A 576,716-nucleotide genomic window follows, 5' to 3' on the forward strand; every position below is an offset into this window, starting at 1 on the left:
ACCGCCCCCCTGGGCAGCCCATTCCAGTGTCCAATCACCCTTTACGTGAAGAAATCCTCCCTAACGCCCAAAATCCCTCCTGACGTCCAGGTCGGAGCAGGTCCGCGGGAATGCCGGCGCGAAAAAAACCAAGCCCTTCCCACATTTAATCACCTTTAATGACCTTTAGCGGCCCCGGGCGCCCGGCAGGTGGCGCTGCCCCGCCGCAGCGCCGCGTCGCGCATGCGCGGGGACGCAGCGATAGGCGGCGGTCGCGGCCCGGGCGGCGGCGGCGGCTGAAGGAGATCCGAGGTCGGGGGCCTGCGCCAGGCGCTGCCGCTCCTGCCCGTCCCGTCCCACCCGCCCCATGCGCAAGATGCTGCTGGCCGCGCTGTCCCGAGTGCTGCAGGGCCCAGCGGCCGCCGGGAGGACGGTGAGTGCATCCGGTGCCGGCCCGGCCGGGGAGCGGCGGCCCGCGGGGGGGGCGGGGGCGGCCGCGCGGGGGCGCTGCGGGAACCGCCCCGCGCGGGGGGGGACGGCCGGGAACGGCCCGGGAGAGACGGCGGGAACGGCCCGGGAAGGTGGTGCCGGCAGACAAAAAAAAAAAGAAAAATTAAAGAACAAAAGAGTTTGGTTTTTTGGGCATTTTTTTTCCACTCTGAAGATCGTGAAATGTGACAGTGAAATGGTCGCCGCGTGCAGGAGCTCGCTCTATAAAGGCCTGGTGGCGCAGTGCTTTAATTTATGTCGTTCCATGTATATTTTGACAGCACAAAGCAGATCCCTTACAGGGATAATAAGCACGCGCTGCTCGACCCGTTTGGAGTTCAGCGTCGGACTGTCTGAGCTTCACCACCTGCCTCAGCCCAGCCAACAGCCCCTTGCAATTGCTGCATGAATTTTTCTTTCAAAGTTTGTTATTTTTGTGTCATGTGCTGTGTTTTACCTCTTTCGTGTGAAAAATCATGCTCTTACCTCTTCGTTCTCCTTATTCCACTGTAATGACTGTGGCCATGAGGAAAAATTAGCCCCTGCTGAGGAAAAAATTGTTGGCGAGATCAGAGTTAAAAGGTGCTTTCTGGTAACTGGAAGCTGCCTTTTTGCCATGGAGAGCAGATCTGTTGCTGTACTTCTGTTCTGAGGCAGCTCTCTCACCCAAGCATTCACTGCTTATGAGTGACTGGATTCGTGAGAATCACACAAGGGAGCAGATTTACTGGGAGATCTTCCTATGCGTGTTGGGGCTTCATGTCTAAAAGTATTTCCTAATTCACAAGTAAAATATTTGGAATTTTACAAAATAAATTAAATTTTGCAAATATGGGTGTATAAAATTAGTTCCTTACTACAAGTACTCGGCTTGCTCCTGAGATACTGCATCTTCCTGGAATGCCAAACTAGAACTGATTTGGATATCAATGTAATTGATTTTTGGATCCTAGTGCTTACCAGTTTGGTAAATATTTGCCTTGAATTGTTCCTAGGCACCTATAGTGAAGGCATAAACTAACAAATAAATAGAAGTAGACTTAATCCACAAAGCATTGTTTCGTATATGCTTTGAGCATTTTCCAGACTGTACAGATGGACCACTTGCAGTGTTGTATTCTAGTTGGCTAATAATTTGCTGACTTCTCCTCCCCTGATTGTTTGGTACAGCTACTCACTCTTTTTTTCTTCCCTTTTTTTTCTTTCCAAATGCTGCTAACCTAGGGAGCCGTTAGTGAGGTAAGGCCTCAGTCAGTTTTGTCAAGGTTTGCATTTGATACCTGTACTGGCCATGTGTCAGAACTTTTGTACAGACTCCTCAGTGTTGCTTTTATGCCCCATATTCAGGGCAGGGGTTTAACCAGGTGGCCTATAGACCCCCATCCCAATCCCGGCCGTTCCGTAATTCTGCAAATCCCAAACCGTTGATTTACTTCCAGCTCTAGAAGTAAAATAGCTTTTCTTCACCAGTAATACTGATGCATTGTGGTAAACAGTGTAGAAACTTGGTTTAAATTAAAACATTAAATATTTAATCTGATAATAGGGGAGGGGGAAATTGTTACTGCTAAATCAAGTATACAACAGAGTAGGTAATCAAGATAGATTGAGAAATATCTCCTGGTTGTTTTTTGTCCAGGCTTCATACCTGTCAGTCAGACCTTTGTTTGGAAACAGCGACTTGGACATTCTCAAAATTTTGAAATAATTAACTTTCAGCTAAATTTATGTGAATTTCCTGACTGAATGAAATTTTTGTGTAACTTAGTTAAGCAATAGAATTTTGCCACTGAAGATGTGGTATGTTCCTTGTCTGTGGCCACAGTGCATGCATGGACACATGCCCATCCTGTCAGATGCTGCAGTGTAACACCAGTGTTCATTAGTCACTAGCCTGTGTTCGTTTTTAAGACAGACCAGTAATGTGTTTTCAAACATCCTTCTTATCTCTCCTCTGCCATGGCCCCTTTCTGTTCTGTGTTTCACGTATCCTCAGGTACATTCTGTGTTTCCATATCATTTTTAAGTAGTGGCCATGCTGTTGCTCACTGAAATCCTCTCTGTCTTCATTGTTACTGCCTTGAATCCCCCCAGCTTCTCTTCCTATTGAAAAGAAAGGGTGAGATTAGTTCGTACCTCAGAAATCTGCTGGGTTCTTTTTGTTTGTTTTGGATTGGGGAGGGATTGTTTGTTTTGGTTTTTTTGTTGGTTTGTGTTTTGGTTTGGTTTTTGGAGGGTTTTTTTGTTCTATCAAGGCAAAATTCCAATCAGCACAGAGAGCCATTGAAATCTGCATTGGCTGTCTATCCTTGCATGGGCAATCTGGCATGTGAAGGGTAAAACAATTATTTTTGTGGTTTTGATGCTCTTCACAATCTCTAGAAACTTACCGGGTTTCTTTTAGATGTTCAAGGATATTACAAATTTGAATTCTTTTTTTTTTTAATCTTAATTTGAATTACTAGATTTTAAAGGACTTTAACACATTCATACAGAATAAACGTTCTTTAGCCTTACAAGGATATGCCACTGGTGAGTTTAATTCATACATTGTTTCAGTTTGGGAGTACTCTGAGAAATTATTTGAAAATTCACCTACTTCTGCTTGATAGTTATATTTAAATATTGCTCATGCTTTGGTTTTGTGTTTTTCTTAAGGCCTCTCGAGTGATGGTGGCATCACGTAACTATGGAGACTTTGCAAGTGAAGCTTCATTTGAGATTAAGGTAAAGAACACTTAATACTGGCATGCTGTGTAAGCCTTTGTTGCACATCTTGACGTAATGGACTTGCCCCTGTATCTTTTTCAATTAGGAAAATACTGTTTGAATTTCCAGAACCAAAGCCCTCACTCTGTGACCAGATTACTTGGTGCAGCTGGAAGTAACTGTGCTTGGCAGTGGGTAGTAGTGTTACTTGTTTCTTAAGAATGAGAAGTTGTGATTCTTTGCAGCTGTCATACTGCAATGTAGCTGTGAGAACAGAGTCAGAAAGGAGCTAAAGAACCTTTTCTGTTCTGAGGGAAGAGTATTAATGTTTCCTTAATGCTCTTAAAACAATTAGGTGGTGTTTGCAGCCTATCCCAAATGTGCAGCTGATTGAGGTGTGTATGGTTTTTTGAGGAAAAAATATGGCATCCTTTTAATTCTTGGCTTGGTGCTGCTCAAAAAACTTGTGTTATATTCTGTCAGCTTTCTCCTGTGCCTGGGTCTTAGGAAAAAGTGATGCTTCCATTGGCAATAGCTTTTGTGCTGGCATTTCATTCAGAAACTGATGAAAGAAAATCTGAAAAATCATTTAGTTTTTCTTCCACCCTCTCCCTGTTTATCTTTGCCTGTAAAGTATTAAAATTGTTTCACAGGTGGAAGGGAAGGAACATATGAAAAGTCCTTTTTGAGTAGCTACAGATTTAACGTTTGGTCCTGTGTTGATGAAAAAACTGCAAAGTTTCTATTTTTATGTGAACTTGGAAGCAGGGCTGTCTTAGAGCAGTGTGCCCATATGTTATATCCAGTTCATCTAAGGTGTCAGTGGTTTTGCTCTGAAGAGACTTTTGCTGTAATAAAAACTGTCTTTAACCTGTATAGAAGTATTTTGGCCATTTAATCTGCACTGACAGAGTAATTTGTTTGGTTTCTTCCACTGAACTTAACTTTTTATTTATTATTATTATTTTATTTTAAATTTTTTTATTTATTTTGTATGGGTGCCTAAAATCAGCCCTCCCTCAGTAGAGTCCATGGTTTGGGGAGGAAATTGTACTGCACACATGGTGGTTTGACTGGCAGTGTAGCTGATGCAGGTGATGCTTGTGGTAGTAGAGGTGAGGTCCACTCTTAGGGCCAGAAACTGTTTTACAAAGGAAACTCTTGATCTCTCTTCTCTCTTCAAAAAGCCCCTCTGTAGCTCTTACCAGGTATTTGGCCTGCAACAACCATGGAAGTGTTCTTTTTTACCTCATTTTCTGAGGACTCTAGTTCATCTATTCCTTGTAGGTACAAGAAGGCTTCATTTTGTCAGTGTAAATCTGTCTCTATTAAAAGTAAGGCTTTTATTTCCCTAAATCTGGAAACAGTGCACAAACTTTACAGTTATTTTGACCTATGAATTTAGGTTTGGCTGGCTTTCTTTTTTAAAAGGTATTACACTCTGAATTTGGAAATGGTACATCATAAAAAATAATTAAGTAATATTCATAAATAGGACAAATTATTTTCAGGAAATAACTACTTGTTCAACCTTGCAGAAATGTGACCTCCATCGCCTGGAAGAAGGCCCCAGTACCACAGCAGTGATGACTCGAGAGGAGGGGCTCCATTACTACAAGACAATGCAGACCATACGGCGCATGGAGCTCAAGTCTGACCAGCTCTACAAGCAGAAGATTATTCGTGGCTTCTGCCACTTATATGATGGTCAGGTAAGATTTTTTTTTCTAGAAGTTTTATGTTGTTTTACCTTACTTAACATAAAAGTTACATGCTCTTCAGAAGAGACAGGTGTGAGGTAGGAGAGGTGGAGGGGTGGGTCTGTATGTTAGGGAGTTTCTTGGCTTTGTAGAGCTTGAGGTCAGTGACAATAAGGTTGAATGCCTATGGGGAGGAATCAGGGGGAAGGCCAACAAGGCTGACATCTTGGTGGGAGTCTGTTATAGACCACCCAGTCAGGATGAAGAGGTGGATAAATTATTCTACAGGCAGCTGGCGGATGCTTCAAGATCTCCAGCCCTTATTCTTGTAGGAGATTTTAACCTGCCAGATGTCTGCTGGGAACTCAACAGAGCAGAGAAGAGGCAGTTTAGGAGGTTCCTGGAGTGTATGGAGGACATCTTCTTGTCCCAGCTAGTGAGTGAGCCTACCAGGGGCCTTGCTAGACCTTCTCTTTACAAACAGAGAAGGGCTGGTGGGAGATATGGTGGTTGGAGGCCGTCTGGGGCACAGTGACCATGAAATGATGGAGTTTTCAATGCTTGGTGAAACAAGGAGGGGCAACAATAAAACCTCTACCCTGGACTTCTGGAGGGCAGACTTCAGCCTATTCAGGATGCTGATTCGAAGAGTACCCTTGGGGAAACAGCTCTTAAAAACAAAGGGGTCCAGGAAGGATGGACATATTTCAAGAAATAAATCTTGAAGGTGCAGGAGCAGGCTGTCCCTGTGTGCCAAAAGGTGGGCCAGTGGGAAAGACAACCAGGCTGGCTGGCCAGGGATCTTTTGCAGGAACTCAGGGGGAAAAAAAAGGGTTTATCACCTTTGGAAAAAGGGGCAGGCAACTCAGGAAGGGTTTAAGAATGTTGTTAGGTCATGCAGAAAGAATTAGGAAGGCAGAAGCACAATTAGAACTTAATCTGGCAATTTCTGTAAAGGATAATAAAAAGTGTTTTATAATTACATTAATAGTAAAAGGAGGGGCAAGAAAAACCTCCTTCTTTGTTGGACACAGGAAGGGGAGGGGAACATAGTCACCAAAGATGAGGAAAAGGCTGAGGTACTTAACACCTTCAACAATAAGACAGGTCATCCCCAGGACAGCTCACCTCCTGAGCTGGTAGACAGGGATGGGGAGCCAAATAGCCTCCCTATAATCCAGGAGGAAGCAGTTAGTGACCTGCTGAGCCGCTTGGATCCTCAAGTCTGTGGGACCAGATGGGATCCACCCAAGGGTGATGAGGGAGCTGGCGGAAGAGCTCGCCAAGCCACTCTCCATTATTTACCAACAGTCCTGGCTCATCGGGGTGGTCCCAGATGACTGGAAGTTGGCCAGTGTGATGTCTATCCACAAGAAGGACCAAAAGGAGGATCCAGGAAACTACAGACCGGTCAGCCTGACCTCAGTGCCTGGCAAGGTTATGGAGCAGATTATCCTAAGTGCAATCACACAGCACCTACAGGACGTCCAGGGGTTGTTGAGATGCTTCATTTGGGAGAAAAAGCCTTCAGATTTTTGCAGGTTCTGTTTCCCTTCCCATGTGCCTTTGGTAGTCAGTCAGGTTGGAATTTAGAGTCCAAGGCTGTTGTAGCTCCAGGCCTGCCACTGACCCTTGAGATTTAAGTTAGTCTCCTCTATCTGTGCTCTTCCTGTTACCTGCTGATATTGGTTGTATGTGGGATCAGAGCCCTTGCACACTGCTGGCTGTGGAAGCTGTGTGTTTTCCTTCATTGCTAAGCTTACTTTTGCTTTGTAACAGGAGGCCTGCTGTGTAGGGATTGAAGCTGCCATAAAGCCTACAGACCATGTGATAACAGCGTACAGAGCTCACGGCTTTACCTTCACCCGGGGAGTGCCTGTTCGAGAAATCCTTGCTGAACTTACAGGTGTGTGCTCGGTAAAATGAGGATTCACATGCTGCCATACTTGTCAGAAGTTTTTATTCAAGTTCAGAATTATGTTGATGCACAAAGTATACTGGGACTTCAGAAGCAGTTTAGTGACATAGCAGAATAAATCAGTGTTTTAATTTTATGATGCAGCCACTTTTAACTATAAAAAGCAATGAATAAGTACTTCTGAAGCACAAATTCATAAGATTTTTCTCAATACCAAATGCTGTATTTGTTGTGCTGCAGCACAGTTTGGAAATTGCTGGTGGTAGGCATTTGTTCTCAGTGGGACAGGGCATTACCTTCCCTAGGAGACAGATTTGGATTTTCAGAATTATGCTGCTGAAGTCTTAGGAAGACTAGTTAGCACTGCCTGTAATGATCAACTGAATGGTTTGGGAAAATTTGACTGTAAGAAAAATATTAAATTATAATCTAGATTGAGATTTTGCAGAAAGGAGAGAGAGCTATTCACAGTAGGGTTGAGGATGGAGCAGGGAAGAGAGGAGAGGAGAGGATCAGCCTGCTGAACTCTTATGAGATCTGTGAACAGATGCCAGAAGTGAAAAATTAACAAGGAGCTTGAAGGCCTTCATGAATCACGGGTATAATAAAGACTTGATCTGAGAATCTGCATGCTTGAAATGTTATTATAGAAAAGCATGTTTTGGGGTAGATAAGAGGTATGATTTTGTATACAAAGAGTATATGTGTGTGCTAAGAATGCATATTAATAACATGCACAAAAGCCCAGATTCTAGTGGATGATCAATTTGCCAAGAGTCACTGGATACTGATAAGGCAGAAAGTAAATGAGGAGATTGTCATGACTGAAGCCTTCTGTTGGCCCTGAAACTACAAATACGAGTGATAATGTGGTGAGGTTTTTTCTTTATTTCATTTCATGACACATCATTTTCTGTAGCATTATACTTGACTTTAGTGGGGCTCCTTTAATTGGGAAAGAGCAGTTGCAGTACAGAGACTGTTGTTCTAAGAAATGACACTTGGGAAAGTTCCTGGAGAGGAGTGCTGCTAGAGTCCTTTCCTGCAAAGATAAAAGACTAAAAAGGCCAAACTGAAAGACAGCTTGAGTTACAATGAAAAGAAATGACAGAATTAAAGTCTTTGAAGGAGAAGGAAGCAGAGTAACCCAAAATAAGACTAATAGATAAGATCCTATAGGAAACAAGTTATAGATAAAGGACTTTTCAGGGGAATTGATAAATACATGAGAAATAGGTTTGTGTTCTAATTAGAAAGTGTAGCAAACAGTGACACTGGTTAATCAGGAGTTCTTAAACACATTCTAAAATACAAGAGAGGATTGTACAAAAAGTGGAGGGAACTTACTGAAGTTAAATTACACTTAATCAGAAAACTTTTTCTTAAAATTAGACTTTTTTTTTTCCTTTGGCCCTAGCTGTCAGAATCCATTACAGTTCACATGAAACATATGAAAGGTATGAGAAAGACCAATAATAAAAACGATCCACTGTTAAGTAAGAAAAAGAAGTACAAAGAGATCCACTTCTAAAATAAACACGAAGGCTAATGCACAAAAAACCCCCAAACCCACCACCAAACAAGCTGTGCTTATTAAAAATAAAATACAGTCCTCTGCAACTAGTAACAAGACAGATGGGAATAAGAAAATGAATGGGCTGATGAGAAATTCTGTGTCCTTAGATTGGCTCATTTAAATAGGGTTTGTTGCAATGCTTCATGAATCACTAGTTATCTTCGAATTACAGCTTGGATAAAGCTGGACTGGGTGCCTTCTTATGTTTATATTGGGGTGGAATGGGAAGCTGTTAGTTGTGCTTTTTTCAATGTCCTGTTTGTAATTTTTACTTGTAGTTATTGTTAAAGGGAAGAAAAATATAAGTCATTGCAACTAATTTGGAATAGTATTCGTATCTTGCAGAAGCTAAAAGTAATAAGGACTGTATATACTTCTTTCAGGGTATGTATATGAGAAATACAGACCTTGTTATCTTTTATAAAACACCCCATATTCATCAGAAAATGCTTTTTTGTAGTAGGACACTGAAACTCCTTGGTTGGTTTTAAAATTTCTTCTTAATCTCATTCTCTATTTCCAGAATTATGTTTTCATTATTGTTCTCTTTTTCCCCTCCTTTTATTTGTTTTGTGAGATATTTAACCATGAATTCTTAGGAGAGAGACCATCGTGTCTTTACTCCACATGAAAACAATTATATGGTGTTGGTGTTATTACCTTTAGGAATTGCATTAGATGTTCCCATTTGCATGGTATTTTTCCTCTGAAAAGTAAATCGCTTGTTATTCGTGTTTCAGGTCGAAAAGGAGGATGTGCAAAGGGAAAAGGAGGATCAATGCACATGTATACCAAAAACTTCTATGGTGGCAATGGTATTGTTGGTGCTCAGGTATGTACATGACTTCTACTTCAAAGTACAAGTTGAATTTGGCTTATGCCCTGTTGCCAGTGTTTCCTCTCAATTTTTGTGGTTTGAGCTTGATGCAGATACCATTGCTCTGTGGCTCTGTCTTTTTCTAGTTTGCTCACCATTTTGCAAACTGTAGCAAAAATGAATCAAACTAAGAATACAGTTCATGTTTGTATCTTGGCTGTAACACCAGTTGGAACAAATGGAAGTGGGTGGGTAACAACTTGTTTGTTGAGCAGGTCCCTAACAGCATAAATGTCTCCTTACAGTTCACAAGATGCCCATCTTCAGCTCCCTTAACATTGTTCTACAACTCTGGTTTGTTCTGTACTCTGTGATAGGTTCCCCTTGGAGCCGGGATCGCGCTGGCCTGTAAATACTTCGGTAAAAATGAAGTCTGCCTGGCGTTATACGGGGACGGTGCTGCCAATCAGGTAAAGTTGTCTGGTGTGGCTCTGAGGAGTGTGCCTGGGGGTAACTGATTTTCCTTCTGGGAACTGTGAGCTCTGCCGTTCCTACGAGGAGTGGGAGAGCACCTTCTGCCCTGCCTGTGTGGTACCTGCAACGCAGGCAACGTCTGCCTCGGAACTTATGCCGAGATTGTTGTGTTGGGTTTTCTGCTACAAGAACGCAGAGTCCACTAATACTGAAAAGGCAGATCCTGGACAGAAAGTGGACAATGCCCACCCTCAGTCCTACAGTTCACTGCAGTTTTTCTCCAGGCTTTTGTTGTGAAGTGCTGTTGACTGAGATGAACTTAGTGTAGGTGGCTGGGCACCCTGCCAATTTTAGAAACTATCACCTCTCATTTGAGTTGTCTTAGGCATTTGAGTAGGGATGTGTTTCAAGAACTGTACAGTCCTCAGAGGGGTGATTCAGGTGAACAGTAAACTGCTAGGTGCTCTTTACATATCAGAAATGTAGCATATTTTTTGTCTTATTTTGGACCTGTGTAAACATCTGTTCTTCCCCACCCCTATTTTGAACTTGGCCCTTGTCCCTGGAGTGGAGGGAAAGCTTTTTGGCTCCTTCCCTTCTGCAGTGCTCTAGATACTCAGGGAATGAGCAAGGCTAGTAGTTAATTACATGAACATTACACCAGTCATGGGAAGAGGGGTTTCCAGGTACTCTTTTTACCCCCTTTCCAGTTGCACACAGTTCACCTGTGACACCCTGAAGTGCCTGTGCTGTAGGAGAGCTCTGAATGATGGCAGTGAAGATGACAGTGCTGCTGAATAGGGAGAAACGTGTCACTTAGGTTTCTGAAGACAGAGCATTCTCGCAGAACCACTTACAATTGACATTCCAGCCAGTGTCTTCATGTTATCAGCTGAGACATTAAGCCAGTTAAGCAGTTGGTGGTTTAGAGTGTACCATTGAGTTTCCCACTTTGAAAGCACAGGTGGAGATCTCAGTTTTTGATTTTCCCTGTCTTTGACTTCAGAGTAATAAGGCTGATGCAGTCACTGTGGTCAAACTTTACTTTGCTGTAGCAGCATCCTGCCAGGTTAATCAGTTGCCAAGTTTTTTATGACTGTTGCTGAAATACCTCAGTTAAATTTGAAGGTTTTGTGCTATCCTAACACAGATACTGATAGAAGTTTAAAAATTAAGTTCTGTAAACTACTAGTTGAGATGAAAGTTACCTTATATAGTGTAGCTTCTCTTTTATTCCTTCTGAGCTGCAGCAAGTGACTGGTTTCAGATCACTTTTAGTATTCAGATTTCTCCTAGCTAGACCTCTGCAACGGAAGGATTTTCAGTAGAGCCTAATGCTTGAAGGCTGAGCTCCCTGACCACACGTAACTTACTCTTTTTCTTTCAGGGCCAGATATTTGAAACGTACAACATGGCTGCCTTATGGAAGTTGCCTTGTATTTTTATCTGTGAGAACAATCGGTATGGAATGGGAACATCAGTTGAAAGAGCTGCAGCCAGTACTGACTACTACAAAAGAGGATACTTCATTCCAGGGCTCAGGGTGAGTAGTCACTTTTTTTTGAGGGGGGGATGTGTGCATGCACACCTGCACAATACATACATGTGCATTTCTTTTATTTCCACATAAATTTACTTAAGCTGAATTCCTGTTGCACTTGTGGAAATACTGAAATTGGAAGTTTGTAGGCTGGCATTTTTTTGCCTTAACATGTAGTTTCTCTTTATCAGGTGGATGGCATGGATATTCTCTGTGTTAGAGAAGCAGTAAAGTTTGCAGCTGACTACTGTAGAGCTGGAAAAGTAAGTCTGTAATAGTTATTCCTTCTCCATAGGTGAAACTCTAAGCCAAGTTATTGCTGCATAAGAAGTTCCTCATCTAGCCCATTTTCTCCAGTTGCTGTTGAACTTTATTTGACCTTTATTTCCTCTTTTCTCCACAGTATTGAACTCATATGCAATTGAGTGGTTTTCTAATTTTTGTTAGAATTTATTTACATGCAACTGGTATTAACCATGCACTTATATATTATTTATACTGTCATCTTTTCCCCCATTTCTACCTCAGTTAAATTCTGTTACAAAAGGTATTATGACTGTCAGGCAGTTGTGTTCTGTCACAACTCCTGTCAGGCAGAACTGATCAAGTAAAGTAATAATCACTCTATATTTGTAAGAAATGAAAAGTAAAATAAAAGTTTTGTGAGTCAGTGTTAGTGTGTGTCACCCAAGTATGGTTTTGAAGATTTTTAATATTTGGTGAAGTAACGAAGGTTCTGTGAGTTACTGTCTTACACTGAAACAACAGGTAATTTGAAATATTCTGAATAATGGTGGACTGACACTGGAAGGGGGGAAATTTTTTAATGCTGCTCAGTAAGAATATGAGAAGAAATGCTTACAATATCAATATAAGGTTCAATTTGAAAAGAATTAGGTTTCCTTTTACTGAATGAATCTGTATGTGCTTATGTTACATAAATTGAGAAAAAAGCATTGAATTAAAATAATTGATCACTAGTGCAATTCACCTGTAGCAAGTACTTGCTGCTGTTACAAATTGGTCACTTGTGGTAACACTCTCTGTATTGTTTTTTCATTTTAAGGGCCCTCTTGTGATGGAGTTACAGACATATCGTTACCATGGCCACAGTATGAGTGACCCTGGAATAAGGTACTGTCACATTCTTTCTTAGCACTTACTGAAAACAAGTAAGTACTGATGATCAAATTCTAAGAGATGAAACTCTTAAGTTCATTGTTTAAATGAGCATTTAAACATGATGAAATTGCTATGATCACTCATCCCATTGTTCAGTTGATATCTGTGGCCATGTAACATACTTGTTTTATTTTCAGAATGAAGAGATTTGGTTTTAGAACAAGCACAGAGTCAGTTAAACTTCTGTGCTATTACTGAATTCTGCTTTTAGTGTAACTTTATGGTGTGTCCTAATTAAGCTTTGACTAAAAAGCAGCATGCTTTTCTGGAGTTTTTAGGGTATTTAAAGTCTTGTAAGGTAAAATTGTAGGAATAGTTTGGACTGCCCAGTCTGGTAGAACACTTCCTAAAAATACAAACATACATTGGCATTGTGCCAGCTGACAAATCTGAATTTGTCTATGTGGAGTTGTATCTCAGCATTTTGGATGAAACTTGCAATGAATTGGAAGCATGCTTCCTAAGGGGGGCTGGGAAGGAGGAAATATGGCTCCTCACTGTAACTGTCCCAGACTGGGATTGCTCCCCTTTCCCTTGGAGCTACTTCAGCTCAGTTGGCATTTACAGATCGGGGTGGGGGGGGAGGTTCTAGATGTTCTGTTTTCATTGCATCCCTGACAACTCTGTGGACACACCTTTTTCTAAAAGTGAGCTGTGTCCAGAACCTGCCCTCTATTCAAGGGCACCCCTGAAGAAGTTCATGTCTTTGCCTGTCTTGCTCCTAGCTATCGTACTAGAGAAGAAATCCAAGAAGTGAGAAGCAAAAGTGATCCCATCACTTTGCTGAAGGACAGAATGGTCAACAACAACCTTGCTAGTGTTGAAGAACTAAAGGTATGGCTTTTAGTTACTATCTAAGAAAGCTCTTGAGCAGTCACACACTGATGGTCTCTGAAAAGCACATCATGGGCAGTGTCCATCGCTCGCTCGTTCTTCAGAGTTTGCTTTAACATCACTTCTATAAGTGAGGGTGAAGTTTTGTTGCACTCCAGCTAATGAAGTGATGTTCTGCTGGAAAGGCCTTTTGCTTTTGGGTGCTGAGTAAGGCTTTGGGTGTCATTACTAGGAGACAGAAATCAGTTACCCAGGCTTGCTTGACTCCCTAGGAAGGGGGTAAATCTCGGAAAGGGAAATTATGAATAGGGAAAAATCATAAGTGAAGGAGTCAGGAATACTCTAAGCAAATGTTGTAACTCCTTTAGTCAACTCTGTTTAAAAAATAATGGCACTGACACACTGAGTGTTCCATGGAATCAGAATAGAATATTGTCATGGTTTGAGATAGTCCCCAAAATCCAATTCCCTAGCTCCATCCCCCCTCCCACATCTCAACCTAATGTGAGATGGGTTTTTTCCAGACAAAACACACCAGACTGAAAGTGGGGGAAAGGGAATATATTACAATGACTGTACAAATAAATACCATATCACATTATACACACGATCATAACTATCTCTACCATGACATATAGTATTTACAATGGATCAGGTCTCCTCTCCCCTCCAAATAAAAGTCCAGGAGGGAAAGAAGGACAGATCCCTTCCAGTCTCTGAGCAGCAGCATCTTCTGAGGCAGCAGTCTGTCTGTCTTCTCCACATGCAGCAGCTGATAGCTGGCTTTCTGCCAGCACTCAACGAGGGAGATATCAAATTCCCTCGGCCCCATCGCCTCAACCGAGGGGTCTTCCGTGGGCTTTGTAACCCCAGACAAGGTCGTTTCACCATGTCATATCACGAAGACACAGGGGGGTCTTCGTGAAGGTCTGGTATCTCTTGCAGGGCCTCTGTGCCCTGTCTCTCAGGCTGCCACCGCGGCAGCAGTGCAAGGGGGGGGAGCCAAGGTCAACTCCCCCCGCATTCCATCGGGCTGTCCCGGTCCAGCTCCTGGGACGTCTCTTGAGCTTCTCAGCTCCTCTCTCTCTCCGGTGCTGCTGTACTCCAAGGCTCCTCTCAAATAGGAGTCCATGTCCCTCTTTTCCAAAAGGGTCTCCAAGGGAGTTTTGGGGAATCTGGTACAGTCTCTTACCCCAAACTCTGTCTCTCTGCTTCTGGCTCTCCTTTTCGCGGCTCTCCTTCCAGGAGTCCTTTATCTGGTGCTGCATGTTGCTTCTGCTGCTCCTTCAGTCCAGGTCCTTATCTCTGGCTCTCTGCCACCGTTTCTCTGGTCAGTCCCGGCTGCTGCTCTGTGCCCATGGAGACAAACATCTCCCGGCATAACTACAGGCACCTAGCCCAGCTTTATGCTGTTCCAGGTCCCTGCAGCCCCCCAGCCAGGGGCTGGGAGGGGGGCCAGAGGCCCCAAGGGGCACAGAGCCCCTTCCTCGTGGCTCACAACATGGTCACCTCTCCTCCACAACCCAAAAACTACAACTCTTCTCTTCCGGTCTGGTTGTGGTATGTTTACATTTCTGCAGGAGCGCCCATTGGGCAGAACTTCAAAACTTCCAAGGGTTTCCACCCCTTTGGGTCTACCACTTCTCTTAGCTTCTGGGGGAAAACAAGGTTCAAACCACGACAAATATGTAGAGGCTCAGTGGAGTCATGCTCCTCTGTCAGTAAGTTACTGGTACTGCAGCTTAGTAGGGAGGGAATTTCTATAGGATTTTAATTTTATGTTTCTAGACAGCGTTAACTAATTCTGGCCAATACTTAAGCATAGCATTTAAATTCAAAATAATGATGCTTTTTTTCTGAGCTGTCTTCTAATAAGCATCCATTTTTGGTTTAGGAAATTGATGTGGCAGTAAGGAAGGAGATCGAGGAAGCTGCTCAGTTTGCTACCACTGACCCAGAGCCTCCCCTGGAAGAACTAGGTAACCACATCTACTTCAATGAGCCACCGTTTGAAGTGCGTGGCCCAAACCAGTGGATAAAGTACAAGTCTGTCTGCTAAAGGCCTTTTTGTTGATGTAACTTATTCATAAGAATAAGTGAATGCTTTTACAGGAACTATAACGACTCAGAAACAACCCTTAAGCTTATTCAAAAGCTCTTTCAAAAGAAGAAATGTGTAAGGAAATCCATCTACTTGTGCATTTCCTTAAACATGCTGATTGTTGTTTCAGAAGAAGCTAAGTTAAGAGAAAGCAGTGATTTATTTAAAGTGCTATATATTTGCTTTACTGACTTTCTTTGGATTGCTGTATGTGTTATGTACAGTGTAAAAAAAAAAAAAAATTAAACTTTTAACAACCTTTATCTAATGGTCTTTGTGCTTTGTTTCTTCATGAACTGCTTTCCCAGAAAACCCACCAAAAGCACCATTATATGCTCTGTTTTTGCTGCAGAAAAGTCACTAATTGAAAACATGACACCAGGCTTTTTTCACTAGTTCAGCTTTAATACAAAAAGCTGTATAAATTCACCTGCAAAGAATGACATGCTCTAGCATATCCCCTCCCTGCTCAAACCATCAGCTGGCAGAACTGTAACACACTTTAAGTTCACAGTTTTCACAATGCTGAAGCCAATTCAGGTTTGCAGAGAAGGTTGGGTTTTTGCTCAGCTAATGCTTTGTATTACATTGATAGGCATTGTGTGCATTACTCTGCCATAAATAATTTAAGTGCATTGACACCAACTTAAAAGCTGTTACTATTCACTGTGTATTACACTGATGGTCAAACGAGCTACACAACTGTGCAAAACCTGCAGGGCCACTGTACATATAAATATATACATCTAATAATTTAAGTGTTGGGAATGTATCTCATTTGCTTATTCCCATTTCCTGTTCTTCCAAAGCATTAGCCTTCTGCACTGAGGTCTTTCCAGAGGCTTGCCTGTGGTTTAATATTGCATTCCAGATTCTGCAGCGAAGACCACCCCTATATGAAGGAAAATGGAGAATAGTTAGGGAAAACTCCATCATCTCCATTGCTTTAAAGTGAGCAAGAAGTAAAGCTAGAAATCCCAAGGATAGACCATTTATGGTCTGTCAGTACACAGTACATCAGTCTACAGTACACAGCAAACACTACACTTTTTTAATGGTTACAGCTAAAACTTCCAGGTCAGCCAGGGCTTAACAGAACATGATAAAAGGTCTCGAATCAATGGGTAAGAAAAATAAGTTCTTTATTTTCCACATGATTACATTGTTCTGAAGGGTGCAGAAATAGCTCCCAACCTTGATAAATGCCAGAAGTCTGATGGCTTGAAGCACCCTCAGTGCAATTGTTTCGGTTAAGACGTGAAAAACTTTAACAGAAAATCCAGATGAAATTGAGAGAAGCTGCCTCTGAACTATCACTGGCTTATTTGAATAACTGAACTTCAAATTGAAGTTTTTTTTACAAAATATATTAATTAAGCTCTGAACAATGAACTAACAAGTACTTTCTTACCGCAGTTGAAGATATTGCAAATCATCTTTGGTGATATCATTAAGGACAGCACTTAGTGTATAATCTTCTTCAGCAAACTAAAAGGCAAATTTATTCATAAATTATTACTTCTTCTTTGAAACCAATCTGCTAATTATGACTACAGTGACCTTTTCTAAAAGGTGGGGGTTCTTTTTACCCTCTTAATGGCATCCAAGTCTGCTCCTTGTTGTTTCAGCCACTTCATGAGCTCAGGGTCGGCATTTTCTCTAAAAGTCGCTGCAGACCACTGAGAGTCTTTAACAGAAAACAAACATAAAGGTTAATATACCTCAAAACCAGGGCAAAAGTGGCAGTTCTCAGTTTACTGAAGCTTGAACGATATAGTTTTTCATCCTTTTGACAAAGATGTGATCCCATATATTTGTGTGCAACTGTCAAAATATGCAGTATCTCCTCATACCTTTAGGTTTAAGTTTTAATTGAAGCAAGTGTAGTTCCTGAGTCTTCTGCTCCAAAGATTGTCGTAAGAGGGTCTGATACTCTTTCTCCTTCTGAACAAGGTGTTCCAAAAGCCTGGCAGCATATGAGAGAGAGCAAACACCACCACACTGAGAATAAGTAGCTGAAAAAAATACTTATCATTTTTAATGACTACCACAGGACAGAGACACTTGAGAGATACTGTCATAAGTAACATCTTTTATGGCTTACAGATTTCATTTCAGTTGTCTGAGACTCACTTAGGGGTGGCATTTGAAGGCTTTCACCTGCAGAATTTAATAAATAGCTTGTAAATTCTGTTCCTGCTGTTTTGCAGCCTCCTTGGGAAGAGTTGCTGCCTTTATACTGTAATTTACTCTGAACAGTGTAACACTGATGTTTTACCAGGGACTTTCTGATCACAGATTCACATCACATCCACAAGGAAGAATGGGACCTTCAGCTGTTAACACACCAGCAGCAGCCTACAGATGTAACCTGTGAGAAACAGGGCAGGGGCTCTGCTGAGCTATGCTTGTGCTCATTAGTGGGCAGCTTGTCCCATGAGGACAGAGCTGCTCTGGCCTTTGCTTGCAGGAACAGCCTTAAGGCACTGACACCAAGTCAGGTGGCATCCAAGGAAGTAGGAAGGAAACTGGCACAGTTGCACAAACCTAATTACAGTAGAAATCCAATGTGACATTCTGCAATTAAAAAAATAATTACACAGAAATAAAAATTGTACTGCAGGGTGTTGAGCTGTCATACTGGTACTGCCAGTGTATTCCAAATCCATTTGTGTTCCTGGAAGGTCTCCTTTATCAGGAGGCAATAGGTGAGCAGTACTTATGTTAAGAAAGCACATGTCAATGTAGAAAGCAAAGTCTGAGAGCTTTTCAAAGACTGCCTGAAAATGCTTGCACAGTCTTTACAGGAGAGTTACCTTAAGGTCTCGTGTTTAAGTCTGCCCAGCTCCTGGTTGAGCTGCTGCTGAGCCTCATGTGACACCACAGAGCTAAGGGTGCTGATTCCAGATGTGATGGCGGGATCCTCAGCCCCGTTTTGTTCAGAGGGCTGGAAACTGTCCTCCACTTCCTCACCATCCTTGTCCCCACCTTCCGTTTCTGATGCTGGCTCGAAGTGAGCACGAAGCTCTGGTAAAAGAAAAGAGGGTAAGGATAGGATTTTTTTGACAAGTTTTTTCCAGAAGTATTGCAGTTTGTTCTTTATTACTGTGGGTGGGGAGCTTCAGCTGAGGCAGTGGCTGTTTGCACAATGTGCTTTGCTGCCTCCCTGCTCACTATTGCAATAAAGTCTTACGTGAGCTGGACCACAGATTCTCTGGCATCAGCTCTGTCTGAAATGAATGGTGCTGCAGTGCACCAGTAGAGGTAGGTAGCTCTAGATCACAGTCATAGAGGGGACAAATATCATGATTTGAATAATAAGACAGTTAATAAAATATGCTAATGAGAAACTCCTGAAAGCTTACTTTTTTCTAAATTGTGAAAAAAAAAAGTTGTTTTCCCCTAATGCCTTGGACCAAAGACTTTACAAAGCTTTCCTCTCCTCCAGGTAGCATTTTAACCCCAGTCCTCTAAACTTGCTGCAGGTGGCCACCCTTCTCACCAAAGAATAGCTGCCCTTTTTCTGGTACAAATGAAGTCTTAAAAGATTTGGCCAATTTGGCTTTAAAGCCATGGCAACTTAGGATTGCAAGGGTTCACCTCCCTAGAGTGCTGTCAGAACATTCTTACACAGGAAGGGGTGCTCAGCACTTCAGGGAGTTACAAAACTACTTGCAAATTTCCAACTTAACTTATTCCTAGACAGTTCTTTGTAATGTATCCTCCTGCTGGCGATTTTTCCGACGACGGTCCATCTCTGGGCCAGAATCCTCCTCCTCCTATTAATGCACTCCCTTCTACACATCTGTTCCACACCTCAGTATAATTTTTCAGAACATATAACCAAATCTGCAGTGTTACCCACCCTGGATGTCATTAACATGTGGTAGAAAGTCATCTTCTTTCTTACTAGAAAATCTCCAGCTTGGACTGAATTTAATTTGCCTTTTTGGTCATGTGGGTGCATGGATTTTGCACCCACACTGGAGGTGCAGAACCACTGCGGTTCTCTCCTCATTATGTGCTTTTGTACTGAAAGTACAGCATTAATCCTCCAGATCAACACTTCTTTCTCTGCAACACTCTGACCCCATGCCTTTGATGAGTGGCGCTTGGGATGCAGTTAATGGCATGCTGACAGATTAAACATCTAAACCGTTCCATTTGCTGTAACTCTTTGATATGTAAAAAACCTTTTTTTGAAAAAAGGATTGCTTTCAGCTGCTTTGATTTACCTGGAATAAGAATAGTGACTGCTGCTTGGACTGCACGGCGGATTATGTTATCCATTGCAAACATCCAGTGGGGTCTTATTAAGTGATTTCTTAATACTTTGTTCACCTGTAAATGTAGCAGCAAACAACATTTGCTCACACCTTAGGAGAGAGAATCTTGTTTTTCAATAGTCACAGTAAAGCTTTATAAGGTAACAACTGCATACAGCACTGAAACTCTCCCACCTTTCAAAATCTAAACAACAAATTTGACAGTTTTAGGCTACAGCTTTCAAACATTTCAAACCAGACTGTGACATTCAAACCCTTCTAGAGTGCAAGGAGGAAGAGGAGTGAGGAACAGTGCAGAAGCTCCGAACCAACCCCTGGGGTAAGCTCTGTCCAGGAGCAACCTGATGTAGAGGAAGTTGTCCCTGCCCATGGCAGGGGGGTTGGAAATAGGTCATCTTTAAGGTCTCTTCCAACCCAAACTATTCTGTGATTCTATGAAGAATTCTTCTCCCCCTGCACTAGGAAAGGAACTCACCGCATCCTGGAATCCAAACAGTACCAGATGAATCTGATTGATGGAAGTGCTGTCAAAGTCCAAATCCATTTTCAACTTGGATATGGTAGAAGCCATCACTCTCTGCTCAGGAGAGTGTATGAAGTCCCTTAAAATCCCAATAATCTGCTTGATGTGGGCCACTGAAAGTTGCAGTTCTTCAGAGCTCTGGAGAAAAGATAATGAACGTATATCAAGTAAACATCTAATTACTAGCATTCATATTTTTAGGGTTACATAGCTTTGCTTATGTATATTTCTCACTGATGCAGAGAAACCATAGAACTTTCATTTCTGCAAAGTCTCTAGTTTTTACCTTTTCCTAACAAGAAAATTTTTCAATAGTAACTTCTATTTTCTGAAAAAGAAATTATGTCTACTGCTACTGTGGCTGTCACAAAGGGAAGAGGCTGCAGAATGTATCTACAGATTTCCACAATGTACTGCAGAGGGCAGCTCTCCTCCATAAAAACAGCACAGTGAGTTGCTAAGAGACCCAATTTTTTTAGATGCTATCCTTTTGAAAAGATGAATATGACTTAAATCTAATTATGCAGACGTTTCATTTCCTTAGGCAAAAAAGTATGTTTATATATGCATTTATCCCAAGTTAGAAAAAGGTCTAAAATGGCAAAGTGATTCACAAGTGTTCATTCTATGATTTGCAGTCCATAACCCCCACAGTGTCCCATAACCATCCAAGTGTCTGTAAGAACAACAATGTGTATAATTAAAAGGTAAAGGGAGAAGTATTACATAAATTATGGAAAAGAGAGGATTACAGTGTTATGAAACAGCTGAAGACTGAAGTAGGACTTGCTCTTACTAAATAATTGTTTATTGTGGAAAAAATTTAGGGTCCTGGTTATTTCTGACTAAGATCTCACACACAAATTTTAGTCCTCTGTAAGGCTATAAGCTATTTGGTAGTTTAAGCAGGCTCCCCTTTATGTGAGTGCAGTCCATGTGAAAAAACACAGCGTTGGTAAGAATAAATGAGGTCAGAGGCACATTAGACGCAGACATTAGAAAAGGCCAAGCCAGCAGCTCTGTTACAGGTGTGTACAGGTGTGTGCCAATGCTTGGCTATGCCTTAAGCAAACATGATTTTTCTTGCTTCTCTTTACAGTCACAAAACATTCCCACTGAACCTTTCCTTCTACAGAAAATCTACTTTAGCTTTTTTAAGCAAAACATACCTATTACTACATGGTGTTCTAGTTCCATGTCCTTAAAAGCCAAAAGAAAACACAATATCAAAACCACCCAACCCACCAACCTCAGTCTCAACAGCCCCATATCAAATGCCCCAACCTTTCCCTCAGATAAAACCAGCCAAAAGCAGCAGCCAAAAGCTGGTGTTTGCTATCCCTTCAGACAACAGCAAATGGCTTACACAGTTACAGGTCTCAGAGATAAAAGATATTCACAGAAGAAACAATCCAAGCACCCTCATCTATTAGTACTACTACCTGTTATTTTCCTTTTACATGGAAAAAGGAGAGCTGAAGTGAAATTACCTGTGCAATACACTCCTGCAAATTGGAAGCAACTTTATCCTGTTCTTCCTTGAGGATTTTATATAGGATTGCTCGGCGTTCACTGTCCTTCCGCAGCAGGAACAGTCCAGAATCCTTATCGTCCACTGAAGGAGAGGCACTCCTGTCCTCCGAGGCCGAGCCCTCATCAGGAACACTGTGTCACCACCGGGCCACACGCACAAGAGAGACCTCAGCATTAGCAACGCAGCAGTACCGTCAGAAGCGAGTAGGGATAGTTCCGAGGTTAAAAAGGGAATTCAAACTACAGCAGCAGATTGATCAGACTGTTAAATGCTAATTCTGAGAGAGAAGGTGGCTCAGATCCTGTGCTGGTTCAAAACCCACTGAAGCCAAAAGCACATGGCTGATTTCACCCTGCTAAGAAGCTGGCATTAATGTCAGTCAGCACCAGTCAGTTTTGGAGAAAGCTGAAACTATTCATTTTTTCTGGACCCATACTGTAACATACTAATTTGAAGGTATTGCTTTGTACTTTGTGAGCTGCAGAACTGTATTTCTGCTTCCCCTTTCCCACATTTTTTTCCATGAGTACAGGGAAGGGTCAACTCTTCACTTGACTCCTGAATCCGTATCCACTTGGTAAATAAGAAGACTGACATTTATTCATTGGAGGGAGTAAAGTATATAAGTACGTGAAAACCTTAAAGGAGAAGAATCATTGATCATTATTAAATATAGACAATATTTACATCAACTGGTAACCTACCTATGCAACTAACTTCCTGTTTAACACGCCTACTTATCTCTAGCCATTATGTGAAAAAAATGACCTCAGATAAAATATAATGTGAATTAAATCCACAAAATCCCTCAAGGATGTCAAGCAACAAGCAAATGCTTTACCTTAGTAAATGGGAAATGGGATGCTTTGTCTGAATCTCTGAAATGGATCTTTTTGTCCTTTCGAAAAACACGTCATGCTGTACATCAGAGTCTGGTGAAACAGAGCCATGCTCACTGCTGCTACTGCCAGCCTGTTCTCCATGGATTGGCAGTGGGAGGGATGTATTACGATTATAATCTACAAACAGACAGAGTAAAATGTGAAACAGAATTAGGCCAAAAAGGGCAACATGCTTGAAACGGTTGTGATCATCTTCAGTGATATCAAGACCTCATTTTGCAAAATGGCTGAGGGAGAGGTAATCTTGCTGACAAAAAGCAGCAATACAACTCAAAATTGTTATATGCATAGGCAATAAAAGCTGCGAACATGTAACTGCTGAACCCGAAGACAGGACACATGAAATGCCATTTTGTTACCCTCTCTCTCTCTCTCACACACACACACACACACACATATATACACACATAGTCCTCCTTAGTGCTGTCCCACAAAGTGGTACAACTGGATACACAGCTGTTTAAAGAGCCTGAATCGAACCAATAGGTTCATTGACTACTCCACCACAGCCATTTCTCTAACCAGAGAATACTCTACTACCTGCCCTCCTCAACTCTGCTCGTGCTAATGGGCATGTAATTCCTCACTCATATGTCCCCCTGCCCTCAGTAAGGACTCTCTCTCAGCACTAGTTAGAAGGAAATCTCTTGTCCCTTTCCAATTCATCTTGAAAGTAAGAAGGAATAAAAAAACCTAGATAATGAGAGCTTGCTGTAATCCCGACTGCCAGTTCGCAGTTGTGTGGTAGGAAAGCTAAGGAAGTTCTTTCAACTCAGGGTGCACACATCCATGGAGCTAAAGTATCACAGAAGTTTTTTTTGATACTTGTCACTACAAATTGTGTAGAGGTGGGGGAGGAAGAGAGCTAAAAGGTAAAAGTTGTTCAGGAAGCTCTGACGGATTCCCTGGCACACGACTGATGTTCAAATGGCTGAGGTTAAACAGTCACAGAAATAAAACAATATAGGCCACCTTGTAAGACCTGTTTCAAGGCTTCTCAGTAGTACAGAAAACTGAGGGTTGCTGTCCCAAGAGTAAGGGCTGAGACTTGCTCTGGGCCACCTTTATTATTGCAAAGAAAAAAGGGGACAGGGACAGACAAGATGGAAAGATGGGAACAAAGTTGAGGAAACTGACAGTGAGGGAAACAGTAGAGGGAGAAGCCAGTGAACTGCTGTAGCTGAGACTGTGCTAACTGCTGGGCCAGGACCTGCCTTAGGCCACCAAACCCACCTTGGAGATGGCTGCAGCAGCCAGCACAGCTCTCCCCAGCTCCAGCATGGCAAAGCACACATACTCTTCTGCAGTCACATTGCCTTTCCTTCTCCTCACCCAACAAACAGTTTTTATAGCATTTGCCCACTCTGTTCATGTCCATGGCCAGCACTGAGCTCACTTCCTGCTGCAGCTCAGTGCTAAACCCTGTAGCATGAGATCCTCACCATCTGAAGGAGATCCATAACCTCATCAATGAGCGGGAGAAGAGAAGAAAGGAGGAAGGCAGAAGGAGGGGGAGGGTGTCCAAAAGACAACTGTGTCTTCCCTGATGTTTGACAAAGAGCCTGTTGCTCCCAGGGCAGCAAACAAGGCAAGGTCCACCCTTTCTAATGCCACACAATTTTTCCAGGAAGATATCCTCAAGCAAGAGCTGAAAGGCCACAAGAGAAAATGATTGCAGTGGGGCAGCGAGGCACAGCCTGGCAACAGCTCCTGAGTGCCACCACCCTGGCTGAGCAGTGGGACCTCTGCCATGACCTCAGGGTAACTGTAGGGACTGGAGTTCTTAGTGTCCCTCAGGACAACAGATGAGGCCCATTTCCTTGCTGAAGCCAATTCAGCTAGGTCTTATAAATTCCTTGCTATGTTTTTCTCCTTAGAATTCGTTCTTTCAAAAGTTCCTTGTTGATAGGGAAAAAGTGCAGAAAGGGAAGTAATTCAATTTGCATAGGGAGTGTGTGTGTATGTGCAGACAGGGGAAAGAAGCAGCAAGATCAATGGCTCTGCCTGTTTATAAATGGCCAGTTCCTCCAAATGCTAATGATTTATTTGGCAGGCCTATATTAAGGTTCATTATCTTATCACTGAAAAAGTGGCTGCTATATCTGGGGGGAGAGGTGAGAAGAAACATGCTATGCAGATAAAACAAAACAGCCCACTAGACAGCTACTTCAGCACCTCTGTGCCAAACTTCCATGCTATGTATCAAGTTTGAAAATGCTGACCCAAACACCTAATAGACCTACATTTTCAGGTGCCAAACATCTACTCTGTAAAACTCAGACCTCTGAAGAGTACATAATTGTGAATCTAAAATGTAGAATTGCTATAGCAAGTCTTCATCAAATGTCATTTTTCTAATTTTAATTTAATACAAAAGAGGCATTTATTTATGGGGAGAGGAAAAATGGCCTTGAGAGATTTCAGCATGCAAAACACAAAATAAACAAGACATCATATTTTCTTGGCATTATTAAATTTAAATATGGGTAATTACAAATCACAGGCACTTTCAACAGCTGAGTTCCTGCTGCTTTCCTGGCTCAAGCAATGTTCTTTGTAAAAGGGAATGCTTAATGATTCCAATCTTTTATATAACACTTAATGATGATGTTGACTTGGATTTGGCTGATAATTCCTTACCTGAAGGCTTGAATGCAATTCTGCCTTTCTTGCCCTTGTTTACTTGCTTCAGGAAGGAATCTCTGAGCAAATCAGATGCTGTAACACGTTTACTAGGATCAGGTTCAAAACAGAGCAAAATAAAGGCCCTTGTTTCAGCAGACACCGATTCTGGAATTTCAGGATGAATTTTAAACATCCCAACCTACAAGTAAAACAGAAGTACTAATTATTTTTCCTAAAATGCAAGGAGACCATAGGCCAAAGCTTTCTTATATGATCTCTCACACTTTTCTTGGCTCTTGTGGAAAAGGAGTGATCCAGGTACCCACACAGAGCAGTGAAGTGACAACGAGGTTCTAATCCTGTTTTACTTCATTGCAAACATGGTGTGAATATCCATGTGATACTAAACAAATGTCAAGGTATGGATGTATCTAACCATGTGCTTTCAAGCAATCTCAGGATCTGGGCATTATCCACACCAAGTGCTTCAAACACTGCTTCTCTTACCAGCCACAAATCCCTCCAGTTATTGCACAGGCTTCCCATCACCCCTGCCCAGGACTGTGTCTCAGTTGCTGCCTCCTCCAGCACATTCATGCCCAGGAACAGGAATAATTTCCTCCACTAGCACTGACTGCCTGAGGCTGCACCTGTTCTGCTCCCACTGCTGCCAAATTTCCTTGCACAAATACTCTCAGTGACCTTGCCAGACCTTGTCGCCACCCCTGGACTAGGGCCAGATGTCTTTCCCTAGTCTTTCAGTGTTGTTTAACTGAAAATCACATGGTGTCCAAAGGTTTACCAAGACCCTTGTTAAACCTTTCTTTAAGTAATGACTCTTTAAAGTCACTACTTAAAAACAGTCTCTTTTAAGACTCTTTCTTTAAGTAATGAAAAATGTTCTTCTACAGGTTGCTCTCTAGTGATCTTTCCAGCTCTCTCTCTGCCTTCTTAGTTTCTAATGTCAATCTGGCATAACTGTTTTGCAGCAAGAGCTGTACAACCCATGTGCACTGTATGGCGCGTGTCTGGTGGGATTACAGCTTGTAGTCTCAGCATCTTTACACAAAACACATTCTGGAGAACAAACACAAAGATAGGGGCCACAAGGGAGACAGCTGCCCAGCAGTTAAACAAGTGCCAGCTGCTTTCAAATAATCTTATTATACAGCTGCATTAACACACTGTGGCACCATTAGGCACTCACAATAGTGGTTCAGCTTCAATGCAAGCTGAAGCAAAAAATGCTGAGCAGTCGTGCCTCTGTTTGAATGACAGTGCAGAAATAAAATGCTAATAGTGCATTAAGACCTTCTGAGCCATGACTCTGAGCACATTCAAGACTCAGGATTTCCTGCATGTAACATTTTTAAAATACACAACTCGATAACCTCTACAATTAAATTGATGCATTGAATAAAGAAACTGAATAAATAAATAAATACATGTTGCATCCTGTTGGCAGGGTATCACTGCTATACATTTACCTTGCCTGATGAAGCATCTTTATCTGATTTGTAAAACCACACACACATTTTGGACAGTGTTTTATAAACGGGGTAGATACAGTTTCACCACTTAAAAAAATGCCAGCCCAAGCAGGATTTTGGCTTTGGAGCAGAGAGGGAAGACATCCACCAGCTTGCTGTGCTCTGAAAACTGCTTTTGATCAGTCTGTCTCTTGTGGCCAGCCCACTCCTCTGTGTGCACTCCAGGGACAGGCTCACACAACCAGCTTCAGCTGGGGCAGTGTCAGATGCTGATAGCACTCCGATGGTACCTTTATGTACTTAACAAAAATCTAGGAAAGCCCAAACCAGGACCAGGCAATCTGAAAGCTTGTCTCTGATCTTAATCTCTGTGGCCTAAGAGGATTAAGTTTTGTCACAAGCATCCAGAAATTCTGTGGCAACATTACTTTATTTTGTCTCTATTGAATGCCATTTGTTAGTGCTCCTTTCACCAGACACAGATGCACAGATTCTATGCTCATAGATGAAACACCACACAACACACACCCAGCCAGGAACTATTTCCAGTTCTTGGTTTACTCTAGCCTCTTTTCTCTTCTTTGTCCAACTCTCTGGTCATTTGCAATTTCTATAGTGACTGCACAGCCACACTTAGACCCTCCACCTCCTCACCTGCCCTATGCACAACAGAGCATCCATTTTACTATACAGACAAAGAAAACATGGTTTGCAATTTATGGTGCCTAGCTGGACACAGTTCCAAGCAGGTTCCAGCAGAGCCAAGAAACAGAAAACAAAAACAAATGCCTGACTGTAGCACATTAACACAGTCTGCAATAAGAATGCTAAAAAGTTTGCCACATCCTTGAAGAAAAAAAGGCATGAAATGTATTTTAAAAATGACAGTTCTGAAACTTCAGAACACATCTCTGTAGTCTGGAAGTGCTTATCAGCAGTAGGCAGGGACAGGCACGATCCTGCCAGAGCTCACCTTGTGAACCTGCACAGAGAACCAGCCTCCAGAACTGAACCAGAACTTCCAGACAGTTCAATAAACTCTGCTGAAAAATAAGATGTGTAACTCACTGAACTGTTCAGCTACATGCCAGGTACATAAGATGAAAAGGCATCTGCCAACAGAACTGTACCTGACATTTACAGCCATGTGCAAAAGTCTCTTTCCATGGCTCCCTCAGGAAAGCTTTAGTGAGCCAAACCACATTCATCCAGGTAGCTTCTTCTGAGGTATGTCACCAATTGACAGCACTATGGTGACGTATTTTACCATTGAAATAACTACATCAAAACCCACAATAACCTCTTTCTTTGCCTTTTACCTGCAGTGCATGGGACAACTCACAGGGCTATTATGATGTATGGCATTACATGTCATGCTGAACCGCAGCCCAGATCACTATACCTACTGATAAAGATCTGATTTTGCCACCATGGTTCCATCAATTATTAATACTAATGTCCACATGGTAACATTCAACAACATACACTAAAGAATTACAACATTGGTAATTTAAAGCAGTTTGCTGGGTTATGGATGGGATATTTTCCCCATTATAAGAATGAGGACTCTGAAGCAAAAGTGAAAACTTAAGTACTTTGGTAAAGGTCTACACAAGCCAAGGGAAGAACCAAAAATTTTTAATCTGCATATTTGACAAATAATCACATCATAGCTTTTACACTACTGTTAGTTTTAGAGTCAGAACAAGCAACTTTTTTCAAACATTTATTATCAAAAGTGTCTGAAGAATTCTCAAGTGTTAATTTGTGCATTTGAAAACAGATACAGTATGAGAAATCAAGTACTAAAGACAACAGCTTACAGAGAAGGAAGTTCTGATCTGAAGGACTTAGAATGAAAAATACAGAGTATTCTACTCCTTTAGTACACACTGGAAATCCTGAAAAGCTACCCCCCTGCCCTCATCCATCATATCTTCCTAACAGAAGAATGTTGCACAGACTGGACCTTTGAAAGACAAGGCGGGCAGATACCCTGGGCAGATACTTAAATAACTTCTTTGTCATTACTGGAGAGACTGGTTACAAGAAGGAAATCATAAACCAAGAGCAGGAGATGACAGAAGTAAGACAGTAGAGAATATTAGTTTTCATACGTCTTCACTTATTTTTCAGATTGCTGCTCTGAGTCATGACCTAGTTCCAGCACAAAAATAACTGATCACCCCTAGAGCAATACAGCTTAGAGCAGAGAAGAATCATTCAGTGAGAGCCAAAAACACAGGTCAGACTGTGGCTTTGTGCAAAAGAACCCATGTCACAAAATGTTACTACCAATTAATACTATAAAATAAGTTAGTATTTGAATTTATTTTTTTTTATTGCTCTAAAGCAATGAAGCTGTATTTACTTTAAACATTGCAGCTTGAGGCTCCCCTAGTTCATGGAATGGAGGTTTGCCTGTTGCCATTTCGATGATGGTGCAGCCCAGTGACCAGATATCAGCTGGTGCACCATATCCTCGTGGTCCTTTATCGATGATTTCTGGAGCCATGTACTGCAAGGTTCCTAGTCAGGACAAAAAGAACAGTCAAGTGTATAGTCTTCATTCTTATGGAAGAGAATTAACACACTACTCAGCAAGCCAAAAACTGTCAAATGCCACCTGTATAACATAAATACTCGATTTCCTGAATCAGCACTGAAAACTTGACATAAACTTATATTTTAACATCTTTTTATATGCTACCTGTTTGCCCCTCCTTTCTAACACAAGGTTTCAAACTGCTAAAAGTATATTCACCACATATTCCAAAAGCTTCCCCAGAACACAAAATTACATCAACAATTTTTGCAGAAACCAAATTTTAAAGATTATGCAATTTTAAAGATTATTTTCATTATGTAAGAGATAATGAAAATCTGCAGTGACATTTCCTCATGAGAATAATTTTTCATATTTTTACGCCAATAATGCGAACATCAGTGACAGAGAATTTAAAACCGTTAGTTTGAAAAGAAGCTATTTTTGTAAATATAAGACAATTAGGGAACCCATCATAATTTATTTGGAATTCCAGGAAGTCTTGGATGTGCTTGGGATTTCTGACATCCAAGGTTAGCCAAAAAAAACGAACACCAAACATGTTGGAACTTCTAAAGCTAACTAAACCTGTTGAAATTTCTAAAGCTATACATGGTGACAAAGTAGACAATCTGCCTGTAGACAATCTGCCTGTAATACTAGTTATAATAATGATAAATAAAAAATACAGTAAAAGAATAAATAAAAGTTGGTCAATTCGAAATAACTGACATTGAACCATACACTAACCCAGCTCATGAGGTATTTACAGGAAGGGTCCACATCACCAGCAGAAACCTCTGGATGTTCTGAGTGTTTTGAACACTACAGTATTTTCTCCACCTGAATTTCTACCAGCTCTGTTATGACATCTTTAAATTATTTTCTTCTTAAGAATGCAATAAGACTACATCGTGGTAAAGCTATGAACTATTAAGTAAAAGACATCTGGTGAAGAAAAAAGGGTATCACTGTGTTCATTCAATGTGACTGCTGCAGAATGGAAGTTTAAGCCACAGTTTTGCCCTAGGCTGTGTGTCTTGAAAGGAGGGATATAATGTTTAAACCACTAGAAGTCTGATTCTTCCCATCATGTGATTTTATTACATAATGCATGAAAACCAGGGTTTATGTACTGAGTTATGGAACAAAACAAATTGAAAGAGACCTTTTAAGACTCTCTGGGATATAGCTACCTGCTTACTGATTTTAAATGATAATTTAAGTAAAATATTTATTCTCATGGCAAATTACATCTCGAAGGCACAAACAGGGCTGCAAACATGCAAGAGAACAAAGAAGGGCACAAGGAAAGATTTACCTCTTTTTATTACAGTATGGTGACATTTCTTTAGATGCCATTTCTCCATACATCATCTCTAATAATAACTAGTTGCTAAAAAGGCACCAAGGAGTATATAAAATACAGGCAAAGAGAGAATGATTTTTCCTTAGTACCTGCTCTAACCGTAATAGCAATCAGCCATAATAGTGGTTTCCTGGGCAAAAATTAAATTTTGGACTATGACTTTTAATAGCCACAAAAGCATCTTCCACCATTACTTCAATTTTTACCTTATGGAACCCCTTCATATATCTAAAGTCTTCAGAATAACCTGCAGAAATGAGCACCACGTGGTAGTGCAACTCTTTTCCATGGAATGTAACTGTATTGAACCAGTCTAAAAAATGGCAAGGACAAACATTACAGGAAAAACCTGAAAATACTTTTTCAGATACTACAAGAGACCTGTACATATTAGAGAATTATCAATCCAGCTGCATAAGCAAGATGATTGACAAGAAAATTATTTTTTGAAATCAGTTGTTTGAGAAGCACTTACAGGAATGCTTCAATAGCCAGCATTTAACCAGCTCTGTTCAGATATAATGTCATCTATGTATCTGTTGTGGCATCTCTAAACTGAAGAGATTGCTTCTTGTAGCTCTTAATTTCTTAACAAAACAAATAAATGTTGCATTTGTGATTATCAACAGGACAAATAATTTTTTTTCTTCTCTTTAAGGAGCTTCTAACTTAATTTGATTCTAACTACAATCTTTACAGCTTGGAAGGGAACTGATTTGTTTAAAATGCCTGCACATGGGAAGCTGATCTGATAAGACACTGATGCAGACATCACATGCTGTGTTCAGATCATGATGTAATATAGGCCTAGTTTCCAATTCACAAGCTTTGCTAATAATGAGTAAAAAAAGCTTAGAAAGGCAAGTTACTTCGGAACCTTAAGAATTTAATTTTCATTTGTACCATTTATTTAAACTGCAGGCCAGTAAGAGGCTTGTGATACCAGCCTTTGCATAAGGCCATGTAACAAAAAAAACCCATCATGCTACCCTGTATCTTCAGTGATCACAGAACTGAGCAATTATGTGACCATATATTCGTTTTTCAATGTGCAGTTTCACCTGGTGCTTGGCAATTTTTGTTTTCTCCAATTACAAGTCTTTACAACAATGTTGTATTGAAAGCTTTTCTGTAACACATCAGCCTAACATTTTTATGTAAACTTCTTTTTACTTTTGTTGCCATAACACCGAGTTAGTCAGTGGGTTGGGTTTTATAATTAACGCCTCAAAACTGAAAGTATTTACAAGCTTGAGTTTGGTTTTCTGCACTTTTAAACATACATCCAGAAAGTGTGCATGTATGAGTTACTAATATCAGGATTATTAAATGAAAAAGTTGCTGTATTCAAGTGTTTCCAGATGTAACTGCAACAAATCAACTGTTAGTTAATGAAAAACACTTAGAAGAAAAACTATTACCCCATCACACTTAAAAAATGGAGGGGAAAAAAAAGTAAATTGGAAAAAAATTACATTTAAAAAAATAGAAGGATATCAACTCTGTGTTTATGGTAATCATATTCCCATTGACTCTTCCCTGAAAACAGAGACCTAATAGTGTTTTCATCACAAATCCAAAGAGCCTTTTGGTTCTAATGCAAAATCTATCACAAACCCCCTGATAAACTCTGCTAAATTCATCTCACCTGTAAACGTTTCAGTGCATGGATTGATTCCTGCCAGACGTTTGGAAGTACCAAAATCAGATATCTTAACCACGCCACTATAGGTGTTCACCAAAACATTATCCCCCTGTGGTTTGAATAGGAGAGAGAGAGGGAAGGCAGGGAGCAAGGGGAGACAGATGAATACAGATTCTAAATCTCAATAAAACTCCTTCAAGTTTGCAGTTATCTTTGTAATATACTTTTCTACAAAGGAATTTTCCAGGAGCACCAGGGAGAAGGGGTTGGTTTATACTTTCCTTTTGTTTTAAGCTTCCACGAAATCCTATTAAAAATTCTACTTCAGATCAGAGTAAAACTAACTGAAGTAAATAAGATAAAAAGCAAATCAAACAAGACACACCGAAGGAAAATTTACCTTTATATCTCTGTGTACAATCTGGTTCTCATGGAGATACTTAAGGCCTTCCAGAATCTGCTTGGTGTAAAATTTAATTGTAGGTTCTTTCATTGGGCCCCACTTAGATCTTAAGAGAGCTGAGAGGCTGCCTACAAGAGATTAAGAAGAAAGTGTGGCAAGATAGCAAAATCCCCAAATTAGCATGAAACATTTAAGTCTGGATGAAGCCTTTGCTCACCATCCTAATACAAGAGAAAAGGAATTCCTATAATTAAGCCAAATTCTTCCTAGTTGCCTCAAAGCAAATATTTAGTTTCTGCTCTTGACTGGTTATTTCTTTTTTCTCAGCTCAGGTTCCACCTCCAAGACAAGAATAAATGTTCTGACAGCGCTGGGTCCATCCCCCTCACTTCATTCTAAAAATTCTTGAGACTAAGACTAGCACCCATTTAGCCCTTAATGAAATAAAGACTAAAGGTAACACTCTGTCATGTTATAAACTACACTTCATGAACCACATGCATGGGCAAAGAGAAGCTGATTTTCTCAAGGAGGGAAAGGGAGAAGAAAAAAAGAAAGAGCCTTTTCCTTGCAAATATGGGATTAACTTCTGGAAATATTCAGAGACAGGAGAGAAAGCTCCTGAAAAAACCCTCTGAATAGATGTTCAGAGTAGGAGGTAGGTCATCCACACTTCCCCTACTTCTAATAAAACTAATCTTTAAATAACTCAAATATTTTAATCGTGAAGCAAAAAAAAGAACAGTTTTGCTTATTCTGCATAAAATAATGTAAATGCAGTGGGTCTACTTAATGCCAGACAGATTCAGCTAAAGGAATTTTCAGTCCACACCAACAGCTTTCTCAAGTTAAGTTTCCTCAAAGAATCTTGTATATTCCGAACAGCTGGTTCCTTTTTAAGACTGTTTAAAGTATCTGAATTGGTTCAAAAATATCCTGACATTAGCAACTAATCACAGCCCACTTTACTGTGCATATATGAACTGGAAATAACACCAGCTGATACTGTTAACAAGTGTGGGAAAACAGGGGAAGTGTTGATATAAACTCATCACATCTGTATGCATCATGCAGGTCATACTGTCTCAGCTTTCAGGTGAGAAGGTCACAAGAATTAAAAAATTAAACAACTTCCCTATATTAAATGCCCCAGATCTATTTAATTACACTTCGAATGTTTGTGTCTGGATCTTTCTTAGAAAACCTGATCTTTCTTTCTATTATTTCTGCTTTTATTTTGCAAATTATAGTCATACAATAATTTAACACTCATTCTGACACATCCCTGACATTGAAGAGTAAATAGCAAACGGAAGATGAAAACATAAACTAGAGAGGATACAGAGGGACTGCACATCCTAAAATGTAGAAATGCTGGAAAAGTGAAACTGGAAATTATGAGCAAGGGGCATATATCACTTTTACCTCCAGTCTACCTAGGAAATAGCAGTGCTTTGTATATAGCAGTTACAAAACAGTACTTAATTGCTCTATCACTGTTACTGCTCAACAGAAATTTATTCTAAAAGCTCCAGTCGTCATTCAGATGCTCAAGCTAAATGGACTATACAGCTCTAACTATTATTTTATAACAATCAAGTATTCGACACCAAATACTTTCAATGACTTTTCTCCAGGTTTAGAATTATTACAGAAAGGAGAGAGGTTACTGGGATCTTCAAATCTACTCTTTATTTAAGAATGACACCTACAGTTGATGTCCCAACAGAAAAGCTATATACAGTGTACAAACATATTAAGTGCATATCTACTAACTTTCAGTAAGTTTAGAGTCCCAACTGCTTCTGAATTCTTTGAGAGACTAAGCTCAGAATGATACAAACCTCCTGGCACCTGCTCCATAAAAATCTTAATGTATCCATTTTCTGAAACAGATCCAAGATACTGTACAATGTTCCGATGCTTTAAATATTTATGCAGTGCTATCTCTTCATGAAGAGGTTGAGAATATCTAATTAAAAAAGAAAATAACCAATGAGTATTTCATCAGGTAGGAAAAGGTTCTAGACTACATTTAGATGCTAGTTTGACAACAGAATGGATTTTAGGGATACCCATCCAATTCTCAGAAAAAATCTTGTCCATGACTTTCAAACTGCAGTGTGATTCACTGCATAGTCAGAAAAAGTACAGAGACAGATCTCAGAAGAACCCTGATGCAGAAACACACCCTCAAAGAATTTTTATGTGTGTTTTCTCTATCAATACATAGTACTCTCTTTGCCACCAAAGAGCTCCTTTTATGCTTTTCTCCCTCTCCATAAAGAATACAAAGGAGATAAAACTGCAACTTGATATGAATATACATTATCAAACTGTAACATTTATGATATATATCATAACTCTTTAAAAAATTAAAAGTTTTTATTCTCGAAAGAGTAGAGTTGAATATCAGGAGGCAAGATTTTAGTATATCTGGACTTCATAAACTAACCACAAAGAAACACATACTAAGAAGAGCAAGTTTTCAGCAAACGAGTGCATTTTTATTACAAGCATGTATATAACAATAAATTAGGTCTTACCTGCTGTCTCTCTCGGGTATTTCTTTGATGGCTATTCGGACTTGGTTGCTAAGGTCTCTTCCTGCATAAACGATTCCATAAGTACCTTTCCCTAGAACTACCCTCTCACCATTCTCATCATAATCATATTCATACTGCAAGCAGAAAAAATGAACAAAGCAGCACAGAAACTGTTATCCCTAACATCTGACATTACAGAGAGCCTTAACAACAGTTATGTACTAAGTTAGAACAGCACAGAGAGGTTACTGCAGCACAGCTGTAGGACAACAGGTTGTCTGACAGCCCAGATAACATTATACAACTTGTAAAATTTCCATTACACTTGCTTTGTAAAACCATCATCCCTAACCAACTTCGAGATGCATTTTGTCCAAACAAGGAACACAACACCAAACCAAATTCAATGGAACAGTGCTGTCAAAAAGTATCATCTCTACAAACTATTGACAGAGCCTTCAGAATATATAAATATACAGAACACAACCCATAATTTTTAAACCAATGGTTTAATAAATAGTGATATTCTCACTACAGTGGGTAGACATTATTTTAAGACCCTAGATTCTCATTTGAGCTTAGCCACAGTAAAATTAATTTCTGACATACTCCCCCCCTCATTACGAGCTTTTCCAGTAGGCAAAAAAAAGAAAAAAAAAAGTTCATCTTCTCAAAAAAATATTAAATATATGAAGTGGTGTTTTCCACTGCTGCAGAAACATGCTGGGTCCTATTTCCAGCTGAATAACTCAGTGCTGGTTCACTGACTGCAGTAAAGCTACACTAATTTACACCACCTCATGGTCTTGTCCCATACAGTGATCTTGTCACAGAGCTCTCCTACTATAAAGGTCAGTGAATGTTGCTCAGTGAAAGTTCACCCTAGACACTACATAAACCCAAATTTCTTATGGAAGCTGGGTTAAGCAGCACATCTGTGATTTAAATCAGGGAACTGATAAAGGATATTGAAAAAGCACTTTTGCAAAGAGTTAAGAATGGAATCAGACAGTTTCATAGCCTCAGACATTATCAGGAGTAAACAGACCTCCACTAATATATTCCCACATCCAAGAGCATGTCCCATATGGGAATACTGCAGGGTATTCTCTCTGGTTTCATATAAATTCTCTATTAAAAAACACCCAAACAATAAACCTTTTTTACAATAGCCATAACTATTGAAATTTCTGTCAGTGACCACTTTTTCTGCTTTGTCCAATGAGACTCTCCGAAACAGAATACAGCCTTGGGATCTATTTCCTTGAAGTGTCTTCCCAGTCCATACTGCAGCTCTGTTATTGCAATATCCATTTCTCACTGACATTCCCCTTCTTTGCCTCAGCAAAGATGTCAAGTTTCATGCTGCTGTATGGAATGTGCTAAAGGAAACCCATCTGTCGTTTATCCTAACAGCATATATCTGCTTAGTGGAACCAAACTCGAGCTAGCACAGCTTTGGTAGGGTTCCATTTACCATATTTCAGCACTTACAGTTCACAACATAATCTTGTTATACAAGAGGCATAACTGACCCAAAATGCCATATGCAAAACTTGATGGGTTCTTTGGTAGGAGCATATCCAGCTTTCACAGCTATCATATGACATAAAACTGTGCAGAAAAAAGGTAGCAGTCACATTGCAGAATCTAAGATTGACAGCAACCCCATCTCCAACAGACTGGTTCTAAGCCAACCCTGTAATCACTGTGGAGAAACCTATGTTCTCCAGTCTGGGTCCCATGATACATGAAAACCATTGGGATTTATAATTCAATGCTAGTTAGTAGACAGTTAATAGACTCGTATATACCTGATTCCACTTTACATTTGCCTCTTCTTGTTCCAACAGCTACAAAGATTGAATAAATCACTGTTGTTTGCCAAAAGTCTGAATATGTGATCCACTGGATGTGCAATCCAACCACTGAGTATAAGTAAACAAGTGTTCATAGCTGACCTTCTGCACGAATGTGCAGAAGTGATCTCCAGGATATCCTACTTGGGGTACATCAGGCACTCTTAAAGTGACAGGAACTTCTTCAGTATCAATACAGAGAAGTGAATACCCTAAGGCAGACAGGACTTCCACATTCAGTCTTCAAAATACTTGTTAGCTGTAGGACTAGACTATACACAAAATATACAACCCCTTGCAACAACATTCTCATACGGATTCTAACTGAAATTTGATTTTCTTCTCCCAGACTGTGCTGGATGTTATTTCTTCCCCAAATATAAACAGTTGTTTTATTAACAGTAAGAACTTCTGCTTTCTCTGTGCTGGTTAAGCCCATCAAGATCATACAAAGCTGCATTTTCCATGTTGTCTCTTCTAAAATGTAAGATCTCAGGTTGCAGGAAGACGTTAAGTGTCTTAGCTCATTTATACACTAAACTAATTAATTCTCCCCTTCTGTATCTTGATTTCTGCTTTAATGTCCTAACCTAAGACAGCAAGCAAGTACACGGTACAATTGTGAAAACTTCAAGATATGTAGAATGATATAGCTTAAATATTTAAAATTAATTTCTGCAGTCATATCTCCATGTGCCACTCATTCATGCAGGACTGTTTCCTGCTGTGCATTGTCAAGTGATTTTTTCAGTTCAGTTTTTAAAAGGCTCGAGCCATGGTGAACTCACTTCCTCTGAGAGACTATTATACAGTTGAACAGACTGTGGTGTCTGGAGACTGTCCTGCTATTAGCTATGTACATAAGTATGTAATGTAAAATCTGCAGCTATAGATACCCTGTCTTTACCAAGGCAGAGCCCTGACCCTATGTCAGACCACAAATGTATGTATTAAGCTGGGCTTAACAGATGTGAATATCTGTCCTTTTCACTTGAGGAAAAATTCTGTGGCCACTATGCAGAAACTCCAGTGCAAAAACTCATCTTCTTCACCATATGCAATTACATTCAATGGTACAGTAGAGGGTCTTCTACTTTCTTAAACCTCTTCTGAAGCCTCAGGTACTACAAAAGGTTTGCTACCATGAAGAGCTGCTCTGAATCATAAGCTTGAGAGAGTTGCTGGCATGAGACAATCAGAAAGATACTCAGCTCAAACAAACCACAGTAGGGTTTTCACGCTCATTAATCAGATTGACTAAATTTGCTTGACCACAAATAAAACTTACAACCTACTTTTTATGGTGGCTTTTCAGATTTCAAGACAAATAAAAAGAAGCACAGGATATGTACTCAGTGCCACAAATCTGGACGTCTGCTATGAGGTACTGTCTTATGAAGACATGGATTCACCTACCCTAACCTGAGCCCACATAATATGTGAATAACCTTTTCCAAGTTGGTTGGGGTTTTTTCCCCCACCATACTGATTATAAAGAAAGCCTACAGCTACTGGGTTCCTAATATAGGTGTTACAGTGATAAGAAAAAAGTACAATGTATTAATCTGATCCTAAATATCTGCAAATCTCTGGGACTGAAGCCTGTCAGATGAAATGACTCGCAGCAGTAACGGTATCAGGTAACAGCTAGAAAAACTGAAGTACCTTTTTCCTAGAATTTATTTGGTATTTTATCTTTTTTTTTTAATCCAGCTGATATCAGTTAATTCTCATCTATAGATTGTTTGCAACAAAATACATACTCAGTAACACACTTCATTAGGGATTTATACATTTTACAGCAGTAACAGGCCCACTTCATCAAAAACGTGTTTTTTTTCAAATGAATGCAAATTTCACGTGCAAATAATTTTGTAGGAGTTTAAATTTTGTATGCAATTAAAGAGTTTAAATGCTATTTTTTATCTTTCTAGTATACTGATATGAAAGTACAGGGAAGACTGAGAACAAGCTCCAGATCTTTTATCGTTGACGTACCTCCAATGTGTCTCCATCTATTTCTCCTTCTAGTTCCAAAGTACTGCCAACTCCATCAGACAAAATTTCTTTCACCAAACCACAGAATCTAAAAAAGCAATAAACAGCACAGGATCAAAGAAGAATATCCTTTTGAAAGATTAAACAGATTCTTCACAAGGTGGGCTTTGCTTTCAAGCTAATAAACTGACTAGCATGTTCATAGGTTTCTTTCCATTACTTTCTCCATATTTATCTCATTTTAAATGATGAAGAACATCAAAAACACACTGAAAAGCCTCATTATTTATCAGATTATTTTATTTGCTGTAGCAGGACTCAACAGTTGCTTGCTATTGTAATTGTATAGTAAAATCTTGGTAGATCCAATACTCAAATACTTTTGCTGTACACTTTTGGTTGCAAGTGTGATTACTTGGTATTTCTGAAAATCAGATGTTGTGGTTTCTTGTCAGACATTCAGAAAGCCAAAAGTATAAAAGTAGTAACATGTTTAGAAGAACAGAGTTTTAACTAATTTCTAGTTCTCTGGGGTGGAGATCCTTAAGTACAGGAACATTTTCCTCTAGTTCCCCACCTGAGCCACTAGCTGTTTTCCAAATTCTGTAACACATGGTACAATTATTAAAAATTATTATAAAACATTCACATCTCTTTTACTAACAGAGACACATCTCTGAAACAGACTCCTGTAGTGCACTGAATAAATGCAACCATGTCTCATAACACACAAATTGCAATGCCAAATTAAGACTGAGGAGGTAACATTATTTTAGAGTTTCCTATGCTTTATGCAACACACTCTACAAAACTAGTAATTTTCTTTAACCGAAGTTTGTTCCATGTAATATACAAATAGTAATTACTGCAATAAAAGTGAATATAGCATTCAACTCCAAATACTAAGTGTATTAACAACTCACTCCTACATCATTCAGAAGGTTTATATGAAAATATCAGTCATAAGGAAGAATTTGGTTTGTAAAGATTTAGGTCTGAAATTCAGTTAGCCTGCTTACTGTTTAGAGAAAACATATGGTCAGTAAATACCTCAGGTGCAACAGTAACACAGATCTGTGATACAATATAAGTTAGAATTTTTTATTATATCTAGTTGCTCTTAAATCAAACTAAACAGGCACATAAGGGAACCTAAAACAAAGTAGAAACTTACATGACATGATCAAGATACACAAAAATAAGATAACAGTTATAAATTAGAATAAGTTAGGTAAGCCTTTTCTCAGACCAAGTGACTTGTAGATAAACTAATTAGAATCAGACAAGTGTAATGGGACATCATCACTTTAAACATCACTGTGTTTAGCTCAATGCTTCTTCACTGAGAGAAAGTAAGTGATGAAATAATTATTTTGTCAAGCAAAAATGTCATCTTTCAACCTTTACTAAATCAGTTCTATTTAGAACATAGATCAGGCACGCAACACTCACAAACTGAACTCACCTACTACACTGGATTTCTGTAGAAAAGTAGATCTGAAAGTCATCAGAGTTGTCATGGACATATAGAAAACAACATCGTTCATCAAACTTGGAAATGCTGTAAAATTCACATTAAGAAAGTAGTATTTTGGATGTAACTATTAGAAGAAGTAAGTTAACTTTTTTGAATTACGAACACTTAAGAAACATCTTTTTCACAGTTAATTACCTCAGCAAGGCAGATTATATGTATTTTCTTTATAACTAGGAGTTTTGAGTTTGTTTATATATTCTATAATCCTACCTCCAATTTGATAAATAAGCTACTGCTTACTTCAGTAAAATACTAGTTTATCTGAAGTGTACTGAGGTCAGTTTGTTGTTCACCTCCACCTCCATTTTTCCACAGTTCTGTCAGATTTCTTGGTATTTGATAACACTTGAATGGAAAGTGAATTGTTTTGACACTAATTCAGCTATCCAGAAAGCCTTTCTTTTAACCTTGAAAAGTATTTCAGCTTTTTATTCCATTGCTCCTACATTAAAACTGAACTGGGAAATACCAACAGTTAGCAGATTTTCCTCAGTGTATACTTTTTATGGCCTTACTACTGATGAACAAGTGTCAGAATGACCAATATTTACTCCAAACTGCAGCAATAATTCTGACAAAGGGATTAATTATCGCATATCCTGTCTTGTCAGTGCTATATATATATCCCATCTAAATGCACTGAAAAGTGAAGTGTCAAAAGACAATATCAATATGAAAGTAAATCTACAAATTAATTTCTTATTCCAAACACTTGCACTTCAGTATTATGCTACACCATGCCGAGTTGTTATGCTTGTTAAAGGTATTTTTTTGCATCAAATTATTAAAATTTCTTGGATTCTTGCACGATCTGTAAAGTCAAAGTCTTCAATTTTGCTTATACTCTGTTGAGCCAGTTAGGTAAAATGACAGTAGACTATAGTAAAGTTGCTGCATGTTACAAGACCAACTTGTTGAAGCATCATTAAGCACATGGAAAATGTTCCAAAACATGAGAATTTTGCCAGAAGACTTTTATAGAAATATGTGAAAATACACTTTGCCACTCTGTAGTTCATTCTGATATAGTGGTTTCTAGCCTAACAAGACACATACGAGAACTAAGTGACAAAGCAAGATGATTCTTCCAAGGGCAAATACAGGATAGACAAGACACTATCTAAGTAACAATACTGCACTATGAACAGTGTCATGTATGTGGTATGTAAGCTGAGCTGTTTAGCATAAATACAATTTAAGGGTTTTGATAGATCATATGTGAACATATTTTTTTTCTAAAACTAATGCAATTTCAAAAATATAGAAGTTTTAAGTTGTCACATACAAAGCAAACATCTAATAAATTTTAAAAAGACTGCCTCTTTGAGCTTTATAATCCCCAGAAGTGATTAAAAATTAAAGCAAATGAAATTAGTTGCTTGCTTCCATTTGATTAAAGTTATCTTTCTCAAAGATTAATTTCTGTACGTTGTGTTGACTGAAGGTAATTCATATGGTACAGAAACTTCATGCTGAGTTATGCTCAATCAGCTCCACAGACTTCAGTAATGACAACTTCCCATCCACTTGCATTGAAGTAGTAGAATAAAATATCACATTTAAACCTAATCCTGTTTCTTTTTAGAAGAAAATACTGGAGTTATGGTAGAATCTATGTCCAAATCCACAACTGTAGGCTTTCATAGCAACCACCACTCACATTATTCAGAGAAATACTTCTTCACTGAGCTTATTTGCTTAGGCAAATTATACAAGTTCAGGGAAGACAAACCCAGGACCTAAAACTCAGGTGCTTTGGGTAAAGATCATAGCCTAGAAGCCCTTTACTTTCAGAACTGCAGAACTCATTAGCTATCTGAATTTATGCCTGTACTTGAATCAGAAACTTTTTCAAGCACTTAGGCTTATGCACTCACACAAGTAGCCCCAGACAACAGTCATTTATGTCCCAAGAAAGGTCAGATCCACCAATGCAGTGACTCAGGAACTCAGAGAGAAGGCAAAAGTCCACCTTGCGTTCCCTGTACTTACAGCTCCTCTGGTTCTTAGCTGCAGCCTGCATAATTCAGACAGAGAGCAAACAGGTTTCATTTTGTTTTCTCTCCTAGTGTTCTGGTTCTCACCTTTCTGGCAGCAAAGTGGCCCAACTTTATATAAGGCAGCTTCTAAGTGTCGTCATGTATTTTGTAGTTGTTAATATCAAATGCAAACATTTTCTATCCTCTCAGAACAATCCTGTTTTTCTGTGTGATATTCTGCTGTACTTAATCTTCTTTGGTACTAATATTTTGACCCATTTAGTCATGCCTAGTGTTTCCATTAATCTAGGCATCACAAAATGGAACTATTTTAACTATTTAAAGGCTAGTCCTTGAGAAACTCGACTAGTAGTCTCCTTCCAGCTCAAGAACTCTTTTCTGTCCTTAGCACAAACTATGTCCATGCCTCATTTAATATTTCTCTAACAATCCAAGTTGCATTTCTGAATTCCAAACAGAAAACAGATAACATGGTTTCCTTTCCTTAAAGGAAAACAAACAAAAATCTTCTTTCACTTATGGAAGGAAGTGAGAATAGCTAAGGGCTTTTCTTTCCTTCTGTCCTCCAAGTTTTTAAATGCAGAAATGGCAGTAACTTCACTGAAAAGTTTAGAAAAATATATAAAAATGAGTTACATGATTGGAAACAGGGAAGTCTACCAGAGAATACACATGTCCACACACTCCTCTTAGATGAGTATTCCTGGAGAAACGTACAGCTCTGTCCTTGCATTGAAAGGCAAACTCTTCTGTGTTGACATTTCAAGGCAGGTTGGACAGAATAAGCTTTTATAACAGGCAGTGCAAAGCAAAGATTTAAGGTAGAATCCAGATTTCCCACTAAGGGAAATACAAAATATGTACAAAAAGACACAACTGTTTTCTGACATACCAACCTTATTCCTCTAATGGAAGAAGCTGTAAAATTCCATTCATGAATCTGTTTCTGTAAAGAACAAAGAGCTATAATCCTTGAGTTATTATTGAAAACAGTCACAACATGGTAAGCAAAAGAATGTTCTTCCAACACGTCTCTTTTTCTTTCTTTCTTCTCCCCCCAATTGGAAATAAGACTGATATATGGGTAAAGAAGTTATACATACATTGCTGTTTTACTCATTTGAGAAAAAATTTAACACAAATGGCACAGGGTGGAAATAGAGGCTGTATTTCCTCATGTAAAATTAAATTTGAAGAATAAATTGCAAAGTACAATTTACCAAACATTGTGTTTTGACTTAATACATCAATATTTCATATTAAACATGGAGCAGACTATGCCCTACTCTTATCTAGGCTCAAAGGCTCATATTCATACATCTCCCTCGGAGGTCTCGAGCCAACAGCTTTGGCCTGGGGAGCACACTGGAGGGCAAAACAGAGGAAGGACAGCCTGGGTCTAGGACTGTAGCCCTCCACGAATCCATAGCTAATAGCTGCATTTTATTTAGCAATGCCATATATGCACTAAAAATTTGTTCCATAAAGCAAAGCTGTGCCAGACACATTCACTTGAAACAGAGAAGTAGAACAGTGTTCTGGAAAAACTGTTCACAGACCCAGGTAATTATGTGGTCTCGTCTTACTCCAATATGCTTCTTTTCCACACTTTGACTACCTATGTTTTTAGTCTATTCTTCACCTGTGTTGCTCGGATATTAAGAAGGGGCATCAAAATACATTTCAGATTTCAAGTTTTTCAATTGAAACTGAAATTATTTCTCATTTTTAAGAGCTTACACTGTCCATAACTGTGCCTACTCCTTTCCTAACTCCCTGTGCCTTATCCAATAATCCAAGACACCGAGTATTTTATTTCTTGACACTTATTTGTCACAGGCTGATATTTTTTCTAGTTTCCAATACTATAACTGTAAAAGTTTAATATGTCTAAAATATTAAACACAATATTGGGCTTTATCTATACTTTTTATCTAACTTTGAGCTGCATCTTAATAAAAATCACACAATTCTAATAAGAAATATTAGGAGCAGACTGAATAACCCAAGCAATTCTAGGAGACATGGTCAAGAAAAGTTAAATCTGAACTAGAGGTCAAAATCACCTCAGTTCTAATCATATTCCCTCCTTTTAATTTCTCTGTAAAATATCAACTTTCATATCTGCACAAAAGATATACTGAGGCTTGTGCTTCACAGAAATGTAGCAAACTTTAAATTATTGTCAAGTACTCCAAAATCTACATGTAAAAAAGTAACTTTAAGCACAATGAATCACAGTAGACTTAACGCATCTGCTGACAGTTTTACCATTTCTGGGGGAGACACATGCCACAAAGACAGAGATCTCTCATCTGCTTCATTGTTGATTGAAACATAGGCAGGCTGGTAGACTTTAGTTGGTTCTATCACCAAAACCTGAGGAGAGAGAACATTTTTCCTTAATAAACCAGCAGCTAATACGCTACAGTAACTTCAGATGCTCTGATATAGGTAATGGGTAATCTTCATGTCAGGCCTAAAAAATTTTCAAGGGAGACAGAAGGGCAGACAAGGCAGGTAAAGTCTGTGTTCTTATGTACAACAGAATAGTATTATCACAATTTGTTATAGGAGTCTTAAAAGTATTTCTTAGAATACTTTAAGGGTGTTGGGTTAAATTTTTTTATAGCATAAAGATCAACAGAATACAGGGGTTTGGTTCATGCAACAAAATAACAGGCAGTTAAGTTTGTAAGTATTGTGTTTAGAGTCTTCAGTTCTTGTAATATCCTATCCAGAAACATAAAACATACAAAACTTGTTTGGACATAACATCTTACTGGAAATCTCAGTCCATTAGTTGTTTCTTTCGTTGCCTCAAAAATTATATCTAGCCAGAAAGTCAACCTTTCTTGTCTAGGAGAATGTTCTATGGTGAGTTTCTTGAAACGCTGAATTAACAACAGATTCTGAACTAATGATTTCAAGTACCTAGAAGATATTGAATTAGTAAATTAACAGAGAGAAAACAAATTTTGACCAGATTTTAAAACCACTTAACTGACTTAGACATCAAAAAAATTAACTGCAAAATTAAATGTACTTTAAAAGCTATCATAATGGAAATTATAGCAATGATTTTTACAGATTTCTGGAAAGAATAGCAAGTTTAGAAAAAACTTTAAGTCATAAGCTCACATGGATGTTCAAGAACAATAGCTTTTTGCAAAAGGGTGTAGTTATGTGAGTAGTTACACAGTGATTAGACAGAATATGATAAGACAGAAGATGGTGGGGGAGGGAAGCAGCAGCTAGCTAAATTCTGAAAACAATGGTTTCACAATCTTTTCGCAATTGCTTCACATGAATCATTACTAATTTCCAAACTCTTTCTTATAAAAGATCTTCCTCAATGGGATATAAATTCAACAATGATGGTCAACTTAATTTCTTACCTTCCCCCTTCCTTCCCATAATAAAAGAACAGAGTATGAAGTAAGAGTTACAAAAAATCTATGACAGAAAAATCCAGTTATCTATGTGACTGCAATGTTTTTCAAATTTGTGTATTTCCCCACAGTTGTATACTGGAGCTACAGCCTTCTACCACATACCACACTGGAGGTTTCAGCTTAAAAAGTTTCTCTGCTGCTTGTACTGCTTTACCAACATCATTAGCCAGCATGCTCACACTGAAGAACTGTCCCACATCCCAGTAATTGTTCATTTTTTCTAGGCTTCCTTTTCTTCCCAATAAACTGTTTAACCGTACACCTGTAAAATTTCAATTAAAAACCATATTTTTCTATCAGTAAAACACTAAATAGTGTTTTTACGGATGTCTATCAGTAAAAGACTAATTTAAGACTTGATTAAGGCTTACTGATGAAAATAAAATGGAGCGAGTTTTCCCCAGAAAACAATATTGGCCAACACAGAGGCTGGATCTGCAAATAACACCCCCCATACAGTTCAGACAGTCAGAACTCCCCACACACAGTGTTAAAAAACCTCTTGTGCTATCAGTCTGGGCTATCTGCCTCCTGATTCTCAGTGTAAGATGCACAAATATGTGTCATCAAGATCTGCATTTACTGCAAGAGATCCATGGCTAGAAGATCCACCCCCAGAGTAAGGTCAGGGAAATGATTTAAAGTCACCTTTGCATTTTTAACCTTTAAGGTTCAAATATGCATTTCAGACAGGATTTGATTCCAAATATAATGTTCAAATATTATCTTCCTCAGAAGAACTGCATATCTGTTTCTATCATATGATTTCTTTGTAGATGTAGAGTGGTGTGTTTTAGTGGAAGATGTGACTATGGGCAGACAACTAGTAACTGTCCTGGTAGATCCTTCCAGGTGATACTTCCTGTGGATCTCTCAATTCAATGACAACAGAAACTCTGTGGATCCTTCCCCAGCATCCCTGAGGAGAACTGGGCCATGCTGTCCCTTCCTGTGTTTGTCCTCTGTTGGTGGTGCAATGGGATAATCTCTGCGGTGCAGTAAAGGCAGTTTACAGACAGCACTGAAGGTGGTCCTTCTCTGTTCTTTTCCAGTCTCTGGGTCCATTTAGATGGGCCACATTACTAGAAAGCTGCTCCAAGGCAGCAAGAAGGAAAGTGGTCCTTCAAGATCCCTGTGTTTTAGACTGCCATCCAGGACACACCACTAAAAAGCCTAAACCACCTTTTTCTCTATGCAACCCATCACTATTTTGTTTTCTTCACAGGGAGAGAGGCAGAAAACTTGTCTGTGGCACTGTGTGTGGATATTTACCTATTTTTCTCAGTTCCATTGAGCTTTCAAACTGTTGTCCTGCAACAAGCAGCAAAACTGCGAGGTTAATTCCAGAATATAGAGTTGATTGGAGTTCGAATCCTTTGCGATACCTGCAGAGAAGAGTCAAGAACTCATATCTCACTGTTTAGAAGAACTGAAATACTGCAAAGTTTTGGTAGGTATTTTAAGCTATTAATTTATTGTAAGGACTATATGGCTAGTTGGCACCAAAGGTATTCTACAAAGAGCACTTGAAAGAAAGCAGCTTTTCATCTTAGCGTGAGAAAGAAAAAATTCTGCTTAGCTTTATGTCCTGTCAGCTTGTGTACTTTTGTGAAAGTGAAACGAATTGGTTACTACAAAACTCTTGAATGCAATAGAACCTAATTTTACTATATTATTTATAGAAGAAAAGCAACGAAAATATTAGTCCTCAGTGCAACTTTTTAAAAAAGGCTGCCCTTTGTTTTAAAGTTTCACATTCATTAAAGATCACTGAGACCTAGCTGACCAAGGCTGAACGCATGGCACCAGCTGGTGCAGGATGAAGAGATCCACCTGAAGCTTGCATGGGGAAGAAAAGGAGAGGGGGGATATTTCAGAGTTACAGTACAAACCCATGTTGTTAACATTCTTGTATCAGCAGTAGTTTGTATGATGACACAAACATACCTAAATGCACACTATGAGTGCATATTCAAACCTTACTGCCTTACGAAAATTCATATTACAGTTTATCAATATTTTTCCTTATATACAGATCATTGCATTTCCTGGGAATCCAGCATAGAAAACATCCTTGCACAGAGGACCAATGTAAATCCATGATCTCACTCGTACTTCATTTTGGCCTTGAAGCACATTAATTGCATTTATTCTCTACAAAGACATAGGTGAATCATCATCACCCCAATAAATTAAGTGCATCACTCTACATCCATGACAGTTTATAAAGAGAAGAAAGGAAATACGCATCCAAAGATCTGGCAGTCAGGAGCCTGAAAAAAAGACATAAGTAGAACAACTGATCTTCAACAGCCCTGCTTTTCAAAACCATAAGCAAAAGTCTGAAAATGTTTTAAAACAGATATTTTTGTGGGGTTTATTTCTGTTACCATTCAATGGCACGATCTCGACTATTGGTATCTTTACAGTCAGAATCAAGAAACATATCCTTGTAGATCCTCCCACATAAGCAAAACATATCTGGAGCAGGGTGATCACATGTCTGCAGAACTTGAAGCATAACTTGTAGTGCCTTCTCTCTGTCACCTGCATTATTTCTTCTGAAATCAAACACAGAGAATAAAATAAATGAGTTCAGATCTGAAACAGTAACTGCAAGATGGGCAAATAACATTATCCCTTGTCTATCCTACAGCTATCCATCATTACTATATACAGACTTGACTATATATAGAGATGACTTTATTTAGACTGATGTGTGATTATTGGTTGACTGTATTCTCCTATCATGGGGCTCTACTTCTGGCTTACGTAAGAACTGATTTAAGGCCAAAACTCCTCTATGAGAAAAATCTGCCATCTACTTGATTCCTTTTCATACAGGCAGACAGACCCTACACATCCTGCAATGAGAAACAAGAGCTTGTTTAGTGTTTGTTCCTGACAATATACTTAACAAAAATGGCCATATTAAGCATTCAACCTGACAGATCATTCAGCTATGTCCAAGATTTGTAATCTTGATCCAGAAACCATACCAGGAAATATCAACTAAGTCCAGAAGAAACCCAGTCAGTCCAATTTTAGTCAAAAGAATGATGCATCTCAATATGGAGCCTTGGAACTACAACAAGAATTACAGGGTGAAACTGAACTGTATTTCTTTCTTCATCAAAAATTATTCAGAGTAGAAAAAGATTTGGAAAGCAAACAGTTGTTATACAGCTTCTTTTGAAAAATATTTAACAATGGCATCAGCAAGAAAACAGTGATTAAATAACATTTCCATTCCTTGTTATTATTAAATAATCAGAATTTTTGTCTCCATTTACTTTGCTGTTTTTCTAAGTAAGAATTCAATGTTTACTGCAAAAAGTCACTTATAACAAACAAAAATGTCTATTTGCAAGAGTAATGCAAACACAGCTTAAGAGTTTAATAGCCTCTTCAAGACTTTTTTTAATCACTAGAGAGATTTAAAATATTTACCAACCTCTTTTCAGAACTGTTTACCATTTTCCAATCCCTACCTAGGTATCCATGAACAGGCTTACAAGGACTATAACTACTTCGTCAGCAATACCAGTAGCAGATAATGGTTTCTGGTAAATTTATTACTTGCATGTCCCAAAAGGATTAATATGTACTGTGAAGTAGCTCAATTCCTTAGGTTAGCTGATGCAGTAAGACCAGTAACAACACATCTGTAGCAAAATTCAGGCTTCTGTGCATGCATGTTATGTGATGGAGAACATCTAATAAGATTAAACAGATTTGTAGCTAGTTGTGCAGGCTTTATCCTGCCTTTGATGTCACTGGCAGAGTATAAACTTTCACAGCAAGTACTTGAATATTTTTTTAAGTATTTTTTCTTCAGACTAACTGCTCTGAATTTAATACCAGTCTTCTCTAATGAGCACACAAGGAGAAAGTTAGTATTGTTTTTCAGTTTTACAAGAAATAAACAGAAGTTAAAAAGCGTGGAGGTAAATCCATCGCACAGCTCAGCGTCCTCTTACCACACCTGTTCTGAACAAAGCAGATTCTTTCACTAAGAGTACAAAAGTTTTACTATTGTTAATATGAAGACAGAGAAAGTTGAGTAAACAGAGCTTAGAACAAAATTAGGCCCTAAAATGAAAGTCCAGCAGCTCCCTGGTCTTGTGTAATGTGGTCACAGAAGCTGGCATGTATTCAAAATTCTGCTGAAAACAAGAAATGCACAACTAATACCTAACTTAGAGCACTTCAGCACAGAAAAAAAAAATTAAAAATCACTGTTTCACATACAAGACAAACTTCAACTCAACTCGCCTTGTATGAGAACAGGATAATTATCTAATGTTAATATAAAGAGGTGTTATGTACTCATTGAAAAAAGCATAACTTTAAAGGAAAAATACAACACACAAAGCAAGACTGCTTAAAATGGTACACTGCACAGATCAACATTTCTGGTCAAAGGATGAACCTGTACACACCAAATACAACAGCCACAGCATTTCAAAAGACCAAGCCCTAAAAAACCAGTGGTGCCAGAGGACTCAAAACGGAAGACTTCTATCTCTTATAAGATAAAGAAAAAATTATAATTAAAAATAATTAAATTCAACAAAATTTAGCACATGGTAAGTATACACTCATCTAACAGGATATTACTAAACATAACAGTTTAGGTATCTTTATATTAAACTCTTGTTTTTCACAGCAGCAGAATTTGATGCCCATTGGGCAATACAAATCCAGCGTACCAATTATAGTAATTTACAAGTTTAGGAACAGTTATCACTTTCTAAATCCCAAAAAGAGACCAAACCAAGAAAAAAAAAAAAAAACCAACAGAAAGACCACATTGTTTAGGCTACAAGCAAATTCTCTAAGTCGCTATGAAAATGTACTGTTGAATTTTATGCAGAATATGTTATGCTCGACCAAGATAGATTCTCATTTCTTATTTCAGACCCCACACTTTGTCAGATCTGTATGCCTGACAACTTGTAATTTGTTTCAAGGTGACTTGAAACAGGTCTGTGGTATTACCAATAGAGTAGAAGAGATTACCTTAAACCCTCACGGCTGTAGCAGAGACTTCTCTTTTTTTTTACCTAATCTCAACTATATTAATTTTCCCTTGCTCCCCAGCCCCCATTTAAAGCCACAGTAGAGCAAATCACAAAAATGCATGATGGAGGAGACTTCTGGAGGTCATCTAATAGAATCTCCTTCTAAGAGCAGGTCCATCTCCCAGAACTAGACCACAGCAGCCTTGGCTTTGTCTGAAAAGCTGAATCTATTAAACCTCCAAGGATGGAGATGCTACAGCCTCTCCAAACGGGGAAAGCTGAATTACTGCATATGATGATGTACAGGCATGAGAAGGAAGGCAGAAAACGGTCTCTTTATGGAGTAAGTTGGTGCACCAGGAGAGACTGATTCTGCAAAGCAAATTCCCTGAATAAGAAGTTTTATAAGCCAGAGCAGAATCCCAAAAGACCATTATAAGAAAGGACCCCGCTAGTTCATTTTACTGCTGCTTAGTTACAGGCCGGTTTACACTGAAATACAAATGTCCCTCATGATATGACATAAACAATTCACTTTAGGAATGAAATATAATTTCTAAATAGGCAATTTTAAATGGTGCTCTTCAACATACAATCTGTCAGCCTCTCCACACCTGGGATAAGATGCATCCCACCTTAAAGAAGTCTGCATACACACCCAGTGAAAATATGAGCTACACTTCATAGTTTATTTGGGTTTAGGGGGAGCAGTTTTTAAAATCATTAATCACAATCTGCAAATTCTTTCAAAATACAGTTTTATCTTTAAAAATATATTTTAATGGTCAAAGGGCTAGGGAAAAAAAGGACTACTACTACAATTTATTTAGCAACTGTATTAAAACAAAGCACATGCCTTGGGAGAATGCTCATACTACTATTTTTCCTCACTGTTTTCTTTGTTAGCACATTTTTACTTCTCTCCCTACAAACCTTGCCTTGTGAAAACTTGCACAGAAACTGAACAGAGAAAAATCAGTCTAAATTATCTGAACATGATAACTGAAAAAGTACTGCCAGTGAAGAAAGAGATCTGCAAGTAACTTCTAAAAACCAGGGCAATTAAGAAAACATCCTAGTGCTCGATAAAATATTGCCAACATTCCCCCAGGGAAAATGCTAGGAATTACAAAATTAAAACCATCACAATGTCTTTTGCAAATAGCCAGCACACTAATCTTTGGTACTGTGTGAAGTTTTAAGCTGTATTTAAAAAGAAACTAAACTATTAGGATTAGGAGAAAAAATTCAAATGAAGTTTTTTCAGACAGAAATCACTGTAAAGATTTTTTTCTTTTAAAAAAGTTGTCCCACAGGGCACCTTTATAGCCTCCGATCACTTCCTCTACATAAGTCCCAGTGTTCTGCTGCCAGTTTTGTTTTGCCTGAGAACTTTTATCCTCCCGAAACTGCTCACTGGTTTGCTTGCCCATGTTTCTTCAGTCACAGAAAGTCTTCTCACCCTGGTCTACACAAGCCACTTGTATCTGTCTCCCTGTCCTGCCCAACTATCCATTCCTCCTCTACCTCTCTGAATCACTGTAGGGCTACAAACCTGATGAAAACAGGTTAGCACACAATAAATATACATTTTTAAGCATGTGCATATAAATACATATACTGAAAAAGCAGAACTGAGGTATGATCAAGTTAGTGTGCAACTTCAGTTTTGTATCACATGTTCTGATCTGCTGCTCTCCAACCCCATCCTGTTGCCATATTTTGTCCTAGCCTAAGGCTGGAGTCAAACATTCTTATTCATGAGAGGTATTTGACTCTAACACTTTCCTCTGAAGCAAAAGGACAAGTTGTAAAATGAAGCAATATCACTTCTTCCAAAAAACTCGATAATTTTTAAAAATTTTCTACCTCTCAGTTACAATACAATTTTTTCTGTCTCTTCCTGCCCCATCCCCACATCTCCACGCTCTGCTCTCCCTCTTGGAAAGCTGCTGCTATTCTGTAACTTGGCAACTTCAGTCACCAGAACTGTGGCTTGGATGTAGAAGTCCAGAAGTACTCTCTGCTGCCGAGACATGTTTCCATGGGGAGCCAATGCACCACTGAGCACTAAGTCCTAAAGGATGTGCTCATACTCTTCTCTTGTGTTATACTCACAGCATCCTCTATAGCTATTGATATCACAGATCTATCCTCTTTTTCTCTTTCCAGATTTTCTTGACAAGCACAAAAATTACCACTGCTGTCTCAGGAAGTAGCTGAGCCACAAGTGGGTGGAAGCAGTTGGAATATTTAGGGAGATTTGCCACTATGCCTTTTCCTGTTGTCATCCTCTTCCCAAATATGTGCTATTGACTACTCTCAAAAATAAAAATCTAGCAAGAAAGAACTATGCCTTGAGTCAGTAAGGCCACCCTTACGCTGTTTTTCTCCCCCAGCTCTCAAACATCATCTAGAAATCATAGTCATATCACAGCCTCTCACCTGGAATAACACCTAGAACACACAGTAAAACTCAAATTCTCTTTTTCCCCCCTTTTTTTTTATTTCATGGTTTCTTTCTTCCCCCTCAAATCCATTCTCTTCTCTGAGTCCTTCTCTCCACTCCAGTCATTATAAGGAAGCCTAGTTTTAAACATCCCTAAACCAAAAAATCTTCCTGCTTCACAGGCTGCTTTTAAGCAGCTTTAAAGAATTGGCGTGGTTAAGGAACCAGAACTACACTCAGTGAACCAAACCTTTGTCCAACAAAGTTAGTGGAATGGATTTCATGGATTTCACCAAGACAAGACTTAGCTCACTCTGTAGGTAACAGGTGGTATAGTCTTCCCTTTTTCAGCGTTTTGCTCACATGTTCCGCTGTATGGTTTGTTTCCATCCATCTATCTGGAGAAGACTATATAGTATAGAAAACTTTTATCAATGAAAAGTATTCACTGAATGGGATCCACCTTTGTTTCCTTTATATTTCATGTTGACTTACTGATCTGATTATTTTTAAGTCCTCTATAAGCAAACAGATTTCTTGAAGAGCAATGCACAGGGGAAGAAATCAAAGCAAAACAAGCAATTGTGACAATGTTTCCCATACAAATACTCAAAAACAGTAACCTGGTTTTTTTCCACTCTATTTCTATATGAACCTTGTTTATCTTCTGATTTTAGCCTTGAACCAGCTATCAATAATTTAAAAAAACCCTCTGATCTCATTGTCACATTGCAGAAGTGTCAGTAAGACAACTTACTCTTTTAGTATAAATACCACCTTTCATAAAATGACTAGTCTTCACATATGCTATTGTTTAATTATCATAATGTACAATATCTTTGTTTACACTGAGATGTAATTAATAAATTATTAATAAACTAATTTTATTAGTTATTGCACTTGCATTCTGATTTAAGACCTGAAACTAATTTTTGAGTTAAGACACATTTCAGTCATGCAATTTGATTGCAGAATCTTTGATATTTGAAACACTGAATGAGAAAAACAAGACCGTAAATTGGGCTTTGAGACAAGAATTAAATTTACAAGCCTGCAAACAGATATGACAATGAAGAAAAAACAGCTTTTTTACTTTTTTTTCTTCCTCATATACACTTCAGGTGCTTCATGCAAGCCAATCACATAAAATGAGGAGCCCCACAATGTGTTTTTCACTAAATCTGAGTAATCACAGAACAGAACATTTTAAATACCCCAGTGTTTATCAATGGGAATAATTTCCTATGGCTGCTATTATTCATAATTACCAGTGATTTTCTACTTGCACCCTGTTATGCCCTTCACCTGCTAATTGCCTTTTTTTATTATTGTATTGGAATATGTTGCTTGTTAAAACACAGCATGCTGAGTTAAGTAATAGTGACTGCAGCTGTCCTCATATTTAATATAAGAGAAGACAGAAGTGCCTTGGAAAGAGACTGAAGTTTTCACAGCTCTGGCCTCGCACTATGGCTGGATTTGGGTTTAAAATCTACTGTTTTGAACAGAATTTGGCACACCCTTTGGTTTCTTTGCAAGCTTCCAGAACTTGGGAACTGCAGTCATGGGAAATAAGGCTAATTAGAAAATAGTCCTTACACAGTGCTTGCCTCCCAGTCCAGGTGTACCGATGGACAGAAGCAAACAGCCATCAACATCTGAAACACCCAGTCCTCAATTACACAGCATACCAAAGCTGTGAATACAAATATTGAAAATATTCATGTCGCACATTTGGGCTGAACCTATACCTAAAGATGTGTTCCATTCTATGCCTAAATTAAGATACAATCAGACCTAAATCTCAGCTAGGAGGTAACAAGGAACAATGTCTTAAACCAGCCCATGTCTGTATAGAAGAGAGCACTCTCTGCTCTGTTTGTGCGTCACATCCAAATTAATTAGCTGAAGACACTTGAACAGGAATGGCCTTTTGCTCCCTAGGACTCCTAAACAAGCATCCAGGAAGGTGATGTATTCAGATAGCCAAGCTTGGAAGCAAGCACAAGCCTGTCATCCATTATTAGCCTCTGATATGAGACATGAGAGATGACAAATGGTCTCCTCTGAAAAGGAAAACAGAGAAGAAGACAGTAATCCGGGAGAGGGGCTGTGCTTAAAAACTTGCCATGTGAATCAGGGTACTAGAAATCAGCAGGAAAATGTCTGCCTTCCCTACATATAATAGGAAGTGCTTTAGTACATTTCTGCACCGTACTCAGAAGCAGGCCCAGGCTTGTTTTGCTTACGATCCAAGCCAGCTCAGGCTGGTTCTGAGCCAGATGACATGCAGCAAGGCTGAAATGGTGATGAGTCTAAAGTAAAACATCCCTGTCCCTTACCTTAGCACAACTTGGTAACCCAGACCTACACACAACTCTTGTTCAGATTGGGCTTGTGTCCACCTGATGTACCAAAGCCTCAATCCTGTGTCCCTTGTCTGCCATATCACTGGCTCTGTGCAGCACTGAAATAACTCTGACTTGACAATGCTAAGTGAGATCCACTGCCAACAAAACTCAGTTACAGAGTCCAAGAGGAAATAAATGAATTACTTTCTCTCTTAATTACTTTCTCTGCTGATTATGATCACTGTTCTAGTATACTTCTTAATGAAATTAAGCACACATTAACATTCTGCAGGGTCAGATACAGCTGCTAATTCTGTTTTGCATAGACTGTGTTTTGTTCCTGGTAGGCTCAATCAGTCATACTGAGCAACATTAATGCTGTTCTGTATGCTGAAAGTAAAAGAATATTATAGGTAAACACAGTTTTTTATTTTTAAAGATCAACCTCAATCAATGATTCTTACCGATTCAATGCAAAAGCATAATGAAATTTAATGTTGTGTTGATCAGCCAGATCACAGGTAGGAAGCATTTCCAGTGTTTCTACCAGCTTCACCATAGCATCATAGTCCTGAAATTAAAAAAAAGAATGAAAGTAGAAGATACTGAAAGCAGAGGAAAGCACCATGAAGCTAAAATGTATCATAACTGTTAAGACAGTTTCTCAGGTGACTGTTCCTAAAAGAGTCAGTGAAACAGCTACAAATGCTGCATAAGGATAAACAGGGATTTTGTCTGTCCATGTCAGAGCTTGCCTCTTCCTCACCACAGTGCCACTGCCCACATTACAGAATGCCTCTAGCTAGTTTGACTGATTGCACTCCCAGCACCAGGAAGCAGAGGTGATGAGTCTGGCTCTTTCCGGCCTTATTAAGGACTTTTGATGAATGACATTTCATCAGGTCATCGCACTCGAGCACAGTTCACTCTGCAGTGCCTCACCCGACTGTACATCACTGCAGCTTCTCAGAGGTAACCCACGTGTATATTGCTGAGGAGGCCAGTTTACTGGCATCTCAAATGGCCTCACCTTACTTAATCTGTTTCTTCAACACATGTTTTGAGATGAGTATGTTTCTCAAGGCAGACCTTCTGAAAGAATGCAAATGATCGCCAGAGACAATCAAAGTGAAGTTGCATAAAGTGCTGCAGGAAATTGTGCATCTCAGAATGGAAAGTTGGGTAACATCGGATGATGTGGTCACCCACTGCTCTCACAACCCACTTATGAAATAACCAACTTAGCTCCTGATGGAATAAAAAAATTCTGTAGAATGGTTGGAACTGTATTGTAAAAGGGATGTCAAACACATAGACTGTCAGTTTGGAAAGACAGCACACAGGCTTATTTTAAAAACTTACTTAAAAAATAAAATTGAGAAAAAAAAGGTGCAGTTATATTTTAAAAGGAGATTAGTGGTTTTTTAAATGATAGTTCTCAATTTGGGCATCTCTGGCCAATACAGTGGTCACAACAAATGCATTTTCTTCATTTCTAAATACATCTGACTTTGGCAGGGAAGGAGGAAAGGAAGGAAGGGCAAACCAAGAGCCTTGCTTTGGCAGGGAATTTGTTCTTTTTATTTTTTTTAAGGAAGTTAAAGATTACTAAAAACAATGGAAGAGACCTTGGGAAGGCACCTAATCTGTGTCTTTTGTTCATAGGCAAAATAAATAAGAGCCTCTAGTCCCTTACATTGCTCAACAGACAAGTCAAACTGTTAAACAATGCAACAATTGTGCCGATTTAATGGCAGCTTTGAATCACTGCTTAACAAACAATTAAGTAGAGAAGAACAAACAAGAGAGAAAGTCCCATGGTGAAATAATCTTCCTTAGTTTTTAGGCACATACCTGAATATCTCTGTAGGAAAGCAGCAGGTTTATGACGATGTCAGAAGTCAGCACTTCGGTATTATCCATACGAAGTTTAATTCTGGCCAGCTCCTTAGCCAGTTCATCTCCCTGGTACTTCTCTCTAGCTTTTCTAATGTCATTTAGCAGTGTTTCTTTATAATACGTACTAAAGAAATGAAAGACAGACAGCTGGGAAGAAGACTGTTGGATATTTCTTATGAAATCTGACTATATTTCCAATAAAAAGTACCATTTCCTCAGAGTAAGGTGCACATCAAATGTCTCCAGATTTTTCATTAACTACTTACAAATATTCCACCTTGCCTCACCTCAGAAGGTGAGGCTCTCTATCAATATGTTTATAACCAGGATTGTGAGGTAATTTTATCAACAGAGGAAAACTGGGGCATTTCTTTGCCCCATTACTGATCATGACAGACATGGTACTTTGCCTCTGTACCATAAAGAAGGCAGCAACTGGGATAATAAAGTGCTACAGAGAGGAAAGACCAGTGTGATGTAAAGAGGAGGTACGTTATTTTATCATGAAAGGAGGAAAGAGGCTTGCAAACAAAGAAAGAAAAACAAAAGTTAGCCACCAAAAGCCGATTTAGTTGCAATCTCTTTGATGAACATAATACATAATGTGGGCAGGATCTATGTAAAAGCCTCCAGTAAGTGCATCTTATTTACACGAACATCAGTGTGCAATGCAACATCAGAGCTTTTGTAAAATAAAAAGTCTTATTTATATTACCAAGTATGGTAGGTATAAAGAGCCTGGACAAACTACTTAGGGGAAAGTTTATCTGGAGAAGGTTATGGAGTCTATAGTTCAGAAGTTAGCAGATGTCATCTGGCAGATACTCAAGTGCATACAATCCCTTTCTTGTTTACAAATGAGTTTTGCAAAGCACTCTACCTTGCTTAGCAAAAACCCTACACCTAAGCCTGACATATATAAGATATAATCAGAGCAGCAAGGTCACAATAAGCACTACTGGAAAGCTTTCAATAGTTGCTTTACTGTCACTGGAGGTTAAGTCTAATTCACCAGTCTCAGGTTTCTATCCAGCATTGGCTTCCACCAGGCTAATGATAATTAGGCTAATGATAATTAGTCCTTCTTGTGCTACCAAACCAAACCAAATGGTGATACTGGCTAATAGTTTTCAAAAGTAACCGAATGACTTAGGAATGAGAGTCTCACTTTCAAGAACGATGGAACACTTAACATCCTCAAATTTATTCAAGCTTTTGGCAGGAAGGAAGTATCATCTAACTACATCTACCTCTTCACAGGGTCTACCACAACAGTATCTAATTCTGCAGCTGTACAAAAGCCTCTTTCAGGCATTTCAGCCTGAAAATGGGAAAGAGAAAAGAGATTTTACTGTAGGACTTCACAACAGAATTATCAAACCCAAAATAACCACAGCCCTGGTTGTAACTGTCAGAGACAAAGCAGCCTTGGACAGCTGGTGCTCAGAGCATCATTTCACAATGACACAAACACTAAATGCTACCAAAATTTACTACTGCCAAGGCCAACTGCTTATCTAGAAAAATAAACTTATCTATAAAAAGGTCCCCCAACAAAGCCCAGGGTGCTTGCTCTGCATGTGCACCCCAGGACTGTGGACACCCCAGCTGGACTGACACTGGAGCCAGGATGGGTGATCTCTCTCTCTTTCTTTCTTTCCTTCTCTCTCCCCCTCTTCAATTCATCTTTCTCTCTTTCCTTTCACCCTATCCCTTTATCCAAAACCCACTGCCACGTGCTTGTACTAGGAGGTCACGGACTACCGTTCCAATTTCCATGCCAAGTGTGTAGTTTACTAATAATAAACTTTCTAAGCTTTTGCAGACCCTCTGACTTTTGTCATTCCTTTCAACTATGAGCATCTGGGAATCTTGGGTGCTCCCCTCCTCTTCAGGGTGGGATGTCACAGCACAGTCACTCATGGGATCCCAAGGGTGGGACCACATGAGAAAGGGAGGTTTTTAGGCAAGCCTTTCACTTGGGTGAGATGGCAATGGGGAAACAGAAAGAAATCCAAGGGCCCTCAGCGCTACCTCATGCTTCAGACACCAGGAAAATTAAAATCTAGAAGCTCAGTCTCTCCTAGCGTTTTCCAGAAATATGTACAAAACAAGACCACCTGCAGAGTACAGGGTGAGCAGTGGAGAGAGACCTCCTTCTTCAGCCCCAATCTCAAAACTCCAACAGTCCCTTGTAGAAGCAGCTAAACAATATCCCATTTATTAGGTGATATCAAAAGGTTAATATTTAAAAATAAAACCAAACCATGAAAGTTGTATTTGATTGCCCATTGCTGCCATATATATATATTTTATTTGGTGACAGAAAGGGACAGTGTTTGGCTTTGAGCTCCATGAAGAAGCTATGATCTTATCTCCTATTACAACCTCATGCACTGTAATTTAAACTTAAGCACTTTATCTTATCCACGGACTGCCTGTGCTTATTGGAAAGTAATAATAAATCAAATTGCAGCATAACATGGTTAGTTAACTGCAACAGCTGCAGGACAGGAATACAGAAAGTAGTAAAGTTAGCTGCTTCTTTTACCACTATATTAAGCGCAGCAAAAAAATAAAAAAATCAGTGCTACTAGAAATTCTGTATCTTTTTTGCATAACACTAAAAAGAGACTATCAAAGGTTCCTGAAGTGTATGTGTTGTAACATTACCATGATGTAACATGAACATCCTTGAGAAGGCTGAGAAACTTGTCCACCAGTGGGACACAAAGTGGCCCCAGGATATTGTCCCAGCTGGGCTGCATGTACTCAGAAGCTCTTCGTTGGGCATCACTTTCACAGCAAAAGTAATCAGCACAAGGTGTGACAATGTATGGAATAAAATAATAGTTGCCACTGGAAGCCTAAAATAAAAACAGGCAGCATTTAGAAAACAAATGAAAATGGAAATATACTTGTGTGTACACAGAATCTTTTGCTGTCAGAAAAACCAACCAGAGTAGTGCTGGTGCACTATGAAGTGTCAGTGCACTGTTTAACACAAGATTTGCAAGCATTAAAAGGAAATTTCTGTGGAAGAATTACAAATATTAACAGGGGTGATGAATAAGGGTCTAGGTTTGTTAAGGAACAATACAACAAAACTGTTCAATTTTTTTTTATGTGATGTACAAATCCTATTAGGGTCTGTTACCAGCTAACCTTCTGTTTCCAAATTTTTTGGGTCAGACATGTATCCTCTAGGTTCACTCTGTGCTAAGAAAGATGTGATGCAGAGCTCCCCACAAGGAGAGAAACAGAGAAACATAGGCACTGGCAGGACTATAGAGATATTTAATCCAGAACAGCCTACAAAACATCTGCTTCATGCTACATCAAACACGAAACCAACCAAAACCCAAAAGTTGGAAATATTTTGTAATACATATAGTACTTGTAACACAAAATTCTAGAATTAAAACCCAAAAACCTTAATATGCAACATAAAATGTGTAAACTTAGTCAAGGTACTGAAATGGGAGAGGAAATGCCTTTCAAAGCCCAAAACCAGCAAGTTCAGAGTCTTCAAATCCTAAGAAAGACCCCAAAAAACAGACCACTGTGAACTTTTCCACAGCCAGTAGAAGCTGTATCCCATTTGAGCTACGAGAACTCCGCTGTTAAGAAGAAAAGTAAACCTTACATTTCAGACAGGAGCACTGTAGCATGGATCAGCATGATACATCTACCACAATCCCCTACCACTAAATGCCCTTCAACCACCACCTCGGAGGTATCAAGGCACTGAACTTGTACAGCAAAATCATACCTTTCATTTTTTTCATATCGTCTAAGCCTGCAGAAAAGCCATAGCCATTTAAAGTCACCTTGAACAATGGGAGAATGCTGAGATGATGAAAAGAATGGATATGAAGATGGCACATTTTTATTTGTATTAACAAAATAGACAAGAGAAGTAAATTGTTCACAGTAACTTAAAAATGTAGGCCATGCAGTTACTAAAAATACAGATAAAAAAACTGTATCAGTACATCCTGCTGCTGATCTGTGTTTGTGTCAAGTCACATTCCTTCCTTACAAACCCTATAGTACATTCTATATACTATATATTGGTACTATATTATAGTACCAATATAATTATCTGTTAGATTGTTATCTTTATTTCCTGCTAAAAAAGTCGGAAAAAGTGCAACCCAAATCACTAATATGTTGAAACAATTTAGTCCTAAGTTTATTCAAATAAACACTAACTTCAGCGCAATGCAAAAGTTGCTTGTGTACAAACTCTATTCTTAAACCTATAACAGTAAATTAGCTCTTTCTGCAATGAAAAAAAAAAATCCAATTTGAAAGTGTGATGTATCTTGTGATGCAAAGAGAGCTGCAGTTATCTACTGAAAAAGCAAAGCAATTTTCAGAAAAAAATTAAATTACACATGTGAAACACTGTATTAATCTTATCCAGCCAACATATTATCTACTTGACTTAGGTTTCTTGTCTTTTTGCATAGTGAAATCTCTGCAATTAAACCCACATTTTTATACATAACAAACCCATTTTTGTGTGCAGAAGTCAGGAACCCTGCACATATTTGAGCACATAACCTTGTCTGAAAAGCAATCAGCTCCAATTTTCTAGCTTCTTCTATCCAATATTACATATATTATAAAACTGCTTCATATAGACTGTGTGGCCTTTTTGAGAGAATCTTTCTTATCTTCATTACATAAAAAAGCAGTCCATCTATTTTTCTTATGCTAACAAGAGTTAGAGATGGTTGAAAATACTCCCCTTGCTTTTTCTGATCTTCTGCTTAGGATGCTGGTCTCTGACACCAAAAGCTAATAATTTTAAAAATAATGTCTTGTCATACACCAACTATTGCTTTTTAAGATAATGAATACATGGCTTAGATATATATGAAGTAACATATATAGCAATTCTAGCTGCAAATATACATAAATTATAATCTATAAATTATGACATTAATTGTAACAGAATTATAACTTTATAGCTTACAAAGGCTGTAGGTTGAGTTGGTTAATTTCAAGATTAGTAGCTAAGCTATTTTCATTATCTGATTTTCGGAAATTTTTAAGTTAAAAATTATAGCCAAGCAGACTAAAAAAAAAACAAAACCTCTCAACAGCTCATCTTCCAGCAACTAATGTATGCCCAGTATGCTAGCAATGAAACTTCTGTATTCAATCATAACATTTTAAAATCTACCACAAAAATTTTAAGAACATAAAAGTTTAAGAACATAAAAAAAAACAACCCAGGAAACAATTGCAAGTAAGTTGAGAGAGGGACCTGTTCTTCAGCATAAATGGTTAAAGGAATTAAGCAGAGAGCCGTGCCTTTGCTGAAGAGCTGAAAGAGTGAGGCCCACATAAGACATTTTTACGCTCTAGGCAACACAGGCCAAATACAGAGTGATTTTTGTCTTAAAATACTCTTCTCAACGTTTTGCTAATGCTGTTAAAAGTGAATTGTTGACCTTAATAACATAAACAGGTTTTTTTCAATTGTACTGCTACAGTTATTCCAATGCAACTGTCACTTTGTGATAGAGATGCTACACTAGAATTAAAGGTGGGTTTTTTCCAAATAAATAATTTTGAGTAAAATTTGCAGAGCCTAGCTAATAGAACAATTATTTTTCTTGAGCCATACTATTCACTTTGCCGCTCATTAGGGAGTATTAGGAGTGCTTACCCTATCTTACAAAGCAGTTAGAAGGAAAACACAGGGTAACAGAAAATGAACTTCATTCACTCGAGTCACAAAATCCTGAGTGTTCAGGGAGTTTAATTCACCATTGTCTCCAGTATTACGATTTTCACCATTGTTTTCTGTGACATCTTGCAATACAAGTGACTAAGCTAATATAAAACTCTAAAAAATACTTCCTCTTTTAAAGTTGAATATATGCTATATTTTTATGTAAAGACTGTAAAGAGAGATTATCACAAGACAAACATTCTAAATGCCTGGGATCTAGCTTGCAAGGACCACGTACTCCAATCACCCTGAAGGAAAGACCCTGCCAAGTATGATCCTTAAATTATCCTTATACATTTTTATAGAAACACAGTAAAAAGGATGGCATATTTGTTCAACAGAAAGCAGATTTTAAGTGATACATACTTTGCCTATTAGATTACCACTGTGGTACTCAGGAGGTACTTGAACCCGAAGAAAAGCTTTGAGGTTGGCAACCTACTCCAAATTGAAATAAAACAACACAGAGGAAAACACCACCACAAAACACCATAAGAATCAAAGACAGACATGACACATGAATAAAGAAATAATTAAAGAAAGAAACAACAGAAAATGAATACAGATATTTACAGCAAGACTATATTTACAAGGCCCAGAAAACAGGTCAATACTTTGGCACCCAGAATGTAAGATTTCTCCTATCTACATGACATGTCTATACCTCTCCCTGTGTCATCATTAAGATGCTTGTTTCAAGTCTTCCATCTATGAAGAAAGACATCTGTCAGACTCATTACCTGATTAATTAACTATATTCCAAGCACTATGGATCGCTTGAGATAGTAATATTTCTATCAAAACTAACTTTCATAAATAAATTTAAAAGACTGTTTTCATTATCAAAAGTAACAGTGGCATATTTTGAGATTAGAAGCATTAAAAGTAACATTTGCTGGGTTACTCATTGCCTTTGTGCTACTTTACACCCAAAAGAAAAAAATATTTTATTTAAGATGTTCCTACTCTTTCATTCTGTGCCCTTTTACAATCTCTTTTAACACTTCTGCTACCTAAGGCCTTTTTAGAAATATATCATTAAAAGACTGTATCATATAAGCTTTTACACACTGTAAAAATAATTAGAAAATAAAAAATATTATTACTACTTTGTAATAATATTTCTTTGGATTACTAAATTCATATAATGCAATCATACTTCAGAGTCTTGGCTCTCATTTCAATCCACAGGGGCTACTTAATTGGAGAATATGAATCCAAGTGCCAAAATCTTTCTATTTAGTTTTCTTCAATGTTCATTGCCTTGAAACAGTATATACAGTCTAATTTATACAGCTACTGAAACTCTGAAGAGACTTTCTGCCAGTTACAATAAAAAGTGATTTTTCAACATAAAAATTCCTTGTGGCAAGGATAAATTGCAATGCAGTTCCCTTTAGATCAAGAAGAATTTTTGCTAATGACTCCTCCATGGCCCAGACATTATTCTCTGCTTCCTATACAGGATTTAATGAAAAATAACTATTTAAATCTCTGAAAATACTTCATCAGGCCCACAGGCCTAAGTATACTATAATAAACCTTTTGGCTTAACAGCCAGCCTACTTTCTTTAAATACCTTCCCTGAACACATTTAACAGGGTTATTCAAATTTCTTCAGGTATACCATCAACTAAAGAAAAATTAACTATTAAGTCTTTCTCCTTATTGTTCTGTACTTGCCAAAGTAATTTTTCCAGAGTGGAAAGTTCTAGTTTGTCTTTGCAATGCCTCATTCAAACAAATTGAATGGATCAAAGTATGTATCTCAAACCATGTGCAACTAATGCTTGAGCTGTTGCCAGAAGGACTGTACATTTTGCTACCTGACTCCACCAATTTTTTAAAAGCCCCTTGTGCACTCTTTTCTTCACTCAATCTTGAACTTTTTATATTCATCATTCCTTAAAATCCTGTTGAAGGAGATGAAATTTCCTTTCTAAAAAAATATAAAATATAAAATATCAAGGATGGTAACAAATGTTTCATCAAAACAGCTTTCCCATGGATTTTGACTATTACAATGGGTTTGGGGAAAATTATTTTTTTAACCTTTTGCATTTGAAAATCCTTGAAATTTCATTTCAAACCAATGTTTGTCTGACATCTAAAGAAACTCCAAAGCACAAGCCCATTTTCCATAGATACATTTTTTCCCTCTACCTTTTAGTCTATTCTTCCATAATGGCACAGGAAAAAACCTGTTCTACAAGACTGCAAATTTGCCATTTATGTTATTGATAATAATTTTTACAGAAAATAGGAAGGTGTGCAATCCAGTGGCGGTCTGAAAAATAAAAGCTAGACACGATCCCAGTATGGGGAAACTGGAATAGTTTATTGAACACGAGAACACTATTTTAAAGGCATCTGGGGCTGTATGTTAATGAAGGGGACAACCTATGTTAATTGGGGAGTTACACAAATTTTTACTGCAATTTCCAAATAGTTAATTTTTCTTCTAGTAGGATTACATGGGGGACAGAGGGATTACAGGGGTTTAGACATGGTTTGATACAATCATCTCAAAAGTCCTTTCTGATTTCTGCTGGAGCCAAGCTTGATCCATGAGGTAGAACTTTAACAGGTCTTGTGAGAAGGGTCCAGCTCCTTCAGATCACGAGGTTTTTGTCAGCCCTTGTTTTCCAAGGTTTGTGATTCAGATCTATCGAGTTTCCTTTTGCTGAGAACTGGGTTTTGTCCCCTTCACAATCCTTAGTAAAATTAACAGAAAATAGTCCTCAAAGCTCAGATGAGCTCTACAGAAGGAAATCTAACTGATGGGACACAGAATCTTGACCTTGAATTTCATGCCAGGGCAATTCTATCTTGGGACCTGAACTCCCACATCCAATAATTCTTTCCTTTTGCATCCAAGTATGCAATAAATTATCAATATGGAATTTTAATTGCTTGTTTAGGGGAGTCAAGTAGAACTGAATCATATTTCCCATCTTATCCCCGAAATCTTCATTCCTGCATGGTGGAAGGAAGGAAGTTCTCCTACTCTCACACTCTTTTTTCAGACAGTAAGCTATTAAATCTCTCAGACTCACACCACTGCAGCATGCTGCTGCATAATTTTCACTGTCAGGTCAGCTGTACTCAGGCCAAATCTCAAATGAATTGTTGACCTTTTTTTTCTACGAATTGTTTTCAGCTTTATGTACAGTTTCCTTGCTCTTGCCTCCTCCTCAATGCTGAATTAGAATAATATTTTCTTTACATGGAAAACATTCATTCTCTTCAAGGCTTAGTTGTACTACACAAAAGCAAATAGCCCCAGACAACACACTAGTCATTCACCTTCTCTGCGTCCTTAGTGTGGATCCACATCTGTTCTAGGCTAAGATTTTTGCACCTTTGTAGATGACTTGACATTTGCAGGATAAATAGCAAAGGTGAGGGCAGGGAAATCTCAGAGAAAGCTCCAAGCTACAGCAGCCAGCACAGAAAGTTTCACTCTTGCTGCTGGAACAAAGGTGTGCCTGGTAACAACCCCAGTTGTTCCCCTTTCCTTACACACCGTGCAGATGCATGGAGATAGAGCTTGTAAAACACCGAGAGGACTTCTCCAGCAAAGATATTCCTGTGGCTACCACTGCAAGGCTTAGCAGATTGAGTATTTATCCTCTTTCCAGCATGCCTCCAGCCCCTGATGAAGAGTGCATTTAATCTCTGTCTGCTGTTCCACAGTTACAGCAGAGGCATATCCATACTTTTCATTTAGGAAAAGTGACAGGAAAGCACAAAGCCCTAGTAAAGGGGTATTAACTGCTGTATCTAATATTCAGCAATTAAACTGAAATGGTTATCTAACTACATACTTGACTGGACCTAATAAATTCGTGGCAATTCTGTGCCTCCTTGATAAGCACAGCAAGCCTCATTAGCAATTAACTTCAAACAAGATGTTGTCCATAGGGTTGTCAAATATTTAACCAAACAATGAAGCAGTGGCACCACATTGGATCAGCAGTAAACTGCAAACCTCTTATGACAACTCAGTGGATTGGAAAGGAGGAAAAAGCAATTGTCTGTTTGAAGTCAGCTTCAACTTAGAAAAACATTGTTTTAACCTATTAACTATTTAGCTTGCTAATGAGTTAGTTCTAATTTCTGATTAAAAAACTGAGGAAAGAATGAAATATTGGAGTACATTTATCTAATAAAAGAAAATATGAACAATTTCAAATAACACAAAAGGGTCAAGAATTCATACTTGATATTAAAGGTCATTACTTTTTTTCCTCACTGTATTTTACTCACAACTGTTTTCTTAATTTAAGCACTTGAAGAAAGTAGATTAGGCAATCCCCCCTTTTTAAAGGAGGGATCAGGATCCTAGTTTAGGGATGTCTCCCTGCCCCTTTTGCTAGCCACATGGTGTTTACAGGTCCAATACCAGGCCCTGCTGTAGAAACCATGTCACTAGAACCAACAGTATAAAGCTTTGTGGGGGTTTAGGTTGGCTATCAGGAAAAAGTTTTTCACCCAGAGGGTGGCTGGGCACTGGAACAGGCTTCCCAGGGAACTGGTCAAAACTATCTGAGTCCAAGAAGTGTTTGGACAATGCTCTAAGGCACATGGTGTGATTCTTGGGAATGTCCTGTGCAGGGCCACGAGTTGGTCTCAATGATCCTCATGGATCTCTTCCAACTCAGCATATTCTGTGATTCTATCTTTTCTTCTCTTCAGTGTGAAGGTAAATACCTCCTTTTTTGGAGAAAGAATTTGCCAAAAGAAAAGTCTGCAGGCTGCTAACCTGATTGCACTAGGCTGAACTTGCCACTGTCCCCTTTTCCTTTACTCCATTTCTGGAATTCCCACCAAATAGCTCAGGCACAATTCTCCCTCTTGCTCTGGAGGGGAAAACACATGCCTGTGAAATTTTGGTCATCCACCAGCTGATGGACAGTAGCAATTACAAGCAAATCTGCCTCATTCTGAGTCCCCCTTAACAAAACTATAGACCAGTAAAAGCAGTTCCCACCACACAGGTCAAACTAGTTCAAAGATCACCAGACAGCCAGGAAGGATGACCTGCATTTACATTTGCTGAAAGAGATCTATCTTTAGCCTTAATGCAGCGCTGTGGGCCAAGTATAAACAGCAGCTCAAAATAAACTGCTGTGACTAATGCATTATTTCTTCTAGTTCTCTTTTAAATTATTATCAAACTCTAAGACCATTTTATTATTTTATTCCCACTCGATATTGTTCTGAAAAAAATAAAAGTATATGGTGAACGGAGGGAAAAAGAAAGGATAAATGGAAGTTTAAGAATTTTGCAAATTCAGCAGTCCCCAAAATAAAGTGTGGAGGATTTAATGAAAGTAACCACTGACATGATGTGAAGTATGACAAAATATACAACTGCATAAGATATTGTGGCATATTTCAAAAAGCCTAAAATAACACCAACATTTTATCTTAACTCAGACTTACTTGTTTGGTTTTACTTGCATTAGCGGTAAGAATATTTTTGGGGGGGAAATAAGATTTTTTAATATTTCTAAGTAAATCTGTGAATTTGTAAGGAAGAGAATGGATATTCAGTAGTATTTATTACATTAATGTAGTATTTCCATTTTGTATTTTAAAATGAATGTGGATTTAATACTTACTGTGTTTTTCTGAGACACCATATCCTGTGGGGAAAAGAGAGATAATAGAGATGTTTAATTGTTTTTACTGGGAATTATTATTTCCAATAAAAATCACTGCTATACATATATACACGCAGATGTTTTCTTCACAGTATAAGTCAAATTTCCTAACACAGTAGATTTCCAGTAAAGGGATAGAACATCAAGAAAAGCCATAAAAATTAACAATTCAGCAAAGAAACCTGTTTGAAGAAGTGCTCAGAATATAAAGTTGTACTTGCCAGTAACTGGAGTTCGTCAGACTGGGCACACCCAGACACACTCTGGGCATCTGTGAGACAAAAGCATTCAAAGCTGGAGGGTTTTTCTCTCTGAAAGGGTATCCTTCAGATACCTAAGCCCCTTTCCTACCAGATTGGCACAGATCAACACATTCCTCCTACACCCTAATTCTTTTCACCTTAAAATCTAAAGAAAGATGTCGAAACTGTGAAGCAGATGATAAACTAATGGGCAGGTAAACCAGACCTCAAAGATTTCAGTTGCCAGTAAGTAACCTTCTCCTCTTTTTAGTGATGGATTACATGTCCAATGAACACTGCTCAGTCAAACCGAAGAGATCATCAGGTAAGCCATGCTACAAATATTAGATGTAGACTTGTTTCTAAGCAAGGTTATCAATATAATTTAATGGAATGTGCTCTGAAAACCTAAGGTCATTCTGCTTAGCAACTTCACATCTGAAAGCCTGAAATCCACTTGGACTGCACAGAAATGATCATGCCAACACACCCTTTTCCTCAACAACAGACAAAATATCAGGAGCCATTTAAGAGATTTAGTTCTGCAAATACGACCCTCTTGACAGCCAGATTACATAATCTTCTATGTCCTCATAACTAGAATGTTTTGGAAAGAATATTGGTGAAACTAAAGAGACAACTCCTGGGACAATTTCAGGATGGGTCATAGGAGATAATCTACATAAAGTCAGGCTGCCTGAACTTCACAGATCTTCAGTAGAAGTAACAGCAGACACGAATACTGCCTTTGTAACACTTAGGCTAACCATTCCTAAGAGGCGTGCACAGCAACCTAGATCCAAACAAAGTAACAAATTCCTGAAGGGAAGGAAAAAAAGTCCTGACCAAATTAGTCATAAACTTGAGAACAAAGAACCATCGGCAGATGGTCAAAAATACAGAATTACTCATTAACTTAAAACTCCTTAAACCTAATAAAATACATCAGGAAAAAAGTGATGGAAGGCTTAGACATCTGAAATATCACATATCTGAAATTTAATGTCTACCAAGCTAAGCAAGTATCTCCAATAGAGCCTTATCTACTGCAGATAAAGATCTTTCTCAGCAGGAGAAATTAACTCTTCTGAAACTGTGTGAAATGTGTCATGGACGGTTCCTGGCTGAAATACCCCAAGAACAATCCCTGCCTACTTTCTGAAGTACTCCTAAGAAAGCTGTATTAGCATATTTGAATGCTACCCAGTACTGAACTGGGGTTCAGTTCCAGAAGAGATACCAAGGACAACAGGGTAGGACTGAACCCTGAACCAGTGTCCTGCTTAAACTGCTCTAGCACTTGATACAGAAGATCTCTTCTGCTTGGTTCCAGGAACTTACATCGAGTTTTATGATCCCACAGTAACACATGCTAGGGACCTATATAGGTCAAAGAGGTCATGCAAACAACTGAGAGATGAGGAAGATATCAGTGCCATTGACAGAGGCACTGAAGAAGAGACACGAAGACAAAGATAAAGCTTTTCTAGCTTTATGTGACCCAGTTGTGTTCCAGTGTTCCCAGGTCCGCAGACTTGAGCTTTACATCCTCGGAAAAAAAAAGCCTTACAACTGACAGTGCAAAGACTTGCAAGTTCTGACAACAATCAATCTGAAGAGCCAATCAGATGGATGTAATCCTGGAGATCATTCAGCACTCCAGTTATGGAGCAGATGCTTGAGTGTGTGCTTGGCACCAAGTGCAGAAATCAAAGCCATCCTCATTGGGCAGTGACAAATAGAAGATGATTAGCCTGTGCTTGGGAGAACCAAGTTGATCAGAACATCTGAGCAACAGCATAAAAGAAAGATAGAAATGTGCTGATGAAAACCAAAAATGAAATATTTCATTGCAGTCAGGTGTACTACCAACACAGGATGAAAAGCTGCATTCCTGCCCATCCAGATTAGCTGGAGGAAAGGAAGACATGCCAGTATACCTTAGCTCATATCCGTATGGATAACCTCTTTGAGCAAGAGTGTGAGAGGTTCCAACTCATAAGTTCTTGTGACTCCAGGTCACATGGAATGTGAATGTGTATGTGGACCACTGCAGGAAGAAACAAGTATGGGATACTAAATACATGAGACTAAAATCAGTGACATTGAGATTAGAAAAGATGAATGAGAAGTTGTGACAGAACGGAACTTTTCTGGGGAAGAAAGAAGGAGACTTAAAATTAAGATGAAACAATATTCTTACAGGATCAAGAGAGGTTGGAGAATTCCAAAAAGGATTTTTGGACATTGATGGTGTGAAAAAAGCAAAGTAGCAAGGGGCAATAACTCAAAATAAGGAAAAAAAACAACAAAGCAAGAACACTGCTGCCCTCAGTGAAGGCAGCAGAAAATGGATGATATTAAAAGCAGAAATAGATGGCACTGAGAAAGCCAGAAACATCCACAACCTATGACTTGCATCCAGAACAGCAGTTTCAGGACTTAAGTGTATAGCATGTATTATCCTACTATAAAAAATGAATGATAGTTCTATAAAAAGATTTGGCAAGGATCTCTCTTTTAATCTTCAAATAGCAATAAAAAGGAGATTCCTGTAGTTTTAGCTGCTCAGCACCTAGGGAATACAAACCTCCTCTGACAGAAGTGCTTCAATAATAGGAGTAAGTTGCAATACAGCCCTTGTTCAAGTGTCCTGATAACACGAACCATAACTTTTTTTTTCACATGTACTAAAACTAAGAGGGAAAGGAAGGAAAAAAATCAGACCTGCACTCTCACTTCCAAGTCTAACCATATGAAGCAAAATCAGTACCACATTACGGAACTTTTCTTATAAAAAAGCTTTTATACTGTTCTAATTATTACCATTTTTGCTAGCAACTGTTTCTTCTTATCATGATTCTGTTATGTAGTTCTCAGGAAATTACATTCAGTGGAAGTTTCAGAAAACACAAACATTTGTAGATTCAGGTATTTAAAGATATTTCTGAAATGAAGCAGATTTTCAAGTGAGAACCTTACTTTGAGAGACTGAGCAGTGTCAGCATCAGTGTCATGGTAAAGTATAACATTATTAGCCATGTCAAAGCTTTCACGCACGCCAAGGTGGTAAAACAGTGATGGTTGCTTGGAAATATCACTCATGTCCACAACTGCAACATCTGAAATGAGAAAAGTGGAAAAGAAAATGCTAAAAAATAATAATCTTAAAACCAACTTTATTCTTACACAGGATTTAAAATAAATCCTGAAATTACATGTACATTTGGGAAAGACAAAATCAACATATTCAAGTAAGGATCATTTCCTCATGGTAAATTTTAACATGAGAGAAGTAAATTATGCCATTCATATAAAAGACATGAACCTACTCATTAAATTATCACAGTGTTACCGTAACTGGGAGGCACAGTTTTTGGATCCTGCTTGAGGTTTGGAAATTACTACATCAGGAATGGCCTAGGAGAAGAAGCGCTTTCGCACTTGCTCTCTGATCTAGGCCTGACAGCCTGAATACCCAATAGGACAGAAAGCTTCAAATGTTCAGATGGAATCTCTAAGAATTTTAACGCAGAAGAAAATTAGGGAAAACTGTCAGACCAAGTTTATCTTGAGAGGCTAAGGTTTGGAGAATGGGAAATTCCTAAACAGTAGAAAAAGAAATTACTGTGAAAGTTGACTCTTAAAAGCTACAGGCAAGATGTTGAAGATGGAGGGCACAGGAAGGAGGGAATTCAACCACAAGTAGCCAGAGCAAGACCTCCGCTGCTCTTGGTTGGTGTTCCAGTCAGAAATGGAAGTTAAAAAGTTTACATCAGTAGAAGATGAGCTGTACAGAGAGTTAAAGAGAAATACCCCATATTATGGAGAACAGCTGAGATACAGGTAAAAGATTCTGATTTCACCATTTTGTTCTCACATAAATCTAAAGGCCAGTACAGAGAAGGGGTAACTGGAGGACACTTAATGCTGAGTTCTTATTCCTTGATCCTTATCTCCTATAGCTACCTAGGAAAATTTTGCTTTAAAGCTTTTTAAAAAAGGTCTGTATCTATATGTCTGTCTTCTTTCACCACTATGGGATAGACACATGAATTTAAATCTATGTATTCATAAGACTAGAGCCTTGGCATCAAAACCACAGGGTAGTCTGAGGCTCAAAACAGATTGCAGAGACTCAGTGCAGCTGGGCAATAAATCCTGCATCTCTGAAGGGGTACAGACAGTGTCTGTACACATGGGGAAAGACAGAGAAGGGTGAGTTGCTAGTAAACAAGAAAGCTAAAAGCAGGTCTGATGGCTCAGACCCAAATGCAGCAGCCAGTTAACCTTGGTGTCACCAAGGTTACGCACCACAAGAATCAATAGTACATACTTAGTATGCAAGTTCTTGGAAAAACCTGCAGTGAATATACACTCCTGTACAATTCCATCAGGCTATTCTAACATACCACATCGGGGTCAGCCAGTCCCTCTGGTTACTGTGAGACTCCTATTAAAGCCTAAGGAATATTTTGAGTCCAAACACCTGTCTTAAGACCAAAACATCACCATTAAAGATCAAAAAAAAAAAAAAAAGAAAAATAACTAAACCAAAAGATCCCAAACCCCCAAACCCAACGAAACTCACAAAAAATCCAAACACGCCTTCCCCCCACCCCATCAAAGAAACAAAACCCCAACACAAAGTCATGGCATGAAAAAATCCTCTCATTCCTATGCAACCTCAAATCCTGCACCATCTACTGATGATCTTTCCAGTTCCTGTTTGGCCAGCTCTATACAGTATGGACAAAATTCTTAGTGTATTGCACACTGTAGAGTCACATCAACTGAGAGAGACTGAAGAAGTAAACCCCAGCTCCATAAACCCAACCATATCTAGACTATCCCAATATTACAAAATCATTTGGAAAACATAAATAATCTGTAAAACAAAAGTTAAGAGAAATTAACAAGCAAACAGAGAATCAAATACCATATAGGGAAAAATATTAGGAGCTTGTATGGTTTGCAGTGCTTGTATAAATTGTTTTTGTGGAACCAGAGTGCTGTGAAATCAAAATCACCATCCTGGTAAGAGAATTCAGACAATGGGTTCATACAGCGTACAGATATTGCATTTTACAATACAATGTGAGCAATGATTTGTAACAGCGTTCACTGAAACAAGGCTATACAAAGTTCATTGCCACATCTGGTCTACAATGAAATTTGTCTTCTGTTGATTGCTGCTCCGTAACAATGTCAGTGGTGTCAAAACCACATTAAATAGACATAAGAACAGAAGTGAGCACCTGCATTAAAAAGGATGATTATTCATCACTTAGATATTAATCCACACTGATAAAAGAAGATTTATGAGAATGAGTTTTTCTTGCTTGTTTACATCTCACAAACAGGTATGAGTACGATAAAATACAATAAAAATAAAACAAATTGAGGACTAGCAGAGATGAAGATGGTATCACAAAAATAGGCATGCTAGTAAAAAAAAGCCCCAGGAAGAAAACTAAACGGTTTTGGTCTGGTCATGGAAATCAAGGGATGACACAGAAGTAAATGACAGCAGACAGAAGCAGAGGATCAGAAGTGCTTGTGGCTGTGGGCTAGAGCAGAGATGAGAAGTTGCATTCCCACAGAGCTCTCCAAGCCCTCCTCCACCAGTAACAGCAGCAAGCTTGGAGCAGGGAGGAAAGAGATCTACTTACAAACCAGCTTTACTAATGTGCTATTGAAATGTAGCTTGAGTCCAGTGGGCCCCAAAATAATGCAAATTTGGATGGAGAAGAGATGAACAACAGTAAACACTTATTAAAGAAGTAGAACCCTAGGATGTATCCAGTGCATGGAGTGCCAGAGCACAGTGTCCAGCGTTACTGGATGCTGGGTCTAAGCATGCTTCCCACCACTGCTGTTTTCAGAGGTACATCTCTCTCCTTGGTGTAAGGCAGTTTTGTGAATCCTTCAGTGAACAAAGCTCATATGTGCCACCACAAATACCACAAATATTTCTGTTTCAATTGTCTTGGATTTTTCTTATGATTTACACTACAATTTTTCATTTAAAGTTCCTTAAAGACAGACAGGGGACCCTGCACTTCAACCACATATTTAGTATGACTGATAAGAGAGAGGTAAGAATTCCCTTAAACTTCCTGAGATATGGGAAAAGAAATACTATAACACTAGTATCTGCTTTGCACATCTTGATTTATGAATAAAAACATATGTCAATCAGACTTCATCCTCAACCCCCATCCTCCATAACAGGAGAGCCTGTTCAGTCAAATACACTTCTGGACTTCCCTTTCCAGATTTAGGTTCAACCTCCTCCATTAGACAAGCGTGAAGCAAAAGCTAATGCCAACTTTTATCAAGTCTTACAATGCGTGAGAAATTTTATATAATAATGAAACATTTCACGCAGATCTAGATGACCAATGGATATGGTTCCCTATGTTCAGAAGGAAAGAGAGCGGGGGGAAAGCATAGCCCCTCTGCAAAGACGGAAGGCTTCCAAGCCAAGCCCAAAGATCTATACAATGTATCCGCCAGAGGGTGTGGAGGGGTGGGGATGTGCTTAATGTTGCATATGACATAATTTTATTATGCATATGCATCATTTTGGATGATCTGGAACAGCACATTTAAACTCATTGCTTTTTTGCTGCAGCAGGAACTCATGTTCAAAAGAACATTTCCTAAGCATAACAGATATTTTCAACTCTTTCTATTCTCTCATACTTGCGCATAAAACTATTTTCTTTCTGAAAACAGTTCATTTTTGTCACAACCCCCCAAACTGATCTCACTTTATTGAGTATCTGCAGTTCATTTGTCTGGGTTTTGTTTGTTTCCATCATAAAATGATTAAGCTATGTGTGTACTTTCAGTGCATTAAGGCAATTCATCAATATTCCTAGCACAGTCTTGATTAGGTCTCTGCATTGTCGCAGCAGATGACACATAAATAGTTTCTTACACTAGTATGTCTTAAGAGACCACAAATGAAGATTTCATATCATTAATTGTGGTAAAACAAGCGACTATAAAACTTATAAATAATTCAACAGGGAAAAACATTATTAGAGATGTTAAAACCACAGGACTTATTTCTCTGAAATGCACCCGAAGGCATCACATAACGATCTAAGCAAATCACAAGTCTTCACATGGCTGTTCTATGATTTATGGCATTGTTAGGAAAACCAAAAGGACAATTTTAGCACCAGGTTTTGGGATCTGTAAGTGAAAAAGTAGTAAATGGGAGAAAATCAATAAAAAGCCAGAAATATGTTGAAAGTTAAATAGAATCAAGGAAGCCTAACAGAAGAAAAATTCAAAAAAAGTCTGTACTGCCTTCAAATTCTAACCTAAGACTCCATCCAGCCTTATCCATGTGAAGAGCAAGAACCTTACTCCATTATTATGGATTCATTATTTTACAGTATTTAGAACCTTTCTATACATAACTGATTTTAAAAAAATCCCCAAAATTAACATGATAATAAAAACATTATTGGAGGAAAATGCAGAACTCTGTCCCTTGTTATTCACTAGCATCCTGCAAATTATTACTTCAGATTAGTATCACTTCAGATTATTAGCTATTTGCATCAGTGTCCTTCATAGTTAGTAAGTAAACAAATGTGTTATTCCTTGAAATCCACTGGAGGAAACTGCCAAGTTCTTCAGAAGAACAATGACAAATAAAAAATCCTTAACTTCACAATGCATATTCATTTTCTTTTCTGCATGGTCCTTTAAAGGAGAAAATATCAAAGTTTTTACAGGGCAACAATTATGGTAAAATCTGGTGTATTTGAAAACCAGGAACCCTTTGCATCTTTCACTTAAGCTAAAGCAAAAGGCACACCACTCTCAACTTTAATATACCCCATCCTCCCAGAAACCAGGGAAGGGAATAGCTCAAGGCAACAAAGCACATTAGTAGTAACTATCAAGAGAACTACTGAAGTAATTTTTCAGCACAGTTTTTTATACCAGCAAACTGTCAGTGCCTTTCATTACATCCTAAGCACAGGCCAATGTTAATGTAACACCACTGTCAACATTCGTGCTGCTATTGTGACTCTTATAATGAATCAAGTTTTATTAAAATCTTACTGCTCTAAAATCATGTTATTCTGTAAAAATCTGCTTATTTTTCTTAAAAAAAAATTGCTCCAATCACAATCACATTCTAAAATACAACACTAAAACTAAACTTGCCTCAGAAGATAAAACACCCATGAAACATAAAGATGCAACTTTTTTTCTAAATTTATGCATTTACGGTATTTCTATTCAACCTCTTCAAGTTTGCAGTATTATAGCATAAACTCTGCTAATTTCATTGGTTTGCTATAGGACAAGAATTGGTCAGAAAAATAAAAAACAACTAGGCAGGAATGATTTATCCTGCAATACAGACTTGTATATATTATAACCACATTAAATACCATTTTAAAAACTATTTCCTCTATTTCAGACTAAGCTTAACTTCTTGTAGATTAAAACCAAGTGCTGCACATTTGTATAAATACTAAAATTTAAATTAACTGTTATAGTTTAGAAATTGCTTACAAGGCACCCTTAAGAAGGATGCTTATTCTTACAATCCAATCAACTTTTGCACAAGAGTTCAGTCGTGCCTGGTGTTCGACTACAAGTTTCAGCCTACTCCTTACTTCAGAAAAGGAAACACAAGCATGCAAACTGGATGTCTGAAACTTTTTGTTGCAGCAAGGGCACTTCCGTTGGAAGGGGTTTTTAGTTCACAGGCCAAAGGAAGCGACTCAAAGAACAGGAAATTTAAGAATTAAATTAGTTATGAATCATCATATTAATCTGGGAAAAAAAGATTTCCTTCTGTTCACAGATAGTAAGCACCAAAGAAAAAAAAAGTTACATTTTCAGATTTTATTAATGACATCAATCACAAACTGGAGAATAAAGGTAACTTGAATACTGGCCAAATAATTTTTAATTCACTATTTTAAAATTTTTATTATCTTAAGAGAGAATTTGATTCTGACTGTGGTATATTATCCGTACACATACACTGACTATAAAATGAAGTAAAATCTAAACCTAGATATATCTCCCTTTTGACAGCTCCAATGGATTTGTTAAGTGCTCCAGGAATTCTGAAAACCCGGGCATCAAATGGCAAAAATTCTGCAATGGGTCTTTCTATGGTTTGTCTGTTTGCTCAGGAAAACAAAAGAACTGTTGTAAAGTGGCAATTTCAGACTTGTGTTATTTTACCAAAAAAACAGGGCAACACCTCTAATCTGTGTTCTCAGACTGAGCTTGTCATTTGCCTTTTACTTAGTCATGGCTTTAATCTTATCTTCCTCTGCTACAGGTTTTATGTTACAAAATCATCTACTGGTGAGAAAAGCCACCACATACCAATACGTATCGATTCTGCTCCTCTCATCCAGCAAAATGGAAGGTGACCAAAAAAGTGCATAACAACTGAGGGCCTTATAAAAGCCAACATTCTTAGAACCACAAACACAAGGGGGAAAAGTCAGGCATTTCTTTTGCATTTCCTCCTTCCTGCATGTCAAATATTGCTCTGGAAAGCAGTTTCACATTCTTCCCATGAATTCATTCTGCTCAGTGCTGAAGAAGTCATTTTAACTATGTATTAACTGAGCAGAAGCAGCATTCTTGGCTAAAGAAGTCAGCTGTTAAATAACTTTCCTGAAAGAATCAGGCAAATCCAGAGCCCAGTGATTAATAGAAAATTGAAAAACTTTAATTTTTCAGATGAGTCTTTCCACTATCCAGAAGCATTACTAACTGCAGCAATTCAAATGATTGCTTTACTTCACTTAACACACAACACATTAAAACTGGCAGACTCCCACCTCCAGAGACAAATCTGGGAACAGCTGTGTTAAGGAAAGTGGTCCAACCGGCCTTTGTGTGGAAAGAGGACACATCCACACAGAGGAGGAGGAGGAGGAGGAACAGCTGACACCCAAATCTGGTTCTAGCCATAGCATTTGGGTGCATATTAGAAAGTCCTTTCATGTGGCCCAGCGAGGCAGCTCCTCCTTCCTACGCACCTAAAAAGTCTGGAGCGCTCAAACTCAATCCTCTCAGCTCCCAAGGCAAAAAGCTGAAATAAAGCAGGTTTTAAACTACCAGGATAGTTAAAATTTACCAAGAAAAGTTGTAGCCCGGATTACAGTCTGAAAGTAGAGGTAACAAAGCTGGTGCACTTGTTTTTCATGTATAGTATAGTAGTATAGTATAGTATGGCCAGTCTTCGCGAACGAAGATTTGGGAAAGGTCTTTAGCCTTCGAGCCTGCGCAGTGGATTTTTTAGGTGAGACACAGTGTGCGCTGAACTGAGCCCACCCTTTAATCCTGAGGTTCAACTGCCGGGGCCAAGCGAGCTCGGACGGTGGCAGCGAGGTCCTCAGGATGTAGGTTTGTTTAGAGTGACCTTCTCTTAGATGGATGGCCTTACAGGGATGACAAGCTCCACATGCCCGGAGGGGTTCCCTGACCGGGAATCAAACCCGGGCCGCGGTGGCGACAGCATCCTAACCACTAGACCACCAGGGGGCCCCTGTTTTTCATGTACAGATCACAAAAATGCCCCAAACGGCCTCCATTCAAACCACTGGGAGAAGCCCCAGCGGCCTGAAATGGCAGAGCAAGGAGCACTTTTTGGACAGCCATCCTGTAGGTGATGAAATGTGAAGTCCAAAGAAGCAGCCAACAGAATAATCCAGTGTAGAAGAAACTGAGGCACAAGTAGCTAGAGTGAAACTAGTAATGAATGCAAGAAGCACAGCAACATGTACACAGAGCCTGACAGCAAAGTAATGCAGGTAAGAAATACAAAAAATGTATTTATTTTAAATATTTACTTGAGTTATAACCAGAAAGAAATTCTTGTGCTTGAGATGGGTTCTCACCTGTAACCTTTTATCCTTTTGATTCCAAATACTAGCTTTGGCAACATTAGGAAATGTTAATGTTAGGCTCTCTTAGTAATGTATGACATTATAACATTCACTGGCAAACCCCACCCAGCAATATCAACTTTCAGCATATAGTGAAAATCAACAACCATCCAAAACAACAGGACAGATAAGACTGAGGGGCCAATGCTCCTCTCTGGCTTTCATAATTCTGTACCAAAACCCATTTCATACAAATGCCTCCACAACAGGGTTACATTCAGACCCAAACATTACAGTCACTAATCATGTTAGTGCTGTGGTGTTACTTTACAGTTGTACTCAGATACTGCATCTTTCATCTGTCCTCTGGTACATGGAACTCACACTAAGAATAGAACTGGAACATATTTTTCATGCTTCAGTGGCATTTACTGCAACTCAGGAGACACCCATATCTAAAACTACTCATTTTTCTAAACCATGACAAAGTATTTATGCCATATTTATAATTGATACATATTCCTTAATATCAAAATATCCATTCCAAAAATTGAATCACAAGAAACTGTGCTTTAAATGGAACAGAACAAAGTACAGCAGGTGAACAAAACTGCCAGTTCTAGGAGTTGATCTGTAACCTAAGCTCTCATTTGTTTTTGTGTTTTGGGGTTTCCTTATTCATTAGATATATCATCAGAAACTTTTAAATTTTTTACCCTGCAATTCCATATTAGGAACTTTTTTGTTAAATGGAAGCAAGAATTCTTCCAAAAACCTTCAATACCAAAAGCAAAAGCTTTAAGAAACATTTTAGATACTTCTTAAATATAATTGAATTCACAGTAAAATTAAGTTTCAAACAAGGCAATATGCTACACTAAGAAGGCAATTTTCCTGATCCAGAAAAGCGAAAGTTGTGTCAAGAGCGTGCCTATGCTTATTATTTATCTTATCTTTAAAGCGAGTCTCTCAGACTCTGCCAAATCAGAATATAACCACCACCCACAAGAACTGGTGTGGGAAGAAAAGCAATGCAATTAATGTAACACATAGGGCATCCAAATGTAGAATGCCTTTTTAATGCTTTTGCACAAGTATGAAGGAGAAAAATATTATATGATTGGAATAGTAAAACAATTGAAAGTGACCTGTCATTCAGAACAGAGTATAGAACTCTTTATTTTTTTGCAGTTGGCAGTTCAAGGAAAGAAGGAAACAATTAATCCTCAAAGAACTCTTCTTGCAATATTGAATTGCAGAAGTAAGGAAAAATATAATTCACTGTAAACAATGTAGGCCTAGGCTTAGAAGTTGCTTAATGTTTTCCCTGACAAAGCTTTGCTTTCAGTTCCTTTTTAACTTTGCCAGTTTTTGCTTCAGGTTGTTGGGTTTTGGATTTTTCTTTATAAGAGATTTACTTAAAACCAACTGTTTTTGAGACTGTACTGGAGAACTTATTTCTGACCAATGTTAAACATCCTCTCATGCCAAATTAAGAAGCCTTAGTGTTTCCAAGCAGAAAACCAGAAATGTGTCATGTGGGTCAGGCTGCTTGGAATTAGTACTACTTTAGCCTCATGAAATGGTGCTCATTCCAAAGCAAAGTTATCAGCACTGAGTTGGTCAGGCACGAGAGAGGTGTTTGGACCCAGATCACCCAGTCCTCACTGCCTTCACTGTCAATGCAGAGAGAGGAAAAGCACTTCAGAGCACCGCTCCTCTCATCTGTCAGACACCTACTTCAGGATGAGACGAACTGCAGGCCAGAAGTGCCTGTTCCTCCCCACTGGCTGTGAACGGAGTCCAAGCAACTGCAGACACCCACACTGAAGGTGTTCAGTGCTATGACACCCCTTCTATGGAGCCTCACAGCTCTGCTTTGAAGAATTTCATGAACCATTAAGCCATTTCAGACAACAATGATATAATCACAGCAGGTATTTCCCTGGAGATGTTCCCACCAACCAGATGGTAGCCAATGGAGAAGGACTACAGGGCTTTCTCATCAGTACTTGACTTACAGTTTCTCTATCTGTGAGAAAGAAAAGGAAGGACTGTCACAATTCAAACCCTCACCTAAGATTTCCAAAGAAGTCTCTGAAACACCTAACTCTTGTTCGAGTTTTCCATAAATTACACATTCATTTCTGAATCCCAGCTTACAATGTTGGTTATTTTGGCACTCAATGTCTGTCTCATATTGGCCTCATTAGCCACCAGTGTGCTTGTAACAAATGTGGATAGAGCCTTTCCCAAATCTTCGCTCGCGAAGCCCAGCCATGATGATGATGAAATATTATGTAACTGTAGGGATGACTGTTCTTTAAGAGGTGTTTTTGCATCTACTATCACAGCCCAGACTCTTTTCTGCAACTCATATAATCTGATTGTTTAATTATATTGGCACATTGACTGTAATCTCCTGGCCTATGGATGAAGTTTATACAGAAGTTAAATTCTCAGTAAAATTACCTTCAAGACAAATACAAGTATGACATTTCCCTGTAAGGCACTGACATTCATACTACAGTGAGTAACACACTTTATCTTTTTTTTTATTTTATTTTACTTCTTCCTTCCATACCACAGATTGTGAGGTCCCGGGAACAACATAACCTCAAGCGTGAGGGAGCTAACTCACACTGGTGTGAGAGATCACAGTGAAAAAGAGAACGTCCACACACACTGTCACTGGAAACTCACCCAGCACCCACCCCTTTACACAGTCTCCCTTCCTTGAGGAAGGATTGTAAAAATTCACAATCAGTCAGATGCCTTTAGTTACCGACCACGAACACTTCAGATGGGTCCTACCAAAATCTACACACAGCTAATAAATGAATTATCAAAGTTGTGACATGCACAAGAGATCAATATTTATACAATTTCTTTGTAAAATTACACCCTTCAAGCTCCCATGTTGGGAAATGAGAGAGATCTCATCACTTGGATCCTGGCCATTTCAGCGGTTCCACAGCTCAGGCTGATGAATGCCTATTCCTGCCTGCAACTCCTACCTCTTTCCCATGACCCATGGTCTCTGATTCCTTCTCTCACCATTCTATTCTCCCCTTATCCCTCAGCCTATATTTAACTTGGCAATTTCTGGCTAACTCAGTGACAGCACAATAGCAGACAGAATCTGCTCTGTCACTGCAGCTAATCAGTCCTGTGAGTGGTATCAGCTACCAGCTTCACACCAGTCTTCCAGAAAAGTACCTTATGAAACTGTTACACTTCATAACAATTGAAAGAAATAAAGGTTAAAAACTTAATTTCATGAAAACTCACTTTTTACATATCATATAACAAAACACATCTGCATCTGTAACTGAAAAATCCAGTTCTGTAAGTAGTAAAAAAAGACTCAATGCTCACATAGCACACACACTAACATCTCTTACAGTCATCCCCACTATATTATGTTCACATTTCATGAGTGCCAAATGGAAGTACTTACACTTACAATGACTGTTATTTAAACTTTCTAAGCATGTACTCAACAGGAGTAAAACAGGAAAAAAAAGACAAAGCAATTTGCTACCTGCAGGTTGACTTTCATCACTTGACCATATATACTGTACAAAGCAACATCTATTAATCACTGCAAGTTTCAGGATAAACAATCCTTCCTAGGGTGAAATACTCTATCACAGAGTGGTAAGACAGTAATGATACTGACTACCTAACTATTGTTAAAATATGTTGAAGAATCTTAACATTCCAATAAACTTTTTTAAATACAGCTATGCTGAGTTTGGCTGAGATAGAGTTCATTTTCTTTTTTTTAATTGCAATTTTAAACCCTATGGTCTGGTCCAAACTGAAAAGGGGTGGAGATTGTAATGGATATACCTTTAAAATGCTGCAACCATGATTTGAGTTGCATGTTATAGAAATTGCTACAGCAGGAACCACTGCAGAAAAAAGCTTACAAGAATTAGGCAAATGAAGATTCCAGAAGTCACTCACTTCTCACTTTTTCCCAAATTCATTATTACTGAAAGGGTCCCAAAATCTGTGTATCCAGGACGCTACAAAAAAACTTTCCCCATCACAGACAATCTGAGAAAAACACCTGTTCCATAATTTCCCCTGTTTATATGCTCCAAGTATATTCAGAATTTTTACAGAGATGCTGGACAGCCATAATGAGTAGATATCTCACATACATACTGTTCACTATGCCAAGTCATTAAGGATAACTAATTTCCTAAGGATAACTATTTCCTAAAATTTTTCTGCAAGCCAAAGAGCCTACCAATTCTACAGGATCTCTCATTATTCTGCCCTATTTAATATCGGAGAAGAAAAGAAACAGTCAAGTAAATTAAAAACAGGCACTTCACACTTGCCCGCCGCACTCGCAGTGTGCCAAGCCTCACATGAGACAATTTCCATGAAATGCACCAGAGTGCAGCCAGCTGAGAGCACACAGAAAAATCACCCCAAGCCTGACCCTAATTTGAACCTTGTCTGCAATTAGGGGGGAAAACGAGAAAGGTGAACTTTATTTAACTTTTCTTGCACCTCTGCACTTCCTTCACTGGGTCATAAAAGGCAGTGAAAGGGAATGAAGTATAGAGAAAAAGGTTGTGTAATGCAATAACCCGACCTAAGCAAAATTAAGAAGAGTATGAAATTCAACAAGAAAGGTTGTCCCTTCCTCCCTGGCTGCAGGCAAATCAATTTCTAGGCCAAGGAGATTTAGGTAAGCTTCAAACTTTTAGACATTTATCCAAACTAAACCACTTGAGAGTCACCCATCATTTAATGCTGAATATCTTGGCTGGGTAACAGAAAAAAAAAGCCTAATCTGCACATCTCCCACAGGTCACACACTGGTCAACATGATATATTAAAAAAAATGAGAAAAATAAAATTATGCTGAGCTTTATCTTCTTCTCAAAGAAATGTAAGATATAAGAACAGTAATCAAAATAAAAGGAACTAAAAATCAAAAGAAAAAATATTTCAGTACACTAAAGCTCATAAGCCTGGGTTAAACTAAACACCTTTATTCCCTTCTTTAAGAATTAAAAATACAGCATACGAAAATAAATGAGACTTTCCTACTCCAACTCTGTTACTTTTTCTCAAATTTTTTTTTTAAAAACAAACATCAAGAGACATCTCCATCATTACCACTCAGAACTTTAATGTACCAAACTGAGGTATCCCAACTCACAACTAGAGTACAGATTTCCTCTTTATGCTGACAGACACCCAGATTGCTCATTAGGACCCATATAAAAGCACAATAAGTTATACAGAGAAAATGTTAACTGAGGAAAGGCAGTATTATTAAAGTGCAAAAGCTTATTAACATAGTTTACATAAATCCACAGCATCCTCCGTGAGCCAAGAAATTTGCACTCACACATTAATACAGAGTTCTTGATTTATTATTCCGGATGCTGGGCAGATGTGGATTCAATCTGCTATTTTAAGCTTTACTATAAACAGTACAAGCTTTAAGTGCCAGCCTAAAACACGGCATGTACCACTGAACACTGTAATTTAAAAAATGGGCAGCCTTCATTAAAAAACGAGAAAGATCTATTTCAAGACACTATGCAGAGATCAAGACTTTTTTCCTCAGGACTGCTCTCAGTCCATTCTCTGCCCAGCCTATATTTGTATATAGATAAGTATGAAGTTGTCACAATATGGATTCCAGCAGGAATGCTGACAATATCTCAGTGTAAGCGTTCAATGGTGTATTTTTTTCTCTTAGCTTTTTTTCTTGTAAATTTAACTCCGCAGCTTTAAGGCTGATTTCTTGCAACATTATATTTATCATACAGTTGAACCCACAGCTGAAGTTTCTACACAAATCAGCAGTCTATGAGTATTTTCTTTGTCCAAAGTCCCAAAAAGACTTTATGAAATCTCTGTCACTTCCTGATGAAGTATCCTTTTCTCTTTATTTTGCGGAAAGACCATAGTCAGATTTAGGGATGATAAGCAAAGAATAAAAACAAAACTCAGGAAAAAGAAAAAAAGAAAAATGGTTGCAGAAGCATTGAGCATCTTTATTAATGTGAAAGTGTTTCTACTAAGTCACTTTCCTCTTCTGAAGACTTCTGAGTTCTGTGTATTGCACCTTCTGTGGAGAGGATGGGGCCAAGCCATAATGCTTCAACAGAGTGCTTTACCCCATGCTCATGCATACTCACACTAGGACCACTTTTCTGCATCACCCCAGTGATCACAGTGTAGTATATCACAGAGCAGAATTCAACATTGAAAAAAACCCTAATGTCTGTTCTATCAGTCACTCAGAATCAGTTTTCAACTTTAAACTGGCAGGAAAAGTCAATTGCAAATGATTGGAGGAACTTAAGAGGCCTGTGCCTGTAAGTAAGGGTTGAGCCACAGAGCAGGGAGAACACTGCATTTTGTATCACTAGAATCGGTGTGCTGGTTTTATAAGCACCGTTTCAGATGTGATGTGGAAAAAAAGAAATACGTGAATAACTGCAGTGAAATTTTCAGATGGCAAGCAGTTTCTAAGAAAACGTTTTGGAAATTTGTGTTATCAGGTCATCCAAACACTGTACAGAGTCTTGATGCATTTTGGTGCACATGGGCTATGTATCTTCAGTGTATATCAGCAAAATCTTCCCAGCTGTTCTGACATTGCCTGATTTCACTAGCCTTCATTCAAAAATTAAGTTCTTATAATCACAGCAATGGTATTAGCCACTTGATGTAATCCTTTTGGATTTCAGTACAGATTTCTATACTGTCTCTCACAGTACCCTTCTGGACAAGATGTCCAACATACAACCAGAGGCATCAGAGGGTAAAAAAAAAAGTTAAAAAATAATCAAGCATTCTTTTGTGCCTTGACTGCAAGCTAGAAAGTCAAAGCAGTTTCTGGCTTTCCCAAAACAATATGACGACTTACCTAGCTGTGTTATTATAATAAGCAAAAAGCTAAGTTTATCAGCTCCAAAACTTTATTATCATGAAAACAAAAAATCCATCTCAAACATTTTCAGACATTCACTCTAATTTGGATACTTTCTTCACCTGACAACAACTCATAACTTGTCACTTGTCTAAAGCATCATAAACAGCAGTAGTAGGAACTGGCAGAATGTCTGGCTTTGAGGATGGTAATCATGTCCTCAAACTGGGTTTAAAATGACTGAAGCATGTCAAGCATCCATTTACAAAGAAAACATCTGAAACAATATCACACTTGCACAAAAGGCAGAGCTGATGCTGATAAAAGCTGACAGTTACTGTGTGAAACAGGATTGTGCACACAGAAGCTCTGCTAAGTAAGGCAGCCTAGTGCCAAACAGTAATGCCATTGTAAACATTAGCTTTTCTCCTGCAAATTTTTATTGACTAAGATTAGTCCAACAGAGATGACTGGTCTAGCACTGTTAGAAAGAAACAGATAGAATGCAGCCTTGTACTGCAGAATTAAAAGAAAAAAAATTAAAAAAAAGTCTTTCTTCAACTGCTGTGAGTGAAGGGCAGCAACAGGAGAGTTAATGCAGCTAATCTCACTGAAGTGAAATTATTATAGGCAGATACTTTTCTGCAGTAGAAAAAACCTACAGCCTTTCTGTGATTGCTAAGGCAAGGACACTTGATTCAATAAAATTTCTCGTGGTTGAGCTGGCTATTAAATGGTTGTAGCAAATTTAAAGGTGAACAGGAGAGAGGACAGCAATCAAATGGCAGTAATTCACTATCCTGAATTTAAAAAAGTAACTCCCCTGTTATTTTCCCCACAATCAGTTTCATAGAGTCTAGCACTGTTTTTGACAGGCCTGGAGGCATCAGAGTACCACAATTCATGGAAAGCACTGCTGGCACCAGTAGGAAACTGAAGAATTTTAGACAAAGCTTATTATCGTGCTGATTTACACGGGAGTTTGTTTGTTTTCCGGAACCAACACATTTTTGGCATAGACTTCAAAAGCTTTAGCTATCATGTGAACAACACATTTCAAATTGTTGAGAGGTCCATGACCATCAGTTGAGCTACAGTTCTGTGCATAAAGGCATGTTTTCCTAAACAGAATTAAAAACACAAAAGGCAGAGAATCCAGACATTTCCTTCCATAACTTGATACAAAATGAAACAAAAAAGATTATACTGAAACAGTTAAAAAAAGCACTTCAAGATGATTCTCTTTGTGTTTTACTTTAAAGTAGTATTGAAGACTTTTTAAACATAACTTAAGCACAAAAGCAGTACATACTACAGTAGACACAACTGCATGTGCACAAGTTCAGCTATGATAAACTGGACTACCTTCCTTCCTACTGGATTTGGCAATACCATCCCGGATGAGCAGAAAGCTAGGGACATAGTCTGAACAGTGTCATCACTGTTTTGGATTTGTGTCTGTCATCAGAGACTCCTCTAGTCAAAGAAAGATCATACTAACCAAAACTGGGGTCATGTCCTTTCAATGTAGTAAAAGCTGGGGTACATTTTTTAAAGTTCTGAATCCCATTTGTCTTGGAGCTCCAAGGCATAACTATTGTTGAACTACTGACTCAGACAGAAGTTTAAATGCTCAGAAGCGTTACCAAATAATATTTGAAAAGTTTCAGTTCTACCACCTTGAACACCACAGCATAATCATTTACCTTCTCAGGCTGAATATTACAAAGGATAAAAAAAGCAAGCATGGTTTATCATGACATAGCAATCCAATACAATTAAGTGTCAGAATTCACATTCCAGCTCTGGGTTCCACCTTGCAGACTACAGTGATGCAACTTCTGTTCCTGGCATGCCTCTATAGCCAGCCCAACCTCCCTGGAAAAGGTGACCTCTTGCAGTGCTGCTGAGAGAAAGAAGAGGTTAGGTGAACGCATACTGTGAGACACGTTTGACCACCGGGCTGCCATTTGAATCACCCTGACCTCAGCAGACACACTATGCTGTTTATAGCAAGCCTGTGCTAGGGAGCAGGATAAAGCAACAGTTGCAGTCCTTCTCTTGGCTCAGCCTGAGGCACTCAAATGGTTGTTCAAAGGTAGCCTGAGGCTAAAGCAATTCACATCCGCACTGAAGTGCAAGGCAAACAGAGCCTACCATATTCATGGATTTCACCTGCCAGCAGCAAACATTGAGGTCCCCCTAAGACCCTACACCCATCTCGACTACCAAACTGCAGCCACGTAACAAACTGCAGTGAGAAATGAGGCAACAGCTTGGCCAAGCAATCACTGCTGCAGCTGCTCCTCCACATGCACCAAAGTAGCAGCATGCCCTGAGTACCACCTGAACACAGGTTTGCAGCCAGCAAGTTCAAACTGGAGGCCCCTGACAGCGACAAAATATAGTCTTTGCATACATCCTCCACACGCAGCCCCACCCCTCCTCTCCCTTTCTGCAGTCCCTGGGATAAGAACACCAGGTGAGTATTGCAGGAGGAACTGTCTGGATGCATGATAAATGCACTTCAGAGATGGGGGAGCCCAAATGTTTGGGACTGACTTTGGCGCACACTGGCCTGCATAAGGGTATAAAACGCTGCTGGACATTGGGCCAGCTGGTCTCCCAGTGTTGCAAGCAGCTTCCAGGCAGAGCCCCTTCCCAGCACAGATGCCTGCAGGGTATGTGCAACCTGAAGATGAGGAACTTTTTGACAGGTGAGTAAAAAGCACTTAGATCCCATCACATATGGAGATAAAATTCTAAAGTAGCTACATAGGTACTTTATTGCTTTGTAATTGTGAATCCAGCAAGGCCAGACTGTAAACCTGTACTTTTCTAGCCAAACCTGCTTGCATTATAAGCCTTTAGACATAAACTGTTGACCAAATCTGAGACTAAGTGGACCTAGCTACACCTAGACTTCTCTGAGAAGTTTAGAAAGCAAGGGGGTTTCACTGAAGCTCATGACTCAACCAAAGGGACCATGACTTGATCATACTATAATCTATTATAATAGATGATAGAGCTGTTATTTGAGAAACTGCACTGGCAATATTCATATACTGAATTAGCAATAAATCTAATAATTATCATTCACATAATCACCATATCCTACTTCTGGCACCTGGCCAAGAGCCTTCTCTTCACTACTTTGCTACAAGTCCATCTTGAGGAACCCAAAAAGTCTTGAGTTCTCAACCAAATTTGCACCAAGTCCTTACACCTCAGAAGAGCTTTACCTCAAACTTCTACATCTGCAAACCACGAACATTAGTTACTTTTTAACTAGAGAGTACATGCAAGTGTAATTTGACGATTAAAAAACAACACATGATTACAGTGATAAAAGCAAAGCATGACCACAGAACGTAATATGAGCTACTGCATATCTACCATAATTAGTCTGTTTTATGGGAGGATGGAAATTAAAGCAGTGTAATTAACCCACACAAGCAAACAGTTCCTTTTTTTTTTCTTTAACCTAATTTTGTGACTTTCGGGTCTAAGAAAAACAATTCTTAAACCTATGAAGAATATGCTACACACAGCACAGTGAGACTGAACAAGCATGCAATCCCTGTAAAGGAGATCAGTGGCCAGGGACCAGGCTCCCACAGAAGCAGCCCCTGGTTGACTCAAGCCTGTCAGCCTCATGTACAGCTTCTTTCAGCAGTTCTCTGATGTCACCGAGAGTAAACGTGAAATACCACAAGACAGAACCAGAAATCTCTTGCCCACATCTCATGGTCAAATGTCACAGTACATTCCTTCAGAGCGACTTAGGAACTACACTGAAAAATATGTTTGCATAGAATTCCTAAACTAAACAAAAAAAGTGAGCTTTAGAATGCGCTGACTGGTATGCATAGCCAGCACATTTTTTTTCCTCCTATCAGAGGGAAAACATTTTCAGAACATTTACTGATGTGAAGAATTTCAGAAAATGCTGCAAGTTTAACTTCCCAAAAAACATTTAAACAATATTTAAAAAAAACCCCTAACCCACTTTAACTGCAGTGTTTCCAAGGGCCGTTAACTGCACCAATAATTGGTCTTCAGAACAAAGGCAGTTTAAGATAGATGCAGTTGTTCCTCTCTTCAGAATAACCCTAAATGTTCAATTTTTTGAAATCATTTGTAATGACTGTAATGGGCATAAAAGCCTTTAAGTCTATTTAGTGAGAATCGATAAGATTGTTAATAATATAGAGAAAAATATTATTTACAGAGTAAGTTAAAACAAAACAGAAACAAACAATTTATATTGTATCCAGAGAGAAGATTCTTTCTTAGCCAATTCAACACCTAGAAATCATTTGATATGTTCCCAGCTACAAAGCCCAGGGAAAGAGTTCACAGTCAGATTCTGGGAAGCCTTCTCAGATTTAGTATTTAAGCTCAGGAATAGAGAAAGACAGAGAACACAGTTGTAGGCTGAGTTGTTTTTTTGGGTTTTTCATGCAAACAAGTTTATGCACAGGAAAGAACATGGAACAAAAATAACTGCATGCTTTTTCTTTTTCCTTTACCCAAAAGTCATGGCACAGAAATGAGTCACTTCACATAGACTGTATGTGCACACATTTATTATCTCACTTTGGAACAACAGAAGTCCAAATTTGCATGGCTCGCACCAGATTTTTAGAGAGGCAAACAACTTCATTCAAAGTTTCATTAAAAGGTAGGACTCATACTGGGTTTGGATTGTTGATACGTCTTTTCATATGACCCATCACAAGTAAAAAGAGATGCTCGTTCCAAAAGGAGAAGTAACACAATGGAATCTCTCTCTATTAGAGAATCAAGGTATATTTCTCTGCCCAAATACAGCCTGGACAGAAAATGGATTGAGAACAGCCTCGAGGAGAAGGACTTGGAGTGTTGTATGATGAGAAGTATGATATGACCCAACAATGTGTGCCTGCAGCCCAGAAAGCCAACCATGAGCTGCATCAAAAGCAGGGTGGCCAGCAGGTCAAGAGAGGGCATTCTCCCTCACTACTCCACTCTTGTGAGACTCCACCTGGAGTGCTGCGTTCAGCTCTGGGGTTCCCAACATAAGAAAGATGGGAACCCATCGGACAAGTTCAAGAGGAGGACCATGAAGATGATTAGAGGGCTGGAGCCTCTCCCACGAAGACAGGCTGAGACAGTTGGGGCTGTTCAGCCTGGAGAAGGCTCCAGGGTGATCTTCTAGCAGCCTTCCAGTACCTAAAGGAGGACTACAGGAGAGCTGGAGAAGGACATTTTACAAGGGCCTGTAGTGATAGAACAAGGGGGAATGGCTTTAAACAGAGAGGACAGGTTTAGACTAGATATTAGGAGAAAATTCTTTACTGTGAGGGCGGTGAAGCACTGAAACAGGTTGCCCAAAGAGGCTGTGGATGCCCCATCCCTGGAAGTGTTCAAAGCCAGAGTGGGCAGGGCTTTGGGCAACCTGGTCTAGTGGAAGGTGTCCCTGACCATGGCAGGTGGGTTGAAACAAAGTTCAACATGGGGAAGTGCCAGGTTGGGGCAACCCTGGATGTACATTCATACAGACTGGGGAATGAGATGCTGGAAAGCAGCACCTTGGAAAGGCACCTGGGGGTCCTGGTCGATGGCAAGTTGAATATGAGTCGGCAGTGCCCTGTTAGCCAGGAGGGCCAACCGTGTCCTGGGGGGCATCAGGCAAAGCATCTCCAGCTGGTTGAGGGAGGGGATTGTCCTGCTCTGCTCTGCACTGGGGTGGCCTCACCTTGAATATTGGTCACTGTAATACGAAAAAAGATATAAAGCTATTAGAGAGTGTCCAAAGGAGGGCAATGAAGATGGTGAAGGGCCTTGAGGGGAACTCATATAAGTGGCTGAGGTTGCTTGGTCTGTTCGGCCTGAAGGAGAGTGAAGGGAGACCTCATCATAGTGTACAACTTCCTCATGAGAGAAAGAGGAGGGGCAGGCACTGATCTCTGCTCTGTGGGGTCAGTGACAGGACCCGAGGGAATGGCCTAAAGTTGTGTCAAGGGAGGTTCAGGTTGGATATTAGAAAAAGATTCTTCCCCCAGAGGGTGGTTGGGCACTGGAACATGCTCCCCATGGAAGTGATCACAGCACCAAGCCTGACAGTTCAAGAAGCATTTGGATTATACTCTCAGGCACAGGGTGAGACCCTTGGGGATGGTTCTGTGCAGGGCCAGAAGTTGGACTTGACGATCCTTGTGGGTTTCTTCCAACTCAGCATATTCTGTGAGATGATCTTTAAGGTCCCTTCCAATCCAAGCCATTTTATGATTCCATGACAGTAACATATAGATTTGATGGATTGCATCAGGCTCATTACCATAATTTAAAACTGGCCTCACATACTTGCATGCAAAAGGGTTACAATACAGGTATATTACAAGGTCTAGTTATCAAAATATTTGGTTCGATGACACAGTGTAGAGCATTGCTGGAGACATCTGTAGTCACTCTACATGTGCAATACCATGCAGAGATAAAAGATCAGGTCCCGATAGCTCTGCTGTTGTATTAAAGCAGCACAATATCCAACCCAGTCAGCTCTGGCCTCTCAGCTACCGCTCTCTTGTTCTGAAAGTAGCCGGTTTGCTTCTCTTCATATTTCTGGATTCTGTGGTATATACATCTTTTGAGAATTAAAGCAAATACTCCCCTAGCCATTGAGCCAGTTGCAAGGGAAAAGAAAGGAAAGAAAAAAGTTTAAGTATTCCCCAGGAAAACAAAATAACCCTGCCTGCTGAGGTAAGTATGAGAGAGCTAACCCTTAACTCCTTCCCTGCTGCTCATTGTCACACCCAGGGGCAAAGATAAATTGCAGCAGGAAGGTCTGTTGAACTTTAGGATGTTATTGCCCTCAACTGTCACTCTCACCTTCCTGTCAGATTACAATCCCTGTGGCATAGCCAGTGAGAGAAGAACGTGCCTCCAGCTGAGCTACACTGGTTACCAAGCCATGTTTTATCCTAGAGACAAGTGTTTACTGCCCCCTGACACACTAAGCCTTTGGGCTGAAGAAGTTGAAGCATCCCTGCCAATTCTGAAGCAGGGACACCGGCCTTCTGAGGACAGAGAGCTTCAGGGCAGGCAGCCGGGTACAGGCAACAATCATTCATTCCCCCAGTGGTTGCCAGAGCCTGAAAGTTAGGATCCAGCATACACATTTCCTCCTTCCAGTTTCATGGTATAGCATGAACAAGAGCAGTTTCAGGGACAAGAAATGAGGGTTATGTTAACAGTGGTTCAACTATGGTACAGAAGTAAGGAGGACCCACGCTTCAGTCTCTGTTTGGGTTCCCTTCCAAGTTTAACATTGGTTCTGAGTGAAGATGGGGCTGCAGAGACAGATACTAATGAATTTTTGGGCTGCCTTATAATGCAGGTTAGACAACTCGATATATAGCAAAACAACAGAAACACATTTCAAAATATTCCACTATACTCACAAATTAGCTGAGATAGTGTCCCAGATTGTCAGAGGAAAACTCATTTTTCTCAGGCCAATATTTAGCTTCATTCCTCAGTATACCACTCTTTCTAGCTTGTCTTCCTTTCAGTTGATTTTCATCCTGATGACTTCAGTGACTGCAGTCATCTCTGAATGCTCTGGTCAAATGTTCAAAGTAACATTCCAAGCCTCGAAACAGAGTGCTGTACATCCCTCACAAGGGAAAAGGATGATCAGCTACAGAAACAGGACTTCACAATCCAAAACAGAAACATCCAAAACTTGTATAACTGTACTTCATCCACTCCTTCACTTCCACACAGTAGCCAAACACTGTGGCACTTCAGGTAATAAGCCCAGATAAACTTTTGTTTGACAAGGAAAAGCTACATCTCTTTCTATCTACCATCATTTTTCCAGAGGTACAGGTCAGACATTCGACTCTGACATCATGTTTGCTGTCTTAGTACATCCAGAACAGGAAGATCCTTTGCAGCTATGAACCACTCTGCCTGCAACATCACTACCCAAGTCACACTCACCTTTTCACTGTTTCTTAAGCTGTTTATGAATGCACCATACCACCTGTAGTTTTTGTAGTTTTTCTGCATGGGACAATTCTGAAGAATTCTAAAAATCCTTAGTGAGCTCCTAGGCTCCCTGTTCCTAAGGAAAATACTTTATTTTGTGCAAAAAAGCTTCACACTAATGCCCAGTATCTGTGGTTTCAATCTAAAAATATTGCTTCTTTTTCTTCCCAGAGATAAAGTCAATGTATGCAAGCATCCTTGCTGCTTCTCCATTAGGTACATACCATCACCCACTTCAGCATAACATAAATTACTTTCCTGACAGTTTGTTTCTAGCACACACTGAGCAAAGAAATCTCATCTTTCTGCTATTTCACAATTTATTGTAAATTTGCTCTCACAAGTGCTGTAGTTCCCCTTTAGCAAAGCACCTGAGAACACTGGGTGATTTCTTAGGATCAGGGTCATCCTGCATTACCTGCAATATTTAACCAATGGCATAAGTCACACTTCCATGCATGATAAGATTTCAAATGATAATAAGTCAGTAATGAGTACACTCAAGGAGAAAAAGAGACATATTGTCTTACTATGGAATACAGGTGGTTTTGCAGCACTCAGTGCTGTACTGAAAAATCATCTACTAGAAAATCTGCCTGCAGACAGGAAAGAAATTCCTGTTGATCTTTTTTACTGCAGTCTGTCCTTCAACTTTGCTGACTTTGTCATCAATTTTCCAGCTCCAAGAGTAATCATATTATAGATTCATACTAAATAAGGTAGATAAGCTTGATTTGGACAAGAATTGTCTTACGACTAAATAAATGGCTACAATTTCAAGCAGGGCCAGGGAAAAAGGCAAATAGATAGCATTTTTAACAAAGACTCTCCTTACTACTCACAATGAAATGGTCCTTGCTGCTCAGCCTTTAAGCATTAGTAGATGGTTAAGGTTCCACTAGTAAACCAAGAGATGGTTACAGGCATCTTTTAGAGATCCCTCCACCCTCATTACGAAGCAAGAGGACATTCTTCTCAAGGTTCTGCCCCGATGTACAGAAAGTAAATAGATACTATTAACAGATATCTTCATTGTGGGAAACACCTGCTCAATATCTTGCACAGGTAGTAATAAAACTTCTTTAGATTTTTTTCTTCTTAAAGTAAACACACTGTCATTTCCTAACACAAAGTTCATCATGAACCATAGGACTGCTCGTATTAAAACTCATTCTTAATGCTGTTCTTCATTAAGAATTGAATAGATGTCAACGGTCCCAATCCAACACATATTCTGGAAAAAGAATATGGTAACAATGAATTGCATCTATAAAACACAGAAATTAAAAATTACTGATTTTTCAAAGATTTAAGAGATCACGAAGTAGTGGATAAAGAATGCTGTATGTAAATGAAAAAATATGAGATTCAGCATTTTTGGATAAAAGCTCGACTTATATTCAAAAGCATGAGGCAGGGAGAACCCACCAATAAAGAACACAGAGCAAGAAAACAAGAAGGGTGTAACAAAAATTCTCAGGAAATAGTAACAGATCATTCTACATAAAATGAGAACTGAAAAAAAAGAGGCAGCACTTTAAAACCCACAGTGACACTTCAACTCAATGGCTCAGCATAATTTTGTAAGCTTAAATTTTAGAAATGTAAAGGTTCTGACTGAGGAGTTCTCAGATCATCAATCTGCAAAGCAAGAACAAAAATGATATAAAAAACGTCGATGCTAGAAGAGCCACTTATTAAAATACTAAAACAACAGAAGAGCAAAATAAAAACCCTATTAAAATAATGGGGTTTTTTAAATTAAGAATGCTAGCATTTTCAGGGTGACATTGCACTCAATGGCAGATAATTGGGAACCCTGACAATACACTACTGCTAAAATACTACTAACATATTCAGCATGGTTTTCAAAAAAGTATATACAGTGAAATAAATCTTTCTGCTTTTGACAGCTTGAAGGTCTGGCTGATAAAGATGACTTATGCTAATACACTTGAGTTTCTCTTAATACAAATAACTTATCATTAAAGGATGCTTTGACCAAAAAGTTTGACAAATAAAGGCATACATTACACAAATTAAAAAGCTGTCCCCCTGGTTGATCTCCAGATGTTGCTACTATAAAGAAATCCACATAAACACTACTTTGACTGGTCTCCTTTGAAATTCCTGACTGGGGACTATTCAATTTTAATGGACACAAAAAATGATATAAAGTATTTGCTGACCAAACCTGGATATGTGTTGAAGGAGCATCCAGAAACAATGCACTTTACTATTACAAAGTGATATTAATCACTGATAAAATTATCTTGGTCCTACAAGATGACTTGAATGCAGAAGTCCATGAAGTTAGGCCACATTCCCAGAACGCAGCAGGAAAACATTTTGAATAACTGTCTCAAGCTCTCAGTACAATGTAGAGCAGGTGTGTGCACAATACATTAATAGGACGATTAGTGGAAACAGTGAAATAATCTTGTATTGATGAGTACACTATTATGCTTACTTTCAAAAGGGCTACAAAAATATTGGAGATGCACAATGAAATTGCTAGTTCATGCTTGTGTACTAAGACACACAAAGAATATATTACACACCCGTCAACCTCGCTAGCAGTCATAACAAAAACCCTTGACTGGGAATGTAAAAAACAATGACAACAGAGCATGTAAAGTTCTTCAATATTTGGAGAACTTACTGGGATGAAACGGACTCCTAATCACATGAGAGTTTAAAATAAAATTAAAGTTTTAAGAAGTATTCTTTAACACATCTCATGAGCAAAACAAAGTTATTCTTGTGAAAGATGGACATCAGCATGGACTTTCCCTCTTTGAAATCTGTGAATTCCCCCATTTCTTAATGCCTGCTCATACAGATAGAAGTCTGCATGTCAGCAACATGTTCATATATCTTGATTAGTCTTAATAATACCTATTGACTCAGAGGCTTCCTCTGCTTGCTCAAAAAGCTCACAGTTCTCTACCATAGTGCCCAAGCTGCCACATGTTTTTGAGTGGAGAAGGGACAGCAGCTTTCTTTTGAACCATCCGACACCAGTGACCAGCTGGAGCCAGAACGGGGTGGGCAATACTCACAAGCCTTCCTCAGGGCCCTTGTTCAGAGCAATACTGGATCACTCTGTTCCTGGCTACATACAAGCCAATTTCACTGTCCAGGTCTGGAGCGAGAGGGGTGAACAAGCAGCCTCTGGCCAAGCCAGAGCAGAGCCTGGACTGTCTTCATGGGATGTCACACTGAGCTCCCAGCCAGGCTGGGCAAACCACACCAGCAAGAGCTGCTACTCCTTAAGGCTCGGTTGGTGCTGCAGGATCCACAGTCCTGCCGGAGCTACACACTGCGGGGACTCAAAGGGCTGCTGTAAGCGCTTGAACTTTTTCCTCACACCTCCTCCTCCTCTTCCATGTGCTTGGCACATTACCTGAGAATCCCTTCACACACGTTTCCCTGTCTCTACAACCGTTCCTAAGAGCCCCCTTCGCAGTCTCTTATTCGCCCCATTCCCCCTCTTCTCTGGCCTCTATGGCGCCTTTATCGACCCTTCCCCGGCCCGGCTGGCAGCGTCCCTGCACCGCCTGGGCAGGTGGCACCGCGTCCCGGCTCAGCCCAGCCTAGCCCACCCGCTCACCTGCGTCGTAGAAGGCGTCCAGCACCGCCGTCTCCCCGAAGTCCAGCTCCCCGAAGTTGACCGTGCTGAGCTGGGCTCCCTCGGCCTCGCAGGCCCGCAGGAGGCACAGTCGCGCCCCGGCCTCGGGGCTCCGCGCCCCGTTGCCCGCCTTGGGCGGGTCGTTCAGCACATACACGACCCGCAGGCAGCGCGGCCGCGGGGCCGCCGCGCCCACCTCCGCCGCCTCCGCCTCGGCCGGCCCGGCCGCCGCCAGCTCCGGCTCCGCGCAGGGGGGCGCCGGCTCCGCGGCCGCGCTGCCGCCCGCGGGGCTCTCCATAGCGGCGTCGAGGGACGAGGGGAGCGGGCGGCTGCCGGCAGGTGCTCAGGCGGGGCCGCGTCCCATCGCGAACAGCTGGGCAAACTCCGGCAACTCCCTCCCTCTCTCCTCCTGCCGGCCCTTCTGCCCGCGGCCGGGCGGTAGCGTGCCCCGGCAGGCGGGCACGGACACGGGGCTAAGCGAAGTAAGGTAAAGGCGGCCGGAGCGGAGCGGGTCTCGGCACCGCCCTCCCCAGCCGGGACAGCCCGGCGGACGGGACAGCCCGGGGGAGCCCGGCTCCACCCCGCCGTGCCTTCCCGGGACAACGCGCCCCACTTCCTTCCGCGACCGCGGCGGCACTGAGAAGGAGGCACCGCCGTCGGGGCGATCGCGACTCCTTTATTACTTCCCTTCCCCGCCCCTCTCCGGGCAGCGCCTCCGCGCACCGCCCGCGACTCCGCTGCCTCAGGAGCAAAGGCAACTGCTGCACGTCTGTCTTTATTCCCTCAACTTGTTCCATCGCAGATTTATTTTTTTTTTAGCTGACTCTCCCTTCCTTGTTGTTTACACGAGTTTGACCACAGGCAGCCTGTGTCAGAAGTTTGGGTAGTAGTTCATCCTTAAATTCCTTCTCTTTTTCTTTTATTATCTCCCCCGATCATGACAAAATCGGCTCTTAGTAACTCTGTGGAAACTCCTGGGTAATTCACAAGGATAAAATTAATTTTAATTTCCTAACACATTTTTCTTATTAGCTGCACTGATGATGGCACCCTGGGGTTTGGCACTGCTGCTGGGCCAGGCACTGATGTGTGTGGCAGGAGAAAGTGAAGGGTTGGCTGCGCCTGGATAACTTCCCATCTCGGCCTTGTACCCCAGCTGTCAAAAGGACACAGATACACCCTGTGGAAACCACGGCCTAGTGGCAATCCTTTAAAGGAACAGTGGAAAAGTGCAGTACTCCACCAAGTTTGTATTTGAAGCAGTAAACGTGTCTGGAAAGCTTTTTCATCTCGTTTTTCACTCACAATGACAGAACAGGTTTTAAACTAACAGCATCTTCTCCTTCTGCTGTAGTATGTCTCCCTGTGGCTGAGATAATTTTACCACATGCTGTAATCATGGAAACATAGAATTTTTAAGGTTGGAAAAGACCTCTAAGATCATCGAGTACAACTGTTAACCCAGGACTGCCGTGTTCACCACTAAACCATATCCCCAAGTGCCACATCCACACCTGAACACCTCCAGGGAAGGTGACTCAACCGTTATCCTGGGCAGCCTATTCTAATGCCTCCCATTCTCTCAGTGAAGTAATACAATAGAAGCAACAACCAAAGGCTTACAGCACACTATTTTCCTCTCTAGGCGTGTGGCTGTTTGGGACTAAAATACATTTACTGGTAGAATATGAGAAATTAATTGTGAGGGCTTCAGTTTAATTGTAATTTGCTTACAACTTAGTACGAATGGGCCCTGCACAAAACAGCATAGGTGAATTTTAAATGAGCTGGCTCAGCAGGGGAGCAAACACAAACACACTGGATACCTTCAGATAAGGGCTGAGACCCTGGAGGGCCCCAAGGCTGCCCCAATCTGGGAGATAAGAGCAGTTAATGGGCTGCCCACAGGGACATGGAGAAAGAACCCAATGAGGTGTTGGAAGATCCCAGACCATAAATCTCCATTGGACCAAGAGGCACCCCCACGGCATGTGAAGATCTTGTGCACAGACTGGGGTAGTACAATGGCCCAGGGAATTCTTTGTTCAGAGTCTCTTTCTGGAGGCAGCCACCTGTAATAACCTGACTGTCTCAGAGCCCAGGGTCTGAACACTGGGGTTTGGTAACCGTAATAAGAACTGTAGTAGCCAGTCTTCCTGAGAAACACTCCAATGTGAGGACAGCAGAGCGCTGTGCAGTGTTCATGTTTGCTTAGTGGCTCTTAAGGATTTTAGAGACAATGTAGATAAATAATTTAACAGGCAAACCTGTTTCTCATTTTGGAGAGTTTGGGGCAAATAAACCTTTGGATTTGGTCCACAGGTTGCAGGTGTGCGTGTGTGCTTTTTTGACAAAAGCACTAGTACATGAGGCATTGGAGGAATGATATGGCCACCAGAGATCCTCCTTGTTCCTGGCAAATTTCCTCTTTATATGACAACCCTAACTCTATTGGCCCTGATCCAGTAATGCACCAATTAGCTGATGTAACAGCAGAAAAATCGAAATCTGCATTTAGAAGGTACCCAGTGTGCACATTGAGCCTCTGACCAACAAAAAGCACTGGCACATTAGTTTATAATCCTCCCCAGTACAAATTCTACTTTGTATTTTTTGAATTATAAGAAAGTTTGGTTGGACAGCTGGTATTAAAGACTGAAATGAAAAGTACAGTGCTGGTGAAGGTAAGGGATTATTTGCACAGGAAAGTGTTTATCTTACTCAGGAACATTCTTAGGCTTTTAGCAACAAACGTAAAAAACCAAATTGCAATGTAATGTATTCAGAATAATAGATGTATGGTGTGGTGCTTTCTGTAATTGTGAAAATTGTTTAAGTGGAACAAAAATGTAGGCTGGAATTGCTTAGCGGAATACTACTGAGACATAATAAACCTTTTGTGCCTTCTAGAGATTATAAAAATTTAGTTTGTTGTATATATAAGACATGTCTTCAGGTTTCATTTTTCAGTTTTTATCACTTGGTACATTCTAAATTGCTTGCCGAAAGGTTTCTCTCTTGGTCTTGAAAGAGTGATAGTCTCTTAGTAGATACTTTATGTGATTATAATTAAGAAAATGATATTATCCCCTTTTCTTAATTCTATTCACTCATCTTCCAAACAGTATTCTCACTATTCCTTGGGCATTTCTCCTAACAAGTTATCACTGATTTTCAGTGGCTTAACCGGGTGCAGCTTGTTCAAAGTTTGTATGCTTTCTTTGAAGCTAGAAACAAGGAGCACTTTTAAATGAAAAAGCTTCATTTTATAGGCTGTGACTGTGTCTTCAGAAACTGTGGTTCAGTGCTGGTATGCCTGACATTTCCACTGAGCAGCAGTATCTTCAGGTCTTGCAAGTCACCTGAGTGAAAATAAATGGGAGATTCATGCTTTGGGATATTTGAACTGTTTCTCTGCAACCCAAAAAATGTTAAATGTAGAAGAAAAAAAAATGCAACACTCTTTCCTCTTTTTGGATAAGGTCCAGGTGATAAGAAGAGCCACTCTGCCCCTGGAGTTGCCCATCCAAAGGTCCAGGCCACAAGTGAATATTGAGCTTTCATACACCTTTCCATGACCTTCTGCTTTTGCATGGAACCCAGCCTAAAAAAAACGAGCACAATCCAAGAAGTCAACATTTGCTCTTATATAGTAATGTAAAGATGATGCCACAATTTTCTCAATCAGCACTTTGCACCTGTCAAATCCACTTAGTGCAGAATATTAATTACCACTTCTCCAAAAATAATAGATGTCCTTGAAACCACCTTTTTTTTTTTTTTCATTTTGCAAATCCCTGGGCAGCAGCAGCTGTTTCTCTAGACATAACTGGGCTAATGAGAAGTGAAGCCATCCTTTTTTTCCCAGGGCTATGAAATTTTGGTTCAAACTGTACATTTATATAAAGTTTGACTCCATTGGCAGATATGCCACCTTTTCCCCCGGTGCATATATAGATAGCTACAGCATTCCTCAGCTTCCCTTTTTTAAAAGAAAACACAGACTAGGACTAGTGTCATAAACGTCAGGCTGCAATTTCATTGCTCTCTAACATTTTCAGCTCTAAAGAAGCTCCTCCTATTTTATGCAGTGTCAGGGAAAGCTAAGATCTCTTCATTCGGTTAAGTACCAAGTAAACCAGAAGACACCCAGGTCCATGGGGAACCTGCAAATTTGAGCTGTTCTTCCGAAGTGCAAATCCACCTCCCCATGCCCTGTCAGTATTTCCTGAAGGCTGACAACCAGCACAGTGTCCTGGGCATCCATTGCACCTGGTGCAGAGGTGGCCAGGAGTCTGTCCCTGGGCACTTGGCACTGACCAGCCTCAGACACATCCTGAGCCATGGCCACTTCTCCCCCACCCTCGTGTCCCAGCAGAGAGCTGGGGCCAGGCAGCAGCATCCTGTGCAGACTTCCCCAAGGAGAACCATCAGGGCAACAGCTGCCTTGCATTATCATGCATCCAAAAACCCTGAATTCTGTATCCTAGATGTGAGATTTTTTTTCTGTATTGTGAATATCAGGTATTAGGGAGAATATTTTGATGTTCAAATTCTTTTCTGGCAAGCCACTGTACCAACCTTCCACGAGGTAGTGCAATTTGTAGTGTTAGTGTTTAAACTATTCCAAGCAAACATTTTGTTAATGGACTTCTTGGTATTACTGCTGCTAGTGGGCTACCCCATTTATTTTCATTCACAGTGAGCAAGTCTCCAGGTAACCATACAGATACTGCTGTCATGTGATGAGGAGGAAAATAGTTAATTTCTTTACTGAACGAAAAGATAATTTTTTTTTAAACTATGGATCCAGACAAAATACATTTTCATTTTCAAGGTCATTATGTAAAACTTTACTAGAATTTAAATAAAATGCTGTGAATTCTCACTAAGAATAATTCTCCTTAATAAACTGCTTGGTTTTGTTCAAAAGTCAGATTAAAAATATTAACTCTGTACAACGGAATCTAAGCAACAGGGGTAATTCTTGAAGAAAAACTTCATGAAGATGATTTAAAAATGCTTTTAAATGCTTTAAAAGTTGACTTGCAGCAAAGCAAACCTCTTTGGCAAGGGGGAAACTTGGGCGCCTCAGAGTCACAGGAAATCAAAATACCTTGGCCACCAGACCATTGATGAAACTGGGTTTAGAGATCTCAGGGATTCCTCTTGCTTGTCTTTCAGTGGACAGTATGAGACCTCACAAGCTCATTTGGCCTGACAAAGAATGAAGGCAAAGAAAGCGACTGCTGGGTTAAACATTAGGATCCCTAGCACAGTTTCTGTTCAGACCCACTGTTTTGCACAGGGAAGCCCATTGCACACAGCAACTGCTCATCACTACCCCGTGCAAATGAAGGACACAATGACATCTTGTATGATGTCCAAGGTTAGTCAAAGGGGGATCGTTCTCTTCCTTTGTTTTCCACCTGCCTTGGAGAATGATAATTTTATAAATACGCTCTGTGTGCTCACAAGTACACAGAGCAAAATGTAATCAACTTCAAAATTGGCTTTAACTCCAGATTCCTAATCTCTTTAGTTTTCAGCACATCCAGCACTCTAATCAAAAGTCCTTGCCTTTGGATTTTGAGTAGTTATATGGCAAGTTTTTGGGAGCATGGATGATTAAGGAGTGCAAGCTAGCAGTGAAAAAATACTGCAGGTCTTCTCAATAGATTCCAAAAAACCAGAATTTCACTTATTGATGAGTGCATGCATTTCAAATAATGAAGGAAACTAAACCAACAAACCACCAGTAAATATCACAGCAAAGAGGATTAAAAAAACTCCCAAACTTTCTTGAATCTGTATCAATGCAGAGAGCTCATGCTTTCAATATAACTCAAGTTCTGCAAAATACAGTCTTTAATCAATTAGTCAAACAGAAAATTACTTATTTCCAGTTTTCAACACGTTTATAATAACTTATAGTTTATATTTCAGGTTTGAGAAGACCAAGCCAGACCACCATCCAGAAAGACCTCCCCTAGACCCTGAAAATTCTGAATGCCGACTAAGATGACTAATTTTAGAGAAAACCTCAAGAAAACCCAGAAAAATAGAAAACTTTCAACTTAGGAGGATGGAGTCCTTATCCAACTGTCTATATAATTCTGAACTTTATATTCAATACTATATTTTAATACTTAACAATATTAGCCCTAGATTTCTTCACTCATACAGCATCTTGACATGATGAATTTTTTCTCTTTTGCTGTCCTAAACCTAACAGGTTGCTTGGGTTACATCTCTCTCCCATTTAGCAGGTCCTAGGGTGAAAAATGAACACTTCCTTGGGGAATGAGAAGCAGCTTCAAGAGATACGGTTTAAAATGTTTGCATGGGCAGAAGATTAAATATTCTTACTGGGCCTGATTAATTTTCCTGTTTTCTGCTTGATGAAAGTATCTTTGACTTCTTTATGTGTCATGGCTCAGTGTTTTCATTGCAGTTTTTATTGCTGTTTTAAGACGAGATTGTCACTTTTAGCCTTTCTCAAGTTGTTTCTCTCTGAAGAAATATTCATGATAAGGGCCACCGGAATTTTCACTTTTACTCCAGTTAAGGAGGCCTTTTCTGTCTACTGATTAATGAAAGCCCAGCAAAATTGCGACAATATAGTTATACATGCATATTGTACAAACAATGGAGAGGACTAGAATATGTGGTTCATTTTTATTCACATTTAGGTGAATTTCATATTGCTGTAGATGCAGATACATGAGGGTACATGGGGCTTAGAAGCTTAGCAAAAGCAAATCTGTCAGTGCTGCTTGAAAGCATTTTAAATATCTGTGATCACAATGGTTTTGCTATTACCACTTGGGACTGCGAGCAAAGGAATCCTGAAGAGGCAAGAATTGCTTTGAAGTGACAAATAAAAAAACCCTTCATCTGTTATATCGATGCTCACTTTTGTTATAGGTACTGATGAAAGCTTCCTATATTTAAGCAAATATGGCAATTCAGTGCAACTTCAATAAGAATTTTCCAGTTGCATCTACATTTCTTCTTGTTGAGGCAGTCAAGAAATTGCAGCATTATTAAATATGGGCTGGATATGCAAAGGAAGTCTACCAGTGTTGAAAATAGGGGCTTCTTGTTTAAAAATGAAATCAATAGGTAATTCACATTCATAAACTAGCAGTGTGAGGAGTCATGGGAGAAGCAGGCAGTAATTGGCAGGAGCACCATTAAGGCACCTTGTGAGACAGAGAGCAACATCAGCCTTTTTCAAAACCTCTGGCAGCTATTTTCTCTGCTTGCATGATGCCCATGCTTTGTAAGTGTGAGGTTATTAGCACTGGGTCTGACTTTAATATGCGAGTTTGCCTAGGTGAAGTTCTCAATACTTTTAATGATGGTGCCTGAATGTACATAATACCGTGCACCAACCTACAGCTGGTCCTGAAGGTCTCCTGGTTACACAGTGAGACCTAGGTGTGAGCCAGACACTTTGTCTTCTCTGCTTTGTCAACTTATTTATTCTTAGCTAGAGGAGTATCACATGCTCGAGGCTACTAAAGCTGCTGCCAAATAACACACCACTTCTGTAGTTAGAAAATGTTATGGGCAGATACATTGTCACTCAAATGCAGTCCCTTTTCAGACATTTATCTGCCAGTATGATAGGAATCATTCCAGAAGGGTTTTACAAAGCCGTAAGCAAGACCTTCAGCCCATCATTGTGTCAAATCACATTTCTGTTAAAGTTGTGAAGTTTCTTCCTGCACATAACAGTGAAAAGCAAGTTAAATAATAACCCACTTCCTGTTCTATTCCTAAACACCTAGAAAGCACCAAGCATTCCTGACCTTTTCATAGGAACCAATACATGCTTTGCTAATGGCCTTATAATAGAGACATCTACCTCTTCTTTTGATTTGGGAAATTCCAAATGATAGCTATTTGAAGAAAAGAGATGAGCTGATGATAGCAGTAAGATTTCCAGAAGCAGTAGTAAAAGGTAATCCTTTTTGTTACCTGACAGCCTTGTTTTCTCTAGAAGTTTAAATCCAGTTGCAAAACCATGCATTATTTCAGTATTGCTCTGGAGTGTTCTCAGCTATTCACACAGCAACAAAAAGTAGAATATAAGGTTAGTACTTTGTCACACACATGTGTGTAGGACAAACATCAGGTACTCTTTCTTACATCCCAAATGAAAAGACCAACAAGCTGCAGGTTTCCGTTTGGCACACACGCACTGCTGCAGCATGAAGCCAACTTGAGAAGCATCCCATTTGCTTTCTACTTTAGGGAGGCACAGCAACATCTCAGTCCAGCCTACAAAGTGACATCAACCAGAGCCTGCAGAAGGCAACTAGCTTACCTGAGCAGCATCAGCACCTGCACATGGGCTGAGGTGGTGGGCTGCACCCTTAGTTGGGCAGCCCCCTCCTCTGTGTCACAGGGGTACTAGGACATACATTTCTAGAGCAGGAAGGTGTCAGATTCAGGACAAGAGAAAGTTTAGGGCCTGAGATTGCTGCCTTTTATACTTAAGCAGGAAAAGGCTGAGGAAGTATGAGGCTTGAGTCAGGGGGACCAGTAAGGTGAGTGAAAATAGGAGTGGGAGAACTCAGGCTTACCCCAGACTTGCACCCAGCTGGAGAGGGTGCATTGGTGACATTTAGGAGCTCTGAATCAGCACTTTAACTGAATCAGCCTTGTTAACTGTAATATATCTCAATTAGTCCAAGTCAATATTGAAGCTTGTAGTTGTCACAGTAATGTGAGACCCTTCTTGTGTTAAGAGCGTCCCAAGCACAGGTTACACACTTGTATTTCTGAGGTAAGCGGGTTCTTCAGGTTAGAGCATCAGAGGTTTTGTGTTCCTCGGAGATCAGTGACACATGCCAGGAACAACTGTGTAATCACAGCACAAACATCCTGAACCTCCCATGAGAGATATGCCATCCATTAATGAGGTAGCTTTCTCCAGCCAGCACTGCTTTTGCTGGGTTCTCAAAATTTACATCGTATTTCCCCCTGCTTTGTGCTTTTATTTCCCAAATAGCTGCATCTGTGCTTCCAGTTGAGCTCAGTAAATTTGGCTCTTTGAATTCAGAGTAGCCAAATTATCCAGCAGCAGCAGCGATTTCCATGCAGGTGCACCTACTTTTCTACCTATCCCATCTTAGCTGTTGTTCTCTTTTTGGTGCTTTGTGCTAGGAGAAAGAGGACAGTGCACGGATTGTGTGACTCTGCTTTCTCCTCTACTTGTTGTGTCCTTCGCAATGAAAACCAGAAGGGGGTAAACCAAGGTAATGGGTCATTCTGTAGCAGGGACAGCTGCCCAGCTTAATTTTCACCAGCTCTAAGAATTGATTTCAAAAAATCCCAAACTCTTCATTGCTGTTATCTGAGGAGGTGAAGAGCAGCCTGATGGGCCCCTTTGCAGAAGGATGTTTGCTGTTCGCTGGCTGGGATGAAGCACACTGGGCAGAGCTTGTTGTACTGAAGAAAAGGATCTCCCACAGCAAGTGAAAATGCTGGGTCTGGACTCAGTGAAGTGAACAGGTTTTATTAGAGATAGTTTTGAGAACAGATACTTCTTTAATGCTCTGATATTCTAAATTGCTTTTGAATTCTTATCTAATTTGCTTTGGCGTTCTAATTTTCAAGTTTTTTTCTCCTCCAGGAGAAACAGCATATTACGAGTTTTAAGATCATACTGATAAATGCCAATTTTGTTTTCCTGTGACTATAATCATCTACATTCTCCAGTTGCTTTTCCTACCTGAAAAAAAAGGAAGATAAGGAGTTTGAAACCTTATTATCTGAGATTGTAACCTTTACAATGTGTCAGGACAATTATTTTCATGGAGATTATAGTTAATTTTCTTGCTAAAATACACTAATCACTCCAGTTTTTAGGGTAGCAATTCAACAAAATTAATTTGTGTCTTAAATTTTTCATCCTACAGTGCTAACGTTTAAAAATATAATTGAATTTCTAATACTTTAAATAAAAATTCTCAGGAGCATTAAGCCATTTTATCAGTTCAGCTGTTTGCACTCCAGACCCCCACACTGTCCAGTAGTGGAACTGTGAGCACTGCAAGGGGCAACTCAGCTGTCTTGCTGGTTCAAGAGAAGCCTGTCTGTGGCAGCACAAAGAAAGTTTCTGTTCCTGGGACTGCCACTGCTTTACACTCACTACCTGCAAACATTTGTGTCTGCTTGGGATTGGAAATTGGTTTTCAATTTAAACAAGATAACACCAAACAAGAATGTGTTGAGTGGGTCCAATAACCTTCCTTACCTGAGTTGGAAGCAGAGGGGAGGATGGCCCAGGCCATGGCCTGGCTGACACCAGGCTGGTGGGCACCAAGGCTGCTTATCCCCTGGCAGCACACACAGCACTGCAGCTTCCTGATGGCATTTAAATAGTGTTTTTTTCTTTCTCAGTTGCTCTTTCTAGGCTGGCAAGTGCTGGCACCCCCTAACCTGCATGACTGAGGACCTAAAGAAGTTGGTTATTTTCCAAAGGCAGGGAATGACTGAAGTGGAGGGGCCACTGCAGGAGGAGGGAAGCAGCTGCAGGAAGCTGCGAGTGAATGGGCCAGGTCACACACAACCAGCTGCTAATTCCCAGGCCAGCTCAAGAGGTCAGCTGAGGCCAAAGGTGCCAAGCAAAATCTAATTTCTGGCTGAAGGGTATTAATAACCATGGATACAAGTACCCGATGTTTAGTGGGAAGAGTTCAGCTCCACCTCTTCTGGCTCTTTTTAACCTCAGAATTGCCAGGAACCAAAGTCAGTGCTCTCCGTGCCAAAGCCTGTGGGAATTGCAGTTTCCCAGCAGCACTACCACCCCCACACGGCTGAAAAGCCTCCTCAATGAAGACCTTGTAAAGTGGTTGCTTGTTTCTACTTTTAAGCAAATTCCTGCCTGCTTTTCAAACGACAGCCCTCCTGCATGAAAGGTATCTTCTCTCTCACCAGCAGAGAGAGAACTTTCCTCATCAGTGCACCTCTGTCTTGTCTCCAGCTCCAGGGTCCTTATTCAGGGAAGAAGCAGACACTGGAGACCTCACACCTCTTCCTGGCACTGCAGAGAGTGCTGACAGGGAAGGTGGTAACCCCACAGCCCCCGGTGGCTGCCCGTGCAGCAGGACAGCCTGGGCAGAGCAGGGCCTGCTCACATGTGAGTGAAACAATGCTGTAACTTCAGCAGAGCATGAATTTCTGAGGGTGTTTTACGTCACTCTCTCACCTTGCTTCACAAGTGCAACTTTCAGTCCTGGCTATCATAGAGGATATTTTGGATATTTTACACACAAAGTAGCTCACAAAATTTATGGCATATAGTTGTGTTCAGTCCTTTGACCTGTTAGCATAACAAAAGATTCATCTGAACCTTTTGCTCATTCACAATGGAATTAATAAGAAAACCACAGAAGATGAAATTTAAGTAACAAACTTAAAAAACCACTTTGAACATTTACCATCTTGTTTCCATGTAGAACTTTTTTGAAGTGCTAAGTGCTATGATCGCACATTCAGAAATACTTGCTCCTTTTAGAGTTGAAAGAACAACAAAAAGAGAACACAAAACCGTTTTCTTAATAACCTAAAAATTTTCCAAATCAAGAATACGGGTATTATCATCCAAAGAGATGAGCCTGATGTTTCACACCCGACTTTACAAATGAACAGAAGTCTGCCACAAGACTGGTGTGTGCATGTTAATGAAAAGTCATTTTACACAACTCTCAAACAACAATATTTAATCATTTTCACAACAAAATCACCTTGTAGCTCACTAGTGTTTTTTCTTTAAATATATACCCAAACACTTTTAAAAGCAGCAGTTCATATCCACACATTTAATGCATGTGACATTCTTTAAAAAGGGAAAATCTCTGTGTTATGTGAAATACTTCCTAGTATTATAATGAAATGCAGAAAGAAGAGATTGTATTTCTGAAAACTCTCCTCTCGTAGAATAACCAACTTGCAAATCCAAGCATTTTCACAAAAACTATTTAACTGTCTTTTACAAAGCATAGTATGTTGGACTCCTAACTTGGATTTATAAAATGATAAGTTATCATCTCCACAGGAGAAAAAAATATTATAATCTGATATACGGAAACTCAGTTCCAAATTCAGACTTTCATTTGCAAAAAATGGAACATTTCTGAGATGCCTCGTATTTCTGAGGTACAGCTCAGGAATCAATACTTTATTTACCACAGATACAATAGTTTATCTCTTTTCAGGGATGCAATTAGGAATCCAGAGCTGTTAATGTCTGGATAAATGTCACAAAAGTATGACTACAAACCCAAACAGAATTCTTATTCCTTATCCCCTCATTTCCTCCTGTTCTCCTAACTCTGCTACTAACTTCACAAAAACCATGAAAGTAATGTAGAAATCTTTATTGCTAGAAAGCTATGGTGGGACTCTCATTCTTTGTACAAAAATATTTTAATGTATTTAGAAATGTTACATAAGAGCATTTCAGTGATAAAATATTTTATTAGTGCTTCTGTTTGAGTACATTGAGCAAAGTATTGTGACTTTAAAAAAAATTCCCAAGGTTCACTATCTGGTCTTTTAGTTTCAGACACCACTGTTACAATAGAAGCGGATGCTCTGGAAGAGAAAATCATCCCAGCACTGAGGTTCTGTATTGCCAGTTGAGAGCCATAAAGCAAGATTCGAGTATGGTGCAGTGTGTATTTTATATATCTATGCATATAAAAAGGATTATGGGAACTCTGCCAACCATATGTGAATGTGAACAGCCAACTGCATACTATGCCTCACCCAGCTCCTGGCAAGCAGGGAGGTTAGTGTTGATATAGGATGTGCTGCTGGAGCCAGCTCTAGCATTTGGTGAGATGACAAATAGATAATTTTTGTTTGGTGTTTTTTTTTTTTTTTGTCACGCTGAAAGCATCACCTACATCACTCACCCACTCAACTTCATGCTATGCAAAAATATCCATTATTTAAACACTGTGTATAAACTCAACAGAGATTGCTGACAAGGTATGAGATACTCCGTGGCTGGTTAAGCACACATGAAACCGCAACCAGAAAACTGGGAGACCTTATTGTGAAAGGATGAAAGTAAACACAGAAACTGGAAGAAATGAAGTAATCATCAGGTAGAACAAAATATTGAGAAGAAAGTCCTGCTGCATAAAAACAGGACTATGAGATGTATCAGCTTATAAGTGTACAATATAATGGAGCAAACAATACCACATAAACAGCAAATGAAACAGTGCCACACGACAGAGAACCTTGTGCATGAAATAATACAAGTTTTTATTCATGTTTTATAGATTACTTTTATTTATTTTTGCTTTAATAATGCATATTCTGTTCACTCTGTGCAAAACTGGGGACAGAGGCGGGTGTTTAAATCATCTAATGAAAATCAAGCAGAGATGAACATTCAGGTTGAGGGAGAGGCCTATCCAAACCAGGAAAGCTAAAAAGCCACAGCTGCTCAAGACAAAGCTGCTCTCAGCTGTGCCCTTTTGTCCTGCCATCTCGCACAAACCCGGCCCTGCTGACTGAGCAGCTGTACACTGGGAAGTGACCTCCGCCGGACAACGGGGACAGGAGTCGTCGTGGTAGCTACATTAGGGAGACCTGGCCTCGACTGGCTCCAGTCAGTGTGTGGCAAAGAAAGGCACAAATCATTGCAAAGACCAGACTTCTGTTGGTTTGTTTCCTTCTTGTAAATACATTACTGTACACAACGCGAGTTTAAGTTGAAGGGGATTTGGGGACATAAAATTGCATATTTAACAGAACTTAAAACCGTAACAAAAAGTAGGCTGTTCCATCTCGAAGCAAAAATAATCCCTCCAGCCCCAACATTAACATTCATTCCTGGCTATATGCAGTACAAACATTTTAAAATCTGTGACAAAAGACAATTAAAAACCAAAAGTCAAAATCATAAAGCTTGTAAACAGATAATCTGAGATACACTTTATTTATGGAAAAATATCATCAAAATAGTACCACTATGGATTAAACTGCCTGAGTTTTCATTTCACCTAGGATCTTGAAGTAGAGAACCTTTAGCACAAGAAGATCAATTTCAGTCACAACTAGTGCTGCACAGCACAGCTTTGGGTGGAAATTTTGTCTTCATTGGTATTTTTGTTGTGCTATCAAAAACTGTTGTGCTAATCCTTCAAATAAAGGGATGTTGAGGCAATTCTTAAATCATTTGGCACAAAGTTATTTTGGCTGGGGCATAAATTTGAGTCTCAGTCATGAAGAATAATGCAACATTCCACCTATCAAGTATTCATTTTGATTGAAGAGCTTTCTTTATGTCATTAACTTCCATCTGAAAACAAACAGAAAAAAAGTATTTGTGATTAAATTAGATGCTTCAGCAAACGGAGGCACAGTTGGTGCCACTTGAAAAGCACATGTTCCATCATGTCCACAGGTGTCAAGTACGGGTTTTATACTACTCTTATTTCCACAGATTTCACAAACTGAGGTGTCCTTTTCAGCTGCATAAGATGACCATTCCTGGCTTCCTCCCCTCAGAGCCTGACAAGTATAGTCATTGAATGTAATGCAAGACTTTTCAATCTCTTCAAATTACAACTTTTACAAGCCACTCAGCTCACTGCCTAGAATTACTTGCAGAATGAGCATTGTGTCCACACTGCACTTAGAGCTGGCACAAGTAAACTGCACTGCTGGCAATGAGCACTGGTAGCTGAGGAACAAAACTGATCATCTCTCTCCTATAGGGATGGTTCTTGCTGTAGGGATGGTGGTTGCCTTCTACACCCATCAAGCCTGTGCCCAGGCACCTTAAGTGCTCTGATGGATATACAGAGATGTGGTAAAAGGATGTAGCTGAAACCATCATAAGCCCTAGTTGCACACTTGGCCCCTCTGACAGACACTGAAAACCCTAAGGCAGGGGTATACTAGATTTATTCAAACACACCCACAGTGTTCAAACTGCATGATCATCAAGGCAGTCTTCTTTAATGCATGTGCTACTTTCGGACGATCAGAGCTCTAAAACTAATGCAATTTTTGTTTATTAACTCTTATCTTTTTGTAAAGCTAATAATGCCATCTTGGCTAGCATCTGAACATTTACTAGTATGAACAACACTTGAACTGGAGCAAAAGCATTCAGCTGTAAGATCATAATTTTAAACCCATCAATGCAGGCCTCTATAAAGATGTAAAGTTATCCTTGGAGGTAGAATCAAGACCTCTGGATAGTCTGTCCTGTTAGACTAAATCAATAACAGCTATTGAAAATGTTCCTTGATTATCTGAATAAATTTCAGTTTTAGCTGAACATGAATTGTGTTTTCTTAGAAGACATGTTCCTATGTGGTACATAAAGTCCTTTAGGCAGCCCTGGAGCATAGACATTGATGATCTGCAGTTCTGCCACCCTTTGCCATGTTCCCAAGCACTTCACAGTGGGAACAGTCCAGTGAAACTACAATTTGATTTTCTATCCCTAGTACAAAGCACAGCTGACCTATAACATAAAAATATAAAATATAATCAATACTAATGCACTTATCAAGTACATGGACTAGAATAGTATAATATAGCATAGTGTAGCAGAGAGTAATTTTGTTTGGAAGCAACCTACAATGACCATTTAGTCTGACTGCCTGACCAAGTTAAAGCATGTTGTTAATGGCATTGTCCAAATCATTCTACAAAACCCCAAAAAGCAGTTTCAAGGTCACTCCACAGTGAAGCAGCACAGTTAATGATTCTAGCAAAGACCAAGCTCCATAATTCCCACAAGCAGGGCAGTGTGCTACCTGGCAAATGACTAGCCAGGATGATAACATCTAGAACTAAGGTACTGTACTGCTACTGTATGGTAGCAGTAACTGGGCTCTTAATCAGAACACTTTCTTTTATATTGTTAAGGATGCTTTAGTAAAGACAACCTGAGTACAGCCTTTAAGCAGACATAAAAATCCCACTATATGAAATCATATTTGAAAAACATCAACACTAAGACAAGCCTACTACAAAATATAAAGCTTTGGCAGGAAGTAAATAATGTAAAAAGGCATGATTTCATTTGTGACAAAATCAAACAATTAAAACCAAGACTAAAAAATATAATAGTTTGAATTCTGTATTGTGTTTAATTTTTTTTAAATTTGTTTACTTGTGCGGATAAATTTTTAGATAATTATCAGGCTTTTCAGTAAAAACCCAGACTGTAACATATATGGCAATGATATGAAGGGAACAGGTATATCCCTTTCAGAAACATTAGTAGTTTTTGATTTACTGGAAATCTAAGTATCTTATAGCAGAGTTTTCTCTCCCATATGTGAGGCTAAATCAAACCTGCCAATACATCTCTAACATTATAAATAAGTACCTGCAATCGTAGACGGATCTTCTTTTCTTCATCCAACTCAGACAGCAACTGTTTAATCTCTTTTCTGTTACAAGAATGCAAAAGAAGCTTGGAATGAAAATTATTAAGCTAGTAAAATACAAAAACTCATCTCTTGGAGAGGTATTTTCCCTGCTTCACTAGTTATTTTTTTTCCTCTGAACAACTAACTAAAGTCATCTCACTCTTGTATACTGTAGGCTATACTGCAGAGCCTCTCTGTAAGACAGTACCCCCCCACATCCCACAGGGCTAATGAATAATAAATTTCCACCTAATAGACCTCCATCCATAGGCTTTGCTCTGGACTAGCTGTATCAACACTGTATCAGCACCCTTTCTTTTCCCTTCAAAATGTAGATGGATTAACTGTTTGTGGGTTATAGGAACTGGTAACACAAATCCTGCCTGTCCTATCACATACTTAAGCCACTTAAAAGTTGCTTATGCCAGCAATACAACGTAATCTTCAACTTCATTTATAAGACTGAATGATCCCAAATATACATTTTCTGTCATTTCTCTTTGTTGGGAAGGGGAACATAGCTATAAGGAGCAGACACGTTCTCATGTTCCCACTGAGTGATCTCACCTTACGACAGAAACCAGTAGGTGGAAGCTGCCCTTGCAAGAAGGGGAGACTGGAGGAGCAGGGGTCAGCCTAAGAGGTGAAGCCGTGGGGCTTGCTGGCTACATCCAGCTTGAACCATGCCCTCCCGCATCTTCTCCCAAACTCTCCGCACACCTTTGATCCGCCACAGTCTCTGCACGCTGCTTCCCCTTTTCTTTTTCCTGCCTGGGCTACACACAACTGACAATGTAAGTGAAGGTTTAGCTTCCAAAGCATTAAATATTCTCAGGAACAGCAAAAGCTACATGCCAGCCCCAGTTGCTCCTAAGAAATGAGCAACCTGAAGAAAATAAAGATGCCCAAAACTAAAATAGTAAGATTTGGGGCCATAACCATAAAGGTCTTCAAAGGTCCTAATCACGGTTCAATTACTACTTTTGTAACATGAGTTTCCTGGGAAAATGTGCTGACAGTCAAACAACAAATTGATTTAATAACTTTAGGAACTTGTAGTAATTTCTACTACAATTAGAACAAATGCACCCCTTTTATTATGATCAATGCACATGAGTTCCCAAATAGTTACTTGCAAATAAAACAAGATAAGAACCTTATTCACTGTTTACAGCTTGTAACTTAACTTTTTTAACACCCCATAAACATCTGCTTATGTCATAACTCAGGGGAAAAAAAAAGGTTTATGGGTGGATAGTGCCGGTCTGTTTTCCTGAGGTTCTCACCCCTGAATAGGTTCTGTCACATGAAAATCACTCACAAACACATAGACAAACTGTGCAGAGTAACACACATCAAGGCAAGCCACCACTATGCACAAATGGATACATCCCACCTACAGCTGTGATTTGCAGAACTTACTTTTGCTGGTCTTTCATAGTTTCAATGATGGTTCTTAGCTCCCTAACTTGTGTTCTCAGCTCTTCCAGGGCAGTCTGACCTTGGCTCAAGTGCTCAGTCTTTGGCTTTCCTTCAGTACCAAACAGGGATGGGGAATTTGACCTGTGGCCTGTTGTTCCCATAGCAATTGAGTGAAATCCAGGTGATGGTGAAGGGGATAGTGATGGTTGTACATTACTGCCACTAGCCAGACCTCCTGGTTTTGGAGGCAAGGAAGTTTTGTTATCAGACACCTGCAGCAAAAAGAGTAATATTCAATGTCTGTAGAAAGCTTTATGAAAATCAAACCTCTAACCAATGCCAAGTATTTAACTGCTCTTCAGTAATGCTACAAGTCCCACAGACAAACATGGACAGTTTTGGCCAAAGCATGATAAATATAACAATTAGTCATTATCTTTGTACATGTACATCAGAGGGCATCTAGTTGGGATGCAGAAGTTCAGATAGCTTCAGTAAGACTTTCCATGGTTGCTACAACCAGTCAGCAACAGCATTTCCAAGATCTCAGACCTAGCAGTGAAATAAACCAGGGACAGATGCTCAGTGTTTCTCTCAGAAGTTTGAGAGAACATATCTACATCCATGGACATCTCCTACAGAGCACAAAACTACATGACCAAGAATCCAAGCTGTATTTTTTTGCAAACTAAATTTATGATCGCCAACTAACCACTGAAAGAATCTTCAATGTTTTTTCAAAAATGTATTACATGTTCTCCTTAGCATTATGAAAATAGTAAAATATTCCTTTAAGTTTGCTTGTTGGTATGATATATACAGAAAAAAAAGTTCCATGGCTTCAAAATGGTAATATATTAATAATAAATAAATGTAACCCTCTGTTAACTGAAGTTTCCATGAATCCCCATAACCACCAATAGCTTTTTATTTCTCCAGGCACTTAATAGAAAAACACATCATTAACCTAGTAACCCTAGTACCATGTGGTAAGCTATAAAGGATCCCATGCTTCTTGAACTGCAATCCAGTGCTCTACAATTAGACAAGCTATAGAAAATCTGAAGTCCACCAGCCATCAGCTACTAGTGAATACACAGTACAGTGTACAAGTACAGTTATCACAATGGCAAGTAAGGGGAGTCTTAATTATTTATCACATTGTTATCTGGCAATGCTAGTGTGTGCATTATATGACAGCTACCACGCATATCTGAAAATCTGATTTGGACAAGAGTAAGAAAAAGCATCAGGCAACCCTCCAACTCTATCTTTGGAAAAGGGATATTGAAGCTGAATGGTAAACAGGGTAAGATATTGAGAATAAATGGAAATCGAAGGAGAGACTGTGAGGACTTGGGGACTGGCAGGGTGGCATTAGCTGACCAAAGTAACTGAGAGAAAAGGTAACGGACAGATGAAAATAAGAAGAAAGTGGAATTGGGAGAGAAGAGCAGGATCCACTGAGTTCTACAAAAAACAGTCTTCTCTGCTATACAACCATGACTGAGCAAAGAACCTGCCCTGGGAAAGCACTGAACACAAAAGGTGTTCTGCAGAAAAAACAAGTCTGAACATAGAAATAAAAACTGTGTTATAATCATAAGAAAGCTGAATTACTCCAGTGCCTTGAAAGTGACTTAATGACCTTAATAATACTCTTTTAACATTTTATAGATTAGTTTGTTTGTTTAGTTTATTTATCTGGGTTGGAAGGAACTTTAAAGATCATCTAGTTCCAATCCCCCTGTCACGGGTAGGGACACCTTTCACTAGACCAGATTGCTCAGAACTCCGTCCAACCTGGTCTTAAACACTTCCAGGAATGGGGCACAATTTCTCTGTTGTGGCATCTGTTCCAGTGCCTGTCATCCTCAGTAAAGTATTTTTTAGTAATATCTAATCTAAACCTACTCTCTTTCAGTTTGAAACTGTTCCAACATCCTCTCCCGTCACTAGCTGCCCTTGTAAATAGTCCCTCTTCATCTTTCTTGTAGGCTCCCTTAAGGTACTGGAAGGTCACAATAAAGCTTCCCTTCTTCAGGCTAAACAACCCAAATTCTCTCAGCCTTTCCTCACAGCAGAGGTGCTGCATCCCTCTGACCATCTTGGTGGCCTCCTCTGGACTCGCTCCAAGATGTCGATATCCTTCCTGTGCTGGGGACCCCAAAGCTGGATGACTGCATCTCCAGGTGGGGTCCCACCAGAGTAGAGTAGGCTGTGAGTAATGTGTACTATAAACAGATCTCTCAGGGATAATAACCCCATATATCAGTAGGTGCAAGTTTCTTTGGACTGAAGAGAGACGTCAGGCTGAGTCCAAATCTGGAGCAGGCGAGCAAGGCATAACTGGAGGCATTGATCTGAACATCTTATTCCAGAGCTTAACTGGATATCAGCATTAAATCCTCAAGCAGCTACTTTCTGATAGCAGTCATCTCATTTTACAGGAACAACATCTACAACTTTGCTGTATAACTTACAAATGTTGGCCCAAGAGTATTCCTTAATGCAAGTGCTCCCAGAAGAGGGAGCTACATAGCAAAACATTATCCTTATAACTTGATCACAGAACTGCATGATTTCATCTTTCAAATTCTTTTGTCATACTATTATAATATAATATTTGTATTATTAAAGGTATCCTTATGTACTAAAAACAGCTACAACCTCTAAGGTGTGATCTACGCACTCCTGCAATATTTAATTATGCTACAGTACTCTACCAATATACAGTAAGAATGGCACAAGCCTATAAGATGAATATAATTATACCAGTATAAAAAGTGATTATACTTGCAAATTTAAATTCACATATTATTAGAGTGGGTCAAAGAGTTCTATTTTCTCTGCTTACAGACTCTTCTAATGTAAACTCAATTTACAGCTGAAAAAGACAGGGTCTTTGTTTCTAAAATTTATTTCCCTAGCTTCTGTGATTCTGTGAAATGCATTTACACTAGAAGGATTTTTTTTCCACAGTATGGTTATTGGAGACATTTTAACTATGCAATTCACTTTAGACTTGCATTTCAAGCACAGAACAATCTTTAGTAACCTTTATAATTTTAAGCTTCTTTAAGGGGCTAGTTACCAGGTGACTGCTGAATAAAACTTTAAATATTTCAGTACTGCTTTAAGAAATGAAGATGCATGTGATGAGGTGAAGCAGAGGCATTTCAATTAACTTACTTGTGATATTGTAACAGTTCTTGATTTCCTTGACACTTCAAGGGTTTTGTGAGCAATGGAAACATGCTCCTCCTTCTCATCTTCAGGACTTGGTGAGTCAAAGAAATCGGGGCTTGAAAGGGATGACTATGTAGACAAACACACACCACAAAAGAAGAAAAAAGCACAGATATCATCATTGTTCAAGAATTTTTTTTGCTATCATTTTCAAAGTAACAATACTTAAAACCAGGACTCCTTGACCCCTACTTCCTGTTTTTTCCATCTTATTTTCAAGGCTAGACTGCTTTTGAAGCATTCAAGAAATAAGATATGCTTAAGAGTTGAATTCAACATTAATGTACATGTTTGCATTGCATTATATCATAAGATGAAAGCACCCTCCTGTCCACGAGTAGAGCTGGGACACTGAGCACTGTGCTGGGAGGATGCCAGCACTGCCCCCTGGGCAGCTCTGCCCCGGCTTTGCTCAGTGCAGGTCTCACCTTGTTGCTCTTGAGAGGACCCAGCTGCTGCCCTTGCACGCTGCTGGCACTGCAGGGCTGCCTTGTGCACGGCCTCTTTGCAAAGGTGCAAAGAGGGAAGGTTCTTTCCACCCCTTGCTCCTTTCCCCATAGATTTGACAGGGGAAGGAAAACCTTTTTACTGTCTTTATATTTCTATATTTATGATGACAGTTAATTTTGAAAGCTTTCTTTTTTCTGTGTGTGTCCTATCAGTTTCACAATGATACTTTTTGGTTGCCTCCACTTTGTTTTTCTTCAGCCACATGAACCCAGGTAACCATCAGTACTTGCTCTCATTCTGATATTCCAGAATGCAAAAAGCATGGAACCAAAGAAATCCCAAACTCCAAAGAAAAAGACATTGAAAAACTAAGAAGTGATTTCCAAAGTATAGTTTACAAAACCAACTTATAAGATACATATTAGAGAGTGAAATTTAAATCATGTTTATATTTAGAACTGTGACCTTAGTGAGAAGAAACACATGATAATTCAAGGAGAGCTGTTGAAGACTGAGTGGTCTGTTTGTCCTCAAAATTGGGTAAATGTCCGAGAGAACCCAAGGGAAATGCTTCTTTTGAGAAACACTTTCAAAATCCTTAATAGTTAGGACAAATGAGTTGATTCCACAGATTTTTATAAAGGATTTTTCTGGGCTCGGTCATGGCTGGCAAGGAATACTTGGCAGCACCCAAACAAGGGGGTATGGATCTTAGAAGGAAGGGAATGTTTTAAACATCAGTATTCAAAACACTGGCAGCCTTTTGACACTAATTTTCCTGAACTGCTTCTCTCTGCCTCATTGTACATGTGAAGGAATGGCTGTGTAAAAGTAGTAAAAGCACCAGGAAACACAAAGAGGAGGAGAGGAAAAATTAGAAAAAATATTAAAAAAAATATTTTTTAAAGAAAAGGAAAATTGACTTACAGATGTGAGAGACTGGGAGGGTGGTCGCCTGCCAGTAGCTTTTGGTCTGGTTGTAGTTGGATGATTAAGCTTCTCAGCAATTGGTATTACAGAATCAAAACCTTCCAAGTCTTAAAAATAAAATAGAATTGATTTGATTTTTTGGTAATTGTCTTCAAAGGGAAAGATTCACATTTTTTTTTCTAATTTCAAAGAAATGAAATCCCATTTTCCCCACTGTGTCACAGTGTTCTGCACATGTTTAGCCACCATGATGGCACTAAAAAAACCTGGAAGTCAAAGGCAGCTGTAATCCAGTTACCCTTGCCAAGAACAATTACCCTTCCATCTCAAACACAATGAAGCAGAAGGGGAACGTGTAGAGGAGCCTTGGCTTTGTTTTTGGCACAGTGAAAGCTAAATGACATCATGGGTCCTATGGCATGGAATAAACAGTTTCAAAATTTCCATCTGGCTACTTGAAGGGGTTAGTAATTTTTTTTCCTGAATAACTGGAGATATAAGACAGTGCACACATTGTCTCGAGAGCTGTACTGTCAGTGCTGCATCTGCAGCAGTTGCTAAGGGGAGTGAAGAATATGAATGATCGAGCTGGAAGAGATCTGCAGGTTCCCAGACACCTGCAGCTGGAGGCACCATGGTTTCCACCAGCTATAGGTGAGAAGAATATCTCCCTCCAGTAGTCCAGAGGTTATGGTAAGTAAAAGCTGCAATAGGGTCCTGAAGCTGTACGGAGCCCAGGGAAAGCAGATCTGCTCAAATGCTGTATCAACCATCTTTATGGTCAAAGAAATGCAGTGGGGAAGTGTTTACTGAATCCAGCCACGTGGTAACATGTTTATATGAAAGAACGATGTGAGGGCTAAAGGAATACCACAGCTTATGATTACATGCCTGAATCAAATGGCTTAATACCATTCATCTATTTTTATGGGTTGTATCAGTTTCACTCACCTTCATTTCAAAATGCCCTACTGCGTATGTTAAGCAGGAAGGAGTCAGAAAACATACAAGAGGTACTTTAGACAAGATATATCAAAATGCTTCAAAATTACTCTCAGATATGAATCAAATACAGGAATGATATTCATTATTCAGAGACTATTTTTCATTGCACACATGTAGGAAGAAATAGCTTTCAAATTACTAGTTCTGTATACTGGGTACTTAGTTTTCAGAACTACTACAGAATAATGAATCTCTGAAGATCCAGTCTTGTTGCCATATTACAACCATTGTACAAAATTATACAATGGAAAAACAAATTAATTAATGGACCTGTGCAACTATATGCACTGAATGACGTTTAAATTGGTTCCAAGTACTTATCATTTAGCAACTAGAAAATAAATGGTATCAGACATTTCTTATTCAACAATATTCTTCCATCTCCAAGACATTAAAAAAAAGAAGAAAAAAAGAGAAATCTTTCTAATAGCCCTAAAATAGTCCAAGGTTATTCACCTCCAAATGCTAATCTATTTTTGGAGCGACTCTTCCTATATATAACCAGTGACCCCACTGCCCTTTACCACGTATTTTTCTCATTGCTTTTTTATTGACTGTTGCAACCTATGTGCAAAGGTAGGTCACCCAGTCTGTCAGTGGGAATTTGGCAATCTGAAGCCTCAGCTGTACCCAACATACCAGGTGGGGCTACAGCGCTTTGAAAGTAAAAATGAGCTAAGATTAGCAGATTGCACAAAACCTATCTGGAGCCCTACAGAAAATCAGGGCTTCAGGAGAGGAGAAATGGAAGTAAAAATTTCTTTTCTGAGGAAAAAAAAACCAAAACAAGTGTAAGAGCTGGTTTCCAGCAATATCCAGTTTGAAGGTGATCCATACCTAAATGACTTAAGATCACACAGCAAATCAGTGCTGTATATTATTATATCGTCTTAATTTTCACCACTGTATTACTTTGTTAAATTGCACAGCAAAAATATATAACCATAAAAAACATATATTCATCTCTAAACATGTGATGCTCACATACATGAGCAGAAATGGAGGCTGAAGCAACCCTTGCATTTGTCCCAGCCACTCTCTCCCACCTCACTGCTTTTACTATTTTTTTTCCTGAGCTAGCTTTCATCCAGCTCATTTTCCAACAGCATGCGCCCAGCCACACAAATACTCGTGAAGGAAGGCCTAGTATCAGTACCACAGGACTGACTCAAGCTGCTAAAACTGAGGGGAAGATCAGACTACTGCTTTGGGGGGCAGCACGCTGGCTGAAGTTATTCTGCAGCCTAGGAAGGCTCCAGTGCAGGACTCCCCTCTCTTAATGTTTCCACTTCTGTGGTCTCCATAGAAGGAGTGTGAAAGGAGGTTGTAGTGAGGTAGGGACTGGTCTCTTATTTCAGGTAACAAGTGACAGCAGAACAGGAAACAGCTTCAAGTTGTGCCAGGAAGGTTTAGATTGGATATTAGGAGAAATTTCTTCATTCAAAGGGTGGTCAAACATGGGAACAGTGTGCCCAGGGAAGTGATAGAATCATCATCCTCAAAGTGTTCAAAAAACATGTAGATGTGGTGCTTAGAGACATGGTTTAGTGGTGGACTTGGCACTGCTGGGTTAGTAGTTGGACTAAATGATCTCAGAGATCTTTTCCAACTTTAATGATTCTATTCAATAAGTGCCACTGTTCCTATCTACACTAATATGGAAAACAATGAAAAAATAGTGAAGGAAATTAATTCAATGTGTTTCTTTGGCTTAAATAAACTAATAGTTACCTAGAGTTCTATATTTGGTCATAATAATAAAGTACTCATGTTTAAATTGTAAAATGTATTGATAAACAAAGAGTGTATGAATTTGTGTCCTTGAGATCCATAAGCACTTGCAGACATCATTTGCTCCATGCATTTTATAAAATGCAATGAAGGATGAACATTTCTGCACAAAGCCTCTATTATCAAGAAACACTGGGAATTTTTCCCCCTTCTGAATGCATTTCTGATAGGTAGAAAAATAAACTAAAGCACCTTATACCCACACTGAATTTTAAAAAGAGAGCGGAACAGAGGCTATAAAAGGCTCCACAGGTAGAATCTGCTGCCAAACTAGTTAAATCACAGCCATTCAGCTGATAATACAAATGGAACTCTATTTAAGTGTAATGGACAACACTTGGTATAACGGTAACATAGTAAATCCATTCCCAGTACTTCCATATGCCCTTTATCTCTCCATTTGTTCTCCTTATTTATATGTGGTTCTTCCTCCCAGATCCGCTCTGCATCTAAGGCTATCACCACCTTCCACGAACATTGCCTATGGATATATTCATGCAAGAAAATTCCCATCTAGTAACTGGGTAACTAGTACAAGAACAGAGCCACCCACGAAACCTCTGCCTTGCTGTCATGTATACTGTGGATTCAGTAATGAATTCACTCGTCCTGGTTATTTGATTACTTTTTGCTGATGGAAAGCAAGGTTATACAGGTCTGACTACATTAAACTCACTGAGGTCATTAAAGGCAGAGATGTGATTTTGGTTTTCATTTCTGCAGCTATCAGATTGGGAGTTTAAATTTACATACTAAGCTAAACATATAGCCTTCCTGAGGTGGCCCAAATGGAATGACATTAAAAATAAAGTCCAGTCTACTGTATTCACAGCCAGATTAATTGCCATCAACATCCAACAGACTTGAACTCTGCACTGGTCCAGATTTCTCTATGTCTAGTAATAACAAACAGTAAGGAAGGTTCTATTAAACACATAGAACACAGAGGGCACCCATCAATTAACAGTGCCACTCCCTAATTAAAAAATAGTTGATACTACTTCTACAAATAAACAGATGCATTCATCATTATTACTGTCTCACTGATCAAGCCGGTAATCCATGAAGTAATTAATGAGACGGGAAGAAAAGCATGAGACTAATTCTAATATACTGGTGTAGTACACACAATCAAATGTCTGGCTTACTGAGCAAACATATTTCATGAATATGAAAAATGTTAGCTCTGAAAGAATTATTCCCTGGTATCCTTCCAAGCCAGTTATGAATAGGATATTTCTCCCCATTGCTATGTTCATTTGGAAACATGGTTATTTAAAGCATGATGATTTTTTTGAAAAATTGCCCAGATCCAGGAAAACAGTTATTTAAGGAAAAAGTTCTCAACTCATTATACCTTTCTGGAAAATAACCTTCAATCCCTTCCCCTCAAAAAAATCCTAGAAATAAAAAGTTAAATGGTTATGCTTCCTTCCTTACCCCTTTTACCCCCTGCATTTACTATTCTGTCACAAAACGTGGCTAGGCCTTAACTTTATCTTCCATTTAGGTTTTTTAGTATTTGGGCAAAGTCATTTATACATAACAAAGACCAAAAGGTTTTTGAATTAGCAGGGAGATTTCACCTTGAGAAAACTGAAATGGAAAGTGATGGATAAGAGAATAAACATGTTCAGAATGCTAATGGTGAGGTTTCAGAACAGAACAGAACAGAAATACAGCAGGTCTGAAAGAAAGGAGGCAATGGTGCTATTCAATTCATTTGAAGAAGATAATGTCACAAAAGCCACAGAGGTAGATTTCATTTCATAATCATCTTCAATACCTTTAAAAGGTTGACAATAGGCCTGTGAAATGGTATGTATACTGTCTTTAAATGCAATAATACTGAAAGCTATCAAATGACACAGAGATTGCAGACAAAATCTTCTGCATTAGTGCCCATTCAATATATAGCATTAATTAAAAAAGAACTCAATAATCTGAATATTAGTGGGGATTTTCAGAAGAGTACAATTATTTTAACTACTTCAAGCATCCAGATTCTGCTACTCCCTCCATGTTGAAAAGCATTGCACCCTTCGAGGAATACAGCCACACTCCCAGCGAGGGTCTGGGCAGCAGAACCTCACCCATAATGAATCATAGACTGTTTTTTACAATTTGGGCAATGAACTTTTAGCAGGAGAGCTCTGTGGCTGCAGGGTTACTTTGTTTAGGAGTGCAACAGTGATGTGCCGGGGAGGCCTGCCCGCCTGGTTCTTTGCTTTGGAGGGAAACAGCTTAGTTCACCTGCTTCCCAGGACAGTCAGTGGACAGCTGCCTTTCCTAAAGCATCCAATTATCTTTTTCCATTTCAGTCCTCACTTTTATCACTTTAATAGCAGCATGTAGAAAGCTGCCATAATGAGCTTTGCTAACCACTTGCCAGTGCCCTCATAAGGATTTTATTTTTAACGATTCAGAACATGCCAAGAAAGAACAGAAAGGTCAAGAAAACCGAGGAGCTAGAAGAAATGGATATGCTGTTTTCAGGCACCTCAACTTGACACAGATGGAAAACGATTTAGATTTCTAGTTTACTGCTTTTTTCTGGACCCTTCAGGGCAAGAGACCCAATTAATTTATGTGATGGAGCATTACATATCCCTGATTACAATATTTACAGTCCAGAGCTACGTTTATGAGTGATTTTGATTCACTGACATAAATATTACCACTTAACCCACTTGGGTAATTCTGTTCCTTTGCTTTGCCCTATTAAAACGAGCATGAACTGCAGCATAGAAAGAAATAACTGGTTTAGACAGATTTTGGTCTTCATTATGAGTCACATTTTGTTCTCCAACTCTTATATTTGCCAGTATTTTCTGGTTTTCCAACTTTTATTCTGAGTTTTCAGGCAAAATAATTACAATGTCTCAAAGTATAGCAGCCTGTGATTTAAAGACAAATCTGCTCCATTCTACAACCTTTTAGTGGAAATATTCTCCATCTTTTTCCCTAGTGTAGGCCAAATCTTATTAGATCACTTTTTCTTCCAGTCAGAGTCACAGTGATCATCTCTCCTGACAGATATGAGCATGCTACAGCTCTAGAACAACTGCAAATACAGCTCAAGGAAACACGATATACTGAAGATTTTTTTATTCGTTTGTTTATTAGATATTTTTCAAGAGGGTATTTTTAACTATCCTTTCAGGCAAGCTAGCACCAGCCTTGCAAGGAGAGACAGAAAAAAAGAACAGCTAATGATGTGGCTTCAGCCAGTACTCCATGATCCACCAGCAACTGCTCTGCAGATTAAAGTCTGAAGAAATGCTGAAAAATGGACTTGCACTAACCAGCTTTCAGGGGAAATCTTAAAAAAATTCATACCATCATTAGACATTTCAGCAAGAATCAATGAAGGCATATGTGCCTTACATTAGCACTGATGAAGATTATTAACTGCTTTCACAAACACTATGCAAAATGTGTAAAGAGCCAGGAAAAAATATTGGAAAGATGTGTTCACTTGGCTCTGTGCAGCCCAGCCTTTCTGCAAAGCACAGAAACTGCTTCTTGTGGGGATTAACTGAGCATTTCCACAGTAGATATATTATTTCTAATTCTTTGTGGCTTATTCTTTAAATCACTTAGCTTAAATCCATATGATTTTAATTATTAGATGATGCCAAAGCAAGCCTGTTTTGGATAGACAAGACTTGCTTCAGGATTCCAGAATTCCGAAGTGCACGCGCATATGTGTATATATATATGTATAGTTAAAAAACTGATAGTGACTTGCAGAAATAACTCATACCAATTTTAGCTTTTGATCCAGTAAGCTATTATATTTACTATTATATGTGCTAGATGTTTCTGTCATTGCACTGGCCCTCATATACAAGAATTCTTTATGAAATTAAAAAGAAACACGTAACCTAAAAGAAGGCCAAGTTATGCCATAAGGCATGAATTTAAGCTGTTGAAATCAATGTAATTCTACATTATGACTGCTCTTCTGTTGGTAGAACAGGGCTTATTGTCAGTGTAGCTTATGTTGCTGTAGGAGCATTTTAAACACAGCTCAAAACCCCACTGCCAATCCAGAACAGTTGTTGGTACAGATGTGCCAACAGATGTAACCATTGTGATTTAACCACGGCAACACTGGAGACCAAGTCCTCAGAGACACGACCATGCACTTTCCACTGAGCACCAGTGAGCACTCTTCAAATTTCTATGTTTCTTGTGACTTTTTTTCCTCTTTCAGACTATAAAATCATCCTAGCATGTTTCTAAATATTTTTGCACAATGAAATATAGGCATTAAACTTTGCGATGACAAAACCTGTCTGCAAGAACAGATTAATGAAACCAGAGCATTGACAAACAGCACGTGTAAATTACACGTCACTTTTGTCACTAAAATTTCTTATGGTACAATAAATGATAATGATTTCTCATTTTAATACTATAGTGCAAGGTTTTCTGTCACAGTACACTCAATTTCAACTCTTAATTTAATATAAAAATCTGTAATACCCATGTAAACTTTGGTGTTCTACAAAATACTTCTTTTTGTATTTGCTTGTTATATGTTGTGAACTAAAGCAAAGACAGCATAGAAAAGAAATGGAAAAAAAAAAGCCTTACCCTCATGAAATGAAGAAGAGTTAGCCATGGCAAAGAGATGTAAATAGGAAAAGTTGGATGCAAGATGTGTGGAAAAGAAAGTAAAGGCATCACTGAAAACAGGGAAAAAGAAAACAAAAGAAGCAGTGAGGAGGAATGGGGAATGCTTCCTCTTAAATAATATACTCTGAAAGCTAGTTTTCCAGTGGTTTTTGAAAGGATTGTGGAAAGAAGCAAAGGCATGAATAACAGTAGTAACAGCTGCCATTATATCTACAATGAGCAGTGATGTTGCTGAACAGAACTTGCTCGTCAGTAGAGACTGCAAATTGTAATCAATACTGTATTATCATGAAGAAATTTACATGTGAAATCATAACTCTGCAGAACATATCGGGGAAACCAAGTCATGTGCTAATATCTACATAGAAATAAGTTTCTATATATGCAACTCACAGAACATTTTGCACAGTATTACACATCACCTCAGCCTTGCTCAAGCACTTGTGATTTGTCTGATTGGTAAAGTTGGGTAAGAATGTTTTTAAATGTGTTTTTAAAGGTGTGGGGTTTCTGGTTAGACAACACTGATCCACCGGTGGAATATTACTCAGAATATAAGTAGAAAAATGATGTTTCTGAAACATGCAATTGTTTAACACACTGATCTAGAACAGGGGACCTAGATAACATGCAAGTTTTGAACCTCGATTCTGCAGTTCAACCCTGCATATTGCTTCTCAACTGTTGATGGCATTACTGATTTTTTTGGTGCTGTTCATTTGTTTGCTTTTTGAGAGATGTTATATGGAAGGACCCCAGATCTCCTCCTCCCTTGTCATAGAGGTTTTGGTCTCATCATGGTAAAGAAAAGGAACCAACTTAGAAATTCTTAAAAAGGTTTCACACACACAAAAAATGCTCTCCATCCAGCATTAGTATGGTTTTCTTTAATAACCAAAACTGTTTCTCCAATGCTTTTGTCCAGCTCTCTGCTCTGACTGAATCAAGAGCTTTAGACTGCCTATAGGACTGAGAAAGTGACAGCCACCATCCAGCTTCACATCTCTAGTGCAAAAAATCCAGAAGATGCTGTGGTATTCATTTTCAATCCACAATTCACCATCAGTACTTGGCATAAGCATGAAAGAGGGTGAGGCAACTTGCAAGTGATTCTTCCTTTTTCCTCTCTTCTCCCCGAGAGCTCTAAGTGCCCAGGAATGGTGTGGAGATAATGGAAGAATAAAGAGGAGCCCAGTAACCAGAATGGTCACATACCCAAGCTGCTACAAAGGTCATTTAACTTGCCTTTGCTTCAAAGGCTACTGCTAAGTCCCACCATGTCTGTCACATAGGTCCACTCCAATTTGCTGTGTAAATCTGGATTACTAAAAAGACATCAAATGGTAGATTTAATCAAGTCCATTTTGACTGGAAGGATGGGCCTCAGAGAAGCTCAGGCTGTCCTTCCCACAGAGCACATGACATGGGGGCAACACCAGTAGCACATATCCCAGTCAAATACTATCTGGACTCACACAGCCTGACCCACCTTTGTTTTGGAATACACTGGACAACTCCAGTCACACATCCATCAGTTTTTCTAATAACTCATTTAGCCACACGATTTCTCCAAACAATTGTTCTCTTTGTAAATAATAATAAAAAAAAAACTAACACACTTATCATAAATTTTTACATTACACTGCCCCATAAACTGTCCTGTACTCCAAACCTCTCCTCACAGTAAAAGACATTAATCTACTGTGAATTGTTTTTGCTTATTAAGTTTTAATTTATTGCCCTGCCCTCTCTTAAAAAGGCTGTTTATTTCTTTAATAATATTTTAGATGAGCTGTCAAAAGCCCCCTGAAAATTTATAACAGTTCTGATCTCTGGATCACCTTTCAATCCAAAATCATAATTTATTCTTTTTCTTCTTTTAACAAGTCTAACAGGCTAGAATGACATGATTTGCCCTTGTAAATGCCATTCTGGTTTGACCCTATCCAGTTATACATATCTAAGTATTCACACTATTTTATCCTTGGGCTTAATAGGTTCTCCTTGTAAGTGGTAACAGGAGGTCATCAGCTAAACTCTTTGCAACATGTGTGTGTGGTTTGGTTTATGGACTCTTCTTGGCTCCTGTTGGCATCAAAAACCCACAAAAAACAACAACTTCAATTCCTCCCTCCACCTCCCCCCCCACAAATTCTGGAAATGAACAAAAATTATTATAAATCAAATTTCCTACCTAACCTTTATGGGATGTTAAGAACAAAACCAAACCAAACCCAACTCAACAAAACTGAAAAAAAAAACCAAAACACTCTGTGCTTTTATCCTTATAGTGATTCCAGGGAAATTAGAGCAAGGCCTAAAAAAGTTTAATCCCATCACGCCACTATATGCTATTTGCAGTCATAACTTTCAAGTAAGCAGAGGCTTACATGCTTTGAAGCAAATTTGTAAACATGGGTATGAAACACTACATGGTAGAATTTGTCTGCATTTCCATACCATTCTTTATAGTAATCTCTACAATAAAAACATTCCTGCAATTTATCACAAGCTTCTAGCTTTCTATGTTTATGCCAAATGAAAACCTGGGTAAACATACTACCTGCTTCTCCAGAAGAAGGTTACTACAGTAAATGATAGCAACAGCAGAAGGTTTAAAAAAGGCAAACATACGTATGCTGGAAAGCTCATAGACCTATGTGAAATTAATTTAGCATTTTATTGTTACATTACAATTAAAATTCCTCTATAACTTAAAGCTCTGCTTTCAAATCAGAAGGAAAGGCAGGTTTGGCTGTGGAAAATATACTACTTTACAGAAATGTTTTACTAATAAAGCAGTCTGGGTAGAAACCACCATGCCAAGATAACACTCAATGCCACCAGTGAAAGGTAGTAGCACTTACACACGGAGGGTTCCCTGGTTGTACCTTTTACAGAAAAGGTCTCTGGGGGCACAGCTGCGGCCGCAGAGCAGAGCGACGGCAGCAGCTGTCCCGGCGGATTTCTAAGGAGAGGTGGAAGATGGCTGTCACAGCTTTAGCCTGCAGCCCTGGGACAGGACTCAGAGCACCTTCCTTTCCAAGGGCCACTTACTGCAGCACCCACCCCAGCAAACATCACTCCTGCACTGCCAAATGGAGAAGGAAGGAGGGTGAGAGAAGACAGAGAAATAACCTGTTGTTACTCCTCTCCAGGTGATTTCCTAATTAAATGGTTTGTGTGTCAGGAACACAAATTGTTATTTTCAAGGCAAATTTAGACTGCTTTTAATCAGTGTATGCAGTAAAATGTAGTCCAGTTGACCTGAATTGGGTTTCTATTCCTCTGTATTGGAAAGTTTAAAGATTACTAACTCACCAAACCCATAATCTATTGCAGTGTTAAAGATACGGCAGCACTAATATTACATCAGTTAAACAACTATGCCTTATGACTGTTGGCCTTCTCACTTGTTTCAGACTTCAAAAAAAATAACGAGCCTTCCTATTCAAAGTAGCTCACTATTCTATATTTGCTTTTATTTATTTTTAACAGAAAACCCCAACAAAACTATTTTAAGTAAAGCACAAATGATCCTTTAATCCTGCAGTTAAAATTTGATCTAAATGTACTCACATTCATTGCCAAATCCTCAATCTGCCTTTTGGATCATAACAAAGCCATTAAAAAGCAGAATCTTACATCATAAATTTCTTAGGCAAAGTGTAAAAAGCACTATAACTTACCGATGTCATTGCTTCTTTCAGAGGAGTCTTTCTCTAGAGTCCCGGATACTGTACTGCCCACTAATTCCACTTTTGGACTATCACTCCTGCATTTGGATCAAGAAGAGGAGATGTTTTATTGGGAGTTTTTGTGTGGGTTACAGTAAATTGGTAGCTAACTTGCAATTAATAATGGGAGAGCAAAATATTCTTCCTTTGTAGCACCAGAGTAATAGCAATATGTCAGAGAGAGCAATCTCTAGTAAGTAGACATGCTGTGTGGATTAACCTTATCTCATTTCTCCTTAACACCTGTCAAAAAAGCCTATTTTAGACACCGTAACGTCCCGAATAATTCTTCAGATGTTCACAGCATCTCAACATGAAGGAAACCCAGAGGCAAGGGGACATTCTTCAATATCTTATTTGTAATTTTTTCTAATTAATTGGCTTGCATAAACTACAGCAATGGACTATCTGGAATGCTGCAGAAAGGGAGGGAACCTCAAGCTAGCACTGTACGTTTTAGCAGTTCCCAGTATTTACTCATAAATGCAGCTCCTCCACCATGTTTTTGCACATTTCTTAGGAAACTGGATTATGAATATTGTTTCCACAGGTCCAAAGAACCAAGATCAGCTAATTTGTCTGAAATGGCTTTGGAATAGGCAAGCAACAGGAGTTGTGATACTTTATACAGAGGAACTATTTTAAACTCAAACAGGAGGTCAAACGTAAGCAACATAATTTTTCTTTCTTCGCAGAACTTTCAATCCTACAGCTACATATGTTTACTACAATAATCTACCTATTGAAACAGGTAATTAAAAAAAGGCCAGTGGTATGTGAGTAACTCAGCATTTCACAGGTCACACAAACAAATATCTGTGATATTTACTGTGATAACAAATGTTCAATTAATGCAATAAATTGTACTTGTCATCATTATCAGATCACCTAGTAAATATAATAGTTTTTCCACAACGACTGTTCCCAGTATAAAAGTGATGATGTACGTAAGGTACTTGGTTTTGGGATAAAAATATAGATCTGTCCCTGAAACAACCCAGGCAGATGTGCACAGCAATAATTAGCCACTGAAAGTAAAATACACTGTGAGCTCCCAAATCTTGTTGATTTTTTTCATTGGTCTCTACCTTTGATGCCATAAGCTGATGACAGATGGCCTGAACCTCAACTCATGGCAGCAGCTTATGAGCAAAACATAAAGTGGCTGGAAACCGTATTTCAGACTTCAGGAAGGCTGTGATAAAGAGCCTCAAAATTTTTATTAAAACCCAGAGGAAGTCACAGATTAAGTGAATATATATATCCCATTAAACACTGTGATAGGGTGACAGGTATTCTATGAACAAAAATCCAGACAACCAGATTACAACCTGAAAAGCAAACTAACAGTATGGCAGGCAGTCTGCACCAGGAAGGAAACAGAAGACATTTAACACACACATAGAAAAATGTATTAATTGGCAATAAATAAGAGTATTCTCCAAGTTGTCTACCTAAACAATTAGTTTTTTTATCTTTTAGTCTTTAACTTTTTTTTTTTTAATTTGCTTACATATTTGTAAATCTGTAAGAGGCAACAGAGTTTCTTGGCTAATGGGGCAATGAGCATCTGTCTGCATACTATGTTTTGCACACATATACTTCCCAGCAATCTGAGAGCACCATGTGAGTTGGAAGCAGCATAGGAAATGTGTAAGTATAGTTTTGGAGGAGATTCTTAGAATGGTGTGATTTAGGGCTGAAAGTCACAACATTTATCATTTGACTACAAAAGATACCAAGAGATATGACAAAAGCCCCACAACAAAACCCCAACCCTTGTCAGAAGAATCAACAGTCTTATTATGCCAATCTACATTCATAATGTTGTGAGAAGAATGGAGGAGCCCTTCCTGGTCAAAGTGTATCCTTCTCTCTGCTTGTGCCCATGCAGATAGGCTGTCAGCTTGATCAGACAGATGATCACCTTGAAAGAAACCTCACACTAATAGAAATCCCACTGCAAACTGATTAATTGCCATCTGGAGCAACTCCCTGACCCATATGTCTGAACGGCTGCACAAATGCTGGTGCTAACATAAGGGAGGCTGTGGGAATAGAGTGCCAGGAGAAGGAACCTGCCCCTGTTAGCAGCAGCATGGACAAAGATTGGTTTAAACTGTTTGTAAAGATGCACTTTGTGTAGGTGTTTATGGCTTGCCTACTCCAGAGAACTGACTTATCTGTAAATTGTATAATCACGGTATGTCCAAGCTGTGAAGCCTTTGGAGCAAATTAACAGCTATTCACTGTCCCATGTGGTTTTTATATCTCCTATTGCCCTGGAAGCCCTACTCTGCCTCCAGTGAAGGAGGATTGTATTTAAATGGAAAACTAATCATCACTACAAAAAGTCAGTGAGATGCATAAGATGCAAGCCACTTACTCAGAACAGAAGAAAACCCTCTTTGGCTCAGCAGCTGCCATGGAAATCGCACACAACTCATTTTATAACTACATCCATTTTTCCCCTGAGGATCATGTATGTTTTTGGCTGGGATAATTTTCTGTATAGCAGCTCGCATGGTGCTATATTTTGGATTTGTGCTGAAAATAGCATAGATAACACAGGGGTGTTCTCACTATTACTGAGCTGTGCTTTCACAGAGACAAGGCCTTTTCTGCTTCTCATATGGCCCCACCAGTGAGGAGGGTGGGGTGCACAAGGAGTTGGGAGGGGAAACAGCTGGGACAGCTGACCCCAGCTGACCCAAGGGATGTCCCACACCATATGGCATCATGCTCAGCATATAGAGCTGGAGGAAGAAGAAGAAAGGTGGGGATGTCTTCTCAAGTCACCACTGCACATGATGAAGCCTGGCTTTCTTGGGGATGGCAGAATACCTGCCTGCCCATGGGAAGCAGAAAACAAATTCCCTACTATGCTTTGCTTGCACATGCATCATTTACTTTACCTGTTGACCTTTATCTCAAACCACAAGTTTTCTTACTTTTGCCCTTCTGATTCTCACCCTCATCCCACTGTGGGGGAGTGAGTAGCTGCATGGGGCTGAGCTGCCCATCAGGGTTAAACCACAACCAGCAAAAATTCTGCTGGTTCAGTTTTTATTCTAATTGCTTGAAGTTTTTCAGATTTTGGGAATGGATACCAGTAGGTCTTAAAATAATTACTATCTTATTAAACTGAACTGATTTAAAAACAAAACACCTTGTAAAGTGACTGCTTCCATTTGAAGTTTCCCATTTCTTAATTATCCAAGCAATTCAAAGTCTATTCAATGGACTATTTAATTATGTGAACTTTCTGCCCTCTTCCTATAATACACATCTAGAAGTTAGAGCTCACCAGGCAAAACAGTTATATGAGATACATCCATTAACTTAAATTAGCTGATAAAGAAATTAATAGGGAAACTGCTAGCACTGTGATCAACATGCATCATCATCACCTTAAAAATCACCTTTCCTTGTAAGTTTTAATCTAACTACTGTTACAAGTAAAATTCTTTCATATATAATGGTATTAGATAAAATAATGAACCATTTTTTTCTGTGCTAGACACAGCAGAGTTTGGACAACTAAGAGCATAACAGGTTTACTGTTTAGGTCTGCCTTTTCCCTTTGATAACATGAAAATTGAAATATCTTTAAAAAACACGGTTTCTTTACACAGTTTTGTACTTAGGAAAAAAAAGGAAAACATAAGCAACCAAACACCCCTCCAAAACTCTAAATGCTAAAAAATTTATAATATGTTAAAAATATTTCAGGCAAAGGACAGAACAAAAGAACAGCTACCCCACTGCATGACTCGCCAGTGAACTGAACACTAGGGCATGTATTGGTCTTGCCAAGATCACTTAGCTAAAGATCATAGCAAATACTTGCATTTCCAAGCATGCCCAAGTGACCAGCAGGTATGGACTGTGTTTTGGAACAACTGGGCAAGCATGTTCAAAGCCAAGTCCAAAAGAAGCCATGGCAGTAGCACTTGGATAGAAGGGTGAGTTCTCAGAGATGTACAGCCAAAGGACTTCAGTAAGATGAAACTGGGTGCACAAGGCAGGTGCCTTTTTCTCTTTTCATGTGCCTCAGATTTCACACTGAGAGCATTTGTTTAATGAACCATATGTGGAGGAATGAAGGGAATCTATGTCTAGCATTTAATTTTACTCTAACCTATACTTGATTCTGGTATTTAATTCACCATTACTATATGTGAACTCCAGTAGTTCAATGGCAGCTCATTTTCCTAACAGTGCAATAGTAAAATTATTTCTATCCCTATATTGTAGTATTTCTGCAACATGTACAGCTTGCCCATTTTATGCAACTGCTTTTATTGTGGTTTTCACCTAACTCTATTCACCATGCATAAAAGAAGTCTACAGCACACAACCCAGGTACTGATGACTAAAATGTAGCCACCTAGACTTGATTAGGACTATGGGTGAGGCCTTTAATTTCTGCAGCCTCTGCTCTAGCAGGCAATAAACGGAGTTGTGTTGGCAAGTCCTATTTCTCAGTGCTCCTCAAAGACTGTAACCTTGTATCATGTAACTGTAGAGGAACAACCATTGTTAGAGCATAAATATTTGACAGCACTATTCTGCAGTGGCACCAGCTAAAAGAGCATTCTATGAAGACACATGTATTTTGCTGAAAATTGATATCAAATGATCAAAGAAAACAGACTGAAACCAAGCTGGCAGTATTTGAAATGTGCATTGTCTAACACTCTTCCTCAGAACAATCCAAGCTTTTGCCCTGACTTAGTGCCCAGTCTAAGCTGCAATAATTTGAGGAAAACTAAGAAAGTCAGACACATCAGTGCAGATGCAGATCTGCATCTACTGATGCAGATACTTCCCATGTTATTCTGCAGTGTCTTGTAACAGTGTGTTCATCGGTAGAAATGAACTAGTAAAGAACAGTCTAATACTGCTATTCTTGATTCAGCCAGGTGACTATAAGGATTTTCTTTTTTCTCGTTGTTCTTTAAATACAGTTTACTGTGAAATAAAGTGTGACATAAACTGTAAAACCTAAATTCTTTAAATGTGTGTTTTTTCCACTAAACCCAAAAGCATTGGACAGAGGAAGAGCAATACCTTGTGTGAGTCACAGGCACAACTGGTCTTTCTGGTCGTCTCGGGGGCAAGGTACCCGGTCTATTCACGGAGTTGGCTTTGGGTGGCCGAGGTTTCTTCGGAGGTATAGCAGGAACTGAAGGCTTCTGCAAGTCTAACTGTTTTTGCTCTGATCTTTCTTTAAATCAATCATTTCCAGAAAAAAAGAACATGGATATTATTAAGTGGAATTCATTTGCATTCACAAGCCTACAATTAAACAAGAAATCTTCCACTGTAGATACACTGTATACAAAGAAAAAACTCATTTCCTTTCCACTCCTGTTCTAAATCATTCTTTATTTGAAATAACCTGTTTACCACAAATCACTTGTTTGCCCTGCCTGACTGTTATGCCTGTAACTCCTCATGGCCAAAATGTGTGTGTGCAGTGCCTGAATGGGAATAATTTTTTTTATTTTAGTAACTTACTGGTTTCTGACTGTAAAATATCAGAATGGCAAGAACTTATGCACCAAATGGAACAATTTCCCATGAGCACAACTTATATTAAATTCTAATATGAAACAATATTAAGTTAGAAGGTCACAGAAATAATTATGCTGGATATTCTTAACATAACTTGGAGAAACAGAGAAATATAATTTCTGGGGGAAAATAAAAAGTGTGTTTCAAGTGGACTACAGTTAAAATATGAAAATAAAATACAAGCATAAAAATTTAGCAATGTTTAGCAGGATGTAAACCCCTTGGAAAAATCAGATCTTTTATTTAGGTTTTTAAGCACAGACTTATATGCTGAATTTTTCAGCTTGCCAATGAAAAACTAGATCAATTGCAGAACTGATTACACATTTTTAGGGAGTGCCACGATACCAATATCTAATGCCAAACACACAATGCCTGTGAATATGTATAGTACAATACACATGAATAACTCTTGTAAATAATATGCTCTAAATTTCTAATACAAACCAAACACACGAACACATATGCCACACCAGAGGAAACCTGATTTTTCTCAAAGAAAGGACAAAACTCTCAAAGGGACCAAAGTTCTGCTCTCTGTATCCTACTATGCCAACACCCCACTTCCCTGACAACACTGTCTATAATATACCATGAATATTACACTTCTGTATACACAGAAGAGGTACCGGGAATGTTACAGGGCTTTGCTTAATGGTTTCTGGGTTTCATTCAGTATGAGAGGATCTTGGAATAAATCACCAGAAACACAATCCACATTAGATTTGGAATAGTCCAGTTAGCAACTATTGTTCACAGGCATAAACCCTTTTCCGGTGCACTTTCAGCAGAGGCAGTCGTTGGGTCCTCAGTAATATTGAAGCTTTTCCAGCATACTGTGACATTTTTACACACTTAATCCTATGACAATTTATTCTGTGTCAGCGTCCAAGAATCTAAACTATGCATGAGGGACAGGCTAGGCAGTGTGCCAACACAAAGAACTTTCCTGTGCCACCCCTGCTGCCACACCACACTGAGCAATTCCTGCCATTCCCCGGTACTCCTGAAATGTAGGCACAACTCCTACAGCCTCTTTTCAATGCTTAGAGGAGTTACAGATATTTATAGCCTGGGACAGTAACATATTTAAACTTCCTGTGCTGTTTTGGCAGTTGGCTTTGTAAATCCAAAAATGGAAAGCAAAGATAACCATGAGAAGCAGCACACATAGCCAAAAGTAAGCATACACAGAATAAACTGCTAAAACACCTGTCAGATCACTAAGACATTTATCCAGAAACAGACCTTGGTGCAAAGACTGAAGGTTCTGTCACTAAATTATAACTGCCTATTACACATTTAGTTGTGTGCCTTTTAAAAGGCTGCAAGACTGAATACTTAGAAATAAAGAAATCTCACAAATAAACTTGTCCGTACAATCCAACAGTCCACTTAAACGTATGAAACCTGACACCATCCTCAATTAGAGAACTGATGTAACTATTTTCCTGAAACTATTAGGAATGCACAGTGAACACAATGAAACCATTAAAGGTTTAAATTTGCTTGTCCCTGCTCTGTGTGGTACCGTGTCCCATTTCTCGCAATGTTCAAACACGGCTTTGAAGACAGAACTTTTTCATTTCTTCACAGCCTTGCCTATGACTTTTGTGACTATGATAATGGGGTGACTCATAATCATTAATGACTATATCTTCACAAAACCCCTCTGTGATGCAGGAAAACCACCAATCCTGCTTTCAACTAAAGAACCAAGGGAAACAGATGTTAAGAAAAAAGTACATGCTAATATGGGGTATCTTACTCAATCAAGGTGGGTTTTACAGAGCACTGAGCTTTATACAGCATTTCATGTATTGAGAGCAAATCTCCCCCTGACTTCAGTTGTGGCTGCACGTACTTAGCAACTCTGGACTGGTACAACTGAAACCCCTAAATTTAGTCCATAAGCTACAATGAGATCCTTTCCAAAATGCCTACCATCACAATCTATCAGAGTGGGAAACAAACACTCAAACAATACACTTAATGAAAACAGAGACTGTGAAATGAGAATGTGCACTGGTTCCATTTCCTTCGTGTCTCTGCAGAAAGCAGGCAGGAAAACACATTTCATACCTTTTTCTTCTGTTCTATTAGGAAGACATTCTGGCCTTTCAGGTGGTATCTTTTTGATTTCATGCTTTCGATCTGTGGTCCCTATCAAAGAAAGAAAAAATTTTGAATTCCAAACAAGCCAATAAACCAGCATATACAGCCACATAAGATTTAATTCTGCAATTTCCTAGGCTTCCTATATTCTCCAATTTGAAAATGTCTTGCTAAAACTGAAAATAAATTTATTTCAATTATTTGCTTGCACCATAATGACAAAAAAGCAATTGGATGTTTATGTCTTTATAATCAAGTTCATGGTTTCCAACTGTGCACCCCAAAAAAATAGACACTTTCAGACCATTCTGTGGGAAAAAAAAACCCCAATAACTACAGATTTTAAAATATGGACAGATGCTTTACCTTTACAGATGTACGTAAACTAAGAGCAACTCAATAATGTGCAGAATTATTAGGAATAAATCAATTAATTGCATAATGCCAAGAGAATACTTGATAGAGCAACATATACAGAGTTTATTTTACATAAGTTAATCCATTTCCTCCTCTTTTTCACCACTAGTACTAGCTGTTCACTTCCACATATTAGAAGGATGAGCTGGCAGTATTCTGCATGACTATTTTAATTGACAGCTTTTGGCCTGGAGCTGTAGGCTCCTGCTACCTTCTGCCTCTGTACTAGTGGCCCTGCCATACCAACTTCTGTTGCTCCAGGGAATATGGAAACTTGTGGCATCAACAATGGGAATACTTTGCAAAAATTTCCTGGCACATGCAAGATATAATATAATCCTCATATTATAAGAAATACTTGACTGGATATTGGCTTTGCTGCATTGGCTCACCACTAGGTGCTAATGCCACTTCAACTTTGTAGTGCTGAAAACCCCTTTAGGTAATGCTATTAGTATCTCAATAAAAATTACAGTAGATGAAATCCAAGAAAAGCAGAGGAGGCAGGGCAGGGAACACAGGGCAGTTTTTTGCTTCAGTCTATTCTGTTATATGCAGTTCTCAAGTACATTTACATTTTCTAAATGTGTTGTTGCAACTCCCTTCTGCAGCTGGTTCCTAGAAACCAGTGCTCAGCAGTGATCAGCAGTCATTGTTGCTTTACCTAAATGTGCTGTTGGACAGCAGTTGTACCACTTATCTTGTCAATAAATAATACTAAATTCACATTTTATGGTTGGATTTGATGATCTTAAGGCTCTTTTCCAACCTAAATGATTCTATGAACAATACTTAACTCCTGAGAGGCAAAGCTGTTGCTGCAAAGCAGTTAAAACCCTTCTACACACAAGATATGCAAAGCACAAGTCAACATACTGGTAATCTTGCACACAGTAGTGTGATCAAGAAAAAAAGATATACAAGTGTCTAATTACAGTAAGATTAACAGTCATCATTAACACACAGAAGGACATTCTTAGGCCAAGTCTAAAACAATGAGCCCACAAACACTGAGGAGCTCCCAGGCTCAGCTGTACTCCCTACTTGGGTTGTGCCCCCCAAATTAATCAGCACCCAGGCAGGCACTGTGATCCTGCCTTTACTTCCAGGTGAAGGTCACTTGCAAGGAAGCTCTGGGGAACTCCGTATCAGCTCCCAGAGGAATTCAAGAGTATTCCCACCCTTCGGTCCAGATGCAGTTGTGTTGCTTATCCCAGCTCCCCAGTGAAATGCTCACTGCTTTTCAATGATTATGTATAAGGGACTTGTGCTCCTAAATTTGTCTCTCCAGTTTTTGCCTTGCTTTGTAAACTAGTGCAGCAGAGAAGGCCCTGGCAGCCTACTGCTGTAGAGAATTTGGAAATACAGCCAAACTTCTATCTCTACTATAATACAAACTAGACACCTCTTTCACACATATGCCACTTGTACTACAAAGACCAATTCTAATTCTCTGCTCTGATTTTATGCTCTGCATCAAGATACTGATATTTAATTGCTTAGGCTGCAACTCACAGTTTTCAATTTATTCATCACACTGTGACTGGTTAAATATGAAGAAACATCACTGCAAGCTGTTACCTACTATCAGCACTAAGGTTTAACATGCAGATGTGGTAAAACACAGTATAACCTCAGTGAAGCGATAATTTGATGAATATAGGATGTCTGATTGGTAATAAACATAGGACAATTTTCAGCTCTCAATACCTATCACAAGAAACTTTGGTGCCTGATCAGCCAGGACTTGTCAAAGACTGAAAAGAAAGAACTGCAATAGTCTTGGCTCAGACTTAGATGGCCTTAATCAAATTGTCTGCATCCTTTATGCACCCATTTTTCCTTCTGAAAATGGCCACATTATCCTGCTTTGGTGACACGGCTAATGCACTGCATGCAAACAGGTACATATTAAAAGTCTTATTCTCTAATTATAGGAGTATAAATTGAAAGAAATATGATGTTTTATAGAGCTTTTCCAAAACGTGTCAGGCTATAACATCAGTTGTCACTAAGACATCGTTAATACACAACCACCACTAGATGGCAAAGTCATACTGCTCTCTCTGGATACTGTTACTGATCTTAAAATCAAATTTATGTTTTCGTGAGTCTCAAGACAGAGTAAAGAACAAACCACAGATGTCAATAAGCAACCCAAATATTTATAGTCATGATTCTATAGTCAAAGAACTGCATGAAAAATTCAAACTAGTTAAATTATAGCATATTGATTCACAGTAAATTGTACACTGGTGTAACTTCTTCTATTAACAGCTCAAGACTGTGGGAGAGGGAAATTTACTTTTTAAAGCACCAAAAGCTGGAACAGTAACAGGAAAACTATCTGGCTAGATTGGATGAATTTGTTTTGGTTTTAATGTGTGCCAGCAGCGGGGGAAGCACTAGTGCTGCTGCAGAATTTCTACAGACTCATCTGACTTAAAGGATTAAAGAATTCCAGCCACAGTTATGTTTCCACCACCACCACTGCAATACAAATGAAAACTCCGAGAGCATCCCCTGCCTTGTGTTTTTTAATTTTACATGAATGGAACTGGAATTTGGTTTCCAAGGTCAGAACTGTCAAGTGCATAGATACTTTTAGTCTTTCTAAGTTTTATGATAAAAATAAATCATGCAGGCACTTTTGGAAATTACTATTGAGGTGTCGTTTTAAAATTACGAATCAAAGTGAGTTCAGCTCTTAGTATGTACCCACAATTCAGTCTAACATACCACAAAACCAGTTCTGCTAGCACTCATCTGTTTGCAAAACAGAATCAGCCCCTTAATACATTTGCAACACCATTATCTACATAACCAGATTCAGGGTAACTCCTTTTAGTTTTATACTTAGGGCTATAAAGTATTGAAACCCAAGAATCTAACTATGTCATAGACTCCGGAGCAGTCAGCCAGCTCCAGCATTCAGGCAGACCCGCAAGACTTCAACTGCAACTCGGATGAGATCACTGTATGAGAGTATTTTATAGATATTCAAAAAAGCTCTTTGTCTCCAGAATAAATCAGATCTGTAGTGAATGCAGTTTCCTCCTGCAGGTATTATCAGACTCCAACATACTGGGTCTATACTGCGAAGACATGCACACAATCAACTTCAGTCAAGGAACAGAACCATAAAACTTCTAAAAACTGAAGTGTCACATTTGCTCTGACTTAACATGTTTAAAGGGAGATACAGGATATTTTAAAATAGTGCAGATGATTGCCTGAAATGCATTTAAAAAACACACATTACAATTTTTCAGTTATCAACCCTGAAAGATTCTGATTTATTAGTTGTTGTCTAGACACCTGCTCATCAATTTTGATACAGATGAATTCTATATAAATTTGAATACACTTAATTTAGATTGAGATGTGCTCACTGACATATGCTGTACATAATCAGCTACATCTTACCTGATCCTTGTTTGATGACAGGAGCTGATGGAGGTGGTGGTTTCTTCGGTCTCTAAAATTTAATAACAGAAGAAAACAGATTGCTTCAAAATGCTTGTAAATCTCATTCATACAAAAGTTGGAGTTAATCATAAAATGCTTAACATTAATAATTACAAGTTATGAGAGTGTCACATATTTCTTCTGAAATAACTTCATTAAAATGAATCTGAAGAGAGAAAATAGCATTGACAAATGTCGTTTTTATCCTTTTGCGATTGAAATATCCTATTGAGGGGTAAAAAAAGGTTCATTTTACATACCTCTTAAGATTAGAGGAATACATGACCTTTGGTCTACTGAAGAAATCTCTTTAAAATTTAATCTTGTAAATATTCCTATCCATTTTGGAAAAAACAAACACAAAGAAACCCCTAGATACTTGTGCCAAAACCTGACGTGTGTTTTTTCAGACTTAGAGATGATGCAAAAATGCAGAACACAGGAAATACTGCAGCATACTGCAAAAGTTACATTTTATTCACTCACCACGATTGCGAAAGACAGTTATCAGGATTTTAGATGTTTGGTGAAATGAAACAAATTATTCCAATCAATCCGTACTTTTTACTTTTACCTTCTCTGTTATGACCATTTCCCTAATAGATCTGTAATGGTATGAACACAAAAGCAGTGCCAGAACCATTTCTCTTCACTTGCAGGTTAGGGGAGGGATGGCTTTTCTTCTGTGCCAATGTGTGTGTATGCACACACACCATACTGGTATTCACCATATGTTGGGATGAGTACAAAACCAAATGGAGGGACTCTTATTGATCCCTGCCCTCCCGCCCATTACTTTCTATGTATCTGCCAAATCTTTTGAGAAAGATCAATTGTTTTGTTCACTTGCAGTAATTAGTTCAGCCTCTGCCCTACAACTCTCAGATCTTGGTCTGATTGCTGACAGGGAGCAGGTTTGCTGTGAAGGCTGAGCCCTTGCCACACACCCTTCCAAGGGACCTCTTTCAAGTCTAGCAAACCTACTGATCTCTGGAGGAAAAAAACCACCAGTTTTTGCACAGACTGGATAAGCCTAACAGCTTGAATCTCAGAAATTGTCATCCAGTAACCCTCATGTTTCTCCTATCACCTTATCCTGACCAGATCACCTCCTGTCATCAACCTGAACAAGGTGTGGCCAAGAACTCAGGAGGTCAGAATGATCTTCTCTAGCCTGCCTGCTGAGGACCATTGTCCACGAACACTGAGTTCCTTATACTCTCAGAGATACTTTTGCAAGAATCTGGACAACATGTTTAAAGGTTTAAATGCAGAAAAGCGAAAAAAAAAAATGGAAAGGAAACACGACAGGAACAATGAATGTCTTGTGATAGCAACTGGGAGTTTTGTTGATAATGGCTGCAGGGTGAAATAGTTGATGCCAAGGTCCAACAGTACAATATACATATTTGGGGTTTTATTCTGGAGTGGTGTGAGACTGATCCCATTGACTGTCCATACATCAGCAGTTGGATATATAAGATATGCACTCCTTTAGCAGATCTCTTGGCTTAGTTCTCATCTGTAAGGAGTCTAGGTCATGTCCCCTGAGATGTGTCTTCGAAAGCATAGCAAGTGCAGATGGACAAGTGACAGATTCACTACAAATCCCACTCCTGATTAAAATTAAAGCCCTTATGTAGATAAACACAAATATGAAAGGGTCCTATGGTTCACTAGACAAAGTGACTTTACCTGAAAGCTGAAGAGAGAAATACATTGTTTCAATAAGGCAGATAAAGATCAGAATGGGTGTAGTGTGAAGAAGTTTTAAGAGTGCTTAGGGAAACATGGAGAAGCAAGAAGGATTTACAAGGGTCTGTGTTGGGATAAAGGTGGTGAGATAACTGAGAAGGTGATGGAGACAGAATAGAAATTAAGCCAATAGACAGGAAACCAGGACTGGTTGGACAAGAAGAGAACAGAACTACAGAGCAGGGACAAAGAGTACAAGGGGAGAGGAAAAGAAGCTGGATAAAGAAATTTGCTGTAGGAATAGAAAGTAAATCCAAATGGTGATGTAGATTCAGGTAGTGATCTCAGGGGAAAATCCTGTAATGGAGACCACCTGAGAGGTGGAGATGGGGACTAGGCAGTGAATAGAAAAGATCTGGGGCAAATATCCACGTGTGGAAAAGAATCAGGTTTGGAAAACTGGGGAGTGAACAAGGAGATGGGAAAAGATTTCAAGATTTGTTCAACAGACAGAAGAACTACTGCAACATATACTTTCAGAGCATAGGATGGAATCCAAGGTTTCTGGATCACATCAGAAAATACCTGACAAAATCACTGGAAAAGTATTTATCTCCTTCCCTTTTAGTACTGATTCAAGCAAAGACAGACGGTCTGTAGTCCTACCAGCTACTTACTCATGTGGCCAGATTTGTGGCATTTTAAAAATTAATAAAATTTTATTCTCCACATTTAGAGCAAACCTAGCTGCAATTTCTAAGTGTCTGAATATCTAATTTATTCTACCAGTTATATTCAAGTGTGTTCTAAAAAATACTTTAAAGATATATAATTTATAAGTTCAAAAAGACTGAATAATTTCACCACAAAAAATGGATATGGGTAAAGATTTTTTTTTCTTCTATAATAGGCTCGTCATGTCTTAAAAGGTTTATGATTCCTGCCTCTTCTGGAAATCACTTTCTTTTATTATTAGGCCTAAAGCCAGGATATCCACTCTGCTATGGAATTGCATTTCCATCTCCCACCGTTTTTGCTGCTCTTCTACCTTCATTTTCTATAATTATCATGTTAGCCTCTGTGAATTGTTTAATAGTTGCTTTATTAAGCTTTCCAAGTTATTTAATTTTTGCCTTCGGCATCCAATTTTTATTGCCAAAGACTGAAGCTGAGTGTCAGTGAGTCTTGGTTTTATCACAGAAGGCTGACACTGTCACGCTGAAATACTCATCAAAAGCCTGCTTGCCAGCTTTTAATACCCACTGGTGGCTGAAAAGGTTCCTGAAAATGGAATGGACTTTTGGGGTAAGGAATCCATTACTTTATTCCAGGAAACTGCAAGATTTCTAAATATTGTCTGGCAAATAACAATGCCATCTTTTTCAAATAAATAGAAGCTGAAAAGCTAATGCATAGATTTTATACTTTCCTTTTTAATAATTCTGAGAGGTCAAGAAACATGCCTCTGAGATACCAAAAGCTCACCGTTTTTCAAATTTCACAGTTAAAATGTCACCCTTTTTCTTTTGGAACAGTGCTTGAACTGCTGTCCATCAGCATGCAGATGGTACACTAACTTTTCTTATTCCACCACAAATACAATGGAGAAGATTAAGAATTCTGGATACCATTGCATCACATGACACAGTCCTGGGACTTCCAGTTCCTCTCTCTCTCAAACTTTTAGGACACTAGTGGAAGTGGGGTGACTGGATGGCCAAATCAAACTCCATAATATGATTTTGAGCACCACACATTCTCTCCATGGATGCTTTTTAACCCAGAAATTTGTTTCCTTTATGTTTCTATGCTATTAAGTTAGAAGTAAAACTTTGTCAAAACCAAATATCTGAAAGAGTATTTCTTTCAACTCTACTTTCATTCTGTATTCTCAAGTGAAAATGAAAGAATACATTGCTTACCTCTTTTTCAAAATCAGAAGGAAGAAGTTTGACAAAGTTATCTGGAAACACACCTCGTCTGCCATTGAGTTCTCCTTCCCACCAACCCACATCAATGCAATCCTAAAAAATAGTAAAATAAAATGAAAACCACAACGTGCTTGTGTGCCGAACAGATTTGTGAGCTGAAGTACTCTTTTGCATAATGTCCTGTCTTTTTGCTAGAGTATGACAATTTGCTGGAGTGCCAGGTTAACAAGGTAATCTACCAGAGAAAAACTTCAATAATCACCCTGCATTTCATTATCACAAGGGCAGTTAGGAAAGAACCATAAACAGGCTAGAAGAGCTCAAGACCTTGTCTGTGTCTAAAACATTACTTCACCATTTAATCTATTAAACAAGTCAGCATTTTGAGCACACATGACACTATGTCTGACTTCATTTTACAGAAAAGCCCATAACTTAATTCAACATCATACATCCCAGGAGATAAAAAAGCTTCTTTATTTCCCATACATTCAAAAAAAGCTTGACTCATTAGAATTATTAAATTCATCACACTCCAGTTAAGAAGGCATTATACATCTGAGCAGTATCATTCATCACCTTTTTCTGCAGCATTTGTGAGCAGCACAATGCAGTGTGTAGCAAAACAATGTACAGATAAATAAGTGAATAAGTACTATCAGAGAGTCTAAATGATGAAAAAAATAGTACAGCTACTTTGGTTATAAATAATAACAGTAACAGAAGCCACAACAATTTCAGAGAAGGTTAAAATTGTTCCTTAAGTCCTCAATGCTCCATGTCCACTTTTTTTGTGTATTTGCTACAGAGAACAGTTCCTGTTGAGATTTTCCACATTCTTCTTTTCTGAAAGCTGAAGCCAAACCAATTCAGCTGTTTTCCAAAACACAATTACAGGAAAGTCACCCATTGTCTGCTCAGTCTTAAAACCATTTCAGCCAATTTTTGCAGTCGGTTCAGCATTGGGCTGGGCAATCTTTCATGATTTCCATAAAACCATTTGTTTCAGCTGCTAAATGGATGACAGAATAATGCAAGTTAACTTAATGAGGTGTAGGTAACACCAAGTCTTAAAAATACTGTTCACAATGACTGTACTTCTTGTTATTTTAACAAAAACATTAGCATTAAAAATATGATTGCTTTTATGTTTTGGGGATTTTTTTACTTATTTTTCTGTTCTACACTTCTTTTTTAGCTTATTGAGTCCATCCTGAGATAGAATATGTGCTAACTAAATACACCAGCTAAACAGCATAGTTTATTGCATCATCTCTGTTTCGGTGTTGGTTTTTTCCCCCCCCTTATATCTTGAAATTTTTCTTCGAGGTAATGCAGGCACTGAACAATCCTTCCTCCCTTTTTCTGATAATTTTCTCTCATGCCTAATCTGTGCTTTCCTCCTGTATTCTCCCTTCTCTTTAGTAGGGTGGCCTTCACCAAGGACACTTACATTTTTCAGACCTTACCAGGAGTTATTTAGGAGGTATTTACTGGTTCTGTTAGACCTCTGTTAGTGAGCAGGGCTGATTCTTGACTAGGTGATGTTTTCAAAGTGTCTGCTGAGTGCATACAGGGCTGTCAGGGACTCCATGGAGGACCAAGATAATCAGCTAGTCATGCATGGCACAGGCAGGCACTGTGCAGGATACTACTCTTACGGCAGAGCCAGCACCGCTCATTCCTGATGTGAAGGCGCTCTCCCACTTGGCTCTATCTACTTGCACAGCCTAGTAATCAGTGCACTCAACTGTTCTATCACATGGCATGTTTTATAATGCCCTCCACCCCCTACGCTGCTAATCTGAAATTGCCAAAACATTTATGACCCAATTTAGATTTTGAAAAATATTAAGAATAATTCAAGCATCCAGAGACGAAAACCTTGTGCTTCAACTGATTGCACAGCTTAGTGCTGGCTAATAATCCTGACTGAGCAGCATGAGACATCACATATATTCTTTTTAGGTCGGATTTTTTATGCGCTTAGAAAACACAAATATTACTCCTTCTTCTTCATTTCATTAACACATGTGAATTTTTTATTTGATGCTTGTTTTAAAGCTCATTTGTTTTCCTGAAGTGCTGTTTCTGTAACACACATTTATTAATCCCAAACAGCTGCAGGTTTGCCTTTTTTTTTTTCCTCTCCAGCTTGTCGCTTAGGCTTACACAGCCAATCACCACGCTGAATTTTCATAGAGTAAGTAAATCTCTTTAGGCAGTTTCTCTTTAATTTTCTCATTTACTTTGCTTGCAAGAGGAGGCTTACGTGTCACTGAGAAAAAAGACAGAAAGAGATCTCAGAAATTAAAAGCTACAGATGAAATCTGGTGAAGAATCTCTGTGGTGGTGCCCTCCTGCTACCCACAACTGCAGGCTTGCTATGCCTCAGCAACCTCTGGAAGCCGATCCAAGACGCTGGCAGCTGGTAGGTCTTCATCATGAGACACACCACCATTCAAGCAAACCTGAGTTACAGCTGCACAAGCTGCCTCAAGGACTAATAAATGGCAGAGCTATGAAGCACAATCAAGGCAACGTGATTAAAACGTGTTGCTTGTGAACATTGAGCAAAGCCCACTCCTCCTAGATCCTCATCAACCATACTGTCTTTTTTAACATATCTTCATGTGTCTCAGCTCAGCAAAATGGCTGTAATTTCAAAATGCAGATTTTCTAGAAAAGCTGCCAAGCAATCCAGTATCAATATTCTGAAATTTATTAAAAAAACAAGTGGATCTCTGCTTTATCTCCATGTTATCCTGTCACTCATATAACAATGTAAACAAAGAAAAATCAGACAATGAAATATCCCAAAAGTCCTATTAAAAAATGTATTCCAATTACTAAAAATGCATTTTAGTTTCCTTTAATAAACAAAAAAGAAAACAAAAGATTTACAAAACTGAACAGTAAGACATGGCAAAAAAGAAGAAATTGTTTTTGACAGATACTGGAGTTCACACAAGCTAGGTGGTAGCTGGGTCAACGTTTAGCTACTGTAAAAATCAGCTCCTACCAAAGCTTAATTTGGAGACTACACCCACGTACTCATTGCAGTGACAGTGCAATCAAAGACCTTAGAGAAATCCACTGCTGGCTCACGTTGCCAAGCCTGCTTTGATTGTTTAGTTAGAAGCAGATTCATGAAATAGAAAAATCAAAAATCTTAGAGGGAAATTTTGGCATTTTCTCATTAAAATACAAATCTTGGTTTTATCCTCATTTCCAGTGAAGTAAAATCATAAAACTGTTAAGGTTGAAAATGACCTCTAAGACCATCGAGCTCAACTGTTAACCCAGCACTGCCAAGTCCACCACTAAACCATGCCACAGATACATGTCTTTTAAGTACCTCCAGGTTTGGTGACTCAACCACTTCCCTGGACAGCCTGTTCCAGTGCTTGACAACTTTTTGGGTGAAGAAATTTTTCCCAGTATCCATCTAAACCTCCCCTGGCACAACTTGAGGCATTTCCTCTTGTCCTATCGCTTGTCCTATCGCTTCTAACTTGGGAGAGCCTCACACCTATTATGCCGGGGCACCTGGAAAGGTGGGACAGTCACAGATGAGATGTGCCTGCTGCGCTGGGCAGGAACTTGCCACCACTGCCCCCATCTCTTCAGGCACCGCGTTCAGCCAGGCAGAGCGAGGATAGGGAATCCTCCATATCATGCATCCTGTCTGCTTGTTGGGCCTCCCCCAGGGAAGGCAGGGTGTGATTCCAGCTGCCTGTCTGTCTCTCTCTTGCACTCCATGATATTCCTCAATCTACTCAGTTCCTCCTGGAACTCAGCAGTTCCCAAATAAGAGATAAAAACCCCAATACACTGGATTTACTACCAACATGCATTTTGTGCTAAATATTAGGGCAAAGAATTGGACAAAATATAGTGATGGGAAAGCCAGAGGTGTTGAGGATTTTTTGAGAAGGAATATTTAAACTTTTTAAGACATAAAAATTGCACACATTATAAGGTACAATCTGAGCTGGAACTCTTACTAAGTCACAGGAAATGGTAAATGTGGGAGAATTGACAACTGCCAGAAAACCAGAATACAGGCAGCTTTTGGCAAAATGTTGCTGAGAGTTTTAAGGGTATACAGAGGTGAACTAAAAAACATCAGTCCTTTTCTTGACATAAAGAATAAGAAGGAGAGAATTATTCTTCATGTAATTAGAAGTGAGACATTACTGACAAGACACTATCCCTAGTCATCTCCCCAGCACAGGAGTACAGCGGGTCACAAGACAAGAACTCAAACTTCCCTCCACTCAAACACCAACGCTGGTTTTCTTTGGCAGTAAAAGAGGTGACAACCAAGGTTGATAAGGCAGAGAAGTCAGTCCCCTGCTAACTTGATCTCCACTTCACTAGCTGATATCATATTCAAGACCATGAAATTAAAAGATTCAAGTTCATACCCAGCAGGTGACACATCTCTCTCATGCCGAGGTGTGTCCCACCTACGAGCTTGGCAATGACAAATTGCCCCATTACACACACTTGACTAATTCTCCTTCTGGAAATGCTCACAGGTTCACAGCCTTTCCCTCTGCTCCAAGGAGGCAGGAGTTTCATATACCCCAAAGACAGAGGGGGTTTTATTTCATATAAAGCTCTCTCTCTTAAACAAAAGGGCTTGGTTATTACAGCTGGGTCTATTTCTAGCTCACGCTGCTATTTGCACTCTAAGCCTGAGCTGGATGAAAGGAACATGAAGGCAACCAACCCTTTTACTGAAAATGCAAAGCAGCACTTCTGGTTGTGATCATATTTATAATAAAACTCTCCTATTTGTATTTTTTTTCATTAGTTTGCTAGGAGTCATAAAAGATGCAAGATTACTGTAATTTAAATGTTAGACATGCTCCAGAGTGTATGTTTTCCTCCAAGTAATGTGCATTATATTAACTTCATTATTTTTTACACTTTTTTTCTTGAAGCCACTTACAGGCAAGTTACTATGTGCATGAGACTGTTCTTAATCACTTAAATAAAAACCTGTAGCAGCTTGGCTGTGTGTTTAGTTATCATTATAGTTTTCCTCTTGCCTGTGTTCAGAAGCCCAGTGGACTAATATCTAGATCATCACTGAAGCCAGCTGAAAATGTACACTCAAGAAGTGCACTTTCAAGATTGCTCTCTTGAGCATTAGCAGCCCTCTGATACTCACTGGGAACCTACCAACAGTTCAGCAACTTCTGCAGCTTTACCAAAATACAAGGAAGCCTGAGAGCATCTGCTGAGCAAGGCTGGCAGGGCCTGCCCATGAAGCTACTCCATGAGGTAGCTACTCCCTCCTCTGGAGGGACTGACTATTTCAGGGAGTGCCATGGCCCAAGTTAATCTCTCCCCTTCCTAACCTTCCAAGCTGCCCCTAGCAAGAGGAAGGCTTTTGTCGGTAAAAGTAAATGAGAGATTTTTTCTATTCCCCAAGGTCCCAAAATGAGTAATAAGCCATGTATTCATCTTCTCTCCTATCCATGGCTTGAACTGCAGCTGTGTAAACTCTTGAAGAAATACATCTAAAAAAGGCCAATATTCTCATCTGTAAATAGGACTTCTGTTTTTCTGAGGGAGCAGATCACTGCACAGGCTGGGCCTCTGAACATGATGTTACTTTGTAAAACCGCTAAAATATGAAGCTATAGATTAGACATCAACACATAACTACTCAATTTTTCACCTTTTTGATTAAAAGGTTTTGATACAGAAACATTTCTTAATACAGGTTTCATCATTACATCTAGGATAGGAACGAAGAACAAGAACGAGAACAAGCAGGCCCTCAGAAAGGTATATGCGTACTCTTGAAGTGCTTAGATAAGTTCTCTGCTCATGCCAGTAGATGTAATTGCACACATAATCATCATTTACAGAGATCTTCTAAAAGATGGCTATGAGAATTACCTTTTTAATTTAAGATTTACAGATTACTAAAATTAAAATATACAATTGGCAAACTAAATTTACAATGCCAAAATTCAGCCTAATAAGAGTATTGAGATACACCATAATGGTGTAGGGTTTGAAAACGAAATTTTTTTCTGGTAAGATACCACATTTTCATGGAAATCTCCATTAGAATGCACAGTTCCTTACAAAATTTTTTTTAAAAGAAATGAATCCCACCAGTTGGCAGTTGTATTCATTAAATCTTTCCTTCTGCCCTTCTAAAGTTGAGTCTCATCAAGAAGAATGTTGAGCTGGTAAAATTGTATTATTCAGAAAGCCATGAATACCTCTTACACTGGCACTGAGAGCTTTCATGGGTCAGCTCTGCTGTGCTGGCAGCCCCCCAGTAAATTAATGCTAACCCACTGTAAGCATCTCTCCAGCAGTCTTTCAACAACTGATAGCCAACCTCATAATTTAAAGAAAAACAAACCACCATTAATGCAAACAAATGCATCTATTGGGCTTTTGAAGACATCATCCATACACACAAACATGTATATAACATAAAGCCATCTGAATCTGAGGATTAAATGCCTCATAGAAAGATGAATGTGAAAGACAGGCACTCTGCCATTCAGAGCACCCGTGGGGCCACTGGGCTCAACTGTGGTGGGGGGGCCAAGAGATCCCAGTTCTCACAAATACTGGAGAAGACCACAGGACAGGCTCTCTAACTTTCAAACCATGATTCAAACCATATCAGATCTTTATTAATATGACCCTGGCATTTGGGGAAAACAACAAAATCATGTAAAAGCTGAGTGAAAAAAGCAATTCAATAATATTCCAGTATGTTTATTTAGAATTTCTTACTACATTCAGTGTAATGATGCTGAAACCAAGACAGATCATTCTCAAAATCCAATTTTATTTTAAATGTCAGAAAATAACTCATTTTAGAATCTTCATAAATTCTCATAAAACTTGGCAAAATACCTATGAATGAAAGCATCTCTCTAGAGGCTTACATTAGACTCACATTGTGCTACCTAGGACTTCTCCAAACAACCAAGCTTTGTTACTTAATAAGCTCAATTACTGGGATTAGGACCTTAAAGTACAGCGCAGAATTTGTTAAATTTTTTGAAAAAAATGGCTATGGTTTAGAGCATCTTGTTAGTAATCAAGTACTCCTTGGCAGAAACATGATTTTAAAATCTGGCAACAAGACAATGAATCTCTCAACAACTACCTAATCCAAGATAATTTACATAAAAGAGACAGTCCAATAGACAGTAAAGTCACTTCTGAGGCAGTCCTGGAGAACACCAGTTTTCCCTTTACATACTTCTTGCAAATATGCATAGATTATGAAATATTGACAGAAAAGTATGAGAGGAAACCTCCCAGTTTGGCTCTATTTGGCTCCTAACCCAGGAATTTATCCTGCTTACATCCTCAACCTGTCCCAAAAGCCTCAAGTCCTGCATGGATCTTTCCCTGCTACTGACAGTTCTCATGCCCAAGCCATAGGGAACCTTACATCTGATAATGCCAGCTGCACCTTTTAACGCTTAAGGAGTCAAACAGGGAGATTTTTATTTATCAGCTCCAAGGTTCTTCTAAGAAATTCCCATGTCGACATTGCATGGAAGGAAACGGGAGAGATTGTCAGAAATTTTCAGCTGTGGTTACACTACTCTTTCCAGGCAGTGTTTTTTACTGGCAGGCACAACAAGAAGACACCTCTCCAGAAGACACAGTCTGTTCAAAAATTGGCCCGTTACTGGACCCTGCAAAAAAGAAACTGGCTGAAAATAATGAATGACCTGCAACACCCGGGATGTTAGACCAGAGGATCTACCAGACCAGATGTATTTTTTCTTTTAAATCTCTTTCAGGCTAGGTCTAACCTTCTGACTTTACATTCTGTGATTAAATGCTTTAACCAGTAATGAAGCTAAAAAGCTTTGATGAAATATTTGTACAAACAGGAAGAATTAAGTTGCTTATTGAACAAAACAATCTCTTCTGGGGATTCACTTAATTTGCAATGTTCAGTCAGCAGAATTCATGGCGAAGTAAATATGTTCCACATCATAAAACTGTAACACTCCAATACTCAAATTAAAACTAAATTAGCCAACACAAACATGAAAGGCGGTGGTAGTAACAGACATAATTTATGCCTCTGATGAGCCAAGATAAAATATTTACGTAATTACATTTTCTGTATTTAAAAAGATTATAAAAACCTAGAACAAAACATTTCAAGGATTATTTAATGCTATTAATATTTAGATCACAGATATCTTAGGACCAGGGTCCTAATTACAATTACTAATTACTTGGCACTGTATGTGCATTTTTACTTTCCCTTCAAATAGCTCTCCCTACCCTGAAAAGGTTGGACTTCAGATAATGCCATCAAATCAGCAGGTGAACCTAACATTCAGAATAAAAGAAAGGATGAAGCTAAGCAGTGAGTCTAAAGACCACATTGTGAACAATAATCACAGTTTTCCAGATGCCTCAGCATTTCAGCAATATCTCTTGTAAGCATGGGGCAGAAAAAAAAATCTTTCTCTTTTTATCTCAAAATATGTCACCTTTTCAGATTAGCTTGGCTGTATTAAACATACTTACAAATAAACCTAATGCGTTTCAAATTATGCAAATCTGGAAGCATTGTGTGCATGGGGGATCCTGCCACTTCCCAAACACAGCCTGCCTTGAATGCCCATTTGTCAAAATCTAAATTTGGGACTTTCCATGAAGAACAGAATCCCTTTTTCTGAAAGCATTGCTGTAGCACCACAACTGGTGATAACAAGAACAGGAAAAGAGAACTGCAGTGTGTACTTTAAAAAAATAATATTATAAATATACTAACAAGAATAACATTGAAGTGCTGGCTGTTCCCTTCTGCCCTGGACTAATCACAGGCTTCACAGTTAACATTTAAGTGCTCAGCTCAAACAGTAGTGTTGCAGTCATGTTTCTAAAGATACCAGTGAAAAGTAAGCTGCACCTGGTACCCTATTAAACATATTGTCAGGCTTTATCTCTACACAGACCTTACTTAATGCCCCCTTGCTAATCACAGCAGCCAAGAAATGCTGCAAGATATGAATAAGTGCTAAAAAATTATTTATAAACATTTAGAAGTCTTGGCCAAGGACAAGGTTCAAGCAAGAGGAATTACTGTCTGTTTCCCCTAACTTAATGAATATATTGAATCATTTTAGAAAATGGACGTATTTATTTATTTGATCATTAGTGTCCCCACAAGTTTTATAAAACTGTTTATATCACTCATTTGAGGAAACACTCATGCTTCTGTGCAATGACACAAGTTTTATTCCATGCACTTGCTGCACTCATTAGCAGCATGGGTCTTGTTCTGCAGGACCTACTCCAGCTACCATTCCACATGGCACCATTGCTTGAAACCCAGAAAGAATACAAACCTTCTCATTCCTATTAGGTCAAAACATACAGAGGAAAGCTTCAGGCCAGGGAAAAGCAACCCTACTGCTATGCCAGCCTCTTGGCAAGCTGCTGGGACAGTCCCACTCCTCCTATCACCCTTCCCTGCTCACGTGCCCCTGTGTGTTCCATGGCCAAGGCTGCCAGATGCAAGGCAAAGGGGCAGGAGCAGAACCATCCCTTTCAGCAGCCACCTACCATCCATCATGTAAAACTGCACCCTCAGCATGCACACTTTGCAAAATAATTTCCTGTATGAAATCAGCAGAGTGGCCACAAGCAGGTTTCTCTATCAGGTAAGGAGGAGGGATGTCTTGGGGGAAAAACCGGTGCCAAGCGAGCGCAACATAGGGTAGGGGGCAAGCACACAGAAAGCAGATTAGGCAGGGCCATTAGGTCTGGCCAATGATGTGTTGAGTAATTCATGGTTATCTCAGGAGAAAAAAGGGCATGCACTGAGAGCCTTTATGGTATTGTTCTTTCTGAGGGAAATACCTATTAATTTCCAGAAGCAAGTAGTAAGTGCTGTTCTTGCTTACATGCTATTATTTAAACACAAAACATCATAAAAGCTTTCTTATGGCTATCATAAAAGCCTTCTTAAAGCTGGGCATTGTTTTGTGTTTATTTACTGTATTCCTTTCAGTTTCTGTATGCAAGATTGCTGCAAATCCTCAAAATATCTTGAATTAAAACCCTAAAGAGCGGTATTTGCATAACCAAATATTTTGTGTAACAAAAGTCCATCGTGTTGCTCTGACAGAAAGCCATTTTTATATTTTATAAAACCATATTTTCCCCTGAATAACCTAAATTTTTTGCACAGTTATATTAATAAACTGTTTTCTAAAAATTAGTTAAAAGCTTGATTTTAGCTGTCAATCAAGGAAAAGCAAAAATAACCTGATTATCATGAAATATGACTAACTTCTTCCCTTCTTTCATAGGAAGAAAGAGACAACCTTAAACTTTATTTTATAAGACACAATCTTAAGCTACCCTATTTCTACTCTGAAAATTTCTGTTTTCTAACCCAATTGGATATATTTTTAATGACCCAAATATTATCACTCTTCTTTTTATCCATAGAGGGGGAAATACCAAAAATTAGTGATACTACCTACCTATTAGCTCGTACTTAAAAACTTAAAGTCTTCTAATTCCTTCACATATTTCTATAACCAGGGTTTGTAAAATATGTGTTTGCTGTTTGCAATTAAAAGCATACAGAAAAATCCATCAATGAAGTAAATCCCATAGAAATGATTCCTGGCAACAGAAAGATTTCTACCCTAGAGACTCTACAACATGTTGAAATGCTCAACTGACTATCAGCTAGTGTCCTCCTCTATCACACCATCCAGTTCTTGCTCCTTCCCCTGCTCACGGCCTCAAGTCACTGGCAAGATTCTTGTACATAGCACTTACTAATTTCATCCCTTTAGGAGCCTCCTGCATCCATCAGAGCAGCTGTTTTCCTTCACAATCTTACCCAGCTGAGTTCGCCTTGGCGATCGCTCAGCTCAAGAAAGTGCTCTGGACCATTACCTCTTGCACCAAGATGAGCATTTAAAGATGTTGTGAGAGAGAAAAACAGTACAATTGTTTTGGCAAACGGGCCATACTCCAGTAAGTGTCTACAAACACAGTCAGGGTTAAATTAACCGCCTCATGACTACCCTAAGGATTGGATTATATTAGGCACTCCACATAATGACAGATTCCACACTCTAACACAGACAAATGCACAGAGCAGCCATTGCAACAGTGGAAGCAGGACATGATGAAAGAGATTATCAGGACTGAATCTCATTTAATTGTTTCTTTATACCCTTCTACTCACCTGTACGTACTTGTCTGTCTTATCACTTGACTGCATATGCTTCAGGGGAGGGACTCACTAAATGTACAGCTTTTTGAACCACAAAACTTGCAAATCTCAGAGTAAAGTAAATTATCAACAATAACACCAAAAGCAAATATGATCTTTGCAAAAACTGATTGCCATTATGCTTATTTTAAGAAACTAGGTTTATGGCTCTTTTTTACCCAACACAAAATTGGATTGCCATTGAATATCTGGATTGTCATTAAATAGCTAGACCAGATAAGATGTCATGTAAGGTTTTAACTGGCAACAGGCAGTTGTGTCTGTTGTGTCTTACATGGTACCCAGGCTTGGCTCCTCCTCGGAACCGATTAAGGTGAGTGGGAGGGGTCAGGCTCATTAGCAGGTGATAGGGAGGCATAATAAGAGCCTCCAAGAGAGCGTGAGCGACCTTCGCTCACGCACCCCACACAGGAGTGGGCAAACAGGGGCGTGGCACATCAGTGAGGGCGTGGCACGGAAGTTTGCACGGCAGTTCCCATAGGCAGGGCAAACAGGTAGGGCAGAAGCCTAAGGTATTTCTGTGGCTTTTTTCTCACAGCTCAAGGCAGTCATGCCTCCCAAAAAAATGAAAGCTGTTGCTCCTATTACCAGTAGAGGGGTGTCAATACAGACAGAACCCTCTAAAAAGGATGCAGCCACTCAGGCCTCTGGCTGCATAGACTGTTTGAGCCTACAACTGCTACCAGAGGACAGCGTGAGAAACACCTGCTTACGATGTGAGCAGGTGGATGATTTGCTATGTCTGGTGGCAGAGCTAAAGGAAGAGGTGGAAAGACTAAGGAGTATAAGGGAGAGTGAAAGGGAAATTGACTGGTGGAGTCACACCCTTTCGATTCCTAAAGAAGCCCAGCAGGAAGTGGTGAAGCCCAGCCCCCCCTGCCATCAGGCAGACAGAATGGACAATATGGATGGAGAGGAATGGAAACAGGTGCCTGCTCGTAGAGGCAAAACCACCCCCTCTCGACCCCTTTCACCTGCCAGGGTGCCCTTAAAAAACAGGTATATGGCCCTGGTTTCAGAAAGTCTGATGGAGGACAGTCAGGAGGAAGATCTGTCTACAAGGTCTTCTGGTTACACCCGGTCTACTGGATCTGTTACAACTACAGGTAAAAGGAAAAAGAGAAGGGTTATTGTAGTTGGTGACTCCATTTTGAGGGGAACTGAGGGCCCTATATGTCGGCCAGACCCATCCCACAGGGAAGTTTGCTGTCTTCCTGGGGCCAGGGTGAGAGATATTACAAAAACACTTCCTAAGCTTATTCAACCCTCAGACTATTACCCGCTGTTGGTTGTCCAGGTTGGAAGTGAAGACATCAATAATAGGAGTACCAGGGTAATTAAAAAAGATTTTAAGGCTCTGACCCGATCACTTCATGGGACAGGAGCACAGGTAGTAATTGGCTCAGTTCCTGTGCTAGCTGGGATGAATGAAGAGATAAATGAGGAGAGGTTTAGGAAAGCACAGCTTACCAATAGGTGGCTTAGAGGATGGTGCTATCGTCAAAATTTTGGGTTTTTTGATCATGGGGCAAACTCCATGTTGCCTAGTCTCGTCAAACCAGATGGGCTTCATCTATCTGGGAAGGGCAAAAGAACTGTAGCCCGTAAGTTGGCAGGGTTAGTTAGGAGGGCTTTAAACTAGGTCTGAAGGGGGAAGGGGCGGCAACTGGGCTCTCCAGAAAAAAGCCTAAGGGTGTAGAGCCTGAGTTGAGAATAAAATCAATGGCCCAGCTGAAGTGCATGTACACCAATGCACGCAGTATGGGAAACAAACAAGAGGAGCTGGAAGCCATAGTGCAGCAGCAAAACTATGACATAGTTGCTGTCACAGAAACGTGGTGGGATGACGCACACGACTGGAGTGCTGCTATGGGGGGCTACAAGCTCTTCAGAAAGGACAGGCAGGGAAGGAGAGGTGGAGGGGTGGCTTTATATGTCAGAGAGTCTCTTGACTCTGTTGAAGTTGAGGTCAGCAGTGACAAGGTTGAGTGCCTGTGGACCAGAATCAGGGGGAAGGCCAACAAGGCTGACATCCTTGTGGGTGTCTGTTACAGACCGCCCAACCAGGATGATGAAGGAGATGAATTATTCTACAAGCAGCTGGCAGATGTCTCAAAATCTCCAGCCCTTGTGCTTGTGGGTGACTTTAACCTGCCGGATATCTGCTGGGAGCTTCATACTGCAGAGAAGAGGCAGTCAAGGAGGTTCCTGGAGTGTATAGAGGATAATTTCCTTCATCAACTGGTAAATGAGCCTACCAGGGGTAAGGCCCCACTAGACCTACTGTTTACAAACAGAGAGGGGCTGGTGGATGATGTAGTGGTTGGAGGCCGCCTGGGGCATAGTGACCACGAAATAATTGAATTTTCAATCCTCAGGGATGTAAGGAGAGCCATCATTAAAACCTCTACTCTGGACTTCCAGAGGGCAGATTTTGGCCTATTCAAAAAACTAATTCAAGGCATACCCTGGGAAACAACCCTTAAAGGCAAGGGGGTCCAGGAGGGATGGACATGCTTCAAGCAGGCAATTTTGAGCGCACAGGAACAGGCTATACCAGTGTGCCGAAAGGCCAGCCGGAGGGGAAGACGGCCGGCTTGGTTAAATAGGGAGGTTCTAAAAGAAATCAGGGATAAAAAGAAAGTTTACAGACTGTGGAAAAAAGGGCTGGTTACTTATGAAGAATTTACGAAGAGAGCTAGGTCATGCAGGAAAAAAATTAGGGAAAGAAAAGTGGAATTTGAAGTTAATTTGGCTAATTCAGTTAGGGATAACAAAAAGTCCTTTTATAAATACATTAATAGCAAAAGGAGAGGCAAGGAAAACCTCAGTTCTCTGTTGGACTTTGAGGGAAATATAGTTAACAAAGATGAGGAGAAGGCTGAGGTACTTAACACCTACTTTGCCTCAGTTTTTAGCAGTAAGACAGGTGGCCCTCAGGACAACTGGCCTCTAGAGCAGATAGACAGAGACAGAGAGCTGAATAGCCCTCCTGTATTCCAGGAGGATGTAGTTAGCGACTTACTGAGCCAGCTGAATCCCAACAAGTCTATGGGACCAGACGGGATCCATCCCAGGGTGATGAGAGAGCTGGCAGAAGAGCTTGCCAAACCGCTCTCCATCATCTTCCAACAGTCCTGGCTCTCTGGGAAGGTCCCAAATGATTGGAGGTTGGCGAATGTCACCCCAATCCACAAAAAAGGCTGCAAGCAGGACCCTGGCAACTATAGGCCTGTCAGCCTGACCTCGGTGCCTGGCAGGGTTATGGAACAGATCATCCTGAGTGCAATCACACAGCACCTTCAGGATGGACAAGGGATTAGACCCAGCCAGCATGGGTTTAGGAGGGGCAGGTCCTGTCTGACCAACCTGATCTCTTTTTACGATCAGGTGACCCACCTGGTGGATGAGGGGAAGGCTGTGGATGTGGTCTATCTAGACTTCAGCAAGGCCTTTGACACTGTCTCCCATAATATACTCCTGGAAAAGCTGGTAGCCCATGGCTTGGACAAGTATACCCTCTCCTGGATTAGGAGCTGGCTGGAGGGTCGGGCCCAGAGAGTGCTGGTGAATGGAGCTGCATCCAGCTGGCGGCCGGTCACCAGTGGTGTTCCCCAGGGATCAGTGTTGGGCCCAGTCCTGTTTAACATCTTTATAGATGATTTAGATGAGGGGATTGAGTGTATCATCAGCAAATTTGCTGATGACACTAAATTGGGAGGGAGTGTCGACCTGCTGGAAGGCAGGAGGGCTCTGCAGAGGGATCTGGATAGACTTGAGAGATGGGCTGATTCCAATGGGATGAAGTTCAATAAAGCCAAGTGCCGGGTCCTGCACTTTGGCCACAACAACCCCATGCAGCGCTACAGGCTGGGCACAGAGTGGCTGAAGAGCAGCCAGGCAGAAAGGGACCTGGGGGTACTAATTGACAGGAAGCTCAACATGAGCCAACAGTGTGCCCAGGTGGCCAAGAAGGCCAATGGGATCTTGTCCTGTATCAAAAATAGCGTGGCCAGCAGGAGCAGGGAAGTGATCCTACCCCTGTACTCTGCGTTGGTGAGGCCACACCTTGAGTATTGTGTTCAGTTCTGGGCCCCTCAGTTCAGAAAGGATATTGAGGTGCTGGAGCGGGTCCAGAGAAGAGCAACAAGGCTGGTGAAGGGACTGGAGCATAAGTCCTATGGGGAGAGGCTGAGGGAGCTGGGGTTGTTTAGCCTGGAGAAGAGGAGGCTCAGAGGTGACCTCATCACCGTCTATAACTACCTGAAGGGAAGTTCTAGCCAGGTGGGGGTTGGTCTCTTCTCTCAGGCACTCAGCAATAGGACAAGGGGGCACGGGCTTAAGCTCCGCCAGGGGAAATTTAAGTTGGATATCAGGAGAAAATTCTTTACAGAGAGAGTGATCAGGCATTGGAATGGGCTGCCCAGAGAGGTGGTGGATTCACCATCCCTGGAGATTTTTAAACGCAGATTGGACGTGGCACTGAGTGCCATGATCTAGTAAATGGACTGGATTTGGACCAAGGGTTGGACTCGATGATCTCGGAGGTCTTTTCCAACCCAATCGATTCTATGATTCTATGAACTTTCACAACACTATTTGAATAGCATCAGCTAAATCATCTTGTAAATTCAGAATTAGCAGAATTGCCACTGATATCAGTGCCCTTCACTACCTCTCATAATAAGGGTTCATATGAGGACACCCTCATACCACTGTCAGCTTTTCAAATCTGCAAGTAGTTAATTTTATTTATCCAGACCATTTTAATTCCTGGGAACAAAGTGGCATTTACTGCCTAGAGCTCAGGGAGATTGATGCAGTGCAATGAAATCCTGCACACTGTTGCAAGTGAAACCACTTTCAAATGAGTGCACAGCTGCCACTGTGTGCTCGATGTATTTGCTTTGAAATTATTTAGCTATTACTATTGATTCCTCACACAGGTCATTTTCTGTGTGCCAGTGAAATCTTCAGAATCCTATGTATTTTGTCATAATTTATCAGAGCTATTAATACATTTCCAGTGTTTACATAAAGACTCTTTATTAAAACTGGAAAGTAGCTTAGAGTAGCTATGTCTAAAAGTGCTGGAATAAAGAATCCTGTAAGATTTTCATGATGACAGTTGAAAATGTCATGTGAATCTTCTGTTGCTTAGAAGCAACTCTATTTATTACAAATACAATCTCCAAAATGAATATTTGAGCATGATAAAACACCTGTTTGCCCCTCTCCTTCAGCTGCATGGTGCAGTCATTACCATTAGTGTTCTTGCCCTTATCCAAATGCTGTCAGGAATATTTTGAAGACACTAAAAAAAATTACCTAAGGAACTGAAATGTTTGACAATACAAAAACAAACTACACAGTCAGTCTTGTGGCCATTTGCCATTTGTATATTTTCAGCTTATGAGCATACCTTATAATAAAATTGCACAACAATCACCTTAACTGTACAAGTAAAGTTACTGTATTTTGCATTTTGTTCTCTGCCTTCCAAAGGTATATTTTTCTTAGACTCCTTTTTGCAAAGCAAAGGCACCAGTTATAGTAGTTTGTTGCCTTGAAGATGAAGTTTTTACCTTCCTTTACAATTCTGAGCAATGTTTTCTAGTCTTTCAGAATATTTTGCATGAAGGAATCAGAGGAATAACATTTCTCCACTTTTATTTCCACTTATTAATAAATAAAACTTTTCTAGGTACTACAAGGATATTTGCTTCACTGAGAAAAAGGAGGAAAGAAAAACCTTTTCCAGAAATTTTTTGAATACATTTATGTAAATACATTTATTTCTTCAGTCTTTTAGGTAAATTTTAACCTATGAAGAAACAACAAATGTTTGGACTCTCTCTCAGTGTATATTTTCCAAATAACTGTAAATTATTTTTGGCTATCAGTCTTGCATAATGCCATCCTTCCCCTTATAGCTCTCAAAATACAAACCATTCTGATCTGTAAGTGATAAGCCTCTACTGACTCACTTCAGCACCTTAAATACACCTCACCAGCACATTCTCCATGATTAGGGACATCACTTGGGATTCAGCAAATCTGTTCAATGTATTCTCTGGTTATTTCATAAAACCCTGCAATATTCAAATTCCCTTATCATAGAGGCCTATAGGAAAGGTCTGATCGGCTTGTGATTCAAGATCTCAACATCCATCAAAACAGAATAAGAAGAACTTGAAACACATTCTGCAAAGGTCATGATAAAAAAAATATTGATTTGTTCTTTATATTAGATAGATACTTGATGATTTTGACAAAGGGATTTTTATAACTAATTTAACTGAATAAAAAAGAGAAATCTGATGTATTCTTATCCCTTATATCTCTGGGAAACTGTTAAAACAGTGATTTTGAATTCTGCGTTTACTGATTCTACTCCTCTGTAATTCTTTCCACAAAATTAAGTCTTAGCATTTTAAGATGAATACCAGACTAACAGCTTCCTCACACACATATTGTCTCACATGTGTGCACATATACATGGGCTCTCCTAGTAACTTCCCATTTAGCTCATTTAAGTCACCCCTGTTCCTCTTAGCACCCATCAAATGCTATTTCATCTTCATGCTTTTAAAATCATTGTAATAGATTTTACGTTATTTTCATGAGTTTTCTCTTCCATTCTTGTGTTACTCACTCATTACTTTAGCCACTCACACACATTCTGACCATTGCTGTTGTTTTCAATTAAATGCAAATTCAGCATAAGTTAAAATTGTGAGCCTTCAACATTCCTATGGATCTGATGTGAGAAAACAGATTAGTCTAGTGATACACGTTTCATACTGAGAATCTACATAACTTTTTGGTTTTTGTGATTTCAACAAAATACATTATTTTACAATGATAATCCATCCGTGGTTGTGGGAAGTACTATGACACTCATTTGTTTCCTTAAAAGTAACAATCTTTGCTCCTTGGGTCTAGGTAATTGGAAAGAATAAATGCTTTCCAGCATAGAAAGCAAACCCTGCAAAACAATTTATTACAAATAGATTAAAAGAAACTCTGTAATCTGATGACAAAGCAAAACTCTGGTAATAGTTTCTGAAGCATTCCATATGTTTCCATTTAATGCCTCCTAGTCAGCATGGCTCACTAACTGGCCCTGAAAAGGACTCTCTAAGCAGGGTGATTTCAACTCCAGGTAAAAGGCAACTGTCTAGCAGAGGCCATTGGTGGGCAGAAAGGAGAGGCTCACTTTGTTATCACTGACTAACAGAAAAACGACAACATGCACCTGCTTCAGAAGACCTGGACTAAAATAAAGTTACTACACTAGGTGGTAGAGCATGAAGAAGACCCCACTGTTTTCTGAACTCTACAGAAAAAACCTGGCCCCACATCACTGGAATTTTATTTTTTTAACTATGCGTTAAAAAAAGATGAAAAAAACCCACAGCACAAAAGGAACTGAAAAGCGACTGCTTGTTAAGCCCTGTTTCTTCAGTAGCTCAGATCAGTTCAGACACAGCATAAAAAGGCATTCACAGAGAAACCCCAAGCTTTTGTGCACTGAGATTCCCCCACGCTCTAGAGGCATGGGTTTATGTAATTGTTCACAGACATGTGGTATGCCACAGAAAAAAAGAAGAAAATTAAATAAAATGTCTTCAACGGCTTGATACAGCCAGGCTGGAGAGTAGAAGGACAGGGCAACATACTAGAGAATAGTACATTTACTGTCAAACTTCTCACACATGGTTGGGAAAACTGATCAATCCACTCAAATCATCAGCTCAGTTATTATGAAAGACCAAAACGGGGAAAAGCAAGCAAATGAAATCTCACACTGATACTCCAGTAAAGTATCTGTCTCTATCTATGCATACTGAAGAACACAACTCCACCTGGAGACCAGCCATCTCAGGGAGTTAAATCAACATGGTCAACAAAGCGTAAAGTGGACAGGAGCAACATCTTAAAAGCCATTTCCATGATCAGAGACGCTATTAAATACTCACATGAGAGCATTCTAAATCAGGCAAAGTGAAATAGTTTTACAAACAAGCTAAAAAAAAAAGTCACTGCAGGCAAGTCATTAAAGGATATTTAATGTAAACAAATTATTTTTAAATTTGCAGTTTCTCTTCCTACCAAATGTCTGGTTATTTTTCTTTGGTTACAAGTGTATTGTCCAGGACAAAGAAGATGGCCTCTAAGACTGAAAATGGCTTAGTATATGGCAAACACTCCCTCAGATGTACTTGTCAAGGTTTTGGTTTTTTTCCACCCAGGTGCCAAATTGGTCAGTTAAATAATTTCTTATGAAACTTATCAATTGTAGAATTAATTATTTTACTTTCATATAAGTACAAACAGCAGCACTAATGTGCACATCATTACAATTCATCCTCCTCACGCAAAATCCACAGCCTTTTCTAGTTTATATCTTTTTTTTTCCCAAAAATATTTATGCCCAGCAATCAAAAACTTTTAAACAAACTGTAAAGTCTTTAAACATGAGCAGGAAATTAAGTACACCTAAACTATAATCAGTTCTTTATAACATGGTGCACAGTCCTTCTAAAAGAAAACCAACTGTTTACTCACCATGTCACTCTATAGTTTTTTTAAGATTTTGTATAAATCCTGGCACTGGTTTTTCATTTCAAATCTTGAGTAACTTCAAGTAATTTGAAAGAAAAAACACAGATCTAAAATTATTTAATTTCTGTTTTACCATCTTTTTCTGCTTTACCATAGTGTTAAGGGTGGCTATATTTTAAATAAGGGCTTAATTCATTAAGTTAATTTAGGAACACTATCTCAATATAACCCAAAAAATATAATTCATAATTCCTACAGGAAAAATAACTCACACATCTAAGAGAAATTTTCAAAGCTGCTGCTTTCTTGACTCTTCCAATTTATTCTCTAAGCCATTGTGTTTGTTACAGGGAGCTATTTACAATTTATGTAGACCTGCCAGTAGATTCAAATTAAAATTAATTGTATAAATTTATAAACTCAAGAGTACACATTGGCCGTTCTTCACTTAACATTATCAAGGTAAGGCTCTAAAGCACAAGAGGAAGGGAGATGTAGGGCTCTCTGAAGTCTGTGTAATGTTTCACTGTCAAACCAGCAATGCTTTAGGAACAACACTGTCAAAGGCACAAACAGGAATTTTATAGCAATTAAATGATGCCAATTTTAAAAGCTTTATCCCTGCTTATAGGAGAAAAATATTGCTTTTACCTTACTGATAAGTGTGACGACATCGCCTTCTCGGATTGTGAGCTCATCATCATTCTGTGCTTCATATGGAAATATCACTTTGCAATACTCCTTGTCTGAAAGGAAGAACATTCAATGTGATAAATTATCCCTTTATAAGAACTGCTTATTCAAGGGTGAATAATCTTCATAAAATATTCCACTAGTTTCTCTTTGTGCTGCTTTACTTCCTTGCCATCCTTCTCTTTGTATTTTAGACCTTCATAAACAGTATGAAATATTTAAAAAACTGCACTGATGAGCATTCCTGCACACGTCATCCAGGGAGTTGGTTCTGTAGCCCCTAGAACCATTATCTCAAATGACATCGCTCCAGACAGCAGCCTGCCACAAACTATTTCCCTTAGAGCAAGCCTGTATCTGACACTTGCTCCAACAATTCCACTGGTATAGCCTTCCACTAGGTCACATAAACTGGAAGCATAAAGGACCCAGTAGGTCAACACAGCTTATCTATCCCCTTGTGTGCAAGACAGCGGATATTTCTGAATCTGTAAAGATGATAAAACAATAAATAATACATTAATGTAAATGCATTAATAATTAACCTTCTGTATACTCTGCATAAGAGTTCTGAATATTACTCTAAAGTTTCCTCGTCCCTTTTCCTTTACAGTCTATAAATAAGGGCATCATCTCAACTTTCATCTGGAAAATACAGGAGCCAGCACTCCTACTCAGAAATCATGAAAAGCAGTTGTCATGAAAAGCACTTACATGTTGCTGTGCAACAGACAAGTATGTCAATGTGCCTTACAAATAAAAAAGGAATATGTATTCCAGCTGTTAAACTATGTATAAAAATATGTGATACTCTTAGACAGAAAGTTTAAAAAGACCAAATAAACTCCCTGATCATCTGTAGAAGGACATGTGACTTTGTAGAAATGTTCACCTCACTTCAAATGTCTCACTTTTGATGACCTCTTCATCTAGTCTACTCTCATATTCAATGCAGATGAGAAGGTACTTGCAGGACACAAAAATATAAATGTATTTGAAATAATGGGACTTATTTCTTTGTATTTGCTATAAAGAGAACCTGCATTATCACACCTGTGGGTATTTTAGGCTCCACTGGGGGGGTCTGTTCAGCTGCCCAGACACTAAGTGCCATTTCAGACACTCATGGGTATGTAAGACACCTGCAGAGTTGGCAGATACCTATGTTGATGCACAACTTACGGGAGAACTGGGTCCCTCTGGCCTGACAGCTGAAGGCAAGTCAAAACAAAATACCCGGGGGGTATTTCAAACAGCTCCAGATGCAGCCTGCTGATTTCAGCCCCCAGGCTTGAGCCTTGTATCTGAATTTATATTCAAGGACCTGATGTTAGAAATCAACATGGTCAATTGATGGAGATCAAGTCACTAAAATGAGTGAAGCCTTGAGAGCCACTCCTCACTCCAAGAGCAGACACCTACATTTGATTAGCTGAATAACTCTCTGAACTTTCTGGACAGCACTGACAGATCTTCAGTGGGACCCACTTAAGTCCAGATACCAAGCTCACATGGTTATAACCCAAACTTAGGGCTCTGACACAGAAGCTGCATTCCAGCTTTTAAAGTTTAGTGAGAGGAACATCAACCTTAAAGAAGTAGCCAACACACATGCATGTGAAGGGTGGCTGTCCCTAAGCACCATCAGCCCAAGAAATTATACAGTACTAATGGGGAAGAGGAAAGCTCTTCTCCAGTTCACACACTGCCACTCAGAAACAGCATGAATTTTATGTGGCACTGGTTCAAGTAAACAAGAACTTCTTAGGCTTCTCAGATTTATTTTTCTGAACAGAAACATTTCAATTAATCCATGATCGTTACAGTTGGTTTTCAGGCCCTGTCCTGTACTAGGTCTGGTTGAGATGGAGTCAGTTTTCTTCCCAGCAGCCCACATGGTGCTGTTATTTTGGATTTGTGACTAAAACTTCACTAATAACACACCAGTGTTTTGGCTATTGCACAGCTATACCTGCACCCCTATTCTATCCCCCAAGTAAGTCAGGGGTGGGCAAGAAGCTGGGAGGGGACACAGCAGCTGAGCCAAGTTGAGTCAAGGGGTATTCTGTGCCATATGACCTCCTGCTCAGCAATAAAAAAGGGTGGGCTTCGGGGGTGTTGGTGTAGGAGGTTGCCGTTGCTTGGAGACTGGCTGGACATTGATGTACTTGTAGTACATGGTGAATGACTGTCTTTGTGTTGCCTCTTATTTTTCCTCTTTCGTTCACTTATCAAACTGTCTTTATTCCTAAGTTTTCTTGCTTTTGCTCCCCCTGTTCTCTCCCCTATGGGGTACCAAGTGGCTGGATCGAGCAGAGCTGTTGGCTGTGGTCAACCCACCATACCTCCTCTGATGTCTCTGAAGAAACAAAGAGTCAGATGAAGACAATGAACCCAATCTTTGGAGGAAAAAAATGAGCAAGGAAAAAATAAATCCCTTTCCCTAGTTCAGAAAGCAGGGAACACTGTCAAATAAACACCTGCTGACTTTTCCAAACCACTGGGCATGTGAGAAGCACCAGGTCACAACTCAGATTTCAGAGGATGAAAGGGGTGTCTAACTGCTGCTTTACTGCATTCTGGAGGAAAGGTTGGAATCTCTCTTTGTGGACTTGTCTAGGATGTTTCACCTGTTCACTGTTTTGTCTTCCAGACAGAAATTTTTACTTAAAAGCTGGTGGAAAGTTGACACATACATACTTAGGTCAATATAAAGCAGCCTGTAGATAAATATGAGATTCAGCATATTTTACACTTCAGTGGTATGCTACCTTATATAACCATGGTGGGGGGTTTTTTCCTATTCTGAGAACATCCACACCCAGAAAAGCAGCCATGCTAAATAATAGATTCAGTGGATTAGTCCAGAGTCAAAGTAGATGTAATGCTGTACTAAAGACACTGAGTGCTGCAAACTCAGGCAAGTCCTTAGTTACTGGAAGCACGCTTAGCATTTCTTTTCTGGGATACAGAACAGAAGCCACACTGGATTCTTGGAGGTAAACACTACCTGAGCTCAAGGAGGATCATTCCTGAATGTCCATTCTCAAATACATACATTGTTCCTCCATTCAGAAACAGCATAATCCCAAGATTAAGTGGGAAGCCAAGCACAGTGTACAGCTAAGCAACCATGAACAGTCACTGCACTGTCGTAATGGCACTGCTCTGAAAGGAGGAGAAGGCAGTGCAGCTTCTGCTCAAGGTGTGGATGAACCCCACGTGTTCAGGTTAAAGAATGCTTCAAATAGCAAGTGTCTGGGGGCTCATGTGTCCTGAGTCATATAACAGGTAAGCCGCCCTCAGATCTCACTTGCTATTTGAAGACTGGGAATTTGAGTCACCTTTCAAGATAAAGACAAGAGTGATAGACAAGAGTGGAGAGAGGGTTGTAGTTTCAGCATCTGAAAAATCAGATAATTAACAGGAAGCAAGTACCCTCTAGCAAATGGCTACACATCTTCATCTTCTAGTTTTGATGTCAAGAACTCTTTTGTCTCATAACTGTCTGCTCTCCCCACCAAGCTTTAGAATTTTTTCTTTCCTTTTTTTTTTTTTTTTTTTTAAAGTACAGATAGCAGTGAAACAAGAAATTAAACTACAGATAAATTTCAAAATCAGCCAAATGCTGATGCAGTTCATAAAGAGCCAGGAGACAATCTCGTGAGAGGCACAAGAGGGAGCTGGGGGAGGTTCATGGCCGCCCCATGCTCTGAATGCTGGCACAGGAACACAGAGTTAAGGCACAGCCATGGAAAAAACTATGGTTCATGTACAGTGGAAGTCTGCCCTTGTTGAGTACAATTCACACAAATATATACTAAATCAATACATTTCTCTGCCTGGAAAGGACCCACTGGATCATGCTGCAACAGAGCTAGGTCTCAACAACATGGATGGGTTAGGAACCATGTAAGTGATTGGACAAAGTCAGCTTTCAAACTTCTCCTAAGGGAATGGTAGAACAACATGATTCAAGCAAGCACCAGCTAAGCCAACAGGAATCAGAATAATATGAACCTTTAAAATCAGATTAATAAAAGCAGAGAAAATCTAATAGGTTATGTCACATCAGTACTAAAATTGTCCTTATTCAGCAGAGCATAATACCACAAGAGGATGCAGATGCACTTAATGTCAACAGTTATGTTTAGATAGGAAGGAAGAAAAGATAAAAGGAAAAACTAACTTCAGACACAGCATTGTAGAGGTCACACTGGAACTTGCTGAATTTGGGGTTTTCCAAATGGAAAAAAAAAAAAAAAGACCAAAAAACGAAAGGTCAAAACAATATATCCTATTATAAGCCTGGTAAATAAACTTAAGCAAAATTAAAGCTTCAAACTAGGATACTAAGCAACCCTCAGCTGTAGGTAATAAATCTTGTGTTTACATTTGACATCCAAGGCTGGGTTTATACATCACAGATGGTCCTTCCAGAAGCTTCTCTTTTTCTCTCTGACCTGAAGACATCTTAAAAATATATCTAGTAATAAATGCCCAACAGCAGATATCTTGAAAACATATCTTGAAAAAAGGGAGGAGAAAAGACGATACTCATGAGATTTTCAGTCCTCATTTATTAATTCAGCAATACTTCACTCTGTCAAACCACAGTCTCCCACTGCAAACTCACAGCTCCTCCCAATCAAAGGACAACAACTTGCCATAGTCAATGGGCATTGCTCAGGGAACTGAGAGAGTACATAAACCTCACAGCACGTCTTGTAAATCAAACAGGCTGGATCTAATGCAGGATGTTCATCTTCTGAACATATTCTGAACGGAGAGAACTTGAGCTAGGAGTAATACCATTTAAAAATACTCACCCTTAGCTACATCCTGTGATTTTTGAACTGTACTGTTCCAACTAGAATAGGTACAATGATGACACAACAATAAGCATCTTCACTGCCCATGCCACTCCTAGTCCTGTCCTTTGGAAAGAACAAAGTCATTCCCACCTTCTTTGACAGACCCCAAGGGAACAGAGTGACACACAATTCCCCTCCCAGTATCATCCTTGTAGCTCAGAAGTTGTAAGAAAAAGAAGCAGCAAAGAACTAGATATTTATTACAAGTGGTCTGTCACTGTCCATACCTTATTGAGGAAAATGTCACAGGCCCATCCTAAAAACTGTAAAGGGGCTATCCTCTAAAAAGAAATAAATGTTGTATACGGGTAGTAATCATGCATCTCCGTGCAGCACCTTATGTTCCACAGTTTGTCCCAAGTTGAAAATGTGCCCTATTTGACACATTCCCTTCAAAAAATCATTGCCTTAAGAGGAGAACAATAACAAGAGACAGCCTTCCAACAGAATATAACTACTTCATTACCTAGGCCACTGCAAGGGCTGTATTTCACTCACAGAATTCAGTGGCTCAATATGTATTTACAACTGCAGTGTAAAGCACTGATTTCAACCTATAGACCTTCTCTATGACTTGGGGTCCTGCAGTATTATAGCAGGTAAATTCATTTGTTTGTATTTTTAGAGGCTGGTTAAATATTACACTGTTCAAACCAGAACTGAGCAAACTCCATTAACTGTATCAGTGAGCCCTGCTGTACTTTAAAAGCATGCCTCTTCTATTTGTTCTCCTGCCACACTGTTAGGATAAGCTGAGACATTCAAGACAGCAGTCCACAGACAAATATACCTTCAAGCTTAAATTTCACAGGGGACAGTGACTCTGGAATTTACATTTCCTCTTAGGCCAGGATGACACAATGTTTTACCTCTACTGTTGCTTCCTTGTATAGTTATTTTTTGAGGCTTAAATATTTCCCTATCAGTGAAGTCTAAATCATACAGCAATCAGTATGGACATAAACAGTAATACTAAGAAAGCAATCAGCATTAAAGTATTATTCCTCAAGCTTTAAGTTTCCTCTCTTTGACCATCACTCATAAAATGCTTCTGAAATGGAATATACAAAATCTAGTGAAAAATTACATTATTATAACCAAACCCACAAACCAGATGAAAAATCAAAACACTATACGCAGCAGAATTTGGCTTTACTATTAATTGCTACACTCAAGACTCATAAATAGATTGCACTAATAAATATTTTTACAGAACTTCATGAGATGCCAACTGCCAAAACACCACCTCATTAAACAAAAAATAGAAACAGGGCTAATTATGGCGTTACTAATGCATATTCAGCTATTCCTTATACCTTCTACATCACGAAAAAGATTAGTTGCTTGCTATGATTTTGGTAGTCCTATGCAATAGCTTAACACAAATTATAAATATTCAGTGAGTGGAGTAATTAAATTAAGTGCTGTGGTCAATGCACTCTGTGACTTACTGCCTTTGCTATTTTGTTGTCTGCTTATTTATACTCCATTTTTGCAGACTCAGTAATCTGCAATATCTCTCTCAGACATTGTGGATGTTTTCACTTTGCTGAATTTTAGAATCCAACAGAGATACTTCAAAACTATATATATTTTCTACAACATATCCTTTTCACCACAAGCCACGTATACTAAAAACAAGCTATTTCATAGAAAAAACAATACATCTTACCCCAGAAACGGATTATAAACACTCATGCATCAATGTGCCCTCCTATCTACATATGGAACTACAACAAGAGAATCTCTCTCTAAATCTAGGAACCCACAAATCTAAACTAAACAGCTCTCCCCTTTTCTGTTCAAAGATGCATTCTCTCATTCCTGAAAAGTTAGTCATGTTTTCCAAGGGACTACTCAAGTTCTGTAAAGATTTGTGCTTTCACTGTGCTCTTCCTTTGAGCAAAAAGTCCTCTTTGGCCCTGAAGAGTCATTCTGTCTATCCCTCTAAATCTGCAGGGAGATTTACACAGCATATTGTTGGGAGATGCACCTTAGAGAACACAACTCTCTGTCTTTTGTTCTGACCAACTCATCCTGTTGCAGAACTTGCATGTACCAAGAGCAGAGACACATCAAGTGGCTCACTGCCAATCACTGCCCTGTCACATCAAAAAAGCTGTGGGAAAAAAGCAGGCTCTAATCAAGATGTGAGAAGTCAGCAACCATCACTCCATGCTGAAGCCCCCGTGGGCAGAGAGGGAAGGTGCTGCTGCTACCTGTTTTCCTCTCTCAGCAGGCTCTCTCACAATGCAACTGCATTTTTTATCCATTTGGGACTAAGGAATAACAGCATCAGTTGTGGAAACAAACAGGTGGAAAATGAAAAAACTTTACTATTTCTCTACCAACATAACCCCTGTCTTGCTTGCAGCATTCATTTCCAGCAGTAATCCCATGGGAATCTAAATCACACATCCAAAAGCCTCTTCTGAGTTTAATCTACGGGTCTTCTGTTTCTTGCTACTTTCTTGGACAATGGCACAGTATCAATTAAAGATTCCAAGAAATACTGGGACACTACCGTCCCAGGAAATAGTGAAAGTAGTTGAGGTCCATGGTGGAATGATACTTTTATGCTGAACACTGCAATTGGAACATTCATCAGTTTTCTGAGACTGCAAACTTCCTCAGATTGAATGCTTTTTCAAGCTTGTTTGTGGTAAAAAGCAGTAACTTTGGAGAAATGACAAATACTAGACAGATCACACTCCTATGCCAGAATCTGATCATTCTCTTCACGTCTATCATACATTAATTTTATTATGAAAAAATTATTCCTCTGCCTATATTAAAAACCAAAGTAGACTGAAGTATGTTTCATTTTCACGGAAAGGTTTTTCAATTTAAGTGAAGGACAACTTCAACTGATTGAAATAAATCTTCAGTGGTGCCATCTGAGACTAAGACAATTATATATAATTACATCAGACCTTCCTATACATGTGCTTCTCTTTCCCAAGCACAAACAGAGATACCAAGAATTCTATTGAGGCCCTAGACATTCCAGGAAAGATAAAATATCCTAAATAATAAATTTTAGGTAAAATTCATAGAACAAGATACTGTACAAATAAGTAGCCCACCTTTCTCACCAGCTCTGGCAAAAGGGATACTGAATGAAGATGGATTTTTTTGGCCAAAAAGTCATGTCCGAGGCAAACAACAAAGAGGTGAAAGAAGAACCAACCAGAGCCCAAAAGTGCTGATGGAAAAGTTCCAGAGCTCAATGGATCACTGTAGAAGGTACAGTTCTCTAACCACTGTTTGGAAGATTTCCACACTCATTTACAAGTGGTCAAAGTTAGAAACTCCTGCACTCTGGGATGGGATTTCGTGAGCAGCTTCAGCTGTCAGAAGTATGAACTGATGTGGAAAGGAGCACCTGTCTCACAGCCTGGCTTAACACCCAAGGGTGAGTTCTGCAGGTGGGAAAGCCCATGGGATCACCCCTCCCATGGCACCTGCACTCAGATCAGCTGAACCTGCTCAAGCTGCAGGTTGGGAAAGGTAATTCCAGAACACATTCAGTAGCCCTGCTCTACATTACCAGTTCACACATTTTTCAATATTTCAAGTTCTCACTTCCTCAGGGCAACTGAGTTCTTGCAGTACTTCCCATTATAGCCTGGTGGCACAGAGGAACAAGATAAGAGGATGTAGCAAGTCGATTAGTGTGGTGGAGCTAATGGACAGTAATTCACTAAAAGCTGCTTTAAACTGCTTTTGCAACTCTGAGACGAAAACCTCTGCAAACCAGGTTGTAACCATACACTTCACTCAGAGAGACCCTGTTCTGGTGATCCAGATGCTATCCTTCCTATGTCTGTATGTACTTCAGTTCTGAAGGATAAACACGTCAGGGAAGGAGAAGCGCTGTGCAAGACTTAAAAAAAATCAGCTCCTTATATTATACTCATCTTCTTTTACATGGAATGGCTATGTTCTCTTCCCTCTTTTCCACCAGAATCCATAACATTTAGTAGTAATTTAAAAAAAAAAAAAAAAATATATATATAAAATATATTTATATATGTATGTTCTTTGGTAAGCTAGTTACATATGCCTCCCTAGAACAGCATGAGAACATGCCTAAAAGACTTAATCATTACTTTTTCATTAATAAGCACTGAAATGATGAGAAAAGAACTGAAGATCAGAGAATCAGAGAATGGTTTGGGTCAGAAGGAACCTTTCAGTTCATCTAGTTTCAACGCCCCCTGCCATGGGCAGGGACACCTCCCACTGAACCAGGTAGCTCAAAGCCCCAGCCAGCCAGCCTTGAACACTTGCAGGGAGGGAGAATCCACAACTTTGGGCAACACGTTCCAGTGCCTTACCACCCTCACAGAACAGAATTTCTTCCTAATATCTCATCTAAACTTAAGTTTGAAGCCATTCCCCCTGCTCCCGTCACTACATGCCCTTGTAAAAAGTTGCTCTCCACCTTTCTTTTAGGCCCCCTTCAGGTACTGGAAAGCTGCTATAAGTCTCCCTGGAGCCTTCTCTTCTGATTTCCCATACAAAACATACCATCCACACAAATTATTTCTTGTACATAATGAAATTTAAAAAAGGAAGAGGAAAAAAAGCAAGGGCACTCACAATGAAATTTTTCTATGAGCTACCTACAAGTTACAGCCTGAAGTTGGATCTTATTCAACTCTGATTAATTCCTAAGTACCCTCAAGGCTGAAAGTTGATCGCATAATTTAATTTGATTTTTGGTGGCAGAGAACTTGAGGTAGGATTACCAGAGCAAAAACAATTCAGAGGATTCTGTGAAACAAAGCATTCTGTCTATGTACCTCCTACTCAAAGTTTATTCTAAATATATCTATCTGCATCCTGGCTGTTCATATATACAGGATGCTTTTAGCCAAAACCAGAGAAAAGTGTTCAGCTTGCCTTTAATAGCACAAAGTGCAAAAAAGAAAAACCTATGAAACCTACTTTTTGTTCTGCTGTCCACTTCTATTTTTGTTGGCTCCTGAGTTGCTGTGGCTGGAGGTAATTTCTTCCCAACACTCTGAAAAAAAATAATTATTCTCCTTTAAAATTTGCAGGTTCAGTTAAAAGTTGGACAACATAAAAAATTGTAATGGAAATACAAAATACAGGAGTAGAAAAAGGAAAATAAAGAAACAGAGGCAAATTATACTTAGGTTTGCTGCTGAGGGTTTTGTTAACTTTTTCAAAAATTATAAAGAATTCGTAAAAATGTGATCCTCAAATTTACCTCTAAAAATGTTTACTAACATTTTTAAACAATAATCCCTTAACACAGTTTCAGGGAAGACTCAGAGAAGTTTCATTGGTGGACTGAACATGTGATGAAATTACTTAAATAAAGGTGCTATTCAGTATCAAAACTCAAACTGAGAGAAGGGGGGAGGAACCTCCTTGACTTCTGTCCATACAGGAAGTATTCATTTCAGTCATTCTAGATTGAGTGTGATTTTTATATTGACAACATCTCTCTAAAACATTCCCATTTTTACTTATTTTGAGCAAAAATATTTAATTTACAGATCAGTACTACAATAAGCAATAACCACCCTCAGACAGGTAAGCTGTAACAATAAACAAATGCTATCTGCCCCCACCAAAATAAAATAAAATTGGTATTCATCTTTATATCTTTGCCTGTTACTATATGAACGCTCTCTCTCCTCTCTCTCTCTCTCTCAGCTTTTCTCCCTATCAAGAAAGTTGCCTAGCTTTAAAATCCCAGCAATGTGTACTTGAAGAAATAAGTGTAACTATTACTTGTTTATATAAATAGGAGTACTGAAAAGCCCTAGCTGTCATTCAATGTCCTTTTCTGGCAATGTATGCATAAATACCACGAAACCTCCTCCATGCTCCCTTGACCTTCTGAGTAAAAGCTAAGAGATGAGAGCTAAGATTTAGTCTTGGAGACCTAAGGAAACTCTTGGGGACCATAAGGAAAACACTGGTCAATACGAGAAGCAATATGAGTACAGCACTTCTAGTAGCTGAAAAATTCCAAGCTGTATAAAGAATAATAAGAGCTCCACGTTAGTAATTTTGTACACTAATGTGTCAAAACATATCTATGAAAAGGACTAAAATACACACAGGGATTTCAGGTCGATAAGAAGAACACTGGGGAACAGAGGTAGTTTTAAGAGGTGCCCAAAACAGTCATCTAATCTGTGTTGACAGCAAGACAAACTATGAATTGCAGTACCCAAAAGCATCCTGTTGCAACTTAACTTGCAGGTGGCAGCAGAAACAACTGACCTTCTGCTGAGCTAATGACTACTTACAACCTAGAGTTTGTGAACTGCTGAGGAAGAGAGATCAAGAACAAAACTCTACAGAACCTCTGAAATTCTTTGCTGAGGTGGGAATGAGAGATAAGAAGCATTAACTGAAGCAGTGACTATGAAGAGAATAGAAAAACAGGACATGACGCATTCCTGCAAACCAGGAAAGGGTAAAACTAAGAAAAGTGCATGACCTGCCTGTGCTGAAGCAGTTAAAAGGCAAGAAGGATTATGAGAAAGAGCTGACTGAGATCTAGCTGGAAAACAGTGAAAATTGTAGTCAAAGAGATATAATGAAAAATTTGAACCTACTGGGCATTTACAGAGATAAAAGCACAGAATGCCTGCAAGATGAAAGCAAGATTGGGAAGACAGCTTTTGGTTCAGAGGCAAACGGGTCAGTTTAAGATAGATGAACATTTCAGTATATGCCCATTCGTGATCAAACCTTTTTTTCACAGTTCTGTTTCACAAAATGGTTTGGAAAATAATGAGAGCGTGTACTCTAACCTGCACCGCTATTTAACTCAGAAAGACACGCTTACTAAAAGAATATCCAAACCTAATAATTTAGGGGAGTTTGGGGTTTTTTTTAAAGATGAAATTGTTATGTAAGAGCAATTAATTAAAGGAAATAATTTGGTAATTGCTTCACCGTATATTAATCATTGATTTTATGCCATGAAACCAAAACCCAGATAAACCCACAACAAGCTAAGATTTAACAAGCTACAAATCACAGCAAAAGAATCATGGGCAAGAGGGAATATATTAGTGTATCCCAGGGGAAAGACAGGCTGCAATGTAATTTCTTAATTTACAGAAGCTGATGCAAGGGCAATGCTTGAAAACATTTATTAATCTGTTCATTCAAAACGAATGCCTGTGCAGGTGATAAATCAGAATTGGGAACCAACTGATTCCTTGTGAACTGAACAGAGAATACCATCTAAACAAGGCTGCTCTTCTATGGGGAGCTAGGAGGCATAATTCAAATAAGTTTAATGAGGGTTGCACAGAACCCACTCCAGTGAGTGAACATGTTCATTTCTTTTGGGACAGAGAGAGGAGAAGACAAGTGGAACTGGTGTTCTTCAATTGTGAGGGGACTGCACTCTAGGATTTCTACAGGTGACATGAGCACTACTGATAGGAAAAGGGAATAAAAATTGCTAAGCCATACAAATCTAGTTTCAGGTGGACCTGTGCTGCCAAGATGTTTTCCTCTTCCTCTGAAGTGGTACAAAAGAAGGTATATTTTTTAATTATGATTTATTTATGTTACCAAATGGTCTATACTGATCTATACACGGAAAACGTGCATGAACCTTTTCCAAGAAATTTAATATAGTACTCATTTGTTCATTTAGGAAACACCCAAGATAAACTTGCCTCGCTCTAAGAGACACTGAATCCTTTATGATTTGTTAAGTCTGATGGTTCTGCTTTAACAGGACAAAACCTCAAATACTGCTAAGATCTGAGTGCTGGGAGTCCCAGATCAAGCAGTGTTATCAGTTACCAATTTTTCTGACAAGAAAACAAACATGGGAGACAGTAACATTTCCTTCCATATAAGCCAGCAACTTTCCTGTTGACTCTCCAACTTTTCTACATCACTCATACTCCCAGACAGGTCAAATATCTACCAAGTTTACTACTGGCAAGGAGAACCAAGCAAGCCCAACTTAAATTCTGGCTGATCCAACACATATCTGCATGACATAGGCTTTCTTCTCAGGGACTAGCTACTATAGAATATTTTGGTCTCTTCTTCAGTTGAAGGCCCAATGCAATTCATCAAAATCTCCTTCATTTTTTAAAAAAATGAAACATGAGAAACACCTGGTGGAAACAGAGTTTGTATTTGCTGACTCCAAGCCTATGTTGACTCCCAAGACACAACAGAACATTATCAAAAAAAAAAGGCCGAATCTTGATCCCACTATTTCTGCAAGGCGAGCATAATTAGATTATTTAGCTGTCAGACACAAATTCCGCTAATCGCCTGACAAGTGAATCCTAAAGATGAAAGGGGGTGAAGTGCCCTCTTGCTGCAGAACAGCTGATAAAAGCATGAAAAATGACAATGATCTGGTGTACAGATATTCAGAGGGATGAGACAGATTTAGCAGCAATCTACCAGTATTTATGCTTTGTTTTATGAAGCCAATGGAAGGACAGTCCAGCACTAAATAACAGGTTCTGTTGGCAGAAGAGGCCTTGATGGCATCTAGGTACACTGCAAATCCATATCACTGCAAGCCAGTTTCCTCTGATACTGAATTAACAGTGATTAAAAAAGTGGTTGACTTTTAGCACACAAAGTCATGTGACTGAGGTCATGGTACAATCTAAAGAGTCTCATTTTCTTTCATTTATATATTTTGTCTAAGCTGCAATTCCTCTAACAGCAGAGAACACCACAAGAGAAGTAGAGCACATAATAGGCACTATACAAGTCAGTTTTTCTCACTTAAAAGTACTTCCCTACAACTAACTGAACCCTGACCAGAGGAATCAAAAAAGACCTGTGGCCAAGTTTTCCTCTTCAGGACATTTTAGAATTGTACTTCAGGGTTTTCTGTTGTTGTTCAAAACTGCCTTGTCTATCTACTTTTGTTATTCAGGTCTAGTGTCTCTAGAACATTTAATCTGAAAATTCATATTGAATTGTCAGTTGTGCACAGGTAGGTCCATACAGAAGATTCTGTTACACTTCTTTGCACTAAAGAAACATACTTATCCATTCAGGTTCCTTTAACAATATAAAGGCTTCTTGAAGCAAAAGCTTATTAACTCAGGAATAAGGAAAAACATATTTACTCATCATCAGTATTATTCTGGAAAGTGTCTTGAGCTCTTTATCCTGAAAAAAAAATTTTGGAACTGCTACTTGGAATATAACTCCATGAAGACATTCTAAAAAATATATCAGACATCAAAAAATTCATAAAAAGGGGTGTATTAACCGAAAACACTAATATTTTTAAGTTTAAACTCAGTTTGAATAGTGAAAATATAACAATATGCACTGATGCTTTATACAAAGTAGGAAAAAACAGTTACATATCTTGTGAACTTTTAGAATTTCAGAAAACATCAATAACTAGGTTGGGGGGAAAAAAGTGCCATGTTTTTCTGACCACAATACTTCCTCTCAGCATTCAACTAGTATTTTTAGATGTTGTTTACATGCATGAGAATTATCTAATACATAGGTTTGCGTGCAAATGCAAGGCCACTATTAGTGATACTATAAAATCTGTATTCTTAAATGTATTTTTGACAGTCCATTTTGTAACTGAGAACATTTTTTCACAAAAAAGCAGAAATGGTCATTATATTCTTCCAGCTCTGGATGAACAGGAGCATAAACAATCTTCTCACATGTGGTGTTGTGAGGGGGCAGCCAAATTAATTTCTTTTTTTTCCTAATATCCTTCAAGTGCTTAAGGAATGTCATCGAGTCATCTATCCATCCTACCTGTCAGACCTTAAATTAAAAAAAAAAAAAAAAAAAGGCAAAATATAAAACCCTCAAAGACTTCCACATGTCAAAATGCCCTCACTCTGTCAGAGACGAAGTAAGAGAAATGTCCAGGATTTCAGTTTTTCCCATGATGCCAACATTCAGCTCCACATAAAGTACTTTCTGTGACAGCAAGATCAAGTGTTGCTATCCTAAGGTTTCCCTAAAGGACAGAGCTAACTTTCCCAAGGGGTCACCACATTACACTACCAGCACAAGAAAGTAATAGGAATTTTAAGAAAACTTTATAAAGAAAACAAAAATTCCTTAGGCAAAGTGCAACTAAGCACCCATCTGCACATTTGATTGTCTCAGTTATTTAAAATAGCTTCTTCCTCTGCAACTGCTTTCTACTCAGCTTTGCTTTGGTAGAAATACCATCCATATTCTCCTGAACCAGAGTTATTTATATTTTTTAATAGCAACTAGACAGGTACATCTGCACTCTCAGCTAACACAGAGAGCCCCAGTTGCCCAAGTTGCACACATTTCTACTGACATCATCTCTGAGGACACTCCCACCACAGCACAGGGTAATTTCCTTAAAACTAGGTTAGGTGAATGGATGGGAGAGAAAACAAGTGTTCGTCAAGTCCCCAGTTACAAGCAGGCTGTCTCAAGCACAGGCAAGCAAAAACCATTTTATTCTCCTGCTCATAATTTACTCTGAGTATGAGAAGAGAGACACACTGTCTCATAACTGCTGTCTCACAGGTGTCTCATAATTCACTTGCTGTGAGTAAGAGAGAGGGAACTGCCTGAGCCCACCCACCAAAGGTGGGCACATCCCCAGGGAGCCGGCCTTGGCTGCCACTCCTCCCCTCTGCTGTGACATTGGTGCATCTGAAAGGAGAGAGAAGGGAACTGACCCATATCCTGAAGTGTTGCAGAAGGGAAGAAAGGAAAAAAGCAGAGTTTTAACGTTATCTGCTTCGCTAAATAGCTGCACAAACATTGGTCGAAACTGAGGCAGGAAAATTTATGGTCACAGGGGGAAGGTGCAACTCTCAGTTGCAGCACTTATTTATACAAGCTTAGGTTTATCTGGAAAGCATGGTGAGCATCTCACAGTGTGTGCGAGTAATTCCTGGGGCCAGGATATCACAACTGGACCAAGCTCAGGGCAAACCAAGGAAAGGCTGTGTAAGTGCTTGTTGGGGATTAAAATAAGTTTACTTATAGAATATTAGAAATTAATTGTGCAGGTTTAACTTTAATTATAACTTGCTAACAGCTTAGCAGGAGCATTCCCTGCTCAAAGCCTGGCATAGGCGAATGAGCTCCCTTTGTTAGCAGGACTGGCTCAGCAAGGGAGCAAACAAGAGACAGACAGGATACCTTCAGATAAGGGCTGAGACCCCAGAGGGTCCCAAAGCTGCCCCAATCTGGAAGATAAGAGCAGTTAATGGGCTGCCCATGGGGACATGGAGAAAGAATCCAGTGAGGTGTTGGAAGATCCCAGACCATAAATCTCCACTGGACCAAGAGGCATCTCCAGAGCACATGAAGATCTTGTGCACAGACTGGGAGAGTACAATGGCCCAGGGATTTCTTTGTTCAGAATCCCCCTCTGGAGGCAGCCACCCACCTGTAATAACTTGACTCTGCCTCAAATCCAGGGTCTGAACTCTTCTTTACTGATGCTTGCCTTTACATCACTCAAAAGCTGAAACATGAATGACACTCAGCTCTACATAGCAGATGATGCTTCCATAAAGAATGGGTGCCCCTGACAACAGCATCAGATGTAGCACACACCCACAGTGCTTTCTAGTGGGATGTTTGGCAAATGTTTCACAGAATGCAAACAACAAAGCAATTAAAGTGTTTTCAACTTCATATTATAGTTTCTTTGCACATAGTCAAGCTATATTATCTTCTACTGGACAATCTTCAAATGACACATTTTCACACTTAGTCCATATTTCAGCAGACTAAAGTGCAGTTTTTACAACTGATGTCTGTATCAGATGACTTCTGGAGCTGGATGAACATAGGACTTCTGAATGACAGTATATCTTTTAAAATAAATAAATCCTTTATTTATTTTGAAAAAAAAAATTACCTGTGAAAGGCTTTACTCTCCTACAGCAAAGTTGCAAAACCCTGTATTTAGACACTGTCAGAGGCATCTTAATTCTCTCTGCCTAGACTAAATCAACAGATCTCTGAATAAAAGATGTTCCTCCAAATAAATATTCTGGTGTTACAAAGCAAAAGATCAAAGCCTTTATCCCACTGGACCTCCTTGAAAATTAACACAATGTCAGGCATCAGTCTGACTCTTACCACAATTAATAAGTTTGGACAAAGCAGACAAGTTGTCCCAAGTCAAGAGTGAAGAGGTGGGGGCCCTGTAGCTGTTCATGAACATCAGTCCTTTGGGAACCGGCTACACGACAGACGCCAGCATTGCTTTAGAGGAAAGCAATATTCAAGCAGTCAGTGAGTAAATGCTGTGTGAATGTTAAAGGCTTTTGGAATGAGCATCCATGTGCAGAAAAACTAAAGGTATCTGGGGGAAAATTGTTTTCTAGTGTTCACACAGAAACTGATATATTTTTACCAAATGCAAAAGTTAATTCTTGAATGCAAAAGACAAAAAAAATGGGTGTGTGTGTAAAAATAGCATGTCAGTCTAAATCCTACTACAGTACTCTAATTCTCATTCCAGAGAATGGGAATCAGGTTGTGATTATGTTACACCACAGTCAGTTCACTTGGTGCCCTAGAAATACAGCACTGATTGTCAGAGCACCTTACAATTACTGTATCTGTCATCCACTGTCATAGCCCTGGAATCCAAACAGACAAGCAAGCAAGAAAGTAAACAAAGCAAACAGCCCAGAGGTCCCCAGACAAGGGAAATTTTAGAACAAAACATGATTTTGCTGAGGCTTTGTTTTCTGATTCATCACTGATGGTTATTCTTCTGATTTCATTCTTTTTTACAGTTAAAAAGAAGAAGCAAAACTACCTCTTCTCATTGGTTAAATGCTTAAACTACATCAAGCCTGAGAATAAATGCTTTGAATACTTAAGGAATAGTCACATTTCTTTTGATTAAAAACTACTTTATTTTTCAAAATAACTGTAACTTCTGAAATATTTAATAAAATAAGTTTCAAGTGCTTTACTTAATTACATCAAAAAGTATTTGAAAATCACATAAAGAGAAGCTCTAGAAAATCACTTGCTGTGACAGACAAGTAATTATTTATATGATTCTAAATGTTCCTGGGAAAATAAAAAAAAAATTACAAGCCTGCACTACCTTTGGCTTACCACTGTGAAAGATTACATACAGAAAAAAAGGGAGGGAGAAAGGAAGGCCAGGATGATTTAATCAATGTATGTTGACACTCCCTGATGGCTCAGATTCTGTTACTCCACAACCAAAGATGAGTGCAGTATGTTCCTTGGTAGACTTTTAGGTATGTACTTTCTTCAGGAGAAAGCACTAGGTCCTGCAATTAAAACCACCTTGTGCTATTGTTTTTATCTTGGATTAATCAAATTTTATCTCTTGATTATGTTATTCACAATTCTTCATTATTTTAGTCATCATCTAGCATGATTTCTTACTTAGCTACTGAAAAGATAAGAAATCTTAAAATGTAAGGTTTCAGGCTGGCCATTCCTTCTTACATGTAATCTGGTTGTACTTCTCAGTATGATGGCATTCAGCCGGTTTTGCCACTGAGATGTAAAAAAGCCAAGATAGTGGTGTTCTGAAATAGTTAATCAAGATGAAGTTAATTTCATTTGAACATCAACTGTGAGCCAGATGTGTCCATATGGGGCAGTCACTGCAGGCTTCCCTTCTGTCAATGGAGGTAAAACAGCCCTTTTAGCATGTAGTTCATCTGGACTTCTCCTTTGGGATAAAGAAAGGCCATGTCTTATTAATGCCTTTTAGTCCACAGACTGTGAAGAAAGCTTGAGTACTAGCAACACCATAGACACATAAATTCAATCAGAAGAATCCCATGATAGTTGCTATTTCTAAATATTTTAGTTGTCTAGCCCATGCATGTTACTTGCCAGGAGAGCAGCCAGCTAATTATCTGAAGATGTCTCCTTATTTATCTATCTGGATCTATCCATCTATAGATTATCAGTAAATCTATAAATCCAGCTACGAAATCAATAGTGATGTTACAGCGATACAATGTTGTCTTTATACAAGTCCACTGCCATCTTTTCTATTTTGCAAGCCAATTGACAGCAATTTTCATTAAAACACACAAATAAAAAAGTTGCTAGTCCTTGCTCCTGAAGAAGATGGAAATGGTGACCTCAGTGCACACTCCAAACTAAAACTGAGATTCAGAAGAGTTTAGTGTTCATCCTTTTTTAAGAAACATTAACTTGGATAAGTAAGTGATTAAAAGACAGGAAACAAAAGATAGGATTTCATCATGGTGATCAGTAGAGTTGTTCAGGGACCTAGATCAAGGCTCTTGTTTTTCACTTCTTCACAGATGGTCCAGCAGAGGGAAAAGACAGAAGTACATTTCAGATAGAAGTAAAATGACACATTTGGACAAAAAGACTATCTTTAGACAGAGATGACAGGCTTTGAAACCCATAGCTGTTAATACTCTGGAAAGCAATAAAGAGCAATATAAAGTGCTATCAAAATGCTGTATAAATCCATCCAACACCTAAGTCATTGTGTGCAGTTCTCACCTCCTTTCGCCCTCACACATAAACCATCTTAGTTCCTAAAGGAACTGAAAAAGACCGAAAGTCACCAAGAATGATCAAACATATGGAACAGATTCCTTATTCTGGGAAAAAGATACACGCAGGTGACACAAATCTATAAAAATTGGGAGACATTAACAAGGTAGTTAGGGAAGACTCACTAATTATCTCTTCCAGTAATAAAAATTAAGGACTCACTCATCTCTTCCAGTAATAAAAATTAAGGGCTATTAGATGAAATTAGCAGGTACCACATTCAAAACAAAGGGAGGTAACTCCTTCCCACAATGTGTGATCCAGCAGATTGGAACTCTTTCACAGGAATTACAGATGATAACACATTATTTGCAATGAAAATTTGACTACTCAATCTGACAAGGAACAAAAATCCACTATGGTTATTAAACACAAAGTTCAAAATGACTAGAGGCTGTTAAGACTCACTGCAGGATTTTCTTTGTATGTGTGACCTGGTCTCACACTATTCCCCAGGCTTTCTTTGACTACTGTTTGGAGGCACAACATGAGCCCAGGCACAGTTCTGAACTAAAGATGTCTCAGGATCTTCCCATTTCCTGGAAATATTATTCTTTAACATATGGAAATGGAATATTGAATACGGTACGCTTCAGAAAGTAAACTTAAGTAAAGTAAGGTGACATAAAACCAAAGTGATAACTCAAGGAAAACTTCAAAGAATTACTCAAACTCCTATCTCCCCCAAACATTATCAAACACATTAACTTCTTCCATTAAAAAGAAAGCAAAACCATAGGGAGAGCAAGATATATAGAGAAAATAATTAGAAAAGTCTTCAAAATTATTAAGCAGTAACTCTTAAAGGTTAATTTAAATCCTCTGATTTGCAGGACACAACAGAAATTTTCAATGAAAAAACTTCAAAACTAAAAAATGCTTTATGGTATATGCAACTGTCCTGGGCCATCTTTTGTAGTTCCCACAGAAGCAAAGAAACCCACTGTGAATCTGAAAGATTATAAAAATCAAATACTGGATTGACAGTCAGCTATTGCAATGAAAAAGACAAATCCACAGTACAGAAATGTATATTTACATTTTCTATCTAGCCATCTCAAACTTCTTATGACCTGTAAAGTGGATTATATCTATCACAACACTACCAAGTCAAGCACTTGTAACAACTTACCAACCTCCTGAATAAATTCCGTCTCTGTCAACTGTCTGGAAAGGCTTTGACTGTTGCCTGCTTTCTCTGAGAAACCGCTATAGATTTGTCTCCAGATGCACAATATTTCAGTATATGAATACAAAGTGTTCCCTCTGCAATGATATTGATGTTTACACTGAACTGTAACCGTTTATATCATCCACATTCATGTAATTTATACTTCTGCGTTTAAAGGAGAGTCTCAAACCTTCATGGTGGGGAAGACTTCTAATTAGAGACTGTTTTACAAATTCCTAACTTCCCATTTGCAACGACAAAACATCTCTTCAGTGATTTCAGAACTGCTTAAATGGAAAATTACTTTTTTTCTTGTTTCCAGCTGTTGAGCTCCATTTAGAAATGACCTGAGCCAGCACCAAATGTCTCATCCAGCTACCCATGCACAAAAACTACCAGGTGTTTAGCAGACCACCATCAGTCTACAAACCACAGATGAAGAATATCTTCATTAGTATTATGCAACTCACCAGAGAAAACTGTGCTATATCAAATAACATTTGAAGAAATAAGTACGAAAAGCATGCATTTTTGGCTTAACCTCTTGGATGGAAAAGGGAGTAGAAACAAAACCATTATCAGTGAAACATCATTCTCATTAAAACTCTGAGTAGCTTGCAGAGCAGAACAGTGCAAACTTTGCTTTTTAGAGTGTTCTCCACAGTCAAACCTGTTCTACCAGCAGGTGAGTTTCAACTCTAAACCTATTGTAACTTCACAGTTTGACAAGTTCTTAAAATTTGAAATTATGGGCATGGAGGGCACTGGAGAGGCTTTTTTCTACCAATATGCTTGATGTGCTGAACAGGAGAGAAACCTATGTGTCTTAACTTCCATGCTTCATAACTCATATTTCTGTAAAATTTGGAATCCTGACATTTGATGCTGTCAGGCTGTCGGTTTCAAACCACTAATGAACTAAAAGTCTGCCTTCCTAAAATGTTTATGGTGAGAAAGTGAATGTAAGAGTTTAGATTAGATAGATGCTGCTGAAACAAATGGAGCGAGACATATTAGAATCACTGATGAGTAAAAAGACTTTAGTAAATGAAATAAAAGGAAAATACAGAGTGAAACGCACACAGCACGCTCCCAGCTGCCTCATCGCAAAGCACTGGAAGTGTGCATATCCAAATGAGCATTTTCTTTCTTCCTCAAGCTGCAAATTTGCAATGCTAGAAGGTGCTTTTGTAACAAAAGTGGTTTTTGAGCAGAAAGTCTTATTTCCTCCCTGCATTATTTTTCATTCTTCTCTTTTACTGACTGTGGCTCACATAAATGTAAAGAAAATGTCTCCTTGCACCCCTTGCCATGAATTTTACCATTTGCCTTTGCCATTCACAATTAATTCCTATCTCCTCTAGGAAAAATTCTTTAGTCAGTCTGCACTGAGTGAATGAAATTCCTTCTGGCTCTCCCAAGAGAACCATGTCTGTCTAGATTGCAGCTGGTAACTGGCATGATCCAGATTTTACCATCCATCTTAGACTGCTGTTATGAAACCTCCCTCTTTTACAAAAATTAATGAACCTTATGAACCTAATGAACTGCTACATGGAAAAAAAATAAAATTCTAGGAACACTCTGGATCCCTTTCCCCACCCTCGACGTGGGGGAGCCCAGTTGTGGTTCCTTCTCCATCTGAAGAACCATTTCGACGTCTTGAAAGGACGGGGAAAGGGGACTCCAGCGACAGGGTTTTTCAGGCCCCGAGCCCGGAGGGGAGAGGTGCTCCCCCCTCCCCCCAGCACCCACGTGGCTCTATGGCAGGCACAGAGACAGCACACCGGGCGTGGAGAGGAGGCAAGAGAGTGTTTATTGTTGGGAAGGGGTTTATAAAGCTTTTAGGAGGGTCAAAGGGGACCAATCACGAGTTCAGGGTCACACAAAAGAAACCATCAGGTAAGGGGTCAACAGCCAATAGGAAGGGGTTAACAGGGGACCAATGGGACACCTCAGGACACCTTGTATGGGAGACAATAGCTTCACAGGGGGGTGTTGGGAAGAAGAAACACGTGTTTACAAAGAGACCACAAAGAGCCATCCTAAGACATGTTCAAACAAGTTTCTCATCAGACTTAGTGCTACATCACACAGTAAGCAAAGAATGGCACTTGCTTAATATCTTCTTTTTTTAAGTAGCAAGGATAGTTCTTTGCTCTTTTGTGAAAGTTACAATGTTGTCAACAAACTGACAAGTAGCTGGTCAATTATATTTTTCAAACTCAATGATTATTAAAAAAAAGAGTAAACCCATAGTGTCATATAGATTACGCCAGCTTTAGTGCTGACAGCAAATATTTCTTCCATTTTAGTATTATATTTCTTCTTTTCTCCTCAGATTATCTTTAACTTTCACTTTTTAGTTTTGGGTTTTCCCCACACACACACACCTTGCACCACTGAGGAAAAACAGGGACATCTTTTACGTCTTTTAAACTCTACAGGGAAAACTGCAGAGGAACAAGCAACTCGAAACACAAACAGAAAATGAATAATATCATGTGTTTCATCTTTGCTTGTCAGCAAGTGCTTTAGGTACAGAGACTGCTGCAGAAGAAAGCACCAGCTGAACACATGGAGGTCTACTGCTCTTTGGGTGGCCAGTGGGTGGCAGAGAGCCCAGCACCCAGCAGAAAGGAGGCACCAGCAGCCCCAACTTGGCTACCAGTCGCTGTTGCATCAGGACTTCCTCCCCAGGAGCTCCATTCTCTCTCCTCTCCTTGCCTTTTATTGGAAGCTTTTATGAAGCACCTAATCAACTAACTGTACTAATATAGGCTCATGTCCCTAGTATTTAAGCACTATTTTAGAAACACAGAATGCCACCAGCCTCTTATAGAAACACATACAAAGTGTTAAAAAGGCATCTTAGAAACTGGCCTACAGATTTTTATCCTACCAAGTGTCTGGCTGGTGTACGATCCTTTCTCCTTCCCTCCTTCCTCTTTTCTTTATTTAAGGCAGAAAAAGAGAAAGACACATGGCAAATTTTAAGAGAAAAAGCAACTCAGAAAACTTGTTGCTTCATTTCTGCACACAGCTCACTGACTTCAGCTATGAAAAGCCAAAGCTGAAGAAAATTTACATTTTTGTACTAAGAGCTCCCAAATTATCTGCAAATCATTAAACAGTTTACTTGATATCTCTCCATTCAGCTTTACATAAAATTTTACAAGCAACAGTTGACTCTAGTTGCTTTTTCTTGGGAGGGGAAAGAAAAGATTATTTCCATTTAGATTTTATTATCCCAATATAATTTTCTCCAGAACTCATTCACATCAATTTTCCTTGCTTGTACAAATGTCACCTCACAAAGAAGAGGAATTAATAAAGCTCCTTCTCTTTTTTTTTGCCAGGAAGAAGAAGTACAGTTTTATTAGTGTATTTAGGAAGGAAAAAACAAGGGGTGTGGGGGGTGAATTTTCATTTACTAAGCAAACATTCAAAAGAGCAACACATCCTAAAGACTTTGTGACTCATCTTGCTTAACTATAAAGTTGCATTATTCTTTACAGTAAGAAAACTGAAACCACATCATATAGGAACAGAAAACATCTGTGCAAGTTTAATGGCCAAACAGGCCAAAAGGAAAAAAACTTAAACTAAACAGAGCCAGGATAGAATATGTTTTCATACAAAAGTAACTCCCTATTCTAATATGGTCCTCTATAGCAGAAATGGACTTCAGAACTCTTTTCCCTTCTCTTTACCTACTCAGCACCTACAAAACGTGCAGAAGAACCAAAGAACCCTGCAGTTGAAACTAGTGCTCTGCAGAATAAGTATTATGATACAGTTTTAAACAGCCACAGAAGAAAACCCCAACTAATTGTAAAATAAATACCTCCTCTCCCATTGTGAAGCCAAGCTGCCTTTCAGCAGCCTGAAGTGTCCAAGAAGAGTCCTGGAGTCCTGCCCCTTCCTTGCATGAGCTCAGCTCAGTGAGAGCGGGAGCCCAGCCCTGACACTGACTCACGATCCGGGCCATCCCGGGGAAACAAAAGTTCCACTTGTTTATTTTACAGGAAATCTGGAGCTTTTCCTACCTCTGCTCACACACAGCAAGAAGTTTCCTCTCCTTTCCCAAGCTAGCTTAGGGAAGCTTGGGAAAGGAGAGGAAACTTAGCCAGCTCTCCTGGCTTCTTGATAGCAACAGCTAGGAAAAGCAAGGATGTGAGTGACGATTTAGAGACCTTTTGTGAACAGCCCAGGCAGAAAGTTTTGCAAATAACTCTATAGGCAAATGGGCTTATGACAAATTCTGAGTGTATTGGTCTCTCGGGGGGGAAGGTTGAAATTTCATGTAATTTATGTCTTTGTTTCAGCCTTTGTTTTTAAAGAAAGATGATCAAGAAACTGAAATATCATTAAGATGATGCTCTGTTCCATTAAAATCTTATAAATTCTTAATACTGCCTCCCTATAAATATTCAACTTTAAAATGACCGAATAAGGGCAGGGGAGGGAAAGACACAGACAATTTGGAAGAAATTAAAGATTTATACTTAAGCAAACCACAAGATACTATACACTCTCACTCCCATTTGACTTTTGCCTATTGAGCAAGTATTTACACACAAATACATCTACTATGGACATATTTAGGCATACATAGTGCATTCCCTATAGACACATAGCCCACTCTCTACAGAGCCATTCTTAACAGGAGTGCTAACACTTATGGGACATGAGAAAAGCCTCTGAATTTACACATTAAAAAGGTGAAAGCAAAAAAAATTGCTTCTCTCTAGTTTTAAGAAACTGCATAAGGAAAGATGTGACAGATTTAGACAGTATACAGATTGTAAAGGGAAGGAGATTAAATTTTTCAAAATGGTTCCTACAAAAGATACCAAACCAAACCAAACCAAACCAAACCCAACAAAACCCCCCACTACCACCACCAACCACACAAAGGAAAAAAAGCCCAAAACCAACAACAAAAACCACCCCAATAAAAAAGTTATTTTGCAGAGTAAGGCTATTACAGTATATGTGCTGCTAAAACAGTAAGTATGAGGATACACAATTTTCTTTATGGGATGCTTTTTTAAAAAACAGCAATCCCTTGGAGATTACTTAGATATACTTGGTCCTAGTCCAGTTGAGAGGTTTCGATTAGATGATCTCGGAGATCCCCTTTGGTTTTATACTGCAAGCAAATGGAAACTGGTCTGAGTAGGACTATCACTGCAAGTACAAATATTCAGAAAAAAATATCAGGCTATTTTAAAGAATGGAAATTAGCAAAAGATCGTGGCTCACAGGAAAGGCAACATCTCTTGCAACAATGTTCCCTGTGCCTGCACCATGCTGCAGGACACCTTCAGGAGTAATTTACAGCAAAGTCTGAAGTCCTACTGAGGCTGCAATCTTCTTCCTGATTTCTATTTTCCAATGACAAATTATTTTAAAGTTATATTACAATATATCATAAATTTAATTTCCAGAAAACACACAGTTACTGGCACTGGCTTTAAAAGAACAGAATAATCTGTAACACGTTTATACTTTATACAGTTTATGAGTATATAAAAGTGTAAGTATTACAATCATAGAATCAGCTGGGTTGGAAGGGACCTCTGAGATCATCAAGTCCAACTCTTGGTCCACTACTGCCGTGGTTACTAGACCATGGAACCAAGCACGACTTTTACAAAATAATCCTCAACTAGGGAAAATATAAAGAAAGAAAACATTTCAGAAAAAATCCACAAGCTAATAAAGCTAAATAGACAACAAAAGAAGAGTGTATAGATTTCACTTTACAGGTTATATTCCCTTTGGTTTACATTCATCAGCCTTTTTATTAATGTAATTTTCAAAGTCAGGTGGGTTATTCTTTTCTTTTCACGTAATTCTATTTCTTATTTAATTTTTAAGTTCATGTATGCTAAGAATATCAGAAGTTATTTCATTAGTTTTTTTTATAATCTTGTCAAAGTTATAAAACTTAACAACTCAGATGTACCAATTAAAAATCAGTTATACTATCTAACAAAATCCAAGTGAGGCAAGAAAGAAAAATTAATTTTACTATGGCACGGTTTATAAAACTGTTTATTCCTAAAGTCTTGATTACACTAATTCAAATCTTTTTATATCAATTTATATAAATTACTTTTATTTAAGTAGAATTCATTGCTATTATTAGGCATACTATACATATTGATTCAGTTCTCTTACAGCTCATCAGACAGCAAAAAAAGCTAGCTTGCATGTCAGTACTGTTATTACTGAAGCATTTTCTGTGTACTGAAGTTGAAACATGAGACAAACTTTCCTAGAAATTCAGTTTATGTCTCCATCAAGTATCTCTGGAACTCAGGAAATCAGCTTTATTCTAAGCTATTTAAGCACAGCATTTTGGTTTTTTTAATGATACTTCTTTTAAAATGTCTCTTGGTGTAAAAGGCCTGATAATGCTACAGAGTCAACTGAAATTCAGAGATTTACAGTGACTAACAAGCTAATGATCACCAGCTGGATCCAGAGCAACTTACAACGTACATACTTTTATTGTCATCCTATTATGAAATAAAATTGCATTAGCTTAAACCTACACATCCTGTTTTTCTGACTGGAGCATCCTAAGATTTCCTAATCAAACCCATGACCGAAATAACAGGAGCATTCCCTCCCAGAGAGAACTCCTCCAGAAGAACTCATTCTGGCAGAAGCCCAGTGCTGTGCCCCAGGAGAACAGACCAGATTTTCCACGTTGCTTTTATGAATAACTTCTAGTACTATCAGTACTTCTTACACTACTCTGCTTCTATTTTAAGATGTTCTTCAAGTAGTTCAAGTCAAGAACATAAGCTGAAAATATTTTCATGCACATGCTTGATGTGCTTCTTTCATATGGACAAATCTTTTCTGAATAAGTCCAACTATACACATATACATCCATACTATAAAGTCTTGTGGCACAGACAACAACTAACTTGAATTTATTTAGACTCCAATAACTGCTTTAAAAACAAGCCTAATAAAACATCACAAGCAGCACAAACCAGTGTGTGGGTAACCTCCTCCACCAAAATCTGCTAGTGCAGACTGATGTGTAAGCTGAGCCATGTCAGCAGTACTTGGACAACTCTGTTCAGGCAGCTTGAATATTTCAGAAACCAAACTGACAGAACATAAAAGCACAGATATCTTATGGGATAGCAGGGAAGGGCAGGAAGTATACAGGAGATCAGGAGTCGCTCTTCACTCACATTGCACACTTCAGTGACTCAGCAGAGAGTCACTGACAGCCAAGGTTATCACATTTATTCCTCTCCTTAAACTTCATTTTGCATTTTCCATTCTATTCCGTTGGTGCCAGGTCCTGGTTTGAGTCAGCCTCCCCACAATGGGGCAAGCTGCTTTTTGACTGTCCCTCATTTCACCTTATTTCCCCTACCCTTCTTTCTTATTCCTCCAGAATAGGGTAGTAAATCTTCTAAGGTGTTTATTTATAAAGTTCCACTGCCTCAGGAACACCAGCCACCATTTGCAAGCCTGTGCTATTTTTTCACATAATGAAAGAAACACATGAATCTGTTTCCACACTGAATTCAAGGAATGGAAAGTGACACCAGCAAAGGAGTGACACCCCACTGCAGGCTGGCAGGCTGGCTCTCCGGACAACTGCAGAAGGGGTCAGGGTCCTTTTTCCCTGTAGGTTTCCTCACAAGGTGGCACTAGAATAAATGGCTAGGACAGGGATGCCAGACCATAGCCTACGGAAACTTTAAAGCAAAACATGAATGTTGCTTGAAGAGATGAGTGTTTCCTCTGTTCCTCCACAGAATTTGACAAACTGCTGATGCTTGGCACGACTGCTGCTGCCATCGCTGATGCCTGAATGTCTGAATAAAGGAATGCCAGAAACTTGTGCTTTCAAGTGCAAAGCACTACACACACTCAGTGCTCCCATCACACGCTCTGCCTCAGCAGGTGTCTTTAATAGCATTCGTAGTCAGTACCAGGTGGCTTTGCTTGAAATACATTTTTTCGTTATCTCAGGATTTTGAAAACTGGCTTCAACATTTCTGCTAAGGGAGCAAGCACCTCCAAAGGCATCGGAGAGGCAAAGGAGGTAGCAGTGAGAGGCAAGTGCACACAGAACCAGGGCTGGCCACACACCACAGGTGCTGCTGGTCAGGGCTGGCAGAGCTCAGGCACATCATCAGCCAGTTTAGAAACACCAGGAGGAACCTCCAGCTTGCATCTCTCAAAGAATTCTCTTTAAACCACTGAAAATTAAGAGGTAGAAATGTTTTCTAAAAGGAACCAGGCAGGAACCAACAGAACAGGTGTGGCAAAGACAGACTGTCAGTGCAATGCGTTCACTGCAGTTCCTGGGTCCCCAGCTCGCCAGCTAAAAATAGGAACTCAGACCTTGCAGGCACTCAGTCTCAAGAGTTTACAAATTTCTATCTTATTACAAAGGACAGGTAGACTTAATAATTGACAGGAGCTTCTAGCCCTTATAGCCCTTGTGTCTACTTCCATTATTTCTTCTCCATTTCTCCTCTTCCAAACATACTGAATATACACAAAAAAAAATTTCTGTATAAATTCAGTGTTTTGCAGTGAGGATCCCTAAACACCAGTTAACTAGATCTTACAAGCTGCTGAATCTAAAGGCATAACTGCCTCCCCTTTATATTAAATCATTACACTGGCTGCAATATTCCCCAGTTTGATAGCTAAGTATATAATTTACACTAGGTTTTGGCAAACAGTACTGTGACCTCATCAAAGGCTGTTCGTGAAATTTAGCTCTGCCCAAATTCACCTCTGCTAGCCAGCTATGGAAGTCTTGACTGAAAAACATTATGAATACATCTCAAATGGAAAATGCAAAAAATACTCTCAACAGTCTCTTCTGAAGTAAGGGCAGTTTTCAGAAAGATAAAAATAGCTCTTTAAGACTTTTTATTCTATATTCACCTATTGTGACCTTTAGCATTTCCAGACTGAAGCCTCAACTCACAACCCAATCCAATACAGTTAATTCACACTATGGAATGTATTGGTTGAATTAATTTTCCTGTACTTGTAGAGGTTTATTCTTAGATACAGGAGAGGAAAATGTGATAGCTGGTTAGAACAATGGAAGCCCATACAGATCATATTGCAAGGAAGTCCAACCCAGAAACAGACGCTTTAGATAAGCTACTAAGAAATGAAAATGGAAAAAAATAAATAAGCATAAGCACTTGTTTAAATATCTTGAAGCTGCACAAGCAGAAGGAAGACATGTGAAACAGGCATTTCCATTTGACCATAAACCTTGTACTACTTTAAGAGTGTTACACTGAATTTTCTCAGGAGACACAACATATCTATATGCATATTGTATTTCTTCTAAAAATTCATCTGTAGGCAAGCTATGTCTTCAATCACACACAGCATTGTAAAACAGTTCACTTACATCTATCATTAGTGGAAATCTGACAGAGCCATGCCTCAGGAATCTGATTCTAGTTATACATGGCCAGCAATCAACTCATCAGCACAAACACTCAATAAAATGGACTACAAAGCATAAGTATTTGATTCTTCTATTTTTCTAAAATAGCAGAGGTCTGATGGCACTGCTCAAATTAAACTCTCACAAATGCATCACTAATTTCCCTAGGATAATCTGCTTCTGTGATTTTTAGAACAAAGAACAGCTAAGCAATTAATTCTGCACACCAATAAAACCAATGAGGTTTCATGCAATTTCTCAGTTTTGCCTTTTATTGAGAGTCTATTGATCACCTTAAAAGGCAAGGGCCACTATATCCTACATTGTTACCACTGGGCAAAGACTTGAACTACATCAAACTGCCCGATGATTTACGGGACAGCCTGGTGGCATCTGCTTCTGTTCTACTGGCAGCAAATCTTTCTGCCCTCATATTCCTGCCAATATTTGTGTAAAAGCCTTCTTAGCATCCTGTTAATTCTGTGTGAAATATGATCTAAATTTGTGATTCATAAAATCGAAAACATATTAGAATATGAAGTGATAACACCAACAAAATAAGACCCTGTTGATTCTTATGTAAATGGGACTGACATTTTCCATAGGAATTATCATGTTATAAAAAATTCCACATTATAAAATCCTCACAGTAATTTACTGATGCTATTTAAAAAGCAATTGTTAGGAAATTTCAAATCTAAAATGTAGCAGTATCATTACAGTAATATTTCATCAATAACTGTATCAAGAGGAAGCAATAGAAAGTTTTAGGGTCTCCAAACTTCAGAAAGCACTTTAAAAAAAGGAATTGAGAAAAGCATTGTTTCTACTTCTTCAAAAGATTACAAGTTATTGAAAAACTGAGGCTACTTGTAAGGAGCAAGACACATACCAGGGCAAAGATCCCTTTAAAAACTACATTGCTAGAGAAAAATATGTATCGACTTGGCACTCTGCAGGATCTTTGCAACACTTTTGAACCAGTATGCAGAGCTCCCAATCTAAATATGACTTTGCATGGAATGGCAAATTTAATGCAGGATTCCCCCACAGACAGCATCAAATGGCAAAGCACATGGCAATAACAAGGGAGAAATTTCTTGCAGCCAGGAGACAAGTATTTGGGGAGGTTAATGGTCTGCAGTGGTAACAGAATGTTGTGGCACTGATTCATATTCTGGTGCTATTACTAGGCAAAGACCACAGTCCTGAAGACTCTGAATGTCACCTCTCAAAGGTTAACCTAAACCTAGGACAGGACGAAAGCAACAACAGCAAAGAAGTGTTGGTTTTAGTTACCTACACATTTAAAACACAAATAATGGATTGTGTTCACAAAATGATGCCATTATTTTCTGCTAACCATGCCAACTTTAGGAGAAATCTGAAGACATAGGAAGGAAGTTCTGTGGGCAGGATGAAATTTTTTTTCTGTTTCCTGAAAATGCTATATTCACTTTTCTGCTGGGTAACAAACCTATTTGTTGTTTGTGAAAAACAAAGGTAAGACTTATTATTATAAAGTGGAGTAAGACTTTCCTTCAAGAAATGAAAGCGACTTCATAAGCACTTTGTGAACACATTAAAACAAAGAACTCCAGAGTTCAAGGGATACAGAATTTATTTTAGTCAGTTCCCACTTAAAATCACTACTGTAGAGATAACTACAACTACAGTAAACTGCAACAAAAGAAATCCTTCATGTGACATTAACAGGGCGTTATCATTTGTAAATTCTAATCTCCCTATATCAGACTTAGAAGAACTGAATTTTGTGCAACACTTGAATTATGGTCAGTGCCTTACAAGTGCATGTCTATGTTACACACCATTATAAATACTATTATAATGTAAATTGTAATAGTATGTTTATTTTAGGTGAGTTTCTTCCTGCACTGCATATTTGGTTTACATACCTACATGCAGAAAATTAATAATTTAAAACAGCTCACCTTTTGTAGAACTGCATTACTAAAATACATATTTGCTGAAGCTACAAGACTTTTTAATGTCCCAGGGAAAAAACACAGGCTTAAGTACAGCCATGCATGAATTTAAGTCTGTCTGCTATCAGCTGCTTCCTATATACAAAGTAATTCTGCTTACACAGGACTTGTAAGGAAATACTTGTTGTCGTAAGTAAAATATCACAAGCAGCCATCAAATTACAAAACCAAATGTCCTCCAAAATGGGTTAAAAAATAATAAGAAGAACCCTTTTATTAAGTAAGTTCATGTTCTAGTAAAAATCCTTTTTCAGTTCACTTGCAAGTTTTCATAAAGCCCAGTCGCACCTTAAACACTGTGATGTTGTCAGGGTCACAAATAAACACGCTGCAGAGAGACACTCATGGCTCCATGAAAAGCTGACTTCGCTGCTCTCTACCCCATTCCCTGAACCTGGCAGGAGGAAGGTTCATTAGCTACTACTCAGTGAACACCACTAGGCCTGACCTGTCCTTATCTTATATTTCAGGGGGGCTTCTTTGATGAGGTGCCATTGGAATACAGCTCAGCTGTTCCCTGCACATGAACAAAGCCAAAACCAGAAGTTTGCACCTAGAAACAGAAGGCAAGCAGGGTACCATGCAAGTTTTGAAAAAGTCAACAGTGGTCAAGGAGTAACACAGTCTAGGTTTTTCCTTTATTTAGATTATTATTCCAGCTCTTTACTACCCTCCTTACAGAGACTGAAAAATGGTCTCCTGCAAAATATTAACCAAATCTCCCTCAGCATAATTAACTTAAAAGTTTCCACCACGGTCCTGCAGGACCTTCCCTTCTCCTGTAACTCAGGGTGCATATGGGGGTAGGTGCTGAGCTATAAATCAGATCACTGAAATGATCTAGGCTGAAAAAAACCCCAAAGCTTGCAGGCCAAAAAATGTAATTCCTGTAGTGGCTGGTTCTATAGACAATTGGGCAAGCATGACTCAGAAGTGAGAAGTTGCCATCAGGGACCAAGAGCAGCTGCCTAGGAGCTTCTTAAAATCACCATGGAGGCAAATAAAATGCATCATGAAACTATGCCCATAGCAAATTCGAGACTGTGGAAGCCTCCTAACACTTCTCAGCATATTAGTAACTCTATTCAAATCTAACTGTTCACTTAAAGAAAGAATTTAATGGATTTTTCTTTAGTTATTAATTCATTAGGAAACCATGCACTTTTTTGTTTGTTTCCCTAAAGAACATAGCTTAGATTGATTAATTTGTTATTTTATTTTTCATTTTAGCAGGCAGCTAACCTCACTGGAATTCACTTTCTGTTGTGAAGCAAAAGAAAAAAAAAAAGGCAGAATCTTCTCTACAGAAAGATTAGGAAATAATGACCATAAAGCTTCAAGTTTTGGCCAGTGACAGAATTTAGAACTTTCACATGAAAACTTCTTTAAACCAACACCAAGAGAGAATTAAGAAATGCCACGTACCTTATCTACTGGGAGAAAGTCATTTTCAACTTCTATTGACCTTGGTCGTAGCTTTATGGGTTTGTCTTTGAAGATATCTCCAAAGCCAACACCTTTGACCTTCTTGGGTTGGATTGTCGTGCCTCCGTTGGCTCCTTCTGATTTTGTACTGCAAGAGTCACCACCATCACTCTCAGAGCCTGTAGCATCTTTCAGGCCTGTGAAATGGAGGGATGAAAGAACGAATCTTAAGTGTGAAGCTCACTGTTATCAAATTGTGACTGGAAAATGATCCCTCCCACTATCCTCTAGAGGAAAGTGAAACCACAAGAAACATGTAGAGAGGATGCTCTCTGTGCCATGCACTCACTTTTGAGTTTTAAAAATCACTTTATTTCATCATATTGGTGTACCAGCTAGAAATTACACCAATCCACAAAACATGCATACTCCAGCATCAGAACTTCAGGAACAGGGATGGTCATTCCTTGAGTACCAAGAAACTCCTTCTTCTTCAGACAAAAATTATTTGGAAGAGAACTCAACAAAAGAGTTAAATTCAGCTGTAGGGCACCTATTGTATAAAGCCACTTAAAGCTAACAAACAGTCAGACCAGGCGCATTGTACCTTAAATCTGTGTGACTCAAGCCAATTATGCAATTAGTATCTAAAGCTACATTACCTAACTGGGAAATATAAAGCTGAAAGCTGTTCAAACAAATTTGTAATCAAATAAGCTGCATAATACTTTCCCTGCTGAAAATTAAACCTATCTGCAGCATAGACAGCCTCATAAGAAAAGCACCCATGCACACTATCCTCTAGGAATATGACAAATCAAAACTGACATTCTGATTTGCATTACTTCTCCCAGTGAACAGGAAAATTTATCTGCACTTATCTGAAAATATCTGCTGCTTGTATAGCAGAGGCCACAGATGCAATAAGGTGATGTCTCAGCCACTTTACAGACAAGTGCAGCATCAGGCCAAACAGCCACTGGCAGCCAAAGTGACCCACTGAAGTTTCCTCCCCCAGACCATTTAAATCTGCCTCCCTACACTACAGATTGACTTAACTATGTTTCCAGGAAAACCACAGAAATTGCTGCTACTACAGCACTAATTCTACCTAATAATAAGAAACTCAAATCCTCACATTCCCCTCACAACCATTCACGGTGTCACAGGTGTGGATCTTACAAGGCAAAGAAAGAAGAATTTCAAGCTTATCTTCTTAATTATTTTTATATCAAGGTCCATAAAGAGATCACAATAGATTTTCATCATAAAAGGCTGCCAGTACAGATGAAATACAGAAACCAGTGCAAGTCCTAAGGCCTACAGGTACAACTTCATGATCCAAGACACAAGAGGCTCATCTGTTAAATGGGCTTCAACACCAGCATGCTGCTAGAAAATGAAATCAGGAATCAGGACTTTTAGCTAAAAGCAGAAAAGTCATCATATGCCGCCCTGAGATTTTTTGTATCTGAAACATGAAAGGAGCATAAAGGCAGAATCAGAGAAAGTTCTCAATTAGAAAGAAACAGAAGGACTAAAGACTAAGCAAAACGTTTTGGCCCTCTGGCCTCCTAAGTGGCTGCCATCTACCTGTTGAACATCAGTAACATTTCTATTTCTTCAGACATTCAATTTAGATAGCAGTGAACAAGTTATTTGTTCCAAAAGCTGTGCAGGATTGGAATTTAAATGAATATTAAATAATTCTATTACAATTATTTTCTTAAATATGCAAAAGTCTTGAAATCTTTACTTGGATCTTTATTTTTTGAAGAAGGGGCTCGGGGAAAACTTCAAATGTGGTGTCACTCGTTTATTATGGTAGTTAGAATGGTTGTATGCCTGCAAATTCTGTGCACTACTTCTATTCCAGACCTCAAGAAAGCAGTAACCAGGGAATTCAAGCATTCACTGCGATCCTGCTCTGTGCTGTGGTTGGCAGAAGAAGAGTGGTCATCCAAGCAGAGTCGTTCTACAATGTTTCCAGCACTCAGAGATGCAAGGGTTAATTAAGCCAGAGAAGTATAAAACTCTTTGGGCAATATGGCAAAGTCACTGCCCTTTTCTTATTCCCTCACCTTGCTGTGACTTAGGTAGAAGTTGTACATTCTACTAGCTGGACCCTCCCCAGCTCTGCAGAATATCAGTGACTAGGGCCCTGGCTGAGAGAGAGGCCAGAACTAACTTTATTTACCACTTTTAAATGCAAAGGGAATGGTCAGCAACTGACTATACTATACTGAGTTCCAAATAATTTTTTCTGAGTATAAAACATCCACAGCTCAAAAAACTCAAATTGCAGTCATCATCATCTTTTTGCTGAACAAAAAATCTTGATATGGGATAGCAAAATTACGCTCCAGCAAAGGTTCCTTCTGCCATCCTTCCCAAAATCTCCTTTAAGTACTCTGTGACAGAGGGAAGGAGAAGTGCAAAGACCTCCCTCCACAAGTAACTGACAGAATCCATGACTGCTCTTAGCCACTGCTGACATGAACAGAAAGCTATCTTTAAACCAGGGAATTATAACAGGTTTTTTGCATCCCTAATTGTGGGAGAAGAGGATTTGGAACTTGGCCAGTGGATGGAATTAAAATATGGAAGTAGTTACGAGAATTACTCAACAGGTCTCACATGGACTTCCAGATCTTTGAAGTCTGCATGAAAGAAAGATCAAAAACCTCAGGGGGCTCTAATAAGAATAAAGCTTTTGTTTCTTTCTGGGCCATCACTTGTTCTTCATTATGGCATCTTCAGCTTTTATGACCATTCTTCTGTGATGAGACATTACACCTTGTATCAGAAGCCTCACCTCAGGCTTAAAACAGATTTCCCAAGCATCACCCATCTGTGTGTGATGACAATCCAAGAGCCATTTCATTCTCTGTGCTGCCACAGAGCTCTGTCTCAGTATACAGTCCTCCTAATGAAAGCAACACAGTATTTCTTTTTCTTTTTTTTTTTTTTTTTTTTTTTTTAATGAGGCCAGAATGGATTGAAGCAAGGCCTGTCCCAACTAAACTGCATTTGAGTGGTCAGACACAAAGCTCCTTCAGAGTTAAAAGAGTTCTTCCTGATCAACTGAGAAAATGACCTGATTTATTATTTTTTGACTGACAGAAACTGAGGAATACTCTGTACTTAAACAAATAAATCAGTAAGAATAAAAGCCCTGGCTTTTACAAGAACTAGTCTGCTCTCGCTGTTATCCCAACATGGCTGAGGTCTAGAGACAAAGGTGAAAGAAGAGGAGAACTATATGCAGTGGAAACTGAGAACAAATCAGATAAAGATCTGCAATGACATTAACAAAGAATAATGCAGTGTTTAAGTACAAAACAGTCCTGCAGAAAATAGCCTAACATGCTCTTACTATTAAAGACATGCTAAGGAGACTCTCTTACCTTCCTCCCGAGGAACATGAGATATACAACTCTGATTTGTACAGACAAAGAACTTGCAGGCAAGGATTTGTAACACTATGTCCACCCTTGCCTGAAAAATTGTCTCCTCATATATTCTTTTTCATTGGGTTGTTCCCTGATATATATAAAGAAAAAGAGAGAGAAAGGGAGAAAGAAAGAGAGAGAGGTGGAGAGAGAGATAGCATGTATGTGCCATCAATACTCTGAGTTCAATCCTGCCAAGTGCAGCCGCACTGGCCTCCCCAGCCCTACCTATGCAAGGAAGGGATGGCTGATGGCTCAGGTGATCTCTCCTCTTAAGAACACAAGAGTGTCACTCTTCCAATCACACATATTTTGTTTAGCTTTTCATGGACTTTTATGACACTACTGCAAACAGCTTAGTAGGAGAATATATCTAGATGGACAGTTTCTCCAAAAGACAAATGTAGCCCATGGATAGAGCTGGGATCTAAGCGGGAACCTGAGTGACACAGACTGTCATTATGAATTTTAAAGATGAAATTTTCTTCATGAAGAGCTACAGCTAGCAGGGAAGTCAGGTTGCTAAATGAACATTAAAAGCTGAGATCATTTCAGCTGTCACAGTGTGCTGACCAGCACAGCTACACAGCCTGAAACAGCTGTGGTCTACCACAGTGATGGACTTGAGCACCAAGGTAAGCCAGCAGCTCAGCAAACTGCTACCCTCAGAAAACTTGAGCTTGCTTCTCTTTAAAGCCCAGTTATTAAATACTTCAAATACAGCCAGTATAGGATAAAAGCTACAGTTGCCAGGCCTCTCACTATTTTTTGTTACCTTTTTTTTTTTTTTAACAGGAACTTCTCTAGAATCTGTCACCTCTCTGTCAGCATTTGGAGAGCTGACATCGATAAGGTGCTCACTAATGTGCCTACTATCACATCAGGCTTAATAGCAGGAAATTTTTTCAGATCTTTAATATTTCTCAGGACATAAGTCTTTTTGGGGTATCACTCCCCTTTTCTATCTCTGTAAGCAAAAACACTGTTCTTTCACCTAGATTTACTGATGCTGAATCATCTGTAGCACCACAAGGTAGAGCTCAAATCTAAGTATTGGGTGCACTTTTCTAGCAAGTTCTGAACAAGGGCAGCATCACCAGCAAGAAGTTAAAGTTCCCAGGGCCCAACTGTTCCCAGCTTTTGGCTGGGCTAAGATAAGGGACTACTGACATACGGCTATTTAAAAATGCTCAGAGCTCTAATTCTTTGTTGATTCATGCTCCTTACAAATGCAAGCTAATTTAGTATTCATGAAAATTAAATTCTCTCAACACTGTCTGGAGGAATTTCGCACTTCACACACATTTTCTCCTCTATGGGTATATAAGAGAGATTCGTTTTCTCCAGACATTTCAAACACACCACACTCCTGCTTATAGCAGTTACAGGTCTTTTGAGAGCAACATTCTGAAATGTACCAAAACAGATTACCTCAAAGAGGGATTAAAAAGAGACCACAATATCAGACTTAATTCACCAATGGCCTCTCAGAGTTGTGCTGGCATCAAACCAAGATTCTAAATCAGAAAGATAGTTAGGGATGATAAAGGGCTGTGTAAACTAAAGCTGTTAAAACAAAAATAAACAGCTGTGATAAAATTAACTCCATTCAAAGCAGGAAACAAATCGTTTCTAAACAGCTTAAAATGGCAGGGACAAAAAAAGGGGAATCCATTGTAAGTTTACAGAGCTTTCTATTTTGAGCTATTATTTGGCAATTTAATTTTTGTTCTCTATTCTGGATTGTTCTCTCCACCAACAATTTGTGGTCCTAGGCAAATGGACCAGGATGGACCACTGCCCTAGTTAGAGCAGCTGGGACCATCACTGTGTGGGTGTAACCCAAACTGTGTATTCTACACCCTCTATGTCATTTCCCAGGAACTGTTAACAATATACCATTTGCAGCAGCTGCCCAGAGGACATCTGACCCCCCCAGGCTATAATCTGGGTGTTAAGAAGCCTGTGAGATAGGAGCATGTTCCCATCCTCACGCCAATGACTCCGGTGTGATAACTCTATAACTCTCCTCCAGGGAGTCATTAGCACCTCCACACCCAGCCTGAGGAGTCATGGCTGCTAATGAGCCACCAAGGATTCCAAAAATATCTCATGACTCACAATCACCCACTGTGGAACTCCCCACCCTGGGGGAGGTACTGGGCATTCCCACTCGAACCTGAGTGTGTATAATCTTGGGGTCTTGGAACTTCTGGGCCTACTCATCGGATCCAGAGGAGGACCAGAACTTCGACCAGACTGTGATCGCCACTCTTGATCAGACTGCAACCAGCACTCTCACCAACAGGTTTTCCTTTCCTTTTACTATGGATTCAGGGGGACCACATGGGGCTCAGCATGGGGGCCAAAGAACACCTTTCTGTTTGTGCCCCAGGGTGCTGGGTTATACATCTGGGTTTTGTGGGTTAAAACCAATTGTTTGTCCATATAATTGTATTTATTGTATTACTTTTATTAAATTATAACCCTGACTTATAATCTCTTTTGAGTTGGGTTCATTTCTCCTGCCAGTTTACCTTTAAACCAGCACAACCACTCTGACAAAGTATAAGCCAATGATGCTCTGCCCTCTAAGCACTTCCCTGCTTGCTCTGTTAAGCGACAGAAAGGTCAGCTGTTCAGAGGCACACACCTGAGACAATGCAAAGGATCTCCTGATTTGGTCTGGCAGCCAGAGAGAAACGCTGTCAACTGTGTTTAATAGAACAAAGAACTTTGTAAACGAAGCCTATTGGGTTTTTTGCCTTTTATGGAAGGGAAGGAAGGTAAGGGGAAATATGTCCTTTCCTTCTATTTAGAGAATGATAGCATGGAATGCTCGGGTGACCGATCTGAATGACAAAGGTGGTGAAGTTACACATGGTAATTGCAGTAGATGAGACAGGAACTGTTCTTCTTCCTTTTCCCCCACATACTGGCCAAGACAGAATGAGTACACACAGCCTATAAGGTATTTTTCTTGAGCTTGCTCAAGAAAATCCCCAACAATATTCCAGTGTCATTAAAAAATCAAAACCAGAAAATGAAATTGGATTTGAAACATTAATGTAGAAGAAAGACATGTCGATTCTTCAAAGTTTAAAGGTTAATAAATTCATGCTTTCAAAAAACAAATTTATGCTTCTTTACCAGGAGTGGTTATACATGTACAAATTGCTGAGGCAGATTATCTCAGTATTAGTCATTATTTGTTATTCTCAGTCATATTCCTTGAAAAAACATAACTGTGTCAGCTAAATATTTTGTCATTTGCTTTCAGCGTGTTCATTTTCCTTTGCACAACAGTTCTTGCCACATAAGTAACAGCCCCAAGACTTTTATGCTTGCACAGGTAATCATGCAGGGAAAAGGGGAGTGGTGTCCAGCACCACGCAGCAGCATGCATTAAGGGCCACGCAGCGCAAGCATCTTCTGCAGCAGGAACACAGAGCCATCAGTACGGGAGCTGGTGGCTTCACCTCATCCCAGCCACCTCCCCGAGTACTGTAAGAGCAAATAGGAACAACCACTCATTCAGGAGTTCTACAATTGTACCATCATTGTCTTCATTTTGGAAGCACTTTTTTCACCACCCTCACTAAGTACAGGAACATGTCATTACACAGGAAAGGACAGTGACTACAGGCGATAGGATTCTTTACCGGCCACTCACCAAACACCGGTCTTTGGTGAGACTCATGAAAAATTGGTAATGGGAATCAAAATCAACAGAAGGACTTAATGTGTTTCACCCCAGTCAATATAATGCTTCCACACACCACCCCCAATCCCTCGCCATCTGTACATTCATTCTCCAGAAAACAGGATGCTTACTTTTAATCATAAAAATTTCCCTCACCCAATTTTATCACTGTTCGTTCTCAGATGTTATTTTTCATTGTAGTAGCTGTGTATTTGATATATGCTCTTCTTTGCAAGCAAGTTGTAAGAAGCTGAGGTGGAACACAAAATTGTAACTGTCCTCTTTTCAGAACTGTTAAAATCCACATTTGGGTTTCTCATTTAACTCTGCTCACATTCAGACACTCCTAAATGGGGTTTATAACATCATAAGTACATAAATCATACTGATTTATCAGAAGTCTGACCAGCCATAATTCCACAAGGATTAAGGGGAGGGTAAAAAAAAAAAAGAAGAAAAAAAAGTGGTGGAGCAAAAGAAAACACAAAACACAATTAAGGTTACTCACGAATACTTCTGTTTCAACGATCCTGTCTCATCTTCTTCCATTATATCTAATATCTATTACTGACAGCATTGTGGATCCACATATAAGGAAAGAGAGGCAAATATTTGTCAAATCAAGCATTTTATCTGCACTGTTCCTCAGTTATTGCATCTTTGAAGAAAAAGAAAGTGAAGCAAGAAAGAGAAAGTAAATCAGTAAACCCCAAAAAATTAGAAATCCAATAAGCGTTTTTCGTGGAGGTGCAAGAAAGTTGCAGGATGAGAGAAAAGAGGGCTGTGATCAACAAAATGACAAGTAAGGAATTTTTTTATTGCTGCGTGTCTCTCTTCACCCAGCATATGCAGTAGCAAAGATTTTCTGACAGCAGGTTGATAAGCAGAATGCCAAGGAGCTGGAATTGTTGCTGAGCAGAGCCTGCCATACCTAATGACCAAAAAGCCATGTCAGCATATGAAGGCGAGGCCGGGTGTTTATGCAGCAGACAATCTTGCGTATCCCAGTGAAGGTATCTCTAGAAGCAGCTCCACACTAATTGAACAGCTACTACAGGCCTTTGTTAAGTAAGAAAATTTCTTTTAAACAGAGCAATTGGGAAATGGCTTTCAAAATAAACGTATTTAGCACTAAGCATGTGTTTGTAAAGTAAAAGCTCTAAGCTTGATTCAAAAGCTGAGCAACGCTTCATGCAGTGTGATACAAGTGAATTCAAGCACCCTTTCAGCATAACTAATCTGAAGTTATGAATTGACTTGAGCTTAATTTATGGAGAAATCAGAAAGCTGAAATTAGAGCAGCTATGGGTTGTTTTAAACAGACATCCCTAAATGAAAACAATTCTGTTGAACGCCTCCAAATGGTTTTCACTGGAGACATAACCACGTGGATATTTGCCTAAAAGTATGGACCACAGATCAGATATGAAATGGAAGGACCTGGTCACATCATCAGTCGGGATGTGTTCTTCCTGCTCAGGAAGAACACGATGAGTATGCAGGAAGTGAGCTGTCAACAGAGCAGGAAGAATAAGGAACCCTTCTTTTCTATGTTAGTTTAGGAGAGAACATCTCTAATAGTAACAACAGTGCCAACCCTTGTTTTGTCTAAAACTTCCAGATGGACTTCCTGATGACCTGATTTTGAGTATTGCCCACTCCTCAGTCCCAGTTCCAACTCAGTAAGCAACAAACAGGCCACAAGTGTATCTGGATATCTGGCCTTCTGAGATGCAGTTTTATGGAGAAAGCAACATACCTCTGCAGCATGAAAAAACATGCAACTCTCAACCAAACGCTAGGGAAGGTAGTATTAAACAAGATATCTTTCATCATCTAAACAAAGCTTAGACAGGTGTGTGCCCCAAGTAATGTGAGACAATCTACCATGGGTTAAGCTGTCTTCTTGCAGCTGGTTATCAAGTATTCCTGTAGACACCTATCCAATCCTGCACTCCGAAATTAATTCGATGAAATTTATTTTCTGTGACATGGCACAACCATGGGCTGCTATGATTAACAAGGAGAACTAAATGCAGAGCTCTAGCAGAACTGGAAAGGTGACTGAATTCCTCCTGACCACTTACGCTCACCCTAAATGACTTAAGAAAAGGGGAGGGGTGATTTGACTCTTAATGAAAAATTTGCTGGGCATGGAGAGCAGGTTTCTGGAAAACCTTGAAAGGTAATCCCCAGGAAGATTGTGAAATTAAAGGCTTCAAAGGCAGACCCTGCATCTGACTTGAAGCTTGATCCTAAAGTCAGAAGTCAAGCATACTGGAGATTTACTTCATAAATTCTTATTATATTCATCGGATAGGTGGATTAGAGAACCTGATGGTCTAAGAACTCTGCAAAAAGCATGAAATTTGAGTGATTCATAAGCAGTCATGAAGACTATAAAGTGAGAAACAGCAAAAAAATCTGAAGACCACCAGCCACATGGTCTGCTCCATCCACGGCAAGAGCTTGGTTGGAAGCTTGAGAAGAGCTGCAAAATGAATTCCAGTAGACAGAGAGATAATTATCCATGAGGAAATAATCAGAGTTGCATACAATCACCGAGATTTTTGTTCAAAAAAATAAAAGATCAGGTTTTGTTAAAAAAAAAAAAAAAGGTGTAAGCGCAAATATCAGAATAGAATAATATCACTACAGCTGCTTCATCCTTTGCAGTGGATGTGCATAAGCTCTCAGAGGTAGGAGAACAAACACTCCCAGCCAGAAAGGAGAAAGAAGGGTAGCACAGCTTGGATCTTCTCAAGAAAAAGCTCTCTGGGACAAAAGCAGATGCCACAGCCAGCACAAAATCCTCTCACTGGAAGACAGGACTGAACACTTTGTACTTAGTCACGCTGAATGTGACTCAGTAGGATCTCTTCCTGCTAGATTTTTCAACGAGGAAGCAGCTGGAAAGACAGATTTCTGTCTTCCTTGCTTCCTCTGTCTTGCATCTGATCTAACCATCCTCTCTTTTTCTGTATTAACAGGGCAGTAAAAGCACATTAATAGCAGGATGTGCCCTTCTTCTAAAAGGCAGAAGGCAAAAACCTGAATGTGAAATGAAAATATCTTTTACTCTCCCTTAGCAGGAAAAATGTCTCAGCCAAAATGCTGTGAGTAATAACTGTCAAAGACAGAATGCCAAATGAAGAGCATGCAGTAAATTAAAAACTAAAAAAAATCCCAACAAAACAAAACAAACAAAAAACCCCAACAAAACCCAAAACAAACCAAACCCCACAATGTCCTCTAAGAAAAGCAAAGCATATTTTATGAATTCAGCAATCACAATGGGAACTTTATTTTTAGAGCAGAAGAACTTTTAATTCAAAGATTGGTGGTTATTACCAACAGTCTTCTTGTTTCAGGTGGCTAAAGGGATGGGACTAAATGTCCTTAATTTCAATCCATAGCTGAGATTCAAACATCCAATGTAATTCACGCTTTACTGTGGGCTTACACACATACATTATACAGACACAGAACATACACATGCACAGAAGGAACAGGTGCATTCTCATTGCATTAAGGCAATTCATCAGCAGCAAACTGACTTTAGCTTACAGACAGATATATATGCATGTAGAGTAGCCATAAGTGAGTAGCAGTGGCACATTTTACAAGTGTAGATAAATCAAACAAGTACAGAGGACTAAAGCTATTGCTTGTTGATTTTGAAACACACTCACTGTTATAACGTCTGTAGCTGTCAATCTTTGCCGGTACCACTCTGTACAGTATTGTCCCTTCAAAGGCAGATTTTCCTGACAGCAGGCAAGAGAAGGAAAGACGGAAAAGAAAAGAGAAGGGGCAGGGTGGGGGTAAGGAGATCGAATGGTGGTAAAAAGAAGGGAAAGGAAGACGTTTTAATCTGTATTTTCAGTCACTAACATTTTTAAAGCCTCATTAGCAAAACAACGAGAATATTAACAAAAGTATCTGATTGTACATGAAGTTAAAATATTGTTACTGCATGTATGTCAGATAAAATAATCTCATGATTTTGCTAAAGCTGTTCTTTACAGTGTCCAACAGAATGCATTTTTCTTAGGTTTTGTCTGTTGTCCATCAAGTTGTGAGTCTTGCAAACAAAATTATTTGTCTGTTTTATGCAGTCTCCTCAAAGAGCACAGGGGAATCCTGAAAAAATATCATTACTGCACTGCAATGATGTACTCACAGTGGCTCAACATTCCTGATGCAGATGCACTGCACTTGAACAAGCACAGCTGACATCCAAACAGGGCAATGAAATACTCACATATCTCTAGTGTACCAGGATGCTGTGAGCATCAGAAATACTGAGTCTTTCCAAGATGACTTATTAGAAATATTTTGTAGATGGGAGAACAGTTTTTGTACATGGTCTTAAGCAATGCCTACTGAAAGGGATAGGACGCTAAAACCCGAATAAATCAGTTTTTCACCAACAGCTTAATCAGGTGCTTGACTTGGCACACATTAACAAAAATAATAAAATACTAAAATTTAAAGAGAAAACAGCAAAACAACAAAAAATAAATCCCACTTCCCATCTTACATATTTAAGATAACATTTTTATAACAAAAACTATTAATTTCTTATTGGGTGAGTTTTGGTTTTTTTTTTTCATTGCTACTGAGATAACTCATGCTCTGATATTTAGAAAACAAAATTCAAGTGAAGGTAAAGGAATAAGCAGCTGAGATATTTTGTGTGTTGGGTTTTTTTTAAAGACGAGGTACCCAGGCAAGCCCAAAATTATACCAATGCTGGCTTGTTGCCAATCTCCCCTACATTACCAGCAAGAAAATTAACGTCTTCAGTAAAATTTTATTGCAAAATAGCCAGTATATGGGAATTGTCCCAAGACAGAACCACACCCATTTTGATACCAAAAATGTGTATTTTTTTTTTCTCCTCTATATCATTCTGTTGGACTTTCACAAAATAAAAAGCTATACTCATTTATGTATTATAAAAAGCTGTTCCTTTGTTTTGTTCTTGCAGTTTAATTAATAACAAAAGGTTTTCATTTTTACATGATGAAAGTAAATGAAGTAAAAAAGCCACAAATCCATCTTTTCACTTTGTTTTTACAAGATACCATTAAAAGAATATTATTAAAACAGTCAAACAACAATCAACCCATTGCTAAGAGAAATGTATGTTAAGTTTCATGACACTGTGGAGAGCCAAAGAGACAACAATGGAAATCTAAAGTTTTAAGAACTCAGGATAGAGGAGGTTGTCTGACTAAAGCATCAGCTGATGAGTCTGTCATCAGTTCTAACTCTTCTCAGTGGCCATCACTAACAGGTTCTAAAATTAGTTGATATGTACCATGAGGCCGGGTTGTACCTGAACAAACACATACAAGAGACAGCAAGATATAAAAGGTCACCTTTAAATGCTGTCATGACATTGTCATGAACATGCTACATGCTTTTTGAAATAACCTCCTTAATAATTAATTGTGATTATCTCAAATAGAATTTATTTGACTACATGTCATTTTGTTGCTTCTCGACAGGCTGCAATGACAAGAAACGGTATTGAAAATAGTCTTAAAATTAATACTAGATCTCTGAGAAATCTAGAAATTAATCTTATCATTCATGTATCTATTTAATATAGTAATAAAATTATAATGTATACTTCTGTTCATGCTGTAACTGTTGGTCAAAGAAAAGCAATGTTTTAATTTAAGAGCATGCTTTAAAAGACAAGGAACTGCTGTTTACTCTAAGAGTACCTGATCATGTCCATCACAAAACATGCCTTTGAAGACAAAAAAATTTGGCAGTCACTTTACAGCTGGGATAAATACTTTAAAATCAAACAAGCCAACCTTCAAATATTTGGATCTTGTAACAGTCTTGCTTTCCAATCTGCTGAGCACTCACTATCTGAGGGAAGGCACAGGTTCCTAACCCTTCCAAGTTAAGGGGAAAGTTAAGTCCCACTGTCAGGATTCAGAAATATTTGGGCACTTCCAAATTAGCCTCAGGCATTTTCAAAATAGGAAATTTTTGCTCTGAAGAAACTTCTGAGGTTACTCTATGGCAGAGCATGAAAAGAAACCAAGATAATTTCTTCTGGCCATTTACTCTGATCTGCCGTAAAATTTACATGAACCCAACAAGATCAATAAAATCAAACAACATTCTCCCCATTTGGCCTGGTGTAGATTGTAACAGAAGGGCAGAGAAAAATGTGTTTTTATTAACCTTATTCCTAAAAAGCCAAGTTATATATTTTTTCTCTTCCACATTTCTGTGCAGAACCTCAGTGACTGCCCCAGGTTCTTGTTCAATGTGTTGGCATAGCCCCTCGCACCTGAGTGCCATAATCTAGAATTTCTGTTCAAATCCTGTGATACAGATGTATTCAAACAAAGTTTCCAGAGAAACAAAAAGGAGTTATTGCAGATTTGAAGTGCTGTCATGTCTTGTGATCCATGGAGGAAGGAGACGATCTAGAGGCATGAATATACACCCTTTTGAGATGTTACCCTGAGCATTTTGACAGTAATACTAACCTGATGCTCAAATCTTTCAGGGTTTACTTGTTCATTTTTTATTTTACCATGTTTTCAGAATAAGCACAGATACTTGGAATGAGATTATCATTCCTAGTCAGTTGCATAAACTCACTGAAATTTTTGCAATCTCATTATAGAGATTTTCAAATGCAGATAGTCAGTGTATCTGAACTGAGCCTCATGAAGCACCATGTGGTAGAGAGCAACACCTGTATCAATTACATAAACCACATCAACAACTGAGTTGATGCATAGTTCCCATAATTCTTCTAAGGGAATGTAATTATTAAATCTGTGGTTTTACTTGAAGAAAAATAAGTAAAAAAGCATTAAAATCCCCATAATAATCTCAAAATTCCAAGAGTCCCAGTCTCTCTTTCAGGAGGTTTACAGTGTTCTTCTGTTTTATAGGTGTATCTAATAGCTCCTAATAACACATCATCTTACTTACCCATAAAACACCTCCAAAGAATTAAATTAAATACAAGAAAGACGAAAATCCATCTCTCAACTGTATTTACCTTCAGTTTATTTAAAGAGACAAAACCAATCTGTGTTACTGCTATCTTCTCCATACAAGTATCACAGCTTTGGATTCCACTGACAGTTGGAACCAGCACACAAAACTGAGTTTGAATAAAGCATGTGCCATAATGGACATCAATAGCTAATGCTTTGTGGCTGCTCTGGCACACTCCAATGTATGTTTTGTTAAAAGCCACTTTAGAGATGCTTATTATAAAGTAAATATTACTTTATAATGGAACATTCATTCATTCATGTAGATAAAACTGGGGCATTCCTTCCTGAACAGTATCACCTACTTTGTTCATTTATTTAGTACCAAACACTACAGACTTTAGCAGGACTGACCACAAGACTGGGTCACCAGTGCCCATTCACACACGAAGAGGTGCTCCATTACAAAAACAATATAAAAATTTTTCATCAATGCAAAAGTCAGGTTTTTTAGAATCTTACTTCTTTGGCATGAAATAAAGACAATACATTTGCCTTAACTGGAAAAATGAGGAAAAAGAAGGAAGTATTATAATTTTCTACCTCTTACGGACAGCATGAACTATAAAGGCTTTGGTAAATTTCAGATGAGATGAGCTTACAAAGATGTTGATAGTTCTTTGACTTTTGCTTGTTCAGAGATCTCAGAAGAACACTACATAGCAATGGATATGTGCTGAAAATAGGAAGACTTTGGCAAGTATTGTGTAATTAGCCTGAAATATGCAAATACAATCGACTTTTTCACTAAAGATTCAGAATCGACCAATGAATTAGGAACCAAAAAGAGTATCTGCTTAAAGAACATAAAAAACCATGAAGAATAACAACTTTCCATTTCATATAACAGCACACTTTTGGCTCAGGTTATTCTCCAAGGGAAGTTATAAATAGGACAACCCACTACCATGCTTATACTATTGCAAACTTAGTTACCAAACATGCTTTTCACCTGCAGCAGTACTGGCCCACTGTAAATGAGAGAACAAAGTCCATGTCCCAGTTCTGGCCTTTTTCCCCTTGGCTGCTGGGGCAGTGGCTGTCGGAGGTGATAGTAACATGCTCAGTACCTGGAGGGAAAAAGTGCCGCATGTCCCACACCAATAATTATGAATCCTTAAATCTACTGGAGTTATTATAGAAGGCATGGCACTTTAATCCCTCGCTTAAATAAGCACAGCCACTTTGTAGATGTTTGGTTACTTTCCATGTCCAAAGTCCCTTTTAATTAGTTTTGAAATACAAATTCAATATTCATCATTGCCTTCTCTTTTTTTGATCTGTTGCGGCTCAGGGAGTCTTTAACACAGCTCAGGGAGCATTGGCAATATTGCAACTCAGGTAGCTCTGCAAGTACACACTTATCATCATATCTGACCCTTTCAGCATAAATTAAGAACAATGGCATTCAAAAACACTTCCAAGCAAGAGATAAGAATGTGCTATCCTATCAAGGTGTTATGGGGTAAAGACACAGGCGTACATACAGAACATCAATAATAATTTTTTCCTTACTTGACTTTACTTGCTCTTCTTGTGCTATTCCAACATCATCAGAATCAGACAGCTCCTTTATGAAGTTGGAAGGAAACATGCCAGTCTTTCCATTGAGTATTCCTTCCCACCAGCCCTCTTCCACCTGCACCAAGACAAAAATAAAAAAAAGGGGGTTTAATATAAGCAACACTTTGCTGAGTTATGTTATATACGTTCAATAAATAACAGTAATGACTCTGAACAGTTTATATTAATTTCAGGTATCAGGAGCACATGGCATAGGCTCTAAGCCAGAACATCTCTCTTTTTTTTTGATAAGTGAAAACAAGAAAGATGCATGAGCCCATCTGTAAATGTCATCAGTGCTGACAGCAGTCAGAAGCATGGATGAGCATTAAATAAAAGGATAAAAGAACAACTAGAGAGCATACAGTGTCTCTACATTTCGATTTTTATGGCTGTCCATTCAATCACTAAATTTTCCATGCAAACTGTATGACTATTCAAGACAATCTTAATGGACGTGTTTTGCAGATTCTGAGTTTGAATTCCCTAAGTAATCAAAGGTGAAAGAGAAATATCCATGAAAAGCTACTCAGAGAATCTAAACTAGGTATCTTAAATAATATGAATATTCCTGCCTTCTCCATCAAAATCTGAAGTTCTGTGTTGTAAAAATTAAGAATGTTGCTACTTCATTAATCTGTTAATGTAAGAAATCTGTGGAGAACAAAGAACAGTGCTAATGAATATTTGACTCTAGATTTACAAAGAAGTACTGATATACATAATGATGGTTTGAGAAGGAGGAGGGACACCCCCTAGACACTAGCCAAATCCCAAGAGGAAAATATCACTTTAAAATTACAAACTCCCTCCTGTATAACCCATTCAGCATTGAACGGCAGTGTCAGGCAGTGAAATGACAGCCCTCAGAAAACAGATGCCTTTAGGTTATAATGGGACAGCAAGAAACAACTTATTAAATGCATCAGCTAAACACATCCTTGATAGGGAAATATTTTTCATCTGTCAGACACTGTCCTTTCACCAAAAAAGATGACAGGGGAGGACAGTGTCAATCTGTGACACATCAGCCTCCAATAAAGTTTGACACATCTCTTTCCTGCCTACCTTCCCCCCACAATTATGAAAATAGAAAGTCAACTGAAATAGAAAGGCTGAGGGTGTTCCTGTTTACTGTTAAAAAAAAGAACTCCACATTTTAAATGAAATTAGTTAATTATTACAGAAAAAAAGTCCATTTCCTATCACTTATCTGTGAAAAACTCGAGTTCTTAGAAAAGAAATCTCTTAATAATACAACCAAATATTTCCCAAAAATATGGAGGAATGTATGCATTTCTTTCAACTTAGTCACACATACAATTTCCCTACAAAACCTCACATTTCTTGTTGTCTTGAGTTGAATTTTTGTTTTAATTTGAAAGGAGTTCAGACCAGACTTTCATTTAATCTCAGTACCTGTCCCTGACAAAATTTGCCCTCCCTCCACCACCACCCCCTCAGCTCATCAGTAATCATGATGAGCTCCAGCATAACTCTGGGAGTTATCTTGCACTTCTTATTATCTTGCTGTAAATTCAGAAGATAGAATACATATATATCACTCAATCACTTCAGTGAGGTGGAGATTTTTCACATTATAGTATCAAAGTCTCTAAAAAGTAATATTCCCTTTCTTCTCTCCAGACCAATAATAAACAATATGTAAAACTGACACTGCATGACACACAACACTTAGTAGATAAATTATATATCTACACATATATATGTACAAATTATATATCTAAATAAAATATGATATAAATATTATATACCCATAAAAATATGATATCTTGGTATACAGAAAATAGATAATATGGCCAAGACTCTTTCAGCAATAAAATATTTCCATTTTTCTAATGCAGTATTCCCAGATGGCCATACTGAGTAGAGCTAAACATCAAACCATAACTGCATTAGCAGATTGACCAGTAGATTAATCAGAGGATTTACACAGTTCCCAAGATCCTTGCTTTGCAAGATGCTGAGATTATTTGACACAAGTAATGTGACCAATATAATCCAGTTTCATCTCTTCCTCAAGTGATTTTCACCTGCTTACTTCTTCCAGGGTAACACTTCACAGTTTCCTTACAGTTCACATTAGCACTCTTCATGTGGCATGTTGATGTATGGATCCCTATATATGTGTATAGAAATATACATATATACAAAGATCTTTAGACAGGTAAATCTGAACTGGATGTGAATATACTCACAGCATTCATTATCTTATTGTAAGTTTTCCATCTGACTGAAAAATTAATTGCCTGAGAATACCATGTTGTATTCAATAATTCTACAACTTCAGAAAAAAATCTAAAGCCAAACCTAGATTTTTTTCCACAAGAAAATGCAGAATCATGTTAGCAAGATATCAGAGGTTCAGGTCAAACTGCATCTCCCAAAGATTTAGTAGGAAATTTTCACCAAAAACATCAAAAGCTTTAAGTATTTTTAAACACTATAGCTACCTGCAACATAACTTTAAGCCTCAAAACAGCAGCTAGAGATAAATCCCTGCAATAGAAAACACTAAAATGCCTCTAGGATTTAGTTATCCCAAACTGGGGCAGTCCATTACCATATGGTTTGAAAAGTTGCAATAATTCACAGCCAATAAAACCTTTTAAATGAAAATCCATTATTCATGGGGGTAATCCGTCTGGAGGCACGAGCTCAATAAAATTTGTTGCCATGCTATTATAACAAAGTGCTTTCAGAATTTATACATCTAGGTCCTGATTTATGCCCAGCATTCACGTGCTGAACCAAACAATCTAAAAAGAGAAGGATTTCATTTAGCAGTCCATGTCCCTATGCTGGATAAGAAGTTCTAGGATTCATAATATTCTACACACCAACTGTAAGATCAGCCTGCAAATGAAGTGGTTTTTTTTTAATTCATAAGAAGGATCTTTCCAATCTGCCAAATGTAAGCAGATACAGCTAGAGATATTTTTAAGTTATGTTTTCAGTGTGTTTTATCTGTTCACTGCCTTTTGGAGAGGCGTGGCTCATCCTCATCTTGCCAAGCCCGTAGGCTGCCGGTACTGTCACACCACATATGGGAATATGACTGAAGATACTTCATTACTTTGTATATTTAGGAGGTAACAACAACATGCACTCAACTGCAACTCAGTCAATGCCATGCATGGGGCAGGGACAGATGCAATATGCAATCTAACACTTGGATGTGACTGAATGAGATACAAATGAACAACGTCACCAGAGAATGGTTCATCAGCTCTAGAGAAATTCATCCCATTAAGAAGCCTGGCCTTTGGGATTTAATCTATATAATAATTATGCGACACTCAAATGTTCTTCCAGTATTGTTGGGCTTTAGTTGTTTTAAATTTTCAATGAGGAAAGAATATTTGTGCTTTGGTTGTAATTTAATTACTCAACCACTAGAGCCTTTTTTAATGTAAATGAGCTTTTTTGTAAACTATAAACCAAATATAGATGAAAATAATTTGAAATATACTGTTTTACTTCATGAGAAAGTAAATGTTTAATCAAATTGTGAGATCCCAGCACACAATAACAACCCAGACTACAAAGACAGTACAAGGCTGTAATAGTTAATTTTACTTAAAAGTAATAATATCAATAAGAAATAATAAATCAAGTACTCAAAATAGATACCATGGAAGTGGACAGACAGGAAAATACCAGAGAATTATATGAGTGAGGCATTCAGGCAAACAAACACGAAGTTCTCCTAAGGATATACAGAGGCCAGGACACTAAGCTGCTTAGAAAATAACAAAAATTTATTGAAATCAGCCTATTTCCATGCTTAAAGTAAAAAAAAAAAAGAAAAGGATAGCATTTCAAGCCTTCAAGCAAATATAATAATTCTATTTCAGACCAGGAATATGGTTTTATTCTGTAACTGTAAAGCAACCAAAGAGAACAAAATCACTTTAGTAGGTCACTAGGACGACAAGATTAAGATAATCCAAAAGTGAGGACACCTTACATTTTACGTTCTTCAGGTTTTCCCTTCACTGCCAATACAATCTGCAACATCCCCCTTCAAAGAAAGAAAGGTCATCCTGACTTGCAGTGCAACAAACCTTTGCTGCTACAAGCCTTAGAAGCACCTTCTCTTGAGAGAACCGAGGGGCCACCCCTGTAACTCCAGGACAGGAGATCCCAAACCAGCAGGAAATGCTGAGGCCAACTACCAGCAGCTGCTTGCCAGAATGTCTAAGACTGCCCCAGCTGCTTGCTTACACCTTGCTATATAATTAATAGGCTAAAGTTGTTAAATGATTAAAATGTTCAGCTCCTTGGAATCACTGACCTAAAGTGTATTTCCAATAAATTCCTGTATTGGCTCATTCCACAGGATTTTCTAAAACCTGAAGCTTTGCCTATTGGGCTGACAGACTACTTACAGGTTAGCCAGGGCAGATGAGGGAGGCTCTGAGTCAGGAAAGGTTTCAGACGGAAGAAAGTCTCCCTGGATCATAACAAAGTTTTTCTGGACTATTAAAACCAAAACATAGTCCCAGGAACAAAAGCAATGCCAGAGGCAGGCAACAGGAAGGAGAGAAGCCCAAGGTCAACAAATTTTCTTTTGCTTTGAGAGAACTAGAGTACAGAAAGCAAAGGAAAAAGCTCCCTTAGTTTATAAATTCTAACGGAAAATCGTGAGCTCAAAGGACAAAAGCAATCATACGTTGAAAGGAAATTAAAAACATAGATTCCCAAGAGGCAAAATAAAAAAATCCCATTCGCTGCCAATGGGAAAATAAATTTTGGACACAAGACCTAAACAGAAGATGGTGCCTACAGTGCCACTTGATGGCTTATTCTGGGAGTGCATTCAGAGGAGCCGTACCCATGAGGCACCAACCATCCCTTGGGACTCTGCTACAGCACATCTGGAAACTGTTTGATAATTCGGGTGCAGGAGGTAAGAATTAAAAACTGCACAAGTACCTTGTATTGGGGAATCTTTTCAGCTTCAGAGTTCTTTATTTTACAATGTCAAAATGTGCTTGGGGAATTTTTCTTTGCTTTTGTCATTCATGGTTTTGTTAAGTTTTTTAACATCCTCTTCTAAAAAAGACACTAAAGGGCAGTGAAAGCAATCACACAGAATTGGGATGACCCTATCCCTATACAGACTCAGCAGTATTTGCACCCTTATTTCCCCCAAAAAAGGCCTCCTACCACATGAACTAATCAAACAAGTAGTCCCAGAGTCCTTGTGAACAACCTGTTAGAAGAGGATCCAGAAAAACACTTTACCACAGCATTCCACAGAAAAGTAACTGAGAGATGTGAAACCCCAGCATTCATTCCCAGTTGTTTTCTTGCATATTATATAGCTCTGCAATTGTGGCACAGACCATCCCCTTGCTACGGTTAAATATTCATTCCCCTTTCAACTCTATAGCTGCCAAAGTAGGTCACTGTAAGAAAAGTCCACCTCAATCCCCAGTTTATCCTGTTCTTGGACATGTGTTGCACCACTTTATCTCAAAATAAGAACAAAAAAAAATATCCACTAATCTTGCCCATAAGAAGCAACCGATTTGTAAAAATTCAGTCTGTATTTTTATAATTTCAAATGAGCTACTGATAGGATTTCATCATGTAATATATGGCAATGTTACCTAAAAGTCAAAGAATAAGCTCAATGGTATTACAGAATGTCTCAGTCACAGACTTGTGAGCTTAACTTCATGCACTACCCATTGCCAAAAAGCTGACTTCTCAGCAGGATGAGGCCAAAAGGTATACAGCAGCACGACGACACACTAATCCCAAATGAAAGCAGGCTCAGAACTGCTGAATGACATGCCAAATGTCCTTACTCTGATGCTGCAGGTTAATTATCTGGCATCCCATGAAAGTCTAAGGGTGAAATATAATTGGAATTCAGATATCTGCATTTAATAAGACAATTAGTTATAGTTGTATTTTGGGACAACTTTAATTAGAGTTATAGCTAATGAGGTAGGAAAATGACAAGCAAAAAGCTATCAATCACATAATAAATGTGAACATAAACAATGATGAAAATGCTTCTCTTGTTAAGTTTTAAATGTACTTTTAATTTAAGTCTGTTAATTAATGTCTCATGGGTATCAGGGTCTCTGTAGTTATGGAAACCTCTATTTTAACAACAAGCATTTTATCTATTGTGTTGAATGTTTGATCTTAACATAATTAATTTCCAATTATTTAGGACAAATAGAAAGGAACTGTGAATTCTTAACACATACAGCCTCTGAGGACATTCATCTGGCAACAACTCACACTTGCTACTGTTTCAATCCACTCTACAGTCCCAAACCACTTTAACCACAGGAGGAATTTCCAATTTTATCTACCACTACTACAGACATAACAACCCTTTCAAAAGTATCACATCCAATCTATTGGCACAAGGAAGAAGGATCTGGGCAGCTTTAGATGCTACTACACCTGCACACTTTGAAGCAGAGGTTGGAGAAGTGAAGACATCCTCATCCTCAGCACATCACTGTGTGATGTCAGTGTAACCTGTTTTCACTGGGAGTCTGGGGAAACACACTTGGACACTGATGGAGGCAGCTGACACTTGTGTTCCCTTCTGTCAACCCTGTGCTGGAGGCAGTGAACTTCAACGGGTTTGAGGAAGAGCAGAACACACTTCTTTAAGGATAAAGCTCAATTAACTTTTCTTTGCAACACCAAAAGTTTAATGAGTTGTCAATCACAAGCAACATTTTAAGACTTTTTTTTCCTCAATAGCCACATAAAGATACATAGACAGTGTTTGACCTAAGCAATACCAGGTTCAGTTTGGCATAAGTCAGTTAGGAATCGATTTATTTTCAACTAAGCAGAAATCCATAGAGATTTGAAAATATTAATCTAAGTCAATTTAAAACTAATTAATTCAACTGATGCAACTTTCTTATAAGGAGACAATAAAATACTATCTATGGGAATCTGAGACCTAGTCATGAATAAAAAGATGGGGTAAGAGAAAGGAACAACTGGAAATGGAAAGTAAATGACCATTTATGTTCCAATTACACACTGAACCACTGTAAATAATGCTGAAGATGTCCTCCAGTTTTTAGTCTTGAGTAATAATAAACAAAATTGGTATTTTACAAGAATTGTCTCCAATTGTTACCTATGTGGGAGGGTTTTTTGCTGTGGTTTTATATTTTTTTTGTACAATAACACAGCATGATTTTGGCCCTTGCAAAAAAACAAAACAAAACACCTCAATCTTTACAACTGAGGAAGCCATATTTTTTAATTGTATAATGACATTAACACTGTGAATCCTATTTCAATGGCTCTTTATGCAGCATTACCTAAAAGCAGAAGCGTAAAAAGTGAAATCAGCACATTGGTTGGTGCAACTTCTTGCATCAAATAAAGTTCCTGTTTCAAAATAAATATTCTGCCCTACTTTTTCGAGGAATTAACACTACTATAATAAGAGCAGAAGAGGAAGTAATAACAATAAGTATTTGACATCAACTGCTTGGTATCAACCATGATGGAAAATAAAGGCCCCACAATAACATTTCCCAAGGGACTGAGAATTTTTTTCTCTAGATTCCTATTTTCCCTCTTCCACCAGCTGATCTAGTTCCACCCAGAAGTTGGACAATGCTCTAAAATGCATGAATGCACTAGATGAAGCCTGAAGCTGACCTTCTGCTTCAGTAGCTGACAGAACAGGGTATTTTATAAGGTCAAAGTGGGCACAGCCTCACCTATGTCAGCTGTTCTTCAGCATTTACTTACGACCAGCAGTTCAAGCTATCCATGAGCAGTCCTGTTCCACACTACAGTAAAACTAATTCCATCATGACATTCTTTATATCTGCCAATCAAAAAAGCAGCCCTAGACAATATATTTTCTTAAACCTTAAAATAAGAAAGTTGTCAATGTTTTCCTCAACGGTAGCAATTCAGGGTACAAATTTAAGACTAGGAAGTCTGTAATCAGCAATCCAAGTGGGTTACAAAAAGCATGCCCTTAACTATAAGCACACACATGCAAGTACATGGAATGTTTCACTTTTATAGTTCTACATTTTTCAATTTTAATGCAAACTATTTCAGTCTCATTTGGATATAAATAAATCTGTTATTTATAATTAAGTTGCTCAAATTCATAAAAAGACAAGAAATGCATTTTGTAAGAGAAGCCTCGTTTCTCATCTAAATTATTTAATTACTCAGTAATTATTTATTCATTTGGTAGGGTTAGTTTGTTGGCTGGATACTAGGAAAGGGTTTCACTCCATCAATTTACTCTGGAAAGACACAGATTTAAAAATTTTAAGTAATATTTCTGAGGCCATGTGAGATCAAATATACCTCAAAGTGCCCAATGAAAACAGCTTATGTGATGCTGTGAAACTCGTTACAATATCAAGTTTACATTGTCTTCAAAATATGCTCTTAAATATCTTACAACCTTGAATTCCCCCATTACAAAACCGTTCACAGACAGAATAAGGTTATTTAAGTGGCGCATCATGTCTGATTCCAGGAAGAATGATGTGCAGAGCTGGCATGCACAGCCAGGTTAAAGCAAAACCAGTGATCACTAAGCTTCTTACATTCAGAAGTGAGAATTTAATCTCTCATAAGAAAATGCTGGATGTCATGTACGTTGCAGTAGAATTTATATTATTTTAGAACTGATATTTTAAGTGACAGATGTAGGAAGAAGTAAATTAATGTTAATGTCCTAACTGCTGAGTCACAGGGGAGAAAAAAATATTACAAATAAATGATACAAGCTGAAACACACCTTTTATTGGCTGCTTGAGCAGACTAAGGTCTTTTTAAAGCTAAGTAAATAAAGAATAAATGAGTCTGAATACATTCTAGTTAAAGAATGCATGTTATAATTTTGACTTTGGTTCTTCTTGCTATTAAACTCAAGAAGATATTTGTAAAATCTCTAATGGAACACTGAAGGTATTGGGAGTGAACATCATTCCTTGATACTGCACCCAGAATTACTCACACAAAGAAAATTTCTGTATCTCTGTCCAAGCTCTTGTAATTTGTCCCCACTCCATCTAAGGGATGTGCATTAATTTTCCACATCTATCTGCACCCAAAATAAATTAATCTCAAGTCTCAAATGTTTTGTTGGGGGTTTTTTTGCTTGGTTTTAGGTTTTTCTTTAAACTGATTAGACTAAAATGAAATTCTTAAAGTTTGCTGGCAAAGATGACAAATGGTGAACTCCAGTGGAGACTCGAGTAAATTTCTTAAATTTGTTTAACTTTGCAAACGTAATTTTCCCTGTGACTGGCTTACTAAAACTGTGAAAAGCTTCTTCTGATATAATCTTTGGTTCTTCAGAGATATAAATTCAAGAGCTCTAAAGAACAAACTTAGAGCTCTTTCCCTGAACAGAACTCTGAAACACCAACGGATTGAGAAGAACCAGCAAAAGTGCTATAGGGGAAAAAAAAGTTACAAAATCCATAAAAAAACCAGCAACATCCCCTCATCCCCAACAGCAATCCATACCAGACAGGTCAGTATACCAGAAAAGAAAAATGCCTGGTTTAAATTATGTCTTAAAACAGACTGTATTGAAGAGCTTAGCATGCACAAGATATGTCAGTACTGCATGTGTGTATAGTCAACTAAGGATGTGCTCACCTCTCCCACAACTTCAATGATGTCGCCAACTTTTAATTCCAGTTCATCTTCATTTTGAGGCATATAACTGAAAGCCACCTGACATCTCCTTCTTCTGTTTCTCTCTCCTGATGGAAATGAAAGAAACAGGGAAATCGTAAAATGAAAACAAAATTCCATGCCAAACACAAGCCAGGGGAAATTATGAAAGATGAAATATGATTCTTTGAGCACTCTTACCAGAATCTGAATGCTTGCAATGCTTAGTCTATCTGCCTAGAATTAACTTAAAAAAAAGAGTGGAGAAAAGATTCCTGGTGCATATTATTTTTTCAACTATTTCTATAATTCAATGCAATTAATAAACACAAATTGTGTGGGTTTTTTTCCTTTTCTGTAGTATTATTCAAGAGCCAAAATTTAACTAACTGTGCTTCCTAGTGACAGAATGGACAAACTTTACCCAAAGGATCTTTCCAGGTGTATTTGCTCCAATTTCTCTTCTAGGCTTATGCTCTATACACATGCTGTAGGCAAACTGGAGGGATGGGAAAGGGATCCAAAGCCTTGTGGCTTTTGCTCATAAGGAAATAAGCCTCTCAGCTGTATCTTTTCGTCCACAAATCTTTCACAGGTGTACAAATGTCTCACTAACCATTTTTATACATTTTTTTTTCATAGAACCATTTAGGTTGGAAAAGACCTTTAAGATTGTTAAGTACAACAAGACTGTTGAGCTAACACAGCACTGTCAAGTCTACCACTAAACCATATCCCTGAATTCCACATCTACATCTTTTAAATACACCCAGGAATGATGATTCCACTGCTTCCCTAGGCATCCTGTCCCAGTGCTTGACAAACCCTATTGTGAAGAAACTTTTCCTAATATCCAATCTAAACCTCCCCCAGCACAACTTGAGGCCATTTCCTCTCATCCTGTCTCTTGTTACCTGGCAGAAGAGACTGACCCCCACCTGGCTACAAACTCCTTTTAGGTAGCTGCAGAGAGAGTCAAGGTTCCACCTCAGGCCCCTTTAAAGAAACCCAGCTCCTTCATCCACTACTCCTAAGACTTGTGCTCCAGACTCTAGTCCAGCTCCATCACCCTTCTCTGGACATGATCCAGTGGCTCAATGTCTTTCTTGTAGTGAGGGGCCCAACACCGAACACAGGATTCGAGGTGCGGCCTCACCGGTGTCAAGTACGATCATTAGCCTTGAGTGGCTCCCATCCCATACAGACTTGTATGTAAATAAGTGGTGTAGCAGGTCACTGACCTTTTCCCCTTGGATTACAGGACCTTCACTCTGCTCTCCATCCCTCTCTGCTAACTCAGGGGGATGGATACATGGAGTACAACTATTAAAGACTGAGACAAAGAAGACATGGAGTACCTCCCTTTTCCTCATCCTTTGTCACTGTTTCCCCCCACATCCAACAAAGAATGGAGAATCTCCTTAGCCCTTTGTTTGCTAATGCATTTATAGAAACCTTTTTATTGCCTTTTACAGCAGGGGCCAGATTACATTCTAGCTGAGTTTTGGCCCTTCTGATTTTCTACCTGCATAACCTCATGACATCCCTGTAGTCCTCCTGAGTTCCTTATACCTTCTTCCAAAGGTCATAAACTCCCCTTTTTTTCCTGAGTTTCAGCCAAAGGTTTCTGTTCAGCCAGGCCCGTTGCCTTTCTCTCTGACTCATCATTTAGCACAAGGAGATGGCCTGCTCCTGCACCATTAAGATTTCCTTCTCGAAGAAGAAAATGATCAGCCTCCCTGGCCTCCTTTGCCCTTCAGGACTGCTCCCAGAGTACTCTGTCAACCAGTCCCCTAAATAGGCCAAAGTCTGACCCTTCTACTATCACAGTTTTCAGACAGATGAGTGAAAATACTCTGTTCCAGAGTTTGTTTGCCAGATCTGTTGGCTTATATGTAATTATAGTCGTACGAGATGAGAAAATCTCTCTAAATTAAGTTGCTGAAGTTGGCTGCTTAGCCTTTGTTAGCTGAAAGATAACTTTCTGATATGAATCATGACTGTGTTGGAATGTGGTGAAGGACCAGAAGGCAGGAAAAGAGAAATTATCCAAAAACACAGGATTCCCTGACTATTCTCTCTTCTCCAGAAGATGTGCAGTGTATAAACCATGCTATTTTGTATAATTTATATACATGTACCCACACAAGCATATATACACACACACTCCACAAAAGTAAATGTACTTTCTCTTATGCTATTTCTCTTAACTGTTAAACACACTCAATACACACCAAAATGGGTTGCGTAAACCCTTTCCAAGCATGGCCTTAATCTGAAATTAAATTACAGAAATAGATCTTATAGTGAGTCTATTTTTTGTTCTGCAACATTTCTTGATAATCCTGCTCTAGGGCAAACAATGATAAAAAAGTTACAGATTTTTTTTCTAATCTATTAATTGAAACTAGAGAAAGAAAGGAGAAGGGAATCCACTGATTTTGGCTTTCTAACAATATTTTTCACAGCCACTGCAATCCTGCATGAGTGACACCTTTTTGAATGTCAAAATTAATACCTTAATGCAATGTAACCAAACTTACTCAAATTGGCTCTTTTTCCACCTACAGATGACTGCTCATTCTTCACCATCTAAACTAAAATGGTCCTAAACTAACGACTTTACACAGCTGCATTCAAAATAAACATAATAAATACCTTCCATAGTGAGTGCTTCTCTCACTGTCAAGAGAAGCTGGCTATTTTCCCTAAAAATAACATTCCCACTATGATTTCTAACATCAAGTAGCAACTGATTTGCTGATGTTGCCTGATGTGACAGATGGCAGTTGCCATCCTATTTAATAATACATACCGTGTGACTCTTTGGAGAATATTTTTGACATTGCTAAGAGAGTAAGAAAAACACAATTCTGGATGTTAACAATACAACTGTATGAATCCTTCCCCCTCCCAGTCCATAAAGTTATTTTATTGCTGTAGAGAAAATTCAGTGAAAGTCTGCATTTATCTCCATTAGTCTCATGGTTGTCTCACTGCTCTCCCTCACCTTCCAAATCTTTCTCTAAAGAAATGCAAGTATGAGGAGTAGCAAGCCAGCAAGAGACACAGATTCTATGTACCAGTTAGTTCCTCTCTCTGATCTAATGCAAGCAAACAGATCCAGCAGTGAATACCTTTGGTTTTAAGGAGCTGGTGCTGGTGGTCCCTATGTACATGCTAATGCTTGGTGCACTTGAGAAGAACACGAGTTCTGTGAAGAGCTCTACAGACAAGGAATATCTGGTTTTTCTTACACTAAAGCAATGCGGATAATATAGGAGTACGAGTTTTCTAAAAAAACCAGACCCGATAGGGAAAGAAGTCAGAGTAACCAAGAAATATGTATATAATGTTAGTAAAGAAAAGCTCTGGTTTTGCAAATGCAATATTCCCACCCACACACCACTGATTTTTTTTTGTCTGTTTCTTAACTAGCACAGTCTCCAAAGACAGCATGATCAGGAACCAGAAGACCCACTGGAACAACTAACAAGCAGTTTAAACAAAACCACTGAAGTCTTGTTCTTCTCTCACTATTTCCCCTTTTGCTAATATTGCCACTTACTGCAGAATATTATTATAGTCTATGCTTTAACTGCTGGTTTATATGAGTTCTAAAATGGCACCTGTATGTAAAGCTAATTTCAAACTATAGACGGCAACAATGCTGCAATGAAGACTGCAGATATTTTCTAATCTAATACATTTACTTCCTACTTGTAAATTGATGAAGAAAATAATTAGTAGAAGGGTTTTTTTGTGCACTTTTCTTCACACTTAAGCATAAACTGAGTTACTTTCAAGGGAAAAGTTACCGTGTGGTGAAAAGGCAGGAAATAAATCAAGTACTTTAAAATCAGAAAAGGTGTGCTGCAAAGTCCTCACTGTGTTTTGAAAGGCTTAAAAGAAGAAAAATAAAAAAAGGGATGACTGAACTTTTACTGGCCCATGTACTTGTTGCAAGTAACCTGCTGCAAGCAGCACCACACTGGTGTGTGCTGGTGGCAGTTCTAGGCTTTTTCATCTCCTTTAACTGTGGCACAACATCAGAAACATTTTGAAGGCAAAACATCTATGAGCTGTAGGTTGGGAACTAACCAAACTACACTGTATTCAGAACAAGCTATCTATGATATAGGAAAATAGGTCACTCACTCTTGTAAAAAACATACACTGGCTCCTGTTTACATCATTATAATCAAATACATAAAATGAAAAAAGGATCATGTCTAGTTTGTGCTGGTTCTTAAACCAGACAGCTACAGAGAATTTGCTGTGTCTGTACAAGGGGTGTAACTAACACAGCATTGCAAAGCATTTTGCATCTGAAGCAAAGGCACCAAGACCTCAACTGTGCCACAGGGAATGCCTGACTCTGCCCTGCTCCTTTTTAGGGCCCTATCAAAGTATCTGCAGATGTAGCAAAAGAGGAAAGAAAACAGGTCTTGCCTGCACTGACTGTAGGTGTACCTGAGCTGAATGTCTAAATCTGAGCCTATCACTCAGGCGTAGAGAGGACCCCAGCCCCATCTCCAGGGAGTATTTAGTGTCACTGTAAACCAGAAAACTAAAATTTATGACTCTCCAGAGGTGCCTTTTTCTACTGGTGTGGCAAGAAAAGACCTTAACATTTAACTTTAAAAGGTCTAAAGTTAGGTCAAATGGAAAGAGGAGTGAACATATATTTAGAAATTTGAAACAAACAAACAAATAAATACTTGAGGGCACAAATCTGATTTGTTTCAAAGCGGCATTTGATCAGATTCTAAAAATGATGTAGTTGCCTCTGACCACAGGAGACCACAAAAAAATTTCTCCCAGTTGTACACAGGCAAGAGAGAGCATTATTTCTGTACATTTAAACACTCCTCTGGCATTAGCAATGAAGACAAAAAAAGGAGGCAATGACAACACACTGGCATTCAATGCTTATCTGTGTAAGGGGCACCAAAAGGTGATGCAACACTACACAAGAAGTCACACTGGTACTTACATGCTGCCATCAGACCCAGGAAAGGTCACGAACTGACCACTCGTGATTAGATGAAAAGTATGACAGCAGCAGCAGAATAGCTAGGAAGTAAACTATTTAAAAGTTAACTGGAATTTTCAAATACAAACTACCTTTTTTTTGAACTTAAAAGTGTGAGTGGGTTATATGGTGGTTTCTGTAGAGCCTCTGATGCCAATGTCTTTGTAGTTTGTCCTGTCAGTGAAAGCCATACGGTTGTTTAACTTCACAAACAGAAGCTCCATCAACTCTACATACTAATGCATTTTTTTCCCACCACAAGAGAACAAGTACAGCAATCCATTTTGTAACACAGTACAACTATTCTATAAAGTCAAAAAACTATTTAATAAAACCCTTCAGAGAACAGAACCACGGAGCAAATGTCTGTCCTCTGACAAATTGTATATCTAAATGGCTGACAATCTCTTCAAAACTAACCCCCACCATTTTGTCACTGGACCTGGTTTATATCATGTTTATTATTTATACCTGTATTGATATCAGTGCAGATCAGATAAACAACTGATCCTGGATTTTCCTTTATTATTGCTTTTTAATAAAGGAGTGTTGCTATGGAAATTGCATGGGTTAGGATGGAGATCAAGTAAAGGTCTGAAGCCTGAGGAGCATGAAGACAATTTTTCTCACATCTAAAAAATTTCAAACACACTAAAGCACATAACAGTTCCTTCAGATCCATGAACTTTCTTCTACTGTGGGCTTGCTGGGCAGGCTCAGGTGAACCGCTAAAGGAAACTGAGATCCACATCCATTTAAGTAGATGCAAAGGGACTGAATTCAGTAAAATTGTTTGGCAAAGAAGCCCCTTTCACTTAAGTCTATTAGGAGGAAAATGACAAGCTGGAGGAAAAGTTTCCTGTCTTCTTTCCTGTCTTCTGCTGCAGATTTTCCTGCACACAGCATCATCTGCCCTTCAGCCTCAGTTGCACTTCCCATTCTTCCAGCTTTCAAAGTTATATTTGTAGTTGGGGGAACTGGCTCAGTGCAGTGACTCCTGGCTAGACAAGCTGGGCTGTGATATGATTCAGCTAGAAACCAGTTCTAAATTTAATGTGCAAAAAGACAAAAGGCAACTATTGCATAACTAAGACGTGATGTATAAGCATCTAGGGTGCATGTTACTGATTTGAATGCTACTAGTGGGGATCTGGCACAGCTGTTTTGGACAGCCAGCCAAATGGTTACTGTATCACCTTTTTGTTGTTAGAAATCATTGAATTGTATATATCAAAATGCACATTTTAAGAAAAAAGGTAGAACTACAAATTCACTCCTGAGAAAAATTCTTCTTAAAACCGCTACCCTCAGTAGATGATTTTGAGAAAGTTACCTAATTAAGAGCAAACAGACAGTTAGCATTAAAAATGTTACTTTTTAAATTTCTTTAAGTGTATTGAAGATAGTATTATAAGATTTCCGATAAACTCTTGGTCATATTCAATCCTCATGTGGATTCTGTCACTATCTTCCACAAAACAAGGACTCCATCCTCTTATATCCATCCACTAGCAAAAATACAGTTCTGATTTTAAAAGGTACCAGAACTGTCAAGTTCCAATTTCCTTCTCTTCCTGGAGGACTTTGGCAGTATTTCTGACCTGGGATGTGACATGTCAATTCCAACTCTCTCATAACCCACATGCTCTTAAAAGGTGAATGGTTTTGGATGGATGGATGACAAAAAAAGCCTGCTGAGGTCTCTTTCCTGTCTAGCAGAAAACAGAAGTAAGCTGGGTGAGAATATCAGGGGCGGGGGGGGAAGGAAGGACAGGGAAATATGTATTGGGAGTGAGTGTGTGTTTGTGAGAGGTTTTGTTTTGTTTGGGTTCCTTGGTCTGGTTTGAATTTGTGACATTAATATACCAGAGAAGAGAAAGATAAACTGTTAAGGAGGGGTGAGGAAAGATGGAATATCTGAGGTGCTTCCAGTACTCTATCAAATGGGTTATGTAAAGCTGCTGTATTTTTCTACAAGCAGAGGAACTGGGAAGTGCCCTGCTTTGACACATGCAGCTAAATCACAGAGACTGCAGGACTCCATTAAGCACAATTAAGCCACAATGCAGTATGGCATCACTGCTAGTAATGTATTACTCTGAGTGTGTTAATGTTCTTCTGTTACTGAGGAGTGTTTTCTCTTGCTAGACTCCACAGCAACACTTCCAAGTTTCAGCCATCTGGCTGCTGCTCTGAATTTTACGGCCAAGATTTGTCTATGAGGAACCTGAAAGCCTGGAAGACACCTTTTTTTTAACACCATCACATTTTTACTCATATGTACTGTCAGAATAATAGCAAACATATTATTCAATTAATTCATTCTTTCGTTAAAAACATGCAGCAATATTCGGGCCTTTTATTGCGTATGAGTCTTTTGCATGCAAGAGCAGTAATTAACTGAAGCAACTACAGCAACAGTGTGGTACCAGTGGTCAAATGCTTTTAGGAGAAAACCATAAATTAACTGAGAAGTGGAACACTTGCATATGCCACAGCTGGAGCCAGGCTTGTGCGCGTGACAGACAGAACTGCAATAATAGTGAGGCTGAGATCACTACTTAAGCCTAACCCAAAGCAGAAGGAAACACTAGAAAAGTAACTGTAAATAAACTCAGAAGGCACTTGCACAGTTTAAACCATACACCACCAAAATTTTTTTCTTTCTGAATCTGAAAGTTTTAAAATGCACATAAATGAAGTAGAAACTTCATCAAGAATGCAGTGAAATCAACACCAGCAAATTAGACAAAGCAAGTCCAAACTCTAACAGGAATCCTTGGACTTGCCACACAGGCTGCACATTTTATACTCTATCCTTTACATGGAAAGTGTAAAATAAAGTATTAAACTACACATTAAACATGTGTATGTTCACCAAAGCTACTCGTTCTAGTGTCTGTATCTTTTAAATGTCATTGTGTAAATTACCTGAAACACTCCAGCACAAGACAAAAACTGGAACTTGCTGACAGGGTTTCAAACAGGCTTTTTAAACTGTACTTTAAAAGCAGTTACACAGTTCTGGTACAGACAGGACAAGTGCACTCAGCTTCCCACCTGTTTCTGGGATGTAAAAATATTTCGCAGCAGCAAGGGGTTCTTTTACAACAGCTTTTTCTAAATGACACATTCTCTTGTCTGTTCTCAGCAATAACAATTTGTTGCTCTGTCTACTGTCCTTCATAAGCAGTACATTCCGAGAAGCAGCAAATGCCTTTGTCCTCATTGCAAGCCAAGGCATATTTCAGCAGGGTGGCTTGTCCTGGTCATGTGTAACTTTGCCACATGCACTAGGTCCGGTCCCATTGCTTGGCACTGGGATTCCCCACCATCCTTCATGTAATTAGCACCTGCTGACATGAGGGGACCTATTACTCAATAGATACCTGTAGCAATAAATCAGTTTTTCTAAAGAACAAGAAGGGATATACAGACTTGAAATATTTTTTCTTAGATGACAGCTCAAGGTTCAAAATGCAAGAAAAGAAACACAATGAGATTTGCAAATGGCCCAAAAAGACCTTTTCTCTTTCCATTCTCACTGCATACAGCTCATGTTATCATGGAATAATCTCAAAATATTATCCCCTTAGCTAGGTTTTGAGATAGTGGTCAACTATTTGGCCCTTTGATGCTTTTTTGTATTGATGTCTAGAAAAAACATTTGAATAAACCAAAACCAAACATGACCTACTGTTGCATCTTTCTCACTTTTCTTATGTTCCATCACATAATTCATATAGCTTAAATTGCCTATGCACAGCAGCACTCCAAACATACAGTAAATGAAAGCAAATAGCTCTAATTTGTGAAACCACTGTACATATTCAGTTTATATTGTGTTCTCCTGTCTATAAATAAAGGCATTTAGAATAAACCACATGGATTCCTACACAGTAATCTCCAAAAGTGTTTTTATACTTCAAGCTTGTTGTCTTGAAGCTGACTTCTGGCCAAAATTCACAAACAGCGTTAAAAAGTATACTTTTTTCTTAAAGACTGCTAAAAAATGTGCTACTTCATTTTTTGATACCAGAGTATCCATGCTTTTTGACAGGTTTTCAATCTCTGTAATGACATTACATTGAAGATGTTACTCTGACCTCTGCCAGATCAGTTTCAAATAAGCCTCTCTTACCAGGTAAAAACCCCCATCATAGTCAACATTTTATTTTCACTCCAACAGGTAACAACATACATTCAACAAATGTCTCAAGAAATGCTGAAAAGATGCAAAAAATATAACAATCAATTTTCTGCTTGCTGCACTCATGAGAGCTATTACACAATGAATACATGCAATAAGACAACAACACTTAACAAAACCCAAAACTCTTATTCCTACTGGATGCTTAGAACATCAGTCAGCTTTTTAACCTATAATCTTGTTTTCCTCTAGAATATCAATACAATTTGAATATTCATTTTGCCATTAAAGGCAATAAAATTAGCAAAAAATATTAACACATCTACAAACAGAGCACACACTTCACTTTCCAGTTCAGCAGTGTTCCTAAAACCTAGGAAACTACATTACATCTGTCTTGAAACATAAGCCCAGACAAATCCTAAATTCTAGGAAGCTGCCACTAGGAAGGTAGGAGCTGCCTTGGTCAACTGTGAAAATGACTCACCCAGTCTGGTGTTAAGGGTCTGATTCTGCAACACATACACTGAGAGGAGTTGTCAGTCGGGCAGAAGCACTGGGGCATGTGTCTTCCATGGCAATTAAGCCATGACATTTCAAACCCTTGGAGAGAACAGAGCTTTGGCAGGGCTCCTCACTGGGCTGCTGATACGCACCAGCTCAGCGTGAGAGGTTATACAACTACCTGTCCTTCACTTCTGCTGAAAGGAAAACACACCAGGAGGACACTCAATTGCACTCCTCGTGTTAAGATTTATTATTATTTCTCAGCTACCATCATGAAAATGCTATAATCCAAAATAACCTGCTGTCCTAAAGGGCATGTTATTCTATACTTTGGTATTTGAAGGTTGCACAAGAGCGCAGGAATACATGTTCAGAAGAGCAATAAATAAACCAAATGAAATCAAAAATTGAAATAGATTGATTATTCTTGCTGCTGCTGGACCTCTAATGCCCCAGGCACCATTAGCTCTAGGATGGCATATCTCAGTACTGAAAGTGAAAATTAACATACATTGTTCCACAACGTCTTCAAAAATGAACATTGCCACAGTATGCACACAGGATAGTTCCCTCCACAAGCAAAGGACAAATATTTCTGTATCAAGGAGATCAGATGTATATCCTCTAAAACTGAGCAACAAATGGGGAAAAAGAAACAAACTAAAAGGCTGTTTTGGCAAGTCATCAACCTACATATACAGTGCAAGGGCAGAAGAAGTTACCTCAGGCAAGGCTGGAGAAAAAAGGGAGGCAGCATTCTACAATACCTGCATCTAGACAGCTCTGCTGCATCTTTGGCTTTTGGTCTTGAGAAGTTCTGAATGCCACAGAAATTTTCCCATATTTTCTTATTTGTTCTCACCAGTTAAACAAGGCTCCGTGGCATTTAGAAGCATTCAATTTTACTAAATAAAACTGATGAAATATTAAGAGTGATGGCTCATGGTAAGAAGGCTGCCAACAAGTTAGTTTTTTAATATAGCATCATTTTCAAAAGATGCCACACATAAATCATATTCTTCTGGTCTTCTTCCCTTTAGTTTTTCCAAAAGATTCTAACATGCTCAAAAAACTGTAGTTTATCAAAAGGGTGTTTAATCAAAAATGCCAAAAGGTATAATGTTCAATTCCGTCATTACTGCCTTGTAGCTTTAGTTCTTATGGAAAGCAGGCTTTACACCTCAAAATCCTCTGCTGCTAAGCATATTCACAGGTTTATAGCCCTGAGTGTAAGGGATTTGCTTGACTGCAACCATTAATGCTTAACCAACAACATGTTCATGCATAAATGGAAAACCAAAAGCATAGAGCATTTTTCAACCTCAAGAAAAGATACTGGTCCAAAGTGGCACAGTAACTGGCCCCTATGTGCTCAACCCACATAATCACAACTACACAATACCCTACTTCCCCAGTTTTTTTCCTCACTGCTCCCTTAATTATTCTGTTTCCCTGCCTGACCAAAAAAGCCCCTTAAATTCTGCAGAGATGCATTTTCGTCTTTACAATAATGAAATAAAGCAATTTAGAACAACATGGACACTTGGATGTGTTTTGCAGATACACTTTATTTATGAGGGCAGAAAATTATGGGACTGAGTCTGAGTGATACATGTATCAATCATGCTGCTTAAAGATGTCAAAACAAGAAAATACTCTCCTGTAACTTCTCCTCCATAACTAAAAGCAATTGTTATTAAGTATGAAGAAATACATGCACACAATTTTTTATAATATGCTCCTGGTGCCTCATTACCCACAAGATTTAAAACTACTAAATAATTTTCCAGTAACATACTTCCTGTTCTGCATTCCTTAATATTATTCAATATACAGATAAAAGGATAACACAGTCGTAGGTTTAACCTTATATTCCAGCTGCATATATGGTCACAGATACACATAATCAGTCTTCAATTCTATTCCATTAGTCTGAAAGAACATACAAAAATGCTTCTCATTGAAGCATTACACCCATGACCACAAAAGCAATTGAAACAATTGCTTAACAGGGAAGACAGCTGTCAATGACCCCCACAGTACTTTGGATTCAGCATTTCTTAAAGTCCTTTCATTATGTGCTGTTCTTCACTACTCCAGGTACAAACATCCACTAAAATCTTGTTTAAAAGCAGCCTTTTCTGGTTAATCTGTCATGCTGCTGGAGAAGGGGAACAGGTGAAGTATGCAGCTTCCACAGGCAGCCCTTGCATGACTAAGGAATTTCAACTGACTTTTCCCAGCTGCCTCCTGGTCATGCCTTGTGTTCACCCACATTCCCGTAGCACAGCTGCAGCCACAGACAACTTCCACTTCCAGGCTAATGCTTATATTTGACCTCAGGGCAAAAATTATTTTGTATGTTATGAACAGCAGCAGCATGTTTGCTTACAGAACTACTGCGAGCCACACTGTATCCTGATACGTCATCTGTAAATATTAAATCATCTACTAATATCAGTCTAAATATCTCCACAAAAAGCAGCACCAGGGAACTAATATGAACCCTAGCTGTTCTCATAAAGTGTGTGCTGCTTGCATTATTGACATCCAGAGAGTAAGGAAATGCAGTACTATGGAAAGCTTTATTTAAGCATGGAAGAAATCTCTAGCAACACCTAAGATGAAAAAAATAACAAAGCGAACCTAGGACTCCATATCTCAGACAAAATTTTAAATCAAGCACCTCACAAAAGATATTTTTTATCTTTATGCTGCAATGGAAGTTTGATATCAATCTATGTAAAGCTTTGCATAATTCACTATCTTTTGCCTTTGAAGATAGATGATGAAGCATGCAAAACATCTGATAACTTAGTTGCCTCTGAGGTAACTCATACTTTTTATTTACAGAAATATCCCTGTAAGTAACTGATTACTGAAGTTGGCCTTTTTTTTTTTTCTGAGTAAATTACATTTCCTTGTCCGCTCTTAGATCACTCGCTTTGGTTTATTATTTTGTGGTGTTCACAGAGGCTCAGTATCTTACAACCCACTAAGAGAGCTGAAGCTTGCACTGAAGCTGCAATTTAAACAACCTTTTGTAAAGACAGAGAGAGTATTTATACTTAGAAAACAGTCCACTAAGGTAGGATGGTGACTCTGTAGCAACAGGCAAAAGCAAACACAGCACTGTTTCACCTCCTTTTTCAACAGATGACACTTAACTGAAGCCTGGATAACAACAAATCTGATGACCATTTGGCCCTCACTGTGAGGGTAAACATGCTCTTGCAAATCAATTTGCAATGGATATGTATGCATGTAAAAGACCTCTGAACTCCACACAGTATAGGGAACAAAGCCAAATTTTTATGTAGCAACAGAGGAAGACAGAGAGACAGAGTCTATCTAACTGAAGACCAGCACTCCAGTACAGAACACAGCACTTCACGGAGACATATTTGCTTGCAGACAAACACAGAGCAACTGTGCAATTGTGATCCCTTGGTAGTTCTCCAGGACATAGTATTGACAGCTGCTTCAGAACTGTCAGTCCTTCAGTCTTCATTTCAGTTACCACAGAGATCCACACAAATGATAACATATTCACCTTTTTCTTAAAGTCAGAGTATATAAATAACCCCTTTCTGAGTCAGAATAATGACTTCGCATCTTATGCTGTTTGTGGTAGTTTAAAAGCAGCGTGTTTTCAATGTAGAAACTCACAAAGAATACACTCTCATGTTTGTTCTGGGTTGCAAAAGTTTTGTTGTAACAAGTTGCAGTATTCTTTAAGTATTCTTTAGCATCTTCAATACAGACCTGTGTGGTGGGACTTCGAGATCCCTGAAGAGATTAGCATATTAAGGCAAGAACCCCACCTAGTGAATAGTGACTGCAGAGAAATGGTCCCCTACTGAAGCTGAAAATACAGCCTGCTCTGAATTACCTTGAAAGATTTCATACTAATTAAGAAGACAAGTGTTCTTTGAAATTCATTCTCACCAATGATCACAAAGTTCTGCAAAAAAACTTTGAAACAAAAATCAGGCTTCATGTTTCCCCAGGCCTAACTGACTTGCCTGTAACCAAAGGCTGGGTCACAATGAACAAAACACATAACAGTTCAAATACAGAAGGACCACTTCTCCTAATTGAAAGCCTCGTTTTACCAAAATGTTTGTAAGCCAAGTCTTTCCTTAATATAAGAGCTTTTCTAGATTTCGAGATCCAGCGGGTGATAAAATATGAGAAACAAAATATTTACACTATCAGAAGACTGCCTAGGCTGCCCATTGCCTTGAGTTATTTTCTTGCGAATTCATACTCTTTAAGACATCTGTTAAGTTGGCAAAGAAAAGAATCTCAAGGAGGAAGCAAGCAAATGCATCATTTATTATCTGCCTTTTCTCCTCCTGACTGATTCTCTACTGATTTCAAATTATACAGGAACAGCTTCTTTATAAAAGGCATAATTGATATCTTCCAATTTTGAACACACGTTAACTGATTTTTTTTCTTCTACTCACGCCACCTGCCCTGATTCCAGGGCTGTATTTAACTCTTAGTTATCCTGCACATACTCAGATTTCTCATTGTTTTAATCTTTGGTCTACACATATATACACATATATATCCTTTGTTTTAAATGACTACTGTGCTATGAAAGTGAAATAAAGGACTGATAGTACGATCACCCAAAAAAATATTTCAAGACAGGCAACTGAAAATTAAATTGCTTCAGTGCTGTCCAGCATGGGAGCTATGTGGTGTTAAAGAAACACACATAAACCTCTAAAAGCTTCTGTTTACACGTTTACTTTTTCACCTGTGTTGTCACCCCATCCACAATACATTCCCTTCAGCCTTTATTGATACCTCTTACCCTGTCCACATTTACCTTTTTCTTACTTTTCCTTTTCTTTTGTCTGCAGGGGTGATCAAACACTGGCACAGGCTGCCCAAAGAGGTTGTGGAGATATCCTCGGAGATACCTAAAACCCAACTGAACATGATCTGGGGAAGCTGATCCTAGCTGACCCTGCTTCAGCAGGGGGGGTGACCCAGACTATCTCCAGAGGTGCCTTCCAACCTCAGCTATGCTGTCACCCTATTTGAAGGCTACCCTTTAAACCCCCTATAGCCCATGGTTTTGTATTATTTCTCTGTTATTAAGCTTCCTTGTATACAGCTTCATTGCAAAAATCCAACCACTTTCTGTGAGTCAGCCTCTGACAGGTAAAGATGCTGAGAACAGAGTATATTCCTGCAAGTAGGTGTGAGCTGTCAGCAAACCACAGAAACTTGATTTCATATATTTGATGCCTGTCGTTGTTTACAAACCACATGTTAGTACAACCCAACCTTCAGCTTTCCAGGCTGAGCCAAACTCCCTCAGGATATTGTCTGCAGTAGATGCCACTTGAGAACAGAAAGCAAATACTAGAACTGTAGACTATGAGGATTGGCATTTCACTAGGGAGCTGCAGACAGCCTTTCTTTAGCACTTTTCATTCCTCTCTTTCTTCTTAACTGATAAGACTTCCATTAAGGTAGCTGAAATACAAGGGGAAATGAAGCCTTCGTCATTGTACCAAAAATACTCCAGAACTAACGCTTATTTTTATCCTCAAAAAGGAATCAGGAAGATAAACTTCCACATTTTGCTCCTCATTGTATTTTGACAAAGGGGGCATAAGGTGAGTGAAAAAAAGAATTGTTTTGTCTGCTTAGAACTGTGTGAAACCTCTACGTATATCAGCATATTATTAAATTATTTCATCTTTGTATGAAGAACAAGGCATCTAAAAGCATCTAGTAGTTCTTTCATGAGCAGCAGAATTAATGAAGCTTGGAGAACCACGGATTTACACAGAGTGCCTTCTAATCACCTCAGCTTCAACCCACTCCCACCACCCCTTCCCCAGCTTTCACTTGTACTACACGTGCACAGCTGGGAAAGTGATCTGAGATGCTGGGACTGCTACAGAGCAGGACAGGTACTGACTGACTGCTTGGCTTGACCACAGGTTCTTGCCTCTCAGAATTGAGGTTTTCATTCAGTTAGAAGCACTAATATGTGTCACATTTCTCTATTCAGCTTCCAATTTAAAAGAACTATTATGTTCCTATAAATGCATTGAAGACATTTAATACATTAATCTGTGGTCAACTGTAGCTGTTATCATGCAGAGAGTTTGAAAAAATCAAGAGGAAGAGGGCAAATATTCTCTCAAACAAGATTTGTTCCATTAGGAAATTAGAATAAAACTCCTAGTAGCAATGGCATCCAGATTGTCACAGGACAACACTCTCTTTGCAATTATGATTTCAATTACTCTCTTCCCTTATATGCAAACCAGTATTTGAGTATTCAGAAAATGACATCAGAGCCTTCACATGGTGAAATGAGTTTTGTAATAGGTTTCTTATAGGATCTTAACAAATAAGTTTTCATGAAGATATACAGCATCTATGAAGAATCTCCCTATGACAAATTTGTCTTTTCCTCTTCAAGGACTTGGTTAAATTTTTATTTCAAAAGTGGTTCTATCTACCACACTACATTTTGTAGTTGAAGAACTAGACAAGAAGAGTAAGGAAGAAAATAAAACCCTCATTGCTTTCTGTATTGTGTGCAAATCAGTTGTCTGCTCCTTGAAAACAACACTCTTCAGGGTAATTGTAGTTTCTCCACATTAGGTCCAGTATTTATATTGAAAAGCTGGAAATCTAATGTAATTTTTACATAATGAGATAGCTACTAAAGAGCTGTCTCTTTTACACTGTGGAATGCAAATGCCTAAAAGTGTCCACTCCCACATTAAATATTTTTTGGTCCCAAAGATGCTGTAGCTTGCATTATGTTTCTAAATATTAACTTCAAATAACTACTTGAGCAGTGTGCCACTCTTGCATCAAGCAATGAATTTCACAACATGAATGGTGGGGAAGCCCTAGAACACAGCAAAGACATAGTTCAGACAAACTTACACACTTGATTTTAATCACTCTGCCCCCTCTTCCAGACGTGGTCAGTTCACACTTGTGTACCCACTTCCTACAAACTGACTGCAGAACATGTGCTGGTTGGGTTTTGTGCCTTAATACTAAAAGTTTGTTTGCCTTATAATTTCTGAAATTCTCAGAAAAGCAAGTCATAAACAAACTAAATATTCTGTCTCCTATTCAAGGGAACTATTACTAACCACCTTTCTAATGATGTTCACTTAGCTTGTATTTTCAGGTTTTTTCTAGTTTTCAGTGGGTTTTAAATTAGACACTGAAAGATTTCTGTACAGAGGTAACCCAGTCTCACTACACTGTACCAAATGCTGACTTCTAAGCTGTACAAAACTTCATGTCAAAAACTTCTGCTGCTTTGCTTTCTGCAAGTCCCTCATCCAGTAGCTAACCCAGATTTCCCCACTCCATGATACATCTGGGCATGTCATACTTGCATGACTCTTCACCCTAATACCCTTCAGCTCTGTCTACAGGGCCACAACCATTTCCACTTCTGACAACATGCTGTGAGTAGGGATGACTTCATGTCAATTCTGATCTGTGCAAGGATGAAACTTCCTGCCAAATTAACTAATTCCTGGAATCCAGCTACACAGCTCTCCTAACTCTATCCAAGGATGCAACTGCATGGAAGATTCCCTACTGAACCTGCCACCAAACCTCTTCTTTAATCCTTGTCTTTTTTCTCCCCACAACAGCATTCACACAAACTATTTCTATCCCCATGTCTAAGGACTTGGTGACCTCCACAAACTTTCACCAGAACTCTGCCTAAGATTCCTTAAAATCATGTTTAATCAAAGTGCTAGAACTCTCCATGTTTAATCAAGCAATTTCTTCCAGTTTACTGGAACTTTCTTATTATATTGTTCTGTTTTCTTTAGACAGGAGTTTTCCAGACTTCTGGTGCCAGGCAAGGCAAGCAGGCTAGTTTCATACCTTGTCATCTTGCTAACCTTTTTTATGGCATCTGTACACCCTTCACCACTTGTCTGCATACCCTCTCCTTCTTTGTTACAAAACTATTGTCAGCTGTTATGCCAATGCCTTTGTTTAATAATATTACTTTTGTTTGTGAAAATAAAAGTAATAAAAAAGGGCTCAAAATGTACGTTGTGCATTTGAAAGCCCTTTATCGGCCTATTTGTCTGGCATTATTGAGTTTCAGTTTTTTTAGTATTTTTTTCATACAATGGATAGGAGAATACCAATTTGCTACTTAAGCTGACAGGGCAACTGAGATGCACAGTAAAAGAAACTCCTTCGCTTTAAAATAATTAGGGGGGAAAACCCCACAACTGTCTAGGTTTCAAGTTTGTAATGTCTCAACAATGTTTTTAGTTTTGCTGGGATAAACACTATCTTTTCCTTAAAATGTCAAGTTCCTCTTGTCTTTTCCATTACACTTGCCACATGAATGAGAAGTTACTTCCTCAAAGTTAAAAACTGTGAATAAATAGGCCTCTGGCTCAAGTCAGCTGCGTCAGTAATGAAATCCATCTCCAAAACAGTTCTGTGGTTACAAGATGAAGAGTAGGGAGGAGAGAAGTGTTCTGTACAAGAAGGATTCTGTATACAACTGCAATGCTGGTTTTTTTGGACACTGACCAATCCACATACCCTCCCAACACAAGAGAAAAATGAAGGGCAACACTGACCATGCAAACTGACAAGAGAGCACGTCTGTTTTCTCTAACAGTTAATTTAACTGAATGATCATAAACCATCTTTCGAAAAGTTTCACAAACCATCACTCTCTCAGAGAACTTCTGGAACTATTTTCATCTGCAACCAAATAAAAGGCAGCACTGCTGATCCCTCTGCTTCCCACAGATCCTCCAATACTCCTTGACATCCTGACACATCAAGTGCTCCTGACGGAATGCAAGGAGGCAGACAGGGAACTGATCAGCTATTAAAAACAACCTCTGCATTTTTCTTGCTAGTTTAATGTTAACTTTGTTCATTCTCCTCGCCTGGCCCACCATGCAGCCAAACATCTATAACAGAACATAAGAAGAATAAAAACAGGAAAGATGGCTCTTTTATTTGGTGGCATCACTAGCTAGCTTAACATCTTCCTGAAACTACAGCCTCAGGCTAACCTTCAGACATTTGTTACTTTTGTTTTCCACTACTCTATTTGCTCAATAGCTGCCAGGCATGTGACTGAACCTTTTGGTTTTCCTGAGGTCACTGGAGCTTTCTTTATTTAAATGATTTCCTGGACACTTCCTTACCTCTTATGAATTCCCAGAAGTAACTGTGACCCGTGTAATTCAGCATAACAACTTGCTGAGTAAGTAGTCTAATGGAGAATTCTGAGGCCCGAAAAATACCAAGTCTTATGACTGCAGTTGCAAAATGAAACAATAATGGCTGACATTGCATCTTGCAGCTTTTGCAGAGCTAGATGCCAGATGATACAGATCAGGGACATCTGGAATCTAGCAGGAGTCTAACAGAAGCCAATACAAGGTACACATGGTACTAAATGCATAGCAATGAAACATGCCAATATCAGACAAGACAAGCAGCTTGGAAGTACAAAGTATATGCCTGAAATCCTCAAAGAGGACATAACAATGCCATCAGGCTTGGGCATATCATTAATAAATACATTATCATAATGAGAAAAGATATTATCAAATTGTGTTTTAAGTAGCAGTATTATGACAAACAGAATTCATTAAAAATCAAAATAGTGTGGTATTAATCTACAAATTGCCATAGTAGCATATTTTCAGTGCCAGGCTGAGCACTGTATGGGTACAAAGCCAGTAAAATCTGGTTCCTAGAGAAAGCAGTATCAGAAACACATTCTGGAGTAGCCAAGTATTTCTGGGGGAGGGGAGAGCAGATGTACCCTGGGCTGTCATGGGTCCTTGTGGTGCCAGTGCTCTCTGGAACAGTCTGTGGAGTACAGTGGCAGATTTATGCATATGCAGCCACAGATGATGCAACAGTAACATCTAAAATCATGAGGGCCTTCACTGGAGCGATGCAGCCCAGGCAGAGCATCATGCCAGTGGCACTACAGCCCCGCAGACTTCAACACTCATTCCCAGCCAATTTGTGCATCTGCAGGGAGCTACTTCTCCCCCTGAGGAACTCTGCCCAGCCCCCACTTCAGTTTCTAAATAAAGTCGGCGCCGAAGTTAGGAAATAACGGCTCTTGCTGGGTGACAGATAATAATAATCTTTCATATCGCAATCCTGAGCTTGGGGCCAAGAATCAGCCATCAGCCACTTGTCAGCACTTCCACGTTTCACTCCCTTGTCAAGCACAACCACCCTACCAATCAGCTTGGAAACTAACCATCATCAGCAACATGCTTTGAATTTTTAAAGAAGATGATGCCACAAATTAACAGCAGGCAAGAAAAAGGCACAAACATGTATTTATAATTGAAAAGGGAATGCAGAAAGATACAGAATAGGAACTAATGCAAACTACTGGTGCATCTTAAATGTGAAATAACATTAGAAAGCAGTGAAATAACCATAAAAAAATATGGTAAACAGTACTATACATCACAACACACCACTAACAGCACAACTTTCCATGCTGTGAGCATCCTGATAAATGGCAGAGTAGACCTTAAAGAAGAAAATTCTGAAAAAAGATAAAACATGCATGAAGTATTCAGTGAATAAAATTTAGGAAGCTACATGCCAGTGGAAACAAAAAATATACCTTTGCAGGCAAAGTATTTTGTTATTCAAGTTACTGCATCTGCATAATACATAATCAGAAAACTGAAAGCCTACATAGCTAATAATGCCATCCTACTCAGAATAATCCAAGTCATGCATTGCCAACACTGTCTGATACATCCATGTGTTTTTCAGATCTAGTTATAGCAAAGCAAACTTCCCTAATTTCAGGGGCTTTTAGCCAGATGAATGGAAGCATTTCACATAGTATGTGAAAAATAATTAAAATGAATGCAGTGACAAGTTTATTCCAGGCATGTCACTTTATCAGAAGAATGTTTTTAAAGCCTGTATCAATTCCTGGTAGGAAAATGTTTCATAGAATCTATCATACACCATAAAACAGCACAAACAATGTGCCTTATGGAGAATAATTTCATATAGTTTATTGTCACCTGCAGCCCACAGCAAAGCTTTGTTTAAAGCACTCTAGATGTTGCAAATGTGCACATGGGAAAGGGAGCAGGGCAAAAGAACAGGTAAAAAATACCCCTGTAAAATGCATTTGGAGTTAAATCCCCTCCCCAGACACACACTCCTAACCAAACCCCAACAAGCAGCTGGTTGACAGAAGTCCCCCCAGCAACATACTTCTAAGCAGAACTCTGCACAGCTCTCCCAAACCACCAAGGTAGTGATGTTCCTTCCCACCAGCAGCCACAGTTCATTTTTCCTGTGTACATTCTTGCCACTTTGTGCAGAAGTTTATTCCAACTTGGGTTTATAAATACCATTCCATCAAAAGAGGAAGCTCTTGAATAATGATTGTAATTTCCTTCTCGTCCAAGTAGACAGAAATTAAAAAGTTTCCTGCACTGAAGTGACTCAACAGCAGCAGAACAAGTCGCTCGATGCCAACACAGAAAGCACAAGTATGGATGTTTTTTTAAAGGTATAAAATCGTAGAAAAAATTACAAAGGCATATGTTTACATTAAACTTTCACGTATATACAAAAATCTTTTTTACAGAGGGGTGCTTACTGGGTTAAAAAACAAATTCTCATACCAACCATTTACACGAATTATTTAGGTCTTCAGTTCATGTCACATGACACTGCAATTTGAAGGAGACCCAAGGGAGCTGTTGACAGGCCCTGCTTCTCACCTACAAACCAAGAAATCATTCAAATGATTTTATGGTTATCAAAGGAGCCAGAAACCTTCAATGATTACCTCAGGACACTGATTAGCACTGTAACTCACCATAGCATGGCTTCCTCTTATCACTACCCACAGGCCATGTGCAAAATATGTCAACAGCTGCACAGCCCCCATTCCAGCCCAGCAGGGAGGGCTAACACCAGCTCCTTGTCTCCACACAGCACCATTCCAGCTATTATCCAAGCAAGCAAAGGTAAGGAAGCACTGAAGTAAGGATCCACCTGTCAGTGTGAGCACACACTTAGAGGGCCATATTTAACTTAGTAGTTACTAATTCATCCAAATTAACTGAAGGACAAGCATTATTGACCCAGTTTAAAGTACAGTCAAAGTATATTCTCTTCATCCCAAATTTTCAGTCCAGATAGGGTTGTGTTCTATATTCCACAACAGTATCCCTGCATTTCTCCTCTGCTCTCATTGTCTCTACCCCAGAATAAGAAGTCCGACTCTCTGCTATCCCAGCTTGGGGTAGATACCCAAGTTTGGCACTGGGAAATACACAGAGATCCTGAAGTCTTGCTCCAAGGCTCAGAGACACCCTGCTTGTCTTCTGCCATTCCTTAATCACAAGGAGAAGGGAATTACAACTCAAACGAGGGATTTCTACAACTGGCTTCAATAGGCCACTCCTACACAGATCCTTATGATACTCACTTTGATCTCACAGCAGTGGTTGAATTCAACTATGCAAAATTGTAGAAGCTACATCAGGGCTCAGCATTTGTGCATTTTGAAGGCTACAAGGAAGGAGTAATTGAAAAGAAAGGGTAGGCACTTAGGATAAAAAGGAGATGAAGGACACTGCATAGTAAATGACAAGAAAAGAAATTATCTCCCTGGAACAAACTATTGGAATCTGGATAGATTATCAAACCTTAACTGAATACCAGGGCAGCAAACTACCATAAGAAAGGAAAAAAGTTTATATTTTATATGTATTAAATTGTTATTTAAATAGAACTTATAAATAAGATCTGCTTGAAAAGAATGAGTGAGCACACATTCCACTCCTGCCAAAAAGATAGCATTGAGATATTTCTTCTAGACCAAAAAAAAAAATATTCATGGCAATGCTGCACATGTCCAGCACAGATCGGTGTGTTTTCCTGCCTCTCTGAACTGAAAGCATTGCCTTCCAGTGCAGTGTAGCCTACTTAAATACTGGGATAATTTTCACCCTTATTTTCAAGAAACGTACTTTTAAAGGAAATGTGTATTATCTCAGATTCTACTTCTGTGTATGCAGATATGGTATTTAAACTCAAAGAATAAATATTTTGCCACATTCAAGTTTCCTGTGCCATTAATTTTATATGTCTCATTTTGGGTTTGTGTCATATGTTGCATGCATATTTTAACCTTAATAGGCTGAGAAGTATGTTCTTGTGCATATTTGTGTAAACTGTATACTGATTATAAACCAATTAGCTGATCATACAAATGAAAAGGATTTTTTTTCCATGCTAGCTATAATTTCTCTGAAGTTGGCAGTATTTGCAAGGGAACACCAAAGCCTGTCTGTGCAGAAGGCCTGAACATATAAACAGCAGAAAGATAATCCAACCAAAAGACAGATCAATGCCTTCCAACTTACTGTGCTCAAAAGGAAAACCAAAGCTGAGCGTACTGAGGGTCAGACACCTCATCAGACATGATGAAGGCAGTCTCTTGCACTGCTTGGTAATAAAATACTTTATGAAGGAAATTTTTGAGGTTTGCCTTTCTGTTGAAAAATAAGACCAGAACCATAGCTTACATACATTATTGAATACAAAACTCAGAGTCATCACACTCATCACACACATGTCAAGTCGCCAACAGCTTGTCTTTTTAATAAACGGGGTGTCTTTTTGTATCCAAATAATCAAAACACTATTGAACAAAATGATGAAGCATTTTTCTTGTGAAATACTTCTCCCATTTCTCTAATTTACAAAAATGGGCTTAAATATCAGTTTTGCATAAAACAGACTTTTTATTCCTAAATTAAACCTATTATATCATCAAATCTACTTTCACAAAACTTCCCTTTTAGCATAGTATGTAAATTCCCTTCATTATTTAAATGTAGGCTGGAAGGTAAAATAAATAATTCTCGAGAGAACTAGAAAAAACATTTCCTTGCTTTCAGTGTTTGGCTTTGATTAAGAACATGTAACACGTGATGAGCCGTTCCAGATTTGCTGGCTTGAATAAGCTCAATGCAGACGGCAATTACAGTTTATAGAAAATAAGTATATCTGACAAGGCAATATATCTTTGCCTCAAATATGTTTACTCATATAACAATTGTTGTTAGTTTACTTACAAAATACAGCCTATCAGCTCCAGTTTTGCAACTTGGCCTAAGCAAGTGGGCTCTTTTTCCCAGATACACAAAATAGCACAATCAATATGATACTTAAAAATAGAATAAAAGTAGTCTACAATAAGCTATAGCCATTTAACAGTTAAGCTCATTGTATGCAAGTTTCCATTATATCCCTTTACACCTGAATGAAGATCATACTGAAGTTATGACTGATCTGAAACAGTTGCACAACTTCAGATCTGTTTTTAGATTTTGAAAGTTAACTTAGAAGAGATGGAATTTCACCATGTTGGAAAAGCACTTAAGAAAAAAAAAAGAAGATATCTTCCAGTGTTTTCCTGTTCCAAGATCTGGTTGTAATTTTCTTATGTTATTAGATAATTTTAACAATAGCAATATTTTTGCCTTTTTCAAACAATCTGAAAACGTTCTCAGGGAAGAAAAGGCTTTGCCAACCTTTATTACCAATGTGCAACAATGCCAATTCTAAACAGAGAAGAGGAATTAATTTTTTTTTAAGTCAGCTTTATAGAAGTTTTAGAAGAATAGCTCTATATGCCAGCCAATAAATCTGGAGTAGTGAAAAGATATACCAGAAGACCCACACCTGTTGAGAAATGGATTTTCTTGGCATATGAACTGTAGGAAGAAGCAGAAGAATGATCCCTCCCAGCTTCTGGCAATGGATATGCAAGGCAACCACAGCTGACATTCATATAGCCTTAGGCAGGTCATCCAGTGCCATAGTCTTTTTCCTTCGACAGGGGCTGATAATGCAGCACCTGAAGCACCCATCAAAACTAGCCTAGAGCTGCTGCAGCCCAGGGAACTGCCAGGGAAAGCACAAGGCTGTTATGCTTCTCCAGCTCCATCTCTACACTCAAGCAAATGGTCCTTTTTTGAGCCTTTCAGAGGCAAAGCAGGAACCCACTGGAGTATTATATTAGAATGCCCAACTTCTTAGATGTTACCTGCCATCACTACCACGCTGTGACAGATCCCAATGTCTTAGTGAGGCAAGCATAAACCCAGGTTTTGCCAAGAGGCAGCCTGAGGCAGAGACAGCTGAAATACATGGAAGTTACTCATAAATCTGGATATGTCACTGGAATAAATCAGAAAAAAACCCCTCTGCCTATCTGAAAAATCAATCTATATTAAGATACTTGATCTTGGGAGATAAGTGTGGTAATTTGGCCAATAGTTTAAGTGCATTAGCAAAAGTTCCATAGCAGTTCTGTGGCAGATCTAGAAAATAACCCCATTATTTCTTAAGTGTAGCCCTAGCTTCTAGATCATACTTACAACCCTGTAAAGAGAGGAAATACCTACACAAATACATCAAGGCTTAATGTAACAGTTTCCTAAATTATGTCCACCACAGCAGTTGTCACTATTGTTTGTTTCCATTAGGTCACTAGTATCTGTGGTCAAAAAGAAACATTAAAGGAAGATAAATGTTCTGGTTTTACCACTCACAGTGAAAAGCAGACAAAATCAAATCCTTCCATCTTCTCTTGGTCTTTATAACTAAAACCTGAATGATTCACTGATGGTGACCCATAACTAATAATACCACAGCCAGCTGCCACCCTTACTTTGCAATGAAAGTACTAATCCAGCCAGGCTACTACTGGTGAAGTTACACCATCTTTAAATTGTTCCTAGATTACATGTGTAATCCAAAGTAGAAACGTTCATTACTATTGTGGTTTAACCCCAGTCAGCAAATAAGTATCATGCAGCCACTTGCTCACTTACTTGAGGAAATAAGCCTTTACAAGATGTATTTCCATTTACATTTATAAGAGCCCCTAATTTCAATACAGTGCTAAGAAATAATTAGCATGAACAAAAAAGATAAAAAGTTGGATCCTAAATATCTTTCCAGTTCAGAAATTCATTCTTTTCCTCTTAGCTACGTAGATGTTTCTTACAAATAACTTAGCTATTTTCCTTGAATACCACTGTTGGACACTTGTCAATATTCCTCAAGGAAAAACTCTCTACACGCCAGAAGCCCAAGAGGCCAAGATTCTTCTGCTCAAAATGTAAATGCCTGCTAAAGTGCTGACACTTAAATTAGGCCAACCAAGCTAAGTAATAAATCTACGCAACCTAACACCACAACAGTAGAAAAGCACTTATCATCATCTTCGTAATAGAAACAATGCAGCAGCACAAAATACTTCACTCCCACATCACTGGACTGCTCTGAAGTTCCAAGCATCAAGATTACACTGCCCAAGAAAATAAATAATACTGCCTACTATTTTCACGGGTGAACAGTGATTAAAGACCTTTAGATGCATCCCCATCCCCCTCACTTCCTAACAATAAGGAGAGAAAAACCAAACCAAAAGAACAACAACAAAAAAAACCCCACAAACCCATACCCTCTTTCAAGTCTGGTCACATTCTGTGATCAGTAAACAGTTAATATTTAATAAAAATCCCAGGACAAGAACACTTTAAGAAAACAACGCCAATAGCATTTAGGGTTCCCTTTTCAGTAACATATTGCAACAGTTTCCACAAGGAGATCTGCCTCAGATCCTAGAAAACTCTTACTGAACACAACAGCAACTCCTTGCCCAGCTGTCCTCACTTAAACAAGGCTACTTTGGCACCGTGCTCAAACTGATCCCAGGAAAAACGAGGGGAAGCTTTCTTGGCCTTGGTATGCTCTGTGCATCCTTAGCTGTACTGCTCGAGCACAGCATCCTGCAGCTGCTTGCTCTGCAGCAGTGGAAACAGCTGTGGAGAAGCAGCCAAAATGAATAGTGCACCAGCCCTGACATGATGCAGAGGTAGCCATGAGAAGCGCAATCCCCACCAATGAAATCCAATGCAGCAACATCCTAACAAAATCTGCTACACCCAGATCTAACCTCTTCCTCCACCTACAAGATCTTCATGTCAGTCTTTGCTTTTCTCAACAAATATGAGGTTTTGTATTCTTCAGCTAGAGACAGAAAAAGAGAATTTCTTTATCTCCTGAATCCTTTAAAGCTTCTGAGCCAAAGGGAAGAAAGAGGAGGAGAAAGCCTGTGTTCTAAGTATCATATTTGGAGTGTTATCCCCTTGTGACTGAACCGAATCTCTGCATCTGCCACAGCTATTAGCCTTCTCCAAATAGCAGCTGAAGCAATATGGAACAAACTTGGTCCCCAGATAATTTCTTAGCTACTCATATGTTTCTGTATAGCAGCCATGAAAAAGAATAATTCTTGGTAATTTAATTCTGCTGTTGCTTGAAAAACCTATGACCCAAATCAGAAATGCTGGACGTGTCTACAGATTAATGATGACACTGCAAGCTCAAAAGACAAAGCTTTCTGAGATTTATTTTCAATTTTTTCTTTCAGAGGACATCAATCTTTGCAAAAGAGGTGGAGATTACTCCCCCTCACATGTTAAAGGAAGTCGTACATTTTGCAGAAATTATTAAATCTTCTTCACTTGCAGTTGTAAACCTTAAGACCTCTATTCAAACTGCAGCTCAAATACAATATTTGCTGATAATACAGAAGAAGAAATTTCCACATGCATAGTCCTAACCGGTTAAAAGACATGCCAAAATGAAAATTACATTACAGCAATGATTAATGACAACAGATTATTCTGTATGAGACAGCAAGTAAGAAACTGTCCAGTGAATTCTCCAGAAGAAATTACAGCACACCTCTTGCACAGAGACAATTGTCCTCCTACAAACAGGAGCATAAACATAACCTAAAGAAAAATCCAGCTTTTATACTGCCAATTTTTTGTTTAATTCTGATATTTCTGAGAGCAGGACTGGGAGCTAGGGAATGAGACAGAAGATTTGGAGGCTTTCATTTTACCAAGCCAAAACCCTACATAGGAATCTGCATTGGGAATCAAGACAGACATGAAGAGCATACATTCCAGTCTGAAACAGAAGACAGTGAAAGACACTTCCCAGGAAACTAATGCATTAAGTTTTAATGTTTTCCACTTTTTCTAAATTTTTTTAAAGTTCTCTGTCCCAGATAAAGTAGGAATACATGAATGTGGACTGACATCACTGCAAAAACCATCATATATGCAAGTTGTCAGTTCCCTACTTTAATAAGCTTTAGTAATCTCCTCATACAGCTTTCCTTAATTAAATGTATTGAGGAAGGATTTTTTTAAGAAGAAAGGGATGTCTGTGCAAATTAATGTGGAAATATTAGACATAATACATGCATCCATATGACAGCCTAAGAGGACAACATTTTTTTTTTATTATTGTTATTATTATTCCTGCTGTGCCTTTTCAGTTAAACAGACACCAGCTTTATTTCTAGAAACAAGAAAGGTTTACATTTTGTTCTTTGAAAGGTCTGAATTTAATCTGCATTTAAGCGTCTTATATACTATACCTTTTCTGTTGGTTCTAATAATTGTCTCAGACAACAGTAAAGGGCTTCCATTGGAAACTTCATTTATAGGCTTCTCTGGTGGTTTGTTGGCAGTGTTTTCTTTCTTCATGTCCTTCTTTATTTCCTGCAGAAGGCAGACAGAGAGGGAGAAAAAAGAGAAGAAAGAGTTAAAAAAAGGTATTATAGAATATTCTAAATCTCAAGCTCCCAAGACTTTATCTTAAAACTTCGATGTATACAGCCCTGCCTACTCTAATGCTACCTCAAAGACTCTTACAAAATGCCACAAAAAGAAAGCAATTTTCTGTAACCTTTTCCAATGGACACTATAGTTTTTGTTTTTAGAATAATTCCTTATTTATGTGTGAAAATTGTAGGACAGCTTTACAAATCTCTTAGTAAAGATCACCAAAGCTGGAAGGCGTGAGGGGAAAAAAAAAAAGGCTTCTTAGTTTATCCAGCAATTAGCTGGACAACTGACACACAGGGCAGAACCGGTACAGTGCTCCTGATGTAAAGGCAGCTAAGTCTGTTTCTACTCTGTTGAAAAGCCCACAGAAATAACCACCATAGCAGGAAGAAAAATAATAACTAGGCAAATATGACAAATGTTACCATAATTGGCAGAAGCATATAGAGAGCCTGCTGTCAGAGCTGCTGCTAACACTAACACATTTTGCTGCTGACTACCTTTTAAGGTGATCGACTTCTTTGGCAGCACATGGAGAAAATAAATATGGTGGGGTTTCATGAAAGTAAATCCACAGAAAACAGCTTTTTAAGACTTCACAATTAGTGCTTGAGAAGATGCACAATACTTCTTTATCAGCTTCTTAGTCAGACTTTAAAGGTCTAACTGTTTTGTTGCCTACACCCACTTTGACAAAGCATCCCTAATATCATCACCTCACATATATCTTATCTTGAAACACCACTGAAGTAGACAAACAGCATTACCTCCACTTTATAGATGGGAAAATGACACAGTGCAAAGGCTAAACCATTTGCTTCCAACCATGTCCCAAAAAATAAGGAAAAATAAGTTAAGTTTTGGCTCCAAGCTTTGTCCTAGAGCCACAGAGCCACGCAGGCTGGGAGGGACCTCAGAAGGTCCCTACTCCAATTCCCAGTTCAAACCAGGGTCACCTGTGAGGTCAGACCAGGCTGTTTAAGGCTGTTTGCTCAGCTGGGTCTTGAAAACCTCCAAGGATAGAGACTGCACAAGCCCACTTCAAGCCAGCCTGAAACTTTCTTTTCAAGTTCCATCTGCTCTCTCCTGTCCTTCCCACCAGGCACCACTGGAAGGGCCTGGCTCTGTCTCCTGGATAACATTCTTGTGTGTATTGGAAGGTCTCCCCAGAACCATTTCTTCAGGCTGAATAACCCCACACCTCCCTCAGCATCTCCTCAGGGTGCATGTGCTTCAGCTTCCTCAGGCACAGAGCTTGCTTCAGTTTATCGATATTCTTCCTTTATGTAAAATCCTCATCCCATCCACAAAATGGGATGCTGTATTCTGGATGTGGACTAATGAGTGCCAGGTGAAGGAGAATTATCACTTCCTTCAATCTGCAGGCTATTAATGCAGCCCAGGATGCTGTTCACTGTGTTTGATGGCAGGGTACAAGGCTGCCGCCCACCAGGACCCAAGGGTCCTTTTCAGCAGAGTTGATCCCAAACCTATCAGGTCCCACTCTGCATGACAGCAATTCCTCTTTCCCAGGGCAAGAACTGGTACTTCCCTTGCTGGATTTCATAATGTTCCTGTCTGGGGCCCTGTGAACAGCAGCCCTGCCTTCAAGCATGTTAATTGCTCTCTCAGTTTGATACCATCCACAAATCTGATGAGATCTACGCTGAGCAGGCATCAGGGACAGGTGATGGCTTTGGACAAACTCTTTGCCTGATAAAAAACTCAACCTCTCCTCCTCCCTTTCAACTCTTTTACATTCACTGCCCTCTTCTACATCCCAGTACAGTATCAACCTCCACCTTCCCACAGCACTGTTACTGTCTGAGACAGGAAATACTGTAGCTCTTATTTAGGTTTTCAGCATATCAGACGCGGGCACTAAACCATAGAAAGCACATTTCTATATGAAGTTTCTGAAGCTGTCATCTGTGAACAGCATCAAGCAAAGCAAGAATTTGCAAGTTATTCTCTATAAAATGCACCTTAAACCTGAACTTCTTTTTTTTTACCATCTTATTTCCCCAGTCCAACTGGTATTTCAAAGCTGAACTATTAGCTACACAACATTAATACAGTCTCCTGTATCTGCACAAAGCATTTTCTGTGTTCCATTAGCAGAGATAAAAGTTTTATAAACTGCTGCCCACTGAGGGTACAATAAATCTTTTATCTAGTGACATCACAAAGGTAAAATAGTATCTAAAATCCAACTCATCACAGTAACTATAATAACTGAAATAACAAATGTGGATATGTGAATGAAAGGAGTGTGGTATCTGTGTGACAGATGCTGCTGTTGTTAGAAGAAATGCTGCACATAGTTCTTGTAGAAAAGTGAACCACATGAGAATTTAAGAACACTGTACACATTTAGAGGAATATATCACTTTCTACAAAAAAATGTACTAGACCTAACACATACATTATTCCACAAGTTTTTTTTCATAGCTTTAAAAAATAAAATGTATAATAAATGAGTTCACCCAAAGCTTGCCATATTGAAGCTTTAAATTTATTTTGCAGCTAGGTGACAAATTCACTGTGTATTAAAATATTATCTACAGTTTAAACAGAATTTGTGACTCAAACAGTACTCTCGTGTGCACCAGACCACAAGACAACACCCTACGGAAGACCCCATCTTGCCAGAACTTGCTTCCTGTGTATCATTACTGTGTTATTTTTCATTCTTTATGTCAGAATGTAATTAAATCCTCAATTCACACATTCTGAAAAAACAGTACAATTTTTTTCATTTTTAAAATCCTTTTGCAACTTCAAAACTGACAGAAAAAACTGTCTGCTGTAACAGAAAACAGTGCTGTACCTTTTAGTCTCCAGATGAATGACACTGGTGCCTTTGTTGCTGCTGACAGCTTTTTGAGGAAGCCTTGTTTGGCTCCTGAGAAAAGCAACGGGAATACAAAACAACTCCCAAACACTGGCATTTGTTTGTAGGGTGGGAAGTCTTACACTTCCTTTCTCATCCACTATTCATGGAAAGAAGAGAGTCACACATCCTGAGTGTCCACTCAGCTGAAATCCATATAGAATGAATTTTCACCTTGCAGTCACCAAAATCGTCTAAGTACTACTTTATTTTCTGCCTTTCTAGTACTTGTTTGAGCTACTTTTCATTACTGTTTCCTTTGATGCTCATGAGAAGGGTCATAGTTTTTCATAGCTAACTGCCCAGAGTAAGATGACAAGATCAACCTCAGCAGCTTGAAATCACAGATCCAGGAGAGAATTGAAAGTAAAAATGTATAATTGTCCAAATAGTGAAACAGAAATCAAGCAAAAGTCAATCCAGTCCTACTAAGCCTAAAATTGTACCAGAAACATACCCATACTTAGCAATACCCTATAGGGAGCCCATATCTTAGCACATATTCTGCAGTAAGTTCTGCCAGTTTAAGACCCTTGCACATCTTTTCAATTCCTGGTCTTAGTCTACAGCACAAGACTTAAAAACTTACAAACAAACCCAAACAAATGCCCCACACCTTCAACAGCCTCACCACTGCAGCCTGCAGCAAACATTGGTGCCGATATTACAGCCTCTCTCCTCTCTCTAGTATCTGGCTTCTGCCTCTTTGCTATCTTCTCTTCTATACTGCTCACCCTTAGGGAACTTAGGATTTTAGGACTTTTCTTCAGCTGTGGCCCAAACAGAGCCAGGCAGCCCTATCCTCAGGACAAAGAAAGGGACCCTAGTGCTGATAAAATTTAGAAATATTGACATAGCCCTTTGTATCTATCCCCACTCTTACCAGCTGTAAAAAATAGCTTATTACTCTAAAATACCATAATGTTGTATTGAAAACTTCATTTCTCCTTGAAGAATGAAGTGAAAACAAACACAAACAAGTCTGGTCAAACAGATACACCAAGTCAGCTCACTTTACTGCAAAAAATACACTAAAATTACTACCTTGCATATTTGGTAAATGATGCAACCATAATGGCCCTAAAATCTTGGTGCTGTGTCAGTAATGGTTATAGAAGTCTCTCTACATAATCCACTCATTCCAGATCTGTAAGGAGTCAAAGCCTACCACACATGGAAAGAGTAGGCAAATGAACTTGCAAATCTGTGCATAACAAAGGTGGCTTGTGGGAACCTTCCCAGTATATGACAAGCTCTATTTCTGGTTCTGATTTCAAGTTGAAGTTTTCAGATATTATTTCTTTTAAAGAAGAAATTCCATGTACACAAGTAAGTAAGTAGAAAGCAAACATTCAGTTAGGATGGAAGTCCTCGGTCTGCCTTAAGTAGTTCAAGAACAGGTGAATTTAAATGCTAAAGGAGGATGAACAGAAACTAATGGTGCAGTTGCAAGTTCAAGCTTCTTGAAAAAGGAGCTTGTGTATGAAAAGAGAGAAGAAACAAGAAAGCTAAGAGATTTTACTACATTATACTTCTCTAAAATACTGGGAAAAGCTCAGTCTACTTGAGCAAGTTGTCTGCCCAGCAAGGACTTCAGTGCACCTCCTGACTAGGACTTTTGCATTTGTTTCTGGTGGTATTTTGACTACAGCAAATATATTCACATCTTAATCAGATACAACCACCACTCACTGTGGACCAATCTGCCCCTGAATAGAACAAGGGGGGCTGAACTGGTCCTGCAGGACACCTGAGCTGTGCTGAGTCTCCTCAGAGGGATACTCTGAGCACCTTCACTAAGAATCCCTGACACTATCTGGACCAGACTCAACAACCTAGAGAGCCCTTTACAAAACCAAGTTCACAAGACAAATGTCTATGGAGAGCCACACACAGAGCCTCAGGAGAAGGAGCTCACAGGGATCCTGAGTGCAGCGTTTGGCTCTTTACGTCACCCTTCCTCCAATACTGAGATGTCTCTGCAGAATGAGCAGCTGTCTCACTCACATAACCTACCTGCAAAGAGCTAGGCTTTCCCAGTGCTACCAGCATCAAAAATACCTCTAAACCTCAGTCTCTGGTACTGTTTGGTACTTGATTTTGGGACAATGCCCAGTATAAATTTCAAGGATCAAAATGCTGCACTTTTTTCTTAGCCTGCACAAAGGTAACTGCGGGTTATTAGCAGATAATTTTCAAGAGGCTATGCCTCAGGAACCCAAGCTGTAAGGGAACCCAGGCCTTAAGTAAATAACCTCACATTTCACCCACAAAATCTAAACCAGGCTCTCTTGACGCCAGAAATTTTAAGACATCTTCCACCTCCTGTGTGATTCCAATATAATAAGCAGTTCTTACTTGGAAGAGGCATCCTCGATCTGAGAAATATTGGAAAAAAGGAATTGTGAGCTTTAAAAATAAACTAAGCTTGATTTCATGGAATGTTACGATTTCAAAGATATTATGGGGGCATAGGGTACTCTGGAGGCCCTTAAAATTTGTACATCCTTTTAACACCTAAAAATATAATTTTTTTTGTAACTAGGATTCAATCATACCACATAGATACCAACAGCCAAATCACCACGAAAAGATTTTCTTCTAGCAAACTTCGAAACACAGTTTCTCCAAAGAAACACAAAATCCTAGACAATCCTTGAGCTGTTTTTATTTGGATCTTCTCTAATCCAATCCTACATCAGTATAAGCCACAGGAAATTTGTAAGACATTTTCCATATGCTTATGAACTTTACAACGTGACAAAATATTAAATAACAACAAATTATGCAGTGTGATGAAAGTCCATCACATAGGAATATACAATATATTCAAGTGTACCTGTAGCCTATTAAATGGCTATTTCAACCTATAAAATCTAGAAACTAAGCACCTTATCTTCTGCACGTCAAAAACTGTTACTCATTCACATGACACATTCCTTGTCAAGCTGGAGAGAGACAAAAAGAGCAGTTAACAGCTTTCAAAGAGAAAACATGTCATTTCTCTACTGTTGTTTGCAAGACCTAGCTTTGTTTTCAGAATTTCATATTGTATTATCTTCCACGGAAAAAGTCTATTCTGTTTGTGTGTCTACATGTTGAAGTTCCCATTCACCTATCAAAAAGTTTCCTTGAAGTTATAGCTAATGCTTGAATTAGGTCAGCCACAAAAGTTACAGTTAGGAAAGTACAAAAACTTCTGTCATTTTCATTACACCAAAGTTTCAAGTTTTTTTTACTCTAGCAGTTCTGACCTTTACAGGAAACTCAGCTGAAAACATTTGAGGAAATTACTGCAACCTTTTCCAGAAGTGTAAATGCAACAAAATGCTATTTTGTGCTGCTGCAGGTACAAAATTCTAAAGCCAACAGTTCATTCCTCAAAGCTGTTGGGAGCCATGAAAAATTATGAGAAAAATCACTATCAGACTATAAAGTAATTTATCTGAGGCTTCCATGCAAAGGGAAAAACAGCTACTGCTCTTGACCCCTCCACGATAAAGAATGCTTTTCCTTCAATCTCTTTTCTCAGAAAAACATACTTTACATTTCAAGAGACATCTGCCACAATGATTTCCTGAAACCAATATCTGCAACTTCAAACAATATATGAGTTCAATTATCCATTTATATTAAAACCTCAAACTCTGCTGCAGAGTACATCACTGCAATATTTACTCCTCCTGAGTAATTTCCTGTGACATTTTCACTGCAACTAGTTAAGAGTTAGTGAATAATTATAAACATGCTTAGTAACAAATGCAACACCGATATTGTCAAGAATCTTGTAGTTCTAATATAAATAAACACCATATCCTGCAGCAAAGTTGGAACAAACCTTTCCATCAACTGAACTAGCATCAATATGAAAATTATTTTCAACCAGAAAGATGGTGGCAGCACTAAAATCCAGTATACTTTCATAGCAAGAGCTTTACATGAGCAAAATGACAACATTTCAGGGACAATTAAGAAACCACCTAGCTTTTATCTTCCTGGCTTCTGCATCACTAGTCTTTGGCTTCTCCTCTCTAGGGCAATACCAAGATACAGAGGGAGAACATGAGACCTTCAAGCACCACGATCAAGACTGAGATCTCTCCATTAGCTGGTTATGACAGGAGACACTTAGTAGTGGCCCTGTCAGCAAGCAGAGTGGGGAGGATAGCTTGGAAAGTGTGCCTCCCCAGCAGTGACCCCCAGCTTCTAACAGCTGCATAGATCCCATACTGCTACTGCACACATCATCTGAGCTGATGATAAAAGTTATGCTCTTGTTTCACTCTGCAGGATTCCACATCCTCTCTCCTTTTTCATTATCAGCTTATCCCAAGTTTATAGGAAACACGTTCCCAGCTGTCTGTCAGGCATACGACATTAAATAAATACAATTTAAAAAAAAGAGACAGGGTTACAGTTCATGAGCCTCCTGGTTTGTGCTAGTACTGCCTAATTCTGGGGTTATTTCTAAACCAAAGCCTCCTAAACCTTTCTCAAACAGTTCTTTGGTTTCTGTATCTGGCCTTCAAAATCAAGTGTATTTCTGTGGTTCACATGACTTCTGTCTGATTTACGGCTTGATAGGGAAAAACGTTTGTTCACCCAGTTTTACCTGTGAACAGTGCATCTATTCCAGCAGTAACACCAGCAGTAAGCAGAATGAGGCACCTCAAAGATGAGGACTCTGACATGTTACCCTCCTTTCTTTTTCCTGTGCTACCACCTAAAAAAAGATGCACTGGTTGGCTCTCTCCCAGCACAACTAAAGCCTTGAACACCATCCACGGACAGTCAGCAGCACTGTTTGCATGGCTGCTCAGGTGAGCCCATAGTGCTGCCCTTGCTTCTCAGATGGAAGGACCTTATGAACACTCCAAAGCTTCCTGTCAGGACACTGCTCTGCTATTTACCATACACCCAGAACTCAGTCTGCACAATCATAAATTCATTACAGAGCCATAAGTAAAGGCTTCAACAGCCCATCTGCCATGTGCATTGTTCTTAGAGCATCTAAATATTCATTTTATTACTAATTTTATTTATAAACTTAATACAAAGGTGATACTCAAACATTTAGGATAATAGTGGGGCATGTGAAAACATCCATACAAAAAAATTAATAGTTTGGATTTAGTGCAAACAGCTTCCAACAGAAAAATTTACAATGAAATGACAAATTAACAGTTCTTATGAAAAAAACCCATTAACTCCTACATCCAGTGTATTCAACATTAGCCACAAAAATACTGTGCCACTAAAGACACAGTGCAACCTGTTCCTGCTTGAACTGCTGGTAACTTCTCTGCGATGTCTGTGTCTGAACTTTCCCTGTTTATCCCACCTTGAGATGCTACAATGCCTTCTGTACCACAGCTCTAACCACCACAGCTCTAAGGAGGCCACACTGTGCCACACTTGAATGCCTCTGCTCCTCTCCTACACACCAATGCCCAGTATGCTACAGCAAACTCAAGCTCCTCTTGTAAAGAAATCTCCACATTCTTCCTTTTTAATACAGCTTTGGTGTGTCTTTTTGTACATACTTCTGATAAAAAAAGGCCTTTGGATAGGACATCCACTCTTACAACTGTAGAAAGCCTTGTACTTCTAGAGAGATAAGTGCAGGCCTTATAATAAATTTAACAAAACTCTCAGATTCGTTGAGTGTTATGCAATCTTTCAGCTGTGCTTTTCTGGGAACAGGAGTGTGTGTTTCTGCATCCCTTCAGGTCAAGAAAATCTCCTTGTTCCATGCCCTTAGCCTCAGACTTTGTTCTTCAGTTTAAAAGGAGACAGCTCATATTCACCTATACCATTTAGTTTGTTGGGTATTTTTAATTACCAAAAAAAGAAAAGACTAAAAGAATTGGGGGGTGGGGGAGGAGGGGAGATGGAGGCTACAAGAAACAGCAAGGAAACAACAGTAACAAAAGTGGAGAGCACAGTTTAAAAAATGTACAACAAACACTTAACACCACTTGTCTCAGAGAAAATCAAGAAGAAAAAAGAATACACCCTCTGCTTATTGTGGTTTGGGTTTTGGAGATGTGCTTGGCTACAGCAGTGATTAGCTTCGCTACAAACAGAAAAAGCAATTCATTACATCTCAATGCACTTAATGGACCAAGGCTGAAAATTATAATTAGAGTAATTAAAAAAAGCAAATAGGAAAAGGATGCAGTGCTGGGTGCTGGATGCCATTCCAAGCCACTCAGTGCATCCTGACCCCACTGAAAAAACAACAGTATCTCTCTCTGAGATCTCACAATCTAGGTGTAAGCAAAAGCATAACAGATTAACAGACACTGCAGATGGCAGGAAGCAGGAAGAAGCAGAAGTGATTGGCATAGGCCAGGTGCATAAGCACTTTAGCATTTTGTAAGCACTGTGACAAGACACCTTTAAGGAAGGCTTTGAAAAACAGCAAGTACATTTGTGGATTTTTATGTGCAGGTTCCCCAAGGTGAGAAGTACAAAGGCAGAAGCTTGTTATAAATTTATTAAAGAGGTGAGGAAAACCAAACTCATCACCTTGTCACCAGAACAGAGGGACACAGTCCCACCACCCACACGTGAGGAACTTGAGAGATGATGACCCAAAGACTGTAAGATTTAGAGTGAACATGTTGCAGAGCTGACATGGACTTTGCACTTCTGAAACCTCACAGAGAATCACACTGTATGACTGCAGCAGGTCTCACAACCTGTAGAGGAACTGGAAGCAACTTCCTTCTTTCATACTGCCATCGAGTTGTCTGCTAACACTGCCCGTGAACCCCTGCAGTGCACTGTCCTCCCCAGTTTTAATCTGGGGCTGAGAATTTTTTTTGCTGCACATATTTAGCAACAAATATGAGCAGTGGGATAAAGGGGAAAAGGCACTGCTGCAGCAAAGATTGTCATGGGGAAGATGCTTGACGACCTGACTCTTTAACTGGCACCCTCATCCTCCTCCTCTCCCACCTCCATAACCTTTATGGCAATGGATGGCCAGCCAGGCTTTCATCAGCTGGAATTCCTGCCTTTCACCTGTGTTTGGCAACAGAACAGTACAGTCTGTGTGTGTTTCAGCTGCCCAGTGGTCTCAACACACACACACACACACACACACATTTGTGCAGGTGCTTAGAAACACACATGTGCTCCTTCCTGCATTCATGAGTACTGCGGCAAGGTACTGTGGGGAGGCACAAAAGGTGCTTCTTGGGCAGTTTCTCCTCAGTTCAGCTCAAGCAGAATGAAATTATTCAAGCAATTTCAAATAGAATTAAATTTCTTCTCACAAAGGTTCCATTTTAACCCAGAAATTAGAAGCATTGTTGCTTTACTTGAAAGTGCAATGTCATTCCTCATTTCTTCGAGCAGACAGTGGGATATGCCAGAATTCAGCATGCTGATAGTTTCCCCCACAGGCACCTGGCCATATTAAAAAAGCCTGCTGTAACATACTACAGTTTTACAGGGTGATAAATGGATATTTCATGTAGTAAAAATACTTCTGCTGTCAGCAGGAAAAGCCCTGTGCATATTACCACATAAAGCTAAGTTGATAATATATACAAGAAACTACTTAAATCCATTAATTTCCAGGGTTGTATTTATGTTCCTTCTCACAACAATTTGAAGAGATGGCCAATACAGAGAAAAAAAGAGACAACATAGATTTTTAAAATAAAGTGATGGGAGGCAGTATTACAAATTGTAATGTGTTAGATAAGCAGATAAGCTATCTCTATGACACAGACAGGTTTAGAGAGACAAAGTAACAAATCCTTTATGCAGAATCCTATCACAGACCAGATGATCCTTAGCAGCAGGATTTTCTAATGAGAACATTAACTGACTCATCCAGTGTCTTGCATTCTCTGTTTAAAATCATACAGATGAATTTTTTTATGAAAGGATTTATCTTTTCTAAATGATGTTGCACAGTAAAAAACAAACAAAAAAAATAAACCCACAAACAGAAAGGAAGTCACCGTGCTACACAAAACATACAAAATAGAAAAAATACTGCACCACAGAATTTCAAAATTTTAATTTCAACCACATTTAAAAAAAAAACCTGGTGATGGTCCAAACAGCCATTTTTCTAACCAATTAACAAGTCAAGAAAAGTTACACAAATTCCTATAGAAGACTTTAATCACACAATTCTGCATTACAGAATGAAAAACTGTGTCGTAAAAAGGTTAGGGCAAATTACAGATGTTCCTATTGTTCTTTGATAGACCTCTCTTCAAACACCCTATTAAACCATCACAATTACTAAACGTCTGCAACACACAGCTACAAAGGTTATGCAGACAAGTCCACTGAACCTACCTAAGGAGGGCAAGGGTTGGATGATACCCCTGCATGTAAAATGAAAACTGAGACTCCTGAAGGTGCATCAGTATTTTAAAAGACTACCCTCAGACAAGCTGAGACTTTTTTAGGAAAAAAAGGGATAATGAAAATATTTAGCTGGAAAGATAGTCACAGTGTTACAGGATTTTTAGGGCTTTGTTTGTTTGTGTAACCAGTTGTATGAAAGCTTGCAGGAATTAATGAAATAAGATCCTGGATTAAATCAGGGTTAATGAGATCAGGAATAGACACATCATTATTCAGATCACACACCATGTGAACAGTGTGCACTGCCAGACTTGTAAATCGGAGATTAGAATTTAACACTCTTCCTTCTGCAGTCTGACAGTTTAGGGCTAGAGGTCTCTTCATAACTATTGCTGGCATCCACCTGCCACAGCTTCCCGAAAAAATGTATTATTATTCCAGTTTTTCCTGGTACTAAGCACCAACAATTTCAAGAGCGGACTGACAGCAGAAGCATCCCCTCAGAACTTCTGACAGTCACGTTCCTCAACAACCCTTGCAGCTGTCAAGCAAAATTTGTTATTTAATTATTTTCCATCTTAATCTGACCTTGCTTCCTGCAAACATTACAGCAGGTACAGGTTAATTCATGTGAGTCTGGAATGGGGCCATAAACCTTGTGGATTCCTTTTGTCTGCTAGAGCTTCGCCATTACAGCATGTTGCTGATATGCTCATATCCAGAGATAATTTTTTTTTGGGGGGGGAAGTATGAAACGGAAAGATTCAGAAAAACTATTTTAATAATCCCCACTAAAGATGTCCCAGAACCATGGAAATCCCTTTATAAAATGTAGGTCACGTGTTTCTTTGGAGGTATTAGATTTAACTCTAAAGACTCGATATTTAGAAAAGATAGCCCTATTCATAAAGTCTTAATAGCTGGGAAAATTGACCCAAACCTTAAACAATGGGTCTCAAAAATTCCCTGGCTGCAACACAGAAATGCAGCAGCTGTCCTCTACACTTGAGAGTGCTTTCTCTCAGTAGAGTGGAGGTTTCTGGGCAAAGCTTTTCATGGTAGAACTTTCTAGGCTCTTCATATGTTCTATCCGGTCTTTTACAGCCATGAAAAAGGAACAAGCAGGCAAAAGGAGATGTACAGGTCAATCTATTCTAGCAAAACAACCTTCTATGTTTTGGTCTTATCCAAGAGAAAAGAGGTATAAAGAATGCAAACAGAAGAAATAATCATGCTCAACACTGATCCAGAACAGCAAAGAGTGTTTCTCAAGACTAAAAAATGTGTCATAAGTGTTACAACTGCCTGAGAGGGTTTGATATGCCACTGGTATTTGCAGGAGAGGTGCAGCCTAGCATCACAGATGGGAGATTTGGTGACCACAATCCTCACCTCAAATTACTCAATCCCCTAATTACTCAATGTTTGCAAAAGAGATTGGCATGTTACCTTTGAAGTAATGCATCATACTGAAACTACCTTTGCAGTTTCTCAACCTACTGTTTATTCAGCCAGCATGAAACTTTAAACAAACTTTCATGCATATCATAGCCACAGAGACTGAATGGCTGGTATTAAGAGAAGAAAATAAAAACAGTAGAGGATATATTATGGCCAAGTCCACATGAAAAAAAATGATGCATATCTGCTTGGCACACTCAGCAGGATTCCTGTTCACAGATGAGCTGCATGAGAAAGTATGATCTTTGTTAGGATAAGTCTCCTTCCAAGGAGAGACAGGCATTTTATGGTTTTTCCCAACACGCCATGTGGCACCAGTGTGCTCTACCAGTTCACTGCTGTATAAATAAGATAGAGGCAAAAGAAAAGTACTAATTATGTTGTTCTGCTAAAGAGAAAGGAAAGTTGGAAGATGAGACTTAAAGCAAGCAAGCAGACAGTAGGTGCATAGGAGTCATCAAGGATGAAGAAATGGTGCAGTCTGACCAGATATAAAGGTATATTGGACCCCCAGGACTGACTCCTCTCAATCTGCTCGCCTTGCTGAGCATCACTAAATGATGATGATGCAGACTGACTCAGAGAGCAGAAACAAGATTTCAGCAGCTACAAATCCCTACAGAAATTGCCTTTAAGAACTTTTTAATTAAAAAGCTTAATACATAAGTTTTCATTTTTACATTTAAACAGTAATCAAGAGGAGAAAGTTGCATATACTATACATGGAAGACCTATTTTTTGATCTAAGCCTAATTTATCACGAATTTATCAAGAAAACAACACTGTCTCTATTTAACCTTCAGTCCTTTAAAGAGAACTGGCTGATCCTACTTTTTCCTGGCCACTTCTCATACATTTTTTGTCCCCCCACCATGTAAGTGTTGCACAGTCAGTGACCACTGAATTTGTACTTACAGGTATTTTCAGACCTATGTATTTTCAACACATATTTCATTATCTACCATCAATGCTAAAACTAAATTTAAGTTGGCACAGACTAGAGGGCACGAGGAAAGTGTTTCTTTCCTTTTTGAACACTGACGAGAGTCACATGAGTCCACTCAACAGCTGCAGTGCTGGGGACTGAGCCTTCACCTATGAAGTGGGGAGAGAAGTAACTGGTATGATCAAACAGGTTTGGTAAGTACTAGTTAATCTGCTGAGGCCAGATATTCTACCAGCTACAAGAAGCTTGTAAACAAACAATTTTAACACACTGGATCCTTAAAAATCATGTTTATAATTATTACTTTATGCATATTTTTTAAAAAAATCACTCACTTCCTCATCTAAATAAGCTTTATCTCACATTCACTGTGGCCAAGTCCACACAAATAAACATTCTGTAACTGGAAAGAGTCACTAAAAAATGAAAAAGGAAGCTTGAGTATAATAAGGGCTATACTAGCCAAGTACTGGTCAATTTAATGTTTCCTGCATTCTTAGCTATTTATTAAATACACACACAAGACAAAATACACGGTCTGGTCTCCGTTTATTTACACAGTTACACAAACCCTTAAACAGAACCAAGAACCCCTTAACAGTAACACCATTTACAATTTAATGGGAAGTCATTCGTCATTAGGAAAACAAAGGCTGAAGACACAGGTAATCAAAACAAGTATTTCGGCTTCTCCCTCTTTATCCCATGACACAGTGTTTTTTCTCCTAGATTCTCCTGTACCTCATAACAGTGTCTTCAGTACGACAATTTCACTGATCAGCGATGAAAAACAGAGTACTTCGGTTTTCAATAACATGAAATTTCCTCTCATACTTCCAAATTTTCCTATATTTGTCTCAGTTTATCTTTGAAGTTCTTCCTACTCAGAATTTAAATTTCAAGAAAGTCATTTGCTATACAAAGATTCTTCTAAGGCCAGAAAATAAGACTTTCATTTAGTTGCTCAGGATTCCTGGTAGATCAGCGGCACCTTAAAATATTTACCCAGATTTCTGAAGTGCACAAGAGAAACTGGAAAAGCACACTATTCCCTTTACACAAAATCCTAACTCTGTCCTTGCCTTCAGATATTTTTCACTCACTCGAAAATTGTGGCAGTTAGCCACAAATTACATTTTTCAACTAAGTATTCAAAAAACATTACTAGATGTGGATTCAGTAAGAATCTTTGGCCAAGCACTTTTACCAGCTCTTCAAAATTTATAGCACATTTTTAAAACAAGGGAGAAAATGCTATTAAATCGCAAGAATTATCATAACTATTTGTCTTGCATTCTTAATTGACACACACACATGCGTCTCATACACAATAAGCTTAACTGAACAAAACCAGAGAAAATTAGAATCTTCACAGTGCATTTCTAAACATCAGCAATTTTTAAAGTACCCTCTGGAGGACACAGCTAAAGTTTACTTCCAATCTCTTCTCACATCACATATTTAAACTTCTTTCCTTATTTTAACAACATGAGATGTCAAAAAGCAAACATGCCCTTAAGACTATTTCGATCCAAGGTACTTTTCCACACTCCTCTGTTCTACAATTAATAGTCCTAGGACATTATTTTGTATAAATGAAAACCAGAACAGTTCAGTGTATTTAATAAGCAAAAGAAAACAAAAAACAAGCAAATTATCTAAACTGCCTTAGTATATGCAAATCCTTTTAAGAATGCATAAGGTAAGACAGTAGTCAACTGACAGTCATTTATACTCTGTTTCATTTTGTAGGCTTTATTTCATAAATTTAATATTTCCCAGTTAAGTGGGTGCTTTAATGCAATTATTTTAAAAAAGAACACACTGACTCTTTCGACTCTATTCCTCAGTCACTGTTTGAATGAGTGTCTGTTGGATAGATCAGAAAATCATCATCATGATCAGTAGAAATTCTGACCAAATGGACTGTAAGACAAAGCTGGGAAATCTAGCTGATTCATGGCACTTGTGAAAGTTTTTTCTTATATTTTTCTTGAAAAAAGCCATCCCATTTAAATGCTGTAGTTTTGAAAAACATGGAAGTATTTATTTAGATTTTAACATGTTGAACTCAATTCTATGCTTATGTGATCCAGGCTGAAGCTGAAGGAGCAACACTGATAGCACAAGCATCACTTGTAAACTCCAACCAGGCAGTAACAACAGCCAGCCCCTGGCTGAAGGAGATGAGAAGTTTTCGATTTTCAGGGCGAAGAGCAATAATTCAACAGGGTTGAACACTGCAAGAAAAACTGCTTGGTAGCTCTCATCCTGTCCCTGTACATATGAAAAGTTAACTTTATATATTTGTAAGGACTTTCATGGCAGAAAAGTATATTAGACATGCCTTTTTAAATTCAGAGGAAGTAACCTCAGAGTTGCCCTATCCAGATGTCAGAGAAAAGAACAAAACAAAACCAAGCACCTGTATCTGACCACAGACAGATGTCACTTTTGCCCGTTGCAGTGATGTCACCTTTACCAATGTAATATTCTCAAGGCATTATCTTTATAACCTTTTATGCTGCATGTGCATCCTGCTGAAATACTGAATCTCAGGACGGCAAGCAGTAAAACCTCCATGAGATACTACCATTACAATTTTGTACAAACTGTCAACAAAAAAATAAGCCTCAAAAATTGAAATACAGGTTTGAAGATGCAGGCTTTACTCACCATATAACTGTATTAAGCTGATGATCATTTCTAAAGCAGGTTTTTGTTACAAACAGCTGAAAATTAAAAACTCAAAGATAATAGAACCAGCCCCAAAGCCTGTACACAATCAAAATTTCTTTCTATCCCATTTGCTTGGGGGCAGAAGAAAAGTCCACTGTGCAACTCATAGTGCTCAGATGCCCTAAAGGGAGAGATAGCTCTGCTAACTACACAGCCATCAAAGCACGGAAGGTTTTAGTTAAGATGCAAAACAGCAGAGGAATCCTCAGACTGGGGGTGGGATAGGGGAGAGGAATAAGGAGAAATGAGAGGGAAAAGGAAACTTAGCAACACGTAGAGCAGGTAAAGAACCCTTCAACATAAATGTATTCTGTCTTGCCACACTGCATTCTGCCTTCCACCCTCGGAAACTACAGAGGCTACCTGGTAAGAAAATAAAAGCAATCCTGGGTTTTTTTTTAAAGGAAACACATATGCTGAATTAGAGCCAAAACCTACTGAAAATGTCTGAGACTGGAAAAAAAGACTCTAAACACCATAACATTTGTACAAGGTGGTATTCACCTTTTATCCAATGGAGCCCACTCAGTTTTTTCCCTGGTGTGTTGAGGTATTCTTTTGTAAATTCATAGCTAGAGTAACTATGCAAGAAAGCTTCCAGAGAAGCTGGCGCTTGGGACAGGCTGCAAAACAGCCCTTCTGAATTTCCTTTGACTACAGCAGAGTCCTGTAAACACCCTTATAACAGCCCCTTTACAGCCTGTAAGTATGCACTACAATAATAGGAGGTTGTACTGCTGAAAGGGAAAGAAATACAAATTCTGCAATTACAGGTGTCTACAGTAGTATAGTAACAGGTCTTGCTAGCAAGTTTCACCTCATTATACATTGTACTTGAGAAGAAGGAGTTTGTCACCAAAACTCAGTGTTCCTATAATAACCAAGACTTAAGAGGAGGGAAAGTGGAGAACGTAAATAATGAAAAATGAACTGGGCATTTCAAAACAGGGATTAACAATCCATCAGGCTGGGCATCAGCTCCAGTCAAAGATCTGGCTGTGGAAAGGGAAACTCTCTCCCTTGAAAAATCAAATCAGTCCACAGATTAGGCTGCTAAATACAAAACACATCCTAACAGAACCAGAAGTCTGGCAAAGCAGACACTGGGTCTAGAACAGCAGGAACATGTAAATCAGCAGGCACTGGTAGTATAAAACCCAGTCTATTATTTACAATTGTTTGATGAACTGAAGAGAGAAGAGAGTGAATTTGCAAATTATTTTTTCTTTAATATACATAGGTAAACATATATAAAAACCACATATAAAAGATATATTGCTTACTAAAGACAAACTGTAAACTGTTCCTCATCTACCTCTGCCTAATCACTTTGCTGAGATACTGATTCCCTGCTCCCCAAGGACAGCAGTTACAGTGCTGCATGAGAGCACCAAGTTAAAGTCAGCACCTATATTTTCTTGAAAAATAATTAGCATCTGCAACTTTGTACGTATGGATTCTGAGTGGTAAATACAGAAGAGCTCAACTCCATTACCACACAGTACTGCAATGAGCAGGACAGGCATATTAATAGTATATCACCCCCAGGGTTACATACATATATACATACATATTCTCAACCTGATGTACAGATAATTTCTGTAAGGTATTATTTGTGAAAACAAAGGTACAGGGATTAAAGATGTACAGCAAGCAGCACAGATTAGCTCCCAGCAGGCCAAGTACCAAGTTAACCAATTCAGTCAGCTCACTTTTATTTTTTTTACTTTTATCTGAACATTTCTTCTATCAGCATATATTGCACACTAAGTCACAAATAGTCATCTGCCTTGGGAAAACTAATGCTAACATATTATTGCATTTTAAAATGTACCACTAATGCAATTTGTTCCTTTCTATAACACTTTTCCCCTTCAATAATAGAAATGCAGCTCTTCTGAGCAGACTTGTAAAATAGTATCTACAAACTATAATACACATCTAACTTGTTTGGATTTTTTTTTCTCCTCTCATGGCTCAGAAAAACAAGTAATTACCCAAATTACAGATTTTAGAAGTTTATGTTACTAAGAGGTAGGTTGTGGGCAACATCAACTCAGTGATTCACACATGATGTGATCAAAAAGGCAGGTATAATGTTACCCTGTCCTCCTGCACCCTATGGAGTGTAACCACCCTATAGTTTTGGTTTGTCCTACACTTTTTCAAAGTATTAAAACTAAACGCCATTCAGCCACCTCCTCTGTCACATTTAAATTCTAAGTGACAACTTAGCTGGAAGAGCTAATTTAACAAAGAGAACAGGTAATTTAAATAAGGCAGAGGAGGCTGGACTTTCTTTTCTCAAAAATTCACAATGATTTTTCCTAGGCAAAAGAGAGCAAGCAAGGAGTCAGCGAGATTAGATCACAAGTCAATTTTCATACAAATAAATGGAAAAAATGATGTGTATCTACTCAAATAATGCAATTACATCTTATAATAAAGAGGGAAATGGGCACTGGAAGTAGTATTAATAGTATTTCTTCAATACTCAAAGCATCAAGCCCAGAACGGGCAGGTTATATACAGCATTATATAGAAAACAACAAAAACATTGGGAGTTTTACACTCCCATTTTGAGACATAACAAAAAACACTCACTCCAGTGATGAGTTAATTCAGAAGAGTCTACTGTCTGTTCTTCTCAACTATCCATTACTGCTGAGTGCTGGAAAAAGGGTGCTGGACAAGACACACCAGTGCTACAGCAACTCCTTCATTTTAAAGTCTAACCTCTTGTCCCCACACAGGGATGACGGTACTTCTACTGACATGCACTGATTTGAAACAAATAACCTGTGCTTTCTTTGGTTACCTAAAGAAGACCAAGTCTATGGCATTGCAGTCCTAGTACCTTGTGTTGCTACTGCAAGCTTTATGCAAAAAATGCAATTGTTTTCTGAGTATTTTCAGTCCTTTTGCCACAGCCTTCTAAAAGCCAGAGCAGCCCCTCTGCTTTCCAAAATAAGCTTGAAAGAAGTGAGGACTAGAATCACTTCGCTAAATGCATTCCCAATCCCTTCTATTACATGTAGAAAGGAACTTTGATAGGCACAAGAAAGGAAAACAAGCATGTATTTTTAACCAAAGGTTTTGCATTTACATTTAATAGCTGTTGCCTTCTCCAGCTGCTTAAGCAATAAGCCGTAAACCAGGACACACATTTTTAAGTTTCCTTTCAAAACCTGAAGACTAATTTCTTATTCCCTCATGCCAAAGCTCTAAAAGCCTATGTGTAGAAGTGAAAGGAAGAGTCTGCCCTTCTCTCTTCCACTAGGTACTAACTGGAATGTTCCTCTAGGCTCAAACTGAGCCAAGCCTGTGAAGCAGGAGTCTCCATACTTTAGTGCTGTAATATGGAGGAAGCAATACTCTGAAGGTTCTTCTGCTGGTCTTCAAGGTATCCATAACCCAAAAATACTCATCCAATAAGTTCTGGGCTAGGTTTTGTCCCCTCAGTGGTTTTGGGAGTGGTTTTTTAAAGTCTTTACAAACTAGGTATGAAGGTTCAAACTCCACACAGAAAAAAATTTCTAAATCCAGTAGGAAATGCACTCTAAGCTGTCCTACTGCACTAGGAATGGAGCTGCAGGGACAATCAAACTGCTAACACAGCCTCAGGAGCCCAATCCCACAGCTTAAAAAATGTGCTGAATTGGTGAAAGGCTGCCAGACACCCGGAATCATTGTAAGCTGCCATGGTTACTAACTGGGTTTTAACTCTGCAGGCTCTAAACACTACCATGTATAGAACCAGCTATAGAGTTAATTAGTTACAGAGAAAGGAAAAACTTGTAGTGTGGCAGAAGGGGAATCTCACATGGACAGTCATCTGCAGCTTAAGTATATGAACTTTCCAGAACCCTTCCAAAGTTAAGCACAGAAGATATTAAGGTTATGGCCCATCCTTTCAGGCTGTTCTTAAAAAAATTTCAGGATATTATCTCTGGTTTCTCCTCCCTCACTTCCCCTTCCCCCCCAATTACTCTACTTCAAATAATCTCTGAGGCACAACAAGGGACATCTCACTGCCTCTGTTTCACAATCCTGACAGCAGTTAGCCATCCAACAAAATAATGCTTCAAGAAAATAAAACTGGACGGGAGAGAGGAAGCTAAAACTAAAAATGGGTGAAGATGGAGTGAAACAAAGTGAAATAAGATACTAACATCATATTTTCAAAGAAGGCTCATTTAAAAATAACACTAGAAGTAATATCAAATAATTTAAAAGGTCAATCAACAGAAAATGCATCTCATCACTTATGTTCATCACTATCAAGTCATCACAGCTTTGACAAATCCTGTTAAGTTACATCACTTCTGAGACCTTTGCAGTTAACATTAGGCTGCTTCAGGTAGGCCACCTCCTCCTCCTCCTTTTAAATTATTTTCAGAAATGCCATGCAGTATGTCTAATAGGTGAATCACAGATTCTTTCTATACTGCCTCAAAGACAGGCAAATTAATTTTCCTCAGAGTAATGAATCTTAAGTAAAGAGACAACTTCAAATTTTAAGAGATTTGTAACTTTTGTAAAAATTATGAAAATACTTCCCTTAAGAATTGGTAAGATATCCATATGAACATTTCATTAATACAAAGTTTCCTTTATTCAGGAAATAGAGCAACCTTTTCTTCAAAATTTCAAACAAATGTCCTTTTTTTTAAAGTGATATGGATATGTTACATTGTGCTAGACCACAAAAAATTAAGGAAAAATTATGCAGCTTAAATAGTTTCTCTCTTCCCTACTACATACTCTGCACTGTCATAACTTCCATACCACCACAGCCACAAATTCTACCTCCATTCAAAGTCCAGCAGAACAAAAACATACCTCATGCTAGCATGCCTGAACCACTTTAACATGCCTAGCACAAATATCTGGACGAGAGGCACAGTTTTCCCGTGTCCCGTCAGTCCGAGTACGCACCCTGGATCTTTGGAGAGAGTCTCCCACGCTGTCTCAGCTCTGTGGCTGCCACCTGGGCGAGCTGCGGCAGCAGGAACGGGAATGTGAGCGCAGGGCAGAAATCATTTTGCGAAACACTGATTCCACAGAGATAGCAGCCTCCCAGTGAGCCTGCTAACAAACTGGTTTCTGGCCAAATAAACTACTTCTGTCCTTACACAGACACCCCTTTCCAAATAACAGTGAGAGGAGAAACAAAGTTTTAAGAAAGGTAACGTGTGTGAGTAGCTAACACATTACCCACTTCTTTCTTCATATCAGCTTTGGCTTTGTCACATGAATCTGAACATATTCAGAAAAAAAAAGAAGCCTCATCTGTCTTTCCAGCACCATCAGAGAGTCCATAGGATGCGAAATAAGTGTTCCTTTTGGGCACAGAGTACATTGTAATTCTCTTGGGTACATGTGCACAACATAATATCACTCGATATTGCTATTTTACAATTTACACAGGTTACAGATTTAGTCTTAAATACATTGTAAATGTCCCTGTAACTGTAACATACAATAGAATTAATCTGCTAGGTCATAACATCAGTCTCTTCTACTCAAAAAAGTACTGCTTACACAGTTAACTTGGGTTTGTTGGTTTTTTTCCCCAAATAAACTGGTAAGTTAAGATTCCATATATCCGGATACAAAGGATTTTTGCTCTCAGTCTCTGTAATTACTATGATGCTTCATCAGATAACACCTCAGTTCTCAGCTGGGCTACAGGAAGAATAACTCCTCTCCCTCCCAGACTCAGGCTCTCTCTCCATTCCCTATGGTGAGCACTCTGTGGAGGATTTTACATACTCTGTAATAAATGGCAAAAAATGGTGACAGCAGCCATTGGAGAAGGCCTAAGGGGGGTTTAGTTCCTCTTTTCCCTCAGAACTAAATAAAGGGAAGAAAACAGTGTGGGAGATGACAAATGCATTCCCAGACTCCTGAGAAATTGTAAGAACATGGAAACAACAATAAAGGCTATTTTCATGAGCAGCAGAGAGCAACCACAGATTGTGAAATAACCCTGAGGCACTTTATTATGGTGATTTAGACCCATTCACCATCTCAGGGGAAAATCAAGCCTCCTATCACCACCAGCAAAAAGCCAGTCAGTTCCCACCTCCTCACCCCAAACAGTTTGCACCATTTCATTCTAATAACATGCAGAGGCTTTCATAGGGAGCTCATTCCAAGTCCAGCTGAAGGATCCAGCAGTAACAATTCTGGTTGAATGAACACATCATACAGGGCCTTGCTATTGCCAGGTCAGACAGCATGTCAGCTGGAGTGGAAAAAAATTAAAAATATCCCTTCATTTCCCAAAGCTGAAGCCCTCATAAAGAAAAGGCTTGGAGTGATCCCTAAGTCCCCTCTCCATAGCACTCCTGGTGATGTGCTCAAATAGGTGAATCCCTACGTTAAACTCCATGCTGATGAGAAACAAAAAAGGATTCACAATACTGGAAAGAAATATTTCTTTCACCTGTGCAACCAAGTGTGTTTACTTTTTTATTACCTTTAACATGAACAAATTTTCTAATTTGAAATTAAAAATATTTCATTTCATTCAGAAGAATTTCCAAAGCATACAAAAATTCCTAATATTATCTTTTATTGCTTTTTCTACTATTCATAACATCTTTAAATTGTCTGCAGCAAGGAGTGAATTCAAGCAGGATATTTGTAATGCAATTACTTCCCTCATAATAGTTATCTGTTTCTAAATCTATTTAGTGAGTTCTGGAACAGTACAAATTTTGTAAGGGTGGCTCTGCCAAGAAATGAGCAGATATTAGATATTTCAGTCAATACTGTAACTGTTTGTTGCCTCGGGAGATATTTAACATTTGCATATCAAGCTGGAGCCTTAGTATTCAAGAGCTAACAGTTTAATACACACATGATGCTGCAAAAAAATGCAGTCTTTGGCATGTGGACACAGATCATACACAGAGGTAACTATGCCTGCCACAAATAACATTCAGATAAATAAAATTTGCAAGTAAAAATCCAATTGCCTTTAATTTTTTGCTGATATTTTGTATTTGGAATCTATTCTATTTTTTTTCTTTTCATTTATTTCAAGCATCATGGATGAAAACAAGGCTATAAAATTTGGTTGAGGTAGCAGTTAAAATTTTACTGCTTTTTAATAGCTTGTTAGAATTAAAAATAGGGAAACATTTATTTAGTACAAAAACTTATTTTCTTTGGGTTTTATTTGTCCAAAGCTATGCTTGAGGTTACAAGTTCAACAACAAAACTGACCCAATTTTGTCCCTTTGAAAAGGTAACTTACATTGTACAAATCTCACAGGATCCCAGTAGTACTCTCCATTATTGCAAATTATTTCCTATTATGAAAACTGTATTTATCTAGGTATTATCTTGACAAATTTTTAAAAAACACTATATAACAAAGTGTTTGAGATTTAAAAGGAGAAATGTCAAAATTCTCTTTTTTTATTTCTAACAAAAATATATTTCTAGGGAAAAAAAACCACCTTAGGACGAAGTAGTTTTAATTATGGTAAGATCCTAAACCTTTAAATAACACACAGTTAGAGGCATGTTTTAATATGTCATGCCTTTAAATATTACCATGGGTAATATTTAGACAAGGAATATGCTTTTTGGTATCCACATAAAAATCTCACAAATAGGGTAGAAAAATAATAATTTGAAAATTAAAATAAAACGTAGACAACTGACAAATTTAGTAATAGTTGACAGGATCTCCACAGATTCCAATCTCATTCACCATGCTACATGTGCTGGGATGCCTGAATGTATTTATTGCAAGGCTGGGAGAAGGAAGGCAGAGCTCCCCTCTCACGACAGCTCCCAGTTGTGCCAGGTGCACAAACGGGCACCAGGACTAAGCCTTGTGCTTCCAGAGGCCCCTGGGGTACCACTGCAGGAGGAAATCCCCAAAAATCAAGTTGGAGGAGCAAAAGTACTAAGAGAGGAAAAGCATTTAGACTAAAATGAGGATCTGGATCAAAAATTTGTTGGGGAAGAAAACAAAGGTGAAGCAGCGCAAATTCAGGGTGACCTGAGATGCAAGGAGGGGGAAAGGAAACACAGAGCCAGGGAAAAGAGGAGGAGGCCTGGCACAGCTGAAAAAGATGACAAGCTAAAGAAGCCCTAGAGGTGGGATCGAGGAAAGAGCAATGATACCTGACAAGGAAAGGAACAGCATCGCTGAAGCTTAAGAGTAGAAGGAGGCAGGAAGAAGGGAAGGAAAGCAACTGAAAAAAGATACGGAGCCTGAATTAAAAAAAAAAAAAAAAAAAAAGACTGGAATAAGGCAGGAGCCTTGTAGAAAAACAGTCTGTTACCATGTAAATAACTAGGTACAATGGCCTTTCCTGGAGTGCTGCACACAATTCTGCAGTAAAGGACTAATCACACTTAGGGAGGCAAAGCAAAGGGCTGGATCGATCAGTGCAAATGACACTTGAAAGGGGAAATCAAAAGAGCTTGGCCTGTTTGATACATTGAAAATATGTATGATTATTTTCTAAAAATACATCAGAGGGGAAGGAATAGTAAAATAACAGGAAGGGAAGGAACTATTTAATCAGAAATACAAATCATGAGAATTAATAAGCCCAGATCTCCCAGGAATAATTTTATGCTAAACAAGTGAGGAATTTATTTGTAGTTGGTCTTTTTTGGTAGTTGTTTTTTTGCTTAGTTGGGGTTTGTCCTGTTTTGTTTTTTTAAATCATAAGAGCAATATCTTCAATAACATCTAAAAAGAAGAAAAATAATGTATTTTTTTTAAAGTCACTAAACTCACAAAGCCCTGTCAAGCTAACAAGCCGAAACCCTCCCTGTAAAAAAATCCCTCAACCACCACCTTTAAATCTTTCAGAGATACACTTGCTGTGGTGATGAGATGAGCTCTCAGAGGTGTGCAGGAGCAGCAGAACACTCACCTGGAGGCCCTGCCCAACAGGATCCTAAGCTGGGGCTGCCTTTCTTCTCCCCCACAAACAGCCCCAGAGCTAATAACATGCTCCAGTCAAAAGCCACACGTGGTTCTGCTCTTTGCCAGTTTTGCTTTTAGCCTCTTAATTTCCAATGGCTACAGCCAAAAGCAGGGAGCCAGCAAAACATGGTTTACTGAGACCAGCACACAAAGACAGCATTTTGTTTTGTTTTGTTTTCAAGCTCTGTACTCTGTCTGACTTTGAAATGCCCATAATGCTCTTCTGACATCTGTGCACAACTCCTCCACAGCTGAAGGAAAGCAGCATTAGCTGAATTATTTTTGTAATATAGAAATGTACTCTACTGAAAGACCTGTAAACTGAAATAACAAAGAGTTCTGGATCTATTCTGGGATACAGTGTAAGTCAAAAGTAACACACACGCACATTATCTACTTTGACAAGAGGCTTTGTTCTGTTTTTAACTGCTATTGAATCAGCATCCTACTCACATTTAGAGTAGATCTACTCATATTTAAGGGTGAAGTCCTGTAACCATTAAATTAGATAAGAATTATAGTATTGAGCGGAGACCAGAATTTTACTCCAGACAAAACATTTACCTTGGATCTACAGAATGCAGTAGTTACAATTGTTTAATGTTTCCATTCAGGAGAAAAAAGGGTACAGTATACCACAACTGAAAACATTTCATTTTGGCTTAACCAAAGTGGTTCCAAAACAACCAGGCTTCCCTTTAAGCAAAATTATCTAGAAATTAACCACAAGTAATTTACCATTTGTTTGCTATGAGGAAAAAGACACATTGGCCCCACAACAGAGAACTTCAAAAAACAACTGGTTAATTGTATGTTTCATTCAGTGCTTCCTGGGCACAATTTTCATGAAAAAAGGCACAAAGCCATTTGTGGGTAGTATAGTCATGAATACTTTTTAGTTTGCATAATTGTTTTCGAAAGGTCTTCTTTATAGGACCTCTAATAAATATTTAAACAGGAGTAAAAACTCTAGCTAATCCATCTTCCAACACAGGCAGGCTTCAGCCCACCCACATATCTATAATCCTTTTTGCCCTAACTCTTGACACCGAGGATATTTTATGTTATTTCTGTGTAAAATAAAAATAATATCTGTTAAAGTCACATTGTTCACAGATGTCTGGCAACCCCAAAACAAAGGGCTTCAGCTCTGATCATATCCACATCTCAGAGGTTTTGTTCAAAACTGATTATTCCTTTCTTTCTCCTGCAAAGAGCATTTTGAAGGCATGACCCTATCTTAACCAGCTGTTTTGTCCACCTGCATATAGAGACACACTGACAGAGGTTACTCCAAACTCATGTATGTCTTTGCCACAAGTTAACACTAATTTCCACTGATCTCAAAACTTTTCACATACGTCACACTTTCCACAAATGCTGAGGGTGGGAGAAGAATACACAAGACCAGCTGCACACAGAAAGATACCCTTCTTCATAGGGCAGCTTCCACCTCTTGTGTGAGCACACTGAAACCAGCCCCGTAAGAACAACGCAAGTGACTGAGGAAGAACAGCCGATCACAGTGAATGGACTGCTTGAGTCCTCCATACGTTCCAAATGAGATTAAATCCTTCAAAATGCACCACAAGATCCTACGTCCTAGCAAGAATTCTTTGACATCTACTGTCTTTTTCTCTGTCCTCACTTTCTTAAAAATATTCCTACACTAAAGACAAGGCTGACTAAAATCATCCGCAGTTGCTGGGTTGTTGGCTTCATCCACACACTTTTTTTTTTTAATAATCAATATTTCTCAGTTGCTGCAGCATACCATTGACCACGTTTTAGTATAGCATCTTCTCTTCAAAAATGTGAAAAAAGAAAAAAAAAGAAAAAAAAGATATAGAATACAGATGATCAAATGTTCCAAAAGGTCCTTTTCCCCCAGTAAATGCTGAGAAATATGTGTACTCAAACTTACTAGCAAGACATACTTCCCAACATCAATAAATTACTTTTTTTTATTATATGACCAAAAAACCCAGAAAACATGCCTTTCTAAAAAGCACAGTTCATCTTAAAACACAGCTGAAAGCTTCAAATCTAATTGTAGATTTATCCTGTCTGCATCACCATTACCTCTTAACTGCTGCACTACTTCTTAAGAAACCTGAAAATATGTATCATGTAGGTAAATTAATAATAAAAAATAAAAAGTTACAGTATATTACAGTCACATTCTGTGGGAATCAGTGTTTCCTCTTGTACGGGTACTTGATGGAACACAAAGCAGCATTCAAGCATCCCATCTCTTCTGGGATAAACATAAGGCTGTATTTTTGTTTTCTCACTATGAGTTTGATTCAAACTGCTCCATGTTTACAGCTGACTGGCAGCCCACACTGAGCACAATCTAGCTGGAGGTAACCACTCCAAGTGGGTTACAAACAGTTGCTCAATGGAGTGGTTTCTCTACAGCAGAAGAAAAGGAGGAGAAGGAGGAAGTGAGAAGAGGAAGAAGCAAAGAGAAAGAACTCTCAGGCGTAGTAAGTGTAGAGATAACGCTCTCAGGTAGTTTCCACAAACTTCTGAACCAACCTTTGGAAACTTTAACATATCCAGAAGCCCCGTGCTGAGAGACGAAGAAAACACAGCAGTTGGTGCTCACCACCGCCCCAGAGGGGTCACTGTAAAGAAGCCCCCTCAGGCCTGGGGGAGAACTTCAAGGAAAGCAACAGTAGGATGAGAACAGTCCAGGTACACTTATTCTCTGCCTACCACCACAGCTGCAGCATTGCATCTTCAGGAACACTCCCCCTGGACACACAGATGCAGGCAGGCAGCATCAACAGCTGGTAGGATCCATTACTGAAGTCCAAGTTAGATTCCCTGTGGCAACACTCAGACATGCTGTCTGAGTTTCCTGGAACCCCACAGACCTTCGAATCACCCCATAGCAACTAGATCCCTATCCTATCAATCTAAACTGCATATTATTTCTCTAAATGCAAGGGAGAAAAGGTATTCCACTTGAAGGAACTGCATTCATTAGCTGCAAATGACAGTGGTTACAAAGGCTAGCCAAGGAGTCTAATTCATACCAACCATACATGGCACAAGTGATCATTTTACAGAGATGCTTGTACAGCTTAAATTATTGTGTTTACTTTTAGTATGTGCAGTGGTTAGTCTACAGCAGCAGTAAAATCAGGCAAAGGCACTTCTTACTGTAGATTCTACCCCAAAGACCAGCTGTCACAAGTATGGTTGTATAACAGTTAGAGATGTCAGATTCTTTAGGGATTTCTTGAGACATCTACAGATTACTTTTCTCTCTTCTCTTGTTTCCACCACAGCAGACATTAGACAGAACTGGCATTCATAGCCAGTCAACAGGCAAGGCCATGTTTATTTCTGTTTTTATCTTCCATGTGTTTGTCATTTGTTTGAATCTTTAGTATCTCTTTATTCACCTACATGTTGAAATATTTGTAATTAGTTTGATTTGCTTTTAGAGAAAAACACGGAAAAATACAAAGAAATCTCTTGGCTTCCTTCACACCAAAGGATGAGGTCATAGGGCTGTTGACAATTATTTTAAAACAATCAACCTTTCATTGAGTGATGTGATCGTGCACATTTGCACAGCTTGATGAAATACAGGCTTGCTCCTATCTGGAGCCTCAGGATTGCAGCCATTATATCAAATAGTAGTTTTCCAGGGCTGGAAACACTTTGCTAACAATTTCAGAGACCCAAGAGAGATACTATCTTACTTAGTACTTAATCTCCAAACTCGGACCATTATTTCCCTTCCACGCTCTAAAAATGTGGCTTTTAACAGATGATGCATCAAAAATACAATTTTTCCAAGATCATTCTCTTTGATGGTAAACTTCAGTACTCCATTCAGTTCTAAAAGACAGCCTCTCCAGCTGCCTTCCATTGCTCCCCTTTAGTGTCAGGAGCTCAACCATCAGCCACAGTAACTTTCTGTAGCACTGCAGAGGGAGGAGGGAGGAGGATGAGTCATCTGTGTCTCGTCCAGGATCTCTCAGGAGTATCTTCAGCTTGAACATGAACAAGAGAACAGCCATTTTAAAACCAAGAAATATACAACTCTGACTGACTCCCTCAGCTGCTACTCAGGAGTCAAAAAAAAAAAAAAATGTGGCAAACAAACAAAGTAACTTCCTGAGCTCCTTGAACACAGATTAAAGCAGTCAGACTGGGGGAGAAATTATACCAAAATTGTTTGAGGTGTCCAAGACCCTGAAAGGGCTATGTCTACCTAAGTGTAGGTAATAACACCTCACATGCAGGTTTCAGCAGTCTCTGGCACACCCTGTCAAAGGAAGGTTTATGAGTAGCTGAAGACTTGCATATGTTTGCCACTTCCGTGCAACCCAAACAGTTCAAAAGAAGGAAGAGGCAAAAAGCGACTTCCAGGGTTCATGAAGTTCCTTAGTAAGGGCAAATTCATAAACCACAGAAGTAACAAAGTCTCCAAAACTGTGCATTTCAAGATGTTTTCTTTACAGCTGGATTTAAGGAGTTTCAAAAAAGGAAAAGTAAATCCACAATACTTCATACTAATTATTAGTAGTTTTCCATGTCTTACCAAATCAGAAGGGAGAGGAGACTTTACTTCATTGATCCCTTCTAACGAGTGTATTAAGATATACAGGTTTCTCTATCATTATCTCATCTTCCCCCTTGTCCCAAGGATAGGAGACTTTATACCTGGTTTCTCATATGTTCAAGTTGGCATCAGAGGCATGTACCTTAAACTACAACTTCCAGTTTCAGGATAGTAACATTGTGAACAAGTACACAAACTTTTTTTATAAATTAAGTTTGAATTTTTGGGCTGGAAATGTAATCTTTTGGGAAGACTGAATGCCAACAACTGCTTCCTGGCCCTGATAAAGCAGTGCCCTTTACAGAATCTATTCTGCCAGTCTCACTGGTGGTCTGCTTCCTCACAGCACAGATGCAGAAAAGAACCTGTAGCTCCACAAAAGTAGGAGCCCTTGCAGGACTCACACAGGCTCCCAGGAAGCCAGACAGGGCCCCATGGCTGGAGCCTACCAAGGTGCTCAGGAACAGGACTGTGAGTGAAGTTGCTATGCCTGCTTTTGGAGCAAATTCCCTGGCATCCTCTGAACACAAGTGCAAGGGTAACTGCTGACATTTTGCAATGGGGACAAACTTCATAAAAAATAACATTTTTAGAATAACTAAAAAACCTCAGGTTTGCTCTGTTAAAATCAACACAAAACCACATTCCTGCTTTGTACCCATGCTGCTAATACAGGCACAGATACTTCCTCTGAAAACAAACAACTGCTCTGGTACCTGAGAAGGATTTTGTTCAAGAAATGTAATAAATCCTTAAGGTCTCTGCAGCTTTTCCAAACAGTGCAAAACGAAAACAGGTATGAAGATGATTAGCCACCATTATATGCTTAAAAATTCTAACATCATTTTGGGAATTAATGAAAAAAGTTTCCCTAACATTCCACTCATTTCTTTAACATTGGTAAGAAAAAATCCATGCAGCATAAGACAGTAAAAATCCACTGAGACAAACATTCCCTAAGGTATGTACTGCATAATAGCTGTAGTGGAAGCTATGCCAGTAACTAATTAAAGTTATGCCTCAGGCTTTAGTGATGTCAATTCATCTATTCCAGATTTTTTCGGTTTTTAAAGAGCAAGCAGATAATTTTCTCCATGAACTCTGTCATTTAAAAGAAAAAAAATTAAAAAATCATTACTTAACTAAAAATCTTTTAAAGTAGAAATACACTGGAGAAAATTTATTTGATATGACAGGTTATCATATTTGAATAAACATGGTTAAGTTACATGCTCTTGTGAGTCAGCTGGTCATCCCATCTAAGTAGGCAGAAACTCCCTTCTTCCTTACAAGAAATGAATGAGTACAGAAAAGAGCTTTGCTCCTGACAAAAGGTAGCTTCTAAAAATTCCTACAGAAAATAAGGTGCTCATCCCAGATGATCATTGTCACACTATATGATGAATCTTACCACCTCAACATTTACCAGTTTCCATTGCATTATGCTGCATTTTTTAAGCTGTAAAAATCCTCGAGATTGGGTTATTTGTGACAGTAAACTACAACAATAGTTACTCTTCCCATTTCAGCAGAATGGCCACACAACTATGTAGAAGTAGCTTCTGCAATAAACTGTTGCAGCCTTTAGCTCACCCTTGTTTCTTCTGTCAGCATCTTCTCATGAAAAGAGGACAGTCACGTTTCCTTCCCCAATACTTGTTACGAGGTTTGCAAGAAGGCAGCAAAATTATGACACCACCTCTTCTTTTTAAGTGCATCAGAATTCAGTAGGACAGTCTCTTTGTAGCTGTTGGTCATTCCAATTGTTGAAATTCCACTTTAAAGGGAATATTAAGTTCCATATTAAGTAGCACTTTCTACTTCAGCAAAAGTTCTGGTTCATCCTCAAGCTTCATAAAGCTAACAGAGTCCTCTGACCACAATACTTACACAATCATTTTAGGGACACTATATTCATACAAACAACTTGTTATCTGAATCAGTCATGTATTACCAAAAAGAAAAAAAAATGTATCTGAAGCTCAAATCAGAAACATATTGTCATTAACTGGCTCCACGTTTGGCACGCTGCTCTGAAAACAGACAACTACACGTTATTTCTCCTTGCATCAGATCGTGCTTGAATTTATGCAAACACTGTGCAAGCGCTCCAACTTCACAAAGAATGAAACTGCTGTTTGCCATCTGCACTGGTAGTGTTGTACTGCACAACATTAAGCTTTATTTAGCATCTTTTATGCTCAAAGTGTCACCAAACAGTGTTAACCAGACTGGTTAAATGCTGATGTCAGAGAAGCCACTACAGCAGCCATTAAAGAGCTTGCAGAAGTTCAGAGTGCATGTCCTTCTGGAATGTTCACACCTATTTTACTGTAAGCAAATATTAGAGGTATCACTAAGTGTTTCAGAGGCAAAGTTACAACATTAATATTAATAATTTTAAATAATGTGGTCATTAATTATATATTAACCAGGTATTCAAGAGAAAGTTAGGTTCATGCAGGTGTTTGGTTCTTAACATGATGATTACTTGCAGCCCCTGAGGCCTGGAGTATTCATAATTAGAACAAAGCCATGCTGAGTTGCTCTAGCACAGAGATTCCTCAGCTTGAACAAGAACTGTTTCCTGTACGTTCTAAGGATACTATTTGCAGAGATGCCTGTCCCAGATAGTTGTCACAACCGACTCTGATCTTTACAGGTGACTAAGGAAGATGATCTAAATACCACTTGAGCCACAAAAAGGAAAAGAGAATTCAGAATGACACTTAGCCTCTGCAAAGGTAGTAGATGCAAGGGCTACCTTCTGCTACTCCACCTTGATACAACAAAACAGATTGCACCGATTCAACTTTAAAGGTTTTGTAGACAATTAGAATTAATTCTTATTAACACTATTTAAAAGAGTGAGGTTTCAAGAAACAAAAAGACAGCGAACAAACTCCGTAGGTATGTCATTTAAGTCACAACATTGGTACACGCAATTCACAGTGTTTTCGATTCCTCTATAGGCACTGCAAAAAAACTCAAGAGTATGGTTTGGAGATAGATAAGAGGCACACACATGTACAGAGCCATATATTAAAATGTTCAGGCAAAAGCATAAATTAAAGAAAATGTATCTTATGATTAGCAATAGGCAGTGCAATCCAAGGGGATTCCAATACAATAGACTACAAGAGCTTTGGATCAAATCCATGAAGCTAATACTGCAAATCACCAATAACAGAAGATAACATAAAACAAAACTATGCAAAGTAACTGCTGGTTAGTGCCTCTCAAAAGTGAAAACCCAAAAATCAAAAGAAGATCAGAAAAACTGATTTTGATTACACAGTTTACTGAAGTTTTAAAGGAGGCTAATTGGGGAAAATCTATATAAAGTCACCATGGCACATTTAAAAACACCACAGGAACAAAAATCTTACAAACACAGCTGTCTGTCTTTGCCAGTACACGTTATCACAGGACTTTTTAATCCAGGATCTCTTTGCTGCTTGTATTAAACCTTGGTATTCTCAGTACAAATACACTGAGGGCCCTATGGGGTGGCTCTTAAGAGCCCCTCTGTTCCACCTCAGTGCTCCAGTTTTTAACTTCCTATGCCTTCCATCAACTCTCGCTCATCTTGCCCCTGTGTCTTTATACCAAACCTCTGTGAAACAGCTGGAGTAGAGATGGTTTACAGACACTGTTTATGGTCTGAAGAGAAAGCCACAGGGGTATGCTTATTAACAGTGGTGATGACTGAGGAAGAAGATGCATGAAAAAAAACCCAACAACAACAAAAACCCCCCAAAACCCCAAAGGAAGCACAGCAGAGCTGTTATGCTGTGTTTGAACATTACTCTGCATTTCTTCCAGTCCACTTTCATCTTAGTGTTGTATGGCTTTTTTTTTAACTGCACTTATATTTTTCAGCATATTACCCTGGCTACAGTGCCCTATTCAAGCCTTTTAACCCCAACCCACAGCTTCACTCCCTTTCAATCACCCTTCTTAAATTCAGCCCTTGTTAGCAATTCAACAGAAATATTTAAAACTGCACACTGTTCTTTTCCATCCTTTTACTTTTTTTATTTCTATCTATTTTAACAGTGGTCACCAGTTTTAATTCTTCAGAACAGCAATCATGCCCCAGCTGTTACAATACTCTCCCTTAACAGCTCTATTGTAATTTCACTGTTCCTCTATTTTCCTAACCTAAATCTAATACCAACCTAATTCCAGTTTCTAAAAGGTTTGTCCTAGAGAGGCAAATATTCCATTTCCAAATGTAATCCAGATAATTTTCTATCTTGGCTGGCCTCTGTCAAATGTCTTTGAACTCAGAGACAAAATTCTACTCCAAGATTTTGTGCTTTTTGTACTTCTCTCTCACTGGGTACAGCATATTTAGAATATGGTTGCTGAAAATAAATTTTACTTCAAGACAGATCAGGCTGCTCTAATGCTCTATTCTGAAAACATCTTGTTCATACAAAGCTTCTGTCTTAGCAGAGCCCTCCATGAATGACAAAGGAGGTGTGTGATTCCTTTGGCAGCCAAATTATTTAAATCATTCCACAAAGTCATATAAAGCCCCATACACATCACAACCTTTTCTCCACAATCGTTTTTCTCTTCCCTTTCACTCAATCATTTTTCTCTGAATTATTAAATCCTTCTTTCCCCTTGGTACAGTTTGGAAATTCTCTGCTGTAAGAACTCATAAGAGAAGGTTATAATTAGCAGTAAAAGAAAGAGGGTTGTACAGAGAAGATGGCTCTACAGGAACTGTGAAATGGAGGCTATTTCAGGTAGCTGAAAAACCCGATGCTAACTTCAGTGTATGACAAATCTCATCCCAGTCTGCATCCTGCTTACCAGACAACATGCAGGTGGTTTGCTGGCTGATAGATAAAGTCCACAAATTAACACACAAACACACACATGCAACCAAGCTAGTAAAAAGCAATTCTGGAGAAAAGACCAAACTACATGTGTGGCAGCTAACGAGAGAAGAGCAATCTTGATGACATGAAAAAATTCAAACAAATCAATAGTGTACAGCTCAAAAAACCCCAATCTTACAATGAGTTTCAGAGAAAGTTATAGCAATTCAGACTAGCTAGAAAAATACCTAGCTATTAAAAATTCCTATGATTTCCAAAGTACCATGCAGATTTTGCTTCTCACATAGTTTTGAGTCCATTTGACAAATACACGTCCATGAATTGATTCACAGGTTACCGAAAACGACAGAAAATTATTAAATGGATAATGGTTAAGTCAAAGTCAATATACACTGCAATACTGAAGCTTAATCTGGGTTACTGTGTATCACTCTATCATGTCATGTCTGCCCAGCACACAGCATGCACTGTAAAATAAAATAGAAAGAAGTGCTACCAGTATTCTCAAGAGAATGAAAGCCTACCTCACCACAGTATCTCAAGCAAAGAGAAGACCTTCAATGTCTGCTTAAGATCAAAGAGCAAACAGGATTGATGAAACATCATTGGGAAAAAAACCCCAAAAAGCCATCTGAACTCACGAGGATAAAGTATAAATGAACATTGCTAAGCACAAGAGCAAATTGATTCTCAAGCAGCATTTGCTGGGCACAGCAACAACACAATGAATCTTCATAAATGTGAAACACAGAGCCTGCAAGAGTAGGGGGATGAACTAAGAGACGTTTTCCAAACTCATCTTATGCCCTTGCTCTCTCATTCATAAACCAACCGATACATACACACTCACACACGTTAATCAGTTACCTCCTCCCCACCCCTCTGAGTAATTTGAAGCTACTCAGAGTAACAGACTGATTGATACTCTGATATTTTTATTTCTTTGTACACGAGTTTTTTATCAGCAGTTACCTCTAACCATTCTTCTCCCCCTGGATTCTTTTACATCAGACATGCCTTGAATTTGTATTGCTGTCTTTCACAGAATGTGGATACTCTCTGCAGCTGCCTGCTTTCACAAAGGGTTACTTGTAATAAATTAACAACTCACCTCTTCACAGTTAAAGGTCACTTCAGAACTTGTGGCATATGGGGAGGAAGGACAGAGGGGAAGGGATGCACATAAAAGTATGGCCTGCAGAAAGCTAGGTTTTACATTAAAAAAAAAAGAATCAGCTAAAGGCACCAGAGTTCACTCAGCCTATTCAAGTGCTTCAAGAATTACAATTTCAAAATGCTGGTGCAACCTCCTTCTTTATTCTTGGCATAAGTGTATGTGCATATAAGCAGTGGGAAAGACATATTTTTAATTGCAGTGTGAAACATGTTGCTCATTGAGAGAAAAAATACGTAGTTATAAATAGAAGCGGAAACTAAACCCAACACTTTACTTGATTATACAGAAAAGGCGTCACTTGTTCCCCACATACAGCCTCTAGGTGTCTTGTCCTCCATACTTCAACTGACACTCCTGTTTACTACTCCTTAGCTGAGTGATGTCTATAGAGCCAAAGTACTGTGATCCAACTAATTGCTTTCACAGACTCACAGAATGGCTGAAGGCAGGAAGGCACCTCTGCTCAGAACAGGGTCAGTGAGAGCAGGATACTGAAGGCTGCGTTCTGCAGGCTTTTAATTACATTCAAGGATGAAGGGTACACAACATCCCTGGAAAACCTGTTCCAGTGTTCGGCCAACCTCGCAATAAAACATTTTTTCTTATGTTTAAATGATTTTCCTATATTTCAATTCATAGCCATTGTCTCTCTTCCTTCCACTGCCAAGAGGATTCTGGCTCCACTTTCTGTACTCCATCACATCATGTATTCAGACACATCAATAACAAAACCTTGAGTCTTCTCTTCTCCAGGCTGAACAGTCCCATCTCACTCACACTCTCCTCAGATGTCACATGCTTGTCCAATCCCTCATCCATCTTCAGGGCTCTTCACAGGACTCACTCCACTACCTCCATCTCTCTCTTGTACTGGAGGACCCACAATTGGACACAGCACTCCACATGTGCCTCTCCAGAAAGGAGAAACACTCCATCTCCTCACAACACTCAGCCTAATGCAGCCCAGGCAGTGAGGACCTGCCCTTGCCACGAGCACCAGTTCTTGGCTCATCATCTACTTGTTGTCCACCAGGATCCCTGGGTCCATCTCTGCAAAGCTGTTTTCCAGACACTCAGACACAGCCTGTACTGCTGCCTGTTGAGGCCTCTAAGAATGGCAGCACAATCCTCTGGGGACTCAAACACTTCCCACTTTTGCATCACCTGCCAACTTGCTCAGAGTCCTCTCTGCTCTGTCATCCAGGTCATTCCTGAAGACTGAGCAGCATCACTCCATTATCCCTCCCTGTGGAACACTGCCAGTGACTGGCCTTCAGCTGGACCTCCTGCTGCTGATCACAACCTTTTGAGTCTGGCACTTCTGACGGTTTTCAGTCCACCTCACCATCCACTTACCTGGTCTGCATCTCATCAGTTTGTCAAGATATGGAAGGAGGTGTCAAATACTTTGCTGAAGTCATAAACATAAACAAGTCATAAACATAAACAACATCCACTCCACCAAGTCAGTGATCTCATGGTAGAAAACTAACAGACTGTTCAGACATGAGTTTCCTTTCATAAATCTATGCTGACTACTGCCAACCAGTTTCTTGTCCTTCATGTGTTTGGAAATTACTCCAGGAGGTCAACGTGAGGCTTGAGTTCCCCAAATTCTCCTTCTTTTCCTTCTTGAAAAGATGATCAATTTTTGCTTTCTGCTACTCCCCAGGAGCCTCCCTTAAGGTTTCTTCTGAGAAAATCAATTTTCTGTCTGGAACTAATCTCCTCTGAGATTTTATTGTGGGTTAGGCATTGTATCAGATCTGTCTATGCGACCTTTATGATGTATGAATGAAAATAACACTTGTTTTTCAGATATCAGGCTGGGTTGCAGCAATGATAGAGAGAGGAGAGAATGCTTTATACTGTGGAAGCAAATATAACCTAGTGTTACTGAATGACATTTGACAGAATAAAATCGGTCTCCCAAAGCAAAAACACTGCAAATAAAGTTATCTTTACTTTTGCAATCAATCATAACAAAGAGCAAGCATTCATATGAGGGCTAGGAAAAGAAATTAAGCCACATAAAACATAACTATTCAAGCAATTCCAACACTCATTCTTACTTACATGATAAACTAAAACACCACCTTGCAGATTAAAATGTATTTTTTAGAACATATATACATCCTGTGAGCTACAATGACAAAGACTGACCATGCATTATAACAGCATCCAACTTTCCTGTGAGGAACTATGCTATTACAGAGTTTTTGGCAAAAATCATAATCTGTCCACAATAAGCTTTAACACAAGCAGTGTGGCAGAATTAATTCCCAAGAAGTTACCTTTCCTAAATGCAGGAATAGAAAGGATGCTGAATAACTTCTGTTACAATAGGTTAAGTTGGAAACAGCAATGGGAAGGAACTGCTACAGGCTAGAACCAGGTTCTAGAGAAGTTCCTATGTAATCCACCACATAATTGGCAGATATTAGAGCACTGCTTTTTTCAACACTGTCAAGAGATGCCTGAATTTATGTGGTTTGTCCTGTGCCCATTTCTTCCATGTCTTTTCTTATTTATTCTGTTTCTTTCCTCATCAAACTTGTGCTTCCCCAAACTTTGCTTAGTCACATCATTCTTACTACTTTCATGAAAGCAATCTAACATAGTACAAGCTGTACAGCTTTTCTCTCTGCACACAAGTGCACCCAGGAGAGTGGAGCTGCAAGGCAGTACACCACTGAACACAACTTTGGTTTTGTGCTAGCATAGCTACGGTTTCTGCAGTGCACGAAAATGCTTCATTAACATTTTAAATAATGTCACTGGGTGCTTTAGCTACATTTCCTGTACAGTGGAGTTAGCTCACTATGGGTTCATCTTAAAGCAGCTGTTTCCAGATACCGAGTAGGCATCCCTTTCACTTTAAAAAAAGGCTAGAGAAACTGTTCAATCAGTCCTTTCCAGTTGTCTCATCTGCTAATATTTGAATACAAAAACAGAGTTAATGCTACTGTTTTATGAAAAAGCAATAGTTATTTGGATCTTAAATGCTGTCCTATTATCTCGCACAGCTTACACAGCTGTCATTATTCATTCTAGCTCTTTCACTTGAGAATAAAATCTGAATATTAACTACTCTCTGTTTCTTCCACTTACAGAATTCAAACCTTAAACTCCTCTTGTTTCTTCCAAGAGTGCAGTAAATGTATCAGGTAGAGAGGCGGGTAGTTAATAACCATATCCAAGAGCAGCTACGTTCAACTAAGAGGCATAGCTGTAAATTCCTTGGAGAGGATGGGAAAAAAAAGATACAAAAGGAGAAGGGGAAAAAAGGAAAAGACTACAATGCAACAATGTGCTACATACGGTAAACAACCAAAGCGGAATTTCCCAAAATGGTACCCACTTGCAAACTTCTGTTAGCATAGCTGAAGCAGGAAGACTACCAGGTGTGATTTGTAATTGAACCAGCAGAAGCTCCTACCACTGACTTAAACTAGCTAAACTGGTTTAACTGACTGAGCTTTTACTGGTACAGCCTGTTTGCTTCCTGAGCAGGGTTTTACTAGATGGCCCCGAAGCAAAGCTCTGCTATAAAGCTGCTGCATAGCAGGAGCTCTCTGGCAATACATTACACTAACACTCTTATAACCATGAAAGAACAATGGTACACCACAGCAGGAGATGCATATTCCTACCACAAGTTAGGATGTTCATCCATAATGTCTACAAAGAACATTTTGGTTTTGTATTATTTTATCCTATGTATCTTTGCATCTGTGGTGGTTTACTTCACAAATCCATCATGTGACACCTTTCCGCAGGTCCTACTTACCTGCATTTCCCCAACAGCAGCAGGAATGCAAAATCTTACTACTTTGAGATGAAGTTGAATAAAATGATGGTGTCACTATAATGGCAGCACAGTACCAAGAATGCTGTTTGAAGTTCAAGTCTCCCCCTGTTACTCCGTATCATGCTCCAGTGATGCAAACTTCCCTTTTCTCTCAAGCAGTCTAACCAGCTAATATTAATTGGCTTTAACTAAAAATAATTGCCTGTAGCCAGTATTTATCTTTAATTTCATTGCTTGTTGCCAGATCTGATGAGAGGATACCAAGTCTGGGAGCCTAGTCAATTTTTCCAACAACGCAGTCTAGTAAGAGATAGTAATTTAGCCTCTCCCTGTAAATCCTGTTTTTACTTTCTGAATGTCTGAAAACATCAGCAGAAAACAAATACATCTGTTAGCACTCATTAGCAAATCCTGGCACTGCTGGTTGTTAAAACTCAAATCCCATCTCCCTGTCTGTCCTTCCACATACATTCTTCAATAGTAGGACTTGAGAATCTCATTTTAGTACAGACAGGCTCAATCAAAGGCGTGACCAAGAAAGCCTCCACTAATATAACCAGTCTTCAAATAAAAACCTCTTTCTGACACAGGTATAATAAGTATTTTCTCTCATTCTTTATGGTGCTCAGTGTCATGGAGCTACAATTTGACAGCAGAAGGACACGGTACAGAGATTGGAGAGGCAGGTTACCAACACATTACAAGTAACTCCAGGCATAAGTAAGGCAGCCCTGCAGGAGTTCTTCAACCCTGTAACTTGTACACCCAGTTTCAGCTCCATGAGAAAATAAAACCCACACAGAAGCTGTGGGGTGGGGAAGTGGGAAGAGAAGGGCAGCTTCTAATGGAAACACATGAACCTTAAAAAAAGCAAACTACTGGGAGTACAGTACACTCAGTTTAAAGAGACCAAACAAAAACTGCTCTTTTCTAAATATCTGAATGTTCACTAAGGAAATAATGCAGTGGTAAAAATCCCAGCACAAAGAAATGGGGTCAATATTACAGAGTGTCACTGCAAGTGTCAGCAGGGTTCAGAGGCACAAGCAACACACATTCTACTTATTCGTAAAACCTCTCAGATTTAAAAAAAAACAACCTTATGCAATTGCTTAGTGGAGTAAAAAAGGCTGAATTAATGGATGATGCTAGAGAATAAACTTCCTTTCTTTATTTTGTAAAGTGAAAGTCCCTTTAAAAATAATTTCTCATACCTTAATTTGTATGTTCTGGTTTTAGATCCAGGGTTTATTTCTGCATACAGCGTACACACCTTATGCACACCTACTGCATGAACACCTATATATGTATTGCTGAAAATACCAGGAAAGGGATTATAGTTTGAAAAAGAGCATTTATTTTACAGTTTAATTCCTCCACTTACTCAAAAGTTTCCCCTGATGTCTACCAGTTTGAATAGTCTTTAAAAAACTTTCACATTGTCTGAAAGGCTGCAGAAGTTCATATTACCTACTAAAAACATGTCAGATGACAATAGAGAAATTGGAAAGTTTTCTATGCAGAACCACAGAGCAGCTTATGACTGAAATACAGTGCTCAGTCCCACAAGAACTGGTGGATGTAAGCAGTTGTATCCTCCTAGTTATTCCGTGAACTACTGAAAGGAGGTTTCAAAGTACATATGATCTTTCCTTCTGCAGGGAAAAATACTGGTGATATCTCACAGCAAGCTAACTCAAATCCTTCCAGGATTTTAGTTTAACCTTAGCATTATACACTTTTACACAACATCAGTAACAAACCAGTTTTTGTTTTTTAATTAACCATCATTAATTGTGACAATTCGTTCATGAAAACTGATCAACTCAAATTCACAACCATAGGCCTTCCAGTGCTCTCAGTTTGAAGGGACAGATGCCTCAAAGAAAGGTAAATACAGTAACACACCACAGACCATTACTAATCAACTGAAGGTTGCAAAATTAATAAGGTGTGTGGGAACAGAAGAAAAAACTTAGCTTATGTCCTTCTGTACACACACAACACCACCTTTCAGGTAATTCCACTTAGAAGAACCTAATTTCATGAAACAAATTATATAGCAACTATTCGACTAAGTTTCAGAATTAGACTCCTCTAAAACAAAAGGGAAGCATTAAAAAATTTACTGAAAGCTACATTGAGACACATGTGCACCTTTTTGGTCGGTGAATTTTAGATATTTTTTATTCAAGATTGTTAACGTGGTAGCTCTGAATTACAGACATTTTTCCATCTATACTTCTGCAATTCAATCTTGGAAGGAGGTCATTTTAGAAGGAGGAACAAATTACATTTTGTCTTTGTACTGGACAGTACAATAAAATTAAGACATAGCACATCTGAGAAGCATAAAGAAAACATGAAGATCTGAATTTTATCTTCTTCTACCTATAATTATTAGGTACTCATTGGGCCAGTGACTCAGCAGTGGCTGATGACAGTGTATGAACCATGTCTCTGAAGTGCCATGGCCATGTGATGCAGACAAGGTGACAGCAATGTGCAGTAGGACAGCCAGTCTGCTCACCTGCTGGCAAGGCCCTGGGGGCAGCACTATAAGGAAGCTTGGGGCAGGGAACAAAAACAAAAACAAAACAAATCAAGCAATTAAAAAGCTGATAAACACAGGTGGCAAAAGGAATGCTGAATGTCAGGATGATCTTGGCTCCAAATACAAAGAGAATCATTTCCACCCAAAAGGATAAAAAGGATTTTCATTTGGTTTGTGTTATCAGTTATTAAGTAAACACTGACAGACAAATCAGGCTGCCCAAACACACCAAAGCATGTTTAAAAGGGAAACTAAGGCTTAGCTAAGCTGGCTATCGTGAACCAGTCAAAATAATGGGAATAACTTGCAACCTTAAGCAATCAAGAAAGTTACGAAAGAGGTTTCTGTTTTAAAGACGTTTTCTGTTGGAAAGGTGTTTTTAACAAGGCTTTTGACAATATTGGCTTATGGTTTCTGGGAAGGTGAATGCAAGTTCTCTGGAAGAACGAGTACTGAATCAATCTTTCAAAAGGTGCAGTGAGTTCTCGTGAAGTGGGAAATAGACAAATCGAGGTTTTGTGAAGCAGCAAATACACAGACCTTGCACAGTCTTGAATTACTTGTGACGCATTTATTTCCCTCAATATTCCCAGTCAAAAAAAAATTTCAATAAAAGCAGAAGTCACTACCTCCTTCTGTAAAGATGACAGGTTTGCCTTGTTCCTTTTCACTGGCAAGGAGGTACCAATGTTATTTTTAAAAACGTATGCTTTACTTGTTTCTTGCCTTTCATTCCTCACCATCCCCCATCACAACCTTTAGCGCTAAGTATCCATGACTGAAGAAGTCTGAAGTCAAAACTAATAACTCATCCTATTACAGGATGGTAGTTTACTTGCACTTTTGTCTTTTCCAAGGGTAACTAAACAACTAGAATGTATATATATATGCAATAATATATTTCATATGGCTGTAACGAAGCCAAAAAGTGAGGATTACGAGACTCACATACACTCATCTCTTTCCAACTCTGAAGAGAACAACATGTTCCCTGATCATAAACCTAAACTGCTCTAATGTACTCTGTCCTATTATAATTTTACCAACAGCGCCAGTGAAATTCTAGTAGAGTAAATAATTAAGTGACGGCAAGAAATGGTGGATCCTTTAAGGACTGTCTTCACCATCAGCTTCCCCAATGGTTCCCATAAGATTTTAGGAGGAAATTGCAGCACTTACAGACACAGAACACAAAGATACCTAATTACTCAAACATTATTTCTAATAGCAAATAATGCAAATAGTTTGTCATTTCAGTTGATACTGGAACGACACTTTATAAAAACATGAAAGCTGTTAAATGGTCTATACATGATACCTCACAAAAAACCCAGCACTTCTGTACATAGAAGTAAACCCCAAATACAACAGAGAAAATCCAAATAAATTAAAAATCAACATCTCTAAACAACCCCCACATACACACATATATTTACTATTAATAAATTATAGTGTTTAATCAGAAGTAAACAGTACCATTAAGTCATGACAGCAGCAGTTAGAGCAACTAGTCTTGCAATCCCTGATAGCTTTCTTTTTTTCTACATGTCCCTCTTGTTCCCATCTTCATTCTTACTTACTGTTATTGTTACTTAAAATTTAAGTAATACAAACTGAAAGAAAATCAGTAGATGAAGTCTGGATCATTGTAATGGAGAAAATGGACTATTTGGCAGACTAAACTTGAAGTACAACCCTTCACAATTACGATTATTAAATGCTGCAGCTACACCACAGGCATTCAGAATACTCTTTCTCTTACTTTTTTGCAAACAAATATTAAAACCATCAGAATCAGATAATGTTTCCTAAAGTAGAGGGAATCCACCTCAGGGCCTTGTAATTAAATTGCAAAAAAGGTGGAAATATTGACAAGTATTCACACGTTATCTTCAAATAGCAGTGGGACTGAACTGCAATTCAATTTTCTAGGAGCTTGTGTTTTAAGAATCTTAATGATTTTTTTGGTCCTGCCAGGAAAAATCAGATACACAGTTGTACTCTCTTTAAATCCCAAACTGTAGAAGTATATTTTTCAAGATATATATTTGCAAGATATATTTAGCAAATGCTGCTAAGCACCTCTACAGATTTTACCTACAGAGAAGAGTTTCTCACAGCAGCCTCCTCCAACAGTAAAACAATTGCCAGAACAAGTGTGAAAATGAATCAGACCAAAATACATGGATTACTAGCATACCCACCCACACACAATCTACAGAGAAAATAAAAACATCCGGAGCTTGTAAAGTTGCCAGAGGGGAAAAAAAAAGAAAAAACTGATTTCAGGGAAGAGAAAGTATAAGTTCAGGACACCTTCTCTGCCTCCCAACCTTTTAGGGCTAGGCTGGAGAAACGCCATCAACCATCTAATCCTATCAATTCTATAAATCCTTATGGAAGCTACTTTAAGAGGTTATTGCCATAACCACATTGAATTCTCTATATAACACAGACTTCAAATAATAATAGCATATAACTAAGCTCTGAAGAAACTGAAGCTACTTTAAAGAATTATGATATTATATCTCCAAAGAAGTTATCTTTGAAAAGATAACTTCTGGATAGCACATTCAGTCCATGTTTCAGTCCCTGATTAGATTCTCCTCATGGCTTGGAGTTTCAGAAAGAGGAAAACAGAAAAGTGGTTAGTTTCCCTTTTAGTCCAAATTTGTTGTGTTTTGCGGGTATTTTTTGTAATTTACAATTTAAACAACAGCAGATTTTAAACAGGAACACTCTATTGAGGTTTTCTTAAGAATACAAAAGACAAACCTGAACAAGAAGAGGAAATAATTGAGTTTCCTTTGTATATTAACTTATACTACCTACACTAAACTCTGTCGGTAAAACAATATTATGTGTATTTAAATAATAATGTTTTTAAACATCAGCAATTACAATGCATAAAGAATGAAAAGCAACACATTTTGTTTGCGAAATCATAAATTTCATAGAATTATAGAATGGTTAGGGGAGGGGACCTTAAAGACCATTTCCCTCAAATTCCCCTGCCATGGGAGAAGTTGGATCCATGGCTGGATTTCCATCAGTTCTATCAATATACAATTACAAGTAAGCCAATGTCTTTTCAGAAGGTTACTTTTTGAAATACAATGTACTAGTCACTAAAAACTAATAAAAACCTTAATACTGAAGCTTCACATTACTGTGTGTTCACTACATGAGTGCTGCACGTATTTAAAACCCTCTCACTTTCACATACTTTATAAAATGTTCACAGGCTGGTTCCCACAAAATATCCAACAGCTGACAGCCCCAAACAACAACAATTTTTCCTGTCTGTTCCACACCCCCACACTCCCCCGGGGAAATCCCCCTCTCAAAGCCTGCCATGAAAACATATCCAACAAACTGATCACCACCAGCCAGCCAACTCCACGCTTGCCCCCACGATAAACATACGGGATCCATTCTGCTGACTGCAATGAGCATGGCACCCTTCCCATCCAGCTGGGAGTATCACCAGTGACCTGTCACAGGGGATGGGAAAGAGCCTCTCTCACTGCCTGGGAGTCTCAGATCACTTCCAGGCCAAACACTCAGGGCAGCTGCCTCACTGGGAGCTCTCCCATCTCCTCTGAATCCAGACGAACAGGTTGAGGTGTGACATCATTTGTAATCATGCCGTGGGCATCCAGGAGAGCCCAGAGTGCTCAATTCCCTTGTAAGAGCGAACACAGCCAAGTCAGAGACTACTGACTGGTACAAGACCATCTTGCGGATCTGTGTCTTTGAGGAGATGGGTTGGGAGAGGGAGAAAGATTTTGTTTTATTAGTTTTACTTTCACTGCAGTAAGAGCAACAATAATACAAAATAACACACCCATGATGTTATGTTTCTCCCCACAAAATCTTAATTGCTGTTGACAGAAACAAAAGCTCAAAGAGGCAACATTTTCACATGATGGAACCAATCTGAGTTTCTTTCACTAATTATATTCTCTTACATTTCACTGTAAGGATAACAAGTTTAATGGCCATACCCAGAACTTGGAATAAGAAACTAGTAGTCCTGGCTTTTATTCCCAAGACAACCTAACAGTTAGGATGCTACAATCTAAAACATTTCCTTAAAACAAATACATAGACAGTATTCTAGTAAGATTTCCAACACACACACACACACACACACAAGAAGTTCAGTAACTGAATTGCAAATTCCTGGCAAGTATGCATAAAAAAGAACAAAATCAAACCAAAAAGCCCAACATAACCATTCACTGAATCATAAAGCAAGTTATCTTTTCAGGTATGGACAGAAATAACATTGCTTTCCCCAGTCTATATACAACCTCAGCGCCTCCACTGATGTCATAACTTTCACAGAATCACAAAATATTGTGAGTTGGAAGGGATCCACAAGGACCATTGAGTCCAACTCTTAAGTGAATCGAACTGCGACAAGTGGCTACTTGGGCAAAGCTGACTCAGACATCACTCAATTAACAGTATTCCGAGTGCTGAGGGGAGCAGTGAAGGCAATACAAACCTACAGCCCCAAAGCAAAAGCAGGAAGTCACAGAGGTGTCAGAGAGTGCAAAAGTTACTGGCTAAGCAGGAGGGAAGTTGGTTGCTTCTCTGACCAGCAGGAGTTGGTTGCTTCTCTGACCTGACAGGTACCAAACAGCACCTGAAGGGCCAGGGAAGCAGAAAGCATTGCAGGAACCAAAGTGTTCTGGGATATGGGGAATATTCTCTTTTCCCTCCCAGGAGCCAAACTATGGCTGCAAAGGGCCCCTGCATGTGCACGGGACCAGTCTTATGAAAGGTTTTATGAAAGCACTAACAGGGATGGATAGGGACGTGTAACAAGCACAGGGGTCTCAGCAAGGAATCACTCACAGTCCCCTGCAACCTCAGGATGGTTGTGGAAATTAAAATCAAACAAACAAAACACAGAGAAGAAAATTAAATGACAAGCAACAGATAAGGACCTCCACCATGTACTTATGATTCAGCATCAACATCCCTGACATCCTACAACTAACATGCACTATTTAAAGATTGCATTCTGATTGATCACCATAACTGGTCTACTCTGGCCTCAAATCAGGAGGCCTGGAGACACACCATCTATAACACAGCTGTCTCCTTTGAGAAACACACGCAGGATCACCCTCGAGGAGAAAAGGCAATGCAGAAAGAACCGTGTATTGCAGAATATACCATCCAAAGAGTCTTTCTGCTGTGCCTTTTGCAATCAGATATGTCTGTCACGTATTGGCCTCATAAGTCACCAACGTGCCTGTAACAAATGTGGATAGAGCCTTCCCAAATCTTCATTCACGAAGCCCAGCCATGATGATGATGATTCTGCTTGCATAACAAGAAATCCAGGTTGCTGTTCTGACCCGAGCCAGCAGTACAGCTACACAAACTCCCTATCCTGTTTCGTTGATTCTAAAACACAAGCTATACACCAGAATTGCAAAAACAACTACCACTAAACTTCTTACTTAAAATAAATTTACCCCCAGTTCTGCTAACAATATTGGCAAGCTCTCTGGAGTACAGACAAGCTTTAAGGTTGTCACACGCAGAAATTCAGTTTACCAGTATAACACTATTCAATCCCACATAGAATTCGCTTTGAAAATTAAAGCCAGCAAGCATGGCTCTGCACCAGTTTCCTGCTTTCTGCATCTTCATTTGCTATCAGCAAAATCTGTCTCAGACACTGTCACACTTACAAACACAGTTTTGCAGTGCAGAGTATGGATTTCAAGTTAAAGTTTTCAAAACAGAAAGATATTGAAAACCAACTTTATACCGTGTAAATGAACAACACTGCAATCACCTGCTACCTCCTCTTTTTCAGCTGCTTAACTGAGAAGTAAAGCAGACAGCCAGGAACAATACATAATTCTCCACTCATACTTCTATTTCTCTACCTGAAAAATTGAAAGAAAACAGAAAAAGACAACAACCAGATACACCTTCATACATTTCTTACGTATTCAGCACCAGTAACTCTAATAAAAGTAGGTATCTTCAAAGATGGACAAAGGTAAGTCAGATCTTAAAGAGAGACCAAAGATTTTTTTCTCATATTTAGATGAACTTCTTCCACAAAATCTTCCAAGTGACCATAGCCCCAGACTACTCAGCAATGAAAACAGAAAATAAATTTCAAATACCTTTTCTGTTACGCCTTGCATACTGAATTGCAGAGCATAAGAAGGGTATGAATCTCTTTTTCTCGTGGCTGTATAGAAAAAATTCAGAGCAGTTGTTTTGCAGATTCAAGAACAGGAAGCACCTCTGATACAACTTCATAGTGAAAGTCCCTTGAAAAAAAAGTACTGCACATGTACTGCATACATATCATTGCTACCTCCCCTTTCCTTTTCTTTCTCACATCTGTCTTCAGACAACTCCACTTCAGTGTTCTCCTAATTTGCATTTATTTCAAGAAATTTAAAACCACTTTTTCTACAGGCAACTCCAAAAGTCTTTTCCACATTCATGACCTACTACTCCCTTGAAAAATATGGGGGGTTTTATTTGCTTAAGTAACACTTTACATTTTTGTCTTTTCATAAACATTTCAGTATACTGCATTTCCCTAATTTTTTTCATTTCTGATTTCCGTATCTTTTCTTCCAAACTGCACCTCCATAATCTGTGCACAAATGCTAACAGAGACCATTCAGGACTCCTTACCATGTTAATCCCATGGTTTCATTTCAGCCAAACATTCAATTTTTGCAAACCCCAACAGTTTATTTGGAATGTCATCATGAACTTATTCAAAAGGAAATAAAATCACAGGAAGGAAAAGTGAAGAAATTATTCCCACCACTTGAAGGTAGAATGCAAAGCACCTCAAGAATTTCATGAATAGTTTTTACCTTCGAGTAACTTTATCAACTACTCTTAGAACCAACTCTGACAAGCAATGGGAATTTGGAGTTGCATTCAAGTTCACCACTCATCTGTAGCACCTCTTTTTGCCTGCCTCTTAATTACCTTGTTGACACACACGTTGGCAATGGGGCATGAACTGGTTGCTGGTGAGCTCCACTCTGCATACACTGGGTCAAAAATTTTCCAAAAACAAAAGAGAAAGTTCACAATTACTTATAATCTTACTGGGCAGAATGATCACACTCAACCAGCTTTCTAATGGGATGGCTGTTTTGTTTGACTATAGCTCTCCAGATACAAGGAGATTTACACAGGAAAAACTGAAGAAACATAAAGGTTTTCACTCAAGAGATTCATAAACTAACTACACTTTTGGTAAATTTTTATCTTCCACTCCATGTTACCTAATTTAGAGAGGAAATGCTCAACTATGAAAAACGTATTTGACTTTAAATTCTTCCTCAGTCTCAGCTTGAACACAATGTGGTTTTTAGTTTTTTAGAAGACAGTCTTGGATGCTGACTAAAAAAAAAAAAAAAAGAAAAAGGAGGGAAGGAAGGAAAGAGCAGGGAGTAATATTTTATGAGAATGGGTGCAGAGCTAGGAGTTGGACTTGGTGATCCTTGTGGGTCCCTTCCAATTCAGTGTATTTTGTGATTTTGTGAACTTTCTATTGAGAAAAAGCTATTTATATTTTAATTATGCAACAGGATGCCACAGTTTGAAGTAATTTTAGAAATAAGAGGCCTTAAAAATGAGGTACTAAGGGGGAGAACTTGCAAATATTCATATTTAGATTATTATATTTCCATAGCAGAAATTCAGAGGCCACATTTGTTTAGAACACTAAATCCAGCACCTCCTAAATTCAGCAGCAGATTCAGCCAGGAGAAAGCTTAGAGGAAGCCTACATTTGTCCCACAGAACTTCACAGTTCATCAGAGTTCAAGCAGAAAAATATTACCAACACATAATGAGAACCAAAATAGTTTCTTCCCCCTACCCCAAAGTGCGGATTTTCAGAGATTAACAAGAAACAGGGTATCCATTTTCCTCCTCCACTCCCTTTCATCTCACTGAGGCTGTTATTTCCTCCTAATCTTTACGGCCTGACGGACACAGAGCTGTTCGTTCTTCTTGGCAACGACAGGAGCAAGGATTAGGATGGGAGTATGTTTGTCCCCACAGAAACACCTGAGGCTCCTGTGTCCACCCCCACACCCCCCGCTATGGGCTGGCTACATTTGCCACCAGACCACTTTCCCAAATTACCTCGACATATGCAGTGCTATTGAAGCAAAATGAAATTACTTCATTATGTGCATATGTCTAAACACACAACAGGCTTACACAGTTAGAAGAAGAAAAAGAAAAAAGAAAAAGACACTTATACCCTTAGAAAAGGGAAAGTACCAAAGATCCTCTGAAGCTGTTGTAAAAGATTAACATAAAATCTATTTATGTAATTTATTGTAGTTCTGGCTCTCTTTTTCATAATGGAGAGCCAAGTTTATAGAGTTTTATAGAAACTAACAGCCTAGTCTGCAATGACAAATCAAGGAGGCCCAGAGGTACTAATAGCTGGCCTCTTATGTGCAGACATATGTGTGCACACAGATGCCAGTTAAAAAAAAAAAAAAGAAAAAAAAGAAATAGATGTTTCTAAAACTCTGAATGGCTTTCCTAAAACCAGAATTACTGCAAGTTATATGGAACATTACACAAAATACAAAGTAATGATTTTTTGAAAAGTTTTTTATAGGCAACTGTATGGAAAAATCCACTTTAATTATTGTCAACTAGTTTAACCAGGAATAAATATTCACAAAAAAAGCTTCTATAAAACCTAAGAAAGCGTTCCAGAGAAGCAGAAGCAGTTACAGAGAAGAGAAAATATTTCAAATGCAGTGACATGTAAGTTGTTCTAGAATAACCACTTTGTTCTCACTAAGTCAAACATAATCACTGAACAGCAAAGAAATGTAGGGGTAGTTTCTTTTATTTTCAGCATATCAAAACTACATTGTGTTTGCAAAGAAAGTAATCTTTTCTTTGTAGCACTGCCTCAATAGAACATTGTAATGTATCTATGCAATGTATTGTATATATGCAATATATGTGTATATGCAATCTATTATGGTTTTGGATATAAGAAATATCATGATATAAAAGTGGATATTTACCCTGAACAGCACAGTACGTAAAACTTATACACACAACACAAGAACAGTTCCACTTTGTACTCACTCTTACAAAGTTGTCAGGGAACAAACCTCTTCTGCCTTTGAGCTGTCCTTCCCACCAGCCTCCATCATCTTTCTTGATGTTGGTGATTATGTCACCTACAGTGATCGTCAGCTCATCATCATGTTGAGCTTTGTAGTCAAACTCCACTATCGCCTCCACTAAAAGAGAAACACACATGTGCATAATTATTAACTACATTTCAGTTTTCATGCCTTTTAAAGGCATAAGAAAATATCAATGCAATTATACATTCTCAGTGAATTATACATTCAGCTTAACCAAGAGAGCACATCAAATAGCCAACATGTAATGGTAACATTCTGTGGGTAACTGCTGCAAGAGAGGCCAAAGTGAAAAAATACAGGAATGCCTATCATGGTAAGGCAACAAATAGCATGCATTTTTCTTTACTGTTTAGAGGAAATCAATTTGTGATGCTTCAGCAGTATTTATTCTGGCAGCATTACAGAGTTTATTTTTATTTCTTGGACAAATTTTAGCTTTTGTTCACAGGATTTCTAAAGCATTTTATTTCTGGAAAGGTTCTCAAATTCATAAGTATTTGAAGCCACTGCAACTACTTCGCTAAATGCATCACTATCAACCCAAAGAATATTTAAAAGGAATTTTTTGCATCATGCTGAGTTTCACTGTTGTTTATATAGAAATGCAAAGCTTTGCTTCATGACCATGCTCCCACAGGGTTTCACCAAAGGGAGAAAAATTTACTTTCACTTGTGATTATGTATCAGAGGATCAAGATGAAATAATCCTACTGCTCTGAATGTCTGTTATCAGATTTGCATTATAAGCTTGCTACCATTATATGGTGTATCTCTGTCTTTTCCCAAGAGGTCTCCCCGTCCCTGGAAACCTACAGAGAATTAAAGAAGTCATAAAGACAGAAAAATTCCTTCAGATAATCAAAGATAATAGACCTGGGGTGTTCAAATATGGTTTGAAGTGGCCATAGTTGTATTTCATGGTTCATCATATATCTACTAGGAGGAGCCAGTAAGGTCTAGGACAGCCATATCTGTAAAACCTTAGTCCTGTTTACTTCAGTGGAAAACCTTGCCCCAGGATGTTCCACCGAACATTTAGCACTTCAACCATTGAAACAGCAAAATGAGAACTAGTAACAGGCATCTGCTTTCTGCAAGCTCTAGCCTGCAAACAGGCAATACCAGCTCACAAAGCAAAGCCAACCATTACACCACAGACAGCAAAAAGGTTCTGCCTAAATAAAAAGCCCTGCATACTAAATTGAATTAAGCTGACAGGAAAGCAGAGTTACTTCTTTCCACCCCCAAAATGTCACACAGTCACAATGCTGAACATCTCTGTCCCTCCTCCAGAGCCTGCAAGTCAGAGCTAAAACAGTGTTCTGACTTTTGGATACATACCAGGCACAAGTTTATGGCTTATAATATTCAACTACTGCTTCTTCTGTGAAGTCTAAAACCATTATAAAACCAGTTCACAAGAGGCCTGCTAAACTACATAATGAACAGCAATAGAGGAAGAGTGGCACCACACATTACAAGCTGACATGCAAACAGAACATGAAAAATTCATCACTGAAATTTATCTGAAAAATCAGAGTCAGTCAGGCCCGGAGGGACCTCAGGTCTCTAGTTAGGTTCAAAGCAGGACCAGTTCTGAGGTCAAACCAGCTTACTCAGGGCTTTGTCCACATCGGTCTTGAAAACCTCCAAGGACAGAGGTAGGTAAGGCACATAGGGGAATCTGCTCCATTGTTTGACTGGGAAAAAAGTTTTCTCTCTATGGAAAACTTGTACCAGTTTTCATCCGTTGGTCTTGTTGCCCCACCATGCACTGCTGTGCACTCACTCCATCGACTTCTAGGCACTGTCAGGGTGCTATTCGGACCTCTCGTTTTCTCTTCTCCAAGATAGACACCTGGAGTTCCTCTAGCCTCAGGTCCCTCTGCTCTTTAGCACATGAACTGTTCCACCAATTTGGTATCAACCACAGACTTGGGGAGAATGCACTCCTTCTCCAGCCATTGATAAAGATGTTAAAACACAGCAAGTCCCAGGACAGCCCCTGGTGGTACTTCATTTATTATCAGCTTGCAAGTAGAGTACAAACCACTAACCACTACCTAAATCACACAATGTAAGCCTGAGATCAGCTCAGCTGGTTACAGCATGGTGCTAATAACACCAAGGTTATGGGTTTGATCCCTGTACGGGCCATTCACTTTAGACCTGGACTTGTTGATCCTTGTGGGTCCCTTTCAACTCAGAATATTCTGCGAAACATCTGAGGTTGGAAGGCACCACTGTAGACCAAACCTCCTTATTCAAAGCAGAGACAGCTAAAGCACAGATTGCTCAGGGCCTTATGCAGCCAGATTTTGAGCATCTCAAAGGAAGGAAATTCCAGTGTTCAATCACCCTTAAGATTAAAAATGCTTTCAGACACATCAATAAAATCACCCTGAGCCTTCTCTTCTCCAGGCTGAACAGTCCCATCTCTCTCACACTCTCCTCAGATGTCACATGCTTGTCCAATCCCTCATCCATCTTCAGGGCTCTTCACAGGACTCACTCCACTATCTCCATCTCTCTCTTGTACTGGAGGACCCACAATTGGACACAGCACTCCACATGTGCCTCACCTCCTCACAACACTCAGCCTAATGCAGCCCAGGCAGTGAGGACCTGCCTTTGCCATGAGCACCAGGTCTTGGTTCATCATCTACTTATTGTCCACCAGGATCCCTGGGTCCTTCTCCACAAAGCTGCTTTCCAGACACTCAGACACAGCCTGTACTGCTGCCTGGGATCATTCCTCTCCAGCTGCAGGACTTACTGCTGCCTCTGCTCATGAGGATCCTGGTAGCCCATCTCTCCAGCCTGTGGAGGCCTCTAAGAATGGCAGCACAATCCTCTGGGGACTCAAACACTTCCCACTTTTGCATCACCTGCCAACTTGCTCAGAGTCCTCTCTGCTCTGTCATCCAGGTCATTCCTGAAGACTGAGAAGCAGCAGCCCCATTGTCCCCTCCCTGTGGAACACTGCCAGTGCTGCTGATCACAGTCAGTTTTCAGTCCACCTCACTGTCCACTTACCTGGTCTGTACCTCATCAGTGTGTTAAGATATGAGAGGCAGTGTCAAATACTTTGCTGAAGTCAAAGTAAACAGTGAGTCAGTGATCTCATGGTAGAAAACTAACAGATTGTTCAGACATGACTTCCCTTTCATAAACCTATGCTGACTACTGCCAACCAGTTTCTTGTCCTTCATGTGTTTGGAAATGGCTTCCAGGATTATTTTCTTCATCATCTGTCAGTGGTTCACATGGGGCTGACCAGTCTGTAGTTCTCGACAAAAAAAAAAAGAGACTTCTTGTTCTTCCTGAAGACAGGAGGTACATTTGCTTTCTTCAAGTCTTAAGGAACCTCTCCTAATCAGAGTGACTTTTCCAGTCACTATCAAGAGGGGCCTCCCACTCTGAGTTAGCTCCCTCAGCACGTACCACACCAGGGCCACAGCCTTGCACATGACCAGTTGGTTTAAATATTACCTAACCTGATTCTCTTCCACTGAGGGAAGGTTTACCTTGCCCTGGACATTCCCACTGGTTTCAGAGCCTTGAATGGGCCAAAGTCTTCCCTCTTCAAGTCCAGGGTTGAAATCCTGCTTTCTGCCTTTTCCCTCCTCCTTTCTGGATCCTGAACTTTTATCATCTCGTAGTCAGTGGAGCCAAGGCTGCTCTCAGCCTTCAGATCAACAAACAGTTCTTCTGCAAGTATGAGATCGAGCAGACAACACACTCCAGAAACCTCCTGTATTACTCACACCCAACCCAGTCCATAAACAAACTTCTCTATCCCTCCAGTAGATATCAGGGTGATTAAAATCCTCTATGAGGGCCAGGTCCTGCCAACATGAGCCAGATACCAGTTGTCTGAAGAAGGCCTCATCATAACACTGCAACTGCATGAAGACATGTAATTCCTCTTCTTTGCATCCCATGCTATATGAATGAGAACACAGACTTTTCAGAGAGGCAACCAGCCATGCTGACCTCCCAGAAAAGAGTAGCAGGTAATTCTGAAAGGCACTTCCTTGTCTATACAGATATGCTTGAAAAGGGCCTCCTTCAGTCCTGACTTTTTTGATTAGAAGGTCCCCACTGTTTGTACCCCCACACATTTTGTTTGCCAACCTGGTCCACCAATTGCTCATAAGATAGTTAGCAAAGATACTTTTGCCCTAGTCAGGTGGATCCCATCTTTTCCAAGCCAGAGTCTTACAATCATAAAAGCAGAATTCTGTTGTTGACACCAACTATGCAACGAGCTGTTACCCACAGGATCTGTCCACTCACGCTCACACCCTTCACTCTCACCCAAAGCATCAAAGAGAAAAACACCCAGGCTCCCACACCCTTGGTTGTCACCCCAGAGCCATAGTCACAACTGATACTTTCCAGATCACTACAGGCAGTATCATTGAAGCCTACGTGGGAGAGCAGCACGGAATAGTAATCTGAAGGCCAGACAAGCCTTGGCAGTCTTGCCACAGTGTTCCAGATCCAAGCTCCTGGCAAGCAACAAACCTCTCTAGATGACAGGTCAGGTCAGCAGATGGGAGTCTCCACTCCCCACAGCAGGGAATTTTCCTACTATTATCCCTTGCCACTTTCTCCTGGTGCTCCTTCATGGCTCGGATTAACCAGACTGGTAAGGCACTGTACAATAACTGAAAACAGCATAAATGGAGACACTTCTGTCTTCAAATGTTGGTGGCATTATTAAAGATGGAGCAAGACTCTCGTCACCTATAAAAGCACTGAATTTGTTCCCTACTTGCAGATCATGAGGTGGAGCAGGAGCCTTCCTCCTGGTGTCAGAAGTTATAAACTTCAGGCTTTCAGACTTGCCATTCTGGGAGTCTCCAGACACAGCCCAAGAGGCACAGACTCCATCTGCACTTCCTTCAGGAAAGCTGGAGGTTTGGTCTCTTGAAGCCTCAGGGACTTGAAGATCTAGAAAGCCCAACACTCTGAACTCAGCCAACCAACAGATTTTTAAACCTCCTTAGCTGTTCTGCAGCATCTTGCCACAACTACTGCATCATTCCTCACCACCTCTGGCAGAGTCTCTGGACCCCTTCTGTGCCAACTGCCACACAAACTAGAAAATCTGTTGAACTTAAACTGACCATTCCAGTTAGAGAAAATATAAAAAAAAAAAAAAAAGGAAACACATTTCTAATATATGAATGAGAGTCTCTAAAAACAGCAACAATATTACCCATATAATTATAAATATATATATATTTACATATGCACACATACAAACACTTTTGCCCAGAGCAACCAGTGAATTTGGTTCAGAATTTGTATTTACACAATAGCTCTCTAAAGATTACTGGATCCAAGTAGTGGCACCAAGGTATATATGCATCAATGAAAATTTTTATCTCCACAGAACACAACAGCACTGTGGCTCAGAAAAGGCAAAATTCAGACTATTTAGAGGGGTATTTCCAATTTGGTTGAAACCCAGGAAATATCTTTTGAAAGCAAGGCCCTGTATCCTCATTTTTAAGCAGCTTAGGATGCACTTGCTCTCAGGACTCAAAACTTTTTGTATGTGCTAAGTCATTTCTCCTTCCTACTTAGGAAGTTTTTAAATCCTACTCTGATTTTGCTATGAATGCAATTCCATACTGCTTTGAGTTCTAAAAAACCAGGAGGCAGTTAGAGAGCTGGAAGGGGGACATGGCAATGGAGCAGGGATTCAGGCTGGCTCCAACTACTCCTCAACATTCAGACTGCAACAAGACATAATGAAGGAAGACAAACAACTTTCCCACCCTTTAAGTCCCATGATTTAAAAGAGCTCTAGGATCTGTTGCTGTGCTTGCAGTTTTCCCTTAAGAAGGCTGTAAAAATGACGTTTACTGACAGTTTTGTTTTCTTATTAATTAAGTTCTCTCTCTTATGTTGAGAGACCGAAAGGTAGGATGGGGCTGTTGACCTAACTGTACAGCTGTTTGGGTAGGCAGGAGGCACTGGAATTAACTCCCTGAAGTTTGTCTGCCTTGCATTAATTCACATACCCACAGCTGCAGCTGTTCAATCACTTTTGTTTTACTGGAAGTTGGTTTAAACAAACAAAAAAACCTCCTTTACTGTGCAGGCTTTTCTCTGTCTATAAAAGTTTCCAATTATTAAAAAACACATATAAATATTTTTAAAAGCTGTCTCCTCTCAGAGAATTTGATTACTGTAATATAAGTGTGTGTAAGCTGTCAGAGACACATGAATCACCAAAACAGGACCACACAATCAAGATGTTTATAAACTCTTCAAAGGAAACCAAGAGCACAGTTTGGAAAGAGGAATAAGAGCACACCTAACAAATGTGTAGATTGTGACAAACTGATGGGAAGGTACTTCTGAGATCACTCAAAATTGTCATTTATCATACTACTGAAATTTAGAGACCATATTACAGCCTAAAAGTGCTTTATAATTTATAGGTCCATGCAGTTGCAGTTTTTAAATCAACCTCATTTTCCAAAGCATGCTAAACCACACAACCTTCTCAAAGTGTGTTTTGAAAAATTCGTTTTGCCAGTTAACTTCAGTCTTCTTTGTTTCTTTTGAGGTGAAATTTTGTCTTCATGGAAGCTGGAGAAAACACTGATCCAGGTATGTTAAGAAAAAAGCAAACCAGAGGTTGTGTTTCACATCTGTAAGTACAACAGACCACATTTCTGAAGTGCTGCGCTAGATTTCTCCTCAAGAGCTGGACTAAAACAGTGTCCCAGTTTGCCCAGTGATTCATGATGTGAGAAAACACTCCATGGACAGTGAGCTCAAACTAATTTTATTTGTTACCCAACAAAGGCTGGTCTTAGGCCTAGCTCTGCCAAGGTAAACAGATTGTTACATTAACAGCCAAAACTCAAATCCCTTTTAAGCCAAGAGCAAAATAAAATGTCAGAGTTGGGACAGAAAGATCTGGCTTTGCTGTATTGAGAATTTTTCTTCAAAATATTGTACCTCATGATGTCTGTATGTCTAATCTGCCCCAGCTTGCAAACTCTAGCTATCAGATTTTCTGCTGGAAGAAGGCATTTTTTACGTTAGGAATGAAATCCAATATCAAAAGCTATTCAAGTTATTTTGATCTACAAAGGGAACATTCATTCTCATGCCAACACAATCCGCTATTCCTAGCCTTACATTACCATCAATCCAAATTGTAACATAAAAACTCACGGAACAGAATCAAAGCTAGTTATTAACAACCCTGCTGGAGACTGGCACAGTACAACTCATTACTGCAGTGTCAGGGAATAAGATTTTTTTAATTTAATGCTTACTGGTTTGGGTTTAAAATATACAATTTGAAATGTTAATGCTATGAACCAGGCATTGAAATGTAACCTGTCAGCTATATTTTAAAAAGTGTATCTGGAAAAAAACTGTTGATTAAAAGTTTAACTAGTCCTACCTTTCATTCCCCGAGTTAGTGTCACATATACATGTGAAATTATTTTGTTGATAATTACAAACATTTCTTTTACTGTTTAGTTTGTTTCCTTGCCACCTTTTAAATTACAAGTAGAATCTAATCTCTTAAACTGACCTAGTCAGAATTTCTTTAATAATGCCACAAACATCTGAAGACAGAAGTGTCTCTGCCTATGCTATTTTCAATTATTATAGAGTGCCTTTCCAAGCAAGAAATAATAAAGAAAAAAAACAGAGATTTGCTACTGCGCAACAAAAGCCATGTTATTAAATCAGTTTCTTGTGACATCTGAAGTGTGTAGGCACAGTGGAAATGTTATTAATGTCTTTGGCACTATTCCACCCAAGTAACAACATCCATAGGGCAGCTCCACCTTCTGCAGCAGGCTGGTTTCACACCCAAATGTAGACATTAAAGATTGTGAATACAGTTAAACATGGCAGTCAAAGAGTTAAGAGCTTCTCTACTTCTCTAAATTTTACGTTTTCACTTTTGTTAGTCACTCCACTTCATATGAATGCTAAACACACTTGTTGCATTAGCTTACCCAAAAAAACCCAAATGGAAACTAGACAGACTACCTTCAAGTACTCTACATTCAAGCTTTAAATTAAAGTTTCAAATTACATTTTCTCAGAAGAGAGTGCATCAGAGCTTTTATCTTTTGCATAAAGACAATGTTTCATAACGGGTTACAAATCTGCCCATCGATTTCCATCTGCCTCAAAACCTGACAGACAAGGTCTTCTTCAAATGAACTGTTCTGTTTGAGACACCTGGGTACAAGCTGGTGAATGCACTACTCTTTCAGAGTTTATGGGCATACTTAAAAAAAATAAAATCACTATTTTTTACTGTATGACAGGTTGCAAAAAAACTCTTAGTAAAACGTTAGGAGCCACTAGGAGAGAAAAACATCAGTACCTTTTATTAGACCAAACCACAAAGCATAACTGATGACTTACAATCAGACATCAAACTTAAAAAAAAACCCCAAACTACTTCACATTCAATAGTGCTGGTTTCCTAAACTAGACCTAGAGGGCCAGAAGGTCTGAAGATCACAAATGACCTACAAGGCCACTGTTTTCTGCACTCCAAGAACACTGAACAGCTGGCAGGCCAATTGCATGTGGGATGCTGCAGTACAAATACAACTGAGAGAAGGAAGATAGATTCATATAAAGTCTGATGGGGCTCTTCTACCAGAGAACAAAATAATCTCTAGTTTATAAAGACTCAACTCTCTCAGTGCCATTATACTTTATAATACCAGATGAAGGAGCCACTGAATAGCCTTTGGAGTCATCACTCTACCAAAATGGAAATGCCCATTACCATGTATACCTCTGAAATGCACATAAAACACAATTAAATAACAATATATCACTAACTTCACATCTTAAAAGTAGATTGCAACTGGGATATTTAAGAAAGCTTGAGCTCCTAGTTTTGTAATGTGTCTGTGGCAGAAAAATTAACTTACACATTTTCTATCTACTTGATTGCAAGCAAGTATTGAAGAATTGTAATTTCCTTGAAAAATTAACTCAAATTTTTTCTCAATTTTTAGCATTTTTCATTTGCAACACTACCAGGAATAATACTCCCTGCTAAAAGTATTTGCAAGGATTCTGCTTCATGAAAAAGAAAAGCTCGAGGGGAAGATAAAAACATCAGAAGGAAAATCTGTACTTTTCAACCTTCAAGATGTTAAACCCATGCTACATGATAAACAGCAACTCCTCTGCTAAGACAACAGCTTTCAGTTTACATTACATTTTCCTACTTCCCCTTTGAAAACAATGTGGGGGAGCTAAAGGTCATAGTCCTAGAACAGGACCTTCACTGAATCACTCCATCTAAGAGCAGAGCAGTCGCAGAAGGGGCCATCTAAGTCACATCACCCAGGGACCTTTCTATGTTCTAGTCCCAGCCCTCTCCCACAGGCCACACTCGCTGGAAACATCACAGGCAGCCACAGAGCACTCAGGACACATGGGAAACATTTGAGGGGAAGACCCGTTGTGTGCAATTCACTGGTACAGACACATGCAGGCACAGAAACAGAGGAGCTGTACAGAGCACCCCAACCAAAACCGGATCTGGAGGGCAGAGTGAACACTTGGCCAAGGGCTGTCGTGACTCTTCTCTGGGCAGCAGCAGAGCTGAAGCCACTCCAGCTGACATAACGCCCGAGCTGTTCTTCAGGAAAAGAGGACAGCTAGTTTTCTGTTTTTCAAAGAGGTATGCTTGGTTCCAGCTTTTAAAACACATAAACACCCAGTTATTCTTGTGGATTTCACCCAGTAGGACAAGTAATACTTTATATTCCAGCTATTTGGTATGACCACAATCCATCCAAAAATCTTGCATTTACAGTCAGGTAAAGATCAACAGTAAATCAGTGTGTTTGTATTTTTGTATATACGTGGGACCTTTCCATATAAAATTTGCACCTTATAGCAATTCTGTGGGAAACAACTTCAGGTAGGTATTTCTAATAAATATTATAAATTTGTTAAGCTTTTCTTAGGGCTATCATAGTAGTTGCCTCTCACTGAATTTATCGTGTCACACTCATATCTCTGATACAAACTTTTTAAGCAGTATGCCAAAGCACATCTGATCACCAAAGATATTCACACACGTGCAGCGATGGAGTAAGCAAGGAAAAAAAAGATAATTGTGGTAGTTCTAGATGGCAGCAGTTACATCTGTATTTCCCCTTAAATATCACTTTGCATCCAACAGTACATGTTAGATTTTATTGGGATGAGTCTCCTTAACCCTTCTGAAAGACTGAGATTGCATAGACAATCTTTGGCACTCATGTGGCTGTCAGTCAGAGAAGCACTTGTATTCCATGAATTAATTGATCTTTTCCTACAGGGCAAAGCGGTCCTTCTGTCTCAAAAACCAAAATGAATCATAATGTTGATACTGAAAGAGATTAATTTTACTGTAATTCATTGGTTCTATTAACCAGAGTGCCTCTCAACTACAGCATACAGCATGCACAAACAGACGTACTTTAGACTCACATTGTCAAGCTTGTAGACAATGTGCACTGTTAACCTGTAACTGAAGTAATACAGTGCTTCTCAGAGGCAAAATTGTCCTGAGAGCTGGTGCACCTTTAGCACTGTTCTTCCCCTCAGATACTAATGTACACAAGAAGCCATCCAGAAGACATGGAAGACGTGGTTCAGAGGAAAATACTTGTCATCTTCTTAACACAAGTTCCTGACTCCTCTAATACCCATAAAAATAATTCAAAGTTCTGAAGAGTATAAATTATTATACCCATTGCTGGGATAAACAGAAAAGGTGAAGAGTACTGTAACTTAAGCTAAACAAAGACAAATAATTCCATATGACAAACTATATATTCATAAAAACTTGTTAGTAATGCTACCCTTGCAGTTTTTAAATCTCACTCTCAGGCAACTGAGAAGCTAGGAAGGATATTAATTACTTCTTCAGAACCTTTTCAGTGACATGATGTCCCATCATTTAACCTCCCAGAAGATGAGCAGAGGTTGTGGTCAACAATTTGTTCACAGTCTTCATATTGAGTACTGCCTAGCATTTGTTAAAATTCCAAGCTTCTAAAACAGCAACATTCACCTAGTCTCATTAAAATCAGACTAGAAGCATGAATGTAATTACGACTATGATCTCAGAGGAGCTTGGAGGATTTCACTAGATGCCTAAGCTGTTACTATCACCACACATCTTTGCCAAAAGTAGCAACCCTTTTGCACAGGAGGAGGATGGGGAGGATACAACATACTCCTCTGCATCTTAGCCACATTTTCTTGAAGTGCTTATAAAAATGGTGTTACATTAAGTAACCATACTGAAAAGTGGTGCACAGATACATCCTGTTGTGGTATTCCTGCTTTTGGAAGCGGCAATTTCTGCAAGAAGAGATTGCTGGCAGCAGTAGCCTGATACAGCCAAAATCCTTGGACTGTGCTACAGCCCTTAGCTGTGAAATGCCAGCTGTAGACAAACACGGCGTCTTATAAAAATTTTAAAGTTACGTTGTTTTCCCTCAGTTTCATGGAATTCTATAATTTTAAGACAGCAGCTCCAAAATATTTACCCCAGCAGCAACTCTTCTAATTCCACCTGTCAAATGTTACGACTACAAACCAGTCATGTTTTAACTGATGCATTATAAACTGTCACAAAGAGATGCATTGTACAGCAGTGAGAAGCTGGACTGGATGTAGAAGAGAAATAAGCAGCTCTGTTTTGCTTTAATGGTGCTTTTCAAAATCCCATGTGTCAGTTTTAGGCCTGGGCAAGTAGGCACTTCCATCAACATTTTTTATTTTCATTTTTTCTTCGAGAAATTCTCTTGATTTTGATCAAGGCAAAGCCTTTCAGAAAGCAAAGGTTATGCTGCAAGTAGAAGACACAGCTCCTAAAAGAGGTATCTTCTAGTAGCAGGTTAAAGGTCTCAAGAAGTCTCCTCCACCTGCAAAAACACTCTTATACTTCCAAGAGATCTCCTTTAACTCATATGACCAGAATGAACTTCCAAAAACAGGGCACTACACAGATCTCCGCCTTAGAAGAACAATCCTGAAAGCAAAAACTGATGCAAGCCAAACAAGCACATTTGAAAGCTTGTCACTGACTCTCATTGCGAGCAGGAACAGCTTGTGACCTGATAACAGCATTGTTCCAATAGGGAATTCGAGCCACTCTGTGCTGGTTGAATGGGAATGCTCAGCCGAGCTGTGCACAGTGTGAAAGCACAAACAACAGTCAGCATTCAGACAGAAGAACCCTTTGCTGCATTGAGGATGTGGGGAAAAGGGGGAGAAAGCAGCAGGATGGAGCTTTGTGGAACCCAAGCAAACAGAGGCAATAAACCCTATTGTTTTATCAGTAATTATTCTTCTGACAACCTCCTCCTCCCACCCACACCCAGTAACCAACACTGGTACTGTCTGGAACAGGACAAAGTGTGTGGCCAAGGAAGTAACAATAAGACAGATTCTCCTCAGGAGAGAGGGGTCGATGCTGGCACAGAATCTTCCTATGGCACCCAGGAAGCAGCGTGCAGGTTAAACCACACAACCAAGAGAACCAGAGAGGACAGAAATAAGGTTGTCCCTGAATGTTATCTACCTTGAGCACTTCTTCCAAGGCTAAGGAGAAAGCTCTACTTTTCCCTCGTCTAAGAAGAGGGTTGCTGGACTCCATCCCTCTAAAGAACGTTGTAAGGACCTTCCCTGGCTTCCAGGGTTTCAAGATCTTGGAGTCAAGGAAATCGGAAGCCAAAACTAATCCTAGATTTCAGAGGGTCTGGAGAGGCAAGGAGCACTTCTTACATTTAATTTCTCTGCCTACAAGAGAAATTACATCAGCTCCTTGATTTTGGTTTTTGAGAGAGACACTGACAGACTTGAACAGACAGGAACTGCAATTCTACTTAAAATAGCAACATCCTGCTTTTAAGTTCTCCAAATTAAAAAAACATTGGAACTTCAGCATTTGGTTTTGCCAACTTCCACAACCTGTTTTACTTCACATATCAAAGGCACCAGTCTTCCATCAGAAAATATCAAAAACGTGGTTGGCAAAACAAAATATGCAACACACACCTCAGCATTTATGCTGGTACCTTCCAAGGTACCAATTCTGACTCTGAAAGAACTCCACAGGTTAAAGCCATAGTCTTTCAAAGACAGCCAGTCCTTCTCCTTCCTGACATCATACTTATGGGAATTCAGTCAAAGGTTTCTTCTTTCCCTAATTCTGAATAAAACTTGTAAAGGATCATCCACAGTCGGGCTACATTCCACACCAGATTGCCTTCAGAATTCTGTGCATCTTTGCATCTTAATATAGAGAATTCTGAGACTGTGTAAGGGAAGTACATAGGAAAGCTTTCTAAAAAGAGCAGCAGTGCATTTGAAAGAAAGGTGAAAGAGAAGGAAAGATGAATTTGAAGGAAGGGCATGTGAACAGATAAGATGACAGAATGACAGAGCATCCAGTACCTGAACAAACCAAAAAAAAAAAAAAAAAGGCTGAAGAGCTTCTTTCCTGAGAAACAGAGGAGAAACGCGATGCAGATTTATCTAAAGAAGAAAAAGAAAAAAAAAAAACAACACCACAACACATGAATCCAAACCAACAAACCCTCTCAATTTTCAAAAGGAAAGAAGCATACATGTACTTCACTACGTGACAGGGAAAGGTGCAACTGCTTTCTGACAGAATGAGGTGAAGGAATGAGAAACACACAGTAATAAACAAAACTATTTTCTCCACAACAGTGAACAAACTATCAAATACATTGCAGAGGAATTACATATGAATAGATCTCTCTTGACTCTGGAACCAGTGAAGATCACTTTGAATTGTCAGAATGTAGTAGTTCATCATGAACTAGATGGCATCTTAATCTTCCACGAACCACAGTCAGATAATTGAGATGTCAGCTAATCAAAAGCACTATTTATAGGTGCTTCACACACAGAAATTGTAGTCTTTAAAGTAGCACAGTTAATGCAAATCCAAGTGAGCAACTCTGAAAGGCAGTATGAGCTGACAGAACAAGACCACTCAAACTGACCTCAGTGGTCAAAGTAGAACTGACAAGCGTATTTCAACTGTTTTCAAAGGCAGCTAAATAAAGGTATTTGATGAATGAAACAATCAGCAGATACAAGGAACTTTTATATTAAGTTTCAAAGAAAATAAAGATCTTTCCAATTTTAGAAGAGATTACTGGATGGAGGAGGAATGAGCCGCTGTCCAGGAGGATGAACATTAAAAACTACTGTAACCAAAGACAACAGCAACAGCAGCAGGAAGATTTCTCTCCCAGTTAAAAGACTGTTTCTTGCAACAGAAAAAGGCAATCTTACTTGTACAAATTAGTTGCCTCTCAAAGGTACATCTCTTTTCATCACACACTCAGTCAAGCAAGGAAGAAGTCATAGAAGGATTCTGCTTATTAAGACCTTCCATCCATAAAACAGCAGTTAATCAGACTGGATTAACTATACTCACAAATCCCTTGATTAAACATGTTAACTCTATGAAGTTGGAGAAGTCTTATACAGATAGCAAAACTTGGCGTACTGTATCTACAAGACTTACAGACTGCTACAAAAAGAAAGAAGCAAATGAGAAGTTGGTCAAATGTATATATAAACTAACTAGCTAAAATCCAACAAAATCCAGAAAGTATTTAGTTTTATGTCACCTGAAAAGTTAACTGTGTCATTCAAGTTGCTAGCAAAAATAGCTACAAAGAACACATTCCCAATATTAGGAGTACAGCAACTAATAATGAATCAAGATTAAAAATAATCTAATATTATACTGAGATTAACGACAGGACTAGTTACATGATCAGCTCAATGCAGCAAATGGCTTAGAATCTTAAAATGAGATGAAACTTAAATGTTACCATTTTTATTAAACAAAAATGCAACAAGAGCACAGAAGTGTATCGAAATTCAAATCTACTGGTTGAAGAGGGTTTAAACCGTTTTACTTCACAATCTATTTTAGTCTGAACCAAACCTAGATGTCAAGACTGCACAGTGATTAACCTTTTCTTTCCCACGGGCAATCTAAAGATGTATAAAAAGCAAATCTTGTAAGCTACCAAGCCAATGTTCTCCACAACTGCTGGCAGCCTGATGTTTCTGTGAATGAAAACTGAAATCAAATAATAAGGCATTGCTCATGCCATTAAGGAAGAAAATCTTTAATATCATGAGGATTCATAAATTTGTAGACATATTTGTGTACTCTTCCAAAACTAGAATTTATTTTCCATTATATCAGCAAGTGAAGTTACAAGCATTTCTTGCTACCAGGCCTGCCTTCACATGGTGCAATTTTCTTTTCCCAGTTAGTAGGACCATACCCTTCCTGGAAGTATTTCTGCTCACCCTCAGATGTTCAGGAATACCCATTGTCACAAACTGCTTGATCATGCACCCAAGGCAAGGCTTCTCAAGCTCAGCCTTTACTGAAAGGATTTCACTCTCTGCACTCATTTCTCCTTCCCCTCTCTTCGCCCAGTCATTTAGAAGATGAGGGAAGCAAAGTCAGGTTCTTCCAGGGTTTGGATTTTTTTTGGTAGTTGTTTCAGGGATTTTGGCTACTTATGTAGGTTTTAGAGTTTCTTTAAATTTGATAGTTAAAGCAGGAAAGTTGGATATCTGCATTCAGCAAACACCTCAGTTCTCCAATCTCAACGAAATGTAATAGAATCATGAAATGTAATAACAGATTACTTCACAAGAAAATAAGATGGTCTTGTCTAGACTGGTTTTGATAGGATATTTTTCCATAAAGCTGCTAATGACAATAAAGACACATTCCCTAAGACACAGCTGACAGAAAAAAAAAAATCTTGGTTATCAATCTTCATACATAAAACATTCAAATATTATTTATAAATAACCATCACCACTCTTCCAAAGTCATTAATTCTCACATTTGGAACCATAAGGTCAAAGCTAAAACACTTCTTTGGTCCAAATTTAACAGCAAAAAGTTTTTCACACCTTGCCATAGCGAAACCCCAAAATAAAGGCATCTTTTTCTGGATGCACTTTGGAATTTCTGAGAGTGGGAAACAGAAACAGAGAAGCACTAACAGCTCAATAAGAGCTCAGTGAGACCTCATAGAAAGAACAGCAGGAATGAGAAAAACACTGAAAAATTAAGCTGAGGTTTTGCTGCTTGCCAGTTTTATATTCGTCATAAGGACAGCAAATTTTCAATGCTGCACAAACCTATCAGAAAAGAAAAAAAAAAGATCCATTCTGCCAAGTTACCAGAGTATTAAAAATGTTTCTTCCCAGTGGTAAGGATGAATCAGCAACCACAGATAGAGGACATATTTGATCCAAATCTGAGATGAGAGTTCCAAAGAACAGTTTTACAACTGGCTCAAAAATGAAATGTTCTGTATATGTACACTTATACTCTAATACTTCTACCTTTAACTAAAACCTTTATAATTCAAGCTATCTGGAAAGACTACATACAAAGACAGTCAGGCTGGCACAGGCAGTCAATACAGCACGGACCAGTACCAGCAGTTGCACTGACCTCCATGAAGTTCTTCCCACAAACCCCAATTAAAACAAGCAGGAAAACACCCCCAAGTGACTTCTATGTGTGTTTGTTTTGAGACTTTGTTATCAATAAAGAGCATCAGCGTGTTGCTTTATAAATTAACAAGCAAATTCCTAGAAACTACAAGTGGAGGACACATGTCATGGGGATTCCTACTTTGCTGGGGTGGGGTTTTTTGTTTGGTTTGGGTTGGTTGGAGTTTTTTAAATGTAAGTTGCAAATTCATTTATTACAAATTACTTGTAGGACATAAAACACTTAATTTTTAAATATAAGCAGTGTGACCACTGAAAGCTAATTAAATATTGATGGATCATTTTGAATGGTTTGGGTTGGGAGGGACCTTTAAAGATCATCTAGTCTAGTTGAGCCCAGACTTGCAACACATGCAACAAATCTATATTGACATTTTTGAAAAAGCATTAGTTCCCTGGGGAGCTGTGCACCAATACTGACTTTGATCTTCAAATAAATGAATAGACTTACACTGGTTTTGGTGTGAGCTGGTTTCAATTGTCAGAAGTGATTTAGCTGCACAGTATGAAAGAGAGAGAGAGAGAGAGAGATAAAGAGGAACTTTTTCCTTCTGTACAATACTCCTAATGAAATTCAAAGGCAGAGTTCAAAAGGCACCTCTTTACACTGACACTACAGATTAATCAGAAGTTAGGGATATTTTCCTTGTTTAACTGCTCAGCTTTCCATACTACATTATCCTTGTTGCTGAAGAGAGTTGTATCAACACAGACATCATTTGTGATCCACAACTCTACACAACTCTTCATCCTAAATCAGAAGCACAAATTCTCAGCAACATCCCCACTGGAATACAAACTGCTACAAGACTGAGAAAAAAGACATCCTTTCCCCTTTCATTGCTCATCCTGCAGGATGCTTCTTTTTTTAAGGCAAAGTTATGTTAGAAACAAATCACAGCCAAGACCTTGCAACAGTCTTTTATGTGGACATACAGCTTTTATGTGGACTCTACCACTGCATTTCGAAAAGCTGGTTTCTACTGATGCTTCTCAATTATCAAAAATAAAAAGGAGGGGAAAGTGAACTTCATTTGCTAATACAATCTATGAATACTGAACTGCATATTCCCTCACACTTAGGGACTTCAAGATTTATTGTGTTTCCTCTCAGTGTGAAGCAGACTGACAGCAATTACTTTTACATTAGCTGAATTACTGAATCTTGATACTCACCTCCTCTCTCATTCCCCTCCCCCTAATATATTCTTTCATCATTCCTCAGTGTACAGAACACAGATATGCCCTACAGCTACTTCCTGCTTTTGCATCAAGGGAAAATATCCGCTCCCTGGTCCGGATTTGAAAAACCACAGAGATAGGAACCATATAAAATCCATCATACTTTTTAATGAGCTCGCTCTATACCAGCAGTATCAGAGCAAAACAACTGATACCATCTCTGTGGCTGTTCTCCCTCCTTTGATCTCATCAGGGCTAACCTGCTTGCAGCACTTCAGTGACCTCTAACATATAAGACCTGAAATTTCAGCTGCTCATTTCACGTTAGGAAGCTCTCCTTTTTCTCCTCCTTACACGAGTCCCTTCCTCTTCAAGTGGGGAAGGAGTCAATGCATTATCTACAAGGTCAACATTCATCTCCTATGTGAATTTCAGCAGTATTCTTAAAAACATCCTCTAACATCCAGTAAATAACAATTACAAAAGAAGCAATCCGAACAACATCACATATAAATTGTGATAAATTGTATATATTGCATTAGTAGCAGTTTAAACAGTGTGTGCACTCAGAATTAATATAAAAATAAAACTGCTTTTCAGTAAAGTGTTTTATTACATTACATTATTTTTATTGCACGTTCATTACATTACTTCCTTAAACCCCGGAGAAAAAAATACCTTTTCTAGCAGCTCTACCTTAATTTTCTACAGATTATGTAGAGATTTTGATTAGCACAAAAACAATCAAGAATTCTGCTGTTTTAAGAAACCATCTATTTTAAGTATTCTTTTCTTTATCACACTTTTTGAGCTAAAAGCAACAGTTTATATAAAAAAACCCAACTATAATGAAGAGTCTGAGAAAAGAAGAGCTACTTGAAAGGGGCAAGCAGAAGAGATACCAACATCCAAAAAAGACCTCAAAATCAGAATTTTTTTTCATATTCTTCTACATATACACACATATTTAAATATTTTACATTTCTCTATTTCAGACCCCTACCTCGATCCATTTAGAAGGCAGCTCTGACAACCTTTTATGGCAGAAATATCATTATCTCTTGATTTCTGGGGGGAAAAAAAAAGCTTTGTGACAGCTATTTTTTAAATGAAATTTCATATAGGTTACTGAAAATATTGTACAATAGTTTACGAAAACTCCACTGGAACTCAGGCTATAAGACATTCACAGGCTGTATACTGTCACCAAACAACTGGAAATCTGATCCTGAACATCTCCAATGCAACTGTCTTCTCTTGAAAAATAAATATATCAATGACTACCAGAGAATTAAAATTACTAACACCCCATATGAGGAGAAAAAAGACTTTTAACAGACTGGGGAGGATTTTTACATAACAGTTCCTCTATGTAGCCACTTTACAGCTGCTTAAAACCTTATTTTTTAAAAAAATCAAAGTGAAAAACATCATGTTAATCATCTTCCTTATGACTTTTCTTTATTCAGCTGAAACTGTTCAACTGCTTTCAAGGATGACAAGAATGACAAATATTATTTCTATTTTTAAAAAAATCTTACAGCTATTTTACTGAAAGGCTCCAAAATCTCCACCATTTTGGAGAGGGCACAGACACACCCACCACCTTCTGTGTGTGATGTATACAACTTCTGCTAAGCTCAGGACCCAAAAATGCTTCATTTTAGATGGGAATGTAGAGGTGCTGGAGTTTACCAGGTACACTCCCCAGGGCTCCTGCTGCAGTGAGCACTGCAAGTGCTCTAAGTGTCTCCAAGTGACACCACAAGGCCTAGAAGTTGTTCTGATGCAAGCACAGCTCTGGCTGCTGGAGGTCAGTGTGGCCTCACATGCAGGAAATGTCCTCAGAGCACTCTGATAAGACAGAGGAAGAAGGATGAAGATAAGAGAGAGGAAGGAGAAGGAAGTGGCATCTTTCAATAGTGTAAAGAGAAGCAGAGAGGGGGGAAAAGTTGAGGGCAGGGGATAGAGGAGACTTTGAAAGAGGAAAAAAAATAAAATTAAGAAAGGTGAAAAACAGGAAAAGAGATTGCAACTGGTACAGAATAATCAGACTCTCACATAGACCGAATGTTTTGGTTACTTTACTTCTTGGTGTAACATTCCTTTGGTGTGTACAAACAAGCTGCAGTCTTCAACAAAAGAACACCTTTCTCAACTACTAATACAAAACCATGCAGACAACAGCTGTCTGCCAGTATTAGTGATCTAACTGGTTCCAAGGGCACAAGACTGCCTCTGGATCCAAGCTCCCAACTACGGTGACAGCAGAGGTGATCGATGTGATTTCACATAAACAACAGCAACATTTCCTCTTCCTTTCCCAACAGGATAGCTTTAACAATACCTTAAAAATATCAAAATGAAAAAATACTGATGAAAAAAGTGTTTAAGCACTATGATGAAGGCTTCAACTGCTTAGCTTCATAGCAGCATTATTATACAGGTCCCATACCTCATTTAATCCACTGAACTGTCTGTGCTTTGAACATGAGCAAAGACTGCATAGCACAAGAAAGGATTTTCCTTCTTCTACTGCAGAAGCTGGAAGGTGTGTCCCGAATGACACAAGGAGTTGCACAGTTGCTTGGTGATGATGGCAGGTAAATGCTGCTCTCTAGAATCGGACTTGTACTCTTGCATTTTCTAAATTTGATAAGCAGGACATTTCAAACCAGGTTTTCCCCAAGGAACTACCATACTTCCTTTGTTTTCTGCACCTTCAACTTCAGGAGGACAGTCTGATGTGTGGGTGCACTGAGCTCTAGCAAATGAGACTCAGGAGTTCCCTGATCACATGCAAGTCTAAGTAGTGTCAAAATAAAAACATAAGAAAACAAATCCAACCCAAAGGCAAAAACAAACAAACAACCTCCCCACAAAACACCACCTCTTCATTTCTCAGACATTTAAAGAGAGGGACCAAGCTTGTTCCACTGTATTCATGATTACCTTTAAGGTCTTTGCCTTATCTTCCCCTTTTATATTGTAGAGAACACCATTATTTCACTCAACTCTCCTGGCAAGTGCATTCTGAGTGCAAATTAATTCATTTTAAGGCACTCTACCCCTAATGTCATAGAAGAGCTCATAAAACATCAGTTAAGCAAAGTATTTCTTATAAGGTTTGGGGCGTGTGCTGTAAAAAATCTTGGGTCCCCACACTGGATTAATATAAAGGTACATATAACATACATACACATACACAGTGCTGGCCTAACAACACTCTGCAGTCCCACACAGAAAATACAAATGGTTAAAATGCAGGGCACACAGGTAATTTAAAAATAAAACTTTAAGAATCTTAACAGTATAGTATACAAAGAATTCACCTATTCTCATCAGCATCTAAGACATCTTTCAAAAATGCTATGTTTAAAATGTTTTTAATAAAATTGTTTTCATTTGATATCTCCTAGAAATTCTACTCATAACTTCATTTCCTTGAGCAATTTCTCTATTTGTTTTTAAACTACAAGAATCACTTACCATTTAAAGATATGAACAACAATGAACTCGTATCTACCTTCCTTCCACTCCCATTTTACAAAGAAACATCAGACTGAATCACGATGATTTGGGGAAGTCATCATCCAAATGAGCTTTAAAGAAACCAACACACAGGATCACAGCCCAGGGGAAGGATGGGTGGGTAAAAAGAAAAAATATGGCCTTTGCTACCAAGTTATAGTGTTCAAAAACCTTTCTAGACCTTTATCAATGCAAGTTACTTCACTGGTCCTTTATTGCTTTCCTTAATCTTTTCCACCATGAACCTGAAAAAGACTAATATTTGGACTACGGATTAAACGGAAATTAGACAAGCCTTACTGTATCACAATACAAAGTTAGTAAGAAATAAATGCACAGGGAGAGTATAAGAAAACAAAAATAATATTAAAAACTATTTCCTATGACTTGCCCTACTGAATACAGATTTTGTTCCATTCAGCAGTTCCAAACTCTACATCTCAATACAGCACTATGTTTAAAATCTTATCTGTTGTGACAGAAGACAGAAGTTGAGAGCTGTGTCAGCGAGCAGGCAAACCAACCCTAACAGAGTCTTCTCCAATGCCCCCAGTTAAACGGGTCGGTCTGGGAGGCCGGCCTACTGCCAGCAGCACCGGAGTTCACCCGGATCAATACAGCTGAATGAGCTGCATAGGGATGAACGCATTTCAGCCTGAACGGGAGAACTAACTGAAAGTCGATAGTGAGAAGCTAGTGCTTAATCCTGTAACACACAGGTAGAGCAGCTGCGCATCGCTCTGACAGTACCCCTCAAACTAATCTCTCAAAGAACAAAGGGACGATTTATTTCCTACTACATTCCCAACGTCACTGTATTACAACAGGTAAAGTTGTGTAAAATGTCTTCCCACGTAACGCACGATATTCAGCGGTTTTGGTGATGCCGCTCTCAGGTTCCCCCACAGTCCAGCAGCATTTCCGCTGCCGTGCGCGAAGCGGGCGGCCTGGGGATACCCAAACGCCGCTGTTCCGGAGCACCGGCCGCCGCTGCCTCCAGACGCCGGCCGGTGGGTGCACCAGGGCTGCCTGGCTTCTTTTGTTCCCTGCTATCCGTCATTTTCCGCCGGGCACCGCGCTGGGCAGAGGGAGCCGTAGGCAGCGGCGCTCCAGCGACGCCCCGGGGCGCATCGCTCGGCGAGCCCGCGCCTGGCACCGCTGCCGCCTGGCCCCGCATAATGGGACAATTCATCCCGCATCCTCCCGCCCCGCACAGGTAACGGGCGCTGCCCACTCCGGGCCGGGCATCCAGCGCAGCCTCTTCCCGAAGTCCGCGGGTGACACCTCACGGGCAGCGGCTGCCGAGCGCGGCCGCCCCCCGCGGCTCCAACGACCCCGCGCCGCGGCCCCGGCGGCCGCCCCCGCACGGCGGGGCGGTGCTGGCGGCGCAGGTCAGCCCGGCACAGCCCGGCACAGCCCGGCACAGCCCGGCACAGCCCGGCACAGCCCGGCACAGCCCGGCACAGCCCCGCGTCCCCTGCAGCTCTCCTCGCCGCAGCCCCTCGGAGCGCAACCTGTGCGCCCGGGGCGGAGGTCCCTCTTCTCTCCGCCCGGCCCGGCCCGGCCCCACCACATCTCAGATGCCCGGGGAGAGCTGTGCCCGGCGGGAAGGTGGCGAGGCCGCGCAGCCGGTGCACGGGAGGGCTCGTAACCGTGTCAGCCCCACTCAGGATTACCGACCGCGGCAGCACCGAGGGACGCCCCGCCGCCGCCAACCCACCCCGACCTCTCCGCCTGTCACATGAAAGCAATTATTGCCTCGGCCGGGGGAGGGGAGAAGTTAAAAGCCGTGAGCCGAAGGAGCGGAGGCCGGTGGCGGCCACCTCCCTCCCGCCGCCCCCAGCGGCACCCGCACCCCACCCGCCCGCCGGGAGCCCCGGCCGGCCCGCGGCACCGCCACCCCGGCGGCCTGGACTCACCCATTTATGTCGAGCTGGGCTTCGCCTGGCAGAGAGAACAGGCTGAAAGTTTGGGGCGGGTGGCCACGGCGAAGGCAGGGGGCGAGGGACCGCCCGAGCCGCCGCCGCGCGGAGCGGAGGCGCTGACAGAGCCGCTCCCTCCTCCGGCGGCCGCCGCGCTCAGCACCCGCCGCAGCCGGGCTGCATCCTGCGGGCAGCGCCGCGGCTCCCTCGGCGTGTGCGAGGAAAACAAAATATACAGAAATCAGGCGAGAGAACGGGCTCAGCCTTCACCTCCTGCAGCCACCTGGGGCCCCGCTGCCGCCACGCAGAGCAGCCCAGGGAGAACGCGCCCGGAGGGGGCTCGAGCCGAGGGTCGCCGAGCCGGGCGGGCGGTGCGAGGGCGCGGGAGCGGCTCGGGCTCTGAGCGCGGGCAGCGACCGCCGCTGCTGCTGCCGCTGCTGCTGCCGGGGCGAGCGGCCGCTCCGGCTCCGCGCTGCGGGAAGTGTCGCGAGACTGCGCCAGAGCCGCTGCGCCGCCTCGGGCCGGCGGGAGCTGGAGCGGCGGGGGAAGGAGGGCGGGGAGCGGGGGAGGGAGCGGGGCCGCGGTCCCGGCGGGGGCAGGGGCGGCGGGGAGCGGCGGGGAAGGGGGTGGTTCCCTCCCTCTCCGGCCAGGACTTGTCGGCCGGGCACGGGGAGGGGCAGGAGCTCGCCCGATGTGGGCGCTGGGGGAGGATGGAGGGCGCTCCCAAGCGGCGGGACGGGCGGTACCTGGGATTGCTGGCACCCACCTGCCCCGTCCGCGCACGGCCCCGGGAGCCGTGCCCGGTCCTGGCGCCGGGGCTCTGCCTTCAGGGACACGCGCCGGCACCTCCGCGAGTAGGGAGGCCCTGCCCCTGAGAGAAGGGGACGGGAGGGGGATAGCCTTCCTTCCCCCACATCCTCACAGGTTTGGCTTTAGAGGTCGGCAGGGAAGGAAGGAAAGACAAAAAGATTAAAGAAGAGTGCACGTATGGTGGTGGTGATGTTTCACTAAAAAGAGGAGAGGCGCACAGGAGCACTGATTATTCTTACTGGAGGGAGAGGAGAAGCTCCAGTAACACTGAGGGAAAGGAAGAGCAGTAACTGTGCACACGCATCAATGACACGTTTGCACAGAAAGGCACCGCGCGAGGGGGGGAGGCTTCTGCATAGGCACCTCTGCTCACAGGTCTACAGTAGTATCAGAGAAGTGCAGATTAAAAAAAAAATCTGTCATAAAAGATAAAATATAGATAACATTTTACAGCACTAACACCTTGGCTATTAATGAAAGGTTAAGCAAAAAAAAAAAAAAAAACAACCTATTCTAACCTCAGATAGTAATTTGTATATAAAACAGAAAACTGCCACTAACGTAAAGGATACATTTTTGTACTTCTCCATTCCCTGCATAACAGAATTTATTTTGAAAAAAAATGGGGTTTTTTTACCCTGAAAATGACAACAAACATTTATAACTACTGAATCAAGTCACTGAATTATTTTTAAGTAAAAATTTTGTGAAAACATTTATTGTCTGTAGAAAGAAAATTTACATTTATTTTATATAAACTATGTTAAACATACATATAAACATACCTACATCATACTATATATACTTATGAATGAGGCTTTTAGATATGGGATAACATTGTCAAAAGCACCTTTGTGGACTCAAAGACTACAGACTTAAATTGCATTTGCATTTAACTCCAGCTTCAGTAGTTCAAAAGTGTCATTTCTTATCCACACTTAGAAATAATTACATTAAAGGCTTCTAACAGTGTGTTTGCATGTGTACATACATGTACACATACACACATTAGACAGTCCTTGTGAAACTACAGTATAAATAACGCCAACAATCTATTCCTTAGAAGTGGACATTAGTTCCCCTCATTCAACTGGGGGCAAAAAATTCCTGCTATTCTTTAAACAAAACAATGAGGCTTTTTTTATTCCATGAAGAACGTACTCGAACAACAACTGTTTCCACCCTGTCTCTTCCCTTCAATAATAAAGACATAAGAGAAGCCAGTCACAAAATGAAAGCCATCTACTACATTATTTACAGAAAATGAAGTACTAAGACAACATGAGATTTAGACTTCTTAGATAAAATTCAGAGGAATGAAGAGTGAGCAGAAGAAAACTGTATTAAAGTGGCAGGCAGCACAGAGCTACTAAACCACAAGGCTAAATACCTTCTCTAAAGCCCTCCAACAACAAAAACCACCAGGCACAGAAGGAAGGGGCAGGTGTTATGACAACAGTTTTCTCTGATCTTGACACTTAAAATTTATGCTCACAAAGCCTGAAACAGAACAAATGTTCATGACTATCCTTAAGGTCTATTAAGGAGTCAAGTGTTAAGGGAGGCTTTCAGAGATCTTGAAATGGCTTTTATTACTTCTTTCCTTCATAAGGAGGCTGAAGAACTTCCTTATCTTCAAATCCTGCAGCAATGGAATGACATCTGTCAAGGGTCAGAGTTATGTGCAGAAACATCCTTTTTTTTTTCCCCCGATTCATTAGGATGCAAGTCTGAAGTCTTTTAAGAGGGCTCTCCCATGAAGAACATTGTAGATTGCTGTTCAGATTGCTTGAAGAAAGGCAAGAGGCATGTTTCTAACACAGAATGGGAAAAGCTTTCCTTTCAGAAAGCAAGGAAATTAAAGAACACCCTCCATTTACAATCTAAGGTAAACACTGAGAAATCAGTCTCTCTTTGTTATGATTTTTATCATCTTCTCCAAGCAATTCTAACTATCCATTTCCAAGACATGGCAGAAAATAACCTTCCGATGCATAACAAGCAAGTTTTGAGAACTCTGCCTTTTTTAATGCCACAACAGTGTTATCTTGGGATTTTTTTCTGTCTTTAAAGCAACCAAGTTCATTTAAACAAAACTCAGCATTTCACCCTGAGGCCCTAGGGAAGAAGGCAGCAGATAAAAACTGTTACACAACAGGCAATCGATCAGCTGAATTTCTTCCCAACCTCTATCAGTTACCTGAGTTGAGACAGTTATGTCCAGGTCTCAAGACCATCTAAATCCATCAGGTAAAACGATTTTAAACATGTAAGTAATTATTAGAGTTAAGGCAGGCTTGTAGAAGCCTTGCAATGTGTTGTTTCTTACTAGACCCAGAATTTTGTGAACCTTGTGAACCCAATCATCACAAAGTTTAAAGTAACCATTCTAACCAACTTATGCAGAGATTAAATGGATCAGCAATGTAATTGCTAACATCATAGCCACTCAGTATTTCAGACACTTAGTAGGAAGACTCTAGTCATATTAAACCCATTGCATTTTGGATAGCAATTAAAAAAACAATTTCACATGTGAACAACTGAGAATGACATGAGCATTTAACAGCCATTTCAAGCTAAACAAAAGAAAGGCAATTCACATTTGTATTTTCAAAGTATAAAACAGAAAGCTAGAAAGCTCTTAAGACAATCACATTTTCAACTTGCCCTTCCAATGCAAATGCAGTGACTTTACTAATAAAAGGAGTCACTGTTTTCCTACTGAGGCTTTTGCATTTAAAGTAAACAGTTATTTTAACAAGAACTGTTATCAATCCATGCTCCCATTAGAAAGAATGCAATGATCAGGATTTCACTTAAGTCTTTGTACAGGTGTTTTCTACAATGCACTCACAATACAGAAAGGCACCAAGTTATTCAAGTAAATTGACCTTTCTTCTTACTTAACACTTTTTCCTGTGTCTTCACAACCAATCAGTAACTTCAGTACAATGCTCTCAACCAAACACTGTATTCCAGTTCCACAGAATTTTCTGTGCTAAAAGAATAAATAATTTGATTTGGCTATAAGTATGTAGACACAGGCCCCTGTAATTCACAAAGATAAATCTACATAGCAATGTCTCACACCAGATATAGAGTAGATGCCTCTAGCATCTAAGCCTTGAATTTTTATAAAATTCATACATTTCTGTACGCATTTTATAAAATTTAGGAAGTTTTATCATGACAGAATCCCAAATTACTGAAGTTATCAGTCAAGAATGTGATTTGAGCAAATAGTATCACCTTACATAAAAGCTAAACCAACTGAAACAGTAACTATATTTCACATTACATTCATCTTGAGATGGGTAAGGGTAGGTGAGGGGCGGGGGGGGAATCAAAGTCAGCAAACATGTCAAAAAACCCCCCCAAACTTCTTTGTAATATGTTGGTCACAGTTGTAGAAATAAAGCAGAAAGCTAAACTGTTAAAGTACAAAACAAATTAGAGTTACCTAGTCATGCATAGATAAAATAAGAAAGCACAAAATCAGGAGTCAGTCACATGTTTAAAACTGGTTAAAGCAGCATTAACTGACTGAAGTCTGACTACTTCAGCATTACTTCCAAGCAGTGTTAGCAAAACTGCCATGTCAGAAGTTTCTTCATGTATCCACTTTTCCCATTTGCTCAACAATGAGTTCACTTCCAGGCTTTAGTAAGAACACTGCAGGAAGCTTACAGACACAGTAGTATCCTGTTGAATAAGACAATACAACTTCAGTAGTTCGTCCTTTATCATATATGGTTTCACTTCTTACGTCTTTCACAGTGCACATTCCAAAGTTGTGTGAAAGGCTTGTTGGCTTGAGGGTAAACCAGCCATCATCTGTGGGGCCCGTGCAGTGCTCCCTTACCAGCAGACTCATCAGAACTGCAGCTACTCCACATTTGCTTTGGGTTGACTCACTTAACCTGTTGTTTCAATTCCTTATTTTCATCTCCCAGTAACTCTACATGGGATGATTCTGCCAGATTCATCACTGACAGCATAAGTAAAATACCACTTTCTTATCTGCAGAAAGTTGCCTGCCTCTATCCGGCCACAAAATTTCTTTCCTTTCACTTCCCATTTTGTGTATGCATGTGAGGTTACTGAAAAACTAATTAAATCATTAGTGATTGTTATTTAAACTGAAGATCTGTGTTTTAGAAACAAACCATCTGTTACTGTTGAATGACCATAATGTTGAATGACCATGAATGTTGCACACTTCCTGCCTTATTCCCCATGAACGCTAAGCAGTGCACCCCATGAACTGAAGATCTTACATGACACCATTTTAGCTGTTCTGAGCCATAACCACATTTTCAAAGAGTCTCTCTACTGAAGGAATTGTGGAAAAAACCATTACAAAAAAAAGCATGCAGAAATCACATCCTGACTTTCCACCCAAAAAACAAGTTTCCTTTCCCCTGAACATACCTCTAACCCATTATTTGAATTCTGATCTACTAGCCACAACAGAGACTAGCCTGCATTCTATATAGCTAACACACCTTTGAAATTATGGAAATACATTAGCCTGCATGTATTATGGATATTGTGAACAACTTCCTTCTTAAGAACATCTCTTAAAACTACGTTTTATGAATCTTTAACTTACCATCAGCAAAAAGTCCAAACAAACCTGTAATACAGACACACAACCCTACCACAGCTTATGCATTAAGGCAAAGGCTATAAACAGGAAACAGATACAATATTGTTTATAGCTGCTTATGAAACAGGTCTGGCTATTTGAGTTTTGTGCTCAGCCCAACAATATTGCAGTAAGGTAAACTTCAGAGAATCACTGGCAAAATTACAAGCTATCTGCATTTAAAGCAGTTTCAATTATGAACAGCTTTGCTAGAAGACATGCTTTCAAAAACTTACATTTTTTTGTTTTTCTTGTAATTAAATACTTCGGGCCCCAATTTCAGAATCCAGGAAATCACCAAATCATTTATAACAAAAAAAGATTAGAGAAATGTGGCTCGGTCAAGAATCACATACACCAAAATATAATGAGACAGAATAATTTTGAGTACAGACCAACTAACCCTCTAACAAACCCAAGCATGCTTTCAGTGCAGTTATAAGCTACTGCTCCATTACTTTACATACCTGCCCGTTCCCATTCATTTTAATCAAATGCCAAAAGTTGTCCCAACATTCTAACAATTTACAAATGTACATACATATCAGAACCCCAAGTATATTATTAAACTAAAGTAATACAAAATACTGTTTTATGGAAATGGCTGAACAGAGGTGTAAAATCTATTGCACAACCTAAAAGGTCATTACTTGGAAAATCCTGAGCTAATGTGCTATTACCAAACAATTCAGGCACTTTTTTTTTTTTCCTTTTTATTATTACATAAGCAATAAACTTTCAACGTATAAACTTCTGGGTATAACAACTCAAGTTCCATCTGTAGCAACATGCTGAGAGAGAAAGTATTTAATAAATAAGACTCCCTTCAACGACTTCCTTACTTGAGACTGGTTTGCCAAAGGAACTAAAAGGTACACACCATGATGTTTCAGTTGAATACTGTACTTTAAAAGCAATTATTAAAACTGTAAAAAAGTTCTGCAGCATTCAAAATAAAGTTATTTTTTAATCAAGAAAGTTACAGCGTTAGTTCCTTTATCCTATTTTAAGTCTTGACAAAGTTGTCAAAAAACGAACAGATGCTCCCTTTGCTGTGTTATCTGTTTCAACTTCAGGATCACAGTTCAGTTCAGGTTTCTGTTGCAATATTTAGATTTCCCTACACAGAGAAAAAAAATAATTACTCCCGATTTGTAACAGCAGAAAACCCCTCTCAACTTTCATAAGTACTGTATTATGGTATGTAACATGTAAGATTCTTTCAATTATGGATTGAAACAGCACAATTGTAAAGACTGTACCCTAAAGGATGCACAAGTATTATTATTTCCAATGAAGTAAAGTGAAATAAAGATGTTCAGGCCACTTTAACAAATCTTGACAAGTTTAATTGTTATAACAGGCAAAATGCTAGAATTTGAGGAACAGTTTTGGTTTTCAAGAATTAGACAACCAGCAACCATTATGCTGTTAAGAAAATGGTTGTCATACTTATTCTTCAGCATTTATTTTACTTAAACATACTCAAATTCATTAGGCCTAATAAAGTAAAAAAATCAAAATTTAGAACTCATTATAATTCTGTGATTCAAATCATAATATCTAGTAGCCAGATTGTGTTAAGCATGTGTTATAGGTTCCAGACAAGAACCTTAATAGCCAATTATAGAAGAACACTGGAAATTACTGGGGAAAGCTCACTACAATAAAATTATAACACTTCTATACCCATTTTACAAATTCATAATTTTGGGGGGAGGGGTGTGTGTAATCTTTCTATATCTATTTTCGACTAATTCCAATTCAATTTAACCTTCAGAGATAATACTTGTCAGGGCCCATGCAAATATAAGAGGCATTTACTTCAGTAATATACTTCAGTAATAAGTGACCCATTTACCTTGTCCCAGGTGCCTGGTTTCTTTTTGTTTTGTTTTTTATTCTGTGTGTTTAACATTTTTGGGGGGCTTTCCCCCCCCCACTGGGCTGTCAACTTGAGGTTTTTTGAAAACAGCTGTAAGAACCTGTGCTCTAAGGTGCCTCTGTACTCTAAGAGCTGAACTCTAATCCAACTACAAATTGTTATGTATGCAAGTGTATTTACTTGTAGCTGTATGGACACAGAATTACAAAACAAGAATTCACACAAGAACACAGAACTGCAAGGGGCTGTGTGGGTCATCTAATCCAACTCTCTGATGTCACCAGTAACTTCATACTACTTTGATCATATTTGTTCAATTCTAACACAGGATTTAGAATGTTTTAACTGCTGATCCTCATAAAAGCTGTAACATTTTATATGGTTCAAAAGTTCTTCTGCAGTTCAACATTTGTTGTCGCATACACACTGAAAATCAAAGCATCATAAAGCAGATATGCCTATTCCAGTTCAGGCTTATCAAACCATTTTACAGAGACATTATATAGTGTAGGATGTTTTATTCAGAGCAGGACACTGGTGCATACTTTAAAGCACATGATTAATTTAAGGTAACATAACAAAGAGGGGAAGCACACAGATGTATTAAAAAATTAATACCCTTCACTTCGATTTAAAACCATAGCTTAAGAGGACAGAGTATTTTTTTTCACAGAAGGCCACTTTGTTGTCCTGTCAGTAGGAAGAGAAATCAACTGAGTTCAAGAAAAGAATACTGAAACAGGGGCAACCACAGAATCTCAGAGGCCACCTCTGATCTGCAGTTACCCGAAGCAAGTTTCAGCAAGTTTCCATAGAATAAACAAGGAAGAAACAGGAGTACACAATCAAGGTTGCCTGTAAAGTACAAAGAGCCAATATTCCAGAAAATTCTATCAAAGTTATTCCATGAGGATTTAAAAATTGAAATGGATCTTATGAATATGCATATTTTTATAAATGGCTTAGTAAAAAAAATAAATTAATCCAACTTACCTTTTCTTTCCTCAAAAATCCATCTCTGAATTTATTAGTGGTAAATCCCCTTACACCAACAGAACGTAACCGCTGGTACTTAGCCTGAATATATAAACCCTTCTGTACTAAGCCTGATTTATAATGGGATTGCAAACGGCCATCTGCAGAGTTGCTCTGGGGGAAGGGAGGAAAAAAAATGTGCAAAATGAGGGCACCAAAACTCAGAAGTTCATTTTACAGTTATACACATGTAAAACTTACAGCACCCAGCGACAGAAGCGTGCATTTGGAAGTGCACACCCTGTTCCTTTACTTCCATTTATTATTCCTCAGACCATTAGCTACCACTTGGCTTGAAGACCTGCTGCATTACTGTTTAAAACATCTAAATTATCTTCCTCTTAGGAAGAAAGCAAATGCATTGTACAGCCTTTAAACATTTTTTTTTCAGCCTTTAAGGAGAGGCACACTCCATCAACAAAAAACTTTCAGACACCACCTCATTGCCACGAACAAATTCAGTGATGCCAAGCCTGCAGTGGGCACAGGTGTCGCAGAAGTCAGTATATATGCTTCTCATATAGTTTAAGGTCTTTACAGTCTGAATGTACATTCATACATTGCTCTATGCCTTTGATACCCCCAGACTGGAATACTGTAAACTAACCTAGCATGAGACTAGGAGTGGAGGCCATAGAGACAGCAAAAGACTTAACAATGAATGGCATTATAAATACACAGAGAGAAGCAAGATCAACACTGACCACAGCAGCTAAAGCTAGAAAAAGATTTTTATTACTAAGCACTCAGACATCCAACAAAATAGGTGGTAAAAATCTTTAGAGTAAGAAAAACTGTCATAATTTCTCATAGCTTTGCAGTACTGCCATTTTAAGTTTTCCAGCACAGTCCTGACATAAAGCATTCATGTATACTTTGATCTTTTAAATTTAGTTTCTCCGCCCCATCCAAATTTAAACAAACAATGGCTTTTCAGCTAAAATCAGAGGAAACCTCTTGACCATATAAAGTCTTGTCTTTTTACAAACACCTTTGAAGGGTAGGAGGAAAAAATATATCACAGAAATAGCCCTTCTTGAGCATGACATAATTACTTTGGCAAAACTGGTCTCCATTTGACAGAGTAAGGATCACTTCAAGAAAAATCACATGCTCTGAAGTTGCAATAACTTTAGTACCAGTTTTTCCACTGCATTTTCCACTATGTGGCTGATGAGCAACTAAGAAAGGACTGTACATGTGAAGAACAGAGGTTTTGTTATTTCCCAATCTTCACCCACCTACTTTGCAGGAGATAACTGAGAAGCTGGCCCCATCATTCCTCCAAGGTTACTCTGATGGAGGTCACTTGCAGAAGGCTATTAAATGCCAGTGCCTTTCCTGAGGAGTATCAAAGTGCAGGCATAAAAAATTTATGTGCACTTGGCTGTTTTAAGTGGGTATATGCCTACCCAGGGAAAACTGAAGGGCATTTTTAATGCTGGATTAACGCCCTGAACACAGTTAAAAGTTCCCCCTTTCCCCCATAGCTGCTATGGTTTTCTTTGACTTCAGAGGCTAGAAAGGGGTCTTGGTGGTCTGCCACTGCACTTGTATGAAAATAGGCAAAGGAGCAGAACAAGTAAGAGATGGGGAAAAGCTGCAAGAGATTGAAAATTCCATTACAGACAGCTTAGATGTTTCAACTCAAGTACCTACATGTTCCATAAGTGGGGAGGGAGGGGAATAGCAGTATTATTAATGTAGAACAGAATCTGCTGTAGACAAAGTTAACAGATGATATATATACAGGCACCTCAGTCACACATAGCTTAGAGCAAAACAAGGTAATCTAAAGTGTGTGGAAAACATCAGTAACTTCTGGTCTAAAAATAAGAAAAAAAATCTGCCTAAGTAGCATTTAGTTTTACATAAAGACTGTTTTATAAATAATGCTAATGATAATTCCTATGAACAAATAGCCTGAGGCTCTAAAATAAGCTACATGAGCAAATAGATACCACTGCATTGAGTCTGGCTGGGATGGAGTTAGTTTTCTTCACAGCAGCTTGCATGGTGCTGTGTTTTGTGTTTGTGACTAAAACTGCACTGGGAGCACACCAGTGTTTTGGTTATTGCCCAGCAGTACCTGCACTGCACCAACACTTTCTCTTCTGCCCCTCAGCAAGTACACCAAGGAAGAAGCTGGGAAGGGACACAGCCAGGACAGCTGGCCCAAGCTGAGCACAGGGATGTCACATGCCATATGACCTCCTGTTGCCTCTCTGGCAACAGAAACTGAGGGAAGGTGGTTTTGGAGCAGGCAGCCATTGCTTGGGGACCAGCTGGCTATCAGTCACCTCGTGAGAGGTGGTGAGTGCCTTTGCATCACTTTTTTCTTCCTCTTTTCTTCACTTGTTGAACTGTCTTCGTCTCAACATGAGCTGTCTCACTTTTGTTCTCCACATTCCCTCTCGCATACTGCTGGGAGAGGAAGGGAGCTGAGGGGAGAGTGGGCAGCAGCTGTGTGGTGCTTAGCTGCTAACAGGGGTGAACCCACCACAGCCATTAATACACTGCACTGTGTTTAAAAAGTGAAGGCAGTTTAGTTTTAAAGATCACTGTGCCTGTACTCAAAGCCTGGCTTAGTGATTCATTGCAAAGTGTCGTTACAAAAAAGACTTTTTAAATTCTGTAAAACTTCTCCAGATGCTTTATATTTCAGAACAGCAGTTTTTGTCTTTTCCCAAAAACTGGGAAAAGACCTTATGTTTTTTTAAAAAATACTCCAAGTAACCCCCATTTTTTGCTTACTAAGTTTAAATGCCCCCATTATATATTTATCAAGAAAAAATGGGGTGTGATTTTTTGGGAGGGGGTTGGGGTGGCAGAGAATAGGATTCTCTCCATGTGTTTTTTTGGTGGGGCTTTGTTTGTATGTTGTGGGTTTTTTTTATATCAGCCAAGAAAGTCCTGAGTATAGAAGATAGTCAAATCACCTTAATTTCACCAACAGCATGAAAAGGAAAAGCTCCTTTACACAGGAGGAAATTAAATGTAAAAAAAAGTTGATGAAATTAAGTGAAATCAGCATTGCTGTTTCCATGGCAATGATAAAAGTGCTATACAAATATGCAAACTGCAATACGAGTGCATATGCTATTTTCCCTACAAATATCAAAACTCCATGGGACAGATCATTGGATACAACAATATTCGTATAATCTGTGAGATGACAACTTAAATGGACAGTTTCATGCTTGTCCAGCCTCCAGCAGAATTGAGGTAAATGAAGGGAGCATCCACTATCAACACTGCCTCAGAGATCTGGCAGCCAGTGCTAAAGACACTTCCATCACCTGGAGGCTGACAGCATGGAGGGAATACTGGTCAAGAGACTATGATGTTCTTACTTGTTAAAATAGTTATATCAGGCTGACACTTGCTAACTTCAGCTTGGAAAAAGACTTTTCTCCAGCAGAATAAAGACAGCCTTTTTTGCTAGTATTAGCTTAGCTATCTGAGATTGACTGGCAGTGCACATGTAAACAGCAGAGCCTAAAAGCCTTTTTATTCAGCAGTTCTTATGTTTAGCTGGGGGGGAAGGGGAAGAAGGGGGAAAGGAGGAAATCAAAAAAAACCCACACACAACACACACCAACACTCCCCTCTCCTTTCAAAGTTTCATCCAAAAATTACAGCTACTTAGCCATTAAAATTTTACTTCAACTTCACTATCTACAAAACAGGAAAGATGACTACTCATTCTGTGTATTATTTTACTCCTGAAAACACACCTATTAAAAAAGTAGGAGTAATTTTAAGGTAGAAAATTAGTGTAAGTTGCTCTAGATCTGATTAATACTTCTCACATAAACAGCTCTAACTGGACCCATACATAGCATTTCACTGTTAGGAGAAAAGGAAGAAAGTGTTTTGTTTTTCTGCTGAACCCAGGATACATTTTGCAATCAAAAGGCATTAGAAAGCCGTTGCACTACCCGAGAAAGTAGTTGCCCACCCCTTTAACATCTTAAGGCCCTGAGAATAAAACTTCACTTCCTTCAATCTTTTTTATGCACAGCTAGCAGTATGCAGGGTACTCACAAAAGATGAGTTCCCTAGAAACCCCTGTTTGAAAAGGTTAGTAATACAATTCTGAAAGTAATATAACATATCTCCCAGTCTCTGGAAATAGTCTGGGCTTCTGCCATGTGAAGGAAAGACAGCTGAGTAGCTTGGTTTTTTGGATAGATGAGCTCTCTAGTCACTGTCCAATTTCTGCAGTTCTCCTTCTCAACTTTGCAGTTAACTTATTTATTTCAACTGCATGGACACAATACTCTGCTCAATCCACTGCCAGCCCTCTTACCTGCTAAAAGCTAAGCCTCCCATTGGAACAATGGAAACAATTCAGCTGTGATGACACTGTTGCATGGCATTTAAAACCTTCAAAAGTGTGTGTCCTGTTACTAAACTCAACAGGTTCAATCATCATTTTAAGTACAAGCAACTGATAAAAGCTGATCTGTACCTTAAAGTGCCTTCTGATGGGTCCTGCATTTTCAAGGTGTCCTCTAATTCGTCTGTGAGGGTAAGTATCACTTGGTTTTGAAGAATAGTGAGAATTCTAGTAGAGAAACAGAGTTATAGGTTAAGGTTACTAAATTATTCAAGAGAAAAATAAAAAAGGTTCAGGTCATCCTAACAAATATTGCAACATTTTCAGTGCTGTAGCATTTGACACAATGACACAGTTTAAAGGAACAGAGTACCAGGAGCAAGGGGCCTGCAGTGCAGGCTGGCTGAAGGGATGGCAGAGGCACACGCTGTTAGTGTGCACACCACAGCAACCAAACAATTGTGTAGCATGTTACATTGGTACTTAGAAAATTCTACTTTTAACTCTATGTTTCAGGAGAGCATCTGAGGATTGCTTGCCCACCACAGAAACACAGACAATTTCAAAAGCAAGTCACACAGACAATTGGTATTGAAATTGTTGTGTCAACACCCTGAACAGCTGCAGTCAAACAGCCATGGTTGCCTAAAACAGAGCACTCCAGCCACTGACCTACCTGTGCATTTTGGCCCTTTTCCAACTTTCCCTATGACAGCTACCTCCAGAAGATGTCATTCTCTTCCATTATTGCATAGGATCATAAATATTTAGAATCGTTGGCATATACTGGCATGTACTACATTAAAGTCACCTAATGCAGACAGAACAGACTTACTGATGAACCCTTATCAATCAAATTATTTTTTTTTGTTTATGTTCCATTCTTGAATAATCACAGATGCATTCCAATGCTGTTGAACTCCATTTTCTCAAAGGAAATTTTAACAGCTTCAAATATATTTTAAAAAGAACCTAAGAAGAGAATTGTCCTGAAATATTTAATATATTCTAACATCTAATAAGAAATGCAAATGCATATTTTGCTGTTCACAGAACTTTTTTTCACTAGTAAACTACCAAAACTCTCCAGGAACACTGTTACTAATTGAAGGTGTGGTGTGTGTGTATAAACATAATAGAATGGTGTCAGAATCCAAGTTAACTTTTAACCAGAATTTAAGCTTTATTTTTTTTCTTTGCTGTTTTAGACTATATTATTATCTACAACTCAACTATTTAGCTTCTTATAATGCCTTGACAAGAAGAGATTCAGAGAACAAAAAAAGAGAGGAAAAAAGACTTTATGGAGTGAGTTCCAAGTAATCAAAGTGGCTTTTCTGAGAAAAGGTATGGAAACTTAAAATTAAAGAGGGAAAACCATGTCAGAAACTTGCAGCTCCCTTCTTATTCTAAGAATGTGAAGACACTCCACAAAAATCAAATTAGTTTCTTCCACGCAACACAAGCTGGAAGCTCCCAGCTGAAGTACACTCTTCCTTAAAGCTGGGAATTCATCAAGATGAAAAAAAGTATTCAAGAAAATTCCCTGTTACAGTTAAAAATAAACCTCTAGGAATTAAAACAAAGCTTGCTTTAATTAACTGTGGATATAGCCTTTCCCATTCTCACCTTCCTCAAGACTAAAGTACACTCATGGAAACACAAACATTAGAATAACTTGATACAAAGATATAGCAACCTACTTCTCAGAAACTTCCTACACCAGAGGTTTTAAATTAAAAAAAAAAAAAATTTGTTCAATTTTCTACTTCCCTCTTTAGCTATCCTCCTTTTGTCAGTAGAGTACAAGGCTAGATGGACACTTGTTACAATAAAGGTTAGACAATGGCAAGGTTTGAGAACCCCAAAATCTAATTCCCTAGTCCAAACCCCCTCCCACATCTCAACCCAGTGTGAGATGGTTTCCGGACACTACACGAGACTCATAATGGGGGAAAGGGAATATATTACAATGACTGTACAAATAAATACTACAATACATTATATACAATCTTAGCTATCTCTACCATGACATAAGTATTTACAATGGATCAAATCTCTTTTCCCCTCCAAATAAAAGTCCAGGAGGGAAAAAAGAAAAGATCCCTTCCTACTCTCAGAGCAGCAATGTTTCTAAGGCAGCAGGTTCTCTGTCTCTCTCTTCCATGCAGCAGCTGTAGCTGGATCTCTGCCAGCACACACAATGGGGTATCCAAGACCTTGTGGCCCATCGTCTAAAGCGAGGGTCTTCTCTTCCGTGGGCTGTGTTTCCCAGGACAAGGTTGTCTCACCACGTCATATCACGAAGCGCAGGGATCTTCATGACGGTCCTTATCTTCAGGGGATTCAAGTCCCTTTGCAGAGCTCTGTGCTCTGTCTCAAGCAGCGGGGGGGCCAAAGTCACCCCCTCTGCATTCCTTCTCGGAGCTTTTTAGCTCCTTTCTGCAGTGCTGTAGCACTTTAAGACTCTTTCAAGTAAATCCATCGTCATCCTCCTTTCTCGGAGGTCTCCAAGGAGTTTGGGGTTTTAGTTTCAGTTCTTACCCAAACTTTCTCTGTAGAACTCAGTTCTCTCTCTGCTGCCGGCTCTCTCTCGGCTCTCTCAGACAACTCTGTGTCTTCCTTGGCTGCATGCTGTTTGCTGCTTCTTCAGTTCTTATCTGTTGGCTCTTTGCCACTGTCCTCTGTCTGCTGCTGCCTCTGCTGCTGCTCCATTTGCCCACTCACGGTGGAGAAAACTCCTTCAGCTTTCTAGCTACAGGCACTTAGCTCAGTTTAACACTGTTCCAAGTCCCTGTAGCCCCCCCGCCCAGCTGGGGCTGGGGGACCCAGCCCCCAGTGGGGCTGCTGCTGCTTCTCCTCGTGGCTTCACAACATGGGTACTTCTTCTACAACAACTACAACTACCTTCTCTTCTGTTCTGCTTGTGATATGTTTATATTTTGCAGAAGCGCTCATTGGGTAAAACCTCAAAACTTCAAGGGTCACCACCCCCTGGGGTTTTGCCATTTTATAACTGCAGGGGGAAAAACTGTTTCCCCCCCACCACAGACAGACAATTGTACCTTCAAGACATAACCAGCCTCTGCATGGCTGACCATGAAGAGTCATTCCATCTTTAGGATGCCTTGCATTTGTAATGGCCATGCTTACACAGCTACTGTTGTTCCAAAGGGAACAATTCCTTACTGCAGTGCAGGACTTCCTGAAGACTGCATGTTTGCAGTTCACTATTAAATAGAAAATGCAATCTTCCTGAATATTCAGCACATTTAACAATAATTTATTGTCTATTTGAAACTAACCTCCTTTTTATTGCAATACTATATTACTCTGGTGGGTTGATTTTGTTGGGATGCCACGTGCCCACTAAGCAACTCTATCATTCCCCTCCTCAGCAGGGCAGGGAAGGAGAAAAAAACATTTTAAAAAACTCATGGGTCAAGAAGGCAGTTCAATAAAGCAAAATCAAAGTCTGCAAGCAGAAGCAAAGGGAAACAATAGATTTATTCTCTACTTCCCATCAGCAGGCAACATCCATCCACTTCCCAGGAAGTAGGGCTTCAGTACCCACAGTGGTTGCTCCACAGGACAAATGTCATAATAATCAATTCCTCCCCATATATCCTTCCTTTCTCTGAGCTTGTATTGCTGAGCAGATGTCATATGGTCACTTTGGGTCAGCTGTCCTGGCCTATGCCCACAAGATCTTGCCCACCCCCAGCCTAGTGGGTGAGGGGGGATGTGGGAGAGGCACTCTTCATGTTGTGGAGCACTGCCCACCAGTAACCAAAACTCTGCTGTGTTACCAACACCCTCCTGGTTACCAATGCAAACCACAGCACTGTGAGGGCTGCTGAGGGAAGAATTAACTCCATCTCAGTCAGACCCAATACAATTACTTAATGAGCAGTTACTGCTTGTGTTGGGAAGCTTTAATCTTAGTCTGGAGTAAGTAATATTTTTTTACCATTAAAATCTTGCATTCCCTTCCACTGAAAGAGCCACTGTTGTATCTGCAAGACAGCTACATTCCAGAATTGATTACATAAAAGCTACTTTTGATGGATCTCAGAAGAGTTTCATGGGCTTCTGGAACCCTGTCCATAGGGTATTAGTTACAGTGTATAAAGAATGACAATTTCTGTTAATCTCCTCTTTATTTTGCAGCCATCAGAAAGAAAGAAAATGTTTTAGAATTATACTGCACACATTAATAAAGCTTTTCTAATATCACCAGTTCCCCAAGTTAGACAAGCACAAGCAATTGGAAATTACTACATTTATTTAGAAGGAATTTTCCAAAACAGACAAGTTTATTTCTACTGAACCTAATAGAACTGTCTTGACCATTTCAGTATTAAAGTACACCACAGAAAGATAGCCTAAGAAAGACTAATTGTCCAAAACCAGGTTTCATATATGCAATATCAACAAACATAAGATATTCCATTCTTTAACATTCCATCCTCAGGAACATTATTTCAGACACTTCTCATTATGTGATTTGCTCCTCATTTTTATTTAAAATAAGTGCTTTCCAGAACTCTTGTCATAATGAGGAGAAACACTGTTTCAGTAACAATACCACCTACACAAGATTCACACCTTCCCTTCCAACCACTGACAACTAGAATGCAGTAGAGTACTCTTTTTCTCAAGCTATTCAATATTACCTCAGATTACCTGCTCCATAACAAGGCTTTCTATTTTACCATGCAGATGTTACACCACTACGTGGAAGAAATATGATACTAGATACATATTTCTTTTACAGAAAGAAAAACAGTGGTAGCAAAGTATTTTTAGCTCACTTGTATTAATTTCTGCTCCAACAAATACCTGAGGAAGTACTCTTGCACTAGGGCTGTGAAATTATGAGTATTTTTATTGTGGAGCGCAGATGGAAGATAATGAAGCCTCACTTGAAATTTAAAAGGGCAAGACAGAGACTGTTAAATTTACATCAGCACAGACAATTCAGCAAAAAAAAATGAATTATACATCAACAGTGCGGAAGCTACTATTTCTATATTTAGACTTACCAGATGAGGTCTCCCAATAAATTTCCTGAAAGCTGGCTTAATGAACCTCATAGGCTTTTGGAAGCCATCAAGTTGAGAGGTTTGTAACTTTGAAAGACTGCAGCTTTGCTGGTTCCTGATGCATATGAGAGAGAGGGAAAGAGAAAGAACAGTAAACATGTTAAGCCATGGCACGTCAACACCCTGTATTTTAAATTAGCTTATTCTGGCAACTGTATCACAACTGCAGAGTGGCAGTTTTTAAGTAATTTTTTTCCTAGGATATTCGACAAATTACTAGTCTAGGCTCAAATTTCATAGAATTATATAGCAATGTGTATTCTTTTATGCAATGACAAATTAGCAGAGATGCTCTGCTTCCTGAAATTCTGGCTATGAAAGTCAGGTTTCCCCCGGCCCAGCCCTCTCGGCGGGTCACTGCTGCCCTCCACTGGTGGAAACGCTTTTTGCACTTCAGTATCTTCACACACTAGAGTTGTAAAGTTGTAGAGAACTTGCCATTTCATGACATCCCCAATACGACAGAAGCTCAGATAAATTGCTACATACTCGTTTCATCCTCAGCAAGCAGCTTATTCTGGATTTGAACTTTTGCTTGCTTGTTTTTATGGCATTTCGTTGTTCTGTTTTTTTTTTCCTTTTTTACTGAGCATACTACTAGTACAGATGCATCTGTAAGTGTCTAAATAAAACATTTACCGTAAAAAGTAACCCCAGAAGTCAAAACTCATATTTTATGAAACAAAAAAAATAGTTTACCTAGCTGGAAAATAAATTAATAAGGAAAAAATAGAGGCACACTGCACAAACTCATAGGCATCATCAGTATCTCACATGAACTGTTAAACCCCCTCAACCTCAGGAAAATTCTATGATGCCTTTACTGCCCTCAGCCTACATTACCCTGACAGCATAACCCTCCTCACATCAAACTCCAGAACAGCCACACTTAGTAGAGAAATGTGCACTGCTCACTTTGAGCACATAGACAAAAGATAAGCAGGACAGTAACCGTGGAAGTGGCAAAAAAGAGAAGAAAAAAAAAGCCTTCCCAGAAAACTAGGCCAAACATACACTAAAGATACAGCCCCAGGTATGTAAAAGGCTACATGAAAACAAGTCCAGGCATTTTTTTCCTTCACTTGCTAACCTTAACTTTTTTTGTCTAAAGAATCTCAAATACAAGAAATTACTTCTGCACCTTCACAAGTCAGTTTTTCCAAATGTGTGTACTGCCCTTAGTTGCCATTATAGACTGCATTAAAAATTAACAAAGAGCAACACATCTGCAAGTCATGACTACAGTGTGGATACATTTCATTATTGTGGCAGTGCTTTAATCAACATTTCTGCTAACACAAGTCCCTTTCTCCAATCAAATCTCACAATATCAGAAGTGGAACAGGATGACTGAGGTTAGCAAACACCTCCAAGGCAAACACCTTTAACAAAGCTGCTGGAGGCATTCATAGCAGTAAAATGCTATTCCAGAATTTCAACTGTTCAAATTCTCCAGGAATCAGAAAAATTCCAATTATTTGTTGATATTCCACATTCCACCAGGGCAACACAATAATGTATTCATCCTAGAATGCTTTTATGAAACTACAAAATACCAGGAGAATGTTGTTATATGGCACATCAAGGAGTTTAAAAATAGTTAACCGTCTTTAATTTCCTCCCCTCTTCCCATTTAGTGCTTCAGTTTGGGCTTGCTTTTCCTTTTTTCCTCAATGCAGTTTAACATCTTTCAAGGTAACACTTCATTACAGAGTAGTTTGCAATGTACATCTGTTGAATTTCAGTCCCACTCAAACTTTTTAAGGCCAAACTACAGAAAAGAATCACAAGTGTGAACATAACTGTGTAAGGGTTCAAAAATGAACACATAAGGGAACTATAGGCTTGAGCCAACAAAATGAGTTGCTAATTACCTTGGAGTTACACCATCTACATGAAACACTCTCTCATCTTCATTCTTCAATCTCTCTTTTCTTCTCCTTTCTATATCATACCGTAGATCATTTGGATCTTCTAACACTCTTACAACGTTCTAGTTAAAAGGAAAGGTTGAAGCCAAGTTACCTGGTATGAACTAAAAACCCACCTGATTCTGTCCCTCAGGGGCAGCACCCTGTACGTAACTTTGTTAACACAGATCAACTGTCTGCACATAGGATCCACATCAACCCAGGGATCCAAAGTCTAAACCACTAACAGCTAGTCCTAAACAATTACCCTTTCTTGTGCTATATCTGCCTTTTTACAAGTTTCCAAGCAACAGTGAATGGAGCACTGGAATTCTGCATGGAGTTTCCAAGGCATAAATATTCACATAAATTTCAGTAAATCTTAGGAACTTTTACTATCCTGAATTAAGTTGAATGTCCACACACTCGTACGACAGAAAAGAAAGACGAAGACAGAAAATCTTATGACCCCAGATGAAAGCATGGGATCAAACAGCATTCTGAGGAACTATGTGGATGTTGGGTCATTCTAACAGTAGGGTAGAAGAAACATTAAGGCTTTTTGTAATCTTAGAGGGAAAGCAAGAACCACATGTCAGTCACAGACTTAGTATTTACACTGTTTAAAATCAGACAGCAGTTCAAGCAGCAGGAATAGCCACACTCCAGCTACTCTGGAGAACACATCTGCATTTTACTCGTCAGTGAACACTGTGTACTTGCACCACTGTGACATATGTAAACATGCTCAGGTGTGCACTTTTCTCAAAACACTCAGAATTACTGGTGGTCTTCAAAGCATGTAAAAATTATGTACCAATAAAAATGTTGTTTACACATATAACATTTTAACTTACTGTTTGCCAAAAAGTTAAGCTATCAAGATACCTGGGGAGATTCAGATGGCACAGTTCGTTTGTTCTGAAGTTCTGCTAGAGACATGTCAATTCTCCTGGAACACAAAAATATTACATAAAAAAATGCCATCACTATAAAAGCAAAAGCATTACTGACCAACTACAAAATGCTTTAAAGAACATGGGCAGGTGGGTTAGTCAGGGAATAGAAACACTTCACATTGTGTAAAGTCTGCTGAAGATTAATTACTTAATGTAAATAAATTAAGACAGAAAGTTCAATCATTACCTATGAATTTCTGGATCCAAATGTATTTTCACTTCATTTGTATTTGTACTTGGTTTATCCTGAATTTTTGAGAACCGTTCATGTAGAGTTATGTCAGAAGATGCAAAATAATTTGCTGTGAATAGACATTAAATACAAGAATGTTATTTGTTGTATTTGAAATGCACAGTGGGAAAATCTATCTTTTAAAAGATTAATTCTTAAGGATACCATGACAACTTTACTGAAATGAAATTTCAAACTATTTCCACTTTCAGTTAAACATTCACAAATGAAAGATCAGGTCAGTCCTACTTAGACATTCTTCTTATTTAGTAAGATTAAACTCAATAGAAAGTTAACTAATCAGCAGCTCTATGATGGTACTACTCAAATTACTAGAATCCATAACATTCAACACTGAACACCATGCAGCAATCTGAACACTAATCTGAAAAATTAAAGAAACCACATATAACTAGAAAATTGTGGCTACAGCAAAACTTCTTTTTTTTTCCTTGTTTCCTAAATCTGCAGGTTACTCTCATGTACTAGTATAAAATCTTTTTGACCCTAACACTCTACAATAAATAATGCCTCAGTTAAGGTCTGAGACCTTCTTACAGCCATTCTCCACCCAGCTACTTTTAATCTTCAACCTACATTTTCCTTACACAACAGAATGAAGCCAAAGGCAAATGCCTGAATTTACAAGGACATCACATCCAAACCATTAGATTTGTGTTTAATAATCATATATACATAAACACATACATATATTCCAAATATTACAGCCACCTTTAACTTGATGAATAATTGTGATTATTTCCTGAGTAAATTCTTTTGATGGGTCCTTTTCGACATTTTGTGTTACAGATTCCATGTGCTCAAACACAGGATGAAAATTCTCATTTTTTCTGCCAACAGCAGCCAGATCATGGGATATCTGTCTCTCTGTAGTATGACTGGAAGCAGTCCTAGAACAAAAAGTTATAGTGAATTATTTTAAAGTTAATATCTACATCTGAAAACTTGAAATAGACAAGTAGAACAAAACAATCGATTAAGAAGTTCATTTTAGGAATAAATGAGATGAAACAAAAAATCTCATTTTGTTCCTTTTTTTAATTAAAAAACTCATAAGGAAGAAAATTTCTTAATAAAATACTTCACTCCCAGGAATCTTTGTTTCCATGAAGTACAAAGTACAAAATTTGTGAATTTTAAACTTAATTCAACTAGATTATCAAATATAGGCAAATGAAGATCCTGACATATCTCTTTAGTATAATTCTGGAAGGCAATTATGCCCATGTCTTTGTTTATAAGGAGCTCTAGGCAATTTTTCAAGAACAGTTTAGAGATAAAAAAAATCTCACATCTTTGGGAACTGAATCATCACTTGAACCCAGTGAAACAGCAGCAAAACTGCTCCAGGAGCAGTGTGTGAATTTAAGAACATGTTTAGCATCTTTTTGTAAATTTTTACTCATTCTAAATGAGTTTACACCCCAAATGGTTGCCCTGCTGCTTAAACATTATTTTGACAAGAAAGCCAACACTTCAAAAATCCTGCTGTTCTTGTTGCAAGGAAAATGCTTGTCATTCCAAAAGATATGTTGAGGACTCAGAGTCCATGTAAAAGCTTTTAGGATGAAGACTGTTAATTGTGCATTCTGCAAAGTGATTTTGTGCCTGCCCATCCTGTATAAGCAGCATATAAGACTAGAGTTCCATACAAAAATTGTATTAGAAATAGCCTCTAGCAGGTGCCAGAAATCATCTATCTGCCCCCAGTAAACTGGAAATAAATGCATGTAAGAGGGAATCCAAGCAACCTCAATTGTAGATGATTTGAATTATCTACCTGCTCCCCAGCTTTATAAGAAACTATTCTTCTTGGCTCAGTCATTTCAAGTCGGGTGTCTCTTAAATGCCTAAAGTAGGCAGCATGAACATTCCCTTTCATCAGCTTCCGTAAATCTGGTGTTCTTATCTTTAAAAAATAAAATACTTAGGACTTTTGGCTGCAGAAGCAAACCTTCCACACATAAAATTAACTGTAATCAATGTAGTAGTTTCTTTAGTCTGCAAACAATTACCATGTCCATTGTGCGTCAAAAACAGCAGCAAGAGGCTACTCGACAGAGGAATTGTCCTGTGGGCTTGCAACTAAACCCAACAACAATCTTCCTCTCCTTATCATCCAGGAAGTTAAATGCTTGGCCTGGCCTGAGGGTGGGAGTGGGCAATACTCTATTTTCCTTCCCTCAGTCTTTAACATTAGCCCCATATGTGCAGTAAGTCGTCTTTGTAACCCCCCACTGTATTACATATTTCTGAAATAGTGGGAAGGGGAAAAAAAAAAAATCAGTACAGATGTTTTATTTGGGACAAGAGGCAAAATACTTTTAAAATGAAGGCCGATCATTCTGGAAAGGAAGGTAATTTCTTCCAAAAGCAATTACTATCAATATAAGATGTTCTGGCCTGCAATAGCAAGGCAACAAACCAGAAAAAACCTGCAAAAAATCTAACAAAACCAAGCTGCTTACTCTCTACCACATATTCATCACCTAAAGTCTCATAGCATTACTACTTTTTTTTCCATTTCAGCTAGCATTGGGAATGCTAAATGCAACCACAAGTATTACATGGAAGATAGACAGAAGCAGACTCTACTGCTTTTCAGTTCTGATGCCTCAACAGGTTGCCACTTTTTCAGAAAAATAAGTGACAACTCAGGATCTCTCATTTTTGACAGCTTTTCTGACCTTGAGATCTTGAACATCTGAATATGTGCTTGAGATTTATGCAATTTAAAGATTATCTGACTTTCAGAAAAACTTTTCACTCAGTCAAAAAAATGCCATCATATTTCAGAACAAAATATAGGACTAGGCTTTTCTGTCTTTGGCATTTTGTTTGGGGTTTTGTTTTTAAATAAAAGTAGCATATTTACTGATCATAAGCAACTTGTAACTACAGGTTTGTATCAAGCATATCTGCTCTTTCCACTTCCTACACCTCCATGAAATGAAGTAGAGAATTTTTGTTGTTTGGTTTTTGTTTGTTGGTTGGTTTTGTTTGTCTTTAATAGAGGTTTAATAGGTAACTTTTCAGTCTGAGCAAGTTACCATTTTAAAAGAAATAAAACTAAAAAAGTACAATCATACTTTGTCCTGTTACCTCCTAAAGAAACCATGCTTTCCTCCAATACCCATAAACCATAAAGAGAGCAGAAGAAAGAAGAGGTGAGGGGAAACCAATACCTGTACTTGGTCACTGTTTTCTTCAGATCCACTTTGATTGTGAGATGTTCCCTCATACAGTTGACATCTGACACTTTCACATCTGAAACAGTATGACTCGAATCACACTGGCTATTGGAGGAATCTACGTTTTTCCTTAATTCCCCGTCCTTCCTTACTCTTTCATTCGGTTTGTTTTTAGAAGATCTCGGCTCAACATCCGTTTTGGAAGAGTTAACACAAGCATCACAGCCCTTCTTTGAGCTATATTTAACAGGTACTTCGACGTGTCCTTCTTCAGTCCGCCTCGCTCTTCCACCACTAAAGTACTCTGACTCTTTGCTATTCCGGGCACCCTTAGAAGAACTGTATTTCTGGTCCTCCTGCTTCACGTACTTCTGAGCTCTATCGCCTGGAAAAGGCTTTTCCCCCTCCGGATGCCTGCGCCGGTTGTGATTGTACTCATAGGCTATCTTTGGGACAGAACCCCCCACGTACTCCCTTTCAGCCGACCGGTGGGACTGGGCACCCGGGTATCTTTGCTCCTCCTTTTCTTGGTAGGGTGGAAAAGAACGTTCTTGCTTCCACTTGGAATTTCTTGCTACGTCTCCACAGTCATACCTCTCCATTTCCTTAGCCCTTTTAGACGTGTGCCCATATTCTCTGTAATCGTGATCTTCAGGATACCTGTGTTGACATAAAGCAATTTACACTTGCACTAGAGAAGAAAGCGAGAACTTATACGTGCAGAATGTTGGACAGCAGAATGCGTGGCAAGTTAACCCAAAATCCCTCACGCCAAGGTACAGATGTGCAGGGGCTCTTAAGAGGGAAATATTATCCTCTCATACTACAGCCAGCAATACGATTTACTTAAAAGACAAATACTTCACTACTACCAGTCGCCCATAATTAAACTACAAAGTGGCCAACGTGTTTCAAGGTGGATATCTTCAACTATAATGAAAACAGACTTTCACTTGAGGCTTTACACCACAATACCCAGGGTTTAATTATTTTATTCCTATACCTCTTCTGTAAAGAGCTCCTTGCCGTGAATTCATCAGAAACTCTTCTGGGTGATTGACCATACTTCTCTTCATGTAACCTCTGGTGCCTCAAGTCATCTTCATGCCATTTTCTTTCAAGTTTACATGAAGACCCTAATGGTCTATGAAAAGGCTTCATTCCTTTTTCGTTTCCAGTGACTTTGTAGTGATCAAACACATATCTGTCCTCCATTTTGTGTGGGTAAAATGGACGATCATGCTCTTTATAAGGTATTTCCGAGTATTTTGGTGGTAACTGGCATCTCCTATTGCTTTCAGTTCTTTCAGATGAATGTGTTCTGTAGGGCTTATGACTGTAAGCATCTTCCATGGGAATTCTTTTCAGGTTTGGTGAAGGTGACCTACGTTCATATATTCTCTGGTGGTTATTTCCATGAGGTGCAAACCTGGAATTGCTTTGTCCGTATTTTTCATCTTCTGTTCTCCAAGGCATAGGCTTCTTTGGGTCCTTACGAAAGCTTTTGTATTCACAGTCATAATTAATATGAGCATGCCTTTGCCTATGATGCTCTGGACTCCTAAATGCTGGAGATAAGGACCTAGAGCAAAAATAAAATCCACTTTCAGTAGTCCATAAAATTGAATCATCTTCTTAATGAGAACATCTATTCCCTAAGGAAGTAGAGTTTAGTACACAATTTTAATCAACTTGTAAAAAAATTAAACCAAAGATATTCAAAGTGACATTTTCCTGGCTAAAGCAGCAAGCTTACTTTTACTCTGCTGAAAGATTTCATAGGAAAAATACCCACTCAAAATAGTAGTAAGTCAATCATTTTTGTCTCTTCAAAGTTTTTAATTTAAAACTTAAAATAATTTCACATATATGAAGTTTCCACTACATTGAAAACAACTGTTAAACGTATTTTCACACTTCTCAAGCATTTCCTTATCTTTTTCAGTGCCAAGAGAAAAAAGAAGGAAAACCAGCATATTAAGAAATTTAAGAAGAAGAAAAATGCCTTTTCAGGTTTTCTTTGCATGTCAAAACAACCCCCCAAAGCTTACTGAAGACATTATAAAATACTCTATTTAAAATGTCATACAGGTAGGCTTTTTCCTACAGAAAAGACTGAATTTGAAGAAAATGCTTAGGTCTTTTTGAATAATTGTATGTACATGTTCACACATGTATACATATGCACTTCCACACTTACTGCAGCTTTTGCTATTAAAGATTCAATTGCATCACTGTGCTTTGCATTTTCACCTACACTTACAAAAACAAGGGCAACCCGTTAGGTTTTAGCCAAAACCTGCTTAAATAAAGAAAAAGCAGCACAAGCCATTAGCAAGAACCAGAAAGCAACCCCAGACATAACAGTTCTGCCTGTATTCAAGCATTCACTGCACTCTCTCAACACACTCTAATGAAAACATCAAAAAATGCAAGTAGGAAAAAAAAAAATATCAAGGCAGTCACTTTCTTTGTACACCTATTGCAAATGTACAGTTTGGCAGAACTGTTTGCTCCATTTCTGCAAATGAGTTCAGATTCAGAACCACAGATCTTCCTAAAAACATAATGGCTGACTTCCAATAGCACCCGTACTGCGGCTGCTGTCCCATGTTGGTCTGGTTATGGCTTGCATTTTAATGAGAGCTGGGGCATTCCTCCCTGCTCTTACTCAAAGGACATATTCACAACCATCAATCTAGTATAGACATGGATAGGGTTTCTCTTTTTAAAAAGAAAGAAACTAATTAAAAACCCCACACATTTTTCTGTGTTATCCAAACTCTCCTTGTCTTGTTCATCACAACTTAAGTCTCTTATTCATCACAACTTAGACTGTTCCTAAAACCAGCAGAAAAGGACTTCTGAGCTCTCAAAAGCTTAAATTGTATTCGAGCCTCCTAGTTTTAGCACCTTGAATTTGCACTGCAAGCCTTAAAAATTAGGCAGGTAACTAACAGCATGAAGTAAGCTGGATGTTATTCTGGTGACAACATCAGTAACACATGCTACTAGGCTAATGTCCAAGGAGAAGGGCACTGACTCCCATGTTTCCAGTTTGTGTTATGCTGCAAGGCATGTTTGACTCTGCTCAAGATCAGTTTGCAGCTGAGCCCCCAAACCTCAGAAAGTTCAAGAAGTTTTTTAAAAAAAAAACCTAATAATTTTTTTTTAGCAGTCCCTCCCCGTAAACCAAGAGCAAGTTACAGACATTTAAATGCACAAGGTAGTGCTTGAGTAAAAATAACCTTAAATAGTTTGGTGCTTCGATTTTGCGCTTAATGTAGTTCTAAATCCCAAAATATGGAAGGTGAACAAGGTTCTTGGCAGACTGCAAAAACTTAACACCTCCAATTTAAAAAAAATCATCATAATGAAACGGTGAGCTGGGAAAAAATTGCAGAGGGTGTTCAGCTTGGAAAATAAATTATAATTTACAAAATATACTTTACAAATTGCAATTCAGCATGTAATATTCAGGTCCTACTTACAAATCCTTATAGAGCTGTACATTTCAGAACACTAGTTATGGGTTTTTACCTTGGTTTCCATCGTGGTGATCTTGATCTAGATCTTGTCATCTTCTCTCACGTGCTTATGAGTTTCTTGAAGCTGTAAAAATGATATCATTTACTAGTCTGATTACAAATTGCAACAGGAACAGTTGTTTTTAACAAGCATGGTATTAGATTCTTCAAAGTTTGGGTGAGACACATTTTTATGATGTTTTACTTAAAAGGTAAACCTCTAATACCCATTTTAAGGCAAGTAGCTTTCTTTTCCTAATTGCTTATTTTATTTGCTTTATAAAGATTTACATATTTTATCATTGTTCCATTTTTCTTGTCATCTATGCACCCTACTGTTAAATGTTAATAAACTCATAAGCAAGCTGCAGCAACTGAAAAATTGTAGTAGTTGTTAGTATGTGTTGAATGCTGTAGACAATAGAGGAGAAACACTTTAAAAATCAAATTTGTGAAAAAAAATGTTTTTGCATCAAGTTATATTCTGAATTCCATATATATTGAATTTCAAATTTGTAATATACACCAATATTTTTACATGGTTACAGACCTCTTGTAAGCTTTAACTGCTCCATCAAATCTTAACTGCTAGATCATCACATATTTCATCCAAATAAAACCAGATACAAAAGGTCACTTTTCCTTTATAAACTTCACCTGCTAATAACCTACTACCTGGACACACATTTAAATATACTACGGATGCACTATGACAAAGTGCTGCTCCTGACTCCTGAAAGTAGCTCTGGGCATCCCTCCTCATAATAGCTACAGAAGAATGAGAAAAATATCAGTGTAATCTACCCTTTTAGGTCTTCTTTGCAAGAAGATATTAGGAGCTTGGAAAACAAGTGATGAAAGTATATACCAACTCACCAGTAATGCGACTGGTGAAAAGAAACGAAATCATTATTCATTATTGAGCAAATACAAAGGATTAAAGCAGAGTGAAATTATTGGCTAACTGGTTAAAAACTGGAACTTGGACCACATACTCATGCCTTCTAACTGTCACAAGATGCTGTAAAGGGCAGAAATATAAATAGACAGAAAAGCAGGTCCATCAACAGCTCTAAAATTAATGAACAACCAATCAGTGGAAAATGAAGGAAAACGCCCAGGTCAATGTCACTCTCTAAGTGCTCTGGTATTTGCTGTAATTATTTGCTCAGACACTCATGGAGACAGAAAACTAGTCTGAGCTGGCCAAGTATGGCCTTTTTGATACTCCCAGTGTTCAAATAATTTCTTTAACTAAATCTTTTACCTGAAAAACTGAAATTGAAAGGGGAGAAGCAAGCTTTAGGGCACTACCTGAACTATTGTGCACCCACATCTGACCCAGTGCCTCACACATCCCGCCCACCCCATCCCACTAGCTGGTCAAATAAAGTATCACTCCTTGCTATATTTGATTTTTTTAGTATGAATAGCTCATGGCTGAAAAAACAGTATCTCAAGAGAAGAACGTACAGCGTACTTCTGCTGCCTACCCCACAGGTCGATGTTAGACAAGTCACCTCCTATATTTCAGAATGATTCTAGAAAGTTCTCACTAAGTTGCACAATAAGCTAACCAGACCTTTATCTGCAAGACACACCATTAGCTTAGTCCTGAAGAAAAACCTCCGGAATTTATTTTTCAAAAATCTCAAAACTCTCCTGTGCACCATGAGGGTATTTGCTCCACAATGAATCATTCCATGTGATAAAGCACAAAGTTGTAAGCGTCGCAAGGGATAGTGAAGCAAATAAAAATCCAATCCCAAAGTACCACAAGGACAAAATACAGTATTTGTTCCCTGGACAAAATACTTGTTCCCTGAACTTTGAATTATGAAGTTATCCCTGCCTCATAGATCCTTAAAGGCATATATCTGAGGACTGCATAGCATGAATTAACTTCAGGCCCTTTACTTACTTGAACATCATGCTGACCAAAGTTAAATATGATGCTCCAATGCCAGTAGTCATTAAATATTATTTTTCAAAGAAAAGTAATACTGTGACAAAAATGCTTGCCTGTTTTTCACCCATAAAAACACACCTTACAAAACAGAATAGTATTTCAGAAACCAAAAACCACACTCCCTGGTTAACACATTTCAAAACATGGTGTGTGTCCTGCAAGCTTCAAAGATTCACTACTACCCTCTCTTCTAGTAAACTTTTAAAGGTGACAGTGTTTTATGTGCTGATCGAATTATTTCTTTTTATCTTCCCTTCAGTTCTGAACTTTATTCTTCATTTTCAAGTGAATGAAAAGACAAAAGCACCATTAAACCCCACCCAACCATTGGTACAGAACCTGATCTGCCAGACTGATTGAGGTAGAAACTGAACATACATAACGAGCAATTCCTTATTCTTTCGAGACTGGCTAAACAATTGTACCTAAAAGCGTGAGAAGTACTGTGACAGCATGTCCTAGATCTTGCCTTAAGATAAGGAGGACTGCTGTAATTCCCAATGAAGACACTCCTTCTGTTTAATGGAAAGAAGTGTTCATTTGTTTCAATGCACCTCCTCAAAAATGACCCACGCAGTATGATTTCCTCACAGAGAAACACCATACAAAGGCAGCAGACACTCGACCCCAACCAAGACTCCCCACGTAACACCAGAATCACAAATTAATCTATACAGAATTTGTACACCCACTGCTAAATCCAGGTTTAAATCACCTCAACTAGACCAGCAATATGGTTCCATACCAAAAGCAAGGTTTTTGTAGGATAGTACTGGGTAGCAAGCCTGTCTATAGCAGAATTGCTTGAATTAAGTGAAGGCCCTACAGTTTCTGAGTCAGCATCCAGGTGCTTCTGAAAAGCCAGGTCATGTTGGACCAGAGATGCCAGGACCTGGCTGCTCTGGGCTCTGAATTTCTTCAAGACCTTCTGCTGTGCTTTGTGAGATGCTGTCACTATGAAAACATGAAGAACTATTTTTTTTAACTAAAAAGCATTATTAAGTTCATAGTGCTGCTTGTGTTTGCTGTGTTACAACAATAAGTGACTTATTGGAGGAGTTATCAGTAACTGTGCTTAGACAGTTTTTAAATATTAATGGGAATTCCACCTTTTAGTTTCTTTCCCTTGACTTTTGGAATTGATATCAGACAACTTCCCTCTCAGGAGAAATGGCCTCAAGCCTGCTGCCAGCTCTCTTTGATTCTATCCTTGAGAGATCAGTACTTTGACAAGCACAAAATTCTTGCAGTATATATCTACTACAAACCTGAAAGGAGTATCTTGAGACAAGGAACTCGAAACCAACTGTATGAAATGTGCCAACTTTAACACATGTTCTTTCAGAAAGGCTATAAATTTTTACCAAGGTGCTCTCCTTGACATTCTCCAGCAGAAACACAAGAAATCACAAGTGACTAAATGACTGCAGTCATCTAGCTGAACAGAGGGGAACTGGAGCTCTTCTTAAATGCAAAGAGCCCCACATCAGCAAGCCTCAAAGAGCTAAAACCCTGCAGATACACCACAGACACAGTAGAAGCAGTTAACTCTCCTGTAAAACCTTATAAATGTACAGACTGCTTTACATGCCTTTTTGATGCCTTCTATCATCTATGACAGATCATGGAAGAAACTCTATTTAGGACACACAGAGGGCAGATCAATACCAACAGTGCTCATCACCAGGGAGCAATGGTGAAATGCCATTTCACCTCCAGTGAAGGGAGATGTCATTCCTCACCCCTCTGGGAGGGATTGCCCAGCCACCATTGCCACTGACTCGCAAACCCTTTAGAGGAGGGGGATAAGCAAGTCTCTCATAAGCTGGGTCCCACAGCTGACAGGAAGATAGACACTGACTCTTGCTGAAAAAACTACCCACCTCACTATTCTCTCACTTTGCTCAAATAGATAAGGAGCAGCTCCAAGCTTTCCATTGACTGTCTTCTAGGCAGGGATCAATCGGAAGCTGCAAGGGACACGCCAAAGTCTGTATTGCTGCAGTGTCTGTCAAGAAAGAAAAACCAGGAATTGATACTCAATATCAGGACAACCAAGTCTTTGACAGAAATACAGTCAAACCCCCAGCTGCAATCCAGACATAAAAAAAAAAAAAAAAAAAAAAAGGAAATACCTTAAAGTCTGCAATTCAGAAAGCCATTTACACTGTCATTAAGTGAAAACTGTAGAAGTGGCAACTTCTCCAGTAGGTAGGTTATAATACCTGATGCAAAGGCTGTCCCAGCAGTGCCCACCCCAGACACTATCCAAGCAGAACACAAGCCTGGCATGTTCTTGCCTATTCAGCTTCCAGGCAAACCTTATAATCTCCAACAGCAAATGCCCAGGAAAGAGTGCAAAACCAGAGAAATACCTCCCAACCTACCAGTCTCAATGTTTCTCAACCTGCAACAGGACTTTTAAAAAGTCAAGGCTTCTCAGACTGGCTTCAGTACCATAACCACAGGCAGAGGTTTCCAGTGCTGTGCTAGGCCATGCATACACCCATTTCTCCGTGAGCTTTCCACTAAACACCTTTGATCTCAAAACCACAGCTCCCAAATGGCACCTGCATCCATCAACCCCAACCCTCCAGGGGCTGGAGAAAGGATGTCACCAGCTGTGCAGCACAAGCCTGGCCCGTGCTCCAACATCGCTGCACCAGCACCAAAGAGGTGCCTGGAGCCCAGTTACAGCTCTGCTGTAACTCAGCCATGGAGGTGACTCCCATCTCAAGGCACATCACCCGAGGGAAGGACATATGTGACAGGTTTGAAAACTATGAGCTAGAATAGCTGTTTAAGTCAAAGACACACACTCAGCTGAGGCAAATGAAATTCAGCTGAGGGATTTCTAAACCATTCCCTCTTTTAGACAACACAGCAAGTAGAAGATCAGTGCAAGTGACTGAGATCCAAATTTCCACCCTCAGTTTTCTTATAGCTCTCCTATATTCAACAACTGCTCTTTTTGATTACAGATCCCTCCTCCTGGACTTTTATCACTCTCAGAGCACCTTCCACATCTCTAAGGTTATGTTTTGAATCTCCACAATATTTTGTAGCAGGTCTGGTAGCACCACCCCCAGGCCACTGCTGTCTCACACCCTAAATCCTCACCCCCAACACTACCAAGGAGATGATCCCTTTTTTTTTTTTTAAACCACTTTCATTTTTCCTTTTCAGTCCCATGCCATATTTATCAGATTTCCAGACCTGGCCCACAGCACCTCCCCAGACAGCTGTGGCAGAGCAGCTGGGAATGGTGTGCAACCATGGCAGGAGGCAGCACCCTGAGTCCACACTACTGCCCAATGTGTCACAACCCAAGGAGTGCAGCGAGCTCCAATGCTCCAGTTTGTCTGCCGAGACACTTGGCCTCCCCAGCACCAGAAGCATCCCTCCAACCTACCAAAACCACACCACTCCTTCTCAGCTTTGTCATTTTTCTTTGGCACAAGCCAGGGAAGGCAGGCTTTATACAGCTTGTATCCTAGTGCCAAGGATTGTTAACAGACAACCAAGCCTCACATTAGCAAGGTAACTGTGCCATGCAGGGGCAGCATGTGGGAATCACTCTCTTCTGCTTGCTACACAAAATGGATAAGAGATATAAAAATTATTGACAGTAGGATGAAGACCTACGACAGAAAGTACAGGCTTAGCTGAAGCATACAGAATTTCCTGATGGACCATCAAACAAATTTTAAGTTATTCCTTGGAATACATAGAAAGTATTCCCCTGTGCCTGCATATTTGAGCAAAAGAATAAAAATAACTAAGTCTACTGAACATGTAACTTCTCAGCGTGTTCTCATTTAAAAGCAACCCGTTTAATGACACCAGTTAGCAAGCGATGCCTCACCTTTGCAGAAAAACAGATTACAATTCCAACTTGGAAGGACTAAGCAGGATAAATCTGTGTCACATAATAAGTGAGGTATTACACTATCAAATAAACTTTTTCTTTTTTTACACAAAGAAAGCACAACCCATACATATATTATTGAGCCATTTCTATAACGTGTTGAATTAGGGGCTTTTAACACCTGTCCACTACAGTGTCAAATGTCACAGCACCATCCCCAGCCACTTCTGCCTACCACTTTCTAAGAGGACACCAGAAGCATGTCATAGTCCCAGAGACAAACCACCACAACTTCCTGCCTACCGAAAGCTCTCCAACACATACAAACCACGATGAAAACCTTTGCTTTTTCACCTTAGGTCAAAAAACCACTGGGAAACTAAAATAAGACCCTTATTTTTTCAGAATCAGAGATGCCACACAGCAACATTACCAGGAGGCTGGGAAGCCCAGGTTGCCTTCTCCAGTCACATCAGAGAAATGCACCCTTGCTGGAAGACTCCCAACATGTTTCCTCCCTTCCCTGCAGACAGCGAGCGCCTGCTGCCACCTGAGAGGAAAAGCAAACCTAACTCTGTGCAACCACATCGCTCACCAGCTTGCTGCAACACCAACCCAGCCTCTGTCACCTCCTTGTGAACACCCACAAGCCAAGACTGCACCGAAATCAAGCCCATCTCATCCCAGCGCAGGCGGATGGAGAGTTGGTTTGATCGCTCTTACAAAAGCAGTGGCAGAAATACCAGTTATTTTGCTGAAGGCAGATGTGGAGGAGTGCATGGACACTCAAGACTGACAGCTGTTTATCAGGATAACAGGGTGTGCCTCTAGAGGAAGTTAATTAATTCAGTTCACCTCATCAACACCAGTAGTAGGAAAAAAATGAAAAGGGAAAAATCCTCATAGCTTCTGATAAATCTTTCAGAGTATAAATATGAAAATAAGGGGAAAGACTTAGTCATCTGTGTTCTCTGCACCTCTCTGCCCAGCCCCGTGTCAGGCTGCCACAACATAACATCCATCAGCAGAGATCCTTCCATGCCTTTTGCATATTTCTTCCCTCCCTTCCTGGCATTCCCTTCCATACTCTTCCTCCAGCCATCCACACCCAGCAAGACTTTCATGAAACATTCACTTTTCCTTGAGGCCCACAAACACGCAAGGTAAGCAGCTAATTAAAATCTCCCAGCAATTTGAGTAGCTTTTGTTTTAAACCCTTGTAACTCAGGAACCTAAACTATATTTATAAGTGACTTGAGGCATTTAAGAATGGCAGTAAAAATTAGGTATTGCTGTCCTGGATGGAGTTGAGCCAAGTGAGTAGACTGCTATCACTGATTCCTCATGAGACACTACTGCACCCCAGAGCTGCATGAATAACTGTGCATAATGAACTAAACCAATCAAAAAAGTATAAAAAACCCACTGATTTGGACAAATCAGCACCAAGCCATCTTGCTTTGAGCTGACTCAGTCCTGAAAACATATTAAGCTAAACCAAAGATGTGCTGAAATTGAGATGTAACTGCTATACGAAACCTGTACTGTGTAAAGTCTTTACAATGACTTTAACTGGCATAAATCCGCGTGTGACAACATATAAATTACTGGGAACAGGGACTGCTGGTATTTATGCCTTGCTCACCTCTGAGGCGTCCTTACAGAACAGCGAGCAGCGACCTCCGCTCTGCGGTGCTGCCGGCCCTGAGGGTTCGCACCACACGGCTGTTCTGGAACAGTCACGACACGGGGGCACGGCCGACAGACCCGCGGCGACTTGTCGCCCCTGCCCTGCCCTGCGCTTTGTTCCTGCCCTCCCAAATCTCGCTGAAGGCACCGCACCACGAACACACGGGGCTGTGCACAGGGAGGCGCGGTCCGGGTGCCGCTGCCCCGGCAGACCCAAGATGGGAGCAGCACAAGCCCCGCCGACCTCCAGCCCCGCAGCAACACTCCCAACGGGCAGCTCTCCCCGGGGGGGATCTCCCCGCCGCCGCCTCCCCGGAACGGGCCCTCGGTGGGCGCGGCGGGGGCGAGGGAGCCCCGCGGACCCCGGCCCGGCGGAGCCCCCGGGGCGGCTCGGCCCGCCTGCTCCCCCCGCCCGCCGGGGCCGGGACTGGGGCCAGGGCCAGGCCCGGGCCGGTGCGGCGCAGGCGGCGCTGACAGGGACAATGCCCGCGGCCGCTCCGGCCCCGGCTCCCCCTGACCGCGGCACCGGCCCCCGCCCCCCTGGCCGGGCCTCACTTCAGGGCCCACCGCGGCCGCGGGGCCGGTGCCCGCACTCACCGCCTGCGGGGCCGCTCCCGCCGCTGCTCCGGCCGCCGCCGCTCCGCCCCGAGCAGGTGCCTGGCGAGCAGCGGGGCGGGTCCCGGCAGCCGCACGGCCGCGGCTGCTCCGCACGGGCGCGGCGGAGAGAAAGGGCGGGCGGGGGGCGGGCGGCCCGGAAGGGGCGGGACGGGCGGGGCCGAGCGGCGGTGGCTCCGGCACCGCCCCCTGACCGCCCCTCGCGGGCCGGGGCCGCCCCCCGGGGACCCCCGGGCCGGGCTCTGCTGCTGCTCTTCGAGGCTGTCGCGGGGACCCACGTTCCCGGTCCCGGCAGAGGACAGGGAGCCCTGGTGCTTCCCGGGGTATTGAGCTCCGAGCAGCCACGCGGCTGGAACGCCCCGTGGTAAGCAGAGCCCTCCCGTGACACCGAGGGCCAGCCGTGTCCTGGGGGGCATCGGGCACAGCATCGCCGGCCGGTCGAGGGAGGGGATTGTCCCCGCTCTGCTCTGCACTGGGGCGGCCTCACCTTGAATGTTGTGTGCAGTATTGAGCTATTAGAGAGCAGCCAGAGGAGGGCAACAGAGATGGTGAAGGGTCTAGAGGGGAAACCGTTTGAGGAACGGTTGAGATCACTTGTGTTATTCAGCCTGGACGAAACCTCATCATGGTCTACAACTTCCTCGTGAGGGGAAGAGAAGGGTCAGGCACTGATCTGTTTTCTGTGGTGACCAGTGACAGGACCCGAGGGAATGACCTGAAGTTGTGTCAGGAGAGGTTTGAGTTGGATATTAGAAAAAGGTTCTTCCCCCAGAGGGTGTTAGGGCACTGGAACAGGCTCCCCAGGGAAGTGGTCACAGCACCAAGACTGACAGAGTTCAATGAGAATTTGGACAATGCTCTCAGGCACATGATGTGATTCTCGGGGATGGTCCCGTGCAGGGCTAATGGTTGGACTCGATGATCCTCGTGGGTCCCTTCCAATTCAGAATATTCTGTATTTCTGTGACACTTCCCACCACCCCTCTAGCCCAGGGAGTGGCTGCTGGCTCCTGCATGGGGCCGGGTGTGGCTGGAGCAGGGCAGGCCCAAAGTGCTGGTGGTTGCTGGGGACACCCAGCAACCTGGCTCTTTTGCTGGTCTTGGCTGTACCATAGTGGGTCAGGCAGGAAAGGCTGGACCAAAGCTTCCCTGAGGCTGGATGGGCTCAACTCCACAGCTGAACCCATCCCAGGTGAGGTGACCATGGCCCTCTTGTCCCATGGTGTGAGGGTCATGAGAGTGTAGGTGGTGAGCTGTAGGTGGTGCTCACCGAGGCTCTTAGCAAGTTCCTGGAGTTCCTGTCAGAGCGTGCACTACAGGATGGCAGCGCTCTCCTTCCCTAGGAGATGGGATTCATTCCCTCGATTGCCAGTCCTGATAGCCAGCAGGCCCAACAGGTTTGGCGTGAGTTTTTCCTTCAGGAGCTGTAAACAGCAGGGTCACCCACTGACACAAACTGAAGTCCTTTGGAAACAGAGTATCTTTTTATGGCAGAAAAACACCCAGAAAAAGATCCCGCAAACTGATGCTATCTAGATTACACTGGCATCCAAGGCTGTTGGTCAGGGATCGTGAATACTCTTTGGTGCACTGTCAGCTCAGCTCATTAATATAAATTTGATTCAGCTCAGATGCAGACACACACTTTTGGTTTAGCCGAAGCACAGAACTGATGATGGTTTTGCATTTTTACAGTAGCTGCAGGAAGATGGGTGATACCTGATATGGTATCATTACAGAGCCTAGGCAGGCGATATCTGATCTGGTGTAAAGTTAGCCTGTCAACGTTTTTTTTTGTAAACAAATTAATTTAAGCCCAAAAAAGAGGCAGAGTCAGCACTCTGTTTTACACAGCCTTGACATTTTTGATCCAGCTCAGAGTCATAGTGCTACATTTACTCTGTCATCAAACCATGGCCTAATAGGGTGAAGTTATATTCACTGGATAAAAGTGGAGGGGAAGGGCTGCTTACTCTTGGCATCATAATTAGTCCTCTTCAAAGGGATGGTCTCAGTTTCCTTACATTCCCAGTACCAGTGTGGACTGCTGATTTTGGCTATCCTTTTGGACTTTTAGCTGCTGACATCTTCCTCCCTCCTTTTATAGGACTGATCTTTTAGCAGAGCATTATCTTCAGTTCTCTATCTTCTCACCCCTGGCCCTGTTGCTGTAGGTGGGACTAAGGGATCCCTCATCACAGCCATCAGTCTGGTTGCTGTCTTTGTCTGCAGGATCCTGCTTGGTTCTTTGTGGACTAGCTCAAACACAAGGAACCCCACACAATGTCTGTATAAAATAATTTCCTGCATTCACCAAAACACTTTGAAATTCTCTTAGGAAAAACATTTAGAAGTATTTTTAAATTTAGTTGTACTGTTTTTCCAATTAAAAGGCACTGCAAAAGACTTACTGAACTGTAGGGCATAGACATACATATGTGTCAAGCTGCACTAAACAACACTTGCTTCCTCTTTGCTATGTTGGCATTTTTGTTATTAGACACTTGAGATGAGAACTGGGCTCAGTGAGCTTTAGATAGAGATAGTGAGACTGAAGCAGACAAATGCTGTTAATCTGCACTTTTCCAAAGAAACTTGGTCCAGCCTGGGAGGCTCAGCCACATAATGTGCAGTACCAGTTTGGCACAGCTCTCACAATACGTGAGATGATCACTGTATAGGCAGCCACACTTTCATTCTCAAGATTCAGAAAGTCAAACTAACAGTAAAAAAAGTTTGGTTTTATTACCTACTTCAGCTGGAGTAGTGGCTTGCCTGATCTCTGCACATGGGGGGCTACTGCTGCTCTGAAACTTGAAGCAAAAACTGGTCCAAAGCACGAAGTACAGACAACGAGCCTCTGTGTATATAGGATAAACTTCTACATTACATAAATGAAGAATTATCAAATTTCATTATTGACCTCTGTACTTGAAGTTGCCTCAGATGGTCTTGATCCAACATACATTTATTCTGATGGATAGCAGGATGGATACTATCCTGATGGATATTAAAGACACAAGGATCTCAGTGGTTGGGACCATGTAGTGTAAGAAAACAACAACTTAAGCACACTTTACAAGTGAAATTAATATTCAAATCAGTGCCTGTTAGTAGCTCCACAGCATCATTATTCCCCATCTCCAAATTGTGAAGGCTATTCTATTGCACAAGACTTGGCAATTACTGCTTATTAAGACTAATTATTTTAATCTATTTCCAAGTTTTATTTCTAATTAAGTGTCATTAGAATAGAGAATCACTTTCATATTCCTTTAATGTTTAATTTAGTAAACATTCCCTTTGGAAAGAGCATGGCTGTGGTTTGCATGCTAAATACTTGGAAATGATGAATGGAAGTTACCTAAAATTCAAAGGCAGGAACTAGCCCTCGACAGCAGACAGATCTGTTCTTTCAAGGAGGCATTTCATTTTCCACATAAAATGTTACTGTTGGCACTGAACTTTGCTGAACTGTATTATGCTAATCTAAAAAAAAAAAAAGTGGAAATAAAACACTTCCTTGATTGCTGGCAAGGTCAGGCACAGCAGCAGGCAGAGCAAGGGAGCCCGAGCTGTGCTGGGGAGCATTGCCTGGGCTTTCCTGCACTGCCAGGGCTGACCACCACAGCAGCTGCCGCTCAGCACCTGCTCTCCACTGAGGTGCACCAGATAAAGTAAAGTAAAAGCTTTTTGTAAAGAGTGGGTGAGCTTGGTTATCATACACAATTTGTTTTGTTGTCTGCAGACAGAGGCTGTAGATGGTGACACTAAAAGGGAAGCAGCATGTTGGAGCAGTGAGAGAGGGTCTGATGGAGTCAAAACTCTCAGGGGCATGATCCACCATCGAGGACTGCAGTTCAAGGGTAATCATGGTTTTACCAACCAGCCTCTCATAATATCTAAAGGGAAATGTCTCTTTTGTACTTCACTGTCTTGTTATGCCTCCTGATAAGATTTGCATGGCTTCATAAACTTGAAACTCTGCTTTTGGAGGAGTTTCACTTTTATGCTTTCTTCTTCTGCCCCTCACCCACCACTATCCCTTAGTGCAATCAGGCATTTTTTTATTAAACTACTTTCACCAAACCACAAAGTGTGTCTCCTGTCTTGAAATGAGAACAAGCTGCCTAATTCTTTGCAGGCACGCTACTCATTTGCTTCTTCTAATGATAATAATAATAAAAAATATTTCTGTTGTTCAGTGGAACAAAATTAGGTAAACCTCCAAGTCCCCAGCAAAGGAGCATCAGCTCTCATTTTACAGAAAATGAGATATTGGTGTTTAGGTCAGTTCCTGAGGTCACTTGTCAAAGTAACTTCAAATCTGTAATACCTTATCCAGAGAAGGCAAGAATTTGTTACAGAATAAAGCAAAAACCCCAAATTCAGTTTTAAGAACTTAAACAGCTTTCTGGGGAACTGTGATATTTTTTCAGTCTAGGCTCAAAGGAACAGATAATGACTCTCCGTAACTGAGGAAATAAGTCCTACATTATTTAGCCTTGAAACTTAAGGAAAGCTGAAAAGTAATTGTTTAATTAAAACCCAAAGGAATGTGAGAGGATGACTGACTGCATGACTTGGCTCTGATAGTATCACCAACTTACTCTTCAAAGAGAGCCTCTAGCAGGCCTGGGTTCTCATGACGTAAGGATGCCCGAATGTTTTATTTATAAGGTTATTGTGGCTTTCCTGTAACATGTGAAAATGTGCCATTGCTGGGAGGCGTACAGCCCGTGTAAACTTGGTAGGATTTTGGCAGAATACCAGTGAAAACAGTCTCAGTGTATGAATTAACACCAATGTGTGCCATAAATACAGTAACAGGATTTTAAAAGCAAAGGCTTTGAGTTTATCACCCAAGGGGCTACACCAGATGAATTTGAGGAGGAAGGCAGGGGCACAAAAAGGCTGCAGTTTTTTGCCTGTGCAAGAGCCAGTTCTTGGAAAGATGACAGCAGGAGAAATCAGAGTGAAACAGCAGGATGAGAAGTCTGAGGAGAGATAAAATTTCAAAATGTCCAGCTCGAGACATTGTGGGCATGACTGATACTGATTTGCCTCAGGGACTTTAGTAGTAAATATGTGGTAGTAAATACATGCAAAGTTATCTTAGCATTCTTCAGTGACTGTGACCTTCACCCATTCCTCAGCTAATTTATTTGCTAAATCCACCAGCAGTTTCATTTGCTACAGAACACTTTCTGCCCTGAAAACCAACACTGGCCCAAGACCATCAGCACAAATTAACCTTGTAAAAATGTAGGTTAGAGACACAAACATTACTTGCCAAAAGGGAAGAACTTCTGACCCAGTGTTCAGCTGGGGAAGTTTTGGCCATGTGTGACCAGGATTATATTCCTTGCCTGTGCCAGCAGGGCTTCACTGCTGTCCCCAACACACTACTGCACATATTCAGTCTCCGTAAGACTCCTCGGAGTTCCTGTTCCTCTGCCTTGAGTGCTGTGGACAGTCTGTGTTCAGACACTGAGAGAACAAACCCACTCCAGCAGGCAACCACCAGAATCTGTATTCTCTTGCATTTGTGTATCTGAACTGATGAGAGGTTTAAGAAAAAACAAAAGGACTGAGTGAAAACTGTTCACAGATTGAGACCTCCCACCAGGAAAATTAGGAGCAACTCCATAGAATTTATTGCTATAAACCCCCACAGCTCTGCATATTTAAGGTGCTAATAATATTTCAGACAAAGCTGTTACATGTATTTTAAAAGAGAGAAGTTACTCTGAAAAGGGGTATGTGAGCATATGAATATAGTGTTACAGATATTGTCCTGATCCTGCCTACTGTGCTGCTCACATACTGAATTTGGTGAGAGAGGCTGTTATTTCTAGAAAAGAAAAAGAAGGAAATACTGACAGAGTAATTTCCCCAGTTCTGAACATCTCTCACCCCCCTTAATTTTTTTCTCCAGTTACACAATTTTAGGTTCTTGGGTCCATTCCTGTACCATGTCAATCACCTACAATTGCAATTGACTTCAACTTATTCCTTTTAGGCACAGCAAGATCTAAGTGATAATGCAAAGCTGCTGGTTTGAGCTATTTATGTAACTACTTTAAAAACTTATTCTTAGAGCAAGGACTTCATAGAACAAGGAGCACATTGCTTACCTTCTCCTTCTATTCACTGGATCTCTCCTGCCTCATAGTTGTTTTTTCTCTGGAAATCATTAAGGCTTGATTTCAGCAGGGATACGCATCTATTTTTGCAAAGCTCCCAAGTGAACACGACACACTACCTTCCAGAGCATTTATTTTGATCCTGAAAATTGCAGGCCTCTGGTAATCATCAAACCCGCTAGTTTAAAGACATTTACTACCTCAGCCTTGAATTGTTAGAAATGCTGTAAAACTTACACAAGTTGGAGAACAAACAAGGCAACTGGGAAGAAAACAAGCATCTAAAATTATTCCAGTGGTCAGGAAACCATTTTCTTATACTTTATGTAATTATTTTAAAAGCTTAAACATCCTCTTAGTGTTTCTGCCTGCAGTTTTAAGGGATTTTACACTTCACACGTTGCTTCAACAGACACGTTATAATTGGCTGACAGTGAACAGCATCACCTACTCTTCAGCTGTAGGAGATCATAAGAATAAGATAAATGATGGGCTAAAAAACTGGGGAAGAGATGAACTTTGTGCCTCACTGTGTTCTGGACTGGTATTATTAACACTAACAGCAATAACAAAAATGCATCTGAATATTTTAAGTTTTCTGGTTTTTTTAAGTGTATGTATTCTGGGCAGATTGAATGAATTTAAAACCTCTTTTTCTTACAATGAAGAAGAAAATCCAGAGAAAATTGCATTCAGTCCTCACATACATTGTATTTTCCAGATTTCAGCACAGTTGGCTCAGCAGTGATACACTTTTCAGAGTTTAATACTGATACTGAAAACCAACATTCCCAAAGGTCAGGTAACTGCCAATTAGATATATTTGTGCACATACATACACAGAGGCAGTGTAGGTGAACCACTACTCTCTACACTGTTTTTGGAGGCAACCAACAGCTTGAACAACATTGCCCTGAAATGAAAACAAACTAAGAGACTTTTTCAGTTTCTACCTTGTTCTTGAATAGGAAGGGAGAGGAGAGGAGTAAGGAAGAAGTCCCACAGGTCACTAAAGCAGGAGGAGGAGCAGCCTATTCCTGCTGATTCATTTGTGCTGCTTACAGGAGTAAGGATATGCAGGATACAGACCAGGCTTAGAGCAAACAAGATACAAACCTCTCAGAGTAACTAATCTTCAGCTCTTGAATACTGATCTGTTTACATTTCAATACAGAGGAGGGGCCATAGGCCATAGTTTAAACCTTTATGGGAAGGATATCTCCTTCTAGAGTTTTCAGGCTGCTGTGCAGCACTGAAGCCCAGAGGTGTCCTGGGACCCCAGGCTTCTCTGACCTGGGAAGATCCCCACCCTGGCAGCCAGAGCAGCAGCCTCTGCTATTTCTGTGGCTTTCTCCACAGAATTGTACCATTTGTACAATTACAAGAGAGGATGATTCCCTCTCTTTTAGCCCTTCATCACTAGATGAAAATGTAGCCTGGGCATCCAGATCCAACCCTCACTGATGCAATTCTGTTTTGAAATTCACTCGCTGGGGAGACAGAGGTCTGCTCAGGGCCTTTGCTGGGGCCCAGGACAAGCTTTGGGTGTCATTTCCCAGGTCAACAGCATGGAAAGTGCTGAACCTAATCAGAGAGCTACTGTGATGCCCAATTACCATGCAGGTATTATTTATTTATGTATTAGAAACTTACTAATAGCTACATAAAACAAATCTGCAGAAGTTTACAATTTGGGTTATCACATCACTTTACAAGTAAACTAAAAAAAAATAATCCATTCAACCATTTATAAAAAAGCCACTCAAGGATCAACACTCAACTCTTCTTACTACTGACAGCTTGATTTTCAAGGGCTTTACAGGAGAAAAGGTCTACCAAAGACCTGTGTGAGTCAGAAGTGATCCTCCACCACAGTTTCAAGACCACTGACTAATTAAAAATAAGGCTCATAGCAGAGTTTTGAATCCCAGCAGCAAACACCAGTACGGTACTGGTATGAAGAGGCTGTATCACCAAAAGCAAAAAGAAGCGATTTAACCCCTCAGCTCCAGATATTCAGCCAAATTTATAAAGTTACATTTGAAAGCAAATATAAATGTGAATATGCAATCTCTTTCTTCACAAATACTCATTTATCTTGCTTCCTTCAATCTAGTAAATAATTGAGGGAACAAATAACATGAATGATTCAAGAATCAATACAAATGAGATGAACTGTCACCATGGAAAGTATTAATATACTTCAGAATAAAAGTAGATCCTCTCATTTTCAATTTTGACTGAAGTGATGATTTAAACAAAATATATTTTAAAATTTCTCCCCAGAATTTCACTAAAAAACTAAGAGCAGCTCCAGGCCTGGCCTCTTTCTAAGCAGCAGTGTGTGCATGTAGCTTGAAAAGAAATTCAGCATTTATGTCACGGATACTCTTACAGAACAGCTCTTGCACACTAAACAGAACAGTGTCTAATGGACACAGCTCCCAAGTTTTCTTTTCCTTATTTTCTTTGCCCAAGGGTAGAGGCTGGGGCTGTAAACTGGCCTGTATACTGTCACTAGCACCCTGGATGCCATGATTTGGAAGCCCTCACCTTAAGGCTCTTCTGCCACCAGCCTCCATTTCCTCGGTGTGTTGGCAAGACCTCAGAAAGAAAATGAGTATATGGCAATGGGAACAATGGTGAAACATTTGGAGGTTCTGACAACTACTCCTTTATTCAGTATTCCACTCTCCTTCAGAAAACACCTCAGAACAAATTAACATATATGTGTTTTTAAACGAGTCATATTTTGCTGGGAATAAAAAGCACTAAGAAACAACTGAGATTCATAAATGAAAATGTATTTCACCTTTATACATGCTATACAGGTCATGCAAATACAGAAATCTACAGGTTATACAATGACACCATAATAAAATATAATATGACATTTGTCAAACACAATGTATTACAGCAAAACAAACTGTTTCCGTTTGTTTATTATTTAGGAAATAGATGAAGGACTAATTTGGAAGACACAGTACCATGCTACAGCTTACTGCACAGTCCAAAGAAAGTATTTCTTTGACTACACTAACATAAATAAAGCTGGGTTGTTGTAGGTATGATTTCTTTATGCATTGCACATAATGTCACTGGTTACTTTCCCGTTGCTGACTTTAAAGAACACAAGAACGGTGCTACAACTGAGCTCAATCTACACTGTGAACTCCCTTACATGTGGAAACAAAACCCAAAAACAAACAAACAAAATATAAAATAAAAAAACCCCACCCCCCCAAGTTTTCACTTCTTTTGTGTTAGTGTCCGAAGAGAGTTGTATTTAAAATTCATTCTTATAAGGAACTGGACAGAAATGTCCTTAAAGCAGCACCTGATCTAGCGTAAAGGTTCACCAACAGAAATAAAGGTAACATTGTATGGCACATGATGTCCAGATCTCGTACATCCTAATGTGAACTGTTCCATACAGAATGTTAAGGGCCCCCCAGTTCCCCACATGTGTCTTGGCCTTTGTGTTTCTGCTGCAACATTCACATATTGTTTTGCTGCTGACTAAATCTCATTTTGTTGAGTCTACAGAAGACAAAATACTTCTCTGTGTGATCGAAAGCCTGCTGGTATCAATCAAGTGTCTGCATCTTCAAAAGTTAACATATTATCTCACCCTCCTGACCATCACTTGGATCTACTACAGCTATACTACATATATATTAAGGGATTACACCAGGCATTTTGCCTGCTTTGCTTACAGGTGTTACACAAACATGTTTTTAAACACACAGTTGATAGTTGCTCCTGGACTAATTAATATTAACCATTAAGTGCCACTAGTGACTAAAAGTGTCAATGTAACCGTAATGGGATAGTTCCCACACTCCACAGTCAATAAGAAGGCTCCTTTGATTCCAGCAGTTGTATGTTTTTCAAGCCTCTTCAGTTATAGTTTTGCATTATACACCTCGTAAAAGTTGCCAATAATTCCTTATTAAAGACAAAAAAAGATAGGCACAAAACTAAAGTACAGTATATTATTTTGTTTCAATGCACTGTGGGCAAATCCCATCATTATTTACAAGAAAAAGATGTCTAAACGGATGTATGGTAAAGTTTAGGGAAGAATTATTTCAAAATAAAATGCACAGGTAAAAATCACAGTGATGTGTTGAGATGAATTTTAAATTAAAAAGTGCTTTATTAGCAGCTAAAGCTCAAATTCTAATGCACACTCATCTTCCCTGAAACCATCAAGGCTCTAGATCATTTGTTCTACCAAAAGCAGCCAGTTATTCAACATATTTATTTCCCTGGGAAGACAAGTTATATTCAGCTGTGATTATTTGGAATCCAGTGTTCAAGGACTGCAGAAAGCTTTTTCAAGTGACAAGCTCATATTTTACTGCCAGTAGCATCACAGGGATATATATCCTCCACAAATTGTTACCACTGTCAATTAAAAAGAGAGAGAAGAATATCAAGTCAGCCACACCAGTTAGATGACCTCAGTTTTGTAATTTAGAATATACTCTTTCAAGAAGACCAGCTGTGGCACTGTACTTTGAAACTGTCACTGAAGCCTGCTGTGATTTTATACTATGCTGGCTTTTCAGGACATGTGACTCTACACCGTGCTGCAAGTATTTACAGCAGCTGAAAGGAGTAAGCAGCAACAATAACTACCATTTCCTAGACTGACCCCACTTTTAACTGTTTTCTTCATGCAAACAGGCTCCAAAGATATATAGGAAAGGTATTGTATTAATGAAGAAAAAAACAACCCTTCTCATTATATTCTCAATGCATAAACGAAATTTTTCCATTTACCTGGTACTTGTGGTTGCTATGATACAGTCAGTTTGCATATGATGCCAATTGCAAATAGGGAAGATTATGCTGAATTTAAAGATCTAGGAGACCAGCTTTCTTCCTCTATCCACACTGCTGTGTACAACTGCTCAATGTTTCTGGGAAGCTAGTAAGAAATCACAGCAATTTATCATATCTAAGATGTTTATCACAATACTGTACCTGTATCTGTTCTGCTGAAAAGCGAGGCTGTCAACAGATAGAATTAAGTGTATTTTCCTGTCCTGGACTGTTAAATCCCTCAATCAAGTTTTTGTTACAGTCATCTAGGCTAATGGTATCACTGGACGTCTTGGAGTAGGTAGCTTGTCCTGTGAAATCCAAGAGGTCTTCAAGAGCCTTGGCATTACTTGTCCCATTTTGGTCCAAAGAAACACCTGGCATAAGTTCATTCATGGGTGAATATTCGGGAATAGAGATAAGTTCTTCTTTTGAAACCGGGCTGTACGAAAGATAAACGAAAGGAAGATACAGAATAAGGGGTGGGTAACTTTTCATTAGGTAACAATCAAATTAAACTTCTGACAGTTCAAAACCTTATTTTAAAGGCCAGCTGCAGCAAGACTCTACCTAGAATACCTGCTAATCCAAAGAAAAAGACATTGCACTGTTCAGGATGGAAGGTCGTACCTAATCTATATCCCTTAAAGATTAAGTTTTGGGGTAGTTGTGTGATGTGAGTACTCATCTCCTAAACCCACATTTGTGATAGTTTACCAGTCACTCACTGTTTCAATCCCTGCACCATTCCCTTACCTAAATGTTTATTACACCTTTCAAATTACTGTCCTGACCCTGCAACATTTGCTTAAAGTGCTCACATTTCACAACTTAAATAAAAAGTTATTTCTTAAGACCTTATGATATACTTCAGACATAGAAATCCCATAATTAAGAAATGCTGTAACCAGCTGCTTTGCTGAGACTAGTAAGGCTAGTGCATCTTAGTTTGGAGAAGAGAAGGCAGAGGAAGGATTTCACAAAGATTTCTAAAACCATGATGGGGTGGGGGATGAGTTGAGGACAAAACTATCGTGGCATGAAATGCTGCAACACAAACCCTAAGGGGTGCCCAGTGCCACCAGTAACAAACTGATGAAATAACATAATTTACAGATCAAAGAACATAATTTACCCAGTGAGACTGTACTGTAGCATTTGTTCCAGGTCAGGTCCTGGACACAAACATTATCAGCAGGTCAAAAAAAAAACCAAACTTGGATGAACTCATGGGCAACATGTCAACCAGTGGCTGTTTAGAAGGGCAAGGCAGAGTTGCCCCCTCTAATATCCCTAATGCAACACTTCAGTGTGGGCTTGGATTGCACAAAATGGTGGGCTCAGGTGTTCTCCCTCACTAGGTTTTCTTACTGATACTTTCTGAGACCAAATAATGGGCTACATGGACTTGTTCCAGTAGGGCATTTTCTATATATTTATGCATATTTATTGGAAATACTGAAACAGTATGAGAGGTTCAGCTGTCTTACTGATTAAGGAAGAACTGTGTAAAAAAATCTACATTTAAAATTGTCTTAGCAGTCTTAAATTAACTGCCTATATTAAAAATATGTAAATAATAAAACTTAAATTAAAATTAAAAAATTCTTCTTTTCTGCATGTCCTTCTGTGAAAATCCAAGAGTATTTAAAAACACGAAGTTATTTACTGATTTCCATACACTACTACTTGTTAAGTACTTAAAATGCTAAATGCATTATTTTCTTTACTCTGTATGGAGGCAGAGAAGCTCATGCATCACAGCTGTGCAGCCAAATTAAAAAACGGTGATACCAGAACAATATCTACAGTAGCTGCTTTCACAAAACTATCTGAAAGGTTTGGGCAAACTTGTATGGAATCTGTAAGCAAGGACTGTGGAAGGATTTCAGAGCCCACACACACCCCCCATCCCCTGCCAACTGTGCGAGAGTGAGATGAGGTTCTGTGCCTCTTGCTTGAAACACCAGCTCGCATCCTGCCAGGAGCAGAGCATACCACAGTGGACATGTGGCTGCCACGCTGGGGAGGAGGTGAGAAGAAAAGCAGTAAAGTGTTAACAAGTGAAACAGAAAATTTTGTGTCTCATATGAATTCCACAATCCCTCTTGATAGATACGGTCTGTACCTCACATCCATGGACTGAACCTCATCTGTTGAATCTTCCATGCTGTTAGATTTCCCATCAACAGCTTCCAGCTGAATAAGTCCTGGAACTGACTTCAGTCCATTAGCAACTACATCTTGGGAAGGGATTACAGTAGCAGCACTTTCTAAGCTTTTATTTTTCAGGCAGGTTGCCAATCCATTGATCTCTATAAAAGAAGGTTAGAAATTATTACAGTAGAAGGTTCTTTATTTAAATAGTTTTAGGTTATAGACTGAGTAGAAAGGAAGACTGACAATGCAGTAGGACTCAGTATAAATCCATGACTCATCATACTACACTGTCATTCCTCTTTTCCACTCCAAAATTGCTCTTTATGCTACATCTTTTAAATTTGAGGAAACAGGAAGAGAATGTTATATCTTTTATGTCATGTACTAAAAGTCTTAGCCTGGGGAAGTAAACAAAATATAGATAAATGTCAGATACATATGTTTTATTTATTAATACTTTAAATAATTTTTTTATAAAGTCAAACTACATAAAGATTTAGAGAGATACTATATAAAGCTTGCAAGCTTGGTTGTGTGCAAAAATTTTCTACCTACAAAATTTGAAGGCAGATTGCAGCAATCAAATGTATTCACACATTAGAACTTTTCATTTACAAAAATGCTACCTCAGGTACTAAAATGGAGGAGAAACTTTCTTCTGCTTAAGTGGCAAAGTTTCTAACATTTGTCACTGATGCAAATGTAGCTGTTCTTTTTGAGATGAAAGCAAAGAATTTATGAAAATACACAGTGCTGTGCCTCAGCTCACAAAACTCTGAAGAGAAACAACTGTGAAAAAGCCTCAGAAAAATATGGCAATTTTTACCTGGCTGGTTGAGAACAAGTGCCTTTGGTTGCTTTTCCACATTCAAAGTTGATGGTATCTCCAGTTTTGGCTCTTCCTTCTGAAATCAAGTAATGACTCAAGTCTATTAGAGGAAGGACTGTAACCTTCATGGGACTGATTGGATTCGAAATTTGTGAGAGTGCCCAGGGCCACAGGGCAGTCAAAGCAAGGCCATCAACAGCAAGACAGGATTGGCCCTCCCCCTTTAATTAGGCATAGCATTTTTTTTAAATTTCAAAAGGAAAACATTCTCTGAAAGTAACTAAAGAAACGGTTTCCTTAGTAGACTAGAAGTGAAAACCTGACTGTCACTTCCTAGCTGGACACAACTGCATTGTTTTCAATCCTACATTCCTGACAGGCTTAACAAGGAGAGCTCAGTAACTAATTCACTGGCTGGTACAAAGCACGAAAAGACACATCAACAGCAGCAAACATTACAGCTGCAGCATCCAGAAACAGGCTGTGGCCACTTTGCTGGGGGGATTAACCTGCAACACTTGCACAAAGCTGTGTCTCTGCAGCAGTGGCACAGCAAAGGCTGTGACAAACCAAGAGTCATTCTCAGTTTGAAATACAACTAAAGTTTGAGTCTAGAGCGCACCCAGGTATACTTACTAACATGGAACTACTCTAGAATTTAATTTCCACATATGGAAATAAAACAAAAACATCATGCAATCACATACAGTTTCATACCTTTACTTCTGGTGTTTCGCTCTTCCTTGTTCTCTTCATTATTTCATCTATTCTCTACGAATAAAAATAAATTTGACGATGAGACAGCAGACAGAATATTTAACACAACAGACAGAGAGAAGATGACAGAAAGACACTTTTCTTTACTGTCACAGCCTCATCCTGGCCTGTCTTGGAAAATGGAGAACAAATAAGAAAAATAAAGAAAACAAAGGGTAGAAAACATCTTGGAGCTGGCTTTCACCTATCAGATCTCACAGAACATGACCTTCTCTGTAGAGGCACTTTAGAAACAGGTATTTTAGTTCCAAGTGTTTGCAGTTATGAGTTGTGCTCATTTCTGGAACAAGACATTAGTTTAAAACCAACAGCAATTATTTTAATTTGGTTCTTCTTCCAACTATTTCGAAACAGTTCCTTTAAAAACAGTTAGCCTTTTTGGAATAGAAGAGTAAAATGAAGTATCTGGAGTTATTCTTGCTGGAAATGTATAAGGTATTATCCTAAAATACTTTTGTTTTCCTTCTTTGTTCATTAAAAAAGGAACCCATTTCAGCTGTAAGACACTCTGGTTTGGTATTATAATCTCCAACTGAAACATGCTCCCAGGGCAGTCGTAAACAGTAAAAAATGTATTGGAATAAAATGGACAGATGACCTTTTGTAACCAGACAGGGGTTCTGCAGCTGTTCTCTCTTTCCTGCCACAGAGTTGTAGACAAAGCTAATTTATGCAGCTCCAGCCATTTCCCTGTGCAGCACTGGCCACAGTCCTGCTGCCTCTGCACAATGTAACCAAGAAACAAGCCAGGTGGGAGAAAAGTTGTTTGTTAATCACATAAACTTTCTCCACTAATGACACAGAACTTCTGTTGAGAAAGTTTCCAACAAAGTCATTCATCTTCCTCAGTACTCTGTGATGTCCTGGGTTGGGTAGCAATTGACATTTGCCTTGACATGCCATTCCCTGTTTGTCTCAGGCATTTATTTAACTGTTGAGGTAGAGGCTGATTCTATGTTTGTTCAGTGCCTAGTAGAGAGTCATTTGCCTTAGGCAATTCCACTTTGTTACAAATATTGATGTCCATGTTCCCCTAACATGTAAGTAGCAAATAATAAATTTGACATAACTAGTCATCTGTAATCCCTTCAGATTACTGTTAGTAGATACTATTGGGTACTTCCTGGATTATGTATTTAAACAAGAAATGAAATAATTATCTAGAGATGCAAATATCTACCTTCTTCCGTTCCAGTCTTTCTTGCTCAATTTGCTGCATGATTTGTTCCCTTTCAAGACGGAGCTGTTCAGCTGCCTCCCGGGCTTTGATTTCTGCTTCTTCCCTCTAATCAAAATGTGTAAAATATGACAGGGCCATTATTTATTTCAGGCAGATTACCAAATACTATGAAGTATTTATTTATATGTGTACAAAGTTTCACATTTCTGCTTGAGATGGTACCTGTTTCTCAAGTTTGGCCTGGAGCTCTTTTTCTTGCTTTTCCTTTAGCATCTGTTCTTCCTCAGCTCTTCTCCTGGCTTCCTCTTCTGCCTTTTTTCTGGCTGCTTCTTCTTCACGTTTTCTTTCCTCCTCCTTCTTACGAGCTTCTTCTTCCAGACGAATCCTTTCTTCTTCTGCCTTTCTTTTCTGTTCCTCTCTTTCAAGCCTGCAAAAAACATAGCAGTATGTTTAAAAGGCTTCACCTTGTTTAGCATGAATCCTGCTGTATCAGTAACTGATAGCATATTGCATCAACACACATGTTCACGAAAGATGCCAAGACACAGCAAAGAGGTTGAACACATGCTCAGGATTCAGGTTACTATCAGACTTTTACTCTGATCTTATTTTCAATGCCTAAAATATTTCACAGAGATTAAAATTTCCATTGAAAAAACAGGTATGATCAAAGAAAAAGAAAACGTTTCAATTTAGAGTGTCAATTAGAGGTCAATAATAAAATTAAGTTTCAAGAATAAAAACATCCCTCTTCCCCAGTACTTGACACCCAGAATTCTGGTATCTACAAGCAAGCAGGTTCTTTTATCCTTTGTTTCAGCTGAAGATAAACAGACTGGATGAGCAGCAGCAGAAGTCCACAAAACACAGTGGAACACTAGAAAGAGTGGGTCTAAACTCCACCTGTGTTGTTCCCTGGCCCACTGAGGGACATCATGCTCCTTTGTCACCTCAGGCGAGAGCTGCTTTGCAAGTGATCATTCTTATCATTCTATCGGGGATTCAGAGCCAAAGTGGCAGGAGCTGGTGATTCCACTCCCACCCACCCCCACTGCCATGTTTTTAATAAGAAAAAACAAAGTTGAATCTGGACATGCTGAGTTAGTGATTTACTATTACGAGTTTGAAGGAAGGGTTTGACACTTGCAACCAGCATCCCATCTGGAGAACAACCTAAAAGCTTGCTCAGAGAATAAGCCAGAACCAGAATTTTGCTGCTTAGACACAGCAACCTTCATTATGCCCAAACTCCTAAAGCCCTCAGTGCTTACAGCAGAGTTGGGCGGGAAGGTGAATTTCAGGTTAATTTGTTGAACAATACAAGCCTTGCCATTTAATGCAATACTGCTACTGCAAGACTGTTTCTTCTATGTGATCTAGCTCATTTAAAGCTGCCTCAAATATTTTTTTACAATGTAAAATACTTCAGGTATGTCCAGACTGCAGTGTGCAGTACACTGCAGTGTGGACATACCTGAAGTATTTGGATAAGTATTAGTTTTTTCAATCTTCTTAAAGAGGCTAAATCATTATTTTCTGAACTTCACTGGTCATAGAGACTGCAAAAGACATTAATGAAATATGAGTCTGAGATTAAAGAAATTAACAGCTACATGTAAGCTCCCACTTGACTCTAAAACTACCACAGATTCAAGGATTTTCAATGATAAATTATTTAATTATTAGCAATAGACATGCCTTTCCCGTTCTTCTCTTTCCTGCCTCTCCTTTTCTTCCTGTTCTTTCTGCAGGCGGGCCTGTCGTCTTTTTTCAGCTAGAATTTTTGAAGCTTCTTCTGCATCACTTGTTCCTGCCGTGATCTTCCCTAAGAGAAGAGGACCAAGGGTGGAAAGTTTAGCAGGGAAGACAGTGAGTGCTCAGCAACTCCAAATTCGCACAGAGGCTGAAATGGGCCTGGTTCCCACTGGAAGACACCTTTTTAAAAGCACCCCTCGGCATTTTCAGCAGATAGAATATGGAATAGGTAAGGGCATCCCGGAATTTCAGCATTTTCACATCCTCGCTAACAAGTGGTTTTGGTACATTAGTGAAAACTATACATTTACAGGTTCCAATATGTATCTTTACACATCCTCATAGCCTATGACAGAGCAGCTTCATGAAAAGAACAGCTCAGCACTGCATGAAAGTCTCAGGGACCCACGATATCTTGCAATATATTCTTGCAGTAAGACTCACCTTCACTATTCTCAGTCTTCCCAGCAGAAGGCACGTGCTTGTCAGGAGTCACCTGGCCTGCCTCGTCAGTGCGTGCTCCTGGGGACTTCTGATGGCTGACATTTTCTTTCTCCTTGTCTGCTTTCTTTTTAGGAGTTTCCTGGTTGAGATTGGAAGTGGCACGATGCTTCACAGGAGAAGCTGGATATTGTTTGGTGTTTTTAGGAGACTGTGGGTAAGTCTTTGCAACTGTCCTGATGAGGGAAAACAAAAATCAAAAGAGGCCATGCGTAACACAGCTTGGAACTGAACTCCCACTTCACATATGTCACTCTTCTCTTGTGTTTCTGGCTACATAGGAGTACCAGCTGTTTTGCACAATACTGAATAGAATCACCTGGATGCAAGTAATCAAAACTTGAAATGCAGGGAACTGGCATGCAAGTGCACATGATTACAGAAAATTCTCATTTAAATAGACCAGCAACACTGTCTGAGGTCTATGCGAGACACAGGAAATCAGGGACTACCTAAGCTGATGATTTCAATAATGACCATTTCGTAACAATTCTGTCAACATTACTGCATTCTACAGTCCTTCTCAACATTCAAAACAAAGCTATGGCTGCTTTCTGTCTGTAGAAATTATAATGAGATACAGTGTGCTGCTTTCATCTAAATACCACCTTGCCAAACATGGTCTGTTTCTAACAGTACTTGATTTTCAAAAAAAGCACCAAATACTACTATAAACAAAGGTAAAGCTGAGTACCACAGAAAGAGATAGAACTGAGCAAACCATTGTACCATCAGCTCTGCTGTTTCAGTTAGTGCTTTAATCAGCACCAACGGAACAGACTTAAGACTCAAAACTCAGCCCTTGGAATTCAGCCAGCTGCACCTGTGGAGATGGTGATGCACAGGAGCAGTGCAGCCCACTGATTGTTTGGCTGTTGCACACTTCAGGTGAAGTGATAACCTCACTTCTGAAGTCAGTTCGGGGAAAGCGGAAAGGCAAAGATACCTGATATTCACTGAAAATAGGGGCACATAAAGAGAACAGATTACCAGGAAACATAAAACTACCACAAACACCATTCATTATTTATGTAACACCAGTAACTAGCACTTATAACATTAAGAGAGGCTGGGCTGTGTAACTAAATATAATGAGAATAAAGAGATTACAATCTTAAAATAATGATTTATGTGAGTCCCATTAGAATAAATAATCCTACATTAAATTGAACATTACACATGTATTTTTAACCTTCTTTATGGAAATGCAATTATGATATAAATGTATTATCCTTTATCACTTTTTTCATCTACACAATATAGAGTTTCATATACTATAACATGTTTTCTGGACTATACACTCATTCTGGCAGACCACAAAGATGAAAAACATGAACAATAGCTGAAAATTAATGGACTGGAGTGGCAAGTTTTATATAGATATAACTATAATATTGTGTAGTCAGAGACTATTATAACTGGAACAGCATTTGCATTACAGAGCAGACAATAAAAATTAGACATCTTTCAACTCCCCCCACAAATTTATGAATTCAGTAGAAGAAAGGGTTCTTTTCCTCCATATTATGCTGCATTTGTAAGAGATTGAGATGCTAGAATACAGGGAGCTCATTCAGAGCTGCCTGGTTTGCGGGGAGGAAGACACTGCAGAGAATTGCACCATCCGTACTTTCTTACTCCCACAGAAGAGCCATCACAGACTCCAAAAGCCCTCGGGCTGCAGCAACAGTAGCACCCAATTAAATTGGAAGTTCAGCTCAGGTCCCCTCTGCCTGCAGGCCCAGGAGCTCCCTGTCAGCTCAGGTCCTTGCCTGAGCTAAGCTGTAGGTAAGCCTGTTCTTCTTGGCTTCCTAACCTGCTGATCCTGACATGATGTCCTGGCTTGTCCTTGGACTTGCCTCAGAGTAAGGCCTTGGTTGGACTCTTGGTTGACCCTGGTCACCATCACCAGACCTACCCTGGGCCCTTTTTGTCTGCTATGGGATGGGGTCCTGTGGGTGAGGTCCCTGTCCTTGTCTGCCCTGCTGCCACACACTACTCCTGCTGCTCCATGACAGAAACAGGCTTTGGAAGATGAGAACAGGCAAGTCTGTTTCCAGATCTTGAAAAAAACAGCAAAGGGAGAAGCCAATGAGATTGGTTGGTGTTGACCAAATTGGGCTTTAGCATTGGTTTTAGATTCCTTTTTAGGATATAGATGTATTTCCAAGCCCTTCTGAAGGCAAAAGCAGAGATTTCAAGGCCCCACCTACACATGTACATCTCACACGTCTCATCATGACAGTCATTTCCAATTGCATTTCATAAAAATATAACTGGTAAATACAAAGTAAACAACATTTTTTCTTATGTTTTTCTGTAGCACAGAGGATGCTTCTTGCTAATTAGACACTTCTTCAAAGCACAGTCCCTTCTTGCTGTCTTTGGTTTAGGTTTCCAACTTTACCACACGTTCCTTGCAATGCATTTTATTTAACTTGTTGTGACAGCAGGAGCAAAACAGGCTAATAACTAAGGCTGAGTCATTTTCAGTGTCAGCACAGAAGTAATTGTTCTCTAATAAAGACATGACAATCAAATTAAAGAGGCTGGTAGGAAGGAGTCTAGTCATGAGAGCTACGTATCTTGCACTGCATAGGCATTAGAGCAGACTGGCTGTACAACTTAGCTGTTGGACTAGAAACATGTTGAATGTACTATTTAAGTAATACATCTTTGAACTTTTAGACTGACAGTAATTTTTTGTTACAGCTTTTGGGCCGGAATAAGAAGTATGGCTTTGCTTCCTTTAAAGCAAACAAAAGCAAGAAGAAGACGACCAATTACTACAGTGCAAGGAGTGAAAACATGAGAAAGTCCATCAGTAATAAGAATAATTTTTCAGAATTTTTATATCATTTATTTGATGCCAGTAGAAAGTAGTAAATCAACATTGTTTTCTCCCTTGTATTTAAAACATATAGTCAAGTTAGCATCTTTAACATTCTTAGACACAGGCAAAATTGTTACTGGAAAAAACACTCCTTCTAAATAGTATTTAAATTATGCTGCTTTACACCAGAAAGGGCCAAACTTGATTGTGAAGATAGAAAAATGGGATAATTAAGAAAAAAAAGTATAAAAACTTATATAGGAGTCTGCTTAGGTTTAAAAAATGTTTTGTTTTTGACATGGGAGAAAATGAAAAGGATATAACGAAACCATGTTAAGAAAGTGGGATCACAGAATTGTGCCTGATGAGGATCAGAGAATTAAGATAACAAATCACTAAAATCCAAGAAGTGGCAGCATTTTAGCTGTCTGACAGCTCACTCATCTCAATAACCAGATTTTACAGGGGAATACAGAAGTACCAGAAGCATCTGCCTCCTTCTGAGAAGATATTAGTTTTCTCACCTAACTACCCTGTGTTGGCATGGGGGCAGCAGCATGCAAGAAGCTGACCCCTACATGCACTGCTAGAACCTCTATCAGGTGTGAGGATCCACTGATCCTTAAATTACAGTGGCTCTTATTTAATTATGAAAGGGATAGGCCATACTGAAGAAGAATGTCTCAGGAAGAGCAAAAGAGGGGTTCTGTGCTTACTTTTGCTCAGCACAGAAAATAAAGTACATGTAGCACACAAGTCAGAGGTCACATCCAATTCTGGCCATAAACAGCACAGGAGAGAACAGTAAGCTTTCTTGAAAAGCCAGGTACGTAACAGGTCGCTGGTTATGGCTGTTCAGAAAGCTGACTGTGAATCACAAATCTGCAGCAATGCCAGAGCTGCATATTTTTTCCACTATATCCCTATTAATTCAACAAAAGCTCTGCTGAAACCACACTGAGGACTTGCATGTTCTCCAGCCTCCTTTCTGACATTGCTCTGATCACAAGCTATTCCTGGGTTCTGACATTTTTCCTCTGCTGCCTGTGATATTTTCTCAAAAGCTGTTTTCTTTCACTTAGTTTTGATCTCTTCTAGCAAGAGACAGATTCATTTCGCTTTTACATTTCTTAAAAGAGTACAAACTCAGCATAGGCCTGTAGAATAGGTATTTCGATAGCTGTGTTATTATAGATGTTTCAAAATCTTGAATTGGCTCATTATCTAGCCAACTGAAAAAACCCTCAAAACAGTCTTGATCTAGCATTCTACCTGTTGTTTTTATCTTTCCAAACCAAAACAAAGATCAAGAGTAGTATATGTAGCACATATGAAATAAAATCTGGAAGTAGGTCACTGCAGGACATAGAAGCTACTTCTGTGGGGAATTCACCATATGCAGACACCTTTCCAATAACTCATTTTTAGAAACTTCTACAAGTTTGGGCTTTTTTTCATCCTACTCTACGTTCATATTCCAACAGTATTCTGTAATGTGATTGAACATGTGCTTTTCTGACACCAAAAGCATGTCCCAGTGACTGCAGTGGGTTGTCACCCACAGGAACCACCAAGTCAGGGGTTCAGTTAGTGAAACCATGAGCAAAGAACAATGACATAGTCTGGGATCTGGAAATTAAACATGACCCACCACCCACCAGCAGTGCTGAAGTCACTCTTCCCTTCCCCCTTGCCTTTTCCTCCTTCTCACATGAGGTAATGCTTTGGCAAAAGAATGTGACACAGAGGCTTGTCAGAGCTTTCCATTTCTGTTCACTGGCTTGTACTACGGTTTATCTGAAGACACTTAAAACTAAATCATACTTCCTTCATTCAGTCAGGTGCCATTGATTGCAAAGGGACTATTTACCCAAAGACATGTGAAGGACACAGGCTTTATTGCCTTCCCGATCTATAGGAGAAGACACTTACCTATTCTCTGAGGGATACCGCAAGAATAAACCGACTAATGTATAGATTTTTGAAGATGAAGCATTGAAAAAAAAATTACCCAAACCCCTGGTATTATTGATCTTGTGAAAGATCTAAAGAAAAGGAGCACTTACACAATCAGTATCCAAGAGCAATTGATAAAATTAGAGATAATGTCTCAATTATTCAAACTCTAATCCATTAACTTTCATCTTTGTCAACTGATCTGTGTTAGATTCAAAATAATGGTTTTGGATTTCTTTCTTGTGTGACATTTCATGATATATTTACTTTTCCACATAACTTCAAGTTTTGAATTCTTTCCCTGTTTTTAATTGTTGCTCAGCATATTTTTATTTTTTCCCCTTTTCTCCTTTTTACACCCATATCTGTTCACTCATTTCATCTTGGACGTTGTGGTTTTGGGCTGTCCCTTTTTGCTTTCTCACTAAAATCTGCACATTCAAACATTAGTATTTTATTTATGTTATTACTGCAACGCTGTTCTGCCCTCAATCACTGTGTCTCTTCAGGTTGAAGTTTTATTGTCTTGTTTGATCCTGTTTCAACTACTTTACCATGATAAAAAGAGCTTTTAAATTAATAAATAATGAAATAACATATAAAGAAGACAAGCAATTGCCACTGAGAAGCCAAGATGACAACTGCAATGAACTAGAAACTAGAACAATACCAAGAAAACTTGAATGTCAAGTCATATACTTTTAAGAAGAGAAATGCATAGAGCTAATTGTCATCTAAATCACTGGCCACATTTGATTCTCCCCCCAACAGCTTTCGAAGGTAAGGTGCTGTGTAACTACTGTGTAACTACTGTGTAACTACTAATGCTGTACAATATGTACTCTTATGTCTTCCAGAGTAATTTTTTTGGCCATATGGTGTTCTGGAAGATTAAACTTATAAAGGATCATTAGGTTTGCAAGGAAAATGAGTATTTGTATACATATTTAGTCAGATTAAAAGTATACTTATATGGCAGATAATGATCTTGCTGGTCAGTGGATTTAAATACAGGCAGTAAGGCTTTTGGAACCTTCCTTTAGATAAATTGAAAATTAACTGTGGAACTTGAGTTGTATGAAAAAATGCATATAATTATATTATTATTTTTGTTTATATAACAATACAATATAGTGATCATAATTTTTTATTTTAAAATTATGAGGGGAAGTTTTGAAAGTGCTGAAGCAGAACTGTCTTTCTGGAACCAGTAATACACATGCATTTAAACTCTATTGTATCTCTCTAAGATCAAGGAGGGTGTTTTAATTGGGCCATGTTAAGATTAAATGCTCAGTAATACATTTCTAGCTGTGGTCAGAATCAGATTCTCTTGAGAAAAGAGAAGGGGGGGGAAAGGATCACTACTGTGGCTCACAATCACATAGAAACTCACCAGTAGAGTGAGTTCCATTACTTAATTCCTCCATGCAGCATCTGTTTTTTCCTCTAAAAATAGTATTCCTTAAAGTCCTATATTCCTTATAGGAATGAAAACATTTTACTATAAAAAGGTTCCCATAATCTGCGCCTCTGGGCAAAAAATTCTCCATCTTTGCCAAACCTTTTATGGAAATTAGTGCTACAAATTAAGACTGGGCATACTTTTTTCATGTAGCCCTAAATATCTGTTTCACAAAAGCTTTTTCTTTTTACCCCTACATGTCTCTATGATGGTCTACACTGACCTTTTGGATGTCTGCCCATCAAGAAGCACTTGACTCTCAGCTATCCATTTTGCTTAAGTACATGTGTCTCTTGGTATGTCTCATACTGGCTGAATGAACTGAGAGATGCTTTCTGAACAGGGAGTATCAGTACTTGTGGAATAATACACATTTTTATAGCTCAAACTTTTTTCTGTACGTTGCAGAGTGCCACTAGACAATTATCTGCTCAAAACTGTAAAAACCCTTGAATGTCATTAACATTTCATATCATTCCATTTTTCACAAAATGTATGTAGTTCAGAATCTGACAATATTATATATGATATTGAAAGTTTGAGGATTTGTAGCCTTATAACATGAACCAAGAATTGCAGTGTCCCAGTTACATACAAGGGGATGTCTAAACCAGAAAGAATGTCCAGGGTCAGATGGTTTCCTGTATGTTGTTTAGCCCCACATTCACACACAAAATCATTCTCCTATGCCCTCAGAGCTGAAACAGAAAAGGAACACCAGCTAGTGTTTGAGGCAGAAGAAATTTGTCAGAAAGGGGATAATCAATATTGGTTCAAAATATGGCCAGCTGCAGATTAAAAAATGATAAATAAATAAAATAAGACAAAAAGATACAATTTTCAAGACAGAAGTGGGACCCATGAACAGGGTCTAAGGAAAAAAAAAACAAACCAATCAACCAGCCATAAAAATCCGACAACTACTGTAGACCATGACTACTTTAGCACACTTCTACATTTGAGCCAGACTTAATATTCTGTTCTAAGAAACCTGAAGACCCATTTGCTTAGACTTGAGTTGCAAGCTGTGGTACACAGACTAGAGTTTTCAGCAAAAGACAATCAAGAAAAGGAACTCAATGCAGTAAGCCCAGACATTGCTCTGCATTGCCCAGTCCACAGCTCTACATTAAAAAAAAAAAGAACAAAAAGCAACAAAATCACAGAGGTCTGCAAATGAGCAAAGGTTAAAACCAATGGTTTAGATGACACGTAGTTAAGTATATTTATGGCACCAGATGGTCATGACAACAATAGGAAATGCATATATTAAATGCTGGAATTTCTAGTTAGTATTCATGTTGTGTGCATTTCTTCACATTAGGCAGTTTCTTCAAAATCAGATAAAACAAAAGCATATTTAAAAATAAATGTTAAATAAAATTTCACATGAATTATGAAATGCACTAGAATCTCAAATGACTGAGAAGAGGTAGAGAATTGTTTCTAGTGAGCACTAACACAATCTTACATATATTAGATTTGTTCATCTACATCTCTCTTCCCATTTGTATATGTGTGAATGTATAACTAAAATTAATTAGATTCTATACAACACTTCAAAGGAAGTTCCTCAGGAATCTGTGGCTTATTTATGGGTAATGAGAAGTTCACAGTATCTTAGTCCACTAATAAGAAAGGCATACTTAGGTGTTGCAGGTGATGCAGATCTTCTGGACATGGCAGCAGGAGAATCAGACCTTCTCAGAGGAGATCCCATTCCAGATGATGAACCAGGTGTTGTGGGTCGCTTCTCTTTCTTTATCTTCTCAGTCTAGAAGCACAGTTCATTTTAGTTTCCATAATCAGTATCAACAAATCAAAAATCTATTTGATTGTTTTATTAACAAGATGGCATATAAAGTGATTTCTGTAACAAACACTTGAAAGTTTTTTAAACAGCAGCTCACAACTGAGGTGCTATTAATAGTTTTTTGTTCTACACAGACATAACACATAACATAGCATACAAGTTGCAGTAATGCCACATCAGAGCCTCTGCAAGAGTTCTTGGGAGGGATGGTGGCGCTTCAAAATCATATATATGCCCCTGCAACACCTCCTAGATATGATCAGTACTGCAACCAGGCATCTCACAGAAATGTTGCTCCAGGTAACACTGAATCACACCTAAGACTGACACCACACACATCTTTACTCTCAGCTTTGGTCCTCTCACTTGCAGCTAATTTAGATGGCATGAATTCCTGTATTATTAACTATTACAAGACACAAGACCTTATGTGAATTTTACAGTCCTCACATATGCCTTAATCTGTGTAGACTCAGTGATGAAAGAGTTAAGTAAGTGGTGTAAAACAGAGGCATTGTCAATACACTTGGTGAGTTTCTGAAATATGTGAAGCTCGCTCATTAACCCGCAAGACAGGATAGTCATACTCAGTGGGAGATCCTGTTTGTCTTCCCCATTCCCAGAAGTTACAAGCAAGTCCAAAAACATACATTTCAATGCCTCAGTTCCCTGAAAATAAAGGTGTGTTGCTGTTTCAAATAGCAGCACTCAACACTGATTCTCAGGAGGAGGAAGATATGAAAATGCTGCTTCGGCGGAGCACGAAAGCAACAGACCTTTGCAAGGCTTACTTTCTTATTGCTGTTTCTTACAGCAGGGCTAGCACTTTATTTGTATTTATGTAAAGGGAGAGATAACAAGCAGAAGCAGCACCAGTTTACCCAGCAGTGAAATCAAAACCATTGCAAACCCACCTGAGTAACTTCGGCTGCAGGTGCCCCTTTCATGGCACTGGAAGTGGAGGGTGAGGTCGCCTTCTTCCTGTCGGTGCTCCGAGTGGGAGAAGCCTTGTAGGGAGACTTAAGAGGACTAGCTGGTGCTACACGAGGACAGATATGGAATACTAAAGAGTTATAGTACAATAGCAAGAGCAAAAGGGAGCACAGACAGAGGAAGTAAAGGAGAGGAGAAGACAGCATACTTTTATGTTATAATGTTCAAAGGTACTTTTAAAGGTTTTTTAAATAAGTGTTTCAAAAGATTACAGTATGTAACACAATCAACATGGACCCATGTTTATTAAAAATGTCTCAACTGAAGGTAACATTTTACAAGATTTTTTAGAAATTATCTCTAAAATATTGCTCTCTCACATACTTTTCGAATCACCTGACTGTGTGATTATTTTTTCCTCTGAAAAGTCCAGCTTCCTTTGCATATGATAAGAAGAGTAATCAGATAATTCTAGTTGGGAGGCTTTTGAACAAATACCGCAAAACAGGAAAGGTGACAGGAGCATAGGGAGTGTTTGGGGTTTTTTTTTTTAAGCTTAAACATGGCAATGGCTCCTAAATACCTTACTTACTTTTCAAAATAATACTTAATTTTAAAAAATTAACCGAAAACCCCCAAACCTAAACTAAATGCTGCTGTAGGTATTTCAGTTATTGTTATTTGTGAGAGACATCAGTTTGAGTGTGACACACACATTACAGCTTACAGGGCAGCTCTTTTTTTATTTGCAATATGAACAGGATTTTTTTTAAATGGTATATTTTACTCCTGGTTTTGTTCATATTGCCTTCTAAGATGAAACCTTCACATACATATAGTACAATCAACAGAGTATATCTTTTATTAATAAGACAGACATTAATTGCAACCAAGTGATAGTGTGTTTCCAATTATGGTCAACTAAAGTCAAGAAGGATACTGACTTTGGAAAAACAGTAATTATGTGCTAATGTAAAGAAACTCACATTTCCAATCTTTTTTTTTTAATTGGAGGCAGTCTTATAAAACTTCTTATGAAGCCTTTTTGCAGGCTTTAAAGTTTAATTAGACCTTTGTATTCTTTGACACACTTTCCAGCAAGCTGGCGTAAGGTCACTGAATATTAAGAAAAGTGTTCAGAAACTTGAAGCCTGCTTAAGATAAGTATTTTCACTTCAACTGCTAAAAGAATTAATTATGTGTCCAGTAACAACTGTTTCCCTGAATATCTTAATTCAGAGTGACATTAATAATTTATTGCCCTGGAGTCTTAAATTGAGGCTCCTCATTTCTAAGCATACAGAAATGCAGGAGCAGAGCAATTTTGACCCCAGTATAATGAGCTCTTGGAAGGGAAGAACTCTCTCCCCTGTTCAGGAACCTACTTCTATGGTGAGAATTACATGACAAATGGGAGATCTCGCTCAACAGTTTTCCTGGCAATTACTGACAAAACTGTCAGCTACAGTCCCATTGCCTTGGGAGGAAATGACAAGAGGATGCTGGTTCAGAAAGCTGTTCCCAAAATCAGCTCTTCTGTTTCAGCTCAGTGAGAAAGGAGTTTGCAGTCCAAATGGTATCCTTATTAGACATGCCAGCGTGCTACTTTAAAGGTCCTGTGATGGAGAGTGAGATAAAGCTGGGAGTTTACAAACAAAACTAGTAGGGAAGGAAAAAAGTCATCCCTATCGATTTCTTTGATATCAAACACAACATGGAAAACATCATCTGTAGGTGGCCCTAGCAATTCACTGCCAAATCTTAAGCAGAATATACTGATCTAATTTTGAGTTGGTTTTTGCTCACTCTTAGCAGTAGCTGATCTATGAGCACCAAGCAAACTGGGAATTTTCTCATGGGCCAAGTACTGTATGACAACATCTTCGCTTCCAGTAGAGGCTGCTTTTAATGTAGAAACAAGAGAAGCAATTTTAGAGCCATTCAATATCAATGTCCTTATGCACTGAACAAAGAAGCAATGCACAAAGGAAAGTAGGTTTACTTTGCATTTTTTTTTAAAATAGCTTTGTATTAAAAGCACTGATGCAAGACCTAAGCCCATTTTAATCATGGTGTGTGAAAATACTCAAAGATGATCAGACTTTATCATCTAAATAGTTTAATCCTGAAAAAATGTTTCCTTTTGCAGACAGGCATTTGGGTGTGGTCTTTGGTGTGTTTTTTAGTTTGTTTGTTTTATTAAAAGTAATATCAGCAGTGAAGCTTTTGTCATGTTTCAGCCAACACTGTGACTAGGTATAGCTTTGTAAGTAGAAACTACTCTGGAAGTCAGGCACTTGTTTAAGTATTAGCAGGATTGGAAATATTAGTTTTGTAGATGTTTGCAAAATAATGGATTTACCAGACTAGCATTTACAGATAGGAATGGTAAATATCATCCCTTAAAGATCAATAATTTTTGGAACTGACACCTTCTTATCAGTATCTCTGCTTTTTCCTCTAAGTATGTATCATTTTATAGGTATACCTAATGTATGTATACCTAAATATATATATATATATATATATATATATATATATACACTGTCACACAGTTAAAGGCAAAAAGGTATTTAACAGCTAAGAACTGGAACCCTCGTAAAAATAATTAAAGCTCAAATGGTGCACTGGGATTTTTGTTCTACATACTATTTGAGTATGACAGGGATGACATTAATAAATCAATCAAAGCCTCTGAGAGGTGTCACACCCTCGTCTAAAAACCTGTTTCTTACATGAATACATTCAGCTTTTCCATTGGCTTCAGTTTTAATGATTTCGTTTTTTTCTTTCCTAAAATAGACATTCAGGACAGGACAGACAAGATGATGTGCTTTTCCAAGATTTTAAATACACTGCAATCAGGAACAACTTAGTTCATTGTTGATTTTGTACTACCATGTAAATTGTCATTTGGTTCATGGTACTCCATTTCTTTCAGCAACTACACAGATGCAGCCACAAATACACCTGAATGGTTTCAAAGTGAGTAAGTCACATTTTACCTGGAGTATTGTACTGCTCAGAAAGCATTAATGTACTTCTGCTTCTGGCTAAAGATGACTGTGTGGGAGTCAGCAGTCGAGAAACAATAAAGTTTTCCATTGGACTAAGATGCATGCGGTGAGCTGAAGGATGGGAGCAAATAAAATAAAATTTAAAATGCAAATAAATAAAACGATGTTACATAAAAATAACTGAAACAAAATGATGAAATGATTAAATGAAATGCTGAAAACCCTGGAAGTGTTTGAGATTTAAAATATTTGAAGATGATTTTCATTCCCTCTGAAAAAGGTTTTCTAGTTTCTCCATCCTTTTAAATTATTTTCCCACCTGTACAATAAATATAGTAAGGTTAAGACTGTGTTGCATTTTGTTCTTACTCAGAGGCATGTTCCATTATGTAAAATGGTTGCTTTCATGACTCAGCATGAAAAAGGTTTGTCTTCTTCCCCAGTAGAAGAGGTAAAACATTTGGTATAACAGCGCAGCTGCTCCCTAACGTGCCAACCGAACTGGGACTGCATTTAAAATTTGCCATCTCACCGCATTATGTAAGTCTTATTTATACAATATGCCTGCATTCCTTCCTACTCCATAAATGTAAGCGTCAACTATGTAAGACATATTTATAGATGTTCCTATTACACGTATATACAGTCATCCATCAAAATAACCTCAAAGGTACTGATGAGGTTATTTCATTAAGAAATTCAGAACTTAAAATAAATGTACCTTCTCTTTTCATTCTAAAAACCTTTGTAGTCACTTATTTCAGTAAATACATTTTTTATCATTAGACTTTAAAGAGGGAAAAAAAGAAACACAAAACAAACCTAAAAAAGCCAAAGAGTTCCCAGTGAGATAAACCCTTCGGTCCTCTTTTTAGTGTTTAGTAATCACTAATCCTACAAGATGATCATCTTTTGAGTCTCTCGTGGATCAGAGTTTTCTAACAAATTAAAGGGCTCTACAACTCTGCTCACCAGATTGAAGTGTCCCAGGTGGCTCATGGACGTACTCCTGCCCACGGTACATCCCATATCTACCATCAAGCCACATATTTGGTTTGCTTGTTTTTCCTTATTTGGCCAGAAGGTCACGAGCAGTACAGTTATGGGAAATTGCTGCAGTCACAGCACGTACTTACAACCTTGTTTGCTGGAGTATCAAAACTTGAAAAAGAATCAGTAGAAAACCCACAGCGTTTGTTGCTGGACTACGATCTCCAGCACGGCAGCACAGTCCTGGGACAGGCTACAGAACTACTTCATTGTATTAATTTAAAAATGCCTCAAATGTTTGAGCTCTTTTGAATAACATACATAAGCAAATCACACAACTATATGGACAAGAAGTGCTTTAAGCAGAAGGAGAGTTTAGGCTGGCAGGAGACCAGCATGTTCACTTGCCTCTGTCGGGGGAATGTGTTATGGCCGCGGTGGAGGAGGAGAGGCGCTTACTGATTGGCGAGTCCATTTGCTTTGGCAGATTCATTGTAGAAGCTGAAAGTTTGTCACATGCTGCAGAGAAACGCATTGAAGATATTTGTATTCACGTCATGGTGTTGATAAACTCCCCAAATTAACCTTGCATTTGTACTCGTGGCCCTTGCCACTCACAGCACTGAATTAGGCAGGAGATAAGCTCTTTCTGACTGCTGGAAGAGCAGCATCCTGTGACACATGCTTTGGGATGCAACTTTTCTGCCTGTGAATTTAACATTCCAGTTTTACAACAGCCTATTTTTTGTACTGCCTCTGGCACCTAATTATATATCAGGTCTGAATGAGTGAAGCCATTCTGATACAAGATACTCAATACCAACACAAGCATAAAGTTACCCAAAGAAAACAAACTGCACACATGACAACTCTGAACTCATCTTCATTCCCTCTCCCCTCAACTTTCAGTCTGGAAGACCTGGGATAGACCTCAGGTATTATTCTAATAGTAAAATTAAACAACATTTGCGTGCTTGCATGATGAGACCTCACTCTTTGGCTTTATCTTTTTGTGCTTGAGAAGATGAAAAAAAAAAAAGGCAGGCAGATTCTTGGTACATTTTTCTTCTGAAATACTGTTTGACAAAGTCTGTTTGAGCACAATATCCATTTCCTACCTTGGCATTTATTCAACTGAATGAAGGAAAAATGTTACCTAAGTATTACAACAATGTACTAGTACATGATGATCACTGTATGATACTCAGAAGCCAAAAACATAGGCTCCTTGTCCTCTAAATTTGATTTTTATTTCTTTCAAAACCAAAAATATTTTCAGCAAGGCACATGCATGTGTAATTCTGCAGCTCCTAAGTTACTGTATTCCCCATTACATCCATCAAATCATTGCCCCAGTGGGGTTTGCAAGATTTGCTTCCATCTACTACAGTAGACAATACAATTTGCTTTTTTAAAAAAGCACGTATGATGCTGGTATGCTGCAAAACATCAGTTGCACAGCCAAATATCTTTGCACATAAACAACAATTAGGATAAAAATTTGAATCTCTTTGCACAGAAATAAGAATTCTGTGAGACCATGGGCAGAACATTTATTGTACATTCTGCAGGAGTAATAGCCAAGCCTAACTCCTCCTTTGGGGGGAGAGAAGGAACCTACTTCTCAAAAGCACAGGCTGTGTTTTGTTTTCAAAATGCCAAGTACATTTACAATCAAGATTAGAAATCCTATATGCAATACATTCGTAATTTTGGAGGACTCATGTACTTCACAGTCCTTTTATGGAAACAATAACTAAAAAAATCCTAGCCACAAAAAAAATGCAAAAAAAGATAACTGAACAGTATAAAACATAATTGTTTAAACAAAGTCAACTCCCTGACTTTGTTACAAATACCAGTTAAGCCAAAATTCATTTTAGGAGGCTGAAAACACAGCATGGCCACGTAAATTTATTCCAAATTTACCTGGTCTTAAAATATTGCAGAAAAAGGCCCTTGAGATGTAAAAAGAGGACTGTTTTGATGAAACACAGTCTTCATAACACATTTTGTCTTACTGTGGCAACTGAAATTTTTTTCAACAGCACCTGTGCCCATCCATTAGAACTGTCAAATATATGCCTAATTATACACACACACACACAGAGCACCCACAGAATTAACAAAGATGAGAATCTGGGTGGTAGAAGTCTACAGTTACTGAGAAGACCATGAAATGCCTCTACTGTGCTGGAATGTGAGGCATGCACTGCTCCACCATGGCAAAATTAAAAAGAAATTAAAAAGACATTCGTCTACAACGCTAAGGGTAATGCTGTAGACTACCAGACTGAAATTATAAGAAAATGGTGGTTAGGAAGGACAAGATCAGTGGATGGATTACAGTGATTAGAACAGTTATAAACAAGACACGATGGTACTGTGATTCTCTGAAATACCATTGAAGGAATCAGCAGGAGCAGTAGAGGTCACAGGGTCTGGAGGAAGGGTGTTGGCAGCTAAACCTAGAACAGGGGGTGGGGTATTTTCTGATTCACCTACACAGCAGAGAAATCAGAGCAAAAAGAGGTGAAAGAAATTACTGAATAAGTTGGGGGAGCTGGAATTAAGCATAAACTGCACCACAAAGAAAAACTGGTTTCTTTCTCAAAATATAAAAGACTTCTTTTATTATTACATATATTTAATTTCTGTGGTTTTTAATGGCATACTATTAAAACTATGATGTGAAACAGAGTTTGCCTTTTTAAAGTTAAGTATATTTACACACTGTTTAAAAGAGTAACTGTCATATTTCATCATCACCCAAACATGGACATTTTCCCCTATAACATCAGTTTATTCAAATCTGACAAATTTAAATAAATTGTATGATAAAAGAGAAAACATGCATCTTTTTGAAATATAAAAGCAGCACATGACTGATTATGTAATAAAAACAACTTGCTCTGAAGCCAAAGCAAAAACAGCAGTAACAGAATGTATATGGGGGGAAAAAACAAACTATTTTAAACTGCACATGCTGCATAGTCATCTAGAAATTCCCAGCAGGTTTTTAAAAGTACCAAACAAAAACAGATCATCATTTTGCAAGGCTTAGACAGCACTCAGTCCTTTGGTGAATATTGAATTTGCTAACTGTATGTGTGGGAAGACAATGTGGAGGAAGATAATAAGGGAGACTGTGCATCAATTTTAATTTTAGCATTTAGCATCCTCCAAACAGATTCTGGTTACTCCATTAAAATGATCTGCATTCCTAAAGTTAGGAGGAACCTTTCTCCTCAGAAGGCATTAGAGAGAGGAAGCCTGGCAAGCAATTACAAAGTAGTTATTCACGCCCCAAGGCAGAAGCCCCTACAGTACCACCCTAACTATAAAACCATCATACTTACTATCTCCACAATCTCACGCATTTTGCACTTCCAGATCTGCAATGCAGGCAGCCTGTTTCACTTACCATCTCTCCCTCCTGAGCCTGCAGCCAGTGCTCCTCCCCACGACCATCGCTTCTGCTTCTGTTCCAGCTGCTGGCTGCGTTCAAGGGACCGACGCATCATGGCTTCTAAACGTTCCTGGTTGTATTGGTACAAAACCAGAAACCAAATCTCAGTCAGTTCTTTGGGGGCTTTTTTCCCCCCCCCGCCTTCTGAAACCATGCTAAAAATACACAGTCCCCCTGTTGCTCCACACAAGATGATTACAGGCACTTGTTCTCAATAAAAGAAAAAGAAGTGAAAAAAGAAGGTATCAGCATTCTACCTACCTCCAGATATGTGTGTCCTTTGTCTGCAAGCCACTGAGGTCACTACAGAGGCCTAAGTAAATAACACAGGTTGCATCACTGCCTAGCATCTGCTCCTGCTGGTGAGGCTGCTGCTGTGCTCTGGACTTAATTTGTATAAGAATAATGCTCGACAAGCATTAACTCCTTCTTGTCTATGCAGACATCAGGATTTTTTCCCATCTCTTTCTGAGCACATTAAAATTGCTGCAATGCCAGTGGCTCCACCTAGTCACTCAGATAAATGATCACTTCAAACCCAAAGTAGGTTACTTTGCAGGATGCCCTATTTATATATTTATTTTTACAAAAACTCCCTCCTTGCTTCCGCTATGTTCCTTACAGTCTATGCAGTTAAAAGCTTCTGATTTTTTTCACTCTGTGTATTTTTTTAGTGCATGCCTAGATCATGCTGTTCCAAGATTCACTTTTTTTCCCCTCACTCTATGCCTATGTTCTTCTCCATGGCTTGCTGAGGTAGGATTTTCAGATATGAGAGAATAAATATATTTCTTTCCCTCCCCAAATCCTGTTCTACCTTTAACCTACAGCAAAGTCCGGTCACCTTATGTCCTCTCCATCACCACCTGACTTACTGAAAGACCTCCACTGAGTTTCATTCCCACCTCCTCCCTCTGCCAGTTTCTCAGTGATTTATTGTTGTGGCAATGATCTCTGCACCTTTTCTTTTCCTCCTTTCAAGCAGATATAATGTGGTTCTTCCCCACCCACCGTTCCATCATCTAACAGCCTCTTTTCTTCCTCCTCCCAGTACCTCATTCGCATCTGGCAACCTCCTCACCCTCACAGCCCAACCCCTACCGTGAAAGATAAGTCTACTCTTGCTGCCTCCAACTTTTGCCCCAATGGATTTTAGACCTTTGATCCTATTAGTATTTTGGTGCTATTACTTATTATCTTTGCTATGTCCTTCTGCTCTAGTGTAAAATTCCTACTCTCATCCACTTCAAACTGGATCCTGCAGGCTTCTGTGATTACATCATACCCCTTCTGATTTTTATCAACCCCCTGCTCTGTCTTCAGTATCTTTTGGCAGCTCAGATCAACTGCATGGAAAACCTCTCATACATCTCTTGGACAGATTACTTTCTCTAACTGAGACTGGCTTTCCTATCGCCCTGCTCTGAGGTATTTTACCACAAAATTTCAGTCTTTGTTCAAGCATGTCTCCTTCAGTCTCTGCACTGATGTTGAGCCTGTAGTCTCTGATGAAACACCTTCAGCACATCAGACCCTAACATCAGGCACCTCCAGAAACCTCCATGCCAGAACTTTTATACATGTACCTGTAACCTTCGTGTTACCTTCCTGGGGTTCTGTCTACAGCCTTCTACAATGCCAGATGTCTTCCCATCATCTTATGGTTATCTGCAATATACTTTTGTCTCTTCCACATCCTTGAAGAATCTCTTCTACTACAACTTGCAGTAACTTATTTCTGACCTCATTTTTCTACCTCATCCACCCCTACTAACAGTTATCCATCAATATCAACAGCAAGCCACTACCTTTAATCTTTAAGCTCTCTTCCCTTAATCTCATTAAAAATCACTTGTGCTATAAAGAATTCCAATATATTACCCTCCATACAAAGAGTGAGAAAAAAAATTTTTGCATACTCTTTCCATCATTCTCAGCTCTCTTGTCCCTGTTACCTTTTGGCCAGGTGCCCCACCCTGCTGTTACAATTTCTTCTGCTGTCTCCGGAAGACGATTTTTCAGTCATGTGTTTTGAGCTCACAGCTATCAGGTAACATCATTCAAAGACCACTGAAAGCAGGCAGCTGCTTCCCCGCCCTCCCTCCCCCCTTCTGTCTCCTCAGTGCCATCAGTGTCCAGGCAGGCATGAAAATGCAAGCTCTGCCTCCTTCCTTCCCCTTCTTCTCCCTGTGGAGCAAATGCACGAAGCATCAGGAGGCAGCACAAAGCTCAAGTGCAGCCTCTTCTGCAACAGCACAGAAAATCCCACAGTTCTGAGTACCCTATTCACTTCTTGTCCCTACTTGGGGTGTAGAAAGGAAAAAAATCTTTCAGTCTCTGGAATCAGAAGCCACTCCCCTCTGATTTAGTTCGCTACAGTCTTTCTTTCTTCTCTTACTACTTGATGATGCAGTTTTCACATTTAAAACCTCTGTGTGCTGCCTTCGCATTTCAAGTTAATGCTTTTTACTTTTAATTTCCCACCTCTCTAATTTAATTCTGTTTGAGTCCTTTTTCTGTCCTTACTCTTTCCAAACCTCACTTATTTCATCAGCAGTTCTTCTCTGCAGTCTGCTTCTTTTCACTACTTTCTTCTACTATGCATCTTGCTCCAACCTACCCTTCTACCCACACTCTTTACACCAAGGAAAATTGCCCTACCATTTATTTCTCACTAAAACATATTCTTATACAGAACCTTTATTTCTTCCCGTTTCTAATTAATATTGTTAGACATAAATCAAAAAAGATAAGATGAAAGGAGTCCAGTTTCAATTATCTGGCTGATTTATGTTTGTTTGCTGTTTTGTTTAGGGTTTTTTAATGACGTTTCGAGCAAGAACCAGCAATATTCTATAGTTGGCAAACCACCTAATACACTTATACCACCTACTATGCAAGTGTTTTAAGAATAAAATGCATGGTGAAATAGATTAAAGAAATTAAATGATTCCTCATACCTAATTGAAAGTCCATGCTACCTACAATCTGAGGTTGAAATCTTCAACTACGCGATGTGGAAAGGATCACTGAATTTCATTTGCAAAGAGCCTTTCATTAAAGCACCATAGAACATAATTATTAAACCTCACGCAGATATAGCTTAGATAAAGAACAATATGAAGGCCATTTTTCACAAAGAAAGGATGGTTATTAAAAAAACACTTTAAGTTGGCACAAAACTAAAAAGCCAAAGAAAACAATAAGACACAAGGAAGCATAGCACAAACACCTCATACATTAATAATTTGTTCTGTGACGAAAATTAAACCACAAGACAAAGCATTCCTTCACCAGCAAACGTGGAAAACCCTTCCAGTCTATGTTATAGATGAAATACCTTCTTAAAAAGATATTAAACTACCCATGTGATCCTCATTTGGGAACTCTAACAGCTACAGATAGAGGAAACAATGCCTGCAGTGAAGATACAGTGAGTTCCCACAAAAAAACTATAATGCACAAGAATTGCATGTAGGTTAAATTAAGAATTAATAAAGCCATAAAAGAGAGCCATCTACTGCTAGTATCTAAAAATACATGTTACTTTCCAAATTTCAGTTATTCATCCAGGTTTTCCTCAGCCTGAGCAACAGAATAAACATTTGTACTGTCTGAATTAAAAACAAACAAACAAAAAACCCACAAACAAAACCCAGTTGTGAGAAAACAAGTAATTTGACTAAGTAGTTTCCTCTTCTCTGTGCAAAACATAACACAGATGTGACAACAAGGAAAAAATTAATTTTAAAAGTATTATGACTTAAAATAATTTGTGCAAACAATTCTAAACTGATCTTCTTACACCTGCAATATAAATATCTAAAAGAGCCCAAAAGCACCTCTTTCCTCTTCTCTTTACATACAGCACAGTACGTAAGTAGCTCACTGTTTCCTGATATTATCAGCTGGCTTCATCTTTTGAGTGGCTCTTCCATATAGCAACAAAAGAGCTGTGTTATTTTCTATTTAAATAGTGCATTAAAAGCAATACAGTATTCTTAAATTTTACTACCATTCTGAATAAAATTAACTTCTACTCTCAACCAATTACAGTTATGGGTGTGTGTCAGGGTGTGTGCCTCAAACAAATAGGACAGAGGAAGGCTCTGCATTAAGGTACAAAGGGAGCTGCCACAGCAGGGAACGGCAGGGGGAGGGCAGAGGATGGTCAGTAATGAGGACTAAATATTTCTCCTCATGTCCACCACAGAGCAGAGTGAAAGACTGCTTGCAATCTCAAACAGTTTACAGCAGAATTTTTATATTTCTCATGCAACAGAATCCCACTCAGGATATGAATTGCCAAAATCTGTTTGGAAAGCAATAATTATTTCATATATTATAATTTTAAAAGTAATTAAATTTGAATTGTATATAATACAGTAAGTAATTAAAGCTATAATATCTTGAGAGTTGCCACTCTCTTGTGTCTAAGTGCATACTTTTTACAAAGGCAACAAATACTGCATGTGCACTAAAACAGTCTCTCCAATGATGCAGGATATTCTTTTCCATTTAGCAGTTGTTACATCAATCTTTCCAGTCAAGTGCTGGCTTAGATTTGATGCTGTCTACAGGGTCATCTAAACATTAGTTTACTGGTAGGCTCAGTGCTAATTTTATCAGTTTCCTTTTTAATAAAATCTGATAGTTTTATTAAAAATAAATCTTTGACTAGATGGATGTTATTGCTCTTATTCACACAAGCATCCTTGACATGGCCTGTACAAGTGATGTTCATATTTTCTTATGGAATCCAAGATCAGCAGAAGAACACGGCTCCTATGAAGACTTCCAAGAACCCATGTACAGCTAGACACCTATTTGCAAGGCATTTTCCAAGTCACATGGAAGTTCAAGACAGAGACAAGGAAAAAATTATTTTAACTGAAAAAGAACTAGCTTTACTTTTATCCAGTCCCAGTTAAAAGCAACTCTTTAATCACTTCTGTTGAACAACATGTTTCTTTCCTCAAGGCTCAGGGACTGCTTTTACTAAAGGAGGAGGGCAACTTTAAGAGTAATACACAGGGAAGGACAGTGCTACTGAAGACCTCTGCAGATAAGAAATGTGCAGTCAGTGTCAACAGGGCAAGCACATATTTTCATATATATTTATTCAGATCCTGTCTGAAGAATCGGAGACACTTTCACTGTGCTCTGCAAGAAGCTCCAGCTGCCCCAGAGGTGAACTCTAAGAGAACACCTCCATTCCTACCAATACAGACATAAAACCACCATATCTTATCTTGCATTGTAGAGCGGATTAAAAATAAGCAAAATAAATGGAATTTTAGCCACCTCCTCTTAAAGAAGTCCTTAGCATGCAAAACAGCCAAGCAGAGGATGCTCTGACATAGGAGTCAACAAGTCCCCACCAGTTTTCTCTCTCTCAAAGTCTTCCAGATGCAACAACAATATTTTGTAGAGAGATATTTATATAACCTGTTCCTATCACAAATATGCACTACCTTCTGCTGCATTAAAAAGCAAGGAAAAATAACTTTGGGAAAATACAAAGGACAACCAAAAAGGCAGAGAGCAAGGAAGAAAATCTCTCTGCTTGTCATTTCAGACACCTGATGAGCAGGTAAAATGGGTGCTCCAGTCCCCAGCCAGTGTAAACTAGAGTTAAAATGAAGAACACTGAGGACATGTTGCATTATATTGGCTCACTGGCCAGGGCACCCCCCACCCCAGGTGTGGGAAATACAGCTTCAAAGCTCTTCCAGTAAAGATGATCTTTAAATGGCCACAATGACTCACAAGCCGAGCAACTTGCAATGCCCAGGGAGCTGCAAGTTCATCATCATCCTTACTCAGACCCTCACTGTTACTATGCACATGGGGTTTGAAGGATTCATCAGAAGTAGAGGGGGAATTTGGCAGATCCTTTAGTAGAATTCAAGTGGAATTTGAGAAATGAGGGACAAGAAACCACGAAGGGAAGCCAGAAGGTGATGTCTCATATTTCCAGTTTCCTTCTTCTCTCACTCTTCCCTGTTCTACAGATTATTCCCCTGTGTACCCTCTCCTCCTTCAGAGGCTCCTGGATTATTCCTCCCACCAGGTTTAATCCATCCCCAAACAAGCAAGCATCCTCTCCTGTCCTACTGCCCCTCTCATCTTCCTCAGCCTGGGGGAAGAGGGAGGGAGGAAAGAAAAGGTAAAGAAGCCAGATCTGGGCCTGTCTTAACTCTTAAAGAAAGGCTTTGGACAGTCTAAGCAAAAAAGACCATCCCAGTGAGAGAAGTGGTACTTGTATTATGACCAAACACTTGGAAGCAGCCTTTCTCTCACCATTAGAGAAGTCTCCCATCACACATAGTGTCCTGGGGAGCTGTAACAGGCTTGCTGATGCTTGGGACAAACATCACTCCATGCTCAGCCTCTTATGTCCATCACTAGGGAAGTGCAGGAGGCCACTGCAGGAGATGGAGTCCCCACTGAACAGACCCCTTGGCTTTGACCTGCCACAGCCACTCCTATGTCCAACAACCCTGCTCTCATTTCTCCAGCAAAGGCAAACCGTGCAGGCAGGGAAAGCAGGCAGTTGCTCATCTCCCCACCTCCCTCTGCTGCAAATTTTGAGGACAGGGGTTTGGAAGTTATTGCACTTGCCCCTTTCCCTCACAACCCTCAGAGGGAATCAATTTTGCTTAGCTGCAAAAGGTTACTACAGCAAGAAATGCTGGGGAAGGAGCACATCAGGTCAACGATGTTACCACAGAAGAGAGACCTCCTACCCCCCTTTGTTTCTGATTTTTGCCATTTTTCTTAAAAGAATTTGAAACAAACCACATGACAAAATATTTTAAAATTAATTCTCAGCCATTACACAGAAGCCACAATCAGTATGTTAAAGCTGAAAGAGAAATGACAGGATATAATCTTCTCTTCAAGTTAATGTGAAAAATCTAACAAAAAATTCAATGAACAGCAGTGTATTATTCTGATTCCATGCAGAAGCGTTTTAACTGTTTTGCAAAGTTATTGTGATCAAAAGATGGTGGGGGCAGAAAAAAGGAGGAACTGCAGATTTCTAGAGCTTTTTTTATCTAGGAACTAGGGAAATATCTTCTACTGGCCTTTTTTTTTTTTTCAAACCACTGCCCCCTTTTCCAAAAATCATTAATTCTTTATCAGTTGCAGTAGCAGTGCTAGTGTTTTCATTATAAAGTCATGCAGAAATATACACACACACTGCATTCAGAGATCTGTACCAGAAACTGGACTCACTAGAGCAAAAAAAGAACCTTAAACAATCTCAGCAGGGAGTGTAGAAGAGAGGAAGGGTAGGAAGATGCTTAAAATATATGTGATTAATTCTGTTCTGTGCTAGAATTTTAAACCAGCCTAGATTCTTTACTGCTTTAAGTAAGAATTTCTGAGTTTCTGTCACCAAGGAAAAATGAAACAACACATTTTCATAAACATTATTTCTGTTTCATGACAATAAACAGAACAGTAAGAAAAATCTTTCCCTTTTTAGAAACACTCATCTTTAAAAACTACCTTCTGGAAAGCTGGTGCTTTATCATTTGACAATCAGAGTCCCAGATATGTTAGCAATAGTAGACAACTACTCTGTGAGATCAGACAGAAATCAAGTTAAAAAACCGCTTTGGAAAGTCTTTCTGATGTACAAGCAGTAGTAGACTCCTAATAGCTGTGCTGATGTGGTTTGCAGTTCCCGAAGTAATACCCACATGTCTCCAGTCCTGCCCCCCCAAAGCGTTTAATGAATGTCAATATTCAGCTATGGTTAATGCTACCACAGAACTGCTCTGCTGCACATCTCCCAGTGGACCTCACCTCCTCCTCTTTAAGCTTTTGTCTCCGTTTTTCTTCAACAGCTGCTCTCTTCTGCTCCTCCCTCTGCCTCTGTTCCTCCAGTCTTCTCCACCTCTCCTCCATTTGCTTTTCATACTGAAGTTTTGCTCTTCTCTCTTTCTCCAGTATCTGCTGTTCCCTGGCAGCTTATGCAGAGAAAAAGGTGCATTTCACTTTAAAAAATCTTCTTCTGTTTTAAAATTATTTGATAGCATGACACAATAGTGTAAAAGAACAAATAGTGTAAAAGTACACAGGGTCTTAGTACACTAAGATTAAAAACATAGTGAACAGAAGTGCTGAAACAACTAGTAAAGCTAAGTGATTTGCTCAATAAACAAGTAAGGAAGCCCTTGTACACAAGGTGACAGTTTGTGCCCCTTACCTATGTAAAAACAGTGTGCAGAACAGTTTAAAAACACTTTTTTGTTTATGCTTCAAATCTCTCTGTATCTTAAAGCCAAATTATTTTTTCAGACATAACAAATGTTCCCAGTAAGCTTTGAAGTGAATCGGTTACGTACATTGAAGCAAAAGCCCTTGGAATTTCTTTAAAACTGCTTCTTGTTATGGAGCTGCCTTCCAAATAAATACATGAAAACAACATATGCTAAGTTTTCTATGAAGTTTTGAAAATACACCATTCAGCTCATAATTTGGTACTTCATCTTTACCCACTTCTGCCTTTCACATGAAAAAAAATTACTTCTGTTATCGAGGGTTTGCCCAGTTGTTTATTCCAACTGGAGGAATAACCTTCTTGCAAGATCACCGTGATACAGAAATTCAGACTGCAACATTACATACAGGACTGTTGCTTCAGGTTTATGGAGGAGAACAAGTAGCAGAAGTTGATGTGGCAAATCATGAGGAAAAATTCACTTTTCTCATGCAAGTGTATTCCATAAGAAGGCAGGAAAGAGGAGTTCAGTAAGCATGCCTACATACACACAAGCCTGTAATGTCACATACCAACACACACACAGCCGATATCAAAGAAGGAATATTCTCAAAGTTGCCAGGCTAAGAACTTGAAAGTTAGGGAAAGTCAGAATTAATGCTGTTTATACAAGAGCTAGTCTTTCATCATGCTCACGTATTCAGCCTCACACTGCTCCTTCAGTTCCTGTTTCCTTGTACAGAACATTTTCACCCTTCTAATTCTATCGCAATATCTCCCCATCATTCCTAGGCTCTTGCCCAGCCACCTCAATTCCCTCCTCTGAGCCTTTTTCCCTCAGCTCCTGCCCTCAGGCTCTTTAACTGCAACTGTGACCTTTGGTCCCTTTTGGCCCCACTACATCCTCAAGCCCTTGGGTGAAAGCCAGAGTCTTTCCAACACCCAGATCCTTTCCCAACAGTTGTATTTCTTCCCCTTGAACACAGAATCCTCCTAAAATCCTTCTTCAAACTCAGCTTGCTTAGCAGAACACCTTCTAGCTTATTCTTGTAAGAAATATAGTTGATGTTGTCTTCTTTTTTGCCTTATGAAAATCCACTATTCCTCCCCACCCAGGACAGGGCAGTATGGGGGGGAGGGTGGTCAGTGCTGCAGGTGAGCCTGGATTGAATGTGTGAAGAGCCAAACTTGTCAACAGAAAAAGAGTTACCTCAGAGACAGTGGAAGACAAGTGACCACTCATTAATTATTCACAACTGCTAGCCATGTCACGTAGAGTAGGTGAAAAAAAGCATGCTGGAGTTCATAAAAACCAAAAATAAAGCACCCAGAGATTGTGCTAAGATTACCTTCTGAGTAAGTAAGTGAAATTGGGGACTGATTCTGGACAGAGAAGCAAACCATTCCATCATCACCAACATACATACAATTCTCGTTCCTTGATTTAGGGAAACCACTGATTAATGAGTTTTGGCTTTGCTGAAAAGGTTAGTCCATATTGCTGCAAAGTACCTACTGACTGTTTAAAGACCTGACCTCCTGGGGAACACGCTGCTTTTTTCCGAACTTCTAAAAGAAATCTGCCACAGTCAAACCGTGACCAAAATCCAGAGCTCTCCATTACAGAAATGGTCTTAACCCTAAAAAAACTATGTTCTCAGAAGGCACATATGATGTCTGGGAAAAAACTGCATTCAACACCTTCCAAATTCCCTGGGCCAACCACTCCCAAATTCTCCAGGTTTCAGTTTCCCTCTCATCTCTTCCGCTTTTTTAATCCAAGTCCTTTCCAATCTACTCATCATGTCACTTTCTCAGGAACCAGCAAGAAAGGGATAATCAAGAGGACAGAAGAGATAGCCTAGACTGGGCATACCTGGAAGAGAAGTAACCTACAGCTCAGGCTGGTTCATGCCCCAGATAGACAGAACCTCGGGGGAGATGAAGTACTAAACAGCAGCAGATTTTCACCGAACTACCAAAAGGAATCTTGCTGACCAAGCCCATGGTACTAAAAAACGTCAAGTCACTGGTCTCAAGCCTCAGGTTTTGTCAAGAAATGGTCAGCAGTTTGTTTATTTAAAGCAAGAAAAACAGTATTTTCCTATGATTCTTTTCACAGGTGTCCATATTGTTTTAGTTGACATTTCCTCAAAATATATGCCTAGCTTAAATTTTACAAAAATCATAAAACACTGACAATTCCTTCTGATTGGTATTGCCCGGTAACCTCTAGGAACAGTGCTCCTAGCCTTTCTTGTCATTACAATAAGGAAAAGTGAAGTTAATAGTTCAATTTTTTTTTAATTTATATATATATATATATATATATATACATATAGACTATAGAAAGTCCAAATCAATGTCTCAGAGTTAATTTTATTCATGCATATATATATTAACTGGGTATACACACATCCCCTTATATATATTTTTTATTTTACACACACACACACATTTATATTTTACAATTCCCTCAACATTTCCCTGGTTCTATTAATAGATTAAAAATACCTTATTATTTAAAAAAATTCTCTGAAACCAATGCTTATGCTGTTCAGGAACTGAATAATATTTTTTCTCATTCTCTTGAAAGATTAATCATTTAAAAACTTATGGAAAAGTATCTGCTTTAACAACTCTATGATATCTTTCAGTATGACTAAAACTTAACAGGCTAAAATTGAGGCTGCTTTACCAATGTATTTACTATATATTACCCTGAGTATTATCCAAAGCTTATTTGATATTTTTACAAATCAGAATACTAACAGTCAGTATCTTGAACATAAACCTATACTCAAAAGCACATAAATCAAAGAAGAATATCAGCTTGTAGCTATAGAATATTAAACACTTGAATGGAAAATCCAGAAAGACAGTTTTTTATTTAATTCAAAAGAAGCGATAAAGACTAGGAACAGACTGAACCACAATGTTTTAAATTCACAACAGAAAAAATGTTTGTTAGTTAATCCTATTAACACATATACATAAATAATGCATACACCTCCTGCCAACTTACCAAGGTATTTCTCCCTTTCTTCTCTTCTTTCCTTTGCCAGTCTTTGTCTTTCATCAGTTTTTAAAAATCCATCAATGGCTAAAGACAGAGAGAAGAAAAAAAAAGTCTTAAAAAGGTGTTAGCAAAACTAAAGAAGCATCCAAAAGAAATAAAAAAATGCACCAACAATAAATAATTACTACTGCATTTAATAACTCCAATAACAAAAATAATTTTGCACTTGTGTGCATGCGGGTTAACAAGCTGGGATTTGGATACATCCTGAGCAGAGTCTCCTACCTACTGCTGAACTCCAAGCACAGTTCCTCAGTGTAAATGCCTGATTCCTCTTAGAGCAAACAAGCATGCTGTTAGTGCTTGTTTCAAAATGTAAAACTTTCTCGGGAAAAACCATAAGGATGCAATTAATATTTATTTATCTTTGTTAATAAGCTCGTTTTAAATTTTTTGGTTAGAAAGAAAAAAGGTAGGTCAAAAAAGCAGTAAGCAGCCATGGGAAGTCCCAGCCTTCATCTTTATGGCTTACCACAGCCCCACAGTCTCCTTGCTCAGTAGTACCAGCTCATTTCAACAACCAACAATTACCCCTGGATGAGGCTATGCAGGCAGCAGCCCTTCTGCCCTCTTTTCCAGGTAAGAAGCACTTTGTTTCCTCCTCGAGTTGGTATATAAAACTAGGTTACTTTGGGAGGAGGTTGCCTAAGGATGTTACGTGCCTGGATCCAGACACCCCAGTTCCTTACACAGCATGAGCAACTGAAAAGCCCAGTTTAAGGAGGCAGGAAGGCAGAGTGTGACAAGGTGCCTCTGGGTCACCTGCCTGCACACCCTGGAACAAGCAGCCAGACAGACCTTAGATGGACCTTCTGCGACACCACAGGTAAGGCCACCAACTAGTGCCTTGACAGACCATCTAAAGGATGGTATCCTTTTAAAACAGCTGATGGGGCTTCCAGTGCCCTCCTTTCTCTCTTTGTTTTCATGATCTCCTGGGGTCTGACCAGTGCAAACAGGCATGGTGTCCCACAGCACGTTTACATCCTTTGCAATCATTATCTGGGCTCCCTACTGAGTTACTGAATTATAATTAAGACCCCTTCCCTTTTGCTCTGAGAACTGCAGTTACTAATTTTGTCATATAAATATGAGTGGAAAAGTTACATAGACTGTAACTCCAAGTCACTTCCTGAAAAGTCACACTTGCAAGCTCCTTTCCAAAGGCATCCTGTCTGTGAGAGCAAGGATTTTGCATAGGAAGTCCCTTTCCATAAAATGCACTGTTCTGCAAGAAGGCTGAAAGCCAGCCTTGGTGGTCCCTAGTGACTGGTTAGACACACAGGTCTCAGCTGTCCCCCATTACAGTAACAGCTTGCTTTTTCCCCAAGCAGCATCTCTAACCCTCCCTGGCACACACAGACAGCAACTACTTGACAGCAGCCAGGCCCCTGGAAAATTGTGATTACAGCTCCCAGCTGGTTAATTACAACTAAATTTGTGGGTCAAATACATATTTATTTATTACTGAAGACACATCTTACTTCCATAGTTGTCCACTTGTTTATTCCCTTGGCTGCCATTTATTGTCACATTTGACAAGGAAGGAGAGAAGAGGTGGTGGCTCAGTAAAACAACCATGGTGAAGGTTTGTAACTACTTTGAAGGGGCCTGGCAAAAAGTAGCTAAGAAGATGAATCCTGTTGTCAGCCTAGCTACATTACAGCTCCAACAGAAAGGTTTTCAGAGATCTGAAAGTCAAACCATCATGAAATCTCCAACTCAGGCTAGAAGCAGCAGAGGGAAGTGAAATCAAGACTGGACCAAGAGCCCAACGACAGAAGACTGGGCTTGGGAACCAGCAGAGGCTGGAGAAAGGGAAAGGGACAAGCAGAGGCACAAGTTAAGGTCTTCTGTGGCAAAGGATGTAAGTCAGATGGAAAGTATGGAATCCAGGATGGAGATAAGCTGGAGGGATAAGAGAGGAACAGCAAGACAGTTCATGTTCATGGACTGTGTTCACAAAATCCGGCACTGATTCCCATCACTCTCCTGCTTACAGCAACTATCTCTGAAACCCATCAGCAAAAATACATCCCATTATGTCTGTCAATAAAATTACAGCTAACTCATCTCTACTTTGACTGCTTCATGAACACAACTAGCAGAAGCGGATCTAAAAATCTTGCTCACAACTGCCAGAGCTATCCAAAGTAGAGGCACAATTTTTCAGGTTGGCTTTCTCAAGCATTTGGACTTCTCCACCCCACTCAGATGGGGGCAGATGATCAAGGCTGTAAAGTCAGATACTTAAGAAGTGAGGATGCATTCAAATTGAAACAGTCTGTACAATCCTTATTTTGCCTGGTCTTACACATATACTATGCACTTTTCCCTGTTAGGTCCATTTGCTTATTTATTCAGTGCTTAAGAGGTGAGCCAAGTTCAAAGTTATTAGTGTTTCTTGCTTCATTTGTTTCTGAAACTGAAAAGTACACAGAACTATATCTGAAGTCTGTCTTGGAGAACAGCACTCCAGACTTAGCTATGTCACAGGTGAAACTACAAATATATGGAATTACTGCTCATTATATATGCAATACACCAACATGCAAAAAATGGAGGAAAACAGTAGGCAATTTAGTAAGTACAGGCATCAAACACATATGCATGTGGCAAGAGTAGCATTAAAATAGCACAGGCATCCTCAATACTGGCATTTCTTAACTCAAGTACTTGACTTTGTCAATCAGCATGCCTGCCAAAAATCAGGAATTTGCTTGCCTTCAGAAAGTAAATATAGCTTTGAAGGACAGCATAACTATTCCCTGGGTAATAGCTTGTACCTTGGAATGACTTTCAAAGGCCAAAATTAGCGTATTTACTACACATCTTCATATAATATACATTATGAACAGCAGTTGCCTGTGGCGAGAAATTTCATTAATGACAGGAATTCAAACTCCATTTGACACAACAGACTGCAAGCAGCAAGCTGGCACAGGTGACTACCCTGGCAATAACGTTCAGGGCATCCCTGTCCGTAGCACGGAACTGCCAGCAGAGGGCAGGACAAGGTCTGAAGGAACAAAGCGCCACAGCAAAAAACCTCTCCCTGTGCTAGGCGACCTCAGGGTAATAGTCTGTATACGCAGCTTTATCCTGAGCCATCCTCGTGTTTACAGCTAAGCCTCTGATCCCTCAGTTAGACAGGCACGTAACAGCTAACAACATGCTTAAGAGTCAGGAAAGAAACGCAGGCTGGTTGTGCCTTCTGCCAAACAGAGTAATGAATATAAGGAGACACCGGCAGAAAATTCTGTTATAAACCTTTATTCCCAGACCTGCAGAAGAATAAGGAAACTGCTCAAATAATAACATCAAATCTTTAAGGAAGCACGCACACAAATTGCTGCTACTTGTTAAAAAATCTCCCAGCCCTCCCCAAAAGCCCCCTTTCCAAAAAGTCACTCTCAAAGGCATGCTTCTAACCACAGGGCTAATTCCTTGAGACTGGGCCCCAATTTTTGATTGAGGGAGGGCAGCTGTTCCTCTGGGACTTTGTTACAATTAGCATTTCCAAAGGAAAAGACCATAACTTAAAGCCAGTTAAAATGTCAGCAGCAGTCCTGCAGCAGTAATATCCCAGCTAATGCTGCAGGATTCCTTCAATACTTTAATATTACATTGAAATACATATTCACAGAAGTAAAAACCACTATGTTAATCACTGCTTCAACCCTTTTTCATGGGCAAGGTAAACCTATTCAGACTGATGGAACAGTGCCAGAACAGGTCCACACACACTCTGCTCTGCTCCACATACTGCTTGTGTAAACCTCTGGGTGGTTGCTCAAGACAAAGGAAGGTTGTCCTGCCCTGATGAGACACAAAGCAAGATCTGTCTTTTGAAATTCATATCCTGTTTCTGGTGAGAAAACAAGTTCTCGAGCAGGACAGTCAAGCTACTGGGAGCTGAGACTACATTTCAGAAGGACCAACCAGTTGCCTGGACACCTTGTCTCCTGAAATTCACACCTGAGTAATTGTCAGCAGGTAAGTTCTCCGTTCTTTTTTTTTTTTTTCCTACTTTGTTGTTGAACCCACACACCCTTCTGTCCTCTATAATATCCCACGGTATTTGGTTTCACAATGTATACAGAGCAGATACAGAAGCCGCTAATAGCCGGCATCCCGAAACAGGAGGGAAGTCAGCTGGGGATCCGAGGCCAGCTCTGCCCAAGCGTTCAACATACTGAGACCTTTGTCCATTCTACATGATTATGTTCAACACATTTAGACCTTTGTCCATTCCACATGACACTGTCTCAACGTTTCTAGACCTTTGCCACAGTATTTGTCACCTACACTGATGTTGCTGCATTGGTGAAATTCCCAGTTTGGATGCAGTCCTGCCAAGGGGTGGCCTTGCCCAGGACCTGATGAGCCCGAGACACCACTGCACTTACACTTCCATTCTGCAAACTCTGTTGTTCAACTAATATAAACTTAATCTATAAAATCAAGGTTTTGCTTCCTAAAAACTTTCTCTCCCTTGGGACTGTTCTTTGAGAAAATAATAAACAGCCTTTTCCAACTGCTACCGCTTCCCTCTGGGTACTACTGAATGAAGAATGTTCAAGTTTTCAGTTACTGACTATACTTTGAGGGGAAAAGAAGTTATAAAACTGAATGTGGCTGTACCTGGATGACACTTTCTGTTGGCAAAAGGCACTTTTCCTGAATTTTAATTATGGTATACAGCTGACAGGCTTTCAGGTAGAGGCAACACACAAACAGCACAAGGGCTTTGCAGGTATGTTCAGTAAGATTAAGTGGATTGTTGTCTTTTTTGATAATTGTTGTCTTCTTTACATTTTCTTTAATTAAAAATCTTAATACAAAGAATCAGAGGTTCAGCTATTTAATTTTATTTTTATGTTTGCCAGGCTGGATTTCAAATACAACCAGAAAAGAAAAAGGGACATTTTCCATTATGTCTAATTAAAACACCAGGAGGGCTATCTGTTATTATAAAGATGTTAAGCTGATGAAGTCATTAAAGGCAAACAGTTGCCAAACACAGTGACATTTCAGACACCCCAGGCTAATTGGCTGAGCAGTGGCCTGGCAGATAGAGCAGAGAAGCTGTCAGGGACTGCACACTCTGGTTAAGCAACTAGGACACCTGCCTTATGTTCCTGCTCCCCACCCTGGATTTTCAAACTATTCATTTGAATCAAGAACTTCAGCTGTAAACTATACTTACACAAAGATTACAGTGGCAAAATATATCCTACTGACATGTTTATTTAAGTTTAAGGTGAAATTGCTCCAAAATGCTGGCCAAATAACCTTGAAGTGATGTATATACATCATTTGGTGATTGCATATATTAACAGAAGTATCTTAATTACTGCATGGGGAGCAAAAACTTGCTAAAAAATAAAAGGCATATCTTCTCAGTTCTGCATGAGCCCACAGACACCCTAATCAGCTCCATGGGATTGTGTGCTTTCCGTACAAACTGTGTGTGCAGCCCTAGCGGTGTCCCACAGAGACTGCAGTATCAGGCAGACACAGCAGATGCACCTCAAGAGCACTCGGAGGACTGACAGGATACATTAGCAGAATGTTTTTACTTATGAAAACACTAGACAAATAATAACAATAGATTAATTATTTAGTTTACTGAACAGGTCCCTACCAGACAGTGCACCACACCAAGCACATACAAAGCAGCAGCACTGTGTCAATGTGTGTTCTACACCAATGTTTTATTTATGTACTCCTGTAATCTCAGGCAGAAAGGAATCTGGAGGCGTAACCAACACCTCGGTGGTGTTTTTCTCCCAGATTTAGCACACATGAATGTTTATCGCTGTATTTTTCAAACACCACTAGACCCCAGACCAATCTGGAATCTGTAGGTAGGATCTTTCCTTCTAGCCCGTCCTGCAACTTTCTGCTTCCTGGAACCAATGGAAAAAAAAGAAACAAAAATACTGCGTTTAACTCACAATTAGTGTTTTGAAACTACTACTGTTTGCCAAGGAGTAATTCGTGACAATAGCTAGAAATTTTCTACTAAAATAACAAGCAAAGCCTCAAACCCCGAAGCTATAACCATTACAAATGAAACAATTTTTTTCCATAACTGAAATTTTTTTTTCTTTCATTCACTCACTGCATATCTCCTGAATTAGCAGTAGTCCCAACACGTATTTACAATTTATGCATTGACTAACTTGCACAGACTAGTTTCACTGACTTCAGCACAACTACTTTGTTAAAACAGAAAATATGGAAATACCTTGTCCGGATCAAGAAGCCCCTGTATGCCCCACCCAAGTTTGAACAAAAAGTCCTATCACTCACGTACTATCATAATAAATGTAAAACACATTTGTTGGAAGGAGAGCAGCCATAAATATTGTAAACAGTGCTTGCTTGGTTCACTTCACTTTGACTTTTGCAAGAAAAAGCCTAACTGCAGAACAGTAACCCTCAAGTCACAGTTATTTTGTCCAAATTATCTAAGAGAAATGTTTTAGGATCATATACATCTGTTTCTCTATTGCAGTGAATTCAACCTGAACAACCTCATTTTAGAAATATACAAATCAAAATGAAAGAAATTCCATTTATTTGGTAACAACTTTTGTTACTCAAATGAACTAGAAGTTTTGCATCTACAGTGTACTCCAGCACACTTCAATTTCTTATTAAAAGTGTTTCTGGACTTACAATATACATTTATGCAACAATATCTGCTGATGTTACATGTTTATTATTAGGTACCAGGTTCCAGAGCTCAGCGAAAAACTACCATTTCACTGAGAAACTCAGATATTTTTAGCATCAGCAGACCAGATGGGAACTGTAAGTATCCATTTCTCCCACTGCCCACTAGCTTGTAATCCCCAAATGCACATTAAAACACACTTCCTATTTGAGTTAATTGGCTTTGCTGGTGTATGGCACTGAACAGTGACCTTATGCTTTGGTGGTTTTACAGCTGTCACTCCTGTGCTGCACTATCAAACAGCAGCCGAAGCGCAGAAAGACAGCAAAAGTGGAGGGAGAGCACCGAGCTGCTTTTCCATAGCCAGGTAGCAGGAGCTTCTGTGGAAGCCTTGCACAGCCCTCAGGCGGCGAGGAGCTGACCTGCAGCTGAGCTGCACCACAACTCTCATTTACTGCGGGTTGTGTCCCTGCTGACAGCGGTGATCACTTTTTCAAACCTTCGCAGCAACACCCTGTGCTGTAATTTAAAACCAACGGGTGGAGGAGCCAGTATTTGCAAATACTATCCGAAGAAAACAGGGAGTTTCCCGGCTGCGAGCACTCAGGTCAGCTGGAGCGTGCTGGGCTGAGCTCCTGGCTTCTTCAGTGTCACTGGCCGGGGGACATGAGTGACCTTCCTCTCAGCAGTGGGTGGCTGGGCTGACTCCATCACAGGCCAGACAACCCCCAAAACCCCACACACCAGCAGCCATGAACCTTCATTTCTCACTATACCCTGTCCTCCACCATTACTGAAGGTTCAGAGAAAGCTTTAGGATGTTTCTGTTCTTTGCAGTGAGCAAAGTGGATATAGAGTATTTAACAAAAGAAAAATCTATTTGCAAGTTTCCATTTATATATTTCTTTCTGCAAAAAAAAAAAAAAGTGTTGATGCCTTACTAACAAGGCATGTACCTATCAAGGACTAACCTAAATAACCTCACTTTGCTCTGCCTCTACCAGGTGCATTGCTGAGTAAGTGTATTATTCCACATAGAAGTAGCTACCAAATAGCAAATGCAGAAAGCACATTTTCCCTGTGATTTGGCAAAAGCTTCCAAAGAAAAAGAAGCAAAGCTGATTAATCCACAGCAGACACGATCAAGTGAACTTCATCCTTTGTCGACTTGATTATGATTAGGAGTGACAGGTAAAATGTTGCTTTTGCTTTGCTTCACACTAATTATATTTCCCTTGTATTTATTTCAGGGAGAACATCCATTGATTAACAAAATCAAAAAAATTTATTCTAGGAACATGTACAGTAAGTCCTCAGAGGGAGGAAAAGCTTTAGCAAAAAAATGTTCATCCTTAACTTTTTTTCTTGCATTTTAGTAGAATGTACTACACCAACATACTTCATATTTATAACGTTGTGCATAGACATACAGTTTTAACTATGTTTCTGGTCTCTTTATCAAAGTGTACTCCATACAGCTCCTGCTTTTGCATCCCCCAGTCTTGGCCCCTAGATATAATTCTTAATAAGTCATATAATTTAGTGACAGAATCCAAATACTTGCCCTTTTAAATCCAGAACATGAACTTTTCCCTCTGACCTTTATGCAGTGACTTCACCTTATCTGAGTATCTAATTATTCTAGGTCTTCCATCAAGAGTCTAACATGTCCTTGTTAGAGCTTCTGCCTAGTTTTCTACCTGTCTGTCAGCTGTGAGCTTCTGACTCTCCAGGAAGCTTTCAGTGGATGCAAGTCCACCTGCAAGACACTGCTGAGACCTGACAAAGCACTGGCAACCTTGCTGCCCCAGACAAAGAGAACAAAAATATTACATTTGCACACAGCCTCTTATATGCAATGTATGTATCTTTGTATGATCATTTTTAATGATTGTTCTTGATCCAACTATTTAATATTGGCCGATGTGCACAGAGTTAATTGTCTCTGTTGGAAACCAAGCCAATCCCCCCACAGGACAAGGCTCCAAAAGCAAGAACCTCATTCAACTCTTACCCTTGAACTACATTGAAAGGTCTGAATTACTGAGAACTCCCAGATGTCTAGGAAATACTCCAAAGTGGAGGTTGCCTTAACAATGACTCGGGCAACCTAATTTATGCATGGGCTAGAGGAGCCTGTTGAAGGAATCCCAGATGATGAGAGAACAGTGAGACACAGCCACAGCTGTAACTGAGACGTGTCCCACCCCCCTTCCCTGCCCCATTCTCTTGGAGAGACAATGTTCACATTTTATGGATACAGAAGGCCTTGGATCTATTAGGTTAGTACTGGAAGATTATTTTTCAAGGGCAAGAAATGGTACGGAGATGGACTGATACACAAATAAGGCTGATCATTTCTGCATCCCTGGAAAGAGTTATGTGAACCCATGTTCTTAAGTGGAATTTATTTGGATTTTCACTACTTTAAAAAGTGTTAAAAAGATTAAGTCTGCCTTTTTACCACTGCAAAAGATAAATCTTTGTTTAATCTGTAATTTCTCAGAGGCTTATTCACTGAGTTCACACTATAAATTGTATTAGCCATTTATGCAAATTCAGAACACAAGCCACATTATATATGCAGGTTCTTAACTTGCAGAATAATTAAGATATTTTACCAAACCACAACTTTTCCACACAAGAGAGATGACTGGATTATGCATCCACTAATTTTTCAAGTCTCAAAAAGAGGAAGAGTTTGTTGGGTTTTTTCCAGGTAAGAATTTGGAGCTTTTACAAAGATTCACAAAAGCCTATAAAAGTAAAGGACAAAACAGAAGTGCAAAGTGACTAAGCTGCATGCAAAGTTTTTAAATAATATGCAAAGATGAAAACATACACTGAATCCAGGATTGACAGCACACTTAGGTCAACACAAAGAGGCCAATTAAAACACAGTGGGTCACTAAGCTTTGCAGGAGGAGTGCTTAGAACAGAGATCATATCCTGTATTCAGTATTTTCTGTCTAAGTTCATCTAAACTTGGGCTGTGATGTGTGGCAAAACTGTGCAGGATGAAGGAGACTCCAGTTTGAACTGATGTCTCCTACCCCCTTTTGTGACCTTCACGGCCCAAAGAGAGATGTATTTAATATTACAGTCAACAACGTGCAGTTTTCACTGCCATGACAAGCTTGTCTCTCCTGCCCAGCTCAGGAGAAGTCCCATGCAGCAGCAGGCACTGCAGGCACCAGGGGACAACTACAGGGACTCCACTGGTATTCCCTTGGCACGATCACTGTGTAGAGTCATCAGACACAAACAGGCTCTTGCACAGACACGTGCACTCTACAGGCATTGTGTTTTCTTTTCACACCTGAATTCATTTCAGAGAACAGAGACATTGACTCAAGACACTATTTTTCAAGAAAATGCAAATACTTATAGAATTACGTTTCTTGGAGTATTTCTGTTGATCCTTCTACCATCTGGAGAAGACTGACTTGATTTCAGAACTAAGTCCAACGCTGGTATGTAAGTGTTAGACTTAGTAATTCAACATCAGTGTCCAGATGCTTTCTGGACACAAAAAAAGCAGCAGAAATTAATTTAAAATGTTTTAACAAAAAGATGTGGTTTATATTTGTCTATAATTACAAACTTCTGTTAAAAGGTTTGTATGGGTCTTCCATGACAGCATAAGAAACACTATTTGTTTGGTTCAAAAGAAATGTTTTTATTATATTATTCCTTCTGCCTCTGTATACTCTTGCATCTAATTTTGTAGCACTTTGCATAGCAAATTTCTGTTTTCATGTAAGGGCAGAGCCGGAAATCTGGTTCACAGAATCTAATTTTTCTGGTAATTCAAATTCTTCAAACAAGTGACTTTGAAAAAACCTCTGTGGGCACTGAAAAGCCTCCTTTCTTACAGGGCTGTGCCTTGACACCGGATTCTCTACTGAAATGTTCTCAGAAGTCAGGGCATTCATAAACAACTCCATGCTGAGAGTGGTGAATATTGGGGCATGTAATACGGGGAGAGCTTTTAATGCATTCTGTGGTATCACCTGTTTTTACCATCTCTGCAGGAACATCCTTCAGACTGTAATTTCTGTCAAATTTGGTTGAGGCTGACTGATGGCTTCAACAGCTAATTACTGGTGAGAAGAAAGAAGGATGGAGAGACAGAAAAGTGTGATCCTCTACACTTTATTTCTTTTTGAAGAAATACAGACAATCGAGTTCTTGAAATTGTAGCCAGACACTTAAAACCTCTATCAAAGTCCTTATTCATTTGCATGCCTTGAGAAATATAGCATATTCAGTCTATGATGCTCTACATCAATTAAGGTTTTCTATCTTCAAGGCCCCAGCTACTCACAACAGGATGGCCTTGGGTAAAAAGAAAACTCAAGAAAATCTATCAAAATTATTGAAGTTTCTAAAAACAACAAAACACAGAAATCTGCACGTTACGGTTTTTAATAACCTAATAGTTCACAGAAAAATCACCATCTTCTTCTGCACATTTTCTGAATAACTCACCTAGAATAAAGGCATAGATTAGCCAAAAAACACACATTTAAACACACAATTGAAATGTTTCCGGAAAAAAAAACATATGATGTTAAGCTGTACTGATGTTATGCTGTAGTAATTAACTGCCTGACATTTAAACTGAGAGGCTTAAAGAAACACAGAGACAACATCTGAGTACTTTAAAAGAAGCTTAATCCAGTGTCATGACATTAAACTGCCAAGATAAACTGACCAACAATACTGGAAGAATAATTTTCAATGGTAATTTCTTTTGGGTTACTCATAAAAAGCAGAATGGGAAATTGAGTGCTTGCAGTTTATCCAAAAATCACTGTTTAGCTAAAAAAGTGGATGGTAACAGATGAGCTTGAAAAAATTACTTGCTTGGAATATACCAAGCTCTAAAAAGAAACAAGGACAATTATTTGCACAAGTGAACAGTAGCATAAATGCACTAAGGTTGATGACTGCTGAATGACTGCTGAATTCCCACTCACAACTCCCTCCTGTGGGAGATGCCACACTGAATACACCAAATCTAATCATGCAGCCAGACTCTTAGGCAAACACATTTATTTAATGCTATGACACAGTCTAGTAACACATGGTGTGGATGAGTACATGGGGATAAAAGGAAAGCTCTTCAATAGAGATAAATGCCTGATAAATGCGTGAAGCCGAAGGTCACACTTGCTTGTCAGGCAATACTTTGTTCTAATTCATTTTGAAAACACTTGAATAATGATTTTGCAATCAAATTATCTACTTGTAATACAATGTAATTATACATTTTCAAAGATAGATTCCAGTTCATTTAATTCCCTCTAATGCACGTTTAGACTTTGTAAGCCTACAATTAGCCCATGCATGGGTTGGTTGGTATTTTCTATTTAAAATTTACTTTTTCATTTTCTCTTGTTCGTTTGTTCCTCCCTCTCCCCCTTTTCTGATGTATTGCAATTGTGGTTTTAATAAAACAATTATTGGCAGAGAATGTAACCTGACTGATCCTGCAAACAAAACAAATGTAGCTTTATTTGGCACCAAAATGTAGGAATTTATTGTCAAAAGCTTATAACTTAACATCCACTTTGCACCAAAACAGATAGCAAAATAATCCTGGTTTAATTCTTGTAACAACTTGTGTCATCATCTTTCCTTGCCCCAGTGTCAACACTAAATCCCAAGATATGTTCTTTCCTACTTGACTATTTTTCTTTTCATGTCACAAAACCAGTAAGACGTGAAGATCTAGTTTTACACGGTACTCCAGTTCTTGACATTTGCACCATTAAATCTTTCTGTACAGTTATTCTGTGTCTGAGTATCTATTTACAATTTATTCCTTACCTTTGCCCTTCATATCTCACTGTGGTTTTTACTGAGACAGTGAGACTGTCCACCTCTCAGGCTTCCAGAACTGGCATCATAGCTATGGAGTAGAGATACATACAAAACTTTCCTCACACGAAGAACATCTTCAATTATTTAAAATAATTTCTATTCTGGATCCTACAAAACTAAAGACGCTTTTATTTAAAAAATATCTTCTCAGCTATACCACTGACATAAACTGGTGCAACTGTGCAACACAATTACAGAAATACCATACAATTATAGAAATACCATATAATTATCAATGGATAAACTTTATCTTCCAGCAATCTACCAATTTTATTAAAGTCAGACTGTCTTTTTATCACCTTTTCTTTTGTTTGCAATATAGTTACTTAGGATTTACCACATATATAATCATGTCCTGTTGCTATCTTCTACCTCAAAAGTGACCAGGCAGAGGGATTTCATATGACTGACTGAAAAAATCTCCCATGAATTATACAAAATGAAGTAACTACAACTGATAAATAGTTGCTAAAGGTATTAAGCATTTCTTGGAAAACCCTTAATTAAGAATTTATCCAGTTCACAAACCGCACAGACAATGGAAACAGGAAGGGTTAATCCAAAGGAATTTGCAAGCAAAGCAAAACTGAAACACACTAAGACTTCAGCAGTCCCCACAAAAGCCAAGGTCCAAGCAACCTGATCATCTGCATTGTAAAAGGTCTACTGGACACCATTAGAGTTTGGGGTCAACACTGAAATTACCTTGCAGCTGTGCACTCCATTTCACCTGTCAACTCATTTACTAAGAGAAGTTTTACACAGGACATTCCTTGAAGACACGTCTGGCATAGAGGAGGGATCCACATGGATGGATCCCAACTGAGGATGCAGGCTGGCTGCACCTCTGGGCTGGGCTCTGAGCTATGTTCCAGGTAGCATCTCCATCTCCAGCCCAAATGCCTGCTCTTCCCAGCTGGGATCCCTGGACCCAACTGATCACCCTACCAGTATGGGACTGTCAATTAAACTGAAATTTAGACTGAAATTACCACTGTCAATGGAGCCTCCTCCCAGCACTCTGCTGTGCTGCACAATTTTCAACATACAAAACTCTGAATTACTCCTTTGATGGTTCTCTCATGTAAAACAAAGTGCTCAACTCCAGATCTCTGTAACTCACAGCCCAGGAGCTACTTCCCTGTACCCAGGCTGCACTGGGCAGAAGCACAGGCTGCACTGAACAGCCCTGTAAAGGCAGAGGACCAGTGACCACTGTCTTTACCTCAGGCTCTTTTTTATTTCTAATCCCTTTTACTGCAACAGAAACCTGCATGCTCTTTTCCACTTCTGGCTTCCAGGAATCACTAACTGACATAAAACAAGATGGTTTTTCACCACATAAAACAAAAAATCAAAAAAACAGTAATGGGGTGATATCCTACTAATCCATCCGTTGGATAGCAACTGAGTAAAACAACAGCTATGTCAACAGCAAACACTGTACCAGGTTTCTTATATTTTTAAACATAAATGTCTCCTCAAGTCCATTTGTTATGTGAATCAGTGATATTTACTTCTCTTTTTTTTTTTTTAAACAGAAGCCTTTAAGAGGTTTCTTCTTTTTGACAGAAAATTAAAGCCTTTTAAACTGGTATTACTATGTTCTTCTGTTTCTATCTTAATAAGCCACACATGCCCACTACCCAAGCCTATGATCACGCTGGACCAAATACTTTATACATAAAAAATGTTCATAAATAAAAAATTCTGTTAACACACAGAAATGGCTGCTGGTGCACGAGTAACCAGAAGCCAGCAAACCATCCATTTGCTCACTGCACAGGGGCCACCAGCTGCCAATGGAAGGGAAGGAAAAGCTGTTCTGCTCCTTAATGCACATCCCAAGAAACCAGCAGCTGTTCCTGCATAATGAGAAGTGATCAGATAAAGACAATTTCAGGGGAAATAAAATGTTAGACCTACACAGCAATGTTTTGGGTTCCCCCTGCCCCACTTTGTATTAACCTCTATCCTTTTTGGTCATGCTGCTCATCAACCTTTCCCTAGACTAAAGGTTGGAATGTCAACAGGAGTCACTACATTTTGAGTGCTGAAATAGAAGTATTTTTATTTTGTCACCTTAAAAAGCAAGACTTAGGATGAAGGGTGTCTTGAACACACATTTGCTGAAGGGCAGATTCCTGCCCTATGTAATCCATCATGGCAGTTCAGCTAAAAGATCAGGGCTACTTGCCTGATAAAATCTGCAGCTCAAAGAGTTCAAGGTGATGTGTCTATCAAAGCCCATTTAAAGGTCCACATATAAAAAAAATCCAATAACCAGACCAAGACAACCCCATATAAACACACCACACAGCTACAGAAAGTTCTGAAACTGATAAAGGTAGAACCAGGAGGAAATCCGAAAAGTTTCAGTTTGAAAATAGGAAGTATTCAAGGTGAAAATGAAATCAGCCTGCCTTGCAAACAACTCTCATTATTAATATCATACAGATCTAGCCAGATGGGAGACAATATCCTACACAGTGCAGCTGAGAAAAACAACAGCAGGGAAATAAAATCATTCTTCTTTTCAATTGTAATACCACAGCCAGCACTAACAGTTGTTTTCAGAAAACACTCTGCAGGGTTTATTTTAAATAAAAAGTCAAGTACAGCTTCTTATAAGTCTTGCCCATAACAGCCACTGCAGCAAAGCCACAATGATTTCCTTCTCCATGCTGAAGAGGAGCTCTTAAGGTTTTTGATAACCACTTAAGCAGACATCATGATAATCTCAAAGAAAACATTCCTAAACACTATTTGAAGATAACATATGTTTCCCTCCTCTAAGAAACAAAGTGTATTAATAGAGGCTATTCAGTTGCACTCAAAATTACTTTAGACAAAGACACCTGCAGCTGGTGATATCAGCAATTGAGCCCCCTTCCTCTCACTGAAAGTGGATGCAGGCTTTTTCTAAGCACTTTCCATCTTTCAACCCTGCTAAAAATTAATAGGTCAATTACTATGATTTATACAAAGATAACTTCTACAGAAGAATCAGTGAGTAGCACTCTGTAAATATTGTCTTTCTAGACAAAAATATACATACTTTATATAGTGAGCTCATAATTAATTCAAGATTACTTTTCTTGATGGCAAAGAGTTCAGTTGGAAGTGTTGTCTGTTATATGAAGAGCCAAAGACTGGATTAGCTCTTCGATTTATTTGTCTCAGCCATTTTAGACTGATTTACAGCATTAAGAGCAAACAGTAAGATTTAGAAAAAGATTTTATTTATGTGTGTGTGGATAGATATATTCCCCCCACATACATATATATGGTCAGTGGAAAGGAAAGAAACTGAACAACAAAAACCATGAAAACTGGAAGAGTTTCCTGTAAGCAGAGTGATAAATAGTAGTGCTGTGTGAACATCTATCTTTTCAAACACCTCTTGTGTTTGTTTATTCATTGGAAATCTCATGGCAGGCTTATTTAACCTTGAAAATTGGTGAGCATCCTAGCTTGGAAATAGTATTAGGGGCAGGGAAGTTATCTGAAATATCAGTAGAAAAACCACTGCCACAACCTCCACGTGCAAGGCAGACCAGGAATGACCTCCCTCCAAACCTCCTTCCCCAGCACACCAAGTGCCTCAGCAGCTCTCCCCCACAGGACCAGGTCTGCCCAAATGAGCAGCACTGGACATGTTATAGCCCCGTTAAGAACTTTGATGTGTAAAGAACAGTACACATATTAAGCTTCAGTGGTGTTAGCCAGTGTTTATTTTTAGACTTTATCTAGCAAACAGAACCAGTTGTATTTATACACACCTGAGAAACAATATGTGTACAGTGGTTCTAAGACACCTCGGTGTGATTAGGATTGTTACCTGTTTCCACTTCTGTGGAATTTGGTTGTGCAGAGTACCAATATGCTGATTTCTGCTGTTTCTCCTCATTCTATGCAGTTTTCCTCACTCTTACAATTAAAAAGAGAACAAGAAATAGACAAAGGTGTCTTTTCCCTACCCCTCCCCTTCTTTTAATTCAAGTTAGACAAAAACTGCCTTCAGGCCCTGCTTATGCCTGTATGCCCCCTTTCTGACGTGCCCCATACCATCCCACTTCTCAGAACAAATCTGTATGAGCTCTTCTCTCCCCTCAAAACCCTACACCTCAAATAAAAAGCCTTCTGCCACATCCAACACGCTGTTCCTGCAGCCCTGTGGCTTTCAGAACAACTGCCCTGCACCCCACCATCACTTACATCTCTTCTCAGGGTTTGCAAACTGCTCCAGGAAGCCCCCAAAGAATTGCAGGGGCTCACCTGACATCCTTGGCAAGGCAAGTGCCACCAGCACTCTGCTGTCAGAGGTGGCTGGCACGCTCCAGAGCACCCACTGCAAGCAAACCCACACATGCTCGCTGTTTTGGGGAGCTTGAGAAGCCCTCAGCTGGAAAAGAGGCATATTTTTACCGGACCATGAAGTCTCTCCCTCACTCCTACCGACTCCACTCACAGGGGAAGGAGGTTTGGAACTTCCACAGGCTTTGTAAGCTGCAACAGCCCCCACACCCCAGTGTGGGGACTCTGGCACTCGTGACCCAGAGTGGCTCCAGGCCACACAGAGAAACCATACATGGGCTTTTCTTACAAAAATCACACATCAGGTCTTACTCCAGAACTTTAGGTTTGGTACAGCAAATACGTGATTTCCTTGTTGCTTTCTAAAGTTTGTCCTGTAAAGGTGAGGGCAGGGTATAAGTTCATACAACCACAGCACAGGCCAGGCTGGAAAGGACCTTGAAAGATCACCTGGTCCGACATTCCACAAGAGAGGGAGCCCAAATGAGATTATCTGGCACCCTGTCCAACTCCATCTTGAAAAGCTCCAGCAGCAGGACCTCCACCATGTCCTTCGGGAGGTTGCTCCAATGATTATACCTCTCATTGCCCAAAAATTCTAGATTACATGATTTCCTATACAAAAAGCAGAGAGCAATATTTCAAGATCACACTTCCATAAAATCTAGTTCTATTTGATTCTAAAGTACATGTATGCTTCTATTTTTAAGCTTTCAACTCCTACCTTAATCAAAATGTATACAGGAGGATACTCAAAAGTTGGTATGGAAAGTTGATTACAATAAATAGTTTTCTTGTAACTATAATAGTATTAATATTCTCTTTTAATAGCTTTAACTATCTCTGCAAGATCAATTGAAAGTTTAGTTTGGCAAAAGGGAAATGGCAGTCAGAAGAACAAGAGAAATTTAACTTGAAGTGTTTTCTGCAAGCCTTGCCTTACACTGTAGTTGTACATAAGCAATAATATTTGACTGCTTAAGGGTCAAGAAATATGTAACAATGTAGTTTAAAAAATTTGAAAGCAATGTCAGGACACCAGAACTACCTTAATGCAAAGACTGAATGTTAGTTTCTACAAAGTACTTCTGATTAGTTCTTAAAACTTAAACACACACCCCAACATGAAATAGAAGTTATCTGAATAAGTATTTGGCATATGTGAATATCCTTGCAATGACCTGACCCAAACTATAACAACCTCAGTATGTTTTTATCTAAAAGGACTCAAGGATACACAGATGATGTACTGGGTATCCTTTTTGTTATGACTACGGTTGGCTTATCTTGTGGCACTACTCAGAATTCTATCTGTTTCTATGTTTTCCATGAGATGTAGAAAGAGAAAAAAAGAAAAATCTGTCATCTGCACCTAAGTGCAAGAACTATAAACTTAACTTCAAATGGATCTGCCCAAGTTTGCTCATTGCCTCCTTGGACAGAATAATTCTCAGCTTGTTTGCATTTACAGAATCAGCAAGTCCAACATGTAGTTCTTTTCAAAGTGTTCAGTGTATTTCTTTTAATAGAAAAAACATTGATAATTTCTAGTATAAATGGAAAATATTCCCTCATTCAGAAATACTTGGACAATAACAAACCAATAAGTTTACAAATAAGAAATACTGGAAAATCAACTCACTTTCTCATCCTTGTCTAAAGCTGTTTTCACTTGACAGTCTCTGAACCCTCTTTAAGGACCATTTCTTCCTTTTCCACTCCACCTATACTAGTCTCCAAAGACATTTAATTCTGTAAAGATACCATTTCTGAGTCTTCAGTCAAATCTCTCTGCTTTAAAACTGTAAAGTCTTATTTGCCACCTTCTAAACAACAACATTTTGTAGTGCTACACAGACAAAACAACCCTAATTTCTATTTCATACACCACTTTTCAAAGTAAGTATTTGGGTACCACAGCTACTTCAGTGCAATGTTCGGAAACTGAGGCTGACAGGCTTGTCTGAGCACAAAAGCTTTGCAAAGATTTTAAGTATCTTCCCACTGATAAATGGGAGCAGGAGAGGGGAATGGCTCCAGGCCCTCGCAGGCAGGCTGCGGGCGCTGCAGGCTCGTGTCACTTGTGAGAAGTGAGGAAGCAGAACAATTTAGGAAGCTTACTGCCGGTTCAGCGAGCAAAAGGAGGTAACACACGGAGCAGCCCCAACTTACAAGCCAGTTAAAAGCTTCACATTATTGCTCCGCCTCACTGACAGCAAAATGAAGGAACACAGTAAACTTTGCAGATCTGCTCCCTCTCTATAAATAAGATCAGAGTCAAACTTAAAAAAAAAAAAAGAGGGCAACAAAAAAACCCACACCAAAAAAACCCACCCACAACAAAAGAGTTCTTACAGTCCCTAGTCCCGTAACCATAATTTCAACACTAAGGGATGCCCCTGAGCATCTGTACACAAAACATACACCGTTTTTACTTGGTGAATATTGTGATTACCCTAATGTAACTAATTTGGAGTGAGCCTGCACACAAGTCCTTTAAAAAGAAAATTGCATCTTTGCTAAAGGAATGTTTACATAGCACTGTACAGTCAATTTCTGAACAAATTCCTTTTTCCAGTGAGGAGTCCTGGGTTCTCATCTACTTTAGATAATTACAGCAGAGGAGATCATTTGGATGCTATTGCTTCTATGCTACAGTAGCTTCAAATTCAGTAACAAAAATAACATACTCAGGGCATTACTTCCCTAGGGCAATCAAAACCAGGCACATTTACGTAGTGATAATCAGCATTGCTACATATCTGGTTAGAAACACAGCAGAGCAAGAAAGTAACTGTATTGCTCTCATTTCATGAAGATCCAAGCCAGGGGAGAGGAACTGGGCCAGCTTACAGCAGCTGAGCAAATGGTATTTTTGATAACTGCCTTCTGGTGCTCAGAATCTAATTTCTGTACAAGAATACCTAATTTTTTGCAAGTGGAATAATCTTCATAAATTTATATATATGCCTCAGTCAACAGGCTCGAGGAAGTGTGAATCACACCTATTTATTTCGCAGATGTGGGATACTGACTTGGGCAGCACGAGCTTGTCTCGGACTTCATAGTTATTAAAATCTATTAGAAAGTTTATCAAATTATGCAATTAAAAACAAAACAAAAAACCCACCATGAAATGTCCTCCAGTTCTTCCATTATTCATTAAATCAGAAATAAGCAGCTCAACATAAGGCATTCAAGCTGTTATGAAATTCATTTATTTGTAAGTGACAAATGAAGCTCATTCTCAGTATAACAGTTTTTCCTGGGGAGTCAATTTATTTAGAAGAAATTAAGACATTACTATACTAAGACATAATTACAGGATTTTGCAATTAGTTGCAACCTGAAGTGTCACAGCTGGGCTTTTAAACTTCTATAGCAAAAAAGACCTATTAATCATTATATTGTAGACCATGTAACAGATTTGCTTTGGGAGTGAGGGTTGTCTATAATATCTATGCCTTTATCCTGCAATGGATCCAGACAGTCAGATCCCCCCAACCAGTCAGGAAGGCTCTGTGCAGGTGCAGAAATCCATTAGTGGCCACATGCAAGGAATGTCGCAAAGACGACTGGCTGGCTGCCTGTGACAGCTAGAAATACCTCTCCAGTGTGCTGTGCTGCAAGACTGCTTGGTACCCAAGAAGCAAGGAACAGAACAAGACATCACAGTCCCTACAGCCTCTATGAATCTAACTCCTGTATGGTTTAGTATTTCAACACCAAGATGATGAGTATTCTATAGATAACCCACAGAGATTACTCACCCAGCAAGTCTGTCACACACTCAAATGTGGTATTTGAAAATACTATTTTTTTTTCTAATTACTTTTGAAAGCTTAGCAAGAAAATGTTCATCCTACTCACTGTACCAAAATAGCTTAAAGTAGAAATATTTGGCCTCAGGAAAAGAATTACTAAATTGTGTGTAGGTACACACAATCCAGGAACTCCAGAGTATGCCTCACCAAAATAGCTCAAACCTACAAGCAGCAGATCCTATTTGGGGATTTCTAGTTTATGTTTGCACACAGGCACAGCAGATCACTCACCTTCTCTGCCTGCCCTGGGAAGATGACTGTGAACTGACTTGGCAAGGCAGGCAGGTGTGGGAGGGCCACCCTGTGCAGCCGTAGTGGAAGGAAAGTGCAGGAATGCTTTGAAGGCAGAAGAGCCCAGCAGCACACCCAGCCCCACAGCACTTCTGCACCACTGCCTCTCCCATGCCATGACCAGCAAATCCAATAAGGAGTTTGGCAGGTTACAGCTGGAGCAGGCAGCTGTCTGACACGTGAGCAGGGTGACATCATAGCTCTTTAAAGCTAAGAGGCAGGTGCTGACCTGCCTAAATTACAGAATTTCACACCTAGCCACACAACCCAACACACCTGATTTAGGATTTTGTTTAATGTTTGAATTTAGTAAATTAATTAATTATTTAAATACAATACTATGCCTGAGTATGACAACTAGCTCCTTTCAAACTATCCATCCAAATGTATGAATAATAGAATCACTTAGGTTGGAAAAGACCTTCAAGACCATTGAATACGACCTTTGACTGAACATCACCATGTCAACTAAACCACAGCAGTAAGTGCCACGTCCAGTCATTTCTTCAACACTTTCCGGGATGGTGACTCTACTACTTCCCTGAGCAGCCCATTTAAATGCTTGACAACCCTTTCAGTGAAGAAATTCTTCCTGATGTCCAACCTGAACCTCTCCTAATGCAGACTGAAGCAATTTCCTCTTGTCCTGTCACTAGTTGCTTGGAAGAAGAGTTGACACCCCCCAGTTAGCCCCTGGCTACACCCTCCTTTCAGGTAGCTGTACAGAGCGATAAGGTCACTCCTGAGCCTTCTTTTCTGCAGGCTAAACAACCCCAGCTCCCTCAGCCTCTCCTTTCATGACTTGCTCCCTAGACCCTTCACCAGCTTCATTACCCTTCTCTGCACACGCTCCAGCACCTCAATGTCTTGCTTAAAGTGAGGGGCAGAGAACTGGACGCTGTACTTGAGGTGCGGCCTCACCAGTGCTGAGTACAGGGGACAGTCACTTCCCTAATCTTTGCTTAAGAACACCATGGGGTAAATCAAATTTAAGGGCCCAGAGGGCTCTACTAGGCAGGGAGGAAGAGCTTCTATTTGAGGCAAGAGATCCATTTCATTTTACTTGTTTATCTTATTTGTAATGATAATGCTAGTGTTGTTTGAGAACGCTGAGTATCATAATAAGGCATGCAGCAGCATCCTCCATCATCTGCACACAAAAAAAACCCAGACCAAGCTAAATATTTTGGCATATGGAACCTAGAGAAGAGCGAGCATCACTTTGAAAGTCTCCAGAGGCAAAAAAAGCTTTTAAAAAGAAAAAGAGAAGCAAATAGTGTATGTGGGAAGACAAAGTTAAGGTATTACGAGGATTTAATGACATACTCCTAAAATGCTAGTTTTTATTCTCTGCAGTCACTCAAGCCCTAGTTCAGAATACTTTACAAAGCAAGTCAATCTTTTAGAGTAATTCAGTGAAAATTCCCTTAATGTGCACATCCCAAAGGCCTAGAGGGATTCAGAGCATTGTGCCCCTTCTCAAGGGTCAAAACTTCAGCTGTTTGATATTGCTGTACTTTTGTGTGTTGTTAACAGCAATTCTTTGACAGATCAAAAAAGAAAAGCTTGAGAAATAGTCTACATCACCATGAAATAAGCCAGACTTAGAGCAGACTGTACAGCTCTAGGCTAAGGTTAGTCAAAACAGGCATAATTGCCAAGCTCAAGGAACCAGGGCTAGGCAGAAGTCAAATGGGATACACCACCAGGAGGGTGCAAAGTGCTGTTGCCTGGAATGGGGGAAAGCAGGGAAAGGATCCCTCTTTCTCCCTGCCTTGCCTGAACAGGCATTCACAAAACAAGAAAATTGCTGTCAGGGATGTCAGCATTTTACACTGTTGTCCAATTGATGTAAGAATTAGAAGCTAACTTCTGTACCCTACAGGGATATTTGAAGAAAAAACAAGATGTCCATCTAAAACACGTGTAAAAACGAGATGCCACCATGATATTGCTTCATCTAACAGTTCAAAATTTAAAGACAGTAAGTAGAACAGCAGCATAGCAGAGTAATGCTCTTGATTTGAACTTCAAAACAACAGAGCCAAGCATGGAAGTGACATGCATGGATTGCTTTCCTTTGCAGAGACCAGTTCTGGACAACTAGGACAATACTACAACAGCACAGAGAGGAGATAAAGATGTGGACATTTTGATGACGATGAAAAACAAGCAAATACAATAACTGTGATTACATTCCTGAACATAATAACTAAGAGAAAGAGACAAAAAAAGCATATTAGGCCATGTATGCAAATTTACATGCAGGAAACAGATGGGAGGCAGGGAAATCAGGAATGGAAAATGAAAATATTTGGTGTTAAGTCTTCAATACAGTAACTCCACTTACCTTGGAACTTGATTAAGAACTGTAAACAGTTTACAGTAAAAACCACGATATCAGAAATCCATCAGAAACACCATTTGCCTTATTTGATTTAAAAAGAATAAACAGCAAGAATAAACAGCCTTCTAAAGCAAAAACAAGTGCCAAGAACTCTGACTGCAGATGTTTGGAGATAGACTACTAACAAGAACATCATCATCATCTTCAAAAATCAAAAATTTTTCTAGCTTTTGGAAAAAAGAAAGTTGTTCATATTCTTATCTCCATTAAAACCACCCTAGGATTTTAAAGGACAACTTAAGAATATCTTTTGAATATAAACCAATAAGAAACAAATTATTTTGCTATGGAGGATTACATTTATATCTGATTAAAACAAAAAATATTGCATAAGAAAAAAGAGAATAGTGTCTATATAATTAAATTTTAATTCTCAAAATTACTCCAAGTTTTAACAGATAATTGAAAAGCTCTGCAAGTCTACACTGTGGTTACGTATTTATGAAATTGGACACTTAACCTGTACAAGAAAATAAAGCACAAAATACAGAGTAGACTTGTAGATTTTAGAAGAGACAGTAGGCTTGACAAAGCTTTGCTTGTTGTATATGTTCTGCAGAAAGTTACCTTTCAAATAGATTTGGGACTTCATGGTGCAAATACTGGCTAAAGGCATTTATAATGGGCAGTCTTCACATGTAGCAAATTCTGAACAGAGATCAAGTTTTTGAAATTATTTGAAATTATCATAAATAATTCTAACACAACCGGTAGAGTTTCTCTCTAAAAGTAAATTATACATCACATTTAGGAAACAGTTCTATTACAAATCCTTAAATATTGGCTTTAAAAAGGTTTCATTCACACATATTGCGTAGCAAACCTCCCCAGAGAACCAACCTCGGCATGATCATTAGTACCACTCAGACTGTTCACAGCTCTGGGCCGCAGCAGGAACTCTGTGAGGACACGTGCAGGGGTCCCAGCCAAAGGCACCCTCACAAGCTTTGGGACTTCCTGCAGGGAAGCCTGTCACCCCCACGTTTAATATACTGTGCAGGTCCAATGTCCACAAACTGGCCCTCCTACAAGAGCACCCTCCCCTGTGTTACAGGGTAATCCAAAACACCTCATTGTTTATACTTGTCTCCCAAAAGCAATACTTCCTAACACACATCTCTACTAACGGGCACTGAATTTTATCTGCCATTTACTGCTCAGTCAATCACTTGGTACTAATTTTTCTAACAAACTTTAGTAAGTGATTATTCTTTATATGACTATTTTTAAAACCTTATCAACAAAAAACCCCATCACAGTATTCACACATTTTTCACATCAATCATGAATTCACTCGATCATAAAGAGCTTTCAAGATGTTTAGTGTCTTTGATGAAGGTTCCTACAAAGATCTCTTAGAAAAACCAAGCATGCTCTTTTTCAATGACTCCACCTTGCCTATTTGCTGACCTCTTGTGAGAAGTCCAACTGGTTTACAAAACACATTCCCTTACAGAAAGCACAGAGGCTCTTCCTGGTATATCATATTTTGCCTACTCAGTTTGATGTTTGAAAACTTTGATTTGTCTCTCTTCAGTTCTCTAGAGCTTTTAAACCTTTGTATTAAAGCTCATTTTCTCTGGCATCAAATATAATTAAAGCAATAGATTAGGTATATTCCATTTTAAGAAAGATTTGGACAAGGGACACCCTTAAGCTCCTCCACACAGAATACTAAAGCAAGTAACTAAGCTTCAATGATACAGCCTTATGTTTCTTGACTGTTCCTTTCACACATGGACCATTTAGCAACCTACCACAAAGTCTGGCAGGGTCTGTGTGAAGGGTGACATGTTCACTGTTCTTTTTATGCCTTTGCCAGTTTGCTCCTCAAAAATATTTGTCTTATAATTTTAATATTTAACTTCCCAGAGATTATGCTCTCTTCCATGGTCTCATTTGGATATATTTCCCTCTTGTCCCTTTATTTCTGATATCCTCCTTTACTTTCCTGTTTAACCATTTTTTAAGGGTTCAAAGAAAGTACTATTTTGATACAGTTTTTTTCCCATGGGAGAGAAAAAAATTACTTTTCCATTGTAGAAAAAAATGCAAAAAGTCTGTAATATTTGGCTCAGATTTGCACTGTGCATCAGAAGCACGGAAAAAAAGGCAGTCCCTGTCCCACGGTGATTATAGTTATAACAATAAAAATGACATAAGGCAGCTCTGGCAGAAAAACTGGTCAAAGATTAAATACTACCTGTATTTAACAAACAATGTAGAAAAGAGGTTTTGTTTTCCAGAGTTTTGGAGTATCAGTAATGGCTTCATCTCCAAAGCAGGGGGTTACACAGCCTGCTCAATCTGTGGCCTTCTACTTATATCTGGAAAGTAAGCTTTCATTCACCAGTAAGGACATAATAAGCAATGAAAACATGTACCCAATACCAAGGTCCAACAAACAGAATTAAAACAGTACTTTAAGTCTTAATCTTCATGGCTACCCTCAATTCAGCAATAAAAATACTCTACATGGATCAACAATTTGTATAATCAAGACAAAACAACTCAAGAGCCTGAAGCTTGATGACTTTTAGTATTGTTTTTTAATATTTTCAAACCTAGTCCCAAATGCTTTGACGAATGAGAGACTTCACAGGAATCCATATATATGGCTTTATCTGACACAGACCTTTCTAAAACAGGGACGGGCAGTTCTCATAACATCTATCCCACATTTCCAATTACTATATTGCAAAAAGCTGAAGCACCACAGACAGTATTTGCTTAAGTGGCATGTGTTGTAACAAAGTGGTCAAAGGTTATAGTGACATACAGTATATATGGAACAGTAACTCTATGATTGTAAGAAGCTTTCAGAGCCAGATAAGCAACAGCATGCCATAAATATTTTCATGACACATCAACATATCTATAATTGAAACAGAACATCCTATGAAGTCTGCCTGCCTTCTTAAATGAGGAAGAGATTTAAATGCAGTGATTACCAGCAATCAACTCAGTGGTACCAAACCAACAGCCTCCTGGCCATCTGCTGCCCATCATACAGGTCACACAGATCACAAACAGCTTTCCCTTGCCTAGATGAAGTATTAAAGTCACACACCAGGAAGGCCATCAGTGTACTGAGGAAGACAGCAGCCTGAAACAAACTGCTGCTGCTGGAAAAGTCCCACTGACTACATCTTTGTAAGTCAGTGCAAGGCTTCTGATAAAGGCCAAGGCTGAGCGGTGGCTCCATGAACTGCTAGCCCACAGCAACACACTCTTAACAGAGGAGAAAATGTCAGAGCAGACTAGCACTTAACCTTTGCAACATGAATGATAAACCTGGTGTGTACACAGCACTCAGCTCCCTGCCCACGGGCATGCTGGCAGCAGGTTCAGCAGAGCATGGGAGGGGCCATAACCAGCCCTCCTGTACCTCTCCAGCATCCCTGAAAGCCTGACCAGCGAGAAGTAAAGCAACTGCTCACAGCTGTCAGTGAATCATGAAGAGTGGATGGCGGCTCACAAATTGTCTTCTCAGTTACAGAGCACTACATTAGAACAGCTACAGCACCTCCAATGCAGCAGGGAGGGTGAGATTCATCCCAACTTCAGCTGCTTGAGTAAATAGACACACACCTCCTCTGAGAACCAACAGCTCTCAGCTTCCCTCTCACTCTATGGAGAGCAGCGGGTACTTCTCAGACCTGTCACCTCCTCCTGAGGGAAGAATTTAGAAGTGCCTATTCCACTCCACTCAAAGGGAGCCCAAGACAACCAGGGTAGACAGATGTCAGACGAATTCCTGCAGAGAACCTAACTGTGCACAGTAATGTAATTTGTGCACTCTCCTGCCAGTGAGGCACTAGGGCACGTGCAGGGAATGGGAGGATTTTCTACAGGTATTTTCAAATTACCACCTGTCTTCATTTGGCTTCTTATTAACAGCTGAAAAATGACACTGCACATATAATAGCAAAGGAGGCAGTTTTTACTTAAACTTTTTTTGGGAGGGAGGGGAATCTCAAAACTCTACATTTTTATTGATGACAAAGGAAGAACATGAGGCAGCAGAATCGTGATCCCTTCAGGGAAGGGACATTTAATGATGAATTTTCAGCTAAGGATCAAAGGCTTCTAAAAGAATACACTAAGATAAGGGTTTCTAACAGATTAAACCCTCTAAAGCTCATATTTTTAAATTCCATTCTATACTATTATATCCTGCATCATCAGCCTTTGGGTTCCTGAACGAAGGCAGAGGAACAGGCCTTGAGGGAAAGAAAGGACAGAACAGCAAGACTGAGAAGAACTGAACACACACCAGCTAAAGCATCTTCGTAAAGGAACTGAAATATTAGGTACTTAACTTCGTAATTATCTCTTTGGTCTGCTAAAGAGATGAAATGTAGCCTCAAAACCTATTCTATCAAAACTGAACCATTTAAAAAGCAGAATGCCTAAAATAGATGAAGAGAAACCAGTTGTTGATGTTACACTTATAAATCTGCACTTGACAATATCTTCTTTGCCTGTGACAAACCCGTGTAAATGCTCATTAGCAGCTACTGTTTAGCAGAGTCTATTTCAAACAAATGAATACAGTAATAGCACCAGCTTTCCAGTACACACTTCCAGGTTCAGCACTCGCTCAGGTGAGTGCTCAGAGCAGCATGAAATGGATGGTGCTCATGCCCTGTTAACCTCAGAGATAAGAAAGAAACCCACGGAGAGTTCAGAGTTTTCGTAGTTTAATGAAAGCACAGCAAGAATGATGCTTGCAAAAGGTCACAAGGAAACAACAGCAGTGCAGTAATGCTAACATAAAATGCTCGACCTTTATTTAATCTTAATCCCATTATTCTTTTTCCCATCATGACAATAAATCCCACTGAAACAAAGAGATGTATGCCATTTTCTTCCCATGACTGTATGCAGAATTCTACAGAAAGTACAAATAAATACAGGACACTTCAGAAGAATTCTTTCATGTATATGTATGCACAAAAACTGCAAAAGATAAATCTGTTGCCAGAGGATGAAAAATCAACTGTAAGAACAAAAGAAATAATCTTCCTGAACTGCATTTTTCTTTCCGTTTACATGCAGGATTAAAGATTTTTTAGTCAATGCACCTAGTAGATGTTCCGGTATACATCCTCATCCATTGATTTTCTTTTCCAGGATCATCTAACAGGAGCAGGATGCTCTTTTTAAAAGATTCTTTTATAAAAGCAGAGATTTGAGTAAAGAAAAGAAGTCAATATGCAAACTCCTTATGTTTCCATATTTATAAATAAATATATAACAGGACCACGATGAAAATTGATGAGTTGCTCTCTAATATAATGACATTTCTTCAGAGAATGTATATGGACCCTGTTTATTGCTTAATTAATGTGTGTAATCTGTTATTAATCATGGGTTTGCTCAATTTTAGCCTAAGTGTCTAGAACAGAAAAACCCCCTCTGTAAAAGAAATATTAATATTTGATGAGTAACTCATTAGGAATGGCAGAAACAGCTGGAAAAAAAAAAAAACAATTTCATCAGAGGAAGAGAATTCCCACACTCTGCATTATTTGGACGTAAGCATGTCCATGTCCAGGTACTTCTAGGATGATTTTCTCCACTCTACATAGACACCTGCACGGTCTTCATATTAACTAAACAGCAGGAGGCAAGATCTACTAAAAACAAAAGAAATTGCAAAAACTATAGTTGAGAGTGGATCTTACACCAGGGCTTCTGGCACTTTCAGATGTTAAAAACAGCAAACAGCCCTCACCTCACCATCTTCTCATTTTACACTTGCCATAAGTAAATTAGGAGGTATTGCTCAAAAATAGCTTCCTCAAGACTTTTCACATGCAAAATCTCTCCAAATGAACAACCTATGGCTATCTTACTCAGTACATTGTACAAGCACCATAAAAAATATTAATACCAACAGCAAAGGCTGGTTTTGCAACAGTTGAGGAAATGAGTGAGAGCAGAGGCAGAAATGACGCAGAGGTGTGATTAACATTTTAGAAATTCAGGGTATGGTTCCATGCTTCACCCATGGTACCACAGTATCTTAAAGTAATTACACACACCTATATTATTAATCCTGTTGCAAGAGGCACATTAGATAATACACTACAAAATGTTAACAGATTTAAGGCTTATTTATTCCTCCATATTTTTTCAGAGCTTTGACACTAAAACGATGAGCTTCGTTCTTGCTTTTAGGTCTCTAAAAACAAAACAATACACCCACCTGCTTTGCAATGGCTTGTCCCCCTCCTCCCACCCCTTCCTTTTTTATTTTAGTTCAAGTGACCAAAGAGCTCTATACCCTCCTAGGAGATCAAGTCACATCATCAATCAGCAAATGTATCTTCCTTGCAAAACTCAAACCTCACTAAGTAAACTAAGAAAAAAGGGAAACATCAGAACAAATATCATGAGTTAATGACTTCAACTAATAAAGATTTTTTACAGGAGAGTACTCAAGCTAGGAGAAAAAAAAAAAATCAATGCATCATGAGAAGGCTTAAGGAAAATAATACCAATTGCTCATTATTGGTAACATATACATAACTACAGTCATGTCTGTAGCATCAACTGACAAAAGAATGTTTCATGTAAATAAGCAAACCCTTTTCTGTAGTTCCCCCACAACAAGATATCAGTGTGAGCTTCCTACCATTTTCCCCTCATTAACACTTCTCTTCAGAGAACAGGCACAGAAAAATCACTGAACAGTTTGCCAGAACTCACCGTGTATATCTGAAGCAGAGACTTTGTTTTCAGAAGAACTAGAAGCTTCTACAAAAAAAATGAAGAACTAATGGATTCCTTCCTTACCAATGACACCAGGGCTGTCAAAGCTGTGCATGCTCCCTCAACTGTGGTTCACATCAGTCATCATTTAAGACTTAGGCTACAGCAGTGTTAACAGGCACAAAAAGCAGATTCCTAATATTTTTCATTATGTATTTCAAATACACAGGGTTTTGAAATCGAAAGCTTTCCATAACTGCAACAAGTTGAGGATAAACCCATGCTGCCTCACAGCTGCTTGTACTGTCTCACCAATACAAGGCTCACTCTCAAGGCATGTGGATGCCCAGTGAACAGCTTTGAACTGTAGACACCCCACACCTCCTCACCTCCCTGAAATCAAGCTCAAGATTTCCCTTTGTTCTGGTTACAGTTTTTGCCCTTATCACCTTTCCTAAGCATTCAGGACCACCTTCAGGTTTAGGTTCCCTCTACAGCTTCTCAAAGAAAATGTAGTTTCATACCTATTCCTTCCAACTCTTTCTAAAATAAAGTGGACTGTTCACACTACCCCTGCCAACATACATCTCTCTGTAGTCTATCCTCTGCCTGCACACACGTGAGGATACAGTTCAAAAACCTCCTCTCCTGACACACATTTGCTACTATTCTCATTCTGTCAGTCAAATGAAACGACACCTTTCATCTGGTTATACTTTAAAAGATGAGACATGAAAGTAGTAAGGGAAATCTCTGCCTTTCTCAATAGTTTACTGTTCCAAAGTTTAACTTTCCATCTCCTACACATCTGTGCTGTACACAAAAAAAACCCCTCACTCCTCCTGTCTGCAATTTGCTCTGCCTGCCATTTTAAAAAGTACACACCCTCATGCTACAAGCAAAGTGTTAAAAGAGCTGCTATTTCTCTACACTTGGCAGGCAATCTGTGCAGGAGATAAAAATATATACTATTTTCAAAGGCAAAAAAATTAAGGTTATTTTACATAACACTCAAAACAGGGTCCCCCCCGCCTTATTTACACTGCACTGAACTTTTCGTCAAGCTGAATAAAACAAGGCTAAACATCAAGAACAGTTCTATAATGATTTTGAAAGCTCTTAAATCTGAAACTAAGCAGTTGTAGTTGGCTTCATAAATTCCCTTCCCTTCAAATTTGCTGAAAAAAAATCTGCCCTTGGGCATGCAAGACTCTGACAGTGGGTTCCAGTTATGGCTCCAAATGAGAAACACAGCTCAACTAAGTAAGAGAAAAGGTGTTTTTTCAGATAACTGCTGCATATCCCTAACTGTCTTAGTAACTTATTCCTGAAACATTAAAGGACAGCATGCATGTGCTCAGAACAGATCTGATATTTACTGATGCTGTAGGTGGCAGCAGGATCTCTTTTACTCTCTTCTAACCCTGGAATCCTCCCTAAAAATCTTACAGAAAAACAGCAAAGCTGCTGCTGCTTTACTGATACAATACACTTGACACTGTTAAACTTCTTTCTACTGAAGAAATATTAGAAGCCTACAACAGCAGATGCAGAGTCCATGCAAAAGGAGTCAGAGTAACATGCTTGCCTGCTGCAGCTCCAGATGTGCCTGCAGTCTGGTGCCATAAATCCCACCACACTGAGAAAGAAAAATCCAAGCTTGCTAACTGTGTTGTGGATGACATTTTTACTTCTTCCAGAAAGCCAGCAAGTTTCCATCTGACATTTTACCTTAACAAAGGAAGGTCTCTAACAAGGAAAGTGGAGACTGCATCCCATTTTTCATGGAAGCTAACCCATACTGCCATTTATCTTCACTATACTGTGCAAGCAAGTGAAAAACCTAGAGGACAAATCAACAGCAGTACATGAAACAAGAGCCTTGCCTGCCTACTTAAATGCATTTACTAGATTTAGAAATTGATAAATATTTAGTAATTATTGCAAGAGAATGCATTCAAAACTTTGCTAGCTGCAGCATTTACAAGAAATCTGAAAACTGCATACCATGATGATACATATCATGATAGTTACTTTTAAAAATCAGGGAAGTATGCAGCCTGGACCAAAACATACAGACATGAAAGATACATCAAAGAGGCCTTGTTTGGGTTGGGTTTTACTATTTCTTTCCTTTCTAACATCAGTTTTTATTTCCTTTGCTAATCTGCAATTCCACCATTACAACTTCAGTTAGTAAACTGACTCATCGGGGTTGCTTCATTAGAGGAAAGTGAACAACAACTGCACTAGTTTTGGATATGAGCCCAGAAAACCTGAAACTCATCAACAGGTTCCACACTTTGTTTTAAATTCCAAGAGATTTCTCTCAACTTCACATTGTCAGTTCATGAAATGTAATAGCAATATCCACCCTGCAAATCCAGGAACCATACTAGAATAGTTTTCTAAGTAAATTAGACATCTGAACTTTTATTCCCTCCCTCTTGACTAGTGCTTGTCTAGAACCCACACCAAATTGAACAGAATCACCTTGAGCAGTGGCTGCCACACTTCAGCACACCTGTAACAGAGTAAAAGATCACAGGTGCTGTGTCCCAGTATAAAAGGCTGGCTTACAACATCCTGTCTGTCTGTAAGAGCAAGAACCATGGCTGCCTCAAGAGCCTCAAGGTTTATACATCCACTTCTCCTATTGTTTTCACCTCTCCACTTCCACATGTCATGAACCAAATTGCTCCTTCTTCAGATCGATGGGCAGGGAACCTTGCTTGTTTGGACTATAATTGGCTGGTCTAATAAAAAGAGGTTATCTGTCCACAAGCCTTGCCTCACTGGTAAGATACATTCATCAGATGTAGCATTCTTCACAGAAGGCAGCTGACTGTGGAGCTCCTTGCCAGGACTGATTAGACACAGACTAACTGTGGTCAGAGCAAAGTTCAGGACACACCTGTATGAGGAAAGGCTTTTGTTTGATAGTGGCAACAAAGTAGTTCTGCTGAACACAGAGCCCCGTGTCACCGTGCACCAGGCTGAAAGTGTACAGAGTCAGGGCTTGAAAAAACTGCCTACTGGCAGCAAGCGAAAAGAGGAGAGAAATGAGTACATTAAGTTGGCTTAAGTAGCAGATGCCAGTCAGTATTTTGGAAGAGAAGAGGAATCAGAGGTGCAGCAAAAGCCACATCCCACTCTGTGCATGTAAGAAGTAAGTCTGGCAGAAGGAAGAGCAGGTCTACACACACACAAGAGGGCTTGGCCTTACTCTAAGCTTGAGTTGCGAGGAGGAGGAATGGATTCATATGAGGCAGCAAGCAATGGGACATAACAGATATATTATCACAAACAGCCAACTATACTCACCTTCTCTACCTCAGTGAGAAGGGTTAATGCTACGAAAAAAAAGAAAAACAATTTTATTTTTTTTTTCAGTAGATCAGCATCTAAACTTCTTACCCGAGAACATGAATGGGATTTGAAATTAAGTTCTCCCAAACAAGCAAGCAAACATTTTGGTACTGCTTCTGTGCATAGGCAAGAGGATCATCTAACCATAAGAAAGAAATACTTCTGGTTTTGCTTTTAGTACCTTTTTATTGATGCAGTGAACATTTCTGAACCAAAAGGAGAAAGTCAGCTATCACTAGAAGATGAAGAGATTCTTGTGCCTGATGAAAGATTTGAAGACTCAGGGGCAGATTAATTCAATGTAACATGCTTGGAACCAGGAGCCAAATCCTGTACCACCTTATCAAAGGAGTGCTAGTTGAAAGGCTTTTCCTCTATAAACCCAACACCATCAGTCCTTACAGGTAAACTGCATCGCAAGAATTCCCAAAACCCTAGACTGTATACTCAATGACTGTCACTCAAGCTCTACCTACAAATAAATATGTATCTTTATTTATTGCACTGTTCCCTAATAACAGCACTTAGCATCTGCCAGACAATGCTGAAACTACCTTTTTTACCAAATGAGAGACAAGAGGAACAAATTTGTTTGTTCTGGCAAGGCATGAAGTAATGGACTAGATTACACAGCTAGAAACAGATAGGGGTGGCTGAATGCATTCAAATCTAATTGCAATAAAAGTGTTGAGCTGCTGAACAGTTTTTCCATATGCAAGAGTTTTCCTTCTTGGGACTTTTTCAGTTGCAGAGTTTTATGAAGGACTGTATAATATAATCAGCCTGAAACACTGCTCCTCAAAATGAGATCCACCTGTTCTCGGCCACTGGGACTGAAAGTCAGAATAGGAAAATTACACCTTCCAAGTGCTACCTTGTAACATGGAAGTTTTGATCAGAATTTCTCAGAATGTGTGCATCACCAGGAGATATCTGGATTCATTTCAGTGCAAAACAGGCATTAGAAAACCACCTTGAAGACTTCTGTCCCTCTACTTTCCTAAGTCTACAACTTAAAAAAGTACATCCCACTGCAACACCAATAGCTGCTGTGAAGACTAGAAAAACATTCCTCAGCCTATTTGGTTTTGTTACCTTTGATTTTCAAAGAGCTCTTTGATATGGTGATTCTCTATTACTGAACTGTAATGCCTGAAGCAGAGGTTAAATAACATGGAATGCATTTTCTTTTCCTTTCCCCCTTCTTCCTCTCCAGGGTCTCCTTGCCTCCCCTGCAGCTGCCACAAGAAAAATTTTGGAGCTCCTTTAGCCCTCTGGGCTCCTACTACAGGAGGCAGGTGGGCTGGTGAGAGGTCGATTCCTGCTGGATCCCATCTGATGGGCCCAGTCTCCTCCTTAGCATCATGTTTTTCTCTCTCTCCACTCCCAAGGCTGAATGGAGAGGGGCGAGCTCTGCTGGAACACCAAATGCAAGAATTAATTACTGTATTGAGTGTAATTATGAAGCTGGAGCAAGGACCAGGCTAGAGCATGGGAATATGTATATAAGGAAGACGTATCCAAGTCTTCTGGATACATCTCTAACTCCTGTAACTGTAATCTGTGGGACTTGTTGTGATCTTACACCCAACCCTTATGCTTTTCTTCTGGCCACCAGGGAAGACAGCAGTGAAGGAGATACTGTTTCTCTCTCACTTAGGTGTCCATCCTTATCCCTTTGTAGGCAGGGGTGAACATGAGAACAGGGAATGAGAAAAACACCATTAGAGAGAAAAATAAAAAGCCAACTTATAAAATCTCAAGAGTTAACCCAGTAGGATGTCAGTTCATCAGTAGCACAGATGCACCACTATCAGCAAGCAGGCACCAGAAGATCTATGCGGTGCACGGGTTTTCAGCAACAGAGAAGTCAGTGGTCTTCCAGGAGCATCACTGTGCTATTTTAAACACCTTTTCAGTTGCTACATGGCCTGTAAGCTTGTCACTGTGCTTTAGGGAGCATTCATTACAAGGAACCTCGGTTGCATGAAGACTTCCCTTACAGTATTCAGTTCGTATTCAGCATTTCAAACAGACCAGCCATGACAAAAATGGGATTTGAAAGCGGATGTGCTTGTACTGTGTAACATGACTTTCAGTTCCATTCACACATGACTTGGACAACTTCATCACATATTAAATATATTATAATTCAAAGATAGGGCACTTATTCTTTTTATGACATCTTCTGGCAGCATGAGAATTAAAGGAAGGCTAGATACAGGCAGTGACTATAAGAACCGAGATTACAAAAACCTCAGAGGCACAAAAAAACAGTCCAACCCAAAACAGGGAAAACATACTGCAAGGGAGATGCAAAATTGCCCTTAGATTACAAAAATTATTATGAAAACCAAACTCTTTCCATTATCTGTAAATGCCTCAGTCTGTGCAGTTATTTCTGTTTCAAATTTTCTTTCTGTAACTTGATAACATCAGAGAAATGCAACCTTTCTTCATAATACTTTCTCTAAACACTTTCTCCCCGTGCATCACTCAAAGGTTTTCATTCAGTGCCATAACCTGGCCCCAATGAGCCATGAAACACATCCTGGCCCATAACCCTGCAATCCAGCATTCACATCCAGAACCTCATCAAAAACTCATTTATGCCAAAGGAAGGTGACCCATTCATTTCACTGCACCATTAAACCACTTCCTCTGACTACTGAAAACTGCCATGTTTACTTATAACCACAGCACTTAGTGCTACTAAACCCAGGAAATATAATGGAAATACTTACATCTATTAATAGGCCATTAAGCATACGGGAAAAAGATGCCCTGTGGCTGACACGTGGTACTAAAAGCCAAGAAACTAAGCATAAAAGTAAAGCCCTACTCTCTCTTCCCTTCGGGAGAGGGAAAGAACTACCTCATCCATCACTTATTTTGGAAGCCATAATTGGCTCACTGTTTATCAACATTTTAAGATACCCAACAGCACATTCCAGTCCTCTCCCCGAAGTCTCTTTCCCCTGACACAGAGCTGGTCTGCACACACACACAGATGTCACATTCAACACAAACAAGGCAATGAAACCTGGCAGGAGGCGGGCAAGTCACCAGCCACAGGAGAAGGAAAGCACTTCCCACTAGTTGATACCACCCTCCCAAGGGAAGAAAAACTAAATCCCTTTACTTAAAATATGTAAAGATTGCAAACACTGCAATATGGTCCTGTTTTCCCCTTCGGGACAAAAGGAAAGGCCCTTCTTGTGTGATTTGCCATGCAGTGAACTTAACAGCATGAAAAACTATTTTTGTTTCACGTGACTGGATTTTTTTCAAAATGAAGTTTATTTTACTCACAAAATAATCGTATATTGGAAGTTTATCCCACCTCAACAATCACAGCCAGTTTATTCAGACTGGAGTGTTTTTCCAGCTATCACCTGATCTGTTGCTTAAGTGAAAAGGCAGCAGAGCTCTCCGTGGTAGAGCAGGGGAGGATCCCTTCAGCACTCCTGCCGGACTTACAAACCCAGGCATGCCACAGCACCTTAGGAAAATCTGTATCTTTCTCTTTTGATCGAAGCCACATGAAGAACTTCAGTATTCCACCACACCCACAAGCACAATTAATTGCAAACTATAAATATTTGAATGAACATTTTGCTGAAATAAAGAAGAGCCCTGCTAGCTTCTGCTTGGCACGAGACAAGTAATTTGGTAATTCATATGGATTGAACCAAGCAAGGCCTACTTCCAGATCTTACCTAAGTGAAACAAAACCACAACAGTCCTCCAGCATCTGGCATCAAAATAGACAAAACAATCAGATTTACTAGTGTCAGTGGTGTTTCAGGAGATTTTTTTGAGATGCTTTTATAGTGGCATCCACAAATTGATACACGCCATGTATTTTTATCCAACACAGCCTTTTTCATCCCATCAAAACCTCTGCTAGAACTGATAAATTCTAGAGCCTCATTTAATTTTTATTAAAATCACTACTAGGAAAAAGGAGTATCTAAGAGAAACTATTCAACAAAGAATAGTTGAGTAGACTTAAGCAGACTTAAGAGGCTTCATATACTTTCTTCTTTTAAAATGCTTGGATGCACAATACACCAACGATGGTGCATAAGATTGGTAAGGTTATGGGGCATTTTTCTTTTTGTGCCAGCAGATGTACTAACCTGGACGTGAGGCCGAGAGGCAGCCAGCTCTGGCATGAAGCACCAACTCAGAAGGCGCCCCAGACTACAAAGCTCATCTTATCAAACCAAGTTAATACATATTCAGTGGATTGATCCTCTTAGAAGGCAAATGCAAGCACACAGGAACAACTTCACAAAACAATAAATTGACAACTTTTTACTGAAGGGATTGACTTCAAACACTCTGACAATTTCACCTATTTCTGTATTCAAAATACAGAAAAATGAAAGTTTCCAGATTTTTCACAAAACGAAAAAAAAAAAGGATTTGAATGTCCACGACTGTGCCAAACATGTATTTACTCTTGTAATGAAAAGCAGAAAGTTCAGAAAGTTAAATACTATGTAAAGCACAGGAAACAATCTCTTCTGCTAAATTGTTACAAGACATTCAGTTCAACACTATGTTTTTCCAACTGGTCCAATCAAAAAGCATGTTTATGTAACGCTACAACACAAAAAGCTGCATTTTCCATACTGTAAAGGAATGAATTTAACAAAAGTGAAACATTAATAAGAGAAGTTTGCTACTGGCATCTTTATGCCAAGAAAAATAACATGAAAACACAGCAAAAAACAAACTTCAGCACGGTGAGAAAAACAGTTTAAAGCAAAATTACTTCTAAGTAAACAGCTACAACGCAACTGCGCAAACCAGGAACACTGCACAACATCAGGAATACCTCTACTATTCATCACTGCTTCGGACATTTTCACTGCAAAGCTGCTAAAAAAGCAAACAGGAGTCTACTTGCTACATAGCTGAAGTTTATGCAAAGATCACGGAAATGCTTTATCAATCTCCGTAAAATAGACGTTTGTCTGCAGCACCTCAATAACACAAGAATAATCAGCTTCCTTTTGATCAAAGGGAAAGAGACACAAACACATGAAAGCAGTAGCAAAAACCTTCAGATATTTGAGTGCAAAAGCGAAACTGATGTCCCAGAATTTACGGCAAAACATTTCCATGCAGTTTGATCTGGCATTTGGCAAGCTAAGACGCTATGCACAAATAATACATTAAATGAAAAGAAGCACAATAAATACTTGACAAGACTTCAGATCACAGAGGATATAGACAATAAATAGTTAAGGAAAGGCGTAACTACTGTGGATAATGCATTTAAGAGTAAGAGGAAGAAAATAAAAAAAAACTAAGATGAGACCAACAGGCATTTTAATGTATTTGTTCATTACAACTGCAGAAAGTCTGAAATGTAAAAGTCTTATGTATGTACATACACAGAGCACAGAATGCAACTCAAAACCAGAAGAAATTCCATATGAAACACTTTGATTACTATTCAACTGCAACAATAAGTACTTTACTAAAATTCTTACAATAGTCAGACCTGCTGAGCTGGGTGCTAAGGGTTTAGGACCTTGACAGCTTTATGATACAAATTAAGAAAAAAACCAAAACTGTATTATTTGAATGACAGACACAAAGTCTGTCAGAAGTGTTACAAGCATAACAATAATCTTGAGATTTTTAATTTTTTCCCATTTTAATGGTTAGATAGATTTCCACTTTGTGAAACCCACTTACCTCTTATCTTTACATAGCAACACAATCATCATTAATCATTGAGGAGATAAAACACAGTGAAAGGTATTTCTAAATATCTTATCTAAAGTCAGTCCAGGGTAATGCTATGCTGTAAAGTAACTCTGACTACCCAAGATTTCAGGTCACTTTTTTCGTGGGGTAAGCTGCTTGAACACAAGTATATTGGGAAAACTAACACATACCATGTTCCTCCATGCATTAATTCCAGCCATAGAAAACAACACAGGTAATTTATCAAGTTGTAATGGAAATACCAAACAAAAGTCAATTGGAGAAAAATAACTCAGAAGTTATCTAAGATGTCATAAGCCATGCAGATTAAAAAAAGCCCCATTGCAGTACTGAAAGAAGTTTGCTTTTGATTACTCCAATAACCTTGGCTGGTTATATAATAACAGCATTACTACTCCTTCCACTGTTTAAGCATATTATCCAGATTTTCCCTCTCTGTCAGTAGGAGATATCCACAAGAAAGTTAAATCTGAGTGTGTAATACAAGTGCATTTAACATACTTACTGACCCAAATCAGTTACCACAGTACACTGAGAGCTGAGCATAACCTGTCACACACACAGCACCTGAAATGCAACTGCATCGAACAGGACCCAGAAGACACACAGACCTCACAAAGCCTGAAGTTACCAGGCTGAGAATAACTGTGACAGCCAACTAAAGAAGGAAGATGGAAACTGGGAGGCGACAACTGGACTTGGTTGTAACTCAATGCAGTTAGCATTCCCAAAATTTGCATTAGCTTCCTGATCAGCTTTATCTCCCTCCAACCTGTACAGTCTAGTTATCTATAAAAATTCCATAAAACACTACTTTAAAAAACCAAAACAGCACTATATAAATGGATATAGAATTTTAACTGAGAATAGGATCTGCTTGACAGCTTGAAGCAGTCACAAATGAAGGGCTGAAAACTCCAGCAGTCTATCAGAGTAGGTGCAAAAACCAAATTTCATGAGGAGAGGTCAAGACAACCAAAACAGAGAAGAGCCAAACAAGCTACTCCACATTACTGACACTGGGATCTTCTGGCAGAGGTGAAACACACAAAAACGAAATAAGATTGGTTTTTTCCTACCACCTAAATGGTCCAGAATTAAACAGAATTAAAAGCCTTGCTTTGAAAATTCTGTAGCCTTAAAATGCCCTTGTAAGTGAATGACAGATATGAATAAGATTTTAAAAGCATTTCCCCTGTCAGTTTTGGTCCACATACATTAAAAGATTGATAACCAAGAAAGTTATAACTGTACTTTATTTATTCATGAGATTAAAAAAAGCCTTACTACATAAATCTTCATACAATATCATCATGCAGGATATAAAGTTTCATTTACATTAAATATGTATATGCTTGTTCAATTAGCATGTCTAGAAATAATTACCTAGTATTAAAAGAATCATTCCTGATGCCCTTCCACTGCTACTGACATGCCAACCACCAGAGCAAATGGAGGTATGTGACACTATACAACAGTGTCTTATAAACACCAAAGTCTTCAGATCCTTCACTTTCCTTTCACATGTGCATTTCAACTGATATACCCTTTATTTCTGCAATCCTGCAATTCAGAAGCAAGATGTTTTTCTTCACTGCAATTAAATGAACTTTGTTTGAAAGGGATTTGACTTTTGGTTTTTAAGGACAGAGACGAAGTCTGACAATGTTACAATATTTCAAATACCAGAACAGTAACCTTGAGAGGATGTAGCATATTAAACTGCCCTGAACTAAAGGCAATACTTGCAAACGATAACATCACATGAAAAGCAGCACATGAATTAACGTAGGGAATAAACAACTTTGAATGTCCATATGAGAGAAAATAGTATAGTACAAAAAGAAGAGTATAAGTGCAGATTGTTTAAATCATTTTGGCCTATAAGAAATCACTTGGAAAAGCATTGAGATCAAGAAGAGAAACCCACACAGCAGTTTTAAAGTAATACACACATTAATTCCTTTCACACAAACTGTTTTTGTGATACACAGGCACAACATGTTATTTTTTCTAAAAACTGCATTAGGGGTAACCATGTTTTCTGTAAGGAAAAAAAACAAAAACATTTTTGCTCTGAAGATCAAAATATCGAGTATTTTTATCTTTCAGCACATACATTAAGCAAGTCTCACTGGGCAGCAAAAAGAAAGATGGGAGATTCAATACTGAGCAGTTTGTCCTTCAAATGCTGTTTAGTCATTACCTTTACTACAGACAGCAATAACGCTTGTGTTTAGGTCACCTAACACTCTTCCTGATTAAAACATTCCTACAGTGTCTTCTCAGGCTGCAGCCTCTCTGTTGTTTGCCTCATGCCTTTAATTTTTGGCAATGGGATATACCTGAGCTCTGCAAATATTATTCACATGTGCCACAGAATTTTGCTCTTTGTTCACAGAATTATAAACAATTGAACAATATTCTCTTCCTTAGTAGTCTAGAGATGCAAATACCTTCCCTTATTGCAGGCTTGCTTGTTACAGCTTGTCTGGGCACACACTCTGAAGTGCTGGACACACCAAACGTCCTTCCTCTCTTTTCACTGCCATCCTAGCAATTCCCTCAGCATTGGAGAATCCTCCAGATCAAAACTCAGATGCTGCCAGAGATTTACAAGTTTAGGAAGGGGAACAGTGGCTGCAGTCACTGATGGTTGCTGGGGCAGCACCCTTTTGGGGGGCAGCGCCCTTTTGGGGGGCAGCACCCTTTTGGGGGGCAGCACCCTTCTGGGGGGCAGCACCCTTCTGGGGGGCAGCACTTTATTTTGGAACACAGAGGGAAGATTCTTCCTACTCCTGTGAACAAGGTGAGAACTCCAGGACATACAAACACATGAATTAAAAGAACATAATTTCCACTTCCATATTAATGATTCATGCTAGTAGCTGTTGTGCTTCCTACAAAATTAGTAAGTTAAGTCCCGCAAAAAAAAAAAAAAAAGTCTCATTCTCTGCTGCACAGATCCAAATCCCATCCATACTGCTGCCTGTAAAACACACCACACACACAGTCCTTCACACCACATCATACATGACCTCCTAGCAGACAATTCAAATAAAATAAAAAATTTGGCTAAGACCACTCTACACTGCCTTGTTTGGGCATTAGTGTTCAAAGGCCAATGCTTGACCACAAGTGATTAGATCAGCTTGTGCCTGTCCATGGTCTACAACATGACCCATTTGATATCATCTTTAATTATACCACATGCTGCCTTTTCTATGGATCCCCAACCTCATATAGGGTGAAAAACAGATGATGTACTGGTCTGTGTAACAAGTGAATGTTCTTTGCAACATTTGCCTCTGAAATTAGAAAGAATAAACTAGAAAAACACAAAAAGAAAAATGTCTAGGAAGAGTGCAAGTCAATACTGGGCAGAATTCCTTATGCTATAGAGAAGAGGTGGAAAAGAAAAAGTCACAAATATGAATTTCGAATATTGTTTTTCTCCCTTCTCTTCCATGTGAAACATGAAAAAATGGAGACTCGAGAGCTAGAAGAGGTTGAGTGCTCAACTGCCTCAGCAGAAGTGGTGAGTGCTGAGTACAAGGAAAAGGGCGAAGAACAGCAAACACAGGCGTTCCCGTCTCCCTCCTTGGCTCCTTGCATTGTGTTACCTCAGAGAAGTCAAAGTCTCAGATTCATCTTCCTGCTCCATAACTTTGGGATAATAATATAATAAAACTTCCTTATCTCCCAAAGAATTGTAAAGCTATTTTTAGTCACTACAATGGCTTAGAACGAGAGGGAAATTAATTCCCTCTGATGCCCCAGGTTTAGATGGCTTACCATCCACAAAGCAGAGGCTCCATATCAGATATTTAAGGTAAAAATATAATGAGCAGGTACGTAAAACCTAATCACCACTCATCTCATACCTCATGCCCAGGAGGGGTCACGTGAAAAAACAGCGGCCGGACCCACCCCAACACCTACACGTGGAGCCAAGAGCCAAGGTCACGACCACCAGCCCCGGCCGCAACATCTCCTGGTGCCCACGGACTTGATCCCGTGCCAGGTGTTACCTACTCCACACGCAGCAAAAGCCTCCACCACATCTCACACACCCTTTTTGCCCTCGGAAATTAAAAGTTACGTTCGCCGAGCAACCTTAACCGGGAGCCGTGCCTCTACAAGGGCTCCGAGCGAGGCGTTCACGCTCGATACCAGCTCAACCAGTTTGCTGCCCGGGCTGGGCAGCACCAGCACGGGCAGGCCCAGGCACCGCTCGAAAAGAGGTTCATAAATCGCTGCCTCCCTGCTCTGCACTTCGGGGCACAGCCGAGCTGCCGCCCGCCCTCCCCGGCAGCACCGCCGGCGGTCGGGGAAACCGCGGCGGCACAAAAGCCACCTCACGGCAAACACCTCACGGCAAACACCTCCCGCACCACAAAGGGGAAGGAAAAGGTTCGCCGGGAGCCCCGGGCGAGCCCTGCTCGGTGTCTCCTCCGGAGCAGCCGCCCGGCAGCCCCGCGGCTCCCGCTGGGCATAGCCCGCCCCATCCCTGCGAGATGGCGGCCGGACCCTCGGCACCTGCCGGGCTCGCCGGGCAGCGACCCCCGCCCGCCGCCCGCGGGGCTCCGGCAGCGCCGGGGCGGGAAGGGACGGGACGGCGCCGGGGGAAGCCGCGGGATGCGGGCGGGGGGCGAGCCGCCGTCCTCCAGCAGCTCGCGGTGCCGCGGACCCATCCCTCACCTGTGGCCCGCGGGTGGCTGCGCGCAGCCCCGGGCTCCGCCATCTTCCCGCCGGTGCCGCCGCCGTGTCCCGCCGGGGCTCCGCTCGGCTCCGCGGCGCCCCGCGGCCGCCGCACAGGCGCAGTGCCCGCCCCCGGCACCTGACACGGCGGGGAGGAGCGGGGCCGGGGCCGCCTGCGCGGCCGGGGGCGGCTCCGGGGCCGCCAGGTGCTGCCGCCGCCCCGCCCCGCGGATCCGCCGGTGCTGCTCCGGCAGCGCGGCCGAGCCCGGGACGTGGTGAGCGGGGACGTTCCATCGGATTATCCCCGAGAACCAAGCAGCGCGTGCCCTCCGGCTTCCCGAGGGGGTCCCGCCGTTTGCCCGGATTTTTCCATCCAGGTGGTTTCGTCCGCTGTTTGCAGCCACATGCGGCCTCGGAGGAATCGGTGGCACCGTGTCCTTCTCATCCAGCTGCGCCCCACGGGCGGCCCTGCGGGCCGGGCTGGCCCTGCAGGGGCAGGACCGCTTTGTACTCCGTATTAGAAGAGGAGAAATAAAGAAACATCATCTTTGTTTCTCCCCATCGCTTACATTCTGGTGGTGGTCGAACCGCCCTTTAATACACACCTTACATATTTATTTTGGTCCCACCTTGCTGTTCTTGCTGCTTCTGGACCATGTTGGGACTCGGCAGAGAGACAGGAACACACACGGCCCCGGGGCGTGTGGCCTTGGGGCAGCTCCCGCCACCTTGCCCCGAAAACAATAGGAGTGGTGGTAGATGCCAAACACCTCTTTGACTCATCTTCATTGCCAGTTACCAAAATTTACTTAAAGACATATTTAATCCTCCCACTTTCCGTCTCTATTCCTTTTGTTCTCTTCTTTTTGCCAAGTGATTATATTTTTTACCTGAAAATACAGACCACAGTCAATATCAAGGGATGGATGAGGAAACTATTTGTGGTTTTTTTGGAAAGCATTTGCTTTGGGTTCCTCATGTGTCTCCCAGTAAATCACTATTTCTTATTAACTATAGATTACTCTATTGGGGTGCTGAGCAACATTTCATCTTCCGTCTATACATTCAAGTGATATCCTCATGTTTGAGTTCATACACTTCAATAAAAGTTTGATTACATAGATTTAGATTTTCTGGTGTGTACAGTAACAGGTATTCCTAATGTTGCCTTATCAATGAAATAATTAATTTTGATTGTTTATACCTCTGCCAAATTGATGTTTTCATGCCAGCTCTTTCTTAGGCTAACCTTCCATCAAGGAGCTCTACTCTCTAAAGATTAAATTATACAGTTTTGCTCATGTTACAGAAGAAAAACTCTACCTGTCTTACCATAGCTGTGCCTCCTGATTTCCAGGGGCACCTTTGGCAACAAGACCAAAAGAAGAAAGACTCTCCTGTAATCCTAATTAATCTTTAGCCTATTGCTGTCTGACAAAGACACAGGAAAGAACAGCTGGTCTCAGTGGAAGTTACATGGGCTTAGTGATGAGAGGAAGGAAACAGAGAGGATGAATTTCCAAGACTGGGAATTAGGAAAGCAGGGAATGGATGTGAGGGGTATGAAGGGGCAGGAAAAGACGGGAGTATAGCCAGAAGCTGAAGAAAGGGGTATGAGGGTATCTGCAGGGAGGGTGCTCAGGCAGTAGCCAGTGGCTGGGTGGAGAGGGATGGATGGGGCTGCTGGAGAATCTGCCCTGCTGAACTAGTGCTGGCTCTGAAGTGGTCATGGAGCCCGTAAGCATAGCATGTCACATGGAGAAATAACTATTCTCCTACAGATGTAATTCCCTCTGATAGCTGGTTCACAGCATTCAGACTGGGAGACATGCAGTGAAAAAAAAAAGAGATTTTAAAGAAAACTTAAGGAAACTATACAGAAAACATTAAATCTCTGAAGACAAAAACTTCCCCTATAGTATTTTATGTGGTATGTGATATGAGTTAGTTTTTAAATTACCTTTGCAGAATGGTTTTTTCCACATGACTCCTGCCTCATTCAGTGCAAAGGATGTGTTTAATTAATGTATAGTTCTTCAATGCTTCTCTTCATTTTCATCATGTAAAGTGAAATCTTTCATGTCATATTCACTGTACATTCTTCAAACCCTGCCTTGAAGGCAGATTAATTAATTTCCATGATGACATTCCTGCGGTACTCTCATAACTCCTTCAAATGTTAGTAAATTTAACTTTGTAACAGCCTTCTAAGTTGAAGTAGTGCTATTATCATATTTCACATACAGGGAAGAACTAACAGGAGGTAATGTGTGTGGAGTTGTCTGTAGTTGTTTGTTAACTCTTTTGTGTTGTGGAGGCTGGCAGGTTGTTTTCAAGCAGGGAGTAGTGGATTTAATACAGTGTGCATCCACCAGCACCTGTGAAACAAGACCATAATCATTTGTGCTCAGGTTTGATTTTAAATAATTTATGGATATTTAAGCACTGGAGGTAGTGTGTTACTTACAATCTACAGAGCTTTGCACTTACACCTGGGAGTCAGGAACTAGTTCCAGAAATATTTGTGTATCCTGCCTTACGACAGATAGAGGAACTCCACGAAATTTTTTAATATTCAGCCTCTAAAAAGGAAGTTATAAACAGTTTAATTTTGCCCATACTTCACAGAACAAGATTATTTTCCTGACTAGAGCAGCTAAAGGGGCTTTTCCAGCTGTGGTGGGACTGTAACCAGTGTCTGCATGCTCAGAATTGGAGATGTCACATGTTCCTCCCTAACTCTCCATACTCCACCTTTCTTCATTATCCATTCCTATGAATGGAAGGAAACCATCCCAGAGGTGGCACATCACCAGGAGCAATGTGAGGGTCCACTTTTGAGTGATAGGGGAAGGATTACACAACCTGACAGTCCTACAGCCTTTAGGAGCTGAGGAATGGGATCGGAAAGTTTCTCCTCTCCTCCAGAGCCAGGAGCATGAATTATCACAGCACTGCCTGTGAGGGCAAGGAGACAGCAGAGAGAAGCTATGTGTTTGCTGGGCATTGGCCAGCCTCTTACCACAGCTCTCTGACATGAATTATAAAGCAGTGCAGGAATTTTCCCAAGCACAACTTAATCTCTTTAAGGCACATCCTATTGAGCACTTGGATTGGGAAGGTGTTTATTGCAGACACTTTGGTTATTCTGCTTTCTTCATCTGATGCCCAGTTTGTCCTTCTGTGTCCTTTGGTAATATTTGTTCCACACTGTTGTGTTTTAAAGCATGTTTCTTTCTTTTATGGCGTGTTGTGCACTGTTAAAATCAATACCACTTTGGGTTTCTTTTGTGGAAAACATTCTTCCCCTCTTACCATACATTTTTAGTAGGTGCTGTATTTAAAGAGGTCTGTGCAAATATTCATACATGTGCTACAGCAGGTGTTGGCCGAACTACATCTGTGAAAATCTCAGAGGTAAATTTGCAGAGAAGTAAAGTCTTAGAGTCAGCTCAGGATGCAGACAGAAAGAAGATGGAGATACTGCTAATTTTGCCAACTTAACAGACACTCAAATCAAAATTATCAAAAGTATATACTAATTTTGAAAATCTTGCCTTCTTTTCTCAGTGTTTTTAGATGGTTGTATCTATGTAACCAAAGCCATCTCTCCCCAGGAATGCTTCTGAGGGAAAACAGATTAGTGAGTCCTGAGCAAACTGGCAAAATTTACAATGTTAAAAATCTGTGTTGGTCCACACTTTTTGCTCTATTTTGCTATTTTGAATCAATAACAGACAAGTTGAGAACCCCCAAAAAGTAAGGCAAAGAGAATGGCCGCCTGTGATATTTCAGTTGAAGTGATTGGCCCAGTGTCACACAAACGCTGCATGTCAGAGATGGTAAATCCACTTCTCCTAGGCAGTGTTTATCTGCTTTAACTTCCAAATAATCCTTCCTTGTCTGAAACTCCTGGAAGTACCCTGCCTCATAACTTCTGGATGAAATTAAATGCTTGCACCAAGGTATTTTTACAAACAATCCAAGCTCATCTGAAGAGAAGTACTCCTCTTCATCAGGTAAGTTTGCACCCTCCGAGAAAAACAGAACATAACTCAGAAGTTAAAAAGAGTGTTTTAACATGTATGAGAAACCTAAGAAAGGTGGTGAGTATAACTAATTACAGTTTTCAAGTCCAAGTTGGATGAAACTTTGAGTGGTTTTGACTAGTGAAAGGTGTCCCTGCTCATCACAGAGGAGTCAGACTAGAAGACCTCTGAAAGGTCCTTTCAAACTCAAACTATTCTATGATTCTGTGAAATGACAGAAATGCTGATGGACTAATTGACTGATAAGAAATCTTCCTCAAGAGGGATCAATCTTACACAAAAAAAATCATGAGTCAATAAACTGAGGAAAATCTTTTTTTCCAGTCACTTGAAATCTTTCTATAAAATGTGCTGGTGATGTCAGTCTTGAAGGGAGATATCAACAGCAAAATGGTGCGCTATTTCAAACCCACAGTTTTGAAATTGGAACTCATGGTTGTATTTCTGAAGGACTTCTACCTTTTAGTCATGAATGTTTGTATAAAAAATAGTTGCATTTGCCCTGGTGAAATGGCTTCAGTTTCTCTCTCTCTGTCTAAGAAGCCACAGATATTCACAAGCATTAAACTTGTCTTTTTAAATTCCCTTGATTGTAGGCAGGAAAAATGTGCAGCTCAGTCTGGTAAAGCTTGAACTACACCCATCTGCTTTATTTTTGTTTATTTACATATCTAAGAAGTGTCATTCAGTGAGTAATATCAGCTAAATGTTAAAATAATTTTTAGGATAAATCATAATTGCTTTTGTATTTGTTATTTGACATGTGAAAACTGTATTAGTTCTCCTCCATGTGAAAACATATGTTAAGAAAAACCTGTATATTGTTAAATCACATCTTCTACCCCATTATCCTATGCCACATATGATTTTTATACTCCTCAAATGCCTTGAATAGAGGCATATTTTCACTTGCCTCACACTTTTATCTTTTGAAGTTCAGCCATAGCTGTTTGATTTGGAAAAGGTTGACACTAATGGGGTTGATCTTCACAAAAATAAGTGAAAATAGAGCAAGGGAGGAACTCTCTCATCACCTTGTCCTTTGTTATTTATTGACGGCACAGGCATTTTAAGTCATGTACAAACATAGCCCTGGTGTACACACCCTGCTTTACTGAGCACAGTAATGGGATAGACAGTAGTGGAATGCAGCACAAATCTATTTCATACCTGATTTAAACTGAATAGTTTTTTGTCAATGTTTCATTGAAAGACTGATATATATTATTTCTCCTGTAAAATAAGGCCTTCCTTATTTGCCACCAAATACCTGCTCTTCTCCAAATTCAAAACCTTGTGAGCCATGAATGTGAAAAGTTCTGTCACTAGTTACTTTGCAGATTAGTGAGCAGGTGTCATTGGGGAATATGAACCAGTTAGATTTTGATGAGTTTTGGATTGCTTTTGATTCTGGGATTAAACTAAAGGTTATTTACTGCAGTATTAGGCAAAGGAAAGGCAAAAGCTTTGTTAGCTTTTCATGCTTTAACAGGATGTGACACAGTCGTAGCATTTACTGGGAGAGGCAGGAGAAGATAAGTCTTGCTCAGGAAGGAAAGAATGTCTGCCCTGCAGTCAGAGAAACATTTCTCCTTTCCTCTTCACCACCTGCTGAAGTGATTGATATGTGCCTGAAGGATTTGCAGTTATTTGTAGGATTTTTGTTTAACTGCACCATCATACCTTGCCAGGAAGTGGAACATTCTTCCCCCAGTGGTACATCATTTAACCATATAGGAAAGGATTATGTTACATTCATATATGATAGAAGCATGAACAGGAATGTACCTACCTCAGACTGATAATGAGCTGTTCTCAAGTTTATGGAATATCAAATCTTAAGATATTTCTACTCTGATCGAATGCCTAAAATAGCATTAAACTTATTAAGTTCAGTTATCATTGAATAATAATTATACTGCATCAGATGGCAGTCAGACAGTAGAGAATTAGGTTTTTTACTTTTTTGGTTAAACTCCTATCCTGAGTATAATAAATTCAGTCACCTGGAAGAGAAGGGAAATCATGCCTACCCTGGGGATGCAAAACCTCTACAATATTTAGACTAGGTAGGTCCAAGAAGCCATGTGATCTTGTGACTACATAACCTTATGAGTAGTACTGCATCTGCACAGCAAGACTCTGCCTCACACTTTCAACGAGACCATTTGCATGCTCTGTGCTCACTGCATGCTAAATGCCTGGTAAGTCCAGTGCCTCATTCTCTCTGAGCACTATTCATAAGATAAGTCTAGGAGAGATGATAACTCAAGGGGAGAAGTCAGTGCACTTTAGGTCTGCTTTCATAAATAAGTTTTAATGAGTTTTTAAATAATGAACATTCATTCATTAATTTTTACCTCTTTGGAATTTATGACAGACCCAGATGTAACTTAATATACTTGGTGCATGTCCAACATAGGGAACTAGAAGTCAAATTCTGATTGCTTTTATTGAAAGAGAGAGAAAGAACTTTGTAGAAGGTGAGGATTTACTCTTATAATCAATTTTTCATACTTCCTTAACTTCCACAGACATGGACTGTGCTGTGTTTGTGACTTGGTAAAATCAAACACAGAGAAAGCAACACTCATCACAGTGATGGTTGCTTCAAAGCATGATAAATCAGGCTATACTTGTAGATGCTTGCAGTCTAAAGGTCTCCTAGTTATTGAAATAAGATCAATAATTTTGAAGCAAGCAGTGTTTGAGAAATGGTTGAGCTGAGTCTGAAATCAACAAGTATAAAATGGAACATTTTAACACAAAAGGGTTTTGTCTGTTGACAAAACTTGTTCATCAAGAATGAAATGGGTCCTCAGGCTGAGCTCCAGTGACTTCAACACAGCTACAACAAACTACTCAATCTGCATCTGAAGAGAAAAATCATTTACTTCAGTTTATAATGTATAAACGTTCAACATAGGACTCCTAACTATGTATGCTAAAAAGATAAAATAACAACTTTAAGAAGTCTAATGGAGATGCATATAGATGGTTGTCATGTGTTTCAAAACTTGAGTGAACATCAGATACTAATCAAACATGAGTTTACCTTAATTTCACAGGTGAAAGATCACTCCCACGAACAATTAAGGATCCATTTTTTGCCTCCCTGCCAATTCAGCAATTCATGGAACATTCTGCTTCCTCTAAATTTTAATTTTATAGGAGTTATAATTCAGCAAATATAGTGAATGCATTTTGTAAACATTTACAAGCCTCTGAAGCCAACGTAAGCGAGACCAAAATAGAAACATCTGCTAAGTGCTAGTGAGTTAATAAAAATAGGCTTGCTGGATTCTGTGGAAATAATGTTAAGGATGGTCCCAAATGCATTATGCTGTTTTTTTAGCCAGCTAGTGTATTTTCTGAATTCTAGTTCTTTGAAAATTGAGTCTTCCCTCTCCCTCTGTTGAAAATCACAATTGTATCTAGTACACATCTTGTAATTTCCCTTTTTTTATTTCTACTGCATATCAGAGTGTTCAAAGTTTGTTTTTAAATTAATTAATGATATTTATGAGAGAATTTATTTATTCTGTCTTCAAGCTCAATTTGAAGATACAACCTGATGCAACTAACACAACTAATAGGGAAAAATTATGATGGTTAAAACCAGTGTTTCTGTTTGATGAGAATTCTGACATCTCAGAATTTCTTTTTATTTCCAGTCGAAGTAATGGAAATTAATTACTTGCACTTAAAAATGTTTAAGGATTCTGCAAATTCCTTCCTAGCCATATGACAAAGTTTTCATACCACTCTTGCATATCTCCTTACTGCAGTGTAGTGATCTGTTAATACATCTAGCAATAGGCCTTACAACCTTGTATCTCCATATTTATAGAGATACTAAGGGTACTTATTCTCTTTTCCAAATGACATGACAGACATCTACACCCCTGTCCAAATCTATCTCCCAGGCTCTCTTGGATACTGCAGACTCTTCAACACTTCAGTACAGTAAAGTATTTTTCCTACCTTTTTCTAAATGATTTTAACTCCAACATGATCCATGTTATACTTATCATCCCTTTTCTTTCTCTGAAGTCATTATTGCATAATGCTGTTTCGCCGTCTTTATTTTTCTCTTCCATCTTTCCAAAATTATGCATATAATTCCATCCTCTTATTCCAGGCAAAGTTGCTGATCTTCCACAGGTCTCTGTGCTAGCTAGTTTCACATTCTGACTCAGTTGTTTTGGATCCTCTGTTTCATTGTGCCAATGCAATAACTTCACCCTGGCCACCACAAGAGGCTGATTTTTAGCCAGCAGTTTCCAAGTCTGTATATCAGTATTGGCACTTTCATTCCTTTGACCCGGTGACATTCCTTTCTCACTACATTATCCTCATGCAGATTAAATGAACCTTTCACAGCTTTGCTCCCTACCTTAAAATTTAAGCTTTACCAATCAAATTAGCCTTGGTCCCAGTCCAGAACTCAAACTACTCTGAGTACGATCCTCTTCCAAGAATGTTTCCCAGTGGCAGACCAACCCTAAACCTTCCTATAGGGTCATATGTTGGTCTTCACTGTCTAGTTGCATCTTCCCTCTAAATCTTTAAAACCCAGAATAATTTCATTCAATTTTTATTGATATTTTTATTTATCACATTTAACTGGGTTGTAATTTCAGGCATCTTTTCCTTGTCTTCCTACTATCAGACAATTGCTTCTGTAGCTGGAGTAATTTTTCCATGTTCATTAATGAGTCTTGATCTACAGGAGCAAAAGTGTGCAAGAGTCAGAAAGACCATCTCCTATGTGGTTTAGATTAGACAAACTAAACACAAGTATTCTAATGTCTTAAGTAAACAACTTCCACTGGACAGACACAAAAACCACCCACCGTATTAGGTACTTAGTGTCAAAACCAGGAAGGCCAAAGCCCAGCTGGAGCCAAGACTGCTGAGAACCAGTGAGAACAAAGCGGATTCTGGAGACTGCTAATTGGAAAAGCAAGTTCAAGGATAGGCTTCCGCAGACAGAGGCCCCTTGTGTCAACAAAAAAACTGATGAACTCAGTGCCTCTTTTCTGCCTCTGTCTTCACAGCCAAAGCCAGCTCCCTGACTCCTGCCTGTACAGGCACAACTGGGGTAGGGATTGCAGCCAGCAATGGAGGAGCAACAGGTTAAGGAAACTGGTGTGTTCAGATCCATTGGATCTGATTGGATGGGAATCACCCCAAGCTACTGGGAGACCTGGTGGGCCTAAGCGTGAGGCCATTATCAATCCTCATCTTTAAAAAAAGGCAAGGAGGAGGACTTGGGAATGATAGAATCATTGTATGGTTTGGGTTGGAAGTGGTTGAGGACTGGAGGGTTGCCCTCTTGGTGCAACTATGTGCCAGTCAGCTACGTCTCAGTTGATGGAAAGATCAGGGAGCACATAATCAGCAGTAGTCAGCCCAGGAAGGCAAACCATGTTTGACCTGCCTGATTGCTTGCTATGAAGAAATGTCTGGCCCTGTGGGCAAGGGCAGAGCAGTGGGTATAATATACCTTGATTTGAATATGGCTTTTGACCCCATCTTCCCCACCCTTCCCCTCTGGAAACAGCAGAAGGATGGACTGGACAAACAGCCTGTTTGGAGGGATTGAAAGCTGGGTGTAAGGGTAGCAGTCAATAACTCAGTCTTTGGTTGGTAATCAGCAAAGCACCCTGGGCTCAATTCTGGCACCCGTATCCAATGCCATCAACAACAACCTGGCTGCAGTGCAGAGCTTGTTCTGAGCAGACCTGCAGACAACACCAAGTTCCAGGAAGCAGCTGCTGGTTCAACCCAGAAGGGCCCTGAAAAACTTAAGGATTGAACAGAGACCTCATGATCCTTATAAGAAGTACAAAGTTCTGCCCCTGGAACAGCTGGAATAAGCCCATGTGCAGGTACAGACTGGGAAGTATCTGGCTAGGTCACAGTCCTGTGGGTTACAGTGCACACGAGGTTGAAAGTGAACATGCAGCTTGCTCTTCTGAAAGAAGGTAAATACTGGGTCATGTTAGAAACACGGCCAGCACATCAAAGGGAATTTGCTGATAATCTCTGCTTGGTACTGGTGAAGCCAAGCCTGAAATATACCTTTGGATACCTCTGGTCAAGAGAGACAGGGCAAGATTGGAGAGTGTTCAATGGAGGGTTAATAAGAAAGCTACTGAGGAGAGGCAGAAGGAGCTGGACTTAATTAGTCTATTCAAAAGGAAACTAAGAAGTAACATAACATCAGCCTACAACTGTTTGAAGGATCATTGCAAAAGTGACAGAGCCAAATACTTCTTACTACTGCCAGCTGCTCTAACAGAGCAATTGCCACAATGTACAACTTGGGAGGTTCAGACTGGGCATGAAGAAGTGAAATCAGCAAGAGAGTGGCTGGGCACTAGAACAGGTTGTCCAGAAGAGTGCAGCAATCTCTGTCACTGGAGATTTTCAAGACTCAAAGCTAAGAGTGACATAATCCAGGGCTGACATGGTCCAACTAAAAAGCAAGCTTCAACCAACATTTTTATGATCTTGCAGCAGGTTTCAGGTCTTCCACATAGTATTAATAAAGCTCTATTATTAAAATAATCTATTTATTAAGTTGTTTGGTTTTAGGAGTGGTGGTAAAAGATTGTCACCTAGCCTGTTTGGAGGAAGAAGATTCAACAGATGGGAAATACCTCGGTGAGTTACCTAACTGAGACAACACCTCTCACCAACCTACTTTATGGAGTTAGAAATGTAGCAAGAGACTTCAGCTAAGGCAAGGCAGTCAAGTCACACTTCTACTCCACATCCCTCTTTCCTTTGCCCTGGCACTCATTTACCTCTCCAATTTAGTTGACTTAGAGCTTTACCACATTAAAACCTGAATCTAGACTCAGCTGCTCCTTCCAGCACATCTGAAATGAAGAGGACCTAAATTAGTAATTAGCCTTTCTCTGGCCTTCTGTTATTGAGGTAGCATCCAACTTCTTTGGTCTGTAGGAAATGCTTTGATATAAATAGTCATTCTGCTGTGAACTATATCAATTCCGTAACATCTCAGCCAAAAGATTCCCACACTGATCACACCACCAATAAAACTTGCTTTACCATATTTGGGGGAACAGTAACCTGCTTGTCTCCTATTTAGAACCGTGGATTTTTTTCCCAACTCCCAGAGGGTAGTATATAACCATATATTCCATATGTCTGAATTCTTTCTTGTATTGTGGATTTGATCTTGGGTCCAGTATTCTCGGTTTCAGTGGAGAAAACGTAGGACATGATGTATTTAAAGGAGAGGAGCAGAGCAGCCATACTTGGAGAAACTAAAACTAGAAGGTATCTGATGAGATACACCTAATGTACCTACAAGTACTAAAAAATGAGATGTTTTGGTTTATAATGTATAAACTTTCAACAAAGAAATCCAAAATGTATGTTAAAAAGATAAAATAACCTCACGAGGAGAAGCAGAGGGGAAAGTACTGATCTCTTTACTCTTGTGACCAGTGGCAGGACTGGAGGATATGACATGGAGCTGGGGGAGGTTTAAGTGAATATTAGGAAAGGGTTCTTCACCCAGAGGGTGGTTGGGCACTGGAACAGGCTCCCCAGGGAAGTGGTCACAGCACCCAGCCTGACAGAGTTGGACAGCACTCTCAGGCACATGATGTGACTCTTGGGGTGTCCTGTGCAGGGCCAGGAATTGGTCTTTGATGATCCTTCTGGGTCCCTTTAAACTCAGCATATTCTGTGATTCTATAATTGTGTGGAGTTTCACAGAGATGTATTTAGATATTTGTCATGCATGTCAATACTCGAGTAAATATATGATATTAATCAAACATTAACTTACCTTAATTGCAAAGGCTAAAGTTCACAGTCATGTACAATTAAGGACTGGTTTTCTTCCTCCCTGCCAATCCTGCAATTCATGGAATGTGTTGCTTCCTCTAGATTTGAGTTATGTAAGCTATGACACCATGGGGCTGATGTCATTGTGAGGCCACTCTCACTAATCTCTGAAAGGTGACGGTGATCAGAGAAGGTTCTGGGGACTGGAAAAAACCCAAATGTCACTGCTTTCTTCGAGAGGGGCAAAAAGGAGGATCCAAGAATCTACAGGGCAGGCAGTCTCACCTCAGACCCTGGGAAAGGGATGCTGTGAATGATCCCCAAACATATTAAGGAGAAGGTGTTGGGGAGCAGTCAGCATTGATTTACAAAGTGAAGATCGTGCCTCCCCTATGATGAGATGTGACTTGTTGGAGGAAGGGAGAGCAGTGGATCTTATTTATGTTGGCTTTCAACACTGTCCCTCATAACACCATTACAGAGAAACTGATGAAATAAAGACTAAATAAATGGACAGTGGGGTGAATTGAAAACTACCTGAACTGTCAGACTCAGAGGGTTGTGATCAGGGGCATGAGGTCAAGCTGGAGGCCAGCTGGCCAGTCACTAGTGGTGTAACCCAGGAGTTAATACTACATAACATCTTCATTAGCAGCCTGAACGATGAGACTGCACCCTCAGCAACTTTGCAAATTACTCAACACTGGGAGGAGTAGGTGATACATCAAATGGGTATGCTGCCATTCAAAGGGACCTTGCCAGTCTAGAGAAATGAGTCAACAGAATCCTTATAAAGTTCAAGAAAGGAAAATGCCAAGTCCTGTCTGTGGGAGGAAAAAGTGAAATACCAGAGGATATACTGAAACACTATGTTTGACCTCCTTTTTTCTTTTGTTGAGGTCCAAGCAGTAGAAGTCTCCTTTTATCTGCCTTCTGCCCTTATCTCATGCAGATCCAGTACCTGACCCAGCAGTACAGTAAAAGCTGGTGCTGTTTGAGCCACCAGTGGCTGTTCCCATTCTGTCTGTGACAGTTGCTACTTGGCCATGGAAGGGGCCTTCAGCTTCTGACACTTAGAAGACTGAGCTGGAGACTCTTTTGCCTTAAATATTGCAGATAGACTGCAATAGTCTGACTGACTTTAGGTGTTGCTGACATCAAGGCAGTGACAAATAAATAGGGCCTTTGATTAGATCATAGGATAGTTTGGATTAGAAGGGACCTTTAGGACAATCTAGTCCAACCCCTCTTTGGAAGGGACATCTTCAACTAGACCAGGTTTCTCAGAGCCCTGACCTTGAATGTTTCCAGGGATGAGGAATCCACCGCTTCTATGGACAACCTGTCCCAGTGTTTCACCAGTCTTATTGTAAAAAACGTCTCTCTTTTATCTAGGTTAAATCTAAACTCTTTTAGTTTTACAATATTATCCCTTCTCCTATTGCAACAGGCCATCCTAAAAAGTTCATCCCCATCTTTAAGCCCCCTTTAGGTACTGGAAGGCTGCCAGAAGGTTTCCCCAGAGCCTTCTCTTCTCCAGGCTGAACAGCCCCAACTCTCTCAGCCTTTATTCATAGGAGAGGTGCTCCAGCCCTGGGATCATCTTTGTGGCTCTCCTGTGGACCCACTCCAACAGATCCATGTCTTTCCTGTCCTGGGGCCCCCAGAGCTGGATGAAGCACTCCTGGTTGGGTCTCACAAGAGCAGAGTAGAGAGGCAGAATTGCCTCCCTTGACCTGCTGGACATGCTGCTTTGGATGGAGCCAAGGACACAGTTGGTTTTCTGGGCTGTGTGTGCACATTGCCAGTTCATATCCAGCTTTCCCTTCACCAGGATTCCCAAGTCCTTCTCAGCAAGGCTATTCTTGATCTGTTCATTTCCCAGCCTGGACTGATACCAAGGGTTGCCCTGACCCAGGTGCAGCACCTTGCACTTGGTCTTATTAAACCTCATGAGATTCCCATGGGCCCACTCCTCAAGCTTGTCCAGGTCCCTCTGGATGGCATCCCGTCCTTTTGGTGTGTCAACCACTCCACTCAGCTTGGTGCCATTCACAGACTTGCTGAGGGTGCACTTGATCCCACTATGTCATTGATGTAGACATTAAGCAGTACTAGGACCCCCAAGGGCCATGTGACACTGTTCTTCATCTGTGTACTGAGCCACTGACCACCTCTGGATGTGACTATCCAACCAATTCTTCATCCACCAAACAGTTCATCCACCTAATCCAGACAGATACAGGAAGGGAGTTTAAAATTGCTCTCAGCAGTAACAACAATTAAGTTACTGCAGTTGTACATTACGCAGTTGCACTTATTTCCTCAGAAAGCACCTCCTTAGAAGAAAGGCTGCCAGCTAATTAAATAAAAAAGATGAACAAATGATCCTACTGAATGAACACTCAGACTGATTATAGACTTAAGAAAAGTACTTTGTCCAAATATGAACTTAAAAATATCTCCAGAACCTCACAGCTCAAACAAGTATGAAGCTCAAACACATCTGAAGGTTCCTTCTGGTATGAGAACTATGTCCTACCCTCTATACCAGCATTTACTTTTCTCAGCTGGGATTCAGAGATATTAATCACACCTTTGAATCTTAATTCTAAGTTTTCCCAAAGGTTTTCAGATCTATGTATCTGTGCTTATGACAGTAACCAATACCAAAATCTGTTGTGCAGTTTTCACTAGAGGTAGAGGCACTTTTAATTGCACTGAAGAGAAAAGCTATTTAAAAAGAAAAAAAAAAAAGAGGGAGCCTCTAAATTTTTTATGCAATACCTCCCAGTTGTATTTTTCCATTTCATACCAATCCTCTGCTCAGATAGAATCACTCAGTTACCTTCTCTAAGAGGGAAGAGAGTCAGGAGTTCTCAGATCCTTGGAGTCAAGTTCAAATCTTGTGATTCAGATCAAATGCTCCAACAGCTCAGCAGTGGACAAAAAGTCATACACCAGATGCTTGTTTCAGACTGCAGTGAAGAACACTGTCATGCTGAGATTGCATCTGAAGGACTGTGTCCATTTGGAGGCTCCCCAACATAAGAAAAATGAGCAAATCCAGCAGATTAACAAGACTCCTGAAGGGACTGGAGCACATGAATCTGGGGAGAGACTCATACATCTTGATCTGCTCAGCCTGGAGAAAAGAATGATTAGGGGAAATCTTACTCCTGTCTGCAACTGCATAATTGAGGTGCAGGGAAAGAGGAGAGAGCCAAACTCCTCTTGGTTGCACACTGTGGGTGAACAGAAGGCAAAGGATACAACTCAGGGCACAGAACATTCCAATGAGGCACGAGAAGTTATTTCTTTTAACCATGAGGGTGCTCAAACCAGAACAGATTTCCCAGAGAGGCTGTGGAACCTCTATCCTTGAAAACATTAAAAATGCAACAAAGGACAAAGCCATGAGCAGCCTGCTCTAACTGGACCTGCTTTGCACAGCATGTTGGACTGGCAAGTCCCAGGGGTCCCTTCCAGCCTGTGCAATTCTGTGAGTCTAACAACTCCTTGAGGCCAGGGTCTCCTCAAAGCCTTCAGAGGCTACACCAGCTTACAACATACCTCTCCTGCTCTTCTCACCCCCCAGTGCACTTCTCCTTCAGGTTGGCTGGCATTAATGCAAATGGAACAGTGAAATGACCCAGATTAAAAAGAGGTTTGCAAAAAATTCCCCTGCAAACTGTTGAGTTGTACATACTGTGGTAGAGGTTCAAAATGAGTATTCACCATGGAAGTACCTAAAGATCATTTATCCAAAAATAGTCTTGCCATTGGTAAGTGTTAAGATTTTTACTATTTCAGAAACTCTCCTGTTTTAATAAATGTTGGTTTCCAATCCTTTTCTCTGCCAATTATACCAGTGCAGCATTATCCTGCCAACACAACCATACTGAAATAGAGTAACACCCTATATATACATATAAATACCAACTTCCTAAAGTGGTCAATACTCAACTCCATCATAATAAACATAAAACTAACCTCATTACCTTAAGGAACTTGTTTCACAGAAGAACTACAGTGGGGAAACTTTAGTTGCAAAGACTTCCAGGCTTCAGCTAATTCAGCTCAGCCGAGGAGACAGCAAGGTTTCTGCAGCTTGTGATTTCTTCTTACAGTGGAATAAATAGTACAATATAATATCTGCCAAAGAAATCATACGGATGTAGTACTTCAGCTGTGCAAAGTAGGCGCATTCATTATTGTTACAGTGAAAAATACTAAAAAAATATGTAAACAGGCAGGAGTCCCTAATCTGAATCTGATTGGAAGATTATAGATGTACAGTTCTGATCTCCACTGGATCTTATTTTCTCCTCACGTACCATGTTAAGAGTAAATACTATTTTGAAAACCATTAATAAGGAAATCACCTGTTTTAAGGAAGGCTTGCGTATTAAAGAAGGAAACTATTACGTGTCATACTCTCCTTCCTTCCCCTGCTATTATTTTAATTGATTTAGATGTCAATCTACACAAGCAATCAGAGACAGTCATGCTGTCTTCTCAATATAAACATATTGGCTACTTGGCACTCAAGCTGTTTCTTCTAAACATCTTCCCATGCCCTAGATCAGACACACATCCTCAATGTTTTGTGATTCTAACATCTCTAGCCTACATAACTATTTCTAGGTTAACCTAAGCTGTCTATAAAACCATATAGTCAGCTACTGTCTACATTATTTTCTCTTTCTGTGTAACCATACATTATTTTCTGTATTATCCTATACTAAATACTGCAGTTAACCTTGACTTTAGTAGTCCTAAACACTAACTTTACAGCAGTGTAGTTTAAAACATTTCATGAAGCCCGAGATTGCTCTACATTTGTGGACAAAGCATACACCCAGCAACATGATACATCAATTCAAACTGGGGAGAGGAGGGGGAGAGAAGGGAGTTGTTGAGGATTACAGCATAATTTAATACAGAGAAGCACTAGCTAATACTGGCTTTTTCCTCTTTTCAAAAAGTGTTTCATCAGTCAGTGCCAGTATAATTATTTGTTCCACTCACATTTTTAATGAAACAGTCCCTAAGTTGTTGCACATTTCCAACACCTTCGTGAAATTGCTGCCCTATTTTGGGAAGAGGTTTCTGCTCACTCACCCATACTCTGGTTAACAGCAGTGATTCAAAGACACATTACTAGGTTGGAAGTGGTATAAGCTGCTATTAAGGGGATGGAGCTGACAACCACAGTGAGATAGAGGTGCCCATTGCTTCTGACCCAGTCACCCAAGGGGAATACAGTAACGCTGGACAACACACCAGTGGGTCTTAGGGCATCTTTTAAGATGTTTTCAGCTAACAGGGCTGGCAGAACCAGATCTGAAGATCCATCTCTGTATATTCCCTCACAACCCACACAGTTACTTAGCACTGGCTAGTTCTGCCATGTTCAGCAAACCTTAGGATCTGGCTGCACATTGTTATTTGCACAAGGGTCCCTGTGACTGAGCTGCTGTGACTCCCCCTGGTCAGCCACCTGCTGCAACAGTTGATTATTAACATCCCAGACATATTCCAGAGCAACTTGGCAAGGCAAGTTGGCACAGTCGCTGTCCACTGGACAGGAAGGGGGCAAGGCATTCCACAGCTTTTAGCACTGTAGCTTCTCTATACATCTCCAGTTTCAGCAGTGAGCAGGGAAGATCTTTTCTTGAGTCAGGCAACAAAAGAGTAAAATTCCTCTCAGCAACCTCATTACTGCATCTTTCCCCACCCTCCACCACTGTCTACTACAGTTAGTTTCAAAGTCTTGTGAGTCAGTTGTTTCCTCAAGGCCTGTGCAGCTCTTGGCTTTCTTCCCAAAGTGAAGGGGCTAAACACAGTAACTGCAGAGTGTCCTGTCACTGTCTTGAGGATTGTCACAAAGCTGAATCCTCCCTGACAGCTGGCACTGCAGATAGTGGAACGTATATAACCTATAGAGTTCTGGGTGTCCCACAGGGTTCCTCCAGTATATCTGCTGCTCTTTGCTACATTTACTACAGCTGAGAACAGCAGTATCATCATCATATGTTGCTGCCACTGCCAGGCTTGCACCTCAGCCCATTACATGCTTCAATCAGCTGCCTTTTTAGGAAGAAGGTAACCTACTTGGAAAACCTTAAAAAAAACCCCTTCAAGTATTTCCATTGCTGGCAATACTTATTGCAGACACCAGGCACCTTCTGACATCCAGTGCAAGAAACTCTTTCTACCCACAGGTGAGGCAATCTGCTTGCTCTCATTTGTCAAGGTCTTGGTTTTTGGCTTGTCTGCTCCCTCCAGAGGCCAAGCACACAAAGCCATTTAGCTGATCATCTTCCTCAGCTGGGAATAAAATTCATTAACCATAAAGAAGAGTAGGGTTGATTAAGGAATATAGATGCTGCTGGCCACAGAAGAGACTCCTACACCATCACAGCTCAGACACACAAACACAAGCCACCCACTTTTGCAAGAGGGAAGAATGGGTGCCTACAAAACACAGTGAGAGTGCTTCAAAGGAGAATCTACTGAGCAAGCGATGCAGTAATAGGCCCTTTATCTGTTACGAAGTCTCTGTCAGCTTCTGCTGAAGCTTTCCTTCCTTGAGTCAGCAGCCTGGATATAAATAAAACTGCTGTGCAAGTGTCCTCTCTGTCGACAAACATGTTGGAAAAAACATGAAGAAAAGCTAACTCACAGGTCAGACAACACAGTCTCATCTGTGTATTTTTTGTCCCACTAGCATCTAACAGAAATCCTGAAAATGTAATTGGTGGAATTAAAACATCTGGATCCCAAGTGTGGCTCAGGAGCAATCACCCACTTACAAGTGAGAAACAAGTCTTTAGATGTTTCTAGTGGCTCCTTGCTGCTAGTACCTACTTCCTAGTTGGAATTATTCCATGAAGGTAAGGTTCAGTTTGCTCCTTTATTTGGTTGAGACTGCATTTTATAATCACAACATTGATCTCTGGCATGAAATCTGATGGGCAAGACAGAGCACAAACTATAACCTGAATTAATCAATGGGAACTCTGACTCCTGCTTGCTGTGATTCAAAATATAACGAAACAAAGGCATCCTCCCTACTTACATCTTCTCCCTCCTTCTCCAAAGGGAAGGGCAATCACAGCCCGAGAAATAAATTCTAAAGATTCATTTTTGTATCAAAATGAGAAAGCATTGCCAACAGCTACCTTCAGAAAAGCCAGCAATTGGCCTCAAGTTTAAAGAGACAAACTGCACTCAAGACTACTACAAGGTTATTTCAGATAATGTCCCTCTTCCCACACATCTTCCAGAAGGCTACACTTATTTTAAGCCTTATTCTATAAAATGGTCAAACTACCTATAGTATCCATAGATGAAAAGCTATGTTCGAGTCCTCCAGGAAACCATAGGATAATTCAAGCCCCTTGACATTCAAATTCAGGAACAGCAAACAATTATGGATTAGACTGGAGCCTGCTCAACAGCAGGAACAGCTGACACCCCAACTCACCTGAAGACAGGACTTACAGCCAGAGGGCCTCAGGAAGCAGCAGTCCCAGCATTATTTCACATGCAGATGTGCCACCAGTCCTGCCTGTTTGTTGTGAAGAACCTGGTCAGGAGTACAGCTGGATAGCACATGGAGCAACATGGCACCCTCTGTCACTGGGCCATTTCCATCCGTGGACATTGCTCAGAGTGCAGAGCGATCCCTGTGCCAGCCTCACCTCGACCAGGTTGCATCTGCACACTAATTTAGGTGTGTGTACGTATAATATGGCACCAAACATGCAACACGAATGGCTGTGCCATGCAGCAGGATGGCAGTAGCACACAGTACCACGGATGTGCTCGGTGGCACATACAGGGCACAGTCATATGACACAACGTATCAGCAGTAACAAGTAAATGGCACAGAGCTCAACAATCATGGGCTACTAGCTTCTCCTCTTGCAGAAGCAGAGAGGTTGTTTCTTTTGTTTAATCATTTATTTTTTTTCAGTTACTGTATCTGGACTGTATCTGCTAAGGATTAGCATGGAAAAACATTAGGGCTGTCCAAGAAAATGCACAGCTGCCCCTACCACAATGTAAAGAGATAAAGAAGATTTGGAACAATGAATTAAAATAATTTTTCAAAATGTTAACCACAGAGAAAACCTCAAAGTGGGAAACAGCAAACACAAAGTTTATACTTTGGCTGCAAGAGAATAATTTTTCAATCTCTACTTTCAATTTTGCACTATACTTGAAAAGCCAGCGGCAGTTCCCAAAGTTAAACAAGAATTATTGAAAATGTATCTAGGAAATACTCTTACAGATGGAGCACCTTTCATGGCTTTAGGGTCAGCAGTTTTGCAATCTGCTACCTTGCAGCTGCTGTTCTACCACTGTTGTCTGCATGGAGATGTGGGAAAGACAGCTACTTGTACTAACTGTTTTTCCACCCCAAAAAAAAGAGAGGTAAGAGGGACAATAAAAGGTTGCCTAGACTGGACTATGAAGGGAGCTTTAGCAGTGGATGGAGAAACAAGATAACCAAGTGTACTCAAGGAGGCAACAAAGCCCAGCACGTACGCAGAAACCAGATGGTGTTGAGCCAGAGCACTAATAAGAAATCACCAGTTAAATAGGAAATTTCCTTAAAACCTGCAAAGTTTAGGTTGAGCCAGACATGAGCCTGGGAGCAATAAAGATTGAGAGGAACCTCAGGACAAACCATAACCAATTTTGACAGGAACAGTTTCATCTCTGACCCACAGCTGAAGCCTCTGTCACACTGCAGGACTCTGGTACCAAACTATTGCTAACACAAGTGATAGTTCCCTACAGCAGCAGCACACACGTTTGTGTTGCTCCTTAGCACTGCCCATGCACTTTGCATTCTTCACACACACACAAGATTGGTTTTGGCGAGTATAATTTCCACAATATCTGTATCTTCAGTACACATTCACTGCAATTCAACCATTAACCTTTCCACTAGTACAACTGGAACAGATACCTTCTGCACTTCCATCTCAACAGCAGTTTTGAGAGCTTTTAGCCATTTTCAGAGGTTAAAAGCCTGCTTAATACGTTAAAGAAACCAATGGGTGTGGGAATGGTTTATAAGCCTCATCTTGGAACATTACAGCATTTGTGTTCCTTCACAAGTGAACCTGATAAGCATACAAAGACAATAAATTGATACTTAAAGATCAGTGGAGTAAGAATCCTGTACTGGTACTATCTTTTCCTCAGTATTTAGCAAGATTTTACCACAAATATTTAAAATCCATGAAACATTTGGCAAAATTACCTATTACTAAGAAATTGTTACTCCTAGTGTAAGATACCAGATCCATGTTAGGAAAATAGACACTACAATGAAAGAAAAAAGTAAAAGGGAAGACATTTTCTGCATGTTTAAATCTCTTTAAAAATCATGTAAAGCAATGAGGCCACTCCGTATTTAAAGCCATTTTGTTTTTATCTATTGGGGTAGTCACTTTACATCATACCAAAAAGACTGTATAAGGAATACAAGTGTCAGATCTTTATGGCACAAAAGGAAGTTTTCCATTAGCCTGCTTTCAAAGTTGTTAAATACATAATCGAAGACAAAGAAACTAAGGCTACCACAAAATAATATTTGCATGATGATGTTAGTCTTTATTCAGTTTCTCAACTGATTCCTCCAGTCTGAAGGTGGAGAAGAATCTTTCCAGTAGTTTGCTTCAGTGATTTATTCTGGATGAAAAGATTCTCTTCCTACTTTTGACACAGATTTATTTTCTCATTTATATTGTTACTCAACATTCACATAAGCTTTTATGTTGCACCTTACAATGTATGGAATTTCAGATTAAAATAAAACTCTACTCTTAACATAACCTTTTATATAATGTAAAAATATTCTACATGTTTACCATATCAAGAATGTTAGGCATTCACTTTGGGGAAAACCTGTTTTGCGTATTTTTCAGTACAAACCCGACTGCGAACGTTTCGCATTCGTGTCTCGCTCGTCAGTCGGGTGCCACCCAGTGTTCATCGTCTGCAACTACAGCTCGGCCTCGGCACGAACCGCAGTTCCCAAAAACTGCGAATTTTGAGATGCTGCTCACTTTTTATCTTTCCTCCTCCCCTACCCCTCCCTCCACCGTGGAAAATTTACACCTTTGAAATAATGAGTGTTTTTAATTATCAAAATCAGTATAAAAATAGCAGCATGCTACTAGACATGAAAAGCAGATTGATCAAGCATTGTGAGTTTAAATGCAGATTTCTGCCTTCCTTTTATATTATCAAAATCTTTTTTAAAGGTAACATCAAGGCAAGGGGTATAAGGACAGACACTGCATAGTATGATTTGATACTAATCTGAACTGGGTATTTGTCTTTAATGATAATTACAGGGTAAACATTTTTTATTTCAAAATACAAGTTTAACTGGAATTGTAGTGATGAAAGCAGAAGAGGGGAAAATGCAGTCTTTTACAGCCCATGTCACTGTATGTCACTTACATCCAGAGGTAAAAGCTCTAATTGGTGAAGAGACAAAATATTTGTGGTGTGTCACTGAACCTTTGTGATAATCCAGCATTATCCATTTCTAAAGAAATATAAATACTTTAAAACAAACATTGAAAATAAATCCTTTTGATGTAACAAACTACACTCTTTACTGAGAATTTTCAGTCTTCTTAAAAGTAAGGGACTTCACCCAAAAAATAATTGAAGTATCAATGTAGAACAATCCTTGGAGGAAAAAAGTCGGAATGTAAACCTCTGTTCCAAATTAGATCTGAAAAGCAAAAACACCACACCAGGTATTTAATGCAAGTGCATTTTTCATCAAGCAACTCTTTCTTTAAGTTACCTTTACAGTTCAACAGGAGTCTTCCTGAACTTAGTACATTGTGGTTTTGCCTCAGCTCATATCCTGTTTTCTTAACATGTGAACAATCACTCTCCACTTATGTCCCCACAGCCCTGTGACAATACTCTGGTCATGCAGGTGAGCCATTCTGCACAACCACAGTATCTGCAATACAGTTATGCATCAACAGTACAGTCACAAATTAGCCTATGATTCTCAAAAACAAAAATAAAACCAAGTTTGAGGGTCAATTCCCTGAATTGACCTTCTAATCATTCTTATGACATAAAAAACAAAGAAAAGGTTCCACGGAGTTTTTCACCTGAACTATGACCTTGGAATCTGCACTTCATCCCAGGAATACCAGGCTGACACATTTTGTCTTTACATCTTTTCCTTTCTCAAAGCATGATATTAATATTATTTGCATAGCTGACAAAAGCTTAAAACCGATTATAGCTGCTCACTTAAATACGTTATTCCACACACAGATCCATTAGTTTGCAAATTTGTCCTACAGACCTATATCACTTTGATGCCTAACAACAGTTTCATTATTAAAAGTATGCAATACTAGAAAGTTTTTCTTGCTTCAGTGAGCTAAATCTTCAGTAAGCTCAATCACTGGCAGGTCAAACGTCTGATGATTTTGATAGTTTTAAAATATTTGTTCTAATGAATCATAGACTGAGAACCTCAAAAAAATCTAAATAATGTAAGTATTTTAAAAATAATTAACCATATTATCAACTCAGAGAGAGAGGACTAAAAAGATGAAGAATTAAAACATAATAATATACTTAGAACAGTCTATCCAATTAACTCAGTGGCTCAGTAAGTTACTACTTATCCTCTCAGCCAGCTGACCTTGCACACATTCATCTCTCAACTGTAAATAAAGTGCATCATCTTAGAAAACACTGCACAGCAGATCCTACTTCTGCAATTTACTATAAAATCTGAATTATAGCAATTTTACTACTATAATTTCAGAGTGTGCATGGGCAGTTACTATGAAGTGATAAGCAGTAACACAAGTGATTGTGACTGTAAACTCAGGATTATGGTTAACTTTAGAAACTATTAAAATGCAGCTTTTTATAATCTTTATGTAAACAAAAACGGAGAACTAAAGCCTTTGTTTTTTAAAAAACACAAATGCCTTGATTATTTCTGCAGTTCTTATTAGACAGTAAGGTTGTTAAACCTACAGAGGAATCTGGGGGTCAAACAACTTTGATTTTCCTTTAGGCGTCTTCAGGGTAATGAGAAGATTGCTCTCCATGTGTGTTTTAACAGCATGTCACTAAGTATACTATGTGCTTAGAGATCAACTAAGGAATGATTGTAGGAGAGCAGAGAGAACAGAAAGCTGCAATTCACCTCAGCACTTCCTGAAGCTGTCCCTATTCCAAACACCAATGTGTTATTTTACTGGCTATAAACCAAGGAACAACAGCTTATTGTCAAAGATGACAGTTTCAAGCATATGATACAAAATACACATTTACTACTTACATCATCAATATCTTCATCATCATCCCCAATATCATCAAACTGGATTTCATCATCATCTCCAGGACCAAATGTGTCTGTTTCATTGATTTTGGCTAAAAAGGAATTCAGACAAGCTCAGGAGTGCACTGACACTAGATAGACTGAATACTCTTGTCCAATATGAACTTCCAATTTGAAGAGAAAAGGTTCTTACCATGTTCCGGAAGCTCCCCATATGCTTTCAGACTTCTGGCTTCATCTGCATTGTACTTTAGAATAACATCAGCCTTGTTATCCTATAAAAGAATTTATTAGAATTCATTAGTCATCTATGAAGCAAAAATAAATCTATTAACCTCAGCAGATTAAGTAAGTAACTATGTTACTTACAACTATATTATTTACAGAGGAGTAACACCTATATTATTTATAGAAGAATATCTTGTTCCTCCTTCCCCTCCAGTTTCTTTAAATGTTAAACAGAAAATCCTCATTTGTGGAATATTTTCATTTCTTCTGGGCGGTAACTTAATTTTCTCCTATTAAAAGTAATTTATAAACTCATAGAATGGTTTGGGTTGGAAGGGGCCTTAAAGATCACCTAGTTCCAACCCCCCTGACATGGGCAGGCACACCTTCCACTAGACCAGGTTGCTCAATGTCCCATCCAGCCTGGCCTTGAACACTGCCAGGGGTGGTGCTCCACAACTTCTCTGGTCAACAAGAAGAGAATTTGAGACAATTGAGAACTTCTGAGAATTTGACAATTTGAGAAGTTCAGATTCATGTCTTTGAAATCAACCTTTCTTCAGAGATCACATGTAGTGAGGTTGTTGGTGGTCAATCAGAAAGTGCCAAACCGAAAAATTCCTAGCTTTAAGTACTTAAATACATACAGTAAATGACAGTATCTTATAGTGTTTTACAACTCTAATGCACATGTCAGAAGCAGGATTTATTTCACTAACATTCATGAAGGGCATTTACCTAATGAAAATCTGACAACTGTTTTCTATTACCATTTATTTTAGGTAAAATTACGCTACTCCATATTTGGAAATTTAAGTACAAACTAACCACTGTCCAATCTACCTCTTAAGGTAAAAGCCTAAACATCAAGGTTCCAAAATTCTGATTACAAAAAATTATAATTATCAGAATAAAATGTTTAATGTTTGACCCAATCTCTCTTTATATCACAGGATCCAAGCATCAAACAGCTACATTTAAAACAAATAAGGTCAAGCCTGATGACAATAAGCACCTCCACTCACAAAGTCTCAGGGTGCAATTTAGAAGAACAAGCTGAACCAGAATTTGTCTACTCATTACAATCTTTCTGTAATACAAGGAAACTAAAAGTCATGATTTAGCATAACTAAATACAAATCCAAAGTTAGACAGGAATTTCCTCACAGCACCTGCTGCAGTTTAACATTAAATAAAGCTGCTTATAAGACACTCTGTATTGGCAAATTATGCTGAATTTTTACCTGGTAGTCTCTTAAGCCAATCAATATAATATCAGATGTATTTATCCAAACCTGAACGAGAAAACATACATCATGTTACAGAAATTCAACTTCTGTCATGTAACACAAGAAGCAAGCAGTACATTTATGTTTGCTGAGACACACGAAACGTCACTACCTCCACCACCCTCACTTTCTAACCAGTAAGCTGGAAATATCCAACTTCATATTTTAACAGCAAAACTGAGGTCATAAAATACTCATCGTTACATTATTTTACATGTTATGGAGCTATTACAAGATAAATCAAACTTATATGAAGAGCTTCTGGCCAACGGGGTGGTTACTAAGCCTTAACTTCTGAGAAGGCAGGATTAATGCATCAAGTCACCACTCTGTGAACGGAGCTCCACAAGGGGAAAACTTAAAGCAAAACCTGATGAAGGGGGTGATGGACAAGCACAGTGAAGAGCAGAAGCAAATGAACACAACTGTTTCTAGAAACTGTGTTAATCAGAAGTCTGCAAAACAGGACATGCTAATTTAAATGCACACATCAGCTTTTGGAGCTGATTTTTTTGGAGATCAAACATATTTTCAGTTGAGATTTCCTTTCTTTTAGACATGAGGAATAGATAAATTATGCTTTCTGTAGCAAGAAATTAATTCTGCAGCACTTAGTGTTTATTTATGCACATTCTCCACCTTCAACAGTTTATTGCAGGCAGCAGTAGCACTGCTCACACTGATACCAAGAGATGTGCATTCAATGGTCTCCAAAATCCAGACAGGTGGAACAATCCAGAATGAAGACAGTGAATGTCTGAGAGGACCTCCTCTGTACCACACACCAGCAGAGGACAGGAATCTGTAACATCTGACAAGGGCCAGAGGGGACACCATCCCTAGATGGCAAAGCTAAGAACAAAACACACCTGACTGCCCCAAAGGTACAAATCTTTGCTGATCAGCTTTGCACAGAAGTATTTTGGGAGCTGTTGAAGTGGACAACGAAATGATGGCATCTGAGGTGCCTGTGGGAAACTACAAAGAAACATTCCTGAACTGCCCTTATTATTGAACTACTCACAGATAAATCATCCTGTGTGAAGATAGTAATTATTCAGTTCCTCCACAGATCAAACTAAGTGGAGTCTCAAATCCTGATTCTTACTGGTCTTGGGAAATAGCACACAAGAAAGGTGGCTTGGGACAAGTCTCTTACACCTGTATTTTTTTATGTTGGGTGTCAATCTTCATGTTATAGAAGTTCTGCTGCTAAGCAAAGTGCTGATCTAGTATGAGACAGAACATGGGTTTCTAAATAGTCATCAAGTTCTCCATCTACAATTAGGGAGCTTTTTATTATTTTATATACATATAAATTTCTATAATACAAAAACTATGATGTCATAAACAGCCAAAGCCCCCTCCCCTGAAGTACAAACATCCAAAGGCAGCCCTTCAACTACAAGCTTCAAGCCAAACACTGCTTACTCTTGTGCTGGCAAGAGAAACAGAAACTAGTTTACTATCAAAAAAATATATTTAAGGTATTAAGTGCAGTAGAAATATTAACTTTTGTAATGAGCTATGTATGTAAGTTTTAACAATTACATAACATGCATAAAGTCACTGTTTTCAATTACAATGCTTCAGAATTACCTTTTTTCTTAGCTTCCCTCTAATATGACATAACCTCTTCACACCATCAAAACATAATGCCTCCAGTCTTCCATTGCCTAACATCTTGATCACCTGGGCATATTCTAAAAGAGATGGTAACATAAAAAACATAGAATCATTTAGGTCAGAAAAGACTTGTAAGATCAGCAAGTCCAACCCTTAACCCAGCACTAAACCCCATCCCAAAGTGCCACAGAGCAAAACTTCTAAGCAACTCCAGCTTCATGATGCATCCAATAGCTTTTGCCATTGTAACCAAAATTTTTGTCAAAACATGAACAGCTGAGGGCAGCTTTGAGCAGCCACACAGGCTGCTGAATGTATCACAGTTTTTGTATTACTGTTAATATCAATATTTTCAAATACTACTCATTCTGGTTGCATCCATGCTTTTGTTCCCTTTGAAATGCTTACTTACAGATAATTTTCATAGCTACTGAGTCACACTCAGAGTTTGAAAGTTTATGACAGCATCACAGCACCTGTCCTGACAAAAATCTCGCTGCTGACAACTGCCAGACTTCAGCTGAAATCTCTGAAGCATATCTCCAATACCTACCCTCAATCTCTCAACATGTATTTCATCTCCTCCCTCACCAAGTTCCAGAAATTACAACTGGAGACCTTCACACACATTATTAAAGTTTGCAGCATAATGTATTACCATTTAACTATAAGGAATAAAACTTACAATATTATTATTATTATATTATGATAATGATGTTTGTAAGTTACAAAGTTAACATTAACTGACCACCCAAAATTGCCAGGAAAACAAACCTCTCTATTAGCCAGAGCAAAATTCTAAAACCTTTCCTTAGCACAAGTCAGACAGTCCAACAAAACACATGAGACTATTCATAACTGAGAATAATTTGAGTAGATTTTGCTTGGGAGTTGAAAAGGATTTTAAGTTCCATAGGTGCATCAAAATCAACTCCTTTTTTGCTTACAGCCATCATAGAATATCAGAAATTCGTTCACTGTCACTTCTTTTACAGTGATATCAGTCAGGACTTTTCCCATGTTTCTGACAAACTAACTGATTATTTGGTCACTAGGAAAGTACTCAGATTATGTGAGCAACCACAAGAGTGTGACACATGAGACAGGGCAAGTCAAAAGGGAGGTGAGCTCACTGTCACCACAAGGCAGGGCAGGGGGAAATGTAATCATCACCCTCCACTCCTATAGCTTCCTTCACCTGACAACAGCCTAGCAAGGACCTACCTATTGCTCCTGTTTTAATAGTTGCTAGACTTCCCAGCCCAGGAGCCAACTGAACCAAACCATGAGGGGACAGAACAGTGAGCTGAATGGTTCTGCCAGGTCAGACTTCAGGAGCTCATTGAAGGACTCGAGAGACATCACAGTCAGTATAAAACAGAAAGTGGGACTGTGCATCCCAGAAACAATTACTGGCCACATCTGCTAAACCAGCTGCTCACAGCCCCTCACCAAAAGCTACTCAAGGGGTTTCTAGGGGATGCTTATGTGCTGTTTTACACAGAGCATCACAGTGAGGTCTAGGAGAGGCAAGCTTCATCTTTAAGTTGTGGAGCTATTTAAAATTTCCCTTTTCCTACTTTCTCCTACACTCAATATGTAATTTAGAATTCAAATACAACACCAATAAGAACACCTCTCTTCACTCAATAACAATAACTTCACCTTTCTCAGTCATCCAGATGTTTTGTGTATCAACTTCCATTATATGTCATTTATAGTATGTGACTGAAAACAATGACACTGCCATACTGTAGTTAAAAACTCACCTTGCCCATCTTCTTTGAACACCAGTTCTCTTTTTTCTGATTCATTCTCATTCTTACCTCGTCGCCTGTTTTTACCTCCTTTGCCTAAATTAAAAGAGGGAGGAGGAAAAAGTATGTGTTACTGTCTCTGAGTACAGTGAATAAAATATTCAGACTTATGGAGTTTTTTCTGTGCTTGTTCTCTATATGGCTATTTCAAGTATCCTATCCAGATCTAAATTTTTTTTGCCTACTTTTAACATCTGTGGGTCTAAATTTTTAGCTGAGTAGTTACATAGTAATTAAAATATTAGAGTTTTCACTGTACAAGATGTCCTGACTGCTCTGGAGAGACAGCAGCCTTCAACAAGGATTCCACAAGATGGCCATTTCCAGCTTCTGTGATCCCTGCCACCACATACCTCCTACACAATGGTGGGATAACCTGATGCACGTAACCATCACGGAGCAGATGAATAACCTGACTTACTGAGGTGCTAAAATCCCTGAAACACTCAAGGAGAAGCTAATGCTCCAGGTGTAGCTGCTGTTTGTAAAAGGCACACACGTGGCGATAGCATTAGATGCTCTTCACGAAGACGTGTACAAGAGCAGCTCATGCTTCCCTTCCCCCGCTAAAAACCTGTCGTTCCCTTTCCCTCGCTGTTTCTGCTTTTCCTTTCCGCGTGGGGGAGAAGGGGAGCAGCAGCACCAACAGCGGCGCCGCCGCTGCCCAGTGAGGGCCCAGCGGGGCCCGGCCGCCTCCTCGGCAGGGCCGCCTCTGACAACCCAGCCCCGGGCAGGGCCTCCCTCTCCAGGCCGGGCCCCGGCGCCCTCCGGCAGGGGGAACCGGCCGGGGGACCCTCCGGGGCGGCGGGAGGGTCCGTCCGGCCCTGCCAGAGGGCTCCGGGCCCCGGCGGCGCCCACGTGAGGGGCCCCCCCGGGCCTGCCCTGCGCGGCCGCGCCCGGGCCGGGCCTCGCCGCTGCGAGCCCGACAGACGGAAAGGCGCCTCACCTTTATTCTTGGGCATGGCGCCGGGCGCTCCGCCGCGGAGGGGCTGCGGGTGGGGGCTGCGGGCGGGGAGCGGGCGGGGGCGGCGGTTCGGGCTCGGCGGCGGCTCCGGGCGGGACCGGCGGTGGCGGCTCCGGCGCTGCGCGGGCTCGTGCGCTGCGCTCCGGCCGCGGCGCCCCCGGGCCCACAGCGCCCCCCCGCGGCCCGGAGGGGTCCCGGCACCGCCCGGCGCCGCCGCGCCCGGCCCCGTGTGCGGACACGGCCGGGAAGGGCCGGGAACGGCGGATCCGTCGTGTGGGGGAGCCCGAGGGGAAGGAGGAGCAGCGGGCAGCGAGGCGCTGCCGCGGATAACTCCTCCCAGTACCTGAGGGGAACGCACAGGAGAGATGGGGCAGGACTGTTTACGGGAGAATGTAGTGACCTTGAGAAGCGGGAATGGGTTAAAATTGAGAGTAGACTTAGATTAGATAGCAGGAAAAAATTCTTTGCTGTGAGGATGGTGAGACACTGGAACAGGGTGCCCAGAGAAGCTGTGGATGCCCCATCCCTGGAGGTGTTCAAGGCCAGGCTGGATGGGGCTCTGAGCAACCTGGGATAGGGGAAGGTGTCCCTGCCCATGGCAGGGAGATTGGAACTGGATGATCTTTAAGGTCCCTTCCAACCCAAACCATTCTGTAAGTGAGCAGGTATGAAGGTAAGAAAGGCTAAAGTAAGGAGAGATAATAACAGCAGGATATCCGTGTTGTATCAGCCCCCCTTTCTTCCTTTGCAGAGCTTCTGGAGGCTGACAGATCATCCAATTTACTTGTAAATTAATTTAAAGACGCTTTTAGGCAGGTGGGGCAAAGCCTGGTGTGAGCAAAGGGCAGCAGCGATGCACACCTTGGATCCCATGTATGAATTTCACCTCTCTCCTCGCTTTCTGTTGTACCAGTCACCAAACCCCTGTCCATACCCTCTGACACCTTCCTTTTGGTACATACTGAAGGCGGCCTCTGGTTACATTCCTCATAAACTCTCTATCAAAAGTACTGTAATTTTACGTAAACTATGCAAACTTCTCAAAATCTTCCATGTTCTTCACATTGCAAGGCTAAAACAAATTACAGCTGTAAATAAGCTTCCAAGTTGTGTGAACTGCTAAAATACGGGCCTGTTTATGGAGTGCTTCTGCATATAATTTCACTTTTCAAATATTTAAAAGGTTTGTTAACTATCAAATATGCCTTTATTTTCAATGTCCAGAGCAATGCAGGCATTATTCTCCAGCCTCCCTTTAAGTGCTACTTTAGAGTGGACTGGGATCTTTACAAGGTATTAAAATACAATATCCTTGCACTTCGGTCTTGTTGTATCTTATATCAGGTCTATAAGCATCTGCTGAATATGTGTATTTTTCCTTTGGCTCCCTATTTACCTGACTCAACATATGGTGACACTGCAACATTATAACTCACAAACACTTATTAAAAAGCCTTTCTGGTTGGCAACACACACTGTGCATGCTGTAGAGTTCAGTGTTAGTGATGAACAAATGATAACTTTTATAACTGACTTTTATAACTAGGCAGAACAAATGATTAAACAAAACAGCATTTTAAGATGTTTGAAAGTTTATTCATAGTAGAAATTTCAATTTCTTTTGAAGACTACAAAACCTGCCATTAGACAGGAGAACAAGCAATGATAACTTTCCAGAACTGTTTCTAGTTACATCTGGAACAGTTTTAATTACACATTAATAACATGATTGGAACATTTTCTATATCAGACTCTGCATAAAACAATCATTTAAAGTATTCAGTACATTTTTTTTTATTTTTTAAAACTAGCATTTCAGTTCTATGACAGCAGTGCCAAGCATCTAACAGATGCTATTGTAATGGTCTAGAATAAGGTACAATACCACTGATTTCCTGGAACAGTACCTTAGACTCACTTACATGCCATGCTGAGAAAACTAGTATAAAGTATGATTGTATAGAATCGTAGAAAAATATTTTATCTGTGATTTTGTAATTTTTTAAAAACGGTTTAAGTAGACTCCCCCCCAAACTAGGTTGCAAAATAATTACATCCCTCATAAGTACACCTTCCCTTTGATTAGGTCAAGAGTATCAGATAAAGCTAATCATTTACATCATTTTCATAAGTGAAAATTCATCTATTAACCATTGCTGCTTAATAAGGGCCAGCACACTTCGAATCCTTTCCTTCCAATAATAGAAAAGCACAGCTTTAGTTGGAACACCACATTTACAAAAGCAAAAGACACACAAAAAAAATCTCAGACACGTAAATGTATTTCCTTATGGCCTTGTCTCTTTAGAAAAAAGTTTTAAATACCTCCTTGAAAAACTCCTTATAAGTTTCATTCAATGTTATAGTGATTATGAATACAGAACACTGCCCTTACTGGATATAGATGGCATTTAATGTGTATTGCAACTATACTCTTCCCTCCATTTGCTTATGCTCTCAAGCACAGTAAATTATAATTTCACACTTAAAAGAAATTAAAAAACCCCATGGCTGACATACAGAAATTCACCTGTATCTGCAGTTCTCCTTTTTTTGTCCTCTATGACTCTGCACCCTTGAGTCACTTGCTACGCCTTGCAGAGCAAGCAGCAGCCCAGCAATGAATGTACACAGTGTATCATACACTCACATTCTAATAGAAAGGTGCTGGGACTTAAAGAACCATTATCTGGATTTCTCTATAGGTTTAACAGCTGCAGCTAAAAAACCATAAAAATCAATGTGAAAGTTGTGAACATGGAACCAGGACGTAAGGTACATAAAACAATGTCTAGCCTGTAAAATAGGCAGACCCTTTACACCTTGGTTTAGAAAGCAACTTAAAAATATCTAGACTTGAATACAGTCAAATTAGGGTGTGCTAAACCCCAGTTGTTTTGCTACAATTTAAAATGTTCATTCTCTGCTGCTCTATACATGACATAATAGCAACATCTGCCAAGTCTAGACTAAATTAACAGCTCACTTAAGAATGGAAATACATAAAATGTAGGAGTTGACTTTGCTTCACTGTTTGGCTAATCATCAGTGAGCTTGAGGACAACAAAATACGGCTACAATAAAACTACTGGAAGTACTTTTAAATTATTTTAACATGGATATTGCCAATAGTGAGGCAGCTTAACACTTCCTCTTTTTGGTCTGTTGTTTGCCAGGTATCTATAGATACACACTGAACAGAGGAGAAACTCCCTCCTGAACTGTTCTTATTGACACACTGGCACATATTGACATCCCTTTATTTCAACAGTATCAGTTTTAAATCCTGTTTGTTGACTAGATATGTCAATCTTCTGATTAACACCTTTAAAAGCCACCAGAAAGTACAGTTTCCAGGCTTTGAGAAGCCCAACTTAAAATTGCTCACAGAGCTGAAAATACATTTTCTGAAAGGTAAGGTTTTACTAAATTCCTCTGGAACTGCTGCCACTGTCAAAAAAAATTAAAATGGTCTTTTTCTGCCTCTAGTTAGAGATGTCTTTTGAAGAAAGGGTAGATGCACCTGTACAAAGCAAATGTCAATGCTAGAGCACCAAGTAAGGGAAAAATACAAATTGCTTGGAAGAGCTGTGTATTCAAAATTCTGAGAGCTATGCTAATTTAAGTCCTTGTTTATAAAACCAATTCCTTCCAAATTATATAATGGATTAAATATTTAGCAGATTTTTAAGGGCAGTAATGGGATTGTTTTCAAGTTTAACAAAGCAAGGTTCCCCTAGGAGCTCAGAAATTCTGGCAGAAGAAACACTCCCATTCATTTAGAGCAAATCTGTGGTGTCATAAAGATTATTCTCCCTTTTAACAAACCTCTGATGATTTCAGGGAAACAAGCCAATTAATCATCATAAAAGAAATTTAATACAACTAAACCAAGAAAATACCTTCTTATGCAAAACACTAAATTGCACCTTTTAGTTTTTAAATTGCATTGTTCATGTAAGATGTTCACCCAGATCCATATTTTATTAAAGCTGAATTCCCAAAAGCTGTTTTCATATCTGAAAGGAGTTAATGCAGCATGTAATTTTGGTGGAGTGGAGCACTCACTGAATTCAAACACATTCCAGTGCTCCTTCTCATGTGGGCAATTTGATCTTTCAAGACCAGCCATCGAGATGCGCCTTTAATTACTTTAGACAACAAGAGGCCAAGGGTATTAAAAGCTTATATTGGTATTTAAAGTGAGTCTTTCATCCTCATTACAAACTTGCTTCCATCTGCAAACAAGTGAGAATGTTCACTCTGAACAGCTTTATCTTACCTGACTGGGACAATACTATTTTCATGCTAAATTAGAATTACCCTTTTCTAACCCAACAGATCTGTATGACTCGCCTCTCATTTTGCTTTTAATGTCAATTAAAATCAGCAGAAAAAAACCTGACAGAACATTAGATCCATCAGTTTTGCAACTGCAATGAGTGCAGTTTAAAACTACTTTTTACAGGCTTCTGCTTATTAGCGGACAATGTTTTGCTTTATCTTCAATGTTGTCTTTCTTCTATAATGCCAACATTCAATCACTGAACAAATCCTTTGCAGCTTAAACAAAAGTCATAGAATAGAGATAAAATATTAACAATGGATTATAAGAATAAACGATATAGAAATGTCCTCTATCAGAAAGTATTTAGCAGTGATTCCTGAGTCCAGAGATCAGACAGGAGAGACTAAAAGGGAGGGGAAGGGGAACAAAAGACAGAGCAAGTTATCTTTTCTCTGGGTTATATTACCTATTGTATATATATAGTATGGTGAGAAATCCACTGTCTGAATTTTGAGTACTATAAACAGTATCCTGATATTCATAACATGACGTGGTGTCAAAAACACAAAAATGCAGAAAAGACATAGGTGAGGAGAACTACTTATTCATAGTATTACATTCAATAGCTGTTTAACAGTCAGGCTTCTTTTAGAGCTGTCCAACAATACTGATTAATCCAGGTGAACTGTTTAATCAGACTTAATTGTCAAAATGATTAATAATATCTATCTAAGTAAAACAAGGCATGTATACATTAAAGAAAACAGCACAGAAATGTACTGCTTGTGAACTGTTTACAAAAACATACAAAATGTTGGATGGCACAAAGTATATAGTGCTAATATAAACAGATTGTTTAAGCTAAGTGCTTAACATAAACTGTCCATTTCTACCTGTAACAAAGAATATTTTAGGGGACAAAAAAAATATTCCTTATAAAAATAATGCTATGTGGTGCAGAGTGCTTTATTCAGTGTATTTTTGACAGAGGTGGCATTTGTAATTCTTCTGGTTTATTCAGTCGCGAACATGATCATTTTCGTTATTTCCACCTGTCGCTCCGTTTGCGGCTCCAGTGAGATCAGTAACTTGCCATCAACAGTTTAAAGCGAGAGTAGATGAAAGCAGTAGCAGCAGCAGGAGCAGCAGCATTATAGGTACCAGCTGGGTCAGAGTGTGCTTGCAGGTATCTGTCAGATATGTGCTACCTGTCGCCATGATTTGTGCTATCATCTTATGCCATGGTACCAAGTGTCTGGTTGAGGTCATTTCACAGGGCTGTTGAGGTAATTTTTTTTATACCTCTCCTCTGAGCAAGAGTAGAACGGCCAACTGGCTCCAAAACTGGTGACTGATTACGATTCAAAGCAGAGTAAGTTGCTGCCATTGCACCCTGTTGGGTAGAGGGGAAAAACCAGTAAGAGTATGTTGTGACTGATGCACACACCATAGACACACAGTGCTGAATGCCAGAGACTCTGAACAAGTTTTAACTTCCAGTCTATTTTCATCTACAAAACAGAAACATACTGCTGCTTTACTCCAGTACCAGCAGTGTTAGGAGTGAGTGGTTTTTTAGGGTAATGAATGATTTTACATTGCTTAAAATGTCAAAACCAGAAGGTATAAGCTAGGTTGCTAAATTAAATTCTCTTTCTCTGCTGTGTGAGATATTTGGGAAATGAAATCCCATTAGTAGGCTGTCTCTGCTTATCATTTATATAACCATTTCAGTTTCCATCAAAATATATAAAATCACCAACATTATTCAGAACATGAAGATTTATTTTAAAATAAGTTAGAAAGTTGCAAGCCATGGGAGCAGAACATCCCCCATGTTTCACTTGTGGTTTTCGATGCTAGAAATTTCTAATAGCTGACTCAGAGACAGTGTTAATTATATTCTTCAGATCCCTTTTATGTTGCACAGGAGATTCTTGAATGTAGGACTGCAAACAGGGTGGAATACAGAGAAGTAGAATTCAATTATTTTTGATTTTCCTCTGCTTGTTCAAAGTGAAAAAATTTCAGGGTCAAAACCAGATCTTGTTTCCGACAGATTGCAGAACAGTATGATACCATTGTAATTAACACTGCCCTTTTGACTTCTCTTTAGCTTTTACTGTGAACACAAAGTATATTGTTTTGTTTTAGTTACTGACAATTAATGCTCCTCTGAAACTGTAAAATTAGCTAAACTATTTTTCAGCTCCCCTATACTCAGCTGACAACATTTTTGACCATCAGATGAATGATTTCTTTATGCTGGTTTCCTAACAGTTAAGCCTTCCAGTAAAAGTAAGTCCAATAGATTTCAAACACAAGAAAATTAAAGTCTTTTTAAAATATTTTAGATTTACCCCCTGTAAGTAGTTTCTCATTAAATCCTATTACATATTACAAGTTCATTTTAGGGCTTAGTGCAACAGTAAGACATAACTTCTAAAGAGTATTTAGAGGAAACACATGCTACCCTAACTTTAAAATCAAAACCACCCCCTTTTGTTTACACTATTTTTGGCTAAACAACAAGCTGAAAATATCTACTTACCTTCACTAAATGGGGAGCATCCTGCCTGTTCAGCTGGTATTGAGGCAACTGGTCACAGTGAACTATCCAGGGATGACTAAGAACTTGGGCTGCAGTCAATCTTTGATGAGGGTCAACATGAAGCATTTTTGAAACAAGGTCCTGTTTCAAAATATACATTCAAAATAATATATAAAGGGTCGATGCAAATAACAGTAAAACTTCAGCTTTAAAACAGATTAGAGTTCCAAACTGAAGATTTCAGAAGTATAAAAATATGCTCATAATGTCAGTTTAAAACAAATGAAAAATCACCCTGCAATGCTAAGAGTATTATCTTTTAATTATGTGACTTAATGGAAACTTGGTAACACAAAATGAAGGTATCCAATTAAATAAGGAAAACTTTAGCACTTTAAGCATCTACATAGAAGGGGCATAAAGGATATTGCACACGGAAGTTCATTTAGAGTCTGTTTGGTGTATTTGATGTACTTCTCAAAAAAGTTGTCCAATATTCTTAGTTTGTACAAATGCAGTAAAAAGAAAGTATAACACTTCAGTGGTTTTCATTATCATGATTTAGATTGTCTGTATGCTTTTTTAATGTCATGCTTCCACATGAAGCTTTAATAGTGCATTTCTCACCACGGATAACTGCGATTGGGTGTGAATACTGATAAAATACACTGTATTTCTAAGGTCAGCTGTTAACTACTGCAGTGTAAGGCACAGCTGTTTTTCCTCCTACATATGCAAGTGACAGTTGAAACATGAAAGGATCAAAAACAGGAGACAAAATTCCAGCCACATAAGGGATGAGATCAGTATTTTAAAATAACAAATGAGAGAAACCAAATCATATATAAAATATACATTATGAGCAACATGTTACATTGCTATCCGTTCCTGATCCCCCAAAGGACAAAGGAAATATACTTGCCTTAGCTGTGTCTGAAACAGTATTCCAATAACCACCACTGAGAGAGAACTTTCCACTACCTATTCGGGCCAAAATCTCCTCTGGGGTGTCATCAGGACCATTTGCAAAAGGAGTGTAGCTATTTAACCAAACAATTTCAATGTTAATAAACTTCCATAACCTGGACCTCAATAGGTATTATAAATCTGATTGTAAGATTCAGTGAGTTCAGCATAATTACAGGCAACAGTCAAACAGTTGTAAAAAGAAATTATTCTTAACACATTAAAATACATGGCACTGACTACAGATCTGTTCTTACTGCATGTATTCTCTATTGGGTCTGAAAAGCAGATTTTTCCACCAAAGTGGCAACCTTAATAAGCCAGCATAAAAAGAAAAATCTAGTTGCTATTGCATCTGCCAAATATCTTTTGAACCTGTGGTACTATATTTTAATTTATTATTCATCATCTTTTCTACAGTTCATTTCCATTGCATATAAAATGCTTTTCTATCACACATTATATCCTAACTGCATCACTTCAAACTATTCAGTGGCTCAATTTTGCACACAATCAGTCTTTAATGCATTTCAATTTTATTTGCAACATATATTTTCTTCAACATATATGCTGCTTAATCTTCTAATTTTCACAAGACAATAGGATCTTGGTCCTAAATCACCTTTAAGCAGAAATTAAACACCTAAAATGGATGAGATATTAGAAGCAAAGAATTTTTCACATCAGTCCCTCCAAATCTGGATTCTACTAAAGGCAAAGCATATTCTCAACTCCAAAGTGGAGATGAATCAGTGCTTTGATAGAAACATCTGCAACAGTGGACCTACATTTATTATTCTTTTTTTAATATTGGTTTGTTACTCTACAGCAAAGCAAACTAAAATTACCCTTACCCAGTGAGCATGGTATAAAGCAGAACACCAAGGCTCCATATGTCACATGCAGCATCATAACCTTGCCTCTTTAAAACCTGAGGGAGACAAATTTTTTTTTCTGAGAAACCTGCTCAGAAATGCTTTGATTATGCCATAAAAATAGTAAGATTTCAAATTTTTAGTGTTTACAAAGTGATTCTGCTTGTTATGCAAGAACAAAAAAAATATCTAACTAGCAAAAATTCCAGTAAGATAAATCAAGGTACATAAGCTATCCTGATATTTACCTCTGGTGCAACAAAATTTGCTGTGTAACATGGTGTCATCAGAAGACCATTTTCTGCCCGCAGTTGTTTTGCAAAGCCAAAATCACAAATTCGAATTGATTCTGGATTACCGGATTCATCAACATAAAGAATATTGCTAGGCTTCAGGTCTCTGTGAACAACCTGAAAAAATAAAACAAACTCCTAAATACAATAAGCTAAACACATGAAAAACTTTCTATTATAATTAGCAATTCTGCTACTTAATTTCAAGTCTCCCATCAGTGATCAGTTTCCAGAGTTCCACCTTGGGCCATCACCTGCAGGGTTCTGATGCTTAGTGGTGTCTGGAATGCTACAGTTCTAACTTGGAAACTCTTAACTATAAAACACCCTCCAAACATCCCACCCCCCCAATTTATTTGTAGAGAGAGTTCCAGATGTCTTGTTCTAATGGTTGAATCACAAAATTCCTTTTAAACATGCATACCAACAAGGCTCTTTAATCAGACCCTTTGCCTAGTAATGTCTTTTGGAGTTATGGGCGTCTGTAATGACCGGTTATATTTTCTTCACAAGACAAATTAGCCTAAAGCCTCCAGAGTCTGCTCTCTGTAAAGGAAAGGGTATATACAGCTCTAAAACAGTAGGGGGGATCTAAATGTCCTCCTTTAAATATTTAAATAGAACATGAAGGCCTCTATCTTCCTGATTGTCCTGTGTGTTTTATTAATAATAAACACAGCTTTTCATGGTTAAATCTGAACAGAAGAGACTGTGGTGAAATATTTAAAGAAGGTAATCACGTTGGAATGAGAAGATACTCCCAAATTCCTGCAAGGAAGGGATGTGCAGAAAGCAGAAGTTCTACACACTCCTCCAAGGCGAGCAGCATTTCAGGAAAATAAATAATATAAGGCTAACAAGTAAAAGAGCACAGAGGGTCTTGCACGTTGCAAAGCCATTTAACACATAGTCTATTTAGTAGAGACTTTTTCAGCCTGCAAGCACTTTGCAATTCTCAGATTTAACAAAACAAATGCTTAAAATTATGGAGATAAGCACTTTGTAAGCTAAAATATACAAATGATATTAAAGAATTTGACTTGGAACAGTAGATGTCAAGGGGAACATCCTTGCTTTAGATGTCAGTGTATGAGAGAATCTTGTCCTGATAACCCTTTGTTTTTGGTGTTCAAATAGATGAGAAACCTTTTTCTCTAACTAATGAGTGAAACATCCTTTACTGCTCCAAGAGGCAGAAGAAAAAAAATAAAAATCACAGTTTTATTCTCATTGATGCTTCAGGGTTTTTTTTAAAAATAGATTCTAAAAGGGGTAGAAAGGAAAAAGTGAGCAATAGAAACAGCACAGATCTGGGGATCTGGCAGTTTCTAAAATCAGTCTGCTTGAGTTTTATGCTTTTTTTGGAAGAAAGGGAAGCAATTCTCAAGTAGGAAGAAGAGTAACAGTCTAGTTCAAATACAAATGCTAATTCCCAAGCAATCAAAATGTTTATGTCAAATAATAAATAAAATACCTTCCTGTATTAAGCTGTTTTCTCAAAGTTAAATTTTGAAAATATTTGGAAATACAATTTTTTAAAAAAATATGTCAGATTGTTTAGGTTATTTTGATATTTTGTACAGAAATAAAATTTTATTTAGAGCAACAGAAGAGAGCAAAACAATGTGCAGGACCTTTCAGTTCTTTATTTCTTAGCATCATGTTTTTGACTAGCAGTCTCAATTATCTACCAGCATGCAAAATTTTGCTGCTCCAAGGTGACATGGTACTTCTTGTTTATCCTTATGAAGATGTCTATTGTGCCAATCTTTAATTGCTATATGCTTTTAGAATGCTTTGGGTGAGAGATGGATGAAGAGGAAGATTTCATTCCTTACTTAGCTAGTTTTTCAGTTCAAAAGTACTATGAATGTCCATGAGCAAACTCCTTCTGGGAAGGGTTGTGGAGACTGCACAACGATTCAGAGTCTGTCAAAGCAGATATTACATAATACCATATTCAAATGAGCTCCTCTGGTGTCCAAAGGAGTTACAACAGGAAAATCCACTGAAGACAGGAAGGACTCTTCCAGGCAAAAATTAGACTACTGAAGTGCTCACTGTTTACATATGTGGCCTTCTTTCACGTGGAGATGTACTTAAGATAAGACCTGAAAACTTCCAAAAGCCAAAATTCCAAAGTGCAGGTGGTCTAATAGAAGTTAAAATGCCAGTATTTACAGAGGTCTACAGTAAAGAAACAAAGGCTCCTAAAATCCCTTACTTGATGCAAGGACACTGGGCCTCTTTTGGCCCCATTTGGCAAGAACGAACCAAGTTATGATTTGTTATTCTGTTATCTGTATTTCCATACAGAATGTATCAAGGTTTGTTCATAATTCCCAGGGATGCTGCTGGCCAAGGATTCTAGTCCTGGGCACACAGACTCAGATGAAACCACACACATGAGCAAGTGATTCAGAAAGTTATGAATCATAGAATAAGATAACAGATAACTCTGACCGTAACTTTTCTGGAATAACAGCTTCCAGAAATGTCAGTGTGTGCTGAATTATTTGTTACTTAAAATAATTTGAGTACTACGTGTTCCAAAGCATCTTTTCTTGGGTAATAACATCATGTATGAGCAACCTGACTTTTCCTTGCACCCCTACTTTCTGCTTTTTCTCTATTCCCTTTTTCTTCTTTACTTAAAAATGCAACACAACTTGTCATTCTTGCCATGCAATTGTCACACTGGCCTTCTCTATATTTGAACTACTTCCTCTGTTTCCAGACTAATTTCCCAAAGTGTCAATCTTCTGTCTCCTAACAGTCTACTACAATTTCCTGACCCTATGGCACAGGAGTTACAAGTCATAAACAGTGTTCTTCAAAACCAAGAAGTCAAAGAAATTACAAGTGCGATAGGTGGAAAATAAATTTTCAGGGTCTATCACAGGATGAGATTGAAATTACATGAGGTCCTATGGGTAAGCAAAAGCACTGGTCCTAGCACTTCTTCCTGGACTTTCTTCCTCTCATATCCTCTCTGTTAGCCATTATCTGCATATTCCACAGAACTGTTGACAGACTACATGAAGAACAACAGAAACAGTTGCATCATCTCAGTTATCTGAACACGTACACAGGTGATAAGGAATGTTTTGATTTCAACATGAATTCCTGCTGCAATGTAATGGTTTACAAAGAATTACTTAAGTACTACACAGAAGAATGTACCAAGATATAACTTCATGCTTCTGAAAGAGAAGAATATTGACAACTATAAACATTTTGTCCGAGATGAAAACTTACCCCTTGTGCATGGAGATATTCCACCGTTTTTGTTATTGTGAACAGAACAGCACTGGCTTCTCGTTCGGAGAAAAATTTCTGCCTAAGAATTTTATCCAGCAGCTCTCCTCCTTTCATCAGTTCTGTTACTACATATACATATTTTCCATCATCATACACCTGCAAAAAGTACATAAACATGTAAACTTCAAAATGTTTATTCTCTGCTGTCTTCCTGTGAAACACTCAGAGATAGTGAAGGTGTGTCCACAAGCTGTTTTCTTCAATTATTTTCCCCATATTTCTCAACCCACACACTATCCAAACATGGTTCATCTTCAGAAATGAACACAAAACCTCCTACAAAAAGGCAGTACAGTAATGAAATAACATAAAAATACTGGCATGTAAGTGCTTAAAGACAAAAAAGGATGATTAACATATAGTTTTCCCCCAATAGTTTTACTAAAAGAAAATTAAACTAGACATGAGAGAAATTAAGTAGTAGAAAATGGAAGCTAGTCTAATTAAGGCAAAACCAGAGCCAATTCTAGCAGCAATTATTGCACCAAATTACAAATATGAACAGAGATCATTTCAACTGAACAGTGAGCCAGAAAAAAAAAATAGAAAAAATAAATGGAAGTTTACCTCAAATAGCCTCCATGAACACTGAAGTGAATCCATACAAAGCACATAAAACCTATATCGAAGTCTAAAATTTATAAAATATGCATATTTTAGCCCTTACTTCTAGTTCTGGAAAATGGCTTAATTTTTGCATGGCTTTTATCTTCCAGGAAAGCAGTGGTTGGGAATTATTTTTATTATCACCAGGGGGCGCTACAGACTGAGCGATACCAAAACACGTTTCAAGGAATATACTTGAGCGTTTCATTTCATTGCACTTCCATAGAACGGTGCACCTTAACGATCCTTTTGTTCCAATCTCCCTGCCATGGGCAGGGATACCTTTCACTACACCAGGCTGCTCAAAGCCCCGTCCAACCTGGCCTTGGCTCAGCTCAAACCACCCATCCAGAAGTGGTTCCTGCTTTAGTGAAAACTTCTACAGGCTCTGTTCCCTATTATCATTTCAACCTATCTTTTTATGGTGATGCTGCAATTATTTTCTTCAGTAAAACATTTGAAATTAGAACTAATTTAAGTAGAAACAATTATCCAAGCTGTAGTAAAATAAATTTGGGAATAGATATCAGCTAAATAACAGAAAAGAGGAAAAAAAGTTTTCATCCCAACCTGGGAAATATATGCTACTAAAGTTCTAAGCTTCAAAATTTTTGTGCTCTTAACTATACTAAAAGGATTTATTTTCTCACCAAATTAAAAAAAAAAAGAGGAAGAATGTTAAAGAAATAATTCTGCAGGTTTTACAAGCTTATGATCTTAAGGAGAGGAAGACACAAGGAGTTTCTGTGTTATCATTTAACAGAAATTTTCCCCCATGAAATATAAATGACTGATCATCTGAATGTGTTTGTAGTAAGACTTTAAACATTACACAGTATTGAAAAGCAGAATTATCTAATTCTAGGTACTAAACTGGATATTTTTTTAATAGGCATGCTTTCTGTAATTCTAGTATAACATAAGGAAATAAGCTTATTTCATTTGACAGACAGAGCAGACACACCTCAGTACTGCAGGAGGCATTCAAGCAAAATTTGCATTTGGTTACTATTTTATCTGGTAGTCCTGTTTGCCTGCCAAAAAAAGCCCACAAATAACTCACCCCAAACAAACCATTCCCCTCGCCCCCATGCCTCTAATGGTATTATCAACTTAGTTGTTTGCACTGAATAAATACTGTTGAAGTTTTCTTCACAGTCAGGTGCACAGTATTATGCTAAGATCATAAATGTGACCCTACTTTTTAAATTAACTCTGGGCACAAGCCAAAGATCAGTTGGTATGTCTTCTCTACCAGGCAAGGTGGAAGAAACTACAGTGAGAAACAAATGTAGGCACATAAAATTTAATGGAGAAAGAAAACAAGGTTCTTGCAAAGTGAAGTAAGATTTTACATACATATAGTGAGGGGTTTTTTTAACTCATAAATAAGCACTTGGACAGGGAGACTGGATATTGTTGTTTCAAGTTTCTAAAATGCTTTGGAAAAGATTCTTCAGGCGATGCTTTAAATAACTCAAAACAGTACAAAAGTTCTGCTACAGCACAGTAACTAATACATTAAAATACATACATATAATGGTCTGGCACAGGAAGTTTCTAGGTAATGTTTTGTTGGAAGCTGTGTGCTTCCTCTGTTCTTACACTGTTTCCCTAGGCATCCACTAATGGCCTCTGTCAGAGGCAGGATATTGGATAAGAAGGACATCTGAGTTAGCACAATATAGCTTCTTCTTTTGTTTATATACTGTGTAACTGAAAAAGACCACTGATAACAATCAGAAGGAAAACCCCCAGAGGACTGTGCACTGCAGAAATAATTTGGTCTTTTGAATGAATATCCATTGTTTCAATTCAAACACCTTCAGAATTAAATAACATAAAAAGGCTGAACAAGAATTAAAATTTCCATCTTAAGCTAAATTCAAGTATTACTGCATTTCTTCTTGAAATAGAAGAAAGAAACTATTTCTTGCAGGATAATTATTTCCACAGACAGGCACTTAAATGCTGAAATGTTTTATTTTGCTATTTCAGATTAGAAGCATTTAAGTTTTGATGTGGAACTGAATGAAAAACTGAGCAAATCAACAATGAGTTTTATTTTTATAATAGGACATGGTGCTCGAGTTTGAGACCTGAAGGAAAAACACTCCTTATTATCCCCTCTGAAAGTTGCAATAGCACACCACTGTACTGTGGGATATGCAAGCAATCTGCCCCATGGACCTACAGATTTGGGACAATGAAAACTTAATGTTAAATTCTTACAATATTGGATATTATACAAGTTTCTGTTATATATGAATCCTATACCTCTTTCCTTACACTGGACATCCATGATGTCTGCTTGGGGAACTGATCTGAAGCTGAAGTGAGTGAGAATTACAGCCTGCTGTCTTTTTTTCTCTGTAGGCTTAAGGCTTTTTTTTTTTTGTAGTCTCCTATTTGTGTATTGCTGTTGCTGTGCATGAAAGGCGGTTCCTGCTGAAAGATGACTGATGATGATAAAAAATTAATTACAAAGTAAAATAATTCAGCATATATGGCAACTGTTCAAGGCTGCCTGGATTTCTCTGTTCTCAATGTAAAATATTCATAAAGCTAAAGTTCAGGAAAGTGCCCACATTCTTATGTTTGTCTTCCCACTTAAATAACATAACCTCTATTAAGACTTAAAGTAACACACGAGCCAACATGCAGCACTAAAAGCAACGTGATTGCTGATGCAGGTTCTGTTTAGTACAGTTGCTTTGTTGTCCAATGGCATGAAGCAGAACAGAAAGTGGGATTGTAATTATGGTATCCAGCCTGCAGTAAGATAAGTTCCATGGTGGGCTCCCTTGTATATCTGCCTTATTTTGTTCATCCAAGAAAGGGCCAAACTATATGATATTGATAAGGTGAAGACAGATTGTAGTAGAAGAACTTCATGCAGAGTGTTCTCTAGTGCTCATCTCCACAGTATTAATGAGCTATTGTTTTAATGACTTCAAAATGTCTGACAATCACCCTTCAGCTGAGCTCAGCTTCCAGGAAACGGTTTGCTGTTTTGCTTGAGGTTTTGTTTGGGGAACCAGAATATTTTCCTGCAGTCTAACAAAGTCATTAAGCATATGCCTTTTTAATTTTTAATCCTCTTCAATGAATAATCAAGCAGAGAAAGACAATTTTCCTTTTCTGTTAGATCATCAGAATCTACTGTTCACTATGAAAAACCTCTACCTCCCTTGCTTTTTATGGTCAAAGCATTTCTATGGTCAGAGCAAATAGCAAAGAAAAAACAGCTAGATAGTGTTCCATACAAAGACCAGACAAAGGTACTAGGTTAAAAAGACTGACAGCCATGGATATGGATATTTTGTCTACTACTGAGTAATGCTTGCTACTCTCCATGAAAATTACCTCGGGTACTGTGCTAACAGTGAATCCTTAGTTATATAATAATGTACATTAAAATTGCTTTTGATTAATGTAGACAAAAGCAGATTCAAAGTTAACTAAGCAATAAAAAAACCTTGCTTGTTCCTTTAAAAATACAGCCAATGTCAAATGACTTATTTTTGTGCTAGCATTTATGAAGGATGAATTATTTGACTCTTTAGGATTATGCTGTACCAAAATATGAGCGTCTTTAAAAGAAAACATGTCTGTAAAAAACTGGATACTGTTGAATAAATTGCATTGGGACATTGTTTTATTTTTAAATACTGAAAAACATGAACACAAATCTAAAATGTCATTTGTCATCTCTCAAATTAGAAAGTGATACACATTTATAATACACTAAAGGATGTCTCTAAAACACCACTTACATCTTTTAAGGTAATAATATTTGGATGCTGTCCATAGCGCAGCAGGATTTCAATCTCCTCTGTTGGATCTCTTTTACTCTTGTCAATAATCTGTAAGAGCAAATAGATACATAAGCATAATTCTTTTTGTGAATATTATACAGTGTAACACCTTGGGGTGCTTACTGGCATAAACAGTTAAACAATATTTATTATTGTACAGGGCATGGATTATAACCCAAATCCAGTTTGTTAAATTGGAAAGCAAGGCAAAGCAAAAAATGTTGGAAAAAGTGAAAAAAATCTCTGTTGAAAAGCATTTTGGAAGATAAGTGATCTGATCCCTTTGGCTGTGATAAATAATGCAAAGCTTTTTAGTAGATAAGTCCTCAGTCACTTATTATTTAATAAAATAGGAAGTTTCTAATTTAACATGATATATTGGTTTGATTATGTTAATGAACTGATTTTCACAATGCTAATCTCAAACAAATATTTGGTGCAGCAAAAGATAAAGCAGGAGAGTAAGAGAATAAAAAAATTAGAAAAAGTAAAAATTTCTCAAAGTTAACTCAAACAAGCATTCATTATGAAAGTCCATTTGAATCTGGAGATTTGCTACAAGGCTCTGAAGTTCTCCCTGTGTAAACAAGAAAAATATTGTTTTGCCTTACTTAGAAAGTATTCTTCATTTTTTTCCTCTCCTGAACTGTAGAATTTCTTATAACATCTTCTCCATCTCTGTCCTACCCCTTCATCTTATGCCCTTACTGCTACAGCCCCATCCTAACCCATCAGACACTGATCACCTTATTCCTTTTGTCATGATTCCTTGAGGAAAAAAATGCCTTAACAGAGGCAATAGAAAAAGTGAAGCAATCTTCACAATAAGTGTTGTAGCTGAGGGAATTAACAGCTACACCAGTACTTTCTTCTAATTTCAAAAAATTACTTCAAATTGAAAGCACAGAAATCAAATCTGTTCCTGGCCAGAACCACCAGAATGAAGATATGTATTTAACTACCAGATTGAAACTGGAAGGTCTCCAGGAGGCAATCTACATATAAGGATACAGCAAAACATAATTCATCTTCACATTTTACATAATTAAGTAGTAAGCTCTTCAGCAATTAAAAAAGAGAACTGTCTCACAGTACAGGATTTAAAGACTGCTTTTATTTTTCCACTTAGAAAATCTGCTAATCCATACTTCTGCTTTCATAGTAACCATTCAGTCCCACAATGTTATACAGAAAGACAAAAAAACTTGTAATTGCAGTTCTGGGAAATCTTCTGATTTCAACTAAGAATTTAATGCCTTCAAAGAAGTGTTAAGAAAGCCCAACAGAATAACATAATAACAACATTAAAAACTTATTGAAAACTAGGAAGCAAAAACAAAGAGCTGAAGTTTATTCTGGAAGTTGTACCAGACTTAGCACTGATACAAATGCCTTACCCACCTGAGAATTTATGAATTTACTTTGGAAGCAAAAAACCCATATATAACTATGTTTGAATAAAAGTAATCAATTACATTACATTTATAAAAAAAATGATAAAAGGTCATGAAAGCTTTTTGCAGTACATTTCCTCCTAGAAGCAGTCTTGCAGCTCCTATCAGTTGCCATAATGATATAGGTGATTCAAGGACTGAAAATTGCTTTTCCCCACCCAAAATAGCCTACAGATAACAAAAGCCATAGAAATTCTATATAAATATCTCCCAGTATCTATTCTATTTGGTTGACTAGTATAGTTCACAGTTGCATATAATATATTTTTATATTAAAAAATTATCTTAATCTCTATGTTCTCTATGGCAAATAAATTAAAGATGCCCAATGCTAAAATCTGAAAAGTGTGGTTTTTAACAAATTCATTACCTTTACAGCATATTCCATGTTTGAAGCTTTATGAATACATCTCTTGCAGATAGAGTAAGACCCAACTCCGATATCTTCCTTTACTTCATATCCATCAGTAAACTGAATGCTGTTTCTGTGCAACTGCTACCAAAATAACATTATCAATTGATGAATATTCTTAATATGTAACTGATCTTTTTATTAAAATAAGCTTTTAAAAATTCCTATTGATTTGCTTCAAACTTGATGACTGTACAACGTCAAAGTGGTTTAAAGAGCCACTACCTTCTGTTCAAAATTAGTGTGGGGTAAATTATAAATTAGATATATTGTAAATAATAGTCACTGTATTTTAGGAACTGACAGAGTTATTTTTCTGATTACTTACTAAAGATAGAATCTCCAAACCAAAGAAAAACAGAAGACTTCAAGATAAAATAGTGATACAACAATGGTAAAGAAGTATCACTGTTTCTATTATCTGAATAGATAGATGAATGCCAGCTGGAGAATTCAGACATACTGAATAGAATATAATTAAATGGAATTGCATGGAGTGGCAGTCAAAAAATCCTTTCAAAGAAATAAAAAGCTGAAAGAAGGACAAGTGTTCACTCTTGTAAGGGAAGGAAATGGTGTTCTAGTGTAAGGAGTTTGTGCAAAGGATGCAAAGCATTTGCAGGAAACCATCTGGGTATCCTGCAGCACAGAAAAGAGGAAATAGAGTGAGGAAGCGGTTGAGGGGCACAGAGGAAAGGCATCAGAGAAACAGACCTTTACAAGAGAAGGAAACCATACACAAAGAGAAATAATTTCATCCACAAAACTATGGGGGAAAGAAGCAGCACAGAAAAGCTTGCAGACACTTTTAGCAAGATACCAGGACCAGAAATAATTCTATGCATATATCAAATCAGACAGCTTCTTGAGAATAAAAGAGGGTATAAACTTGTATTTTCAAAATGTTTATTACACATGAAACAGTAACATGTAGAAAAAAGCATGTTGAGACTATTCTAGACATAATGAGAATGTTAAGGAAATAAGAGCTATACATGTTCTGAATAAATTGTGGGTTTTTTTAATTTCTCAGACATTTTCAAAATACCTGTGCAGTGCAAAATACAAATAAACCCAATCATACAGCACACCTTTTTATTTCCTACCCACATTAGGAAGTTTTAAATACAATTTAGATTACCAGTTGGTTTTCATGACTCAGTAATTAGAATTTTTAAAGTAGAAAGACGAAGTAGAAAAACAATTTTTGCAGAGGTCTTCCAGTTTTCTCTCCTGTACGTGCATCTGCTTTTGTCCCTGCTAGTTGTAAGCTCTCCAGTGTATTTTGGAACGACCTCAGCCTCATAAGGAGGCAAGGCAAGTCTCTTCCCCATTCTAGCAAAAGGCTCACCTTTCTTGTCTCACAGAAAACTGCACCTTCCCAAAGGTCTGTTGTGCAAAAATAAGCAGCACTGGCAATAGCAGAATATTTAAGAATGGCAACTGCATTAGGCTATTAGAAGTGACAACCTCACAATTATATGGGAGACTGTACTGGAGTCATTCTAATACTTCAAGGAAGTGAAAGCTTGAGTATGTACTGTAACACTGACTTGTCTGATGCACTGAAATCAGTCACAAAATAGCACAGATTAGCAAATTAACTTAAAGTGGCTTGGGAGGGACATGGATTCCATGTCCTGGGTCATGGATTCCAAGATGCACAGCAATCCAGAACACCCAGATATAATCCACAATTGTATTTCAGTGCCTCCTACTCCTGCATTGCAGGAGTCAACTGACATTTTCATGCATGCGGAAAAAAAGTCAAGACATCTGTTATTCCCCTCCATCTTATAATTATGGCTTGATATTAAAGAGTTAATTCAGTAGAGATGGTAGAATGTTTTCATCTAAGGGTTGAAACCTATTTACACCTGTAGCTGCTCAGTAATTAAACAGGTCCTGCACCTTCAGAGATTTTGTTTGGATAAAACATTATGATCTTTACTTTTCTTGTGTAAAAGCTGATAATGACTTTGTCATGGTACTTCATTCTGTGAGGAAGGAAACAATCCCTCCACCAAGACGCAGCACTGATTTTTTTTAAATTGACTGATCTACCAATTTTTTTTTAAGCAGAGGTACTCACCTGGACGATTGAATGCACTCCAACTGTCTGCATTGCTTGGCTTTCATCATCTGATGCAATAGCTACAAAACTAAATCCCCGAAAGAGCTGATGTGCGTTAGCACTGGGTGGGATACCAGGTGAATCTGAAAAACATATTGTCTACTTACAAGCAGAGTTTTTAAAATATAGATATGAGATTATGTCTACGCTGAGGAGCAAACTACAGCTTTATTCTACACAGAGACTGGAATTTTCAGAAAGTGTTTCTGAGGATGAAAATACAAATAATTAATGAATTATTTTGCATATACTGTCTAGAAACACAACTGATAATCACACAATTTTCTAATACAAATACCAGTACTTTACTAAAATATTTACATATAGCAGCATATCTACATTACGTTTTTGTGGGAGAATACTGATATTTTGGTAACACTTTAAATTTGTAAAGACAACTTTCTATGAAATTTTGAATGGATCACTGCAAAATTGATCCATTCAAATTCTATTTTTTGAATATGTAAGTAGTTTCATTCTTATCTGTTTACCTTTTGGAGTTTTTGCTGTAAACTCAGGGTCAAAATAAAATGTGTCTTCAGGTCTCCCAGTTGCAGGTTTAAAAGGGGGATGAATTTCTCTCCTGTATAATTTCTGAAGAGAAGGAACATATAGTGAATGGAAAAGTTATACGACACGACCAAAGACTTAACCAAGAAGTTTACTGAATTAATTTTTAATTAGATACTCACATTCCAATCTATTTTGGAAAAGAATGCATGCCTCTTAATTTCTTCTACTCCATCTGGACCTGCTCCTTTTATAAGGAAGAAAAATGTCTGTGAACTATTTTCTCCTTGATCAAAGGAATGGCTAGAAAAATTATTTCTTATTTCTTTTGCATTAATTTTAGATATATGACTAGCAGAAATGATAATACCTTGTTGATCACTAGAAGAGCAAACAGGCAAACTACATTCTTACTCTAAAGCCTATTTTACATAAAACCCCAAATTTATCATTGATGTTATGAATATTATGGTAAAATTTAAAATATTTGCTAAACATTTTACCTAATCTGTTTGCTGGGTTTCTTTTGAAGAGCATTCGCAGAAGACTCTGTGCTTCAGGACTCAAGAACTGGGGCATTCCAAGTTTGGCCCTATAGAATAAAAATAATTAATAGTATACAAATATATGTAGGTGAGAATCAGCTCTGCATTCTCCCTTGCTTTGTCATTCAAAAAATCTGTAACAAAGCAGCATCACTGAGAAATTGCCTTCAGACATCAGATACAGAGCAAAAGTGCTGTCAGTCATGTAAACATGTCATGTAAACAGGCTGCTGTCAGTCATGTAAATAGAGGTTTGTTTTGTTCTTTTTTTTTTGAATAGTATAATATTTTCAGTAATGACTCAGGAACTTTAGTAGAGGAAGAGGTAGCAAAACACATAGAAAAGAATAGCTACAGGATAACAGTTTACACACTTATAAATTTTTGTAATATGCTTTGATTCATTTATAGGTCCAGTTATTACCAAATGACACCAAACAAACCATTCTGATAGTTCATATAAAAGACAGTTTAGAAGGAGTAAGAAAACTACCACAACAGGACATATACCAAGAGAACCCAGGAAAAACATCAGGAAACCTAAACCAGATAACAGCAACTGATTTAAGGTAGGACATTTTAAAAGATCAGCAGGTAAAAAAAACCTAAAAAAAGATCACTCCTTTTTTCTTTTTACTCCCCTCCCCAATCTATTTCAAATATTATTTTTCCAGCTTGCCAGTCTTCAATTTTTCAATTTAAGTTTTTGTAGCTCTGTCATTTAGTTTTGTTTTGTAATCCTTGCCATATTTTTCTCCTCTCCCCTTAACACTGAGTCTCCATTCTCTCACTGTTACTGGGGCTCATTTTTTCTTATAACAATAATAATGGTAAAGAGGGATATAATTGCCTCCTTTCCATCACTAATTCAACCTGTACCTTGTTTTTTTCTGTAACAGTCCATGACACAAGCTTTGTGTAGGTTTCAGTCAGAAGACAGGATCTGCCTTGTATTTCAGGTATTTGTAGATGTCCATCTCTGTGACACTTCAGCAAATGCCTATGTGTTGCTACTGGTTCACTTTCATCACTTTAAAACTAGAATTTGCAATATTTTCCATTCCTTTCAGCATTAAAAAAGTCAGGGACAGGGAGGAGGAAAAGTCTTCAATACAGGCAGATCAAGGCCACCAGTGGAGTGGAGGAATGGGCAGTGGGCTATCCAGTGCTTCCTGATTGGAATGCACTACTAGCAGCTGCATTCTTACTCATGCATTTTATGTTTTGTGATACCATTGCATGTTCATGTGATGTCATTTCTGCTCATAGTCAAGTATCACAGAGCTACACTGAAAGCAGGGAACACACTGTCTGCAAAAGCACAATGGTAACATTTACTGGAGGACTGCGAGCAGACAAGTGTGATAGGACTGTGCTGGGGTGGGTGGGAATCTTTGTCCTGTTATAATCCAAAACAGCTCCAACATGAGGATGCAGCCCTGGAGGTTTAGCATGAAAGGTCAACTGCCTAGAAAAATCTAAAACCAGGCCAAAACCAATTGCAATAAAAATCTATTGGAGAAGTGACTCAATAAACAGAAACAAAGGACTGGTACGTACTGCAGTCCACAGAGGAGTGAGTTAGAGGCCCTCAGAGTTCCTATGTCATGCAACTACATGAGTGACAGCAATTTTTTTCTGACATTCCTGATGGACAACAACAAAGTTTTCTATGAAGGCATGCCTCTTCAGTAAAGAGAAAATATGTTTTAAAAATTGAACTTTATTGCTGCAACCTATGATTTCTTCAAACTACAGAGTTTCTAAGTTTTAGGTAAAACACACAAGAAAAAACAAAAACTTGTCTTGATAATGTTGTGAGAAATAAAGAACCCAAAAAAACATGTATTGTAAGAAGAATGCATTTTCTGTGGATTTTTAGGAACAGAAGGTAAGAAAAGCAATATATCTTAAATGATAGACTATGAAAATATCAGTTCATATGCACACCTGTCCATTTTAAAGTTTTACGAAAAATTTAAGGAAAATATACCAGTATGCAGAAAATAAAAATAGAACATATAGCCAGAAAAAACAAGTGTGAACTTATCAGAAAACACTTTAAAATATCTTCTGTTTTTCAGCTCTTTATACTACCAACAGCAAAATACTTCTATGTGTGTACTATTCATAAGTGTAGAAAACATTAAAAGAGGGTAAAACACCTTTACATCATAAAACACACTGCACACTTTCTGTGCAGCTATTTGAAACTAATAACAATTACAAAGACTAGAAGGTGAAAAAATAAAGTTGGCAAGGGAATTAAGAGATTCATGCTCAAAGGAAATCTGAAAGTAATTACAGAATCATAGAATCCTATAATGGTTTAGGTTGGAAAAGACCTTTAATATCATCAGGTCCAAGCATTAGCCCAGCAGTCCCAAGTCCACCACAAAACCATGTCCCTAAGTGCCATATCTACACATCTTAAAAACCTCCACAGGATGATGATCGCACCGCATCCCTGGGCAGCCTGACTCAATGCTTGACAACCCTTTCTGTGAAGAAACTTTTCTTTTAATGCAGTCTAAACCTCCCCATGCACAACTTGAGGTCATTTCCTCTCATCCTGTCATTTCTTATTTGGGAAAAGGGACCAACCCCCATCTCGCTACAAACTCCTTTCAGGTAGTTGTAAAGAGTGATAAGGTCTCCCCTGAGCCTCCTTTTCTCCAGGCTAAACAACCCCAGCTCCCTCAGCTGCAGGGATCTGCAGCTTGTGCTCCAGACCCTTCATCAGCTCCATTGCCCTCCTCTGGACTTGCTCCAATACTTCACTGTCCTTATGGTACTAAGGAGCCCAAAACCTCACCAGTGACAAGTACAGGGGGACAGTATCTGCCCTGGTCCTGATGGCCACCTGATTTCTAATACAAGCCAGGATGCCACTGGCCTTCTTGGCCATCTGGGCACATGGCTGGCTCATGTTCAGCTGTTGACCTCTGCACGGCTTTCCAGCCACTCTTCCCTAAGACTAGAGTGTTGCATGGGGTTGTTGTGACCCAAGTGCAGGACCCAGCATTTGGCCTTATTGAACCTCACACAACTGGCCTTGGCCCATTGATCCAGCCTGTCCAGATCCCTCTGCAGAGCCTTCCTACCCTCCAACAGATCCATATTCCCTCTCACCCAACTTGGGATCACCTGCAAACTGGCTGAGGTGCCCTTGATTCCCTTGTCCAGATTGTTGATAAAGATGTTTACAAGGACTGGTGCCAAAACCCAGTCCTGGGGAACATCCCCTGTGACCAGCCACCAGCTCGATGTAATTCCATTCACCACCACTCTCTGCACTATCAAAGACTATGAATATCAATTAACTGGGGAGATGCAACGAGAATATTCTACATGGCAGCTGAATACAGAAGATATTTATAGCAACAGTGAAAAGACTGCTGAGGAAAGGAGTGGAGTCACATGCAAGCAAAGGGAAGAAGAGAAAGATGTGACTCATGAGACATGGATAGAAAAAAATGCATGGCTCCTGAAACAAGTGAGAATGCAGTAGAATTATCTCTGACTAGCTTCCTGTAAATAGGAGGTGGTGAGAATTGCTGTGGATAGATAGAACCTTTTAGTTAAAGACATTGAATAATCACAACATGAAGCTTTGAACTGGCATGGTGCTGAGCCAGCAGAAGAAAGTAGCATCACTAAATGTACTTGCAAATAAGATGAGGAAGAAAAACAAGGGCAAAGAAAAACATAACTTATGCATTATGAAAGCAAAAGCAAGGAAAAGAATGAGTTTGTTTTCTAGTGGTTTTCACATTCTAATTACTTAGAAAAAATATGAAAGAATTTCATATATTTACTTTTCAAAACAGGCTGTTGGTGCAGAAGAAATATCGACTTTGATATACAGGTAGACAAGTGGTAACAGGACTTGATAGATAATCAATCAAGAACAATGATAATCAATAAAGCAGAAAACAAATAAGAAAACTAAAATAGTCTTACGAGCTTTCATGGAAAAAAATGGTATTAGTTAAAAATGGATGGAAACAGAGAAGTGAACCTATGATATGAGGAAACAGATTTGTTTGCACAGTGTTTGGCTACAGTCCCAAAAACAGGGCAGTTATGCCATAGTTTAGAGAATATGTGGGGAATCAGCAGGGAAAAAAAAGCAGACCTTCATTAGCAAAAACAAGAACATTAACTGCATGAAGGAAAGCCATTTCCACAATATAGCTAATGCAAAATCTATACTGAAAATAGCCAAGGGGAAAATTGGAGCTTGGGCAAGCTATAGGAGAGTACAGAAGGGAGGATGCACTTTAGCAAATAGGGGAAGTATTGGAGAAGCAAGTTGTTGGTAGCACCATTAATATAAAGAAGTAGGGTGAGGAGCTGGTAAGATAAAGAAGGAGAAAAAATACTTTCTCAAAAAGCCCCAAAAACCTAAAACAAAGGAAAAAAAAACACCAAGGAAAAAACGCACAGGTTATCAAAAAGGATAAGAAAGTTAAAAAATATTATGGAAATAAGATGGGAAAGATCATATGGCTGAAGTTATTATTACAGATTAAAGAGCTGCTATGAAATTCTTTGTACCTGGTATGGGGGAGGAATAGAAAAGCAAATTAGATAGGCGGCAAAGGGAATTAATAATATGGAATAGGGAGTGAGGATTTACCAGTACCTTTGAAAATGAGGGAAGAGTAGAAATTAGATATTGCAGCCCGGAGGGCATCCCTGTAGAATACCTGATGAGATATATAAATAAGAGTGTACTCACTTGAGAATCATAGTCATGGTTTCTTTTCTGTCTTTCCCTTGGAAAGGTAGAGTACCAGTGAGCATTTCAAACTGTATAGAGTAAAACTTTCATCAATTACATTACCTGGACAAAAACTAATTTTTGACAAAACTACTTAGCATCTTAACCTTCCAAAATTCATGCATGTTAACAATCAAGTCTGTGCAAAACAACTTCATTGTACAGTTTAAATTGCTACAAACATTGAGCAGCCTTTGCCATTTTTAAAGCTGCAAAATATTTTCCTATATTGATACCTTGCTTTACATACTTTTACCTGAACAATTTAGACTATAACTTTCTGTGTTTCAATTCTGCCTAAAAAGTTTATTCTTGGAAGACTTGATCTACACAGCTGTACTTTTAGTTTTCAACAAAGTGGGGGGTAGGGAAAAAGATTCCCCTTTCAAAAGTTAGTGATGATTTCTCCTCATGCAGAGATTTTTAAAAAGGTCAACATTTTTAAAATTGGCATGTACATAGCCTTTGTTGAAAAGGGGGAAAGGTTAGTTGATTGACAAAGACATGCATGATGAAAAGTGGTTACTGTATGCATACAGTGGAAATAAAGCCTGAAGGAACACGCAAGAGCTACACAATATGTACATGCACATTCTACAGTGCCTTGTAATAAGCAACAGACACTGTTAAAATACTGATTTGTTCTGAAAGTGACTGAGTAAAAATAGATAAATATAAAGGCACTTCTGTTGGGCTGCAGTATAATGCAGGATATCAGGTCTAAGTGAGGTAGTGAAAGCAGTCTGGCAGCAGTCATGGCAGCCAGACTCCTAAGGCAGAAATCATGATTTTTTTTGGTTTAAGAATTGCAAAACAACATAGTTCAATGAAAATTCATGGCATACAGTTAAAGACATAAAAATTAAAATAATTATAAAGGAGCCCTCTGAACAGCTTATGCAAACTTAAGTCATACTGAACACAAGGTATCCTATTCCACTCCTTTCTGGTATGACCCAGACATTCAGCTTTTTAAACATTAAAAATGTACATTGATAACTTGAATGAATAATGTGTGACTGTAGTATTCTTAGATCTACAATAAGAGCATGAAGTTGCACTAAAAGTATTCTTTAAAAACACCATTTTTTAAAAATAAATTTTAAACTTCTTACTGCTATCTCTTCACTACTACTAGATATTTTATACCCTTAAACAATAGTTTTCCAAGAATATATTTTAAAAATTTAAATTTAGTAATAATGCCAACATGAAAAAAAACTACTTTTAACTTTAATACTTTAACAGTTAAGACAATTGTCAGGAAGATGTGTGAGGTATAAGGAAGAAAAAAATTTTTTTGTTTGTTTCTGGTCTTTCACAAGTTGCACTTGAAAGAAACCCACTTTTTAAAAGGTAAATTTGTAGTGCTGCATGTTTTGAAATATAAAGTTCTTTGGCAAGCTCCTAATTTGTCACAAGCATAAACATTTGTATTAACAGCTCAGCATACATATTCTTTGTTGCCCTTCTCAAATACTGTATTCCAACATTATGTGCCAATAGTACTTTAAAACTAAGCCAATGTTGACCTTCCCTAGTTATAATGTTTTATTTCAGCAGGACAGTATCTCAATGCTTCTGAAAACTTTAAATGAATGCTTTTAGATGTATGGCATCCCTTAAAACTCTCACCATTTTAAAGGACAAATTGCAATACATTTCACAACAATGGCTTAAATATTACTTTGTTTCTAGCAGCACAAGAAAAGAGGCCAAATGGTTTGCTGAAGTATCTTTAGAGTCTCTCTTTCTATGCTATAATTTCTGCTCAATCTAGATACTGTGTACTTACACCACACCAACTGTCACTTCAAGTCTTGATCAACACAGAAAGTAATTAAGAATGATTTAAAACTGGATACATACAGATTGTCTATGCAAATTACAAACTAGAAATGCAAGCAACAAAAATATGTCTTAGAGAAAACTGCACTGTATTCCATACACTAATTCAGAGAATTTGTTTGGTTTTTTTTTAAGGTCATATTTTTGTATTCAAAGTAGAAGCCAAAGTGCTTAACATGCAGTGCATGTAGACTGTGAAAGCTACATCTAACATCTTTCAGCCATTTTTAATTTTACCATATGCACTTGATTTTAATTTTACCATGTGCACTTGATAAACACAAAATTATGTTTTCCAGCTTTATAAAGTAAAGCTGAAGTTTAATTATGTTAGTATTATAAACAACAAATATTCTGCAACTACACTGTAATTATCTTTTAATTGACTGTGTTCTTACTGATATGTGCAGTTGTGAGGAGTGTGTGTGCGTGTCTGGAGAGAGTTTAGTTTTCAGGTGCTACTTTTACATAGTCAGTTTTCAGATCACAACAGCATTCTAAATGATTTAAAAAGTGATAGGATGACCTATTTTCAGACACAAGAGTCCTTCTTGTACTATAAAGCACACACATTAGTTGCACTGTTGCAGTCATTTAGCAGAAGCAGTAAGAAACAAAAACATTTTCTTTAAAAATACAATTATTTAATCTCTACGTCAAAAACGAACACAAAGATTTTAAATATTAAAAGCCCTTCAGCATTCCTCAAATACCAAACATGATCTATTAATTATTCTTTTCCAAATTCATATTCCATATACATATTATTTCCCCCAACCCTGCAACTTCATAGTAACTAACCCTTGTAGAAACACCATAAGCAACTGAGCAACTATATCCCAGGTCAGTTCAGTGTCATTTAGATTATTGTGATGTGTGAAAACAACAGTTGTCATTATTCCACTAAGTTTTAATTACACTGTAGGCTCTAATTAGAAAGGTACTGATCTTCTTTTTCCTCCTGAAAGTAAATTCAAATTTAAAATTTGCATCTAAATTTCTTCCCCGCTTTGGAATAGACAGTATTTTTTCTGTATACTTCAGTATTCCTCTTGGTCTCCATAACATTCAAACTACTATAGATGCAAATATATAAACATATATAAATGCAAAGTATTTGAATTAAATGATGATAAAAATATGGCATATTGTTGGTGTGGATATGAAACCTAGTCTATGTTCTTGATCCAAACTCTGTGGTATTATTAATTTCATATAATTTAGACTTCCTTTGTAGAATTCATGTAGAGCTCACCTTAAAGGTTAGTGTTTTATTTGTTTCACCAAACCTTGCAAAGCACAATCTTGTTATTATTTACATTTACCAGAAACCTACCATTAAAACACCAAAAGACCACCAGTCTGCACTCTGTGTATGGCCTCGTCTGTTAACAACTTCTGGTGCCATATATTCCACTGTTCCACAAAAAGAGTAGGCTTTTTTTTCATGATCAATTGACTCCTTACTTAAGCCAAAATCTGAAAGGGAAAAAAAATAGTTCCAACTGTAAATACATTAAAAAAAAAAATCACTCATGGTTGATACTTATACTATAATGTGAAGTGTTATGCTTATATCATTTGTATATAAAACCAAATACTAATATGGGGATTACAGAGTTCTCCTCTCCTCCCCACATTATCATAGGTCCATAACATCAGATATACTTGTAAAGCAGATATCTTATTGAAATATTTATGTATCTCATTTATTTCAATTACACTATTCTCTCCACAGCTAAATTACTTATCAGTTAAAATGACTTATTTAATTTTTATTTACTTTACTTATTTTACCATATTGGTTTACCAAAAGAAAAATGCACAGATTTTATGATGAGCAGAAAAGATCTAGGTATTGCAATTTCCCTTTATTCACCTGTCAATTTGATATGTCCTTCCTCATCCAGCAGGATACTAAAAACCAAAAAATAATACAAAAATTAATTAAAATATCTTTTAACTGCTGTTTTGGACAATGTAGTGATGACATTTAGGAATAAACAGAACAGCACACACAAAGACAAGCAGCATTGAACATGCATGAAAATGAGTTATTAGAAGATACTTTCAAACTACGCTTTTTCTTTTCCCTCAGTTCTTTCTTTTCAAAGATAATGAAAGAATCAGTTTATCAAAGTTTTGTTTAACCATTTGGTTAAATTCAATACGTAGTAACATTCATCTTGAACTTTCAGTTTTGGCCATCTGCAGCACATGGAGCTTTATCACAATTGTTAAATATAGAGATGTGGTTCTGTTTCTTTTATACAAGGTATGTTTTCATATGCCTACAGAACAGGTCTTAATTTGTTATTAACATTTCAGAGGGTGTTGACCATTTCAAATAACATCAAGTAATAAATATTTTCATGTTGTACCAAAGGACAGGACCAACAGGCCCTATACTTGGAGCAGGCCTTGTGCTTCCATGTTTTCACTTAAATCACAAGAACGGCCACATTTCAAGATGCCAAACCAGCCTTAACCACCACTGAATACAATCACATTTCCAAGCATGCAAAGTGTTCAAGAACTGGATTTTGTAACATCCCCTACACAGCAAACTTCGATTCTCCAGCTTCTCCTGTGAGGAGCTGCACTTCATCCTGGGGATGAGACATGACCCAGGCACTTGTCCATTTCCCCATCCCTTTCCGTTTCCTCTTTGCAGTTTCCCTAGTGGGAAACAGCCCCACAATATAGACACAGCCTGTAAGAATTACTCTTGTTACTCCCCTATCCATAATTTACAAGTAATTTCAACATTTGGCTTTTTTTTTTTTTTAATTGAATGCACCCAAGACTTAAACCCAAGGCTAGGTATAGACAAATAGTATTTAAAGAAAAAACAAAACAAAAAGAACAAAAAAAACCCCTATGTTTGAGGCAGTAGCTATTTAGTCTTCTGCCAATTACTATTTCATCCTTTTCCTCTTGGAAGTTAATGTTAGAAAAATAACTGAAGTTCTCTCACTTTGCTTTCTGAAGATCATTTTCCACATGTTAAGCTTATTTTTCCTCACTTCAGAATTACTTAACAGAACACTCCCATAGTTTAAACAGAATTCATTCCCTGCTCATTTGTAAGTGCAATCCCATGCCAAAACTCTATAATTTCCTGATTTGAGCAGGAATCTTTCCATTCTTGTCAGTCAGGGCTAAACATTTTTCATAATTTTTTCCCTTACACCTTCTAGAACTCAAAAAAAAAATACTTATGGGAGAAAAGGCATAAACAGGAGATAGTATTCAGTCATTTGAATGAAGCATGGATGACTACTATATCAAGACACACCACCATATTGGAATTGTACTTTCAAGCTTATTTTAAGTTTTCAGTGTAATTATGTGATTGCCAACACACTAAATAAAGCCTATGACTTACTATTTTCATATTTTACTTTAAACTCCATTCTGCTCTTATTTGCAATGCATTTTAAAAACCAGCATTGGAAAAAAAATTTTTGCTGTCAGGCTTCAAGTGCAAAGATATAACATACAAATGCAACTTTGTATCATGCATTTGTTCTAAGTTTAATCCAGAAATCCTACGATAACAATAACAACAGAAGGCCAAGACGACCTCTTCTCTTTTGCATGTATTAAAACACATGGAAAACCAAAGGTGGGTATATTTTAGTTTATGCTTTACTTAAAGTAACTTGGACTATAGCACTTGCCATGTCACTCTGAAGCAAGATGCTCTTAGAACCATAGAATAGTAAAGGTTGGAAAAGACCTTTAAGATCAAGTCCAACCATCAACTCAGCATCACCATGTTCAACACTAAACCATGTTCTTAAGCACCATATGCACACATTTCTTGAATACTTCAAAGGATGGTGATTCAACCACTTCCCTGGGCAGTCTGTCCCAGTGCTTGACAACCCTTTCAATGAAGAAATTTTTCCTAATATCCAGTCTAAATCTCCTCTGGTGCAACATTTCCGCTAGTCTTGTCACCTTTTATCTGGGAGAAGAGGCCAACCCCCACTACAGTCTCCTTTCAGGTAGTTGTAAAGACCTCTTTTTTTTTTTTTTCTCCAGGCTAAACAACCCCAGTTCCCTCAGTCATTCCTTGTAAGACTTGTGCTCCAGATCCTTCACCAGTTCCACTGCCCTTCTCTGGTCATGCTCCAACACTTCAATGTCTTTCTTGTAGTGAGGAGCCCAGAACTAGACATAGGATTTGAGGTGTGGCTTCACCAGTGCCAAGTACAGGGGGACAATCACTGCCCTGGTCCTGCTGGCCACACTATTTCTGACACAAGCCAGGATGCCATTGGCCTTCTTGGCCACCTGGGAACACTGTCACCTCACGTTCAGCCAGCTGTCAAACAGCATTTTCAGGATGCTTTTCCACCAGGCAGCTTTCTAGCCACTCTTCCCCAAGCCTGGAGCATCACATAGGGTTGTGACCCAAGTGCAGGACCTGGCACTTGGCCTCATTGAAGCTCATACAATTGGCCCTGGCCCATCCATCCAGCCTGTCCCGATCCCTCTGTAGAGCCTTCCTACCCTCCAGCAGATCAACACTCCCACCCAACTTGGTATTGTCTGTGAACTTGCTTAGGGTGCTCTCAATCTCCTTGCCCAGGTCATCAAGAAAGGTGTTAAACAGGACTGGCCCCAACCAACACTGAGCCCTGGGGAACAGCACTTGTGATTGGCCACCAGCTGGATGTAACTCCAATCCCCACCACTCTCTGGGCCGAGCCACCCAGCCAGTTTTATACCCAGTGAAGAATGCACCCACCCACACCATAGGAAGCCAGTTTCTCCAGCAGAGTGCTGTGGGAAACAGTGTCCAAGGCTTTACTGAAGTTTAGGTAGACAACATTCACAGCCTTTCCCTCACATCCACTAAGCAGGTCACTTTGTCACAGAAGGAGATCAAGCTGGTCAAGCAGGACCTGACTTTCATAACACATTTCTAACATATCAATAATTCTTTCAGCCTTGCTGCCACATGGATCCCCATCCCCTACCTCCACTGATATGGCAGATGGAAGGACCTTGGTAGCAGACTGTCCTTCAAACTGGGATGTGCCACCTCCAGGCTTATCTCTGGCTTTGTTCCCATCCTCCTTCAAACATAGTCTAAAGCTCTCTCAAGGAGCCCTGAGCTAAGAGCCTTTTTCCCCTTTGAGACAGGTGAAATCCAACCTTTTAAGCAAAACCAACCCACAAATCTCCCCCACCTCCGTCTGTTCAATTTATACAGTAAATTACTTAAGCTTAACAGCTGAGAAAAAGTGCATAGGTAGAAGTGCTACAGAAATGAAATCATACAGTGCATTTTTCACAGAGGAGCCTTACTTTTCTGGTTTTAGGTCCCGGTATATTATTCCAAGACTATGTAGATGGTCTAAAGCAAGTGCTAATTCTGCCAAGTAAAATTTAACATCGTCTTCTGTGAACATCACCTGAAAAAGCAACACAATATGTTTTACATGTGAATCTGTAAAGCTTACACCAGCACTAACACTAAACAACAACAACAGCAGTTTTTCAGAATTGCTCTTCATAATACTTGAATTCATTTCTATACACAACACTAGAAATTCAAATTTATTGGTGACACAAAATCTAGGATTTTATAACCCATACTATTTCATACTTGAAATACTTGGATATACTTGAAAAATAATTTTGAAGCCAATATATTATTCTTTCTGCAAAATAGGAGGTTAGTTGTTTCTGATTGTTCCAGAGAACAACTGTAGTAGGACTGACAAATTTTGGAAGCCCTTAAAGAATGTGACTACCTCTTTGGTGGATTTGACCATTTCACTTCTAGACAACAAATTAACCAAAGAAGTCCAAATACCTGAATTTTGTCAACAAAGTCAGAAAGATAGGAAAAACTTATGGATGTTGGTTTTGAAAATACTAAGTACTTTTAGAAAGAAGTTACAGCGATGGTAAAAACCCCAAGATGCAACCTTGAGATGTAACTGCAGAAAAGGTAGGTCAAAGAGTAAACTAAAGAAACAGCCTACATAAGAGCACAGGTAAGAGATCCAGGTAGCAATCCCACTTTTTCGGTTAGGAAGATAAACCAATCCCTGTTTACATTCATTGAAACAAACATGTTGTCCTAATTACATCAACGGTTGTGATCCCTGAGAGGAAACATTCAAATTCAACTTTTCTGGGACTGTAGAAAAAGGTAAAAATAAAATAGATCCTGCATGATTTGATTCTATTTCAGTTACTACTCAGTTATTTTGTTTGTTTTGTTTTAGAATTTAAGACTATTTAAGAATCTTTAGGTAAAGCATATGGACCTACAAAAAAGAATGGCAATAGGGAGCAAAGATTAAAATTATTCTAAACAAGAGTTAAAAATGGACAATATAATATATTTTCCCCTTAGTAGTTTAAAGAAAAAAGTGATACCAAAGCTGGTACAAAAGGTTGTTGCTGATATTACTTCTACAAAAGAGCCAATATTTAGTACAGGCACATTCAAGAAGGGAAATTTCTATAAGAAACGTTTAAAAGCTCAAAGAATAAGATCTCATGAGGATAATACACCCACACTACGTTCTTTAAAAGCATTGCACAGAATTCTTCTCTCCTAACCTCAAACATCTGCAGTGTAGACCTCTAGCTTTGAATTAATCACTTTTCCCTTTGTAGTCAATAGGGAAAAAGCAACTTTTAGTTCATCTGATCTATTTTAAAATCACAGGAATTGATATGAGGACAACATTAATTGCCTCCAGCATACCCATTTCACTCATCACTTATGAATATTTCTCTTAGATTCAGGTACCTATGGTGATATTTCATATCTAACCATATTAAGTTTTATAAAATTTCAGTGGCTCAAAATGAAAAAGTCATCAGCAAGAAACAAATATACACCCTTTCTTGGGAATCAAGAATGAACTAGGGATTTCAAGAGAAAAGTATCCAAGTTTTTTAACATTTTACTTATCTGTGGCAAAACAAACTACAAGAAACAACTTGAAATAGATGGTTTCACCAAAATACATGTAATAATATATGTGGTCAGCATAGAAATGAAGATATATCTATACACAAAATGCATTGCATTCTACTCTCCTTTTAATAACCATGTAGCTTTGCAGTGGTCACCCAATTGTCCCAGATACTCTCGTAGCAAGGGAAAATGGAAGGTAACTACAATTACAAATCTAGGTTATCAGATATATATTGGATCTATTTATATCTCTATCAACATATATTGTTTCAAGTGTTTGCATGAGTGATGGCCAAAAAATCTTTTTAAAATACGATATATTAAATGTTAACACTTCTTAGGAATTATAATCAAATTACTTTGAGGTAATGAAACTCTTCAAGGTTATTATTTCCCATATCTACACAGAGATATCACCATCATGACAAAAGCAAAACGTTAACTGTTGGAAAATTACTAAAATAAGTGGAATACAATTCTTGCTTTTTCAGTATTTATAAAGAATGTGATTTTGCATTCATATGTAAATTGAAAAAGATCTTATTTGACACTGAATTCTGGATATTAAACCCAGACATAAATCAGTTAATTTGAATACAGTTACTTTATATAAAACCATGCTCTTTCTGAATCTTATATTTAAACATGGTAGCAATAAGAGAAGAAAACTTTATCAGGTATATAAGCAGCACAGAAAGGCTGCTTGTCTAAGCCTTTTTTTCAGAAATAATGTAAATTACCTTTTCACAAAGTAACTGCTTTGTGAAAAAAACCCAACCAAACAAAAAACATAGGTGGTTAAAAAGAGATTAAAATTTTATTCAATGAAAACCAAATTTAAAAAGTAAACTCTCCTATTTGTCTACAGACAATTTATAATCAAATTTTATCAATAGACAATTTTTCAAATTAAAAAACTTTACCTCTTTGGATAAACGTGTAAACAAGTCTCCTCCCCTGAGAAAATCCAAAATAAGATATAGCTTCCCTTCTGTTTGAAAAGCTGAAAAGATCAATTAAAAAAGTAAACATTATCTAATTTTACCCACAATCAGAAAAATAGCATACCAAATAATTCACCCTTATTTTCATTACCAAAATGAATTCTTATTTATCCTTTGGGGAAAAATGTATTTAATGAAAAAATGTATTTAAATGAATTAAGTAACTGGTCCTCTATCATGGACCAAGTAACTCCTATGTCTTGTCAAAGTAAAGCAAGTCACCAATGAAATTTCTAAAAAAATAAATTTTATTTAGGTTAGTCAGCATTTAATTCCAGATTTTGAAGTAACAAGCTAGATTTAAAAGGGCAAACTAGTAACTAATGCACCTATTTTAAAAACTCTAGAAACTCAGCTTAAGAGATTGTCTAGTTTGCAGAAGAATAAAATAGTGAAAAGTACATTATTTAAGACAGATCAGAGAGAGAGATATGAGGTTTGAACTACAGGAAAAAATGGATCCTAAAGGAAAAATGAACTGAAGAAAACCCAAACCACACCAGAGACTTTTCTATCATTTATTTCACGTTACTTTCTGCACAACAGGTTAAGAGTAGTGATATCCTCCCATCTTCCACATAAGTATTTTTTTCCAATTGCCCATACTATTAAAATTAAAAGGCACATTCCCACCAATTTTGATGCAACTGGAAGTAATGCCATTGCATCTGTTTTCTACAGACTAAGCAAAGCAACTAAAAGAAATAACTTAAAGTAGGACATAATAAAGATTGGTAATTTTGGAAAAGAATTGCTAGTTATTAATAACTGCTTTTTAATAGCACAAAGGGCTACAGACTCTTCAGTCCTATAAAGATTTAAGACTACATGAAGCCTGCCATGTGCTTGCTTTGCATGAGAATTACTACACAGCAAGTCTTTGCACAATCGGGACTTAGCACACTAATGTTCTATGACTCTCAGAATCACAAAGCAAGTATTAGGGTACTATCTTGACAAACACCCATTTTTATGCTATAAAAATGAATTTTTATGCAACTCACCATAATGCAATTTGACAATAAAAGGATGATTAACTTCTACTAGGATATCACGTTCCATTTTTGTCCGGACCCGATCTCGAACTACAACAGAACATGAGCAACATTAAAAAAAATAAAATATTTACACTATGAATCAGTACTTCTCCTATGTTTCCTGATGTACTTCACATTGTATCCTGTAATATTACAACTGCCTGCAGTTGTGTACTACCTTACACAGAAGGGAATTGAGAGAGAATTTATTCCACAGTTCAGAGTTTTCTGATAAATATCTTCATGCATTTCAATCTTCTTCAGTTTGTGCTACTGACAAAACCTGATGCTGGGCAAATAAATTTAACAAAAGCACGTGAGAAAACATATCTACCCTTCAGTCTGCTCTGTACTTAGTTATCCTCTTAAACATTAGAGCAAAACTAATGTTTGAAATGGGCTGCCCAGAGAGGTGGTGGATTCACCATCCCTGGAGATTTTTAAACACAGATTGGACGTGGCACTGAGTGCCATGATCTAGTAAATGGACTGGATTTGGACCAAGGGTTGGACTCGATGATCTCGGAGGTCTTTTCCAACCCAATCAATTCTATGATTCTATGATTCTAACTGCCACAGCTATGTACAGAAAACATAGCCATTTTCTCTAATGTTAAAAAGCACAGAGAATTAAAGTTAGAGCAAAACAAACTTATAAATACAATTATACTACCATAAAGATGTTTATAGTGGTTTAACTCATTCGAATAACTTGCCCTATTAGGATATTAAGTACCTTCACAATTTGGAAGGGAATTTTTTTTTCATTTCCTTTCTTTATTATGAACTTAAAATAAAAGTACAACTGATTCAACAGTGTACACTTCCAACAATCTTTTTGATTTTCAGAGCATTTACTTGGAGTAAACATGCATGGAGTAATATATCAGACATCAAAGCAGTTGCTGCTCAAGCTGCCTGTGCTGTCCCACCCTGGTAGCTCAGAACTGGATGTGGCTCCTACGCCACGACAGATGAAACTCAAAAGGGCATCACGTGCAGCTGCACCACATCCCAGTGCTGGCAACACATGGACTCGGGGAGGATGGGCAGCTGAGCACAGCACCTGCTTCAGCTGTGTCCTCCACAACTCCCCTGCCACCCCAGTCCGGGCTTGGTTCACACCTCAAGCTTCAAATCAGCCAGGACAGAGACACAATTCAGAGCTCTTGACAGGTGAGAGCTATCAGAGTTTGCTTTCAGTGGTTTAAGATGCTGCATTTCTCTTTCTTTCCCTCAATCTACATTTTGTTACTGCTCCTTTCACAAATGTTACATCTACCTGAGGGAAGCACCCCAGAACAATGAAATCCACTCCAAAGTTTAAGTTGACAGCACTCCTTGTACAGCTAACAAGCTAGAGTTCTCACATATTAAAACATAACAAGGCAGTAAAAAAAAAAAAGACAAGAAGCAAAAGGGTCCTTAGAAAGTTTATCTATCTTTTCACAGAAATAGGCATTAACAATAATATAGGTACTTATGAAAAAGTTATATAGATACATTTTCATGAATTAATAAAGCTATCAAGTTTCCATCTCCCTGCAGAACAGATTCCTAAAAATGAAGGACATGAAATAAGGGCTCAGCAAACACAGAGCAAACATCACATTTAGATTTTGACCTTCGCATCTAAAGTCGTGAAAATGTCACAAGACATTTGTGTAGTTTCACTGTTTCAGTAGTTCATCTGAATTACAAAATTGAAATTCAGAATATTCTTTTTTTTTTTAGGAAGGTTCAGTTGAGAAAAAAGTTTTAAGACTTTCAAGTGTCTGAAGCTATGGAACAGTTATATGGATAACAAGCCTTATTTCTGGAGAGCTAGAAAAAGTACACACTTAAAAAATTTCAAGCACAAAAAGTGTAAAGAACTGAGCTCATTTCAGATATTAGTATCAGCCATTATTTGACCTGACATCTGACCTTTGTTTGAATATAGTTTCCATTAGCATACTATTGGAAGTACTGATTTTTCTTAACACATCTGATGCCAGACTCTCCAGCAATGATCGGGTCTTGTTTCTTTCTCTCTCCCCATCATAAAGGGGCACTGAAAGATGATACCTTCTATCAGAGTATATTAATAAACTAGTCTCTGCAGTAAACAAAGTTGTGTTTATGCTTAGATTTGCCCTAAACATTAAAAAGTTGGACTGTGTAGTTACATCTATGTGTTCTGGCTAATACAGTTGTATTCCCATGAAAATATTCTCTCTAAATTTGACTTGTGAATCCTGCACACTGCTTTTAAGTGTGGTCTTAAAGGGCATTATCTTTAATTTTAGAATACAAAAATAACTTTATGAAATAGACTTCAAAGAGCTCAAGAACCACAGACAATTCAAGTAACACACTGTATTATTTAAAAATATAGTATTATATATCAAAAACTGTTGCAATTATAGAAAATAGGATTATATCCAGGTAATTTCATATTAAAATTTCAACAGTAACCCTCATTTGCTTGCAACTCTGCTCTTCCTAAAACATGAGTCACAACCAAACAGCACATAAAAGCATCTGAAAATTCAGATACAAAGTGTTGAGAACCGTGGCATCCTTGAATTCTTAGTGCCTCAAAGAGTCCCCTTTTTCAATTAAAAGTCAAGCTGCCAATTTCAGTATTTATCAGTCTCTGCCATCTGTAGGCAAGACCAGATCCACAGCTTGGACTGTAATTTTCACACATAAGGTTAAACTGCAATCAAAAGGTGATGAAGAGAAGCCCTCAAACATCTTAAAAAAGCAACTGCTGAATGACCTTTGACCAGTCCTGAGCTATTAACAGGCTGGAGAATGAAAGGCTCTTGAGGATATTAATGTACCTTAAATGAGTGGAAATCAATTTCAGAAAAATAGGAAGTAAATAATGAGAATGACACGTGCCACAACACACAAAGGAATCAAAATATAGGAAACTGTTCAAAAACATACTCTCTGTAATAGTTTTTATATAATGAGAACTGTGAGAGATATTCAGCACAAGATCTTAAGTAAAAAAAAAATCAGGTTCAACATTTTAGCAGATGTTCACAATTCAATGAGAGTTTTTGTTCCCTTTGCTGTTCTATAAACTGTATGTTAAAATTGAAAATCAATATAATAATCAATAACATAGGCAAAAAAGCACTACAAGTTGTTGGGACCATCCCAAAATTATCGTTGCAAGTTCAGTGCAGTCATGAATCAGAACTTCAAATAGACAGGAGTACTAAATAATGGCATAAAAGAACAAGCAAACATTCTTGTTAAGGTATTAGTGTGAAAGATGACCTTCACTTTAATGTACTGTAAAAAATTACATTGTTTCTTTTTTCTTATAGAATTCTCCGAGACAGAATTGAGATTGTTCAGGCTTAAACTTAACTTTCTACTGATACTATTCAAGACCAAAACCACCCAAGAAACAGATCAATTTACAACACATTTTTGGTCAAGTAACTTAAAGGACTTACTTAAGATTTTATAAAATACATTCTACATCCAGAACAAGTGCCAAAAACTTTGGGCAAATGTACTGTGTATGTCCGTTTTAAAAAACAAGACTTTAACTCCCGTGCTTAGAACTTTTAGAATTAAACAGCTGATACAATGCACTTTTAAATATCATGACCTAATTATAAACTGAGCAAAAGGCATTAACTGTATCCTTGGTGATACACAGCAAATGAAAAACGGAAGGATATTAAGTTTCAAGTAAGAGCTCAGAGCAGGTCAGGTGGCAGATGTAACACAACTACTCTATCAAACCACCATCACCTGAGGAAGGCAGTGGGGAAAGGAAAGGAACCTACTTTCCCCTATAACTACCAACATAGTCCTGTTGTTACTGAATCCTTCCAGGTTTACAACACAAAGCAGTGTATTCTGCTATTTGCTGTTTGATAGAAGAAAGCTGTAAGACAATCTGCAGAACAGCATCTGTGTTAAGATTAGGTTTTGGTAGAATGGCCCCTATTTATCTTGTCTTTTTTCCTTCCCTCTCTCTAAACAATGCTTACCTTTCAAGGTGGCCTTTTTCAATACCTTCATTGCATAAAGCTGTCTAGCATCTGATCCTGAGATTTTTTTGACAAGGAAGACCTGCATTAAAAATTAGAAAGAATTCTTAAAAGAAAATAAAAGCAACTCAGGTTAATGTATTTTGCTATGAAATTCAAGTAGTCAGTATGATTTCAATGAAACTCAATTTGACAATTTTATATTCTGCAAATCCAAACAAAAAATTCCTTTAACTTTCTCCTACTCCTTCATTTCGTAATCTAAAAGTTTCATTCAAGATAAGTTAAACCAAAATTAATTTGGCAAACTAATTGATTTCAGTGAGTTAAAAAAAGAAAAAGTATGAATTTGGATTCTCTCAGAAGCTCATACAAATCTGAAACACAACATCCAGCTTTTTAAAAATTAATCTCTAGTTTTATCTTATTGAAATTCATAAGATGGCCCATCAAATGTGCTAGTAAAATAATTGTCAGATATGATGATAAACGTGTGAACAAAATTTGATCCAGAAACCTACATGAATCAATTTGTAATAAATAACTTTCAAAAAATAACTTATAAAATTATAAGACTGACCTCTTGTGTCACAAAAACATTTTTTTATTACATGTTTTGGATGAGTGTTGCATGTTACCAATAAAGGACAACCAGCCACAATTAAAGTGTGTTTCATTTCCTTCTTCAGTATAATGAGGTTGTCTTTAATAACCTCAACACAAAATTAATTCCAGCAGAGCCAAATTTTAGATTTAGAAATGAAAAAGAAAAAATATACCTGCCACAGGTTATCTGCTTATTTATGAAAAAATTACAGATACATGTTTTGGTACATGACAAGATTAAACATGTTATATGAAAGCAGTTTTATGTCTGTTTTTGTACCCAATTCTCACGTTAACAACCATTTGCACTATCCAGAGATTACCAGAACATCATCAAGAAATGTTGAAAATCACTCAGACTTACTCCTTTTAAACTAAATGGGACACAGTGATACATTCACAAATTATTAGAACAAAGGAATTATGGATTTTTTAATATTAATTTAATATTAATAATTTTAGCACAAAGGCTAAGACAACTGAGGACAAGATTGGCATTTTTGCAAAACTGAGTCATCTAGACAGTTCATTATTTTTGCTTTTTCAAAACTCACATTCCTCTCCCCACACCCCTGTTATAGTACTGAATTTAGTAACATCAATAAAAAATGATGGCTGAAATGATCATTTATGAGCTTACATTTCCTTGTCCATGAATGATTAACTTCTCCCGATCTGAAGATTTTCAAATGAAAACTTTGTCATGATTCTGGATTAAATCAAACTTTTAGAATCAGGTTTCTCAGTCAATTCTTGCTAGTTTGAGTACAAAATTTTATAGTTTCTAAGCATCTAAATTTCCAAACCTAACTGGAACAATAATGTGACTAACAGTAACTTCCTACCACCAAAAGAGAATTGGATATATTATTCTAATTTTGTCCCATATCCAAGATGGATTTGGCTTTATATGCTAGAGCTTAACATCACATTCAGAATTGCAATTAGGGCTGAAAGTCGATGTAAAGGCTCTGTTGTCTTTCATTACATATTCCATTCAGTCCATACGAAGTTAAAGTTTTGCTTTCAAGTTGGGATTGGACAACTAAAAGTATAAATCTTGTGTGCCTAGTGAGATCTCAGTGTGAACAGCAGTTACCAAATGCTAGAAACATTGAGTCTTTACAGATGTTTAGATAAATATGAAGGCACATTGTACCTTAACTAAATTATGACAGATAACACCAGCATGAACAAGACTAGGGTGTATCATGTTTACTTCAGCAGCCATTACTGCCTAAAATCTGTTCCTTGCAATTACAATCTGCCACAAAAATAAATTCTGCTATAGCTTCTGTACTAATGATGACCTACCATTAGCAAGTTAGCAACTAGGAATACTTATCAAAAAAACCTTTCAACCCTCACCCCCTCAAACACAGCAGAGCAGTTATAGAAAAATGACATTCCATTTTAACAGTGAATACCCAATTATTCCATATCAAGCCAATTTTTCTATCGAAACTTTGAAATCTACATATCATGCAAACTAGAAAAAAAAATACTGCTTTAAAAAGATCTGCCACAATTACAGTGCCTCATTAGCACTAATTTAGAAAGCAGTTTTCACTTGCAACATTGCCTTAATGCAAGACTGTGGCTGTTCTAAATATTTCACTCCCAATATTCAATGCCATATTCCTGAGTAACTGGCTCCACAAGAGTTCAGTTACCAACCTTTCCAAAGGATCCTTGTCCAAGTACTTTCAGAAGTTCAAACTGTGAAGGGTCTGCTTTCTCATGTCCTTCTTTTACATGGTGAGTTATTGCAATTTCTTTGATACTTCCTTCTTCCTGACAGAGGAAAACAGAGGAATAAATTTACATTAATGGTGCATCTTCCTAGGTTTATAAATTCACAATATGTTGAAAAATACCAGTGCCACTGAACTCAACAAACTAGACGCTTCCAAATGTAGGCAAAAACCACTGTGCAATGCTATTTGCATAAATAGAGCACACAAGCAGCATTAGTTCAGTAACAACATGGCTTAAACTTTCAGGGATGTATCAGTCTCCAAACAATAAGACAGCAGACAAAACAAGTCAGCAATTCCCATGCTTTTTTGGTTAGGTCCATATTATTTGGTTCATATCTCTGTTCCAGATTTACAACCATTAATGGAAACCAATCTTCTTAAGAATTTAAACCTCTTAAAGCACACCTAAAATGCATCAATGGATTGGATATCTTTGGAAAGCCCTCCTTTTTAACACTTAAATGAGGACCACTATGCTGCAGTGACGCACCTTTATAAGACAGTGCAAGACTCAAGACATTTCCATGTAAAGCAGCACATCCTCCACTCCCACTTCAGCAGCAATAAATTCTCCACCTTCCACTGAGAAAATTCTATTGTGGAACAGAATCTAACTGCCTTTCTTCGCAAGAAGATCCTATCTTGTAAAAGCTGTCCAGTCTGCAGCGTTTCCCCTTCTGTGAGAAACCGGTCACCAGAAAGCTCTAAGCAGCAGTGAAGCTTCTAGTCTTTTTGTGCTCTGCACTTAATTCAGTGTTTTCTGCACTGAATTTGGAAATCCTCTGAAAAGTGACGCTCCTTGCCACACAAGAAAAAAACTTCAGAACTTATCAGCAACTGTTCGAAAATAAGTGAAGTAAGCACACTTGTTAATGTCATCTGTAGATCTATCTAGGCATTAACACACATAATGCAAAGGACTGTAAGTGGACGTACAGAAAGTGATCTACTATGACTACAATGTCAACTTCTTGTGCATTCTCTATTTCTTCTGTAGGTTACAGTAAATAAAATAAATCTGAGAACACTTTTCCTCTGTATAAGGAGGAACTCTTAGACCTATTTCACAGAATTGCAGACTGGCTGGCATTAAAAGGGACCTCTAGAGATCACCTTATCTAAATCCCCCTGCTCAAGCAGGGCCACCGAGAGCCAGTTGTCAGGACCAGATTCAGGCACCTTCTGAATACCTCCAAGGACGGTAACAACCTTCCTGGACAGCCTGTGCTGGTGCTCAGTCATTCTCAGAGTGAAAAAGTGTTTCCTGATGTTCGGACTGAACCTCCCATGCTTCTGTTTTTGCCCATTGCCTCAATCCCTCCCTTCAGGCTCGTTGAACATGATTTCACCATTGTGAATCCATGTTGAATGACCTCAGCTACCTTTTTGTCCTTCATGTACAGGCTAATGGTTTCTAGGATAAGCTTTTCCATGACCTTCCCGGGGATTAAGGTGTGGCTGACCAACCTGTAGTTCCCTGCATCCTCCTTCTTGTCCTTTTTGAGGATAGGAGTTGACATTTGCTTTCCTTCAGTCCTCAGTCATCTCTTCCAGTCATGATGACAATTAGAAAATAATCAAGAGTGGCCATGCAGTGGCAGCTGCCAGGTCCCTCAGCACTTGTGCATCCTGTCAGGGCCCACAGACTTGTGTACACCCAGTTTGTTAAAGTATTCCCTAACCTGGCTAGCAACAGGACCTGAGGGAACAGCCTGAAGCTGTATCAGGGGAGGTTTAGGTTGGATACTAGGAAAAGGTTCTTCACTCAGAGGGTGGAAGAGGGCACTTCACTGGAACAGGGTTCCCTGCAAAGTGGTCATGGCACCAAGTCTGACAGAGTTCAGGAAGTATTTGGACAATGCTCTCAGGCACATGGTGGGATCTTGGGGTTGTCCTGTGCAGGACCATGAGCTGGACTTAAACCATCCTGATGGGTCCCTTCCACCTCAGGATATTCTATGATTTGCTTCCAAGGGTATGTCTTCCTTGCTCCAGACTTTTGCTTCATCTGTATGCACCCAAATGTGCACTGATTAGTCACAGTGATGGGTTAGTAGAGGCAGAATTCTAAAGCTGTGTTTCTGAAGCGCTGATTTATAAGTTTTTCAAGTATTCTGCAAAATTTATGTGCATGAATTAATGCTGAAAGTATCCTTTTGCATCTGGTCATTTCAACACTGTGTATAAATGCAGAGCAACTGTCCATCCATGTCAGCATGTTCCAACACATCCTTCTCCCAGACTGACAATTCTTTTTCAAAAGATTACAGCCAAAGCTGTAAACAAGCAGCATATAAGAAACCCTGAGCATGTATGTGTGAGAGTGTGTACATACATAAAAAATCCAGCACATGATTTGGAATAAGGCACAGAACATCCTGGCAACTTTTAAAATCAAGAAATGAAAAAAGATATTGTAATGTGAAGTACTTAGTTTTAGCACACAAGACAAATCCAAGATGACCAGTAAGTTTAGGTGCCAGTTTCCATTGTAAGACAATCAAAATTTTGCATGTGTGTGCACACAGGCATGCTGAGTACTCCATCTAATAAACCTAAACTTCTTTTTCCTTTCAGGAGAAAATGCTACCATCATTGACTCAAGGGTGAATCTTTACAGAGTCTGAAAGAAACATTGTTTCCTTTAACTTGTCAAAGGAATAATTTGCTGGTGAACATTTGCAGTTTTATCTTTTAAATTAGTATGTGATCAGTTGGATTACATACTACTGAAACCACCCACTGCAATCTAACAGAATCCCAAGGGAGGAATAGAATAGCACAGCGAAACAAACTGCCAAGTACATATTGCTTCAGATACTTTGATCCACTTCTGCTTTACTGTTTTATCTATTTGCTCCCTGGGAATCTTGGGAAAGTAAAAAAACATGTGAAACAACTTCCTCAAATCTTTCTGTTATCTACTTCCTTCAGGGAGGCAAAGCAAGGTGGACATAAGGACACGGAACTGTGGGAACAAGTCCAGAGGAAGGCCATGAAGTTGATAAGAAGACTGGAGCACCTCCCCTACAAAGACAGGCTAAGAAAGTTGGGGCTGTTCATCCTGGAGAAAAGAAGGTTGTGTGGAGACCTCACAGCAACCTTCCAGTATCTGAAGGGGGCCTACAGGGAAGCCAGAGAGGGGCTCTTCATCAGGAACTGTAGTGACAGGACAAGGAGTAATGGGTACAAATTGAAAGAAGGAAAATTTAGGTCAGATATTAGGAAGAAATTCTTTGCTGTGAGGGTGGTAAGGCACTGGAACAGATTGCCCAGGGAAGTTGTGGATGCTCCATCCCTGGAGGTGTTCAGGACCAGGCTGGATGGGGCTTTGAGCAACCTGATCTACTGGAAGTGCCTGGTCCTCCATGGCAGGGAGATTGACACTGTATGATCTTTAAGATCCCTTCCAACCCAAACCATTCTATGATTTTATATTGCTTTAAAGCATTACAAAACTCAACAAGAACAAGAAATGAAAAAGAAAATATATTAACTTCCTCTCTATACACAAACAGAATTATTATTTTTGAATACGATGCAATATTATGCAACCAACTTTCCAGTGGTTATTTTGGGCACCCTCTAAAAACCAAAACAAACCCCAAACCACCACTTCACATTCCTGATACTAAGAGAATATTCCCAGCCTTTGCAGTTTCTCAGGGTTCAGATACTCCTCAGTCCATAAAAGGCAGACCTAAACCAACTCTGTTTTAAACAAAAAGGAACTCAAACAATATCCTACTTTAGTAGCTTGTCCATAAAACATGTTTGGGAGGAAGATTTATGATGAATAGTTGCCCACAAATTTGCAGTTTCCTTTTCTGACATAACTGCTGAATGTATCTTATTTTAACCTAAACAGTGTTTTGCAAATGCAGTTAAAAATACAAAAGCTAAGCCTTTTATAGAACACAAATTATATGCAGAAGTAATCAACCCTCGCTGTACCCACTATCTACCTGAATTAGAATGCAAGTCTTACACATTGTAGAAGGAGATCTCCATTTGTCAACCAACTGCACTAATTACATCAGATGATAGATGGCATCTTAGAGGAAGCTGGAAGAGAAGCCAGCCATTCTGTCTGGTACTGAATTTGGCTTAAGGTCCATCTCTGATCATTCCCTGAGAAACGGTAAAAACATTTGTCCCATGTGACGAATTCAAAATAAATGAGATGACATATAAGGTGCTGAAATACTTGGGTTCTCCTCTCCTTTCTTTCATTCCCTGACAACTTTCAGATGTGTACAGACATTCACTCACCAGTGATCTGTCCTTTGCAATGGTGGGATCTTCCTTCCAGTTACAACTGTACTCTACTGCCTACATTTTATTTCTGTTATTTATAAGGTTGTAAAGTTCCCTCTTATCAAACATTACACTGCCACAATGTCTAATTGAAAGTCTCAAGACATAATTTCCTTTTCTAGACACACAGCTCTCTCAAGGCCTTCTTCACACAAGAAAGTAAAAGGGTCACAGAAAGCCGTTTAAAGAAAAACAACAACCCATGTTAGTCAACTTAAAGTGGTTGCTACCGGCTACCATTATAGTGAAACTAAATATAGAATGCAAGGAAACAAACACAAGGTAACATAACCCTCAGTTTCCTCAACAATGTAATAGTGTTAAATCAACATTGGCCTTGAAGGGAAGTGAGTGACAAACAAGTTTGAATGTGAATTGAAAACACCACCATTCCAAAATAATTCCCTGTACTGATGTAGTCTGCATGTCAGAACCGTTCTGGGCAGTATCTCAGTATAAGTAACCTCTTAGTAATGCACCTCACAATGTATGTCTACTACAGGAAAGCATACACACATAGGAAAGAACACTGAATGGACTGTATTCCACAGACAAATCAAATCTGAAAGAGAAAAGCTTAAAAAAAAAAAAAAAGAGACATTGCAGCACCAAGCAAATTAGAATAGGAAACATGCTTGTCAGTGAAAGAAAGGACAGACACCTTCAAGGCAAGCAGTGAAAAAATATTTAACCATTATTAGGCTATAAAAATAATAGTCTAATCATGTTGCTGGAGGAAAAAAAAATTCAATATTTTAGGTACTTAATGAACATTAAACACTCAGTTTGCTTCTAGTAATTGAATATATGAGAATTATTTTTATCTTCACTTTTAAATTCAAGGTTAAACTAACTCTGCTGCAACATAAAATACTTGTATTTGTTTCTGAGATCTTATTACAGGAACAACTATTAGATAACATGTTAAAAGGAAATTGGACTTCAATCCCTAAAGGAAGTAGAAGCAGAAGAGCCTTACTAGGTAAGTATTTCTCAGTAGTAATGAAAAAGCCTAGAAAAAGCAAGAGAAAAGCGTGTGTTTATCTATACATAAACTCTTCTGCAATTCACCCCTCAGATTTCCGGATTTTCAGTAATCTTAAAACTGTTCTGTGTAAAGAAGTGGCCCATGCAGAGCTGGGTGGCATAAACTCATCTGTGTAGAACAAGCAGTGTGTCACCTGCAGACCTTTTTCTGAGCACTATGTTCCAGGGGCAACTGAAAAGCTGGTCTAGGATTAGTAAACTGGGCTCTGAACTGATAACTAGGAGAGCTACCAGTATCACCCACAATATCATTGCTATTGTTCTCACAGGCTTCTAATTTCCACCTGTTTTTATTAGTCCTAGATAAGCCAGATGGATTTTTTTAATAAGCATGAATACAGCAGCAAAAAGACTACACAACCCTTTTATCTCTAACTTCCAAATCCTGAAGACAGTGTGATAGTAGGGGCCGTAAGAGAATTCTGGAGTCTGAGCTTAAACCATTTGTAGACACTTTGTGAGAGTTGCCAGACATGCACTTAAAAAAAACAAGTATTGTGAGTGCCATGAGATATGCTCTTATGACACAACCTAAATCAGATAAATTGAGAAAACACAATAAGCACTCATTAGAATTTAAATAGCACCTCAAAAAATGGAAGTATCTTTAGTCTACAAATTTTATATAGAAAGGATAGAGAAACAACCAACTAAAGATTAAAATAATTTTAAAAAAATCTTTAAATGTATGTCTGATATTGGCAAAATAATACACAAGGAAATAGCTCTAAATCATCTAAACAGACTGCACAGGATCAGATCTGTGCTCTTACATGTAGCAGGAAGAGGAAGGCCATTCAGAATAAGGAATATTAGCACATATAAACACCACAGGAGTCTCACTGCACCTAAAATTCTCAGTCTCAGCTTCTTGAATAAAGATATAAGTCAAGTGCAAACATGCACCATGACAAGTGCTTGACAAAGAAATTCCAATTCACAGGGACAGAAATGGGAAACGGGAGTCACTTTCAGCAAGAAAGTGACTTTACCCTTAAAGATGTGTAAGAATTAGATGTGAATTAACTTAAACAGGACATCAAAGAATAAACTGGTATGTCACGCATGGAATGCTTATTAGGAAAGGTATTCCCTGAAGATAGATTTCTCCTTTTCTAGATATTCAAAATTATGTGACTATAAGTCATGGCTGGGCTTCGCGAACGAAGATTTGGGAAATGAGTAGCAATATTTAAAAAACACTTAAATCTTTATGATAGCCTACTTTAGATAACAGTTATTAAAAGAATAGTTAGTTCATCACGATGAGTGACAAAGATTTGAGTGTATACTCTTCAATATACTGAAAGTATAAGTTAAAATTATGATATGCACAGATTATTCCAAAGGGAAAAAACAGAAGCCATCTAAAAAAATTGTAGTTTCATTGCAATAATAATTATAATGGAATGGTATATTTAATTTGCCCCACAGACAGATGACATTTAACAGGTGTAACAACATAAAGTGACAGAGAATTGGAAACATAAGAAAAAAAGTACAAGGAAACATTTACAGCATAAGACATCCAAAGAATTCTGTTTAAATGGAATGTGACACTAAAAGTAAACTGGACCCATCCTGAACAGAAAGACTGACTGCAGAGCCTCTGCTGTCAGCTTCAGTGAAATTAAACTGAAATCAGGTGAAACAGGAAGTTAACCAAAAGCAAGATACCCCAGGGTAAGATCTCTAACAGAGATATGCAGGAAAAAAAAAGATTTGGGGTTGGAAAGGATCAGGAAGGCTTTATTTGATTATAACAGTGTGGGTTTTAAAAAAATATCTTTCTGGTTAACTATGCAGAGAATAACAAAATATAGCAGGTAAATTTTTATAATATCAAGACCAAGATAAGTATGTGCAGTACATGCTATGCACACCTATAGATTAAGGCTTTTTGAAGCAGCTAAAGGCTAAACAAAATAAACGGCTCCTTTGCCATATCTGAATTTTACATCAGGAAGCTTATAATAAATTCAGAAACAGATTCCTGAGAAATTTCTCTTTATAAAAAAGTTCATATATGGATTGAGAAAATCCCAGAAGTCCTCATTGTGTGAGATGTGAGGAATTACTGTCCTGAGTCCTTCGCATCTGGAAAGGGATACTGAAGATAACACACAACACCCATGTGCCGTTCCTAAAAGGGACAGAAGGGACTGCAAAACAAGGCTGCACGGTCACTCTCCCACAAAAAGAACACAATCCAGATGAAGGTGAAAATCTCCTCAGAAGTGCAGTGAATTTCAGCTGGCAGATGACTAAGTACTGATCAAAAAACTTCCCCTCTGCACACTTGCTGGCTCTACGAAATATAGCAAGAAATACCAAAACTGGATGTTACCAAATCTGTAACATCAGAACAAAAGGTTTCACAGTTAAAGAAGGAAAAAGGCCACACACCAACCTCTGTTACATCTAACAGAGATGGAAGTTATGAAATAAAGGACATATTAAAGGAACAAGGATGAAACATTAACCCTCACATTCATTTTAAATAAAACCTCTGGATTTTACGACACAATTTCTGGACAGGAAAAAACACATAATATCTTTGCTTATAGCACTGAGAAGCAACTTGACTCTCGGTAGGGCTTTTAAATAAACTGCAATTTTCCAATAAGAGGCACAGATGACCAGGACAGAGGTGGCTATACATACTCAAGTTTGGCAAAACCAGGTGGGGAAATCTGATACATGCAACAAGTCCTTGGACGGGTCCAGTATTCAAAACAGTTCTTCCTGGACAGCAAACATTGTTGACATGCTGACCAAAAACTGTAAAAATGAGGTTAAGACTTTGACTCGATGTAATTGTTAGATAAGCAGATTAATAATAAATTTTAATCTCAATGAATAATTAAAACCTTTTATAGTAGCTCAGCCAGTTTAAGTAATTGCTGGAGAAATTAACTTAAATACTGATAATCCTGGTTCCAGCATTACCCAGGTTTCACCTTTACCTGTTAATTCTGTACTGCTCTTAACAGAGTTAAGAAGGTACAAACCAGAACCATCTTTGACATATAGTTACTTACAGACTCAGTTATGACTTAATTTACCCCCTAAGAGTTTGTTCAGATTTTTTACTACAAACTCATTTTCTAGCTCCTGGTCTTGTAAGGTCTTCTCTGAATCATTTTTCATTTTTTACTACTTGATTTTTCATGTTATTATGGAAGCCCCTTGCATCAGCCCCTCCAGTGATGCTGCTCATAAAGCACTAGCCCCACACTCCCAGCCACGAGAGTCCTGCCTTGCCTGCAGTGCTCGCAGCTGTTGAGGGACCAACCCCGAGGCAGTGGCATCGCTCCTTCCAGAGTCACTGCCTGAGTCAAATCACTCCCACGGATTGTGCTAGATTCTTTTTTTTTTAATTCACAATTTAGCACTTAACTGTGCCAGTATTGGTGGTTTTAATACTCCTTTCTAAATGGACACTAGTAATATATTAAAAATTGTTGGTGGGATTCCATCAGAAACTCTTCAGGGAACTATTTCATTAATAGTTTCTGTTTAAAATTACATATTAATTTTTTTTTTAGTATTTATTTTGTATAGGAATAATTTACACATGAGAAACAGCCAGAATTACCATAAGAAAAGGTCACAGTTCTGGAATTTCAACTTCTACACAGTCACAATGAGAGAAAAAAAAAATCTTTTTGATAGCTTTAATCACAACAACTAAGTCAGAACTATATTGCCCATATTGGTGAATACCCCCCCTCAGACATTACCCACCTCTCAAGATAAGATCACAGCCCTAAAATCAGTTTATGCTGTTGACCATACAATTTTCAAAAAAAGTCAATCCAATGAATAAAGAGCTAATTGCAATCTTATTTTTCACATGAAAGTTGAGCAGCAGCAAAGACAGTGCTTGTATCATTTTTCATTTGTTAGTATTGGGTATGTAGCTACATAGATTTTTCCATTTTCATTACTGAAGTAGCAGCTTTGTTTTCACCCCTCTCAGTATCTTTTTCAGGAATGTTTTACTTCCTTTAGACAAATGCACGTTCTTGAGGCACATGAACACCCAGTACAAGTGAAGATAAGGTTGAAAACAGAAAAATGGAATCCCCAGCAATTCACTTAACACTGCTCCAATCACAGTTGCAGGTTTCCTTTTACTACTTTGTTAGCCTTTATGTACTGATAAGAGCTCTACTGGACATTGCTGTATTTGGCAAAATATTTTTCTGGCTGTCACAGGCATAATAATGTGGATCAATATAATCAAATAAACCTTTTCTGAAATATTGACTATGATATTAAAACCTTGGTGCTGAAGTCACATAAAGCAGTTATGTCCTGTAAGGACAGTCAGCTTATTGGATATCAAGTGATTCTAAAAGGATGACTCAATGTTGGCACAGTTCCCCAACTCATATACATAATTTCCTTTTCCTCCCCTCCCTTGAGTCAGGAAGTTTCCTAGATGCATTTTTACTTTCCCAACTTGTTATGAACATAGGATGAATTTTCAGCATTACCTGAAGAAATGAAACCCTTTTGAGCTATGCTTTTTGAAGTAAAAAAGAGCCAACAAACCGAAAACCAATTACTTTTACCTCTTATATTAGGGCTTACAGAAATCTTCATAAAGGTAAAAATGGGAGTTAAAAATGTGAGGAGTGCACTAGTCTAGGTATTTTTAAATATCTCAGGCACACTCTATACATTCATACATTCTATGCTTTTTATACTCTTATCTATAAATTAAAAACTACCTTAAAAATAAAATTCACTGTCCAATAAGCACTTCACAATCTCTCATTACTTCAGTAAGCAATGTTAGAGAGTTAACTCATAGAATAAAATCCACTCCTTATATCTGTGACTAATATTCAATTTGAGTCACTTAACAGAACTAACAATTACTTGTATGCTCATACACAAACAATTGTTCTAAAAATTAAAAATTCTGCTTTTGAAGTAGCAATTATTCTAATACAACAAAAATCAAAGCACTATCATTCACAAAATTAAGTCAAGCCGACTTAAGGATATTCTGTGTATGCTGTCTGTTTTACACTACTACCAAAGAAAAGCAACAGTAGAGCAGAACTCCTAATTAACATGGACATTTGAAGTTAGAAATATAGGCTTCCATAATTTATGTATTTGCATCTTTTTAAAAGACAGAAAAAGTTACAATTTTGACTGACATCAAATCACTTGTTGCAGACAGCAACTATTGTTTTACCTGACAGAAAACAGGATTTCCTAAAAGCAAACTAAATTTGCAAATATTTAGTTTCAGGGAAAAAAATTGCTGTATTTATGTATTTATTTCTTACTCTCTAACTTTCTACTCTTTTTGATTTCTGGCTTTCTACTGCAACAGTGTTGAGATCTAGAAGGATGCCTGTGTCTGTGCCTGTTCCACACAGCCAACTCACTCCCATAATGAAGACTGCAGACCTGGTTACCGAGACAGAACTCCTCCCATCCTTTTGGTGTTATAGGATGAAGCAAGACAGGAGTTTGGAGAATGAGTCCTGTTCCAGAGCAACAAGCCCAAGGACAGGTGAGGCCCTCTGGATAAACAGCTCACCAGACTGGGAAGGTAATTCTGAAGATGCCTTCTTTCCTCAGAATGAAAACACAAAGGCCAGGACAGAAGCAGGACACTATTCCTTCCTTCCTAAAGGAACTACGAGCAGTAGGTTGTTTAGCAGGTAAGCTGAGAAATTCCTGTAAGCATTTTAGAAGTTCCATGTTGGTCACCAAAAGCAGTTCTGCAATGCAGTTCTCTCTTGATCAAGCACCACAAACTTCTCATGAACTGAAGTGTGCCTGTCAGCATTGGAAAAAAATACTCATTGGGTGGAACTTCCATTTCCCGGTAACTCTTGATAAAAGTTTTGTTCCTACTTTGTAAGCACTAACATTTCAGACCATTGCAATTAAAAGACTAATTCAAAGTTAAACAAAAAGAAATTACTTAAAAGGAAAAATAATTCAGGAGCATATTCAGCTCTATTCTATGAAATCCTGTTTTAGTGAGATAATATCCTAAATATATTCTGAAATCTATATGGGCTGAAAACCTTTAGTTTGGTCTGCACTATGTAACCTTTTAAAATCAATAGAATGTTAAAGACAATGTAATCGAGCTGCTGTAAGTAGATAAAACAATGTTATTTTTTGATCAGATTTCTGAAGAATACCTTTCATGTTGCCTGTGGAAAAGAACTATGATTCAGGACTATGAGTTGATAAATATTTATAAGGTTTACATTAAAAAAACTTGATTTAATGCAGCCTATGTTCCCTTTTTTACATACACGTCTTGTTCTAGCATTTCAGTTATGGCAAGAAAATTCAATTTAATTTTCTAATACACATTGCAAAGTTTAAATCAGTAGACAGACTAATGGGTGTTAAATTACCATCCCTTTTACAAGTTAATAGACCTTCTCTTAAGATGTTAAGACATTACACAAGAAGGTCGTGAGGATTATATTTTCCCCCCCTCATTGCAAACTATTTGCAGACTTACAGGAGGAGAAACATGAAAAGTGATTTGACTTTCAACAATAAAATGTTCTGTCATGTTCAATGTTTACATGTATTGTTAAATAGTTCTGAAACAGTGCCTGGGATGATACAGTATTGCACTAGTAATTTTTCTCAACTTAAAACAAACTTTTTGATGTTTAAATATATGCCCAACAAGAGAAATTATACAAATTCAACATTTGCTATGACTAAATTAACACTTAAAAGTTGAAATAACCATAACACTAACTGTTACGCAAGCAACAGTGTCACTGTTCTTAATACCATTTCAGAACTAAATTTAAGATGTTAATAAGCCTGAGTTATTTTAACTGTCACCCCACACAGTCGTATTTTACAGTTTAAAGTAATGCATGACAATGCAACTATCAAAATAACCACTAATTATTAAAAATACAGACATTTTAAATAAAATTTGACTCTCAGTGAGGAAATATACAGCTAAATTCATACTTCACCCCCCTCTGCCCCCGAAATATAAGCCTATACATTATTTACATACAGGTAACAATTTCCCAATAAGGCTAAATTATCAGCAGGTACCTTACAAACTTCTACAAAATATGAGCATACCACAGACTTTTTTTTGTTTTAAAGAAAATACAAAAGGCTTTGTATCCAAACAACACCGATCCCTAAGTAGGGAGAGACTAAAATTGCTCCCAAATTAGAAGTTTAATTAAAGCAAAACTTTCCCTTTTTCCCCTCATTCTCTTAAATAAAAAACTAAGCTCACCCGAATAGAACGACCACGTAGAGCCAGGAACTTAAACATGACTAAGAAACCATGATGTTTAGATTTTCTGACTGAGCGATCCCAAGTCTAGCAGGGAAGACCAACTCTGGTGTTTTTGCTGTGACCAGCTGTTCCGGCAATTAGAAAATTTCCTGTCAGGCAAGTCAGACACAGTCGGGGGAGGAGGGGGGGTTGGGAAGAGAGAGAAGGGGCGAAAAAAAGGTCAAAAAAAAAAAAAAAAAAAAAGAAAAGCTGTTGATTCCACATGCACACACATGTGGTAAAGAAAAACTGAGCAGCAGTGGTACTCATGTTCCTGATGCTGGTAGAGATCAGGACAGGAAAGTTAAGCAGATTGCCTGATAGCAACATGCAGTTGCAGATGTTACTGATTCCTGGTTCCCAGAAAATACCAAAAGAGATCAACATCTATTTCAGAAATCACACTACTGTGCAACATTTCACTAGTTAAGCAGAAGAACAAGTATTTTAAGTCCTATCTGTGATAACTGTATTTTTATGATTTTTAACTTTACAAAATATTTTAATGTCTATCACTACATTTTAGACTTCAACACAGAGAATGCTTAAAGACTGTTTTTATTTACTAGAGTAAAGTTAGAGGACCAAAATGACCTTGTGCCTAGCCCTTTGAAATTCTGCACATGGAAAATGCTACACAGATGTTATAGGCCAAGGCAGACTACAAAAATATTTGAACTGGATTGCCCATCTCAAATGTCTGACTTATGTACCAATATTATAGTGCTGTGTAGAGGGTGAAAAACTTCTTAGAGTAATAAAAGATGCCTAGGGTTTCTTTCAATGTTTTTAAAAAAATCTCAAATGCTTTTAAGAATTAGAATTCAATCTAATTACTTCAAACAGCTAGAGATGAAATTTTTAATTTGATCTCTCTATATACTTAGTATGGAAGTTATTTTTCTGAATATTGACAATATCTTCATCTTTTTTGATATTTATTAAAACCACTGAATTGCACAGTACATGCTCCATTAGTGGAGACTTTTTCAAGTAATAAAGGCAAGTAACAACCTTTAGTCAAAGGCATATACACATACACAGCTATAAACAGATCCAGGTGACTCCATGTAGTGACTCTGTACCAATGGAAGCATACAGTAAAATACTGTACTGCTTGCACAAGACACTAAAACAAACCCACACTCCAAACTGCTTCCCTTGATTGGGTTCTAACAAATACCTGGATTACTGCATTTTTTGTTATATTTCAATTCCTCGTCAGAAGACAAAGCCAGTAATTTATTTAAGTGACACAACACATTGCTTCTATCTCTATACCACATCCTGGCTGTCTACACTGTTGGTTTCTATCTTTTCCTTTAAACCTGGAGAGATGAAATAGAGACCCTGGCTTTATCAGGATCTCACAAGCAAAATTGTTCCCTCTTTATGTTCTCTTGTACTTCTCTGGGTCTTTTCTTAGGTCCCATCTGCAGGGACAATCTTTTAAATGCTGTGTACTGAATACACACAATTATTATTATAGATTACACAGGCATTCAGGAACTGCTACTGCACAAAGGAAGACTTTGTGACTCAAGTGAGGGCTCAAAAGTCCCCACTGACAATGTACTTTTTACAGCCCACTGTGTTACAGCCTTTTTGGAAGAAGCAGTCTCTACTACAACGGCACTAACACAGAATGAAAAATTATTTAATATTTGTATTGGGATAAACAGAGCTTCTCAAGCAGAAGGAGCTTCCTGCAATGCAAGGATTTCAATTATTTCATAAATAGTACAGAAAATTACCTGAAGCTTTCCTCTCTTCAGTTGTTTTAAACTTCCAGCTACTTCCCCATTCCAAACTGAAATATCTCAAGAATTGCAGTTTAACAGCAATATAGTTGTTTACACTTTGAAGATGTAAAATAAATTTACATAAATAAATGGAAGACCATTCAAACTCTCTGCCCTACCTTGTGTAAGAACAGATACACTAAAAGCAGAGTGAACGGGAATCTTCAAATCACTAAATTAAACTCTGTGGTAGCAAGGACAGCTAAAAGCAGAAATGGAGAGTAAGTGGTAAGAGCTGTTCTAACTACAGTGTTCCTTAAAGATGAAAAGATACTGTAGGTAAACGACCATTTTCTTATCTTTCTGCTGTAAGGGTATGAGTGTACTCTGCTGCAGACACGCTGTATCTGCAAAGGGTGACAGGAATCAGGCATTTCAACCGCAACATTTGTACAATTACTGAACCACTGCTCTCCCAAACCTTTTCTGTGACCTCCCAGTGCAGCACAAAGCACAGTGCTCAGGGGTCAGCGGGGTTACCTCCCAACAATAGCTCTCCTATAACTGACATGGGGCTGCGGCAGGTGGAAGAAATTTCTTGTGTTCTGGGAGAATACAGCCTGCACGGTTCCCAAAGAGCACTACCAGCCAACCAGAAACATTAAGATATATGCTACACAACTCATTTTGAGAACCTCTCAGAAGAGAGTTTGCCCTTTTAAATATTCCTTCGCATAAGAAGGAGACAGGTTAGAGGGCAGCAGTCCCCAACAGGGAAGTCTGTGATAACAAGGACAAATTGCTCCAGCAAGTTGCTCCCTTTACCTTAAAGTCTTGGATAAGGATTTGTACGATATATGTTTATCACAAAACAACTGTCTCCAAAACAAAAGGAATTTGCTACGTCTGTCAGTGACAGTTCTGTGAATTGCAGAACTCCACTAGCACAATGCATTTCCTTCTCCTCCACTACAGAAATATAAAGTGAGTTCATCTCTCATCTTCCCCTCATTTAAATTTGCTCTGAATTTACAAAAATTAAGACAAAATGTCATCAGACTTGCCATCTAGACATTCAAGAGAATGGGGCTCGCAGACAGTACAGAGAGCAAGAAGACTGAAACATGCTGGAGGAACTCTCAAAGCTGTAAAGAACATGTGGGAATATATGGGTTTTATTGAATAAAATGTGCACACAATGGTGTGATGCTCACTTCTACACATAACCAGAAAATGTTGAAACATTTAATCTAGGTCGAGTCCATTAGGCAGACTGATAATTTCCTACACCCTCAGTTTGAGAAGTGTAATAATGCAAAGTAAGTCTTTATGCTGTTAGACAAGTAAGGCTCTGTAGTAAAGATTGCTTTCAATTATCTGGAAAAAAACAAAGAGGGAGCACACATAAGGAATGAAAAGCCCTTGTTTCATGAAGGTCAACAGTGGAGGAAGAGAGAGCTAATTTTTTGAGTTTTCAGAAGCTGAATAATATACTTTTCTTCATAAGAAATGTTTGTATAGCCAAAGCAGCAATATTCCATTAATCAGGGGGTGTGGCAGCTTCCATCTGTTAGTTTACAGGCTTTGCAGGGCTACCATCTGTTTTCTCTCCACGTAACAACTAAGCAGTTTGACTTTGAATGTTGCTTACTCTCAAATTATTCAATTTTCTGAGCAAGTTCCAGAAAGAACCCTGCACCTAAGACAATGACTGCAAAATAAGCCACTCAAAAAATCCATAAGAACACATCAATGAAAGTTTTGCTGTAGCCTTTCCTCAACACCTGATGACATCTTGGGGGAAAAAAGTATGCCAGGGCTTGCCTTCTTTATATGGGTTTGATATCTAAGAGTTAACATCTCAGACCTAATGCCCTGCACTGTTTACAAAGATGCTGTAACTTCTTGCACAAGGACCTCTGAGTCCATTCTTAGAGGTAAGATGCAAGCATGTCATTAAGCTGCTAACAAAATTCATCCAAGTTGCAGCAGAGTACAGTGCTTGGGAAGATAATGAACTTCCAATTTCGTTATATTACAGAAAAAAAGGCATTCTGCCTTTTACAAAGCAAAATCTGGGCATTGAGAAGGGAATAACTGGACTTAAGTTTTACAAATGCTTTGCTGGGGAAACTTATTTGTTCAAGAATCAAGTTATTTGATTGTAAAATAGAATTAAATAGTCATGCATATATATTTAAGTATATTTAGTAAAATGCACTAAAAGGAATGTAAGAATTATGGAACACCTTGAAGTCCAAGATTAGTATTTGTAAACCAGACTGTTTCCTTCACTCCATTACACAGTGGACACTCTCATTAGATGGCCAGGTTATCAGCTGGCTTCAACAGAAATTACAATTTACTTCATAACAGGGAATATGATGTTATACTGAGTTATGTAATATTATTGTTTCAAACAATTGCACTACTATGCTGTAACAAAAGCTTCCTTGGTCTGATTTCCATTAAATAGGCAATAATTAAACATTCAAGAATGGTTAAGCAATATGAAAGGATAACTCGACTGTATACCTCATCTTTCAGTAAAACTGCAAAAATATTAAGCTGTCACTGTTTTACTACTGATAAGCTACACAAGCAGCTGTTTCAGCTAAAATTAAGTATCAATCTGTAAAAATGAGACATCCGGAACTTAGTGGGCTATGAACATTTGTGAATCCAAACATTTCCCTAGTGTTTAAGAAATTCTAGCTATGTCTTAGAGCCTCTACCATGAAGCCAAGAATTTACATCAAAAAATTGACAAAACATGCACAGAAAATTGAAATGTAAAGGTTATACCAGCAAGAGTAATGATGATCAAAACCAATCATCAGAAATAGTAATTGTTAACACACATGACTATTCTTGAAACTGGAAATTGCTACTGAGCATCCAAACAGGAATATCCAACAGAAGTTTAGAGCAGTCCTGAAGCAGTGCTTCAACTTGCCAAAATGCAAGCAAAGTTTCTGAAACTAAAAGTTCTTACTAGTACAATGCTGTAGTATTTAAAACTGAGGTGAAACTAAACATCAGTTAAAGCCTCTGTCAAATGTTTTCAAGTTTAAAAATTTGTCAGTTTGATTATGCTTTTTTTCTGAATTACTTCATTATAACATTTTTATCTTTCATTATTTTAATGGATGGTGATACAATAAATGAGATTACCCCAGATTACTCTGGTTTGATATTACTGCTTGAGTGATGGTGCCTGTTTTGCCCATGGCTGTAATCGGTGAACAATCTCCCTCCTCTTATTTCAACATCTCTTCTCTCCCCCCCACTGACCAGTGTTTTATAGATTCACAGTAAATTGTACAGTATTTGTGCACATAAAATACAGAATCTCAACATTATTACTACATACAATTGACTGATCAAATTCAGTACTTCAGTAAAGAAACTATATTGTCACATGCTTCAGATTATTCTACCAATGTATCTTGAAGCCTTTTCTGAGATCACACTTACCTTATAAACTCTTCTATTAAAATACTGATTGGCAAGACAAAGGTCTTAATTTTCATCTCCCCTGACTGCAAATAGATGTTTTATTTAAATTCTACTATAGAACAATAAATGAAAAAGACCTCTTTAACTACTGACTTTTCTTTGCAAGCCTTTCTTGCACTACCTTTTGACTACCCACTGATTAGAGTCACTGTTACCTTAGTTATATATTTTTAGTAAGAAGATGACAGCTACTGAGACTTAGTTTTTTAATCACCCAGATCAGAATATTTTAATATGCTGCATTATGATTTAGTTCTAGTTAATTCTACATATGCTATAATTCTGCTTATTTAAAAGTGGGGTTTTGTTTAAAGTTTTACCAAAGCATACAACAAGTTAAGTGTAATAATATTACCCTACTACCTCCATTGAAGAGAGGTTCATTGCAAGTTTCAGCCTGAATAGGTTCTACTCCTGCCTGTACTGTAAAAAAGTAATCTTTAGTCCCTGCAGGTTACCAAAAACAAATACACCCGAGCTTTTCTGCAACTGACAAAGCCTTGTTGAAAAAAAGCTTTTCACAAATTTTTGGAACCTAATATTTTTTTGTATGCTTGATAATTATGCTTAAGCTAATAGAGTGCAATACACAGGTTGTACCAAGTGTCCTGTCAGCTAAATTGAATTCAGATAAAGAACATAACAAAGAACAGCACACACATGATATGCTCTTCACATACATACGAAATAAGAAGCTACTTGCTGGAGTAGCTGCAGTTTCTGGTTAGCTTTAACTAGTAATAAAGCATGTAGCATGACTGTAACAGCTCAAAACAATTGATTTGCTCAGTTAATTTACTCAATCTCTATGGACACAGAGATACAGAAAGCAATGGCAGGTAGCACAAGAGTGAGAAAGGTAGCAAATAGAAAGCTTTAAATAGCTTCCTCTCTTTCAGTAATGTTCACTTAAGCTTTCACATTAGCTCAAGCTTCAGCCAGCTGTTCTTACACTTATTTCCTGCTGGTCACAGATCATTTATGAGATATATTAGATAAAAAATGTTGACAAGCTATAAAGTCAGATATAACCAGTATACTTGCTGTAATAAAACCAGACTACTACTGAATGATACCCCTTCTAAGAGAAGGACTTTGAATCATACAGCATCTCGGATTCCTCAGAAACACATATTGTTACAGGTCCTGGTTTTCTTAAAACAAACCACAAATTTGAATTAAACCTATGCAACTCAGGCTCTCATGTCAATTAACTCCACTTTTGACCAAAAGAACAGGGCTGTAATGAAACAAAATTTATCTTCTGATAAACAGAATACTAGAGAGTGTACCTATGTAGTTAGAACTGTGTTAGGCTTTAATATTTATTTAAATTTCTTATCTGGTTTGCACAGAAAAAGGATGCAGATTTCAAGTTTTCACCTCTTCTATCTCCACAGGACTATGGCAACTCTCTATTCTGAGCTTGCATCCTTTACAGACCCACCAAAATATTTTGTCCTCTTACCTCATATGCTAATACACCCTAGGCCTGCCCTCATTTACAGCTGAGAAATTCCATAAATTATCAGCAACCTTGTAAGTGCTCTAAGTTCATTTCAGTGCAAAGTTAAACAGAAGAACTTAAATGAGCTTCAGTGGTATTTTAAAATTAAGCTTTTATGTTGCGCACTCCCAGAATATCACAGCCCAGCTGAAATAGTATTTTATCAGCTGACTGACAGCACAGGTTTAGCTTCCAGCTATAGGTGACTGAGCAGCTGGAGTAACTTCTTGTTTAAAAGACGCTAGATTATTTTTCACCATTATTGGTAATCTTTTACTCAGCACAGCCTAGAAATAAACACAAAATATGTTCTTAAAATACTGGTCTGAGGCATTAAAAAGGTAAAACAATCTTAACCAAGTAGCTCAAGCATGACAGAAAGGGTATTAGAAAAATGTTTTAATTTTGTGCTGGTCACACTGTGTTAAAATCAGTTGCTCACCAAAAGAATTAGCAGTTTGGAAATGTCCGAAGGCAATACAGGAAAATACTTGTAAGTAATACTGCAGTTATCATATATTGAGAGAGAAGTTTCATAGCTGTGAGGGGTTAACCTTGGCTGGCTGCCAGACACCCAGTTAGCCACTCTCTCACTTCCCCTTCTCAATAAGACATGTGGAAAAAATAAGGTGAAGAAAAGCTCACGAATCGAGATAAGAACAGGGACATCACTCACCATCACTATCAGGGGCAAAACAGTCCCAACTTTGGTAAAATTTATTTAATTCATTGCTAATTAGAGTAGGATAGTGAGAAACAAAGAAAAAGCTGAAAACACCTTTCCACCTTCTTTTCAGGCTGAACTTCGCTCCTTTATTCTCCACCCTTCTGCCTCTAGAGCAGGTGGAATGGGAATTGCTGTCAGTTTGTAACACTGCACTGCTTCTTCCTCAGTTTTCCCCTCTCCAGGGTCCTTCTGATGAGCTACAGTTGTTCGAGCACTGCTCCAGCATGGGTCCTTTTCCACGGAGTCCAGCTCTTCAGGAATGGACTGCTCCAGCATGAGTCCCCTACAGGCTGCACTTCCTTCCAGAAAACGTGCTCCTCTCCATAGGCTGCAGCTCCTGCCAGTAGCCTCCTCCAGAGTGGGCTCTCCACAGGCTGGAGCTTCCTTCAGGGCACATCCCCCTGCTCCAGTGTGGAGTCCTACACAGCCTGCAGGGTGGATATCTTCTCCACTGTAATCCTCCAGTGGGCTGCAGGTGCACAGCCTGCCTCACCATCGTCTTTTCCAGGACTGCAGTCTACACTATATTAGAACAAATTATCTTCTCCCAGTGTTGCCTTCTAAACACACAAATACTGTTCCTTTCTTACTCTTTAACACTGCACTACTTCAGTCATGTCAGCACTTGCCTTGTTTCTTCACCTTTTGTTAAAGACAGCAGTGCCTTGGTGCTATGAGGAGGAACCAAGATGCAATACCAGCATACAAACCCTGAACTCCAACCAAATACAGAGCTCCAAAAACGGTGTTTTATTGGTGAGGCCATTTATCACCAGATTTAAGACAGCCAGTACTCTCTAACACAAAACTACAGGCAAACTTCATGTTTGACAAAAGTCACAGTCATCGCAACAAGAAAACTGAACTCAGTGGGATCTTCACATTATGAAATTTTGTAAACTGCAAGTTTGACAAGGAGATAATGCACTTTAAAAAATTATCACAGTCAGGAAGGTTCATTGATCTTCTCTTTAGCAGCAGTCTCTATTTTCAAGAAGGCTAGGTTAAGAATTCTTTCAACTAATGCCTCTCAGTAACAAGTGCAATGGAAACTACACTTTCACAGTTCTTCCTCACCCTTGACCTTCCCCTGAAAGACTATTGCAAGCTGAAGGCAGAAAGGAATATGAGGTATGAGCTTTTAGAACAAACAGTAGGATACCAAACCAGATGAGAGTCAGGGAGAAAGAACCTCTCTCAAAAATATTAGGATTCTAGATTGCACTCCATGTCCAGTAAAGCTAAACAACAAAACATTAGTGGCAAACTGCCTGTAAATTAAGTGATGTCAGTGTAACCCAATAGTGTGCTACCTATCTTTATTACAAGCACGCTTTACTCACAGTTTGTGGGTTGATATCATCTTCTCCCATAGGTTCATCCACAATTTGCTGTCCATTCTGTAAAAAACAAGACACAGCAAGTTACAAGAAATGTTGAATACAAGTACAGAAATAAATATATTGCAGACGTGCTATCACAGCATGCTGCTGTACAGGATCAAGTGCTTTCTTCTTAATATTGTCTAAAAACAGGTAATTGAAAGTAAACATGAAAAACTGCACATTGCTGGCATACAATACCACTCTTGCCTTTATCCTTATGAATAATCAAACTGGATGAAGTCACAGTAAGAAATATATAAAACAACCTAGCATTTGAAGCCTCGCTACTACGTAGCTGGACATTACTTTCCATTACTACAACTTCTGCAAACCAGTTAAACCTGATGAAGATTAAACAGTAAAAAGCCTCAACAAAAAATAGATAAACAGGTTCTTTCTAAAAGCGAGACCTTGGCAAGTCAGTCTTTACCTTCAAGAAAATTTATAACTATAGTATAGCCTTAGAAAAATAATGAATGCAATGCTAGTTTTATTAGCCAGCATTTACTATTTTCTGTACTTTCCTCAGGACCATTCTAACAAGTCATACAGAAATAGGTTTTTGAATTTGAAATTTAGCCATAAAGTTTTAAAAAGTCTTAAAAACCTTGTGAGTCAACAAGTGCTTTCTTTTTCTTGACAGTGATACTATACTCGGAGAATCTCTCAGAGGTATTTTTCCCTGAAAGACTTCGAATGACTTTGCTTACACAACAAACATGAGTATTAGCAAGATGTAAGCAAAAGGGACTATTTCATAAGTTATGGTATGGGGTATCACCTGGGACATTAAGTCTTAGTTTGCTCCAAAAGTTTAACAGCAATTCAGTAAGAATTTAGAAACAAATGAAAAACTGTCACAAATGGTTACCTTCTCCATTACCACTGGAGGCAGAATTTAAGTTTATTTGTGCATTAGAGAACACAAAATCTAATTAATCTATTTTTTCAAAACTTAATTCACTTAAGAGTTACATACATGTCTAGATATTTTCGCTTCATTCTACACCTTCCTTCCCACTGCTAAGTTTTTCAGACTTCTTGTTCGGAATCCTAGCATTCTTCCATAATGACTTCTGATTAATATAGTCTTCTAGCTCGCATATGGCTGGAGGAGAGTCTTTTATATGTGACAGATTAAATACTAACCACTTATGAATTCTAATTTTCAGATATTGCAAGCACACTGGGTGTGCCATAAGAGGATTACCTGCTCTCTAACAGGTTTTCTCCTGAGCATTTTTTTTTGCTAGAAGATGCAGCTGGATAAAGCTAAATTAAAAGAATGAAGGATTTCTGAAATACGACACAGGTGCATTGAGGGGTCTTTAGGGTGGTGTTTCTTCGTGTTTTTTGCTGTTGTTTTTTTGTTTGTTTTGTTTAGGGGCTGGGGAGAGGAAGATGATTGGTCTTCTGACTGTCTTTCCAGTGCAGAGATTTGACACATGGTAGCAGTGCTATTTTCTAATCTTGGCTTCAGGAAGATACTAGAGCCTTCTGGCATGACTCCAGTCTACTCTAGAAGTCATCCTTCCATGACAGAGGACAAGAAACCAGTTTCACAGCTTAGTACAGCGACGAATATAAGCTTTAAAAGCTGCCTCAGTTAAGGGCAGTCAGTACAACCTTCTAGTTGTACAGCTCAGGGTCATTTCATAAGACGATGCTCCAAAAAGCCCACATTCGCCTTGCTATAGCATCTTTTACTTATGTACAGACAGTGAATATTGTACTATCTTTCCTTAAGATACATAAAAAGTTGAAATTATCAAATAGATGATCAGAAAAGTACCAGTTTAGCTAAGTAACAGAAATGAGTGCTTAAATAATTTTTTTTTTACAGGGAAGCATATTGTCTGTACATTTATCATTATCATCAAGGCCACAAGTCACATACTTTCCCTCTTCTCAAATCTATGTCATATATTTAAATTATCATTTGTATTTTAGCTACACATCTCTACAGTCTGTTCATGTTACAAGAAAGTTTCCCAAGTATCTTGTCAATCAGAAAAAAAAAACCTGAGAAAACCAGTACAACAAATAAGACAATTGACTTCAGCTGGAAAGGAGGAGTCTATAATGTTCTAACAACTACTGATGGCTAAACTCTGGGGCCTAAAATAGGGCAATTTGTGTATCAAAACCATGTGCTCTAAACTGACTGCACAGGCAAATATTTAGAAATAGTGATTCCTGCTACGACAATCATTCTGCTGAATAATAACATACAATAACTACAGGTTAAGTAAGAATTTACCACACAGTAAGCTTTAAGCTTTCACGTGTACTATTTTAAGAGAACTGAAACTAGTTGAAAGTGAAACCCATATCAGAAACTTGAGACAATCCCTTCAAAGACAAAAAGGCGAGATCAACCTCTGTTTTTAAAAAGGCTCTAATTTTCAACCTCACTGACTTTTTCAACAGTAAACCAGAAAAACCACAGCAAACTTCTGCAAAACGAACGGTTTTGCACAATCTCATTTCCTGTTTAACCCTGCACTGCTTTCAGTAACTTTTCAGTTGAATTCAAGCAATGCATTCGAAACACACTCACTGGAACTAGGAACAAACTCAAGAAATCAGCATGTGTGCCATGCAATCATGTCTGAGCCAGATCACTGGATTAGCAAGATCTTTTTAAATAGGTCTACCCAAGCAATGATTATGCTAAGGGAATCACTGGATGGTAGAACCAGTTTTTCTCAGAGCAATTGGAGCCATGAAAAGAAGAATATGTATATATGATTTATGGTTTGCCAGTATGTGATACCATTAAATGGAAAGCAGCTGTGTATTCAGAAAGTCTACAAAGCATACTGTCTTTCTTATGAGTTAAAATGCAAAGCCAAAAGGTTCCTATCAGAGATATTTAAACCACTGTGGAGTGAGGAGGTCAGCAGCATGCTTAAGAGGTGAGCAAATGAAACACATTTCGTTTTGCTGGGCGTAGACTCCCTCTAGTATTTAACTACAACCAAGGGCATGTCTCGATGACATAACAGATTGGAAGCAGATATAACAGTCTGATGAATTCAGAATAAGAGAGGGTTGAATATATCTTTCACATTCTCAGATTAGTCTAACTCAAAAGACAGAGACTCTAGATCCTGATTACTTTTCAGCTGCATTCCTCCAATAGCAGGACACTAAGCAAGAATGAATCAAAGATCTGGCTATTTCCAGTACCCTGGTTCCAAAAGTAAAACATATTTCAGATGACAGCACAAGTATAAGAAAAATAACAGAAAAGGTCCACAGAAAATGAATTTATGTCAATGAAAGGAGGGTGCACATCCCTTAGAAAGGCAACCTACGAAATGCTCTTCCAATCCACTCCAATTCCACTTTCTATTCTGTTTTCCAGAAACATTTTTCATGTTAAGTTAGCTACAAATTTGGCTCCCCAAAGCTTTTAAACCTGTTGCTATATTTCACTAAATTAGTAGAAATCAATACTTAAAACACAGTTGGGTTCCAACAGTTTTCTTGAATGCATGTGGACAGGAACACAAACAGATCCTACAGGTTCTCTAACCAGGCAGAAAGCAGACAAACATCAGGGAATCTGCATCAGGCAGCTGGTACATGAATGTCCCCCATACGAATTGACAGAACCTCTGATGTGAAAGTAAACCATCAGTATTACTAGCAATGAAAAATTACAGGTTTAAACCCACAGAACTCTTAGGATATAATCAAGTACTCAATTTTCCCAGAAGAAAGACATTTTAAAGAAAGCTTTTTGAGATTCATATTGTTTCACTTCTTGACCGGTAATGTGCTGCCATAAAAACCTGCACTGCAGGGACCATGAGGTAGGAAGTAGGGGCATACGTTAAGGTATTGGTACTCAGAAAATACAATTGTACCAAATCCTTCTTAAGAAAGAAGTACATCAGAAAATGTAGCCCACATCCCACCCACAATCAATTCACCACATCCTGTGAAGCAGTGAATATCCTGCACTTTACACACTACACCTATATATTGATCTGCAAGTCATGATGTCACTTGGATACATAATTAAAAAAAAAAAATTACAACATTTACTGCAAGAGATGTAATTTATCTCAAAAGTCCTGCAAAACTATACTATCTTGGGCATCTGCACAATAAACCTAATGCTTTTCCCATCTATTCTTTGAATTAGTACCAGACCCCCATGAGTAATTTTGTATATGAAATGCACCATCTAGAATCACAAATACAGTTTGAACTTATCAATCTGGGACAGGATATCTCTATTTAATAATAATATCAGGCACCCATCACTCCAATTACACAGTGTTTTTTTACAAGTATCTAAACCGTATTAATTGAAATATTAAGTGGGCAAATAATTATGTTTCCCATAGTACTAACTTTTCCTATTTTACCATTATTTTCATCAATAATATTATAGATAGTATCCACTTGAAGTTTTTAGATTCAGTTTAGTATCTCCATTCTTACATTCTGTTCACAAATCGAAGTTCCACTAATTTGGACTTACCTTGCTAAACTTTATGTTCTTTTCTACAGTCTAAAAGGAATTTTTTTTTGAAGGACATGTTTGTCCCCAAACTTTCTTTGATATTAGACACCACCAAGTATCTTTTTCCACCCCAAAAATGTCTCTCCTTTGCATTTAGACTATTGCTAGACTATTATGGGATGTTTAAATATTCTTTCTGCCAAAAATTTTAACTTTTTTACCCAACTATATTTGTCAGCTTTTTAAAACCCCTTATGAAAATGATACCAGTTTTGGCTTTTGGAATAATTCGTCAGCTCTTAAACTCAACGTTACCTAATTGCACATATTGGTCTTGAGCATATAAATTAGTAACCAGTTCTTATACTACTAACAGAGTTCAGTATACTGTGTAACTATTTACTTTTCCTTGTAATTGGTGCCCTTTAGCAGAGCCATAAAACCAAATTAAGACATAATTTTAAAAGTGTTATATTCTCAGGCTTAACAATTGGATACATCAAGAATTATAACTGCCTGTTAGTGCACGATAATGCTTTGAATGCACAAATTAAAAAAAAAAACAACACGCAAGATGTCCGAATCAGACCATGTAAAAATTGTTACTAGAAGTTCCAACATGTCAATCAATGAGTAACACAGGCGATGAAGTTACTCTCAGGTAACTCCTAGTTTTCAGCTACCAAAACTTCCAGACTTACCCAACAACTTCTAAGCATGGTTATAAGATTTAAACACACAAACTCCCAGTATTATTTACTACTTAGTCATTAAACAGTGGGCATATATAGATCTGAGCACTTACTCTCTGGTGTTTTCAAGGGACTCTCAACTGACAAACAAAGCTCAAGAGCCGTGAGGTCCTTGAACAGAGGAAAGCTATAACAATGCTTCTGGCTTGTTTCAAAGCTGCAGTATTCCCACTGAAACATTCTTAACAAACTTGCTGTTCACAACACAAGGCACTGTGTGGAACTACATTCTGTAAAAATCTTTCAAACTGTACACGCTCAAACTTGCTATTCTAAGCAGTAATGAGCTACCCTGAGAAAAAATTTGTAGGTCCGCAAAAAGATGGTTGAAAATAGACTGAGAAAGCCTTAGGAGGTCACCCACTCTATGCACCAAGGCATGATCAGCTATTTCTATAATGTTGCTCACAAGATGTTTATGTCTAAGCCCTTCTTAAATCTTCAGGAGTTTTCACAATCTATTCCAGTACTTAAATAAAATATAAGGCTTTAATAGGATCTGAATTAATGACTTGTGCTCTAACTCCTGAGCTGTGAAGCCACACAGATCCAAAGCACTTACCTAAATCCTGACCTGATTAAAATTGACTAGATGTAAATAGCAGAAGTGAGCTATCATCTTAGACTTCTTTAGCTGTTCTCTCATAGCATATATTCAATACGTTTTGCATATACTGTTAGAAATAGCACATGCAAAATTAAAAACACAATTTTTTTTAAGAATCAAAAACCTAAAAAAATGAGTCTTTGATGCTATGAAACATCAAATTACTGCAAGTATTTCTTTTACATAAAACCTCGTTACTTCAGGTTCTATGATGTCCATAAAATTTATTCTGAACTTTATTGACTAAGGTGACTGACTTCTTCCTTTGCTGAGTATTAAAAGAAAAAACAGGATGTTGAAACTTGCCTCTCCATAGACAATCAACCTCAGATAAAAGCCATTAGCATGCAGATCATTTAGGTACAAACTTCCTTAAGTCAGGATACTTGGGTAACTTTAACTATGTGATTTCGTAAATCCTATCTACTTTACCACCTTCTTATCATCTAACATGACTCAAGAGTATAGTTTAACAATACAGAAAAGCAGTTCCCTTTCCTGCACTGCAATGCTTTCCTTGGCACTGGCACTTGTCCAGCACTGTGCCAAGTCAGGTCAGAAGAAGAAAACTAAAAAAGTTTGCAGCTCTCAGTCAGTTTAACTCTCTGAATTAACTCATCCTTAAGTCACACAAGTGCCACGACTTACCCAAGATGCTGGACATATACTATCATAAAATCTTTGTCCTAGCCAACCACTTCCTTACCTAAAACCAGCTCCCAATCACATGTGTTCAGGAAAAGAGGAAAAAAAAAAAAGACAAGGAAGTGAAAGTCTCACTTAGTTTCCTACCTGTACGAGCAGATAGGTGGTAAATTATTACACTTAACATGTCAATTCATCAACCTTAGTAAAACAAAAGCAAAAAACCCCACATCACCTACTCTCTGTTCATCTGCTCCAAAGAGGAAGAAATATACACCTAGAAATCACTCACTTCAATATATCCAACCATTGCTGCACATATAAAAATAAAAGAATTCCTTCTCTGCTCACACGCATTATCTTAAGAGTGACTCCAGCACCGAGTGTACACACACCTATTACCAAGGCTGTATTTGCATGAGAAGGCAGGTGCCTTCCCTGCCTCCTGCAGTCCCAGGCCCACTGAAAGCCCTGGGCTCCTGCCAAAGGGATGGGGGCACACAGAGGGGAGGATGTGCCAGGCCCTTCCTCTGCAGGCTGGGGCAGCCAACGGGCACAGCCAGGCTGTGCCACAATTCCTCATGCGGCAGACACAGCTTTTCAGACATGAGTTGGTTTCTCAGAACCTCTTTGCACAATAGATTACAAAGGTTGAAATTTAATACTGAAGTCAACTAAAGCATTACTCTTTCACACTTATTTTATCATTTATTAATTCAATACATTCTGCTAAGAAGAGAGAATAAGCTACGGAACAACTTCACTATTTCCTAAAATTCCGGACTTCCGAGTTTTCTATACAACAAAAGTCAGCTGCAGGAAGACCAGAGGAGAAAGACTCCCTGTTAAGTTAAAAGCATTGTTTCACATATAAGTCTAAGTTCTAGCAGTAACTAATTTTGGCAAACATGTTATGTAAGAAATAATACAAACAATATTCATCATGGTCTCTTACATCCTGAAACCACGACTTTTGAGTCTGCAGGAAAAAATGTATTTATTTTTCAAAGCTATGTATTGTTTGAAATTTAATATCACAATAAAATACCATTTCTTCACATATTCTGGATATACCTAATTCAACATATAATTGCTTGAAACTAAATGATTTGAATTTTCTTTTAACATTTATTTTAATTTAATGGAACTGTAGAAACTGTGTCAGGAAAAAGACCTAGACAATAATAATGTATTTATAAGATACATACTCACTTATATACAATTGAATGGCTCCACTCAATAAATGTATTAATTAATAATTAAAAAAAAATGGCAACACATTTCCTCTGAAAAGAGTTAAGTGGAGCATTAAGCATACCACAGGGGGTTCCTTGCATCAAAGACAACATATGGTAACTCTTACTGATAAGAATCAGCTCTCAGTAACTTTGTGGTCGAGTCACTGGAGTAGGTCCTGGAAATCAGAGTTCATCTCCCAGTTCTAGAAGATACTCCATGAATGATGCTAGGTGGGGTCACTAAGCTGTTGAGCCTCATTTTCCCATCTGTTACACAGGATTTTTTCTCCTCTCTATTTGGGTGAGGCATTTAATCTTATTTCAGGGAATAAGGAAAGAATAAGTAGCACAGTATCACGTATGCAAGCATATAGAACACCAAGTGTAGTAGTTTGTCTAAACTTAAAAATTCCCTGAAGAGATTCTAACTTACCCAGTTTTGCTGATTAAATTATTCCCCATTTGAAAGTCACCAAGACCGAAAAAAATAATTACAAGATTTTATTCTTGCCTGAAAAACTGCTTAGAAGTTTCCTTATTGGAATATGGCTATTGTATTTGGGGAAAAACAAAACAAAAAACCAAAACACCACCCCCAACCAAACACCATAGAAAAAACACAACCCCAAACCAGTTTCTTGAATGAGTTCTCAAAGCTGGTAGATCTGCCAACTGCCAAGATCAGTCAACACAAAGCTAATATTTTTGATGTGCAGAAATAATTAAACGCCCACCTCAGTCTATGTATCATTGTGACTCTAAGTCAAGCATTTCAAATGACAAACAACTCCAGTTAATGTGACAGATCACAATCAATTCAAACACAACAGACAAGCCTTTAAACTTCAGTCTCCTTACATCTATTTTGTATTGGATGTCCCAGCCGGGGCAAGAAATATTGCCTGCGCTACAACAAACAAAATAATAACAAGATAAGAACTGCCCATGTCATAAGAAAACTAATAGAACTAGCAAAAGTCAAACCCAACACCTTCACAAGGAAACCATGAGCTGCAGAGTGCACACAACAGTGCATGAAGGTACTGAACTCAACAGAGCAAAGCATCTGCCTGCTCCTACCCCACCCAGCTGGCTACAGGACATCAGTACTATGTCATGGAGTAGGATTGTGTTAACCAAAACACAGAGCAGGTAAAATGGTACCTATAAGGATATGAAACAGCTGAAGAAAACCCACACACACCCCTAAACACTTTTCATGCAGATGATATTTTTCTCAGAAGTATTTACATATATATAACATCTGTTATCTATCACAGCAGTTTGTAGAATACAGAGTATATTACTTAGATGAGAATTAAATTTCCAATTCCCATTTTTAACCCCGTGTTAGAAAATGTCACCCCATAAATCAGTGAGAAACAGACTTCAGAATACACTGTACTGACAGCAGGTATGTAGGAGAGGTGATAGCCAAGTGCTGCAGATAATTCTGCCTATAATGGAGAGACAACTAATAGTCTTCAAAATCCACAGAGACCAGTCCATTTAGGTGATTCCACTTTGGCTTTGGATTATTTACCTGTGTTGGCTATAGCAAATGTAAATATAGCCTTTGTTCCTGTGGAACACAAGTACTGCACTGATTACACAGACCAGTACAGAATGTGAAGAGACAATCACAGCCCCAGGCTCATGGCTACAGGTGGCAAGACATCAGACGAATTTCAGATTCCAGGCCAGAGGTATATACTGACATAGAGAATGTCACACTGACATCAAAATGAAATTACAAAGCAAAATTTAAATTATATCAGTTTCTTTAAAGCATCAGTACGACTATTATATGCTGCTGCCTCATCTCATGTTCAAATAACTGTGGATACAGAATATAAAATTGTGAAGGGAGATTCATACCATCTATTTAGACACCTAAACAGGTGACCACAAATCCTGTCAAGAGCAGTGGAAAAAAATGAACTTTCTCCACAGCCAATTTAGAGCACCCAAATTAAAACTCCTAAAGATAGCTGTCACAAACGCTTCCAAGAAAGTCTAGCAAATGGCATCTCCTTATGATGGCCAGCTCTTTCTACATACTGGTGTCCAAAATTTGGCTGCCATAACTGTATTCATCCTATTCCAGCTGACATTAATATGCATAGCTGGGAGTACATACAGATCAAAGGATCAGGCTACTTATCAGGCATTCAAATACAAACTCAAATCATCAATACTTAATTTGGTTGAAAGCAAATGACTTGAAATAACAGGCATATTCTCACCATGAAAGAAAACCCCTAAGCTTGTTATGAATCTTGAGTAGATCCTGAGTCTATAAGAGACAGCATCATTCCACAGCTTTAAAGGTGCTGTGATTTAAAACAGGAAGCTTTAAACCCGAAACCACACATTACATAGACAAAATATTTTAAAAACAGTGTAACAACTTTACACATTGAAAAAGCTGTCAGAGATGCCATGTGGATCACTGACTTATTTACACCTTTAGAAACAGATGTCCTGCAAATGATCTCTGAAAACTATAAAGCCATATTTTATCTAAAAGAAAATTGTTTGCATTATTTCTTAAGAAAGACGACGTTCTATGGATCTGCTGTCCTGCACACCTAAGTTACAGCAGCTGTTTGTGGTTAACTACACTTCCAAAGTAAAGCAATTTAAAAGGTATTCCAGTCCTCCTCCTAAATTTGCTCACACGTCACAGAATATCACCTCCTTGGTGGTACCACAATAAATACAGGACTGCCCTGGGAAATAAATAAAAAAGTAATCAAATTAAAAACTCCATGAGTTGTTAAGACAAGAAAAGTGTCTGAGTTGAGTTTTAAAGCTCGATAATTTGTAATTCTATGTGGATAATACAGTCCTACAAGAACCGTGTCAGCAAATCTGAGACATTAGCAGAAACTCTTTACTCAGTGTTACAGCTAAAGACCTTATTAGTACCAAACTATAACTGAAGTCACAATGAGTTTCCAAGTGAATGTAAGAAATATTTTTGCTCAAGGACATTCTTGCAGCATAGGGTCTGTAATTAGGATATTGCTATGCTACACATAAACACAATTCATGCAAATAAAAAATTCAAGTGATATATTTAGGTAGTTTGTTTATATATTTGACTTCAACTTATCTATTTTTATTAAAACTTCTTTTCCTGAAGACTCATTTCAGATAAGCAACTTGTCTAACTTTTTCCTCTTGAGTGTCATCTAAGAAGCTTTTACAGGTACAGTCTGGTCTTTTCAAGAACTGAGTGTTTATTTTAGACTAGGGCCTTAGAGTGCAAACCTGTCAGCTCATTGCTGTTTCATGTTTTGTTAGTAGTCCTAGAAATTCTTTGGTGATACACTACTGTAGATGCATGTCAATATGTTTAACTATTATTTTTAGGAACAGGCAAAATACACTTGTTTCAAGAGGTTTATGAAAGCAGTTTAAAAATAAATCATGTCTCAAATACGCTAAAACAAGTAACAAAGTATAATCATGCACATACACACATTTCAAATAATGTACTCTATTTTGCTACCTATCTGGCACATATACTGTTCCTGAAGTTACACAAACTGCATGCAGTGAGCATGGAAGACTAAAGCAACAGTTAAGATCTTTTCTCTAAGCGATTAATTTAAGTGATCTCTCATAACACCTTCTGCCTCACCCTCAAGCATCACAGGACTATTGCAGTTACTCCCCATTTAAAAACAACCATCCAAGATTACCACTTCAGAAATCAGTGAAAACTAGCAAGAATTTAAAAGTAACTACAGTAACTGGCAAGAATTTGAAAAACATATCTGCCTGTCAGATCTGAACTGCAGGTTCTTCTGATCCCCAGAGATAAGTCCCTTCAAACAGAAGGATGACAAGACAAACATCAAAAGGACAAATACCGATACTGCAGAAACTCTGCATTGGTCTCTCTTTCTCACTAAGGAACAAGTCCTAACCTTGCGACTAATTATCGTGAGCTGGCCTGAGTCCACACCGTTCAAGATCAGCATCACTTGAAGCAGTCTGGCTGCGTATCAGCTGGAGCCGATTCAGGTAGAAGCTGCACTGTCAGAAGAAGCTTTTTCTTTCCAAACAGGAGTCTGGTCGCAAACTAGCAGACGCATTGTGGGCTACTAGGAACTCACGGAGCAAGCACGACTGACTGTAGGTGTAGCGTTTACACAGATCCACACCAACACAGTAGTAGAGGAAAAATTAACATAACTGAAGCGTTCTATGGCCTCGGACGCAGGTGACTTTTAATTTCCAGCCGCTCTCATTATCCCAGCCTAGGAAAGCTGACACGCGTCCTGCCTAACAAGGGCAGGCGCACCACGCGAACGCCCCGCTACCGACAGCGGGAAACCCACACTGCGCGGCACCTCGGGGATGTTCCCAGCAACGCCGCCCAGCACAAAGCTTCACCCGTGCGAAACGTCCCTGCGGTTTCCCAAACGCTTGCGAAATTGCCGGCAAACCCCATCCTGCCGAGATAAGGGGGCAGCGGCACCGGGCGGGCACGGCCCTTGGCCGCCGCAGGGAGAGCGGCGGCACAGCCGGGGGGCACCGGGCACAGGGCGGGGGGTACGGGGCACACGGCGGGGGGCACCGGGCACACGGCGGGGGGCACCGGGCACACGGCGGGGGGCACCGGGCACACGGCGGGGGGCACCGGGCACACGGCGGGGGGCACCGGGCACACGGCGGGGGGCACCGGGCATACGGCGGGGGGCACCGGGCACACGGCGGGGGGCAGGCCCGGCCCTCCTGCCCACCCCGGGCCGCGCCGGCGGGGCCGCTCCGGGAAGGGAAACTCGCCGTGACAGTAATCAGACACCGCACTGGAACAAAAGCGCCCGGGCCGGCGGCCGCCGGGGAAGCAGGTTAACTCCCTCCAGGGAAATGGGGCGGAAGGGGAGGGAGCGCGCCGGGAGCAGCCCGGTCCCGGGAAACACGCCCCGAGCCCCGGCCGGTGCCGGCCGTGAGTCAGTGCCCCGCGGAGGAAGCGGCGCGCAGGGGCCGGCGCTCGCCCCCCGCCGCCCGCCCGGTGCCCCCGCCGGGCCGCTGCCCCCAGCACCGGCCCCGAAACCCCCGGGAGGAAACTCTGCCCCTGCCCTGAGCGGCAGCGGCGGCAGCGGGAGCGCCGGTCCCGTCTCCTCCTCACAACTTTCCCCACAGCACCCCCCCGTACCTCGGTGCTGCTCTCGGCCGTGCTCTCCACAGCCATCTTCTGCCACGGGTCTGGCAGCTGCGCCAGGGGCATCTTCCCCGCCTGGCTCCCGCAGCCTCCGCGCTCCGCGTTCCCGCTCCCCGGCGGGGGCGGCGAGGCAGGCGGTGAGCGCTCGGGACAGCCCGGCTGGCTCCGGCGGCGGCTCCTACGGCGACTGCTGCTGCCGCGGCCGCCGCGGTGCGCCCGTCCCTCCCCCGCGCCCTCCCCGCCGCCGGGCGGGGCCGCGCTACACCCGCCCTCCCCGGCCCGCGCCGGCTTCCGCTCACGACATGGCGGCCGCCCGCCCGCGCGTGCGCCCCGGCAGCGCTGCCCAGGCGGTTCCTCGCACCGAGCGCCCTGAGGGCTTCGCACCCAGCGCCGCTGCACCGGGGGCTGCGGGAACCCCCCCGGGCTGGGGGGAGCGGGAGACACGCGGAGTTTGTTTGCGCGAACAGCAGCGCGGATGGAGGAGTTGGGAGGCGTGTGGGATGCGGCGTAGTGCAGAATATCATTAGGCAAAAGAGGGAAAGGAATTAGGGTGTAGGAATTTGTTTTTGTAGCGATACCGTTTAAGTGGTAGTTTGACTGCGTGAGTAGGAGGTGCCTCGAAGCGGGAAAGTCATACTTCCACAGGCCAGGAGACGTGAAGATAAAGTCGTCAAAAAAACCCCCCACGGCTTCTGAAAACAGCCCTTATTTTACTTTTTACCCTCAGCTGTTAGCTAGTACACAAACAGCTGACTTAAACATATACTGAGACGCACAGTGTATGCAGCGCTACATGGTTCTCTTAAAATGTTAAGCGCGTAATAAACACCCATCCTTTAGCAACATCAGCTGGCTTGGCTGATGCTGAAGAATCCTTGAAACATTAGACCAGCAGCCGAAGGTGGGTGGGCACCGGTGTCAGGCTTCTTGCTGTAGAAGCCAAACTTTCCAGAACTGTTTGAGAAGGCCACTTGGTTTTCAACAGCCCGCACTGTCCCAAAGCATTTATGGATTTTGACAGGCCACATGCTTTGTTCCATCCTTGGAAAAAAGTTAACATTCTTTAAATATTTGGAAGTCCTTTTTTTTTTTTTGAGTGGGAGGAATGGCAAGAGTGCTAGTAATTAAAAATGTGTGTGCGTGCATGCACACACCGCTGTGATGAACACGGGCTACTTCTGTTTCTGCTTGGTAGCATTTTTGATCCTACTTTATATTCATGTAAGCATAAATACCTATCTACAAAGAGGTACAGAAGAGTGGATAGGCAGTTGCTCATAATGACTCAGACTTCAGCTGGTCCTACAAGAGACTTCCATATCTGGAGTGAAAGGTCATAGTTGAATGATCACTCGAAGCCATCACCCCTGCCAGGGGAAGCAGCTGTGCCCTCTCCTTGTTCACTGCAGTTAAGTCTGGACCTTGCATCAGCCTCTCTTTTGAAGTGGTGTGATTGCTTGTGCTGCCATGTGGTGAGTTAGACCAGGGAATAGATCACATCAAAACTAACCCTACCATTTTTGCCTTCTGTTGTCCTCTAAAACCGCCCACCAACCAACCCTATTAAAGGTTGAAGAGAGGTCAGGACTACTTTCTTCAAACACAGTCAATTTGTGGAACTTTGGCCAGTTATTGGTATGAAATTTAGAACAAGGCAATTTAAAACAGATAATTCAGTAGTGCTTGGCAGCCTTTATTCATAATGTTAATAGTAAGCAATAAGTTTTTGTACTCTGATCAGCACCAGGTCACTTCAGTCTCAGACTGGCTGCTGGAATGTTGAGCAGAAAACTCATTTTTACAGCAGTTGTACATTATGTGGTTGACACACAAATCAGGACTTCTAAAAAAATCCTTGAGTTCATGTAAAAATCCATGATTTTAAAAGAATTGTTACCTTCTATCCCTCTGGAAATATGAGTTTCTATTCCCTCACAGAGATAATTTGCTTGACTTTATCGGAGCTCATCCATTTGTATCTGCATCATCTACAGAGTCAGGTATTTACATCTGGTATGTGCCATTAGGTAGAAGAACCTGAGCAGCTGAAAGATGACAGTCAAAACAGGAAAACTACCCCAAACCTAAGCTTGCATTTCACAAAGTTCAACAAGTCCCTCTTTATAAAAGACTTCCTTCCTCTAAATAAAAAACTCCATTATCATCTCTTTTACTTTCATAGTTGTCTAGTTCTTTCTTGCCATAGATACATATTCTAAATTACTTGTTTGAGATAAAAACTCTTTTAAAAGGAGAGTGGGTGTCATATTTTGGTTAGTGTCTCTACATTTTCTACATTGGTCATCTTTTGTCCTTCCCTGTATGCATCCTACAAATCCAGGATAAAACAAGGGCAAAGATCTTATGCATTAGCATATAAGAGAGCTGCAAACAATAGAAATCTGACCTTTTCTCAGGTACTGAAGTAGCGAGTGTAGATAGAAGTAAGCCACTTCATTGTTCAGGGGTTTGAGTATTATCACACCACACAAGTTTTATGTAGGAGAAAGCTGCATCAGGATTTTAATAGGAGCTACTATGCAAGAACAAACTGCAGGGCAAGAAAATCATCTGGAAATTGTCTCCACAGGGAAGACAAACATATCAGTTAATCTCTGGAAGATGCAGGGGATTCTGACTTTCAAATCCTGCTAAGCTCAGAGTTGGATCATCCTCCCAGCAAGAGGTAAGATGCTGAAGATATTTTGCCTCAAGACAGTAGCTCCTGTTTTTCATTCCTTTTGTCTCAGGCCAAAGCAAGGTAATGCTTTCACCTGTGGCAGCAGACCTTTTCTTTTACCCACTTTCCCTCTGGGCACAGCCATCACTGCTTGACTGTAGTCACCACTAAGAATTATCTGTCACCAGACTTGCTTTTGGGGGTTGATTTTACCCTTGCATAAGTGGTTGCAATCGTCATGGCATCCACACAGATGTTTTACATGTATTGCATGAGAAAATTTGATCACCTTTGTTAGGAAAAGGGTAGCATCTGGCAGAGAAATGACAGTGCTGTATAAAATCCCATTAATCTGTCATATGAATTAGGTGAGCTTCACCTGCTGCATCATTTTTCTTTTCTTGCTTCTAACAAATCTCACTAAAATGTCACCCGATTGCAAGGCAGACATCAGCTTAATAGGACTAACCTGTCTTTCCCACAGAGGGCATCTTGATATGTGAGTGGCAGAAATTAGGGAAGCTTGCTTAAGGTTGGTGGTATCAGAGCCTGGCTTTGAAGTAGTACCTACTTACTCTTTGCAATTAATGCAGAATTAATTGCAGATTGATTCAGTAAATTCAGTAAATCACCATAGTCATGCCCAAAAAATAATACATATAACACAGAATTAGTTTGCTAATATTGCTATCAGAATAATATTTGGGAACTTGTACTTGCATTTTTAAAATACACATAAAAGGGGGGAAAAAACAAAGGAAACTATGGCAACAAAACCCACAATCTGACACTCATCTAGAAGGTCTGGTAGTGTATTGGGTGGAACTTATAATGCAGTATCTTCTGAATAGAATACGAAATAGTAAATGCAGTGCAGAAGTGTGAAATTCCGTTTCAAGTAGTACAACCATAGTACTGAGGTATATAATTTGGATTTAATGCAGAGGAAAATAAACAGAAGTACTGTCCAAATTTACATGGGAAAACCTCCAAGGAGTTAAAAAAAATCACTACCATTTATTTGTGTAGCTAGGCGAAAAAGAGAGTTTCTTACTCTCAAGACACCTGGATTCAATTCCTAGCAGATCACAAAGGACAATTGTGTCATTTAGTCAGTCACTTTTTATAGATGAGATTCAACTAAGGAGACTTAGTCTTTCTTCACAACGTTTTCAATGGTGTGAAGAGGCCGTGATTGGAGAAGTGTAAATACATCCTGCCAAAATAAACTAAGGAAGCCTTAGTGCTAATTAGAACTGGTTGCTCTGTGCTTTAGTTGCAAGTATAAAGAGCATCTCCTTAACCTCGTTGGGATATTGAAAGGATGGTTTCATGGATGTTTGGAAAGCTGGCAAAGACCAGGGCAGGAGAGTCAAAGTGCTGCAAGAAGTTTCCAGCTGGTGCGAGTTGTCATAGCAGAGACACCAGAAGGATTTGCTGTACGAACCAGGGTTAGAGAGAGTTTAATCAATAATTAAAAAGGGAAGAACTGAAATGAATGTCTAGCGTGTGTTAAGACTTAACCTGACCTTTCAAACAACATCTGCTGGAGGGTGCTTTTACCATTACAGGCCCTGGGATGATGGAATCGTACAGGAATGCAAACATTTCCGGCATTTTCCTCTGGCAGGCCCTTCTTTGAAGTTCTAATCCTGCAAGTGTGGTAGAATCTGTGATAATGACAATAAAAAAACTTCTAAATCCTATATAAATTAGAGATACAATGTCTGACTCACAACTTAAAACTGGCTTTTCTGGATGTTTGTGTGTTTACATAAAACTGCACTGAAAGGGTAAAACATAATGCATCAGGTTTGATGGTACTACTTCTCTGAGTTTTATCTGTGGTCAGTATACTAGCAGGAAATAATTGTGCCTGTGGTTTCTACATCGTGAGTGGAAATCTGGAGTTCAATAAAATACGGTCTCATTACAGCATACCTGTCTCCAACATATGTTCTCATTTTAGTGTTTCTGTACATACAGATAGCTCAGATTTATCTTCTGAATGACAGAGCTTACCCTGTTCACCACAGAATATGAGAAACCTTTTGCTGAGCTTTGAAATCTTACATGGAAACCTGCTATCAAATACTGAATACAAGTTGTCACCCCATTACAGTGGAACATTGAGAGGCAGATTAGAATTTCAGATTGTGGTATTTCGTGACAGAAAGGAAATGGTAGAGTATGAACAAGGGGCAGTCATCAAGGGTTGGGGTTCTCCTGGGTTAAATATGACAAAAGATAGCTATTTACAAAAAAAAAAAAAAAAAGGAGAGAGAGAAAAAAGATATAAAGGTGATAGAGGTAGAATATATTATATTATACAAGACAATATAGCAATAAAAAAATTGTCAGCTTCACAAATCATTGCTATAAAACATACCAGGTCCAGAGGAGGCCATAGCATTATATAATACCCTACCTCCCCCAGACCTAGGAGTTTAGGGTCACATACCTTTTTATTATTGTTATCAAATTAGGTCTAATTTAAAGAGCCTACTGACAAGCAAAGCCTAGTTTATCTCACTTTTTCTGGGATTTAACCTTAGTACCTAAATTTCCTGATTTTATGCCCTCACAATTAAATAGTTTTAATGTCCTCACTCATCCCTTGATCTCATTGAAAATTACCTACCAAATCATCCACTCTAACAATCTTACTCTGCACTTCCTTTTATAGATTATCCAGCATCTTGTAGCCAAGAATCCCCTTTAAATCTAGAAAGCTTCACTTTCTCTTTACTGATCCTTAATTATACTGAAGGAGATTCTCCTGTCTGAGCTAACAGCTGTCCTTTATCCTGCTTGACAACTGAGCTGATGCTTGTTCCCAGCAATCTGCTGATATTTTCCAAAATACCTGCTGTCCTAAAAATACAGTTTGCTACCTCTATTGGTTTGAAATCGCAAGACAGTTCACTCACATTTGTGCCTTTCCTTTTTCCCTGTAGAGAACAAAGCATTGGCATTCGGGAGGGGTCCAGGTTTGTGATTATGTTCAAAAATGTTCTCCAGTGATCAATAAAACTTGTTACATTATCAAATGTAAATCAATACGGATTGTAATTGTGCACGTTGTGCAACAGGCTGTATGTAGGTAGTATTTTCCCCAGCTTCCCATATGATGTCTGCTGTTCCAGTGCAGCAGGGGAATTCCTGGCATGAGCCCTAGCCTCCTCTGTAATTCAGTTATGTGAAGGATTCACAGTCCTATGTGTTGTTGATGTGTGAAAAAGGAACTTCGTTGGTGATTGACTTACTCTGAAGTGTTTCTTCAGCACTCAATATTAGCTAGGGGTTAGCAAACTCCAAAGCATGGCACCCTTCTTTCTGTCCCGTGGGTGATTTAGTGGTGAAAAGGTGCCTACTCTAAATACAGATATTTTAGATCCCCAGCAATCATTTCAGCACCGTGCGATGACACAGTTCCACAGTGAGCGCATGTTTCTATCACCCAAAGTCAGCGCTTACTGGGAAGCACGAACCTGATGGAAGACAGCTCATTATCTGGAAGCAGTGAAGAGAAACGCTAGATGAAACAAACCCAGTCCCCTCATGAGTACCTCACTCTGTCCTGGCTGTGTTGACCCACTTTGTCCTATTTGGTGGAGCAAAGACATCCTCACGGCCTTGCTCCAGAGTCACAACCTTCCCAAAAGGAGTAGCAGGATGAGGAAGCAGCAACATTTATCCAGTATTGCAGAGCAGCTGAAGGCTGTGTTAAGATGTGGTCCCTTATTTAGAACTTTGGTGTTGCAAAATGGTATGTATGCAACAGGTGAGTCAGAAACTGTAAAGTCTGTGCTGTTTGAGCTGTCAGACATTCTGGGCTGTGGTGTGCTTAAGCTAAGAAGGGAGATGGACTTGACCTATTACTAGATCGGGCAAGATGCTGTAAGCGGAGGAGGGGAGATTGTGGAAGATTTTTGGCTTGTTGGTCCTTCTCCAGTAAGTGCAAAGGAACGTAATGTAACATGTAGGATGAAACGGAAAGAGGATGCTGAGAACAGATGACTCTTTAAACAAGGAAGAGGAAGAAGAGCAGAACAGTTTTAAAGAGCATATAAGGAGCAGTTGTGTCTTGGAAGTGAATAGCCAGTTAGTCCTGTATAAGAATTTTTGTGTCAATATTTAGTGAATCACAGGAATTGTAAATGCTGTTGTGTTAACAATGATAAGCCATAGAGATACTCTAAGCATTTATAGAAATCTGGCAGTATTTTCTTTTTTAAAGTCACTTGATACAAGATTAATGAAACAAACAATCTTTCATTATTTCATGAAATCCATTACAACCAGATAAAATTTCCAATGGCTTCAGCTAACTGCAGTAAAAAGCAAATTTTCAGCTCATGAGTTAATAGTCTTGGGTATTACATCACCATAGACAGTAGAAAGGATTAAACGAGTTGTCAGCATTATATTCCTCCTCTACTGATTCACTTTCAGCAAAACTGAAACTTTGTCTGACTTCAAAGATGCTATTTTAAAAATCAAAATTTTTAGAAAGGAATGACGCTATTTTTCCTGCTTCACCAGAGTGAATGCTCCTCTGCTGCACACAAATGAGCCACTTGCCCTAGTTGAGCAAAAGCTACGATGAGGGCTTTGATCAGTGTTGACGGTGTTCCTGCAGTATTTCAGTGTCTCATTCCTTTTTGCTCTCTAGAACCATTATCAATGACATCGGTTGAGGGAGAGTGTAAATGGCAATAAGATGGCCATCTCCAGAGAGTGCTGAATCAGTCTGTTGCAAGGATGCCTTAATTATTAATTTCGTTACCACAGATTTTTTTGGTTTGATAGTTTCTCAGGACAAAGAGATGCTTTACTATCTTCTTAAAGCACCACTCATCTATATGACAAAATTTGTACACCTTAGTCTACAGAAACACCTTTTACATTAGTGACACATCAATGCTCTTGTTTATAGGGTTACATTCCACACTGGGTTTATTTTTCCTCAGAGACAAGCAGGAAATCTGTCACTAATTTCCTTCTAGCCAGCTCTGACTGCCTTTTTCGGTCCTCTTAATCCTTTGTACATTTCTTCTCCATTTTATCTTCTAAGACAGACCTGGTTCTCTTAACTTCATTCTTGTGTTTCTTTCAAGGTATTATTCATCCTTCTCATGCAGCTGGAAGCTGACAATTGGCAGAAGATTGCCAGCTCTCCCTGCAATACATTGAGTGGATCTGAGGTGTCCATCCACCTCATGTACATCTATTTCCTCACCCCAATTCCTCTTTCCTGCCTGTTCATCATTATTTTTAATTATCTCTATATTTTATGCCACGCATCCAAAACTTTGCTTCCCCTTTTCACACCTAAACCCTTTCTCTTAATAAATTCCCGCTTGCTGTGCAAGAAACCAACCTCTCTAATCCTCCTTGTCAAGTGATCAGCTTCTCATTAAATCATGTACCTTCAGGAACTGTGTATTTGCAATTCAGCATTTCCTTCCTGTCTGTTGCCACTGCCAGGAGTTGCAGTCCCATGGCTGCAAAGGTCTCATCACCTCTTGTCTCATCACTCACCGACAAAGCCAGGCTGCTCCCATCTTTCTTAACATTTCCACACTTCCTTCTGCTTCTCAGTCAGATTCAGCTTCATGGCTTGGCAGAACTCTGTCTTGGCTTATTTCACTTTCCTCCTTTCTTCCTTTGTTCATTGGCCTGTATACTTAAGCATCTCCTTTTCTACTTCTTCTCAGACTCATGCATTTTTTATGTCACTCTGTGCTTCAGGCTTCTCATGAAGAAAGCCCTGCTCTTCCACAAATCCCCTCGAGTCTTCTTCTATCCACCTTAACAGTGTCTCTCAGCTGCTGTCCCAGAAAGTTTTTTTTCCAAGCTAGAAAACTCTTCAAAGCACAGTTTTTGTACTGTCAAAAAACAGAAGCTTTTCCGCCTCCCCTTTAAAAGTAAGCGGTGCAGTTACTTGAGAGAGAGAGGTATTTTTGCAGATGTGGAGCCACACTCTATACTGTCTTGTGGGACTCACAGGTTGGGCATCTGAAGACTGATAGACTTCATATAAGGTCGCTTTGAGCATTTTGGTAAATTGTTTAAAGTCTTCCCTGTTTTATTTAGGTGCAATTCTAAACTATTTGGAGGACTCGTTCCCACTTCATACAAGGCTAAAATTGCTGTAAACCTTATGTATTGGTGCTCTCTAAAGAAAGAAAGAAAGAAAAAAGTTTTATTCAGTTACAAGCCTCCAAAAATGCATATATACTTTTAAACACAGAATGACAATAACAAAAAATACCTAATTTGAGGTAGTGGGTGCAAAGGAAATATATTACGAGTAGGCATGAGTAAAAAGTTAAGCTTCCCTTTCTCTCTTTTATGCTTCTCCTTTACTGGTGCTGTAGAGACTGAAAATAACTCTGCTCTCAGTGATGTCATCACCATTAGAGGAATGCTGTCAGCTTAATTTGTTTTCTGACTTCAGCAAGGGAAATAGAATCTGACTGCTGACTCACTTGTTAGGTCTAAAGTAAGTTGTTATGCTTATTTCATCTATTTTGGCCACGAGTCTTTAAATATCCATCTCCTTTGTGGCAGGTACAGGTACTCCTATTCTTGAAGGAAAAAGGAAATGTAGAGTCTGAAATAACTTTGCACTTTGTTAGATGTTGTCTAAAGGAATATATAAGATTTTTGCAGGGTTGTCCTACTGAATATTTTTTGTCCTCTATACTAGGCCACAGTGTTGGCCTAGTTGGTTGTCTGGGATGGTTGAGTTGTTACCTTCACCTCAACCTGAGCAGCTGACATAGCGGTGTCAGCAAGTGATGGTTTGGCTGCAGATCCACTGTTCAGATGCTTTTGGTTTTCCTTCCTGTCCTGCCCTATAATGTCTCTGCAAGCCGAAATGAAAAAGTCTTGTTGAAAATCAGTGTGCAAATGGACCCTCTTTTATCCATTTTATTATCTTTTGTTTTCCATGTACCTGCAAGAATTGCTCTCGCCCACAAAGAATATTTTTTGATGTCTACATGATGGATGTATTTTATGTACATTTTGAAAAAAATAAAACTTGCAGTTTAGTTTGGACTGGCAAAATAGCAGCAAATGGAGGCTTTTCCTGACAGCATACTTTTTTTTGGCTTTCCTTCTGTGTTTAAGTATCTAGGGGCCAGATCCTCTGCTGGCAGAAGATGAGAGGGGCTCTAGCTTTTTTGACCACTTTGCATCTTTCAGGGATTTAAAGTTTTGGCTGCCACTGACTCACCTAAGCAAAACGGACTTGAGTCCATAATCAAAAGATAAGGTATATTTGAATGCAATGAATGGCTCTAAATAGTCATAGCAAGGAAGAACACAGACATGAAATAAGAATAAGCAAAAATATACAGATTGTTTCAGTTGTGTGGTTTTCCTCAGGATGTTTAACTAGCATTGCCTTAGTTTCCATTTATTTTTCTATAAACCTTATAAGTTATTTGATATCAGATCTAATCACATTTTTTGCCTTTAGCTTGTTTGCTTTTAGGTCCTCTGTCTAGAGTGTAGGTTGGAAGCTACTCCTTGCTGGTTTTTCGCCCTTTTGTTAGGATGCAGGAGAAAAACATGCTGGCATATTTCTAAATTATCATGGACTCAATGAATCATTTTTTTATTTGTCACACTTTTAATCATGTGTGTATTTCTGTAGGAAAAAATCAAGGAATTCTCGAAATTGGTGTCACAGCAACATTAACAATACTCACAGAATCACAGAATGGTTGGGGTAGGAAGGGACCACAGTAGGGTTACTTGTTCCAACCCTCCTGCTAAAGCAGGTTTGCCTAGAGCTGGCTCCACAGGATTGCACCCAGGCAGGTTTCAAATATCTCCAGAGAAGGAGACATTCCAGTGCTTTGTCACCCTCACAGTAGAAGTCAAGGCAGAGAACACCCCCTCCTCTTCCCCCATCTACCTGGTCAGCCATGCCATCATAGAAGGATATCAGATTGGTTAAGCATTCATTGGTTTTCCCATTCATGAAACCACTCTTTTATAACTCTCGCTCCAGAGATTAATTTCAATTTTAGAATTTATTTTCTTATAAACAAACTGAAAACTAATGGCAACATTTAATTTAAATATGAGGTACATGGGAAGGTAATCTCTTCCAACTCTGAATATTCTGTGATGATGATTCTGCAATGTACTAGCACAGTAAAACAAAGAATAGAATTTATTTTCCCATTGAAACCATAGGCATAATTCAAATAAGTACCTACAGGACAAAACCCCTAGCTTTTAAACTTTTATTTTAAGATGGCACAGTTCATCCAGTCATAAAGGATTGCTGCATAGCATTCTTAGGAGCTGTCAAAAGAGCTTTCTAATATAACACCACACATTTAAAAGATATTGTCTCTATACTCAGAATCAGGTGCTGGCTCTAATGCTACCGACTATGGTAGTCTAATTTAAATCTGCTGTAGGAATCCTAGATTCAGGATAGTATGTATGCAGGATGAGGAAAATGTACACTACTAGCTGAGGTACTTATGTCTCTGGCTTAAATGTGCTACACTAATATACTCAGTTTCTGTGAAAACATCCAAGTACTTTTTTTTCAGCCTGTAATAATTAATGAAGATTAATGAATAGTTCCTTTTGCTCATGGACTGGTGAAGAACTTTAACTTAGAGAATCAAAATTTCCATGCTTCAGGGGCTCTGTCATAAACAAAACTGGGAAGGACTTCATCTTACATTCCACAGTGGCATCTAAAAAGTTCGTGCTTAGTCTTGCTTTTTAATTTTGTGTATAGTTTGATGAACTCTTCACATAAACTGCTCTGCATCCTATAAAATGGCTTATACTCATGGCTTTTGAAAGGCAAAGACTATTAAAATCTCATGGAAATTTTGTCTGACAGAGAACCAAATAAACTTTAGATAGATACCTCGGGGTCTGGCCCAGAGAAAGCTTGAGTAAATCTTTTTTCACTGTTACTACTGGCAGTTACTGAGCTTGTCAAACAAGCTGAAGGGGATCTCAGCTAAAGAAACAATCTCTGGAAAATAAAAAATTATAGAAACAATAAGTAAATAGCATTGCAAGAATTAGGAACTCAGCCTTATTGATTGATAGGTGGGTTTTAAGGTGTTCAAAACCATAAGCATTAGTGCTTTGTCTACCATAATACTGTTCTGTGTTTAGTGATGTTTAAAAAATTGTAATAACTGGGTTGAATGTCATGTCTTCATATCGGTGTGTTCAAACTAACTGAGTGTCTACACCTAAAGGCTGGAGGAACATAAAGGACACTGGAGCCGTTTCTATGTTTGATATCGTGTGCATTAGCTGATTGTGCATATGAAATACAATAAAAGTGAAGAAATCATGGAAGGAAAGTTCTTCTTGCCTTATGCATTGTGTAATTTTGCCTTAGAAAACAGAGT

The 576,716-nt window shown here is 39.1% G+C and overlaps 7 protein-coding genes and 3 long non-coding RNA genes across 40 annotated transcripts; 3 read left to right on the top strand and 7 right to left on the bottom strand.

Annotated features, from left to right (window-relative positions):
* The first annotated feature begins 210 nt into the window (after positions 1–210).
* PDHA1 (pyruvate dehydrogenase E1 subunit alpha 1) lies at positions 211–15,582 on the top strand. 2 transcript variants are annotated; one of them, XM_064646732.1, is made up of 12 exons: positions 215–412; positions 1,693–1,707; positions 3,127–3,195; positions 4,716–4,889; positions 6,657–6,783; positions 9,112–9,203; positions 9,566–9,658; positions 11,050–11,205; positions 11,394–11,465; positions 12,269–12,336; positions 13,110–13,218; positions 15,113–15,582. In XM_064646732.1, the coding sequence occupies exons 1-12, from the start codon at positions 347–349 to the stop codon at positions 15,275–15,277; spliced, it is 1,206 nt and encodes a 401-aa protein (XP_064502802.1). In that variant the 5' UTR covers positions 215–346; the 3' UTR covers positions 15,278–15,582. The 2 variants fall into 2 exon arrangements, with proteins under 2 accessions (XP_064502803.1, XP_064502802.1); XM_064646733.1 differs by lacking the exon at positions 1,693–1,707 and having other exon boundaries at positions 211–412.
* A 121-nt stretch (positions 15,583–15,703) lies between these two features.
* Positions 15,704–99,204, bottom strand: MAP3K15 (mitogen-activated protein kinase kinase kinase 15). 6 transcript variants are annotated; one of them, XM_064646726.1, is made up of 30 exons: positions 98,881–99,204; positions 72,402–72,541; positions 69,136–69,159; positions 63,875–63,946; positions 60,433–60,626; positions 57,715–57,883; positions 56,325–56,431; positions 48,427–48,597; positions 47,309–47,421; positions 46,139–46,298; positions 45,365–45,515; positions 44,853–44,960; positions 43,478–43,527; positions 40,510–40,605; positions 39,045–39,132; positions 35,188–35,321; positions 34,486–34,613; positions 32,639–32,769; positions 32,242–32,347; positions 29,051–29,208; positions 25,205–25,388; positions 22,504–22,681; positions 21,619–21,793; positions 20,081–20,266; positions 19,555–19,660; positions 18,136–18,346; positions 17,173–17,285; positions 16,909–17,006; positions 16,731–16,807; positions 15,704–16,211 (listed from the first exon to the last, which is right to left on the bottom strand). In XM_064646726.1, the coding sequence occupies exons 1-30, from the start codon at positions 99,194–99,196 to the stop codon at positions 16,094–16,096; spliced, it is 4,062 nt and encodes a 1,353-aa protein (XP_064502796.1). In that variant the 5' UTR covers positions 99,197–99,204; the 3' UTR covers positions 15,704–16,093. The 6 variants fall into 6 exon arrangements, with proteins under 6 accessions (XP_064502796.1, XP_064502797.1, XP_064502798.1 ...); XM_064646727.1 differs by lacking the exon at positions 63,875–63,946; XM_064646728.1 differs by lacking the exon at positions 72,402–72,541 and having other exon boundaries at positions 98,881–98,999.
* A 375-nt stretch (positions 99,205–99,579) lies between these two features.
* LOC135410223 (uncharacterized) lies at positions 99,580–105,801 on the top strand. The gene is made up of 3 exons (XR_010428557.1): positions 99,580–100,144; positions 104,083–104,287; positions 104,845–105,801. It is a non-coding gene; the product is annotated as an uncharacterized LOC135410223 (long non-coding RNA).
* Positions 105,802–112,851: 7,050 nt separating this feature from the next.
* Positions 112,852–330,818, bottom strand: SH3KBP1 (SH3 domain containing kinase binding protein 1). 11 transcript variants are annotated; one of them, XM_064646750.1, is made up of 19 exons: positions 330,495–330,650; positions 307,169–307,326; positions 255,517–255,640; positions 227,254–227,360; positions 217,540–217,663; positions 212,671–212,745; positions 201,824–202,020; positions 178,135–178,210; positions 168,266–168,360; positions 147,751–147,852; positions 144,092–144,143; positions 140,216–140,296; positions 137,627–137,783; positions 132,506–132,591; positions 121,374–121,483; positions 119,940–120,065; positions 116,748–117,019; positions 115,283–115,369; positions 112,852–113,233 (listed from the first exon to the last, which is right to left on the bottom strand). In XM_064646750.1, the coding sequence occupies exons 1-19, from the start codon at positions 330,496–330,498 to the stop codon at positions 113,215–113,217; spliced, it is 2,052 nt and encodes a 683-aa protein (XP_064502820.1). In that variant the 5' UTR covers positions 330,499–330,650; the 3' UTR covers positions 112,852–113,214. The 11 variants fall into 11 exon arrangements, 4 of the variants coding, with proteins under 4 accessions (XP_064502820.1, XP_064502819.1, XP_064502822.1 ...); XM_064646749.1 differs by having other exon boundaries at positions 115,283–115,346; positions 330,495–330,648; XR_010428559.1 differs by lacking the exons at positions 112,852–113,233; positions 121,374–121,483 and adding exons at positions 115,893–116,101; positions 128,775–128,866 and having other exon boundaries at positions 115,292–115,346; positions 330,495–330,818.
* Positions 330,819–331,858: 1,040 nt separating this feature from the next.
* On the bottom strand, positions 331,859–366,811 carry BCLAF3 (BCLAF1 and THRAP3 family member 3). Of its 5 annotated transcripts, none has more exons than XM_064646736.1 (13): positions 366,794–366,811; positions 362,018–362,142; positions 358,179–358,250; positions 355,642–356,220; positions 354,633–355,298; positions 352,159–352,337; positions 351,382–351,496; positions 351,124–351,187; positions 350,200–350,318; positions 348,266–348,380; positions 343,353–343,448; positions 338,837–338,992; positions 331,859–335,012 (listed from the first exon to the last, which is right to left on the bottom strand). In XM_064646736.1, the coding sequence occupies exons 3-13, from the start codon at positions 358,217–358,219 to the stop codon at positions 334,971–334,973; spliced, it is 2,172 nt and encodes a 723-aa protein (XP_064502806.1). In that variant the 5' UTR covers positions 358,220–358,250; positions 362,018–362,142; positions 366,794–366,811; the 3' UTR covers positions 331,859–334,970. The 5 variants fall into 5 exon arrangements, with proteins under 5 accessions (XP_064502806.1, XP_064502804.1, XP_064502805.1 ...); XM_064646734.1 differs by lacking the exon at positions 366,794–366,811 and adding an exon at positions 366,289–366,435; XM_064646735.1 differs by lacking the exon at positions 366,794–366,811 and adding an exon at positions 365,648–365,924.
* LOC135410228 (uncharacterized) lies at positions 366,556–375,177 on the top strand. The gene is made up of 2 exons (XR_010428565.1): positions 366,556–366,670; positions 370,055–375,177. It is a non-coding gene; the product is annotated as an uncharacterized LOC135410228 (long non-coding RNA).
* A 60-nt stretch (positions 375,178–375,237) lies between these two features.
* On the bottom strand, positions 375,238–456,517 carry MAP7D2 (MAP7 domain containing 2). Of its 9 annotated transcripts, XM_064646746.1 has the most exons (18): positions 456,227–456,517; positions 412,222–412,299; positions 408,779–408,942; positions 400,916–401,030; positions 399,894–399,992; positions 397,900–398,010; positions 396,490–396,612; positions 393,466–393,614; positions 392,385–392,512; positions 384,428–384,660; positions 383,927–384,053; positions 382,451–382,655; positions 382,229–382,333; positions 380,989–381,042; positions 380,269–380,347; positions 379,411–379,597; positions 377,445–377,724; positions 375,238–376,862 (listed from the first exon to the last, which is right to left on the bottom strand). In XM_064646746.1, the coding sequence occupies exons 1-17, from the start codon at positions 456,267–456,269 to the stop codon at positions 377,475–377,477; spliced, it is 2,250 nt and encodes a 749-aa protein (XP_064502816.1). In that variant the 5' UTR covers positions 456,270–456,517; the 3' UTR covers positions 375,238–376,862; positions 377,445–377,474. The 9 variants fall into 9 exon arrangements, with proteins under 9 accessions (XP_064502816.1, XP_064502810.1, XP_064502812.1 ...); XM_064646740.1 differs by lacking the exon at positions 399,894–399,992 and having other exon boundaries at positions 456,227–456,344; XM_064646742.1 differs by lacking the exon at positions 396,490–396,612 and having other exon boundaries at positions 393,466–393,590; positions 456,227–456,343.
* Positions 456,518–464,869: 8,352 nt separating this feature from the next.
* On the bottom strand, positions 464,870–469,009 carry LOC135407107 (uncharacterized). Its single transcript, XR_010426702.1, has 2 exons — positions 468,107–469,009; positions 464,870–465,001 (listed from the first exon to the last, which is right to left on the bottom strand). It is a non-coding gene; the product is annotated as an uncharacterized LOC135407107 (long non-coding RNA).
* An 8,531-nt stretch (positions 469,010–477,540) lies between these two features.
* EIF1AX (eukaryotic translation initiation factor 1A X-linked) lies at positions 477,541–486,525 on the bottom strand. The gene is made up of 7 exons (XM_064646755.1): positions 486,376–486,525; positions 485,382–485,465; positions 483,586–483,689; positions 481,942–481,992; positions 480,663–480,744; positions 480,470–480,561; positions 477,541–478,876 (listed from the first exon to the last, which is right to left on the bottom strand). Exons 1-7 carry the CDS (start codon positions 486,389–486,391, stop codon positions 478,871–478,873), a joined length of 435 nt encoding a protein of 144 aa, XP_064502825.1. The 5' UTR covers positions 486,392–486,525; the 3' UTR covers positions 477,541–478,870.
* A 1,442-nt stretch (positions 486,526–487,967) lies between these two features.
* Positions 487,968–564,849, bottom strand: RPS6KA3 (ribosomal protein S6 kinase A3). 3 transcript variants are annotated; one of them, XM_064646758.1, is made up of 22 exons: positions 564,618–564,849; positions 551,681–551,737; positions 530,084–530,200; positions 527,801–527,882; positions 523,764–523,844; positions 522,679–522,758; positions 520,123–520,229; positions 516,680–516,717; positions 516,137–516,279; positions 512,911–512,981; positions 508,125–508,213; positions 507,804–507,868; positions 507,603–507,705; positions 507,070–507,194; positions 504,936–505,061; positions 503,070–503,159; positions 498,625–498,783; positions 495,322–495,483; positions 495,053–495,129; positions 494,155–494,272; positions 493,233–493,373; positions 487,968–492,074 (listed from the first exon to the last, which is right to left on the bottom strand). In XM_064646758.1, exons 1-22 carry the CDS (start codon positions 564,687–564,689, stop codon positions 491,952–491,954), a joined length of 2,226 nt encoding a protein of 741 aa, XP_064502828.1. In that variant the 5' UTR covers positions 564,690–564,849; the 3' UTR covers positions 487,968–491,951. The 3 variants fall into 3 exon arrangements, with proteins under 3 accessions (XP_064502828.1, XP_064502827.1, XP_064502826.1); XM_064646756.1 differs by having other exon boundaries at positions 491,270–492,074; positions 504,936–505,058; positions 564,618–564,833; XM_064646757.1 differs by lacking the exons at positions 551,681–551,737; positions 564,618–564,849 and adding an exon at positions 542,801–542,882.
* Positions 564,850–576,716: the final 11,867 nt, after the last annotated feature.

Source organism: Pseudopipra pipra, chromosome 2, assembly GCF_036250125.1.
Source record: "Pseudopipra pipra isolate bDixPip1 chromosome 2, bDixPip1.hap1, whole genome shotgun sequence".
Taxonomy (NCBI): Eukaryota; Metazoa; Chordata; class Aves; order Passeriformes; family Pipridae; genus Pseudopipra; species Pseudopipra pipra.

What these genes read in the sequence shown, in the direction of transcription:
- PDHA1 (XM_064646732.1), top strand. Translation starts at nt 347, where the DNA reads ATGCGCAAGATGCTGCTGGCCGCGCTGTCCCGAGTGCTGCAGGGCCCA. An exon ending in GGGACGGTGCTGCCAATCAG is followed by an intron (nt 9,659 to 11,049) that starts GTAAAGTTGTCT and finishes TTTTTCTTTCAG; the next exon opens with GGCCAGATATTTGAAACGTA. An exon ending in ACTACTGTAGAGCTGGAAAA is followed by an intron (nt 11,466 to 12,268) that starts GTAAGTCTGTAA and finishes TTTCATTTTAAG; the next exon opens with GGCCCTCTTGTGATGGAGTT.
- MAP3K15 (XM_064646726.1), bottom strand. Translation starts at nt 99,196, where the DNA reads ATGGAGAGCCCCGCGGGCGGCAGCGCGGCCGCGGAGCCGGCGCCCCCC. An exon ending in AAGCTGAAACCTCCAGTGTG is followed by an intron (nt 45,516 to 46,138) that starts GTATGTGGTAGA and finishes AATATCTTCTAG; the next exon opens with GTACTTGAAATCATTAGTTC. An exon ending in AGTCACTATTCTTATTCCAG is followed by an intron (nt 18,347 to 19,554) that starts GTAAATCAAAGC and finishes TTCTTTTACCAG; the next exon opens with AGCTTCGTGCTCACTTCGAG.
- SH3KBP1 (XM_064646750.1), bottom strand. An exon ending in TCCCTGACAACTTTGTAAGA is followed by an intron (nt 255,641 to 307,168) that starts GTGAGTACAAAG and finishes TGCCTTCTGCAG; the next exon opens with GAAATAAAGAAGGACATGAA. An exon ending in GTGCCTGTGACTCACACAAG is followed by an intron (nt 132,592 to 137,626) that starts GTATTGCTCTTC and finishes ATCCAAATGCAG; the next exon opens with GAGTGATAGTCCAAAAGTGG.
- BCLAF3 (XM_064646736.1), bottom strand. Translation starts at nt 358,219, where the DNA reads ATGACAAGATCTAGATCAAGATCACCACGATGGAAACCAAG. An exon ending in AGGAGCTCTTTACAGAAGAG is followed by an intron (nt 355,299 to 355,641) that starts GTATAGGAATAA and finishes ATGTCAACACAG; the next exon opens with GTATCCTGAAGATCACGATT. An exon ending in TTATTGGGAGACCTCATCTG is followed by an intron (nt 343,449 to 348,265) that starts GTAAGTCTAAAT and finishes TTTCTCTACTAG; the next exon opens with AATTCTCACTATTCTTCAAA.
- MAP7D2 (XM_064646746.1), bottom strand. Translation starts at nt 456,269, where the DNA reads ATGGCGGAGCCCGGGGCTGCGCGCAGCCACCCGCGGGCCACAG. An exon ending in AGAAAGGGAGAAATACCTTG is followed by an intron (nt 408,943 to 412,221) that starts GTAAGTTGGCAG and finishes TCTCTGCATAAG; the next exon opens with CTGCCAGGGAACAGCAGATA. An exon ending in AAAGACTGGAACGGAAGAAG is followed by an intron (nt 381,043 to 382,228) that starts GTAGATATTTGC and finishes TTTTATTCGTAG; the next exon opens with AGAATAGATGAAATAATGAA.
- EIF1AX (XM_064646755.1), bottom strand. An exon ending in GAGGGAAGCTAAGAAAAAAG is followed by an intron (nt 481,993 to 483,585) that starts GTAATTCTGAAG and finishes TTTCTCGTTCAG; the next exon opens with GTTTGGATAAATACATCTGA. An exon ending in TGGGGAGCTTCCGGAACATG is followed by an intron (nt 480,562 to 480,662) that starts GTAAGAACCTTT and finishes ATTCCTTTTTAG; the next exon opens with CCAAAATCAATGAAACAGAC.
- RPS6KA3 (XM_064646758.1), bottom strand. Translation starts at nt 564,689, where the DNA reads ATGCCCCTGGCGCAGCTGCCAGACCCGTGGCAGAAGATGGCTGTGGAG. An exon ending in AAACCCAGCAAACAGATTAG is followed by an intron (nt 507,869 to 508,124) that starts GTAAAATGTTTA and finishes TCCTTATAAAAG; the next exon opens with GAGCAGGTCCAGATGGAGTA. An exon ending in ACATGGAATATGCTGTAAAG is followed by an intron (nt 503,160 to 504,935) that starts GTAATGAATTTG and finishes TTGCTCTTACAG; the next exon opens with ATTATTGACAAGAGTAAAAG.